The following is a 513,675-nucleotide window of genomic DNA, read 5'->3' on the forward strand; positions in this document are numbered from 1 at the left end:
ATGAAGCTGTACTATACATTTTATCTTTCTGTACCCCGCTGTGTTGTCATGTCAACCAAAAATATAGTTTAAAAGATTAAAAGTGTTCTCTGTTCAACAGTGTATGGCATGCAGTGGGAATTCTAAGAAATTTTTGCCTGAAACAACTGTCAACCGATTAATATTAAGAGTTCATTTGGGAACATGCTGATTTTAGTATGTGAGATAGACTACGAGTTTGCAGAGTCCGTCGAGCGTGAAGCAAAAAGTAGGGACTGCTCGTAGTCTAATATACTATACGTAGGAATGAAATAACTTCTACGCACTTAAACCGGCCCCAGAATTTCTCAGTTTATATTAAAAAAAAACATGACCCAGAGCCTCGAAGACGTTAGATGCTTATATCCGGTTACTGAAGCACGAAGCGACTAGGACTATTTCTAATCCCCTTCCCGGGGGTACTTCCTATAGCGGACTATACGGTGAGACTCCGCCCGAAAGGGCTACCTTTTTCAGGCTGTAGGTATATAAAAGGGTAGGAATTTCACGAGTTGAAGTGCCGTAAAATTCTGGTTATAAGCCCCCCCCTCCGCTTATAAGCCCCCCCGGTTATAGGTCCATCTACCTGGAAACAAAAAATACATCCGATTATAAGCCCTCCCGGATATAAGCCCCCCCTCTGCCAGATGACAGTACTTAACAGGGCTTTATGTTGCTTTATTATGCGTTTTTAACTTGAAAATGCATTTCGATCAACACTGTCGTGGCTCGTTTCGAAACGTTTTTTAATTCCGATTATAAGCCCCCCCCCCCCCCCCCCGGGTCTTATATATATGCTAGTCCTGCTAGCCCTGGTAGTCCGTTGCAGGGTTACGGGCCCGGGACAAGCATTTTTATATGAGCCACCCAAGCTTTACCCAAGCACTCTCCAGATCCTCTCCAGCACCCGTTCTCACGCTGACGTCACCAATGACGTAGTATTCAGACCCAGGGTCTCTTGCCAGGGCTCCCTCCTTTTCCAAGCGCGGATTTTTTGAGTCAGAAGAAAATTAATGGAGCGTTTCCAGAGCTTCTTTTATAAGAGATCTTTACGACCCTGCAGATAGCACGAGGTGGGCGATGTTCGATGGTCTGTTAATACCGCTTTTCAGTGCCTTTATATACAATAATCAAGGGTACGTACAAATGTTTTTATATCAAATGTTTTTATATGTAAATTTCAAGAGTCTGGGAAGAGTAGACCAGAAACTGCTTTACTACGGTTGTTTTCCATAAATGCATGAGTACCAAATATACCTGATAATGAAAGCGGTTAACTTAACCGCCATCATTAAGCCTTTTTTCACCAACAATTCTGGGAATTGGGCATTTAATCTTTCGGTGTTTGGGGCAACTCGGCTAGCCATCTCCAACTCAACTGGAGCTGTTTTCTTTTACTGAGCTGGAAATAAGACAGCTAGTGAGCTGCTAAATGCTTTAAATATGGGCTGGCGTGACTTGTCTGAAGCATTTTGTTTTCGAGATATGATTCAAAACCCATATGAAATGGAGCTATGAATAGGTGGTTGTATGGGTTTCTGCACTTGAATGGGTTTGTTTTACCACAAAGTTAATATTAAAGCTTATTAAAGGGCCACTGCCGTCACGGCGATTTTTCTGCATGCTTTTCAGTAAAAACATACTAAAATTGGCGAAGTACTCTCGCTCGTACATGAAATGCGCCTACTGAACTTCAAGATGAAGATATAAATTAAGTAAATTGTTGTTGAAGGAAGTGGGAAGCCGTTATTAGTTTTTAGCTGTTTTAAAATTCCAGGTTTACAAACATAACTTTCTCAAGTTGAGATCTAAAGTTCCTGATGGCATCACAATAATATCACTTGTTTAAAGCTTTAGTACACTGTTGTAGTAATTTTTAAGAAAACTGGACCACTATTTATAGGTTTCCATACGTCTTTAGGCTCTTGATTAGGGGTCATGAATCTCAAGATTGAAGCGAAGATCTGAAATTGACCAAAATTTGCGTGATCAAATTGAACACTCAGATATAAAACTGTCAAAACTCGTTAACACTACAGAAAATAAATGTTATTTCTGAATTTTGGTATTTGACCACATTTCATAAAAAAAGGAACGAAGATAAAAGGGAGATCAGCTTAAAAAATGAAGATTTGCCAAAAAATTGCAAAGAAAACAGACTATGGGTACCCATAGAGAGGATATCTGCCATAAAAATTTGAATTACTATCAAGCGCTGTTTGTTTACACAATCATGGGATTTTTGTCATGCAATTCAATGCAATTTTTGTCACGCCAAAGTTGCATCAAGTTAAGAACAGGTTCAAAACTCCTGTGATATCGTGGGGATAAAACCACGTTCAATCTGCAAATCAATCTAATGGCGATTTTATTTCCCCGATATACCAGGGGTTTTGAACTTGTTAGAAACTTGATACAACTTCAGCGCAACAAAAATTGCATTGAGTTGCATAACAAAAATCACCCGATGTAAACAGGTCTTTAGAGAGTGGTCTTAAAAAATGTTAAAAGTTGTATATCACTCTTTATACCATGCCATAGAAAATACAGCCAATCAGAATATAGGAAAGCCGTTGTATATTCGACGGTATTCAACCCAACCTTCCCATCGTGCGCTGCGATTGTATTCTCGACGAAATTTAGAAGGCGTATTTTCTATGGCATGGTATAAAATAGTTACACAACACTTTCTCGTGGTATACTATGGAATATCCCACTTGTCACTTGTATTTTCTTGGTATACACACTCGCCTAAAGGCTCGTGTGTATACCGAGAAAATACAAGTGACTCGTGGGATATTCCATAGTATACCACTCGAAAGCGTTGCATAACTAGTATTTATTTCTTTGGCATCAACTTTAAACTACAACGATTTTTCATGATTGGCTTGTGACTTTATGTCATGTGACAGAGTGCTGTGAATAATTCTGAAAATTCAAGTTGATGCTCCCCGCAGTTTTAAGCACCCCTAGCTTTATATGTTTCTCATGATCAAATGGCTTCAACTGGAGCCATCTTAGAGTTTTCAACCAGTGCTAGCAGACAGCCAATCAAAATTGTTTTCAAGTTCTGTGCTCCTCCAAATAAATAAAATTTGTTTTAGACTGGAACAGAAATTAAATTTACTGTCACAGTGGTGGATCCAGACCTTCAGATAAGTGGAGGGCCCGACCACTAAGACCCTGGAATAAAGAGGGGGGGGGGGAAGGTGCTTTCAAAAATTATTTTTCTCGGCGCTATTGGCCTCTATTTGGCCTAAAAATAAGGTGGGGGGCCTGGCCCCTTCCCTAAATCCACCACTGTGACAGTGGTGACTGTGTGATACAGAAATAATAAAGCAAAACAAGACAACATACCCGGTATGTCATTCCAGCCTTTTATTCCTACATTACTGGTCATTAATCTTAAATGCATCACAGCCGGACACGTAAACCCCCAAAACCCATCAACTGGGAAAAATGGGGACCGTGTACCCCCAACCCAAATGCTATGATGCTACCTTTGGGGTTTTAAGGTGCCTTATGAAGAGTAAACAACTTACTATGAAGCAACTAAGAGATCATATCAAAATTTTTCTCGCAATATACATTGTAGGGAAAACTAAACTTATATAATGGCAATTTTGATTGCAAGTCTGCAAGGCTCACTATAAAACTGGGGCAAGTTTCTCAATTAACCACAAAATAATACATTATTAATTGGCTTTGAACTTCTGTACTCTATAACACCCAGTTTGGTGATAAAGACTGTCATCTTTAGTACATTACAGCTATACTTTTGGAGCTGAGTGTCACATTTTAAGTTAGACTTGAATTTTATACCAACTTTAAAATCTGATTTGTGAGTAGTGTATCAGATCAATTGTAATAATACGTTGCATTTATTTTTCAAAAATCTGAACTGGAACATCTGGAATTCTCCAGCATTATCTAGTGCATTAATAATTTTTTAGTTGCTGTTTGGGTTATTTGTTAGGATAAGTGCAGCTTAAAAGCAAGTTAAGAAGAATTCAGATTGTCCCAGGTTCAGATTAATCAGTACTGATCAGATACTGATGAACAGTAGGGGGGGGGGGGGGCGGGCGCCGCGCGGGGCGCCGGAACAAAAGAATTATTTGTATGTGGAAATTCAAGTCTGGCTTAAAAAGGCTGTTCTCAGTCTTGACAGAAAATTATCTACTAGGTGAAATTCAATTTGGCTTAAAAATCGAACAAATAATAATAAAAACACAGGTTGAAACTTCATATTTGTGACCACTTCTGAACATTACACTGTAAAATACTTTATATAACTCGCTTTGAATTCACTTTCAGTGAAAATCTTCAATTGGTGAATGAAAAGGTAAATTTTTAAAAAGGTCAAAGCCTGATTGCAGTAGTTAACATACCAGCCTACATAATGATTGATAAAAGCTCTTGGCAGAAAACATTGCTCGATAATTTGCCAAATTTTTTCACAACAATTAAACAAGGAAATTGAGGGTGGCTTCATGATGGGGGGGGGGGGGGGTGGGGATAGGGGGAGTGGGGTTGGTGTACTTAAAAAAGAAACTTGCTTTCAGTTGTGTACATGAGAAGACAAAGAGATAATGCCAGTTCTTCAAAACCTGCTAACTGCATAGTACTTTGTTTATAGTAATTTGCAATCAAATTTTCTTGGCCAAATAAATAAAATCTTAAGCCAGGATTGCTTGTAATTAGTAAATTGTTTTTGCTAACAAGAACTGTACATGATCCCTTTGACTCCATAGAATCATGACCTCATGACAAAAATTTGAAACATGAACCAATCAATAATTATTTTTGTGGACTTGTGAATGAATTTGGAAATTTTGAGCAACTTTTCTATCAATAGCTTTTCATTCATTATTGAGGCTAATATAGTAACTACAGCACAGGCAAATTTGGAAATGTTCCTTGTTTTACTTCTTTTGTTCAGTAGTCATGTGATTTTTTTTTCATTGTGCTAGTCGATGTCGCATTTTGGCAAATTTAATAATCAAGAATAAAGTGGTCACCTTATGTCGTTTCATCTGTGTTGTTTGGAAATTACTAAAAGATGAATACAAGACTCCTTCCTTGCTGTACATCTGTCATAAATTATGTAGCTTAGGGGGGGGCACAGACCGAGGACACGACACAGGGGGGGGGGAGGCGTGGGGGGGAGGGGGGCCCGCAGGCGGACCGACACTCAAGGAAAACCGCCTAAAGCCTCTTAAATAAGAAAGTCGTTGAAATTAAGTTCTTTAATTCGAATCTTGACTTAGAGAAATGTTAAAAGTAAAATTATAATCAAAGAAATAATTTATTGACCAAAATGATTTCTGGCTTGGGATATTGATTTGCAGTTAAATTATTTTATTATAGATACTTGAATGTGTTTTCTTTATCTGATGACTCTTCTTCGCAGATTTGGTGACTTAATCATTACACCAAGCTAGTGATAATCAATCTTTTCAGTTTAGCACGTGAGCATCTGTGGTGGTCTGTGGCTGAAAAAACAAAATCCTGATTTTAATGATTCATGCTCATTAACATCTGTTACATGGGAAGTGCAGTGACCTTATGGTGTGTGCACCTTGTTTCTGGATCAAGAGTTTGCCCCGGAAAGGGTTTTTTTGTTGGCTTTTTTTTGGGGAATTTTTTTTTTTTTTTTTATCTCTCTCTTTCTCCGGGGGGGGAAGGGGGGGGGGTTTTTTTTTTTTTGGGGATCTTATCCCCTTCTTATTCCTCCCCCCGCCTTCTTAATTTTTGGGGGGGGGGGGTGGTTTTTTTTTTTTTTTTTTTTTTTATTTTTTTTTCTCCCCCCATAAATTTTTTTTAAATAAAATATTTTTTTTATTTTTTTTTTTTTTTTTATTTTTTTTTTTTTTTTTTGGGGCCCCCCCCCTTTTTAAACCACCCCCCCCCCCCCCCCCCCCCCCCCCCCCCCCCCCCCCCAAAAATATATATATAAAAAAAAGGGAATGAAAGAAAAATCAAGAGCTGTCAAAGCCAGAAAAGCCAGCTGGGCTTGTTGATGAGCTGGCTTAGTGTTTTCTTAGCTACATTTCTCACATTCTTCTTACCTGCTTGAAAGCTGGTGCATCAAATATTACTCAATATTTTTTTGTCTTCCTTGCAGATGCATCTGGCTGCCTTTAGTCTGTCGACTTCATTTACCCTTGGGCCTCTTGTGCAAGCGCAGTTAACTCCAGGACAGGTACCACTGGATGATGACTGAAAATACTACAAGGAAATAATTAAAGTAAATTACTGGTCAGAGAACTAAAAAGTGTGTTAACCTGTTGAGTATTATAGTTGCTGTAGCCTTCACACCCACCCTTTGCTCAAAGCAGTCTTTTCTGTGGACAAATGTATTGAACATTTTCAATAGAAAATAAAATTGTCATGCTTTAGTTTTTGAAAACACATCAATTGACTTTAAGTAAATAAAATAGTGCTGTCGTGCAATAACCTTTTTTGTTAAATAATATTTATGTTTCTCATTGAATTGGAAGAACCAATAACAATTCACTAGAGGATCCCGGAGACCCCGGACCACCGGCGGGGCCCGGGAGGAGAGGGAGGAAGGGGGGGGGGCGGGCGGGACGGAGCGAGCGGCGGGGGGGCAGGGGCGCTTTAAGAAGGTTTTGGACTAGTCTGACACTGACAGAACCTTGTTGGCTGACAACTAATGATGTTGCAGTATGGCAGAATTTTTGCAGTGAGATAATTTTTCACAATTATTGTTAACTAACTTGGTTGCCGTAAAAGTTTTAGTGTCAATTGACTGATAACTTACAGGTATTGTAGTGCTGTAGTATAATCTTCACAGGGTGTCCAGTGCTTATCTGTTTCCTTGTGACTAGCTAGGTGTGGCTGGCAATAAATAGGTTGTGCTGTGTTGGAAAATAAAGCATGAATCACAATTATAATTTAATTGTCAAACAGGTGATTTGAACTGATTCAATTTGTATACACCAAACAATTCTTCCAGACTGTTTACTATTGACTCAGCAGTGCGCCAAATTTTAGTGAACTATAGACATTCAATAAATTTTGTTGTCGACCAACTTCTGATGCTGCCATGCAGTAGAATTTCTACAGTGACCTAGAGAATGACTCCATACTGTGCACTGACTAATACACTACAGACAGTTGCTCTGTGTTGATGACAGGGTACTGTGTAAACTGTTGATTGGGTGTAGCAGAATTTTTGAGAAGACAATAATTCCTCCAAGTGTTATCTTAATTTGACTGATTACTTACACTGTAGTTTCATAGCAAGTGAATGGGCTGTTGCCTTCTTTGATGTTTTACTGGAAGCTGCTTCCTCCTCACTGGGTGTGGCTCACAACAAGGAAGTACTGTGCTGGGTGTGGTTTCCTGGAACTAAATAGTTGAACAATGTTGACTTACTTAAGCTGATTTTCTTCAGTGTGGATAATGCTGCAGTTAATTGTAAGGACCAGTTATTCCAGACTTTTGATTATTTAGACACTTTTTTACTGTAGTGAAGCAGAGTTTTTATGAGTTGACCAACTGCTGATCAGTGCTGTTCAATGCAGCAGAGTTTAATTGAGTTGAGCTTAAGGCCGATTTACACGGTACGATTTTATCGCATCATGTGCGACAAGCTTATGACACGCCTACGACAGTCGTATGCGAGTTGTAGGTTTGTTTTACACGACACATTTTTTGTCTAGGCCTGTCGTATTTATTTTTATTTTCTCTTTGACAAAATTTTATTTTAAATGGCCTTAGACAATCAAATTGCTCTCAACTGTTGACCAACAACTGATGCTGCCGAATTTTTGTGATGAACTAGACAATTGCTGTGTGCTGTTAACTGACTGTTCGTGTTCTAGTGCCACAGACTTTTTTATGTACCAGGCAATGGTCCTAACTCTTGAATGATCATTGACACAGTTTAACATTAGTGCACAGTCATGAATTTTAAGACTCCACATTGTAGAGTTCCTAATTTCCTCATTATTGACTGATTGTACTTACAGTTTAGTGTCATGGCAGCTGCTTGGGCTAGCACTGTTTCCTTCTGCCATTGGATGCAAATGTTTCCTTCTTACTTAGTGTTTGCTGACAATGGAGACAATGGCTGAAAACTAAGTTGAATACTGTTAGCAGATGAGCATAAATGGATATTATATTGTGTATATTACGAGCTTGACTAATTTTTTTTTAGACCAGACAATTGTTCCGGTGAGACTGTTATCTATTGACCGGGATCCTTCCATGCATGATATTGGCTCTGTGCCATTGACTGCAGGCTGTTATTGTTGCAGTGTGGCAAAACCTTTGTGGCTATGCAAGGCAATAATCGCTCCTAACTGTTGACTAATAATTAAAAATACTGTGCAAGTACAGCAGAATTTAAGTGAACTAGACAATTGCTTTTTACTGTTACTGATACTTACACAGTCAGTAGTGTAACTTGTTGCAGAGTCTCGTGCTCAGTGTACACTGTACCAGTCCGCTGTGCTCCCTCTCGTAATGCTGTTGGACCCTGTTTCCTTTTGACTGGCAGTAAGGTGATGTGCTGGAAACTAACACTTTGAATACTTTACAAGAGAGGGAGAAGTCCTAGTGTTAACTGCCTAAAAATAATCCTTTATTGCCACATAATTTGTGGACCTGACAAAAATAATTATTATTACTCTTGACTTTTCAATATTGGCACAGCATGAAGCAGCATTTTTATGAACTTTGACAATATTAAATTGTGGAATAGAAAAGTCCATGTTTCGAACGATATGTCACAGCTTGATAGATAATGCGTTGTTTGTGAAAGATGTGTGTGCAGTGGCAGTGTGGACGAGACGGAGGGGAGAAGAGAGTGGACCAAACAATACTTGATTATTGCTCCTACAACTGTTGACCAACTAACAATGCAGTTCAGTGAAGTGTGATAGACATGGTAGGCTGATGAGTACACGGCGCTGAAAACCAGAGCCTGTGTACTGGACTGTGAAGGTGGTGGGGGTGGACACGGGGGACGAGCATGGTGCAGAGAGCAGTGAAGGCAAGAGAGATCCGTGGAGCTGCCAGAGAGGTGCACAGTGGCGTGGACGAGGGGACAGAAAATTTGATTGCTTATAAATTAATTACTGCTGTACGTAGTGCAACAGAATTTTATTAAGTGAACTGTAGTAGACAACTCCTTGTAATGGTCAATGACTCAATGACTTATACTTACATTATAAGTGTTGTTCCATCTCTTTAATCATGTCAATGTAAGACCCCGTTTCCTTCTGATAAGGTGGTGTGCTGGTGGGAAACTAAGAACTTTTGCAGATTGAAAATAGTTAATCAACTTGCTTATCAAGTCAGCATGTCACAAATCCTATGTTGTACAATGAAAAAAACAAAAACAGACATTACTGCAGTACAATGCAGCAAAATTTTTAAGTTCCATAGACAGCAATTCCTTGTTATGTTCAATGACTGACTTATACTTACATATTATAGTGTTGTCCCATGCATGTCCTCACTCATGTCATTGCACGACCCGGCAGGTTTCCTTCTGATTAAGGTGGTGTGCTGGAAGAACTAAGAACTTTTTGCAGATTGAAATAGTTAATAAACTAGCTTATTAATCGCACATGTTGCTAATCGCTGTTCAATGAAATGTACTAGACAAAACAGACTGCAGTACAATGCAGCAGAATGTTGGTAAATACAGTACTTAGGCAATTCCTCGTAATGGTCAATGACTTATACTTACATTGTAGTGTTCTTCCATCATGACGTCCTCACTCACCGCATGTCATTTCAGGACCCTGTTTTCTTCTGATTACGGTGGTGTGCAGCTGGAAGAACTAAGAACTTTTTGCAGATTGAAATAGTTAGTCAACTCGTTTACTAATAGCCCACATTAATTTTTTCTAATCGTTGTTCAATGAAATGTACCAGACAATAAATAACTTATGCATGACTGCAGTACAAATTATGCAGCAGAATGTTAGTACATTCCTCTTAATGGTCAATGACTTATACTTACATCAATTGTAGTGTTCTTCCAATACGTCCTCACTCATGTCATTGCAGGACCCTGTTTCCTTCTGATTAAGGTGGTGTGCTGGCGGGAAACTAAGAACTTTTGCAGATTGAAAATAGTTAATCAACTAGCTTACTAAGCCCACCTGTCGCTAATCGTTGTTCAATGAAATGTACTAGACAATAAATTAGTTATGCATTCATGACTGCAGTACAATGCAGCAGAATGTTAGTACATTATAGACAGTTCCTTGTAATGGTTAATGACATATACTTACATTATAATGTATAATCTTCCATCCCCTCAATCATGTCAATGTAGGAGCCAGTGTTTCTGTCTGATTAAGGTGGTGTGCTGGCGGGAAACTAAGAACTTTTGCAGATTGAAAATAGTTAATCATTACTAGCTTACTAAACCCACATGTCACTAATCATTGTTCAATGAAATAAACTAGGCAATAAATTACTATAAATTACTTATATGACCTCGCTCACCATGAGTCCCCCATAGCTGAGTGAAGTGGTTAGAGCGTCCAACCGGTATTCTGGAATGTCATGGGTTCGACTCCCGTTGGGTTCGACTCCTTGGGGAACTCGAAAAAAACCTTTTTTCCGAGTATTCGACTTGCGACCACTTCTCCACTTATTTTCACTTTAATCCAAGTCACCACTTATCATGTATTTACTTAATATACATTACAGCTGGGACTGCAGTAATGCAGCAAATATTTTATAAGTATATGTGATGAGTAGACTATTCCTCCAATTAAGGTCAATAATGACTTATACTTACATTATAGTGTTGCTCCAATACGTCCTCACCCTGTCATTGCAAGATCCAGTGTTTCCTTCTGATTAAGGTGGTGTGCTGGCGGGAAACTAAGAACTTTTGAAATAGCCAATCAATTAGCTTACAGCCTGCATATGTTGTGTATACTGTATTTATTATGATTGCAGAATTTGTATGGACCAGACAATTGGTATTATTGCTCCTGAATTCACTACTGAAGTGACATGCATGCATGGCAATGCCAGTTAGCCACTTTTCAATGAAATAAACTAGACAATAAATTACATGTACATTACTGCAGTACAGTGCAGCAGAATTTTAGTATCGTAGACAATTCCTCATAATGGTCAATGACTTATACTTACATTATAGTGTTGTTAACCATCACCTCACTCACTCGCATGTCAGGACCCTGTTTCCTTCTGATTAAGGTGGTGTGCTGTCGGGAAACTAAAAGCCTTTAAAAATAGTTAATCAACTAATAGCCCACATGTTGTGTAGAATCATTATGACAGCAGACCAGACAATTATTACTTTATTGTATAGCTCCCTCTTGGGGGCTCTTCCGCTCTACAGAGTTGACTGACTAATTTTAGTTTGCTAGTAGTGATTTGTTCCATACTGTCAACTGACTACCAAAATGTAATGCTGCCGTTCTAACGTACAGCATATAATGTCCAAACAAGACAGTCTTTTTGCTGACTGTTGTATCAGTCCGGATAAATTTAAGTAAACAAGACAATTTGATATTGAAACTGTTTTTCCTGAAAGCTCAGTTTATGACTTACCGGTACTTACATGCATGAAGTGATCGCTATGATAATCGTGACTTTTCTTTATGATAAACTGCCTGTCCTTACCTAACCACCTACAATATCAAATAATTCTTGGAAAAGTTAGTAGCTTCATAGTTTATTCCTGTTTTACTTGGTGTCGTCCATGTCAAAAATAAGATGGCTCACTGGTAGGAGTGAAAAAATCCTGAAATGAAAAATTTGTTAGTACCAGTAATTTTAATGTTATGATGCTTAGTATTGCCTTGGCAAATACAATATGCATCAAGTTAAAGAATATGACTCTGACTGCCATGTTTTTCAAGGTTTTATTGTTTTACAATGTGTTACATCAATAGTGCCAGCAGTGCTGAATTGTACGCCCCCGAAAAATGGGCTTGCAACGATTTGAAGGTCCTGAAATGAAAAGACCATTAGTACTTTACCATTGATCAAAGCCATAAAAAATCAGACTGACTACACGATGATCTTTGACATTTATTGTTTAGAAATGAACACATTACACCATTGTATTAATATTTATCACAAGACACAGTAAGAAAATTTTCCGATTGCCCCCGAAAATGGGCTCGCTCCAGATCCTGAAATAAAAGACCTGTAGTCATTAGCAAAGAAATACTGACACTACTAGGTTTTTTTTGTTTTTATTTTATTGTTTGCAATGTGCATTACATCATTCTCATTGCTACATTAAGATACAGCAGAGGATGCATGCCCCCGAAAATGGGCTCATTTTAAATCGAAGATCCTGACAGAGAAACTAGTTAACCAGTACTTACAGTGTAATTTATGTTGTCTATAGCGTACAAATACTTTTTGTTTGGTACATGTATGTTTGATGGTGAAATTACTTACCATGCGTATTGGTCTGTCACAATCATTTTGAATGATTGAGCAGTGAATTTAACAGTGCAAGTTGCCCCCGAAAATGGGCTCAGATAAAAATCCTGAAACAATAAAGCCATTAGTACTTTTTTATCCTGTTTAGCGCTGCTTGAAAAAAGTGTTCTTAATTAATTTGTAGCTTATATTATTTCAAGAAAAACCACTGACAACCATGTTTTTAGAGTTTTATTGTTAAATATTGAAATATTACATCAGTATGATTTAAATTAATCCACAGGACCTAATTAATAAAGGGTGGGATGCGCTCCTATGCAAAATAATTTGGTGTCTGGAGAAACACCCAGGTGTTCCAGTGCCAGTAAAAGTCGGCACCCCGAATGCTAGGAACACCCAGTGTGCCACAGACAGCATTCGGTAGTCTTTGTTGGCCTGCTAACAAGAAATAATTATCGCTACCAAGCCTTCATGGTTCATTAAGAACCAAATTTTGTTTTCAAAAGTCGATTTGAAAGTTGAACCAAAAGCCGAACTGAAAACTGAACTGAATGCCGAACTGAAAGCCGAAACTTTGAACTTAAGTTAATTCCCACATACCTCGTGCCAGGTTGTAGAACTTGACCTACCTTTGGCCAGAGGGTTTGGATGTGGAAAAAAGAGACCACTGACAGTTGACCAAAATTTTAATGGACATTGTCAATTTATTGTTAACTTTAGGTGATAATGGCCGCCCAGCTCTACTGGGAGCTGTCAAAAATTCTTTTTGCACAATAACAGACAATTTCCAACAAAATTATTTTGTTAACTTTAGGTGATTTCGGCTGCCCAGGTCTACTGGGAGCTGTCAAAAATTCTTTTTGCACAATAACAGACAATTTCCAACAAAATTATTTTGTTAACTTTAGGTGATTTCGGCCGCCCAGGTCTACTGGGAGCTGTCAAAAATTCTTTTTGCACAATAACAGACAATTTCCAACAAAATTACTTTGCAGTATGCGCCCAGCCACTGGGAGCGCAACGACACCCACTTATTTGTAAACTTAGGTGATTCGGCTCCCAGGTCACTGGGAGCTGTCAAAAACGCACAAACCCACAAGAAGCCGCCGGGGCTGTCAAAATTATAACAGACAATTTCCAACAAAATTATTTTGTTAACTATAGGTGATTTCGGCCGCCCAGGTCTACTGGGAGCTGTTAAAAATTCTTTTTGCACAATAACAGACAATTTCCAACAAAATTATTTTGTTAACTTTAGGTGATTTCGGCCGCCCAGGTCTACTGGGAGCTGTCAAAAATTCTTTTTGCACAATAACAGACAATTTCCAACAAAATTATTTTGTTAAATTTAGGTGATAATGACTGCCCAGGTCTACTGGGAGCTGTCAAAAAATCTTTTTGCACAATAACAGACAATTTCCAAGAAAATTATTTTGTTAACTTTAGGTGATTTCGGCCACCCAGGTCTACTGGGAGCTGTCAAAAATTCTTTTTGCACAATAACAGACAATTTCCAACAAAATTATTTTGTTAACTTTAGGTGATTTCGGCCGCCCAGGTCTACTGGGAGCTGTCAAAAATTCTATTTGCACAATAACAGACAATTCCAACAAAATTATTTTGTTAGCTTTAGGTGATTTCGGCCGCCCAGGTCTACTGGGAGCTGTCAAAAATTCTTTTTGCACAATAACAGACAATTTCCAACAAAATTATTTTGTTAACTTTAGGTGATAATGGCTGCCCAGGTCTACTGGGAGCTGTCAAAAATTCTTTTTGCACAATAACAGACAATTTCCAACAAAATTATTTTGTTAACTTTAGGTGATTTCGGCCGCCCAGGTCTACTGGGAGCTGTCAAAAATTCTTTTTGCACAATAACAGACAATTTCCAACAAAATTATTTTGTTAACTTTAGGTGATAATGGCTGCCCAGGTCTACTGGGAGCTGTCAAAAAATACTTTTGCACAATAACAGACAATTTCTAACAAAATTATTTTGTTAGCTTTAGGTGATAATGGCCGCCCAGGTCTACTGGGAGCTGTCAAAAATTATTTTTGCACAATAACAGACAATTTCCAACAAAATTATTTTGTTAACTTTAGGTGATTATGGCTGCCCAGGTCTACTGGGAGCTGTCAAAAATTCTTTTTGCACAATAACAGACAATTTCCAACAAAATTATTTTGTTAACTTTAGGTGATTTGGGCCGCCCAGGTCTACTGGGAGCTGTCAAAAATTATTTTTGCACAATAACAGACAATTTCCAACAAAATTATTTTGTTAACTTTAGGTGATAATGGCTGCCCAGGTCTACTGGGAGCTGTCAAAAATTATTTTTGCACAATAACAGACAATTTCCAACAAAATTATTTTGTTAACTTTAGGTGATTTCGGCTGCCCAGGTCTACTGGGAGCTGTCAAAAATTATTTTTGCACAATAACAGACAATTTCCAAAATTATTTTTTAAGCAGGAGACGCCTCGTGGCCAGCTCGGAGCTTGCAACGACCCAAAAAATTATTTTGTTAACTTAAGTGATCGGCTGCCCAGGTCATGGGAGCGCTCTTCCAACCCCCACTCGCTCCCGCTCAGCTCAAATTATTTTGCACAATAACAGACAATCCAACAAAATTATTTTGTTAACTTTAGGTGATTTCGGCCGCCCAGGTCTACTGGGAGCTGTCAAAAATTATTTTTCACAAAACAGACAACCAACAAATTATTTTTTACTACGCCGAGCAGACACCAAAATTCGGTGAAGGCCCCAGCCTGGGAGCGAAATATTTTTCACAATAACAGACAATTTCCAACAAAATTATTTTGTTAACTTTAGGTGATTTCGGCCGCCCAGGTCTACTGGGAGCTGTCAAAAATTCTTTTTGCACAATAACAGACAATTTCCAACAAACTTATTTTTTACTTGGCCCAGCTCACTGGGAGGAAAAATTATTTTTGCAAAATAACAGACAATTTCCAACAAAATTATTTTGTTACTATAGGCGATAAAGGCCACCCAGGTCTACTGGGAGCTGTCAAAATTATTCTTGCACAATAACAGACAATTTCCAACAAAATTATTTTCATTTGTTAACTTTAGGTGAAAATGGCTGCCCAGGTCTACTGGGAACTGTCAAAAATTAGTTTTGCACACTACTTAGATTTAGACATTAGTGGCTGTTAAGATGTCAAAATTTTGTTTTGCAAGACAATTAGCCTATTCAAAGTAGTTGCGACTGACTGATCGGCAAGGTCAAGCAAATTGCCAACTGTTCTAACTGACAGCTGTCAAACTTTTTTGGTGAGAATATACAATTGGCTTAAAAGTGAATTGAAACTGAGAATAGTCAATGATGCATTTTTGTAACTGCCAGTGACATATTGATCCCATCCAAAGCTCTAGCAAGCCACGGTTGATCCTCCAGTCATGCTTCAGTGCAGATCCTGTTGTGCAGCTTTTTCAAAGAGCATTGACTGATTTTAAGCTTCAGTGACTAGGCGATAGACTTGCACAAGTTCTTTTGGGTACCATTAAATTTTTTTTGGAGATTTTAGATTTTTTTTACCTTGGTGCACAATTGAGTGAAATTTGCTTTCTCTTTTAAGGTCCAATTTGTGAATCATCCTGTCTTGAAGCTTAAATGCATGTTAATGATAATTGAATTAGCTGGCTGTTGTTTTATATTAATACTGTATTAATCTGTCAACTCCCCAAATTTTCACTACAGCATCAATCTTTCATACTGAGTACAGCACAATCTTCCAGTTCTGTCATTTTTTTTAAATGCTGAGTTTTGGTGAATCAAGACAATCTTGATGAACTCTTTTTTTTGCTTTCGTAAAAAATCCTAGGCCTATTGTCCAAAAATGCGTTAAGTGCATGCATTGTCCTAAGTTCCCATATAAACTGTAAGTCCTAACTGTTCTTTAATCAACAGATACAGCCACTAAACTGAGGAGGAGAGCAAAAGTGGTCTTCCTTCCTGCAGCTGAATGACCATTTACTACGTTAAAGTTTGTCTGGTTGAACCTTGTTGGCCGAAATAATTTTGCTGAAATAGTTTTACTAGATCACAGTGCTTAGCATCTGTCTTCGAGTAAAACTTTAATAGAAAAATTGGTTCAGTGATGCAACTAAGCGGGGAGGCGCGTCGAATGTGAAGTCGAATGTTGAAACGCAGCTGCTGTTGAAAAGCCGAAGTGAAGCTGAAGAAGATCCAGTGAAGAACCGAACTCCGATTAAAAAAATGCCATGACCGAATGATCCTGAAAGAAAACCCAAGTGGAAAACCTAAGGGGAGGACCACACCAACCCCAGGGCCCAACTAACTAATCTAACTACATTAGTTATGCCGAATCAGAAGTACAAGGACTTCTGGCCGAAATTTGGTTTTAAGGTTCATCCAGAGCTCTATGTATTACCCACCCTCCCAACCCACACGCAATTTCACTAACCAGTACCCATTTGAGTTGAACTGTTACTGTACTGGAGTCAGCTCTTGTCTTGTATGGGCGAAGCTGAGGGCTGGTGTGGTGTGTACTGAGCCAGACAGGGGTGGACTGTACGATGCTGAAGCAATTGAACTGAATGATATGCTCATCTGGGACCAAGAGAATCTGAAAAAAGGAAAGAGAAATAAGTTACATAAATTCTGAAAAGATAATTGGTGTAGAGTTTCAAAATGATGGTTTCAGTTAATTCGAGTAAATTTTTTTAACGACCTAATATAGCAAAAGGCCTCTGTATTTTTTGTTTTTGTTATATGCTTCCTTTGAGGGTAGCAAAGGGTTTATGCGTGACACGTGAAAAGGGCAAAAATTAGTCCGTGACACGTGAAAATAGCTGGAAAAGATGTGATTCGTGAATTCTGCTGTTTCAAGTATACATAACGCGTGAATTTGGCAAAAATTTGTGCGTGAAACGGGATGATAACACCCCCTTTGTTACCCTCTCCTTTTAGAGCAGTTAATTTTAATTTCAGATTGACTTTGTACCCAGGCCTTCTCTTTTATTGCAAGTTTGTTAGTCACAGGCTTAAGGTGGTTAGTTAGTCCTGGTATTTTTCTTGTGTGAGGTCATTGTCACATGATATCCATTCTGATCTCCAAAAAATTTATATTATTTTGCAGTTCAGTATATTTTTATCGCTAGAAAAATGCTGGTCGAGCCACCTAAAAAACTGATGACACTGATCCCCTCACCAGGGGTGTATGTTCCCTCTCTTCTGAATAAAATTCCTTGTTATCCCTAAAAGTGTTTTGTCAATTTTTGTGATCTCTGCTCCCTAAAATATGAGAAAAAAGCTTTTGTTCCTTTGACCCTCCCCCCCCCCCCCCCCCTGGAAGGGGCTCATATACCTAACCCTTTTTAGCTTCACGGAGTTGAGCCTGCCTGCCCATTGAGAACAAACCAAGTTCTCTGGTACGATATAAACGTCACATCGCTGCACTTTACCAAAAGCGCAGGGAGAAGCAAAAACAGTATTTTTGCTTGTTATCGACAGCCGTAGAGGTAATTTACCCCCAAGATATTTACGCAGAATTTCGGCGCAGATTTTTTGACCAAACGAAAATTTTTTACACAACTGAAACATGGTATGAAAGAATTGTGGCAAAAAAAAGATCAATTTGGCGCCCCGTACTTTTAACGAATTAATCTTTAACTTTTTATTGGGGAAAAAAAAGTAATAAAAAGATGGCAAGTCTTTGAAATAAGTTGTATAAAAGCTTATATAAAAAGAAAAGACTTTGTTCGCGCCATTTGTTAGATAATTAGCCCATAAATATCGAAAAAAATTTGAATGGAAACTAATTATGAAAAAACCTCAAAGAAATATTTTCTACATTTTATATAGCAACTTCAATTGTCCAACTAGGTAAAAAGAGTTGAAAAAATAGTACTGCGTTTCTCCGCGTGAAAAACATTTTTTGTAAAATTTCACGACTGACAAAGCAACGTGTTCAAGTTTGCGCGGGAAATGTTTTTCTCATTTCTTGAATTACAAATTAAAGGAAGCTCGAAAAAAATGCGTCGAACAATTATAAAAGGTATTTCCAGACTTTTTAAAACAATAGAACTATGCTTTACCTTTTGAAATTGAAGTACTGAACGCTTTGAACGCACGTTAAAGTTGTTTCTCTGTAACATGGCGAAGGAGCGTGCTTGAATCCAGCCGTAACATTTTTACGGACCACGAGCTAAATTCTTTTGTTTCCAATGAGAAAAATCTGTGAAATGTAGAGAAAAATGTCACAAGTCAGTAAAGGAACTTATGTTAACACAAAAGCTTGTACATAAAACACATTCCGGGCTGAAAATGAAATTTTCTTCAGCGAGTTAATTTAGTTTTCTTCGGCGCGTCAAGTTTTTCTTTTCCATGTTTCAAAATAACAAAAAATCACCGACCTTTTTGCTCCTCACTTTCTTCCAGCTGTTCTTAAGAGTTGCTGAAGGTTGTTAAGACTTGGATTAAGCTTAAAGGAAGAACGAAACGCGAACTTTTTAAACCGATGTTTCATGTTTGGTGTTGTTTGTCGTCTTTGGTGAAGTTGAATGAAAAAATTTTGCAAACTGCGCCTCTTTTACCATTCATCTCGCGGGAAAATACTCGTTGTTGATTGGTTGTTTCATTGCACGGGCTTTTCCGTCAATCAGCTAATGAGCTGTCATTGTTCGTAAAAAACGTGAATTAAATCGCTTTCTAATTGTAACTGTTTGTTTTGTATTTTTTTTGCGTTAAACTAAATTATTTTTAAAACGAGTGTAGTGGTAGTTAAAAACGTTTTACAGTTCTTTCCTGTTTGGCTTTCTCTGGACAAAGAAACCTTTTTGTGACATCTGTCAATTTTAAGTCACCCTTTCCCACGTGGGCCAGTTCTGATTCGCTTCAAGCCGATGGCATCTTGGAGACCCAGGGGCAGTTAGTGGGGGCGGGTTCTTCGCCGATTTTTTTTTTCGCCCGTATAGACTTTCCCCCGCCCCCATAAGGGACTGACCATTATTTTTTTGGGGGGGGGGGGGGGGAAAAATTTTATAAATTGGGGGGGGGGGGAAAAAAAAAATATTTTTTTTTAAAAAAAATATATAAAAAAAAAAAAAAAATATAAATAAAAAAAAATTTGGAGGGAAAAAAAAAAAAAAAAAATAAAAAAATTTTTCCCCCCCCCCCCCCCCCAAAACTAACTGCCCCTGGATGGACACTTCGAAAAAACTTTTGCTCGCTGGACTAGAAAAAAATAGGGACTGCTCGTAGTCTACATGTGAGAACACAAAAACACTGAAACAGCAAGACACTAAAACAAAAGATAGAAATCATGTGGTTTCGACATTTAATCGGGCAAGCTTTCAATATTTTTGAATTGCTGTGTTTGCAGAGTATAAACTATCTACACCAGTTCTGTCTGTTCTGCTTTGCAAAAGATTTAGCTAATCACAAACAAAATAAAAAAAATAAAAACTTTCTCTCGTTGAAGGAGATGTGTGTTTGTGCGGGGTGGGGGTGGGGCTGTGTGAGGGAGGGAGGGGCAGTAATAATGTCGTTAGCCTGCGAACAGGCTTTCTGGAGAGCGCTCGGCCGGCGGCTTGAATACAGTGGAACCAAAACTTGCTGAAATCGCCAGCGCCCTAAAACAGCGTAGCACACCAGGCAAACGTAGCCCATAATAATTTCTCGGTGAAATGAAACAATGTTACGGTACATTTTTAAATTACGACAAGCGACATGGCCCGCTCTCTTGCCCGCTTTTAACTCGAAAATCGTCAAGTGTTTATTTCCGCGAGAGCGTTCGCAAGAGGGCGTATGAACGTTTTGGCCAGAAAATTACAAGAGAGAGACAGTCTGCAAACATTAAACTTTGACCAGAGTCCAAACTTTATTTTATATGACATTTACAGAGTTGAGTTCAAAACGTACTGTACTGAATCGACTTCAAGTTTACAACCATTAATTGTAACAGCAGTCAAACAGTCTCAGCCGGTTACTTAACTATTCCCATTAAATACCCTTTACATTTATTTACAGTACAATGTACTCACTTTCGTGATTAATATATCTGACTCAGTTTGTTTGGTTTTTGCTCTTACTGTTCTTTTGTTCTTGTTGTTTTTCGTAAAATGTAGCAGCAATTCTTTTGTGAAAAGTAAAAGTGCTTTAATTTTTGAGTTATTTTTTCAAAAATAGCTCTTTAGTCGTCGTGTGCTTGTAATCAGTCGGTGGGTAGTGAAGTATTGTGTTTGTCACACCAATCAGATTTCAGGTACATCAGAACCAATAAAATTGCAGTTTATAAGGGGAAGCAATCTGACGTAGTCAGCAATTCGTTCTAAGTTTTGAGATTAGCGGAATGGTAGTTTATTTAACCCTGAATAAAAACGTTTTTCGTAACGCGCGCCGCTTACAACGCACACGCCGAGAGGCCCAACACTAAGTTGTTATTCGTCTTATTCGAGCGTACGTTTGGAGAGGCTAGCCCATGCACAAAAGAGAAAAAATGTGTCATACGCCGTCCGTTGTGAAGTTCGTTGGAAATTGGAAAGCTGTGAATCAAATAGGTTGCGAGTTTTGAATAAATTGTGAGCCGAACCCAATCGCTACCAATAAAAAAATTTAAAAATAAAAACTTTTGTTCCGAGCCGTAACACGCCGAAATAGTTCCGTGCGTCACACCATCCAGTTATCCGGTTACAACGAGAAGAGAGAAGAAGTGAAAATGCCCATGGAAGAAGAATACTCACGCGAGCCCAAATAGATGGTCTGACCTCAATCTTATGAACACCCCTCTTCAGACGGAAACCCGACGAATGCCCCCGACCCCCGACCTGTGCAATCCTAGCCCGAAAACCTTTGCCCACCGCACGAGGAGAGCGCAGCCCGCGCGGCAGACAGCACGACGAGACAGCCGGCCGAGCAGGAAAAGCCCGCCGAAGAAATGAAAAAAAAGCGAAAAGATCATCAGCGGCGACGCGCAACCGGCCGAGGAACAGAAGCCGACGACAAAGTGAGATAAGAGGGGGGGGGGAGCAAAGGGGTAAGGGACAAAAAGTGCAGAGGGGCCGCCCAATGGTATAAGCGCGAAGAGTAGTGAATAAGAGAGAGTAGGGAGAAGAAGGAGGGGGCGAGAAAGGGGAGGGCGTGGGGGCGGGGGCGGGAGGACGATGTAAGTAAGTAGGAAGTGGAGAGGAGAAAGAAATATGGGAAGAAGGAAAAAAGGAAGGAACGGTGTTAGAAAAATAAAAAGAAAAACGTAAAAGGAAGAGAATGGGCCGCCAACAAAATAGCTCAACCAGGCATAAACCATCCCAACAGAATAATCACCCAGTTTCACCCCAAGCCACCCCATAAGAAAAAATAACTCCTGCACGCTTAGCGTGCCTATGTTTTAAATAAGCGTTCATTTAAACGTCTTCGTGGCTGTTGTTTTTTAGTTCTAACGTTTTTTGTGTATGATAGACTTGTTTATCATGATTAAATACAATAGGCGGAAATGCTAGCCAAGCCCAAAAGATATATGTACCGATACAACCGCAAGTAGCTGGCATATCGCGATAGCTTTTGAGCGAGCAACAACAGCAAGAGCGCAGTTAGCAACTGTAATGTTTTTTTTTAGAATTCGCGCGTTGGTCATTGCAATAAAGACCCGGAAATCCCCAATGAGTTGTTGTGTATTTAAACGTTTTTTCACATTCAGAACAGATATGGAGGATTTAGCCCAGCCGTAGTTCGCATAAACGCTACGTATGAACATTTTATTGTAATAAATTTACTGTTTCCTACCAATGAAAATAAAATATTTACTAAACTATAAATATTTGTTTGTTTCCGCCTTGGGGGAAATAAAATAATAACTTTCACTTCAAAAACCGACACCGTACTCATAGCCATGCTAATCGTGCAATATCAGTTTCTCACATAAAATATTGCGTGCTTTCAACTAGTCAACCTTTCAGTATTGATGGCTGTGTTTTGTAGTTATTTTATAACAGCTAAAACCTTTTTTTGTTTAAAAAATTTGTAGCTTGTTTTACACATTCAAATGTGTCTCAACTACAACAGATTACAAGTCGCACTTTTAAGAATGGCACGAAAAATATTCGTGTTGTAGCCATCTTTGCAGGCCGGCGGCCCTTCATGCTCTTCCAGGCCTCATCTGTTTCACCATCTTTCTCATCATGTCTCTAAAAAGGACAATGAGGAGAAATGTCAAGGCACAAGAGCAAATATATCATGCACGTAAGCAACACAGCAAGCGATTAAAAAGAAACGTAACGAAGGCACGAAGGAACAACCAAACGAAGGAACGAACGAACGGACGAACGAACGAACGGACGAACGAACGAACGAACGAACGAACGAACGAGAGAACGAGAGAACTAAGCCAGCGAGCGCACGAGCACACGAACGCACGACCGAACATTAACCGAACATTACCGAACATTAACCGAACATTAACCGAACATTATTAATGTTCGATTAACCGAACATTAACCGAACATTACCTGATTGCATTAAGCTTCTCTTCCACCGACTCCCAAGGATGGCGATCTTCGCTGAATTCAAGAAGCTCTAAAAAAGAAAACAAAAAAGAGACTTCAAAGATCTCTAAAGCATCAAGCAATTGACCGTAAATTGTAAATGCTATTCGCTTATTTATCAAAAAGGGTCTTAATCTAAAAATCTCGATGATTTGGTAAGTGCAGAATGCAATATGGAACAATTGAAAGTATGTTTTTTATATATGTTCTTTTATTTGCTTTATTTTACTTTCGGAAAAACTGTTCACAGGCTACTTGTATTCTTTCCCAGGTGTTCCTTACGCTAATCTTTGCAAACGTAACACGACACTTTTGTTCGTTTGTAACAAAATACTTTTTCTTCCTTGAAAATGCGATAACATGAAACTTTTGTTTTTTGTTTGTTTTACGGCGGCATCGATGACATTTGTTTAATTTAATTAAGTTACGGTTTAGACTGCACGAAAGACGATTCTCAAAAACTAAAGAAACAAATCTAATCAAAAAACATATTTTTCGACAGGTTTTTTAAAACGCAGTACAGCTAGGATATTTGTTTCCTGGTTATCAGGTGTTCACGCCGAAAATCCCGGTGCAAGTTTTTGCATACCTAATTACGAAAGCGCCGTGAAAGTCTCAAAATCTAATTTAATTAATTTGCGGTTTTTACTTGGCGCCAAGAAGTCTGCAGGAAGCCTACCGCAAACACGCAATACAAGCGATGTTCATGATAGTTCCAGAAAACAACGTAGACTAATCTGCGCATGCGTTTGGTGTAAATTACGTTGAGTAGTACCACAAGGAGAGCAAAGGGTTTTCTGAAACAAATATATACGTTTGAGATCTTCAAATGAAAGTAACGTAGATGTGCTCCAGGTTTTACCTAGGGGTACGGTCAGGTGCTCCCCACCCCCACCCCCTCCACAAGGAATAATTTAATTGGTGATTAAAAGTTTACACCATAGTGTTTAGCGCCTGAGGGGTTTAGCAAACGACAACCCACCAAACCATCACAATAGTGCATTCTGCACTAAAAAGGACGCATCTTTTCTGAGAACGGACACACTTCTTTATCCACAGGAATTTTAACAATTCATGATCACTGGTACTCATTTATACACTAAGCCCTGGTTGTTCAAAGGGTAGATAACACTATCCACCGTATAAATCGCTATCCAGTGGATGAGTGTTGACAAAACATACTACGCTATGTCCACCGGATAGTGATTTATCTGGTGGATAGCGTTATCCAGCAGGAGGGCATTTTGCGTGCGCATGCGTCGATATGGGCTAGTGCGCACGACAAAGATGTTCTGCTATCGATTGTTTACATATTTTTCACAATTTATGGCCTAATTCTCAGCTCAAAATAAAAGGTGTTTTAAGTTTTATTTGCTGTATACGATATTAAGAGTCCTTGCTTTATCTTCTGACAACAACAAGCATACTTTGGTGTCGGCGTGCCGTTTATCTGATCGACTTTGGCTATGTGTATTAAACATTGCGCGTGGACAAAATGGCGACCGAATGTCGAGAACCTAAATACCTTGCCCATGTTTTTAATAGCTGGGAGATCTAAACGGACAAAGCGCTACGGCAACTTAGTACTAAAATATAAAACAGCAGTTTTAACTATACGATGTTATAATCAAGTATCCCGGGTTTGAGCGAGTGGTCATGATTTTGTTCAGATTTTTCATAAAACTGCAATTTCATCGTTCTCACGATGCAAAAATCTCAAAATCTAACCTTGATCTCCAGCGTCTACCGATGATATATGGAGCCTGAAGTACTTGAACTATCGTCTAATGCTGCGAAGGTAGCGTTAAGAAATGGTCTATTGTGGTAATTTTTAGCTTTCTTTAACGTCATTCTCGCTGGTTTATTCTAACAGAGAAACTATCGTTTGTGATTATTTCCTTAAACTTAAGCATTGGTCAAAATAACTTCACATTTCGATGTACCACAATTATTCCGTTGAACAAGAAAAGAATTACTGAGATCGGTCTTAATTTTAACGTGTTATGGTAATTCTTTGCTGGTAGACTATTTGTTTACATTTTACTATGTTAATTAGTACATTTTTGGCTCCTTTATCAAAATCTAGCCTTGATCAACAGTCAAAAAATAGCATGAAACGAACAAGCGATATATATATTTTTCAGAAACGTTCTAATAACTGCTGCATAAAATGTCTTAAGAAATAATTTTTAACTATAAACAATGTTATTTTCAAATTTTCATTCAACGGTTGTTTCTTTAAGATTGATGTTCATTTTGTTATAACGACTGTTCTACTTCTGTGTCGCCTAAATGTGTTTTAAAGAACTGCAGTTCTTGTTCCAGGAAACTCTGTTTGCCAGTCGAGGGCAAGTTGGCTTTGCTTTAGAGTCATCAGTGAGCTGCATTATCATGTGCAGAACACCCAAACATGTCTTTCCCCTCAGGGAAAACCCTTTTCTTTGGTGGCCGTCCCTTTAGGCAAAAATCTCCCGACAAGCTATAATATTGCTCGCACTCTGCCTGTATTACAGCAATTGATTTGATGTGAAGTTTTGATCCTAATATATCACACTCCAGCACACGCATAAATGTTTTCCTCTTTTTACGGCCTGTTTGATTTTTGTCGGTGAAGGCCTTCCTACCTGTCCCACATATTTTCCCATTATTTGCAACAACGATCTCGAAGCAGGCCAGAAAATCTGCTTTATAAGAGCCTTGCCACACACAAAACACTTTTTCTTAGCGAAATTTACGTCTATATTAAATTATGTGACGATAAACAGTACAAAAAACAAAGTTTGAATCTTCCGCGCCATTTTTATTCCCAAGATCACGCGGTCTTTGTACAGCGGTTGCACGCATGCGCTCGCAAAATGCCCTCCTGCTGCGTTATCCACCCTTCGAACAGCTGGAGCCAATATGTCAAGGGGCACTAGGAGAGTAAAATATAATTTGTCATTCCAACCTTTTGCTAGTTTCATTTCACTGATCCAGTCCCCTTCTTTGTAATACTTTACACGCAAGTTCTGCAGAGACGACAAGAATAACAACAGAAAAATTAATTAATTATAAATGAATGCATTATAAGACAATTACACAGGCAGGGGCTGTAAAATTCTGTCATGGCTTAACAATCAAATTTATTAAGTGACTTATCTGTTTATTTACTCCTCCTACCTATACTAGGATTTTTCGACAAACGTACAATCACGGCGAGCACGCACGTAGACATGCACGTGCAGACACGCGCGCCCAGACACACCCGTACGCACGCGCGTGTACGACATTCCGCACACGTAGACGCGCGCGCATGAACTTGTTCAACCATGACGTTGACATACCAGAAGGGGAAACCTCTCCATGCGAGTGAGCAGCAAAATACGATCCACATCATACTCCAGGCGTGCGACTCGCTTAGCCTGCGTGTAGGTTGTGCTCATCTGAGCTATGAGAATGTTTAGAAGAATGACGATCACGGTTCCCATGTAAGCCAGCATCAACAAAATTGACAGCCAACTGCAAAGGAGACAGTATCAACAGCAGCAATTAGGACTAAAAGGTATCTCTCTTAGTTTTTCATTAGGTAAAGTCTGCATGCGAGCCTAGCAGCCCACTAGGCCGAAACTTATGCCAGTTTTTACAGGGTTACCCCTAGCTTTAAATTCGCCGGTACGCATTAATACACCTGAGTGGACTTGCCCAAGAACACAGCACAGATGACCCTAGCCAGGGCTCGAACCCGGACCGCTCGATCCGGAGTTCAGCGCACTTACCATTAGGCCACCGCGCCTCCCATTGGGGTTTTGAGTCCCTTTAAAAAACAACCCCTTGTGAATATCACACCACTTGACGCCGACCAGTTAACTCGAGGCTATTTTTCCTTATCGTTATTTTTGTGAAAATTATTGCGTATTTTTCTAACCTTAGTTTGTTTTCATTGTAGCTTGTAATAGGTGCAATTTTCCACTTATTTTTTTTACTTGCCACGTTTACATTGCTTTCACGGTCTCCGCTTTGAATGTACTTTTCACTCGCCTTTTTCAACACTGTTTACGTTGTAGCTTAGTATTTAGCCTATGCCAGGGATTAAACTGTAACTTTTCGATCGCTGGCGGCTCCCTCCACAAACTGTTGTGTTGTTTGGGTCTTTACTTATACTAGAAATGTTTTCTATTCACTTGAGCAAGGCGAAAGAGAATAGAGCAACAGCTTCAGAAGAGAAGTTTCTGGGTGAGAAAAATGTTGCTACCGAGAGTAAACCTAACAAGCACAGGAACTTGTAACGAGTATTTTTTTTATTTTAATGCTGCTTTGTACATCGTCGCTACTTACTTGAAACTTGAGTAATCTTCAGCAATTGGTTGCTGTTCGGATAATGCACGAAACCCGCTCAGCAACACATCTTCAAAACCACTAAAAATAAAAAGAAATTACAATTTAAAATGTGTATTTCTACCTTGCAGCTACTATTTGGGGTGTATAAAAAAGAAATTACATGTACCAGTCTTGTTTTAAAAACAAACATCGAGTAATCAAATGCCTCTTAGCAAGCTTTATCCTTTCCCCGCTCACGAGATTGGACCCGAGAATTCCATACTGATGGCGTATCTCTTCAGAGATCTGTATAGTGTCTCTGATTGGTTGATACTCGGATTTGAATTTTAGCGGGCAAGTGTCAACCAATCAGAGACACTACACGTCATCAACATGGAATTTTTCGGGTCGAATTTCAGACGTCTCTTGAACCGAGGAAAACTTGAGTGCACGAAGGGAGAAGTCTTCTTACTCGCATGTACTCAGGCAACGAAATGTGAGAATAACAACAAAAGGAATCTTGGAAAAAGCCTAGATTTACTTCAACACAAAGGACATTTGACCAGGTTAACTTATAGCGGTATTTTACATGTAAGGAGGTTTTTCATTCTCGTCCCCAGAGCCGCTAAATAATAAAGATGGTAAATTTTAAGCTTGTTGATAAATAATGAAAATGAATTTTTCAACAATGACACGAGCATGGGCCCCCAGATACCGGATGGGCGCTCTAACCAACTGAGCTACGAGAGACTCGTTGTGAGCTGGGCCATTTACTAGGTTGATATGTGACACATGTCCTGCTACTGCTAGGATCAGCAATGTCGAAATCATCAACTGTGTTGTAAATAATAAAGATGGTAAATTTTTTTTTCAACAACAGTTCGTTTCAGAACTACTCTCACCCGGACGATCACACTATACGAACTAATGAGGTTTTCAAATAAAGCCACAAAAAGACGCACCTTAATGGAGGGCTTTGCTTGGAAGCACGGAGTGACAAGTATAATGAGCCACAAAAGGAAAGAAAGACCACAGCAAACACTATCATGAATCTTGTCACATCTCGTCGAATGATCTTGGCCAAGGTTTTTGTGTATAACCCTGTAGTTCTGTAAATAGAGAACAAGACAAGATTGGTTAGATCTAAGAAGAACTCCACGGTCGGTGGCCGCTTCTGTGCTACGGAAACCGGGATAAGCTGAAACAAAATATTCAGGTCGTTTTACACAATAAAGTCAGATCATTCCAGAAAGAAATATTTTGTTAGAAATAGTTAGAAAAAATGTCAAACTAGTGAGAATTCTCCACTTTGCCTCGTTATTTTCCGTGCTGGAAATTTGTGCGCACGTTTGTTTATATTTCCATATTATTTTGTCTTGTCTGTAACTGTGCTCACATTGTGGGCTCCTCCTAAAATGTTCTGCAATTGGTATAGGATTTAATGGAGCTGAAACGAATTGTGGAATTACATGCATTTTAGGCATCCTACTGATCAACGGTTACGGCAATTAGATATTTTATGGAGCGCCATTACGTACATGGTCTGTCCCCTGCCTCCTCCACAGGCTTTTCCAAGGCCAATGGAGAGGGAGGATTTTGAGCGAGCGCGTAGCGCGAGTAGGAGGATTGGGAGCGCGCGCGAAGCGCGAGTAGGAGGATCTTCCCTTCCCATGTCTCCCTTCGCCCCGCTTTCCTCAATAATTAACTAGCATTTCCCCAAACGATCGCGAGCGACTGGGGACGAGGCAGGTCTGTCCCCTTAGAATTGTGTTCGGTGAATTAAAACTGACCCATCTAGTGCATCCGCAACTGAATGCTGCTTACTTGATCGGCCAAAACAGAAAACCGATCAGACAAAAATACGTCTTTTCTTGAGTAAGGAAGCTGATCTAATAGGGGCCTAATAAAGATGAAGCCATCGAACGCGTTTGACGCATTTCAAGCTCCAGGTTTAAAGCATAATTATAAGCTTACACATACAAAAAACATAGTGCATGGAGTTTTTCATCACATTTTCATCGAGCAAAAAGATTTTCTTTACATTCTCGTCATTTCAAAAGTGAAATGATCTGACTATTCTTTGAAACATTCTGACGTGGAACGAAGTGACCGTAATTCGATAGGCCACTAGGCTCGCATGCGGACTTTACTTTACCTTGTGACACAAGAAAACTTAAATATCCTCAAGCAATTGAACAGGAAAGCTAAAGACGCCACCATCCACTGTGCTTTGCTGTCAGCATACCGCAATGGAATGATACACAGTATAAGCAACAGGCCTAACCAGTCAAACAGGTTCATCCACTCTTTGAAGTATGAGTGCCTCTCTCTGGTACAAGACAAAATGGGAGATATACTCTAATTATGAATTATGTCATGGCCAGCCAATGGGCATTTTGCCACAAAAGGTCACATGGTAGAATGTCCGAGAGAGCGAGCGTCCTCAGACCGTCTGAGAACCAGGCTTCCATACTAGATGACAAAAGAATACGACAGCCTTCCAAGCAAATCAACTTCTAAAATCGAGATTTCTTTTTTTCAGATACATGCCCAAGTGCGTAGTTTGCATCCAGGGGGATGGCCGGGGGAATCCTTTATATAAGCTACATCAGTATGGGCAGCAACAAAGGGTATGGTTTCGAGCCATTGTGATCTGACATTGGGAGGGTATGGTTTGTGTACTCTGTTCAGCAATTAGGTGTAACTCTTGGAAGAATCTGTTTTTATCATTGTTATAATTCATATAATTATTAAAGTGCGATTTCATTAACATAATAAGTAAAAGCCCTTATCAAATATTTACACAAACCATAGCCTTTCCTGGGAAGGGTTGGGTATGAAAGATTTCTACTGTTTTTCTCATAAATACATATCAATTATAAATTAAATAAAATTTAAGTGATATTATTGAAGTTTTGTTGTACCATCATTACTTACTTTCGCATTTGATTGATTTCTTCACAGATGTAAAAGACGACCATAAGAAGGGTGATAATCTCACTGAATCCACGCAGCGAGTCTGCAGCACTCTTGTAAAGGGTGGGGTCCAGTTTTGTTGAGCCGTGCATCAGTGAATAGGACAAGAGTAGCAGGAAAATCACATAAATTCCGGCTTGAAGGCTGCAAAAAAACAAGGTAGTACAGTACAGTTTTGTTTGTTAGATGACCCTACAAAAACATATCTCCACTATCCTTCATAAGTAGCATTCTACTAGCATATTACTAATGCAAATGTGACAATTTGATTGGTTAGCTACTCATATACTATCAGTCATGAGTATAAAGTTTGCACAAGCTCAGAAAGTGTGAAGATTTTAAAGTATACTTGAAGCCTCATGCGTCCTGTGGCAGTGAAAAGGACAGATGATGATGTGTGATGATGATGATGATGATGATGATGATGAAATATTTGAAAATCATTTAATTGGACATACTTTACGTACTAAAACAATTACTGGACTTTTCGCTCTATATATTTCTATGAGGGGAAAGTTGATGAAGATGCAGGCCGAATCAACTATTACCTTACAAAACTTTCAAACCCATAATCTAAATTAATTGTTCATTACATAAAAGGTTAAATCTTCTAGCCTGAAATACAGAATCAAAGTACAGAATAACAGAAAGGTTTGCTTTTTGGAGCAACAAACGATTTAAGAAATGGGTCAACTTTTAGTTGCCTTAACTTACATTTTTAATACTTTTTTTCCACGCTGGGGAATTACTCCGGGTAAGAGTTTATAGTGAGCAATAAATAACATTTTACATTTTGATGCATTTTGGAATAGTACAGTAAGTTTACCTAAGAAACCAATGTCCATAGCTTTGCCATTTTGTTTTAATCAGCATTCTAACCACAGGATGTTGCAAGGCCTCCTGAAAAACAAAATTCAAGTGCCATGGAATCTTTAGCATGGAATTTTTTTAGCTGTCATGAATGTGCAGTGTTCTATAATATTATTGGATATCAAGATATCACAAAATGGGACTAACTATTCGGTACTCAGTTAATGTAATGAGACAATAGCGAGACACCTCATGACATAATATTTATACAGCGTAGCACACAGTTCATGTAGAATATTACTGACTAAACAGCACTCCGGTTAGCCTAAATAGCACCCCAGTTAGCCTAAATAGAAATCCACTACGCCTACTTTAGCTTGGGTTGCGTGCAGTTAGCTTTTATAATAGGGTTAGGATTTCTATCTAATAAAAAAATCAGGAATCAGTGGCAGCTGGTCATCCGTGGCGTACAACAATGTAGTGGATATCTTCCCACTTTGCATGCCAGTGACCTGGGTTTGAATCCTCTTGGTCTCAACTTTTTTTAACTTAAAAAAATAAGTTTAGTGTGATTTATACCTCGTGTATGAAAATATAAGAAGTCTCTCTACATGAACTGAGTGCCAAAGAGTCACTCCCATCACAAAAATTATATAAAATGATATAATTGTAACCTCACCTTATTGTTACTTTTTGCAATAAGATGTAAACAAGACTTGTCTCGCCGGTTAAAATGTTCATTATCTGTCAGCTTGTTTCCCTCTAAGGCCATAACCTTTGGAGGCCGACCTGCCTCGTCACCTTCCAGAATGTGGTAATAAAAGTGATAGTCAAATGGGTCATCTGGAATTGTACTCCAGGCCCCTTCAATTCCCTCTTCTTCTTCTTGGTTGTCGTAGCTATCTTTTCGTTTTGGTAGGTGTGGCCAGTGTGGGTTCACCATCTGGTCTAATATGGCAACTACAGATTTCTGTTAGTATAACAAATTTGTCATCATCATCATCGTCATCAAGTCTCATCACACCAGTTGCCAAATAAGGCCGTATTACAATACAAATTCAAAAGACATTAAAATGTTCAATACTCAGCCTACTATACACTGATAATAATTTTGTTAACCCTCAATCAGGTAATCACACAATCCCTGATGACCAAGTTTGTATTTTGGAGTAATTTTAATGTGCAGTTCAAGAAAGTATCCATACCCACCCAGGGTTCATTCTCCTTTAAGGATTTCCACAACCTTTTCTGTGACTTTTCAAGTTTTCCATAACCTAAATTTGACTTGGAAATTTTCAAAAAAAAAACCCTTGGTTTCTGGTAAGTTTTTACCTTGTGTCCTTCACGAAAATCACACTGTGTATACTAATTTATTTTGTACATTCAATCAACATCTTTTCCATGACTTTCCAGGCCTGGAAAATGAAATTCTAAAATTCCATAACCTTCCAGGTTTTCCATGACCCGCACCACCTTTCCACCCCAAAATTTGAAAAGAAAAGTACCATGGATATACAAGCTTAGCTGGTATTTCTATAGGGGTAGGGGGTGTGAGGCTCAAATCAAGAAACCTTCTACAGGAGGGGTATGGGCAATTTCTGTACATGTACCAGCACAATATGACATTCTCACCTTCATTTTAGGATTCTCAATAATGGACTTGAAGCTGAAAAAAGAAGGCTGAGGACTTGTCATATCGCCTGGTCTCCATGAAAACAAACTTTGGACTCTGGTGAGAGTACATGTAAAATATGAACAAAGAGTGAAGTTAAGGGAAAAGTAAGGTCTGCATCAAGCAGAAGCAGGCTGGCTATACCGTCAGAATATCCCAATTTCTGTAGCATTAAGTACTGTTACCCCGCCCCCCGCCTCTTGGATGGGATACTTAAGTCCATCACAGGGTAACAGGTATCCCTTAGCATCAAACTCACCAATACCCATTTATACACCTGTGTGGAGAGAGGCACTGTAAAAGTAAAGCATCTTGCCCAAGAATACAATTCAGTGACCTCGGCCAGGGCTCAAACCCCCGGGGGGGGAACTCCCAATGAGAGTGATGGGGATGCTCGTCGTCTCGCTTAGGGATATAATTTCGGACTTTGGGTCTCGCTAGGGTGTTTGGGGAAAATGCAAGAAAATGACAATATTTAGCCACAGCCGCAGACACAGAAGAAATTACCAATATGTTTTTCTCAGATTTTGGTATCTTTAGGGGTCTAAAATAGCTTGAGCCACGTCCAGATTGGTCTCTTTTGGGCTTTCAATCCGCGGCATCCCCGCCCTTAAATATGGGAGTCCCCCCCGGGCTCAAACCCAGACTGCTTGATTCAAGTGGAGTCCAGCGCGCTAATCATAACACCACTGATAGCATCTCTCACAATTCATTTAAGGGATGACGTGGCAAAACTGACAGTGATCATCAGATCTCGAGTATGATGTCAGGTAGCCATGTGATTTGACAGTATCAGTATGTAACTGGGGCCATTCAGATATTAAAAACATGGCAAAAATTTATCAAACATGTTAGGAATAGAAATTTCAGAGATGGAATGGCACAACAAAAAGCCCTTTGAACATTTGGAATATTGCCTTTTTATGAAAGCACAATTAATATTAAAAGGCTTTCCCTTACACGTACATGTTAGTGTCCACTTACCTTTCATGCCACATCATTCTAATCAAATAAGCTGCCACATCATCGTTCTCTGCTATCAAGGCCAGTTCAACTGGAAGTAAGCCTCTTTTCTTCTCAGGCTTTAACTGAGCTTTTGTCTTCAGAGCCAGCAAGCCTGGACATTTTTTCGTAAGTGTTTTTGTGACATGCAGGAAGCCCAGTTCAGCTGCATAGTGTAACAATGTCTTCTTTGTTTTGTCTTCTTCATCTCTGAATGTCTCGTATCTATTGTCTGAGTTGAGATCACTCTCTAATAGAATCTCCAAAAATCTATTAATCTGCTTGACAAACACACATCAATGGGTATTACAAAATAATAAATAAAATTAACTATAACCTAGCTGACAAGACACTTTACTCTATAGATATATAGTACTTCTCTTCACCCAGGCGTATAAATGGGTACAGGCCAAGTAATGCTGGGGGTACCCTGCAATGGATTAGCATCCCATTCAAGAGGGAGTAGAAATATTCCTAGCCGCTTAATGCTACATAAATTGGGATAAGCTTAGACAGAAGCACCCCATGGCTCGAGGCTACCCTTTTTTGCTGACACATGCTGGCTTAAAAAAATCTTCTTTCTTGTTGAGGAAAACTCCAATTTTTTTCCTTTCCCTCGCTGATCTGTGTATGACCAATTTTGTACTTGCATGGGGGGGATATACTAATTAACTGAGTATATCAATCCCTAAAACAAATTGCTTTAACAGAGATTTTGGACAGAAAATGATGTACCTTTATATACACATACCTGCAGTATAAATTTTATACTACATTTTTGTACATCCCTTAAGTTTTCTCTTAAGTAACCCCATGAAATGTTTACTACATGAACCAGCTAATAAGTGTGTCTGAGATACATGTATTTGTGAAAGACCTTCGCAAATACCTATATGACAATTATCCCCTTGCTTTCCTGCAACTCATGAAAACTCAACCCTTTTATACATGTATACCTACCGCCTGAAAAAAAGTACTCTCCCCACCCCTTTGCGTGGGCCCCCTACCCACCCTTCTAAGTTACTGGCAACTATCGCTAGGAGCCCCAACCTCATTCCTAAGGTCTCTCTCTCGGGGAGAGAGAGAGACCCTGGGAATAAGGTTGTAGGAGCCCAATTAAATCCAAATTTTTTTTGCATGTTTTCAGCTTGAAACAATATAAAATAAACAAGTGAGATATACCAGCTGTTCAAGGCCCAGAAGACGATCTGGATTATCCTTGTACTGTTTTGATGCTGGCCAGTTTTTCAGCATCAGAAGAGCAGGATCCTCGCTGATGAGTTCCCCATTGTCTTTGTATTTTTCGATCAGTCTTTCCACACGCACTTGGTCCATGGCTTTGTTCCATGATAATCCTTCACTTTGCTTTTGTCGAACCTATAAGTGAACATGTTTACATGGTGGAGCTTCAGTTGTTGTTTTGATCATCACAAGAGCTATGCAGGCTGGGATCTGATCCCCCTCCCCCATTCTTCAGGATTGTCGCATGGCAACATATCATTTAGTCATGTAAAAATTATTGGTTGAAAATGGCACACAATAATTCTGTCTCTCCCTGTGGACATCAAAAGGAAACTTAAGGAAGCTATCCACATCAGATGCCAACATCCAACATTAAATAAAGATGCATGGGGGCTTTGCAATAACCACCATTTTCAACCACTTATTGTCATGTGACTACATGAGATGTAACCACATGACAACGCTGAGCTGACTTGAACAGACTGATTGGAAGAAGACTACGAGATATGGTCGAAAAGCTTCGCTTTGCTTTAAACTCCAGACCTTCTGACAAGAATTATTATTGTTTAATAATTTATATTTACGTGTGACTGCCGGTGTGAAAGTGTCTTAGGGTGAGAAATATTACTAATAAATTATTGTTACCCAATAAAAATACGTCTGTATTTAATAAAATAATTAAATTATAAATCATTTACTCAATATCAATGTAAAAGAACCTATTCTTGCTCGCTATTGAAATTCTAAAGGATAACGTTATTAAAACGGCTTTACAACATGTACCTTGATCCAGAACTCTCTATCAAATTCGTCTTCAAAACCATCTTCTTGTCGACCAACTTCAATGTTTTCTGGTTGTTCTTCGCGAGTCTCATTTCCTTCAGCCCGCTCAAGCAGTTCTTGCTCTTCTCTTTTCATTTTTTAATCGGCAGTCTCTAGCTGGAAGATAGAAAAATTAAATAAACGTTCTCGAGCGGTGAAAAGAACCTTTTAATTTGCTTTCCAGAACAGCGTGTTCAAGTCGTGTACAGCTAGCATACATAGATGCGAATCACCAAAACAAAAAAATCCTCTTTAGCATACAAGTTTCGTCTCGATTCACTCCATGGTAAAAGGGATCATAGGATAGGTGGCTCTGCATGCAATGGTTTTGTAAAACACCCAACAGAATTTCAATCGTTCGACCAACATCAGCAAAGCAAAGTGCACTCATGTGCGAAAATTGATAGGCGTTCCTTCACCGTGATGTTAAACATAGATGGAGGACTAAGACCCACAACATCAAGGGCGGGAATCGACCTCGTTCCCAGGTTGAGGCTGAATAAAAAATTTCATTTATAATTTATTCAAAATTTATTTAAAAAAGAATAATTATCCCAAGCTACCTAGTAACAAGATTTATGATTATAATATTCTGCCTTGCGCTACCGTGCTACGTGGCTATAATGGCTGAATCCCTAATCACAATGTAGTTTCAATACAGCTGAGAAAAAATATGCCGCTAAGAGCTAAGAGCACCTGCTTTTTAATTTATGCATAAGCAAAAATTGGCCTCTCCTATTGGCTATTTAAAAAATTGCTGTTGTCACCTCTTTAATTATTTTTGAAAGGAGTTGTACTTGAAATAATTAAAGTAGTGATGTCGCAAATTATTTTCGATCAGCGACTGAAACATTTGTAGAATTCGCTTCTTTTGCTAGTTACAGCGTTTGAAGTTTGAGGGCGGCTGTTGTTCCCGTATGATCAAAAGCCGTACCTTATCTTTCTTTATCGTTTATGCGGGCTTTTTTTCGATCAGTGTGAATTATTCAAGTTCAAATACGAACAGACATTGATACAACTGAAGACGCGTGTTTATTCAACTCGGTTCTACCCTCGCGCACAAAATCAAGGCGTAAAATGAAGTGTGCTCTGTTCCTTTATACTGGAAGCGACAGCACCAAAGCTGAACAACTCAAAGATTATCTACAAGGCAAGCTTCGCGCAGTAGCAGACTTGAGAAATATCACCGACATTTTAGCCGAGGATCAAGAGTTGAAGAAAGAACTTCCCCGCAGTGATTGCGTTGTGCTGATCGGGTCACGACAAGCATCGTCACTTATTCAAAACAAACGCCACGAAATCGAAGATGATTTTGTTACCTTCGACGGGAAAATTATACATCAGGAGCTAACAGAAAACAAGGAACTTCTAAACAGATTGGTTATCATTTTCCTGACGGAAAAAACGAAAAACGACTGGATCCCGACTGGTTTTGATGAAAGAAGAATATTTCATCTACAAGGCGGAAAGATACGAGCTGGAAATCCTGTCTTAGACCAAATTGAAGATTGTATAAAAGGAATATTGGTTGGAAAGACTCGCGCGTAGCTGGCTTTTAGTGAAATATATGGGACAGAAAATGAGGTTGTACAATTCATCTTTGGATCGATATTGACAGCATACGGTAAAACTGGTTTGGTTCTAGTATGTGTTTATAGCAAGGAGTTTAAACTAGACTAGGCTTATCCTACAATGCCACGAAAGGTCTGTAAACGTCACATAACTTTAAGACGATTAAAATTAATCACGCAATTTTTTGCAACTATATGTATAGTACACATATGAGATATATAGTAAACGATAAAGGAACCGTCTCTCATTTTTCCCTATGGTTTATCTTCGTGTTTGCGAGGCTAAGAGAGTCTAACGGGCACGCAGAAAAGGTTTCAGTTCTGCCAAGTAACCCTGGGGTGGGTGGGAGGGGGCGGGATGTGCCAGGTTCCCAAAGCCTGAAGAAACTCAAGGGGTAACGCGGTGCGGGGCGAAGTATAGTCTGAACTCCAATTGATAAATCAACAACAGAACTAATGGCAGGTCGAACAAACGTAGATATATATTGGGGATTTGCTCAACGTCCCTTATTTTCGGCGAGGGCCTTTATAAGAGTGGATTGGGGGAGGGGGGGGGGCGTTTTTTTTTTCAGATGATTATTTAAGTTTTTGGACGGGATGCTGTGACTGAAATTTTTTTACGGGGGCCGTGAGGGGTGGGGGCATACAAGAATACTGCATGGTAAAACTTTCTAAAATTAAGGATATGAAACGACCCAAAACTAGTCCTACGGTCGCTCTAAGAATTAAAAAAAAATAAAATCAACACAACGCAGTCACTGCGGGAAATGTCATTCTTCAACTCTTGTTCCTCCGCTAAAATGTCGGTGATATTTCTCAAGTCTGCTACTGCGCGAAGCTTGCCTTGTAAATAATCTTTCAGTTGTTCAGCTCTGATTCTGTCGCTTTCAGTATAAAGAAACAAAGCACTCTTCATTCTACGCCTTGATTTTGTGCGTGAGAGTAGAAACCGAGTTGAGTAAACACACGTCTTGAGTTGTATCGATGTCTGTTCGTATTTAAACTTGAATAATTCACACTAATCCAAGGCAGCCGTCATAAAACGTTTGTAGAATGAAGATAAGTAGCCAAAAGGAAAACACGAAGATCGTTGCTGTCTTTTGATCTTAACAGAACAATTTCAAGTTACAGCCTTTTACAAGTGGCTTTTATAATTTTTTTCACGACTTCTTGATTATGTTTAGGGCGTTGCCGAAATCAAGTTTCCGAAACGTCGAATATAGCCGTGAAAAATCAAAAGACTGCAAATTCCTAACTTAGGCTATACCTTCCCGGCTGTTAATTAAAGAACGTGTTCTACAACTTTTGTACGTTATTACGTAGTACAGGTCATAGGGCTGGCACTTTACAAACACGGACGTTTCAATTTAAGGCACAAACAAATAACTTTAATTTGAAAACTGTTCAGCCTTACAGTTTTTCAAAAACCCACATTGCAATCTGATTTAATCTTCCTCAGATAAGATTGTCAGATTTCCAGTGTTTTATGTTCCTTCACTGTTTTTCATTGTGAGTCGGGTTATTTTTATATTTCACTCAATTTGCTGACCACTTGCGTATGTCTAAATATGGCTCTAAATCCAGGGCAACTTGTGTGACTGCTTCTGAATCCCTTTTAATATTCGTGTGCTTCAAATAATTTAAATGGATCAACACTAGAACAAGTTATAATACTTTAACTCGTTTCGTTTCACCGATCAAGGGCCGAGAAAAGGTTAAGAAGGTGGCACCTAATAGCTGATTAACTGATTTTCCACTTCCCAATTTTTCTTAACAAGTCAGAAATTTAACTGATGTAAACGTTTCGCTCGTTCAGACTTCTTCAATACATACAAGGCTGCGTTCGAGCCTAGTGGCCCATCAGGCCGGAACTTATCACGGTTTCCGTAGCATGAAGCGACTAGAAGTATTTTTACTCCCTCCTGGATGGGATGCTAGTCCATCGCAGGGTTATCCCCAGCATTAAATTCGCTCTTACCCATTTATACACGAGAGAGGCACCTTGAGAGTAAAGTGTCTTTGCCCAAGAACATAACACAATCACCCCAGTCAGGGCTCTATCCCGGACTGCTCATTCTAGAGTCCAGGGCACTAACAATTAGGCAATCACGCCTCCTTTCAGTACATCAGTATAACAGAATTAAAAATGCTTGCGTATTCTTTGTAATAAAATGGGCATAAATTTTTGCAAAAGTAAGACCGGTCAGAAACAGTGTGACAGACAAGCAACCACTTTTCTTTTGTAAATTCAATTTTTAAGCTAACGTTGTACATGAGATTTCACTCAAACGGTTTGTAATTTTAAATAAAAGACGACAGGAAAAACGAACTAAGTGGGGAACGACTGACCAAGCAAGTAAGGCAATTGTTACCTAGGGAACCGACTTTAAAGTTCAGAATTTTTTTTTTAACGAGATCTTTTAAACCGCTTAGTAAAAAACAAAACTGACGTTTTAAGTAAGCACTGTATGAAAATTATTTTTAGCTGTCATTTTCAAGCATAAGTGAAATGAAAATTAGAGAAAGGAATATTATAGGACCACTTAAAGGAGACAAAAGACCTATCACACCCATTCTCCATTGAGACACAACAAGAAGAGGACAAGAAGAGAGCTTCAAACTGACCAAAGTGAACGAGAACTTGAGCTTTTCAGTGCCGTAAATAACGTTTTTAATCAGCGTCGCAAGGTTTCGTTTAACATTATTAACAGCTATAAGGTATGTAGTTGCCACCGATTTCGTGCACCATAATAACAAAGACGTGTAGATTTTTCACGAGTCGATGCCGTGATACGTAGGAGAAAGTCTACAATGATTTAACTTTCACGATCATTTGGGAACTTTCCGGGGGTATTATTAGAGTCTTTGGTCGTCCGTTTTTTCAGATGAAACACAACCTATAGTCGATGAATTTTCTGGACTGCCCTACATGGCTTGTTTGTATTGAATCCCTGGCGAGCATCCAGGCACTAAGTTTATAACAAAGGCTATAGCTAGGGGTACGTGTGTTTGACAATAATCCGAAAATAGCCGTTTGTCCTCTGAACGTGATTCGTATAAGGGAGCTAAAGCAAACTACGACGGCAACGTGAACGAGAACGTCACCAAACAAAAGGTTTAATGAGCAGAATAATAACTGCACGTGCGTTTTGTACATTTCTATCTTGGCAACATTTCTCTGCAAAACAACGACGTGAAATAAAACGATCGGGGCGATTATTTGAGAACCAGACTTAGGTTGTCTATTAGAATATGGAAATGTATCTGTTCTGTTCAAAATTTCGCTGACAACAGTTTGGTTTCTCTAGTAGGATAGTAGGGGAGGGGAAATTACCTTACATTTTGTGTATTTTGAAGAACGTGAACGACTACAACTAAATTTTCCCATTATCTTTGAGGTTTAACGCTCTCTTTACATATTCAGCTGGAGCTAGTTCCTAAACTAACAGATACACTAAACACATCTGGATAATTGCGAGATTCTCGAGTAAAATATAAACTGGTTAAGCTCCCTATAGTCTCGCAACTTGACGGCGGAATCAAACCTCACCACTATATGCCGAGATATTTCGCAAAAAAGTAAAATTCATTTATTTTTTACACAAATAAAATTCATGGCTATTTCAGACTCGGCCGCCACGTTGCATGCTTGTGAAACTCATTACCATTGCTAAGGTATTGATACAATACACCAGGTCCTTTCTCTCGCTTGGGCACAATGCTGACAGAGAGGCTTGGGGCGAGCTAGATGCGGTGGGGGTGAAAATTCATGTTTTGCTAATGTAAAACGAAAACAAATTGCTTCATTCAAGAAAACGTGCTTGGGAGGCGCAAGAGTTAAGGTTTTAAGGAGAGTGGGAAGAAGACTGATTTGTACCGTCGTGACGTTTGATATAAATTAACGTCGCTTCTTATGGTTTCTGTATTGCTTGTCGCATTTGGTAGAAGGTCTGAATGGGGGTACCTCGATAACACTAAACACTTAATTTTTTGGCTCTTTAACTTAAGGCATTTTAACACTAACAGTAAAAAAATTCACTGCAAAAGTTAATTTTATCCAGAAAAAACAAAAACGGCTCCCAAAAGGCCAATATTATTTTGTTTAGTATATCAATTCGGAAGATTTCCGAAGACTACTAAAGATTCCCGAAGACTACCGAAGATGTCTACAAACTACCGAAGATGTCCGAAGACTGCCGAAGGTGTCCAAAGACCACCGTCAGATGTTTCTTGACGGCTTCCACGCTGAATTGCTTTGAAAGGTCAAAAGTGACGCTGCTTCTATGCCATTCGAAAACAGAATCCTCCCGCTTCTATAGTTGCTCACTAGAACTTTAACAACACCGGAGGGAGATCCTCTCGATGCCATCATGACGTTTCGACTTAGCGTTCAACGCTGACCAAAGGATCGCGGGCTCAGCGGGTTTCTCCCCAGACTACAGCCCCTTTGAGCACAGGCTCAAAGTTCATGAGTGAATTAAATACCGATTTTCGAAGAGCAGATAAGAATTTACAATGCTAAAGAGTTATAGTCTATTAACAGTTTTTTCTTCGGAAACAATAAACATTAAAAAATTGGCCAATTTATATTAACAGCAAACTGACTTAAAATTATGGGCAAATTACGCTTAACACTAAACCCCATTCAGACCCTCTTGGTAATTAACGTGAAACTATTGCACATTGTAATAACATATTGTTCTTAATTGTCATAATCCAACCTTTTATTTCTAGATTTTCAACATCATGCGTGTTGCTGTGATTGTTCCTTATTTGATAATTCTGACCATTGGCTTGGCACAAGCGGAAGGTACGTGACGTCACATTAGCAAAGGCATAGTTACATGGCGTCAGAAGTGAGTGGGGCAACCTGTGCATTTGCAGAGGAGTGAAGGGGAATTATTGGGGGTTGGGCTGCCTGTGCATTTGAATTATTGGTTGAATGGTTTCGAGTACATTTGTTAGCATACATGCATACATTAACTTAATTTCGTCTCAAATTTACAGAGTACAAATAAACCATCTAAATGCAATGGTCACATGACACATTTCCACTGTCTAGGGCAGCTATTGTTAGTTAATATCTCCAAGAAAAAAATATAAACAGAAAAAGGGAAAAAAAGTTACAAAAGCGAAAATACGAAGCGGACAAATAAATAAATCAAAGGTACCTATTATAAGTTACCTAACTTTGAATAAATTATTTCGGACCTTGTGACAACGAAGATTGGCAACAAAAGGTAGAAGGCCATTTAAAGGAAAGTGTCTTTTTGCTGCGTTTGAGAACTCATCTGTGTAAGTGAAATACTTTCCATTTAAGCTAATGATACTGAAATTAGGAATGACGAAGGTCGTCAGGGACAACAAAAGCATCATTCTCAGTGATTGGTAACCCTTTCTCTTCATTAACACAACTCGCTGAAATTTGATTCAGACACTCGGCTGCTATAAAGGAATTAACCTAACATAAGAATGTGAAAAAGAATGTGACTTTTATTTTCCAATTTATAATTTATAGATCTTTTCGATTAATAATTTACACTGCAAAACAATCCGTATTTTGACGTGAGTTCGGAAAGGAGAGAGACGCTAAAATGCTTATTATCGCTTAGCGCCTATCTGAATAAATTTGTGCGTCACGCGCCAACACTGGAGAGAAAAACGAGATCAAAAGAGAAATTGTCATTTAAACATGTGCAATATTTGCAACACAAAATGGCGAGCTGAGTGGCACGCGTGTACACCTAAACGCTCGTGTGTATACCGAGAAAATACAAGTGACTCGTGGGATATTCCATAGTATACCATTCGAAAGCGTTACATAACTAGTATTTACACGCCGGGGTGACAGTTTTCATCTTAATATTTTGTTTATATTTTCATCCGTTCTTCAGATTTCATGTGTCCAAGCTGTGTTGGGGTGGCGCCCAACGCTGAGGAAAAATGTGGAAACGAATTGGAAAACACACCTTGTGGAAATGAGGATCAGCCTCAGTGCGTTGTTTACAAAAATGATGGGATTTTCATCCGCTCCTGTGTCAGTGCAAGCAGCTACGAAGAAGAGTTGCCAAAATGCGCCGCACGGCCCCAATGTCAAATGGGACGATGCTTTACATCCGGGTGCTTGGCGACTCTTGGTGAAAACTAAACACAACGGAAGGGCATTTTTAAGCTGATAACTCTGATACTCAGTTATTGTGCTGTAAAGGATAATAAAATTTAATCATACTGTCCAATTATGCGTGTGAATGATTATTGTACTGATGAAAGTTTTTGGGCTAGAAATACCACTTTTGGCTTTTCGTTTTTCATTTTTTTTCTCGCTTTTCCTTTTTCTTCTTTTTTTAAATCTTTTTGCTGAGTTGCTGTCCTTCCACTGGGTTTGCTTGCAGTTCAAAAATTTCCGAAAAAACACCATCTAAACAGGAAATATTTGCCATTGAGGAGCTAAGGGTAGTTGAGAGTGGTTATTTTTGTAGGTATTTCAAGCACAATAAACCCAATCACTCTTATCTGGGCATCGTTGGAAAACCCCTTTCCCAAGCAACCATTTTGCTTTTGTAAATTCAAGTTTTAAGCTAACGTTGTACGTGAAAATTTCACTCAAAGTTTGTAATTTTAAATAAAAGAGGAGAGAAAAAACGAAGTGGGGGACGACTGACCAAGCAAGTAAGGCAATTGTTATCTAGGGAACCGACTTTAAAGTTCAGAATTTTTTAACGAGATCTTTTAAACCACTTAGTAAAAACAAACCTGACGTTTTAAGTAAGCACTGCATGAAAATCACTTTTAAATGTCATTTTCAAGCTTAAGTGAAATGAAAATTATAGAAAGGAATATTATAAGACCACTTTAAGGAGACAAAAGACCTATCACGCTCATTCTCCAATGAGATAACAAGAAGAGAACAAGAAGAGAGCTTCAAACTGACCAAAGTGAACGAGAACTTGAGCTTTTCAGTGCCGAAAGTAACGTTATTAATCATCGTTGCAAGTTTTCGTTTTACAATATTAACAGCTAAGGTATGTAGTTGACACTGATTTCGTGCACCATAATACAGTGGAACCCATATAACGATATTCCCGACATAACGGACCGAACGTAAAATCCTCCAGATATAACGATATTATCAGTTCACAGTCACAATTTATTTGCAAAACATCGAATTAATGCAATAACATTACAGTTATTGAGTGATCTCTAACGTTTCTGTAAACAGCTTTGTACGATGATATACGAAAATGATACTGCGTTCTTACCCCTAGCCTGCGCCGCAGACGAAACAAGTAAAAAGAAGTTGTTAGGTTTACCCCGATATAACGATATTTTCGGTTATTTTACGGCCATATCGTTATATCGGGAGTTTCGATATAACGATTCTTCGATATAACGACCTAATTTTACTGCTCCCTCGGCATATCATTTTATCGGGGTTCCACTGTAACAAAGACGGGTACATTTTTCACGAGTTGATGCCCTGATACGTAGGAGAGTGTTTACAATCATCTAGCATTCACGGTCATTTGGCACGAATGATATAAGTGGCTAATTATATTCAAACTGGGCCGCCACGTTGCAGGGTTGTGGAAGTCATTACCATTGCTAAGGTTTTGATACACTTTAACAGGCCTTTTCTTTCCAGAACGTTCGCGCGGGTTAATGCTGACAGAGAGGCTTGGGGTGAGCTAGATGCAGTAGGGCGATAAACCACGTTTTGCCAATGTAAAAACAGCTCTTTCGATCTTGAACGAAAAAAATACTACATTTAAAAAAGATGTATGCTTGGGGGGGTGCGAAGGTTAAGGGTTTAAACGGAGCAGGAAGAAGACTGATATTAATTATTAAGGTCCTGAATTTTTGTTGCGTTTATAATATAAAGGATAATACATGGTTGCGCGGAGATATGAAATTTATCTTCTGGTGTTTAAATCGATATCTCACTCGTTCGCTGCACTCACTCGTGAGATATCGATTTAAACACGAGAAGACATATTTCATATCTCCGAGCAGCCATGTATTATCCTCTATATTATAAACGCAACGTCATAATAAAATTCAGGACCTTAATAATTAATATCAGTCTTCTTCCCATCGAATTGCTACCACTCGCTTTACCACTGCAGTTTATATAATAAAAATGCTTGTCGCATTCTGTAATAACCATGAAACTATCGCAAATTGTGTTAACATGTTTTCTTAATTAATTATAATTTAACCTTTTATTTGTAGATTGCAGCATCATGCGTGAATGTTCCTGTGAATGTTCCTTATTTGGTCATTCTGGCCATTGGTTTGGGCTCCTGCTTGGCACAAGCGGAAGGTATGTGACGTCACGTTAGCGAAAGCATAGTTACATTACGTCAAGAGTAAACTGGGGAACCTGTGCATTTGCAGGGGAGTGAAGGGAATTGTCGGGGGTTGGGAAACCTGTGCATTTGCAGGGAAGTGAACAGAAATTATTGGGGGTTGGGCTTCCTGTGAATTTGAATTATTGGGTCAATGGTTTTTACAACCTTTGTTAGCCATTTTGAATAAATGGGCCTTTGTATTCAACTTCATATTTTGTATATAATTTTCATATTCAGATTTCATATGTCCAACCTGTTCATTAAGTGGTCCCAACGCTGAAAAAGATTGTGAAAACTATTTGTCACAGCCAGATTTGTCACATCCAGTTTGTGAATGCAAGGATCAGCCTCAGTGCATTGTTTACAAAAACAAACATTTTGGGTTGTTCACCCGCATTTGTGCCAGTGAAAGCATCTACCAAGAAGAGTTGCAAAAATGTAACGCGGATCCCGGATGTCAAATGGGGCGATGCTTTACATCCGGGTGCTTTGCGACTCTTGGTGAAAACTAAGCTCAACCGAATAGCATTTTGAAGTTGTTAACTGTAATACTCAGTTATTGTGCTGCAAAAGCGATCATGGTGTGTTTCGTTAACTACGCACAGCCGTGCGTATATAAGATAACGTGTGCATTTGCAATTAGCTAAGTCGAGTTTTATAGCTGCAAGTTCCCGTCGTTTACTCTGAGTTGGCTAGAACCACTCGTAGCCAACAAGGGCGAATGGAATAATTGTTTTATTAACTATAAATCGACTGGACATTTCATTTTGTTGTAAACGAGGTGTAAGTGTGGGGAGGCGGGAAAATTTGTGGCACGGTGTTCACTTCTTGAATATTGAATAAAAAACTCGAGGAAAGCGAGTATGAGAGTTTTCTTCCGAATATTTTCCTCGAACAATCACCTCCAAAGTCGTCTACGCATCCTGGTAAATTGTGAAAACAATTAAAAGGAAAGACCCGAAGCAATAGTTATTGGGGAAATTATTCGCCTTGTGCAAGCCGGTGGAGCGATTTCGATTTTCGCCGATCGCCGCGACCGGCGTATAAAATCGCCGATATCTGGCATGAATGAAATCGCCTAGTGTGACGCTGGCTTAAGCTTACGTGTTTACGGCCCCAGGGCTGTCATCAAGACTACTAAGTATTTTATTCATTGCTGAAACCGAAACGAAAGTGAGCTGAGAGTCTAACAAGTTAATTGATGTATGAAAGGACAATATCAAGACTGAAAGGTAGAAACTTTACTTAAGTGTTGAGCCTACTTTTATGTTGTACAATGAATGCATCATTAATAGTGGGCCGGTTAGTTTTTCGTGTCTTCCCGGAAATATTTGCTGCTTTTCTTCTTCATTAAAACGCTCTTGTTGTACCTTTACAAGTATTTTGAAATAACAATTTCGCTTCAATCCTTTTGTTTTTAGCCTGCGAACAGGCTCCCGAGTGGGGTTTTTACGCGAGCGAAGCGAGCGGCGTACGCGAGCGAAGCGAGCGGAAGAGCGGGGCCTGAGCACTCCACCGCACTCCCCCTCAGGCCCCGCTCTTCCGCTCGCTTCGCTCGCGTAAAAACCCCACTCGGGAGCCTGTTCGCAGGCTATTTGTTTTGCGTTGTTGAGTTAACTATGGGCGGCCTTTTTGCAGTTTTGTGGTTTTAGGGAAGGCACTGTCGATTACTTGCTTTAATATCATAGTTCGACAAATTCGCTCTTTCAGTTCAGCCAACTTTGGAGTACCAATGGGAACATGAGATCCCGCTTTTTATTTGTTGTGAAGACGCAAACTAAAGCTTTGAATATGAAATCCCGCTTAACTCTTTATTTGTTGTGAAGACGCGAACTAAACCTTTGAACAAGAAATCCCGCTTTTTATTTGTTGCGAAGACGCGAACTAAAGCTTGGAATATGAATCCCGCTTAACTCTTTATTTGTTCTGAAGACGCGAACTAAAGCTTTGAACATGAAATCCCGCTTTTTATTTGTTCTGAAGACGCGAACTAAAGTTTTAAAAAAAGATGAAATTCCGCTTAACTTCTTTTGTTGTGAAGACGGGAACTAAAGCATTGAACGGGAAATCCCGCTTAACTTTGATTCATTGTGAAGACGCGAACTAAGGCATTGAACATGAAATCCCGCTTAACTTTTATTTCAGTTGTGAAGACGCGAACTAAAGCTAAATTGCACTTATCTCTTTGAGATGACAATGTTTATTCTCTAAACGCTCGAGCCTATAAACCCTATTATCAATACAATGATCATTTATACGCATAATGGAGAGTGTTAATAAATTTTATTCCCTTTTACAGCACAATAACTGAGTATCAAAGTTATCAGCTTAAAATGCTCTTCCGTTGTGTTTAGTTGTCACCAAAAGTCGCCAAGCACCCGGATGTAAAGCATCGCCCCATTTGACAGTGGGGCCGTTTGGCGCATTTTTGCAACTCTTCTTCGTAGTACTTCCCCGAAGGACACGTGCGGATGAAAAACCACTCATCTTTGTAAACAAAGCACTGAGGCTGATCCTCATTTCCACAAGGTGTGTTTTTCAATTCGTTTCCACATTTTTCTTCAGCGTTGGGCTCCCACGAAACACAGCTTGGACACATGAAATCTGAAGAACGGATGAAAATATATCCAAAATATTAAGATGAAAACTGACATCCAGGCGTGTATATACTAGTTATGAAACGCTTTCGAGTGGTATACTGGGAATTATTATTCCACTATTGCGCCATTTTACCATATAACGGCAAAAGAACGCGCAAAATATACCACGTTATTACACTATACAACAGGGCAAAACAAAGTGGAAAATTAGTGGAATAATAAATCCCTTATTCTATGGTTTAACATATAATACGAGCGCACATTTTGCTCATCGCTCGTATTTTTCCTCGCCCCTACGGAGCTCGGAAAAATGCTACGCAACTCGAAAAATATCCGCGCGTATTATATGTCAAACCATCGAATAAGGCGTATATATCCCACGAGTCACTTGTATTTGTTCACTTGATCCTTTTCCGAACTCACGTCAAAATGCGGATTTTTTTGCAGTGTAAATAAAAGTCACATTGTTTTTCACATTCTTATGTTAGGTTACTTCCACAGCAGATGTATGAATCAAATGTCAGCGAGTTGTGTTAATGAAGAAAAAGGGTACGTTACTATTACTGAGAAGGATGTTTTTCTAGTCTGATCATGACCTTCGTCATTCTTAATTTCAGTAGCATTAATTAGCTTAAATCAGAAACTCATAAGGGTTGAAACGTGTAACGCGTGTTCACAGCGTTTGAATATTCAGTTTTGCTAAGTACCATATTTGGAAACACAAGGATTTTGTATGCGAATGCTTTACACACGTAATGACACACGAAACAACATTTTCGGTTTTGCGGTGAGTTACTTGAATTCCGACCTAAACGCCGTAAATTTCTTACAAAAACTTAAGAAATTCATTAAGTGTATCCAAGTGAAGTTCTCCAGACTAATGGCCTGATTACATGGCGAATTTCAACCCGGTTTGCCGGGCTGAAATTTTGTTGCGATAACATGGCGAATTTCAGCCCGGGTTGAACACCGTTAAAACTAAAAGATAATCGGGGCAGACTTTTTCTTTCGTTGAAAACCATCACTGCGCATCCGTAAGCTCACTTTCAGCCCGGGCTGAAATTTGAACGCGATTACATGAGGTTTTTCAACCCGTTTGCCCGGGCTGAGATTTCCAGCTCGGTTTCAAAAACCGGGCTGGAAATTTCGTCCCGGGCTGAAATTTAGCCCGGGCTGAAACTCTCTCCATGTAATCGCAAACGTGTTTTTAAGAAGATTTGTTTTGGAAGCCGAGCTGAAATATTAGCCTGGTTTGCCGGGCTGAGATTTGAGCTCGGCTTCCAGAAGAAATCTTCTTGAAAAGACGTTTGCGATTACATGGAGAGAGTTACAGGGGTTTTCAACGAAAGAAAATGGCTGCCCCGATTAGTTTTCAGTTTTAACTGTGTTCAACCCGGGCTGAAATTTAACATGTAATCGCAATAAAATTATATTCCAGCCCGGCAAACGGGGCTGAAATTCACCATGTAATCAGGCCCTAATAACGACATTAAAACAGGAGAATTTAATCAAATCTAACTTCATTCAACCAAGCTTGTTCAAAAACAAGATTACGCCATCGGGCGCGAGCTAGCGCGCTGTGAATTTAAACCAAATATTGCAATTTTGATTGGTTAATTTTTCTCCTGATTTTCCAAATATGGTACTTAATGGAAACGAATTTGCAAACGCTTTGTACAATGCGAATCATAGAGAGTAACACGTTTCAACCCTTATGGGTTTCTACTTAAATGGAAAGTATTTCACTTACACAAATGAGTTCTCAAACACAGCAAAAGTACACTTTCTTTTAATTGGCCTTCTACCTTTAGTTTTCAATCTCCGTTGTCACAAGGCCCGAAATAATTTATTCAAAATGGCTAACAAAGGTTATAGAAACCATTCACCCAATAATTCCTTTTACAATCCGCCTTCAAATGCACAGGTAGCCCAACCCCAACCCCATAATTCCCCTTCACTCCCCTGCAAATACACAGGTTGCCCAACTCACTTCTGACGTCATGTAACTATGTTTTCGCTAATGTGACGTCACGTACCTTCCGCTTGTGCTAAGCCAATGGTCAGAATTGCCAAATGAAGAACAATCACAGTAAAACGCATGATGCTGAAAATCTAGAAATTTAAGGTTAAATTATAACAAATTAGAACAACATGTTATCACAATTTGCGATAGTTTACCAAGAGCGTCCGAATGGGGCTTAGTGTTTCGTGTTTTTTGTCTATAACTTTTGTGTTTGCTGTTAAATTGAATTTTTTAATGTTTATTGTTTCCGAAGAGAATACTGTTAGGTGTTTAGAGGGTTTTCTTGAAAAACCCATAGTCTTTTAGCATTGTAAATTCTTATCTGCTCTTCGAAACCCGGTAATAAAATCACTCATAAACTTTGAGCCTGCGCTCAAGCTCAAAGGAGCTATGGTCTCTTTTTTCGACCCATGCGCAACAGTATTCTGGGAAACCTGGGGAGTACCGGGGACTAATCTCGTAGCATGAGCCCGCGATCCTTTGGTCAGCGTTGAGCGCGAAGTCGAAACATCATGGCGGCATCGAGAGGATCTCCCTCCGGTGTTGTTACAGTATTAGTGATCATCTAAAGAAGCGGGGAGGATCCTGTTTTCGAAAGGCATAAAAGCAGCATAGGGAGACCACAATAGTACGAGGAATTGAAAAAATTAATAAAAGAATATTTCTCGCGTGGTTTTGTTTGATTCCTGTGTTGCTTTTCTTTATGCATAGTCGATAGACACGACAGCACTGTTGTCGTATGCTGAGCTGTCTTGTGCGCGAGCGGATTTCAGATATGCTAATTTTCTCTCTATATAATAATAATTGACAAGGGTGGCAACTCCTTCACGAAACGATTTGAACACGCTGAGCAAAATCGCTTCGAGCTCTCTCTTTTCTCACCTTTTTGCGACCAAAATCGCCACAAACGAAAGCTGGATAATTTTTGAATACGCTCACCTGTCAGTGTCCTGAAAGAAGCGATATCCAGACAGAATTTTATCCAGCTTCCGTTTGTATCGATTTTGGTCGCAAAAAGGCGAGGAAGAAGAGAGCTCGAAGCGATTTTGCTCAGCGTGTTCAAATCGTTTCGTGAAAGAGTTGCCACCCTTGTCAATTATTATTATATAGAGAGAAAATTAGCATATCTGAGTTCCGCTCGCGCACAAGACAGCTCACCATACGACAACAGTGCTGTCGTGTCTATCGACTACGCATGAAGAAAAGCAACACAGGAATCAAACGAAACCACGTGAGTAATATTCTTTTATTAATTTATTCAATTCCTCGACTATTGTGGTCTCCCTGTGGAAGCAGGGTCACTTTTGACCTTTCAAAGCAATTCAGCGTGGCAGCCGTCAAGAAACATCTGACGGTAGTCTTTGGACATCTTCGGCAGTCTTCGGACATCTTCGGTAGTTTGCGGATATCTTCGGTACTCTTTTGGAATCTTGAGTAGTCTTCGGAAATCTTCCGAATTGATCGGCAATCGTCGGAAAATGGCCGAAAACTTTTTGACATATTAAACAAAATAATATTGGCCTTTTGGGAGCCGTTTTTGTTTTTTCTGGATAAAATTTGCTGTTGCACGGAAGTGTTTAGTGTTATCGAGGTACGAGGTAGAAATCTAACCTTCAAAGGGAAACAAGCATATACTTGAAGAATTTTCTTAATAAAAAGCAACGTTTCGCATTTTTGGAACCACTTTTGAGTAACCAGTACATTTTAGTTTAAATAAAAAGCCGCAACTTTTTTTGGAATTTTGGCCGGCAACATTCGGGCAACGTTTTGAGAAATTTCGAGCAACTTGTGAACAACCCTAACCCAAGCAAACTTTCTAGAAGCGAACTTTCTAGAAAAAAAAAGCCTGGAGCAGTGTATCAACTACCTTGACAATCGCAACGGGTTCCACAAGAACGTTACACGACGGCCGAGTCTAAATATCCATGCATATTATTTGTGGAAAATAAAATAAAGTTTGCTTTTTCGGCATGTACCGTTGAGGTTTCGTTTTGCAGTCAAGTTGAGAGAATATTTATAAGCAATTCGTTCTAGGACAAACTAAAAATTTCGAATTGCTGTTGAAGACTAAGTACAGATCGACGAAAATTTTGGCGTCGATCTTGCAGGACCATAGAAGTTTAAAATTCACCATGGGGTGCTAAATATAACTTCGCTGGTTTGGTTTTCTCTAGGTCTGTTTTCGGAACAAGGGTACGGTGTTGTTGATTTTGTCTACTTTTCTTCGAATTATTAAATAACGGCCATCAGAAAATTTGAATTAATTGTCACCTTCACAGCAAACGCTTTAACTGCTTGTTTTCATAGAAAAAGCCAAATAGTTGTCCTTCAAAATTGGGCTTTCTTTTTCACGGGAAGAACAATTGAAGTAAGACTTAAATAGATCAAAACTATGAAGACTCTATGAGATCAGTTCAATATTAGATATTATGCGAAAGAACAATTGAAACGTGTTAATGTTTTCTGAAAGGGAAATTCTCGTTTGGCTGATTCGTTCACGCTATTCACAGCAACTACAATGCATAGCTGTTAATAATGTTAAACGCTTATCACAAAGATGACTTACTTGGTCAGTTTGAATTCCCTGTGCCTGCGTTGAGGTTTTTCTTTGTAAACTGTTGGATCTCGCTGGAGAATGGGTGAGATCGATACTCTTGCCACGCCAACTTAAGGCGGATCCTATTAATATTTATTACTGAATTGATCTGATGCTTGAAACTGACAGCTGAAAAGAATTATTAATTTGCAGTTTTTAACTAATGTATGCAAGCATATGCTCTTTAGCTTGTTATTTGCCTCCTTATTATTTATTATATTAACTGCAGTGTTTTACAAGCCCGTTCCAACCCTGCGAAAAACCGTAATTGAGCACACGTAAATTAAAATTATGATGATTTTACTGTGGTGTTATCGATGACTTTCATTATGCTTGATACTATGTTTGACTCTTTTACTTCAACAGTCAAAACCTCTTCGGATCTTTCTCGGAAGCCTTCGGAAAACTTCAGAAATCGTCGGTGATCTATGGAAAATGTTCGGAAACGTTTGCATGACCTATGGTATCAAACATGTCAAACATAATGAAATTCATCGATATCTCCACAGTAAAATTATTGTAATTTTGCATGTGTTCAATTAAAACATTGTAGTTACATAATATAAAATAATAAGGAGACAAACGAAACTGTAATCTGTATTGGAGCCATTACTTCTTGTTCGCAAGAGCATATGCTTGTGTACATTAGTGCAAATTATTAATTCTTTTGAGCTGTCACTTTCAAGCATCAATAAATATTAATAGGAACCGCCTTAGCGAGACAAGAGCACAGATCTCACTCGAGCTCATATCCCACCAACAATTTATCAAGAAAAACCTAAACGCAAGCACAGGGAATTCAAGCTGAGCAGGTAAGCCACGTTTATGATTAACTTTTTACATTATTAACAGCTATGCATTGTAGTTACGGTGGATAGCGTGAACAAATCAGAAAAAGAAAAGTTTCCTTTCAGAAACACGTTTCAATTGTTCTCTTGCATAATATCATAATATTCAATTGATCTCATAGTGTCTTCATATTTTTTATCTATTTAAGTCTCACTTCAATTCGTTTTTCCCGCAAATGGGGAAGCCCAATTTTGAGAAGGAGAACCTTTTGCCTTTTTCTATGAAAACAAGAAGTTAAAGCGTTTTCTGTGAAGGTGACAATTAATTCAAATTTCTTGATGGCCGTTATTTAATTATTCGAGGAAAAGCAAACAAAATCATCAACATCGTACCCAAGCTTGTGCCGAAAACAGACCTAGAGAAAACCGAACTAGCGAACGGTTATATTTTTTGCCCACCACGACGAATTTTTACTGAACTTCTTTGGCCCTGCATGGTCGACGCCAAAAGTTTCCGGTGGTCGATCTGTTAGAACTTAAACAGCAGTTCGAAGTTTTTAGTTTGTTTGTAGAACGAAATGCTTATAACATTTTTCTCAACTTGACTGCAAAATAAACCTCAACAGTATATGCCAAAAAAGCAAACTTTATCTATATTTTCCACGGAAAATATGCATGGATATTCAGACTCGACCATCGCGTTGCGTTCTTGTGGAACCCGTTGCGATTGTCAAGGAGGTGATAGATTGCTTCAGGCTCTTTCTTTCTAGAAAGTTCGCTTGGGTTAGAGCTGATCACAAGTTGCTCGAAATTTCTGAAAACGTTGCCCGAAAGTTGCCCCCAAAAATCCAAAAAAGTTGCTTTTTATTTAAAAATGTACTGGTTACTCGAAAGTTGCTCCAAAACCCCAAAACGTTCACTTGCTTTTTTAAGAAACTTTTTCAAATACATGCTAATTTTTCTTTGAAGGAAAGACTGCGGCAGAAGCATTTAAATAACATTTCAAGGCCAAAGTTTGTCTAATTCATTATAAATTAAGGATTTTCTCCACTAAGAACAAACGTGAAGATATAAACGAAGCCATGTTTGCTGACGAGTTTGGTAATGTTTTATAATTCATGCTAATTGACCCAAAAGTTGAAACATCTTCGAATCTCCTCGAGAATCTTCGGAAAAGTTCGAAAAATACTTGAAACGTTCGTAAGGCCTATGAACACAGTACCGATACAGTACTAATGTCATTATAGTACTAGTCCTGAAGAAGACTAACATTTGCTAGTTGAAATATTGGCGAATAAATTTTGCCCTACTGCCGTTGTACCAGCCTTGCAATCAATCTGGTTTTGTCATTCATAAATTGTAATAACGTATTTTATTATATAAACTGCAGTGTTTTAGCGAGTGGTAGCAAATCGAGAAAAATGGTATCACACATGTGTGGATAAAAATGATATCCACACATGTGTGATATCATTTTGACCAATCAGCTTGCAGAGTTTGCCATGTTTCAATGCTCAATGGGCCAAAGTAAATCGATCTTAAGTCGAAACATCTTCGGATCTTCCTCGGCAATCTTCGGCAATCTTCGGAAAACTGCGGAAATTTTCGGAAAATGTTCGGAATCATTCGTACAACCTTCGGACAACATTTTGAAAATTTTCGGAAATCTTCGGAAAATGGTCGGAAATCTTCGGAAAATCGTCAAAAAACATCGTAATTAGTAGGTTTATATAATAAAAAGAATAATACATGGTTGCTTGGAGATATGAAATTTATCTTCTCGTGTTCAAATCCGATATTTCACTCGTTCGCTGCGCTCACTCGTGAGCTATCGATTTGAACACTCAAAGATAAATTTCATATCTCCGCGCAACCATGTATTATCCTCTATGTCACAATCTGTAATTATCTTCCCTTTCATTTCTAGATTTGCAGCATCATGCGTTTCACTGTGATTGTTCCTTATTTGGCAATTCTGACCATGGGCTTGTCACAAGCGGAAGGTACGTGACGTCACGTTAACAAAAACATAGTTACATGACGTCAGAAGTGAGTTGGCTACCTGTGCATTTACAGGGAGAAAACAGACGTTACCGAGGGATTGGGTCACTTGTGCAGTTGAAGGCAAATCATTAACGGATATATTGGGCGACTTAATGCGGAACTAAACGTTAAGGTTATTTCTCCGTCGCTACACATGGGTTTACAGAAAATATCTCGTTTGCGTTTTGTAAATTTTTGGTGATTTTTGGGGATGTCTAGAAGGAAATAGTTTTTCTCAAAGGATTTGTTTAAATTTAGATAAATAAGAAATATCGAAGATTTGATGTAGTTTTAAAATTCACGTTAAGTCCCGCCTAAAATTATTTTGAGGCTACGTGAGGTTGAAAACAATGTTTAAGAGAAAAAATGTTTAAAGGGACTGTGTCACGGATTTTAATGACCAACAAATTCAGCGAAATATAAAAAATAACCTCTTAAAACATTGAAGTGTCATTTCAATAACACAGCAAAAACAAAAAAAGGTACGGATGGCCAAAAGTGACGAAGATTGAAATTGTTTGAATTTTGACTCACACCGGGGGTCAAATTCTGTGACGTCATTAGTGCGCTTCGCTAATTGCAACATCATTAAATGTGTTAAGTGATATTTATAAGTGTTTTTGTAGCCTGTTGTGAAATTACTTCCGGTGTAAGTAGTAAGTAAATCTTTTAAACCACTTACTAAAAAACAAAACTGACGTTTTAAGTAAGCACTGCGTGAATATTATTTTAAGCTGTCACTTTCAAGCATAATTATATAAGTGAAAATTATAGTGAGGAATATTATAGGACCACTTTAAGGAGACAAAAGATCCATCACGCTCATTCTCCACAGAGACACAACAAGAAGAGAACAAGAAGAGAGCTTCAAACTTACCAAAGTGAACGAGAACTTAAGTTTTTCAGTGTCGTAAGTAACGTTTTTAATCAGCGTGGCATTTTTTTGTGTTTTACAATATTAACAGCTAAGGTATGCAGTCGATACCGATTTCGTGCACCTTATAATAGCAACGACATGTACGTTTTTCACGAGTCGATGCCCTGATACGCGAACGAAGGCGAATGTTTACAATCATCTAACATTCACGGTCATTTGGGAACTTTTCGGGGGTATTTTTAGAGTCTTTGGTAGTCCGTTATTTCGCATCAAATCACAACTTAGCCGATGGATTTTGTGGTCTGCTCTGCATGGCGAGTTTGTATTGAATCCCTGGCGAGCATCCAGGCACTAAGTTTGTAACAAAGGCTTTAGCTAGGGGTACGTGTGTTTGACAATTACATGTATCCGAAAATAGCAGTTTTCTGAACGTGGTTCGTGAGCTAAAGCAAACAACGACGGCAACGTGAACGAGAACGTCACCAAACAAAAGGTTTAATGAGCAGAATAATAACTGCACGTGCGTTTTATACTTTTTTTTTGGCCGTTCTCTGCAAAACAACGACGTGAAATAAAACGATCGGGGCGATTATATGAGAACCAGACTTAGGTTGTCTATTAGAATCAAAATTTGGTTGACAAGAGTTTGGTTTCTCTAGTAGGATAGTAGGGGAGGGGAAATTACCTTACATTCTGTGTATTTTGAAGAACGTGAACGACTACGACTAAATTTCCCCATTATCTTTGACGTTTAACGCTCTCTTTACATATTCAGCTGGAGCTAGTTCCTAAACCAACAGATACACGGAACACATCTGGATAATTGCGAGATTCTCGAGTAAAATATAAACTGGTTAAGCTCCCTATAGTCTCGCAACTTGACGGCGGAATCAAACCTCACCACTATATGCCGAGATATTTCGCAAAAAAGTAAAATTCATTTATTTTTTACACAAATGAAATTCATGGCTATTTCAGACTCGGCCGCCACGTTGCATGCTTGTGAAACTCATTACCATTGCTAAGGTATTGATACAATACACCAGGCCCTTTCTCTCGCTTGGGCACAATGCTGACAGAGAGGCTTGGGGCGAGCTAGATGCGGTGGGGGTGAAAATTCATGTTTTGCTAATGTAAAAACAGCTTTTTCGATCTTGAACGAAAACAAATTGCTTCATTCAAGAAAAAGTGCTTGGGAGGCGCAAGAGTTAAGGTTTTAAGGAGAGTGGGAAGAAGACTGATTTGTACCGTCGTGACGTTTGATATAAATTAACGTCGCTTCTTATGGTTTCTGTATTGCTTGTCGCATTTGGTTGAAGGTCTGAATGGGGGTACCTCGATAACACTAAACACTTAATTTTTTGGCTCTTTAACTTAAGGCATTTTAACACTAACAGTAAAAAAATTCACTGCAAAAGTTAATTTTATCCAGCAAAAACAAAAACGGCTCCCAAAAGGCCAATATTATTTTGTTTAGTATATCAAGAAGTTTTCGGCCATTTTCCGACGATTCCCGATCAATTCGGAAGATTTCCGAAGACTACTAAAGATTCCCGAAGACTACCGAAGCTGTCTACAAACTACCGAAGATGTCCGAAGACTGCCGAAGGTGTCCAAAGACCACCGTCAGATGTTTCTTGACGGCTTCCACGCTGAATTGCTTTGAAAGGTCAAAAGTGACGCTGCTTCTATGCCATTCGAAAACAGAATCCTCCCGCTTCTATAGTTGCTCACTAGAACTTTAACAACACCGGAGGGGGATCCTCTCGATGCCATCATGACGTTTCGACTTCGCGTTCAACGCTGAGCAAAGGATCGCGGGCCCAGCGGGTTTCTCCCCAGACTACAGCCCCTTTGAGCACAGGCTCAAAGTTCATGAGTGAATTAAATACCGATTTTCGAAGAGCAGATAAGAATTTACAATGCTAAAGAGTTATAGTCTATTAACAGTTTTTTCTTCGGAAACAATAAACATTAAAAAATTGGCCAATTTATATTAACAGCAAACTGACTTAAAATTATGGGCAAATTACGCTTAACACTAAACCCCATTCAGACCCTCTTGGTAATTAACGTGAAACTATTGCACATTGTAATAACATGTTGTTCTTATTTGTTATAATCCAACCTTTTATTTGTAGATTTTCAGCATCATGCGTTTTACTGTGATTGTTCTTCATTTGGCAGTTCTGACTATTGGCTTGGCACAAGCGGAAGGTACGTGACGTCACATTAGCGAAAGCATAGCTACATGACGTCAGAAGTGAGTTGGGCAACCTGTGCATTTGCAGAGGAGTGAAGGGGAATTATTGGGGGTTGGGCTGCCTGTGCATTTGAATTATTGGTTGAATGGTTTCGAGTACATTTGTTAGCATACATGCATACATTAACTTAATTTCGTCTCAAATTTACAGAGTACAAATAAACCATCTAAATGCAATGGTCACATGACACATCTCCACTGTCTAGGGCAGCTATTGTTAGTTAATATCTCCAAGAAAAAAATATAAACAGAAAAATTGAAAAAAAATTTACAAAAGCGAAAATACGAAGCGGATAAATAAATAAATCAAAGCTACCTGTTATAAGTTACCTAACTTTGAATAAATTATTTCGGACCTTGCGACAACGAAGATTGGCAACAAAAGGTAGAAGGCCATTTAAAGGAAAGTGTCTTTTTGCTGCGTTTGAGAACTCATCTGTGTAAGTGAAATACTTTCCATTAAAAGCTGATTTCCAGTCCGTACTGCGCAGACTCGGGGTTTGTTTAAGTTTTTGTTTTGAATTCGTTGAAACGTTACACTTCGGTGACAGCATACATGAAGTTTTTTAGTCCGCCATTACAGTTCGCTTCGTTCAAGAACTTCCGATGAACTGAAAAGTCGGTTTGAAATAGCGTCAAGGTTCTTCTACTTGTTATTATTTGTTCTGCAAGGATATCTGGCGTTAATAATGAAGAAACAGGTAAGTTTGTCACGTAATTTTTAGTTTTGCTTTGTTTGTGAGGCTCACATAAACATTGCAGCCGAGATTGCGCAGTACGGACTGTAATTCATCTTTAAGCTAATGCTACTGAAATTAGGAATGACGAAGGTCGTCAGGGACAACAAAAGCATCATTCTCAGTGATTGGTAACCCTTTCTCTTCATTAACACAACTCGCTGAAATTTGATTCAGACACTCGGCTGCTATAAAGGAATTAACCTAACATAAGAATGTGAAAAAGAATGTGACTTTTATTTTCCAATTTATTTTATAGATATTTTCGATTAATAATTTACACTGCAAAAAAATCCGTATTTTGACGTGAGTTCGGAAAGGAGAGAGACGCTAAAATGCTTATTATCGCTTAGCGCCTATTAATTTGTGCGTCACGCGCCAACATTTGGAGAGAAAAACGAGAGCAAAAGAGAAATTGACATTTAAATATGTGCAATATTGTGCAGCAGAAGAATTGCGAGTGAAGTGGCACGCATGTACGCCAAAAGGCTCGTGTGTATAACGAGAAAATACAAGTGACTCGTGGGATATTCCATAGTATACCATTCGAAAGCGTTACATAACTAGTATTTACACGCCGGGGTGACAGTTTTCATCTTAATATTTTGTTTATATTTTCATCCGTTCTTCAGATTTCATGTGTCCAAGCTGTGTTGGGGTGGCGCCCAACGCTGAGGAAAAATGTGGAAACGAATTGAAAAACACACCTTGTGGAAATGAGGATCAGCCTCAGTGCGTTGTTTACAAAAATGATGGGATTTTCATCCGCTCCTGTGTCAGTGCAAGCAGCTACGAAGAAGAGTTGCCAAAATGCGCCGCACGGCCCCAGTGTCAAATGGGACGATGCTTTACATCCGGGTGCTTGGCGACTCTTGGTGAAAACTAAACACAACGGAAGGGCATTTTTAAGCTGATAACTCTGATACTCAGTTATTGTGCTGTAAAGGAGAATAAAATTTATTCATACTGTCCAATTATTCGTGTGAATGATCATTGTACTGATGAAAGTTTTTGGGCTAGAAATACCACTTTTGGCTTTTCGTTTTTCATTTTTTTTCTCGCTTTTCCTTTTTCTTCTTTTTTTTTAATCTTTTTGCTGAGTTGCTGTCCTTCCACTGGGTTTGCTTGCAGTTCAAAAACTCCGATAAAGCGCCATCAATTTTAACAGGAAATATTTGCCACTGGGGAGCTAAGGGTGGTTGAGGGTGGTTATTTTTGTTGGTATTTCAAGCACAATAAACCCAATCACTCTTATCTGGGCATCGTTAAAACCTTTTCCCAAGCAACCATTTTTCTTTTACAAATTCAAGTTTTAAACTAAAGTTGTACATGGAAATTTCACTCAACGTTTGTAATTTTAAATAAAAGACTACAGGAAAAACTAAGTGAGGAACGACTAACCACGTTAGCAATTGTTATCTAGGGAACCGAGTTTAAAGTTCAGAATTTAAAAAACAAAACTGACGTTTAAAGTAAACACTGGGTGAAAATTATTTTAAGCTGTCATTTTCAAGCATAAGTGAAACGAAAATTAAAGTAAGGGATATTATAGGACCACTTAAAGGAGACAAAAGATCTATCACGCTCATTCTCCACTGAGACACAACAAGAAGAGAACAAGAAGAGAGCTTCAAACTGACCAAAGTGAACGAGAACTTGAGCTTTTCAGTGCAGCCGTAAGTAACGTTTTTAATCAGCGTCGCAAGTTTTCGTTTTACAATATTAACAGCTAAGTGTGATGTAATGAGTTGACACTGATTTCGTGCACCATAACAACAAAGACGTGTACATTTTTCACGACTCGATGCCCCGATACGTAGGAATAAGTCTACATGATTTAACTTTCACGATCATTTGGGAACTTTCCGGGTATTTTTACAGTCTTTGGTCGTCCGTTTTTTCAGATGAATAAACAACCTAAAGTTGATGGATTTTTTGGTCCGCCTTGCATGGCGAGTTTTTATCGAATGTCTGGTGAGCATCCAGGCACTAAGTTTGTAAAATTAAGAGGCTAAAGATAGGGGTACGGGTGTTTTGAACGTGATTCGAATAATTAGTTTGCAAAAGCAACTTGACGGTGGAATCAAACCTCAACACGAAAAAGCGAAAAAATCAAATGCATTCATTTTTTTCCACGAATAATATACGTGGGTAATTATATTCCAACTGGGCCGCCACGTTGCATGCTTGTGGACGTCATTACTATTGCTAAGGTTTTGATAAACTACAGCAGGCCTTTTCTTTCCAGAACGTTCGCTCGGGTTAATGCTGACAGAGAGGCTTGGGGCGAGCTAGAAGCGGTAGGGTGAAAATCAATGTTTGGCCAATGTGAAAACGGTACATTCGATCTTGAACGAAAAACAAAATACTACATTTAAGAACAAAATACTCGGGAGGTGCGAGTTGTTCTAATTTAAATTTTGTAACCGTTTGTTTCCATACTCACTTAGCATTGTATGCCCTTGATAAAGGTTGAATTTGTTCGATCGAAATATTGGGCAAAAATAAATTTATAACATCAGTCCCCAGCTGTTTGATCAGCCCTGCATTTAAAGTTTGTTCTAATTTGTTCTAATTTACTCTTTTATTTGTAGATTTTCAGCATCATGCGTTTTCCTGTGATTGTTCCTTATTTGGAAATTCTGGACATTGGCTTGGCACAAGCGGAAGGTACGTGACGTCACATTAGCGAAAGCATAGTTACATGACGTCAGAAGTGAGTTGGGTAACCTGTGCATTTGCAGAGGAGTGAAGGGAATTAACGGGGGTTGGGCAATCTGTGCATTTGCAGGAAAGTGAAAAGAAATTATTGGGGATTGGGCTACCTGTGTATTTGAATTATTGGGTCAATGGTTTCTATAACCTTTGTAAGCCATTTTGAAGAAATGGGCCTTTGTATTCAACTTCTATTTATTTTTCATCTTTAGATTTCATATGTCCAACCTGTACATTAAGTGGTCCCAACGCTGAAAAAGATTGTGAAAACTATTTGTCACATCCAGTTTGTAAATAAAAGGATCAGCCACAGTGCATTGTTTACAAGAATATTAATTTTGGGTTGTTCACCCGCATCTGTGCCAGTGAAAGCATCTACCAAGAAGAGTTGAAAAAATGTAACGCAGATCCCGGATGTCAGATGGGGCGATGCTTTAAATCCGGGTGCAAGGCGACTCTTGGTGAAAACTAAGCACAACCTAAGAGCATTTTAAGCTGATAACTCTGATACTCAGTTATTGTGCTGTAAAAGGAGAATAAAATTTATTCACACTGTTCAATTATGCGTATGAATGATCATTGTACTGATGAAACTTTTTTGGCTAGAACGTTCTCGCTTTTTCTTCTTTTCTTATCTTTTTGCTGAGTTGTTGGAATTCCACTGGGTTTGCTTGTAGTTCAAGCATTTCCGAGAAAGCGCCATCTAAACAGGAAATATTTGCCATTGAGGAGCTAAGGGTGGTTGAGGGTGGTCACTTTTGTAGGTATTTCAAGCGCAATTGATCCAATCACTCTTATCTGGGCATCATTGGAAAGCCCTTTTCCTCCCGCAAAGTTTGAGTATAAATCATGCCTTTTTGATCAAAGATGATGACGTCACAAGTGGAAGAAAGAGCAACATTCGTCACGGCCGATTTAGGCCGGCACGGGAGCCAATAGTACTATATTATTTCTGCTGTCATTGTTATATGGCTAAGATATGGAGAGCGACACTCCGGTGAAGCCATAAGCGACACAGAGTGTCACCGGCGGGGCAGGGGATTTTTTTCTTCGGGCGTCCTGGAATACAAAGCGGTCAACAGCAAACGCGGAAGAAACAAAAACAAGGTACATACGCCCGAAGACAAAATATACGCTCCGCTGGAAGTTGATGCACCGAACACAAATCGCTAAGGGAGGGAGGGCGGGGCGCGACATTTGAACTGTAGTCGTGGTGTTTTACCGTCGAAAGACCTAGAACTGAGGTGCACGCTGAAGGGAACGGTTAATATTGCACCGCTACACCAATGGGAGAGAGCCATGGGGATAATTAGCCATTTCCACGGGACTTATGACCTGCATGCATAATAAAGTACTATGCAAATGACTTTGAATAGGTTAAGCTTTCCCTTTCATACGTGTATTTTTACTGAAGAAGCAAAACATTTGCTTTAATTCAATTTCTGAATTTCCCTCTTGTTTTATGTTTTAACTTCTGCGTTTCATTTTTAGTTCCCTCATGTTTTAACTTTGCGTTTTATTTTAAGTTCCCTCAGCCTTTAAATCGTGTGTTACATTTTGAGTTCCCTCCGAGCTATTAACTTGAGTGTTTAATTTTGAGTTCCCTCTTGTTTTACCTTTTGCGTTCATTTTAATTTGAGTTCCCTCGTGTGTTTTAGTTTGAATTCCCGCTCGTTTCAGGAGGGGTCATGAATGGTCCCTCAAAATGTCGCAGTGCTCGCAATGCTCGCAAAATTTAATGGGTGCTCGTTTGCTCGTACTCGCACAATTTTACAAGTGCTCGCATGCTCGGTTTTTAGTGAAGGTAGGTTTTTGAAAAGTGCTCATTGCTCGCAAGGCTAATTTTTGTCAATGCTCGTGCTCGCAAAGAAAAACGCTGTGCTCGCATGCTCGCAAATGCTCGCAAAGACCATTTGATACCCCTTTCAGGGGCACCCAACGGGATATTTCGTTAAAATATCTGTTCGGAAGACGATTTGAGATCTAGAATTTTCGAAACATTCATTGTAAATTTTTTTGCTTGCCTGCCTTTCCTAGGATTTTCGAATATCTAAAAAATGGTATAATTGTTCATTTTTAACGGATTTTTTACTCTAAAAAGGTCACCTAGAATTTTCGGGAGCCTTTCTCTGGCTGGAATTTTCGAAAAGGTAAGTTTTGATCCCTATAACTTTCGGATCACTAGACTTTCAGCTAGGAAATCCGAACAGATAAAAAAAATTTAGGGGATAAAAATATGCCTATATCTACCGTTTAAATACTAAAATACGTTCAACGGTGCTATCTTTAAGTGGTTTTGAACTATATTCTCGCTGGTGCCCCTGTCGTTTGAACTTGTGTGCTTTCATTTTGAGTTCCCTCAGCTTTTAACTTGTGTTTCATTTTGAGTTCCCTCATGTTTTAACTTGTGCGTTTCATTTTGAGTTCCCTAATGTTATAACTTCTGCGTTCGATTTTAAGTTCCCTCTTGTGTTAACTTTCGCGTTTCATTTTGAGTTCCTTCTTGTTTAAACTTTCGCGTTTCATTTTGAGTTCCCTCTTGTTTAAACTTTCGCGTTTCATTTTGAGTTCCCTCATATTTCAACTTTTGCGTTTCATTTTGAGTTCCCTCATGTTTCAACTTTTGCGTTTCATTTTGAGTTCCCTCACGTTATAATGTCTGCGTTTTATTTTGAGTTCCCTCAGCTTTTAAATCGTGTGTTTCATTTTGAGTTCACTCAGCTTTTAACTTGTGCGTTTCATTTTGAGTCCCGTCATGTTATAACTTCTGCGTTTTATTTTAAGTTTCCTCAGCTTTTAAATCGTGTGTTTCATTTTGAGTTCCTTCGTGTTTTTTAACTTGTGTGTTGCATTTGGAGTTCCTTCTTGTTTTAAAGACTTCTGTGATTCATTTTGAGTTCCCTTGTGTTTAAAAGGCTTCTGTAATTCATTTTGAGTTCACTCTTGTTTTAACTTCTGTGTTGCATTTTGAGTTCCCGCTTTTTTTCTTGTGCGTTTGATTTTGAGTTCCCTTATTTTTAATCGTGATTGCATAATGAACGAGAATAGTGGGGAAGTTGAGCCATCCGTCCTTCCATCGTTGTTAACATTATGCAAATTAGGTATGCTCACGGGCGCTTTCTAAATTTCGTTTCCCTCGGCTGTGAATAAAAATACAGCTTTACAAAGGTATCATTTCAACGAAATAAGTGTAGAAAATACTTAACCCCTGTAAATGAGAATCAATCGTTTCCCAAACGATTAAATATTGCCTTTTCTTATATAATAATCGCGAACATTCGGAAACGATGACCAGTGACTTTATGTATGTGTTATTAAAAGACTGGGAAGGTTAGAGCACGGCACGATTTATTAAAGGATAATCAGTAAAAGAGTAACGAAACTTTATACAAGACAGATATGTATATAATATCCGTGGAAAAAAATAAGAACAAAAAATGAATTGTGGCCACAGGGTATGAGAGTCGACCCGGGTCACAGGCTTTAGAACGCAGAGCAGTACCACTGAGACAACGGATGCTAAGCAATAAAAGTGATAAAAAAGTAATTCTTATACCTAAGCGTCATGTTATATGTTTACCCTCTTTAAATAAAGTTGATTATTATTATTAATCCCTATAATGAATATTTTCCATCGATACTATACTGTTCAAAGGAACGATTCAAATATATCTAACGCATTCACGAGTAGGTCATAGACCTCTTTGATTTAACTTGTGCGTTTCATTTTGAGTTCCCTCATTTTTTAACTTGTGCGTGTTTTAGTTTAAGTTCCCTCTTGTTTTAACTTGACACTGCCTAAGCCCAGAAAACATGCTTTAAAAACCCAATGAAATTTGGTAGTTAGTTAAAGGGTAAAGGTTTGTATGAAGCACCTGATAGGATAAAATGGGAACTGGGATTTGGGTAAATTTCTCTGTGAAAATGAAATATGGGTCACTGGGAATGGGAGTCAGAAAAAAAAAAACAATAGAGCTGGGAAATGGGATTAAGGCAAAATTTGGGATGATTAATGGGGTTTATAATTCCCCTTCAGGACCCTCTTGTTTGAATGCTACCAAATCAAAACTGTTAGTTTTTTCTCTTTATTATATTCCTGTGTTTCAAATAAATTTATATGGACCAACAATGCTGAAAGTTATCATGCTCTTACTCGTGTTCCGAAAGCAGGCGTTTTGGGCTTTAGACACGTTTACATTGCAACTCTCCGATCAATGGCCGGAAAGTGATAAAAAAGTGGCGTCCAATAACCGCTTAACCCCGCTTCCCGATTGTTATTCATATGTCAAAAATTTAACTGATGCAAACGTTTTACTCATTCGGGCTTTTTCAGTTCATACAAGTCTGCGTTCAAGCCTAGTGTCCCAACGATATCAGGCCGGAGATTATCTTGGTTTCTGTAGCATGAAGCGACTAGGAGTATTTCTTCTCCCCTGGATGGGATGCTAGTCCATCGTAGGGTTACCCCCGGCATTAATCTCGCCAGTACCCATTTATGCACCTGGGTGGAGAGAGGCACTGTAAGAGTATAGTATCTTGCCCAAGAACACAGCGCAATGACCCAGCCAGGGCTCGAACCCGGACCACTCAATCGGGAGTCCAGCGCGCTAACAATTAGGCCACTGCGCCTTCTTTCAGTACATCAGTATAACAGAATTAAAAATACTTGCGTATTCTTTGGGTTACAACGAGCATGTTTGAAAAGGAAACTTAAAATTTGTTAATATAAATTTCCTTAATTAATGAGAATGTTTATTCTCTAAAAGTTTGAGACTGTAAACCCTTCCATTAGTACAATGATCATTCATACGCAAAATGGACATTATTAATGAATTTTATTCCCTTTTACAGCACAATAACTGAGTATCAGAGTTAACAACTTCAAAATGCTCTTCGGTTGTGCTTAGTTTTCACCAAGAGTCGCCGAGCACCCGGAAGTAAAGCATCGCCCCATTTGACATCCGGGTTTGGCGTTGCATTGTCGCAACTCTTCTGGGTAGTCTTTTCCACTGAGACAGAGGCGGTGGAACATCACCCCGACATCTTTGTGAACAACGCACTGAGGCTGGTCCTTTTTACAAGGCGTATTTTCCAGTTTGTTTCTGCAGTCTTGTTCAGCTAATTCTTGGGTGTCCCCCCACCCAAGACAGTCTGGGCATATGAAATCTGAAGAACGGATGAAAATATATACAAAATAATAAGAAAAATTAATTTGTATTCTACATTTCATTACCTTTCCAGAGATACCGTAAAATTCCGGTTATAAGCCCCCCCCCGCCCTTATAAGCCCCCCTCCTCCGGTTATAGGCCCATCTATCTGGAAACAAAAAAACTACATCCGATTATAAGCCCCCCTCTGCCAGATGACAGTACTGAACAGGACTAAATGTTGCTTTATTATGCGTTTTTAACTTCAAAACCTATTTCGATCAGCACTCCCGTGGCTCATTTAGAAATGTTTTTTTTATTCCGCTTATAAGCCCTCCGGATATAAGCCCCTCCGTTTATAAGCCCACCCAAAACCCCTTACGACACCCCTTACCCCTTCTGACACCATGTTTCTATGTTTTCGCTAATGTGACGTCACGTACCTTCCGCTTGTGACAAGCCCATGGCCAGAATTGCCAAATGAAGAACAATCACAGTAAAACGCATGATGCTGAAAATCTACAAATAAAAGGTTGGATTATTTACATATTGTCACAACATGTTATCACAATTTGCTACAGTTCCAAGGTTTTTACCAAATGCGCCATGCATTATACACCAAATTGAAGAAACTTTGATGATAAAAATTCGAAACCCTGCGCAGCGTAGGTGCTCAATGTATAAATGACAAAAAAATGTAAATACTACGCTGTAGTCAAAAAAATATTCCCGACGTTTCGGCAATGCTGCCTTCTTCAGGGGGACAAAACTATTTCGCCGTTAAAAAGTTCGTTGTATAACTCGCGTATTTAAATAAATGCTCGAACATTTAACTTGCGCAAGCATTTATTTAAATACGCGAGTTATACAACGAACTTTTTAACGGCGAAATAGTTTTGTCCCCCTGAAGAAGGCAGCATTAACATTTTTTGTCATTTATTATGAAGAAAATTTGACCCTAGCTATAAAAAGCATAAGCCATGAAGCATATAAAGCACTGGTAAGCTTAGTAATATTCCCAGTGGTGGTACTCGAAGTATACATGATGGGAGCAAGGTCCGACGGAGCTTCATCTTGCAAACCCCCAAAAATACACAAGCCTAAAATTTTAGACCCAAAAAATACCTGGTATCAAAATTTTCCAACCCAAAAAATACAAGACTAAATACATTGTATTGCCTTCTTAATATTAACAGTCTTTCCGGAACACACGTCGCTGAAAAAAAGTTCGAATGAATATTTTTCTGATCCACTGATCGCAACGAAAACCCGAAACGAAAAGATCGCTCTGAGATAACACCCAAAAAAATACGCGTATTTTTTAAGACCTAAAAAAATACGTGACAGATCACTTGACCCAAAAAAAAACCGAGCGTGTAAATTTTTTGGGTCGCATCGTTTATGGTTTATGCTTTTCAAGAGTCAACGTTTCTTTAATCGGGTGTATATAGGAATTATAAAACGCGACGTTGTATAACAAAATTCGCGACAGTACATATCAGTCTTATTCCCCCTGCCCCCTAATGAAAAAAAATTCAGCCTTCGCACCTTCCAAGCATTTTTTTCTCTCAACGTAGTATGACTTTTTTCATTCAAAATAAAACGAGCTAGCTATTGTTACATTGTGAAAACGTGGATTTGCACTCCACCGCATCTAGCTCGCTCCAAGCCTCTCTGTCAGCATTGTGCCCAAGCGAACTTTCTAGAAAGAAAGGGCCTGGTGTAGTGTATCAAACCCTAAGCAATGGTAATGAGTTCCACAAGCATGCAATGACGTGGCAGCCGATCGAATTTGAAATACCCATGTATATTATTCGTGGAAAAAAATGAATGAATTTGACTTTTTCGCAAGATATCTCGCCGTATATTGTTGAGGTTTTATTCCGCCGTCAATTTGCGAGACTGTACGAACCACGTTCAGAGGACAAACGGCTATTTTCGGTTATTGTCAAACACACGTACCCCTAGCTATAGCCTTTGTTACAAACTTAGTGCCTGGATGCTCGCCAGGGATTCAATACAAACTCGCCATACAGGGCAGACCACAAAATTCATCGGTTAGGTTGTGATTTGATGCGAAATAACGGACGACCAAAGACTCTAAAAATACCCCTGGAAAGTTCCCAAATGATCGTGAAAGTTAAATCATTGTAGACTTTCTCCTACGTATCAGGGCATCGACTCGTGAAAAATGTACACGTCTTTGTTATTATGGTGCACAAAATCTGTGGCAACTACATCACTTAGCTGTTAATATTGTAAAAAGAAAACCTGCAAACGCTGATTAAAAACACTACTTACGGCTGCACTGAAAAGCTCAAGTTCTCGTTCACTTTGGTCAGTTTGAAGCTCTCTTCTTGTTCTCTTCTTGTTGTGTCTCTGTGTAGAATGGGTGTGATGGGTCTTTTGTCTCCTTTAAGTGGTCCTATAATATTCCTTACTTTAATTTTCATTTCACTTATGCTTGAAACTGACAGCTGATAATTGTTTTTATGCCGTGTTTACTTGAAACGTCAGTTTTCTTTTTCACTAAGTGGCTTAAAAGATCTCCCCCACTTCGTTTTTTCTGTCGTCTTTTATTTAAAATTGCAAACTTTAATTTGGGCAAAATTTTTTGTGCAACATTACGTATCAAGAAATGGTTTATTGTTCCGGCTCAACTTCTCACATTAAGCATTAAACAATAGTCCTTTTGTTCTTGGTGTTAGGAGAGGAAAAATGATTATTTGGTTTAGTTTTATTTATCCGCTTCGCTGGTAAAAACATAGAAAATTCCAACATAGAAGTTATTGTTTAGTTTTGAAGTAGCAGGTTAATGTTCCAGTTCATTAACCGTAGCAGACACCTGTTGTTTTGTCCTGGATCATAACTCTAGTTAGCGTTGAAGTGTAACGGAACCCGCACTAGCCATTTGTTTAACTGTTATCTACCTGCGCTGCTTTGTAAGTGATAAATTTTGTAGAAGTGAAATTCCGTAATAGCCAACAGGCCTTCGTAAAATGTATTGGATAATTCCTAAGTTAGATTATTTTATGACATTACCTAATGCGTTAGCATTGCAGCTTCCGCATAAGTAAAACTGCACTGAAAAGTATTCTTGGGTTACACCCCTGATTGTGAGACGCCGGTTAGACAAACATCCCGTTAATTACTGTGGGTTATGTTATTGGAATAAACGCCACTGTTGGAGCAAGTAACTGCGTATTCTCTGCCGTTCCGAAGGACTGTTGTTGCTGTGTTAGATCCCGAACTTCTCGTAGCTGCAAGCGTGGTTCCCCGTTTGTAATTGTACACGGACGAACGGCCGAAAACAGCGCGAAAACCTTTTCGTTTCATTGGTAGCATTGAGGGACTTTGGCCGAAGCTAGGCGGAAAAGCTCGTGACTAATCGGAAAATTTTCGGTATGACAATTTTGCTTCATTGGGGTAGTGGGTAGCGTAAGTTTGCACTACTCAGGTCCATTTTCACAGGTGTACCCTAGGGAAAATTTGACCGTCGGTGTGCCCGTCGGACTGATTAAGAAGACGAGAGCCAAAAAAAATTATCCCTATGTGTCTCATTCAGACCACCTAAGTCTGAATAAAAAACGCCTGGTATTACTCGAAGTACGAAAACAACCACGCTAAAATCTTCATTCATACTTGTGACGGCGAGAAACAACGCTTTAAATATGAAACCACGCTTAACTTTTTATTGATTCTTGTGAGGACCCGAACCCACGCTTTGAACACGAAACTTAGATCTACTGTTTATTGATACTTGCATTTGTGAAGACCCAAACCAACGCCTTGAACGCCAAATTTTAACTTTTTATTGATACTTGTAAAGACGCGAACCAACGCTTTGAACATGAAACCTTAACGGAAGATGCGAACCAAGTTGAACGCTTTAAACAAAAAACCTTGCTTAACTTTTTATTGATACTTGTGAAGACGCGAACCAACGCCTTCAACACTAAACTATGGCTTTGGTTAACTTTTTATTGACACTTGTGAAGACCATAACCAACGCTTTGAACACGAAACCTTGCTTAACTTTTTATTGATACTTGCGAAGACCCAAACCAACGCTTTGAACACCAAAGTTTAACTTTCTACTGATACTTGTAAAGACGCGAACCAACGCTTTGAACATGAAACCTTGCTTAACGTTTTATTAATACTTTATGAAGACGCGAACCAACGCTTTGAACACGAAACCTTGCTTAACGTTTTATTGATACTTTATGAAGACGCGAATCATCGCTTTGAACATGAAACCTTGCTTAACATTTTATTGATACTAATGAAGACGCGAACCAACGCTTTGAACACGAGACCTTGCTTACCTTTTTTACTAAAAGAACTAATTAATCCGAGTGACGGCGTAAAGGCACAGTGCGCTAAAACGGTGCATAAAATTTCGCATCCTTGACTTAATATTTACAAGAAAATATCCGCAGCCATTCAAATAAACACAACAATATAAAAATATCACATATGAATTTTACTTTTTTAAAGGATTTCTTCGAATATTTTTTTAACAATTAAAGCTTAAAAGGGCTAAAAACGATAAAATTAAAAATGGTAACTGGTCGTCGATCTTCTCAGGATCGGTCAGGACATATCTTGCCTAATAAATCATTAGGCTAAAAACATCCATAGGTTTCCTCACTAATAGAATCCAAGAAAAAGAAATTCTAGCATGAACAGTTTTCTTTGACTTTGTAGATGTACGATTTTGCTATGATTTTTGAGTCTAATGCTTGCGTGCGCTTTGCGCATGCGCATTAGACTCTTTGTTATATGAAAAAAGCTGTTAGCAATCCCAAGGGAATGGTTCGGGATCGATAATCGTTCGCTGTAATGTAGAAAACAATGATCAGCTGCAAGAACGGACTCCGTACGGACACGCACGATTAGTTTCAATTAAAAACAGCCAATCAGCGACACGTGTTCCCACGCATAATTAAAAGTTCTTTCTCAAGTCACGATTATTCAACACTTGAACAGGACGTAATAATTTTCCAGTTAAGACATTTGTAAGCTTTTTGTGAAAATAAATCTTCGTTTTCAGTTCAGTTAAGCACTTGTGTTTTCGTCTTGCTTAAAAAGCAAGACGTCTTTGAGAAAAAATATTTCGACGGCGACTCGCGTTTATTTACACAATGCGACCAAATATTTATTTTGTTTTAAAAAATAGAAAACTTTACCTCGTATTTTGTATTTAAGTCATTCGAATTTTGACCAATTTTTTCTTTACAGTGCAAACAAAAACCTTCAAAAATAAAAGATGTACATGGATAAATGTAAATCAAGTTACGCGACTAAATCAAAATGCGTTTGTTTGGCCGCTTTGCAGTATTACACTGTCCCGGCCTTTGCCATACACTGAAATCGAATTTCATGCTTTTACGACTCTCAGAGATCTTAAGTTCTTCTTACAGCTAGAAAAATCATAAAATGGTTACATTGATATGGAAGTGATGATTCGCGAAATTTGTACATCATGATAAACAGTCTTCGCTCCTGTGTATGGTAGCTCGATAATAATTGCCTAGTTTCCAGCGTTCAAAAGGTCATCATTATATTGACGTGAGCATTTACACCCGTTTTTAGGAAAATCTGTCACTAAGTGCTTACAGTACAATGGAGTAACAGTCACTATTTCAAGTGCTTTTATTGCAAAATCTGTTTCAAGAGTCATCATCAAAATGGTGAAAAATCTGAAAGAAAACGATGTGAAGTTCTTCAACTCTTGTTGTAATGAACATGCTTTTTGTAAATCGTCACGCAATCTTGTCCAAATGTTTAATCGTTTCTGCTTTTACGGACAATACGGAAGAAGTAACATCAACTCCTGTTCATACTTTAAATTTTGTGAAGCATATAACATTTATGACTGTTTCGTTTTCATCCATAATCATCCACGATGCCCCTAGCTTGCTATAAGCATTTTAAATTAAACTCCCGAACACAAACCTCTAACCAATTTTAACCGGCTTACGAAAACCGCGCAATCTGTATCACTATGCCATACGGCATTAGACTCATGTCACCCTTGGTGACCTATTTTTTTTATTTGCGGTCGGCTTTGCAAGAGTAAAATATATTTTGGAGCCTTGTAATTTGCAAAATGAACAGGGACGGTTTGGAGTGAGAACTATCCTCTTGAACTCGTTTGGCTTTAGAGCACAAAAACGCGAGCAACCATATTAACTAGCTCAGTGTTAATATTGCAAAACTTGCCACAAACATGACTCACCACAGTGGGATTTTCTCGTTCAGGTGTTTTCTTCTTCTGTAATAAGCCTTCGTTACTGGTTAGCTCTCTGTGAAGAACTGAATGCAATTGGTGGCTTTCTGTGCCTTACGTGGCCCTCGATAGTATCGATCAAATATGAAATTGGCATCTGTCAAGAACGAAAATTGTGTTTAATTGCTGGTTTCAGCTATCTAGACTTACTGGCGCCAGTTGGGCCTGCAAACAGCGCATGCTTAGTTGCATCCACCTTCCCATAAATATAGAATTTTCACCGAGTTCAAAAAACTGCAAATTCTCACTTATCACATAATCTTTAACAAAAGTATAAGCTGCCATAGAGAGTGTGAATACTATCAGTTATTTTTGTATTTTGAAACTCAAATTTAAGGCTAAAACACGGCGAAAATAACGCTCAAAAAATTTCATTTTTTTAAAATAAATTAAAAACACTACGAAGTAATGATGACGAAGCAGGGGTGCCAGTTGTTACCTACGAATATCATTAGTTAAGTTCAGAAGGCATTTGTTGACATCTTAAATTCAAGGATACATAACGTGACTGTTTAAAAGCACATAGTAAATGAAAAGGACAGTTAATGTCAACTAAACTGACTTTAAGGAAAATACTTTCTCCTAAGCAGACGAAACGTTTATCTATTTTGTCTCACATGACATGGCGCTAATTGTTCACCATTACAGATCACGAAATGAAAGGCGATCAATGTTGTTTTTCTAACGAAACTGAGTTTAGCGAGTAATAAATTATTTGAAATGAAACCTACTATTTGGAAACTGGGAAACTGTTTCACGATTGCAAATCACAATTTTTGGAGGGTGGCTATATTGGTTTTGAGTCGATGCAGTATTTTGGTAAATTTCTGATAAGCTGATTTTTTCCCATAGCAACATATTCCCATTTTACAAAATTTAAAAGGTCTGTTAATGATCCAGTGCTTTGTTTGCTTTTGGGTTCCAAGTAGGGATGACGAAGGAGGTTTGTTAATGGTTACATTTAAAGATAATTGGTTAAGTTCAGGGAAAGCTTTTGTTGATATTTGAGTTTCAAGGAAACATAACGTGACTGTTTAAAAGCACTTAGTAAATGAGAAGGACAGCTAATGACAACTAAAGTGACTTTTCAAGAAAATACTTTCTCGCAAACAGACGAAACATTTATCTTAATGGTCTCCGCACATGACATGGCGCTAATTGTTTACCATTACAGATCACGAAACGAAAGGCGATTAATACTTCCTCTCAAACAGGTGACACATTTTTTTCGGAATTGCCCTCATATGGCGCCAATTGTTTACCTATTACAAGACACAAAATTTAAGGCGATCATGCAATGTTGTTTTTCTAACGAAACCGGGTTAAACGAGCAAAAAATTGTTTGTTTGAAATGAAACCTACTATTTGGAATCTGGGAAACTGTTTCACGATTGCAAATCACAAGTTTTTTAAGGTTGACGATATTGGTTTTAAGTCGAATGAATAATCATTCTGGTAAATTTCTGAAAGGTGATTTATATCGCATAGAAACATATTACCTGCCAAGGAATTGTAATGTTTCCATTAAGAAGAGTAAAAAGGCTCCTAGTGATCAAGTGCTTTGTTTACTTTTGAGCTCTTTTGGTTTCCAAGTAGAGATGACTGAAGCAGGTATGTTCATGGTTACTTTTAAAGATAATTTATTAAGTTCAGAAAGCTTTTGTTGACATTTGAATTTCAATGATACATAACATGGCTGCACTTAGTAAATACGACAAACGGTTAATATTGCAAACCGAGTCCTAACTAACAATGAGTTTGTTATAAATGTGACCCTCCACGGGAAAACAGTGACAAATGTGAAAGCACGCTTACAACACGCTTCCACTTTAAAACAAAACATTTCGATTTTAGCACGCTTTAAGCGTGTTCAAAAACTTGCCTCATTACTGAATTTTTTGTTTCACAGGACACACTAACACAATAAAGCGTGCGCAGCAGAACAAAGAAACGTGCAAAGCTAAAAAACAAAAGCTGCGTGCGAAATAACACAACACGCTAAGTACGCGAAAAAGCACACAAAGCATGACCAAGGCAAAAATAATTAAAATAATTCTCAACCCATTTTGTCAACTCTACATTGGACTCGTGAAATAAAGAAACAGAGTGATGTAAATGTCTGTTGTGAAATGGTTTATTGAGCCGATAATGTTTTTGTGTTTGCTAAATTTTCGGTGGTTTCGGATATTGTTCCTAGGTTGGCTCAACAGAATCCCGTCTTTGCAAACGCTTCAAACAAATCCTTTTCTAGCAGCAGAAACAGGGTTGGCAAATAAACGTGGCCAAGAGGACTTTATGCCGCTCACTTTCGTCCGAATTTCTCACCAGCAAAAGGACGTTGGCCAGAAGCTATCCTGGGAAAAAAAAGTTTTCATGCACGGAAAGTGAAACATCAGTGCGCGATGGAATGTTTTATAACATAGCGCGTGCAAGCCCTATCTAATTCCTATTGAGCGATCATGGTGTGTTTCGTTATGTACGCACGGCCGTGCGTATATACGATGACGTGTGCATTTGCAGCTAGCTAAGTCGAGTTTTATAGCTGCAAGTTCCCGTCGTTTACTCCAAGTTGGCTATAACTACTCGTAGCCAACAATGGCGAATGGAATAATTGTTTTATTATCTATAAATCGACTGGACATTTCATTTTGATGTAAACGAGGTGTTAGTGTGAGGAGGCGGGAAAATTTGTGGCACAGTGCATGACAGTGTTCACTTATTGAATTGAATGAAAGACGTGAGGAAAGCGAGTGTGAGAGTTTTCTTCCGAAGATTTTCCTCGAACAATCACCTCCAAAGTCGTCTTCGCATCCTGGAAAATTGTGAAAACAATTAAGGTTTAAGGAGAGACCCGAAGCAATAGTTATTGGGGAAATTATTCGCCATGTGCAAGCCGGACGAAGCAATGATTTTCAGAATTTTGTTAAGCCGGCGACACACTTGGCGATTTTATTCGCCAAATGTGCCCGCCCGGTGGAGCGATTTCGATTTTCGCCGATCGCCGCGACCGGCGTATAAAATCGCCGATATCTGGCATGAATGAAATCGCCTAGTGTGACGCTGGCTTAAGCTTACATGTTTACGGCCCCAGGGCTGTCATCAAGACTACTAAGTATTTTATTCATTGCTGAAACCGAAACGAAAGTGAGCTGAGAGTCTAACAAGTTAATTGATGTATGAAAGGACAATATCAAGACTGAAAGGTACAAACTTTTCTTAAGTGTTGAGCCTACTTTTATGTTGTACAATGAATGCATTAATAGTGGGCCGGTTAGTTTCCGTGTCTTCCCGGAAATATTTGCTGCTTTTCTTCTTCATTAAACCCCTCTTGTTGTACCTTTACAAGTATTTTGAAATAACAATTTCGCATCAATCCTTTTGTTTTGCGTTGTTGAGTTAACTATGGGCGGCCTTTTTGCAGTTTTGTGGTTTTAGGGAAGGCACTGTCGATTACTTGCTTTAATATCATAGTTCGACAAATTCGCTCTTTCAGTTCAGCCAACTTTGGAGTACCAATGGGAACATGAGATCCCGCTTTTTATTTGTTGTGAAGACGCAAACTAAAGCTTTGAATATGAAATCCCGCTTAACTCTTTATTTGTTGTGAAGACGCGAACTAAAGCTTTGAACAAGAAATCCCGCTTTTTATTTGTTGCGAAGACGCGAACTAAAGCTTGGAATATGAATCCCGCTTAACTCTTAATTTGTTCTGAAGACGCGAACTAAAGTTTTAAAAAAAGATGAAATTCCGCTTAACTTCTTTTTTGTTGTGAAGACGGGAACTAAAGCATTGAACGGGAAATCCCGCTTAACTTTGATTCATTGTGAAGACGCGAACTAAGGCATTGAACATGAAATCCCGCTTAACTTTTATTTCAGTTGTGAAGACGCGAACTAAAGCTAAATCGCACTTAACTCTTTGAGATGAGAATGTTTATTCTCTAAACGCTCGAGCCTATAAACCCTATTATCAATACAATGATCATTTATACGCATAATGGAGAGTGTTAATAAATTTTATTCCCTTTTACAGCACAATAACTGAGTATCAGAGTTATCAGCTTAAAATGCTCTTCGGTTGTGTTTAGTTGTCACCAAAAGTCGCCAAGCACCCGGATGTAAAGCATCGCCCCATTTGACAGTGGGGCCGTTTGGCGCATTTTTGCAACTCTTCTTCGTAGTTCTTCCCCAAGGGACACGTGCGGATGAAAACCCTCTCATCTTTGTAAACAAAGCACTGAGGCTGATCCTCATTTCCACAAGGTGTGTTTTTCAATTCGTTTCCACATTTTTCTTCAGCGTTGGGCTCCCACGAAACACAGCTTGGACACATGAAATCTGAAGAACGGATGAAAATATATCCAAAATATTAAGATGAAAACTGACATCCAGGCGTGTATATTCTAGTTATGAAACGCTTTCGAGTGGTATACTAGGGATTATTATTCCACTATTGCGCCATTTTACCATATAAGGGCAAAAGAACGCGCAAAATATACCACGTTATTACACTATACAACAGGGCAAAACAAAGTGGAAAATTAGTGGAATAATAAATCCCTTATTCTATGGTTTAACATATAATACGAGCGCACATGTTGCTCATTGCTCGTATTTTTCCTCGCCCCTACGGAGCTCGGAAAAATGCTACGCAACTCGAAAAATATCCGCGCGTATTATATGTCAAACCATCGAATAAGGCGTATATATCCCACGAGTCACTTGTATTTGTTCACTTGATCCTTTTCCGAACTCACGTCAAAATGCGGATTTTTTTGCAGTGTAAATAAAAGTCACATTGTTTTTCACATTCTTATGTTAGGTTACTTCCACAGCAGATGTATGAATCAAATGTCAGCGAGTTGTGTTAATGAAGAAAAAGGGTACGTTACTATCACTGAGAAGGATGTTTTTCTAGTCTGATCATGACCTTCGTCATTCTTAATTTCAGTAGCATTAATTAGCTTAAATCAGAAACTCATAAGGGTTGAAACGTGTAACGCGTGTTCACAGCGTTTGAATATTCAGTTTTGCTAAGTACCATATTTGGAAACACAAGGATTTTGTATGCGAATGCTTTACACACGTAATGACACACGAAACAACATTTTCGTCTTTGCGGTGAGTTACTTGAATTCCGACCTAAACGCCGTAAATTCCTTACAAAATCTCAAGAAATTCATTAAGTGTTTAAAAGTGAAGTTCTCCAGAATAATGGCCTGGTTACATGGCGAGTTTCAGCCCGGTTTGCCGGGCTGGAATTTTGTTGCGATAACATGGCAAATTTCAGCCCGGGTTGAACACCGTTAAAACTAAAAGATAATCGGGGCAGACTTTTTCTTTCGTTGAAAACCATCACTGCGCACCCGTAAGCTCACTTTCAGCCCGGGCTGAAATTTGAACGCGATTACATGAGGTTTTTCAGCCCGTTTGCTCGGGCTGAGATTTCCAGCTCGGTTTCAAAAACCGGGCTGGAAATTTCGTCCCGGGCTGAAATTTAGCCCAGGATGAAACTCTCTCCATGTACCGTAATTATTCGATTTAGCGCCCTCCTTCCAATAAGCGCGCCCTTACGAATAAGCGCCCCCCTTCCAATGTGTTTTTGTAAATAAGCGCCCCTATTCAAATAAGCGCCCCCATTGTAATATGCACCCCCATTCTTATAAGTGCCCCTATTCTAATAAGCGCCCCCTATTGTGGATAGCTAAATCGAATCATTACGGTTATCGCAAACGTGTTTTTTAAGAAGATTTGTTTTGGAAGTCGAGCTGAAATCTCAGCCTGGTTTGCCGGGCTGAGATTTCAGCTCGGCTTCTTGAAAAGACGTTTGCGATTACATGGAGAGAGTTACAGAGGTTCTCAACGAAAGAAAATGGCTGCCCCGATTAGTTTTCAGTTTTAACGGTGTTCAACCCGGGCTGAAATTCTCCATGTAATCGCAACAAAATTATATTCCAGCCAGGCAAACGGGGCTGAAATTCGCCATGTAATTAGGCCCTAATAACGACATTAAGGTAATTCCCCAGAAATAGAACTGCTAATAGATTTTCAACCAAACTTTGCCAGTTGAATTGGTTGTTTGCCTTAAAGGAAGTAAATTTTGAAATAAAACAGGGGGGTCACCGTATTCGTTTAGGAGCAGGAAGACGTTGTATTTACCATATAATTCCTTATATTTCCTTTGCGAGTACTGGCAAAGTACACGTTTTCGGTGATAATGTATTATTCTGCCATAGAAATTGACCTGTATCCATTTTATAGAAAGAATTTGATCGCTACTTTCGAACTAAGAGAAAAAAAAAATGATAGGTAACCGAACTCGTTTTACGAGAAAACGATGATTTCTCTCTCTCTCTCGCGAGCCAAGCCGCATAGTAAAAAGCCGCCATTTTGTTTATATGCGCGCGCTAATTACGCGTAAAATTATGTGCAGTAAGGATGCACAATGCAATACTAGGGAATCCCCTTAAAACAGGAGAATTTAATCAAATCTAACTTCATTCAATCAAGCTTGTTCAAAAACAAGATTACGCCATCGAGCGCGAGCTAGCGCGCTGTGAATTTAAACCAAATATTGCAATTTTGATTGGTTAATTTTTTGTCCTGATTTTCCAAATATGGTACTTAATGGCAACGACTTTGCAAACGCTTTGTACAATGCAAATCATAGAGTAACACGTTTCAACCCTTATGGGTTTCTACTTAAATGGAAAGTATTTCACTTACACAAATGAGTTCCCAAACACAGCAAAAAATGCACTATCTTTGAATTGGCCTTCTACCTTTAGTTTTCAATCTTCACAAGGTCCGAAATAATTTATTCAAAATGGCTAACAAAGGTTATAGAAACCAGTACTCAATAGTTCCTTTTACAATCCGCCTTCAAATGCACAGGTAGCCCAACCCCCAAAAATTTCTGTTCACTTCCCTGCAAATGCACAGGTATCCCAACCCTCGATAATTCCCTTCACTCCCCTGCAAATGCACAGGTTACCCAACTCACTTCTGACGTCATGTAACTATGCTTTCGCTAATGTGACGACACGTACCTTCCGCTTGTGCCAAGCCAATGGCCATAATTGCCAAATGAAGAACAATCACAGTAAAACGCATGATGCTGAAAATCTAGAAATTTAAGGTTAAATTATAACAAATTAGTACAACATGTTATTACAATGTGCGATGGTTTCACGTAACAAATAGTCTTTAGTCTTCGAAAATCGGTAATAAAATCATTCATGAGCTTTGAGCCTGTGCTCAAGCTCAAAGGGGCTGTGGTCTCTTTTTTCGACCCATGCGCAACAGTATTCTGGGAAACCTGGGGAGTACTGGGGACCAATCTCGTAGCATGAGCCCGCGATCCTTTGGTCAGCGTTGAGCGCGAAGTCGAAACATCATGGCGGCATCGAGAGGATCTCCCTCCGGTGTTGTTAAAGTATTAGTGATCATCTAAAGAAGCGGGGAGGATTCTGTTTTCGAAAGGCATAAAAGCAGCATAGGGAGACCACAATAGTACGAGGAATTGAATAAATTAATAAAAGAATATTTCTCGCGTGGTTTCGTTTGATTCCTGTGTTGCTTTTCTTTATGCATAGTCGATAGACACGACAGCACTGTTGTCGTATGCTGAGCTGTCTTGTGCGCGAGCGGAACTCAGATATGCTAATTTTCTCTCTTTATAATAATAATTGACAAGGGTGGCAACTCTTTCACGAAATGATTTGAACACGCTGAGCAAAATCGCTTCGAACTCTCTCTTTCCTCACCTTTTTGCGACCAAAATCGACACAAACGAAAGCTGGATAATTTTTAAATACGCTTACCTGTCAGTGTCCTGAAAGAAGCGATATCCAGACAGAATTTTATCCATGCAGCTTCCGTTTGTGTCGATTTTGGTCGCAAAAAGGCGAGGAAGAAGAGAGCTCGAAGCGTTTTTGCTCAGCGTGTTCAAATCGTTTCGTGAAAGAGTTGCCACCCTTATCAATTATTATTATAAAGAGAGAAAATTAGCATATCTGAGTTCCGCTCGCGCACAAGACAGCTCAGCATACGACAACAGTGCTGTCGTGTCTATCGACTACGCATGAAGAAAAGCAACACAGGAATAAAACGAAACCACGTGAGTAATATTCTTTTATTAATTTATTCAATTCCTCGACTATTGTGGTCTCCATGTGGAAGCAGGGTCACTTTTGACCTTTCAAAGCAATTCAGCGTAGCAGCCGTCAAGAAACATCTGACAGTAGTCTTTGGACATCTTCGGCAGTCTTCGGACATCTTCGGTAGTTTGCGGATATCTTCGGTACTCTTTTGGAATCTTTAGTAGTCTTCGGAAATCTTCCGAATTGATTGGGAATCGTCGAAAATGGCCGAAAACTTTTTGACATATTAAACAAAATAATATTGGCCTTTTGGGAGCCGTTTTTTGTTTTTTCTGGATAAAATTTGCTGTTGCACGGAAGTGTTTAGTGTTATCGAGGTACGAGGTAGAAATCTAACCTTCAAAGGGAAACAAGCATATACTTGAAGAATTTTCTTAATAAAAAGCAACGTTTCGCATTTTTGGAACCACTTTTGAGTAACCAGTACATTTCAGTTTAAATGAAAAGCCGCAACTTTTTTTGGAATTTTGGCCGGCAACATTCGGGCAACTTTTTGAGAAATTTCGAGCAACTTGTGAACAACCCTAACCCAAGCAAACTTTCTAGAAGCGAACTTTCTAGAAAAAAAAGCCTGGAGCAGTGTATCAACTACCTTGACAATCGCAACGGGTTCCACAAGAACGTTACACGACGGCCGAGTCTAAATATCCATGCATATTATTTGTGGAAAATAAAATAAAGTTTGCTTTTTCGGCATGTACCGTTGAGGTTTCGTTTTGCAGTCAAGTTGAGAGAATATTTATAAGCAATTCGTTCTAGGACAAACTAAAAACTTCGAATTGCTGTTGAAGACTAAGTACAGATCGACGGAAATTTTGGCGTCGATCTTGCAGGACCATAGAAGTTTAAAATTCACCATGGGGTGCAAAATATAACTTCGCTGGTTTGGTTTTCTCTAGGTCTGTTTTCGGAACAAGGGTACGATGTCGTTGATTGTGTCTACTTGTCTTCGAATTATTAAATAACGGCCATCAGAAAATTTGAATTAATTGTCACCTTCACAGCAAACGCTTTAACTGCTTGTTTTCATAGAAAAAGCCAAATAGTTGTCCTTCAAAATTGGGCTTTCTTTTTCACGGGAAGAACAATTGAAGTAAGACTTAAATAGATCAAAACTATAAGACTCTATGAGATCAGTTCAATATTAAATATTATGCGAAAGAACAATTGAAACGCGTTAATTTTTTCGGAAAGGAAATTCTCGTTTGGCTGATTCGTTCACTTTATCGACAGCAACTACAATGCATAGCTGTTAATAATGTAAAAAGTTAATCACAAACATGGCTTACTTGGTCAGTTTGAATTCCCTGTGCCTGCGTTGAGGTTTTTCTTTGTAAGCTGTTGGGTATCGCTCAAGAATGGGTGAGATCGATACTCTTGTCTCGCCAAGGCGGTTCCTATTAATATTTATTCAGTAATAATTGATCTGATGCTTGAAACTGACAGTTGAAAAGAATGATTAATTTGCACTTTTTAACTAATGTATGCAAGCATATGCTCTTTAGCTTGTTATTTGCCTCCTTATTATTTATTATATTAACTGCAGTGTTTTACAAGCCCGTTCCAACCCTGCGAAAAACCGTAATTGAGCACACGTAAATTAAAATTATGATGATTTTACTGTGGTGTTATCGATGACTTTCATTATGCTTGATACTATGTTTGACTCTTTTACTTCAACAGTCAAAACCTCTTCGGATCTTTCTCGGAAGCCTTCGGAAAACTTCAGAAATCGTCGGTGATCTATGGAAAATGTTCGGAAACGTTTGCATGACCTATGGTATCAAACATGTCAAACATAATGAAATTCATCGATATCTCCACAGTAAAATTATTGTAATTTTGCATGTGTTCAATTAAAACATTGTAGTTACATAATATAAAATAATAAGGAGACAAACGAAACTGTAATCTGTATTGGAGCCATTACTTCTTGTTCGCAAGAGCATATGCTTGTGTACATTAGTGCAAATTATTAATTCTTTTGAGCTGTCACTTTCAAGCATCAATAAATATTAATAGGAACCGCCTTAGCGAGACAAGAGCACAGATCTCACTCGAGCTCATATCCCACCAACAATTTATCAAGAAAAACCTAAACGCAAGCACAGGGAATTCAAGCTGAGCAGGTAAGCCACGTTTGTGATTAACTTTTTACATTATTAACAGCTATACATTGTAGTTACGTTCGATAGCGTGAACGAATCAGAAAAAGAAACGTTTCCTTTCAGAAACACGTTTCAATTGTTCTCTTGCATAATATCATAATATTAAATTGATCTCATAGTGTCTTCATATTTTTTATCTATTTAAGTCTCACTTCAATTCGTTTTTCCAGCAAATGGGGAAGCCCAATTTTGAAGGAGAACCTTTTGGCTTTTTCTATGAAAGCAAGAAGTTAAAGCGTTTTCTGTGAAGGTGACAATAATTCAAATTTCTTGATGGCCGTTATTTAATTATTCGAGGAAAAGCAAACAAAATCATCAACATCGTACCCAAGCTTGTGCCGAAAACAGACCTAAAGAAAACCGCTGAACAAGCGAAGTTATATATTTTGCCCAGTATGGTGAATTTTAAACTCAATTCTATGGCCCTGCATGGTCGACGGCAAAATGTTCCGGTGGTCGATCTGTTAGAACTTAAACAGCAGTTCGAAGTTTTTAGTTTGTTTGTAGAACGAAATGCTTATAACATTTCTCTCAACTTGACTGCAAAATAAACCTCAACAGTATATGCCAAAAAAGCAAACTTTATCTATTTTCCACGGAAAATATGCATGGATATTCAGACTCGACCGTCGCGTTGCGTTCTTGTGGAACCCGTTGCGATTGTCAAGGAGGTGATAGATTGCTTCAGGCTCTTTCTTTCTAGAAAGTTCGCTTGGGTTAGAGCTGATCACAAGTTGCTCGAAATTTCTGAAAACGTTGCCCGAAAGTTACCCCCCAAAATCCAAAAAAGTTGCCTTTTATTTAAAAATGTACTGGTTACTCGAAAGTTGCTCCAAAAATCCAAAACGTTCACTTGCTTTTTTAAGAAACTTTTTCAAATACATGCTATTTTTTCTTTGAAGGAAAGACTGCGGCAGAAGCATTTAAATAACATTTCAAGGCCAAAGTTTGTCTAATTCATTATAAGGATTTTCTCCACTAAGAACAAACGTGAAGATATAAACGAAGCCATGTTTGCTGACGAGTTTGGTAATTATTGAATTAATGCTGATTGACCCAAAAGTTGAAAAATCTTCGGATCTCCTCGGAAAACTTCGTTAATCTTCGGAAAAGTTCGAAAAATGCGTTAAAACGTTCGTAAAGCCTATAAACACAGTACTGATACAGTTTTGATGTCATTATAGTACTGCTCCTGAAGAAGACTAACATTTGCTAGTTGAAATATTGGCGAATAAATTTTGCCCTTCTGCCGTTGTACCTGCCTTGCAATCAATCTGGTTTTGTCATTCATAAATTGTAGTAACGTATTGTCACAATCTGTAATTATCTTCCCTTTAATTTCTAGATTTGCAGCATCATGCGTTTCACTGTGATTGTTCCTTATTTGGCAATTCTGACCATTGGTTTGGCGCAAGCGGAAGGTACGTGACGTCACGGTAGCGAAAACATAGTTACATGACGTCAGAAGTGAGTTGGGCGACCTGTGCATTTACAGGGAAACAGACGTTACCGAGGGATTGGGTCACCTGTGCAGTTGAAGGCAAATCATAAAGGGATATATTGGGCAACTTAATGCAAAACTAAACGTAAAGGCTATTACTATTACTCAGTCGCTTCACATGGGTTTACAGAAAATATCTCGTTCGCGTTTTGTAAATTTTTGGGTGATTTTTGGGAATGTCTAGAAGGAAATAGTTTTTCTCAAAGGATTTGTTTAAATTTAGATAAATAAGAAATATCGAAGATTTGATGTAGTTTTAAAATTCACGTTAAGTCCCGCCTAAAATTATTTTGAGGCTACGTGAGGTTGAAAACAATGGTTAAGAGAAAAAATGTTTAAAGGGACTGTGTCACGGATTTTAATGACCAACAAATTCAGTGAAATATAAAAAATAACCTCTTAAAACAGTGAATGGACATTTCAATAACACAGCAAAAACAAAAGAAGGTACGGATGGCAAAAAATGACGAAATATGAAACGGACTGCGATATGGGTTTTTGAAATCTTGTTGGGCTGAACAGTTGTCAAAGTTAGTCTCGTTTGCTTGTAACTTTAAATTATAACGCCCAGGAGACACATTTGGTTGCAATAAAGCTATGGTTTTGTAATTTAGATCCATATAAGTAATTTCTTTGCAAACATTAATTTTCATAGCGAGTATTTGGCAAAACTTAATAAAATAATCTTAACTCAGCCGTGACACAGTCCCTTTTAGAGCCCATCGTTGAGAGCTGTAGTGTATTCATCGTTATATTTTGTATGATTTCATTTTCTTTCTTTTCCACAGATTTCATTTGTGCAACTTGTGCCTCGATGGGACCGAACGCTCAAGAAGATTGTGAAAACAATTTCTCATATCCAGTTTGTGAATACAAGGATCAGCCTCAATGCGTCATTTACAAGAATTCTGTCTATAACTTTTTCACTCGTATCTGTGCCAGTGAAAGCATCTACCAACAACAGTTAGAAAGATGTAAAGCAGAACCTGGATGTCAAATGGGGAGATGCTTTACTTCCGGGTGCTTGGCAACTCTCGATGATGAATAAGCAACAAGAGCGAGGCTCTCCCAGGGATTTCAGGGAAGAAGGGAACATGGGTGCAAAAAGAAAATAAAACACGGGAACAAAAGCCTTTTTTTTGGAACAGGGAACACCAAAATCGAAGAAATAATTTTAGGGGAATTTTTGCATTGTTAATTCTTATACTCAGTTATGGTGCTGTTTAATGGGAATAAAATTGAAAACACTGTTCATCTGTACATCTTCATCATCATTTTCCTGATGAATGAATTCACGGTTCAAACACCAGAGGGAAAAGTTTCAGGTTCAAAATATACGCACAAAAAAATGTCAGCGGTGTCTTGCTGCATCGACAGGTTCCCTTGTGTCAGGATCATGTAGTGTCCCTGCAACATGTCTCCGCTGACATATTCTTGTGTGTGTACATCCAATGTTTTTGTCCCTGAAACATGTCCCTGAGACAAACCCGTTTGTGTGTCAGCCCCTTCAGAGAGTTCACTTTACCAGTCCCGCACAGTTATCAGATTTGATAACCTCGTGACGTCACAACATGGCGCCATTTCGCAACTCGGTGAGATTTCGGAGGATATCTTGTTTGTTCGTCTATTTTTCGGTTGTGTTCGTGTGTTCTACCCATAATTCTACGCGATGACCTTGAGAGAAAGATGAACTTCAAAAGTGCATAAAATGGCGAGCGTCGGTGGTGAGTTGTGCGGGTATTTGTTTAACGATTTGAAGAGATCGCTCGAGGATGACAGTTCATTTCAGGTATGTTTATATTCTTTGCCGTCAATTTTAAGTCAGTTGCGCATTTTTGTGGAACACGTAGAAAATATGCTGTGTTCTTCAGTTATTTTTCTTTCGATTTATCGCTTGCTCATCCAAGGGCACAAAGAATTGTACGAGGGCACTATGGTTTTGTGATTTGCTCTCTGATTCCTCTACTGACCGCCATGTTTAATTGTTTGTGTTTCTAGTGTACGTTCTATAAAATGAGTAGACTTAAATGGCTAAATAATGGATTTTCACATACAGAAAATCGTTCGTTTGTTTCTTTACTGCTTATGTTTGGAGGGCTTAGTGCTACCGTCCGTAGTCCTTTTGTGGTTGACAGTGAAATCAGCGAAGTATGAGCAACACTATCGCGGCACGCAGTCTTTGAATTTATGAGTGTTTAGAGTATGGCCGCTGTATGCGCAATGGAATTTGAGCGGGCTTTATTTTGTTTGTTAAACACGCTTTCAGTTTGCCCTATCCTTCGCGCAACCCGCTTAAAGAACGAGTAATACACATTTATCTGTTTATTCGACTTAACCATCGCGCAACACGCTTTCAGAACGAGTACTACACATCTACTTTCCAATCTTGGACATATCCTTCGAACAATTGTTATGTAATATCATGAACTGCGTTACTGCGGTAGACGGTATATTTATCTCTTTCATTTTGCATACAGATCTAGAAAATCGTTCGGTTGTTTCTTTACTGCTTATGTTTAGAGGGCGAAGTGGTACCGTCTACAGTCGTTTAGTGGTAGACAGTGAAATTAGCGAAGTATTATGAGCAATTGTTATCGCGGCACGCAGTCACAAAGTCTTTGAATTTGTAATGAGCGGGCTTTATTTTGTTTGCGATACATGCTTTCACAACGAGTAACACACATCTGTTCAACATATATCCTTCGTGCAATCCTCTTACAGAACGAGTAACAGATCTATTCAACTTATTCTTCGCGCAACACGCTTTCAGAGCGAGTAAAACACATCTACTTTTCAATCTTCAACATATCGGCTCCGAACAATTATGTAAATTCGAAGCGCGTGACTGCGGTAGACGGTATATTTTTCTCTTTCATCTTGTCACGCTTATTAACCCAAATATTTCTTTATTCAACAGATCATCGAAGCAACTGACCGCCGAAGGCACTGAAACGAAGAAGTTCTGAGTATGAACTCAATAAACAACGCATCTTTTATTTCTCTACCTTTGTATCGGTTTCGTTCTTGTCTTAGTTAATAAATATTAGCAGCGTTGGTGATGAAATTGCTTCAAATAAAGGCATTCACGGTTTTGTTGGTGTACCAGTACACTTGGACAAATTCAAAAGTCTCAACAAATTTGGAGAAATACTAGTACTATTTTACAAGCAAGGGGAATACAATAAAATCTAATAAACTCCGGAAGACCTAAGATCTAAGACCGCGCGCGTTCGACCTAATGACCAAATCTAAATATGCTTCGTCTGTTATTTTAGACAAGAATTTAAACGTAAATGCATGCGGCCAAGAGGAAATTCAAATCTAGACTTTTTTATCTTTAATTTAGTGTACAATTTGAATCGCATTTAACTGAGAGCCGTATAAACAAGCTTTCTTGAAATGGCCGCCATATTAAAATGAGAACTGTTGCCATGATAACATGTCACATGAGCTCAAACTTGGGGGTTGATTGGCTAATGGTTTGTTTTGGCCGTGGTTATCAAATCTGATAACTGTGCCGGGCTGTTTACTTTTTTATTTTTCCCTTTTATATGTACCCGTATTAGACAGACAATTGGGGGAGTTAAAAAAAAAACACATAAAACACATAAAACGTAAAAAGTTTTCGTAGTAAAACTTAAGAATGATTTGCTCAGTCAAAACGAATAAGAAAGGTATCCTTTTAACAGCGAAGAAAAATATGCTTCGTAGCAAAATATAACAATGATTTGCTCAGTTGGTAGAGCGCCGGACTACCGTGCGGGAGGTCTCGGGTTCGATTCCGAGACCGGACCAACACTCAGGGTCTTAAAATAATTGAGGAGAAAATGCTGTCTTTGCATTGACATCTGCAAATGGTAAGATATTCTAGTCTTCTCGGATAAGGACGATAAACCGAGGCCAGTCTCCAGCATCTTCAGTGTTATGGTCAGCAGGGGATGTAAAAGAACCCACGTACTTATCGTAAAGAGTAGTGCATGGAGTTCCTGGTGTTGTGGTCTGGTCTTTGCGCATTATGCAGTATACTGTGAAATGTTTGGTTTCATTAGCATTACTTGCTAGAGGCCCAACACGCTTCATAATACCAGGGTAAAGAAAGTTTCAGTTCAGTTCAGTCATAAAGAACAACTGGAAAGATATGCTTTTAACATCGAAGAAAAATATGCTTTGTAGCAAAACAAAAGAATTATTTGCTCAGTCATAGAGAATAAGAAAGTTATATGCTTTTGGCAGCGAGGAAAAATATGTTTCGTAGCAAAACAAAGGAATTTTTTGCTCAGTCATAGCGAAAAAGTAAGAAATGCTTTTAGCAGCGAAGAAAGATATGCTTCCTAATAAAACATAGGAATGATTTTCTCAGTCACAGGGAATCAGAAAGATAGGCTTTTCGAAAGAAAGATTAGCTTCCTTACAACACATAAGCCGAGAATGATTTGCTCAGTCATAAAGAATGAAGATTTTAGAATTGGTTCGTGCTTGGCGTGCGTAAATCCAGTTATGGATGCACGCGGGAAAGTTGAAGAGGACGAAAGATGCGTAAGAGTTGCTCCAGGCATAGCCGAGAGCAACTCAAGCTTGTTGTGTAACAGCGAGCAGTGAGGAAAGATTTGCTTCCAAGCAACACATAACAGTGATTTGCTCAGTCATAAGGAATAAGAAAGGTATGCTTTCCAATTATAATGTTGATTAAAAAGAGTGCTTTCAAGAGCACCGATTCATATCATTCTGACCAGTAGCGTATGACAGAAAGAGGACAAGTCCCTGCATAGTCTCGCAGCAGAGGAAGAATCAACTGTGAAGGGTATGTTTTTACATGTATAACTGATACACTGAATAGATAACACAGGGCAAAAGAAAGCGGAGTTTAAAAAACAATTTATAAAATACCGCAGTGGTATCGGCATAGATGTAGAGAACTTCCTTTACACCAGGTGTAAGTCAAGCCATGCTGGAGAGCACAGCATAAAGCATGGTTGATACTACCTTAATACGGCTGTGAAAAAAGGTTTAAGTCTACCTCTACACCGTTGAATTTACCATAACTTTGGTTCGGCAGCGCTTAGGTCTGCCAAAACGTGATTTTGATTAGTGCTTAATTTGCCTGTTTGAGTAATAAGTTAAGCAAAGTTTCATGTTCAAAGCGTTGTTTGCGTCTTCAAAGCGTGGTTTCGGGTCTTAACAAGAATCAATAATAAGTAAAGCAAGATTTCATGTTCAAAGCGTTGGTTCGCGTCTTCAGAAGTATCATGCAATAACAAGTTTAGCAAGGTGTCATGCATATGTTCAAAGCGTTGAATTGCGTCTTCTCTTGTATGAATAATAAGTTAAGCAAGGTTTCATGTTCAAAGCGTAAAAGCGTTCCCCTCTTAAACTTTGCAAGTGTTAATAAAAAGTTTCGTGTTTTAAGCGTCGGTTAGGGGCCTCACAAGAATTAATAAAAAGGTTTAGCGAGATAGAGGTTTTATTCCACAACGCGATATCAGGCCGGGGGACTTCACTCAGTAGAATTTTTTATTCTTTGTGGATATTAGCGGAGAAACATATGCTTCCTAACAAGACATAGGAATGATTTGCTCAGTCATAGCGAAAAAGTAAGATATGCTTTTAGCAGCGAAGAAAGATATGCCAACAAATATTAATGATTTGCTCAGTCATAAATAATACTGAAGAAACATATGCTTTAAGCAGCGAAGAAAGATATGCTTCGTAATAAAACATAGGAATGATTTGATCAGTCACAGGGAATCAGAAAGATAGGCTTTCGCAGCAAAGAAAGGTTAGCTTCCTTACAACAAATAAGCCGAGAATGATTTGCTCAGTCATAAAGAATAAAGATTTAAGAATTGTTTCGTGCTTGGCGTGCGTATATCCAGTTATGGATGCAAGCGGGAAAGTTGAAGAAGACGAAAGATGCGTAAGAGTTGCTCCAGGCATAGCCGAGAGCAACTCAAGCTTGTTGTGTAGCAGCGAGCAGTGAGGAAAGATTTGCTTCCAAGCAACACATAACAGTGATTTGCTCAGTCATAACAAATAAGAAAGGTATGCTTTCCAATTATAATGTTGAAAAAAGAGTGCTTTCAGGAGCACCGATTCATATCATTCTGACCAGTAGCGTATGACAGAAAGAGGACAAGTCCCGGCATAGTCTCGCAGCAGAGGAAGAATCAACCGTGAAGGGTATGTTTTTACATGTATAACTGATACACTGAATAGATAAGTAAACACAGGGCAAAGGAAAGCGGAGTTTTTAAAAAACAATTTATAAAATACCGTAGTGGTATCGGCATAGATGTAGAGAATGCTGGAGAGCACAGCATAAAGCATGGTTGATACTACCTTAATACGGCTGTGAAAAAAGGTTTAAGTCTACCTCTACACCGTTGAATTTACCATAACTTTGGTTCGGCAGCGCTTAGGTCTGCCAAAACGTGATTTTGATTAGTGCTTAATTTGCCTGTTTGAGTAATAAGTTATTATTTAAGCAAAGTTTCATGTTCAAAGCGTTGTTTGCGTCTTCAAAGCGTGGGTTCGGGTCTTAACAAGAATCAATAATAAGTAAAGCAAGATTTCATGTTCAAAGCGTTGGTTCGCGTCTTCAGAAGTATTATGCAATAAAAAGTTTAGCAAGGTGTCATGCATATGTTCAAAGCGTTGAATTGCGTCTTCTCTTGTATGAATAATAAGTTAAGCAGGTTTCATGTTCAAAGCGTAAAAGCGTTTGCAAGTATCAATACCAAGTTTCGTGTGTAAAGCGTCTGTTCAGGGCCTCACAAGAATTAATAAAAAGGTTTAGCGAGATAGTGGTTTTATTCCACAACGCGATATCAGGGGGACTTCACTCACTAGAATTTTTATTCTTTGTGGATATTAGCGAAGAAACATATGCTTCCTAACAAAAAATAAGAATGATTTGCTCAGTCATAGCGAAAAAGTAAGATATGTTTTTAGTAGTGAAGAAAGATATGCTTCCTAATAAAACACAGGAATGATTTGCTCAGTCATAACGAAAAAGTAAGACATGCTTTTAGCAGTGAAGAAAGATATGCTCTTTAGCAACAAATATTAATGATTTGCTCAGTCATAAATAATAAGAAACATATGCTTTAAGCAGCGAAGAAAGATATGCTTTCTAATAAAACACAGGAATGACTTGCTCAGTCATATAAGATAGAAAGATAGGCTTTTCGCAGCAAAGAAAGATTAGCTTCCTTACAACACATAAGCCGAGAATGATTTGCTCAGTCATAAAGAATAAAGATTTTAGAATTGTTTCGTGCTTGGCGTGCGTATATCCAGTTATGGATGCAAGCGGGAAAGTCGAAGAGGACGAAAGATGCGTAAGAGTTGCTCCAGGCATAGCCGAGAGCAACTCAAGCTTGTTGTGTAGCAGTTAAGTAAAGTTTCGTGTTCAAAGCGTGGGTCCGGTTTTCACAAGAATCAATTAAAAGTTTAGAGAGGTTTAATGTACAAAGCGTTGGTTCGCGTCTTTAGAAGTATTAATAAAAAGTTGAGCAATTTTTCGTGTTCAAAGCGTGGGTTCGGGTCTTAACAAGAATCAATAATAAGTTAAGCAAGATTTCATGTTCAATGCATTGGTTCGCATCTTCACAAGTATGAATAATAAGTTAAGCAAGGTTTCATGTTCAAAGCGTTGGTTCGCGTCTTCAGAAGTATCATGCAATAAAAAGTTTAGCAAGGTGTCATGCATATGTTCAAAGCGTTGAATTGCGTCTTTTCTTGTATGAATAATAAGTAAAGCAAGGTTTCATGTTCAAAGCGTTGGTTCGCGTCTTCAGAAGTATCATGCAATAAAAAGTTTAGCAAGGTGTCATGCATATGTTCAAAGCGTTGAATTGCGTCTTCTCTTGTATGAATAATAAGTAAAGCAAGGTTTCATGTTCAAAGCTTTAAAGTGTTCCCCTCTTTAAGCTTTGCAAGTGTCAATAAGCGTCGGCTCGGGGCCTCACAAGAATTAATAAAAAAGTTTAGCGAGATAGAGGTTTTATTCCACAACGCGATATCAGGGGGATTTCACTCACTAGAATTTATTATTCTGTGTGGATATCTTTATTAATTTTTTTTGGGAAGAAAATTGCGCTGCAATTACAGCTGTGAAGATAGTAGTAGACCATGTAGCGATTCTGAAACAAATAAATACCTTTGTGATCTTCATATTATAAAAGTAACTGTGAGGCTATTTTTTGGAATAAGAATACAGTTTCCTGTTTTGTAATCATAAATGAGCAGTAACCATTTCATGATTCAATTACCTATCTCGGCAAGTGAAAATATACAAATCAAGGAATCGATACGTGGAAAATGCAAAATGGAGCGAATAATTACGAATCGGTCTCAACAAAATGATAGATGTATTTTTTAGTCATAAATCCAAAATCAAAACTGGCCATTCCAATATAATTCCAATACACTCGACAGTCGATCATTCGATCAATCAATCAATCAATCAATCAATCAATCAGTCAGTCAGTCAGTCAATCAGTCAGTCAGTCAGTCAGTCAGTTCAGTCAGTCAGTCAGTCAATCAATCAGTCAGTCAGTCAGTCAGTCAGTCATGAAATCAAGCAGTTTATGTTGCTCGTTTATCTGCGTACAAACACACCAGAAACGAGACGCAATAGACGAATAAGATGAATATTTCGTTTCTGTTTGGACTTAAAAAAGCTATTTCGAGAAACGTTGTCGGAAAAAGCACAAAAGTGCACGCGACAAGACCGAAAGGAAGTATGGGTAGAAGTAGAGAGCTAAACACTAATGATACAACGACATAACAAACGCTAATTTGCGCGTTTTCTTTCTCTTCGGACATGTGGAAACAAGTTAAGTTACGCTGATTTTTAAAAGAATTTTCAAAACTCAAAGACAGGAGACAGTAAAAGCAAAGCTACAGAAGAAAGCCTCCTGAGAGAAAGAACAAGTTATTCACGTGCAAAACCACAAACTTATACATTTTCTCTAGGCCAACATATAAAATTCCAGTGAATATCCAGACCACATTTCGGTCTTTTGTGCTTATTTCCAACAATCTTTCTCTAAACTGCTGTATAATCAATGTATGTTGCCAAATAAAGGCACGCGTCTTTGTTTTTCTTCTCATAAAATACTTAACTATTACATTATTATTATTATTATTATTATTAGTATTATTATTATTATTATTATTATTATTATTGTTTTTATTACTATTGCTTTTCATGTACAAGACAAATGTTAAAGGCGTTGAAATGACGTTTTTTGCTCCACAGAAATGGCTACTCATCTGAAGATTGTTGTGTTGACTTGTCTGTTGTTACTTGTGGTTCTAATGAACGAGGTCAAACCCGCCATGGCTAAGAGAAGACAACGTCTAAGACAACGGGTAACAATATTGGAGGAAAGCATGAGACAACTGGAAGAAAGATTGAAAGCACTGGAAGAAACTAAAGGTAAATACACACACCATCGGTCTTAAGTCTTTACCATGAAACTAAACTTTTGGCGCTACGATCCTACATTTCCCTAAAATTTGCTAGAAAGGCACTTTTTCACAATGCAGCAAGATTTATTTTGATGAAAATTCCATGTAAAAATGTACAATATTCTTCTTTGGTGCATGCGCATAAGCCAAAATTTGGCCTTTTTTTCGAAACCGTTTCCATTTTTTCTTGCTCCTTTTCCTTCCGTTTTTCTCGGCTTTCTTATTCCCACTCCTTTCTACTCTTCACTTCCGCCCTTTTGCCCAAAAAGTTTTGTTGAAATCATTGGTAAACCCTGCAAAGAGGACCTCAGACAATTACAAGTGTTTTGGCTTGTATAAGCACCGATTTTGCACCAAAAACTAATTGTGTTTTTCCCGATTAGCTCTTTCATGATGCAACCAATACGCAATAAGAATGTTTTAGGTCAAACCTAGCTTTATCAGTTGCTTATCACCAAAATCTGCTGACGTGCAAAGTGATAACGTCACAAGTGGTTCATTGACTGCTTCAAATGTCCACAAAAGTTGACTTTGGCTCTGAAAGGGTTGAGATGATCTTATACACAGAATTATTAAAAATTAGCAATGGTATATTGCAATTCCTGCGTTTTGATTGGTTGACAGTCAATGGTATATGAGCTCATATACCATTGACCACAATTATGGTAGCCAATACGCGTCAACGAAAACAGCTGGGGAGCTCAAATATTGCATATCTCTGGGCGTTTTTAATAAAACAATTATTCCACTCGCGCTTCTTGGATATGAGATCGTTATAGCCAACGAGGCGCGCAGCGCCGAGTTGGCTATCTACCATCTCATATCCAACGCGCGCTCGTTGAATAATTGTAAAATATCAAATTTTTAATGTAGAGACCATTTTATGAAACGGCCGTTTGCAAATCGAATTTGCAATAATTTTGTTTTGATAGGTATATTTTAACAAAGCAACGTCATAGCAACGGTTATTTACAATCATAAAGGTGCTTGCAAAGTAAACACTTTCAAAGGTCGTCAACAAAAAGGCGACATTTTCGTGTTCCTCCTAAGCTTCGGAGGAACTTTAGAAATTTGGTTGGGAAATTCAGTTCAAAAAAGTCTAAAACGGGGAAATTCACCGTTTTAGACTTTTTAGCAAATTTAAAAAAGTCACATTTACTGAATGAATTAATGAGCGCGTACGTACACAACAAAAAGTTTCAAATCACAATTCATTCCGCGCGCGCGATTTCGCTGAAGCGTGAAGTTTATTGCCAGTTCATATGTACAAAACGAATTAGTAGAAACTCAGCTGTGTTCTATTGGAAATCCGCGAATCTGATTGGTTCTCCCACTGATTTCTATTCGCCGATAGAAAACAGTCGCGCGCGCGAGTAGCTCTTTAAGCGGTAAATTTTATTGATTTTTGTCTTCAAAGTGCACAATATTGTACGTTTTGCACTGCAATCCTTTAGAGTTTCTACTAAAACAATTAGACTACTCGCCCTCGTTTTCTATGAGCGATAGTCAACTCGGCTGCGCCTCGTTGACTATTTGCTCATAGAAAACTCGGGCGCGTAGTCTAATTGTTAATTAGAAATCATTATTTGAAGGCAAATGAGTTAGAATTCTACTAAAACAATTACATTATTCGTTCTCAATTTGTATGATGTGATAGTTGATGAGGCTTTCGGCTTCATCGACTATCACACGATAGAAATCTCAGCTCATAAACTAATTGTTAATTGTCTCCTTCTTTTATAATGTAAACTTTTTACCTTTTGAACTACAGTAAAAACCCGCGTATAAGAACCTAACATTTAATAACCTGTTAGGCTAAAATTTCATTTTTAAGCACCCTTCACATAAGAACCATTTTAGGCTAAAATTCTAAAACAGGTTCTAATTTTCAAAAAAGAAAAAAATAATCTTAGATCAAAAATATAGAATTAAAAAATCTTCTCAAAAATATATTTATAACACAGTCTGTACACATTATAGTTGCCTACCGAAGCCTCCAAGAATACTGTTATTGGACATTAAAGACCAGATCATTTAAAAATTCTACTTTATTTCTTCAACAAAAGTTAAGAACCTAATTAAGAACCTAGTTAGCCTAATTTTTCACTAAATACCATTTATATAAGAACCTGTTTAGGCTAACTTGAAAAAACCTAGGTTCTTATACGCGGGTTTTTACTGTATTCGACAGTATTAACCCTCGGACGTACATGCAAACACAAACTACCTCCGTAATACAAGAGACTTACCAGGAGGGTGGATGGGACCCCCTTTGGTTTTCGTTCTACATTTTTATGCGCAGTGGAATTATTTTGCACTGAGTGGAAAGCCCTTAGCTTACTCTACAAGATGAAATAATTTTTGCTGGCTGTGACGTCATTTGACGTGATATGACGTCATAAGAGCGGTCATCTTATATCCGCCATCTTGGATTTCACTATTTCCTAGAAAGTTAGAAAATTGCGGACATTGATACAAACTGAAGCCAGAATGCTAATGGGATGTAAAATTAAACACTGAAAAAACTGAAGAAATAAAAAATTACTAAAATGATACTTTTTTGCTACACCTGCTTGTAATTATGACGTTGCTTTAGTCATGGACCATATCAAAATTTCTGCAAGGGATGAACGAACAGCTACTGAAAGTTTCAGAATCATAGAATTAATCCCTAAAATTTCGAGAAAACCTCAAAGGGCATGGCATACATCCCCACCCCCCTCTTGTACGTCCGGAAGGTTTTCTAAGTTAAAGAAAAACAAGTTTTAGGTGACACTTATAACCTCAATTGATATTTTTAGATATCGACGAGTGCGCTTCTAACTCCGACAGCTGTGACGTCAATGCTATCTGTAACAATACACACGGATCGTATACTTGCACATGTAAAGCTGGATTTTCTGGAGATGGAAAAAGTTGCGTTGGTGAGTATTTTAAAAAGTGTTTAACTTGGAGTAGACAGTTATGCAGTGGAGTAAACATAATTTAAATTGTACAACACGCTTGGCCGACCATGGCCTCGATCTCATACAAAACAAAAGTGCGACATCATGCAATTGCAAGCTATCGCAAAAACGTTTTGTGCTTGAATATGGCTGAAGCGTGTGTCCGAAGTTAAAATGATGCCGAAATTCGTAAGGCGATAGCTCGCGACAGTTTCATTCAAATCCAAGGCTGCAAAAAGCTGTTGTCATTTTCCGTTGTATCAGTTGAATGAGAAAAATCGTCAAAACGGTAATTTCACTTGAATGCATTTAACAAGAAGAGAAGGGGCGAGAGAAAAAAGCAAAAAACGAGTGCGCTAAGCGCTTCTTGATATGGGTTTTATGCTCTTCCTTATTCTCTAGCCGAACACAAGACAAATCACGTTACTACCGACGCATATTTCCTACTGATAAACAGTTGATATTTCTCGCTTTTTTTCAATGCCTGCAGATATTGATGAGTGTGCGAGCGGTACACACGACTGCGGCAGTTTGGCTTCATGTACAAACACTGTAGGATCCTACAATTGTTCCTCTGCAGGTAATAAAATAATAAAAATAATCAAGTCCCCTTTCTATATAGTCTATAAAGGTAAAATGGTCCAAAGAAATGTTAGTAAGTAAAAATTATAATGCTGACATTCACACAATTTTGTTGGTTAACCCACGGACGTACAAACAAATTCATACCCCCACCGTGGTGCAGGGGGGGGGGGTGTGAATGGAACCCCTCCCCCGGATTTTTGTTCTATTAAGGCGCAGCGAAAGTATTTTGCACTGAGTAGAAAGCCCTTAGCTTATTCTACAAGATGACATAGATTTTGTTGGCCGTGACATCATATGACGTCATTAGAGCCAGCCTTGGATCCGCCATCTTGGATTTTATTAGAAAGTAGGAAAATAACGGAAAATAATGCAACATCAAGCCAGAATGAATGCTTATGAAATGTAAAATTAAACAGATAAGTAAAATTTAATTTTAAAAAACTGGAAAAATAAAGAAAAACGTTAAAAATGACGATACTTGGCCAGACTTGTTTGTCATTGTGACGTTGCCATAAAACGTCAAATAACATGGACACCTCGTTGACATATCTAAATTTCCGCAGGGTATGAATGAACAGCCACTGAAAGTTTCAGCATTACAGAGTAAATAGTCTTTTCAAAATTTCAAAACAAAAATCTCAAGGGAGGTGGGTGGCATCCAACCAACTACCCCTTATACATTAATATTAATATGGATTAATATTGTTCCAAGTGACCAGGTACCAGTGGCTGATTTGTAAGTAATTGTGTGTAATAGAGCAATTTTAAGACCTTGTCCTCGGAAATTCCTGGGTTCGACGTTAGCACGTGAAATTATACTATATAGAGAGATGGCGTCATTCATTTCCTCACTGTATCCGGGCCTGCTCTCCTGCAATCCCTTGCTCCGAGTTCAGTGGCATAGTTAATAACTGCTAACTTTGTTAGAGGTAGTCCGAGTAGAGTTGCCCATGGGCCTAAAAAGCACAATATTTTAAATGTAGTGTATTCGCCTTTATATTTTGTATGACTTCATTTTCTATCTTTTCCACAGATTTCATTTGTGCAACTTGTGCTTCAAGTGGACCGAACGCTCAAGAAGATTGTGAAAACAACTTCTCATATCCAGTTTGTGAATACGAGGATCAGCCTCAATGCGTCATTTACAAGAAAACTAACGGGTATCCAGCCTATGACTTTTTCACTCGTGTCTGTGCCAGTGAAAGCATCTACCAACGAGAGTTAGAAAGATGTAGAGCAGAACCTGGATGTCAAATGGGGAGATGCTTTACTTCCGGGTGCTTGGCAACTTTCGATGATGAATAAGCAACAAGGGATTTTAGGGAACAAGGGAACATGGGTACAAAAGGAAAATAAAACACGGGAACAATAGCATATTTTAAGGAACAGGGAACACCAATATTGAAGAAATACTTTTTAGGGAACAGGGAAACATAAGGGAAATGTTGTTGTGAACAAGGAAACATGGACCCCCTCACCCCTTGAGGGGGCCTTAAGAGCACTGTTTGCATTGTTAATTCAAATATTCAGTTATCGTGCTGTTTAACGGGAATAAAATTTATCAAAACTGTCCTCTGTACATCTTTGTGATCATTTTCGTCATGAATGGGTTCACGTCTAACACACAAGGGAGAAAGCTTCAGGTTCAAAATTAACGTGAAATGAAGGCACACAAAAAAATGACGGCGTGGAAATGCGTGTTGCAGCAACAGGTCTCTTTGTGCTTGGTCACGTGGCGTCTTGTATGTGTACATGCTGTGACGTTTTCCCTGCTGCATGTCCTTGTAACCTTGAAGCCTTATGCGTTCAATAGGCATTATCACGGTTTTCGACGCCATCTTGACGAGTACGCAAAAGGGGTAGAAATTACAGTGTTTGTATGGGAATCCGACGGCAAATATCTTTTACAAAAATTGAATTCTGGACAACTTATGAATTGTTAAGTTAAGATACAACGCAAAAGTTTTTATTCGCCGAGTTTACGTCTTCAATTTCCCATACATTATCTTTAATTTTTCCGCGAACCGCGTCAATTTGCAGAAAAACAATATAGACAAATGTATGGAAAATTAAAAACGTAACTAAACGCTTTTTGCAAGTTCGTAGCCACACCACTATGTTTGTCACTGATTGGTTGTTCTCATCTGACGTCATAAAACCCATAAATCCAAACTGCTGATCCGACAAAGCTATACTTTTCACATAATCTTGACTTAAAGGAGACAGTGACACTATGATTAAGTGCTACTTGAGAATCAATCCAATCAAAATGTTGGTATTGATGTAAATATGTAAATACAATTTGTAAAAAAAAAAATGTAAATACAATTTTTAAAGTCCATACGCGGGACGAGGTTATCCTCAATGTCCGAGCCAGAGGCTCATGTATAAGACGTAGGACTGATACAGATCGAATTGGAATTTAGTAGTGTTGATTTTTGCGGAGGGAGGAAAACCGGAGAACCCGGAGAAAAACCCTCGGAGCGAGGACGAGAACCAACAACAAACTCAATCCACATATGACGCCGGGACGGGAATCGAACCCGGGCCACATTGGTGGGAGGCGAGTGCTCTCACCACTGCGCCATCCCCGCTCCCAATTGATTGGAAATCCGCTATTTGTAGGCTGGCTTTTCTGCTGTTGCTGTACTAGTCATGAAAATTGTTAAAAAGTGGTGTGGCCACAGACGGATAGGCCCGGGGGGAGGAACTCCTTTATGAAACGGACGGGGTAGTCCTCTACCTGAACTCTCTCTTCCGCGCGCGCCCGGTTCAGAACTTTGCGTGTCGCATCATTAGCGGAGCCAGAAAATTCGATCATATTACACCGATACTGAAGCGTTTACAATGGCTTCCAGTCAGAGACCAACTTTACTATCGTCAAGCAATCATGTGCTTTAAGTGCATGACAGGGAGTGCCCCAGGCTACTTGACTGAGCAGTTCATTAAACGCTCCGACGTGTCAAAGCGCTCTACTAGAAACGCACAAGCTCTTGATATCCCACTATTCAGATCTGCTAGTGGACAGAAAACCTTTTACTATCAGGTTGTTAGTCTTTGGAACTCTCTGACACCCGAACTTAAACTTTGCCAATCCCAGAGAGAATTTAAACAATTCTTAAAGCGTCTACTTTTAACGGAATTCTTAGGTTAATTAATTTTTATTTTTATTATATTCATAGTTTATTTACAATATGTATTTATAGGTTTAAGCAGAAGCATATAACCCCGAAGCGTATAGCTCGCGGCCACAGCTGGGGATTTTTAAATCGCGCGGGGAGCCAATCAGATTTTACTTCCTAATATGGATCAATTCATCGCACGCGCGACCATCGCGCGAGTATCAGGGAAAACCTCAAAATGTCCGCCATTCGCTGTCATGGAATAAACAAACCTGTAATGTAAGAGAAAACTCTACTTTTGTGAGGTAAATTTGACCACAACAGTTATACATATTAAGAAAGATGCCTAGGCTAACTTCGCAAAGAAAAAATCCGGTTGAATTAACAGGAACTAAGAGTGAAAGATCCACTCGGCAGCATTCCTGTTCAAAAATATCGATGTATTGCTCCTCGACCACAGACAACGAAATCACCCAGGCTAATAGCAACGAACTCTGTAAATAAAGAAAAAGAATCCGAAAGTCCAGGAACACCAAGAAGTACGATGCTTCAAACATGCCTAACGGACAAGAACGTTGAGCTGTGACGAGTTTTATTTATAGTTTCGATCGAAAGCCCTTCGACATCTTCATCCAAATTCATGGATCGGAGTTCAGCGATAAACACTGCCCTATATCCCTGCACGATTTTATCCTGCAAGGATCCAGACAAAGTTCTTAAATCAGCGATGCATTTGGACAAATGCTACCTCTCTTTAAAGATGAATTCCAGTCCGTACTGCGCAATCTCGGCTGCAATGTTTATCGGAGCCCAACACGAAGGAATGTTTACAAGCAAAACTAAAAATTCCGCGACAAACTTACCTTTTTCTTCATTATTAACGCCAGATATCCTTGCAGAACAAATAATAACGAGTAGAGGAACCTTGACGCTATTTCAAACCGACGTTTCAGCTCATCGGAAATTCAAGAAGTAAACGAACTGTAATGGCGGACTAAAAAACTTCATATATGCTGTCACCGAAGTGTAACGTTTCAACGAATTCAAAACAAAAACGAAAACAAACCCCGAGTCTGCGCAGTACGGACTGGAAATCAGCTTTAATAGCTAGGTTTCAGTTCTCACTCATTTTCCAGGCCTAGAAGCTCCAGCGATCAAGTCAGCATTGAAGAGAACGTGGGGTTTTCCGTTTAGAAAAACTTACAGCCGAAGCACTGCCTTTTAATTTTAAGTTGATTGCAATATTACAAATATGATAGCGGCGGTGGAGGTCTTGTGCTAACTTAAGAGCCTTTTAAAGCCTGAACTGGACCAGCATGAACTGGTAGCAATATAAATATTGGCATAATTTGCATTATAAGCAAAAAGGCCCTTATAATAGCCTTACATGTACATGCATGTGTCTCTTAAATCATAATTGCTTTTTTTTTTAAAAAAAACTATATGAGAGAAGGATTAAATTAAATTTCTAATCATCATGCATGCCAATGTTTTTTCTCATTCTTGCAGACATGAATCAGATTTACTTTATAATATTTATTATTTATTTGCCAAATGCTTCCTTGGTAAGTTTCCAAGCTTATTCCTGGTCTCTTTGCTCAAATGGCAGTGCTTTCATGACAAGTTTTAACCTGCAGCTAAATGTGGCCATGAACAATGATTAGTATCAAGTAAACTATACCCTGGCCAGCTTCACCAAAGGCAAAAATTAAGGTGAATTCATGGATGGAGGAGGGACAACTTCCTAAAAATAAATAAAAGTAATTTATTTACAATTTAGGCTTTCTTTGAATTGGCAATGCTACATGTATAGACAACAATATTTTATGTCATCTGTATAAGTTGTTTTTTTTTTCTGGTCACAGACTGTTTCATGTATTTTGAATGCTCATGCATTTAGTGAAAGTTTTACTGTAATACAGAAGTATCACAGATTGTTTTTCAAATATATATTATCATATTTTCTAGTGACTAATAATGTTGTCAGGTAAGATGGGAACAAAAACATGATAAAGTGCAATTTCGTTCCATACCTCTGATACATTAATTTGTTTAATATATTTATACATTAATTAAGACTGACATGTAAAAGGGAAAAAGCAAATCTACCAATAGTGCTGCTGGTACAATCCAGGATTAAAAAAAAAAACATTTCAAATGTTTTCCTCAGGACTTTTTAGTACCAGCTTTTATTAAATATTGGGGAGATTTGGTTACAAATGATGGTTACCGGTAATTATTTTCTCAAATCTCATAAATGTAATAATATACAATGCATGTGCTTTGGCTGCAAGAGAGCCCAAAAGTGTGACCACTTAATTGATATTCTTTTGTGCTAAGTCAACTGGAGTAATTACTTAACAAAGAATGTGGATAAAACGTAACTGCATTTTTAATTTGTGCTTGCATTATGTTATAAACAATTAGTTGAAGGTTTCATTCACCTGTGATCTCCCCTTACTAGATAAACACTTCTTGTCTCCTGTGAACAAAGCATTGGCTAGCTTTTTATTGGGATTAATAAACCACACATAATAAGCAGTATTAACACTGAAGTACTGTTTAATACTTTTCCAGTCAACATGCAGACTTACAAGTAAATACAGACATAATCCTGGAGTGTACTGAGTCTATTTAGCATTGTCTTAACATGATTTTAAACCTTAACTTAAGCTTACCTCAACACTCACAGTCTGTCATACAAGACATGTTTTTAACACAGCATTAAAATGCTGTGAAAAATGTGTATGTTCAGCGAACAGGGTTTGTACACTTTTCACAAAGAATAATTTTCCAGGACTTTTCAAGAACTCAAATAGAGTTTTCCAGGACTCAAAAGTTCACATTAACTCCTTCACTTCCAAGATCTTAATATTATTTATCCTTATACTGTCTGTCATGCATTTCTTTTACTGTTAGTTCTGTGAATTCAGTTGTTACTTGTGTTAAACAGATTTCCAGATCTTCCCAGGAATGGTAGTTTTTTATCAGGAGTTCCCAGTACTGGAAAGTGCACAAATAAAATTTTAGGATTTCCCAGGACCTGTACAAACCCTTCACTTGCAAAAGAAGTATGGTTTGTTGGAAAAGAGAGCTTCTTGATGCTAGTATAATAACTGATCACATGATGTTCCACAACCTGTATATCTAGCTCTATTTGTCAAATTATGAACAGCTGTTATGGTCTACTTGTACATGTAGCTGTTATCAAACTGTAAAAGCTCTACAAATCCCCCCCCTTTTAGTTTGACATCCCCAGTTTACAATTAAAACCACCCCTGTTTCCAAGATTAAACATTATTAGCATTAAAACAAGAAACCAGTTTTTGCATTTTGAATTTATTGTTATTTATCCACCATGTCTCATATTATTTATTCTGTAAAAATGTGTGGTAATATTATCAGCAGCTACATTATTTAAAACACTAGATAGTCTGCTTAATCACTTGTGTATTAGAATACCAAACACTTTTTGGCTCGAAATTGCACAATATTGTCAGATGCAGGGCTGAGGTGGCATAACAGAGTTACATTCATGTCTGAAATTACATTTTTGGGAAATTTTGAATGATTATCGTTAAAACTGAGCTACTGGCATTTATATTTCGCTACAAAGAGATAATAATTAATGCCAGTCAGGAGCTTGAAGAAATTATTTTCACACTATAAACTACAGGTATTTTCAATTTCAGTCCTTATGTTTATTTAAAAAAAATGGAGACGCTTTCTACAGATTTAAATGCTTTGAACTTCATGCAAGCATGAATTGCTAAAAATTGCTATTTGTGCACTAAACCTCTAGCCTATCGATCTGTGCACAGGATCGATTCTTCTGAAACTTTGCTTCGCCTTCGAAAGCGATTGCACATTTGGTATCTATAGCCTCATTTATTTTAATACGAATGACGACAAAAACCTCGTGACGTAGTCTAAGAAGAGAAGCATCGTCCTCTTCAACGTACATGTTGATGTACATGAACTAACACTGAACAAACTCTTCATACAGGCAACAAATTAAACATGGACGACTTCGAACGGTTTAGCAAGAAGTGACCTACATCTGACACTACTGCACAGACTCACAATACCTTACCTGCAACCTTGAAAACCTGACTGAGTTTAATTCCCTTCACTTTCTCGAAAAAAAATTGTTGTACGCTTCAAATCTTCAATGAATGAATTAACGGAAACTATGCATGGCCATGCATGTGGTTACCGCGACTCGAGTTGACAAATTTCCAATTCGCAGTTAATGCTCTAAATTCAACCTCAAACGCATCCCTGACCTCCCTGAGGACCATTTCAAACACATTTCCTTCTGTCTTAGACTTTCCTGTCGGCTTAACCACCAGAGTCACCTAAATCGTTGCTTTTGAGACCATCTTCTTTGACTTCTTTGTGGGTTTCCCCGTAGCGGCCGCCATTTTTTTGGAGCTGCACACGATTCCATATAAGGGCAAAAAAAATCCGCGTTCCTGATTGGTCAGCTGGGAGCTCTAATAATCCCCCGCTTTGTCCCAAGGTCATAAAGGGAAGTTAGACGCTTCGGGGTTATATGCTTCTGGTTTAAGTATATGTATTTATTTAACTCTGAAAAGCCTCTTCAGGGATGGGTTAATAAAATTTGTATGTATGTATGTATGTATGTTGAACCCAGGCACGCAAAGAGAGAGTCCAGGATAACTTGCATGCGCATGCGCAAGTTTTTTCCCCAAAATTGGGGGAAAAACCATATTTGGCAGCACTTTTGAAAACGCGCGCGCACAGATGACGAGTTCAACTACGTGACCGTGTACTAAAGCAGGGTCACCGGAATAACCTTTAAAAACCATGCTTTCCAGTCTTAACTTATGGCCAAAGCCGTAAGTGGCCATAGGGCCGGCGCTTTCCAGTCAATGTCTACAAAAACCTATCGCCCAAAACACAATTCGCTATCCGTTTACTATTCCCAGGATTTTGTTGCTGTTTATTGAAACGGTTTTGGATGCAATCTAACAAAGAATTTATTCTTGAATTTATTCGCGCGCTTGGTGGCGTAGTGGAATTCGTCATTTGTGCGAACATTTTTAACGTAGCGCGCGCGTCCTAAGCAAGTGACGCCACACTCCTTGCTTCTGATTGGTTCGTTCTGCGCATGCGCATGCAAGTTATCCTGGACTCTCTCTTCGCGAGCCTGGTTTCAACCCCTATAAAGGGCGCGCGGAAGAGAGAGTTCAGGAACTGGACTACGGACGGGGATGTTCGATTGAACACAAACTATGTAGAAGGAACATTTAAGCAAAGCGCATCTAAAGCTTTTAATGGTCTCCCGAGAACAATACGAGAATCCAGTGATCTGCACGAGTGCAACCGCCTCTTAAAAGCTCACTACAAGAAAATAGCCGCAGACAATTTATTATAATTTCTTTTTATCCTAAAATTTTTTATATTATCTTAACACATTGTATTTTTTTACTATAGCTTAACTTTAAGATTTAACATTTTTAGCAAATTATTGTACATTATATCATAACTTTTTATCACATTTTATTATATATCTTAGTCTTATATCTTAGTTTTTATATTAATTTGCATAGAAGAGCCAATTTTGTTATTTGGAATGCAAATAAACCATTATTATTATTATTATTATTATTATTATTATTATTATTATTATTATTATTATTATTATTATTATTATTATTATTATTATTATTGATTAACGATGTTTAATAAGTTACGGCGTGACGTCATTCACGAATGACTTGGTACATTAGCCGGAAAGTCCGAGTCACCTATTCATTTCTGGTGATACAGTCTGATTCAGCTGTGTGAAGTTATATTGGTAAACAATTTTCCCGCAACTTTGTTCCTTGAATTGGTTTAGCGACATCATAAATTTGCTGGTTTTTAAACTTTTTCTTATTAGTGTTTGGATGCCAAATGGGGCGATGTCTTACATCTGGTTGCTTGGCGACCCCTGGTGAAACTTAAGCAACATGCACCGAAGAGCAGTTTTTGCATGGTTGATTCTGATACTCTGCAATTGTGCTCTCTTAAACAGGAATAAAAATTTATCAAAAATTCATCTTCGTGATCATTGTCCTGATGGACAAGTTCCCGGACCAAACACACAGAGGAAAAATTTCAAGTTCAAAATCAACGTGAGCATGTACACGCATTAGAAAATTTCAGCGGGTACACGACTTACAGAGACTGACTCCATTGTGTGAAGTCATGTGATGTCCCTGCAGCATTTGTGTGTGTTAATGCCGTGATTTTGTCCCTGCTACGTGATCCTTTTACATGTCCCTGGTGGCACATTTTGAGGTTTTGTGAAAGCCATTCCTTTTGCCAGTTTTTTTTTTGGAGTTCGCGTATCCCCAGGCTAAACATTTATACAATATCCGTACAATACCGACTAAGTGTAATAAAGACTTTAAGGTCATTGCCCTGTATTGCATTGCGCATCCTTTCTGCGCAGAATTTTACGCGTAATTAGCGCGCGCACATAAGCAAAATGTGTACTTTGCCAGTACTCGCAAGGGAATTATTAAGGAATTTTGTGGTATATACAAAGTCCTTGTGCTCCGTAACGAATATAGGGAACCCCACTATTTTATTTTAAGATGAGGTAATCAACAAGTAGGCAACGTTTGGTTTAAAATCTATCTTCAGTTCTATTTCGGGGCAATGACCTTAACCAACTAACTAATGTATTTGTAGTCAACTTCGTTTAACTGGGGTAGCCAAATCCCGCATAAGCTTTCTAGTTTTTTTTTTTTTGGTCTCCCCGGCCCGCCACTTTTACTCGCAAATTATTTTCTTTTCCCGTAGAGTCATGCCTGTTTGTTCATAAACAGTTAAGAAAATTATAGCCTGCGAATACAGTCGCCTCTCATTCGCTCCCGCAACGAAGAGTGAAACGTTTCGCTCTTCGTTGCGGGAGCGAATGAGAGGCGGCTGTATTCGCAGGCTAAGAAACTTAAACCAACATAGGTTTTCATTTTTTTTTTCACCATTGCTTTGGCAAACAGAAACATTTTTTAATATAAACTATTTATATGAACAGTTTGAAGAGTGCCCTACACTTGCCTACTTGATAATATGCTCTCAAACCGACATGAACTGAGAAATTGACAAACACAGTTCAGTCAATGTTTTTCAATATATTATATCTCTATATTTATTATTCCACAAATTGTCACAATGCCCATATATGGTCAGCAAGCCCTTGTTGTCTTTCATCCGTACATCACATTTTTTTTCTGCGATGTACGTAGTCCGACTCCTTTTTTTCTTTTTTTCTTTTTAAATAACCAGTTTATCTTGCTGAAAACATGTCAAATTGGACGACCATAAGTATATTTCTATTGCTATTACGCGTAAATATTTTTATATAGCGTCATTCCTACGCTCACGACACTTTACAAATAAATATAAAAATTAATACAGTCAGTAACAAAATCTACATACGAAGAGAACGAAGTTTAAAAACTATAAATAGTTAAAAATATTCACTTGTAACAAAAATGGACATATTGGTTATCAAAATTGACACGGAAGCGCATGTTTTTGGCTAGATAAACTGTAGTTATGAAGCGCTTTCTTAGAAGTCGGACAATTCTTTGCAAACTGTTTATACCGCAGGAGGTATGTTTGTTTGGATGACAGATAACAAAGGCTTCCTGACTATATATGGGCATTGTGACAGTTTAACAATTTTACAATTTGAATTATTGGGAAATTAATCGTGCGCGCTTTTGGCAGGAACGACGTGAACGAGCTGTTGAAATCGTTTAAGTCAAGTACTAATTAATAAAGTAATTTCAAAGTTCTTTCTGAATCATCGTGCTTTTATTCCAGTGTAGTTTACGCTTAATTTAACTTTTATTTAAATTGTAAATAGTTTCCTTGTGCTTCTCGTATGTAGATTTTTTTTATTGACCGTATTGATTTTCATATTTATTTGTCAAGTCAAGTCCATGACCGTAGGAATGGCGCTAAACAAATAAAAGTTCAGTTACGCACGATGAGTCAGAAAGAAGTTTTGGTACTTCCATTTTTAAGCCAGTTTTTTTTTGCGTTATATTTGACAGAAAATACAGCTTTAACTTATGGAAGGTGTTTTGTATTAATTTAAAATAATAAGATACAAAATGAAACAAATTCTGAAGAAACCCTACATTTGCTAGGTAACGGCAGACAAACTAAAGTTTGTCGGGCTCTTTTCGTCTTTTGTTCAAATTGTGAATTTTGAGCGTAATATAAACCTTTAAATTGCGTTTATTAGAGATTCATATGAAAAGTTTGTCGATTTTTGGTCCATTTCTGGTTGCTTTTAGATTACCAGAATTCATACAAATCAATAATTTAATAGCTTTTAACTCGACGAAAATGTCCGTTAAGTAATTGTTGAATAGAAAACGTAAAACCTTGAGTTCACTAGAAAGTTGCAACAAGGCTCCTATGTATAACTTACAGCATACACAATAAATATTCTTTTCAACTGTCAGTTTTGAGCATAAGATTCCAATCAGGTCGATAAACATTTATAGGAACCCTTAAAGGAGATGAAATGACACATCACACCCATTATTCACAGTAACTTAGCAAGTAACGGAGAGTTAGTTCGACGCAAGAAGAAAAGCTTTAACGATAGAAGAGAACAAGAAATTCAGGGTGCAGGAAGTCATCTTAGTTTGTAATTAAACTACGATTTCAACAAGAAGCTCACGTGGTTCCCGCCAATAGCGCACAAGATTCATTTCTCAATAATTCAAATTGTAAGTTAAGCGTAGACTACATTGGATTAAAAGAATAAGTTTCCTTTTCCTTTCCTTCGAGCATAAGTTTTCTTTCAGATTGATTAATATTTATAGGACACGTCACCTTAAGAAGACAAAATAACACATAGTGACTCAGAAAATTACAGAAAGTTTGCTCAACGCAAGAAGAAAAGTTTTAAGGATCGAAGTGAACAAGAAATTCCCAGTGCATGAAGTTATCCTAGTTTGTACTTAACTTAAACGATTTCAACAGGTAGGTCACGTGGTTCCCGTCAATAGCGCGCACGATTAATTTCCCAATAATTCAAATTGTCAAAATTGTTTAACTGTCACAATGCCCATATATAGTCAGGAAGCCTTTGTTATCTGTCATCCAAACAAACATACCTCCTGCGGTATAAACAGTTTGCAAAGAAATTGTCCGACTTCTAAGAAAGCGCTACATAACTACAGTTTATCTAGCTAAAAACATGCGCTTCCATGTCAATTTTGATGACCAATATGTCCATTTCTGTTACACGTGAATTTTTTTTAACTATACATAGTTTTTAAACCTCGTTCTTTTCGTATGTAGATTCTGTAACTGACTATATTAATTTCAAATTTATTTGTAAAGTGTCGTGATCGTAGGAATGGAGTTATATAAATAAAAGCTAAGTTAAGCGTTAACTATACTGGACTAAAAGAACGATGATTCAGAAAGAACTTTGAAATTTTTTAGTCCATTTCTTTACTTGAATTTGCCAGAAAATACAGCTTCTACTTAGAAGGGTTTTAAAATAATTAGATACAGATACAACAAATTCTGAAGAAACTCTACATTTGCTTGGTAACAGCAGACAAACTAACGTTTGTCGGTCTCTTTTCGTCTTTTGTTCAAATTGTGAATTTTTAGCGTAATATAAACCTTTAAATTGCGTTTATTAGAGATTCATATGGAAAGGTTGTCGATTTTTGGTCCTTTTACTGTTTGCTTTTAGATTAACAGAATTCATACAAATCAAGCATTTAATGGCTTTTTACCTCGACGAAAATGTCCGTTAAGTAAATATTGAATAGTAAACTTGAAATCTTCTATAAAAAATTGCAACTGGGGTCCTATGTTTTAGTTACAGCACGTACATTAAATATTCTTTTCAACTGTCAGTTTTGATCATAAGTTCCCAATCAGGTCGTGGGTTAATATTTATAGGACACGTTAAAGGAGACAAAATGACACATCACACCCATCATTCACAGTAACTTATCAAGTAACGGAGAGTAAGCTCAACGCAAGAAGAAGAGCTTTAATGATGGAAAAGAACAAGAAATTCCCAGTGCATGAAGTCATCCTAGTTTGTACTTACCTTAAACGATTTCAACAGGTAGGTCACGTGGTTCCCGTCAATAGCGCGCACGATTAATTTCCCAATAATTCAAATTGTCAAAATTGTTAAACTGTCACAATGTCCATATATAGTCAGGAAGCCTTTGTTATCTGTCATCCAAACAAACATACCTCCTGCGGTATAAACAGTTTGCAAAGAATTGACCGACTTCTAAGAAAGCGCTACATAACTACAGTTTATCTAGCTAAAAATATGCGCTCCCATGTCAATTTTGATGACCAATATGACCATTTCTGTTGCACTTTAATATTTTTTCACTATACATAGTTTTTAAACCTCGTTCTCTTCGTATGTAGATTTTGTTACTGACTATATTAATTTTCACATTTATTTGTAAAGTGTCGTGAGCGTAGGAATGGCGCTATATAAATAAAAGCTAAGTTAAGCATACACTACACTGGACTAAAAGAACGATGATTCAGAAAGAACTTTGAAATCTTTTAGTCCATTTCTTTACTTGAATTTGCCATAAAATACAGGTTTTACTTATTTAAAATAATTAGATACAGAAACAACAAATTCTGAAGAAACTCTACATTTGCTAGGTAACGGCAGACAAACTGACGTTTGTAGGGCTCTTTTCGTCTTTTGTTCAAATTGTGAATTTTGAGCGTCATATAAACCTTTAAATTGCGTTTATTAGAGATTCATATGGAAAGGTTGTCGATTTTTGGTCCTTTTACTGTTTGCTTTTAGATTAACAGAATTCATACAAATCAAGCATTTAATGGCTTTTTACCTCGACGAAAATGTCCGTTAAGTAAATATTGAATAGTAAACTTGAAATCTTCTATAAAAAATTGCAACTGGGGTCCTATGTTTTAGTTACAGCACGTACATTAAATATTCTTTTCAACTGTCAGTTTTGATCATAAGTTCCCAATCAGGTCGTTTAATATTTATAGGACACGTTAAAGGAGACAAAATGACACATCACACCCATCATTCACAGTAACTTATCAAGTAACGGAGAGTAAGCTCAACGCAAGAAGAAGAGCTTTAATGATGGAAGAGAACAAGAAATTCCCAGTGCATGAAGTCATCCTAGTTTGTAATTACCTTTTACGATTTCAACAGGTCGTTCACGTGGTTCCCGCCAATAGCGCGCACGAATAATTTCCAATAATTCAAATTGTCAAAATTGTTAAACTGTCACAATGCCCATATATAGTCAGATAGCCTTTGTTATCTGTCATCCAAACAAACATACTTCTTGTGGTATAAACAGTTTGCAAAGAATTGACCGACTTTTAAGAAAGCGCTACATAACTACAGTTTATCTAGCTAAAAACATGCGCTCCCATGTCAATTTTGTGACCAATATGTCCATTTCTGTTACACGTAAATTTTAACTAAACATAGTTTTTAAACCTCGTTCTCTTCGTATGTAGATTTTATTACTGACTATAATAATTTTCATATTTATTTGTTAAGTGCCCTAAGCGTAGGAATGGCGCTGTATAAATAGAAGTTAAGTTAAGCATACACTACACTGGACTAAAAGAACGATGATTCAGAAAGAACTTTAAAATTTTTTAGTCCATTTCTTTACTTGAATTTGCCAGAAAATACAGGTTTTACTTATGAGGCGTGGTTAAAATAAGTAGATACAGATACAACAATTTCTGAAGAAACTCTGCATTTGCTTGGTAACGGGAGACAAACTAAAGTTTGTCGGGCTCTTTTTGTCTTTTGTTCAAATTGTGAATTTTTAGCGTAATATAAACATTTAAATTGCGTTTATTAGAGATTCATATGGAAAGGTTGACGATTTTTGGTCCTTTTCTGGTTGCTTTTAGATTATTCATAGAAATCATACAAACCAAGAATTTCGATTGGCTTTTTACCTCGACAAAAATGTCCGTTAAGAAAATATGAAATAGAAAACTTAAAATCGTTACTAGAAAAATTGAATTGGGCTGCTATGTTTTAGTTACAGCATGCACATTAAATATTCTTTTCAACTGTCAGTTTTGAGCATAAGTTCCCAATCAGGTCGATTAATATTTATAGGAACCCTTAAAGTAGACGATATGACTCATCACACCCATTATTCACAGAGACTCAGCAAGTACCGGAGAGTTTGCTCATCGCAAGAAGAAAAGCTTTGAGGATCGAAGTGAATTGGAAATTACCGAAGCAGTAAGTCATCTTTGTAATTTAACTTTTACAATATGAACAGCTAGACGATGTGGGTCCCGTCAAAATCGTGCGTGATTGCCAATTTTGTTGTTCCTTAATTCTGAAACGGGCTACATTTTGTTCATACGCCTACACGGGCGAAATTCAGAAATTTACCCATCGCAAATACGCTCGTTTGACCAAATTTCATGAAAGATTATAAAAAGGATTAGATTCTTGCGAGTATATTTTTCACACGAAGGTTTAATACCTTTACAAAATGTCAGGGGCATCTCACACTTAAATTTATTGTTCCATTTAAACCACCGTTTCTTAGGCTTAGACGAGAAACCAACAAACTATTAATTGAACTGTTCATTTAGAGTCCTCGCAAACTTGGTGTTTTTTATTCGTGAAAGAAAGCAGTTAGGCTTTTGAGAACGCGAGAATTTGTTTTCCTTTTCATATGGATTTATTTAATTACTATAAGCAAATTTAACAGAATTAACAACAATTGTTCTTTAACAGCTCTGGTGAAGTTTCTTACCCTCCGCTAAAAAAATCATTATCATTTTTATTCTCTCTCACGGTGGCGCTTGCTGGCCGCGGAAAAAAATTAGTGTCGTTAGTTTGCATTTGAGAAGGTGAAAATTACACGTTTTGCCAAGACGGCTATAGAGGGTTGAGGTATTCAACAACAATAGCTAAAGTAAGCCGTTTTTCCTAGAACGTGTTACGTATTATTAGACTCGCAACTTGACTGCAGAAACAGGATTTCACACGATATGCAAAGATGTCTTGTGAAAAAGTAAAATTCATTGATTTTTTTCCCAAAAATATTCTGGGTTTCTAGACCCCGGCCCCACGTTGGCAACCTCGTTCTCAGGGTTTCTATTCTTCCCGTCCAGACCCTGGGAACGAGGTTGCCACGTTGCATGCTTGCGAAAGTCGTTATCATTGGCACGTTATTTATACACTTCTCCAGGCTCTTTCTCTCTAGAATGTTCGCTTAAGAGAAAACCATGTTTTGTCAATTTATGAATCGCTCGTCTAATCTGAGGTGACAAAAAAGGTTTGCATTCAAAGAAACAAAACCTGAACTTAGAAAGTGACGAAGATTTGGAAATGAAGCACCAATTGGCTCATTCCCTGCAAATCTCATGCAGTGATGTAAAAAAAGAAACGAAAAATTGTTGTCGACCTTCAGTTAAATGTTCTAGATATGTTTGCTCACGATACAAGTCATATAAGTTCAAACAAAAGTTAGACCCGCTAGAAAGGGTGTCACGACCAACACCATTTTTGCATCCGTAAATTCAAGTTTTAAGCTTAAATTACGCTCAGAGTTTAAAAATTTTAAAAAAAGAACACCAAAAAATAGTATGTCAGTTGTTATCAGGGAAACCAACTTTAAAGTTCAGAATTTTTGTTTCATAAAACGTGATCGTTTAAACCACTTAGTAAAATTAAAAGAAAACAGTTTATGTCAAATTAAACTGACGTTTCGAGAAAACAGTGCTTTAGCTTTTAACATTGTATTAGTTACAAACTCCACATTTAAGTAATTCTTTCAAACCGTCATTTAAAGCATCGGTTACCAATAAATATTAACAGGCCAAGCAGACAAAATGACATGTCACACCCATTTTCCACAGAGACAGTACTGAAGTAAGTTAAGGAAGAAGAGGTGCTGGCGAATTGAACTAGAAATTTCATGTGCTGTAAGCTAAGTCACCTTTGAAATAAGCTTTTACAATATTAGCATGCAGCTAAGTAGTATGGACCTCGTTAACAGTGTGCGCCAATGCAAATTTTCCACAAGAACCCGAGAGTGTTTTAATTCAATAAGGTCGATTTAAATAATAAAATATGCCAACAGTTCACAGCCAAACACGAGATGAGTTAATATTTTTTAAACAAAAACTTATAAGAATCAACAATCAGGAACAAGAATATGTTCTTGAGAAAACTGATAACCAAAATGGACAAAAACTTCATTGCGACCATGGCAGCTTTTGAGTTTTTTTTTTTTTTTTTTTTTTTTTTTTTGTGAAAGCCACCCCTTTTGCTAGGGAGTAAAATAGTTAGGATTTCGTGTATCCTTAAGCTAAAACATTACTACAATATACGTACAAAAGCAAAGACCGTCATTCTTGGTTAATTTTTTGAACTTTCAAATCTTTGCAAACTTAACATGTTGTTATGAACTTTGAATTCTTAGAAGTATCAGTTGTTCAAACAAGAAACATGCTTTATTTTCAATGGAAAACGCTTAATATTTTTTAAATGCGTAGTTGATGTTGCACTGAAGTGCGTGCTTTTGGAAAAAAATAGTAATTTCACGCAAGTGTCGCCTTGTAGTTCATATAATTGTAAAAGCTGCTCTTTGAAGCTTGAGAGTTTTTAGAGTCTGCAAACAGTTCACAGCCTCATATAAATTTCCGTACGCCAGTTGTAAAAGGCTAGACAAGTAAGAACTGTATAAACAATATTTTTTTGTCGAGCATGTTGAACGAAAAAACGTTTAAACGCACACTTCTAGCCAAAGCATAAACAAATTAAAAGGAAAAAAAAGAAGAGAAGGTACTGATAGAACTTGCAAATTTTGGGTTGCGTGCATGCTTTTGTAAAAAAGAAAAACACAATTTTTGATGCCCATCAGTATTTTTCCACCAAGCATAAAGCTAAATAGCTTTCGCTAATGGAAAGAAGTGCCAAAAAAGAAACAATTAGACAGAATGAAAAACGCTCGTCCACAAGCAACTGAGATGCTTTGTTTTGGGGGAAACGGGAGAAGCATGAAATAGCTGGAACCACACAGGCAAAATTTAAAATTATAATTTATTAGACCCGACACGGTCAAAAGAATATAACTGACACCTTGTCAATTATATTTAAACAAGAACATCAATGGCAGAAATTTCATTTGACATTTGAAGTTTTAATAGCGTTTTCTAGTTTCGTTGCTAATCATAAATTGTAATTTTCTTAAAACAATTTTCAGGGTATAATATTGTCCAAAGAATGAATAAATAATATCTTTGTGAGCAAAAAAAAGACCGGAAAAAAACCCTGAAGCTTTCAACTTGTTCCATGATGTCCATATTTCCTGTACTTAAGCGTGCCTTCAATGATGTTAAAGATTATAAATATTATGGGCGTTTGCAACTTTTTGGCAACATTTTATATTCGAGCAACGTTTTTACCTTCGGGCAACGTTTTCCTTTCGAACAACTTTTTGCATTCTGAGCAAATATTTACAGAGTGAAGATTTCAGAAGGTTTTTCGAGTGTTGTTCGAAGGCCACACGAACGTTTCCGAAAATTCTTCGAACTTTTCTGAAGATTAACGATGTTTGCCGAAGATTTCCGAGGAAGAACCAAAGCTGTTTCAATTTTCAGTAAGACACTACCTCTCTGGAACCTCTATTTTCATTCGCCCGCTGTAAACACTACCTCTATTGTTATTCAGGGCTAGGGGCATTGTTGTCACCTGTTATCTATTGTTTTAAGAACCAATGAATTAACTCCTTCCGAAAGGTAGTGGGCGACCCTATATTTCGAGCAACGTTTTTTCCTTCGGGCAACGTTTTCCTTTGGAACAACTTTTTGCATTCTGAGCAATTATATACAGAGTGAAGATTTCAGAAGGTTTTTCGAGTGTTGTTCGAAGGCCATACGAACGTTTCCGAAAATTCTTCCAACTTTTCCGAAGATTTACGAGATTTGCGAAGATTTCCGAGAAAGACCCAAAGCTGTTTCAACTTTGCGAACATAACAAAATAGCCAGCAAACATGACGTAATCGATTTTTTCACGATCGTTCTCAGTGAAAGACAAATTTTAGCCTTAAATGTTACTAAACACAACTTTGACGTTCATTTGTAGGTACCTGAAATATGAGGGCTATTGCGAGCTTGTTGCTTTTCATGGTGGTTCATCAACTTGCGGTCAGTTATGCCATTTTTTTTTTTACAAATGTAATTCGTACCTCAGTTGCGACAGCGCTGGATTATAATTATGATGAAACATACACGACGGTGAGGGGGGGGGGGGGGGGGGCTCAATTCAAAGGTTTAAGTTATATTAGGATACAGTCTTTGTACTATAGGTATGTGCTTGGTTACTTATCTATCAAATATGGAATATGAATGAATAACGTTTTGGACCTGGGGCGGAGCCTCCTTGTATTAATCCTAGATGATTGTAAAGGCCCGGCCAAACGCACGCAACATTTCAACGCAACATATCGCAACATTGTTGTGCACAACATGTTGCACTCGTTTGGCCATATGTCGCGGTATGTTAGATCGCGCAAATCGAACTAGTGCGCATGCTCCAGCGCAACAATGTTGCACAAACATGGCCAAACGAGTACAACATCATGCAACATCCAAAATTGTTGCGAGATGTTGGGTGAAAAATTTGACCATTTTCAAACTTAGCCCAACATCATCCAACACTTGCAACATGTTGCAACAGGATAGTGGCGCAAATAATCGCAACATCTGAACGCAACAATGTTGCGATTTTATGTTGCGTTGAAATGTTGCGATCGTTTGGCCGGGCCTTAATGCCATTGTTTTTAAAGTGAAGCTCGTGACAGGGTCCCTTTAACTGGTTTTCAGATTTCAACTTGACTTTTTAAAGATGAAACTTTAAAGAGGAAAAAGACGCAAAAGCTGTAGGGCTGGTTAATCAAGTCTAATACAGTCGAAGCTCTCTTAACGGACACCTCGTAAGCGGACAGCTCTACTTACGGCCGCCTTATTTGAAATCCCGTTTTTACTCCCATACAAACTCTGTATTTTTACATTCTCGTAAGCGGACATCCCGAAGCGGCTGCGGACACCACAGATCTGACTTTTCTTTGTTTTTACGTTCCCATAAGCGGACACCCCAAAGAAAATCTATAAAAATCTTCTGTATCGTGTTTTTATCAATCAACTTCACATGCCGTTCGTAACAATGATTTTACAGTAATAACAGTACCAATAGTGTTGTTGGCGTCATCCACGTCCGCCCGGGTCCGCCCGGTTATTGAGCGGGCGCCCCGAAGCGGCCACTATCCCCACACCTCTAGTGGCCGCACGAGAACCATCTCGAGAGGCCAGCTCCAGTCGGACCTTCACGTCCGAGGGGTCCGCTACGAGAGCTTCGACTGTATATTATTTTGGAGGTATAATTTTTTGCCGTTTTAAGACAGAACTGTCTACAGCCATTTTGCTGTCCAAATGTCATACAATTTGACCAAATATTTGGAGTGAGGGAGTTAAGTATCAAAACTAAAGAAAAAAATTGAATTGCCATTAATTTAAATTCTTATTTCTGGCTATCTGGTTGTTATTTTAGCTGTGCGATGAACTTCACCCGATCAGAGCTTTTGGGCACATTGCCCGAAACCGGCTGGATTGGTTCTCAGATGACTCGGACTACATTGAACCTCTAGACGAAGACCTGCTGTTTGATGAAGAGTATGTATTAAGTTTAATGCAAGGTTAAGCTTGAACGAGGGCCAGCAATAAGCTGCAAAACCTAAAAGCCTCGACACTTGAATTAAGTTGTTTATTTGTTATCGAATTAGTTACATTATCATAAATCACTAAAGATTTACGAAGTTCATGTGTTTTGATGGGTCAACGAAAGAACAAAAAAGGTTCGAAATTTTTAGGTGGCTCTGAAACCGCCCCAGAGAATCGAAATTTATTTAACTTTGCAAAAGTTGTCTTAACATGCCGATCATTATTCAATAATAAAAAATGGGGGTCACCGGACTCGTTTTTTAGTTATAAGCACTTAAAACTTAAATGAAGTGTGTTTACAACTGGGTATACCGTTGCTATGGTCACAAGTGACGTCAAGAAAATCATCACAATTTGTTTGCCAATGACTAGGTATTTGTTTGATACCATTTTTGTAGCACTAAATGATAAATGTTTGTAGCACTAACCCATCAAGGTATACAAGAGCTGGAAAGTACTGAAAACTGTTTTGAGCCAGATATCTCTTGCCCAATTAACATTATAACGAACATTATCTTGCCGGAATAAGCCCTATTCGAAAAATAACTTTTCTCTTTTCTTTAAAGATTTCTAGCGAAACGGAGTGACCCCAAAAACCAAGAAGACCTCGTTTGGATAAAAACCAACATCGTCGATCGATCGCTATAAGTTCGAAAAAGATCCCACGAGAGATATTTGGACCAAGCTTCCAAATTTCAAAGAAGATCTGGGGACCCCTGAGTTTACCAGCGCTGCAGAACGAGTAAAGAAGTTCTTTGACCGAAACAACGATTGGGAAACATCAAAACAGAGCCCAGAATTCCGCACCAAGGATAGCTGTACTAACCTTCTCTATGCCACAGCTGCTAGATACCTACTAGTGACCCACGTCCTCTACGTAGAAAGCGATAAAAAGTTGATTCCTTGTGTGAGAGAAGGCGACCAAATTGTGATCCCTGAAACTGGAGTTTGTTTTCCTGAGCCTTATGGCAGCGCCTCTTGTACCTCGGACTACGACGTCGGGCTCGTTGGAAAGGATTCGGGGTATCTTACAGAGAAGTTTAACAGCTACTTTCAAGAAGCATTTGGAAGACCCTCAGCCCTTGTTTTTGACACCAATATCTATGCTTTAACTCTGGAATACTCCATGCCACCTCTGTTTGCCAAACTTCCAGCTACCTTTGCCCAAGGTGTTGAAGAACTGGAACACACAGTGTCCTATACAATGCAGGAATTGGCCAGTGCTTACTTCAAGGTTTTTAAGTACAACGAAGTTTTCTTTCATGAGATGGTCGATGGAGCCAAATCAGCACTGACAAAAAAGGCCAAGCGTAAACTGAGTACTTGGCTGAAGACCTTCAGTAGATTGAATTCTAAATATCCAATGAGACCTGGAGGCCAGCTGAGCTCTGAAGACGCCTTTAGAACAGAACATAATGCTGTGTACGAAAAGTACGTGGAAAAGATCTCCGCTGGGGGTGGATACAATCCAAAGTTCCTAGGTAAATACATTTTATATCACGTTTATATTTACAATTTTTATGGCTTTGTGTTACGAATAGAAGTGAAAAGTGCTGTAGTCTAATGGTTACACTTCCGACTTGTATTAAACGCAGGTACTCTTCAAAAAGCACTTTATATATGACTTCGTCATTGGGTATTTTCGTATTACTTTGACAAAATTAAGTGTGTTTTGGTGAACATTCATTAGTGACGACACTTTGTGATACCTGTCATAAAGTTCGTGCATCTCATCTCAATTTTTGTCACATCTGAATAGTTACTGCGCTTGATTCCGGGGTGAGAGGTCTGGGTTCTAGCCCTGGTTGGGATCATTGTGTTGTGTTTTTGGGCAAGACACTTTCCACCTCCCTCCACCCAGAAGTATAAATGGGTACCTGTCAATTGTTAGGGCAAGCTAGCAGAATGCTGGGGAACAACCTTTGATGGACTAGCATCCCATCATGGGAAAGGAAGCGATTCTCCAAGCCCCATCATGCTACAGAAGTTCTGCATGTAGGACTGAAAGTTGTTAAGAACTAATAGACGTCCCTAGACTAAAAAAGCTGAAAGTAACAGTTTAAAGCTTGCGGCCCTCGACGGCATTTGTGAATCTGGCTCTCTTTGATAGCAACAAATGGCTAACTAAACATATTTACTTTGTCTTTTGAAGGTCTTCTCGCCAAAGCCCTCATCTATGCAGCACAAGCTTATCACACCAGAGGTGCCATAAGGCATGTAGTGGGAGGCATGCAAATGGACACAGCCGGATCACTCTCCACTACCGACCTATGGGTGTCCATGATTGAAAACTGGGGCGAGGCAAACAAGGAATACAACCACTACCAGCACGGCCCACTGGAGAAGTGCTTCTTGAAGATGAGCAAGTACATGTGGAGGACCTTCAGCGCGATGCGACAGATCCGTGGACGTCTTCCAGTCGATGCCACAGAAGGCTTGGTGCATTTTGAAGGTGACGGATTCGCCAATCCTGAATACGCGTTTAAGATATGGCAAGGCTACAGAAAGCAAGGGAAGTGTGAGATTCCCAAAGACCGGAAGAGGGAGGCCAATGTGGAGCAGTTTTTGCAGCAATTCAACTGCGCCGAGCCTGTTTTTGGTGAGCCATTCCCGCCGACTTGCATGGCCAAGATGAATGACAAAGTCAACGCTTATAATAAGGTGCTGGCTGCTCAAGTAACCGACAAATAAGCAGAGCCTGATGGGGATCCTAGTTCATTTAATGCCGTTAGAAAGGAAATAGGAAAATAGAGAAACTGCCAAACTACTGAAATGAAAAATAAGGGAATAGGTCACATAGGTCATTGACGCTTTGTCATTGAGAATTACATTGACTGTAGAAAGGGACAAAAATAACTAAATAGCTAAATTTACTATACGAATATGAACTGAAAGAAGGAGCAAAGAGTATTTTGTCATCTATACTTAAATACAAACAGTTTGTATTTATATTATGTAAACAGGGATGTAATAATTCACGATTAAAAATAGGGGATGCTATGCGTGTTGTTTGTATTGTTATTTAATTATATTTTCACATTGCCTAACAAAACCACTTCTGCGCAATCTCTCCATCACCGCAAAAAGATGTCTCTTCACAGAAATAATTGTTTTGAGAGAAGAAAGCGTCACAGGGGGAACTTCACGTCGTGCAGAAGGGGAGAGGGGGGAGGAGGAGGGGGAGGGGTAGTCACTTCTTTAGCCCCGTATCTTCTTTTGGCCATCCAAAAAATAAAAGCCGAAAGCCTGACACGGTCCACGGTTGCTGTGTAGAAGGGAAGGCGTGAGAACGAGTCGACGAGTGGGTCGGGTGGCGTGGCAGCTCCCGCAAGGTTTTTGAGGAATGACTCGCTACCCTTCGAGCGAACGATAAAACAAACAACAGGTACAATCAGGCCCCTAGTCCCCAAAACAATAGAAACTGCTAAACTAGAGGACCAGTAGAATTACAAGCAAGCAAAGGGCTGCTAGGCTACGTACTGCGACGCGTGAAGAAAACCCGCGATGCCACGACCATCTTTTTTGAAAATGAGTGTTGGCTTGCAAGTTCCGCTAAAACACCCGGCGTTATATTTTTAAAAGTTACAAGCCAGCGAGATTAACTTCTAAAACTGCTCAACCTAACAGTTTTTCAAAAACCCATATCGCGATCATTTTTAATCTTCTTCAATATCTGTTCACCTGTACGTTCTTTTGTAGTTTGCTGTGTAATCGAATTTGGCTCAAATCCGTGACACACTTTTTTAAAATTTAAAAAACACTTGGATGATCATAGCCCATAGCAATTTCATTATATCCCACAGAGAAAAACAAAACTTCTTAATGCGATGTTATTGACGGTGAAGGCTATTCGTAACTTTTATTCAAACTTTTATTTCTTAGGCCAATGCAATTTTTATTTCTTCATACACTTCTTGTTCATGACATGCAGCCAACATGCAATAATCAACAGTTTATATTTATACAACTGAGTTTAGATATTTACTCGATTTCAAAATTACGAATCAAAATATATTTTATTTTTAATTAGTTTAGAAATTAAGCACTTTTATCCTCTTACAATGAACATAATTTAGTTTAAATTTATTAAGAATTTAATTCGTTTTAATTTTGTTGCTTATCGATGCTTATATACACCTGATTGAAGAAACGTTGACCCGTACAAAGCATAAACCATGAACGGTGCGACTTAAATGTTTACTGAGAAATCGGAAAAAAGTAATCCCTGTCTCTGACAGATTAAACATTATAATACGACAGTTTGCGTAAACCACGCTCTTAAATTTAAAGGGACTTTGTCGCGGATTTTACCAGATTTTTGAACAGCCCAAATTTATATTTGTGTCGTAGGAAACCTAAAAATAATGGTCCATTTTTATTAAAAATTGCTATATTAGAGCACTGAAACTGTTAACAAGCGTCTTTGGCTGCGAATGAAAATGGACTGCAATTTGAAAAATTAAGGCTTAACTTTTCAAGTTGTTTTCGCATGTCTTCAAAACAATCGATATTTGTAGTCGTAGCTTGATTTCTATCCGCAAATTAAGGTCACATTTGCCTTTAGATGTTCAAAGATAATGTTTTTCATGGGCTATGTTGCTTACCACTAATTTTAGAACAGTTTAGACCAAACATCTGCGAAATCCCCGTGACGTAGTCCCTGTAAAGCCCCAAAGTAAGAAAATATCGTGATTATAAATACATGGAATGTTACTCAGCTTACCAATGCTGTCTACCCAAAACGCCATACGGTCTTATCCTTTATGGTTTATGCTTATCACAGGATCAACATTTCTTCAATTAGGTTAAATCAATCCACTAGGCTGGCCGAGTGAGCTTGACTTCTTTACTGAATCCTTTTGACAGCTCTTTAAACCTGATAACACGTCCCGTTGTAACTGTGCGGTTTCCCTCTTTGGGTCTGACCTCCACATGGCTAGCTTTTACCATTTCTTGAACAACTTCTCCGTTTACTCTCACGTCTCCCGTAGCCACATGGACGTCGTTTCGGAGAGTGACCTGAGAACGTTCCAAAACATTAAAATGGGGGCATACCGCGGATGACCTATTGAGCGCCGCAGAACTTTTTTTAATTTTTCCTGTTAAAGGTGCGGCACTTAATCAAAACGGCCCTTATCCGAGAGCCGCGCCTATTTCAACTACCGGTTAAACACTGAGAGGAATATAGAGAGAAATAAGTGAGGCGTGTGTTAGGATGCCCAATTTAATAAAAAATTATTTCGAATGAAATACGAGAGGTATCATGAACACTGTTTCTCAGTCTTATTGTGAAAGTATTGCTGTTCAAATACAAGAAATAACATGAACATAGTTCCACAGTCTCTTCGTAAATACCCATACTAGCGCCGCGGCGCTTGTTCGTAAACGGCGCTTATTGAGTTATTTTCGGAAAAGGTGAGAAGCTTAATCGAGAGCGGCGCTTATTGAGTTATTTTTGGAAAAGGTGCGGCGCTTATTGGAGAGTGGCGCTATTTCGAGTAGCGGCACTTAATCGATAATTTATGGTAAGTTGCATCTAGCTTCAAAATTATTACATAAATATTATTACAAAGACAAGACTTTCACCTGCGTCAAAGTTAAGAAATAAAATCGAAGTGTCTTTCGGCCTTTCTCGCGTTATTGTCATAATATAATAGTTGTTTTTTTATTTATTGTTAACTAGTTTTCTGCGAAATGAAATGAAGTTTAACTGTTTATCTCTGTCGAAAAACGCGTCACTTTTTCACGCGATTTGTCAGGGTTCTATCTAGGATTTTTCGTTTGAGGGAGAGGTTGCGAGTGGCCGAAGGCTACGAGCTTCTAGGGGGGTCCAGGGGCATGCCCCTCCGGAAAAGTTTTTAAATGTATATGTGCTGAGATGCAATCTGGTGTATTTTGAGACATGTACACTGACCTGAATGATATATTGATTTATCTGTGTACTGTATAAATTATCACAATTTTTTTTTTTTTGGGGGGGGGGGGTTTGGGGGGGGGGGAAAGCTTCTACCCCTGAACACCTCTGTTTGTGTTTATAGAATGTTACAACTGCAATTTAAAAATGTTTATTTTTGTTCAAATGGTCATTGTCTGACTGAGTAAATAACAAAGCGCTGTGCCTGATCTGTTTAGTTGTTAAAATTTGTCCCTTTTGTTTTTAGAAGTACTGTGCATTAGCCCTTTATTGTTATCTATGTTTATTAAGTTTTGTAATCTACAATGCGATGCCTTCTTTAATATAAATTTACTTCCTTTAAGCTTAAATACGGCGTGAAAATTCCCAACCTCCAAGCCCTTTCTTCCCCTAAGCCTTTCACCGCACCATAAATACCATACAGTGCAACCTTAACTTTAAAGTAAAACCTTAACTTTAAAGTAGATTTTTGGGCGGTTCAAAAATCTGGTAAATGTACTGCGTAAATTAGCTCCCCTTCAAAATATCGTGTGTAACCACGACTACGCCATGTTGCACTCATGGTCAAAGACAGCCGTAATGTTGATGCCTAGCATCTATTATTTTGTTTCTAAGTTATTGTGTGTTTTTTTCACGTGGAAAATTAGCTGTCACGTCGAACGTTAGAACTGCAAAAAGTTCAGAATGCCGTTTAAATAAAGTGTATAAATATAGAACAAATAAAGAATGAAGCCAATATCCCGCTATCTCTGATCTTTTATACGGCATAAAGAACATCATTGTTCTTGCGGGACACAGAAAAAATCCCGCGCGGGATAGAAAGCCCCATCTTACTCGTTCGTGGCTAGCCAGTCACATCGCAAACCTGGGTTCCTCTTTCCCGCTTGCTAGCCATATTATAAATTGAGTAAAAAAAGCTGTAAATGTAACCTGTTACAAATAGGTTGAGATGTTCACAGTACCTGTACTTCCACTGGCATGCTGACAGAAAAGAACCTTTCTTGGCCGTTAACCTGACTGCCCCATTCAAGATCCCTGGTGATGTTAAAATTCAGATTTGGAGAAGAAACCGCGATGAAAAAGTTCGTGTTATCCAACTCTTCCACCATCACAATGCAGGGTGCCTGTGAAATAAACCAATAACAACATGCTACACTCATTTCCATTTCCATTGTAGGCGTGGTGGCGTAATGGTTAGAGTGCTGGACTCCGGATCGAGGAGTCCGGGTTCGAGACCTGGACGGGGCACTGCATTCTTGGGCAAGACACTTTACTCTCACAGTGCCTCTATCCACCCAGGTGTATAAATGGGTACCGTTGAAATAATGCTGGGGTAACACTGCGATGGACTAGCATCCCATCCACGTGGGAGTAAAAATACTTCTGGCGGCTTCATGTTACTGAAACGGGTATAAGCTCTGGCCTGATGGGTCACTAGGCTCGAACGCAGACATTAACTTGCACTCATCGTTGACTATGGCAAATCTGCGAATCTTATTGGTTGTTTTAGGGCCTATGGGCTAATGGCTGACCTCGGAAATTTTATGTCCCAAAAAATATAAGCCCGAATACGAAGCTCGAGGATTTGCATGTTAGTTTTTCAGAAAACAAAATGGGAATACAAAGGGTATATATATGTGCTTTTCATCCAGCAAAGTTTTCCAATCAAATCTTGCCATTTTTTTTAAACAAATAAAATGACTTTCAGACGTCAGTGGTGTCACAATTAATAATCTTGCTAGTTTCGTCGCTTCCTTTCTATTTCTGGTATCCATTGCGTTTCATAGTAATTGACAAGGCTACGTCACAAGGTTATGCAAAGGGTCATGTAATAATAATAATAATAATAATAATTCTTTTTTTCAAACACACAAATGGTATCACACAAGTGGTATCTGAAAAGGCGGACCATGAGGTCATCCCTATATAGGTCCCCTAAAAACTATTAACCAACTATTACATAAATAATTAACAATCTAAAAGTTAAAATCTAAAATATCTATAATATCTGGTACTGTGGCATATAATTAAAGAATGTTCATCCACTTTTTAAGGTTTGATTTAAAAATATTTACATTAATGTCGTGTCCGAACAAATAGTTTGGCAAATTGTTCCATTCCTTAATAATTCTAACAAAGAAGGAATACTTGAAAGCGTTAATTCTTGCTGATTTCGTTTGGATCTTAAACGGATGGTTAGCTTTAGTGCTTTTACTTCTACAACACTCGAAATAATCGTTAAAGTCAAGACCATTTAATCCGAACACTGTTTTACTACTAAGGACAGGTACTCTCGTCGATGCTGAAGTGAGTTCCAGTTTAGTAGTTTGCGTCGTTCTTCGTATGGCATCTCGCGGGGGTTTTGCCCAAGAGCAATTCTTGATGCTCTTTAGTAGCTCTCGCAAGATCTCACATGAATGGCGCGCTACCCCTCGAGAGAACAATAGAACAAATAACAGTAACAATGCCCCTAGCCCCAAAAACAATAGCAACTGCTACACCAGGTAAGGTTAAGTCTGTATACGAGCCAAGTGACTTATCAGGCCAGAGCTTATCCCAGTTTCAGAAGCATTAAGCGACTGAGAGTATTTCTACTTCCCCCTGGATGGGATGCTAGTCCATCGCAGGGATTACCCTCCAGCAGTAAATTCGCCGGTACCCATTTATACACCTGGGTGGAGAGAGGCACGATGAGAGTAAAGTGTCTTGCCCAAGAACACAACACAATTACCCCGGTCAGTGCTGGAACCCGGGCTGCTCGATTCGGAGTCCAGCCACCGCGCCTCCTACACTGCTACACTAGAGGACCAGAGACGTAGAAGCTTACGACAGCTGATACACTACCAATGCTTACCTTGTTGACGCGCTTAACGGGACCAGACGTTCGAGCATTTTTGTCAAAGAACACATATCCATACTGTGTTTGACCTGGCCTGGGACTGTCATTGATCTTTACCACGTGCGCCATCTTGTCTTTCTGGAGTATCTCGTAAGCTTTGTTGTCGCTCGCTTGTCTCTCTGCCAAATGCTATTGTATGAAGAAAAATGCATACCCATTGCATCAACAGAAACAACAACAACGGATATTAATCGATATTATTATTAACTGAGTAGTTAATTTGCATGGTATTTTTAAAAAGCCTAGTAGCAAGACTTGATCTCCCACGTCAGCTCACAGTTCGAGGCAAGTCCTAAATTGCATAAATTGAGCCGAAAAAAAAACCATGTCCTCCACACAAGATCAAGCTTTGGTTTCCTGATTTGAGTCGTTTGTCAATTTTGATTTACTACCGCAAATTGATTTTTGAGAACGTACTTTTTTGTTGTTTTTCATGACCGTTTTCAGCCGGAAACACGAATCACGGTCCTTAAAATAAGCAGATCACGCGTCACACTGGACTGCCAATTCACAGCCAGATTTGAGTTGTTTTTACGTGTCACACGCTATTTTTTTCTCAAATCACGCATCACGTAGAACCAATTTACCACCCTTATATACGTGAGGACGGCGAAGAGTGATTTGACATATTTGTTTAGCGTCAAACGTGAAAACACTGGGTTACACAGAAACGATAAATAAAAGAAACACATGGCAGTACATTACCTGAATGTAAGTTAGAGGTTTGTCCACCATTATGGCGTATTCATAGCCCTTGTCTGTCGGGTTGACACCGTGGTTCAGCCATGCTGTGGCATATCGTGCCGATGTTTTCTTTGATCTTTCTCTATGATGCCTGGACGTTTGGCGACTGATCTTTGTATTCAGTCCCTGGCTGTAAGCTCGCGGGATGTAGTAACCGTTGCCTTTTATTGTGGAAAACAAAAGAAGAGACGAGTATTAAGAGGGAATTTGTCATGGATTTTAACAGATTTTTGAACCAGTGCCAAAATTTACATATGCGCCGCAGGAAACGTAAAAAGAATGAACCATTTTTATTAAAAATTGTCATTTAAAAGGGGCTAGGTCACGGTATTTTATGAAATTCTATTTATTTTCACTAATTAAGAGCTGTAAACTTCAAATTGGCAGAGCAAAAGTCTTTTATTGGCAAAAGCACGGCCACATGACAAACAAGATGATTTTCGAGCATTGTAAATGACACTTTCATACAAGCCGAAATAAACTTGAAAAAAGTCGGGCCAACGTTTTTCGAGTATACCAGAACGCAATCCGTTTTAATCTTCTCGAAGTTTGCCTAGCCATGCCCCTTTTTGGCCTTTCTGTATTTCTTTTGAGTTCTTCTACAGTTTTAGGCCGTTATTGTGATATTTCAGTTAATTCTATGACCAGTTGGTCAGTGCCGAAATTGACTAAAATTGCGTGAAATAGCCCCTTTAATTTAAAGAACTGAGCTCGGAATATAACAATCCAAGTATTACAATTTTTAAATGAAAGCGCAAACGCTTTCTACTATACGAATCATTGGGAGTTACACGTTTCAACCCTTATGGGTTTCTGGTACACGTTAGTTAGTAGATAAACCCCTTCAGGCGGCTGGTATATTGGAGGATAATGCCCGAGGCTGAAAGATTGTCCGAAAAATGAACAGTTGGGCGAGAAGCGAAGCTTCGAGGGCAACTGTGAAATTTTATTTATTTTATAACCCTCCGATTAATTTCTACAACGCGCTTTATCGCCGGTAAATGGGGACTAAAACCTACAGTGATAATCACAGTGTAATTGCGGTTGAAATAAATGTAGTTGATAAGTTTTCGTGATTTTTTAACACTGTGATTTGACTGAAATGTTAGACCTGAAAAAATGATTTTGTTCGTTTGTTGTACTTGTTTAAAAAAATCGGGCGACGGAAATCAAATCGGACGGGGGTGTATTGCCTGATACCCGCCGTCCGATTTTGTGCCACGTGATGCGTTTTGTCCAATGAGCGCGCGCGAAAAATAATCGGTGGGATATAATTACCGTTAACATCCATCAGCGAAACCGCAAAGTCTTGAGTCCCAAAATCAGAAGGCTGTTTAGTTAAGTCAGTGTTGAGCGAGTGACTTGTTTCGTTAATGAGAATTGATGACGGATTACTAGCATCTAGTAGCTTGTTCTGAAACAATGTAGTCTGGAAAAAAAAAAAAGACAATTATCATTTGGTGGTCTGTTAGATAGGTAAGGTAATTTATTTAATGTCAAGTCCAGTCTCCCATTTATTTAATGTCTGCCCAGTTTCCCGAGCCAGAGGCTCATGATAAAAGTGATGGACAATATTAAAAATATAAAAATAGATGAATTCATGTTAAAAAAAGATTTTAAAAAAACTTTATATTAAAAAATACAATATTATTATATTATTAAAAATCTTAAAAAATTACGCGTTAAAAAAATATAAAAAAAAAACGATAAAAATACTAAATGTCTGTAAAAGAATCATTGAAAGCAGGAACTACATTGGCAGCCACCAAAGTTTGTTGCATTTAGACCCGACTTTTTGGACAAAATCGCTAAATAGTTTTGCTAAATTTCTGGAATCAGCTTATATTCACCTAATACACACCATAGCCTTGCATGTGCCGTGCTGTGAGCTGGAGAATTCTTCTTGAGATTGTAAGCTACTCTGCGACTGATAGTAGGCGTGCAGTTTGTTTATATAATTACGAATACGAAATGAGCATGTGCGTAATTTATTCCAAGTATTCGCACCTTTATAAGGGGGCATCAGCAAAATATATCAGCAAAAATTTTTACTGGACGCGATTTTGTCCAAAAAGTGGGGTCCAGTTAAACGCCAGTAACATTAAAAATATTTTTCACCAGTGAAATAAATTAAATCATATCATTACTGAATGATAGGCGAACGTTTTCCCACAGTTTCATAGCCATCGCGTCAAAGCCAAAAAAGTTATGACGCAAAGTTTGACATCGACGAGTGCGCCTGGAATAACTACGGAGCCACCTTAAACCAATCAACATGCAGATTTTGATCATGATGTTCAGAGGTTTAGAAAATCAGAAGCATAGGAAATATAATGCAATCAGATTCTCAGATTCACGATGAACGAAAACCTTTCTTTCTGCTAATTTGATAAAAGCACGCAGCAAGTCCATATCGATCTCGAGAGCACTCGCCTGATTCGCCTGCTATTTGTTACCAATGTCCTTACTCGATAAGTTACTGATTTTGTAGAGATGCTCGGTTTGGGCGCGAAAACAATAGATTTTCTATAACACTCGCAAGTAGCGGCAACACTTTGCCACAGAAATAATTATTTAAAAAGAGAAGGTAAAGTCATGTTGCTGTTGTAACGACAGAAACTTGAGAACACCAGAGAAATGTAGAAAACTTCAGGATGGCAAAATTATAGATGTTATTTACAACCCTTTTCTTGTTGACTAAATCGATTATCCATCTTGTATCAAAACTGAGTTAATTAAGTAAGCGTTACAATTTGAAGAAACATGTAGGCAAGCAAAGGAAGGAAGGAACGAAGGAACGAACAAAGTAAATAATAATAATAATAATAATAATAATAATAATAATAATAATAATAATAATCGAATGTTTATCCAGGATAGCCCTTCAGTACATGCGTACTGTTATCAACGGGGTCCTGCTGATTAAAAATTAAAAATTACTAAAATTACTAATTATATAATATACAATGAAAATTGTGTAAAAAGCGGATCATGCACTAAGTTAAAAACCTTAAAAAAAACTACAATAAAATATAACAAGTAAAAATCGTCCAACGCTTTCCTAAATAAAAGTCTAGAACGAAGGAACGAACCTACGGACGGACGCGCGGACGAACAGACGAACGGACAAACGAACGAACGAACGAACGAACTAACGAATGAACGCACGAACGAACGAACGAACGAACGAACGAACGAACGAACGAACGAACGAACGAACAAACAAACGAACGAACGAACGAACGAATGAATAAATGTACCTGAGTGATATAAGGCGAGCTCCCGGACGAGGTGATACCCGAGCCTAAGCATATGATGACGTAATCGGCAAAAAACACGCTCTTTTTGAAGGCAAAGTCAATGTCCAATTGAAAGGAACCGTCTGGAAAGCGATAAGGGGGCTGAGTAAACTCCATTCCGAAGACCCCTGTTGGGTAGTCCCCGCCACCTACCAATGTTACTCCACCAGCCAATTTCATAGGTTGATAATATCTGAGGAGATATTCAAAATATTATCTGGTCGATTGCATTACAAATACAGAAGCCAGGTGACGGGGGAGGGGGTACTAGAACAATGCCTTGACCTAATGAGAACTTAAACTTCAAACTAAAACTCTAAGGAACAAATATTGTTTCTAGCTGCTTCTTGTATGAGCTTTCTCAATGTTTCAGCACGTTTTCCTTTGTTCCTGAATTTTCTTATATATCTCGTAAAATTGTTTCTTGAGTGACTATATGAAACATTAAGCCCGAGCCAAACGGTAATACAAGTGGACGCAAGTTGAACTTCCGTACAGACTTGCGTTGGGTGGCCAAATGGACACACAAGTTTAGTCGCAAGTGCACGCAAGTTTGCTAAAAGCCATTTAAAATGCTACGAGGTGCAATTCAGTATTTGAAGTAAACTGCAAAAAATGCGTTGACTTACGTTGGGTGGCCAAACGGTGAAAAACTTGCGTTAACTTAAGTGCAAATTTGATCTCGACTAAAGTGAACGCAAGTCAACGCAAGCGTACGCAAGTCAACGCAAGTGCACGCAAGTCCTGGCCAAACGGAGACGCAAGTTGAAAACTTGCGTCTACTTGAGTTGCCGTTTGGCAGGGCTTTGCAGAGTGTCGTAAAATCAAAACCGAAGTAAATTATCTTGCCAATTACAGAGGACACAGACAATCTAGCGAACCGATCAAAACTCGAAGCAAATACAGGTAGCCGGCACGAAGCGCGGGAAAACGTGTGCGAGCGATTCGCGACTGGTTTTCGCTTTACTTCTGATTGGTTGAGAAAGTGGCGCGAGTTTTTTCAACCAATCACTAAGCGTAGTACAACCAAAGCAAACTCGAACTACTTTCTATACACACTTCATACGTTTTTACGTTTTCATACCTATGATTGTTGCTGATTAGCTGATCTAAATCCATTCTGATAGTGGTAGTACCCGGATGTCGTGTCCAGTCCCAGCCGTTGTCAATATCGTGCGTTTTAAGAGCCTGCTCGCTGTTGGCGACAAGAAGGGCGCCATGACTCTGATAAAGCCCAAACAAATTCTGATTGTCTGAAGCTTCAAAGTCCCAAACGAAATTGTTAAATCCTTTGACACTGACTGCCCAGTCGTCTCTTCTGTGCACGATGAATGCTGCATAATTTTTCGCCCAGCAACCTTTGGGAGAGTTCTCAGCTGCAATACTCATCGCGGCGGCTTTAGCGCTAATTTCCTCGAGGATATTAATCGAGCCAATAGAATTCAGATAATATATACTGGGAAAAAATTTTCCGTCTTCTAAGTAGTCGCTAACCTCATTATTTGTTGTATCGTACAATCGCAAAAACATCTTTATGCTTGCAGTGTTGAGAGTAGAAATTTCTCCAAGGGAACCATCATCGTTTAAAGATGGCGCTGTTGCGCCGAGGTAGGCATAAGCAGGGAAGTTTTTTGCCAGAGCGCCGGCACGAGTAAAGCCTGGAAATCGACCAGAAACGCTGTTTGGAGATGAGTATTTCACACAGACAATTCTCATTACCTCGAGTCCTTTCTTTAAATGTTCCATGGTTTCAGTACCTTTAAGAAGAAAAGATATCTTAGTTTAACCAACATAAATTGCAAAAAACAGATGTACAATCAAATCTCGCTAAGATGGACGCCGCACTCAGGTTTGGCAAAATAGTACGTCAGTTACCTTCGGAGTGGAAAAAGCTGCAGAACGAGAACAAAAGATGGTATTGTGAAGGGGTGAATAGTTTCACGTATCGACAGATTTTTCCTTAAAAAGCGCATGGATTGTGGATATTTGCGATATATTGAGCGGATTCGTGGATTTCAAAAATACAGCGGATCGTGGATTAGCTGAGACATTTTAACCTGGGTCCCGTACACTTCAAGTCACGAAGTTCCGATCGTAGGTACTTAACGAAGTTCGTTTCAGCTTGGACAGTCTTCGTCGGTATGTTGGTGGAATCGTCGCAAAAACAAGCAATGAAACGAAACTTCTTAAAAAAACGGCATGCAGTGCATGCAGAGGCGATGACGTTTTCCAAGGGGGTCTTTGCTATTTTTCAGGAAAATTAACGTATACTAAATAAAAGTAGCTGACAATTTCTGTGTTGAATGATTGTTCAACAAAAAGTTGCGTTATTTTGTAGTGTGACATTTGATATACGATATTCAATACTTCTCGCGAGCGACACACAAGGTCAAGCGTTTCCATTGTATTAGGAAATGTAGAGATGTGATCATGTCTGTTCACTGAATTCAATAAACCTCGCAAATACATAATTTGTCTCTTTGTATCAGTCCAGGAGTATTTTGCTTCGTGTTTTTTGCAGCGATTCCTTGTTAACTCATTCGGTTCTATTGATCGGTCGATCGCAACAGAATCGAAACAGAAAGTGGTACAAATTCCGCCCAATGCCTCTGGCACAAGGCTTGACTGACGTCATCGCCTAAAAAACAGCCATCAAAACAACATCTACTGTCCGTTGCAGTGAAACTATAGCACACAAATGCAAAACTTTCCAGGAATGCGAATTCAGATTTGAACAATATTAGTGGCGGATTTGACGGCTTTGCCTAAAAAATAGCACAAATGTTCACTATTCACCCCTCCCCCCCCCCCCCCGTCTATGGTATTCATTTAAAATGAAGTTAAACGATATACAAGTTTTTCTTTCGTGGGTCGTAAATTTCGCGCTATTTGCAACGGCGAAAATTACTTCCCGCGAAAAGCCGTAACAATAATTAAGGTATTTGAGTAAGTAATACTTTAACGATTCTTACTGAAAGCAAATGATGTTCCACTGAGCAAATACTGAATAAGTGCAGCCTTGTGAAGAGCATGTGGGGTGTATGAAGAAGCGTAGTAGCCGTTGTGATGGAAACCAACATAGTCAGGCTTCAGAGTTCCTGCGAGTCCTTCATTTGGTGAGATGGCATTTGCGTACCATCGACCAAGTGCCTCCATGTCACGAATTTTCTGCTGTTTTTCTTCTGTTGTGGTGGTAGGCATCAAAAGGACGGTAAACAGCCTACGAAGAAGAAGTATACATTGATAATGGTCGGCGCAAAAATTAACCTCGAAAGCGTGCGATGATTTTAATTTGTTCACGTCGCATTTATTTTTAAAAATTGTTAAAGAAACGCGGATTGGCATGAATCAGTTGGTCCTGCAGTGTAAACGGACGTTCAATTTAGCATTGTTAAAAGTACAAAGTATAACCAAAACGTCAGAAAACCGCCCAAAATTACTGCAAAGTACTCATAATCAATGAAACTACCGTAAAACCGTAAAATACTTGCATTTAAGTTATTTTTCATTAATACAAACACGAAAATTACAATTTGGGAAAACATTCTGTCAAAATGCCGTTGCCATGGTGACGTCAAGTTCCTGACAAAACAACCTATCCTACCAAATTATTCCCAGATAAATTTTAGATAAACTCGCAAAGTTTGACAGGGTTTGGTTGAATCTTAAAAAAGTTATAAGCGTTCAAAGTCAGCGCGGGCACTTTCCGCCCCCCCCCCCCCTCTCCCCGGTCTTGATAGGTTCAAGTACAATAACTATTACATATCACACCTCCATAATGAACTGGTTCTCAAACGATCAGCAGTCGTGCCAGTGTACTCAAATGGATTTTGGTAAATCTCGCCGAAGTCGTTGTACCATTTCATGGTAGCAACATAGTCAGACAGTTTTCCCTTGGCTTGCAATTCTCTCTTCAGAAGAAATACTGCATTCATAAATCCTGCACCGGCGATGTTCATCTCATGATGAAGTGTACCGAGGCCGCTACCTTCACTGAAACCTGACATATAGAATGTTCGGTTTGTTGACAATACAGATGACACAAATACTAATAATAACTAAGTATAAACCATCAGTAACAATTTGATCACATTTTTTCATGGTCTACACTCTTTTACTAAAAAGTAGTCATGGTATATTGTAGTTCCTGTTGTTTTGATTGGTTAAAAGGCCATGGTATATTTAACAACTATTCACCGAAGTGGAACGCGTGGCTAGTGGTGGATTTGCGGCTCGGTAAATATCCACCACTAGCCACCGACACTGAGGTGAATAGTTGTTTCAGTATATACTAAATCAGTGAGATAATATAGCCCGGAAGAATTATTTTTGACTAATATTCCCCTCCAAAGATTACAATTTTCTCGCGCGCGTTGCTCGGAGGTGAATAGCAAAGGATATTCCGAGTTTGAGTAGCCAATCAGCGCGCGCCAAAAGCACTATCCACTGTGTTAGTATATACAAAAAGCTTAGGGATGAACGTTTATTCGTTTGTCTCACGATAGAATCGCTTTGAGATGTTGATCGCGACGTTTGAAGACTAGCAGTATTGCAGTCGAAACGTCGCGATCAACATCTCAAAACGATTCTATCGTGAGACAAACGAATAAACGTTCATCCCTATCTTACACCACGATGAACAATATTCACATCTTTAATGACATACTAAAAGCTTTTATTACAAACTAGCAATGGTATGTTGTAATTCCTGAGTTTTGATTGGTTAGCAGGCATTGGTATATGAGTTCATATACCATTGATAACAGATTTGGTAGCCGATACGCGTCAACGAAAACAGCTGGGGAGCTCAAATATGCCATACTTTGGGCGTTTTTAATAAAACAATTATTTCACTCGCGCTTGTTGGATATGAAATAGTTATAGCCTGCTTGGCGCGTTTTACCATCTCATACCCAACGCGTGCTCGTGGAATAATTGTTAATAATAATAATAATAATAATAATAATAATAATAATAATAATAATACTTTATTTATATAGCGCTATTTCTATTTCTAACCAATAGCGCTTTACAAGTTATTTACAATTAAAAATTACATATCTATATTAAAAAAAGTTACAATTTGTATATAATAAAAAGAATAAAATATCAATAAAAGAATTAAAACGAATAAATACACTAACTAATTCACCTAAGTTAATTGTAAAAATACACTAAATTATAAAAATATCTAACTAAAAGCTTTCCTAAAAAGATGTGTCTTTAGTTTGCGCTTAAACTCTGAAATGCCATTGCACGATCGAATTTCTAAAGGTAAGGCATTCCAGAGTTGTGGCGAGGCTACAGAAAAAGCTCGAAATCCGTAGCTGCGCAAATTATAGGCGACGTCATCCAAGCGATGGCCATTCATGGAACGTAGATTACGTCTCGGAACATATCTCTTGATCATATCAGACAGATAAGTTGGGGCTAAGCCCATCAAACACTTGAATGTTATAAGAAGCAGCTTAAATATTATGCGCTCTTCTATAGGTAGCCAGTGAAGGTTATAAAGTACCGGTGTAATATGTTCACATTTTCGCGTAAGTGTCACAATCCGGGCTGCTACATTCTGAACATGCTGTAACTTCTTTAAAGTTTGTTTAGGCAGTCCAAACAAAAGTGAATTGCAGAAATCTAATCTGGAGGATACAAATGCATGTACCAGCATTTCAGCAGTATGAAAACTTAAATATTTCCTAATGCGACTGATATTCCGAAGATGATAGAAAGCTGACTTGCAAATAGCAGTAATGTGGTTTTCCATGGACATAGATGTGTCGAAAATTACACCAATGTTTCTGGCTTTAGATGATAGGTCAATATCCTCATCACAGACTGAAATAGACGTCAGTGGGGGGAGTGGACGATGACGAGCCTTCAAGACAAGTAACTCGGTCTTGTCCCTGTTCATCTTTAACATGTTTGCCGTCATCCAAGTATCAATGTCACGCACACAAGCCTCCATCGCCGTTTTAGCCATCTCAGGGGACGATTTAAAGGTGAGATACAGCTGCGTATCATCAGCGTAAAGGTGGAACTTGACCTGATGGTACCTCATGATATCGCCTAATGGGGACGTGTAGAGCAGGAATAGAATGGGTCCGAGGACACTACCCTGAGGTACACCACAGCGGAGCTTACGACGAGAAGACTGACTTCCATTTACTTTCACGACTTGATGCCGGTCAGACAGATATGATCGGAACCACTCCAAAGCGTTGTCTACGATACCAAACCGTTGTGACAGACGATCTAATAGGATACGATGATCAACAGTATCAAATGCTGCTGAAAGGTCAAGTAGCAGCAGAATTACACAACAGTTGTTATCAATTGCCCGAAGAATATCATCTTGAACTTTGATCATCGCCGTTTCAGTGCTGTGGTACTGTTTATATGCTGACTGATAAAGTTCGTTTAAGTTGTTATCCTCAATTGTTAAATATACCATGGATCGCAAATATGGTAGGTGTACGCGTCAGCGAAAACAGCCGAGGAGCTCAAACATTGCAATTCTTTGGGTGTTTTTAATAAAAGAGTTATTCCACTCGCGCTTGTTGGATATGAAATAGTAATAAAGCCCTCGTTGACTATCTACAAATTAATATCCAACGCGCGCTCATGGGGAAAATGTTAAATAGACCGTAGAAATGGCGTCAAATGGCGTCTGTGGTCTAAGAGTCTAAATAATGGGAAAATGTAGTCGATTTGTTTGTAATTGCAACAGATTCAAACTTTTTCACGAGGGCGTTGAAACCTTTTTCACGTACTTTCTTGTTAGCAAACACGTCGCACAAATTAAAAAGAAAAAAACAGAGTGAGAAAGAAAATATTTTTATATAGAAAAACTCGCCTTGATCCTCGATATATTCTAGAAGTAGAAGTAAGCGTTCCCATCTCGCTCCATTCACTGCTTTAATGGCTTCTTTGACTTCCTCTAGCGTGTATGGAGTTGATGAGCCCAACGCATTTATGAATGTGTCTTGCATGTTTTGGTCGCCACCAGCTATTTTCTGGGGGAGATATCAAGTAGATACTTTAAGTCAGTCATATTTAATCTACGTTTGGATTTTTAAAACTCTATCAACAATAATTTTTAATCAACAGTTCTGCTTTAGAGGAAAAAGTAAATAGATAACACAGCCGAAAAGAGATGGACTTTGCAGGATACGACACTTTGCCAATTTCAACTTGTTTTGATGTATACCATTGTTTACTAGAGCCAGAGTTGTTTAATAGAATGGATAACATCATCCTCGATCTATGAAAGTTACCGTGTTTATTCGATTAAGCGCCCAACCTCGAATAAGCGCCCATCCTGAAGGTAGGAAAAGTTAATAAGCGCCCAACCTCAAATAAGCGCCCACCCTGAAGATAGGAAAAGTTAATAAGCGCCCAACCTCAAATAAGCGCCCACCTCGAATAAGCGCCCACCCTGAAGGTAGGAAAAGTTAATAAGCGCCCAACCTCAAATAAGCGCCCACCCTGAAGGTAAGAAAAGTTAATAAGCACCCAACCTCAAATAAGCGCCCACCCTGAAGGTAGGAAAAGTTAATAAGCGCCCAGCCCCGAATAAGTGCCCACCCTCAACCCCACAAAAAACTGAAGTGCACAAGAGGAGTATTGATTATTGAAATTGACTTAGTACTACTAAGAAGACCTTCCCCATGACCGAGTTTTCTTAGTATTTTACAGAAACTTTTAACGAACAGTTAAAATTCTGTTTTGGTACATCTTCACGTTTTGTTATTATTTGTTGTTTTGTTACAAAAATAAGCTTACTATTTGCTGAAAATCGTGAATATTTAATAAGCGCCCAGCCTCGAATAGGCGCCCACCTCGAATAAGCGCCCACTCTCAAGGCCCAAAAATTTAATAAGATCGAATAAATACGGTAATAAGGGACCTTCAGATCGGAGTATGAGTACGACTTTTTAAACTTAGTGCTTATGCCTTCGATTATCGCATTTCACACCAATCTTGCCTTCTTTTCAACTGGTCAGCAACAGGGAGGAGTGAGGGCTCTGTGGACGTACCTGGATTAAAAAGCGAAAGTCGTACTCCGATCTAAAGGTTTGTTTTGTCAACATTTGTCCACTGAATTGTAATTGCGGATTTTGGTCTCATACTACGTCGATGGCCTCGACCGAACTTGAATGAAATCTTTAAAATTTATTTATAGATAAGAGCATTCGATAAGTATGTCGTTATAGTCATTTAGGTGTTGGCACGATTTCCAATTTAATTCCTTCTCTCCTCCTCGGGCCCTTCTCAATGTCGAGCTTCCGAACATATTGCACAGACACTCTTAAGTTTAAGCGCCAAGTATCTGCATTTTTATCTTCTTAGCGTTAGCGTTGCAACTACTTGTCTACGATTGGTCCCCCTTGGAAGTCCCCGTGGGGATCTAGATCAAATACTTCCTTTCAATATATACATCATAAACAAGCAAACAAGGGGTATCAGCTAGGCAGCATTCGCACCTCTACAGCGTAATCCTTGTCGTCCTCGTCCCCGTTTAAGTTAGACAGCTGGTCAGCGGCCAAATCGTTGATATCCACATCACGTGATCGTACGTGATAATCCAATGCCATTGGAAGCAGAACTCTTTTCATGACGCTGCCAAACCGTATGTAGTAAAATTCAGACTCTTGGGCAAAAAGAGGTTTACCTAAAGGGTTAAAAAGTAAACTCTTATGAAGGTAAACTTCCATTAATAGGGCCTATGTCACGGAGGGTTTGCGAATTTTTGGTCTAAACTGTTCTAAATTAGTTGAAGGCAACTTAACCCATGAAAAACATTGTCTTTGAACACCTTCACGTTTCCGGCGATAATTTATTTTTCAAACATAGAAATGATCTGTATTTTTTTCTTGAAGGAATTTGATCACTACACTTAAAATACGAGAAGAAACTGATAGGTCACCGTGCTCGTTTACGTGAAAACGACGATCTCTCGCAAGCCAAGCCGGATCGAAGAAAACGCCATTTTCTTTACGTACGTGCGTTAACGTAAAATTCTACGCAGCAAGGATACTAAGCAATGACCTTAATCTCCCCTTTCCCGCGTACTTCAAAGTAAAGAATTTACGGATTTTACCAGAAATGAACAGCCAAAAATTTATATTTGTGTCGCAGGAAACCTAAAAATAATAGTCAATTTAAACTGTTAACAAGCAAGGGTATCTTTGGTTGTCGATGCCTCGATAGAAACGGATTGCATCTTGAAAAAGCTAGGCTGCCGTTTTCAAGCTGCGTCCGCGCGTCATCAAAAAATCGATATTTATAGCCGTAGATTGATTTCTATCCGCAAATTAAGGCAAAATCTTCCTTTAGCTGTTCAAAGATAATGTTTTTTTTTGGGGTTTAGTTGCCTACCACTAATTTTAGAACTGTTTAGACCAAACATCTGCTAAATCCCCGAGACATAGCAGGCTTCGTAAGGTGTTCCGGGTGTTGCATTCCTACTTCATGTAACGCATAATGAATAATACCTGTGATAACACCTTCCGAGCTTTTTGCAATCGTCAGGTTTTCGAACTCTACATGCGCCCTGTCCACGTGTTCTTGTAGAGACTCCCATCTTTTCTTCGCATTCCCTGTAAACTGCACCGAACTCTGTGACTGTTTAACAAACCAATTTTCCAAACGCTTTTCGATCAGTGACAAGTCCTTCAGTTTATTTTCACTGGGAGTCCGTTCGGTGATGACTGTTGGGATGGCCTGTCGGGAAAAGAAGCAAAACAAACTTAAATTTGGAAAATGTTGCTTTTAACACCACGATCAAATAGACCGGGACCAAAGTTCTGCGTTGATAGTACTTTTTCCTCAGTCATTCATGCATTTCTCGAAATAAAGAGAAAACAAGAAGCTTCAAACAGCTTTTACTCGGGCCATCTTAAATGCAGAGAGCGAGTTGTGTGCTTTTGCAAGTTTGGCCTTTTGCAAGGCCGAAGTGGCCTCCCCTATAAGCCTGGTGGTTTCTAGGAGGTCTCCCCGCTCTACCTACCATTGTTATTGTTCTAAAATTTCATTTAAAAAGTGGGTAATAAACGATGATGATGATGATAATGGTGGTGATGATGATGATATTGATGACGATAATGATGATGATGATGATGACGACGATAGTGATAATTATTTCACCCCAGGCAACCTTTAGCTTGTTTGTTGGATGAAGTATAATTCTTGGCTTCACACTAGAAATTAAGTTAGTTTCGAGTTAGCACTTGAAAATCGCAAGTGGCACTTTTGGAAACTTGGCTTTACACTTGATGACAAAGTATATTTTTTGAGGTACAAGCTGTCAATCATCTTCAGAATGAAGTATTTCATTTCATTTCATTGTGACAACGCTGCACATAAATAGGAATTTCCAGTTCCAGATCTCAAACAGTAAGGTAACGTTGTGTTAAAAATACAATTTTAAGCCAGGCGGCAACGATTTCCCTGTGAATCAAGCTAGCCGGCCCGCCTGGCCTTAAATACCTAAGGAGCTGACTCGTCCCCAGCCGTCTTCATATTGCACGCGGCGAGGTGGGGGAGCAGGAGATGATGGGATGATCGCCCTCTCCTTACCCTCTCCCCTTGCGCTCCCTTCTCGGTACCCGTCTCACCCTCCGCTGTTCTTTTCCGCGTGCTGTATGAAGACGACTGGGGACGAGTCAGCCTAAGGAGAACACTGCCCTGGGTGTGTTATCCCAACGTACCTGACTCCAGCGATATGTCTGCTGCCAAAAATCATTCAGTGTGTAAATCCCTTCGCCAATTGTTGGTACTATTTTGTCCCGGGTCTGCTTGTGCAAGTTGTCCACCAGGCGCAAAATGTCAAGAAACAAAGGATGAGTCGGCTTTGTAGTTTCGGGAGCGGTGATTGTCAACTGATCAATTTTGTTTTGGGCAACCAACATGGACTCTTTGTAAGAAACCCAAATTCCACGCCAACCCTTAGAATATAAACAATAATGATAAAAATACAATTTATTATCAAAAAAAATAATGTCTTGTTCTTAGATCATAATAGCGACCTGCAGATTGGACTACGAGTACGAGATTGGCCGTGTTCACACTAGAAGACGGACAAGTCGTCTGACGATTTGCTCGTCTAGTGTGAATTTAAAACGGCTTTTAGACGACTTGTCCGTCTAGACGACCAAGTCGTCCTCGAAAAATCGTCATCCTAGACGGACAAATTCAGACGAGTTCAGACGTCTCATATTTAACAATTATTCGCCGTCTGAATTTGTCCGTCGATTTGGCCCTCTGGGAAGACGATTTTCAGTCGAGGACAACTTGGTCGTCTAGACAGACAAGTATTCTAAAAGCCGTCTTAAATTCACACTAGACAAACAAATCGTCAGACGATTTGTCCGTTTTCTAGTGTGAAAGCGGCCATGATGAAGCACACTCTCTCGTGTTTAATATATTACTTCATTTTTTTTTTCATTTAAATAAAAAAGTAATAATCTGTTACCTTGAAATCCAGACTGATGTTGAACTGAGATACAATTATCGGATCAGGCATGGTTTGTGTGTAAACAAAAGAGACATTTAGTTTTTCTCCAGGGCGTTTATAAGTATTGTAAAGCCACAACTTGATTCCTCCTTTTAACCGCTCCTTTCCTGTAATCCTCTGATAAATATATATCAAAGAAAAACCATTAGTTAACGGTTAAATTATCATTTGAGGTTTTCTGTTCTATAATTTATTGCTCACTTAAACACTTACTTAAAAGTCGGTCACCTCTACTCGTAGTTATCAAAATGTATCACCATGTTAAAATACAATTAACTTTTTGCAAAACTAAAAAAAAAGCTACGCAGCGATTATAGCGGTTATAAAGTTTGGAAAATTTAGGGTGGCTCTGAAAATCCTCGACCAATATAATATTTTTTAACTCTGCAAAAAGAAAAAGAAAACGGAAAACTGAAATTATCTTTATAGTATTCAGAGAACGAGTAAGCCATTGTGCAAGATATCAAAACGTTGTTCGCTAAGTTTGTCTCTGATCTGTATTTTATTTATTTATTTACGCAGAGGCGGCGGCACGTTTTTGAACGTTGGCGCGGGGAGGACGGGGGAAAAGACTGTCCCAAAAATACTCGGCAGGTTTTGATATTTAGACATTTTTTTTCGTACTAGCAACTTTTTGTCTTGGCTGAAGATCTCCGAAGATTTTTCGATTGTTGTTCGAAGGACGAACATTTCCGACCATTTTTCGAACTTTTCCGAAGAAAATCTTTAAAGGAAGACTTTCAAGGAAATTTGGGATCATGAAGATGTTTGAACTCACTTGCGAGACGGAATATCTTGACAAACCAATTATACGCTGCGCTCGCGATATTTTCGGCAACAAAACGCGTTAACGTCCCCCCCCCCCAAAAAAAAAAAAAAAAAAAAAATTCGTTTAGAGGGGCTACAGCCCCCCCTGCCCCGCCCCCTGCTCCGCCGCCTGTGTTACATATCAAAATATAACTAACGTACGTTGGAAGGGAATGAATGTGTTATTGCATCTCCACTCGCCCAAGTCCATTTTAATGAATGTGAGCCATCTTTAAAGCGAGAAGTTGAACGCTCCAGGGTTGATGACTCGGACACTTCGAAGTCAGTTAGATGACAGGCATCTTCAAAGGTATAAACTTTGATTGAAAAGAAAAAAAATTAACAAAGACAAATATTAGAAAGTGCAAGGTTGTAAGTGAAAATAATAAAGGGGAGCCATCAGGAGGAAGGACGACGGGTGGAGAGACGGGCGAGCAAGTGAGAAGGGAGCGACCGAGGGCACGAGAGGGCGAGGAGAGGAGAAAGGAAGAAGAGGGGAGGCAGGGACGAGGAAGAACCCGCGAGGAGAGCGAACAGAGAGCGCGAAGACAAACATCCCCCAAAGTCGTCAACGCCCTGGAAAATTGATGAATATAGTAAAAACACGCGAGTAAGAACCTTACTTTCCCAGGTTAACCTAAACAGGTTCTTACATAAAGGGTAGTTGACACAAATTAAGGCTACAGTGGAACCCCGATATAACGATCTTCGATATAACGATATTCCCGATATAACGATCTTCGATATAACGATATTCCCGATATAACGATATTCCCGATATAACGATGAGAATTTAGCGGACTGAACGAAAAATCTTCCCCGATATAACGATATTGTTAGTACCCAGTCACAATTTAGGCAAATATCGAATTTAATCCAAAAACATAACAGTTATCGAGTAATCTCTAACGTTCCTGACAACAGCTTTGTCCGATGATATACGAAAATGATACTGTAATCTAGGCCTCTATATCCAGTAAAAAAGTATATGTTAGCTTTACCCCGATATAACGATATTTTCGGTTATTTTTCGGCCATATCGTTATATTGGGAATTTCGATATAACGATTCCTCGATATAACGATATAATTTTACTGCGTCCTTGGCATATCGTTATATCAGGGTTCCACTATATTTAGGTTCTTATTTTTTAAAAAAAATTACACTGTTGCTAATAAAACTTTTATTAGTATTTGGCCTTTTTCTTGTATAAAATTTACATACCACATAAGTGTTTATGTTAAAGTGAAGCACTATTCAATCAGAATATAACATTATATACATGTACAGTAATGCCTTGCCCATTTTTTCCCTATAGTAAATATTTGTAATTAATGTTAGAAAAAATGAACCCTTTATCCAAATTTTAGGCATAATAATTTATTTACAAAGGAGGTCGAATTTACAAATTTTAGCCTAACAGGTTCTTAAAAGTAAGGTTAATTCTGTCGACTCGCGGGTTTTTACTGTATTAAACATCAATCGAGCCTCTATACTTACGGACATGTGCACCTCTGTAATACGAACACCATCCAGTGACGGACAGAAAGGAAGCGATAGGTAAAGGATAGCTTGATAGGTACAAAGGATAGCTTGATCCAAATGATAACTTGAACAACGAGAAAAATAAGGACCACACGACGCTTAAAGCGCACCATTAATCTGAAAATCAAATGCATGATAAAGTCTTTAAAAGCAAATCGTAAAGCCATGTGTAATGTAGAACAGCAGAGTTTTCTTGTCGAATTCTTCGCAAAGCCTTTTTCTGCTAAGTTGAATAGCTGTGACACGCTTAATAGATGCTGCATTTTCCTATTTTTGTTGAGCTCATACTTAATAACGCTGTTTAATCGAAGCGGGGGACAGGGTTGCCAAAACTAGAGAACACAGCACAATGAATGTTGTCTTATAATCTATCCACTGATAGGTAAAACTTTGGTTTGTTTACGTTTTCTGACCGTCGTTGTAACACTGAAATATATTTTTTAGTCCAGCTGTGTTACCAAGTAATTTCTTTATTTAGTCTATTGCGAGTTTTTTGTCTAATTCTTCAGTCAATCTTTGCTCATTTTGATGACCTCTTCAAATCAGAAAATAAACTATCAAGTGTTGTTGTCCAGAAAGACACTAGAGATTCGGGGAACTAAATTTCGAAGAGATATTTCCATTTAAACACTGAAATATCGTGTACCGGTTGAATCTGCTTCCACAGAGGTCCTCACAATAGAGAAGATATCCCAAAGAGACTGCTTACGCAAATCATACTTTTTTTTACAGTTTGATCCAATTATTATCGCAAACTTCAAAATACTTTCATTTCTATTATATCGCAAAGAGAAACACAGGGAAAACGTGATACGTACCTTTATATTGTTGTTTTCGGCGTTTTGGCCAGTGAACCTCCAACTAGCAAACGCATCGAGGTACACGTCCTTTGTTATTTTTCAAATACAGTTTCAAGAACCCCGCATTATTTCAAACCGTCAGGGGAAACAAAAAATTGTTCGAAATAGCGAGAGTTGAAAAAGCCGGTAGTAAATGACTAAAGGGCAAATCCAAGAAAAATGGGTTTTAGTTCGAAATAACGGGGAATTCGAAATAACCGAGTTCGTATCAGCGGGGTTTAAATGTATATCGAGTTTAAGAATAAAAATGAGCGACAGAAGTTTTACACAACATTTCGATGTCGTCATGACATCATTTTCAAGTGACAATAAAATAAGGTCAAATAACGGTTCAACAGTGTTATATATGCGGTGAGAGGTGTAATTATTTTCCTATTTCAGTATTATTTATTTTTATTTTGTATTTATTGTGATTATTTATTCGATTAAGCGCCCAACCTCGGTAGGAAAAGTAAATTAGCACCCAGCCTCGAATAATCGCTCACCCCACCTCCCTCATAAAAACCCTGAGGTGCAAAATAAGTGTATTGATTATTATTGAAATTGCATTTGTAATTGACTTAGTACTACTAAGAGGCTTCAGCGAAGACCACAGTTTTCTCAGTATGTTACAAAACCTTTTAATAAAAAGTTAAACTTATGCTTTGGTACATCTTCACGTTTTACTATTTAGGTACGGGTACAATGTTTAAATGCCTCCATTTTTTTTGTTATTAACTTAATTTGACCTAAGGATCTAGCTCAATTTAAGTGGGGAGTAATGTAAACAATAAAAAATGCAAGCAAGAGAAATCCCCTTTTGATATTTATCCGTGTTTTACAATTTGGTAAGAAGTAGCTTTAATGTTAGAAATTAGATGTTGGGTCGTTCAAAATATAATATTGAATAAAATTGAATATCTTAGGTTCTTGGAACACAAAGCGGTTGCGTTTCCTAGTAATCAATTCTTTGATGGAGTGTGTGTGAATTAATTGTAATTCTATATTGCATAGAAAAATTGTGCTTTGTTGCTAGTGCTGTTGCTAGGCCCTTTTGCGTTTAAGACAGTTTAAATTAACTATTCTGTTTGTCCGTCTTGATATAGCCTGCGAATACAAATACCAAGGTCAAATACCCAAAGAAAACTCTTGTATCCCTGACCTGCCATTTTTACCCCCACTTGCCTTGGATATGTCACCAACAGTCTTGTGTTTTTTCTGCCATCATATAGAGTCCTTCCTTTTTTCTGCTATATTGTTTTGTGCTTATTATTTTTTATTTCTATTAAAGCAGTGTAGAGCTTTGTAAAGCATTGTTTCTTTTCATTTCATTTATTTATTTATCCTTGTACACTTTTCTTGATCTTTGTTTATATTGTATTGTTAAAAAATAAATAAATAATAAATAAATAAATAATAAATAAATAAATAAATAAATAATATCTCTCTTTCCACATATACCTGTGGTATTACTTAAGATTTTAGCTTATGCTACATTTTGTTTTATTTTGTGGATAAGGAGTATTAGAGTGCTGTATTTAGAGCTGTGCTTGACGCAAAAAAGAAAATGTTTTTAGCTAAGTCACAGGTTGGGTCTGTTCTTAGCATGTTCTGGAAAATTTTCGTCAATCCCAAGGTTCTTTATAATTTACTTATTAGAAAAAGAGCGATTACACCAATGCAAGTACGTGATGTTCAAGTAACTAAGTTGTTTCCTCTGTTTGAGGAATAACACGGTTTTGTTGACAATCGAAATACGAGGAGCAAACAAATAAGCGTGCTTTCGAAGTTCGACCATTTGGGTAAACTTGACAGCACCCATCTTCTGCTCAAGACGTGGGATTGTGCGTCCGCATTATCAACCAGCGGTTACATAAAAAACGGTAGCGCCCTCCTTTTTGTTTTTTTTTTGTCTCCCTCCCCTCCCCCTTTCTGGTATGTTGTTTTGTTGGTTGGGGGGGGGGGGGTTTTTTTTCCAAGGGACACTGTCACGGGGATTTTAATGCTTTTCGGTAAAAAGATTTTTTTTTTTTTCTTTTTTACTATAATTGGCGAAAAGGTCTTTTCGCACATAAAATGCACCTAGTTCATCAAGATGGAGATATAAAGTAAGTTGTTGTTAAAGGAAGAAGGGAGCCATAATAATTTATAGGTGTTTTCCCAGTCCACAAGGACAAAAAATTACAAATTAAAATATATTTTATTTTTAATTAATTTAGAATTTAAGCACTTTTATCCTCTTACAATGAATATAATTTAGTTTAAATTTATTTTGATTTAATTCGTTTTAATTTTGTCGCTTATCGATGCTTATATACACCTAATTGAAGAAACATTGACCCGTACAAAGCATAAACCATGAACGATGCGATCAAATGTTTACTGGGAAATCGGAAAAAAGTAATCCCAGCTGTCTATGACAGATTAAACGTTATAATACGACAGGTTGCATAAACCACGCTCTTAAAGCTCCAAAGTAAGAAAACATCGTGATTATTAATACATGGAATATTACTCAGCTTGCCAATGCTGTCTACCGAGAATGCCATAAGGTCTTATCGTTTATGGTTTATACTTTTTACAGGATCAACATTTCTACAATAATGTTTAGTCAATTCATTAGACTGGCCGGGTGAGCTTGACTTCTTTACTGAATCCTTTTGACAGCTCTTTAAACCTGATAACACGTCCCGTTGTAGCTGTGCGGTTTCCCTCTTTAGGTCTGACCTCTACATGGCTTGTTTTTACCATTTCTTGAACAACTTCTCCGTTCACTCTCACGTCTTCTGTAGCCACATGGACGTCGTTTCGGAGAGTGACCTGAGAACGTTCCAAAATATTTTATGGGGCATAAGCTTCATTTAGCTTCAACATAATTATATAAATACTATTACAAAGACAAGACCGCACAAAGTCTAGAAATTTAAATCAAAGTGAATTTAGCTTGTTTAAGATAATAATAATACAACTAATTTAAGTAATTCTGAACTTATTTTTTAACTAATTAGACCTAATTAATTGTTAACTACCAATCTTTATATCTATTTTTTTAATATTAGTTTATATTTTATATTTGTATTTATGTTAGTGTTCCCAATTAGCTATCCTTAGCTTAATACTTAAATAAAGTCTATGTTGTGTTGTGTTGTGTTGTGTTGTGTTGTGTTATGTTGTGTTGTGTTATGTTGTGTTATGTTATGTTGTGTTGTGTTGTGTTGTGTTGTGTTATGTTATGTTATGTTATGTTATGTTATGTTATGTTATGTTATGTTATGTTATGTTGTGTTATGTTATGTTGTGTTATGTTGTGTTGTGTTATGTTATGTTATGTTATGTTATGTTTCGGCCTTTCTTGCATGCGTTATGGTCATAGTTTGATTCGTTGTCGGTTAGTTTATTGTTGACTACTTTTTTGCGAAATGAAGTAAAGTTTTAATGTTTTCTCGGTCAAAACACCTGACATTTGTCAAGCTATTTGTGTTACAAGTGCAATTTAAAATATGTATATTTGTTTCAAATTGGTTATTGTCTGATAGAGTAAATAAACAAGCGCTTTATTTGATCTGTTATAGTCATCCATGTATAGTCATCATGTAATCTACAATGCGATGCCTTCTTTAATTTGATTTTATGTCCTCCAAGCCTAAATACGGCGTCAAAATCGCCAACCTCCAAACCCTTTCTTCCCCTAAGCCTTTCACCGCACCACAAATACCATACATGACAACCCTAACTTTAAAGTAGCTAACAAATATAAATGTTGTGAGTGAATTAACTTCCCCTCACAATATCGTGTGTAATCATGACAACGCCATGTTGCACTCATTGTCAAAGACAGCCATGACGTTGATGCCTAGCATCTATTATCTTGTTTCTAAGGTTGTTGTTTATTTTACGCGGAAAATTAGCTGTCTCGTCGAACGCTAGAACTGCAAAAAGTTCAGAATGCCGTTTTCAAATAAAGTGTATAAATATAGAACAAATAAAGAACGAAGCCAATATCCCGCTATCTTTGATCTATTATTATACGGCATAAAGAACGCCATTATTCTTGCGGGACACAGAATTAATCACGCGCGGGACTGGGATGGATAACCCCATCTTACCCGCTCGGCTAGCCAATTGCATCGCAAACCTTGGTTCCTCTTACCCGCTTGCTAGCCATATTATAAATAGAGTAAATAGCTCTAAAATGTAACCTGCTACAAATAGGTTGAGATGTTCACAGTACCTGTACTTCCACTGGCATACTGACAGAGTAGAACCTTTCTTGGCCGTTAACCTGACTGCCCCATTCAAGATCCCTGGTGATGTTAAAATTCAGATTTGGAGAAGAAACCGCGATGAACAAGTTAATGCTGTCCACCTCTTCCACCATTATAATACAAGGAACCTGCAAAATAAACCAATAACAACGTGCTACAGTTATTTTTCATGGGAGGCGCGGTGGCCTAATGCTAAGTGTGCTGGACTGCGGATCGAACGGTCCGGATTCGAGCCCTAATGGGAGCACTGCGTGTATTCTTAGGAAAAACACTTTGCTCTCATAATGCCTCTCTCCATCTCAGGTGTATAAATGGGTACCCGTGAATTTACTGCTGGGGGTAACCCTGCGACGGACTGGCATCCCATCCAGGGGAAGTGGAAATAGTCCTAGCCGCTTAATGCACTGAAACTGGGATAAGCTCCGGCCTGATGGGCCACTGGCTCGAACGCAGACTTTTACTTGCACTCACCGTTGACCATGGCATATCCGGGAATTAAATTGGTTGTTTTATCCTTAATTATTATAAAAACAGTGTTTCTAGAGGGCCTATGGGCTGACAGCTGACCCCGGAAATTTTATGTCCCAAAAAAAATTAGCCCGAAATCCGAATTTCGAGGACTTGATTGCTAGTTTGTCAAAAAATAAATTTCTTTTAATCCAGCAACGTTTTCCTTGCAAATCTTGTCAATTTTTCAAACAAATAAAAAAACTTTTAGACGTCAGTGGTGTCACAATTAATAGTCTTGCTAGTTTCGTCGCTCCCTTTCTATTTCTGGTATCCATTGCGTTTCAAAGTGATTGACAAAGTCATGTCACAAGGTTATGCAAAGGGGTCATGTAGCAGCTCCCGGGGGGGGGGGGTACTCCCATGGCCAACGGGGAGGCACGCCCGAAAGGGGACCTTTCAGGCTCCAGGTAATAAAAGGGTAGGGATTTCACACATTAGGAATGAAAGGGAGGGAAATCTGCAAATGAAAAAGACCACAATAAATATTTCGAGCAGACGCAACTTTGGCTGTATCGTCTTTATTAAGCGCACTAAAAATGACAATAAAACTTCCCGTTTAGGTAAATGTAATGTCGAGGAATGAAAGGGGTGCCGCAAAAAAGGAACAAAAGGGACGAACAAAATGGAATAAAAGGGAAGGGGGGACGGGCGGAGCCCCCCGATAAAACTTTTCGAGTACCCCCCCCCCCCCGGGAGCAGCTCTCGCAAGGTCTGGTATGAATGGCGCGAGAACAATAAAACAAACAGGAACAAAACAATAGCAACCAGTAGAATTAAAGCTTACGAGAGCTGCTCCACTACTGATGTAAAGGATTTATTGCAGGGTTTGATTCCCGTTCTGACTACTGCTTGATGCTGTTTCACTGTAGACTCGAGTTTAACTCCTCGTCCACGCTTGTAAGATCCAATTGGTTCGCCTCCTGCCAGTTAGGATTTTTAACCTTGTTATGTTTAATTTGTAACATTCGTTTCTAATGCCTTGGCCCCATTTCCACTTGTGCTAAATAAGTTATCAAGGATAAACAAAAGTCTTTTTAGCCAGCCGTTATAGATCACCATCGAATTTTTCTTTGTCGTTATTGGCCAAAACGTATCACGTGGCACAGCTTTGGACAGGCATTAAAGGGGCTATGTTTATAATTATAAGAAGCTTACCTTGTTGACGCGCTTAACAGGACCAGAAGTGCGAGCATTTTTGTCAAAGAACACATATCCATACTGTGTCTGACCTGACCTGGGACAGTCATTGATCTTCACTGCGTGCGCCATCTTGTCTTTCTGGAGTATTTCGTAAGCTTTGTTGTCGCTTGCTTGTCTCTTTGCTAAATGCTATTGTACGAAGAAAAATGCATAATCATTGCAACAACAGAAACAACAACGACAGCAAAAGTGAAACGGATATTTTAAAATATATATTATTCAGCAAATTGTCACGATGCCCAAATATGGTCAAGACGTCCTTGTTTTCCGTCATCCGTACATATTGATAACAGATATCCTGCGATATAAGTAGGTTGCCACAATTCGTCTGTTGTATAACGCAAAGCGCTGCATAACCACATTATTTTGTAAAATATGTAAAATATTTTCGTTGAATAATAAAACGATTATCCTGCTCAATCTTGCGGAATATCGTCTGATTTTAGCCTACTCGGCTTACGGCCTCGTCGGCTAAGTTCCGGCGATATTCCGCGCGAATATGCAAAATAATTGTTAAATACTAATTTGGGGGGGGGGGGGGGTGGTGCAAGTTGCAACGGTGTAATATACGTGAGTGGAGGACAGGGGTGCGGGAGCCCTAGGAGAAAAGGGGCGGGAAGCGGGATTCCTAAGGTGGTGGGAACCGGGAGAAAATGAGTCAAATTTCGCAACATTTCGTTATATTTCTCCATAGGTATGGGACAAATTTAAGAGGAGAGAACGGCTACGATAAGGGGCAGGAGACGGGAGTAAAAAATACGAGAAGCGAGAGTAAAAGGCACGGGAGAAGGGAGGCTCGTCCCTCCTGTCCCCTTCCACACGCGAGTACTGCAAAGAGTGGTTCCATGAGCTGTGACTTGACATAGTTGTTTAGCGTCAAACGTGAATTTACTGGGTTTCACAGAAACGATAAATAAAAGAAAAACATGGCAGTACATTACCTGAATGTAATTTAGAGGTTTGTCCACCATTATGGCGTATTCATAGCCCTTGTCTGTCGGATTGTCACCGTGGTTCAGCCATGCTGTGGCATATCGTGCTGATGTTTTCTTTGATCTTTCTCTCTGATCCCTGGACGTTTGTAGACTGATCTTTGTATTCAGTCCCTGACTGTTAGCTCGCGGGATGTAGTAACCGTTGCCTTTTATTGTGAAAAACAAAAGAAGAGATGAGTATTTATTATATAAACATCAGTGAAATACCAGGAAATCTTTCGCACGAAAAAATCATATCTTCACACGTGAAAATAACATGTTATTTTCACATGTGAAGATATCGATTTCGAAACATTTTCTGACAAGTTTGCCCTGTTTCAATACTGAATGAGCCAAAGTAAATCAATATTAAGTCGAAACATCTTCGGATCTTCCTCGGCAATCTTCGGCAATCTTCGGATATCTTCGGAAATCTTCGGAAAATCGTCAAAAACATCGTAATTAGTAGGTTTATATAATAAACAGAATATTACATGGTTGCTTGGAGATATGAAATTTATCTTCGAGTGTTCAAATCGATATCCCACTCGTTCGCTGCGCTCACTCGTGAGATATCGATTTGAACACTCGAAGATAAATTTCATATCTCCGCGCAACCATGTAATATCCTCTATTTATAATGGTATTAGGACTGAGTGGAGTCCAATTCGGTCTGTAATCATACGAGTGATTAACAAAATCGGACGATTGCGTAGCGGGAGTCCGATTTGTTTAATCACGAGTGTGATTACAGACAGAATTGGAGGAAAAAACTATAACAAAATTTTCGAACGTGATTTGTTATCAGCAGCCCGATTTGAGCACTAATTGGACAGTGTAGGCGTCATGCTTGTAATTGGACAGTGTAATAGGTCAGTTTACACGTCATGTCTGTGTAATTGGACAATACGCGTCATTTTGCGCGCGCTGTTGTTGTGCATTTGTTGACTAGACTGTTATGTTTTTCTGTATCCATAAAGACGTTAGACCATTTAACCGAAGATTAGTTTCTTTCTCAAATTTTGACATAGTTTTGATTAAAAGGGACTTTGTCTTGGATTTTAACAGATTTTTGAACTGCCAAAATTTACATATGCGTCGCAGGAAATTTAAAAAGAATGAACCATTTTTATTAAAAATTGCCATTTTAAAGGGGCTAGGTCACGGTATTTTAGGTAATTCTATTTATTTTCACTAATTAAGAGCTGTAAACTTCAAATTGGCAGAGCAAAAGTCTTTTATTGGCAAAATCACCGCCACATTTCAAACAAGGATGATTTTCAAGCATTGTAAATGACACTTTTAAACAAGCTGAGATAAACTTGAAAAAAGTCGAGTCAACGTTTTTCGAGTATAGCAGAATGCAATCCGTTTTTAATCTTCTCGAATCTTGCCCATCCATGGCCCTTTTTGGCCTTTCTGTGTTTCTTTTGAGTTCTTCTACATTTTTAAGCTGTTATTGTGATATTTCAGTTAATTTATGACCAGTTGGTCAGTGCCGAAATTGCCTAAAATTGCGCGTAAAATTGCGCTCGGAATATAACAATCCAAATATTGCAATTTTCAAATGAATGCGCGAACGCTTTCTACAATACGAATCATAGTGAGTTACACGTTTCAACCCTTATGGGTTTCTGGTACACGTTAGTTACCGTTAACATCCATCAGAGTAGCCGCAAAGTCTTCTGTCCCAAAATCAGAAGGCTGTTTAGTTAAGTCAGTGTTGAGCGAGTGGCTTATTTCGTTTATGAAGATTGATGACGGATTACTAGCATCTAGTAGCTTGTTCTGAAACAGTGTAGTCTGGAATAAAAATAAAAGACAAATATCACTTTGTAGTCCGTTAAATGTGAACAACAACTTAACCAAACAACGTACATTTTTTGATCACAAGATGTTCGAGATTTTTAGAGATTTTAAAACAAACAAAATTGCGAGTAAAAGAAGTCTTTCTCAGGAAATCAGAAGCGTAGGAAATATAATGCAATCAGATTCTCAGATTCACGACCAAAACTCTTTTCTGCAAGTCCATATCGCGAGCGCACTCGCCTCCTATTTGATACCAGCGTCCTGACTCGATTAGTTAGATTAGATGGTAAAAGTATAGATGTTAGTTACAACCCTTTTTTTGTTTACTGAAACGATTATCCATCATGTATCAAAACTGAGTTAAGTAGGCGTTACAATTTGAAGAATCAAGCAGGCAAAGAAAGGAAGGAAGGAAGGAACAAACGAACGAACGAACGAACGAACGAACGAACGAATGTAAGAACGAACAATCGAACGAATGAATAAATGTACCTGAGTGATATAAGGCGAGCTCCCGGACGAGGTGATACCCGAGCCTAAGCATATGATGACGTAATCGGAAAAAAACACGCTCTTTTTGAAGGCAAAGTCAATGTCCAATTGAAAGGAACCGTCTGGAAAGCGATAAGGGGGCCGAGAAAACTCCATTCCGAAGACCCCTGTTGGGTAATCTCCGCCACCTACCAATGTTACTCCACCAGCCAATTTCATAGGTTGGTAATATCTGAGGAGATATTCAAAATATTATCTGGTTGATTGTATTACAAATACAGAAGCCAGGGGACGGGGGAGGGGGTATTAGTACAATGCCTTGGCCTAATGCATGGGAACTTAAACTTTAAACAAAATTTCTAAGGAACAAATATGGTTTCTAGTTGCTTCTTGTATGAGCCTATCTCAGCGTTTCGGCACGTTTTTCTTTGTTCCTGAATTTTCTTATATCTTGTAGAATTGTTTCCTGAGTGAATATATGAAACATTACAGAGCGACTTTCGATTGAGTGTCGTAAAACCAAAACCAAAATAATTTTTTTGCCAATCACAGAAGACACTCGAAGCAATTACATGTAGCCTGCACGAAGCGCGGGAAAACGTGTGCGAGCGATTCGCGACTGGTTTGGGCTTTACTTCTGATTGGTTGAGAAAGTGGCGTGAGTTTTTTCAACCAATCACGAAGCGTAGTACAACCAAAGCAAACTCGAACTACTTTCTATACACACTTCATACGTTTTTACGTTTTCATACCTATAATTGTTGCTGATTAGCTGATCTAAATCCATTCTGATAGTGGTAGTACCCGGATGTCGTGTCCAGTCCCAGCCGTTGTCAATATCGTGCGTTTTAAGAGCCTCCTCGCTGTTGGCGACAAGAAGGGCGCCATGACTCTGATAAAGCCCAAACAAATTCTCATTGCCTGAAGCTTCAAAGTCCCAAACATAATTGTTAAATCCTTTAACACTGACCGTCCAATCGCCTCTTCTGTGCACGATAAATGCTGCATAGTTTTTCGTCCAGCAACCCTTAGGAGAGCTCTCTGCTGCTATACTCATCGCAGCGGCCTTAGCGCTAATTTCCTCGAGGATATTGATCGAGCCAATAGAATTCAGATAATAAATGGGGAAAATTTTTCCGTCTTCCAAGCAGTCGCTAACCTCACTATTTGCTTCATCGTACAGTCGCAAAAACATCTTTATGCTTGCACTGTTGAGAGTAGAAATTTCTCCTAGGGAACCATCATCGTTTAAAGATGGCGCCGTGGCGCCGATGTAGGCATACGCGGGGAAGTTCTTCGCCAGAGCGGCACGACTAAAGCCTGGAAATCGACCAGAAACGCTGTTTGGAGAAGAGTATTTCACACAGACAATTCTCATTACCTCGAGTCCTTTCTTTAAATGTTCCATGGTTTCAGTACCTTTTAGAAGAAAAGACGGAATTAGTTTAAACAGCATTTTAAATTTGTAAGAACAGATTGACGGTCAAATGTCACCAAGACGAACGCGGCACTCAGGTTTGACAAAAAAGCACGTCAGTTAACCTCAGGGGAAAAAGAGCGACAAAAGATATATTCTATTCATTTAAACTGACGTTAAACTAAATAAACGATACATACGTCTTTTTACAATAACTGAGTGAATTATCGAGCGCTGATTGGCTAATTTTTATCATCAATAAGAGTAAAGACCAAAATTTTAATTTATGCTAGTCATTAGCGTGATTAGCGCGTATTGTCATATTTTCAATTTTTTAGCCAATGAAATTCTATTGAGTGTTGTCAGGAGCCAATAAGAGTTATTGACAATAGTTGCGCCCTAATTGCGTCAGTTTAAATAAAATTCAGAAGTTTTACTAGTTTACTTGTGTTTCTCTTTATTTAACCGTGCATTTGACATTTCTTGTCTTTTGTTATTGTAAAAAAGAAATTGACGTCCGTTTTTTTTCCAAAGTTTGTTGTGGATCCAACACAATTACATCATACATCACTTTTGTTCACCCTCGGATTTGCAGAGTAGCTTATACAGCTAATATCTCCAAGCATTCCACAGTACACAGCACAATGGGCAAAGACCAGACCACAACACCGGGAACTCCATGCCCTTCTCTTTACGATAAGTGTGTGGGTCTTTTACGTCCCCTGCTGAAGATGCAGGAGACGGGGCCTACGGTTTATCGTCCTTATCCAAGAAGCCTAAAATGTCTAACCATTTGTAGATGTCATTACAGGCAGCATATTCTACTCAGTTATTTAAAGACCCTGAGTTTTGCTCCGGTCTGGGACTCGAACCCGAGACCACCCGCATGGTAGTCCGGCGCTCTACCAACTGAGCTAACCGGTCGGCGGCTGATGTTATGACGCAATTTACCACCAATAAGAGGACAGACCCATAAAAAACTGTCGTCAATTTATTAATTTTCCTGGGTCTTAAATTTCTCGAACTTTTTGCAATCCCGAAAATTGCGTCTTGTGGAAAGCCGTAACAATAAGGTTTATGTGTAAGTAATACATAAATGACTCTTACTGAAAGCAAATGATGTTCCACTGAGCAGATACTGAATAAGTGCAGCCTTGTGAAGAGCATGTGGGGTGTATGTAGAAGCGTAGTAGCCGTTGTGATGGAAACCAACATAGTCAGGCTTCAGAGTTCCTGCGAGTCCTTCATTTGGTGAGATGGCATTTGCGTACCATCGACCAAGTGCCTCCATGTCACGAATTTTCTGCTGTTTTTGTTCTGCTGTGTTGGTAGGCATCAAAAGGACGGCAAACAACCTACGAACAGTTATGACAGGGGAAGTGTTAGGGTTAACTTTTTTTAATGTTACAGCGAAGTTTCATTGTAAGCTGATACCTAAAATTGTATTGCTTGCTGTTTTACACCCACCCGCTCCTATGTATTGTAGGCCCTAAGCTATTGAAGGCGAAACTTGGACTTAAAATTCAGTAGCTTTGCATACACAATGGTTACCCTCGCTCATTAGTTTATTTTGTCAACTTTTGTTCAGTTACAAGGAAGTTTTGACACTGAAACGGTCTATTCTTTGTGATACGTACATGTTTGCTGTATGCAACAAGTGTAACAAAAATATAAAGAACTGTACAATAAGCCATTGTTTAACGATTAGGGTCTTGTAAACCATTGTTTCTTTTAAGTGCTACTAACGATTAGGGTCTTGTAAACTATTGTTTCTTTTAAGTGCTACTAACGATTAGGGTCTTGTAAACCATTGTTTCTTTTAAGTGCTACTAACGATTAGGGTCTTGTAAACTATTGTTTCTTTTAAGTCGCTACTATGATCAAATTTTCACCCCTTGCAATTTCAGGCGTTTCATAGATAGTTTCCGGATATATTCAAGCTTAAAAAAATCGTAAAATGTGCAAATTAGGGGACTGATGACGTCATCTACCCAACCCAATTTTATGTGAAGTACAAAAATTGAGTTATCTCGGTCATTTTTCTGCAGAAACCAATGAAACTTGGCAGACTAATAGTTCTAAAGGTGACACTCTTAAAGCTTATAATAAAATTATGTTACCATGGCAACCCAATCTTCCATAAAAAGGAGCTATAGGACCCTATAGGTTTTGTATTATTCAGTGTTGGTGTGATTATGAAATACACTAATCAGAACAACTAAACCGATGAATTCTATAGCACTCGGTTCAATTTCAATTACGTTTCACACAATTAAAGACACAAATACAGTAATTTATTTACCTCCATAACGAAATGGTTCTCAAACGATCGGCAGTCGTGCCAGCGTACTCAAATGGACTTTGGTAAATCTCGCCGAAGTCGTTGTACCATTTCATGGTAGCAACATAGTCAGACAGTTTTCCCTCGGCTTGCAATTCATTTTTCAGAAGAAATACTGCATTCATAAACCCTGCACCGGCGAAGTTCATCTCATGATGAAGTGTACCGAGGCCGCTACCTGCTGTAAAACCTGAGATATAGAATATTCGGCTCGTTCACTATTCAGATGACACAAAAACTAATAATAACTAAGTATAAACTATTTAACAATTCGATCACATTTTTCCATGGTCTACACTCTTTTACTGAAAACTAGCCATGGTATATTGCAGTTCCTGAGTTTTGATTGGTTTTCCGGCCATGGTAGATAAGCTCATATACTACGGACCATGTACGTGTCAGCGAAAACAGCCTTGGAACTCAAGCATTGCAATTCTTTGCCTGTTTTAAATAAAACAATTATTCCACTCACGCTTGTTGGATAGTTAAAGCCAACTCGGCGCTTCTCGTTGACTATTTACCATCTTATATCCAACGCGCGTTCATGGAATAATTATTAAATAGACCATAGAAATAACGTCATATTGTATAGCATCAGTCTGTAATCACAGCTCTAGTCTGTTAAAATATAAGTTTCGTAAATTTTGTAAGCATTGTTAATGTTTGTACCGCGTCTAAAGTTTTAGCAATATCTTATATATACGTAAGTATTAAAAAAATAAGTATTACATTTTATGAGTATAAACATTATAACGCTAGTAACATAGATACCGTATTGTAAGTATTTTGTTTTAAATAGTTTAGGTGTCGTGTTGTAAGTGGCATAAGTATTGAATTGTACTGTAAGCAGACTAAGCTTTGTATAGCAAGTAATAATTAGCGAACGACTGGCTCTGTTAGAACAGTTTTGTGTATGTGTTGCAATAAAAAAAAATAAAAAAATAACGTCATAAAATGTTCCTCAAGTGGAACCACGAGCCGTTAGGCGAGTGGTTTCACTGCAAAGTTTTGGACATTTTATGGCGTCATTTCTGTGGTCTTAGAGTCTAGATAATGGGAAAATATAGTCGATTTGTTTGATACAATAAAATTAAAATTTAGCGGGCGAATTAGATTGAAACTCTAAGAGTAATTGTAGCAGATTTAAACTTTTTCCTAAGTGCTTTGAAACCTTTTTCATATCCTTTCTTGTTAGCAAACACGTCGCGCAAATTAAAAAGATAAAAAAAAAAAAACAGGGAGAGAGAGAGGAAATATGTATACACAAAAACTCACCTTGATCCTCGATATATTCTAGAAGTAGAGTTAAGCGTTCCCATCTCCTCTCATTTACTGCTTTAATGGCTTCTTTGACTTTCTCTAGTGTGTATGGAGTTGTTGTGCCCAACGCGTTTATGAACGTCTCTTGCATGTTTTGATCGCCACCTGCTATTTTCTGGGGGAGATATGAAGTAAAACTCTTAAGTCGGTGATTTTCATTCTAGATTTTACCTTTAAAGTTTTATCTGTGTCAACCATTAATTTTAAACAGAAAGATTTTACCTACCTTTAATTAATACTAGTTTTTAAAATTCATTTAGATAGCTTAATAATTGTAAATATTTTTAATTTAATTGTTAAGAGGTTATAATTGTAAATAGTTTTAACTTTTATGTACTTTTAATTTACACGACCCCACAAGCTTGTAAGCTTTAAACTTTATCGTGTTTAAATAAAGGCAACTCCTTTAGAGGAAAAATTACACAGATAATACAGCGGAAAAGAGATGGACTTTGCAGGATACGACACTTTGCCAATTTCAACATGTTTTTGATGTATATTGATTGTTCACCAGAGCCAGGGTTGTTTACCTCGACCTAGGTGAGTCACTATCCAGTGAATAGCGTAGTTTGTTTTGTCGACGTTTTTCTACTGGATAGTGATTTGCCAGCATTATCTTCTTTTTGAAAAACCAGTCCAGGAGTTTATGTAGAGAGTAAACCTATGATCAGACAAAAGTATGCGAGGAAAAGGTCTACATAGGCCCGGTGAGGGGGTACGCCCATGTGAAAGGGATAGGGGTGCTCTTGGCGGACTTTGGTCTCACACTGTGTTAATGGTTCAGAGCAATTGATGGCAATGTTTTTATTGTCAGTGTGACCGTTTTAAAATGGTATCCTTATAAGGGGTGAAATAAAGCTTGAACCACATTTAGATTGGTCTGTTTTAGGGTTTTAATTTAAAGTTTCCGAATAGCATCCTCGCCCATTTAAGGCGGGCATACATCTGAATCTGAATGAAATTTTAAGAGGTTTAAAGAAAACTATTTTTGGGATACCAACATACAGTTGACCCCACGCAAGCGCACTGCAGGTTGTCATGGGACTGTTCTAGTGTCCATCTACTACTATTTTCTTATTTTAAAACTACCTTAAATCTTCAATATTTCTTATTTCCCTCAATTTTACTAGTCTTTTGAGAAAAACCATTTCCTCCCAGACCAAATTACCAAAAAATTCACAAAACTTAGAATCATGCGATGAGTGAAGGGGAGGGTTTTTGGATTCCTTGAGATGCGAACGAGATATTTCCGTTAGACCCATGTTAAGCGGCGGGAAAAAAGGCCTTCAGCTGAAACCCCGCCTTAACTCTTTCAGTGCTAAAGTCGACTTTTGTCGACATTTGGAGGAGCAGTCAATGAACCACTTGTGACGTCATCAATTTAAAAGTCAGCAGATTTTGGTGATAAGCATCTGATAGAGCTAGCTTTGACCTTTTCAAAGAACTATTCATTTTGCGTATCGGTCGCATCCTAACAGAGTTAATCGAGAAAAAGTCAATCACTTTTTAGTGCAAAATCGGTGCTTAAAAAGGCCAAAACACCTGTAAAAGATCGAGGTCCTCTTGACAGGGTTTACCAATATTTTAATCAAAACTTTTTTGGTCTAAAGGAAGGATGGATACAGTAGAAAGAAGTGGAAATAACAAAGCCAAGAGAAACGAAAGGAAAAGGAAGAAAAAAAAACGATTTCGCAAAAAAAAAAAAAAAAAAAGTCCAAATTTTGGCTTATGCGCATGCACCAAAGTTCATTTTTGTACATTTTTTAATGGAATCTTCATCAAAATCTTGCTGCATTGTGGAAAAGTGCATTTTAAGCAAAGTTAAGGGAAATTCAGGATCGTAGCATAAAAATTTCAGTTTAACGGTAGAAAAAAACCCTGTTTTTGGAGAAATTTAGCACTGAAAGGGTTAACGTGGGAGTCCACCGTGGAGATCTAGATCGCTTAATTACTTTCAATATAAACATCTCAAACAAAACAAACAAGGGATATCATAGATAGTCAGGCAGCATTCAAACCTCTATAGCGTCATTCTTGTCGTCCTCATCCCTGTTCAAGTTAGACAGCTGGTCAGCGGCTAAATCGTTGATATCCACATCACGTGATCGTACGTGATAATCCAATGCCATTGGAAGCAGGACTCTTTTCATGACGCTGCCAAGCCACTCGTCGTTAAATTCAGACTCTTGGGCAAAAAGAGGTTTACCTAAAGGGTTAAAAAGTAAACTCTTATGAAGATAAACTTCCATTTATAGGGGCTATGTCACGAAGGGTTTGCGAATTTTTGGTCTAAACTGATCTAAATTAGTAGTAGGCAGCTTAACCCATGGAAAACATTATCTTTGAACACCTAAAGGAATATTTAATTATAATTTTCGGCGAGAAATCAAACCACGGCTATAAATATCTACTTTTAAAGACACCCGGAAACGGAAGTTGCAATCCATTCCCATCTTAGCCATCCGCAGCCAAAGACACTTGTTAACAGTTTCAGTGCTCTAATATAGCAATATTTAATTAAAATGGACTATTATTTTTAGGTTTTCTGCGACACAAATAAAAACTGTAATCGGTTTCCATCCTAGCCATCTGCAGCCAAAAAAGGTTGTTAACAGTTTCAGTACTCTAGTATACCGTAAAATTCCGGTTATAAGCCCCCCCGCTTATAAGCCCTCCCGGTTATAGGCCCATCATCCTAGAAACAAAAAAATACATCCGGTTATAAGCCCCCCCCCCCAGATATAAGCCCCCCTCTACCGGATGACAGTACTGAACAGGGCTAAATGTTGCTTTTTTGTACGTTTTTAACTTAAAAACGTATTTCGATCAACACTCCCGAGACTCGTTTCGAAACGTTTTTTTCCTTCCGCTTATAAGCCCTCCCGAATATAAGCCCCTCCGCTTATAAGCCCACCCAAAAACACTTACGAAGTTGTATAAGCCCAGGGCTTATAACCGGAATTCTACGGTAAAGCACAAATACATGTTTGACTGTTCGGAAATCTGTTAAAATCTGTGACAAAGCTCATTTTGGGATCCAGCATCTGACAATGATGTTAGATGGCAATTTCGTGATCTAAGTAATGGCATTGACGCTATCCTGCACCCAGTTCTCGCCAGCAAAAAAATGAAATGACACAAGACCTTCACCCTACAGTATTCATGCTTCTTAGAGCGGTTTTCACTTGAGTGTCGAAAGTAATTTGCGTTTGCTTTGGTTTTGCGTTCACTACGCTTAGTGATTGATTCGCGCCACATTCTCGGCCAATCAGGAGTAAAACCAAAACCAATCGTGACTCGCTCGCGCACGTTTTCCCGCGCTTCGTGCCAACTACATGTATTTGCTTCGAGTTTTGATTGGTTCACTGGATTGTCTGTTTCCTTTGTGATTGGCCAGAGTAATTACTTTGGTTTTGGTTTTACGACACTCAATTGAAAACTGCTCTATGAACATGTAACAAAACGGTTAGTTCCAATTTCTTGAGAATAACCAAAAAGCACTGCAGTCACTAACACAAAGTGGCGGATCCAGACCTTCAGATAAGCGGCGGGGGGGGGGGGGGGGGGATCATCCAGACCCCGGAATAAGGGGCGCCGGCTTACGAAGATAATTTTCCTCGTGCCTACGGGCCTTTATCTGGCTTAAAAATAAGGTGAGGGCCCGGGCCCCTTCCCTAGATCCGCCACTGAGTCACCTACTACGTACGGCACCAGACTCGTACCCAGTCGCTTCTCTTGCTTTTTGAGCGGTGCGCAAGGCATCAAGGGAAGGACGAACTTATTTTTTTTCTACGTCCTTCCCATCATCCTCTTCGAACGCAGCCAAAAACGAAAAAACGAGTAACGACTGGGTACGAGTCTGGTACGGCACAGCAAAATGGCCTGAAGGCACAAGAAACCGTCCCTGAGGAAAACCCACAGGCAATACTGTTCATTTGCGAGGCAAGTTTCTCTTATAGCTGGAGAGTTGATATTTCATATTCAGGTGCATTTTGTCTATAAGATGCTTTACGTTGTGTGCCTCATCTTTATTTATTTCAATATCGATCAGTCAGATCGATACGAACAGACCAGAGATTTCAGTATCGTATTGTTTTTGGTCCTTATTTGAGGTCATTCCCCCGTAATAGAACTGAATAAAGATTCTCAGCCAAACTTTTCCTACCGGCTTATTCTTTGAAGGTAACTTAAAATTTGAAATAAAAAAGGAGGCTTACCATATTCGTTTAGGGACAGGAAGACCTTACATATACTGCATATTTCCTTAAAAATTTCTTTGCGAATACTTCAGAAGTACACGTTTCCGGTGGTAATTTATTTTCAAACATAGAAATGATCTGTATTTATTTTCTTGAAAGAATTTGATCACTACACTCAAATTACGAGAAGAAACTGATAGGTCACCGTGCTCGTTTACGTGAAAACGACGATTTATCTCTCGCAAGCCAAGCCGGATAGAATAAAACGCCATTTTCTTTACGTGCGTGCGTTAACGTAAAATTCTACGCAGCAAGGATGTTCAATACTAAACAATGACCTTAATCTCACTTTTCCCGCGTACTTCAAAGTATAGAATTTACAGATTTTACCAGAAATTAACAGCCAAAAATTTATATTTGTGTCTCAGGAAACCTAAAAATAATAGTCAATATTTATTGTAAATTGCTATATCAGAGCACAGAAACTGTTAACAAGCTTTGGCTGCCGATGGCTCGGATAGAAACGGATTGCAACTCGAAAAAGTTAGGCTAACGTTTTCAAGTTGTGTCCGTGCGTCATCAAAAAACCGTAGATTGATTTCTATCCGCAAATTAAGGTACTATCTTCCTTTAGCTGTTCAAAGATACTGTTTTTATGGTTTTAGTTGCCTACCGCTAATTTCAGAACAGTTTAGACCAAAAATCTGCGAAATCCCCGAGACATAAGGTGTTCCGGGTGTTCGCATTCCTACTTCATGTAACGCATAATGAATAATACCTGTGATAACACCTTCTGGGCTTTTTACAATCGTCAGGTTTTCGAACTCTTCATGCGCCCTGTCCACGTGTTCTTGTAGCGACTCCCACCTTTTCTTCGCATTCCCTGTAAACTGCACCGAACTCTGTGACTGTTTAACAAACCAATTTTCCAAACGCTTTTCGATCAGTGACAAATCCTTCAATTTATCTTCACTAGGCGTCGGTTCGGTGATGGCTGTTGGGGTAGCCTGTCGGGAAAAGAAGCAAAACAAACTTCAGTTTAGAAAATACTGCTTCCATCACCACCAAATCGACTGCATAGGAGGCGCAGCAGGGCGGTTGTGAGTTCAAGCATCTGTGAAACTTCCTTGGAAGTCTTCGGGAACCTTCGCTTATCTTTGGAACAATTTGTTTAATGTTCGGAAACGTTCGTATGGCCTTCAAACAATAATCGGAAAATCTTCGGAAATCTTCGGTCTAAAAACTACTCAGAATACAAAAAGTTGCTCCAAATATGAAAACCTGCCAAGTATTTTTGGGACAGTCTTAGCCCTCCCCCAACGTTCCAACGCTCCGCCGGCTCTGGACTGAAACCAGAGTTCTGCTTTGATAGCAGTTTTTTGCTTCATTTACAGTCAACTCTCTCTAAGACGGACACTTTCGGGACTGGCCTTAACTGTCCGTCTTAGAGAGGTGTCCGCCTTATAGCGAGTCAAGGTAACATGACACCAGTTATTCTGAGATAATAAAGCCTACCCTATGCACAATGCAACAAACCTTTGCAAACTGCAACAAGACTAAAATAATAAAAGGAAAAGTTGAGAGCTTTTACAAACTGTAATACTGTAAGTAGAAAACGATCTGTTTAGTGCCCATAGACGTAAGCAGAGAAGGAATCCGTTAAAGCGTCATTGTTTTTAGTTAGTAAGCTTGGTATACAGTATCCTTAGAGCGCTGAATAACTTTGCTTTAGGTCGATACGAAGTTCGGAAGTATTTTCACTAATAAAACATGATAACAAACACTTCTCAAGTGTCCGTTAATGATTTTAATGTGTCCGTTGTCCGTCTTAGAGAAGTGTCCCTCTTATAGGGAGTTTGGTTACAGTAAAATGACTGAAAAACGGCAGGGACCATAACCAGGTGTCCGATTTTTGGAGGTGTCCGTCTTATAGAGGCGTCCGTTAAGAGAGAGTTGACTGTATACATTTTTTGAAATTTGTGTGCTTTTGCAAGTTTAGTGACGATGATTTCACCCCAGGCGACAATCAGCTTGTTTCAAGTTGGAATGTCACCGGACGATCTGTAAACTCAGAATCTTACATTACTGCACTGGACCGGGTCACGTACGATATCGAATAATTGGAATCGAGTCTATCCTTGACATCCTCGTCAGAACAATCGCGACACGAAAACTAAAGAATTCGACCGAATTCTTGACTTAGCCTGCGAGCAGGCTCACCTTGGGGCACGCGCGAATATACCTTGGGGCACGCGCGCGATCGCCCCTAAGAACGTGGGAGGCTGAGCAGGCTCTCCTTGGGGCACGCGCCGCTCCCGTGTAGCTCTCGTGCGTGCCCCAAGGTGAGCCTGCTCGCAGGCTATTCTTGACTCGGGGCTTATACCCCAGTAAACTATTTTTGGACCTTGAAAAGACTCTGAGAGAATGTGTTCCTAACCTGGAGAATTATATTAATTCATGACAGCGATGCTTGTTTTGTATTTTTCATGGAGTTTGCTGACAACCCAGCTTCGTTAGTAAGGGAGCGTTTGCTTCGCAGGCTATATATGAAAGGGTGAAGATTTGGACCATGGCCTCCCCCTCTGGATGTTATCCCAACGTACCTGACTCCAGCGATATGTCTGCTGCCAAAAATCATTCAGTGTGTAAATCCCTTCGCCAATTGTTGGTACTATTTTGTCCCGAGTCTGCTTGTTCAAGTTGTCCACCAGGCGCAAAATGTCAATAAACAAAGGATGAGTCGGCTCGGTAGTTTCGGGTGCGGTGATTATCAACTGATCAATTTTGTTTTCGGCAACCAACATGGACTCTTTGTAAGAGACCCAAATTCCACGCCAACCCTTAGAATATAAACAATAATGATAAAAATACAATTCATTATCACAAAAAAATAAATGGCACGCAATGCATGCAGAAGCGATAATGTTTCACGAGGGGTCTTACATAATTTTGAGGAAATTTTTCATTAACGTCAATAAAAGTAGCTGACACCTTGTGTTATCCAACTGCAGCTTACATTTTTTAAACATAAGAAGCAATGTTAGTGATTGTATAAATAGCAAAGTTAGAATCTGATCATTAGTCACTTTCTTCGTAGATTCGCTCAATTGAATAGCAGTAATATTTTAGTTAACATTTTTTTTTTTAATTTCCCTATGCTGTCTCAACAAAGAATGCCTTATACTGTGGTGCGACATCTGATAAACGACATACGATACGCGCGAGCCCTTATTATTATAAGAATTAGAAATTTCTGTCTACTAAATCTAATAGATCCCATCATATATAATTAGTCTCTTTCGTTTATACATTGTAGTCTTCCATTTTAACTGCACGGGAGTATTTTGCTTTTGTGTTCTACGCGGCGATTTCTTGTTAAGTTAAACTTGATTTCTGTTCGATTGCCCTAACAGAATAAAAGAGCCCGTCGTGCGATGGCAATAAGCGATTTCTGACGTCATCGCTTAATTATATGCTTTGTTCTTAGATCATAATAGCGACCTTTAGATTGGACTACGAGTACGAGATTGGCCGTTTTCACACTAGAAGACGGACAAATCGTCTAGACGGACAATTCTTCTGACGATTTGCTCGTCTAGTGTGAATTTAAGACGGCTTTTAGACGACTTGTCCGTCTAGACTACCAAGTCGTGCGCGAAAAATCGGCATCCCAGACGGCCAAATCGACGGACAAATTCAGACGACTTGTACGTCCAAAATCGTGTCCGTCCCGTTTTCACACTAGGCGACTTGTCCGTCTCAGACGATTTGTTCGCCCCTAATGTGAAAGCGGCCATTGAGTACGAGCACGAGCTTGCACACCAAATTCGTGTGTCTCATATAATCACTTAGCACACCAATCTTATCCCTAACCTAAAATTTATTTGTTAGTCAGAAACAGTTATGCTAGTTGTTTGGGGATAAAATTGTGTCGAAATTCCAAAGTCGTACTCATACTCGATCTCGTACTTCTAAGTTTTAGTTAAGATTGGCCGTTTTCTCACTAGAGACGGACAAATCGTCTAGACGGACAAATATTCTAAAAGCCGTCTTAAATTCACACTAGACAAACAAATCGTCAGACGACTTGTCCGTCTAGACGATTTTTGTCCGTCTTCTAGTGTGAAAACGGCCAATGAGAAGATATACCAGTCACTAGAGATTGTTTCGTCGCAATTCCAAACACCACGAGCTAGTCAAAAATACTCCACTCCGTGTCGTATTTATTTTTCAACTCCCTCCTCGGCGTTTGGTGATGAAGCACACTCTTTCGTGTTTAATATATAACTTCATATTTTTTTTCATTAAAATAAAAAAGTAATAATCTGTTACCTTGAAATCCAGACTGATGTTGAACTGAGATACAATTATCGGATTAGGCATGGTTTGTGTATCAACAAAAGAGACGTTTAGTTTTTCTCCAGGGCGTTTATAAGTATTGTAAAGCCACAACTTGATTCCTCCTTTTAACCGCTCTTTTCCTGTAATCCTCTGATAAATATAAATCAAAGAAAAACCATTAGTTAACGGTTAAATTATCATTTGAGGTTTTCTGTTCTAAAATTAATTGCTCACTTAAACAACTACTTAAAAGTCGGTCATCTCTACTCGTAATTATCAAAATGTATCACCATGTTAAAATACAATTAACTTTTTTAAAATTAAAAAAAAGCTACGTAGCGGTTATAGCGGCCAATATAATATTTTTTAACTCCGCAAAAAGTAAAACTGAAAACGTGAAAACTGAAATCATCTATATAGTATTCAGAGAACGAGTAAGCCATTGTGCAAGATAACAAAACGTTGCTCGCTAAGTTTGTCTCTAATCTGTATGTTATTTATCTTATTTACGCAGAGGCGGCGGCGCGTTTTTGAACGTTGGGGGCGGGGGGGGGGGGTTGCTAAGTTTTCCCAAAAATACTCGGCAGGTTTTCATATGTAGACAACTTGTTTCCGTACTAGCAACTTTTTGTCTTGGCTGAAGATCTCCGAAGATTTTTCGATTGTTGTTCGAAGGCCATACGAACGTTTCCGACCATTTTTCGAACCTTTCCGAAGAAAAACTGTCAAGGAAGACTTTCGAGGAAATTTGAGATGAAGATGATTGAACTCACTCGCGAGACGGAATATCTTGACAAACCAATTATACTCTGCGCTCGCGATATTTTCGGCAACAAAACGCGTTAACGTCTCCCCCACAAATTTTCGTTTAGAGGGGCTACAGCCCCCTTGCCCCCCCCCCCCTGCTCCGCCGCTTGTGTTACATATCAAAATATAACTAACGTACGTTGGAAGGGAATGAATGTGTTATTGCATCTCCACTCGCCCAAGTCCATTTTAATGAATGTGATCCGTCTTTAAAGCGAGAAGTTGTAAGCTCTAGGGTTGATGACTCGGACACTTCGAAGTCAGTTAGATGACAGGCATCCTCGAAGTTATAAACTTCGATTGAAAAGAAAAAAATTAACAAAGACAAATATTAGAAAGAGCAAGGTTGTAAATAAGTGAAAATAAATTGATGAATACAGTAAAAACACGCGAGTAGGAACCCTATATTTCCAGGTTAGCCTAAATAGGTTCTTACATAAAGGGTAGTTGACACAAATTTAGGCGACTGTTGCTAATACAACTTTTATTAGTATTTGGCCTTTCTCTTGTATAAAATTTAAATACAACAAAAGTGTTTATGTTAAAGTGAAGCACTATTCAATCAGAATATAACATTATATACATGTACAGTAATGCCTTGCCCATTTTTTCCCTATAGTAAATATTTGTAATTAATGTTAGAAAATAAGAACCCTTTTTCCGAATTTTAGGCATAATAGTTTTTTTACAAAGGAGGTCGAATTTGCAAATTTTGGTTCTTAAAAGTTAGGCTAATTCTGACTCGCGGGTTTTTACTGTATTAAACATCAATCGAGCCTCTATACTTACGGATATGGACACCTCTGTAATACGAACACCATCCAGTGACGGACAGAAAGGATAGCTTGATAGGTTCAAAGGATAGCTTGATAGGTACAAAGGATAGCTTGAACCAAATGATAACTTGAACAACGAGAAAAATAAGGACCACACGACGCTTAAAGCGCACCATTAATCTGAAAATCAAATGCATGATAAAGTCTTTAAAAGCAAATCGTAAAGCCATGTGTAATATAAAACAGCAGAGTTTTCTTGTAGAATTCTTCGCAAAGCCCTTTCCTGCTCAGTTGAATAGCTGTGACACGTTTCCCCGAAACCCTTTACCAATTTTTAATAGATGCTGCATTTTCATAATTTTTGTTGAGCTCATACTTAACAACGCTGTTTAATCGAAGCGTGGGACAGGGTTGCCAAAACTAGAGAACACAGCACTAAACCCCTTCCAAGCCAAACCATTATTTTGAACGATGTCTTAGTATCTATCCACTGAAATTCTAGGTAAAACTTTGGTTCGTTTACATTTTCTGGCCGTTACATTTTCTGACCCATTTTCCGTCGTTGAAACACGCACTGACATATTTTTAAGTCCAGCTGTGTTACCTAGTAATTTCTTTATTTACGGGTGTCGATGAAAATATTGTGCTTTTGAGTTTTGCTAGTTTAATGCGAGTTTTTTGTCTAATTTTTCAGTCAAACTTTGCTCATTTTGATGACCTCTTCAAATCAGACAATAAACTATCAAGTGTTGTTGTTCAGAAAGACACTATAGATTCGGGGAACTAAATTTCGAAGAGATATTTTCATTTGGATCACTGAAATATCGTGTACCGGTTGACTCTGCTTCCACAGAGGTCCTCACAATAGAGAAGATATCCCAAAGAGACTGCTTATGCAAATCATTCTTTTTTATACAGTTTGATCCAATTATTATCGAAAACTTCAAATTACTTTTATTTCTATTATATCGCAAACAGAAACACAGGGAATACGTGATACGTACCTTTATATTGTAGTTTTCGGCGTTTCGGCCATTGAACCTCCAACTAACGCATCGAGGCACACGTTCTTTGTTATTTTTCAAACGCAGTTGAACCCCATTATTTCGAACCGTCAGGGGAAACAAAAAATAGTTCGAAATATGTAGCGGGAGTTCGAAAAAGCCGACAGTAAATGTCTGAAGGGCAAATCCAAGGGGATTGGGTTTTAGTTGGGAAAATGGGAAATTCAAAATAACCGAGTTTGAATTAGCAAAGTTCAAATGTATATCGAGTTTAAGAATAAAAATAGCGGCAGAAGTTTTACACAACATTTCGATGTCGTCATGACATCGTTTTCAAGTGACAAAAAAATAACGGTTCAACAGTGTTATATATGCGGTGAGAGGTGTAATTATTTTCCTATTTATTTTTTATTTTTTGATTATTTATTCGAATAAGCGCCCAACCTCGGTCGGAAAAGTTAATAAGAGGGTCTCAATGGGGTTAACCGTTAGCGGTAAAAAGGCCGAAAATTTAGGCGTTAGGCGTAAAAATTGGAAAATTTTAACCTTTAGCCGTAAATTATGTTAACCGTAAAAAAATCGGCCAGTAATAACAAATAAAAGAGACTAGATCACGTCATCGTCCCAGAATGGTCCTTAGACCTAAAATATGTTTTTCAATAATGGGAATTAATTTTTAACTTTAAAAACAATGGAAATTAATTTTAAAATTCTGTTAACCGTAATGGAAATAAATTAACCGTTAGCCGAAAAAAAGCCAATATTTTAACCGTTAACCGTTAAAGCCACCACCCCATTGAGACCCTCAATTAAGCGCCCAGCCTCGAATAAGCGCCCATCCCCCCCCCCCCCCCCCATCCACTTCTCTCATAAAAAAAAAAAACTTTGAGGTGCAAAAGAAGTGTATTGATTATTATTGAAATGGCATTTGTAATTGACTTAGTACCACTAAGAGACTTCTGCGAGGACCAGAGAAATAAAAAGTGAAACTTTTGCTTTGGTACATCGTCACGTTTTATTATCATTCATTAGTTTGTTGCAAATAAACTAACTACTTGCTAAAAATGGTGAATTTTTTTAAAAAGTATACAGTTAACTCTCTCTAAGACGGACACCTTCGGGACCGGCCGCAGCTGTCCGTCTTAGAGAGGTGTCCGCTCTGTAGAGAGTCGAGGTAACATGACACCAGTTATTTTGAGATAATAAAGCTAAACCTTTGCACAATGCAACAAACCTTTGCTAACTGCAACAAGACTAAAATAATAAAAGGACCGTATTTGCTTGTTAACGCAAAAATTGAGTGCTTCTACAAACTGTAATTCTGTAAGTAGAGAACGACCTCTTTAGTGTCCATATACGTAAGCAAAGAAGTTATCCGTTAAAGCGTCATTGTTTGTGGTTAGTAAGCTTGGTATACACGTATCCTTAGGGAGCTGACTATTTTTGCGAGGTTTAGGAGTATTTTCACTAATAAAACATGATAAAAAAAAACACTTCTCAAGTGTCCGTTAATGATTTCAAAGTGTCCGTTGTCCGTCTTAGAGAGGTGTCCGTCTTATAGCGCGGAGTTTGGTTACAGTAAAATGACTGAAAAACGGCAGGGACTATCACTAGGTGTCCGTCTTATGGAGGTGTCCGTTTTATAGAGGTGTCCGTTAAGAGAGAGTTGACTGTAGCCCACTCTCTAGGTCAAAAGTTTAATAAGCGCCAAGGGCACTAAATCGAAAAAACACGGTAGTAAAAACACATTAAACCAAAAAAATATATAAATATATATTCGGTGTGAGGTACGGGTACAATGTTTATATGTCTACATTTTCCTTTGTTAAGGTATTATCGTGTAATCTTGGTTACATCTTATGAACTCAATGTGAGCTAGAGGACTACTTCAATCTAAGGGCGGAGTGATGCAAAACAAAAAAAATTTCAAGCAAGATAGAAATTCCCTTTTGATATTTATCCATATGTAACAATTGGGTAAAAAGTAGCTTTAATGTTAGAAATTAGGTGTTGGCTCGTTCAAAATATAATATTGAATATTTTAGTTGTTTGGAACACAAAGCGGTTGCGTTTCCTAGTAATAAATTCTCTGATGAAGTATGTGTGAATTACTTGTAATTCTATTGCATAGAAAAATTGTGCTTTGTATTGTGCTAGTGCTGTTGCTAGGCCCTTTTGCGTTTAAGATAGTTTAAATTGAATACTCTGTTTGTCAGTCTTGATATAGCCTGCGAATACAGCCGCCTCTCTTCGCTCAGGGCCGGACTCGCAGGATAGTCTTGAAATAAAAAAAAAGGTTTTTTAATTAAAGGGACTGTGCCACGGCTGTGTTAGGTTCATTTTATTAAGTTTTGCCAAATACTCGCTATGAAACGTTTGTAAAGAAATTACTTCTATGGATCTAAATGACAATACCATAGCTCCATTTCAACCAAATGTGTCTCCCGGGCGTTATAATTTAAAGTTACAAGCAAACGAGATGTCGTATTGAAATGTTCCTTCACTGTTTTAACCCTATTCAGACCGGGGGGGGGGGGCTTTTGAGGCCCGCGCTGACTTTGAACTTTTATAACTTTTTTAAGATTTAACCAAACGCTGTCAAACTTTCTGAGTTTTCCTAAAATGTATCTGGCAACAATTTCGTACGATTGGATGATGTGTCAGGAACTTGACATCACCATGGCAACGGTATTTTGACAGGCATGTTTTCCCAAATTTGTAATTTTGCGTGTTTCTGTTAATAAAAATCAACTTAAATGGAATTATTTTTACATTTTTACGGGTTTAAAGCACATTTTTATTCATTTTGAGTACTTTGCAGTGATTTTGGGTGGTTTTCTGGCATTTTGGAAAAATTTTGAAATCCAAGATGGCGGATCCAAGATGGCGGCTGTTTTGACATCATGATGTAATTGTCACGTGATGTGACGTCACCATCCCACGTGACGTATACCAAAAGAAAGAGTTTCGGACGTACAATATATCCTATAAGTTTCATGGTGATTGCTTAAATATTCTGGAAGTTACATAGGGGGGGCTTCCGAAGCCCCCCCCCCCCGGTCTGAGAAGGTCCAAAAAAGCCCGGTCTGAATAGGGTTAAGAGGTTATTTTTAAAACCAAATTGATTGCAAGGCTGGTACAACGGCAGGAGGGCAAGATTCATTGGCCAATATTTCAACTAGCAGAGCTAGTCTTCTTCAGGGCCAGTACTAATTTTTTCTTCGTTGCGTGGTCCCCTGCATCCAAACTTTTTTTATTTTTATATATTTGATGGCCTAAATTCGGCTAAAATCCATGTTGCAGTTCCTTTAAGTCATAGCTTGTGTCTGTTCTTAGCACGTTCTGAAAAATGTTCGTCAAACTCGGATCAGTCTCAATGGCCTTATATAAAGAAGGTTTTTTATAATGTTACCTGTTACCTATCTTCTTCGTGTCACTTTATAATGTATCAATTTAAAAAAGAGCGCTTACACCAATGCAAGTGCGTGATGATCAAGTAATTAAGTTGTTTCCTCTGTTTGAGAAATTACAAGGTTTTGTTGACAATCGAAATACGGTAACAAACAAATTATAAAAGTGCTATTCGAAGTTCGACAACTTGGGTAAACTTGACAGCACCCAAGACGTGGGATTGCGCGCCCGCGTTATCAACCAGCGGTTACAATAAGAAAACGGTTAGCGCTAGAGTTAAAGGGGCACTGTCACCAGTTTAACTTCAAATAATTCAAGAGTCTAAAAACATATGGAAACTACCAATAGTGGTCCAATTTTGTTAAAAATCACCATGTAAGTGTACTGAAGCGATAAGCAAGTGATATCATTGTGATGCAATCAAGAACTTTAGATCTCAACTTGAAAAAGTCAGGCCGATTTTTTTCAAGTTTTGTCCTTGTGGACTGCAACAATAATTTACTTTATTTCTCCATCATGATGTACTATAACTTTACAAGTATTTTCATACATCGCAATCCTTCAAAAGAACCAGTCAATCGAGAAAGACGAATCGCCCGAGGAGTTCTTCAGTCCAGTGATCAATTCAATAGTAACCTGAGATCATCATCTTTGCAAGGGAAAAAACGCCTGATCGCAGGTTACTTCAATAGTAGCCCGGGCTTTCGAGAAAAATTTCGGTTTTAATCCCTCTTTTGCAGAGGGGGGAGGGGGGGGGGGAGGGGGAATCCTACTCTCGAGGGATCGCTAATCTCGTCACTTTCCCCGGTCACCTTCATTCGGTATTTAATAGATTCCGGGCCCGGGATTCCGGTGTAGATTGAAACAGAAAAGGGTTTGAGTTAACAAGCTTATTATAGATGGCTTGTAATCTTTCAAAGGTATTCTTTATAAATTTAGCGTTACCAGAGCGTTACTTGATGCACGCACAGAAATTGAAAAAAAAAATATTGAACAGGTTAAGTAACGTACTTGACCCGCAAAACAGAACGTGAGGTCTTGTTTCACATTCTTCGACTGCCGATTACCCAACTTGTCACAGTGAAGCGGATTACAGATTTACAAGCGGTGAATACTCGTGTGTAAATCTTCCATCAGCGAACTCACTGAAACAATCACTAAAACAACGCGTATAGCAGCGCGAAACAAGGTATTGAGGTAGGTAAGCAATTTTATTACAATTCAAAGCGTATTGGTTTTGCAGAGTATTTGACAGAAATCACGCTGTTTTATAAATACAGGACTTATGGCTGGCGTTTAAATCGTTTTATCGCCATTTAAACATCCTGTTCAGAGAGACTATAACAGACCCGAACGAAAAACCAATTTAAATCAATCAAATCACGAGTGTAGCGAGAATTAGAAAGCCATGTAAAATTATAAACGTAAATCTAATATCGTGTGCTAAAACGAGCACAATGCCATGCAACAAAGTAGGATTTTCATTCTGTTTCTTTTACAATCACTAGTAAAATATTATTTATTGATTGAGATAGATACGTGCTATGACCTAGTGGATATTTTCTCTTTTATGAGTGTTTTTCTAGTTTAAATCTCGTCGACGGATACTTGTTACAAACAGAAAGCAATCGCTATAAATCGACTTAAATTTTGTTCACCGTATCAATATCAGACGTTTTCCACCAAACCGCGGGTCGCCAAAGGTTAAATAGCTGTCATTAAGAGTTAAGCGAAATATCACAGGACTCGATATATTCGCGCGCGCGCGTGCTGCAAGACCTTATTGTTACTTATTTTCGCGGGACTTAATTTTCGCGATGAAAATCGCGAAATTAAAGACCAGCGAAAATTGATTTTAAACGATTTCTATTGTATTTTTATGTTAATTACGTATTTTTGGCCAAAACGCGAAAATTAAGTCTCGCGAAATATTCCCGTTCCATTTTCGCGAAATTAAGTTCCCGCGAAAATAAGTAACAATAAGGTACTTAGTAAATAAGACTAAATGCAACTTCGCAATTATGAGAACTTTAGTCCCGGGGCTTGTGAACGCCGCGCTGACACAGGCGAAAATCAAGGGGGGAGGACCCTTACGTAAACTATGATTTAAGGGTATATTTTGATCTCAAATACGGTAACGGTTTTAAGAATTAGCGTCCCGCACAACCCCACCAAAATTTTCGGACAGTCCACCCACCCAAATCAGTATTACCTTATTCTTACTTATTTTCGCGCGTACTTAATTTCGCGAAAACTTGGGAGCCGAATTTCGCGATTATAAATTTTCGCATTTGCAAGAAAAATATGAGCGTGAGCAAAAGTGTATTAAATTTCGCAATTTTGTCAGTGTTTTATGGATCAGTGGTCAATGACTAAGGAACTACTGGAAATATACAAAGCCTGCAAACGGAAACTTTGGTGTCTGTACTAAAGAGGTCTTGGCCGATTTGTAAGCTGAATGAAACGTACGGTAATCAGAGGAAGGGTGCTGATCGAAAAGAAAACGGAAAGATATTTTCCCTTTTCGCGCGTATTAGATTTTGCGATTATTTTGAAATCGCGAAAATTAGTAAGAATAAGGTACTCACTTCTATTTCGTTTCTATTTTTGCTTTTTTTTTCTCTTTCAAGATCTACAATCATGTCCAAAGTGCTATTCCTTTACTCGCAAGCTGATCAAGGTCGTAGTGAGGAACTAAAAGACTACTTCCAGCTTAAACTGGGCTCCTTAGCCAACATCATCACTGCAGGAGGCGCCTTGGCGGACGACTCCACCCTCGAAGACGAGCTCTTCCTAAGCCGATGTGTAATCCTGGTTTACACTCAAGATAGCGAAAAGTTTATACAAGAGGGAACATTCGATTTCGACGAAAAATTCGTCGTCTTCGATGGCAGTATTATAAAAGCCTTTCTGGAGCAAGATGAGGTCGTTAACCGGGTCGTTGTTATCCATTACGGCTGGAGACCTGATCAATGGCTTTACGACAGGATACCTAAAAGAATCTTTCATGTGAGCGAGACGCTGGAGTTCAAAGCCAACCCAAAAGTGGATCAAATTGTTGACACAATCAAGGGGATTGTCAAAAAACGTTGATTTCACCGAACGATATTTTACTTTATCGAGACTAACATCGACTCTACGTTTAAGACAGCTTTGCTCATGTTTTAGTCTCTTTCACATCCTTTGAGTTGTCAGGTAACGGTTTTCTCGCCAGTCACGCAACGACATACCTTGCGTGACGATTCAAATGACGACTGCAAATGACACGATCGTTGATTTTTCAGGTTCCCTGCTAACATTTTACAGGAAAAGAAAGACAGGGGATTGAGCTCTAATTATTTTAGTGAGACGTTGTTGAATAAAGATCAGAATATCAGTATTAAACCTAATGATGTACATGTTTTGATAGTATAGCTTAATTAAAAAAATTGGATAATAAAGCAACTTATCAGCAATACCTCTGTTTTTCTTTATTTGAGTTATTTTTTCAAGATTGCGTTCTGACTGTCAAACATGGCGTTCGCATCCAAGACAGCGCGAATCAAATTTTTTGATTGGCTGTTTGAAACAAAGAAAGATTGAACGGAAGTAAAAAAAAGCCATGCAAGGTCTTGTTTAAAATTATAATTCTCATCATTATCATCATCGTCATCATCATCATTATTTTAAGCAATTTCTACCCAAAATCAACGTGTTGAAGGCTTTGAATAATTGCCATCTTAAGCTTCTTGAGCATTGTGGCAAATTATGATCTTTATACTCCAGTAAACTAGTCATCAAAGATAAGAGGAGTGCGTTTGACGTACGATGGATACCAACAGAAAAAAGAACGCTATACAATGTTAAAAAGACTAAGATTTTCAGCGATTTTGCCTTACTCACTTGGAACATAGTTAGTAACTATGCTTAAATGTTTCCAAACTGGGCTTTATTTTGACAGTCTGGGGAAATTCAATTTTCTGACATGTATGGTGATCCGTGATATTTGCAGAAAGTTACTCTTAAGTTAAAGACGCTATTTCCACTACACATGTCTTCTACCGTGACAAAACTAATACTTATTTTAGAACTTACGGATGAATTTTAAAGAAAGCTCTTGCCTTGAACAAAATCATCCTGTACGGTCGAGCAATGGCACGATGCACCTTCTTGATGGATTTTCGTAAATTTAAAAATATATACATGTTTCAGAAACAACAAGAACAAAATGTCTGCTATACAATTAGCAGCTGGTACTAACAGGTGAGACAGGTATATATCGAGTTTTTGTTTAAGGAAGCTTAAGAGTCTCTATTGTGTTTTTTAGCTTCGTTAAATGTTCTGCAACTATATATAAGGGAGGACAGCACGTTGAAGGCGAAGATTTGTCGCATCTGTGCTCGTTATAGTCTTTGTTTAATTCTGTTAAACAGTCTGAAACCGACCGATGTCTACCATACATAGGAGAAAGATTTTTATTGCTTTTTTCTGCTGCATGCCGATAGAGAGCAAGGCTTAAATCGCGTACCTTTTCTAGACTACTGGCTTTTACTTTCTCGCACTGTTCCTTTACTTTCTCCCACTGTTCCTTGACTTGTCCAATCATTGCTTCAGCGATTTCCATAAAGGTGTCTCGGTCGATATCTTCACGCTTGGGATGGCGCTTTAATTCTTCCAAACTCAAATGGCGAGCTTCATACATACATGTCTCTATTAGTTTTTTTAGCTGGTAGTTTTGCCCAACGATCAGTAAAGCTAACACATCACCCTTCCGTGTTTGCACCATGGAAATCAAATACTCTTCGCACTTCTGCGTAAATTTATCCATCTGGTACTCACGAGCAAGTTCCAACAGGAAATAGCAGTTATCTTTGGTCAATGCTTTTTCCTTCAAAGAAGGATACATCAGTAGAAGCATCTCTTTTATTTCGCTTGCTTTCTTTCCTGGAAGTTGAATTTCGTCACTGTTCTTCTCTTTAAAGTTAGACGTAAACATTTTCTCAAACACAGGCGACCAAAATGCAAGGGTGCTTCGATGACAATGAAATCTCTGTTCTTCAACTTTAAGAACAACATCACTGAAATTCCACGGCTCTGAGAAATCGAGTGAACCAGTAGTCGTGGCAGCGGCATCAGTAGAAGTAGTGGCCATAATGCACCGCAATTATTAAAACAGGGCGAATCCGGTAAAACTGAATTTCTTGTGGCACTTGCTCGGCAGAAAATGGCGGCTTCCTGAGGTGCAGTGAGGCAAATCATTGTTTTGAATAAATTAAAAATAGCTGTTAAGTATTTATGAAAAGTGTCTACACTAGGGGTAGACACATTACGCCAGCATAATTTTAGGAGGCCTGGTTACATCATAAAGCCAGGTCCCGGCAGCTCAACCTGGAAAGGGTCGATAACGCTATCCACCGGACAAATCACTATCCAGTGGATAAGTGTTGACAAAGCATACTGCGCTATTCACTGGATAGTAATTTATACGGTGAATAGCGTTAACTATCTTTCGAACAACTGGGGTTACCCTGGGCGACTATACCGGGGTTAAGTTCGTCTACAACGCAGGCTAGGCTTTAGAGACGTTTAAAACTTATTGTTGTTGCTTATATTGTACTTAATCATTAAAACGTCGATAGTTTCGGCAGGGGCAGGAAAGGGCTTACATTACTCCAGCATCAATTGAGCATAATGCTCCGACAAGAGCTACATTTTCGGCATAATGCTATGATCTTTGGTTGACGCTCAGAAGCATAATGCTCAAATTTTTGAGCATAAAGAATAAAGCATGAACAGTTTGTCAAAGAGAACCAATTAAAACCAGTAACCTATACCAAGCGCGGGAAAACATGTAATCTGTGCCAAGCGCGGGAAAACATGTAATCTGTGCCAAGCGCGGGAAAACATGTAAACTGTGCCAAGCGCGGGAAAACATGTAATCTGTGCCAAGCGCGTGAAAACATGTAAACTGTGCCAAGCGCGGAAAAACATGTACCAAGCGCGGGAAAACATGTAAACTGTGCCAAACGCGGGAAACCTATGAGCTGTGCAAAGCTCACGGGAAAACACGAAACTTTTGTCGTGGACATCATAACATTCATGGCCTGTCCCCTTAGAACGTACGGGAAAATTGTAAGTTGTGCTCACCGCGACGGACGGGGAACACGTACACCTGTCTGAAGCGTGGGAAAACACGTAAACGAGAACAAGGCGAAAAACGTTCCTCACTTTAAAGGATATAACTTTTTCTTGAAGTTTGTACATTAAAATTGCTATTATTTTCTTCTGTTACAGAGTTGGAATACTATACCTGCCAACTTTTTCTGGGTCAAAGGCGTGAGATTTTAATCCTGAGAGTGCCAGGATTTCCGAAGACGATACGACAATGTCCGAAGTTTTCCGAAGATGTCCGAAGTATTCCGAAGACGTTCCGAACATCTCCCAATCCCAGTACGTGGACGTGTTTTGCTAAAAACGACCTCGTTCCCAATGCTTTTTTTCGTCAAAACTCTGTCGTTTTGGGGAAGGTATCGCCATTTACTCATTTTACATGGTGTTTTATTTTCTCACACTGGTTTGAGATTACATTTTTTGGAAAATGTGTCCTTTTTGGTTGTAATAACTCACATTTTTCGACTAGGCGTGAGAAATCAGTTCGTAAGCGTGAGTTGGCGTGAGATCGAAGTTTTCAACTCGTAGGCGTGAGACTCACGCCCAAGGCGTGAGAGTTGGCAGGTATAGAATACTAACGTTAAATAGTAATAATAATAATATAGGATTTATATTTCATCAAACACTATCATCGTTACAAACATTACTGCGACCATTATGACTCTTAGTAACTTATAATTATGCCGAAGTGACAGTTATCCTGTCTGTTTATATAACGACAGTTATTAGTTTTTGCTCTTGTTTAGGTCGTCTATAGTTAATGCCTGATATTAATCAGGCTAAATTGAATTCTATTTGAACCAATTCAATCAATATTTCATTACCTTGCCTATTAAAAATTTAGTGTTGTCTCAACCATGTGTATAGAGTTATATGGTTGATCAACATGGGCATAAATGATACAACATACAGTTCATAACCTCGAATGAGAAACCGGACCGGAAAATACTCCAAAGTGTGGGACCAAAGATGGAAACCACTTGAATTATCTAACCTTTGATCTTACATGACGCTCACTCGGTGAAACTTTGGTAAAATATCTCTAAAGGTGTCAGTGCTATTCCGTCGTTCTTTTAGAAGTTTTTGACCTTTGACTCGTTAATAAATACTATTGCGTAGAGTGAGCATTTACTTGTGTCGCTATTTACAAAGGGCACCAAGTTTCCATTTCCATTGGCTTTAAGTTCCTTTTCATTAAGCATTTGCTTGTTTATTATTTTTCTTTATCTTCATCAAGCAGTGGAATTCTTTTAATGATCTTCCGCATAATATTCCTATCAAAAGAAAATAAAAAAGCGAAATAATTTATAAGAAAGAAGTCACCCACCTCCGGTAATGGGTTACCATAGCAACAAAATATCCGGCTTCAAACCTGATTTCATCCAGTTTCTCTTCAACTGTCTCCCAAGGTGACCTGTCCTCGCTATACTCTAAAAGATCTACAAAAAAATGCAAAAAGAACCTCGAACTGTCATTTTCATCAAAACAGCACTTGTTCCTAGATGGGCTTGTTAACCTTTTAACCGCTGAATTTACTCAAAAAACCGTTGGTTATGGTCTTAATCAATGGTAAATCCTGGAAAGGAGACCTCCGCAGCTCTGTTAGTTCCCGCAGAATGCAGTCGATATTCAAAATGGAGAGTCGTGTAGAAAGATCTATCCAATCTGATTAGCTGCAAATTGATGACGTCACATGTGGTTGAATGACTGCTCCTCCACCCAAAAAAAGTCGGGATTAGTACCACAAGGGTTAAAAGACCTAGCGTGCGTGCTTGGGGTCATTATCAAGTGATGTCACAAGAGAATCGGCAGGCTCAGGCTACACAAGTGTAAATGGTCCACCAGGCTTGTATAACTGCCAACGTTACATGTTTAACCCTGTTTAACTCAGAAGTTCGTTATTCGGAATCTGTGTTAACTTAACCTTGACCAATCTTAACCATTCTTCTTCTTTTTTGGTTTATATTATCTGTGAAGTTTTTCTACCTTAAGAAACTACCTTTAGAAGAATTTGGCAGGTACACGGCAAAAATAAACCCTTCCCCGTGTAAACCTTGATGTAAACTCTGCTAGTTTCTCATTGCTACTATTTCATGTACCTTTTGCTAAGGTCAGCTCATCTATGATGTCCTCTTCTTGGTAGTAATTCAGACGTAGATTCTGAAAAAAAAAAAACCGGGGAGATTATACACTTATTTAAAAAGTCAAAGAAACTATGTATGGTTAAATTAGCAATAACTTTGATCGGCTGGCAGAAATGGCTAGAAAAATGACTGGATTTTGAAGCGTAACAGGTGTAGACATGCCCAATAAAATATGAAAGCGGTTCAAAAGGCGGGAAAACATGTTGCATTTCTAACCAGTGCTATATATAGGTAACCGGTTTCAAGCGCGGAAAACATGTAAACAGTTTCAAGAGCGGGAAAACACACGAGGTCAAAAACTTAACCGTTCAAGCGCGGAAAAACTGCAACCAGTGCTAAGGCAGCCAACCGCGGGAAAACATGTGACCGGTTTTCAGCGCGGAAAATTCTTGAGCCAATCAGACAATTGGCAAACTAAAACCTAAACAACCACAGTTCCTAAAAGAAATTCAAAAGCAAATCATCTGTTATGAGTTTTAATTGAAGTTCTACAGTAAATAAACTTACAAATTTATGGAACCTGCTGTGTTCTAGTCGCGTTATAATAAGCATTCTATCCACATCATATTGCAGTCTGGCTGTCTTCTTGGCTTCTGAGTAGGTACTACTCATCTGAGCGATAAGAATATTCAGAAGTATCACCACTACTGCCGCCATGTATAACAGAATCACCAATACAGGAAGCCATCTTGAAACGCGAAGAAAATAACATTAATGTTAGAGTTACAAAAAGAAACTACCAGAGGTGAACCTGAAAGTAAAGGTGCTACGTTACGGACAACACATCTTGAAAAAACTGGCAATTTGTTTCAAGTTTGTCGATCAAAATCCATCTTAATCTTCGTCAGTCAAAACAATCCTTGTTCGTTTTTGCGTTTTTATTACTTCTTTATTGTTTTCATAAGTTAGAAAACTATTATTTTGAGGTTTCATACAATTTTGAAACTATTCAAAAGTGTCTTAAAATATCGTGACATTGCTCCTTTAAGTGAGGTGATTATAGCTTGTAAGTCTGCGGATAAAGCCCACGTGTGTGACCATTCAAATGAAAGCTAATGAGCAGTGCTTTCATGTGGTACCGTTTATTATGCTGTACAACGTGGTTCTAACTTTTTTATCTTTTACGTCTGTGGATGAAACCCTAGTGTGTGTAATCATTCAAATGAAAGCTATTGAGCAGTACGTTCATGTGGTACTGTTTATTATGCTATACAAGGTATTTCGTACTTTCAAGTTTGTGAAAGAAATCCTGGTGAGTGCAAGATCATCATACTTCAAACTTACTTATACTTTGTGTAATCCTCAGCAGCTGGCTGTTGTTCCACAAGTGCTCTGACACCACTTAACATCACTTTATTAAACCCACTGAGGTAAAGAGAAGAAAGTAAAAACTCAGTTAGCTTCAGTGAATCAACTTACTACCCAGCCCCAGCGCCAAGAGAAAAGAAAAAACAAACCTTCCTCCCTCGTTATAACACGAGACCTGACCCACCCCATTCAGGCGAACGAGTTCTGTTTTCGATTGGAATAAAGTCGGAGTCCGCAAGAGTTGGCGAGGCCCACGGTTTCTCTGATATCATAGAGATTGCCACACAACATGACGTAACTACAGGACGTCAAGCCCGACTTTATCGTTTGGGCGTGCATGCAGATGCACGTGCAATTATGCGATTGGTTAATTGGAAAAAGAAAGCCCTTTGAGTGCTTTTACGAGCACTTGTCCTCCCCCCATTTACCCACGACTTCTACAAACATAAAAAGATGGGTAAATTTATAGCGATATGGGTTTTTAAAATATTGTTGGGCTGAAAATATTCTTCAAGGGCTGAACTCTCGTTTGCTTGTAACTTTAATTCAAAACGCCCGGGAGATACATTTGTTTGCAATTAAGCAATGGTTTTGCCATTTAGCGGGTCCATAGAAGTTATAGCGGGTCGTTGGCAAAACGTAACAAAAAAAAAACTAGCTTAAAGCTACTGTACCCAAACACTTGCACGGCACTGGTTGCTCGTAGCGACAGGAAGAAAGCTCCACAAAACGCCAGAAAAACTACCAGAAATACGCAGCTGAAGCGAGTTATGTCCCGGTACACAATCCTGGCTAATGTCTTTGTGTAAAGTCCTGTTGCCCTGAAAAAAAAAAAAATTATGTTAATAAAGACAACACATTTAAGTCGCTATTGGCAATTGCAAACCTGAAACAATTGCAATGAACGAATCGAAGTGAATCAAGAAGTTCTTTTATAGCGAAAACAGTGAAGCTTAAATTAAGGAAGTGAATATCCTTCTATAGCTTCTCGCCATAGAGGCCCGAATTATGGCCTCGTGTTTCTACAATACATAATAAAATCTAACGTAACGCATGTGTGTATTAACTTGAAAGCGGGAAAACCGCTTAAAATAATACAACAAAAATTGTAAAGATTTAACACCAACAGAAACATCTAACATCTTGTTTCTGCATAAATGCTTTTTCGGTATATCTAAATGGCTCATCCGTAGACCTTCTCCCTTGAAAACGTAGCCAAACTTTCTACAAATAGATTCAAGGAAGTTTTTAAGCTTCCTCCACAGTTGCTGTCGTAGATGTTGTTATGGACAACGCTCTCAGTTCTGTTAAGCGTGTTATCGTTTTCAGAACTAGTAACCTCAAGCTGTACATGTAAGGATAACTATGCAGAATTTCGACATTTTACGTTTTTAAAGAACGGGCTAAGACATGTACCCAAATTTATAACGCACCTACAGATATTGTACTGCTCATTAAAACTTAAATTTGGGGATTTTCTTGTGTCGTCGTTGGGGTGGTTTCTGACCAATCAATCGGCAAACACTTTCATCTAACATCGCGTCGGACGTGGTGAGCCGCCCCTATTCCGACGGCAGCGCCAACGAAAACATCGCCATTGGCCGTTTTTATCCTAGAGACGTTAAAGCTGTCTTAGACGTTAAAGCTGTCTCGAGACGACATTAACGTCTAGTATAAAAACGGTAAATAAGACAGACGCCTTTAACGTCTGATGGCTTTAACGTCTTTTCGTAAGAGCGTCTAAACGACGCTCTTATCGGACAGCTTTAACGTCTCAGACGTTAAAGCCGTCTAGTATAAAAACGGGACGTCGTTAACTAGTATAAAAACAGTAAATAAGACAGACGCCTTTAACGTCTGATGGCTTTACGTCTTCGTGTCCAGTGTCCTCCGAGTGTCGAACCCAGTCTTTTTTTTTATTTTTTTCTGAAAAGCTGTCTACTAAACGCGTCCCGTTTTTATACCAGACGCCTTTAGCGTCTTAGACGTTAAAGTCGTCTGACGACATTATCGTCTCTAGCATAAAACAGCCATTGACAAAACGTTTAATGAGCTGAACAAAAGTTTCGCAGGTGTGTTATAAATCTTGTTACATTTCTTATCTATCCTCTGCAATACAACAACGTGAAATGACCAAATTCCGCGTATTTTGAACTACAGTAAATGTGAACCAAGACGGCTAATTCGTCGTATTTCTAGTTGGAGTTGAACGCTCTACTTACACATGATATTCAGCAGGAGCTAGTTCTTAAACCGATAGTTTTACATCTAGATAATTGCGAGATCCTTGTAAAATGTAGATTCATTCACTAGGTGCTGTCCTTGGCTTGGCCGTCACTGCATAAGCTTAATATTTGCTACATCTACGAAAAAAACAGCGACTATAATTACTGCAAATTACCGAGTGACACAGGAATACTTGAACAGTCGAAGGACGTTGAAGAAAAATCCAAGAGAAGCAACAACCCACTGTGCATCATGTCGAGTAAAACGAAGAGGAATCACAATCAGAATTAGAATTAATCCAAGCCAGTCAAACAGATTGAAGTAAACCTGAGGTCCTTTGAAGTAACTCAAACGTTCCCTATACAGCAAAGAAGAAAAAAATAAATTATCTTTATTAGCCTGAAACACAGAGGATCACAGGGGTTTCTCTTCGCGCGCTCAATTTTTCCCGCGTACAAAAGATGTCGAAGATTCAACCCCGAAAAATTCCAAACTGATGACGTAGCTCTACAGAGATCCGTGCAGTGCCTCTGATTGGTTGTTGGTCAGTTTTAAATTTTCGCGTGCAAATAACAACCAATCAGGGACACGGCACGGATCTTTGTAGAGTTTGTCCCGACAAAGTTCACGGCCTTCAAAACGTTAACAGAACTACGTATTGTAAGAATTTTGAATAGAAAAAAAAGAATGGGCGAGCGGTAAAACTTAATAACTTGAACTGCAAAACATTGCTTTTGGTGAAAAGGAATTTCCAAGGCTGTTTCAGGGTTGCATTGTAGTGCTTTAGTTATACGGCATTCTTCGAACAAGCGCCGCATCGGGACTGCGGCGTTTATTCGGGGGCGGCGCTTATTAACTTTTTTGTCCCAGATGCGGCGCTTATTCGGGGGCGGCGCTTATTTCAGTAAATACGGTAATCAGTTAATTACAGTTACTTACTTTTCTATCTCGTTGATCTCATCAGCAATATAAGCCACAATACAAAGCACAACGAAAACCTCGCAGACCATCCGCAATCCATCTGCGTTACCCTTATACTGGGTAGGGTCTTCTTTAGTTGCGCCGTACAGTAAGGCGAAAGATAACAACAAGAGAAACGTCAGATACAGGCCTGTCAGAACACTACAACAGTGAGAAACAAAAAAAGAGAGAGAACAGTATTAGATGACATAAAATGTCTCTAAATTTGTCAGATGTATGATAATATGATAATATGGGGTTTGGGAGGTGTGGTGGCCCAATGGTTAGTGTGTAAGACCCAGGATTGGTTAGAGCAATGGGAGATAACCTTGTGATGGACTAGCCTTCCATCCAGGGGCTAGAAAGTACTTCTAGCAAGGCTTGAAAAAAGCTTGTATTAGTTAACTATTATTTTTTCATGATTTAGTTAGCAGCCCTTACCTAAAAAGAAAATTAAGTTGTACCAGACAACCAGAAGGGCCTGCCACTATATAAATCAGAGATAAACAATATGGCCTGATGGACCAATAGGCTTTATAGTCTAAAAGTCTGTGTCCGAGCCAAGTGGCCCATACAGCCGGAGCTTATCCCGGTTTCCGTAGCATTAAGCGACTAGGAGTATTGCTACTCCCACCTGGATGAGATGCGAGTCCATCGCAGGGTTACCCCCCAGCAGTAAATTTGCTGGTACCCATTTATACACCTGGGTGGAGACAGGCACTGTGAGAGTAAAGTGTCTTGCCCAAGAACACAACGCAGCACTGGGGCCAGGCCTCAAACCTGGGTCGTTCGACCCGGAGTCGAGCGCGGTAACCATTAGGCCACTGCGCCTCCTAGGCTTTACAGTACCTTTACCATAATAGTAGGTTAATGTAGAAGTTTACTAAATAAAAATCATTACGATCTTGAATTCATGTTATATCACCTGAACCAGAAATGGCCATATTTTATCCACTTCCTTTTCACAAGCTGTCTAATGACTGGATGTTGGATAGCTTCCTGTATTTATTGAAAGAAGAAAAGGGATTTTAGTAACAAAACTCAAAAAGTTATAACTACATTTAAGTGGGGTGGTGGGAGGCAGGCGTAAGGGTGGCAAGGCGGCAGGGCGGCAGGGGGGGGACAGGGGGAAGGAACCTGGGAGTAAAGGGGGCAAGAACTATATAGAAGGCCGGAGAAGGGAAGGTGGGAAGTGGAATTCCTTAGATGGTGGGAACTGGGGGAAATTGGAAAATACATTTTGCAACATTGCATAATACTTTGCAACCGAAATAGCACTAAGAGACTGGAACTACTTAAAAAAAGAAGCAGGAATTCAAAGTTAAAGTTTTGGGGAGTGGGAAGCACTGATCCCTTGTCCCCTCCCACCTTCCTGTACCCAAGTCAGTATTGTTAACTCACCTTATTTCCACTGTTAGCAATCAAGAAGAGGCATGACTTTGCCGTCCAGTTGAATTCAACATGTGCAGGGTCTCTTCCACACTCATCACCATCCACAATTTTATAGTAAAACTTATAGCTTATGGGATCACTTGGTTCTGAGTTCCATGCTAGTTCAATATCCTTTTTCATTTGAGAGGAATAATCGTCTCTGAATTTGGGTAAGTGTCGCCAGTCAGGGCTGACCATACAATTGAGGACAGCAACAACAGTTTTCTGCAGAAAAGGATTATTTTACGATCAGTATTAAAATTGATGCAACAATCCCAGCAAGCAAGAGTTGGGTCATTAAAAAAGTAAAAGTGTGACTGTTCAGGCCTAGTGGCCCATCAGGCCTAGGCTGTAGCAAGTAAAATGGTTTCCATATCATGAAGGGACTAGAAGTATTTCTACTCCTGCTTGTATAGGAAGCTAGTCCATTGCATGGTTACCTCCCCCTCTCCCCTCCCCCAGCATTAAATTCACTGTTATCCACTGTTATACACACCAGGGTGAAGAGAGGCACTATGAGACCAAAACAAAAACAAACCAAAACGCCACTGACTGCACCTTTTTCAAGTGATTAAGCAACAACATCTATACAGACGACGCTTTTCTTTATTGACAAAAGTTGTATTATTATTCAATATTTTAATTTTGAAAGTTGTTTTGTTTAAACAATTCTGCTGCATCGCTTGACTAACTTCATCTGAAGGCATGCCACACTTTAAACATAGGGCTATATAAAGTTGTAAAACATTGTAAATTTACTCAATCCATTCAAATAACAAAATTTCTAGATGGTTACCTTCATGTTAGGGTGTTCCACCAGTTCTTGAAAACTAACAGGATTGTCTTGAAAATTACATGAAAATAGCCTCAGGACTCTATGAGATAAATAGATAATTATGTTAAAAAAATCAGCTGTTTTTAAAAAAAATATTTTGGGTGTTAAGAGGTGAATGTGACACCCTCAAACTTAAAGTTGTTGCCATAATCGTCGTCATCATCATCATCATCATTATCATTTTGATAGATTCAGGAGAGAGTGTTACCACGTGTGGTAATCGTATTTTCATTTCACCAATTTTGACTTGCAGTTTGTACAATGCATGTAATTAGACTCTGGAGTTATGTAAGTGCAAAATAAATAGAGAAAAGGTCACATTTTGGCCACCAGTAGCCAGCAATAAGATAGTGATTTTTGATGAGCTCTGAAAATCCTGAAACAACCATAAAAATGACCACTCAACTGCCAATGCATCTGGCTCTGCAGGCCATACCATCTGCACGCATTGCATGCCTATAAGGTAACAGTAAAATTCTACAGACTGTACCTTTCAGGTTTCATGTGCTCTATCAACAGAGCAGACACTTCATCGTTGTGCCTCATGAGTGCCAACTCAAGAGGAATGCATCTGCGATTCTCATTTCCCGCATGTGGATTGGTTGTGATATATAACTGTCCGGGGTAGTGACGTAAAATAGTCTAAGCAACAGTTGCGAAGTTTAACTCTGCAACCAAGTGAAGTGGAGTCTTCCAAGACAGCTCTTCTTTGTCCTTGAAATACTTATATTTCTTGGCGTCGTCGTTATTGAGGATTATTGTGACAATGCGATTTACCTGGAAAGAAATTAATATACACTGACAGTCAATGACAAAGTATCTAGGTAGTTTAATTAAATAAGTCAATATATTAACAATATTTGCCCTAATAATGCCTTGAGAATTATCAACACTTGGAGGGGTGGAGTGAGGAAGTAGGTACTAAGGGTAAAGGGGCAGTTGGGTGTGAAGGAATTAAGTTAAATTTATTGACCCCCCAAGAACCCCCCCCCCCCCCACTCTCACACTATTTACCAGTATTATGGGTAATGAAAAAATATTTTTATGTATGATTCTTCTACCCCTTATCCACACTGCTTCCCCACCCCCTCCCCCTTCCCAGAAAAATATCTTGGGCGCTAAAATATATTAAAAATAATAAAATACCGGTAAATAGGAATTTGCAGGGGGCATATCCACAGAGTGGCTCTTTGTCCATTGTTTTCAGATCAAATTGGAATTTAGAAGTGTTGCTATATGGAGAAAGGAAAACTAGGAACCTACACAAAAACACTTGCAGCAAGAATATAAGAACCAACAATAAACTCAACCAGATCCAAGATTAAAAACAACAACAACAACAAAAAACATACATACTTGAGCCTCAATTAATCTTGGATTTTCACAGAACTTCTCACTCGCTGGCCATTTCTTGAGTAGCATAAGAAGAGGATCATCACAGAGTTTTCTGCCTCCTTCTTCATATCTTGCCGTCAACAGTTCAACTTTAACTTCATCAGCTGCGCTGCTCCAGGAAATATTTTCTGCTAAACAATACTTGTCTCGAACCTGCATTAAGTGAAATAGGGAGAATTATTTACCGAGTTTTAAACACAGGTTGCAAAGGTTACGGTCAAACCCTTGTCTTGCGACAACTTAAGATCTGATGGCGAACTTTTGCCCCAGCAACCAATGATTAAGACCTCAGTGACTCTGGGGGACCATGCATTCACACTGGCAGCACCCCCAGGGGAGGGGGTACTCAGGATTTCAAGTGATGGGGATGATCGAATGGGGCAAAAATCCCTAGCACTTCCAACAAAACCCAAAAAAATCTCTGGACCATACATTAATCCCCCAAAGAATCCCATTCCCAATTTCTGACACTTAAAATTCCAGAAAAGGGGAAATATGATATAACACAAAGAAAAACATATAAGAAACACATTTGTTTTGTACTTTATTCGCACAAGTATGCAGACAATTCAAGACACTACCACAAATCTTTAGATTGTTTTTAATGCCCAAAAAATCCCTACTTAAGTCAAACCAAACAAAAAAATACTTACCAAATTTTCCTATCCAAAAAAAAATCCCAGAATTAAAAATTTCAAACCCCCAAAAATCCTTCGATCATCCCGATCACTTGAAATTCCGAGTACCTGCCTGGGCAGGTACTGGCAGCACCCAAGTTATGAAACGAGCTTCCCGCGGAGATAGGCCATGCCAACTCAAAACAATGACTTTAAACCAAGACTCCTTGATCTGGAGTCCAGTACACTAACAACTTGGTCACCGTGCCTCTCTTAAAATGATCAGCACAGTGAATGTTGAGCCTGGATGTTGTTTAAAGGAGAACTGAAGGTCTTATAGTTTATACCACGTATATTGATGTTTTAAACTTCTATGACGTCAGTCTATGACATATGATATGGGGAAGGCATGCGAGCTTCTTCTACACATAAGTTGTGTTTTGACTGATTTTGACCTTGTAGTGTAGTGAGATAGTCAAGAGTTTCGACATTTAGGCATAAAAATGATTTTGCATCATTCACACAAATCAAGGTTCTACATGAGCAACACATGTACAGCCCCCCTGCTATTAAGGCCTCCCACCCACACCCAAATATGCAAGCTGTTCAGCTGTTTATGAGAAATCTGCATGTTTTATACAGGCCGGCTGCATGTCTGCATATCTCACGACAGCGAACATAATATATCTTGTGGTTCCCAGCCCTTCCAGTTTTTGGACTAGGCAAAATGGATCTTCATTTGCTAGCATGTAGGAGTTTATAAATATTAAGTTTTTTAGAGTAAACTTTAAGATTCCCCTGACCTTTCGTCTGAACACTTCATTAAATTCATCCAAATAATCCTCCATTACAGTTTGAGTTTCTTCCGTATGAGCTTTCTCACTTTTCTCGTCTTCTTCTTCGTCGTCTTTTTCGCTGTCTTTAGAATCTTTCATATCCTCCATCGACAAAGAAACATAAGAGCCTTTTCCCGCCGATTTCGCCTCCGCCATCATGGCCGACCACAACAACAAATGCTCAACTTAAAATTGTCTGCTGGTCTTTTACCTCCGTCAAAAATATAAATCTCTTCGTTCTTTTCAAAATGGACACAAAGAAGTTCTAGCATCGTTCACAGATCCTCGGGTAAAGGAACATTAGCCAGGATATCGATAACATAAACAGGCAGATTAGAAGTCTTTCTTATCAGCGTGCGCTCTGCTTGTCAGCAAAGCTTACACCCGGTGACAAAAAAACTTGTTTCCGGTCGCGCTCCGAGAACATTTTACTTCCGGTGTTGCTCTAACTTGCGCGGGTTCGCGCGTGGGTACTCGCAGGGACGGACGTTTTCAGGCTACGTTTTTGTTATAGAATTTAAATTTTTTGATCAGTTATTTATCCCTGGGGCTCCTGTCCCTGGTTAATAAAAGGTGCAATGGATTAAATGGCAAGAAACTCCTAAATTTTCCCCCAACAATGGGGGGGGGGGGGCTACCATATGAAAAGGGCAGGGATCCTCGTCAGAATTTTGCGAAGAACCCCTAAAAGAGACCAGTCTGAGCTTGGCTCAAGCTTTTTAGACCCCTAAAAGATACAAAATGTTGTTCTTTCCTTATGTCGTTATGCTTATGTCATTATGTTCCAACTATGTCGTTATGTTATGTTGTTCACACTGCAGGTGACATAAAACATCAATGCGAGGTGTTTTTTGAATATACGTGACCTTGCTGTTATGTCGTTATGTCGCTAGTGTGAACCAGGCCTTACACCCCTAGGCGAGATGACGAACATACCCACCTCTTCTTTCTATATGGGATTCCCCATCCCTGGGCCTAGTTTGGGGGAATATAAAACAACTATAGTACATTATGTCCTTTGGATGGGGAACTCTGATTTATTAGATGGTTACATCTGATAAAACAGGTTAGGGATCAAACTCACTTTTCATCTCAAGATCTCATTGCCTGACACAATTTGACCCAGCTTTCTCTTCACAGTAAACCAACACTGAAAGTAGCTATTCCTGCTACCAGCAAAGGCTAACTTCATCTGCTCAAAGAGAGCTTTTCACAAAAAGACAAATACATGGGGAGATTTTGAAGCTGCACAGACCAGACAGGCTAGATTTTTTTCCTTAGCTACATTCCCGAGCCACAATCTCTTGTGGTTTCTAAGGCTAGGAGAACATTTTTTGAGATCTGTTGTCCCTCCCTATATCACACAGTAGCATGCCTTAATATTTGGGGGAGTGGGTGCCCTAAAGTCATCTGCAAACATCTGAGATATCACTAGCCTCCTTCAAAGCCATTACTTTGGTTTATATGCAGCATTTAGGGAGGAGATCAAGAGTAATGTCTCATTCCAAATATTGGCTAAAAAAGAGACTAATTTTTGTTTGTATGATCAATGATCATTGCACTTTTTCATGCTTACATTAAAAAAAACGAATGTCTGTTCAAGAAAAGGCTAAAGAGCCTAGTAACATAAAACCACTTTACTGCAAAAATTGCAAATCATTTAAACAATGTATAGGTGTTTGGTAGAAATGATCACGTTTATTCATTTAAATTATATTATGTACATGTATAAAGAATAAAACTCCAACACCAGCATTAAATTTAGTTCACAACAAGTATCACCGAAAGTATTGAAACACAAATATTTGTCATATATGATCTGAATGAAGTAAGTCTCGATCACCCCAATAAAATTTGATTTTTAATACACTTTTTAAGTTGTTTCCAAAAGGAAATATCTCCAGATAAGACTAATACTATCACAGACAAAGTTTTCAACAAAATCCACAATGATCTGACATTGCCCATCATAAAAAATATTGGGCTCCCTGCTTTGTATTCACCACAGTCAGTTCAAGGAAATATTTTAAGATCTTCAAATAAAATAATGTTTAAACTAATTCATTCCTCCACCAAGAGGACTCCTTTGTTGAGGCTCAGTCTTCATCTGGATCAAACACTTTTCCTGGAGTTTTTGCAGTTAACGATTTCACTTCCTCTTCCCTAAAGAAAGCAAAGAAGAAAAACTGTTTTAAGAAGACCAGATAGATGAGTGCTTTCATCCCTTCAAGTTTATTTTTTTTCTTAGTGGCATTTGACCACTGACTTCTCAGGTTTGGTTGCCAGTGGAAAATTTTAGTCGCTAAATTAAGCTCACGCTTTCAATTCTTCTTCTCAATTTTAGTCGCCAGGCTGGCGACTTTGATTCCAATTTAGTCACCAGCTCCAAAATTTTGGTATGGCGACTAAAATGGTCTTAACTTGGAGGGTTGGCTTTATGGAAAGATACGCCAAGGATTTTAAGTCTACACCAAGGTCCTTTGTATTCTTACCTAAACTAAGTCATCTGAATGCCAGTTTAAAAACGCCAACTATGATTGTACAAAAGTATGGCGTGCACTTTTAAAATCCATGCCAAAGACCTTTGGCGTAAAAAGTTAAGGGTAAAGCCTGCAGTCGAGCCAAGTGACTCATCAGGCCAGAGCTTATCCCGGTTTCTGTGGCATTAAGTGGCTAGGAGTATTTCTACTCCCCTTGGATCAGATGTCCATTGCAGGGTTACCCCCAAGCAGTAAATTTGCCGGTACCCATTTATACACCTGGGTGGAGAGAGGTGGTATGAGAGTAAAGCGTCTTGCCTAAGGACACAATGCAGTGCCCTGGCCAGGCTTGAACCTGGACTGCTCGAGGTCACCGCACCTCCCATAAAGATCTTTGGCGTAACCTACATAAAATGCAGCCTGGATTACAAGACAGTCACTTACCCTGACAACATCTTCTGCTGGCCATACAATATAACAGGTGGCATTGAAGCTCGTCTCACATCTCGATCACAGTAATAGTTATTACCTAGTTTGTGAGCTGGGCCATCAGGAAGGTTAGGATACGGCTGGGTTCTAATAAAACATTACAAAACCTTATTGCCATGATTAATAAAGAAAATTAATGCAAACCATTTAGATCTAACAATTCTTGGTTTGCAACCACGTGACAAGGCGGCCATGTTGGATGACAAAACAATAAAACATGTTTTTGCGGAATTTGCATAATAAAAAAGTTTAGTTCCCAACGGAGGAGATCGCTTTGTTCCTGTCATCCAACATGGCTGCTGTGACGTCAGCTGCAAACCAGCAATATTGTTTATGTAATAAAATTATAGAATGCGTGAATTAATGTAGGTTACAAATACAATTTTTATGAGAAAGACCTTATTTAAGAGATGATTTTTAAGTTCTGTAGATGTGGTAATTTATTATTTTAGGTTTTCCTGAACAGAAATTAATTAACTTAAGTTTACAAGATCTGTGCATGAATAATTTCAACTACGTCTGAAATCTATGAGTTACCTTGGAGCTTGATCATAGGGATACCGCGACGAAATTTTGAGTGTTTTCTGTGTTGAGAAACAAGGTACATCATTAGTAAATCCATTGTTCACAATTCATAGCTATCAGCAGCCGTTTATACTTACTCCAATAAGAAAATTCCGAATCGCCTGAGTTACTCTTGTTGCCGACGCCATTTTGGAGGCAAATCAAAGTTTGCGTTGGATCTTGGGATCGTCAGACGTCAGACCTAGTCTTCCTCGGCCAAAAGGAGAAATTTAAAATTGAATGGACCGAAGATAAATAAAATCAGACTCCTAAATCTGCAAATTACTTTTAAAGCAATAAGTATAAAAGTTAAATATTCCATAAAACGCTTTTAATCGTGTTTTCAACTCTTTTTTTGTTTATTTTCTCGCTTTCTTGTAAATGTAATCTCGTTTCCAGTGCCCACGATTGCTTCACTCCCAGCATTCCGCGCGCGCATGAAAGCCGCTTTGACCACGTGGTTCGTTCTCTTTCATCCGCCATATTTGCACGATGGACAAGCCTGTAAAATTAGCCAAGGTAATTTGGATATTTCTTGGTCTACCAAAAGTAAATTTTACCTTTTTCCTGTGTAGAAACCTTCACTTGACTTGCTGTTAGGTTTTTAAATCATTATTTTTATACAATTAGTGGTTTTTTACGAGATATGTCCAAGAATGTTTTTGGTTTTACGAACCTCAATTTAAAGGTTTCCTGTACATGTGAAGATTCTTAGTTTTTATCAAGGTTACTGGCTCTCTACGAAACGATTTTCACGAAAAATAAAAGTCCGTTTGCATCTTTTAGTATCTATTTATGACATAAAGTGCATTGTGAAACTTTTAGAGTTAATTTTGCTAACTGTCCTCTCTCTTTCTTTTAAAGGTAACCAAATGTTTGGGACGAACTGGCTCCCAGGGCCAATGTACTCAGGTAATTAAGTCCAAGATTTATTTTCTCCTAACGAATCAATCTATAGCCAGCTCACAGTTGACAATAACATGGAAATTGAGTATAGATTATCTTCCATTAGTACTCTTAGAACAAGCATCTGACAATCAAAAAGAGTATTGATAATTTGATTTTTAAAATGAAAAGATGCATCAAGACAGAAAGATTTCTGTATAGGGTCTTACATAATTTTACATATAATTTCTTTCATAACATTCTTATCAAAACAGCAGTCATAACGAGAATGGGACTGTTTCCATCAAGATGTTGTGATCTCGGTGAACTCATTGATCATAAGGAGTGACTTCAGTAATGACCTTGTAAACTATGTAGATGCACATAGAGGGTTTTCACTTAAGTGTCGAAAGCTAATTGTGTTTGCTTTGGTTTTGCATTGCTACGCTTAGTGATTGGCTCAAAAATCTTGCGCCACTTTCTCAGCCAATCAGAACAAAAACCAAAACCAATCATGACTCGCTGGCGAACGTTTTCCCGCGCTTCGTGCCGGTTACATGTATTTGCTTCGAGTTTTGATTGGTTCACTGGATTGTCTGTGTTCTTTGTGATTGGCCAGAGTAATTAGTTTGGTTTTGGTTTTACGACACTCAATTGAAAACTGCTCTATCAGAAGAAAGAGTACGTTTCTGTCCTTGTACACCAGAAAACAAGAACTAAAACAAAGAAACAATGCCACAGGGATACAGTAATTACTGTTCCTTTGTTGATGGTGCTCTTTTCACTTGATCATTAATGCAAATGCTCAAAAAGCCCACGATGTTCTGGACTATTTCTGTGGTTTTGCAAACAACACAATATAATCCACCGTACCAAAAAAGATAGCGACTGGTATATTCACCTATAATTCCTTGTGCGCGAAAATGTCAAACATAAAAACGCACAGGGAAGCTCTAAAAACTTAAACCTTGCATGAACAATATAGTTAGTAATGTGGTGTGGTGGTAGAAATGTGGTGGTCTTAGTGCTCTATTGTCTGAGTTTGGTTTGCAAGGTATTGTGGTAAAATGTACAGCCACCATCTCTTTTCCATACGGTGGATTAAACAGCTGGCCCAGTGCAGCCTTTTGAAAGGGCTTAAATTTACATCATATGGCAGTATTCTAAACATGTTCTAAGTGAATTGTTTGGGCCATTTCTAGGTACGAGTAGAGTTTTTGGATGACACAAACCGATCCATCATTCGTAATGTTAAAGGACCAGTCCGTGACGGAGACATCTTGACCTTACTGGAATCGGAACGAGAAGCTAGAAGATTAAGATAGGTGAGAGCTTATTTCTAAGGTAAAGTAGGTATTTAAAGTTATTTAGTAATTTGTAATGCATAATATTGATTGAAGAAATACTTTCTTTTGCAGAAGGCAGGCAAGAAAAGAAGCTTACCCAGACGTAACAACTTCTGTGAAAAAGCTGATTTTGAATTGTAATAAAAACCTTAACTGTCATACTCACAAGCTGGTGTTCTTGTTTTTATATTTTTATTATTTTTTGTCATTATTATTTCAAGAGAGGGATGCATTTTCTTGAAAATATTTCAGTCTGATAGATAACGCAACGGTAGTTGAGAAAACAATGTATTGTTTTTGGCAATTCTTCATTGGGGTATACAAAAAGTGTCTGATTTTTATTAACCAAGGGAAATGAAGGACAAGTACTTGATCAAGAGTAACCAAAAGTTACCATGCCATCATGGTGCAGTCTTCAACTTAACAACAAAAACAGCTGTAAGTCAGGTCTTGGAGACCTGTCTGCTACTAAGTTGTTCCCTTCCAATATAAGGGGTTCTGAAAGTTGGTGGTGCAGCAAGGGGAGGAGCAAAAATGTAAGGCCATAAGGGCTAGACATTTCTTCCTTAAGGCCTGGCTAAACCACGCGGGAAACATATGTTGCGGAAACAAACTTTGCTTCACGGAAACAAAAAATGTTTTTGCCTCAAGTCAAAAACATTTTTGCTTGCTGGACACAAATTTTGCTTCCGAAACATATGTTGTCCAGTTTAGCCGCCACAGAAACAATGTTGACTAGTTTATGGGCATGCGTGACACTTTGTTCCCGGAACATTGTTTCCTAGTTTAGCCACTCAGGCAGCAAAACATTTTCATTGCTTCCCGCTAATTTAGCCACCTAGAAAACATGACAAGAAACAATGGTTCCGCAACAATGTTTCCTAGTTTAGCCAGGCCTTTACTCAAGCAAAAAAAGTGCCATTTCCCCTGGTAACCCCGGTTTAGAGCACCACATGGCCAATTTCACACTGCCCGTCCCCATGTGGAGGGCTTTTGAATCCACCAGAACACTAGAAGTAGACTGGTAAAGTTGTTGACTAGGTCAGTGTGGTTTCAGGGGTGGGGGTGACGAACATACTTTCCGAGGACTACAGTAAAAACCCGCGTTTTAGAACAAGTGGATTAAGAACACCCAGGCCTGAATTTAAGAAATAAAGTACCATTTATATAAGAACACATTCAGCCTGAAAAATGAAAGTTGTTCTTATTTGGAAAAATATCAAAGATCAACACTACTTTTCATTGCACACATAATAGTTCCACCCCAATTACAGTACAGTATTGCCTTGATTTATCAATTTTATTAAAATTAAAATACAATTGTGTGCATATATATTGATTTCATCTATTGGTAGCCTAGTATGTTCCTTATTTTAAGAAACTTTTTAAGAACACTTACAGGCTGATTTTGCAGATTATAACCCTTCATATAAGAACCAAATCAGCCTGAACTGCCAAAATAGGTGTTCTTATACGCGGGTTTTTACTGTACTAATTTGGCTCCCTAACATAACATAACATAACATAACATGAACTTTATTAAAACTCGAATTGTAGACTAGCCTGAAAAAGGCTAATATCTTCGAGAAACAAAAATTGTAAAAATCCCTTCCCTGTGAAGGGATTCCTACAAGTTGTGGAAAATTAACACACTTGAAGGAAAACAAAAGGTTGAACCAAATGTTATTATCAATATCATATTTTTTAATATTATCTTAAAAAAAATTAATGCCAGCATTTTAGTCAGAAAACTGAGAGCTGTCAGTGACTCAGTATATGTAATGCGGCTAGCGTGTATATTACTCTTGGCAATTAATAATTTGCTTTACAAGGACCCTTGTAAACCCAGGGTCTGCAAGAAAACTGTCATGAAATTTAATTCTCATAATTAAAAATAAGTAGGTTGGTCGACCGTCCTGGATCATTCAAACCGCTCAGTGCTGCACATTTTATAAGTTCACGGTGTCTCCTGAGATACTTGTTATGTAGGTACCATGGCGGTTTCCAAGCACAGGCTATAGTCCTGAGGCAAAATTCTTGGGTCCAACCAGATATGTTTTAAGTGAGTCCACTTGCAATAAGCCACTGTTACATTGAGTAAGCTGGGGAGATATTGAGGCCCACAACTGGTCCCACTGTGCTAAGCCATGTGACAAGATAGTTAGCAGACCTGAGAATAAAAAGAAAATGTTTGAGTTCAAATTTATGATATATACTGTATATAGGATAAGTGGGATGTTGCAGGGTTAGCCTGATGAAGGGTAGTGCTTTTGTGGGATTAACATAGCCAGCGACAAGCTATTGGATTGTATCATAATTTCCTCATAAAATATACACAGGTTGTTCCCTGGAATCTAATAATATTGTTTTGTTCCAGAAAATATTCAAACTTTCCTTTACTCCCACCCACTCAATCCTAAATTACTGTGCACTTGGGCACATAAGGCCATGACCAGAGATTGCCACTGCTGCCTGTCCTAAACACCTTCCTCCCCAGCTGGCTCCGCTCACCCACCTCTTTTTCCACTGTCTGTCACCAGGGTTACCTACCCCATGGATTTTTTTTGGTTTGCCCCCCCCCCCCCCAACTCCTGCCCCTCTGAAAATGCAAGTTTAGCTTTATACTTTAGTTGTAAAACTATCACGTGTATCCCTCTATAAATAAAGTTTGATTGATTGGTTGATTGATACTTATCTTTTAAAATTGGCTTTTGATACCCCCACCCCCTCACACTTTCCAATTACCTTATGTGGGGGTGGGTATTGATATTTTCTGGAACAACACATTATTTTTACCTGTCAGTTTCAAGTTCTTCTGTAACACTTGACACTCTTTTCATCATGTCTGCAGTGTGACAGGGATGAAGCTGGTAAAATGGAACTCCAAGATAAGGGTGTTCCTGGAAAACAATAATAAATTATTAAAAACGACACAAAAACAAAAGGACAACATTATTAGAAACAAGCAGTGCAATTAGTCAAAATAATATTAGACAGTGACCTTTTATCATGGCAAATTACATTATTAAAAGCACCAGAAAAACTAGAGTTGGAGGGGTGGTGAGTGTTCCTTCTAAAAGCGAATACCGTAAAATTCCGCTTATAAGCCCCCCCGGTTATAGGCCCATCTACCTAGAAACAAAATAATACATCCGATTATAAGCCCTCCCGGATACAAGCCCCCCTCTGCTGGATGACAGTACTGAATAGGGCTAAATGTTGCTTTATTATGCGTTTTTAACTTAAAAACGTATTTCGATTAACACTTCTGTGGCTCGTTTCGAAACATTTTTTTTATTCCGGTTATAAGCCCTCCCAGATATAAGCCCCTCCGCTTATAAGCCCACCTAAAACCCCAGCTTACGAAGTTGTATAAGCCCAGGGCTTATAACCAGAATTTTACGGTATCTCACAGAATATGAGTCAAATTTTACAGGTCTCACCAATTCAATATATTTTTTGTGACACGTCAGAGTCTGAGACTTTTTTGTCTAATTATACTCTTGCAAAAAAAAATCCAGGTTCACAAAAAAGATAGAAGCACTGCTGACTTGCAAATTATGTCTTCCAGTTGTCGTTTTCCACCCCCATAATAGGGGCAGAGAGGTCACATGATATCAAATCCAGCATGAAGGGAGTCAACTTTGTCCAAATAACAGCTGTGATCTTTATCAGGGTATAAAAACATAGAAACTAAATAAGGTTTTTATATACCGTATTTATTCGATTAAGCGCCCTGGGCGCTTATTAAATTTTTCGACCTTGAGAGTGGGCGCTTATTCGAGGTGGGCGCTTAATCGAGGCTGAGCGCTTATTAAATGTTCGCGATTTTCAGCAAATAGTAAGCTTATTTTCGTAACAAAACAATAAAAAATAGCAAAATGTGAAGACCTACCAAAGCAGAAACTTAACTGTTTATTGAAAGTTTCTGTAAAATACTAAGAAAACTCGGTCATGGGGGGAGTCTTTTTAGTAGTACTTAGTCAATTTCAATAATCAATACTCCTCTTGTGCACTTCAGTTTTTTTTGTGGTGTGGGGGTGGGTGCTTATTCGAGGCTGGGCGCTTATTAGCTTTTCCTACCTTCAGGATGGGCGCTTATTCGAGGCGGGCGCTTATTCGAGGCGGGCGCTTAATTGAATAAATACGGTACATTACGCCAATAAAATTTTAAAAAATAAAACTTAAGGTAAAAGCTGTTAAAATTGATGCTTAACGTTTTCGATCGAAAATATAAGCATCAATTTTAACAGCTTTAATACCTTAAGTTTTATTTTGTAACTAAGGTTTTATATATATATTAGGTAATAGTACCGGTACCTGTTGTGTTAGAAATGTCCATTTTTCATATTCAAGCCTTTCACGGTAAACATCAGGAACATTTTCCCATACTTCTTCCAAGCTGACTAGTTTCCCATCTAAAAACCAATCATTTAATATATACTTAGCAGAGACAAGTTTCTTCTCATGGTGCCTCTCTCCACCCATTATACATGTAAATTGGAACCAGAGAATTTAATGCTTGGAGGGTAACCCTGTGATGGACTAGCATCCCATCCAGAAGGGAGCAAAAATATTTCTAATTGCTTAATGCTATGGAAACTGGAAAAAGCCCCAGCCTGATGGGCCACTAGACTCAAATGCAGACTTTATAATGGTATTATATGAGACTAACTGGTGAAAAATCATCCCTCAAGAAAATAAAGGGGTAAGGGTAGGTCTTGCATTTTCATAGGTAGGAGCAGTTTTAGATCAACAAGTAGAAATCCCAGTACAAATTACCTTGTTGGCTTGCAGTGAAATATAATACAGGAACATTATAGCTGATGCTGTAAACAACATGATACTCATACTTTAGAAACTCCTTTTTCACACTTGACTCCAGATCGCCTGGCATTGCACAATCCTGAAAAATTCCACAAAAAAAAGCAACATAAAAAATAGGGTACCCAACAACTTATGATTTATAAGAATTGAAAAGTATCATATTTTCCAATAATCAATGAGAGATATGGTGGCCATAATGACTAGTGTGCTGCTCTATGGTTAAGTGGTCCAGGTACCCCACCCTTGGTGAGGTCATTGTGCTGTGTTCTTGAGCAAGGCAGCTTGCTCAGTGTCTCTCCCCAATTAGAATACAAGTGGGTACAGCCCGGGGGGTGCCCTCGGACTATAGTTGGGTGGGGGTGTGCTGCTGGGACTGTGAAATCCTTACCATGTACCAGACCATGTTCAGCTGATTTTGCAACCCTATATTAGACTAGACACCGAAAATCCCTACCCTATCCCAGACTTTCTTTTTTTAGAACTGTATCTCTATCAGTGTTTTAATGGAAAACCACCTGTCAACGATGTTGCAATGATTTTATTCATGTTTAGGAAAGCCCTTTCTCTTCTGAGAACTTTTCTATTCCTATTCTGGACTTTAATTGTCATACCATCGAACAGTTTTCCAGCAAATGATACCCTTTCTAGACCAAAACTCTCTGCTTTCTATACTCTATCCCAAACTAAACTGCTTGAAAACAATACCCTTCACAGCGGTACATACCTACATAGCTCAAATATGGGAGGCCCCCCTCACCCACACTCCCCTGTACCCACCGTACCCACAAATCCACAAATTGCTTAGGCAACTTGACAGAATGCTGGAGAGTACCCTGAAAAGGACTAGAGTCTCACAAAAGCTATAATTGAAAAATTATTATTGTTAACTGATAGGTTCACCTGCTGTAGATACAGTAAATAATCCGATAAAAAATCTCTTACATCATCTTCCTCCACCACACCCCAGTTTTTATCCTCTGTAGAAGTAGCATCTGTTGTTTCTTCACTTGCTTTATGATCACCCAGCTGAACTTGGGATTTAGTTGCGTACTTCACTTTTCTTTTTCCCTTTTTCAATATGAAATAAAGAGTAATTAAATTCAACAATAATCACCATTAGCATAGCTTTTGGGTGCATTCTCTGTACACCAAGTTGCATTTTTTACACTAAGATCTTCAACATGGATTATTATTCTTTTTTGCATATTGTGGCATCCAATTGAAGTCTTTAGAATGAACTGGTGTGTCTTAGGTAGGCCAGGTTCTGATGGATATTTTGCCTTGACATATGGCATAGAATTTGATACGCGGATGTATTTTTGGCGTATGGTGTATGTACAGAATGTACCAAGGTGTATGGTATATGTTGTGGTTTAAATTTATCTTTGGCTTAAAATTTTTCAAACCAGTTGGATTTTTATTTTCCTTTGTCTCAAACTATGATAATAAATATGAGACAAAATGAAAAAAAAAATCAAACAAGTTTGAATACTTTTAACCCAAAGATAAATTTAAACCAAATAAATTTAAATGACTCTGCCAAGGTCCTTTAAATCAAATTTTCCGATGAGAATCCCATCTTTTCATAGGAGAGTTCCCCCCTTCCACATATTATTACAGCGTAGCTATATAGTGCTGGGGATGGTTGGTTTGACAGGAGGGGGGAGGGTTGAGAGGAGCCAGGGGCAATGTGCTAACGATTAGTGTGAACTGTACAAATTTTTAGCACATCGATGAGCCAACAAAATCTAAATTCTAGACATCATACAGTTTCGAGATTGTGGGTGAATATAATTGATTGCAAGAATCAAACTTGTCCTTATTTTCAAAATATAATTTTTGATTATGGAAAGATCTATTTTAAAAACTGTTTGATGCTGAATGCAGAAGTCAGGTAAGTCAAAATTTTCACCGATGTAAAATGGGAACTTTTATTTTGAAATTTAAGGTGTTAACTTTCTAGCCAGGAAAAATAGGAAAGAGAAAACTGAACTAGCTAAGCCCCGGAAGCAGGCGGAAGTCACCAGTAAATGCCACTCCTGCTACAAAATCTTACCTTTGAAAACTCTAAATTCCAAGGTTCTCCAACTTTTCTGGCTCTTTCAAGGAAGTCAAGCAGGTCATTTTCGAATTCTTCGTATGACAAAGTACCCGTTTTCCACATTCACAAAATACCTTCGTCTCCAAAATCCAAATGTGATAGACGAAGCTCAAGTACGAAATGTGACAGGCGTCTCCGTGAAGAACTGGTGACGACTATAGTTTTCTCCCGTGTCGGGTAGGGAGGGTGATCCTGATATCACTAGACGGTGAAATATAATATATTTTGATATGTAGATCCATCTAGTTACCAAACTTCTCAGTAGGGAATTCAAGGGTATAAGTAGGAGGTTGCGAAGGATTTTCCAAGTGTATTTGGCTGTTGAGGGCGAGAGGCAGCGGGGGGAGGGGAGGCTGGTGGAGATCGTGTTTATATATTTTCTGCGGTATTTTTGAGTAGTAAACACGAGTCGTGTTAAAAGAGATATTAATGCGGGTTTAATTTTGAGGTTAACATATATTTCGTGACGTTTTAATTCATATAAGGTAGTTTTCATAGGGGGGCGGGGGGAAGAAAGCGGTTCTTTGGGTGGGGTAGGAGAGAGAGAGACCAGTTACGTAGCCCCACTGGCCCGAGCAAAACTGTGTCGCATCAACTTCCTAGCCCACTCCCTCTCACTTTCAATCCCCTACTTCCATTTCTTGCGGTATAATTGCTGTTTTTCGCCCGTGAGTGGAACAAATCTTGTTTTCTCTTGCGCGCGTACGTTTAGAATCGTTGCCCCTTTACAGAATGTGCCTCTTTGGGGGCCGCTGCTTCGATTTCAAAGTAATTCGAATTTTGGAGACGATTTTCCAATAAAAAAAAAATCAAGTTTTCGACTGCTATTTAGAAAGAAAATGCTTCTGAAAATATTTCGTGTTCAGAAAACTGCCGACTTTTTCATGGGTCAAGGCGAAAACCCATTCAAATGCATCATCCTCATGCACCTGCCTGTCAAGCAAGGTGTTCTACAAGGTGCTAAAAATAGCACAGATTTTTCGCGTTTGTTCCAGTTGATCCAGAGACAATATTTTTAACAGAAATCTGTTCCTTTACATTTTAGCTTCTGTTGTTGTTGTTGTTCTTTTCCTGAGAGTGCTTCCGCGGAATACTGGTGATCTTTTTGTCTAGCTGAGATCTGCAAGTACCGCTTTGGAAAAAGGGTACAATAATTATTGTCGGCTCGCGATCTCAAAAATAAAACAATATGATCAAGCAACTGATTTTTACAAAGAAATAGAATGGACGGCTATGGGTCGGCTATTTTGAGGGAATTTTCGGACTCTTTTTATATCTGATCTTGGCGGATTTTCTAAACCCCCTGACCTTTCCAAGGACGATGGGAAGTGACGTCACGAAGAGGGCGGCGCTTTTATTGTTAAAAGCGGGTTCTAACTGACAAGTCTTTTGTCATTGTCGTTATTGAGCAACCATCTGCCGTGGAAACAATGACAAAGTTTCTACGCCGATATGGAAAACAGCTCTACCACACATGAAATTTTAATTTTTGTCTCGACATCGACATACATTTAAGAAGAGTACGGCGTATTTTTTTTTCGTGTTGTTTTGAAACTTCTTTTGTGTACGCCGTCAAACCGAAAACACGTGAGGCGATCGCGGAACTGTAAATATACGCCAAGTACGGTTAAACAAAACAACGGTGGTGTGCAGAATGCGTGAGGTCTTCTCGCTTTAAGCGATAAAATCTGAGAAAGAACAAACTCGTTGACGGGTTGAAGACGATCGCAGCTGCTATCAATCGTGTTCGAGAGCGCGTTTCACCGAAAGCGGAAAAGCCCGCATTATGTAATATTCTTTGAAATTCCGAATTAAAGAATTTTAAACTTGTATATTCCGTTGCGCTTCAGTGATCCTGCCGATTATGTGAAATTCGGTATTTTGGAATCGTTCCAGTTAATCCCGTAGTCACTTTGAATAAATCGAATTTTATTTTGCACCCATGGGAATAGACGTGAACCTACTCACGCGCTGCGCTGAGCTCAAAAGCCTTTCTCCGGCTCGAAATTTTCTCTCACTTTCTCAAAAACTTGTTAGGCTGTTATTTTTTTAAAAATATGACTCTTCAAAGGAGTTAAGCTGTTCGTAATACACAAAAACCCGACGAAACGTAAACTTCAGTTTTTCGTGGCCTTGTGTGATCTTTGGAAATGCAGAAACGGTAATGGACTCCAACTACTGGAAGGTGGAACAGCGGAGACTTAACAACATCATGATGTTAAAAAACGCTAGAAAATTCCCTAGTAGATTCTCCGTGATGTAGCGTCAAGTGAGCGGTATTTTCTGAACAACGGTTCCTCTCCTTCTAAAGACATGTAAAAACATTCAGTAAGTTATCATTTTAGTTTATACCCTTTGATGTTCACTCTTAGTTTAGATAGATCTCCCTCGCTTAAGATTTTTTTCATATACTGTTTACAAGAGGGGACATGTAGCAGGAACATTTTGCATTGACACTTCCTGACGTGCACTGATACTTTTTGGCTCGTGCAACCCAAGTTGTCGCCATAACATGTCTCTGCTACACGTCCTTTTGTGTGAATATTCATGATTGAAGTTGTCTCTGCTTCTTTCCTTCCCCCAGTCGGGGTTGCTTAAAAATATTTTTACACCGAGAGGATTCGCCCCAAGTTCCAAGCCCTTATCCTATAACCATTACCATTTTGATAGAAAAGGTTACCCTTTAGTAGAGAAAAATTTACCCCTGTAACATACCTACTAGATGCTACAACTATTCTAGAAACTTTTCATCACTTGAATAACCTCTTTAAATCATGTCCCCTTAATAACTAAGTTGAATCGACCTTTTGGTGGGACTGTTCGAAAAATCTGAAAGGTTCTTTTAAATACAAGAGATTGAACGTGACAATGTGAGCGCGTTGCCCTTTAAAACTAAACTGTTTTTAGGCTGCCCTATCATTTAGAAGGCAGCTAAAGCAAAGGAGCCTTGCAAACCCCTGGCTGTAATCCACCTTGCCAATCACAGATAGAAAAAGAAAGAGCGTGATAAAAAAAAAATGCCAATTTTGCATCCAGCACTCCTTTTCCAACGTTGTCCCAGCTTTGTTGGACACGATATAACGAAAAAAAATAATGCATGTTTTATTGGAGAAGTTCAGAGCTACCAAGAATCAGTATTTGCGTCGCGCGCTTACGTTTATGGTCAACAAGTTAGCCAGCCACTGCGCGATTTTTTTTGCGCAAGAAAATGAAAAGGAAGACTGAAATAGAAGAAAGAAACACTGGCTTTTCAACGGATATAAAATTGCCTCTTTATTTTGTGTGTGTGTGTTTTTTACACCAAATCGGACGTCTAGTGACTTATCAATCTCCTTAGCAGATTCTCGCCGCGATCTTACACATGCACTGTATTTTTAACCTCCCATTCAGAGGATATTTTTTACGTGTGGTTTGGCAGCAGTGGAGGACGCTAACAGAAGCGCCTTTGTGCCCACATTGCGGACCTTTTGGATTCTGTGATAAGCAGGATTTTTTCCCTAAGTGGACTAAATATTTTGTTTCCAGGGGGCGACCACTTGTGCAAAGATATTGCACTCTCAGCGTCCTTTACAACTTGACCTAGTTATTTATTATAGTCGGATCGAGCGCTCCAGGTTCGAGCCTTGGCCGGATTCTTTGGCAAGGATTTTTACTCTCATGGTGCCTCTCTCCAAACACTTGACCTTGACGGGTACTAAACACAGGGATAACCCTGCGATGGACTAGCATCCCATCAAGGAGGGAGTAGAAATCGCCTCCTAGTCGCTTCATGCCACGGAAACCGAAACATCATGGGTGACGGTCTGGTGGGCCGGACTACAGTCGTAAGCAGACATTACTTTCATAAGGATATCCCTCAACTCTGATGGCCTCTCAGTGGCCTGTTTATTTATTCAGGGGAACACCAAACTGCGACTATAACAAGGCAAGTAGAAGTTTACAAGAATCTTAAAGAGTTCTTATTACGATCGACTCTACCCGGAAAAGCTACAAGATCTGCCGTTTGAAAAAAAAGTACAAACACAATGTGATCGTACATTTGATTCTAGGTCAGGATTCTAGGTCTGGGATTGGGTTCACAGCGGACCGACGCACTGATCGTGCGCAGTTCGAATTCCGACAAAACTATGCCTCTTGTTTATCGAAGTTTCAAATTTCTGCAATCAACCACTTTCAAGCCAAAGGTTAAGGCAGTTACTGAAAATGTAAGTTTCGTACCACATGCATCCACAGAGAATTTAAATTATCTACTTAGTCCATCGGCACGTAATTTAGTATGTGACTGCTTTTTTCATAATGTTTTCTTACTTAAGTCTTGCACATTTTCGGTTCAAGCTCTTCATGATGATGATGATGATGATGATGATGATGGGCTTATATAGCGCATTTACAAAGCTCGTGATCAGTGCGCTTCACAATTCGAATCTATGAGATGAGACCAGACATCAGCATATAAGGCGCCTATGGCAGCCGCTATCCGTCCATGTGTATGATCTCACCCCACCACCCAACCCATGGAATAGAACAGACCACAACACCGGGAACTTCATGCCCTACTCTTTGCGATGAGTGTGTGGATTCTTTAACGTCCCCTGCTGATTATAACACTGAAGATGCAAGAGACGGGGCCTACGGTTTATCGTCCTTATCCGAGAAGACTAGAATGTCTAACCATTTGCAGATGTAATAACAAACAAAGGCAGCACATTCTCCTCAGTTATTTTAAGACCCTGAGTGTTGGTCCGGTCTGGGCGTCAAACCTGAGACCTCCCGCACGGCAGTTCGGCGCTCTACCACTGAGCTAACCGGTCGGCGGTTAGCAGGGTTTGAGGCGGCCAAAACCGAAAGTCGTCTAAGTTTCAATCCGAAAAATTCCATACTGATGCCGTAGCCCCGATTGTAACAACGACTTTCTGTTTCCTGCGCGCGAAAAATTAAGAACCGAGCAACATTGAACCAATCATAGACACTATGCGGATCTCAATAGAGCTACGTCATGTGGGGAAAGAATTAAGTGCGCAAAAAGAAAAGATGAGACTTTTAACTTTCATCTGAAAATAACCTAGAATCGTTCAGACGCAAAACTACTTTTAAAAATTACCGGCCAGTGTGTTGAAACACAACTGGTAAAAGAGCTGTTATAGAAGTTGCCTCTGCCCATCCGAAACTAGTCATTCGGACAAAAATTAGGAATTTTATGTAATCGGGTATATATTTTTACAACCTTCCCAAAAATCTTTTGCCTGTGGTTGTAGGTCAAAAAGAAAAAGAAAAAACAATTTACAGTTAACTTTCTCTTAACGGACACCTCTATAAGACGAACACCTGGTGTTGGTCCCCTTTCCTTTCTTTTTTCAGTCTTTTTACTGTGACTCCCTATAAGACGGACACCTCCCATGCTATTGCTGGATTTCCACTGACGCGTAATTTATTACGTGCGTGAAAAACTTTAGAGACAATCATGATGTATTAACGACTTGGATAAACGTGTACGCAAATCGTTCACACGTTATCTCCAAATTTTTTTCGTGCACGTCAACGAACGTAAAAAAAATACGCGTCAGTGGAAATCCACCCTAAGACGGAAAGTTGGAGCCGGTCCTTACGGTGTCCGCCTAAGAAAGAGTTGACTGTATAAACCAAAATTGAATATGAAGGAAATATCTGTGTGGAAATAAATAATTTACATGCGAGTTTCAATCCACTTCTTTTGAAACTGTGATCAGGTGAATTTTTTTGGCCTGTTGTATTTTCTGTACGCGCGAAAAATAACGTAACGATAACGAGAAAAGACGAACGCACAAAAGTACGCCTAATCGCATGTTATTATTTTGCAAAAACGTTCATGAGCTGAGACGAATTTGTATTGAAAATAACGACTACCATGACTTCAAATGGCGCAGATCACGCAAACACAGTTCGGGAGTCCAATCCAGGGTTAATTATTCCAGCTAACCCAGAGGTCCCGTCCGTCGACCAATCAGTGCCAATCCACTAATGGTTTCTATAGTAACGGGCGCTAGGCCCCGGTCTGTGACGCGGACCCCACAAGGCATGACGAACTCAAGTGACACATCTTTGACAGGGCCAGCGCAGCATGTACTCCAAAGGCAAGGCGAATACAGTGCCCTCCGATGCACAGGCACGGGAAAAGTAAGCTTCACTTGATTTTTCCTGCAAAATGGACGCCAGAAATGGATTCAGCGAGTCCGAAAACGGGGGATGGTATATAAAATTTAGGGCCATTGCGGGCGAATTTCGGAAGTTTCATCGCCGGGTCTGAGCGCGGCTTTGTGTTTTAGGAAACTGTGTCTGTATACTGATGAAGCGTAACTGGTTTATCGAACATTCTCGTTCTTCTGTAGGCTGGCCTTGTATGTGTACGAATACCTTCTACACGTGGGAGCGCAAAAGAGCGCACAGACTTTTCTTAACGAGGTAAACTTGATCACAACTTGGTTCGTTTTCACGGAGTGTGCAAGTTGGTTTTTGCGAGACGCGGTTACAAACGCAGAGCGTCGCCTGAATGTTATACGCTTTACAAGTATTGAGGAGTGCTTTCGTTCTCTTCTAGATAAGATGGGAGAAGAATATAACGCTGGGAGAACCGCCTGGTTTTCTTCATTCATGGTGGTGGTGAGTTTCGCCAATGACTGAAGTAATTAGTGAGTTGTTGATTCGAATTTTAAACTAGGTTCTCATTACTTTTACAGCGAAATAAATGAGAGCTGCGTTTTTAATGGTCGTTTATACGTAACACGACCGGGTTTTATTTTCCAGCCTTCTAAACTGTGATCCTGGGTGCTTCATTAACCTTTCTTTATGATTAAATCCAGGTTGTTTTTTTAATTTCCCGCCCAAATTATGTCTGTTCGTTCGAGTGATGCTCGTGTGCTTTTCCCTTTCTTCGTTGCAGTGTGTTTTGGGACTTATATTGTGCCGCACCGGAGAGACGAGACAGTTGTGACCATTCCAGCGAGGCCAAAGCTTTTCACGACTATGTAAGAACAAATTACAATTTACAATGTAAGCTCTCAATGTAATTTCCTGCGAGATCCTTGCGAGCGAAGCGATTATTCGTTCGGTCGGAGCGCACCATTTTGTCACGCTAGATCAGTGTATTGTTACATTTACACGCGCGGAAATCTGTCTAGATCACCGATTTGAAACATACTTCTCGCAGTTCGTATTGTTGCGGGTGCAAACCTGGAAAATACGAGAGTCTAATTTCCATTTGGGTTAGCGCTTGTGGTGGTAAATTGAAGAAGCACGCGCATATGAAATGATATGTTTTTCGTACACTACATCTTAGAATTTCCTGTGTGTGTTGACCGCTGTCATTTCCTTTCAACGAAAATGCAAAATCATTTCGTGATAATTTTAACTACGCTCTTCATAAAACGTAACCGATATGCTACGTATCCTTCCAAGTTGATGCGTGTTTAGCGTAACATTTGGGCATTGTTGAGAAATTTTTATTCGACCGAATAGATCGGAGACTTGACGCTTTAACACGGGCAATATTGAAATTCCTAGCAAAGGCGCGTTAGTTAATTTTTCATCGAAGACGAAAAGATATTGTTTTGTGGAAGGGATAGGGGAAAACTTTGATTTATTATACAGCAAACTTTTGCAAAACATCGATTCTTTTCCGGACATATTATGCTTTTCTTAGATCTCTTAGAGTTCTGCTTTTGAATGCTAGACTTGAACAAAGGTCTTTGTGATGCCACCAGTTGCATTCGATTCAACACGCAAATTCGCGAGTTTTGCCTTCTTAAAGTTTTCTTTGCGTCGAGATTATACATCCCTCCACTTGAATATGTTGTCTTTTTTTCCGGTTAATTGAATGTTCTTATTCTCAATATTTTTAAATCCCTCCTAACCGGTTAAATAGATGTCGGTGAATGCTCATGAGTAGAAAACTAAAGGTTTTTGAATAAATTAACCGAGGTTATAGTTACGACAGGTTTAGATCCATCAGGTGTAGGCGTTCAAAATGGATTTTTATTGAATTCAATGATTTTTCTGTGTAGCGCGTTAGTTTACGTCTACGATTAATAACCCGCTTATACCCTGCTAAGTCCCGAGCAACAGAGATCAAGTGAGCGAGTGATCGGTGCTTCGAAACCACGAGACGCGCCGAGGACGAATATTTTGTGTTGATAAACTATGGGGGAGACGCGTATTGAGGTTTCCCAAAATTTGCATAATTTCAGGAAGGAATGGCATTTTTTTTTCGTCACATGACGAGTTTTTGACTCAAGGCTTAGCGCTTTTTATGAGAGACGGGCAGCAAAACGCTTTTTCACGAACCCATTCAAAGTTGCGATCATTCGTTCGATTTCTCGTTGCACGCGCGATAAACTCTGCTCGCTGGCGTGTGATAATGTGAAATTTACATTGCCATAAATAGCGCAGATTTTTATTTTCTCGTCACTGACGGGTCTGAGCACACGTCATGGGTGGTCGAGCTTATTTGAAAACTCTGCTTTCCTGTCATCTTAGCATAAAGTTTGACTCAAGCTCGTCTGAGAGAGGTTCGGATGTGTTGTGATTGTGTTCTATGACCGGCAGGTGTTGAGTTTCCAACACGCAGCATTTTGGGAAAACTTCTGGCAGAAATCGCCTCCTTAATCGCTATTGTTTTATAGCCTATGAGCTTGCTGATGTTGTGATAAACTGTTGTTAAATTTAGCACTTGTACATTTTTTTCGAAGCAACAATACAACCCAAACAAGTTTTATGTCTTGATGTGATTTCTTGATTTTTTCTCCACTGCCACTTAAGCTCGTGTTTGAAATAGTTTAGGATAGGAAGGGCATGCTTTCAAAACTTTGTTGTTTATACAAGGATTGTGAAAATAAGAATGCTTTTATTTCAGTTGACAAGGCAGTTGACAGCATTGTGTTGTAAATATATTTTCAGAGAATTGGATTTTCAAGATAAAATCACAATAGTTAGTTACAAACCTTGAAGTGGCTGGTTTTATATCACCTCTTTACTGAAAGAAATATAGAGAAAATACTTGTTTCTTCAATGGAATTGTAAAAATACAGTCTTGAAAAAAATCATGTTTATATCTTGGACAATTTGTGTAGATTTGCAGCTGCAGAATTTTTTTTTAAAAAAAATCACACCAGCATAAATTTGCCCTTGAGGTCCTGTTGAATAAAGCTAGAGTTAGAATTGTTGCCAAAGAAAATACAAGGGATCCGATGAGCAGTTATATAAACATTCAAAAACTCCTCACAAATCTCTCTACATTTCTTATAGTCTAGTGGGAAGAAATTGTATGTAGTTTGAGGGCTTTGTAGTTATGTGTATGATAACAAAGATTCAGGCATCTTATTTCTTTTGATCAATACATGTATATGTACACAAAATCAATTTTTGAAGTCGGTTTTATTTTTGCCTTGAGGTGGGGCTTTTAAAAACAAAAAAAAATGGTCAGAAGGCAACCTTTTGATCGTTGTAATACTACACCCATTCAGTGACATTGACTGTAATTTTAGTTTTCACTTGTTTTCAAGCAACAGATTTTGATGTAGTATGATCATAATATCCATGTATTTTAAAAATGTCTAAAATGTCTCTCAAAGTCTAGTTGGAAATTTTATCTATTTTCTTATACAAATTCAAAGTGGTGTGTTATGATTACCTGTAAGTGAAGTTCGACAAAAAAAACTGCCAAAAATGATTTGATACTAAGTGAAATTGTGCCTTTTCTCACATGATGCAAAGTGATTTTTCACATTTCCCACAATTTACTGCAGTCAATTTATCTTAGAACAAATGAAACCATATCTGGTTTCTTTCTGTTACAACATCTTTGATAGTGGGAATTATTTCGTAAAATAGATAGAGCTAGTTAATTGGCTATAACTTGGAGATATACTTTATAACAACTGTACACCAAGATATCTTAAGTTGCTATTGAAAAATACACTTTGTATTTAACAGCGTATTTGCAGAATGCTCTAACAGCTTTCTTTGAGCTGTTAGCTTTTACATTGATGATTGCATATACAGTCAACTCTCTCTAAGACGGACACCTTTGGACCGGCCGCAGCTGTCCGTCTTAGAGAGGTGTCCATCTTGTAGAGAGTCGAGGAAACATGACACCAGTAATTTTGAGATAATAAAGCTAAACCTATGCACAATAAATACTCGTCTGTTTTGAGTGTGTTGAAAGTCGCTTTCTTTAACAAAACCTACAAACAGGGACAACAATAATTTCAGAAAATTGTATCGTTTGTTCATTACAATCGATAATTCACTGCTTCACGTAAGCAGAGAAGCTTCATTGTTTTGGTTAGTAAGTTTGGTATGCGCGTATCCTTAGGGCGCTGGCAAACTTTGCTTTATCGATATGAAGATTGGAAGTAATTTCACGAATAAAACATGATAAAAAACACTTCTTAAATGTCCGTTGATGATTTCAAAGTGTCCATTGTCCGTCTTAGAGAGGTGTCCGTCTTATAGAGAGTTTAGTTACAGTAAAATGACTGAAAAATGGCAGGGACCATCCCCAGGTGTCCGTTTTATGGAGGTGTCCGTCTTATAGAGGTGTCCGTTAAGAGAGAGTTGACTGTACTCCATATTCTAATCATATATCAAAGTTATTCCCAGTAATAACTTAAATTTTAGTTTCCAATTTTAACAGAGGTCTTAGAAGGTATCAAGGGGGGTGATCCAATTTAGCGAGAAAATTTTAATAAAATTCATGTGTCATGTATACTTTACACAAGCGATTTTATCAAATTCATGAATCACATTTCTCTTCTCGCTCTATATTTTTAAACATCAGTCTAGGTTTTGCCCTTATCACATGCTAGGCATAAATCCTTTGCTACCCTCGTATTATTACCCTGATATTTGATATTAACTTGACTAATGAACCCATCATCAGGTTATTCCCAATCTTCAGCAAGGGGCTGTACCATCCCCAGGATTCCCTCAGATGGGAACTGATGGTCCCCCAGGAGGTTCAAGTATGCCTGGAGGAATGCCCCCCTATTTTACGGTAAGTCACCATTTATATTTGTTGTGACATCTTTTTGTTGCTGACAGTATCTAGACGCGTGGTTGCCGCATTCATTGTAATGATTGATTGATTACACTGCAAAGCAAAAATTGCAATATTACTTAGTGACAATGACAATGTACTGTGCAGAAAAGGTACATTGTCACCCAGCTATCAGGCAAATCCACATATTGACCAGGAATTTTTTTGGGGGTCATCTTCAATGACCTAATTCATGATTGTATGGTCTTAGATCAGAAGATAAAAGTTTCCTGGAAGATAAAAGTGACCACTCTTGCTTATCACCCACATTTTCGTATGTCACAGTGAATCTTTTCTCAGACAGAATGTTGTCTTGACTTGTAATAATGTCTAGCATTTTGCCTCCTTATTATAAACCAGGTCATTGTTATACATTTAAGAAACATTAGATTCGTCATCTCTTTCTTTGCTGTTGTATTTTCAACACATTAGTCTTGTCATGCATTGTAATTTTGTTTCCAATATGGCTGCTAAACAGGTTTAACGCCTCTGCAAATCTCTGAAGGGTGGTATTCTTGAAGGTGCCCAGGGCTCAAAACTAACAGTAGCCAACTAGCCACAGGCTAGTAAAAATGCAGTTTTGTCTTGTGCATGTAGGTTCTGGGCTTTCACTCGCCAAAATGGCTAGTTAAAATTTCAGGAATTTGATTAGAAGAAAACCAAACATCAAAATCGACTACAAGAGAACAGAACTCACAAGTACACTGTCATCACATATAAAATTACTAAAGACTGTGGACAAGCTGAAATTACCAAAAAGTAACCTAAAATTGACCCCAAAGTAATGATAACAGAGCCAGTGACGACAGTAAAGTGCCTCTGCACAAACCTAAGTTAGCTTGAGAATTCTGGCTAGTGCAGAAAATTGGGTTTGGCTAGTGAAATCAAAGTTGTAAAGTTGCAAAAAAAGTCAGTCTCGAGCCCCAGTGCCTTTCTTCTACTGCAGTCACCCGTACACTGTATGCCGTATTGTACTTACGTATTTGTCGCTATCTCTTCTATGTAGTCATCACAACCACAAGCCTCGCCTCATCAACCGCCATCACATCAAACACCGCCTGGCTACATGCCCAATCAGGTAATTGAAGTTTGTATGGCCTATAACAACATTTGGAATTTCAGTTTGAAAGAACTGTTCTGTACAACAGAGTAAGCAGTAGCACTTGAAAGTGGAGCTCAATAGGTTTCATTTGAATGGTCACACACTAGGGTTTCATCCACAGACTTTAAAGTTATAACCATCTTGTACAGCATAATAAACAGTACCAAATGAAAGTACTGCTCAGTAGCTTCCATTTGAATGGTCACACTCTAGTTATAGAGTTTCATCCACAGGCTTTAAATTTAGAGCCATCTTGTCATTCATAATAAACAGTACTGCATAAAAGTACTGCAATTTTAATTTGAATGGTTACATACTAGGGCTTTATCCACAGACTTCATTCAGCATAATAACAATACCAGCCAAAACACTGCAGTTTTCAATAGCTTTCATTTGTGAACGGTCACACACTTAATCTCCAGTTAGAGCCACTTTAATTAACCAGAGATGTTTGAGTGGTGAATTCAAACTCTCGAACAAACTCCGCACTCTCTCTCGAAAAGAGTAGGGCACGGAGTTCCCGGTGTTGTGGTCTATCTTTGCGCATTGTGTTGTATACTGTGAAATGCTTGGTTTAATTAGCATATACTTGCTAGAGCCCTAACACGGCTCATAATACTGAGGGTAAATAAAGTTTCAGTTTCAGTTCTCTTTGACTTTAGCTTGGTTTAATACAGAATTCCAATTTTTCTCCAACTTCATCACCTTATAGTAATGTACTGTACATTTTTATAGAACATTAAATAAATGTAATTTATATTAAATTTTCCTTCAGCCACCGCAAGGTTATATGACTAATCAGGTATGTTATTCCCTATTGTTTTTCCTTTGCCTCACCAGTTCCCAATTATTATTTAATCTCAATTTATCCCTTAGGTATTTGAGGCAGCCAATGTCCCATCATGTGTAGTTTGTGTATGTCATAAAAACAGTATTCTATCTTACAGTTTAATTTCTTTTCTCCTTGCCTTATGCTCTCTTTCCCTTAACCGATGTCACAGCATGAGCCATGGCTCAATATTGGTGCAAAATAATTAGATTTTGTGGGTGTCTAATTGTGTTATCTATCCTCTGCAGACACCATACGGCATGTCTAGATATAACCCAGCGGCAAACAGGCCACCCAATGTAAGGATACCAGGCCAGGTAATACAAGAAAGCATTGTCTGCGAACTTCTCCAACTCATTAATAACTCATTGAGTTAAAACAAAGAAAATCATTACCATGAAGGAGATTTGGATACCCGGTCTTGATTAGCATAGATTTTTATGATTTTTTTTTTCGGTTTACTCTGTAGTTTTTGTTTTGATTGAGAAGATATATCAAATACTCAAGACAGTGTTTCATTGGCTATCCAAACACCTCGAGTTTCATCCAAAATACCCTGCTGCATGTCATATTTTCAAATCTCTCTTTGGTGTTTGGATATCCGATGAAACACTGTCGCTCGTGTTTGATATATTACACCAAATACACACTGTTGTGCATTCTGTAGGGTAATTCTTACATTCAAATTATTTTTAACTGACTGTATTTTTTTCCTGGAATCTTTTTAGCCCCCTGGAGGCGTGGCAGGTGTACCGGGCGCACAGCCCTTGTTGCCGAGCACTATGGACCCAACAAGGCAGCCAGGGGGATATCAAGGTAAGCCCTCCCACATTTTAAATAATGACACCCGGGCATGGCGGAGTGATCAAACACCACTTATATAATCTTGAGGTCCCAGGTTCAAAGCTGTTGTCCTGATACTAGGAGAATGAGCCCGGCGGTCCCAAGTGTATCCCACAGGGTTTATGATTTATGATTGAATTGTGTTACATGTACTTCAACTAAATCAAAATATTTGTTTTGTTGAACAGGCCAACCCATGCAGATGAGTAGAATGAACCATCCAAGAGTTCCTGTTCCACCAGTAAGAAAAAAAAAGAATTTTTGCATAAGTTGTCTTAGTTTGTGTGTAGAAATAGAAACTATACATGTGCTCTTGTTTAGTCAGAGACAAATGAAGAAAGAGTTCTCCTGAAGTGTATTTAGGTTTATTACCTTTGCCAAATTGCTTTCATTCACTTAGAAGCATTAATCAGTCATTACCGTTTTATAATGACTGCAGAGGCTTCATTAACGACCAGGCACTGGGCAAATGGTCCAGCCGTGAACATACTTTGTCAGGCTGCTTTCAACATCTGAACAGACTTTAGTTTACCAAAGAGGGTAGTACCTTGCAGATACTTTGCCCGGGTGCAATAAAACCCTGATGCCCACCTGCTCCAAACCTTAATGAATTCCCTGCGACTGAACTCCAGTTTGGACTAAAGGATGCTTTTGCTTGATAGCGAGAATCCAATATAGAAATAAATAAATTACAGAAGGCTTTCGACACACGTCTCTGAAATGAAAGAAAAATTACGTGCCCCGAGTAGGATTTGAACCCACGTCTCCCTGTTACTAGTCAGGCGTGATATCCACTACACCATCGGGTCACCATGCTGGATACGTGGCAACTTATAGGTGTGTATTAGATCGGACAAGGTCAATCCACAGGGCATTTTTCTTTCGAGACATTTGTGTGTATAATGGCTAGACCCCCCAACTTAATTGGGTTTGGGCTACAGACAGAAATATTTATGAAATCATGAAAGCCTTTCATGGTTTCATAAATATTTCTGAGAATCCAATAACCGAGTTTCATTACACTCATGGTTAAGTGTGATTGACATTGTTACAAATGACTGGTTCAACAGTACAGGGACTTAGTTTATTCATCTTATCAGTGGGTTGTACTGTATAATATTCAGGGTCGGCCGGGGAAGTAATTGGTATACCAGTACACCTGAAAAGTATGTACCCAGTATAACCATTTTATATTTACCAAAATGTCCCCTCAAAATCATACAAAATACCAGAATTTGGAATAACACAGTATAGTAAATAATAAAGATGGTATACTTTATACCCAAAAATGACCCGATTTTAGGTAAAAATACAGTATATATACAGGGTGTTCATTAGGCATCGGAGATCGGAGAATTCTCCTTCTACTACGTAGAATTCTCCGGCTAAATTTCAAAGGCCTGTAACTTTTTTTTTATAAAGATGCGGAACCTTTAAAAATCATTCTCCGGTTACTTTACACTATTCTCCTGCTATTACAATTCTTAATGAAAACCCTGTATATACCAGTTTAAAATGCCACTGTATACCATATACTTAAAAACCCTGACCGACCCTGAATATTAACGGATTTCTAACATAATTTGAATGTAAATTTTGACATTATTTTGTTACCTTTAGAATTATGGTGGTATGCGGCCTCCTCCAAACAGCTCAGTAGCACCAGGTGTTAACATGCCAATGTAAGTGACTTCAGTTATCTGGGAAATAAGCATTTAATGTTTTATATTCATCATTAAAAAGTGTCAGAGCACTCAGAGGAGTTGTGCACGTTAGAATTGGTCAGTTGGAGTTCATTATAGCTCCATAAAGCACCTGGCTAATGTCCTATGCATGCTTTTTGAGTTATAATGCATGAGGCTTATGTATGAGGCTTATGCATAATACCGTTTTTGTTAAAAAATGTTTGTTGTTTTGTTAACAGGCCTGGCAGTCGACCCTGGAATCCCACAACATCGGTAAGATGCTTAGCCATTATTTTATATATTTTTTTCAGTGGGCTTAGTTTTCGATTGGTATTCCACAGAACTTTGTGATGATTATTTTTATGAAGACCAGGTTAACGAAATCTGGACTGTGGAGGGGGTTGTCAATAAATCACATTCACACAACAGATTTAAGGGACTTCCATCATGGCTTTTGCGATGGCTTGATGGTTAGGGCACTGGATTCTGGATCGAGTGATCAACATTTAGCCCTCAGGCCGGGTCATATTCCCGTATCATCCCACCCAGGGAGAAGTATAACTTCTCCTTAAGTCACTTTATGCTAATAGAAACTGGGACACGCTCCAGATGGTTTAATGGGCCACAGCCCAAACACAGATTTTTTCACGCTATAACAGTCCCAGAACATTCACATGTACTGAAGGCAGGGCTCTGGGACAAAAAGTTTAATTTAAAAGTGGAAGCTTATTCCCATACTTATCCTTAAATTATTTTGATCTGAAAGCCCCATAGAATTGAATAGCTTGATGCATAACTATGCTAAGTGACTTTTAAGATAAAAAATCGTTTTTTCCTTCAAACGCGCCCGAATTTTTGCTCAAACGTGCCAGAATTTTTGCGTGTGGTCTTCGATTAAATAGAAAATCGTTGTCCTTTTGTTTTTTTTTTTGGGGGGGGGGGAATTTTAATATTCGCTCGCTCAAAAACGGGATCTGGAAATGAATTCCTTAAACTACTTTGTGACGTAAGCTTACGTTTGAATTATTTTGGCGCGCGAAGCCGAGGCAACGAGACTTTCAATCAGACCAGTTGAAAACTCACCTTACGCATTAGAAGTCCGCTTATTTTCGCTCATTTGACACATATTTGCGCCCATCTGGTGGTGAAAGGACATCATTAAGTCTGGAAACCCGTAAGCCACTAGCATATCTCGAAGAAGCGAGATGTGTTGCTGCCTGAAGATTGCTAAGCCCTGCCAAGACTGGCGGTAAACTTGGCTTTCGAAGGCGCATTGAGCCAGGCGAGGTCTAGAAGCAACTTCTGTTCCAAAAAACGTTATTTTCTCGAAGTTTTGGCTCATTTGCCTCGTGTTGCCGCGTTGAACGTTTGGAAATAAGGAGGTGCTTTTAGACTTATAAAAATTCTCTTAGATTTGGCGATAGGACTTCCCGTATTTCAGCTACTCAGGGATATCCCATAATAATCTTTAATGGATACGTCATTCGATACGCATTGTCACAATAAACAAAGTTCGTTCGGCACGGCAAAGACGGAAAACGCTCACTCAATTAACAGAACACAACAGAATCGACAGAAAAGGATAATTTTTACCAAGAAAAGCAACAAATTGCTTCATTTCGACAAAAAATAGCCCTAAGCTGCGATCCTTTCCAGGAATAAAAGGCCTGAATGTTTAAAAGAACGATCGTTGCTTGTGAGTCAAGATCAAATTGCGTTACGCGTGACTACGGAGAGAAACTGGGGAAAAGCGAAAACATATTATGGATTAACCTTTAGCAGCCTAAATTTGCTGACTGAAAACGAAACATTGAACATTTGGCGAGTGCATTTGTGGTTAGAAGCTGGCGAGAGGAAAGGGCAACGGCGTAAGTCGTTTTTGTTTAAGTATTTCTCGTTCATTTTGCTATATATTTTTCACTTCTTTTCACTGTTCAGTCGCTCAAGTTTGTCGATCGGTCAAGTTCAATGTTTATATAACATTCGTGACACTTAACCCTAACCTTAACACTAGCTGACCCTAACTTTACTTTACTGTAACTGCTAAGTTTAATCCTCTTTCTCTCTTTGCCGCGTGTTATTGTTTTAAAGTGACCATAGTTCTAGTTTTTCTCGAAGACAAGGTGCAAACCAGAAATTTTAATTCGAGGACAATGTTTTTCCATTAAATTGAAGACCACATGCAAAAATTCGGGCACGTTTGAAGGAAAAAACGATTTTTCATCTTAAAAGTCACTTAGCATAGTTATGCATCAAGCTATTCAATTAATCTGATACAACAGCAACAGATGTTGATTATTGGTCATGAGTTTTGCTTTAGTCAGCCTTCATGCCACAACATTTTAAACTTTTTTGTATTAATCAAAATAAATCCGCATCTTTTAGGTGTCAGGACCACCTGGAACACCGATCATGCCCAGTCCTCAAGGTAAATTTGAAATGTGTGTTATAAAAAATCCTCTGATTAAATTATTTATGACAAATTTAGTCTCTTTAAAAAAATACGTCAATCATTGTGTTCCTTTTGTGATAAGTGCTTACCTTTTTTCCAGACCCGTCAAATGCTGCAGGTGATTCCATGTATGCGATGATGAAATCTGTCCCTGGAGGAAACATGTCTGCAGTAAGTGACTTGAACCCTGTGATCAAAATGATGAATTCTCGTTAGAAAGTGCCCTGTATTCTCTTATGGTACATCAACTTAGAAAAGGATAAATACCAGTAATCAGTGTCCTGTTATCAGAAGATGGGAGGTGCAGTGGCCAGAAAGTGGGATAAGCTCCGGCCTGATGGTCCTTTAGGCCTGAATGCAGACTTCAACAGACCTTTTTACCTACCATACTGTATATATGACACCTTAAGTTATTCAAGGAATTCTGTTTAACTAAAAACAGCCCTACATTTTTAGCAATAGACCATTTTACAGTTGTCTGCTTAGTGACATGGTCTTTGAATGGAAGTGAGGCTGGAGGTGACCTTGTTTTGATACAGACCTCACTGCTTTTGTTTTGTAAATCATGTTGTTTTGATGCTAATTATTTTGCATTTACATGATAAAGCAGGGAGGTTTGTATCAATGCAAGGTCACCCTCAGCCTCACTACCATTCAAAGGCCAGGTCACTTGGCAGGTAACTGTAAAATGGACTATTCTAAAACAAACTTGGACATTTCTTTTTCATTAAAAGCGATGTTTTGCAGTTCAAAGTGACTGTTTTACTGCTCGCCCATAAGTTTTTCTATCCAACATTCTTACAATATGTTGTTCTGTAAATGTTGTGAAGGCCACAAACTTTGCCAGGACAGCTAGCGCTACTTCTTTCTTCAGTAAGAGACGAATACTGACAATCAAAAGACACTATTTTCAATTACTGTAAAAGATTAGATTCTTTGTGGTGTTCAAATTTAAAATAAGCGCCGCCCTCAAATAAACGCCGCCCTTGAATAAGCGCCACACCTTAGGCGTCAAAAATTTAATAAGCGCCGCGGCGCTTATTCGAGTAAATACAGTATTTGCTGTGCTAACCATGTATCTCCTGTGTTGGTGTCCCAGTTAATTTTGTAACATGATAACATGGTTTTGGAGTTTTGTTGCGGTCATGTAGAACCAGTGTAATGTACTTATGATATGGGTGATTCTTTTTCTCTTCAGTACATGGGTGGAGGTCCTGAGCCAACACTACCCCTAGGGGCCCAGGAGGCCCCACTTGTTATGAACGGTGAGGTTTAATGATAATTATTATCCTGAGCAAACAGACTGACACTTTACAGGCTCCGTTCTTCGTGCACACAAGATTCAAAAAGTCATACTAGTTACATACATTTTTTCGCTCTACAGAGCCCTGGGTAGTTTTTCCAATTATTGGTTGTTTCTTGCACATAGCATAGTGTTACCTGACAGATATAGGACCAGAACAGGACTACATAATTTTGAGCATGTATAGTCGAGTTTTGATTGGCAGTTTTGAAAACTGTGAAGACATTAAAACCCATCCTGATTCTGTTGTGTTTTCCATCTATCAACCTGTTTGACTGGTTTAGCTGATGTTACTAAGTTTTTCCCATGCAGATTTCAATTTGTGTATACATATTTAATTTAAGGGATGCCTAAAACCATGAAAGCTGAAGGCATATTTTTAAAATGCTTGTAGTAGTGCCATTCAAATATTTAATTTTGTGTTAATTTTTACAATAGATTCAAACCCTGATATGGACGGTCTGCCCAAGGTAAAAACTATTTAACAATGTTTTTTGCTATTTAAAAACGAAATACTTTTGCTGCAAACTGGGTAAACTTTTAACACCAAAATCTGCCTGCATCATAATTAACGGGTCAGGTAGCAGCTTTCACAAGGTCTTGCGTGAATGGCTTGCTATCCTAAATGAGTGAACAATAGGACAGACAACTGGAACAATGCCCCTAGCCCCCAAAACAGTAGAAACTGTTACACCAGAGGACCAGTAGAAGCTTTCGAGAGCTGCTACACTACTGTCATTGCAGAGTGATGAATTAATAACTCTTATGTAACTATGTAATTTTTAAATTTTTCGATTTTATACAAATGTAACATTTAGCTTATATCTTAGTATCTCTTATATATTTTAATCTTTTTAACTTCCATTTTAGGTACACTGTAAGACTTTTAGCGACTTTTTAATTTTTACTTTTTACTAGGGCCTCTAAGGATAACAGTTTTTATTGTAAAGCTGATGGAGTAACCCTATTTAAATAAAGGCTTATTCTATTCTTCTATTCTAATGGTAAAAATAAGGACTGTTTGGGCCAAATGTGGGTGGTCGTAAATGTAATCACAAGAGTCATTGAGGGGTGCTCTACTGTATGCATTGTTCACAGGTTGTGAGCCGTCTGATTATGTTTTCCACACCCACCCACCCCTCCCATTCAAAAAACATGTACACACCCCCCTCTACCCCTTAGTTTCATTTTTCACTACTTAACATATTACTGTGGTGTTTTCAGGATAATCAGAATGATCATAATCCTGGTACCCCCGGAGAAGGAGACAGCCAGTTTAGCAATTTACTGCCTTTTTCACAAGATAATGTAAGTGAAAACTGTTTGTCTGAGTTTTGTGCACTGTAGTTAAAAATCTGTTTGGAGAGTAGGATATTTTGTAGGATGTCTTGTGTAAAAAATGTTGTAGACAAACAAGTTCATTTTGCTTTGTAAATCCATCACACTTGACTCTTGAATGTGAGATGTCAATTGGTGTAAAAAACTAAACTCACCTGCTTTTAAGTCGGCTGAAAAAAAGTTGTTGCCCTGTTCTGAGTGATAACATTTAGGGGGAAAAAGAAAAACGTAAAAATATGGTCAAGTACTTGTCTTCAGAGCTGAAAATTAGGAACAAAACAGCATTTTGGATTTTGCAGCGAAATTAAATAAATAAGTTTACAAATAGACCTGAAACTACAGTAGCAAGTTAATTTGAAGGTTATAAAGCTATATTTTACTTAAGCTAGCGTAAGTAAGGCTTAAGTTTTAAGCAGACTTGAGCTTATTGAACAAGCTTAAACAAATAAACAGCTCTTTGCAGTAAGCGCTAAATCATTGTTTTGTTTTAAAATAACTAAACTTTGCAAGCTGTTTACGAACCAGCTTAAATTTAACAAGAGCGTTTTAGTCTTAAAAACCTGTTACAAACGTAAGCTTATTAAATGTGAATAGGGTATTAAAAATATAAGCTTATAAAAACTACTATACAGTCTTGTAGACCTTTTGACGGAAAGCTAACATTGCTCACGTTGTTGTCGTGAAGGCACTCAAATCTTTGAATCTGTTAAGCTGATACCCTACAAATTAAACGTATTGAATTTAAACGGTACTATTTAACAGCCAATTTTAAATTAAACGGAACAAATGCGAGCTAAACAAGATCATTTCGCACCTACCTGTTCGTACGCAAATCTTTATCCAACTTCTGCCATTCCCCCTCGTGTTAGACCGAGTTTCTATTGGAGCCTGGAAATGAAACGTGAGATTAACGCGCGTGCTCAGCATGAAATGTGAAATGAATTGAAATGCAACTGGGCAAATGATTTAATTAAAAAAACGAACCTCGACCTAAAATTAATTTATCTTGTGTAAGCTAGCATAAAAACGACTGTTTTGTAATTATATTGTTGTGCACTTTGTCATACTCAACTTTCTGTTTATCACTTTTTTGCGTTTTTTTATATTTCATTTTTTTCTTGAACCTGCATAGTTTGAAAAGTCGTTTTATACTTTACAACAACCATAGGTCATGTGATGCCATAACCACTTGTAAAACGTAGTTATTCATACGTTCATACCATTCTTGCATTGATCGTTGATCATAAATCGCTCGGTTAAACGACCCGCCAAGTACTCAGTTTTATAAGGAGGATTTCCTCCGAATCCTTGCTCCTTTTGGTCAGCGGTAGCGATGCCGCTGACCAGACGGAGCGTAGGCTCTGGTGCACCGATTTTCTCTTTTCATGCGGTCGTTTGTAATATTTGATAATTCTTGTTTTGCAGACATTTCCAAGTTAAAGTGAACATTAACCGGCTTTTGAAGTGAGTTGAATATTTTTAGACAAGTTAATGATGCGTAAACAGAGCATGATTTTCTTAAACTTTGCATGCCAACTGTGGTTAGAGGTAGCAAATGACTTATGGTTGACATTTGAAAACCATCGATTATTTAAGACGTGTATTATTAAACAGACCTTACTGTAACAACCCCTATTCCAAAGGCGTTTTTTTAGTTTGGCAAACAAGAACCTTTTTTGGCAACAGTTTTCGATTCTTTTATCCAATCAAAACGTAGCGCGAACATTCTAGGTGTGACGCTAGTATGACGCAATGCAGTTACTTACTCTTGTTGCTTAGCAACTTTGGCGCGAGGAACATCGCGGGCTCAGTCATAGCCGCAAGGTCGTAGGCGTATATCAAATGTAGCTTTCTCGTTATTTTCGCGACCATTGATGGCAAACGAGGCTGCGTAATCGTTTACTACAAACTTGGCCAGTGCAACTAAACAGCAATCTCGACTATTCTCTAATTTAGCTACAGGTTAGAAAAACGACTGCCGACTTTCTTGAATGAGCTTTAAGCTGGGGCCACTCATTAGTCAAAGCAGTTTATAAGCTATAGTTGCACTTTTCTGCATCATTGACGTGTTACGATAATGTTCACCCTTTAGGGACTTCATTGCGCCTATGAGTTGTCGCAAGCGAGATTGTTACGTATTGCCACGGCAACTATCCGACGGAATTCTTTTCGGAAAGTTTGTGCTACTTTTTATTGGTCCGTAAGAATCGAAAACTGTTCTGGTTCATCGTCGTTAGTTTGCCAGAAGAGGGCGCTTATTTTCTTGACAAAATGTTATCGTTAGTAGTGCTCTTGCATGTGTGCGTGATGAAATATTGGTCCCAGTTTAGTGTAATTAAATATTTTCTTTTTTTGTAGGATCACTGCGATTCAGTTGCGATCTTAAAGATCAAAGAAACCATGCAAGAGGAAGCTAGAAGATTTGAAAATACCGACGAAACGACAACAAACGGAGACTTCTTCATGCAATAGCAGCTAGAGAACTTATCTCTTTGTATATTCTTCATCCGCCATTACCTTAGGATTTGTAGTAAACGGCAGTGCTGTGAGGTTTGGACGCCACTCGTTAGGAACAAATCTAATAGCTGCTCAAACCTCGTCAGTACTAAAGGCCCTCTTGTCATTTGCGCTGCAATTTAGCGTTTTTAAATTTCGCGAGGTTGACTCCGTTTGTTTAACTGCAGAGCTTAAGATAAGAGAGCTTGAACAAGCCTGAGCGAAAAGGAAATTTGTCTTCACGCGCTTAATTCTTTCACCGTTCGATAGTCGACGAAGATTGGACCCGAAAAATTCCATACTGATGACGTCGGTCTACAGAGATGCGTGTTGTGTTCTGATTGGTTGTTGCTCAGTTTTTGAATTTTCGCGTGCAAGTATCAACCAATCAGAGACGCTACACGGATCTCTGTAGGTTACGTCATCAGTATGGAATTTTTCGGGTCAAAAGAGCGGCAAAAGAATTGAACGCGCGCAGATAAGGACTGTTTTCTCGGGCAAAGCCTAGAATAGAATGTCTTTAAAATAAGGTTATATTATATAGAAAGGGAAAATATGTTTGTATAGTTCATTTACTTACGTCGTGTGTAAGATATGTCGACAGTTGTTGGGTTCACTTGGTATTATAATTGGCGAGTTCTGATCGGTAGCAAAGCTTTCACGCCCAGCTTTCCGCATCTTCGATTAGAGCAGACTTTCAACAAATCTAAAGGGGCTTTTTTAAAATACATGCTGTGATGGGTCAAATCTGATAGAAAACTTCTAGGGGCTTCTGTGAAACATGATGGCATTGATTCGTAGACTAAAAAACGAACATGCAACTCGAAGTAACAGAGTTTCCGAGTGCTTCCGAATGGTTCGCGGAGTTCTTTGTCCGTATACGACTCTTGCCACAGGGTTTTAAAGTACGCCTCTTCTGTGTTGAAGAGGCATAGAAGAGGCTTTTTTCTTTAAGTGTCCTGTGACTCGCAACAAATCATGCACCACAGTACTACCATCTGGAACAAAAATCCACAAAGATGCGAAAGCTCGTTTCCTCGAGATTAAGCCGCTTAGAGGCACTATAATGCTATCATAAAAGTTTTGCTTTTTTACGCCTAAAGCTTGCCGTTCAAGCTTAAAGCTTAACTTGTGTACATGCGCCTTTGTAGCCTTGTATAAAAATAGAATAGTGAACATTGGGCAGTGCTGTTTATAAAGGAAGATCTGATTGCTTTTCGGTCCACTTCCTGGCGACAGAGAACATGAACTGTTTAGAACGTGCATGGCCGTCCATATTTAAGCGAAGTAGAAATTTATTAGTCTTGTGTAACAAACTTAGTGAAGCTTGTGAATTAAGCGCTTAGGTTTTTAAACGTGTTAAGGTATATTTAAACTTTTAAGAGAGCCCACTCTACATACAGAAACTGAACGAAATGCGGTATATAATGCAGCGACTTTGGCAAATTTGCACAATATTCAAGTAGGCTTATAGTTTATGTCCGCCGTTTAGTTCATCACGCAACTCCAAAAGCGTTGCGTGACTTTTGAAGAGCTTTGCATGATGACGAGCGAATATGCCTCGGGATTGCTAAAACTCTAGCGCTGAGGTGTACTTAAAACCGAGCACTTCTTGTTGATAAGGGAATTGATTGCTTGCTAGTCGACCTTCATTTCGCCGCCCAACAAAACCTTTGTTTATCCGCAGTAGAACCGAAGTAGTAAATTAAGAAAAAATGTTTTCTCTGGGAAGAAAAACAGGGGGGTTTCCACATAACGCTGAAGAATGACTATGATTAATATGAATGAAAAAAGTATGATTGATGCCAGATAATTTGAAAGGAACCAATTTGAAAAACCCAAAAATTAAACTTCTGCAGTAGTAGTATACATATGATATATATTCCGAAGCCGTTGTAGGCTTACAGACTACTAAATGGCATGATTAATCTGTATAAAGATCAACTCCGATATGTAATTGTTTCTCTCTAAATACGCTTATACAGTTTGTGATCCTGTTGATATTAAAGAAATTGCTGTATAATTTTAGAAAACTTTTAGAAATAGCAAAGTGTTCCCGGTGCGCCGGTTGTCTTGGCGCGTCACGCAACATATTAGAGACGAGTTGCGTGACAGCCGAAGCTGGGGTCATTACAAAACTATTCCGCACAAATGGTTATCCTTTTGTCTCTTGATGCTCCTGTTCTTAATACTAAAGGAAAGGCACAAGGGACTTAGAAATTAATAAATTACGTTCTTCACCATTGTACACTTTTTTAGTCGGTTTTGAATCAAGGAAAAGACCGATAAACCTCTGGCAAGATCACGTTTGGGGTTTCCTGGACTCGAAACGTTTTTGCGGCCTTATCTTTCGCGTGGAAGGCCAACGTGGTCCTTTTCGCAATCTAGGAATGCTTTCCATTTGTGTGGAAAACCGTTTAGAATTTTCTGGCAAATGGAACAGTACAATTTTTCAACAAACACAATGGTACGGGACGGCCGTGTACCATTTGAAAATTTTCCAGTGGAAAGGACTGGGTGTCACTTTATTTCTCACCGAAGCAGCCCTGTATTTTTATCGAGTACCATGGTAATAGTGCGAAAAAGCAAAATGGCACAGTGATATTTCGAGCATTCACCGTAATAACTGAGAAAAGTCCCTAGGAATACCCCTCTTGGGGAGGAGGTATTTCATATTTTGCCGCTCTTGGTGTCATTCGGACGTCACGAAATTTCGCGTCAAAGGTTGGAATAGCTGCACTGGCCTCAGTCTTTGCGCTTCTCGATGCGATGGTGTGATGACGAAACAAGGTAACGCTTAGTGACCAGGCAGCGCTAATGCCAGGCCACTGAGCTATTACGCAGAACGCCTTGCATCCATGTTCTTCCAGCTGGGTTTTACCCCGGGGAGGACTCCTATAGCCAAGGGTGCGCGAGGGTATGGTTTGAGTCGTCCTAAATAGGGATGTGCTCGGAGAAAATGTGTTCCGGTGATCAGATAGGGACCTAAGTCAAGCTAAAAAACGACAGCAACGAAAAGGACACTGACTGGAGAGCGAAAAGATTGTGTGCCGCGGAGCCGTATTTGGGTGGCCGGACGCCCCCGAAGGTGGGGGCCAAAAGGGAGCGCTATCCAAGGGGGGAAGAAGGCGGCACACCCTATCGAATTGGGAGACCCCCGGGGGTTTTACACATCAACGAAGAGCACGCAAAGAATGATGCTTGATCTGATTTCTTTATTAAAATGCTACTGATCGTTTATTGTTATACATTGTTAAAACAAACAAAAAGTCTACCAGACGTGATACATCAAAAAATAATCCACCAACAACACAATTCTTATTGAAAATCTACAACTTCAAATATGAAACTCCACGTAACGACTAGGTGCCAGATGGTGTAGCTCTGCGATAACATACTATTTTACTAAAAATACATTGAACTTTTAAACTGCCCAATAAAAAGTTGACCCACTAAAATAAGAACAAAAAAAAGGCAAAACAAGACATTGTAATGTTCCCTTTAAATGTTTTAAAATACGTAACTATATAGTGTAATTTCGATGGGATCCTAGTAATCATTATCTTATATCAACGTGTGATAAAAACGATATCAGTTCCATATAACGGTCCGTGTCGAAAATCAACTTCTTATTTAGGAAGTTTACTGGCCACAAACACTGCAGTCGCATTCAACGTCTTCGCTGAGATTCTGCGTGAAGTGGACTTCACTTCCGGTTAGGTCCAAAGTGCGCTTTTCCATATCCTTGAAAATCTTCGTCGATTCTTTACTTCCGGTCTTCACGCAAGTCATCGGGAAATGAGTCGTCTTGGTCTTGGTAGCCTGGCACTCATCAAGGCAGCGGAGGACTGGGGTGGTTGGGTAGCAGTCATAGCTCTCAGCATTGATGGTTTTGCGAATCTCAACGTACTGTTTCTTGAAATGACAGCCGGCTGAAAAATAAGTGTGTTGGTTAGCATAGAGTGACAACGAAGAGGCAACTGCTGTCATAGCTTTATGTGAGACTGGATAGCTTAGGTCAATAATCAAGACTGCAAAATAGTTTTTTTTTTCAAAATACTCTAGCAGGCATTCACACACTTAAAGGGCACGTCCGAGCTCACCCCATAAAGGGAATGTTTCGCTGTCTTTCGATAATTAAACTCAATTTTTGGTTGGTCAAACCCTCATTCTGTGACACTGGAAGGCCTGAAATGTGCACAATTCTGACTACACACCAGACATTCAAGTGAAGATTTAGGGCGCAGCAGTCACGATGAAAGACATTTCTCGAGATCAAAAATTTCTTACGAGTACAAATCAGAGGACATAAAAAGTCACTTAACACGCTTACACCATGACAGAAGTTGAGCTTTCAGAGATTTTGACAAAATGCTGGGGGAGGTACCCTAAAGTGATAGATTAGCATCCCATCCAAGGGAAGAGTAGAAACACTCTAAGTCGCTTCATGCAACGTAAGCATAACATCTAAAAGGGTATTATCATAAGGCCCGCATTGATTTTTACAATTTCTGGGAACATTTTGTTATGGTACAGGCTATCGACATTGCAGTATGCAGGACGGTCATAATGTTAGCCCTAGTAAAGGCCCAGCTAAAAATCCCTCGTAACTCAGTGATTAGAGCGCCCAACCGGAATCTGGGAGGGCTCTTTTCGTTTTTTGTGTCACCCTCGTGGATGATAAACAAAAAGTCTATAGAAATTCTAATCTTGACGCACTCAGACAAACAAACCGGGATTGCATACGCTTTTCCCAATACACTTTCTAAAACGCCGGTGTTCATTTTTTTTTTTTTAAAACGAAATTTCCCCTTTTCCCTCTTTTTCTCTCATCGCTATTTTTGGCCCGGGGGGGGGGGGGGGGGGTTTTTTTTTTCCTTTGCAGTACATACCTTTGTTGCATGTTTCTTCAGGCACCATCCACATGTGTCCAAATTTGATCCTGTCCTCGCTGGTGTAAACCTTGCCCATTGGTGTCTTAAGGTCGCGATACTGTTCAGCATTGCAGTCGCCACACATACCGCATGTACGGTTGAAAAAGTATGGCGAGACATGTACATCAATCTGTTAAAAAAATAAATTCGGTAAGAAAGCGATCCTGCACTAAAAATAACTCATGAGCGTTAATAGAACGAAAAATGCTTAGTTTTCACCTAGTCACCTCGTACAAGAGGCGTCTAAAAATTGGCCTTCCATGTTGATTATACGAATTCGTGTAGTGAGCATTGACTGAAATTGTAAATATCTCAGTTTGAATTTATGAATTTGTTTTAATTTTTTTTAGTGGGGAAATGGTTTTTATAAAGGGATAACCCGACGATTTCCCTTTTCAGGAGGTAATTTTCGGTTTTTATTTCCTGAATAAAGTATTATGTTAAGCTGCGTTACTTTACGTTATGTTATGTAATGTTGTATTAAGCCCGGGCCAAACGAGGATGAGAGTTGATGAGAGCTCAAACTCTCGCTCTCGTTTGGCATGGAACTCTCATGCACTCTCATCGACTCTCATGCGCTCTCGTCGACTTTGAACGTGCTCAAATGTTTCATAAGAGTGGATAAGAGCTTGACGGACTCTCGTTCTCGTTTGGCCCGAGTTGATGATAGTTGACGAAACTCTCATGAGAGTCAACTCTCATCCTCGTTTGGCCCGCGCTTTAGTGTTTTTGGTTGTTTCTCAGTTTTGAATTTTCGCGCGCAAATAACAACCAATCAGAGACACTTTATGGATCTCTGTAGTGCTACGTCATCGGTACGTCATCACTATTTTTTTTTAATTTCTTTATTTCAATAGAAAAAAAAAGAGAAAAAATACACACAAAAATCGTATAAATATACAAATACAATTATTGGAAAAAAAGAATACAGATGGTACAATGTAGTACAATGGAAAATAAAACGAACAACGGAAAAATCGATAACAAAGATAATATGGTCATTAGCACACTAAATCAAAAATTACAATACATCTTAAAAACAATAATTTTCCTAACGCTATGACTCATCTTTCAATACACTCATCACTATGGAATTTAGAATTCTCTTTTAAGACGAAGGAATTGAACTTGCAAAGAAAAACTCACCCCCTCCCCCTTCAGAACAACCTTTATTAACCTACCTTAGTTCCTCGGACGATCTCTAAGTCCAGGCCAACATCACACCACACATGTAGTTCTTCCTTTTCTGGTTCTTCGACGATTGTAGCGATGTTCTTTAAGCGGAATGACTTCTTAGGCATGTCAATAATCTCTCCGTTCACCTGCAAGACATAAAAACACAAAATGTTATAAAATCCCCATATTGAAATTTAAATTCAATTTGCGCGTTCTTAAGTACTTGTAGCCTTTATCTTTTTAACACAAGAAATAGTTAACGCGAGAGAAACGCTCCCCACCCCTGTTAATCATCTCCCCTCTCCACCACTCTCTGTGCACTTCCGGTTTCGCGCTCGTGTCCAGTTTTCTCTGAAGCGATTTTGGTTTTTTTTTGGGTGTTTGTTTCCGCCTCTCGCATCAGCAAAAGATAAATTATAATTTAAAAAAAAAAAAAACCCCAAAAAAAAAAGATCGCGCGTTCAACAGTCGAAGAAAAATACGGGAAAATATAGGGCTGTGAGCAGTCTATGCTGATTATGTTGGCGCGTAGGTTTTGAAGTTTGTGAGTTGCGAGGAATTTGAAAGAAACACCTACCTGAATTTGATATCGGCCATCTTCCAAATGCTCGATACGTATCTTTTCCTTCTCGACAAATATTTCAATGATCTTCTTTTCAGGCTGCTCAGTTTCTTTGGATATCAGTACCGTGAATGTATTATTCTTTGTACAGTCTTTCGTCAGAACATGTACGCAGCGGTCTGGTAACGAGTACTGCAGCTCGACGTCATCAAATGTCTTGAACGTGTCATGGTCCACGGTGCAGACCGCTGAAAATAAAAGAAGAGAACAGCGGTCAAACGCACGGAGCATGTGCAGTTCCAGCGGCTCTAGGGATGAAAATGTAATTATCGCTACCAAATTCGAATGTTCCTCTATATCTGTGAAATCTTCTACTTTTACATTTACTGAAAACGTAAGCCTTTTCGCGACGAATGTGTATAGAACGAAATTGAAACGTTTGATCCAACTCTGTCAGAAGTTACGTGAAACGAAGCCAAAGATTTGATTTTAAGATTTGAAGTTCGGGATAGCGGTAGTTTTAAGAATACGTCAAAGGAACTGTGGAAATACTTTAGTTTGTCATTTTATTGTAACTTAGCAAAAATTGAAATGAACGTTTTACGGTCTCGCGATGCATGATGGACCTGTAGATATATCACGTGCACACAACATGTAGTGTTCACGTGCATCTGCTTCTACTCACGTGCAGCAACAGACATCATATGCATTAAGGTGTTGTAGTGAGTTGAACCACGTGGTATAAAGCCGTCGGTTTTAAATCTGACGTCATCCATTTTCAGCATTTTGGAAGGTGTAGTAAGTTTAAGGTCCACAAGCTGTTCAGTCTTGAACTTCACCACAAACTCAACTTTGTTTCGCTGATTTCTTCCCCATTGGTAGTCGCTTAGCCTATGGAGTACACATTACACGTAAATTAGGCTACTTAGTACAGACGCTTATTTCTTCGTCTTTACATAGTTAGTAGAGGGCTCTATGGTCCGATAATGCCGTAAAAGAGCTATTCTTGTTTTTGTTGATGTTTTCTCCTCCTTCTTATAAAGCTATCTAAGGTCGAATTCAAATTATAGCTAGCTAAAATATATTTTTTGTATACTCAAACAGTGGATAGCGTTTGTAGCGAGCGCTGATTGGCTACTCAAACTCCGAATATCCATTGCTATTCAAAGTCATCGTCCAACCCGCTGACCTTGTTTCAAGTATTAAATTGCAATGTGCGACAAATACAGACTGCAGACCTACGGACTGGCACTCCGGATAGTTCGAATAGCGCTTACTTCGGTTAGACTGTTTACGGTTAGCTCTCGATAATGGTAATTGTAACAGATCGTAACACGATATATACTTAAAAGGTCTGCTAGTCTGCATTCTCCACACCGATTTTAAATTGTGCTACAGAATTAAAATTTCAGCTAAGAAAGTTTTTTCGCATTTTTAGACCAGTTCCAGGCTTCGAGCCACATTCAATGAGTAGCTACTCAACTAGGTTTTAGGTCCCCGATATGCCCAACGGCCAACAGGTTTTTCCATGTTCATGTCATAACCCACAATGATAGAACATTATTCCAGATATCAGCCTAGCCTTGATTTTTTCTTGCATAGAACGTAACTTTACCTGTCATTGTATCGTCGAGTAAACGTCTTCAGAAGCTCGTAACACATCATAAGCAAAGGATCCGGGAGCTTGTTGTATGACGTCACAATGTTCAGTTCTCTGCGGCTGGGTTCTTTGATGGTGATACGGGACTGGGGACGAATTAATAATAAAACGGTTGGGTAGAACATCGTACAGAAAAGTACATTCATTTATTATGATGTTACTTATATTTAAAAAAAAAAGAATATTTCACATGCTTACCTGAATCCTGTAGTCTCGGTCACAGTTTTCGCCAAAATCTAAATAAAACCTCACGTCTTCATCACTGATCACGTGATTTTTAATGCAGACCTTCCTAAGCCATGGATACATGTTGTAAATATCAAAGGTGACGTCAGAGCGCTTGTTGTCGACGTCATATGTGATGTCAGTCTCGATCTTCTTTTCTGGGTTTGTGCCGACGAGTTTCATTTCCGCTTTCCATGTTTTGTAGTTCTCATCGTAGCGGTCTCCCTTGCCAAACTAGAATATGGAAAATCAAAAGGAAATTTTATATCAATGTGCTATTTTACCACTATAGATAAAATGCAACTCGTAGTCAAAAAGTGTCATTTTGGTAACCCCGCCGTGAGCACTCGGGGACTTACAAAAGCCAGCGAGGGAGTTAAAAAAACAAAGCAGTCGAACCCTACGGTTGTGACGTCAGCAAGACGTAATGTGCACGCTGCATGTTGCTTAGTGACTCTGGTCACGAAAACTACTGGCTCATTTCGATCGGTGATCTAGGATTCCTGCAGAGTAAGGTATCTATTCTGACTGATTAATAGTGTTATTAACGTGAATCTGTACTTTGCTGGAACCAAGAAAAGATTGCCACGACTTGAAATAATTTTTTTACAAGAAACTCGAATAAAATACAGTAAAAACTAACAACCTCTGCGTCAATGTCGCTATTCTGTTTATGTGCATTCACCATCCAACCTCCCATATCTCACTTAGACCTTCCAAAAAGGGATTTTATCTACCCCTCCCCTAACCTTTTCTAATTCTACGTGGTTATCTCTTCACGACTTATCCGCTTAAGGGGACTGAACCTTATGATAGTCTTATATGACGTAGTGACCTCTGTGCTCTAGTTTTATTAACGAACGAATGTTACTTTACCGTAAATTGAATCTTCTTGGTTGGATTTTCGCCTGGTTTGATGGACACGTTGAACTTTGTTGGACCACAGAATGGGAAAACTGGCGCATAAGGCTTTGATGGTTTAATGTACTGACCGCTCATGCACACATCAAGACCAAGGATTTCCTCGCCATAACACAGCTCCTAGAGAAACAAACAAAAAAACAATCAATAAAATCTATTTACCCCCAGAGCTGACAGGGGCTGAAAAGGCCCTTAGCAAAACATATGCCGAGAATAATATAAATATCAAGCAAATTCACGTTTATCATCGTTTGTTTGCTTTCGACATGTTTCTTTGTGCTTTTTCGTACATGTTTTGCAATGTCGTGTTACTAGCAAGAGACCCAGATGTTTAATTGAGTGCTTTGGACACTGAATCACCGAGAAGGTCTGGGTTCAAGCCATGGCCCGGGTCTTTCTTTTGCCGTCTTGAACAAGACAGTTTACTCTCACAGTGCCTCTCTCTAGCCCGGAGTCTAACCAGCGAGAGATCCAGATGTCTAATTTGGTGCTTTGAACACCAAATCGAGGAGAATCGGAAGGTCTGGACTCGAGCCCCCGGCAGGGATCTTCATATTGCGGTCTTGAACAAGATAGCTCTAAACTTTCACAGTGCATCTCTCCAGCCAGGAGTCCAAATGAGTACAGGCTAAATGTTCGGGAAATTTAGCAAAAATCCTGCAGTGCACTACCATCCAAAGGGGAGTAGCATAGCAATACTCCTGGCCGCCTTATGCTACGGGGAGCGCGCTTAAACACTAGCTACATAGTACCATAGTTAATAGAGGGAAATGGTTAGGAAGCCCTGCAAACATCAAAGGAGCAAACAAAGAGGCCAAGACTTAGGTTGGAAGGTCCACGACCCTGCACATCTTTTGTTTTGCGCTCATACGCTATGCATGAATTACGTAATCGCAATGTTTTTATTGGTTAGTTGCATGAACACACGTAACCACCTATTGTATTTTGTCAGGTTTTGTGCAGGGTCAACCCCCAAAATAGCGAACAAAAACATACAACAAAGAACTTTGTCAGGCTTCCTAACCACTTCCCTCTATTAACTATGATAGTACATAAGCCCCCTTACTACTTAAAAACTTACACTTGTGTTTCTGTAGTGTCGTTTCACAATGAACACAGATTCATCACTCCTGTTAGGCCTCAAGCATACTTTGTCGTCGACGGGTGTAATAAACACGATCTTCATGTGTCGAGGATGGAACCTGTCCTCTGGTGTAATATCGTCCAATGGCTAGTCACTCACATAGCGCCATTTTTCTTCATATCCCACTTCCGGTTTGATTTCTTCAATCATGTGCTTGAATAGCAGAACTTGGTCGGTGTTCATGGGTGGGGTCGTTTTTGTCCATTCTACAAGATTCTTGGATTTGTCAGGATGAATAAACACCACTGTGGCTAGACGAATATGCCTGCGGCCCTTTGCATAAGTGATCTTGAAAAGTTTGGGATAACGCTCGTCTTCTACAGTTTCTAGGCAACCCTTGGAGTTTGGCTTGACCTGAAACAAATAGCGAGGACAGTTTTAATCAATAGGCCATTTTGTAAGCGTTTCGTTTTTCAAGAAAAGTCTACGTATAACCATTATACGCAAACGATTTAGCCCGACAGGTGATTTTCATAAGACGAAAATCAACTACACTTATTGGGAGGGTTTGGGAGGTACAGGAATAGGGAGGAGGGAGAAATGGACAAAAAAATTAGGAAGGAGGGAGAAATTTTCAGGCTAAAAAAATAGGGAGGAGAAAAGAAAATTTAGCTGAAAAAGTAGGGAGGTTTAAAGGCGAAATTGGCGCAAAAAGTAGGGAGGAGGTAGATTTAACCTCCTGTCCCTCCCCCTTTTTTGGCTGAAGCAAGATAAAAAATCAAGCATTTGTATACCCTGCTGGGTAACGTAACATTACGCAACGCAACTCCACGAAACATAACGTAAGGTAACGTAACGAAAAGTAACAGAATCGACTTCACGGTTTGTCTGAGGTTTAGTAATTTGACAAAGTGGCAGTTTTATTTTCGTCAAATATAAGACTTAACGAACTGACTTAATTTTTTCTTAGCTACATTTCTTTTGTAGACTTTTGTGCGTGTAAGAAAAAGGTTTTCGGTAAAGATCAAAATCTACTTTCATTTTTCTTGAGTTCACTTACTTGCGTATCGCAAATAAATTTTTTGTTCCAGATGAAAGTAGGACTTAAAAGAATTACCTTAACGAATCCCTTTCCAGTAACGTAAAGTTTGACAAACTGACGGTTCATTCCGATGAAGAACACTTTGAAGACAGTGGGATCCTCGCTCAAGATGAGTTCGTTTTGCTCATTTACTGATAAGTACTTTCCACACCCAGCCTTCAGAGTCCAGTTGGCATAACGGTGATGATGATGCCTTCCAATCTGTTGGATCAGAGTAAAAAAAAGAAGTTCTAATAACTACACGTTAACTAAACAAATAAAACATAAATAAATAGGACTTTGCAGTGGCATCCCCACAGGCGTGACTCTTCATCCAAATAATCGACGCACTGGAATTTTAGAAATGTTGGTTTTTGTGGTGGGAGGAAAACATGGAGAACCCGGAGAAAAACCCTCGGAGCAGGGACGAGAACGAACAATAAGTCAACCCACATATGACGCCGGGTCTGGGAATCAAACCCGGACAACATTGACGTGGGAGGCGAGCGTTTCTCAAAACTGCGCAATCTACTCCCACTGAACTATTTAGTATTGTAGTTCTAAATATATTAGTTCCCCTTAGTAATATTTAGCTCTAAGTTAAATAGCAATTATTATGGTCCAATCTCTCCCACGAATGAGCCGTGAAAGTCACAAAAAGCCAAATTCTTCTAATTTGTGACAGAAACAAATATATTAAAGGGCGTCGGAAAGAAGAGTCTGTATTTAAAACAGAACGAATTACCCCGGCCGACATACCTCAGTAACCTCGCCGATTTCAAACCCGTCCAGTTTTGTGCTCCTGTACAGAGATTTCCAGTCCGTCATATCTTTGACTGGCTTGGTGTACATCAGGAATGTGTAGCCTTGTTTTCTGTCGCATAAAAGGAACACAGAAAATACAGTTGAGAATGTGTAAGACAAATTGAACAACAAATTTTAACAGATGACTACGTAGGGGAAAGCCAAAGGAAGTTTGATAATTGAAGGAAAGTAAGGGGGGTATAGTTTTAAGAAAAAAAAAATGGTGGCGGGGGGGGGGAAAACGCAAGGAAAAGAGCCTATTATTAGTAAGAGCGGTTTCTCAAAAACAAACAAACAAAAAACAAAATAAAACAAATAAGACAGGGAACCAATGAGAAATTGAAGCAAATACACGTGACCAGTGTAGGGGGAAGCACGGACGGTCGCGGCTGGGTTTGGCTTTGCGTGTGATTGGTTGATCAAGAGCAGGTGGCGCAAGTTTTTTAAACCAATCACAGAACGGAAAAAGGAAAACAATCACGTGGGACACTCGATTGAAAATCCCTCAACCTTTAGCAATGAAAATGGTTGTGCTCTTAAGACACTATCCAACAGAATACACAGCATTACAAGGCAGTCATGTCTGTAAAAAGGCCTTGTTTTCTCACTCTGTTGAAAAAATCTCCTGTTTCTCTTGCGGCACATTAAGTTCTGTTGTGTAACGCATGTTTGTAAAAAAAAAAGGCCTTAAACGTTTACTCACTCTGTTGAGAGAATCTCCTGTTTCTCTTGTGGTACGTCAATTTCTGTCGTGTAACTCTGATCTTTCAGTTTACATTGGAGTTTGCCGCCCAGACTGGTCGTCATATTAATATTCATCTTTATCTTGCAGCCGGTTTCAAGCTGAGGCAGACATACTTTCATCTTTCCCCAAGTGGAGTGGTGGATACTAAATGGAAAAAAATACAAAGCGAGGTGTTGGGGTCGACGATTATGACCAATTTACTACTACCTGACTACGCGAAATCAGTGTATCTTGAAAATCGAACCTACAATTTGTTTTCTTTTGTTGTGTTAGACGCGAGAAATATTTTGCATGATAGGGGCGGATCCGGGATTTTTCTTAGGAGGGGGTGCACCACTAAGGAATGGCGTTACTGACTTTTTTTATTTTGCAGAATACTATATTCTTTTCAATAACGAAAGTTGTAGGCCATTTTTGCATGATAGGGGCGGATCCAGGATTTTTCTTAGGAAGGGGGGCACCACTAAGGGGGGAAGGGGTGCGCACCCCCTGCACCCTCCCCCTAGACTAGTCCCTACATGACGCGAACATTAACATAAGCTACAAAAGTCGTATAGTACTTGTTCCGTCTATGAAGGGTAAACAATTAAAGGAGGTCCTCCCAAATCAGCCTGGAGGAGAACTGAAAAGGCAGAACTTCAGGCTTCAAACCTGAACTGGGGGCAAGCAATGGACCGATAGCAATGGAGAAATTAAAGCTTGTTGATGCCCATACGCCGCTTGGCTTCAAAAGGAATGATGATGATGATGATGATGATGATGATGTTGATGATGATGATGATGATGATGATGAAGAAGAAGATGAAGAATAAGAATAAGAATAACATTTTATGATGATGATGACGAGGACCTTGAAGGGTCCAAGATGTACTCGTTTAAACGTGTACAAAGAAAAATTTAAGCTTGAAGTCATGCCAAACCATACCTGATATTCATTTTGCCACTGACAGTCACTTGATCGGGGAGAGGAATAAAGAACTTCGGTTGAACTTCAGCCTTGATGGTAGTGTTAACACGCAGGTGTAAAACACTTTCCAGAGCGAATTTCAGAGGAAGGCCGACGCACGAGGGCTGATAAAACTTTAACTCAACAGGGATGAATACTTTGGTCATGTTCCAGTTTTTACCTAAAGGACATTCAACGAAAAAAGCCCTCACTATTAAAGCAAAAACAAACATAAAACAATAATCTGAGAAAAAAGCGCATTTAAGATTAAATTTCTCATTTTTACGTGCTTGTGGCAAGGGCAAAAATTCAAACTTCCGCCGTCTGCCGTTTGGCGTCTCTAGAGTACGCGCGAAATTAGTGGTTTTCGCGCTTGCGTGTTGTTGCCCATGAATGTGGAATTTTTTCCCTTTTATGAGGGATTAGTTTTAGAATTCGATACATAAAAGGTAGCCTAAAATGAAAGGCAAGCTCGTTTGCCTTAACCCTTTTTTTTTTCGTTTGCCGTTTGCCGTAAATAACGTAAAACAATTATTCCGCTTAATCTCTCGGAATATTGTCTGATTTTAGACAAGGAGGTCGTATCAGGCGTTAAAACCCACCGATTAATTTTCGCGCACTGATTGGACAAAACGCAACACGTGGTACAAAATCGGACGTCCGTCAGACAATATACCTCGTCCAATTTAATATCCGTCGCCCGATTTTATAATGAAGCACAAAACAAACGAAAAATTCACTTTTTCAGATCCAACTTTCCATTAAACCAAATTACAGTGTTAAAAAAATTACGTAAACCAACCAACTTGCATTTATATCAACCCCAGTTACGCCCGTGATTATCACTGTAAGTTTTATCCTATTTACCGACGATAAAGCGCGTTGTAGAAATTAATTGGAGGGTTATAATATAAATAAACCCCTTTCTGGCTTGCTGGTATATTGGAGGATGATGCCCTTGGCTGAAAGATTGTCCTCAAAATTTCACAGTTCCCCTCGAAGCTTCGCTTCTTGGACAACGTTCACTTTTGGACAATCTTTCGGCGTCGGGCATTTTCTTCCAATATACCAGCCGCCTAAAGAGGTTTATTTACTAAGTATTCCGCGCGATTTCGCAGGATAATTGTTGAAAAGCCTATTTAAATAAGATGGAAACAACTGTCTTTTTGAGAGCTATCAGCAATGTTCTTCATACCTTTCTTTAGCATGTCTTTGAGATCGTTGTTAACCCTGATGACTCCATCTTCGATCAACTCTCTGACGTCATCATATGTGAAATAGTTATAAACCAATTCTTTACCAAGAACTTTGAAGTAAAATGAGCCTTTGGCCTTCTCCTCTTCGAATTCGGTGGTGGGAAGCTGTTTTTAAAATAAAAAAACGTGTTTTGTTAGGATATAAAGCTTCATGTTAACATTTGCAGTTTTCTGTGGCAAACGCTTTAAAGTCGTCGCTTTTATAAACAAGATGGTTAATAAGCCAAAGGATAGCTCTGCACGTGGGTTTTAAATTTATATACCGTTTTTGTTCCGGCCTGGCGAAGAGCGGTGACTGGAGTGTAGCCCAGAGTGAAATATGACAGCAAATAGACATTAAAGCAGAAACTAAATTGTAGGGGAAAACAGCGGAGATCCGGCGTTTACGGGGCGCGGCGTTTAATCGAGATAATACGGTAGTACATTTCTTAGCCGTCTTTTGCGAAAAAACGACTTGAAATTACCAACGACGACGATGAATTTGTCGTCAAGTCTTTGTGTCTTTTAGGAACTAAAAAAAATCAAATAGTTCTGACTTCTATAGATAAACGATGACGCAAGATATTTATAGCTAAATATTATGAATTCATTTTCTAATCTACATCGTCCTTGTAGGGTATACATTCCTCATCAAAACCCATTGAAAACATGCGTTTTTCGTACTAAAGCTATTTGTATTTTGTTTTTAATAATTAGGCTGAACCTACCAGTTTCTGAATCTCCCTGAATTCCTTCTCGTATAAGATGTTATCCACATTTCTCCTCGGCCTAAGCAAACCAAAGAGAGATTTTTCTTTCGTGTAATGTCCTCGTGGTCCTACAACACGCTTGAGAAGTTCTTGTATTCCTTCACCTCGGACACCAGTCTAACAGAGCAAGAAAATGTCAATAGGAACATTCTGATTCTTGCCCTTTCTCTGTCAGCAACTCAACAAGAGCGTAGCGTTGTGTGCCAGAAGGAAGGGCCATGTTTGGACCACAGTTGCCTTTAAAATACAGGCCCATATGTAGCGTGCGCGGTGGAGAAGAAAGTAAGTATTTCAAATCGAAAAGAAGATAAATTGTATTTGCCAATACTACTTGGCGACGCTTTGTCTCTTTCCTTTACATTTTAAAAAGAAATTCCTTGTTAGGTATAGGAGTATCGAGCATTTGCTAGCCTGTGAACAGGCTCGCAGGCTAAGCATTTGCGAGCATGCGAGAACAGCTTTTTTCTTTGCGAGCACGAGCATTAACAAAAGTTGGCCTTGCGAGCAACGAGCACTTTTCAAAAAGCTACCTCCACTAAAAACCGAGCATGCGAGCACTTTTAAAAATAGTGAGCACAAGAAAACGAGCACCCACTAAAATTTTGCGAGCATTTGGAGCAGAAGCCCAATTTTGCGAGTACTGCGAAATTTTGAGGGACCATTCATGACCCCTTTAGGTACTTTGAGAAATTTAGTCTAAATTGTTCGCGTTTCGTCATTTATAATCGGTCAGGTCTCGCTTTCCCCCAATGTTTACCATACTTGCACCTGATGGTAGTACCTCTACCAGTATTACCGGGTTGGAAAATTTCTATTTAGAAAATTGTTATTTTAAATGTGACTTGATAGATACTTTGCCTTGATAGATACTAGCAACTTGAAGATATTTTGCACATATCGATAGCACATGTAATCAAAAGACCCTTAGGGCTGCTTCGTGCCACATTATAAAAAGACTGATTCCCCTGCAGTTTTTGCTCACCTCAAACAAATTCAGAGATTTTCCAAGGACATGCATTTTGACTTTAGAGTTAAGAGCTCTGGGAACAAAACTTGATGGCGTAGAAATCATTTGGAAATCTACTGTTCCACCCATCTGAAGAAGATCTGAAACAGCAAAAAAATCACGTTAGTCGAGATAAAGAGTGGGTTGTTTGGTTTTAAACTTCACTAAGGCGAATAAGAAGCTAAAAATTCTTGCTGCAGTAAATTGTTGAATCTCTTTCAGTTTGAAACGGAACATAACTTGGTTTTCCTTTTGAAACTATTATTTTTTTTTTTTTTTTTTTTTTTTTTTTTTTTCTTTTTCCTTTGCCTTTTTCCCTTTCCCCCCCCGTCATATATAGCTCACTTTCAAATGTTTTTGAAAACGGGACCGGAAAAGATTTTGTTACAAGAAGTCCTAGCTAACCGCTGGCCACGAAACATTAACCGCCCGGTTTAATGCTTCTGCAAGCTTCTTGTTGGCTTTTTCACTCACCCGAATATTCGCCAAAGTGAAGCCATTTGGAGCTCATGAAATTCATCTTGTACTTTCTAACCATTCGAAGAGCAGTTCTTGCCATTTGAGCCCTAAAGAAATAATAAACAAATAAAACAGTTGTAGTTTTCCACTGATGATGAGGCGACCAAATTTACTTGCGGATTGAGATTGAGAAAAGGGGCTGGGAGAGGTGGGCAAGGGGGCATCTTTGGAGACAACGCTAATCGTAACGTAAATGTATGTGGCCCACTATGGGCCTTGCAATTGTTTCTTTAACTTTAAGGGAGACAGGGTTTTTTCTTGTCAAGAATCCGCCATAAATCAGAGAAGTGAACAATTAATGAAAGTCACTTTTGACAGTTTATTTATTTTTGTTTTTTTTTTGGGGGGGGGGGGGGTGGAAATTTTAAAGAGACGGAGGTTTCGGTGGACCTACACCAGCCCGATCTAAAAAAAAAAAAACTTTTTCTGTAGTCTGTAAACTTAGTAGCTAGGTTACTTTCATTTTAAGAGATTAAAAAGAAATTAGCTAAGTGAGGAACTCGACTAGAACTTCTCTATTCTTCTCTCGCCCCATTTCAGTACTGCTACGTTTAAAAATTACCATGGCAACAACAATTTTTTTATTAAACTTACATCTTCTCGTCACAAGGATAGTTAGAGAACGCCATCCCCTTGATGTAAGACACCACGAATGATCGCACTTGATTGGTTCTTTCGTAATAGAGCTGCTTGACAATCCTGTTGAAAACCGCTGGACATGGTTTGCAGTCGCAGATGACAACGAAACAAGCCATGCGCAGCTCATCATCGTTGGTAGGTTGACGGAAGATCTGTAACAGCACGGGTAGTACCTGGGGAGGGGTGGGTAGGGCAGTAAGTAATTATTCCAGTAATTGACATTTTAGGCTACCTAGTGATGTCGTAAAAGGAAGCCAGTTTAGTCATATGACGCAATATAGAGTGGTTTTCACTTGAGTGTCGAAAAAAAAAAATCGATTTTGCTTTGGTTTTGCAGTACTAGGCTTAGTAACTGGCTAGAAGTTCGCGCCACTTACCGGGCCAATATGATGTATTTGCAATATGCTGTTACGTTTGCTGGCAGTTTTAGCCGCGAAAAGTGCAATCTTCTTCGCAACCGTTTTTGGGACGTCACGCAATGCTGCCCAAAACGGCTGCGCGCAAAGAAGGCTATGAATAGTGCAACTGGAAAAATTAAGCCTATTTTTTTACGCTCGTTTTTTTTCCCTAGAATCCGTTCCAGCCTTAAATAATAATCCAAGTTTCTTTGTGCTACCTTAGCAATCTACTATAACCATGTTTCTTTCTGTTGAAAGTATTTTTTTACTTAAAATAACGTGTATAAAATTCGAGAAATGCTGCACGGGGAATAACCTTCTACGCAGACGTTCTGTGGAATTGTCACGACCAATGATTGCGTGACAAGCACGTGGGGAAATAAGCCAAGAATGGCCTGACTAGGCGCACATTATATAAACAAGTAGATTTTCATTATTTTAGCGCGACTTAGTAAAGTGAATTACCTTTTGTGGGATTTTAGGAGCAATTCGTCTCAAAGCATACACAGCTGTTACGCGCAACTCCAGAGTGTTCTGTGTGTCCCGGATGATGTCCAAGATAGGTCTGTAAAGTGTTTTGTGGCCAAAGTTTCCAATGGACTTCAAAATGAAAATCTTTTCTCTGTACTTGGCGTTCAGCAAACGATTCTTGAGCTCCTGTAAATGTACAACGTAGTTCACACTCCTCATCCTCATCGAGCCCATGAGGACTCTTGAGGCCGGGTACAACGTAGTTAGCAATATAAAAATGGTTTTGACACTGTTTTACAAAATAAATGGTAATACAATCTTTAATGTACTTTCTCTTGCCTGACAAAGAAATATTCAATCAAAAGTAATTATTATAAGAATACTGGCTGCCTGGATTAACCATAGAGGCTAGTGGAGCCAGGCAGCCAGTTGACATCAGCATTAAATGAAAATAAATTACAGGTCGGCAAGAGGAACAAATTCACACATAAAAAAAGAAAGAGAGAAAGGAAAAGAACTCAGATAGAGACACACTATTATCGAAGTATATGGCTCCGTTAGCCGTAATGAAACAGAAATATCTATTTTTGGCGCGATTAATTCTCTTTTCCCCTCCCTCCCCTCCCCCCGTTTGAGAGACGTCTGAGATTCGACCCGAAAAATTCCATACTGATGACGTAGCTCTACAGAGATCCGTGCAGTGCCTCTGATTGGTTGTTGCTCGGTTTTGAATTTTCGCGCGCAAATAACAACCAATCAAAAAACACAACACGGCCCTGAGAGTAAACTTACAGTTGCTTTGTCAGTGAGGCAGGTATGGTCTTTGTTCTTGCAGTATTCGTACATCAAAGCTCCCTCGGTAAGGTAGCAGGTCTTCTTCAGAGTTTCGTCTTCTTGCACCGCAGCACGAGAACACAGATCCTGAGAAAAAAGTGGGGTTAAGTGCAAAAAAAGTGAACCTTTGTTTATTCCACTTGAAATATATAAGCCAAAACGATTTTTTTGAAAAGTTTATTAAGGAACAAACAGGATTAAAAGAACTGCTTACCGAAATGTCCCTACACATTTTTTCTGTTGTGTTGGTGGTTAAGGCCAGGCCGCGGAGAACTGGGACTGCCAGCTTCGGTTCCAGATCTCTTGTGTAGATTTTCTCCGCAATGAGTTCAAAGACCTCCTCCTTGTAGACATAAGGTAGAGCCTCTAGGAGCCATTGCCTATAAAATTAAGGAGAGAAATAATTTAGCGATCTTCTTAGGAAGTTGCTTTCTTCGGTAAAGAAGTCGATCAAGGCCGAGTTTAGTGATTAGTTGTGAGGGGCGCAGTGGCTTAGTGATTAACGTGGTGGAATCTGTTTTGAGAGATCTGGGTTTTAAACCCTGGCCGGGACAACGGTTTTGTTTTGTGCTCTTGGACTAAACGCTATAATCTCACAGTGCCTTTTAAATAATGTCAAATCTTATAACGTTGCACTATTATTATCTTGGTCATCTATCTTGAATATCCAGTAACAGTCTCAAAAATAATTTTAAAATAGCTCTTTGATCAAAGGCAAAGGCTCTAAAGGTTGGAAAAGTCTGCAGCACGAGCCTTTTAGTGGCCCATCAGTCCGGAGTTATCCCGGTTTCCATAGCATGAAGCAACTAGAATTATTTCTACTCCCACTCGGATGGGATCCTAGTCCATCGCAGGGTTACCCCCAGCATTGAATTCGCCGGTACCCAATTATACACCTGGGTTGAGAGAGGCACTATGAGAGTAAAGTTTCCTGCCCAAGAACACAATGCAGTGACCCCGGCCAGGGCTCGAGCCCGGACCTCTCGATCCGGAGTCCAGCGTGCTAACCAGTTGGTCAGCGCCTCTCAAATGAAATTAAGTCTACAATTAAATTCCGTGAAAATCATAGCGGCATCTTAAGCACTCACCTATGTTGTTCGTCATTGTAGCAGTGATTCCAGATCTTGATAAGTGTTTGTTTGTCGACCTTTCGTAAAGTTTCTACCAAAGCAGTGAATTTCCATGCCACCCAGTCCTTCTGCTCAACGCTCTTGATCAGAAAATCGATCATCTTCATTGTCTAGATTCAGGAGTAAAATATAACAAAAGTACCTCAGACTGTTTATCATCTCGCGGCCTTACATGACGTAAAAAATTTAAGGGTGGGGTGGAGGGACAGGGAAGAAACCAGGGAGGGGAGGGGAGGGAGAAAGGAGGAGAGAGGAAGGGGGAAGGGGAAAGGAGGGGTGGGAATGGTACGGAAAACTTTAAAAATCTCTTATTCGAGGAACGAGCCGCTTGTATACCCATACATTGCCCCGGGGGGGGGGGAAAAAGAGCAGACATCGAAAAAAGATTTTTTAGTAGACGTGTCGCCCCCGCCTGACGCTAGCGTTCGTCAGTAAAAAAAGGCTAATTGAAACAAAATGAAAATTTGCCTGAAAATATATATTCTCTTTGCTTTTTCCGCGCAACCAAGTATACACAGCAAGGAACCGACGAGAACGCCAGTCCCGAGTCACCGATGTGTAGAAAGCATTCGCTCATACGCAGGCAGAGACTTCGATACATAGTATAAAGTGAGATGATAATATCCGACATCCAAGTTTACGAATCATTCGTCGCGTGAATTGCAGTTAAATAATCCCGAGAACAAGAATAAGAATGAACTTAATATCGCGCAATCTTTAAAGGCGGCCAGACTAGCCAGTTACCAAATTGTTTTGACACGTATGACGGCAGGTTATGGAAATTTCTTTGTTATCTATTAATGAGATTTGGCATTCAACGTTCCAAAGCGCGTTTGAATCACGCGATTCAATGGGACTCTCCGAAACCGCACATTTACGTAATTGATAGCTTGTAGCTGTGATCAATTCATTTGAAATTGCAAACGAACCTTCACTGTGGTAGTACATCTTTCTGTCGGCCTGTTTCTTTGTTTTGTTTGATAGGGTTTAGACAGTAATTTTGAATCACTTATTTTTGATTTGAATAAGAATAGTAACTGCTCAAGAACACTTGACCCAGTGTCTGAGTTTTGTATCTGCCCTAAAAATAAAGGAAAGCATTTGGCACGAAATCTTTCACAAACAAATTTTATTCCACCAAGAAAGGTTCTCTGCAAGCTTGGCCCCTTCGTTTAAACCATGTCATACACGCCCGTGGAGGTATTTTTAGGCCCTCTGCCAGAATTTCACGGGGAACAGAAGGAGTATGATATAACCGGAGGCCCAGTCGGAGCTAAAGAAGCTCTCGTGTATGCATTTGTCACTATCAAAGGAGGAGAAGGTCCTTTTCAGCGAGGCTACTACGAGTTTTCCACGACTGAAGGAGCCAACGAGTACAAGCAGTACATGAATGTCGCCACCGGGAAGGACATTGTGGTTCTAAACTCCGCAAACCTGTGGCTTCCGATAGGACCAGACAAGAAGTTGAAAATTAATCTGGTTTGCGCTGGATGTGAGAAGGAAAAGAAGAGCATCAAAGATGCCAAGGCCGTGGACGGAGAATGGAGCAATGCGTTCATTATCGGTTACAGAACCTAATCGGCGAGAAGTTGTAGTGTGAAGCAAAGAGAGAAACACTTTTAGCTCTAGATTAACGAACCAGTTGATGGACTTTTAGTGGCAATTAAAATTGTGACGTAAGTTAGTGTATTTAATTTGTCTCCAAACTGTTAATCAAACCCCGTTAAGAACTTGTTGTAGCCATTACGAATCGAAGCAAGAAGAGAAACACTTTTAGCTCTACGTTAACGAACCCTAGATGGAATTTGTGTGACAATTATAATTGAAACGCAAGTTAGTGTATTTGTTCCTTAATTGTTGATCAGTTCACAAAAGTTTATTAAACTGCGTCTTTTCGAATTTGAAAAGTTCCTTTGGTTAGTTTATGCCATGATTTGCATGCAACAGGGAGATTTTTAAATATGCGGAAAGGTTGTGTGTTGGAATCGAAAACATCTTGTCGACAACCAACTTGAAAAATTTGGTGGAACGTTTAAAGTTCCAGCTGTTTCTCGATTCTAAGACTGAAATTCGCAAAAACTATCACGGTGTTTTTATTTGCCTGATCAAATGCTTAAATGTTTCATATTGCGAGGACGAGGCACCTTCCAAGCAGGGGTGGGGCGGGGCGAAAGGAAACTAGAAAATTGTGGTTCTCCAAAACTTTTGATGTGAATGTGATATGGAAATCTAGGAACCTTTACGAAGAACGACGAAATTTCGTTTTGTGCGTTTGTTTTTCGTCTCGGATCAATCATTTAATTTGCGGCAAGGTCTTGGAGTCTCAGATTAATTTATTTTTTCAGCAAAGTCTCGCTTCAAATAAAACAAGAAAAAAAGTTTAGTAAATGCATTGAACATAGCCAAGATGATACCCTTCCCACTAAAGGCGGTAGGTGAATCAATTAAAGTTATCCCAGCCCTTTGGTCCTAACTGAGCCACCAAGATGACAAGTATTAAAATATAGATACATTTTTATTTATGAATAAATATCACGATTCAGAATGTCAAAGCGTCGCGAGTCTGGACCACGCGATTTAACTGCAAGCATTTGAAAGTTTATAAATGCTCAGTAAATTGAAATTTTAAAACTTGAAGCGAACTCCATCATCCCATTTGCGCGTTTTCAGAACAGAGCACTGCTTTAAAAATATTGTCATACATCGCAATCGTACAAAGGAATCAGTCGAACGACAAAGACGAATCGCTTGAGGTGTTGTTCAATTCAGTGATTGGACCAATAGGAAGCTAAACTTGGTGCTTAAGTTTGATGTTATCTCTAACGTCTTGTCAAAGAAATTTAAATTGCTAAATATTTTCAAGTGTTTTCGCACAGTATGAAAGGTTGTTTTGTCTATGAAAGAAAACAGTGTATATTTTGCACTTGATTAATTTTCAAAAATCATATTTCAATTTACAGGCTTTTTTTAATTTTTCAGAAATTCGCAAAAATTTGAAAATGCGGTCACAGTGCGGCTTGTTGCCTGATAATACGGTTTGCAGAAAATATTCAAAAGCTAAGTGCGAGGATGAGGTATCCTCCAAGTAGTCAAGAATAGCAGAAAATCACGCGATATTTGCAATAGAAAAAGGGACAAGAGGTGCAACCTGTTCCCAGGGTCCCCCCCCCCCCAAGAGAGAAGAGAGCCTAGGAACGAGGTTGCAAGAGGCGGGAGTTTCTTAGGAACAGGAATATAAGAAGGGACGAGAGGGTGAGTGTTTACCTGTCCTCACCTACAGTCCCACTGTAGTGTGATGATCAACTTTTTACTCCCATAGTTCTACTCGGACAGTCTTTAGCTACTGGAGTTTTTCTATTTCACGAAAGGAGTTACTAATATTGGCTTTTTTGGTTCTATGATTAACAAACGAAATAACAAATACGTCGTGCCTAAATTTATACCCCCCACCCCCTCCAACTAACCTCCGTCATGATCTCAGTCCTTTGCTTCTCGGTCAGCGGTTTGTCCTTCTCGTCATAATTCGTCATTTCAAGTGTCCTTGCAATGATACCATGAACAGTATCTGAAACAATGATATATTGTTATCCAATTTTACCTTATTATACGTAAAACGTCTTAGATTCTTCTTTGTGTGTGCAATGGACTAATAATACAAAAGATTGAGTACCGTACCAGTCAGCTAAGAGAACAATAAATAGAAAACTAATACTCAATCACAAAGGACACAGACAATCCAGTAAACCAATCAAAACTCGAAACAAATGCGTGTATCCGGCGCGAAGCGCGGGAAAACGTGCGTGAGCGAGTCACGATTTGTATTGTTTTTATTTCTTATTAGTCTAAAAAAATGGCGCAGTTTTTTAATTTCTAACCAATCACAAATCGTGGTAATGCAAAACCAAGTAAATGCAAATACTTTCGACACTAAAGTGAAAACTACTCTAAAATACATTCTTAGTAATTGCAGTTTGTACAAAATGAAATACTTACAGCTCTTTGATTCAGCTTTTACTTCCTTGAACTTCAGATATTGTCTGGAAAAAAACGTAAGGTCAATCTTCAACGCGGTCTTCCTTTGCTTGTATAGTTTATCAGTTTCCGCTTTATATGGCACAGTTCACAAACTAATTGTTTTTTGGCATCACAGATAGCCAGAAGGCACTGTATATATCACGTGATCAAAATGGACCAATAAGAGGGCTGCATTTTTTTACATAATAAGCAAACACCATTTTGGATATCGAGTGGCAGTTTGGGATGGATTTTTTTTATAAGGGCGACCCAAAACGGCGAGAGAACGGAATGAAAACAGCCAGCCCACGTGACTAAAATCCTGTTATCTGATTAGTTAAACCCTATATTGACCCCATATACCACTTATAAGGATGCTGGTTTCGTTCTTGAGATATTATTAAGATAACTTCTCGTTTTAGTTATACATACTTGGTAATGGTCATTCCACTCCCCTTCATCTGTGTTGGCGTAAACATGTACTTTCCCTTTGTTTTACATTTCTTCACCACGAATTTGTCCTCCGTTCCCAAAAGATCGCATGAAGTTGACACGAAGATCTTCAGAGGCTGCGAACAACAAAGATGATAATCAAACGGTCAGATAATGTTGCACCGGGAAAATTTTACTTTCTTTTATGGTGCACAGGTTATCTTTTGGGTTTTTTTTGCGGTGCCATGCAAAGCTTCTACATCACCTTGGGGGATTAAAATTGCGTGATGCGTTTAATTATTGCTGCGAGAAAAATATGAAGAACGGCTGCGAAGCGCGAGCTTCATAAACCAGTAAAAGAGCTATACTGTTCCATATCAGAAATTCGTAATATCAGGTCAAAAAACAAACTTTTAATTTCAAAACATTCTTGGTTTTAATTTCTTCATCACTGACTCACTTTCCTGAGAAAACGCCTAAATGCTATCTTTTAATAGGGAATCTTCTTCATAAGACGTTGTTAAAAACTCTTCTTGCAAATGTTGCTTCTTAAATTTTCCTTATTTCTGATATTTAGAGGGTCTAAAGCGCACAAGTAACGGAGAAGAGAGTAAAGGATTGGATGAGGATTGTACAAATCAATTTTTCCATGCTCTAGCTACTCCCCATCCCTCTAAAAGTAAAACAAGCAAGGAAACAAACAAACAAATTTCTTCTCCCGAAAATCTTCGTCGGTAGTACGTATCTTTCGTTGGACCTACCTCATCAATGGTTGTGCAATTCTTGTTGACACAGCGGACCCCAGGAACATTAGTAAACAGACGTCGTGGTTTTGTAGTGCAGTTGTTCAGGTTCAAGGTCTTGGACACTTTCATCTCTTTGATTCTACTGGTCTGATCCGGGACAGTGTATCGCACATCATACATGTTTTCACACATTCCATGTGAGCTTAGCTGTAGAACAAAAACGAATATATTTTCATCGCCTTTTAGTGTCTGACGGGTGCAATTGGCAGTCTTTGTACTAGTTTCAGTCCTGCGTGACACAAAATTCAGTCTGCAAAATTTAGCAGATGTTCGGTGAAGTTTGCTTGCTGACTTCAGTCAATACCGGAACATTGTCAGAAAACATGAAATTACCACGAATCTCTTTTTAAATTTGCACGATTAAATCAATGATGATAAAGGACCTAACCTATGTCACGGTACAGTATTAGTATCTTTTTTCCGATTAAGACAAAATTAGTACAAAATACCTTTCAATTTTAAGGAACCTTAAAATGATACTTTTTAATGATTTAACTTCTAAGGTAAAAAATTCAAAGCACCAATGATTGACTGAACACTGTAAAAAGATTTAGATGCATTTCGAACGACAAACTTGAGAAAATATTGCCCGTGACGTGGCTCCTTTTTTTAACATCACAGTCCATTTACACCAATACTGGCTGACTAAATTGATAAATAATGAATTAAATTAAATACTTACAACAACCTACGTTAATTACGGGACTAATTTAATTTGACGCAAGACTTACCAGGATAAAAAAAATTACAGGGTTGGATTTTCAAGACTGCTATAAAGAGTCGCAAAAACGTGCGCACAGCACGACTCCTTTTTAGTTAAATATACATATATTGTTTATCTAAAATAGAATAGGCCAAGATCTCACTGGAAAAAGCTATAGCGTTACATCAAGTTTTTAAGGTGCTTGCTTTCTTTTTGCATATTATCCAGTTCGAGGTGTGCTTTTAACAGAAATACTCGTTCATTACATAATATAAACTTAAAATAAAGTGCTTGCAAACTCACAGAGCTAAATTCAGTAGATACAACACTTACGATAGGAGATCATTTAAATAAAAAGCATATTACCTCCCAGTTCTTGTACATTCTTGGTTCTTCATTATCATCAATGGAAGGCTCCGGCTTCGTAAAATTATGATGAAGGATGGAAAGAATTCCTCTTTTGATGTTCAAAATATACTCTGGCTCATCATCGTCGCAGTAGATCTTTCCAACCTTGCCTTCTTTGTATTCAAACTCGATTACTCGTTCAAGCAGTGGAGTGAGCTCGTCGGAGACTGGGGAGATCTTTAGCGAGTCTGAACCACAATACTGAGATGTCCCATTCACTTCGTACAAAGTGGGGTTTCTGATCTGAAAAAGAAAAGAAAATGTATTAGTTCATGGTCTTATTAAATCCCCTTAAGTTACTGGTCTCCAAACATTTTGTATAGTTTAGTACCTGTTAATATTTTTAATATAACCAAAATAGTACCAAAAAAATCAAAATTGAAAAAATTAGTTTTATATTGCAAAATCAGTCGACAAACAAACAGCGCCATATTAATGGCTCGATGGCTTAAGTGTGAATGGTTACACAACATGCAAGTTAGAACCACCTTGTGAATAGACAGTATAAAAACAGTACCACATATAAGAGCTGTTCGTAGCTTTCATTTAGAATGGTCACACACTAGGGTTTCATCCACAGACTTTAAAACTTTGAACCACTTTTGTAGAGCATAATAAACAGTACCACATGAAAGTACTGCTCAATAATAGCTTTCATTTGATTGGCCACAAACTGGGGTTTCATTTACAGACTCAAAAATTAGAACCTCCTTGTACAGCATAATAAACAGTACCAGAATACAGTACTGCTCAATAGCTTTCATTTAAATGGTCAAAAACTAGGGTTTCATCAACAGACTTAAAAGTAAGAACCACCTTCTACAGCATAATAAACAGTACCACATGAAAGTACTGCTCAATAGCTCTCATTTGATTGGTCACACACTAGGGTTTTTATTACTCTCAAGTTAGTTTTGCCGTAAAGCATACGTAATCATCTGAGCGTTTTGTTAGGCAAAAATGGTAGAAAGCATTTCCACTGGCTAAAGGTTTGTCGTTTAGTCCAATAGATAGGAAAGCTTGTCAGCAAGCTAATAATAAGCTGAATAAAGCATCTTTTGTGTAATATTGACCTTGAGATAAGCTCGCGTGTCTGACTCGATGTGGAAATCCACGTCACACGTGATTTTGAGGCCTGCAAACCGTTGTTCTGTTTCTGGGAAACCGCTGGTCACACATGCCTCGTATTCGTAAGTGTACGTGTTCAGTGGTTTGTAACCTAAAATAAACAAGCAGTCAGATAAGCAAACAAATAAGAAAACAAACAAACAAAAAAAGAACACACCAGTCAACCAACTAAACAAACTAAAGAATTTATAAACAAACAAAATAAAACATATAAATTATAGGAAAACAAAAATTAGAAAACAAACAAAGACGACCACTCAACTAACAAATAAACACTCCGCAAGCAAATAAGAGCAAACACAAATTTGACAAAGAAACAAGGTAACATGACAGTTTCTCGAAGTCTTATGCTGATCAAAACATTAATTGTTTCAACTACCTTATTATAGGAAATTAACGCTTGTGTTAATTAAGGTATTTGAAATTAACGCGACTTAAATTAACGCGAATTGAAGAAAAAATTACTTCCCAATAAAGGAATTACGGAAAGAGGGGGTAACATTTCAAAATAAAGGAAATTAACGCGATGTACACAAGTGACAACAGGAACAAGTTTATTTCAACACTTGTAGGCATATAATCTTAAACGAAAACAATGTTCGTGGTACTTTTCCCACTTTGAGCGTTCTTCGCAGTATCAATGATAGTGGCAAGATAAAATTATGCTTTTTCCTTGGAGTCAAGAACATCTGGACAGTAACGAAAAATTGGGGCCAAAATGATGGAAATTAACGTCATGGAAATTAACGCTCCACTTAATTAACGGCGCGGAAATTAACGTTAATTTCATGACGCGTTAATTTCCTATAATAAGGTAATTACAATACATTCCTTCCAATATTAGGTTCTGAGAATTTAGTGGAGTCATAAAATTATATTTTCTAGCCCTGACTGATGATTTTCTTTATTCTGATTACCTTTCCGCTTGACAATGCCTTGATAATTTGATGAGAAATTTGAGGCACATCAGTTAACAAGATTTTTAGACCTTTGAAAAACGATGTTAATTAAGGTGACAGTAAAAACCCGCATACAAAAACCTAGTGATTGAACCTACAGGCTGAAAGTTGGCATTTAAATACCCGGAAAACTATAAGAACCTGTTCAGTATGGCAAAGAAAAATATGTAATTTTTATGCGAAAAGATCACTCCAATTTTGATGGGCAAAATTCTGGATTTTAATTGTGTGAGAAACCGTCTGACACAAAGATATTGTGTGTGTACCGATTGGAGCCCCCCGCCCCCCCGAAACAACCGGGCCCCCCCCCCCCCCGGAGCCACAGATGAAGACGAACAGGGCAGCCCCCGGCGCGACGCCCCGCCCGGAGCCCCCCCAGCCCCACCGGGGGCGGTCGGTATCTGTTTATCTTTGATTTTACAGTTATTTAGTTTTCACTATAAATATGTTTCCCATAAAGCTACAGTGCGTACGACAACCTCTGAAAAATAAGAACCTATTAACAACCTTGTCAGAACCTGAATTGTGATAGCCTTTTTATAAGAACATGTTTAGCCTGACCTCGAAATTTGGTCTTATATGCAGGGTTTTGCTGTACCTTGTCAGATTAAACAGTTTTACATGGAAATTCGCTTGTCTCTGATAAGTACTATTATTCTTAGATAATCTATAAAGCCTTTTATCAAAAACAACATTAACTTAACAAAGAATCCTTTTGAAGTGTCCGAACGCTTAATGTTACTTTTGCATGCTTGGGCCAGTTATCGATAGGAAGTTAAATAATCGTGAATATCTAGCGAAGATCACGACAAGGAATCATGTAATCCTTCTGCGTCCAGACAAATGGTCAAAAGGTTAACACATTTCTAGTGTCTACTTTCTAGTTTCATTATTTAGCAAGCAAAAGTCAGTAAAACGTCCAAGCTGATTTCATAATGGTTTTCTAGGAAAAGTTTAACTTTCCAATAATTCCTAGAAGTGTAGCTATCCGGATTAAGTTCTTTAAAAACTCGCAACAGATCAAAGTTTACGTTTGATTTAAAAATAATATTGTGAGATTCTCAATAAAAAAGGGTTTCAAGAAGAAAACGTCTTATGCGTACGTAGTATTGAGAAATAATTTCGAAACAGACAGACAAGCAAAACGTTATCCCAATTATCCTTGATTCGATAACCGAAGGTTATTTCTTGGAGGGTCACGTTCCAGGAGTTTTATTTTCGTTTCCTCGTTTTCCCGTATTTCTTTTATTTTTTAATTGAAAATTTGATTTATTGTTGAAAAAGTCTCTGCTTTCGATTTTCAAGGTAGGCTTTTTTTATTGGTTAGTAAAGGATATTGGACTATGGAACGAAAAGACGCGAATGACGTCATCGACACCGAATCAGGTGATGTCGATGGGGTGATCAGTTCCCTGTGTGATAATGTGTTCTCAGTCTTTTAGCAATTTTGACGCTTGATAATTTTTTGAGAAGACAATGAAATTGATAAAGGGGAATTCCTTTTCTTCAAAGGAAAACGACATACGTTTAATTTAACAAATCAAATTATTTTAAGCTGGAATTAGTGCCTGCTTTGTACGTTTTTTTTTTCTACATCAACAAGGCTAGTTGGAAACAGGCCTAGCGAAACCTAGCTGTTATGTAATCATTGGCTGAGTTATCCAAAGCCTTAGCTTGTAGCTGTTTAAGTTATTAAATGTATATGAAGGAATTTCAGGCCATTTTCTCATAGCCACTACAGTTTCTTTGTTCCTATTTATGTAACATCGATAAACGTTTGTGGGTTTCATTTCCTTCTCATCACATCAATGACACACAAGTCAACCAAATGCAGTCCGAATGACGTCATTTGAAGTTTCGCCAAATAACAAGATTTCCTTTACGCAGAGAACTTTAATTTGTCAGCCAAAGCCCCGAGAATGGGGTAAAGGATGCGTATGCGAAACGATATGAAGAGAAAGTCGCGGTTATGCATAAAGAATAAATTCTTACCTTTGAAGAGGGGGTCCTTTAGATCAAGCTTTGGAATGTCACGATGACCTACAATTTGCATGAAAGTAACTATTAGTAAATTAAATTTGTGGGAAATATTTAAGATTCACTTCTTCCTTGTGAAACAAAGAAATTTAAACCAAATTTACAGTACAATTGAGAAATTAAACTCTCCGTCCTAAATTAAAAGTAAACTGATAAAAATCGATGGAAAAATGATTTTTAAATCCTTTCTTCCGTCAAATGAATTTAAGTTCGTTTGACGTTTCTTACAAAATGCACTGTTTAAGATAAAGCCTGCGTCCAGCCTAGTGGCCCATACAGGCCAGCTTATCCCGGTTTATGCACTGTTTGGCTGACCAATAATTGAGAATATCTGACTTTGGTGAAAAGACTGTACCGCTAGAGCAACGAAAGGGATTAATTTAACAGAGACCAAAACCTCATATAGAGAACTTTCCAATGAGACTTAAATTGTGAACTTAAGAGAACCATTGAATTCAGTGACGAACATTTTAGGTAGTTAGGTTAAGATGTTATATATATTTTTACCTGGTTGCCCTGTAACAGAAACTCCAGCTAACAACAGAAGAACGAAAACCTTCATCTTGTTAAGTACTGGCTATTCTGCGAACAAGCAACGTATGGCTACAATGTCCCAGTATTTATAGACGAGCAAACCTCCAACTCGAATGTAATTTCATCTGGCCCCAAATAAGCCTGGCATAAGTAAAAGACAATAGGCCAAGTTCATCTGCCCGGGAACAATTGGGGCTTCACTCCAAAAATTTATATCTGCAGTTAATGATATTATAAGCTTGGGTTTAAGGTTTTAAATCTGTTTTTGTTATTCATGTTATTTTCTGACAAGATGCATAGTTAGGAACCACTGAGTTTACAAACATCCCAACTGTAGCTGCAATTGTTACAGAATGTTTTGTAAATACAACGAAAAGTTATTGCCAGTATTAAAAACTTACATTGTAATTATGATGTTGCAAGAGTTCGGGGGGCAATACGTGGCCTTTAACGGAAGTTCGTCCAAAAAAAAAAACAATCGAAAACAAAGTGGTTATTATCAAACAGACGACCCCTAACACACCAAAAAGATAAACAAGAACAATCTTGCTTGAAAATAATGCATTTTATTCAAAGAAGAACGAGAAAAAACGATTAAACTACTTAAAATCATGTAACATTTCCTCAAATCGTTACGTCAGTAGCAGAATTTTCATTGTTCCATCTTCTACGTGACCGAGTTTTAAAGTGTGACGTCATACCAGAACACACTGGCTCGATTAGAGGCTGTACGCGGTCAATCTACGCGGTCAAAGTCTAGCTGGCAGGTTTATAGGTTCAATACAATGACTCGTAAAATACAAAACCTTAGTGAACTTTACAGCGATTTTTGTATGCCCTAGTTCTCTACAGCACTTAAAAAGAATTTCTTCTAACTTTGTTTTGAGATGTCATCATGTTTTTAATCTGATTTATCTCGACTTTGGACTCTGGACGGTGTTAAATTCTAGGAGAGAGTTTTATTTTTAAAATCAAATATGATGCTTTACAAGATAACCTCTGCCTCTTCGATAAACTGATAATCCGTTGTAACAACAAAAATGATTATTTGTTCTTCATTCAACACCGAAACACGTACATGTACACGAGTAAAAAAAGGTTTGACATTTTTCGTGAAAACAAACAATTCTATTCTAAGTGTTTTCTTTTGTTTAGAACTGAACTGGGACCACAGGGGCAGTAGAAGTATCGTGCAAATAAGAGGCTTGTAACAATCTCAAAATAGATTTTCTCCTAACTGATTCCATTAGTTCCCTTTAAAGTTAGTTCGGAGAATTTGGAGTTAAATCTATAAAATATCACCTTGTTGATGATTTTCTATTTTCTCATTACCTATCTGCTCTTAACAATGTATTGGCAGTGAGGGAGAAAATGGACCTCGATCACACTTTGGGAATTAGTTGCTTGACAAGGAACGAAGTTCAAATGGGAGTTGGAATTTCAACCAAGTTTCAGCGGTTTCATTAAAACTCTAATAAAATATCAAGATAGAGACTTTTCCTTTATTTAGGAGCGATTGTTTTACTTTTCCAAAAAATTACAGAAATAAGGTATCTTAGTCGTTCCGGAAAGCTTAAACTTTGCACGATGAGGTCAATCAATTTCGTCATTGAGTTACCAGCTCCATCTACGAAAATTACAAAGAATTAAAAACTTACATTGTAATTATGATATTGCAAGTGTTTGGGGGCAATACGTGGCCCCTAACGGAAATTCTTCGAAAAAAACAAAACAATTGAAAACAAAGCGAAAACAAGAGATTATAATCAAGCAGTCGACCCCTTACACACCAAAAGATAAACAAGAACAATCTAGATTTGAAAATAATGCATTTTATTCAACGATGAACGATGGAAAACGATTAAACTACTGTCAAATTTTTGCAAATTGTTACACAGCAGAAGTTTCATTGTTCCATCTTCTACGTGACCGAGATAGGTGTGACGTCATGCCAAAACGCACTGGCTAGCTTACAGGCCGTACTCGGCCAAAGTCTGGCAGGTTTTAAAAGTTATCATTGTCAGCGCATAAAAGTACAATAAAAACTCGTAAAATGAAAAACTTTCCAGTGAATTTTGTATGCCTTAGTTCTCTACAGCACTTAAAAAGAATTTCTTCTAACTTTGTTTTGCGATGTCATCATGTTTTTAATCTGATCTATCTCGACTTTGGACTCCGGACGGTGTTAAATTCTAGGAGAGAGTTTTATTTTTAAAATCAAATATGATACTTTACAAGATAACCTCTGCTTCTTCGATAAGTAGATAATCCGTTGTAACAACACAAAAGATTATTTGTTCTTTGTTCAACACGGACACACGTACATGTACACGAGTAAAATGATTTGACGTTTTACGCGAAAACAAACGATTCTATTCTTAGTGTTTTCTTTTGTTTACAGCTGAGCTGAGACCACAGGAGCAGTAGAAGTATCGTGCAAATAAGAGGCTTGTAACAATCTCAAAATAGATTTTCTCCTAACTGATTCCATTAGTTCCCTTTAAAGTTAGTTCGGAGAATTTAGAGTTAAATCTATAAAATATCACCTTGTTGATAATTTTCTATTTTCTCATTACCTATCTGCTCTTAACAGTGTATTGTTAGTGAGGGAGAAAATGAAACTCGATCACACTTTTGGGAATTTAAGTGCTTGACAAGGAACGAAGTTCAAATAGAAGTTGGAAGTCAACCAAGTTTCAAGATCGAGACCTTTCCTTTAGTTAGGAGCGATTGTTTTGCTTCTCAACAAATTACAGAAATAAAGTATCTAAGTCGTTCCGGAAAGCTTAAACTTTGCACGACGAGGTCAAACAATTACGTCATTGAGTTACCAGCTCCATCTACTAAAATTACAAAGAAGCTCATTTTATCACGCACACAAAACTGAAGAAATTATGACATCTTTTTTTTTATTATTTCTGTCTGATTAGAAGATTACGGGAAAGCAACATTGTATCAGCTCATGATACCAAATGATTTACTTCAGTCTGCGCGCGTTAGTCTAAAGGTGATAATAAGCTGTTAATTGTTCGCGGCCTTTGATGAAGTGCCTTGTTTTTCTTCTGTCTGTCAAATTTATCCAGCTAAAGATAATAAGTACAGTAGAACCCCGGTAACACGTACTCTGAAACAGTTCGAGTTAGCGGGGTTTTAAGTTTATTGGGGTCGATTGAATATATTATTTGCCAAGTAAATAATAATAGTTTACTGATTTTTCAGCACTTCAGTTACAGTGCACTGCAAATCTCGTCAGAAACTCTAACACGATCATAAATTCTTATGATTAGAGTGGGATAATGGCTGTCAAATACGTGATCTGTTCGTTTCTCTAATCAATGGGCATCCGTGGCGAGTTGCAAGAAACGGAATTCGAGTTATCCCCAGTTATCGGGGAAATTTTGACCCAAATTTTGACTAAGAGAACTGAAATTTAGTTCGGGTTAGCGGGGTTTTCGAGTTATCCGAGTTCGAGTTAACCGACGGTAAAAATGACTGAAAAGTAGGAAATGGAAGTAAGTTCGAGTTAGCGGGGAGTTTCAGTTATCCAAGTTCGAGTAACCGGGGTTCTACTGTTATACTAAAGGCGTTCACAATAGGTACACTTAGTTTTTTTGGTTCAAACTGCCTGCACTGAATTAGAATACGATAGCTTTGATGTAAGGAACGCTTTTTTCAGAGCTCGATAATTTGAACCAAACGAGACGTGGATACTTTTGCATGTTCCTGCTTTTTCCTCTTGAGGAATAAGGGAAAAGACCTTGCCAATGCCTGAATTCCTTAACTCATTCCCCTATTTATTTCCTGGGCAGCGAGAAACATAATTTTGAATTTGACTATTCTACTGAAGACCGTCCAAAAATATTGCGGCATTCCTAATCAACCCCAATTAAGAACGGTTTTAATAAGCGCAAATTCAACATTTAAGTCCAAAACTGTAACCACAGCGCGTTTTGTAGTCTGCATGTGGTTTGTACGAAATCAGGTAAAATGTTTTTAAAGTGATTGTGTGTAGAAGCGGTTTTGTGGATAATATAAATGATTTTCATTGACCAAGATAAACTACACACTGTTCTTTCCCCCTCCCCTGAGAAAAGGGTCGCTCCCTTCAGGGTAGGGAAAGGGAAATTTCGCACAGCCTCCAATAGGCATATTGACGTTTTCACAGCGCTACGATCCTCTTTCAAATTTGGTGATTGTGTCCTTTATCCACGGAGTAAGTGCAGTCAAGTTTGCGTAAACGCCATATTTGTTCGGTAAAGCGCATTGATCACCCCACGAAACCAGCCCTGCCGCGTAATAGCGCCCGCATCTCGTACAGACCAGCGGACCACCACTGTCGTATTCGCATGCGTCGATTTTGCCCTCGGGATATCCCGCACAAAAAGCAGTGTCGTGTATGGTCCCGTTGTAGGCCTTTTCCATGTTGCACACCTCACGAGAAACGATTCTCACCATGGCTTCGCGTAGAATATCTGGTTGTTGAGCGCCATTCCATTGGGTGTGACCCCACCCCGCCACGTAACACTCCTCATTTGGGGCAAAGACTTGATCTGGACGCGGTAAGCAGAGCGGCTGAACGTAGTTATTAAATGTAAGTGGGCTGTCGAGCTTCATAATTGCTGAAATACAAAAAAAAAACAAGATGTTTTAGACTTCCTCCTATGATTATCTTTGATTCACTTTAAAAGTTAAATGACTGCCAGGGGTCATGAATGGTCCCTGAAATTGTCGCAGTGCTCGCAAATGCTCGTAAAATTTTAGAGGGTGCTCGTTTGCTCGTGCTCGCACAATTTTACAAGTGTTCACATGCTCGGTTTTTAGTGAAGGTAGGTTTTTGAAAAGTGCTCGTTGCTCGCAAGGCTAATTTTTGTCAATGCTCGTGCTCGCAAGGCTAATTTTTGTCAATGCTCGTGCTCGCAAAGAAAAACGCTGTGCTCGCATGCTCGCAAATGCTCGCAAAGACCATTTGATACCCCTTCTGCCCTTAACAGCCCTTTTGTGTTGTGCAACACGTATAGTTTCAAGTAATCGTTAAAAAGCACGTCAAATGTATACGCATCATTTGGCAGATGTTACATAAAGTTAAAGGTACAGCGTGTAAACAAAGCGCCAGTGCAGCGATGAGATCAGTTCTCTTTTTTCCAGATGAAAACAGATAATCTAGATGGTCCCGTGTTTTCTTCTCTTACTGTCAAGACTAAAGGTAGACTAACGGATCCCGGGGTCCGGGCCGAGCTTGACCAGGGTTGCTTCGTAGGTAGGCGTTTATTTCTGGCGGTGCAGTTTTGAATACTTTTTTTACGCTTAGATTTGTAAAGTAGCTTTAATCAGCTAATGTCTCCGAGCATTCCCACCCCAAACTTGACAGTACTTCAGGCAAAGGCCTGCATGACCACGTCAACGTTACTGAAAAAATAATATTTGCGATCCTAGGGCGGAGTTCTCTTGGACAAGACACATTTCTCTCACGGTGCCTTTTTCCACCGATGATTGTTATAAATGAATATTGGTAAATTGTTAAGGCAGCTTTATAAAATGCTAGAATATGGGGGCCAGGTATAACCTGCGATGATTTAAAAATCATCCCATCCTGCGGGAGCAATAATACTTCTTGTCTAGATCTCTTCATGCCACAGAAATAGAGATTACTTTGTGGTTAGTGAGCGCGTACGATTTTTATTCACGCATTGTGAAGAATAACAGAACGAGTGAGCTCTTTATTCTTCTTATTCGTTATTCTTAATATTGGCGGGAAAATCCGATACGCCTTTTTTCACTAGTGACAAAAACCGTATGACCAATAGGATTGCTTCTCATCAAGGAGAGACGATTTTCATTCGAGGCTTTTGTAATGTAGTAGTTATATAGTAAAAAGAGTTACGTGCGCGGACAGTAATCACTTATGATACTTGCGAAAAGACTTGTGTTTTTGGTACCTACTTATATCGTTTAAGGGAGGCGTGTCATATATTCCTTCAAAATACATGGACATGTACTCTTCATGTAATGTGATGTTAACAACTTTACGTCGCTGTTCAAATTTGTCGTTTTTCTCTTTGAGGTGATAATCTCCAAGAACTACAGTCCAGTCAGCAGGGATATCTGATGTAAGGGGATCTAAATAGAATTGAATAAACAAAAGATTAACATTCATTTTGTATAATAAGACAATTTCGTCGAAGGAATCCGTGCACACTCCAGATCTCCTGGGCCAAAATTATCTTAATTTCAGTTCTCACCAAAGACATATAAATAGCAACTTTGTAAGAGTTAGGAATAATTAGGTTAAATCTATGAAGAGAAGATAAAGAAAATATTTGTAAAATCTTCCTAAACTAAACGACTTTCTCTGTATAAAACTATAGATTCCTTGAGCTAAATTAAACGTTCTTGCATTGGAGCGATTTTCATTTACTTTGGTTTTGCGCTTAGTGATTGGATGGCGCCAATTTCTCAAAGTGCCAATCAGAAGTACCGTAATGATTCGATTTAGCGCCCGGGGCGCTTATTTACTTTTGGCACCTCAAGGGAGGGCGTTTATTCGAAACAGGGCGCTTATTCGGGTCAGGGCGTTTATTTAATTTTTTGAGAAACAACCAAATGTATCTAACAATAGCAGGAACTATAACAGTTAGAAATTGTTAAAAGTTCAGCTTCTTTTAAAATAATTGTTCATTTAAACAGTAAATATATACATGAACTGTACGGTGAACAGTCAGGAGTTTATCTAGTTGACATCAGTGACTTCAGTAGGGGCAGTTATCCACAAAAGGGGCATTTATTAAAATAGGGGTGCTTATAAGAATGGGGGCGCTAATAAGAATGGGGGCGCTTATTAGAATAGGGGCGCTTATTTACAAAAACACATTCGATGGGGGGCGCTTATTCGGATGGGGGCGCTTATTGGAAGGAGGGCGCTAAATCGAATCATTACGGTAAAGCCAAAACCAATCGTGACTCGCTTGCACACGTTTTTCCATCCTTCACGCCGGCTATATGAATTTGCTTCGAGATTTGCTTGGTTAACTGATAAACTCGTTTTTTTTTTGCCGTATTGATAGAGTTATTTTAACAGATCGCTTACAAAAATGTAATTTAAAAATTGCGCGTTGAAAACCGCGCGGAATTGTTTTCCGTGCTTGTTAGCGCGCGAAGCGCACTCAATCCACGCGTATTGCTCAGAACGATCAGCTTCTGCTTGGATTTTTAAGCTCGCAGGCGCCCTCCGTATTTAGGGGTCTTCTGCAAATTAAATGAGCGAACAGTGGAGGAGTTCTAGTGTCCTTTGTGAGAGGACTCTATAATTACTTGGTTTTGCTTTTACAACACTCAATCAAAAATTACTCTATTAATTAACACTCACTAAAACAATGAGCCGTTGTCATGATCCAGGTATTGGAGATGATTGCGCCGCCGCAGTAGTGAAGTCCCTTGTAGAATAACGCCGCTTGCCAAGGCCACTTCCCCTGGGAACTCTGGGAACCACCCACAATCCTTTTCACGCGTCGACCTGTAGTGTTTCGTATTTTTCGGAGACCACATTCCTGGGGAAAGACTGAAGAAAATATAACTTATCGGTTTAGTTTAATAAAGCAATAATAATCCTTTTTCCAAATATGAAAATCTGTATAATAGCTGTAAGATTGGAGCGGTTTTCACTTAAGCGTTGAAAGTAATTCGCGTATGCATTACTTTTGAATTTACTAAGCTCAGTGATTGGTTTAAAGCTCTCGCGCCACTTACTCAGCCAATCAGAAGTAAATCCAAAACCAATCGTTTCTCGCTTGCGCACGTTTTCCGGCGCTTCGTGCCGGCTGCATGTATTTGTTTTGGGTTTTGATTGGTTCGCTGGATTGTCTGTGTTCTTTGTGATTGGCCAAAGTTGTTTTTGGTTTTACGAAACTCAATTAAAAACTGCTCTATCTACTAAATCTATTCTGTTGAATTAAAAAGTTGTTTGAAAATTCATATACTGAGTTATTAAAATCTATCGATTTTCCTTGTTTCTCGAAGTTAAAAAGAAGAAGTGTATTCTTTTTTTCCTACATATCTATTCATGTACGTTCTGAAGACATGATAAATCTTCCTCTACAAAATGAAAATAGACAACGTCGTTCTTTTCAAATAACGTGAAAATAAAACTTACTGTTATCTACGGAGGATGATGTCGACGATTTGCCCGCTAAAAATAAAAATAACGCCTGGCTATTTAACATCGACTGTTATTAGAATTGAAGTATTGGTAATATATTTCCAGAGTTTTGAAAAACTTTGATTGGCTGATCGATATCGGATAACCTTGCCTTTTCTTAAGTAAACGAGCTGTGTGCACTACATAAAAAAGACTTTTCTTAACCGACTTCTATACTGCAGTGAAATAAGTAACAAAAAAGACAAAGAGACAGAAATATTAAGGCGACGTGAATTCTGTTAACAGCTAAGTATACAACAGACGGCATTTATGGTCGCAAAGAGGAGATCGGCGGAAGCCCTAGAGTCCTTAGCTTTTCGCCATGGGGCCCTTATATTACGTTCCTTGCAGGGCGTAGGCCCCTGAAAACGTTCGCCACAGAGCCCGGATCCTGAAGCCCTAAACCCCTTTGGGACCCTCGGGGAGCATTAGCATGCCATGTCTCTAAGCACATAAAAAAATCTCGATTAAGAAAAGGAAATACCGTAATGCGGAATTGCATGCTGTTATGCTATTAGGCCAACAACAGCTTTTTTAATCGTTTGTTTTGATTTCCTATAGTTCAATTAATAAACCGCTTCCCGTACAATCTATTGACATCGATATCTTAAAGCCTGAGAAAAATTCTCAGACAGTGTCCCATCGGCAGTGAAGACAGCACCAACAAGGCACAGCTAAAAAAAAATAAAAACTACCGCAGCGGAAAATAACTTTTTTAACACCTTTGCAGTTCGGTCGTCACTTCAAGTTAAGCTCTTTTCCGTTGATAGAAATAAACGTTTACCGACCTTAAGGCAGGGGTAAACACGAATTTGAACAAAATTTTGAGAGGTTTAAAGTAGGGGCTTGTAATAAGAACGAGATATTGCCAGTAAATCCAAGTGAAGCGGTGCAGAAATGTCATTCATGTTAATAGCGTCTATGGGGACTTACAAGAGAGAAAATAACTGATGCATTATTTGACTGAGAAATAACTGGACGCAACCATTACCCGCTGTCCTCGTAAGTATAGGTTACAGGGTTTTATACCATGCCATAGAAAATACAGCCAATCAGAATACAGGAAAGCCGTTGTATATTCGACGGTATTCAACCCAACCTTCCCATCGTGCGCTGCGATCTTATTCTCGATGAAATTTAGTGAGCGTATTTTCTATGGCATGGTATAAAATAGTTACACAACACTTTCTCGTGGTATACTATGGAATATCCCACTTGTCACTTGTATTTTCTTCGTATACACACTCGCCTAAAGGCTCGTGTGTATACCGAGAAAATACAAGTGACTCGTGGGATATTCCATAGTATACCACTCGAAAGCGTTGCATAACTAGTATATATTTTAATTCAGTGTGGGAGGTGGAGAAGGTATAGTACTGGTATGCAACACTTTCGTTTTATGATGGGTGGGGTGGGGTGAAGCAGTGATATCGATCCGCCATATAAACTAAAGCATGAGAAAGACCTGGCTGAATATAAGGGGTAGTCATTGGTGGTGTGGGAACGGAGAAAATATAAATGAAGGCAAAATTCTTGAATTCCTGAATACCTGACAAAGGTGACGCGTCCAAGGGTGCAGAGTCTGTAGAAAAAAATTAACGTTTTTTAACGAAAACAGCCTATTCACAAACAGTTACGTATACATTGGAGATCCAAACTGATACAGGCAAAATGTTCTTTCTGCCTAAAAAAACTAAAACAAACAAACAAACAACAGGTAAACATAACTTATTCATTATAGAGCGGTTTTCACTTGAGTGTCGAAAGTTAATTGCGTTTGCTTTGGTTTTGCATTGCTACGCTTAGTGATTGGCTTAAAAATCTCGCGCCACTTTCTTAGCCAATCAGAACTAAAACCAAAACCAATCGTGACTCGCTCGCGCACGTTTTCCCGCGCTTCGAGCCAGCTACATGTATTTGCTTCGAGTTTTGATTGGTTCACTGGTTTGTCTGTGTCCTTTGTGATTGGCCGGAGTAATTACTTTGGTTTTGGTTTTACGACACTCAATTGAAAACTGCTCTAAGTTCGGTTTTCCTCTTACTATTCAAGACTGTGAGAATTACCTGAAAACCGAACAGAAGGAATTACGAAGGCTAATTAAACACAGAACGTCGACTTACCAAACAGCGGAGTTATACTAAGGCAGATAAAACACACTTCCAGAAACATCTTAATGTATTAACCTAGAGAGAGAATTAGTGAAATGTAAAGATAATATCCTCCAGCTGAGTTTGAAGATTTCTTGACAGTGTAAGAATTTCTGTAAAGTTATTGGAAAAAAAACAATTTACTTATCCTGAAATTGGCGCTCTTAGCGGGAGGCGCGGGGACCTAATGCAGAATAGTTTGTTGGACTACAGATCTAGCGGTCCGGGTTCCAGTCCTGGCCATTGTCACTGCAGGGTCATCTCTCTTCGCCCAGGTGCTGGGGTAATCCTTCGATGGACTAGCATCCCATCCACTGGGGGAGGGGGGAAGTGGGGGGGGGGGGGAGTATAAATCATGCTACGTAGAAACTGGGATAAGCTCTGGTCTGATGGACAAAGGCTCGAACGTAGACTTTGTTAGGTAATTGGCATATTGTTATTCTTGAGCAAATGTTAAGAAAGATTGAGCTGGACTAAATGGTAGTGGACTGGACTGGTTTGGACTCATGGTACAAAACGGACTGGTAAAACTGGTAAAACTAACTTTCTAATCCTATAGATCAGTTTCTATTGTTTCTTGTAGAGAAGATACCGAGGTACGTCACATCCTTTAAGGATGTCTCTAAATTCACGCCCGTAGTCCCAAGTACAAGGAACAAACTGTTTATTTGCTCTCAAGAGGAAAGGAAACACCTTTTCCGCTGGTTTGAGGATTCAAACCCACATAGAATCTTTTACTCTGCAGATCGGCGCGAATCCAACTCCGTGTTATCACATAAAACATCATGACCTCACATTCGGTCTTCGCAGCGCAGTGTTACGCAATATGTTTGTAGACCACTTGACGCTTATAAACCGTTTGACGTGTATTAACTCGGCTAATTAAAATGTAGTCTTTCCTTTGTTTACCTAGGTAATTGATACGAAATGCATTTACGACTGGTCCTCCGTTCGAATATCCAGTTACTGTAGAAATTACGCGATTGCTTTTGACGACTTTTACATCTGCTGTTGAAAGATCTGCGATGTTCTAGTTGGTTCAGAAAAGACAGAAACTTTACGACTGCGCGACATAAAATACTCGTGCGCGGAAAAGCAAGCTGATCTTATCTGACTGAAAAATGCACCTTTGCGCGTAATAGTTAAATCGCAGATCTGTCTTCGCAAAACAGTTTTAACCGGCTAAAATTGTCGAAATCAAAATAAACCAAAGAAGTGCTCTTTAATAACAAATACATCTTGGGTGACCCAACAGACGAGGCTGTCATCGATTACATGGCCCTAGGCATTTCTCCTTTGTCGGGTCTCCAGTGAAAATCTCCATTGTTTTTGTTTTAGCTCGTATCTAGTCTGAATTCCTAAAGCTAAAAATATTTACATTGGCAATCTTAACATTTATATCGATAAAGTAATCTGGCATAAAGATAGAACTTAGGGAAGGAATCCTTGAAACTCAAAATGTCGCATGCATTGCATAGCGTACTATATTGTGCTAAAATGTGAGACTAGCTAAAATTTTCCAGATCTATACTTTGAACACGAATCCGGAAAATTGCGGATAAAAATACTGATTTTATCCTTTCGATGCTATTTTTAAATTTTCAAGACTCCAAAACGTGGGTCATTTTTTTGGCATATAATTTACGACTAATATTTTTTACTCTTTATAAATATAACTAGCAAAAATAGCTGTGTCACCTCTTACCTGTGTACAGTAAAGGCAAAAGTCTGTCCTTAGTAAAAGTGTTTTCCGATAGTAAGACTCTACCCAGCCAATAAGATAGGAATGCACCTTTCTGCGTTCGCTGTTAGTGCACCCGTATGACCGAATCCTGAAACGTAGTGAAGAAGTTCTTCTGAGCAGAACTAAGTGAGGATTTGAAAATCGTCTAAACTAGATCTCGCTTGTCACTAATCTGTCAGGAAGTGGGATTAGCAATTAGTTGAGTAACACAAACCAGGTTTCCGTAGCTTATTGTCTGCGCCCCGCTCTGCGCGCGCGCGCGTCAAAACGTTGGTAAAGTTTCTGTCAGCCACTCCAACTTGAATACTCAGAGATCTTTGATGGAGAAAAGCAAGCAAGGTGTCTAAGAGTATTATAGCACTTCAATCGATCCAGCTGTCATTTCTAAACGTTCAGTCTAGATCTCTCTGGCCCCGTTTAATTTTTTCTTCAGAGGGGTCTAAGGTGAACTCTAAAACAGCCCCCAGGGCAAATCACTTGCACCCCCTGACTAAGCACCATTCTTTTAAGCACCTGGTTAGGTTATTTATATTTCATTTGACGCACTTCCGCAGATGAAGGGTCGCGTGCCGTCGGGCTTGAAGAAGCTTCAAGAATATCAAAGGAAACGGAGCTTGTCTACCTCCGTGAAATCCAAGATGGCGTCTACTGGCGCAGGCAACAATGGTTATCAACCTGTCCAACCATGACGCTGAAAATCATCACTTTGCTTTTCTTATTACTCCGAGCAAAATGTAAGATTTGCGCACAGTTCGTTCTGCTTAGGGGTTCTCTTTTCTCTTTCTGGGTCCGAGCAGGCGATCCGAAGAGCTGCCAGTAAAATAAACAGTGTTGAATGTAAGGGATGGTTCTCGCTGGGCAATGAGCGCGAAGGCCTCTTATTTCATTTTCTACCTCCGAAATTTCTAGAGAGCCCGGACGGTGTACTGTACCTATATATCTAGAGAGCCCGGACGGTGTACTGTACCTATATATCTAGAGAGCCCGGACGGTGTACTGTACCTATATATGTCGAAGATATCCTACGGGCAGTTGAGGGGTTTCTCGGTCCAAACATAAGCTTTTAGACTGTGAGTGCATTTCGTTAGCAGAGAGATGCACAATTCATGATAATCATGTACACGCTGAATACAAGTCATGACCTCGGTACAAAATAGCTTTTTAATGCCAAAACTAAATCGGTTGTCAGCATAAGTACTAGAAACGTTGGCAAAAAAAAAAAAAACACGAAATAGAACCAGAAAGAAAGTGCTTCTACTGACTCGAAAAGGAAAAAAAATGTGAATGACGCAAAACCGCAACGCAACATTAAGATTTTTCAGGTTACTGTTCTTAGCTAACATGTTTACAACCCCAAGTGCAACCCTTTTCTTGGCCAATAACCAAATCAACATAACATTATCTTTAAAACACTTAACTCGACTTTAACCTTTTATTTGCGTCAGTGTAAAAATTTGATATTTTGCGGTCGATAAATTGACCAAACAAGTTACCCGCGATAAACTGCGTATCCGGTGTAAAAAGAGAGACAATTGTGTTAGTATTCGATATTCACACAAACAAGATATTATCTATTATTTGCACAAACAAACAACATATTGTTTATAATTTACCTATATGGGAGAACAATATTTAAATCACCGCCGGTTCGGGCATTAGATAAGCGATATACGCAATTCCGTTTGACCTTGCATGTGTTCTCTTTCTGATCGTTGCATTGCCACACACGAAGAACTGTAAAGTTTTCCCTTAAATTTTACTTTGAAAAAAAAAGTGGACAAAGCTTAAAGGATTGGGTACATCGGCCGAAGCCGAAAACTTGGAAAACTCCATAACTAAGAAAGAATGCGAGTGTTCTCTCTTTTGCTGTAAAATCCTGCAACGCGTACATGTGTCTAGTACTGGGTAATAGGCTCTTGATCTTATCACGGTTTTCGACGCCATCTTGACGGGTAGGTTAACGCGGTTAGAAATTACAATGTTTGTATGGGACTCCAACGGCAAATATATTTTACGAAACTTGAATTCTGGACAACTTATGAATTGTAAAGTTAAGATACAAGGGAAAAGTTTTTATTCGCCGAGTTTCAAGGATGTAATTGGGCTAGAAAGCGTTCAGCTACGTTTTTAATTTCCCATACATTTGTCTATATTTTTGTGAGTCCGGTGAACCCCATTTGTAGCATTGAATAATGATCAGCATGTTAAGGTGGATTTCCACTGACGCGTAATTTTTTACGTGCGTTTACGTGCGTGAAAAAATTTAGAGACAGTCATGCTTACCCATTTACGCAAGTCGTTCATACATTGTCTCTTAATTTTTTCACGCACGTAAAAAATTACGCGTCAGTGGAAATCCACCTTTAGGGTACACCTTTTTGCAAAATTAAAAAAATTCTCCGAAGCTGTTTCAGAGCCACCTAAATATTTCAAAATTTAAGTTGAAAACAAAACAAAACAAAATCTAGCTTTTTTCTCACCCACCAAAATCTCTTTATTCGTTTTCATTACTTGCTTATCCGAATTGACCACGGGCAGTGTCTCTTCTCTCTTAGTAGAGTGATATAAACACAATACTTTTCTATTCTTAGATCTGGGATATGTCAGATAAGGGCAGATCCGTAGCGTTTCTTCACCAAAGAGTTGCCTAACGACCCAAATATTGGCTAAAAGACGTCAAAAACAACAGCTTGCGTTTAAGAACGGTCACTTTATTTTACATCCTACAAATTTAAAATGACAGTGCAACAACGCAAACCTTTAAGTAAACTGCGCCTCACAATGTACACATAAATAAGGCGAGAGTCCTGGGACGCGAGTATGCAGTCGTTATATACATGTTATCGTCTTGAGCGTTAAAAGTTTCGCTTAGCAGGGACACCTGAAGACGCGTTCATAAAGTGCATATTTACAGTGGCACGTAGATCAGGGACTGGCCAGATGTCGTTTTTTCTCGAAAGCGCAACAGCTCTTTGCAGTTGTCGTCGTTATTTGTTTTCTTGCGCCAGTTGGCATTTTCACTGGCTCCCTTCTCCTCTGTCCTTCTGTTCAATGCAAGTTTTCAACCTCGAACACAACTTTGTCTTCTCAGATGTATACTCTTTACACCTCTACATAAGCGTCTTCCTTATCCACGTCATGTTCGCCATCATAAAACTCTCCCTCAAATCTGCGTTAAAAGAAAGTGCTGTGATTAGCAATACAGTCAACTCTTTCTAAAACGGACACATTCGAGACCGGCTCCAACTGTCCGTCTTAAAGAGGTGTCCGTTAGTTACAGTAAAATGACTGAAAAACGGCAGGAACGGGACCAACATCAGGTGTCCGTCTTATGAAGGTTTCCGTTAAGAGAGAGTTGACTGTATACTTTTCATCACAGGATCTCTCTAATACTTGTATAGCCACTACAGTAAGTTACAGCAAAAAAGCATCCTGGTTGGAAATCGAGCAGACTTTTCCCTCTCCTTCCTCTCTCCTTCCCTCTGCTACTGCCTCCCTCCCTTCCTCTCCCCTTCCTCCCTTCTTCTTCATCCCTACCTCCCTCCCTCTTTTGACTCCCCCCTCTTCACCTCGAATCCTCATCCTGCCTGGCATCAGGGTCTTCTTGATCTTCCATGGCCTCCAAGCACATAAAATCCGGGGGCACCTGTTGCATTTGTACACTGGGTGCCCCTGTCAGGCATTTGATGTTTTCTATAACAGTGTGCTTTATATGGTCCAGATACTGGAGGTGGAAAAAAGAAACAAAAATTGTGAGTTTAGGTAGTTTATGGGCTCATTAGCGCTTTTGCCTCCAGAAATTTTGCAGTTTTTGAAAGCTAATATTTCCTTCAATATTACACGTAAAGAGCTGAAAATTTCGCCAATTACTAAGCTTTAAAAGTTCTTTAAACTTCTGGAGTTCCTTTTGGATATAGCAGGATGCCTTCTCTACACAAAGACGTATGCTAATGGGCAAAATGTAAAATACGACGTCAGCAAAGATTGCTCCATACTGTACTCTTATTGACCATAGCTCTAGACAATGAGCTCAGCGCGCGAGAACACACTCTCTCAGTTATTGTATAAATACACGTACCTGTTTTGTGTTTTGGTTTTCTATTCTGGCCGCGATGTCTGGGTACAGTGAGAAGTCTGGGGCGAAATACTCCAAGTAATCTGTGTGGAAAATTCAATGTATGGTAAGTTTCTCAGCTCCAAGGCAAGTTCAAATGTTCAAATACAGAAGGAGCTTCGTAATCCGTCTTAATCTTCGCTAATCTAAACCATCCTTGTTCCTTTTTGTCTTATTATTATACCGTTGGTGTTTTTCTACCTTAGTAAAGTATTATTTTGAAGTTTGCTTTGATTTAAAGGTAGTTTTGTGCAACACAAAAAAGAGAGTTAACATATCGCGATCTAGCTCCCTGAGTCAAATCGCATAAATCGTGAACGGGGTTCCTATAGTTTCCCGCGCTTCACACCGCCGGGTTGCAAGTTTCCCGCGCTTGGCCGCGGTTGCAAAGATTTATTGCGAGCTCTGATTGGTTCATTGTGGTATTGGGCACGTTGTGATTGTCGGTTGTGAAAACTTTGGTATATTGTTTTTTTGTTTCTTTTTTTAAAACCACTTTTATGCTAAAGCGTAGTAGATCATAAACTGACAAATCGCAGCTATAGGTACCATTATATGGAATTTCGCTTGAGATATCCTGATCCACTAGCAGCGATGTCTCGTATGCCCTAAAAAATAATACAGAACAACAGTCAATCAAAAATAAATCCATAAAAAAAGTTACACGTTTTCAGGAAACACGAAAAAGTCCCTTTCATGAACAAATAGCAAACGGTAAACGGCAGACGGCAAAAGTTGGATTTTGGCCAATCACGAAAAAACAACAACAACAAAACACTGAAACAAACAAACGTGGTACCAAACCTCTCTAGTATCCCATAAACTGAAGTATACTGAAAAAAAATATTTGTTCAACTGAGTAACTTACCAGCACCGCGCAACATTTTTAATGGTGTAACCTCCTCCACCAAGGACTAGCATAGGAAGATTAAAAGTCTTCGCATATTGCACACACTCGCTGCAAAAGGTAAAACCACACATTTTTATCTGGTTTAAAACTTACAGTCCAAAGAATACAATGCGTCTGCTAACAAGTACACAATGTATCTGAAGGTTAAGAAAGAAGTGGGGGTTATAGAGATAGAGTTTTGAAGAGAAGAAATGATAATAGACCATTTTTCAGTTGTCTGCTTAGTGACCTGGCCTTTGAATGGAAGTGAGGCTGGAGGTGACCTTGTTTTGATACAGACCTCACTGCTTTTGTTTTGTAAATCATGTTGTTTTGATGTTAATTAGTTTGCATTTACATGATAAAGCAGAAAGGTTTGTATCAATGCAAGGTCACTCTCAGCCTCACTACCATTCAAAGGCCAGGTCACTTGGCAGGCAACTGTAAAATGGACTATTGGTCAGGAGAGACTCACCCATGCCCTTTAATGCTGAGGTTAAAACACCCGAGCCTGTCACAGCCAAGCGAGTCAGCTCCACACTGCAATACAAATGGCGAGAGAAATTAACCAGCAACCAAACAAAGAAGAGAAGTACGGTAAGACGAAGTCCTGCTCCAAATAGCAACAGAAATACCAAGTACTTAAAATATGTACTTACTTGTAAAACAATACAGCTGGGTTGGTAGTGAGTCACTACAGTTTGCATTATGGGCTTGAAAAGATTGGCATACCCTAGCAAAAACAGTTAATAATATTAACAATGTACTGTACACTTAAACCTGCAAAATCAACTGCTTCTCAATACATATATTAAACGTCCCCAATGATCCACAGTTGTTTTAAGGAGCAGGGATGGTGCAGTGGTGAAAGTGCTTGCCTCCCATCAATGTGACCCAGGTTTGAATGCTGGACCCGGCATCATAATTATAGAATGTGGGTTAAATTCGTTGTTGATTCTCATTTTTGCTCTAAGGGCTCTGGACAAAACTTCTAAATTCTAATTTGATCTAGAAACAGTGGAAGAAGAGCCTCGCTGTGGATATGCCACAACAAATTCCTAGCCATTTATTATTAATTGTTTTTTTTTATTATTTTATTGTGCCTATCCTAGTATGGTCAACAATCATACAAACAAATACATGCAGACTGAGGGACTACTGTATTTGGTGAAGCTTTATATTTTTTTTTATTTTTACTGGAGAAAGATTTTTTAAATGCCATTAGCTTCGCAAAATTATGTCATACCTTGGTCATCTATTCCATCCTTCAAGGGAACATTAAGTGAATAGTATCTTCCATTTTCAACTCCTAATTCAAACATATCTCCTGCAATAAAAGACAATGGTCAGATTATTTAGAATACTAAGTACTATACTATGCCATACTTACAAAGGATTTTACTGTCAGTAGACAATAAAGCATTTTAATTGACAAGAGTCGCCCTAGAGGCCCATCAGACCAGATGTCATCCTGGTTTCTTACCAATGTAGCTTAAAGCTAAGCTTTGCCCACAAAATGAGATTAAAAGTAGAGTACTGATTAAGGGTTCCTTTCAAACTTTCTGACAATCATTTCTCCATTACCCCTCCCTTAAACTCACCAGTCCCTGGAAAGAATTGATTTCCAAACTTGTGAAAGGACAGGGTCATGACACGATCAGTCAAATAAAATGCTTCCTGCAAACAAAACGTAATTTATTTTAATATGGAATTAAGTCATTGTCCTCCACTCTACAGTTTATAAACTATCATTGAAATACAAAGTGAGTGTATTGTAAACAGAGAAAGAATAGAAGCAAGCAATCCACAATTTGTAGAAATATCTTTGGACAGGTTACCTGTACTCCATCGCCATGGTGAATGTCAATGTCAATGTATAACACACGGGAATGATATCTGAAATAAAAACAAACAAACAAATTTATAAACAAACAGATACTAACAGTTAAAATGACCATGAACTAAATTGCGATTGATACACCTATAGTCAAATCATTCACTTCCTTCAGATGATATCAAATGAAACAAATACATTTCCGGTCTTGCCCGCGCGCACAACCAGAAATGAGAGGGACCTAAGGAACTCACTCATGATGGCCCGAGACCGTTTGTAACAGAGGCAATGGAACCGGAAATGGCCTATTGCATTATTTTATTAAACTATAAAATGACATGGAGGCCAATAAAAACTATTGAAATCCAATGTTTTAACTCACTTTAGAAGTTCCAGTATTGCAACAACAATGTCATTCACATAGCAGAACCCTGATGCCTGGTGAGAGATAAACAGTTTTTATGTGCATCAGTTAAAAAACAAAGCAAACAAACAAACATACAAACAAAAAACACTAACCCCTTGCTTATACAGAAAGAGTGCATGTACACATGTCACACTCTTTTTCCTGGTACTAGGAGCTTGACACGTTTAGACAAACTTTCGAGTACATTCAAACTTACTTCAAGCACATTGACATTCACATAATTGAAGTTACAAGTTAGTGTACAATGTACTTTGTTGGTTAGGAAGAGAATTTTATAACAGTTACATGTACAGTGAAACCTCATTTAATGAAGTGCCAAGGGACTGGGAAAATTTGTACATGTATGTGACTGTCAATAACTTACTTCACATTTCTTTGCATGGTGCAGGCCTCCTGCCCAGTTGACGGCAATGTCACACACCTTCAAAACAAAATTAATAAAAAAAAGGAAATTTACGTACTTCCTCATTCACAGAACCTTCAAAACGCAATACAAATTAACAACAAACATAACTACAGCTGTAGCTAGTAAACTGACTAGCTAATCAACCGCAATTAATTACAATTCTTATCTGGTATTTTCATTGTTACATATAATTGGACAAACAATGATGTACACAGGGTATAGAGCTCTGTACACATACCCCTTGATTTAGTCTTACAGCACCCTCCAGCGACGCACCAGTGTAAATTGAACAGAAGTCAAACAGGCCAGAAAACACTGGGCTACAGAGAGAAAAGTGCAGGACAGGTTAATATACAGTATTACAAAGAGCTGCTTGGCTCCTAATGACTATCAAAGGACTATTTTGAATCTTAGAGACTTTGTGGTTGCAAAAAAAAATACACAGAGTTACACAGGATTTTCCTGTGGCCAGTTGGGTAAACAAAATATCACATGATATGAGAGCTAATGGCCCAGAATCGTAAGCCTGAATTTAAGTATTTTTTCTCAAGCCCTGACATACTGCATGTACATTAACTTAGGCAAAAATAATTTCAAACCTTGAATACAATATTATAGTACAAACTTTGTAAATGACATTCATATGAAGGGAAAAAAGACTTACCAGTCTTCTCCAACATTAAAATTATTCACCACTTTGTTCTGTCCTGCTGTGTTTTGCGGTGTTACCCTAGAGAGTCAAAAAAGCATGTGTCAGTGCATAGGGAACACCGGAAGCCTCGAGCCAAGTGGCGCATACTGCCAGAGCTTTTCCCGGTTTCGATAGCATTAAGCAGCTAGGAATATTTCTACTACCCCTAGATGGGATACTAGTCCATTGTGGGGTACCCCCCAGTAATATTTAGTCAGTGCCGGATTTACATGTATACACCAGGGTTGAGAAAGGCACTATGAGTCAAAGTAAAGTGTCTTGCCCAAGAACACAACACAGTGACCCCGGCCAGGGCTCGAACCTACAATGCGGGACATTAATGTTGGGACACTTAGCACATTTCTGTGCCAAATGACTGCTAACCCCCCTTCCCCCCAAGCAATGTTGAGAATTGACCATCTCACACACCAAGATCAGGGTATATATGTCTGTCAACATTGCTGGGGGGAAGGGGGAGTTAAGAAATGAACAAGAACAGTGCCAAACCCATTTTTGGACTACAAAAAGGTTATTTGGCATGATTAAGAGATTGCCTTCATAAGTGTCCCAAGTCTTTTTGACCTCCATTGTCTGAAATTGACTTTCACAAACAAAATGAAAATTTCCCTATATTTAACAGCAAAATATTTATAGATTCTCTACAGTGAAACGAAAAACGTTGTATAATAGTGAAATCGGCTGTTTTTTTGCATTAAAATCAACTTTTTACCGAACAACAGGGAACAAAGCCATAACGTTATATCTCGGTCGTATTGTTTCTTTCTCGTAACCGCGCAAACTTTTCAGTTAGAGTTCTGTACAGCGCATATCGTCAAAAGTTTCGGGTAAATTTATTACCGTTCTGATTTCCTCTGACTGAAATGCCTAATTTAACATTAAAATAATATATGTCTGTGCTTGACAAGCCATTGGAAAACTTTCTTTTTTCAGCCGATCTCGTACCAGGGCCCGCTACAGCGCGTTACGCTACGTGACCAAGCAGGATACATAGCTTTGCATCCCACAGGCCATTCAGGTCGTACCGATGGCATTCCGGAAACAGAATAGGCATTTTTTCGTATTTTACGCATAACGATTCATTTGCTAAATTTCTTTTGGATATTGTCGATAAAGATCAGAGCAATTGACGTGGCACTGCAAGCTGCCATGGTGCGTGACCTGAAACACTGTGTACAACACAACAGTTCTCAGCCACAGTTCTCACCAATGAAAAGTCATTTTTGGACTGTTTGTTTGAAGCAACTAATCAAAATAACGCTTTTGACTATTTTTTAACATTTCTTCTTGTTAAGGAGATGCTTTTTCTTTCAAGGTTTGTACAGAAAATGATTTCTCCAACAGTTCTCGGCTTTTAGAAAATAATTAGCTAACATTCCATTATTGCTTTAACTCTGTTTAGGGCGAGAACTGTTGAAAATCACCCAGCAAGTGTGTTTTATTATATACATAGCACTTCGATAGACTTCGAAGGAATATTTATTACAGTTTTAATACACCGTAACTATAGAACATGTTTCAGTGCATGTTAAGATATAATCACTTAAATAGCCGAGAACTGTACGCGAGAAGTGTTCACATGCACGTGCGCAGCAACTCTGTGTAACGCAATACGGCATTCTCTTTGCTTTTCTTCTGTAAGGAAATTTGCTGTATCCGTTTAAATACCACGCTAAAGCTCCCATTCTTGCCACTTTTTGAAGAGCTTGGTGGAAAAAGGGCGGCAATGACTTTAGTTAAAAATGAACATTGCGAAAACTTCGCCAAATATTGCGTGCAGGTTTGTTTACATTTGTTTACTAGTTACTCACATCAAGTAATACAGTCCTATCAAACGCGCGCGTGGCCGTAAAGGCTGTCAACTGGTGAAAACACTTTCCTGTACTCCAAAAATGGTTTATACGATGTTGGAAACATTCATGGTGAAGCAACGACAAGAATTTATTTACTTTTACAACTCTAGGAGCCTTTTTCTGAAAGTGGTGGATTTCAGACAATGCGGGACATTAATGTTGGGACACTTAGCACATTTCTGTGCCAAATGACTGCTAACCCCCCTTCCCCCCAAGCAATGTTGAGAATTGACCATCTCACACACCAAGATCAGGGTATATATGTCTGTCAACATTGCTGGGGGGAAGGGGGAGTTAAGAAATGAACAAGAACAGTGCCAAACCAATTTTTGGACTACAAAAAGGTTATTTGGCATGATTAAGAGATCGCCTTCATAAGTGTCCCAAGTCTTTTTTACCTCCATTGTAGACTGTTCAATCCAGAGTCCGGCATGCTAACCATTAGGCCACCATGCCTCTCACGTTTTAGTACATAAATATACCACTTAATTTACAAGTCACAGTTTTTTTAATATAACTCTTATTATTATGTTTACTTAGTAATAACCTAGAGCAGTTTTTTTGTGTATCAAAAAACCAGAACCAAAGTAATCACTGCTTATTTTAACTCAAACAGAGTGCTACCAGCCAGCAGGAAAACAACACAAACAGATGAATGGTTTCCAGTTCTGATTGGGTGGCTGCATATTTTCTCGTTTCTGATTGGTCCACAACCGTGGGCTAAAAAACATTTTACACTGCTGAATTCTCCATTTTCACCCACAAAATACACCACAATGCCCAATGAAATAAAAATTATTTTTAATGACAACTTTTTTATCAACCAATACAAATACAACAGGCTTTCTTTACATGTACCTTGTGTTATAACTGCAGTAATTACAAGTAAATCACACAGCCATGACATTTATTAGTGTCAACCCCCTCATGAGTGTTACACTGACTAGGAGAGTACTCACTACCATGGTTGTTAATGCTGGAAAATTAAATCTAGCAAACTTTTGTTGATCCTACCTCCTTAGAAACTCTATGTAATCACTAGAATGAAATCTGCACATGTCGTGATATGTCGCCCTATAAGGCTTATACACCTGTATAAGAAAAAGATAAATCCACATTGAAGGACACAATTTTTTTATTTATTCTGGATGATTCAAAATACAAAGTAGCATTAGTTCTGAAAATTAACACAACAAAAGTTTCACAAATCCCCTGTACAAATCTTAAACTAAGTAAAGTAAAGTCTGTCTCCGAGCCATGAGGCCCATACAGCCGGAACTTATCCCGGTTTCCGTGGCATTAAGCAACTAGGAGTATTGCTACTCCCCCCTGGATGGGATGCTAGTCCATCGCAGGGTTACCCCCCAGCAGTAAATTCGCCGGTACCCATTTATACACCTGGGTGGTGAGAGGCACTGTGAGAGTAAAGTGTCTTGCCCAAGAACACAACGCAGCGTCCCGGCCAGGCCTCGAACCCGGGCCGTTCGACTCGGAGTGGAGCGCGCTAACCATTAGGCCACCGCGCCTCCCACTCTTAAACTAGAACTGTTAAAATAATACCTGCTTGTAAAGTTAAAGTTTGCTCTGGCTATAAAGACAATAAAAACTTGCACAAAAGTCAGCAAACTCTAGATAGGCTGCTGGGAAAGCTTTATAGATGTAATTTAAAAACAAAGCACTTGACAGTCATTTATGTTTTAGCTCTATGAAAAGCAATAAAAGTGGCTTACCTCCATTTTCTTATGAAGATCATAGTTAAATACCAGGTTATGTGTTAATGTGAGTCTGTGGGGTTTCATGGGATGATTTGGGCCTGAACAAAATAAAAATATCACATTAGGCCAGATTATACCTCGGTTTCCATAGTATGAAGTGACTAGGGGCATTTCCACAGTTACGGATGTTACATTCAGAGTCATTTTTGAAACTTTAATCTAGCACAGGCAAAGAATAGGAAGAAGTTGTCCAATGTTACATTGATTATCATGTTTGTGCCTACTGATGCATTAATTGAGTTATAAAAGTTTTCCACCTGACTGGCCTATATATGTTAAAATAGAGCAAAAAACACACCGTTACGGACGTTACATAAAAAACAACCACATGAGCAAGAGCACTGGTATTAATGGAGAATTCCTGTGAAGTGTCAGGGCTTATTGCATGAACTGCTCCAAATATTTGAAGTAGAGAAGTTGTGTGAACCAAAAAGCTTCATTTCATTTAAACTCACTTTCGCAATTATACAATGCTATGTGAACTTTAACGTTGCGGACGTTACAGCCAATGTTACGGACGGTACACTGTGTGAATTATTATATTATTTTGTATTGTAGGCCACATTTTTTTGGACATAAAAGTTCAAAATGGCTTGTATTTAAAGTGCTACTATGATCAAATTTTCGATTTCCATATTGTTACATTTTCGTGTACAATAAGACTTTCTTACTCACCTTGCAAATTTTCAATCCATTACGAACATCAGAAGTCGTTTTGTTTTAACGTTTATTTCCAATATTTTATGGCCGCCATTAAACAACCTTGTTCCAAGGCTTGGTTGCGAATAGGGAGAAAATGACGTCAAAGGCTAAAATACCTCACGGGTTGAAATTATAATAACAATATGTATTGAAAATCACGCGAAAAGCAACAAAAACTTTGGGCTTGTTTTTCGTGCAATTTTCTATGCTGATTGTTATTCTAATTTCAACCCGTGAGGTATTTTAGCCCTTGATGTCATTTTCTCCCTATTCGCAACCAAGCCTTGGAACAAGGTTGTTTAATGGCGGCCATAAAATATCGGAAATAAACGTTAAAACAAAAGGACTTCTGATGTTCGTAATGGATTGAAAATTTGCAAGGTGAGTAAGAAAGTCTAATTCTTCACGACAATGTAAAAATATGAAGATCAAAAATTTGATCATAGTAGCACTTTAACATTTTATAAATCAAACTGGTTGTTACTTTATGTTAAAGCTGTGAAATGTCCCAACACAGTGTGAAGGACACCACATGCATTTTACATAAAGTACTCAGCCTTGAGCATGAGCATGCTCAAACTATCTAAACCCACAGACATATACTGGACTCCAGTGGGTATAATCCATTCCTTCTTTAAAACACTGCTTTCTTTGAGAATTCACATATCCAAAATTGCCTTTAACTGTGGCAGAAACAGTCCAAACTCACAAGCTTCAAGAATTGTAACGTCCATAACGTAACGTCCGTAACAAAGTTTTGTTACCATTTTTTGGAAAATGTTGCAGTTTTTCAGGGACTGCTTTTTACCAAAGTGTTTTTAAAGAATATTTAGCTTTGTGGCAGAAATATCTTTGAAATCTTTTAAATGGTTGTTTTAAGAATGGAAAAAGATTGTGCAAACGTTACAGACGTTACGTAACGTTAATAACTATTTTTTTTAAAAAGTTCAGGGTGAAATTTATATTTTTTATGTATTAACTCCTTTGAGGTATTTCTTCTGATATAACTGTTTGTAGACACAAATCATTTCCAAATTTTATAAAGCAAGTTAAAAAATTTGTCTCTCACCTATTGTTTATTATTAAAAAAATAAACACTTACTTTGGAGACCCCCCCTGAATGCATTGCTATCACAAGCGAACTGAAACTTATTTTTCTGTGTACTATAACTTGTCAACAATATAGTACAGGGTATGATTTTATGTCCAATTACTTTTTAAAAATCTGGATTTTTCACATTCTCACATGGAATTGCCCCTAGGAGTATTTCTACGGGTTGTCCTAAAACCCGGAATGCCGGAAACCCGGAAAACCGGAATGCCGGAAATCCGGATAAGAAAGCCCAGAATCCTAAAACCTGGAATGACCTTTTTTGTGTACGCCTTTTTCAAGATAAATACGTGGAAATATGTTACATTTTTGGGAAATTGGAAGTTTGTTATGAGTTGCCAATTACGTTGCGAGTCAGCGAATCAAATTGTCAATTTCGATACAAAGTTCCCAACTTTGGCCTTACTGAACTTCGCAATTTAGCTAGTTGAAGAGAAACAAAACATGTTGTTTCAAAGTCATGGCGATATCTGAACTCGATAATTTTAAAGGAAACAAGTTGCGGCGGGAATATTCCAGCAATTCTTGCGGCTCAAGTTGCACAAATATTTGTTTGACGAAAACGCACAATTATCAATGTTCTGACTGATAGTGAGTAGAAGCATTACATTCATATACCGTCTATTGCATCTAAGCATAAACACGTCCTTTCGAAAATAGGTATCAAACGCTGTCGATATTCGTTGCTTGATGATGGAAGCAATAAGATTGGGCCGAGTGATGGCGGAGTAGGAGCGCGCTAAAAGCCGTCCGCCTTCCAAAAGCTTTTCATGGCCGAAAAATTGTCAAATCTTATCAGAAAACGCAGAAACAGATCGTCTACAAGTTCTGGAGACGAGACGTCGCCTCTGCATGAAGCGAAAAAACCCAGAGATCTTGCAGAAGCAATAGACGAAAGCACAAGCAGCGAACACGAGGCAAACGACGAAATCATGGATGCTCTCAACAAAATTGAACTCATTGGAGAACAACTGAACTCCATAATCGCGAGACTGAGCAAACTTGATTCAATTGAAAGTTCCGTCAGAAATATAGAGACCAATTTGGCAAATCTCAAGGCAAGAACAGCCAAGCTCGAAGAATTTGAAGCAACGACCAAGAGTGATATAGCAGAATTAAAGAAGTCCTGTACTTTCAACGGCGATAAGTGCAAGGAACGTCAAGACGAGCTTAAGAAGAAGATAGAGGAGCAGAATGAAAAAATAGCCTCTCTGATTGAGAGCGAAAGGAAGGTCACTGCCAAAATGAACGACATCGTCTCCAAGAACCTCTACCTTGAAGCCTATTCCAGGAGAGAAAACATCAAATATTTCAATATCCCAGAAGCACGTGAAGAAGACACCGAAGAAGTGCTCAGAAATTTTTTGGAACAAGATCTCGGCTACCGCAACGCCCGCAACGTTGAAATTCAACGTGTACACCGCCTCACAACCCGTCGGAATAGCGACACAGCTTCACGTCCAATCATTGCCAGATTTCTTCGATATAAAGATGTCGAGGAAATTTTTTCTTTAGGGCGACGACTAGAAGATACTGATTTCCAAATGTTCCGTGATCTTCCACTGGAAATCATTAAGCGACGGAAAGATCAAATGGCAGTTTTCAAAGAAGCACGACGACAGGGCATGAGAGCATCTTTCAGCAAGAGCCAGCCCGACAAACTGTTTGTAAACGGCAAATTCTGGCCTCCCGGCAAACGTCTAGATGCAGCTGACGAAGCAGATGAGTAACTGTGTTTAATAATTATACCTCGTACCTTACTTTCTTTATATATAAATCTCTATGCTACAGGTGGCGGGCGGCTTAGCTGTCCGACAATACTTACTCGATCCGATTTTCACCATTCGGACCCGCTAGTCGCTTAACCCAAACTGATTAGGATTTTTTATAGTTTTGTTTATGCTTTATTTGTTGATTATTTGCCTAACCTCACGCGCTTTAGTATGTTTATGTGTAATTTTTTGTGTTTTTTCGTGCCACCAACGTGCTTTTCGTATTATTACAACACTTTTTTGTCGACTTCAGTATGCACAGATATACAAAGTACTTCGCCAAAATATTTCTAGATATTTAGTATACAATTTCTACTTTCAAAGCTTAAAAATACGATTTCTGAGCAGTATGCAAAACAATGTCGTATGTGTTCTGTTCATAACGCTTTTATTGTCAAATAATCAAATAGTGCAGATATCGATTATATCACCTTTTATTTCAACACAATATAGATAACAATACAATCACGGTAGCTTCTCTCAATGTACGGGGCCTTGGGAATAACGCTAAAAGAAGAGAAACTTTTAATTGGCTCAGATCTAAAAAATATTCGATCTACATGCTGCAAGAAGTACATTGTTCGCAAGAAAATTCACACCTATGGGCTACTGAATGGGGATACAAAAGCCTTTTCAGCTCCTTCTCCAGCAAAAAAGCTGGTGTAAGCATTCTTTTTAATAACAACTTCGATCTTCAAATCAAAAAAACCTATACCGATGATTCAGGACGCCTTATCTTGTGTGACTTAAAAACAAATGGAAAAAGCATAACCCTAGCAAACATTTACGCCCCAAACGATGATGATCCTGCTTTCTTTAAAAATCTCTTTGATCACCTTCAAGATTTCGAAGGAGAAGAAATAATCATTGGAGGCGATTTCAATCTCGTTCTTGATGTAGAGAAAGATAAAAAAGGGGGCCTGCCCAAAACACATCACAACGCGCAAAAAACCATTCATGAGATATGCGATAACTTCGATCTTGTTGATGCCTGGAGAATATTGAACCCCCGAAGAAAGAAGGTATACTTGGCGACAAACACAGCCTTCTGTTCACTGTAGATTAGACTTCTTCTTAACAAGTCAAAGTTTTCTGTGCAGCATTATCTCTGCAAACATTCTACCGGGCTTTAAGACAGACCACTCAATGATCACATTAAATATATCTCTTCACTCAAATCCAAGAGGGCCTGGTTTTTGGAAACTCAACACATCACTTCTGGCCGATAAGGACTACATTGATTTGATAAGGTTAACTATCCGTGAAACACAGAATGAATACGAAAACGATGAGTCCATAAACCCTGCGCTTCTTTGGGATATGATTAAACTTAAAACTCGGGAAAAATCCCTTAGCTTCGCTGCCGCCAAAAAGCGCAAAACTTTGAATAAACAGCATGAGCTAGAAGAAAAAATTGCCTTACTAGAGAAAGAACTGGAACAGCCGGCTGCCGTCAGCGAAACGCAAAAAACAAATAAAACACAACAACTTGAGTTATTCAAAAGCGAACTAGAAGAGATAATCAAAGTGCGTACCCAAGGGGCAATCTTGAGATGTAAAATTAAATGGTACAATGAAGGTGAAAAAAACACTAAATATTTTCTCAACCTTGAGAAAAGACACTTCAAACTGAGTACAATAAGCCAGCTTAAAATCACTGATCAAGAATTTGTCACATCCGACAGAGAAATCCTTGCTGAATGTGAAACCTTTTATAAAGAGCTCTACACATCCCAGAAAAATGTGATACCACGCGAAAGCGCTTTTTTCCAATCTGAAAATGACACGGTTCTGGACCACAATGAGGCAATGAGCTGCGAAGGTCATTTAACAGAACAAGAGTGTCTAAAAGCGCTAAAAAGCATGGATCGGGACAAAAGCCCTGGAACTGACGGACTCCCAGCTGAGTTTTACAAAACTTTTTGGAAAGACGTGTCTCCCCTTCTGATAAGTGCTCTCAACTATTCATATGATGAAGGAAGTCTTTCGATCACACAAAGACGCGGAATCATTAAACTCATACCAAAAAAAGACGCAGAACCACATTTAATTAAGAATTGGCGACCACTGTCTCTCCTTAACTGCGACTACAAAATAGCCGCAAAAGCTATCGCAAATCGAATAAAATCGGTTATCCAAAAACTTATAAACAACGACCAGACGGGTTTCCTAAAGGGTCGATTTATTGGAGAAAACATAAGATTGATAGATAACATCATTAACCATGCTTCCCAAAAAAATATCCCAGGGCTATTGCTTTTTATAGATTTTGAAAAGGCCTTCGACTCGCTTGAATGGTCTTTTATTGAGCGCACGCTCCAGTATTTTGGGTTTGGCCCTTCTCTGATAAGCTGGTTTCAAACATTTTACAATAACATCGAAAGCTGTGTCTTAAACAATGGCTGGGGGAGCTGTTTTTTCCGAATACAAAGGGGCGTTAGGCAAGGTTGCCCTCTTTCGCCTTATCTATTTATATTATCTGCTGAAATCTTAGCTAAAGCAATCAGATCGAACAAGAGCATAAAAGGAATACATGTAAATAACTCAGAAATCAAAATAAGCCAGTACGCAGACGACACAACCTTCATTCTGAACGGCACTAGGGAGTCATTATCCGCCACACTTAGGACGATCGAAACTTTTGGAAGTATGTCTGGTCTCAGACTTAACAGCAAAAAGACCGAAGCTCTATGGATTGGATCAATGGTGGGAAATAAGGAAAAACTTTTTCCTGAGAAGAACTTTAAATGGCCAGAAAAGAAAGTTAAGGCCCTCGGCGTCTGGCTTTCTACTGATCCTAGCATCACATTAAACATAAATTATAGGGAAAAAACGGACAAAATTAGAAACATTTTAAGCAATTGGAAATATCGCCGGCTAACGTTACTCGGCAAAATCCAAGTAATCAAAAGTCTAGCAGCATCTCAACTTACGTACATTCTAGCCCCTTTGGCGACAAATCATAAAATCATCAAAGAAGTAAACGATCTCTTCTACAGCTTCCTTTGGGACAATAAGGGTGATAAGATTAAGCGAAGTGTCATGATAAACGACTATAAAAACGGAGGTTTAAAAATGGTTGACATTGTTTCTTTTACCAAATCGCTCAAGACTGTTTGGATTAAAAAATATCTTGACGACTCTAACCGCGGAAAATGGAAAGAATTTTTTGAACTTGAACTTGGGAAGTATGGCGGCAAACTAATCTTCAGATGCAACTTACATAAACGTGACATTTCAAAGTCGATATCGGTCCAAGACCCTTTTCTACAAGAAATTTTAGAAATATGGTCAGAGGCTAACTTTGATGACAAAATCAAAACCGAGCAGCAATTTCTGGAACAACACATATGGCATAATTCACTAATTAGAATCGAAAACAGACCGGTTTTCTACAAACATCTTTTCCTACATGGAATTACTAAGGTAGGCCAGTTAATGACGGACTCGCGCAGTTTTCTCCCTCTTGCAGATCTTATCAGCACTTACAATATACGAATACAACCTATAAACATAAGTATCTAGGCCTTATTTCTGCCCTTCGGCACCATTTCAACTCTAACTGTCTTGGCAAAGAACCTTGTAGCATAGAAAATCCCGATACCTTTTCCGAGACTTTTATTAAGAACGATAAAGCGAACAGAGTTGTATACCAGAAGCTCCTCTCTTCCAAAAGAACCGCACCTTTAAGATGCCAAGAGAAATGGAACGACAGTATTAAATCTGATGAAAGATGTTCTGCTGACTGGACTAGTGCCTATTGTCTGGCAGCTAGTTGCACAAAAAGCACAAAACTCGTAAACTTCCAATTCAGATTTCTTCATCGTATTCTACCAACGAACCTTTTCCTAACAAAAATTGATATAAAGCAGGACCCAAACTGCTCTTTTTGTACCAACCATCCCGAAAACCTGATCCACCTGTTCTGGAACTGTACAATAGTAGCAACCTTTTGGGAAACTTTGACTGAAAAACTTAAACAGGTCAACCTAATAACGATAGACTATCCAAAACACGCCGCCATATATCTGGGTCTGAGACCAGACACCACCAAGTTTTCACTTCAATTAAATTTCTGCTTTCTTCTGGCAAGACATTATATATGGAGCTGCAGAGTCAACAAGAAGATCCCGGTTTTAACAACTTTTCTTGTGTCCCTTAAATCGCAGTTTCATATAGAGTCCAACAACCTAGATACTACCTCTAAGAAATGGAATCTTTTACTTCCACTTCTCGACATTACGTAGTCTTTTTTGCCAAAAAAAAAAAAAAAAAAAAAAAAAACTCCCTCGTATATTAACCTTCTTTAAGCGAACCAAGGCCAAAGTGCATTTGAGAGATAAATATACTTTTTTTGTTTTATATTACTTATCTAGGATATCTTTCTGCACCAATTATCATCAATTATTATCAAGTATTAACTATAAATAACATTTAGGATTAAATATTAATTATTAGTAACTGCTGTTAATCAAACTGAACTATATGAAGTAGCTATCGCGTATAATATTTGTTAAAAAATAATAATAATGAACTGATGTAATAATAGGCAAAAGGAAACCTTTTTAGGCAGAGGAGTCGCCCTTTTATTTATTTATTTAATTTTTCTTTTTTTGTATGTTGTTAATGTAAGTAATTTTTTACGTAGTTTCTTTTCGTGTAATAAGTGTTATTGTTTTTGTGAATGAATTAAAAAAAAAAAAAAAAAAAAAAAAAAAAAAAATAATTAAGTTGAAGTGTCAGACAACGTTTCGCACCAGCACGCAATAATTTGCCGATAAATAAATTTTGTGCAGGCATAAATTTGGTCAAATTTTCCTTTTTTGTACAAAAATATATTTTTTACGCATTGTGCGAGGTATAATCATAATTTTCAAGTCTTTTGCGTTTGTAAGCCGGATGAAACTGGATGCATGGTTTACCCATCTTTACCTAAAGGCTGGTTCTCATATGATCGCCCCGATCGTCTCTGTCGCTTCTGTCGTTTGCAAAGTCTGAGGTGATTGGAGCAAGCAAACTTTTTGAAGCGACAGAAGCGACAGAGACGATCGGGACGATCATATGAGAACTAGGCTTAAAGTTGATTTTAATCGAAGCCGAAGCGAGGCGATAGGGAAGACTAATTTGTTACGCCAACATGTTTACGGCTCGCTGAACAAAGCTGAACATTAATTTAAATTTTTTGATTCTTTTATATTTTTATTTTTATGGCTTTTTCCCAACGGTTAAGCGTAGCAAAGCCCTTTTTGATATAACATAACTACAGAAGGTTTTAATCTGTACAATTTAAAAACAATGTAAGGTTTTATTGAAGTCGACTATTTGTTCAAATAAGTATTTTGCAACTTGAGCCGCAAGAATCGCTGGAATATTCCCGCCGCATCTTGTTTCCTTTAAAATCATTGAGTTCAGATATCGCCATGACTTTGAAACAACATTTTTTGTTTCTCTTCAACTAGCTAAATTGCGAAGTTCAGTAAGGCCAAAGTTGGGAACTTTGTATCGAAATTGACAATTTGATTCGCTGACTCGCAACGTAATTGGCGACTCATAACAAACTTCCAATTTCCCAAAAATATAACAGATTTCCACGTATTTATCTTGAAAAAGGCGTACACAAAAAAGGTCATTCCGGGTTTTAGGATTCTGGGCTTTCTTATCCGGATTTCCGGCATTCCGGGTTTTAGGACAACCCTATTTCTACTCCCCATCTACTAGTCCATCGCAAAGGTTACTCCTAACAGTAAATTCACCGGTATCCATTTATACCCCTGGACCAAGTTATTCAAAGGGGGTATAATGCTATCCACTGGATAAATCACTATCCACTGGATACATAAAAATTGACAAAACAAGCTACGGTATCCACTGGATAACGATTTATCTGGTGGATAACGTTATCCAACAATTGAAAAACTAGAGTAAAGCATCTTGCCCAAAAACAGAACACAGTACCCTGGCAAAGGATCGAACCCAGCCTGCTTGATCTGGAGTCTACCCGGCGTATGCAATCGAACATTCAGTAATCGAACCCATTCAAACACCAATCGTTCGATTGGGTTCGGTAATCGAACATAATCGAACTCACAATAAAATTTGGTCAATCGAACAAAATCGAACGTTCGATTACCGAACAGGCGACAATTGAACAAAATCGAACGGTCGATTACCCGACAGTCGACAATTGTAGTCAGTCGAACGTTCGATTACTGAACTCCAGTTTTTTTATATTGCGGACATTTTGTACGGTGCACTGTCCCTCTGATTAGTCCTGCGTGTTTTACTTATAAAGAGACGGATTCCGAACAAAATCGAATCGGATTGAGTTCGATTGTCTTCGATTGATTCGAAAATTGAACTCACAGCAAAATAGATGTTCGATTTTGTTTGATTACCAAACCCAATCGAACAATTGGTGTTCGATTGGGTTTAATTGATTTTTGGTTTGATTTTGTTCGATTGGATACGCCGGGAGTCTAGCGCACTAACCATTAAGGCCACCGCATCTCCCACTTATATAAAGTATGATCTAATAATTTATAATTGTTAACAAATGGTCATGATAATAATTTACAGCAAGTTATACATCACCATCTGACAAAAGCTTATAATATGTTGGGATTAAACTTTATCATGTATATTGTAAAAAATGTCAGTTATCTAGATATAAATTCCCACGGTTTAACTACAAGATACCCCGCCAAAAGAAATAGATGCATTTCTAAAAACGTCCAGTGTCGTGTTAGGAAGATAGATCGTGTTAATTTTTATTGATTTTAATGAGCTTTTTATCCCAAATTTGACTTGATTTTATTTGTCAAAATACTCACCATAATGGAAATTTCCAACGTCCTCATCGTAAAAATAAGCCACGCGTTTCTTCGACATTGTAGCTCGTTCGTTGATCTTAAGATCAAGCTAATCATAGTTCTTGAATAAAACGAAATAAAGTCTCCATAAGTCTTATTCTGAACACATTTTCATTGTATGTGTGGTCCGCCATATTGAATGACGTCACTAATAAAATAGCACCCAGGCTCACAGCGGCCAAACAACAACAGTTCAAGATGGCGGGAAGATCGATTCTGATAAACTGTTTCTTGATGGATGCAATGAAAGCTTTCTAGGTAAGGTTACGTCTATTAGTTGCTGTGATTTTAAGGGATTTAGTTACATAGGAACTTTATAATAAGATAAAGGAGTATTTATAAAATATTGTTAAAAATAAACAGCGCTATATGAAGTTCAGGGCTAGTTTGCGTAGTTTCGCCAGCGGCGCAGGCTAAAGCTAGTGGATCCTAGTGAAATGGAGTGTAGTATGGCAAGCGTTCTTCTTTATTTTAAAATCCCTTGAAGCCCAGTCAATTCCTTAGGAGTTCTTTCTTGAGTCGAGAACGCCACGGGAAAGCAGGGAATGACGTGGGGGGGAGAGGGGGGGAGGAGGGGGGAGAGAAAGTTGAGAGAGGGAGGGAATCGTAATGAATGAACAGCTACTGTATTATAACACTATAATAATTGAAAATCCAGTCTAGCTTAATCAAAACTTGGGCGAGTGAAAACTGATCTGGGCAAATGCAAGTTGAATGCCACTCGTCCAGATGGCGAGTGCTCCAAAAATTTAGTTTCCAACCCTGTACTGGTACTTCAATTTAATCTTTTTGTTGTTTATCATCTTACAGTGCTCATGTCACAAAAACAGCCATTCAGTCTTGACGCACCAGCAAGGAAGTTCTTTGCCTGTCAGTTACCGCACTGTACATCAAGTGACGCAGACCAGTGGCTGTACCATAATGACAGGGTCAAAATACATTTCAGTCAAGTCTGGGTGCAAGGCATCGTGGTGTTGGTCTCGGCAGATGGGAATGGCCTGTTTCTGGATGATGGTACAGGAATAATTGAGGCAAATGGAGTAACCAAAGTTGTGAAAGATCTGTTCATTCAAAAAGGTAAAAAAAAAAAACTGCATTAAGCTAAGTGGCCCATATCACAGGTTTCTGTAGCATTTAGCGACTAGGAGTATTTCTATTCCCCCCTGAGTGGGATGCTAGTCCATTGCAGGGTTACCCCTGGCCCCTGGCATTAGTTTGCCAGCACCCATTTATACATCTGCGTGGAGAGAGACACTATGAGAGTAAAATGTCTTGCCCTGCCCTTATACACAGCACAATGATCCCGGCCAGGGCTCGAACCCGGACCACTTGATCCAGAGTTCAGCAAAGAAACCAGTAGGCCACCGCACTTCTGCAACCCTCCAAGTTAAGACCATTTTAGTCGCCATGGCGACTAAAATTTTGGAGCTGGCGACTAAATTTGAACCAAGGTCGCCAGCCTGGCGACTAAAATTGAGAGGAATGATTGAAAGCATCAGCTTAATTTGGTGACTAAAATTTTTCACTGGCGACCAAAACTTGAGTAGACTGAGCCACTTAGGAAAAAAGTAAACTTGGAGGGTTGTTCTGGTGCTGTTTTAAGGGTAAAAGGTAAAGTTTGTGGCCGAGCCAAGTGGCCCATACAGCGGGGTTATCCTCCAGCAGTAAATTCGCCTACAGGTACTCATTTATACACCTAGCGGTGGAGAGAGGCACTGTGAGAGTAAAGTGTCTTGCCCAAGAACACAACATAGTGCTCTGGCCAGGCCTCGAACCAAGGCCATTCCCTGTATTAAGGAAGTAGACTTTAATTCTGTTTGTTTGTACAAATGTGGATACTGAAAGATCTTCTCCAGTATTACAAGTATATCATCTTTTGTTGGTTTTCAGTTTACCTACATTTGATGGTAATTTAAATCTCTTTGTCATTCTAGGAATGTATGTGATGGTTGCTGGACAACTGAGGTCAACTGGTTCTCCAGATCAAACACAGTGTCCTAGCATTAAAGTGCTCAAGATTGCTGACCTCAGCAATTATCCTCATAGTGAAGCAATGTGGATGATGGAAGTTATTGACATTCAATCACAGACTTGACTGTGCACGAAAATAATATTTTGATCAATTTTATTTGGTTAAGGGGCAACCCACAGAAGCAGTTTTCAAGAAAGACATTGCCTCGCCGTTAACATACCTGTAATTCATTGAGGAATTCTCCCCTGGGGGGACTCCCATTTAAAGGGGCCGGGATATTTGTTGTGTCAGTCTCGATCTTTGTTAGGGTGCGCAGGACAGACTGCTAATATTTTTGCCCTTGAGGTCACACTGTCCTACTGTGTTAGCGGTCTAGACCAATCAGACTTGGTGGTATGATTTATCTTTTGGGGTTCTAAATAGCTTAAGCCACATGCAGATTGGTCTTCTTAGGGGCTAAATAAGCATCCTTGTCCTCTTCATGTGGGAGCCCCCCTCCCTTGCCCCTGTTCGAAGGGGTCCCATTACGAAATGTAAGGCTAAGGGGCTTTGTCATGGATTTTAACAGATTTTTGAACAGCCAAAATACGCATAAATTTGTGCCGTAGGAAACCTAAAAATAATGTCCATTTATATTAACATTTGCTATATTAGAGCACTGACACTGTTAACAGGCGTCTTTGGCTGCATATGTCTAGGATGAAAATGGATTACAACTTGAAAAATTGAGGCTAAACTTTTCAAGTTGTTTCCGCGCGTCTTGAAGAAATCGATATTTTATAGCTGTGGTTTATTTTCTCTCTGCAAATTATATATTCCTTTCGATGTTCAGAGATAATGTTTTTCATGGGTTAAGTTGCCTACCACTAATTTCAGAATGGTTAAGACCAAAAATCTGCAAAATATCCTTTGATTAGCTCCTCAGTTTAACGTGGTAACCTATGCATACCACAGTGTAGAAACTTGTCCATCTTTTACACTGCAAAGTTCTTTTGGAACCATTTGGAAAAAATGGCGTGCACGTGCAAGTTGGCAACGCCTATCATTCATCATTCTGAGGCGCCAGTGACCGGCGCAGCCAGCATTGCTGAAACTCTTACAAAAATATGGCATTGGAAATGTCCAAATATTGTAGCTTAAAACAAAATATAGGAAATGTATTGACGGCTTGTGCCTGCGCTGAAGTTGAGATGTTTTTTAACATTTTTGTTTTGCTTAAGGCGGGCGCACACCTGAAGGCCGTTTACCCACCGCTTAATTTGGATTTTATGCGAATATCTCGTTCGCGTTTTAAGCAATCCAAAAACTCTATGCTCAAAACACGAGCCTATGTTTTGCGGTGTTTTGTACATTTTTGGGTGAGTTTTGGGAATGTTTGGAAGGATGAGTAAAATCTAGACAACGAGGAAAAATTGGAGATTTATTGTGATTTTAAAAATAGAATAGGAATTTGAAGTTAAAAATTGGTAGACGGACACCAGTTAGTCCCCTGACAACCTGGAGTGCTCTTGCGTGGGGGTCAACTGTCTGGTGGTGTTTCAAAAAAAAAACTCTTTCTTCAACCCCTTCTCTAAACCTTCTAAAACTCCATTTAAATTCGGGTATACCCCCGCCTTAAAATAAAATAGAAGAAAGGTATCGACGTTCAAATGTGGTATAATATCTTTGGCAGATGATTTTTTCTATTTAAGATTTTTTATATTTTATTATACACACGTAAAGCTAGCCAAATTCACGTCCGCTAAAGGCCAAGTAAAAAAAATGTTTCTCGCGTCCCCGCCCGCTTCATTTTTTGGGGGCCGCTTAACTTTTTTTTAATATTTGTTATTGGGAAAGTTGGAACGAGCTAAAACCAACAGGCGTTACTCCGCAATTAAGTACAAAGAAAATTTTGTAAGAAATGGCTTTTGTCTGCGTTTTAATACGAAATCAGGCCAAAATTTTAAAGCCTCGGCACGCTAAGTCTGTACTAGATAGGTCAATTACCTTGCAGGATTTATTCTGCAATGTTCGCTTCTGGAGAATTTGACGATGGGGGAAAAACATCGATATTCGAACAATACAGCCTGAAAGAAATGCAAAAAAAATAATGAATAAATAAAAAAACAAGGGCCCGCCCGCTCCCAAGGGGGGGGGAACTCCGGCTTGTAAATGATGGGGATGATCGAAGGATTTTTTGGGGTTTGAAATTTTCGATTCCGGGATTTTTTTGGGTTGGAAAATTTGGCAAGTATTTTTTGGGTGACTTGATTTAAATAGGGGATTTTTTTGGGTATTAAAAAAGAACTAAAGTGCCTTAGCGCGGCCTTGGCGTATTTATGGTATGATGAGTAAAAAAACACGAGCGTTCAATTTTTTATGATTTTCTTGTGTTCTTTGTGTTATATTATTGCCCCTCCTGGCAGTTTAGGGGTAATTTGACAAGGGATTTTTTGAGGGGGTATTTTTGGTCCAGGGATTTTTTTGGGTAATGTCAGAAGACTTAGGAATTTTTTTGGGTCCTGAGTTTTGCCTCCATTCGATCACCCCCGTCATTTAGAAGCCGGAGTACCCCCCTGGGCGCCCGCTCTCTTTTTTTTTTTTATAGAAATCCGGACGATAAACCTTTTTTTTTAACTTGGCCTTATTCATGCCATTTGGAAAGCAAGACAGTACACTTGTTCGCCATCGGATATGCTGCGGATATCTATGCTTGCAATATCAAATTTCGAGCCGTTTGTGGTCGTCGCTAAGGGTCACTAAGGGTGTTATATATCAATCTGAACGAGAATTATTTAGAATATCTGTTGTAGCAACAACTCACTGCTGAAATATTCCCGCGCGGAGTAGTTGTAAGAGTTGTAACATTATGGAAGAACGCCGCACCCGAAGAAGCAGTTCTAGTGCCTCAAGTTTGTTTATCCCAGCTCCGAAAATCCCGCCATATAGAGGAAATTTTGTCATGACTTACTTCTCCTGCCCGATTGGAAATCTTGAACAAGCGTCTTCATCGGCGCATTCCTCGCGTCCCAGAGAAACTACAGTCACTGAAAATACGTACAAGATGGCGCCAGACAGAAGATTTAGCGTGGCAGAGGTGAGAAGCATCATCCAACAACATCTACAGTCGCTAGAATCGCAAAAATACGACGCGAAATTGTGTAGGGAACTGGACAAGGGAATGTCTAACTCGATTATGAGCGACTTGAAGATGCTGGGATATTCGCGATTCAAGTTCGTTTGTTCTGTGACGATTGGACAGCTCAAGGGACAAGATGTAAGAATAGCAAGCCGCTCGATCTGGGACACTGAACGAGATACATTTGTATCGGAAAGTTTCAAGAACGAGACTTTGTTTGCAGTAGGTGTTGTGTTTGGAGTCTATCAAGAATAGATAGACAACCCTATGAAATTTGCGCTCTGAAATTTCAGGAATTGTTGACGAGAACGTTTAATTTCGATTGACTTATTCCAATAAGGAGAACTTAACAAAGAATTACCTGATTTATATTTATTGCTTATTTGTGCACAAAGTGTTTAATTATATTGCGTGCACGTCTTCGACAATGTTTCAATTGCTGGTCAAATATATTAAATTTATTGCGTTACGCTTTTGAATTCTTTCATTTCCGGTTTAAGGGGTGGACCATTAGATTTTTGATGGGGGGGTTGTGCAAATCCCAAAAAAAATATCGAGCATGTGCTTCTGGTTTAAAAAAAAATATCATGCAGAATTGTTAAAGAGGAAAAAAATATCGAGCAGCCGTAATCAGGGCGTGGCAAAGGATTTTTGCGTGACGCATGACGGCCCCTGAAGAAGCTGTGAGTCACACTGGGCATCGCATATTTTAATGCGTGATTTGGTATTTTGCAAGCGCGTGACGCGTGATTTACCAATTAGATTTCCTATTAAAGTGAACCCTCTGATCCAGAAGTACATTATGATTCAAAAATATTCATGCATTCAGATTCAAAACATCTTTCCGAACATCCACCTGTTGTTGCGAATTGCATGTACAATTCCAGTGACATCAGCAGACAACGAGTGCTCAAACAGCTTCAATTGACTTTATTGACTTTATCTTCAACTTGAAGATTTCAGTTCCACAGGACTACAACAGAATACACTTAATAACTAAACATTAACATTAACAAGCTAACAACTAACTCTTGGTCGTGAGGGAAAAATTCTCCTCAAGTTCTTTTAGTGATTCATTATAACAGTTTAAAATATCACAGATAAAGTGGGCGCTTAGATTCAAGATATTTTCATCGCACATAGCTAAAATATATATAAAAAGTGCCTTATAATTCAAAGATTTAAAACTGTTATTTATTGAAAAGAGGCGATCTAAGAAGACACCTCTAAGATGAGAAAATGATGAGTGGGTGCATTTCATCAAAAAATGGAACTCGTCACCAATAGATGACTTACAGAATGGGCAAAGTCTCTCATCTCGAGGTATCTTCTTGTATCGACCTGATTCAATAGGCAGTTGATGACTAGAGATCCGCATTTTGGTTATCGCCACTCTTTGATTGACATTTTTTATTATCCTTAGATAAGGTTCAAACCTAACTTCGTTTTTTATTTCGCCGTAAAGACTTAATTTGTTTCCAATTGAAGGATCTAATTTATCCTTATTTATATTTTTCAACCAATGAACCTGAAATTGTTTTGAAAGACTATTTTTAAACAACCTTAACAGGTTGGGTATTTTACTTCTTTCAAAAGTTGAAAAATCTATTGTCATCACATCTAATTTAGTAAAACGCAAAAGGTGTTTAATAGTGGTAAACCAAGAGTGCTTACCAGTGTTATCCAATTGAATGTTTGTCTCAAGAGCACTACTTAACATTTTGTTTTCTGAGAATGTAAGAAGTCTCAAAAAGTATTTAAAAATTGTACTATAAATAAGGAGGTGAAGGGGAAAGCGTCCAAGCTCTCCTTTTACTGCGAGGTTACTTGCTTTGGAGTGAACCCCTAGAGCCATTTTGCATACTTTATTATGCATAGTTTCGGGGATTATTCGTTCATCAAAAACTTTGGAAACAAATTTATCGTAATTACCCCCAAACAATTTTAAAAAACAACCCCAAATTTCACAGTTGTACAAAAGGATTGGCTGTATAAGAGAATCGAAAAGCTTAAGAATTGTTGTGACAGAGGCACCATTGTAAATGTTAATCTCTGATAGTAAACTATATAAAGACCTTGTAGCTTTATTATACAGCTTCTTCTGTGCCAGTGAGAAAGAGCCAGAGATTGTGAAAACAATCCCTAGATAGACGTAGCTATCAGTTATTTGTAATGGTTGTTTACCAAGCTTGAATTCACCTCTGAGTACTTTGCCACTTTTGTTAAAAATAATGACCTTAGTCTTCTTGATATTGATTTTCATTTGCCATTTCTTAACGTAACTATTTAATCTATCAAGGCACTTCTGTAAACCGCTTTCCGATTGAGAAAGAAGAACTAGATCATCTGCGTACAGTAAGCAACTAATTTGGCAATCTATCATATGCAGAGGTTCACAACTAGAATCAAACAGATCAACAATGTCGTTTATAAACAAGTTAAACAATGTTGGGCTCAGGTTGCAACCCTGCTTAACTCCTATAAGAGGTTGAAAAAAGGAACTAAGTCCATGCTTAACTTTGACCGCAGAAACAACTCTATCGTACATGTTTTTTAGTAAAAAAATTATTTTTTGAGAAATTCCATATTTCATCAGTTTATAGAACAGCCCATTTCTCCATATTGTGTCATACGCCTTTTGAAAGTCGATAAAGCAAGCGTATACTTTTTTACCGTTTTTTGTATATAGGTCAATGAGAGTCTTTAAAACAAAAATGTGATCTGACGTCCTATAGTTTCTTCGAAAACCGATTTGATTGAAATATATCATATTATTCTCATCTAGATATTTTGTAAGACGTTCATTAATAATTAATGTGAAAAATTTTCCCAGACAACTGCACACGGTGATGCCGCGGTAATTATTAGGGTCTCCTGTATCACCTGCTTTAAATACGGGTGAGATATATCCTACTGACCACAACTGAGGAAAAATGCCTGAGTTTAAAACTTTGTTGAAAAGAATTTTTAAGGCGGGCCCGAGAATGAAAATGCTAGACTTGATCATCTCATTTGAAATACTATCGTTTCCAGCGGCTTTGCCTGTTTTCAATTTGACAGACGCTTTGTGAATCTCCTCAAGAGAGATTTCGTCATCGAGAATTGGGTCATGTACCTTCCCGAAATCAGCAATCCTGGATACGTTAAAGTCAACCAACTTCTCAAACTCACTTTTCGAAGTAATAGTTGGCGAAGATAGTTTTTTAAAATAATCTAACCATTCATCTGCGTTCACCGCGTCTGTTGTTTGTTGGGCTGATTGTTGCCGCAAATCATTTACCATTTCCCAATACTCCTTGGGGTTATTTGATTCAAAGTTGGCAATTTTCTGAAGTAAGGCTTCCTTAAACAATCTCTTCTTCGATTTTACCATCTTTTTGAACGTTTTCTTTACAACGAAAAACCTTCCACGTAAGAAAGGGTCAGAAGGAAATTTAGACGTCAAATTTCCAAGGCGCAGCACCTCCTTTTTTAACTCAAAACAAGACTTATCAAACCATTTTCTTTTCTTCCTCTTTGGAAGCTTCGAGTTTTTTCGCCCAACACGACCCAGTTTAGCCGTTAATGTAGAATGAGCTACAGTAAAAATAACATCTGAAAAGTCTTTAACTGCGGAATCGACGTCACAGGCGTCATCCTTCAGCCATGTAGTTGATAATTTTTCAATACGGTCACTAACCTTCTGTGATAACATTTCACCCAGAAATTTAGTTTTGGCTATTTCATTCCATTTAAAAGACATTGGTAATGGATTTAACGGAGAAATGCTGGTCTTTTCCGGTTTCATATGCACTCCCGACTTTAGTACAAAAGATATAAGACAATGGCATGACCAGTCCGTTAAAGGGGAGACAACAAAACCTATTATTTCAGTGAGTAATTCCTCACTAACTATAGCATAGTCAATTGAACTTACTCCATTTGGAGTAAAACATGTAAAATCACCGAGCCTATCACCTTTAGCTCTACCGTTAAGAATTCGTAGTTTGAAACCATGGCAAAGTTCTATTAGATGTGAGCCGAATTTATTGACCTTATGATCCTTATTGCTTCTGTGCTTAATATGGTCGTTTACAGATACCCCCAAATTACAACCTGAGTCCCATGAAAAATCTTCTGCAAAATCATCCAAATGACCAGTACGGGCATTGAAATCGCCACAAAGTATGATTTTACCTTTCTTACTGAAATCTAAAAGCTGATTCTGGAGTGTTGTAAAACAATCAAGGCGGTCATTGTTTTTACCTAATAACTGAGTGGAAGACGTGTACGGAGGAAGATACACAGAACAGACAAAGATATCGTCGGAGAGCCCAAAGAAACTCCGATCTAACTTCCACCATAAAAATTTGTCATCTTCGCATTTGTAAATCTTAACACCTTGATATAGGTGCTCTTTTATCAGAAGAGTTATCCCACCAGAGGCACGTTTAGCTCTTGGGTTCTTCTTTCGATATAATGAGAAGCTAATATATCCATCGAAATTGACTTGCTCATCGGTTGGTAACCAAGTTTCAACAAGCGTAACAAAATCATATTTTGATATTTCACTAGTAAAACTGGGGTCTTCCATCTTGTTGCGCAAGCCCTCGACATTAAACGAGGCAAATTTTAAACACCTCTGAGTAAACATTTCGAAAGCAGCTGAGAATTGAATCTCAACAAAACAAAATGATTGGTACTAACGGACAGAACGTTCGTATCTCAAGTAAAAAGTACTAATAATAAAACTGAAGGGGAAAACCCACCCTACAGGCTACAAGTAACTCCGCAGAATGAGGCTCACACAAGGGGAGGGTAGGTAAGTAGTAGTAATATTACGTATTCATGATAATAAAGAAGGAGAGAGAGGAAAAATCAATATACTGCCTGCACTGACTGCCTGAAAGGATATATCGTCTGAGGGAAAGCGCCAGGAGTTCCCGGGCCTTGGAACAGCTGGCGGGAAGAGGCCAAGCCGCTCAGAAGTGACGCATTAACTTGCAGCTGTTGCAACACTTCCCAGCACTCTAAAACTAGTCAAGGGCCACATTCGAACGACGATGACAACCGAGACTCTCGAGCCTGGCTTTAATAAGTATCCATTACGAAAAGCCTGTCGATTACGATGCTATAGTTCAGAAATTTGCCGAACAACAACCTCATAGAATGTTACTCGTTGATCCAATTTTTGAGGAATGTTAACACATTTTGCACATTATAGAAATGGCGAAGACAAATATATTACAGTGATTTCAGTTTCATTTTCTAAGAGTCAGTTGATCTTGTACTGTAAAGTCTTAAACGTAGTCCTTGTTTAATAAAATTTGTTAAGGTAATAAACCGTCCACATTCATCCCTCAAAAAGCTGGAAACCGCATTTCCGAGGACTTCAATTGCAAAATTTCCCGGGGGAGCATGCCCCCGTACCCCCCTAGAAGGGTCCGCCTTCGGTGGCCCATTTTTTGAACCCCCTTGTTAGAATCCTGGATGCCCAAGAAGTTGGAACCAATACATGCAAGTCTGGAGGCTTTTCTGAGTAGCGTTACGTAATTAGCAGGAAAAAACGTTCGCTTGCCCAGTGGGTAAGTGATGCATAACATCCACTAGCCTGACAGTAAAATCCACTAGCCCCAGGCTAGTGGAGATGCATTTCTTTGTACATTGAATAAAGATGAAACTTTTTACTGCTTTGAAAAAAGATGTAAACTTTAAAAGGCATTGCGTGTTAAGTGGTTTTTAATAGGGTGAATTATGTCAATTATGAGTGGCTGGTGACGGTCAAGTTAACTTCAAAATTTGTGTTCCAAATTTCCATTAAAAAAAATATCGTGCAAGAACCTGAAGATTAAAAAAAAAGTCCTACAGGGCTGGAAGAATAAAAAAAAATATCTAGCAGCCTAAAAATCCTGCAACCCCCCCATCAAAAATCAAATGGTCCACCCCTAATACGTTCAGGCTCGAACGGTTTTCCGATCCGCGCGCCAAAGTTTGTTAAATTATATTACATTTTATGCATTGCTGGATAAAATTGATTGAAGAAAATTGTATTACGTGTATTCCTTTTCGATGGAATAAATCTGTTAATGATTTGATTAACACCTTGAATGAATGTGTGTTCTGCAACACCTCTTTAAACTCTCATTTAATTTGTCACTACAGTTAACTCTCTCTTTAAATATAAGACGGACACCTGGTGACGGTCCCTGCCGTTTTTCAGTCATTTTACTGTAACCAAACTCCCTATAAGACGGACACCTCTCTAAGACGGACAACGGACACTTGAGAAGCGTTGTTTTATCATGTTTTATTAGTGAAAATACTTCCACACTTCGTATCGACCTAAAGCAAAGTTAGTCAGCGCCCTAAGGATACGTGTATATGACGCTTTAACGGGTTACTTCTCTGCTTACGTGTATGGAGGTCTATGGACACTACAGAGGTCGTTTTATACTTACAGTATTACAGTTTGTAGAAGCTCTCAATTTTTGCTTTAACAAGCAAATACGGTCCTTTTATTATTTTTGTCTTGTTGCAGTTAGCAAAGGTTTGTTGCATTATGCAAAGGTCTAGCTCTATTATCTCAGAATTACTGGTGTTATGTTACCTCGACTCTAGAGCGGACACTAAGCTATAAGACGGACAGCTGCGACCGGTCCCAAAGGTGTCCGTCTTAGATAGAGAGAGTTGACTGTATTATTTGTTTTGCGGTTAGAAACAGACCATTAGAAGTAACCAAGCGGGGTGACATCCACCCAAAAAATTCTAAAAAAAAATTCTGCAAGCGGTTGTGCCTACTGAATAAAGATATGCAACGGAGAAACAATCCTACAGACCAGTAGGACCTAATAAAAATACTCTGCACCGAACTGAAATTTTTACCTCTCTCCCCCGCGGGCTATTTCTAATGGTCCGTCCCTTATGTATTTTAATGTTAGAGTCACCAACAAGTGCTCGCCGATAGTCTAGTCCGACACTCAATTTTTTCCGCTTTTGTCACAATCTTTTCTTGAAAAAAAAAAAGGGGGAAAGGGGGCTTGGATTTGCCCCAATAAATAAACCTATAACGTTTGTATGTGCTTTCTCAAAGGGTACGTTCCAAATCTATATGTGAAAATGGGTCCGATTTTGCCAACCTCGTTCCCATGGTCTCTCTCTCCCCGCCCCCAAGAGCTCTTGGGGGCGGGGAGAGAGAGACCCTGGGAACGCGGTTGGGATTTTGCCTTTTTATTTTGGTCTAAAATTGAGTAGGTTTTGCCTCAAGAGCGGGTGGTAAAGAAAGTGGGACTATATCACGTTTCATGAAAAATAAATGACCATTATACGTTTAATATAGTGGAAAGAGCGTGACGAGCCGCCATTTTGAAAACTCGTCGCCGAAAAGGCCCTGGGACAAGGTTGTGGAAAGAGCGAAATAAATTTGTATAAGCTTTTAATATTCATGAACTTTATTTGGCAAATTATAATACAACATGATCCGTGAAAGCTGAGGAAGCGTTTGTTAAAAGGAAAAAAATTAACTATTGGAACAGACGTCAGAAAACAAGATGATTACTCTCATGAGTCTAAATATAAATTTTACTTTTTTGTCTTGTCCATGAAATAGGTTTGTGCTACAAGAGAAAAACAGTCAATTATTCGGTTTATTTATCCCAGGTCAATATCAACTCTCAACAAATTTTTTAGCTAAAAGTTTTTTTAACTAAAAGTCTTCATCAAGAAATGAATTTCTTCTGAAATACTTGAAGTTATCCATTTTTTTGATCAATTTAAAAGAGCATCTACTCATTCCACGGAATAAACTGTTATACTTTACTTTCATTTATGGTTGCTCGCTAAGCCGAGAAACGATAAACGACTGTCGACGTAGTATTATTGTTCTTCGCTTCGCTTGGCTGACAACGCAACTCTTTCAGCAACCTCGTTCACAGAAATAATGTATTTTCTTTCGTTTTAAGGTAGAACGGAATAGCGCAAAACAGTGTGGGGAGGTGGCGAATGTGCAGTATTTGCACAAAAAGACGCCATGCTTTAAATGCTTCTTTAAGGAATCGCGGTGTGGAAGGCGCGGTGGCCTAATGGTTAGCGCGCTTAACTCCTAATAGAGCGGTCTGGGTTCGAGCCCTGGCCAGGGTCACTGTTTTGTGTTCTTGGGCAGGAAACTTTTTTCTCATAGTGCCTCTCTTCACCGCGGTGTATAAATGGGTATCGGCGAACTAATAATGGGGGAAACCCTACGATGGACTAGCATCCCATCCAGGGGGGAGTAGAAATACTTCAAGTCGCTTAACTACAGAAACCGGATATCAAGCTCTGGCGGTATGGGCCACTTGGTACGACGCAGTCTTTACCTATACCTATCTACCTTTGGAATTCGAGGTACCGGTGCTTTAACTATCCCCCGGTGCTACATCAAAAAAATGCCTTGTGTTTGATTGCTTCTTTTCTTTATTATCTTCAACTTACAGAAATTATTTTGTGTTTTATTTTACGTCCATATTTCTAGTATCTTGTGTCCTAGCTTGTTTCCACCTTAACTGTTATCAAGTTTCTTGAATTGATCCAAACCGATGAGTCCTTCATTGCCTGATTGCTACTTGGAATCTGGGGAGGAAATAAAAAAAAGAACTGAAGGCTGTTGCCGATAAGGTGGAGAGTTGTGCGAGGAAAGGCTCGTGTAAAAAATGAGAAGGGTCGTTTATTTATAGTTTTCTTATTTATAGTTTTGGTTTGTGATTTTGCGCGCTCCCAAGGCAGAGGGTCTGAATGGGGGTACCTAGGCTTTTATAGATTGTGCTAGCATAATTTTTGGCATAATTGGAGCTAAAAAGCATAATTTGTGAAACGAGCACTGCCACGGCATAATTAGCAATTTTTAGCACTTTTTGGAGCATAAATTCATAAAATGTAGTAAATATGGTGTACTTTCTACAGAAATAAATGAAATTTAGGTAGTTTGTTCTTGCAATGCGTGTTTTAGCTATACAATTGTGATTGTTAAGTCGTTGGAGGCATTTTACAAACGGTTTAGAGATGCGAGCAGCTAATTTGGACAGCTGACGGCCGTGATAAACTGCCATAAACACAAATAAATTTACAACAACAGTTTATTTAAAAAACATCATAATTTGGTGTCGTTATTGCGCACCTCTATGTATAGAATCTACGTCATTTTGTGAGCATAATTTCGGAAATCAGAAGCATAATTTGGGAATTCTGGCATAATTTTTGCATAATTTGGCAAAATTTTGAGCACTGCTAGTAGCATAATATGCCACTTTTAGGAGCACAATCTATAAAAGCCTAGGGGTACCTCGATAATACTAAACACTAATTTTTTGGCTCCGTAAAATGAAACAGTTAATTTTTAGGCATTTAACACTAACAGTAATATTATTTTGTTTAGTACATCAAGAAGATTTCGGCCATTTTCCGATCATTTTGGAAGATTTTCGAAGACTACCGAAGATTTCCTAAGTCTGCCGAAGATATCCAACGACTACCGAAGATATCCGAAGACTACAAGAGATTTCCGAGGAGTAATCTGAAAATTTTCTCTTAGTTCATGAGTGATTTTATTACCGCTTTTCGAAGAGCAGAGAAGAATTTACAATGCTAAAAGACTATGGGTTTTTTACGAAAAACCCTCCAAACACTTAACAGTATTTTCTCCGGAAACAGTAAACATAAAAAAAATTGGCCAATGTTACATCAAACACTAAAAATTATGGGCAAATAACACTAAACACTAAACTCCATTTAGACCCTCAAGGCAATCTATCGAAAATTACGCGCTTGCGTAGCCAATCATATTACGAGTTTGCCTAACAGTCAGTCACTGCGTTATGCTACTAAAGAAAGTTAGAAGTTTTTCTCTTACTTGGCAATCCAGGCGAGCCCGCGTTACACTCGTCAGTATCACAGCAGTTGACAGCACATTGTACATCTGTCATGTCATCACAGGTCTTTTTGACAACATCACACTGTGATTTCGTGGAACACGCCTTCACCACTGATGTTTTGTCATCTTGTTTAGCCCAGACCGTAATGCAGCGATCCATTGATAACAAGGGACATGCCACCAAGTATTTAGCTTTGTCTGCTACCAGTTTATCTTTTGCACATTCATCGCCAGTACCAATACAAGAATAACACTTGATGCTGTCAGCTAAAATAAAAGGAAAAAAATAGCTTAAGGCGCATGTCTTGTTGACAAGTACAGTGGAACCTCGATTTCACGAAGTGCCAAGGGACTGGGGAAATTGAGATTGCATTGAGATTTCCTTCACTCGTCGTTTAGTTATTCACTAAAGGGCGCGTAGGGTGTGGAGTTTCCAGTGTTGTGGTCTGGTCTTTGTCCATTGGGCTGTGTACTGTGAAATGCTCGGAGATACTAGCTGTATAAGCTACTCTGCAAATCCGCGCGGGGGTAAAAAGCAAAGTAATGATGATTCACTGATCACAGATTACGGTCGTCTTCAAGTTTTTATTTAAATGAGGTACGTTCATGCTTTGGAAAAATTTATGCTTTTTCTCCGAAGTTAAAAAAAAGACACACAAAATGGCAGAATTGACTAACTACGACCTTACCAGAGACAAAGGTCCAGCCGAAGAAAACGGCACAAAGGACAAGAAAGTACTTCATTTTTCGTCGAAGTTGTTCGGTGATGAGTGTGTTCCGTCTGAGGTACTGAATGGATATCTCGCAGGACTGTGGGATAATTAGCATGTTATTAATATTATTAATATTTATTATTACATTATTACGTCATTTGACCATATAAGGTCAGTGACAAAATATAACACGTCATTACACTGTACTATTTCGTTTTACACTGTAGGGCCCCATTTTGTAACAAGATTATAGGCAGGAAAAATTATTGTAGTGGTATAAAAATTCCCCTATTCCATGGTTTTAAGATAAATATCCTCACAAAAGTATCTGTAGAACCATGGAATGAGTGTATGTATTAATATTGACTGTAACGAAATTATAAAAACAAAAACAAACAAATACCAACAGCGAAGCATTTAAAGTTGCAAAAGATAGGTGTGACTCTACCTCAAATTTTCAAACACGATCGACGATCATGCCTTAAAATCGTAAAATTTATTTAAAACCTAGAAATTCGGCCAGAATACGCATGTTTTCCGGTCCAATTATACACGTTGCTTTGTCGTCATTTTATTCGCATTAGATCATATATGCATGGATTTTTGCGCTATAGAAATAATAAAGTTATGTTAAGTTAAAGTTATTTTATTCGCTACGTGCTCTTTTTTCGCCCATCTGCTATCTGTTTGATGAGCGGGGATGAAAAGGCTCGCGGATCCACGTATTGGGCCTAAAAACGCGCCCGGATTGCGGATTTTTGCGATACATTGAACGAATTCTCGGACTTCAAAAATACAGCGGATTGTGGATTAGCTGAGAATTTAAGAGGGCGAATTCCGAACTCTTCATGTCAGGAAGTTCTAATTACGTGGATACTAAAACGAAGCTCAGATCGCTTTGGTCGGTCTAGCTTCGTCGGTATGCTGACAAAATTGTTGCAAAAACAAGCAATAAAACGAATCTTCTTAAAAGAGTGGAACTACATAAAGGTTTTAAGTTTTGCGAATTCGGATTTGAACGAAAATAGTGGCGGATATACGGATTTGGCCAAAAGAACCGGATCGGCGTATTTTTGCATCTCTATTCACCGTCTCCGTTAATATTGTAGTCTAGTTACAACTATAACTTACTACAATGGCGTCTCTTCTGTAAGTTTTTCTCTTTGAAGTCCGATCACTCTCCTGTGACAACCTCTTGGTTTGGTCTCTTTGAAGAACTGAATGCGTTCCGTGCTTCTCGTCCTTTCAAATGTCCTAATTATGTAAAATATAGAACATGAAATCCATAACTTGAAATTAGGAAAAGTATTGTTGACTCACACGCTATAACAGCTCAGACTTTCTGGCGCTAGCAGATCTCAAACACAGCGCATGCTCAATTGCATTTAACTAGGGTGGCCTTCTTAATATTTACTTAGTGAACAAATTTCGTTGACCAAAAAAATAGAAAATTTTACTCGTCATAAAAATTTCAAGCAACCTACGACTAGCCATAGAGAGCGTGAAAATCAACAGCCATTCTTTTATACATGTTTTATTCAATTGTTGAACAAAAAACTGCCCTCAAAGCTTGCAAATATAAACAAAAGACGACACAGTCTACCAAAGGGGGAAGCCCAAGAAAGTTTTCAGTTGTTGCCTAGATAATAAACTGCAACTAAAAACATTTTGGACGACACTTGAATTTCTAAAACATACAACGTAACCATTAAAAAATACTTAGTAAAGAAGGAAAGTACACACTGTTAAAATAGAGTTACTTTTTAAGTAAACGTTTTACTTAAAACACGCAAATGTTTTAAGAAAATGTTGCTCATATGGCGCCAATAGTTAACCCAATACTTGTTAGGCAACGAAAATGACTACCTATATGAATAACTACTTTTCAGAACACGAAGGAAAATTGGTTATATTTTCTACTCTGATATATTGTAAAAAAAACTGCAAATGTTACTATAAGTCAGTCGGAGTAAGAGACGTGATCTGGTTTGTTTGCTTGTAACTCCGTAACACTTTAGCTTTCTTGGAATCTGCACGCAATACTGATAAGAGTTCCTGCCGTATTGTTGAGTCACACGCTATAACAGCTCAGACCATTTGGCGCCAGGAGATCTCAAACACAGCGCATGCTCAATTGTATTTAACTAGGGTGGCCTTCTCAATATTTACTTAGTGAACAAATTTCGTTGAGCAAAAAAATAGAAAATTTTACTCGTCATAAAAATTTCAAGCAACCTACGACTAGCCCTATATAGCGTGAAAATCAACAGCCATTCTTTTATACATGTTTAATTCAATTGTTGAACAAAAAACTACGCTCAAAGCTTGCAAATATAAACAAAAGACGACACAGTCTGCCAAGGGGGAAGCCCAAGAAAGTTTTCAGTTGTTGCCTAGATAATAAACTGCAACTAAAAACATTTTGGACGACACTTGAATTTCTAAAACATACAACGTAACCATTAAAATATACAAAGTAAAGAAGGAAAGTACACACTGTTTAAATAGAGTTACTTTTTAAGTAAACGTTTTACTTAAAACACGCAAATGTTTTAAGAAAATGTTGCTCATATGGCGCCAATAGTTTACCCAATACTTGTTAGGCAACGAAAATGGTCGACTGTTAAATATCTGAAATGATCACTTTCCATGTATAAAGAAAAATTGTTGTTAAGAATAACTACTTTTCAGCACACAAAGGAAAATTGGTTATATTTTCTACTCTGATATATTTTAAAAAACTGCAAATGTTACTATAAGTCAGTCGGAGTAAGAGACGTGATCTGGTTTGTTTGCTTGTAACTCCGTAACACTTCAGCTTTCTTGGAATCTGCACGCAATACTGATAAGAGTTCCTGGCGTCACTAAAATGAAGCTGTTTTACGGGAAGATGGGATTTTGGTCAACAAACCGCTGTTCTCAAGACATGTGAAATCATTTGCGTCGCAGATGTATAATTTGATTCTACAGATATGAATAATATTGGAGTTTTCTTAACATTTCTTAACATAAACGCCTATCAACGTCATATTATTGTTTTTCGCTTCGCTCAACCGACAACAAAACACTTTCAACAACCTCGTTCTCAGAAATGATGTATTTTCTTTCGTTTTAAGGTAGAACGCGATAGCGCAAAAACAGTGTGGGGTGGTGGCGAATGTGCAGTATTTGCACAAAAACACGCCATGTTTTAAATGCCTTAAGGAATCGCGGTGCGGAAAACGTGGTTGCCTAATGGTTCGTGCGTAAATTCCTGATAGAGTGGTCTGGGTTCGAGCCCTGGCCAGGGTCACTGTGTTGTGTTCTTGGGCAGGAAACTTTACTCTCATAGTGCCGCTCTCCACCCAGGTGTATAAATGGGTACCGGCGAACTAACAATGGGGGTAACCCTACAACGGACAAGCAGGAATACTTATAGAATAGAATACAAGTAGAAATACTTCAAGTCGCTTAATGCTACAGAAACCGGATATTAAGCTCTGGCGGTATGGGCCACTTGGTACGACGCAGTCTTTACCTATCTATCTACCTTTGGAATTCGAGGTACCGGTGCTTTAACTATCCCCCGGTGCTACATCAAACAAATGCCTTGTGTTCATTGCTTCTTTTCTTTATTATCTTCAACTTACAGAAATTATTTTGTGTTTTATTTTACGTCCATATTTCTAGTATCTTGTGTCCTAGCTTGATTCTACCTTAACTGTTATCAAGTTTCTTGAATTGATCCAAACCGATGAGTCCTTCATTGCCTGATTGCTACTTGGAATCTGTGGAGGAAATAAAAAAAAGAACTGAAGGCTGTTGGCGATAAGGTGGAGAGTTGTGCGAGGAAAGGCTAATGTAAAAAATGAGAAGGGTCGTTTATTTATAGTTTTATTATTTATAGTTTTGGTTTGTGATTTTGCGCGCTCCCAAGGCAGAGGGTCTGAATGGGGGTACCTCGATAACACTAAACACTTAATTTTTTGGCTCCGTAAAATGAAACAGTTAATTTTTAGGCATTTAACACTAACAGTAATATTATTTTGTTTAGTACATCAAGAAGATTTCGGCCATTTTCCGATCATTTTGGAAGATTTTCGAAGACTACCGAAGATATCCAATGACTACCGAAGATATCCGAAGACTACCAGAGATTTCCGAGGAGAAATCTGAAAATTTTCTCTTAGTTCATGAGTGATTTTATTACCGCTTTTCGAAGAGCAGAGAAGAATTTACAATGCTAAAAGACTATGGGTTTTTCACGAAAAACCCTCCAAACACTTAACAGTATTTTCTCCGGAAACAGTAAACATAAAAAAAATTGGCCAATGTTACATCAAACACTAAAAATTATGGGCAAATAACACTAAACACTAAACCCCATTTAGACCCTCAAGGTAATCTATCGAAAATTACGCGCTTGCGTAGCCAATCATATTACGAGTTTGCCTAACAGTCAGTCACTGCGTTATGCTACTAAAGAAAGTTAAAAGTTTTTCTCTCACTTGGCAATCCAGGCGAGCCCGCGTTACACTCGTCAGTATCACAGCAGTTGACAACACATTGTTCATCTGTGTTGTCAAAAAAGCGGCAAACCTTTTTGGCTTTATCACACAGTGCTTTCCCGTAGCACGACTTCGTCACCTCAGTTTTGTCATATTTTTTAAACCAGACCGTCACACAGCGATCCATTGATAAGGGACATGTCATCAAGTATTTAGCTTTGTCTGCTACCAGTTTATCCTTTGCACATTTACCGACAGTACCGTCACAAGTATAACACTTGATGCTGCCAGCTAAAATAAAAGGAGAAAAAAACTTAAGGCGCATGTCTTGTTGACAAGTACAGTGGAACCTCGATTTCACGAATAGCCAAGGGACTGGGGAAATTGAGATTGCATTGAGATTTCCTTCACTCGTCGTTTAGTTATTCACTAAAGGGCGCGTAGGGTGTGGAGTTCCCTGTGTTGTGGTCTTGTCTTTGTCCAGATTTTCGAAGACTACCGAAGATTTCCGAAGTCTGCTGAAGATATCCAAAGACTACCGAAGATATCCGAACACTACCAGAGATTTCCGAGGAGAGAAATCTGAAAATTTTCTCTTAGTTAATGAGTGATTTTATTACCGCTTTTCGAAGAGCAGAGAAGTATTTATAATGCTAAAAGACTATAGGTTTTTTCACGAAAAACCCTCCAAACACTTAACAGTATTTTCTCCGGAAACAGTAAACATAAAGAAATTGGCCAATGTTACATCAAACACTAAAAATTATGGGCAAATAGACCCTCAAGGCAATCTATCGAAAATTACGCGCTTGCGTAGCCAATCATATAACGAGTTTGCCTAACAGTCGGTCACTGCGTTATGCTACTAAAGAAAGTTAGAAGTTTTTCTCTCACTTGGCAATCCAGGCGAGCCCGCGTTACACTCGTCAGTATAACAGCAGTTGACAGCACATGGTGCATCTGTCATGTCACAGGCCTTTTTGTAAACATCACACCCCCATTTCGTGGAGCACGTCTTCATCACTGATGTTTTTTCATCTTTTTTAGTCCAGACCGTAATGCAGCGATCCAATGATAATGGACATGTCACCAAGTATTTATCTTTGTCTGCTACCAGTTTATCCTTTGCGCATTCATAGTCAGTACCGAAACAAGCATAACACTCGATGCCACCAACTTAAACAAAAGAAAAAAAGTAGCGTTGTTGACAAGTACATGTATTAGAAACGATCATGTTTTAAAATACATCTGTTGGAAGGCACTCTCTCTAAGAACGGGAGGAAATTATAAAAACAATTATCAGTAAATATTAAGCTCCTTAACACATCCATGGACCATTCCACGTGTTACGTAGTTCAACATACCTCACTTGGGGTAGCATGCACGTGATAAAACTAGTGATCGCGTGTATGTAAATTTACTGCATTCGCAAACACAGCCGGGAGCTGAGTTTGCCCGCAGTTTACCAGCGCACGTGGTTCTTGCTCTACGCGCTGCGCGGTTCGTGCTCTACGCGGACGTTTTTTAATCGCGCGGCGCGGTACTTGCTCTTCTCTTGCGTTTTTTTGAACCACGCAGTGCGGTTCGTGCTCTGCGCGGACGTTTTTCTAACCGCGCGGCGCGGTTCTTGCTCTTCCTTTACTTTCTTTTATTTTAACCTCGCGGCGCGGCTCGTGCTCTACCCTTCCTTTTTTCTGGTCGGTGACCAGATTGATGCCCCCGCTCGGCCAGACCTCGAGTCACGCAGTATTTGAAAACTATAAATCATCTACATAAGAAAACTGTGCGAATACTCTGGTATTATATGTACTTAGCTACTGATATTATATATACTTAGCTTGTTTAGTGTGAAATGTTCAGTTTTTAAGCCTAAACTGTGCTCTTGTTCCCGTGTTTCCAGTTTAAGTTTGCTTTTTTCCCATGTTCCCGTTAATGGCTATGTTCCCTTGTCCCCTGAACCCTAGGACATGTGTGAGAGCATTAGCAATTACTTCACTCTTCGTTTAGTTATTCATTAACGGGCAAAAGCGGGTAGGGCGTAGAGTTGTCGGTCTTTGTCCATTGGGCTGTGTATTGTGAAATGCTCGGAGATACTAGCTGTATAAGCTACTCTGCAAAATTCGAGGGTAAACAAAGTGATGATGATGATGATGATGATGATTCACTGATCACAGATTACGGTCTTCTTCAAGTTTTTATTTAAATGAGGTTCGTTCATGCTTTGGAAAAAATTATTCCTTTTCTCCAAAGTTAAAAAAATACACACAAAATGGCAGAATTGACTAACTACGACCTTACCATTGCCAGAGACAAAGGTCCAGCAGAAGAAAACGGCACAAAGGACAAGAAAGTACTTCATTTTTAGTCGAAGTTGCTCGGTGATCAATGTGTTCAGTGAGGTACTGAATGGATATCTCGCAGGACTGTGGGATAATTAGCATGTTATTAATATTATTAATACTTATTATTACACTATTACGTCATTTGACCATATAAGGTCAGTGACAAAATATAACACGTCATTACACTGTACTATTTCGTTTTACACTGTAGGGCCCCATTTTGTAACAAGATTATAGGCGGGAAAAATTATTGTAGTGGTATAAAAATGCACCTATTCCATGGTTTTAAAGAAAAGTTTCTGTAAAAACATGGAATGAGTGTATGCATTAATTTCGACTGTGAAGAAATTATAAAAACAAAAACATACAAATATCAACAGCGAAGCGTTTAAAGTTGCAAACGATAGGTGCGAATCCACCTCAAATTTTTAAACACGATCGACGCAAAACTTAAACGATCATGCCTTAAAATCGTAAAATTATATAAAACCTAGAAATTCGGCCCGAATACGCATGTTTTCAAGTGCAATTATACACGTTGCTTTGTCGTCATTCTATTTGCTACTTGCTCTTTTTCGCCTATCCGCTATCTGTTTGATGAGGGCGATGAAAACGTTCGTTCGTTTTTGCGATACATCGCATATCGAGCAAATTCCTGGACCTCAAAAATACGGGATCGCGGATTAGCTGAGAATTTTAGGGCGGATTCCGGACTCTTCATGTCAGGAAGCTCTAATTACGTGGATACTAAAACGAAGTTCAAATCACTTTGGTCGGTCTAGCTTCGATCAAGAGAGGATCATGAGTAGAACTACTCAAAGGTTTCAAGATATGCGAATTCGGATTTGATCGAAAATAGCGGCGGATATACGGATTTGGCCAAAAAAACCGGATCGGTGGATTTGTGTACATCTATTCACCGTCTCCGTTAATATTGTAGTCTATTTACAACTATAACTTACTACAATGGGGTCTCTGTAAGTTTTTCTCTTTGAAGTCCGATCACTCTCTTGTGATCTCCTCTTGGTTTGATCTCTTTGAAGAACTAAATGCGTTCCGTGCTTCTCGTCCTTTCAAATGTCCTAATTATGTAAAATATAGAACATAAAATCCATAGCTTCAAATTCGAAAAAGTATTGTTGACACTCACGCTATAACAGCTCAGACCATTTGGCGCCAGGAGATCTCAAACACAGCGCATGCTCAATTGCATTTAACTAGGGTGGCCTTCTCAATATTCACTTAGTGAACGAATTTCGTTGAGCAAAAAAGTAGAAAATTTTACTCGTCATAAAAATTTCAAGCAACCTACGGCTAGCCATAGAGAGTGTGAAAATCAACAGCCATTCTTTTATACATGTTTTATTCAATTGTTGAACAAAAAACTACGCTCAAAGCTTGCAAATATAAACAAAAGACGACACAGTCTACCAAAGGGGGGAAGCCCAAGAAAGTTTTCAGTTGTTGCCTAGATAATAAACTGCAACCAAAAACATTTTGGACGACACTTGAATTTCTAAAACATACAACGTAACCATTAAAAAATACAAAGTAAAGAAGGAAAGTACACACTGTCAAAATAGAGTTACTTTTTAAGTAAACGTTTTCTCTTATACACGCAATGTTTTGCGATGCACAAAATGTGTCCATTGTTTACTCAATACTGGTTAGGCAACGAAAATGGTTGACTGTTAAATATCTGAAATGATCACTTTCCATGTATAAAAAAAATTGTTGTTTAGAATAACTACTTTCCAGAACACGAAGGAAAATTGGTTGTATTTTCTACTCTGATATATTTTAAAAAACTGCAAATGTTACTAAGTCAGTCGGAGTAAGAGACGTGATCTGGTTTGTTTGCTTGTAACTCCGTAACACTTCAGCTTTCTTGGAATCTGCACGCAATACTGATAATAATAATAATAATAATAATAATAATAATAATAATAATAATAATAATAATAATAATCGATATTTTAACAGGGTGACCCCTTCAGTCGCAGGACTGGTATCAACGGGGGCCCTGTGTAAAATAAAACAAAATTAAAGTAAAAGAGAGTATGTATAAAATATCTATCTATCTATAAAAACTACTTTAAAAAGATACCGCTAAAATGCTAAAAAAAAGTTTATAAGTTTAAAAGAAGTACTAGTGTTCTCATAAAAATAAATAAATTACGAATTAAAAATGTTCTAAAAATAACCTAAGAATAAAAAGCAGAGATAGCTTGGAAACGTTCCTTTGGCTGCATAGTCTTAATGTTCGTCGGAAGACAATTAAAAATGGATGCACCATGATAATAGAAAGACTTTTTAGCGACATCTAAATGAATGTTTGGAAGTATAATGTCAGTAAAAGACGATCTAGTGCATCTCTGATTAAAAACATGTTGCTTGTCGCCCTGGCTACGTAACAGGAAATAGTCTTTAAAATATGAGGGAACGTCTCCGACCAAGCACTTAAGAGTTCCTGCCGTCACTAAAATGAAGCTGTTTTACGGAAAGATGGGATTTTGGTCAACAAACCGCTGTTCTCAAAACGTGAAATCATTTGCGTCGCAGGTGTATAATTTGATTCTACCATTCATATATGAGTTATATTGGAGTTTTCTTAACATTTCACTGTTATTTCAAGCTTTTGTGAAAATGCATAGAAAAACAACTGCTTGGAAAAACTAAGAACAAGACTTCAATTTTTCGTAACTGTCGAAAATTTTACTCAAGAATCTCAAACTGAAAAAAATGCGAAGATGTGTTTGTGTGTTGTAAGCGGTCTCGGTGAGGAAAATGGTAATTTATTATTCAAATAAAATGGATCACTTTTAATTAGTATTTTAGGCTTTCAGACAAACTTTATAGTTGCAAGAGTGGGAAGAGTTAAATTTCATTTTCAATTCACATATATTGTAAATATTTAAGTTATAAAAATCTTCAAGATATTTAAGTGAGCGTCCGTGTAAGAACCGACCACTCGATTTTCGGCCCAGAACAGAATTCCTTCAAATTTTCTGTGCAAGACAATTGATCCATATGATAAACAAAAATAGCAATATTTTGGCTTGTAGTGTTATTTGTCAATATTTTTGGCGATGATTGCTGAGAACGGTCAAAAACCGAAAAAATCATCCTGTTTCGAGTCAAATTTAGGCGTCGCGCTCAACGCGCTGAAAAATTACTCTTTAACTCAAATAAAATGAAACTTGTTTATCATTTTATTTTATGTCTTGTCTATTAGTTCATGTTAAAATATTTGAAATCGGACTTAACAAAAATTAATTATGATTTTTTTTAAACACCCCATAAAGAGCCATCGCAAAAATCACGCAAACATACTGTTGGTTAGAGAGGTTTTTCTCAAAAGTTTAACGCGATCTAGAGCCCTAGACACTATCCACGATTAGTACTAGGGTTGGTGTATTAGAAACAAGAAAAAAAGTTTTGGGCACTAAGCTTTTTGAATTTTAGGAGTTTTATCAACAAAGCCTATTTTTAACGGTCGTAACGCGCGTCACGCAATTTCTTACTATTGTGTTTCCTATCTTTCCCACATAAAACAGTTGTCCGAGGGAGCAAATATTTTTGAAACTAGCTTTCTACTCGGAAAAAGGCATGGACAATCCTAAATTTATCAAATATTGCCCCAAAAATAAGAATTAAGAAGGTTAAATCATGAGCGGCTCCGGTATGAGTTGTCTTCAGTTCCGTCTTTAACTGTGCAAAAAGCTTCGAAAAGCGGTTTCTGTGATTCGGTAATCATAAATAGGGAAAGAACTACGAAAGAAACCCTTAATAGTTTAACATATTAAACACATTTAACAGCTAGAAATTATTATCATTGTATTATTAAAGTGTACGCCCAGAGAAAATGCAACACAAATGAAAATAGGCCAAAGCGAATTTCTCAGAAAATGTCTGTTTCAGTCGGCTTTGATGCACGCGGGAATGTCAATGAAAGTTATTTTTAGTAGGTTAATTTCAACCCGTGTGACAAATGCTTGCTGCTTAAACTATTTCTTGTTTTACTTTATATCATTTGTTTTTCAATTTTGTGAATAGGCTACAAACTTTGCCTTTAATATTTATTTTCTTCACTTTTTTTTTTGCACTGCCCTTTTGCTAAATTTAACTTATGCAAATTTGTGACAATTGATGTCGTGCGTGCTTACATTACGGCAGGAATAGTTTTGCTCTTTGCGTTTCGTGTTGTTTCGTTCTGTGAAATGGCAGGATTTTGTTCCTTCTCGGCAATTTTAGGTGGTAAGTGCGAAAGTAGTCGTGGACATACAGATTGTATAGCCCTTAATGATTGTGACGGCGATATCAGTTTGCATCTAGCAAATCACCACCTGTCAAGAGAAAATTCATGTGAAAGGGATCTAATACTGGCAAGAGCAGGTCTTTTAGAACTCACTGAAGAACAGATTTTAAAAGAATATGATGGTTTTTCCAGCCCATCGTTTTACCTTAGGAAAGTACTGGCAAGCTCCGAAGACCTGCCAGTATCCAAGACATCATGGAAAGAAATCGGCGGTAACAGGGACTCATGTTATAAATTTCAAGCTGGCCAGGGAAATTAAAAACCTCTTTGGAGAAGCTGCACCCGTTGGTTCCCGTAAGTTTTATCGTTAAAGATTGTTCTTAATCGCTAAAAATTGTTTACATTGTTAAGCCCTAGGCTGAAATAGATTTCACTTTCGTAAATATGAAATGCTAGGTCATTACTATTGTTGCATGGTGACAACTGTTCTCTGGACGCGTTCTGTTAGCTTACCTGAGACCGGCTCAAACACAGGATAAAATGTTATTATAAAGTAATTTGAATGCGACTTAAATAATTTATTCTTAGTGACATAGCTTGCAACACCTGATGTTTTTAACCGTGACTAAATAAATTACTCTTTCAAGTTTGCTGCGAACACAGGGGTCAGGGTTGGTTGAAGGCGATTGTGGGGGAGGGGGGGATTACTATACGTGGAGGTTCTGCCCATTTGTATGGTTTAGGTATATTAATGGGCAGAATTTTGCAAGTTTAAGTATATAAAAATGTAAAGCATGTATACGAGCCTAGGGGCCCATCACGTTTCCGTAGCATAAAGCGACTAGGAGTATTCCCATCGCAGGGTTACCCCCAGTCTTGCCCAAAGAACACGACATATTGAACCCGGCCAGGACTCGAACCCGACCACTGCAGGAATTTTGCACTTAGTGATCCGGTAGAACCCGAATTTCAAAAGTCCTGTTCACATCAGCACTTATCCACTTGCGATGACTGCCAAGGGCTAAAGAAAGTACTTCAGGAACTACGACTTGAGATCGAAGGTCCATCCTGGACGCCAGTTAATTCAGAACAACGAGAAGATTTACTGTACGACTTTGACCGCGCAAAGTCAGATATCTTTCTATGGAAAGCGCACATTGTCCGCTCAATAAACCAGGAAGAGGCGAAGCAAGATTTACTGAAAACAGCCGACGCGACGTCCGCCATTGTTATAATGGACTGGGCCATGAAATTTCTTCAACTGAAATATCTTGAGAAGCAGTCCGAATGGTTCGGAAAAAGAGGGCTCAGCAGGCATATATCCACCGTCATAACCAAGAATGTCAGCACTGGTAATCATATGCTCACATCCTTGATTCCTGCCAGCAGAATTGGTATGCAGTCTGTTCGATCATCGAGAACACACTGGAGGCCTTAAAGAAGGAACATCCTCACATAACTCAGGTGAACTTTAGAAGTGACGAAGCAGGCTGTTACTACAACAACTTTCTCGTGGCGGCCGTAAGAGATGCTGGGAACCGAGTTGGTATCACCGTCACACGGTACGACTTTTCCGAGCCACAATACGGGAAAGATGTCTGTGATAGGATCCTTTGCCCAATGAAGTCAGCTATCCGACGCTATTGCAACGGGGGACACGATGTTCTTTCTGCAAAGGACATGCGTACAGCGCTTTCCGAACGTCCTGTCCGAGGCACAACTGCCAGTGTTTGCTCTGTGAATGAGTCTCAAAAGACACTTGAAGTAAAAATGACAGATCATTTCAGCAGGTATCATAACTTTCAATTTGAATCAAATGGCATTAGGATCTGGAGAGCTTATAATGATGGGCAAGGGAGGCTCATTCCCTACCAAGACGTCATCTTCAAGCCTCAGGGTCCTACAGATCTTGTTATAGATGTCGACTTTTTTCCAGTCAAGGAAGCACGAATCCATAACGCCACATCAACTGATGGTGAGGAAACCAGCGGTCTTTTCTCTTGCCCTGAGCCTGGGTGTCAAATGGTCTTCAAAAAAGTTAGTGAGCTTGAGAATCATCTTGATGTTGGCGAGCACCGCCAAATGCGCGGAGGGTCCGAAACGGTGTATGACAAACTCAGAAGAGACTGGGCCGAGAAATTCCTTAATGTTGACAACAACGAGGGAAGTAGCAGTGCACCGGTAGCACATTGCGATGAGCGAGGAGACGAATTTGAATATCAAGCTCCTAGTTTTTGCAGTGACTTACAGCTTGGCTGGGCTCTACACAAGGCGCGAAATCAAGGTGTGCGATTTCCTGATGATGTTAAACAATACCTAACGAGGAAATTCGACCTTGGAGAGAGAACCGGCAACAAGGCAGATCCCGGAAAAGTGGCTGCAGACATGAGAACAGCAAGAAGACCAGATGGTTTGCAGATATTTGACAGGTAAGACTGGCTCACGAAAAGTCAAGTACAGGGTGTTTTTTCGAGACTAGCGGCCACACGAAGAAAGCAGGGGAACCAAGAGTTACCGGATGGAGGATGTGTACGCAGAGGAGGAAGAGGAAGAAAGGCGTGAAGTGCTAGAGAGCGTCGCCGCTGAACTCAGTCCCAGGCATCCAATCTGCTATGATTCTTACTGCCTGTGTGACCTGGCACGAGACGAGAGTCTTGACAGTTTCAGTGTAGTTATGCTTAAGGAGATATTAAGATATTTTGAGATTCCCTTTGGTTCACGAGATCGGAAAAAAATCTAGTAGTGAACTTGTTCTCATTCTTGGAAGAATGTGACTGTCGCCAATACGAAAAAACGTTCAACTGCTATCTATTTAATTCGCGGATGCGTTTGGCTGTTGTTCAAACGTTTAATAATAGTTTTCTGTGAACCGAGAAAATAAAAATAGTTTAAAGCCCTGTATTACTGTTAATGTAGGAAAGGATTAAAGTCGTTCTTTTTTGTTGCTGAGTTAAATTAGTTATACTATCCACTTTAGAGACCGGTCATTATTTATCAGGGGTGGAGGGCCCACGAAATTGTGGAAAAAGTGGGCTAACAAATTATGACCCTCCCCCACACTGGAACTAAAAATTGTGACCCTCCCCAAATTGGAGTCTATTAAGGGTGCCCGCGGGTATTTCCAGGAGCGGAGGTGCTATTTTAAAAATCGAATTTTGGGCATGGAAAGTTAAACCGATTTTTCTTATTTTTCGGTAGTGGTAATGACAAACTATAACTATAAAATAAACGAAATAAATGAACAGGAAATATCAGCATATTTAAATTACTCTATTTTTATTATTACGGCCACCTTGTTAGAAACCCCGTTTTTACTCCCATACAAACATAGGCGTACGGGCCGGGGGGGGCTGGGGGGGTGGGGGCTGCAGCCCCCCCAGAGTTTGGGCAGCTCAGAATTTTTGGGCAGCAAGAGAAAATTGGGCCAGGCGAGTTTTTAAGAAGTTTCCATGTTTTTTTTCTCGAAGAGATAGATATTTTCTATTTTAACCTGAAGTCGGCGTGGTAAAACCAGCTTTGTTTACAAGAGTCAGTGGTTGCCTAGAACCAGTGAATGAAGAAGTTGATGAATGCACCAAAGAAGTGTTGCTTGTATGTGGAAGCCAGCAGTGATTATGAACTTCCTTTTATTAACGTTTTATAACAAATAAATTCATCCTTCCTTAATAATGACGGTCACTCAATTTTCGCGTCATCCTATGTTCACGACACTTTAATTTTTTGCGACATTTTATTTTAAAATCGCGCAAATCGCGAAATTGAAGTGTCGCGAGAAGGGGATCATATGTTGATATACATATTTTAGTGGAAATGACCAGGAAATACTCTTTGCTTTGGGAAATATCTGTCACATTGAATATAAAGAAAGCTTCTCCTGCGTTGCTAAATTTTACAAAATCAACGGCGAGATTTTGAAAGCCGGGTAGAAAATATACGTATGTTTTCGTCTTGTGCGCCGATTAGGCTACCTGACTGTTTCAGAAATGCTGGAGACAATGATCGAGAATGATCTATTTGATGTTTCCAAAGTTTCCTAATGTGGTACATATCCTTACATTAATACATGCTACAACTTGTTCTGCAGAACAATCATCAGTGCTTTGCGCAAATTGAAATCTTACCTCCGCAGCACCATGGGGCAACAACGTGTAGTCAACAATGACATGGATCGTACTGGCATTGATCAGTATCTTCGGCCGTCGAAATGGCAGACAGCTATTTCTTTTAACGTGTTTTATGAGCTCATATGATAGATATAGAATATTTTTCTCTTCATATGTAGGCCTATGTAAGTGCATCGTATGACCCTCGTTTCAGTCTCGACTGTTTCGCAAAAATTTGGGCAACTTGCGAGAATTTTTTGGGCAAATGGCTCACCGCCCCCCCCTGGCAAAAAATTGCCCGTACGCCTATGCATACAAACTCTGTATTTTTACATTCTCGTAAGCGGACATTCCTGTAAGCGGCCGCGGACACTTTCCGAGATTACGACTTAGACTTTTTCTTTGTTTTTAACCTCCCGTAAGCGGACACCGCAAAGAGAATCATATAAAAAAACCTCTGTATCTTGTATTAATCAATCAACTTCACATCGCCGTTCGTCACAATGATTTTACTGTAATTACAGAACCATATTTCAGTGTTTGTTTTGTCGTCATTCACGTCCGGTTACATTTTGAAACACAAGCTCCCGTAAGCAACCATCTATCCCCTTACACCTCTAGTGGCCGCTTACAAGAACCCTACTCGTAAGCGGCCAGCACCAGTTGCAGACACTTTTTTCGCGTCCCGAGGGTGTCCGCTTATGAGAGCTTCGACTGTAATACTATTTTTCTAAACGCAAAGATAGCTTTTTTATTACTGTCAATAAGTTAAAATTATCCAAAAATTCATTTGAGCAAGTTTCAACGAAATCGGCTGGGTAGAAATCGCTGCACAGTTGACTGTTATAGATTTCAGCTTCGCCAGTTGTTACAACAACGCTTGAGTAATGTTTCGATTGCATTGACAGGTCCCTTACTTCTCTTCTTTTTCGATTCGCCATTGATGTAAGCCTTACAGTATCTTTTAATAAAAGTGGAAGCAGGGACCAATTCTTTTTTTCTTTTTTGGGGGGTCAATTTTACCAGAATTGAAATCAACTTTGTTTTGATACGCCGCGACGTGTAAACCTTCTACAAATTTGCATAAATTGAATTCAGCGAAGACTGAGAATTATTTGATGACGGCATATGGGCTATTTTCAAAAGTCGAAACCAATTATAGAAGTCGTTTTGCTTTGCCAACGTAACAATTTAAGAAATGAAGTATGAAGGGAGGGCAAAATATTAATGTACGTGACATCCTAAAAATAACATTTACATTCCAGCGTGTTAGCCGATTGAAATCTACATTCCCTGCAAAGATTTTCGCCGTAGTATAAGTCGATGTAAATTCGCCGTACATAATTTTTAAAGGCACTTTCTACTATGAATAAAACTTCTTGTTGTTAAAAATCTCGTTGTCAAAATGCGCAAAGGGTTTTTTCATTGTTCATTCCTTATGATATCCAAATCACGGAAACGTCTTTTTCGAAGCTTTCCGGTGAAACTAAAGACTCACACCGGAGCCGCTATGATTTTTAAAACCTTCTTAATTCTTATTTTTGGGGCGATATTTGATAAATTTAGGATTGTCCATGCCTTATTCCGAGCAGAAAGCTAGTTTCGAAAATATTTGCTCCCTCGGACAACTGTTTTATGTGGGAAAGATAGGAAACACAATAGTAAGAAATTGCGTGACGCGCGTTACGGCCGTTAAAAATAGGCTTTGTTGATAGAACTCCTAAAATTCGAAAAGCTTAGTGCCCAAAATTTTTTTTCTTGTTTCTAGTACACCAACCCTAGTACTAATCGTGGATAGTGTCCAGGGCTCTAGATCGCGTTAAACTTTTGAGAAAAACCTCTCTAACCAACAGTATGTTTGCGTGATTTTTGCGATGGCTCTTAATGGGGTGTTTAAAAAAAATCATAATTAATTTTTGTTAAGTCCGATCTCAAATATTTTAACATGAACTAATAGACAAGACATAAAATAAAATGATAAACAAGTTTCATTTTATTTGAGTTAAAGAGTAATTTTTCAGCGCGTTGAGCGCGACGCCTAAATTTGACTCGAAACAGGATGATTTTTTCGGTTTTTGACCGTTCTCAGCAATCATCGCCAAAAATATTGACAAATAACACTACAAGCCAAAATATTACTATTTTTGTTTATCATATGGATCAATTGTCTTGCACAGAAAATTTGAAGGAATTCTGTTCTGGGCCGAAAATCGAGTGGTCGGTTCTTACACGGACGCCCACTTAAGTTTCTGCAAACTGTTTTGAACTGCTGATCCTTAATACCTTATTGTTACTTATTTTCGCGGGCACTTAATTTCACGAAAATGGAACAGGAATATTTCGCGAGTCTTAATTTTCGCGATTTGGCCAAAAATACGCAATTAGCATAAAAAATACAACAGAAATCGGTTGGAATTAATTTTCGCGGGTCTTTAATTTCGCGATTTTTTGAAAATCGCGAAAATCGCGAAAATTAAGTCCCGCGAAAATAAGTAACAATAAGGTATATATTTTTATTTAGACTGAATTTTTGGCGATGCAATCAATGATTCATCTCCGTGTACGCGAAAAAAAAAGTTTAAAAACAACTCGTGGAGAATCAGCTTTATTTTAAGCGAAGATGTATTATATAGTGCCCCAACTTTTCTTTGTTGTCAGATAGATTACGGTAGTTGGCGTGACGCGCCGCCATTTTGAAAACTCGTCGCCGAGAAGGCCCTGAGGACGAGGTTGTGGAAAGAGCGAAATAAATTTGTATAAGCTTTTTATATATTATATTGTATGAGCTTTTTAGATAGCGCAAAAATAGTGTGGGCTGGTGGCGACTGTAGTATTTAGCATAAAAGGAAGCAATGTTTTAAATGCTTCTTTAGGAATCGTGGTGAAACGTGGTTTTCTAATTGTTAGCAAGCTAAACTCCTGATAGAGCGGTCTGGGTTCTAGCCAAGTTCTACGCAAGTCGTTCATATATTGTCTCTTAATTTTTTCACGCACGTGAACGCACGTAAAACAATACGCGTCAGTGGAAATTAATCTACCTTAATAGAGCGGTCTGGGCTCGAGCCCTGGCCAAGATTATTGTGTAGTGTTTTTGGGCAAGACACTTTACTCTCACATTGCCTCTCTCCACCCAGGTGTATAAATAGGTACCGGCCAACTAATGCTGGGGGTTGGTGGGGGGTGGTAACCCTGCGATGACTTAGCATCCCATCCAGGGGGGAGGGGAATAGAAATACTCCTTGTCGCTTAATGCTACAAAAACCGGATAAGCTCCGGCGGTATGGGCCACTAAGCATGAGGCAGACTTTGGAATTCGAGGAACCGGTGTTTTTAACTATCCCCGCTACATCAAACAAATGCCTTGTGTTCATTGCTTCTTTTCTTTATTATTTTTAACTTACAGAATGTATTTTGTGTTTTATTTTACGTCCATATTTCTTGTGTCTTGTGCGCTGGCATACTTCTACTTTAACTAAACTGCATGATAAGTCCTTCATTGCCTGATTGCTACTTGGAATCTGTGGAGGAAAAAATAAGGAACTGAAGCTAGATAAGGTGGGGAGTTGTGCGAGAGCCTAATGCAAAAAGAAAGGGTAAATAGTTGTTCCTTATGATGTCCCTGGTTCACATTAACTTACCTGTACTTCTTACTTAATTGTATTGAGGAAAATGTTTCTATACAGACCCTTGTTTCCCTATAACAGAAATTGCGGTCCGATAAATATTTATTTCTTAGTGGTCTAGTCAACAACGAGACGGCAAGCTCGTGGTCACTACTGAGTCAACTATCAAAAGCCGATAGAACCGTATGCGATTTGTCTAATTGTTTTAGCATAACCCTGCAAAAAGTTGAGTGAAGGTGGGTGAAGGTGGTTTATTTATAGTTTTGGTTTGTGATTTCGACGATTTTACCCGGGGGGGGGGGGGGGGGGTTACTCCCATATGTGGCCTATATAGGTATGTGCCGCCCGATAGCGTATGGTTTTCGAAGTTCTCGGTCCTTAAATAGGGTATCATTTTTGCTCCTTTTGGCAATGTGTTTCTGGTGTGACCCTTAGATAGGGTACCTAAATTCTATTAGCTAAAATAAACGCCCAGCTAAACGAAAAAAAGATATCTTAAAACTGAATTTTCTGTTCAGGTATTAGAAAAGCTATTTTATAAAGATTTGTGTCTTGCCGTGCGCGGTTAGCCGTTATTTGGGTTGTCACGGAACACTTCTCCTCCCCTTGAATAGGGTGTCATTTTTCGGTTTTGGGCCTTAAAAAGGCTATCAATTTTCGCTTTCTTTATCCTTAAATAGGGTCAGGGTTTAAGAACCTTTTCGGCACACCCCTATCCGAAATTTATGGGAGTACCCCCCCCCCCCGGGGGCAATTTTACTTGAGCGCGCTCCCAGGGCGGTCTATCAGTAACAATTAGACGCCAAGCTCGAGGTTTCTATCAAAAGCCGGTAGAAACCGATAGCTAGCCGTCTAAGGTTTTAGCATAACCCAACTGCAAATCTATTAAACACAAAATATAGCTAGAGTTGATTATTTGAATGTTTTGTTGATGAAATTCCGCAAAAAACTGAGCGCGCGCACCAAGAGCCGTCTAACGATCGGTAGAAGGCACATGTGTAGCCAATCAGATCGCGCGTTTTGCCAACAGACGGCAGCTGTGTTATGCTAACGAAAATTAGACAGCGCTTGCGTAGCCAATCATATTACGAGTTTGCCTAACAGTCAGTCACTGCGTTATGCTACTAAAGAAAGTTAGAAGTTTTTCTCTCACTTGGCAATCCAGGCAAGCCCGCGTTACACTCGTCAGTATAACAGCAGTTGACAGCACATTGTCCATCTGTCATGTCATCACAGGCCTTTTTGACAGCATCGCACAGTGGTTTCGTGGAGCACGCCTTCGCCACTGATGTTTTGTCATCTTTTTTAGCCCAGACTGTAATGCAGCGATCCACTGTAAAGAGTGTGGGTGATAAGGGACATGTCATCAAGTATTTAGCTTTGTCTGCTACCAGTTTATCCTTTGCACATTCATCGTCAGTACCGGCACAAACGTAACACTTTATGGCACCAGCTAAAAAAAAAAAAAAAAAAAAAAATTAGCTAAAAGCGCATGTGTTGTTGACAAGTACAGTGGAACCTCGATTTCACGAAGTGCCAAGGGACTGGGGAAATTGAGATTGCATTGAGATTTCCTTCACTCGTCGTTTAGTTATTCACTAAAGGGCGCTTAGGGTGTGGAGTTCCCTGTGTTGTGGTCTTGTCTTTGTCCATTGGGCTGTGTACTGTGAAATGCTCGGAGATACTAGTATAAGCTACTCTGCAAATCCGCGCGGGGGTAAAAAGCAAAGTAACAATGATTCACTGATCACAGATTACGGTCGTCTTTAAGTTTTTATTTAAATGAGGTACGTTTATGCTTTGAAAAAATTTACGCTTTTTCTCCGAAGTTAAAAAAAAAGACACACAAAGTGGCAGAATTGACTAACTACGACCTTACCAGAGACAAAGGTCCAGCAGAAGAAAACGGCACAAAGGACAAGAAAGTACTTCATTGTTACGTTGTTCGGTGATGAGTGTGTTCCGTCTGAGGTACTGAATGGATATCTCGCAGGACTGTGGGATAATTAGCATGTTATTAATATTATTAATATTTATTGCGTTCGACGAAGGAAAGTGCAAGCCTAATTTTGTTTTGGCGTCCTGTGTCTTTTTAGTTGGTATGCCTGTGTACTGTTATGCGGGATGAATCGAGCCGTAATGCGCGCGCAGATGTATGGACTCCAGATTGGCCGCCCCAATTGATTTTTGAAATTCGGCCCAAATACGCATGTTTCAAGTGCAATTTAACACGTTGCTTTGTCGTTATTCTTTTCGCTTCTTGCTCTTTTTTCGCTTATCTGCTATATGTTTGATGAGGGAGATGAAAAGGCTTGCGGATCGACGTATTGGGCCTACAAACGCGCCCGGATTGCGGATTTTTTGCGATACATCGCATATCGAGCAAATTCCTGGACCTCAAAAACACGGGAACGCGGATTAGCTGAGAATTTTAGGGCGGATTCCAGACTCTTCATGTCAGGAAGCTCTAATAACGTGGATACTAAAAAGAAGTTCAAATCAGGCTTCCATGGTCTGTTGACAAAATTGTTGCAAAAACAAGCAATAAAACGAATCTTCTTAAAAGAGTAGAACTACTCAAAGGTTTCAAGATATGCGAATTCGGATTTGAACGAAAATAGCGGCGGATATACGGATTTGGCCAAAAAAAACGGATCGGCGGATCTGTGTACATCTATTCACCCTTTCCCTTAATATTGTAGTCTATTTACAACTATAACTTACTACAATGGGGTCTCTGTAAGTTTTTCTCTTTGAAGTCCGATCACTCTCTTGTGATCTCCTCTTGGTTTGATCTCTTTGAAGAACTAAATGCGTTGCGTGCTTCTCGTCCTTTCAAATGTCCTAATTATGTAAAATATAGAGCATAAAATCCATAGCTTCAAATTCGAAAAAGTATTGTTGACACTCACGCTATAACAGCTCAGACCATTTGGCGCCAGAAGATCTCAAACACAGCGCATGCTCAATTGTATTTAACTAGGGTGGCCTTCTCAATATTTACTTAGTGAACATATTTCGTTGAGCAAAACTATAGAAAATTTTACTCGTCATAAAAATTTCAAGCAACCTACGGCTAGCCATAGAGAGCGTGAAAATAAACAGCCATTCTTTTATACATGTTTAATTCAATTGTTGAACAAAAAACGACGCTCAAAGCTTGCAAACATAAACAAAAGACGACACAGTCTACCAAAGGGGGGAAGCCCAAGAAAATTTTCTCTTGTTGCCTAGATAATAAACTGCAACTAAAAACATTTCGGACGACACTTGAATTTCTAAAACATACAACGTAACCATTAAAAAATACAAAGTAAAGAAGGAAAGTACACACTGTTAAAATAGAGTTACTTTTTAAGCAAACGTTTTCTCTGATACACGCAATGTTTTGTGATGCGCAAAATGTGTCCATTGTTTACTCAATACTGGTTAGGCAACGAAAATGGTTGACTGTTAAATATCTAAAATGATCACTTTCCATGTATAAAAAAAATTGTTGTTTAGAATAACTACTTTTCAGAACACGAAGGAAAATTGGTTGTATTTTCTACTCTGATATATTGTAAAAAAAAACTGCAAATGTTACTAAGTCAGTCGGAGTAAGAGACGTGATCTGGTTTGTTTGCTTGTAACTCCGTAACACTTCAGCTTTCTTGGAATCTGCACGCTATACTGATAAGAGTTCCTGGCGTCACTAAAATGAAGCTGTTTTACGGAAAGACTGGATTTTGGTCAACAAACCGCTGTTCTCAAGACATGTGAAATCATTTGCGTCGCAGGTGTATCAGGCATTTGATTCTACAGATTTGAATTATATTGGAGTTTTGTTAACATTTTACTGTTATTGCAAGCTTTTGTGAAAATGCATAGAAAAACAGCTGCTTGGAAAAACTAAGAACAAGACTATAATTTTTCGTAACTGTCGAAAATTTTACTCAAGAATCTCAAACTGAAAAATGCGAAGATGTGTTTGTGTGTTGTAAGCGGTCTCGGTGAGGAAAATGGTAATTTAGTATTCAAAAAATGGATTACTTTTAATTAGTATTTTAGGCTTTCAGACATACTTTATAGTTGCAAGAGTGGGAAGAGTTAAATTCCATTTTCAATCCACAAATATTGTAAATATTTAAGTTATAAAAATCTTCAAGATATTTTAGTTTCTGCAAAATGTTTTGAACTGCTCATCCTTTATATATATTTCATTTTTATAGACTGAACTTTTAACGATACAAACAACGATTCATCTCCGTATTCGCGAAAAAAAACGTTTGAAAACAACTCGTGGAGAATTTTATTTTCAGGAGTAAATAGTGCCCCAACTTTTCTCTGTTATCAGATAGATTACGGTAGTTGAGTGTGTTTTGGGTTTCCAACCCAAACCGCGCACCATCAATCCCATAACGCAAAGAGCATCGACCAAGGAGGACGACGCCTGGGAACACAAGGCATGCCGGGCCAGGCGCACGTGCGTTTGTCAAACTTTCCGAGGCCATGTCGGATACGGACAACTATATTGTCTGCAGAATATGCTTACCAAAAAAGGTTCAGTTTTTGTCGATTTACAAAGTAGGTAATGAAACCTTACATTTAGGAAATGTAAAGAGTTTTCTGCCTGGTCTACAACGCCATATAAGAAATTGAAATTAAAAAAAGCCCAAATTGGCTTTGTGCGGTTTGAGAAATAAAAGCCAGGTTCGAAGAAGTTTATGGACCGTAGACACTTATTCTTAGGACTGTTTTTTTTTTAATTTCTCCATAAAATGTATCCATAAAAATTGTTGGCGGTCGAAGTCGAAGACCCTTTACTAACTTTCGACTTTAAATTTGCTCAATTTGATATTTGATTCCCTTCTCCCCACCCCACCATCCCCCAATCCTCCCACTCGCGCTATGCGCTCGCTTCCAATCCCCCCACTCGCGATTCTCTATCAGAATCCGCGCTCAATTGGCCTTGAAAAAGTCTGTAGAGGAGGTAGGGGAGATAGGCCATTTCCGAGTTACCCCTGCCTCTGTTTCAAAACGAGTCTACGCGCGAAACCATTCATATGAAAATCGTTTGCTCATGTAAATCAACTCATTTTCATTTGAATGGTTTCGCACGTAGACTCGGTTCGAAACAGAGGCAAAGGGTAACTCGGAAATGGCCTATTGGGTTTGTTTAAAATTGGCTATTATTTTAAAACTAAAACAGTCCTTGGGTCTTTCTTTACGCAGTGAACAATTAGTCGCTGTATAAATTAACTTAAGTCTTGAGGACTTGAGCGGATGAATTACACTCTTTTTTTTTATAAGAATACAGTTTTTCCGACCCAAGCTGAATATTCTTATTTTTTTGCCGATTTTAGGCTGAAAATATTCTTATGAACATTCTTAGAAAATGCCGTTTGACATTTCCGTTTTAGCTAGTATTGGGTAATCAATTACAAGTGTTTGGTGTCCAGATCTGTATCGTGTTACATTGTGCACATGTACCATTGCTTTTCGTTGCAGCCTGGCCGTTTTGGCTTTAAACAAAGCATTCCTCACAGAGATAAAGTAACGGAAATGAAAATACTTGATTTTGTTTCAACTAAAAACTATATTATTTTCAAAATCTCAGCCTCGAATTTAGTCTTAAAATATTCTTAAAAATTTCAGCCTCGATATTCTTATAAACTAGATTCTTATAAAATGAAAAGAGTGTACTATACAACTTTTTCTTTAACACTTGCTTTATTAAGATGGTTTAATTTCCGCACAATTTTCGAGCAATACAGGCAAAAATAAAGTTACCAAAAAGACCTCTTATCATGGCAACAGTTTTAGTACAGCTAACAAAAACCTGCCAAAAATTTAGCACTCAAGCTGACCCCGCGAGAGAAAAATGGATTTGAAGTTGTCTTTATTTCAGTTAAAACGGACGTTTCGCGCCAGTTCAAAACAAAATGGCGCGTGTTTTATACAATTTTTCGAGGTTTGACTTTAATTTTCTCGAGAATGCTTTAGAATATAATTGCGGGGTCACTAAGACAAATGAATGAGATCTTTTAAATAGTATACAAAATGTTGCCTTACTATGAGTAGATTTTTGGTACTTAATTTTCGCACTCATTGCTCGAACTTTCAGCGGAATCCGTCTAAAATATAACAGATTAATTCTACCTTAATTTACAGTTGGCGAAACCAGTTAACAGGAAACAATAAATCATCATAGAATCAGATTTACTTTAATTTACAACTGAAACGAAATATTTGATCCTGATTTGTTATCAATCATCTCTGATTTTAAAAACCGTAAACAAAAAGAAGTAAAATATCTTTTACATAGCCGACTTATCCTACATAACACTGGAACAGGCCTTCGTGACATGAAGTTGGTGCCTGCTCAGCGCAGTTAATGTTCATTACCAAATTTATATCAACACACAGTGGTAGACGGCTTAGCGAATTGACTAGAGTAAATGTCTCGAAATGTAAAAAAACAGGACGTGGTTTACGTTCATTTGCTCGTAACTCCGTAACACTTCAGTTTCCCAAGAGTGTGATAGCCATATTCAGAACTGTGGCCAGTATCTCCAAATCTCAGCTGTTTTACGGGAAGATGGGACTTGTTGGTCAACAAACCGCTGTCCTCGCGCCACGTGCCATCATCTTTATCGCAGTTGCATCCATCCCCGGCGTCAGCGCAGGTGCCAGTTACCCCGCATGCGCACTTGTAAGGAAAGCTGGAGTTACTTCCTCCCCAATACGTCATCTTGTCTCCATCACGTGACACCCACCAGCCATACATGTTACCGTTGTTTAGGAGACTTGAGTCATAACACTTGTACTTGATAAACTGCTCACAGCGTGCGGATATGGCCGTTAGGCTTGCCAGCTTGAGAAGATCTGCCCCAGTGTAGTGGATGTCACGTTGGTAACAGCCTTTCGGTTCACAATCTGACACTTGCGTTTTGTCTTCACTGTCGTGACTGATGACTGTCACGCCAACGTTGTTCTTGTCAGTCATATCACAGTCAACAGTGAAAGGTGTCACGCCTCCTTCTCCATCAGGGTCGATGACGTAGGAACCACTTGGAGCTTTGGGATTGCTTAGCTTTATCAGACCACAGCTTGCTGCAAAAAAATGTTGAAATATAATAATAATACTAGTTGTACCTATCGGTAAGTGCCAACGAGCGAAATACTCATGTTTGTTCATAAGAACAGATATTGAATATTTCTCTGGTGTTCATAAATGACACTGGCTTGATAGCCTGCGTAGCAGGCGCCGTAGTTTCCAGCGCGCGTATTCTCGCGATCGTGCACTCTTTTAAACACACTAAAAAACGTACACAGATGTCTGCTACGCTCACTTGAACGTTCAAGGATTATTTGGAGACAAAATTTTTATTCAAGTTAACATTACATTTGCCGTTAGAAGCAAACAATTTTGACTTTCTTGTGTGTATGACATGCAGTAATTTTAGTGAGCGTCGCTTTGAATTGATGTTATTCCTACGCAGAGCGAAAATGCGTGCCAAATAAAATATAAACGGTATTTGATTTGGAATAAATCATCGGTCAAAAATTACTATTAACACAATCAACACTAAAAGGAAGCATTTACCCGACTTCAGCATTCTCATAAGTCAAGAAAACTCTATTTGAAGGCAACAGTCCGCTTTTGATTTTCATGTCTCTCTTCGATCGTAAATCAAAGGACTCCAAAGTCGGAAGATTATTTCATCGCTTTGAAGACCTTGATGTTCATTTTTTCGGCGGTCGAAAATTCTGTAGGGTATTCTCTTTCGATTTATAGTTCCCTAAAGGTGTATTTATCGGTAAAGGGATGAATGACCACATTGAAAATTTTAACAGCGAGCCGCGTGGACGCCATTTTGGTCATTTGCTCTCTAGCAAGGAGTGAGAGACTGGGAACCAGTTGGGAAGAACAATACAACCCAAATATGGGGTTTACTTACACCCAAATATGGTAAAAAAAAAGTCCCTTACGCAGAACGTAAGATTTTCTCTGCCTATACACTCATACGCACACGGCTCTATGATTCTGCCGCCTCGACAGCCTCACCTCTTGGCTCGGCTGTCTCGTTGGCAATTAAAAAGTTTTGGGTTTAATATTTACAAATTGTCGGAGCGCAGGAAGGGGATGTAATGATAGCAAAACGGTACTTAGAAATGCACATGCAGAACAAAATGACGAGCATCTCAACTGAAACACAGTTATAAAAAGAGTTAGTAGTTTTTCAATCTAACGAGCTTTGCAGTTAAATACATCAACATGTGAACTGTTGAATTTGTACCTGCTGCCAATTCGCAGTAAGTTCCAGAGAATCCCAGCTTGCAGCGACATCGATAGGAGTTCAGTTCATATTCAGGAACACATTCGGCACCGTTTTTGCAAGGCTCGCTTTCACATGGAGACTGAAAATAAAGTCAAAATCGGTTATAATATTCAACCTGCTGAGTATTAATAAGTCAGCAGAGAACTTGTGTATGATCTGATAACTCTTACCGGTGGACTGTAATGATGGAATGTATCATTGGCGTGAAACTTTTTAGTTGCTCTGTACTTGTCAGTGGCCAACAACTCACACAGATAAAGACCTTTTGAGTCAGGATACGCCGCAACGTTAAGCGAGAAGCACTTTGGTTCACCAACACAAAGGAAAGCGCAGTCTAACTGGTCTGCCACCTCGGACGATGTTATTTTCAGCACCCATAAGTAGTGGAGGGAATTTCGCTTAAAGTTACCAAAAGAAATGTTGCCTGTTGGATTTCGATAAAGCGCGCTGTTTTCCATAGCGCGCATCGTTTGGGAGATAACAAACAACAGGAGTGGTAGCAGCAGCATGGCGCGGGGCTGCCAACAACAAAATGTGTTGTTTGAGGATGCAGGAACACCTTAAATTTTCAAGCCATGTCTGAATATGTTAGTTACGTTGATTGACATGTTTTTCACATCTCGTTGAATGCTTTACGTTATTAATTTCTCCTAGTTATGTCAATAATGGAAATCTTCTGTCTAATTATAAAAATTAACTTGAAATTTGAGTGTGGAATTTTCGAAAATTTTCGAATTTTCGAAGTTGAGCGAGTATCAACAACGTGTTTTTGCTAACAAGTAAATGTTGGGAAATAACGTAAAAATTTCTATTATATTATATATTATATTTCTGTTTCATGATCCGACAATATATGAGTATAACGTTTATTTGGCGAAATGTGATATAACTTGCATCACCTTCTTTGGTAAAAAAAGCCATAAACCGTCACTAGGTAAAAACGGAAACCAAAACCATTATTATTATCTTTTTTCTTTATTATCGAGAATTGTTTTTACCATTGAACGATTTCTTTTTATATTTTAAAAGTTCTAAAACAATTTCGTACGGTGTTTAACTAATGCTGTTCTCACAATAAGGAAAATAGTGTTTAATTTCATGTCTGAATGACTTAATTATTACCCTCAGCACATTAAACGACTAAGAGGACATCATTTTCGGTTTAAATCCCCATATAAACGCTATCCACTTGATTGGTTCCATATATTATTAGGGTTCTCTTAACATTTTTTGTATGGACTGTTAGACAGAATAAGATATGCTTATGTTTAACACTTTCCGAAGCGTGCGTTAAAGAGAAGAGGAGAACCTCTGCTTGGAACAAACTGAATTCAGGACTACCATTTTTTTTTTCTATTTGTGTAGAATTTAATAATGTGGTCCGCGGAATATGGACGTAGTTTTAATTTTGAATTTGTCCTGCATTTATTCTCAAGTTAATTGTATTTTGAATTTTGAATTTGTCCTGCATTTATTCTCAAGTTAATTGTATTTTTAATTTTGAACTTGTCCTGAATTTATTCTCAAGTTAATTGTTACATGTACCTAAGTTTGAAATGTTAAGAGGAAGAAAACGAAATAAGATACGACTTGTAGCACCTGGTTAATAAAGGGAAGACAAAACTGTTGCTGGGTCAAAACAGAAATCAATGTTAATATAATTATTCTTAATTGTCGAGAATTTTTCTTTCTTATGCCGTTCGTGTAAAGGACGATTTCCTTTTATAATTTTTAAAAGAAGTACAAAAAAATGTTTGTCCGGTGTTAAAGAAAAATAGTTTTAATTTTCTGTGCAGAAAGACCTTAAATTTCAATTACGTCTTTTTAGGCGTGGGTGAAAACAAGTCAATATCATTGATTGAAGGATTTATGAATGCTATATTTACATGACGCAAAATGCTAGCTCAACACTACCTAAAACTGCAAAGTTGGTTTTGTAATTATATAAAAGTTAAGTTCAATTTCTATAAGATATCATTTCATAACACTGATAGTTCGTCGGTGTTAAGTTATGAAGGTCTTATAACAAGGGAAATGCAGTAGTTTTAATTTTCGGTGCAGGAAGACGTTGAATTTTGACTAACGTCTGAACAAGTTAGCTGTATTGTCAACATTGACTAAAAGCCGGTGGAACAGTAAATATGAAGTCATTTTCATGCATAATTTTATATTTCCTTTAGACTGTTGACAAAATAAGATATGACTTGCTTTCATCACCAGACGAAGCATTCAATAACATGAAGGGAAAAACTAATGCTTTAAAAACACACAAAACAAAACTACAATTCTTCTTACATTTAGTTTTCAAGAATATTACCCCTTCATATTGGAAAGAAACAAAACATGCAGAAAATTTATGCGAGTTCTAATTTTAATTACTCAATTTAAATTATTTGGTTTAGTTATGACAGGTGTATAAAAACATGACAATATTTCGTAATTAAGAGGCTACGAAGAAGTCAATTTCGACTTGAAATTAGTCCCCATATAAATGTCATCGAGTTATAAATATATAGGACGTTCATATTATATTAATTTTTTTCGCAGAAAGTTGTTTCTCTCGACTTATAATTAAAGTTTTCTTTACGTTTGGAGAAAGTTTTTTCTTCACCTTAAAGCGATATAATAAAGTTAATTATTTTAGTTTCATTTTTTGATCACCTTTAATCCGATACATGGGCGGGGGGAGTTGCGTTTTATTTTTCAATAAATTATTCAATGCCAATGGCTTGGCTAAATCGGTATTCTGGTGTATGAACCCGTCAAAACATACATGTTTTAATTTAAAGATAATTATTATAATTTAAGTCTTCAGATATAAGTTAGTTTAGTAGTTTTCTTTTCACATTGTTTTCGTGCGTTATATACCTTTTATCTTTGCTGGTTTTCAAATTCGTCGATACGAAACTTTACACTTTGCAAGGTGATCCTCGTGACAAGTCTGACGTTAATACGAAACCACGTCCAATTATCCCAAAATGGGACACTGCAACATGTCCCTGATACAGTTGAACCTCGTTATTAATTCGAACTGTCAGAGGAAACAAAAAAAATACAGTTGAACCCCGCTATTTCGAAACCGTCAGGAGAAACAAAAAAATAGTTCGAAATAGGTGATAGTAAATGACTGAAGGGAAAATCCAAGGGAAGCGGGTTCTTGTTCAAAATAACGCGGAATTCGAAATAACCGAGTTCGAATTAGCGGGGTTCGACTGTAGTACGAAATAGCAGGAGTTCGAAATAGCCGATGGTAAATGACTGAAGGGAAATTAAAATCCAAGGGAAACGCGTTATTGCCGAAATAACGGGGAAGTCGAAAAAACCGAGATCGAATTGGTGGAGTTCAACCGTACATTTGCTTGGTGTGTGTACACGTTATGACCTTGTCGCTGCAACATTTTCTTTCGTATATCAGCACTATTTTGACTATTCCATGAACGTTTTTCTTTTCTTATCAAATACTTTTAGTAATAACGAGAAGACAGAGAAGAGAATACATGAAGGCAAAATTAGAGCTACAACAAATGGTGGAGGACTTTTATCAACGATTTACGTTAACTTATCAGTCAACAAATGCGGCTAAAACATCGCAAACAACTTGAACGTTTTAAAATGACTAAAGCGAGTTCGAGAAATGGAAAAATTCCTCTCAATCATCCGAATGGAACCTGGGTCTAGTTACTCTTTTGCGCATGCTCATTTGAAAGTGAGGCTACAGTGTCATGTGCGATATGATGTGCAGTGTATTGCAAGCACAGAGGTGGACGATCTTAGCAAGAGCAGCATGCTCCAAGCAGCCCGCAACTTATATCACCGTTTAGAAGCTTGTATATGGTCGCTTGGAGTTACTTTCAAGAATAGAATCGATAGCTTTCACAGGCAGTGGACACGTGTAAAACAGTACCTTTAGACGAAATTAATTTTCCCGCCTTTTGACTGGGAATTCAGTTACAGAAGAGGGGCCTGAACCCCACCTTCATCGGTGACGTCGCCGAGTCGCTCTCATGAGTCCTCGCCTCAGGCTACGCGCATCTCAATATTCTAGATCTATCAAAGAAGTGAAACAAGAGATAATATAACCAGCGAAGAACGCTTGTTCTATAATAAACCTAAAGTCCTGAGCGGATGAATAACCATACACTTTTTTATTTAACTCTTGCTTTATTAACTTTACCTTAATTTACGTGGCACAATTGACTTAACAGGAAGCAATAAATCATACAGTCAAAATTTCTTTAATTTACAACTTAAACGAAATATTTGACGCTAAATTGTTATCATGTTTTTTAAAATCATTTCTGACTTCAAGCATCAGTAACGAAAAGGAGTACATTTTAACCTGTCATATTCAACATAGCAATTATTCATTTTCAGTGTAAAGTGCTTGACCATACATTGGCAGACTACTTAGTGAGTTGACTAAAACTGATGTATCTAAATGCAATGTTAGGTTAGTAAGTCAGTCATTTGTTTGTAACTCCGTAACACTTCAATTTTCCCAGGGTGTGATAACCATCCTCAGGAGAATCGCCAGTATCTCCAAATCTCAGCTGTTTTACGGGAAGATGGGACTTGTTGGTCAACAAACCGCTGTCCTCGCGCCTCTTGCCATCATTTGCATCGCAGTTGCATCCATATCTGGTGTTTGCGCAGGTGCCAGTTACTCCGCATGCGCACTTGTAAGGAAAGCTGGAGTTACTCCCTCCCCAATACGTCATCTTGTCTCCATCACGTGACACCCACCAGCCATACATGTTACCGTTGTATAAGAGCACTGAGTCATAACACTCGTACTTGATAAACTGCTCACAGTGGGCAGATATGGCTGTTAGGCTTCCCAGCTGGAGAAGATCTGCCCCAGTGTAGAGGATGTCACGTGCGTAACAGCCTGGAGAGTTACATCCTGTCACGAGTGTTCTGTCTTCAATGTCATGACTGATGACTGTCACGCCAACTTTGTTCTTGTCAGTCATATCACAGTAAACAGTGAAAGGTGTCACGCCTCCTTCTCCATCAGGGTCGATGACGTAGGAACCAGTTGGAGCTTTGGGGTTGCACAGCTTAATCGTACTGCAGCTTATAATTTCTACAAGAAAAATGTCAGTTTGGTTTGATATTTACAATTCGATGAGTTGCGAGGAATGGTGAAAATGATATTAAAATCGTACTTTAATAGAAATACACGTTAGGACAAAACAACGAGAATCTCTGCTTTAACACAGTTGTAACAAAGTTTAAGGTCATTACCCTGAAATAGAACTGAACATAGATTTCTAACCAAACTTCGCCTACTGGTTTATTACTTTAGGGAAACTTAAATTTTGAAATAAAAAAAGGGGGGTCACCAGATTTGTTTAGGAGCGGGAAGACCTTGTACATTCCATATAATTCCTTTAAAATTCCTCTGCGAGTTCTAGCAAAGAACACGTTTTTAGCGATAATTTATTTTTCAAACACAAGAATTGATCTGCTTTCATTTCACAGAAAGAATTTGATCGCTACACCCAAAATATGAGAAAAAATTGATAGGTCACCAGACTCGTTTACGAGAAAGCGACAATTTACTTTTCTCGCGGACTAAGCCGCATAGAAAAAAAGCCGCCATTTTGTTTATGTGCGCGCGCTAATTACGCGTAAAATTCTGCGCAGTAAGGATGCGCAATGCAATACAGGGCAATGACCTTAATAACTTTGGAATCTAACTAGCTTCACGGTTAAACTAGATTTAAATCAACATGTGAACTTCTGTATTTGTACCTGCTGCTTTTGGCCATTCGCAGTAAGTTCCACAGAATCCAGGTTTGCAGCGACATCGATAGGAGTTCAGTTCATATTCAGGAACACATTCGGCACCGTTCTTGCAAGGTTCGCTTTCACATGGAGACTGAAAATAAAGACAAAAACGGTTATAATATTCAACCTGCAAGTATTAATAAGTATTAATAAGCAGAGAACATGTGTATGAGCTGATAACTAGTACTCTTACCGGTGGACTGTAATGATGGAATGTAGCATTGGCGTGAAACTTTCTAGTTGCTCTGTACTTGTCAGTGGCCAACAACTCACACAGATAAAGGCCTTTTGAGTCAGGATACGCTGCAACGTTAAACGAGAAACACTTTAGTTCGCCAACACAAAGGAAAGTGCAGTCTAACTGGTCTGCCACCTTGGACGTTATTATTTTTTGCACCCATAGGTAATGGAAGGAATTTAAGGCACATTCCCCAACAGAAAAGTCGCCTGTTGGATTTCGATAAAGCGCGCTGTTTTCCATAGCGCGCATCGTTTGGGAGATAACAAACAACAGGAGTGGTAGCAGCAACATGGCGCGGGGCTGCCAACAGCGAAATGTGTTGTTTGAGGATGCAGGAACACCTTAACTTTCAACCGATATTATAACATGTCAGTGGTAGTGATTAATAGGTTTTATAAAAGGTTTTACTAAAAGCAAAACCATTATCAATAATTAGTTATTGCCGCGGGGCTGCAAACAACATATTAAAACTTAATTCTGGGTAATTCTAAAAGTTAACTTGAGTTTTTGCTTCATTAGAGTGTATAAACGAAGTGTTACTTGTTGGTAAACATCTTTGCTGTTTGTTTTCTCTTCCATAATAAAACACGATAATTAAGGATTTTATTTCATGAAATACGTTAAGTTAAATAAAAGTGAAAAATATTTACTAATTTATTAAAAACAGAACGGCAAAACCATCAAGTTATTAATTGTTAATTAAGGTGGGGTGCCAAAAACTTAATGTGTTGTTTGGGCAGCAGGCCAAGATCTTAAAGGGAACCTCCACTCTTACGACAAGTTGACCTTGGGGTGTTTGCAATCCTACCTATACCGTTAACCCTCGGACGTACAAGCAAATTCATACTCCCACTATCGTACAAGGGGGGGAGGGGGGTGGATGGAACCCCTCCCCGCAGTTTTCGTTATATTAAGGCGTAGCTAAAATATTTTACACTGAGAAGAAAGCCCTTAGCTTACTCTACAAGATGACATAATTTTAATTGGCTGTGACGTCATAAGAGCCGCCATCTTGGATCCGCCATCTTGGATTTCAACATTTTCTTAGAAGGTCACAAAATAACGGAAATTGATGCAAAATCAAGCCAGAATGCTTATGGAATGTAAAAATTAACAAATTTTGCACTTCTCTTTAAAAAACCGGAAAAAAATCAAGAAAAAAGTTAAAAATGACGATTTTTGTCAAGACCTGCCTGTATTTATGACGTTGCCATGGCAACGTCAAATACCATGGAGACATGGTTGACATATTAAAATTTCCGCAAAGGATGAATGAACAGCTACTGAAAGTTTCAGCATTGTAAAGTAAATCGTTTTTCCAAAATTTGGGAAAAACCTTATGGGGGGTGGCTTCCACCCCACTTCCCCCCCCCCCCCCCCTTGTACGTCCGAGGGTTAAAACCTGCGAGTAAGAAACTATTGTTTTTCAGGTTAGCCTAAACAAGCTCTTAGATGAAGGGTTATTAACTCAAATTTAGGCTAATTAGGTTCTTAATAGGTTTTCAATTTCTAAAGAAAAAATTTCAATGTTGTAGATTTTAGTGGTATTCGGACACTGGAAATGGCCTGTTTTCCAGAGTGTTTACCTTCGATGCCCATCTTTTATATTATAAAATGTTAACACCCCCTGTAAAGTTCAGCCCTTAGTATAGTTTTATCGAGAAGTAAATACCCAAGGTTGAGGCCTATATAGAACTAACCAAAGTTATACCCAATCAGGGTGCATGGGTTTAGGCCTTTCTCGATTATGCTAGTAAAACTGGCATTTAATGCTACTAGAAATTCTCGCATAAAGCCCAAAAATGCTAAAATAATAAACAACTGCAAGCAAGGCTGATCATACTACGTGAAAAATAGGCTTTGCGAGACAACACCACGACTGGAACCGATACAGCAGGATTGCAACCGCGGACAGCTGTTTCGTTCTTATTGGAACTCATCAGCGCGGTGTAGCGAATCTAAATGACGCCAGCCCAAAAGCCAACGCAAATAAATTGCCCAATAACCCGTACACTGTATCAAGTTCCGTACTTTGAACTTACTTGTCCCCCGAATCACGCGCTGCCACATCACGTGTTTCGGGGGACAAGAAATTCAAAGTGTCACGATGGAGTCTCGCAAAGCAAAATAACTTAAATGTGGTAGGCACAGCCATTCCGAACATTTAAGCGCATGGACAAAACCATGCTAAATAAAAGCACAGCATATCGGATCTGAAAAGATCTACGATCTTATTTAGCATGGTTTTGTCCATGCGCTTAAATGTTCGCGAGACTCCATCGTGACACTTTGAATTTCTTGTCCCCCGAAACACGTGATGTGGCAGCGCGTGATTCGGGGGACAAGTAAGTTCAAAGTACGGAACTTGATACAGTGTACGGGTTATTGGGCAATTTATTTGCGTTGGCTTTTGGGCTGGCGTCATTTAGATTCGCTACACCGCGCTGATGAGTTCCAATAAGAACGAAACAGCTGTCCGCGGTTGCAATCCTGCTGTATCGGTTCCAGTCGTGGTGTTGTCTCGCAAAGCCTATTTTTCACGTAGTATGATCAGCCTTGCTTGCAGTTGTTTGTTATTTCATTTTATTGCTGATCAGATCTCTCAGTAGATCCTACGAATAGCAGCATTATCGTTTGCGGTCCCTTGCAGTTTTAGTCTTGCTAAAATAATGCCTGATTTCTTTAAAAAATGCCACTTGAATTCCAAAGAATGCTTTGTTTTATTTCAAACAAAACGTACGAACTCTTACATTATATGCTCATATCAACAACAGGTGATACTTAATAATTGTTTGTTTATAAAAATAAGAAATAAAAAAATATTTTAAAATTTGAAAAATAAAATAAAATAAAAAACACACACGTAAGTAACACAACACAAGTACACAAGTAACACAACGCACAAACAGTCGAAACAGACAGAAAACAATCAAATTAAGTAATCAAAACTGTGAAACTTTAGGATTATTTATCCTTCTGAGTTCTGAGTGCTGAAATCTGGATCACCTTCATGAAAAATGACAGAAAATGCTCGTTTTCCCAAAAAATGCCGAAAAAAAAGCTAGCATAATCGAGAAAGGCCTACATGGGTTAGAGTTAAAGGGACTATGTCACGGATTTTCACAGATTTTTGAAGAGCCAAAATTTATATTTGTGTCATAGGAAACTTAAAAATAATGGCCCATTTTTATTAACAACGTTTTCCAATTGCAATCCATTTCCATCCGAACCATCTGCAGCCAAACGCACTCTTAAACAGGTTTAGTGCTCTAAAATAGCAATTGTCTAATGTTTTCAAGTTGTTTCTGTGCCCGGTTTCCGCTTTCAAAATATCGATATTTATAGCCGAAGTTTGATTTCTATCCCAAATAAAGGTTAAATCTTCAGTTAAATGTTCAAAGGTAATGTTTTCATGGGTAAAGTTGCCTACCACTTATTTCAGAACAGTTTAGACCAAATATCTGCGAAATCCCTCGTGACAAAAGAGAAACCAATCACAATGCGGTCGAGGCTGTCATTTCTCTGGGAAACATCACGTGTAGCTGAGCAAGTGAAACAGTACTTTGATAGAAAGTTATGCTCACACCGACACATTCGACTGGTCTGTAGATTAATCGAAACCTACACTCAACGTAGGGGCACCCAACGGAATATTTCGTTAAAATATCTGTTCGGAAGACGATTTGAGATCTAGAATTTTCGGAACATTCATTGTAATTTTTTTTGCTTGCCTGCCTTTCCTAGGATTTTCGAATATCTAAAAAATGGTACAATTGTTCATTTTTAACGGATTTTTACTCTAAAAAGGTCACCTTGAATTTTTGGGAGCCCTTCTCTGGCTGGAATGTTTTCGAAAAGGTAAGTTTTGATCCCTATAACTTTCGGATCACTAGACTTTCAGCTAGGAAATCCGAACAGATAAAAATTTTTTACAGTTTTAGGGGATAAAAATATGCCTATATCTACCGTTTAAATACTAAAATACGTTCAACGGTGCTATGTTTAAGTGGTTTTGAACTATATTCTCGATGGGTGCCCCTGATAGCTAAACGACAACGGTTGAACAAAGAATTTAAAAAAATCAAACAGTACGGCTCTCGGCCACACGTCAGCTAGTGAACGTTTGCTGACCATCAGAATTGATCGAGGGTTTCAGAAAACAAGACTTTTCCCTGAATGTCTTTGGAGTGTAAAGTCTATAGTTTAAAATGTAAAATTTTCTCTTCAACAGCTGTTTTGCTTTCAACAAGCAGAGAAGATCCCGTGCCCGGGACGAGGTTGCCGGGCCGGCAGGGCCTCCTCGCTCGCGACGTCGCGCGTGACACTCGCGTGTGAAACTTCCCAGAGTTCTTTGCAAGGACAGTTCGGCCATGTTGAAACGCTGCCTTCTAAATCTTAGCTAAGGTTGGTAATTTCGCGTTAGTTCTGTTGTAATCCTTTAATCTTTAAAGTGATATACTATTTATCACTGTGTATCATTTTTTTATATTCGCTGTTTTTTTTTCACAAACAGCTAGAAAGCTAGAGCTGTGTTGCAGTGTCCATGTGCAAAATGTGTTGACGCGCGAATATTGCTTCTCGGGGTTCAGGTAAGCTTTTATTAGAAAAGTTTGTTTTAAATTTGATTTATTTAGGTAGTTAACTCTTACTAGTAATAAGGTTCTCTGTCCTTAGATGAATGTTTTCCAGTGTAACTAAGCATTTTCTGTCCTGTTTGAGAAGTGTTCACGTATTCCTGTCAACGCCGCCATATTTTTGTCGCCAGTTAAGGGGGGGGGGAGGGGGAGTGGGGTTGGGGGTAGGGCTGGGGAAGGGTTCTTTTGTTTGTTTTTGATGGGTTTGCTGAAATTTAAGTTTTCAGTTAATTTGTTTGGCGTTTTATCAGCTTTCAGTTAAAATTTCAGGCCATTTTCCAGCCATGAGTAAATCTGATAGCCTGCAATGCAGCCAGATATGTTGCCAAATCCTAGATATACATGTATTGACCATCTGCACAATGGCTTCAAAAGCTTTGGTATTTTCCAAATTCTGTTAATGATAATGAATAATAAGAAAATACCTGCCTGGGTAGCTAGTGGTTTTATTGAGGTTAACGTCCACAGGAGCAAACACATCCTTGTGCAACAAAATGACCAGTGTGCAGGCTAAAAAATCCCGGGGGGGGGGGGGCACTCCCTATAATGGCCTATACGGGGAGGCTCCGCCCGAATGAGGTACCTTTTTCATGCTTCAGGTATATAAAAGGGTAGGGATTTCACAAGTGTAGGTATATGAAAGGGTAGGGATATCGGTCATTTAGGTTTTTAAAGGGCCTTCAATTAAATTATTTCGAACAGACGCACCTTAAGGCTGTACATTTAAATTTATGAAACGCTGCATAAAAATGACATCCAGACTTCCTGTTTCAGGCCTATGCCAAGTCTTTTAGGTATATTAAAAGGGTACCTTTTTTCAGTAAAAGGTATACAAAAGGGGTGTCTTTTCTGTCAAAATGGTATATAAAAGGGTAAGGGGTTGGACCTCGGGGCGGAGCCTCCCCGTACAAAACGTTTTTGAGTAGCCCCCCCGGGTAAAAAATACCAGATTGTACCAAGGGTAAAAACTGAACGACAATAGTGATTACTGATATACCAGGTAACCCTCTAAAGAAATTAAATAAAATCCTTATCCTTTTAAAAATATTATTATCATTTTCATTTCAGATTCCATTGTTGGAAATGTACTTGCTGCTAGACAACAAAGAAGTCAGTGATATCAGTTTCTCAGGTATGGAAATCTTCTATGATTATTTTTATTTGTATGTACTGCATGCATTTTTGACCATATACAGTGGAACCCCGATATAACGATATGCCAAGGGGGCAGTAAAATTATATTGAGGAATCGTTATATCGGGGTTCCATCCCATACATTTTACTATTGCCGGGACATAACATATTCATCGTTATATCGAAAATATCGTTATATCAAAAATCGTTATATCGGGGTTCCACTGTACAGTTCTTGGTTTTCATGCTGTACGTCATAAAATTCTGAAATCAAAATTCACTAGGCCTACTAAAGCTTCGTTGTCAGACGTAAGATAAACTAAAAATATATCTTTTTGCAAATTTCCAGATAGATAGTGTCATTCGCTTTTTAAACAGAGCATTTTGAATATTTGAGTTCACCGTCGTATGTGAAATCAAGCTGAGTGGGGTGACAAAGCTGATTTGTTTGAAAAAGGCCTTTCCTTTCCATTTTCAGCATAATTTTATTGAACATTTCAGATATAATAAGTGGTGTTTATGTGAAACTGTACTAGCTCATGAGTCAAAGATTGCAGCTGTTGTAAACAGAATTAAGTTCCAGATGGTTTCTCTGACATCATGGCGGCCATATTATAAAATCATGTCTTCGTTTTATACCTCAATAATTATTGATAGGTTTTTGGGTCTATAGTAAATGCTAGTATTGAACTCTAGACCTGTAGTATACCGTAGAATTCCGGTTATAAGCCCCCCCCCCCCCCCCCCCCCCGGTTATAGGCCCATCATCCTGGAAACAAAAAATACATCTGGTTATAAGCCCCCCGGATATAAGCCCCCCTCTACCAGATGACAGTACTGAATAGGGCTAAATGTTTTATTATGTGTTTTTAACTTAAAAACGTATTTCCATCAACACTCCCGTGGGTCGTTTTGAAACGTTTTTTTCATTCCGCTTATAAGCCCTCCCGGATATAAGCCCCTCCGCTTATAAGCTCGCCCAAAACCCCTTACAAAGTTGTACATGTATAAGCCCAGGGCTTATAACCAGAATTCTACGGTACCTATTTCTTTTTGCTAGAATCCTGTTCTATCCAATTATTAAGTTACCGGCCGTACAGTTATACACACTAGGCACAAAATAATCATTTTTGTCTAATTTTTTTTATTTCTTCTTTACAAACAGGCAGCAACAAACTACTTCAGAAGAAGGAGACAGAGATGATTATCATCCATTAGCATAATTATTCTAGTTGATGATTGATTGCAATCCACTGGAGCCAGGTAAACACTTGTGTTCGTATGCATTGATCAAATCCAAACTTAACCTGGCTCATTCAAGGGCATCCCTGCAGGGCACCTTACCCTCAGGAAACAATCAGGGTTTCTTCTCTTACTATTGAAGATTGGGGAAAATTCAGGGATATAATTGATCTGAAAAATTAGGAAAATGACTGGAAAGGTAAATTTTCTTTTCTTTTTCTTCACAAAATAACTAACTTACTATATTCTGAACTACAGTTGCTGTAACATCACTGACTGACAAATGACTACACATTCAACAGCTAGCAGACTCTAGATGAACTGCAACCCTATAACATGCCCACAACAACTGCCATTGATTTGTTGCTTTTTTCAAACAATTTCCTCATGTCCTCAACAAAACTAAATTTACTTCAAACAGCTATTACTGACTGGACACAAATTTGGCTAAACCTTCTGGACTGAAACTCTCAGTCACTTTACACAACTCTTAAAAATCCATTCTGAAGGTGACTTTTACTTACTTCAATTGCCAAGAACAATTTTTCTCCAGGCTACCGTCACCAAGACAATCACACTGATTAAACTACTGATACTCCTGGGTTCAACCCCCCACCCCCACCCCCACCCTGCACCCCACTTTTTAATACATTTTCCAGTTTTGCCGAGGTTAAGAAAGTTTGGATTTGATCATTGCACTGCATGACGTAAACCAAGTTCTGCTTTTGATCATGCAAGACCATAGACATGCCAACTAATGTAAATAGTTTTTCTTTGAAATATAATTGTCAGCTTGCAATCAAATTTTTCAAACATTTTGAAAGTGGATACAATGTTCATGTTTGTAAATGTATTTTGTTTTTATCACTGTATTTCCTCAGTTAACCTTTGTATGGGGCCTTACTGTATTATACAATTTTTGTCAGACTGATACCAAGGAGAAACATTTTAGAAGGAGGTTTTACTGACATGACTGTATTAGGGGGAGGAGGTTCTCAATGCTAAAGGGCGGCCGGGTTCAGAGGTTTGTGTTCATCTGAGTACTACATGGCCAAAAAAAAGAAAAAAATTAGCCAAGGGGTGCTAAATGTAGTTTGCAGATGGACTTGAATGATTATGAATCCAATTAGTTCCATGTGTGTGAAATGAACGTACCACTGATTGTCATTTACCATCAACAAAATTACACATTCTGATCAAAAGCAGGGAATTTCTAAAATGAAGAAATAGATTTTGGTATGCCAGTGGGAGGGTTATTCACACACAGATTAAAAATGTAGGTTTGTTAGAAAGGGTTCTGTGTTTAAATTTCAATACAAATGGGGGTATTTGCTGTCAATCCAATCACCGGCTATTCAGATGTATCAAAATGATGTGTTTTTGTTGATTAAAACAATTCTATCCCACACTCCACCGAAGTCATTCTGCAACTTTCCCCAAAAATTAGGAAACTGGCTAATAGATTGGGGGAGGGGGAAGGGTCACATTTTACTGTACTTGCTTAGACCTGAAAATAGAGGGATTGGGAGCTTAGGACCTAGAATTTTATGTAGTGGGTCATGTTTATGGGGGAGATGGAAAAGTCAAAAAAATTGAAAAAATTCTCATGCGGCAACACTGCATACAAAAATGCAAAAAGAAGCAGGAGCTATAAAGGAAGGGGAAGGAAGTAAGGAAATGGAGAGTTCAGACCCCCAGCACCCCCCCCCCCCCCACCCCATGAAAGGAATCTCTCTGTGACTTTATTCACGATCAACAGAATTATTTCCATTCAAATTGAAATTTAGATGGGGTTGGGGATACCTTAGTAGATTGCAAGTTTACTGTCAATATAATCCATCCCCCAGCCTCCACCCCTGGACTAACACTGCAAGTTATACAAACAATTTAAATTTGCTGGATACATTGTATTTACATGTATTCATTCCTGAGTCGCTGTTTCTTAAATCTCCTGCCATTCAGACTGAAAGTCCTAATTAAAAGGAGTTTTTGCGATTTTGGATAAATTATTCATGTGAGGTAAAAACATATGGGCTGGGTGTTGTTGGGGCAAAGTGGGGGGTTTGACTGAGGAAATACAGTGAACTGGTTTAGAACAGTACATTTAAATGTTTTAAAGCCGATAGACAACAACAGACTCGGCTTTGTGTTCTTTTGAATTAAAATGGAGACTATACAGTTCAGCTCAGATTACAAAAACTATATATAATTAAACTGAATGTTTGAAAAAGTCAAGAATATAACTTGGCAAATTTATAATTGAGCAAACTGCTGTAAATTTGAGCCTCTGGCTATTTTGGCTATTTTGACTATTTTGACTGCTTATCAAAGTATTTTTTTTTTTGATTGTTTGGTTCACTAGTCTCAATAACCAAAATAAAATTGATGGTTTTATCTTTACTCACTAAATATTACAGTTTTACCAATTCTGTGGTTTGCTTTGTTCAACAGTTCTAATTTTTTCTTTTTGTTTCCAAAATTTACGTTTCCTTTTTGTTTCCAAAATTTGCGTTACTCAAAGGTCCTATCCACTTTCAAAATTGATTTTTTTTTTCATTTCTTTTCAATAGAGTTTTAACGTGACATCTGCTTGGCTTTGCATGTCTGTGGCTCTTGTAGTTATTATACAGTGGCCCATGTGTACAAATATCACTTCTAAATTCCTTAACACTTATGCCTTCAGCTTGAGTTGCAAAAAAGATTAGTTTTGAAATTTTGCCAAAAATTGCAAATTTGGGAAATAATTATTTTTAAGCAATCTAGTGCTGGGGAAGTTTGTTAAAAAAGCCATTAAATTTTTCATTCTTTGTATTGAGTTTCCACTTGTCAGTACTGTGCACAATGTGCCGGAAAATGTTACAGTCAATTGCATTATTGATGAATGATGGCAATTACCAGTGATTCACATTTGCTATTAAAAAATGGATTATTTTTTATTTCAACTAAATTCTCATAATTTGCCTTGAAGCATGGACTTATTAAAAAGGATTATTGATGAATTCATGCAGGAATTAGTATTGGTTATTTCTCTGCTACAAGTATTCAGTAGTTCAATAGCAAGAGGTTCGTTTTTCAAGTTGCAAAATGTCAAATCACCAATTATATTTCAAATTCTCATTACTTTGACAGGCCATTTTACAGTTGTCTGCTCAGTGACCTGGCCTTTGAATGGAAGTGAGGCTGAAGTTGACCTTGTTTTGATACAGACCTCACTGCTTTTATTGTGTAAATCATGATGTTCTGATGCTAACTAGTTTGCATTAACATGATAAAGCAGAAAGGTTTGTATCAATGCAAGGTCACCTCCAGCCTCACTTCCATTCAAAGGCCAGGTCACTTGGCAGGTAACTGTAAAATGGACTATTTGAATTTTAAAAACGGAAAAATACAGGAAAAAATATTCCAATATGCTATTCATCAAGGAAATTTAAAGCTACAAAAATATCAAATATCTAAAAGCTGCATCAAAGAGTCAGTCTTGAATTATGAAAATGAACTAATGATAAATGCCGAAATTCCACTGTGCTATTCGGTATATCTGTGGGGGGTGGGGGCGGGGGTTAGGCAGGAGCTTTTGAGCTCCCAAAGGTATCAAAAATGTCCAAAAATGGGATCAGAGGTTTTGTTAAAATAATTTACCAAAAAGCATTTACTGTTTTTTTGTAACTTTTGCTGAAGGGCTAAGTTTATAATGTGATTAAAATAACTAACATTTGTTGCCTCGATTTAATTTGGCTAACTTTTATGATTCATGAATTGTCAAGAACTTACAAAAAACTTAACTGTATACTCCATTATTTTTATGAACATGGGCCACTGTAAATTAAGTAACCCAGTAACAATTATGACCGCTAAAAAGCAATGTCTGTTATCTCTCAAACGCAAACACAAAGACGTATTTAACGGTTTTGCGCTCTCTAGTCTTGTATACAATTAAGTCTCTCAATTTATATTGGCAGATCTGTTCAATTTTAAGTCCGTAAAATAATTGGAAAATTTCCTTGCAAGCTTAAAATAATATGTTATAACAAAATGCAAATTTTGTTTTTTAATGTCGTGTGACGGTCTTTTTGTAATCCCATGTGAAATGCGTCTTTGTGTTTAATATCCGGCTCATTTGATTTTTGTATTAGAAAGGTAGAAAATCTGCTAAGTTGCTCAGCTTGGAAAGTCGAATACTAAATTGCTTTATTTTTTTCTTTTTCTGAGGCGAGCGTTTAAACATCAAGCAAAATTGCAATTTTCAGATAGGATGCCTATGCGAAATTTTAATATTTACTTGCACGCGTTTTTTTAATAAAAATTAGCATTTCTTCGCACGCTTATTTTTTTTGACAAGAAAAAACAGTGAATTACAAAGCGCAATTTTAGCAATTTTCAGGCATGCAGTGTAAGGCTATTTCAAATCGCCGACAAGGCTGTTTATATTTTCGTATTTTTAATTCGGTGTTGCTAATTTTGTTGTTTGATTTCATGCTTTCTTACGCCTGTTTGCTCGTTCTACCAAAATTTAGCGTGACCGTGACGCGGCGTTGTGTGACAATTGAAAATTTGAATACGGGAGGGCATTTCAATTAAAACTCGACTTCCATTTTGAGCAACTTTGTACATTTTGTGACTTGTTAATACAACAGCGAAACAAGGTAGAGGTTAAGTGAGAGTTTTAGAACGGACATTGCTTATTTTAGTGGTGGTTTTCTTTAAAGCAGGACTTGGTTTGTAGTCCTGTTATATGGTGTAATCTTTCATGCAACTAGTCTCGCAATATTCTCGAAGGCGGCGTGACAAGTGTGATCCGTGAAACATTGCGCTGTGTAACATGCCGCGCAGAAGACAAAATTCTTACGAGACAGTTCGCTTCAACGGTTGAAGAAAGTTGAACTAAGTTCTTCTTTCTGCCGCCGTTGAAGCGTCTTGTTTTGTAAGGGTTTTAACTTTTGCGCGGTGTGTTACACGGCTCAATGTTTTATTTTAACTTGTCACGCCGTTTTCGAGAAGATTGCGGGACAAGTTGCGTGACAGATTACACTGTATAGCTGGACTTAGTCATGAACACAAGTGTTTACCTGGTTTGTAAGGATGGATTGCTGGTAAAAACGACAACACAAAAACTGTCTCTTTGTCTCTTTATTTGTCTTTCATTTGTGTTTAAAAAAAATAAAAATCTAGCCGATCTTGTCCCTGCTTGTCGGGTTGTTTTCACTGTGCTCCAAGCTAAAGTGTTTCTTGTGTTCCTCATTAATATTCCAACTTTAAAATCCTGGTCTGTTTATCTGATCCGCCATCTTTGATGTCGACACTTGACGCACTTTAATGATATGGCCGTTTGCTCCCAAGTGGAGATGGCGTAATGAGGGGAGGTGAGAGTTTGCTCCCCATGCCTCTTCGGTTTCACTCATCTACGTCATAATACCACACTCATTTGAATTTGGAATATTCATTAGTTTTGAAGGCCGTAATTTAAATGCAAATAAAATTAAATTAAAGCCAAAATTATAAATTTTAAGATGTGCGTTTTCAACAAATATATCTCGAAATTTCCGTTGGAAGACTGGAAAAACCGAAGCGCTAAAATACAAACCATGTTCAGCACATTTCCATGGACGCCAAGAAAGAATCGAACGCAGAAAACCACTAATCTGACTCCCCGACCAAACCTCCTGCCGACTGTCATCCCACAAACTTCACCAAAAGAACACAAGTCATTTGAAACTCTCCCTTCAAAGCTGATACAAGTTTAGGAGTTTTCTAAATTTTGCGAATCGAAGAATTTCTCAAGATAAATCGCAGTTAAAAGTTTTAAACGCAGATTTCAAGTAGAAAAGTTAAAGAGTAAATCGTGATTAAATATTCAAGATTCAAATGGAATTAAAATGCAACCACGATGGAATTTTGTTATTGTCGTATGTAAATTTGGTTTTAATAGCATCGAACGACGAAGCATACTCGAGAACCGAGGGCAGTTAGTCGGGCAAGACGAAGTTAACCGAGCGAGAAAAACGGCGCGAAGACCATTTCGTGCCAATCTTGCCGCTCGGTTTACATCGTGTCGCTCCGATTAAATGCCGCTTGGTTCCCGAGGATGACGAGTATTCTAATTTTGCGTCTTTTAAAGCGAATCGAAGAATTTGTCGAAATAAATCGAAGGTAAATGTTTTATGCGCAAATTTCAAGTACAAAATTTTGAGAGTAATTCTTAATTAAATATTCAAGATTCAAATGGAATTAAAATGCAACCACGATAGAATTTTGCAAGTAAGTTGTTTTTGTCATATGTAAATTTGGTTTTGAATAGCATCGAACGCCGAAGCATACTCGGGAACCGAGAGCAGTTAGTCGGGCAAGACGAAACTAACCGAGAGGAAAATCGGTGCGAAGAACATTTCGTGCCAATCTTGCCGCTCGGTTTACATCGTGTCGCTCCGATTTAATGCCGCTTGGTTCCCGAGGATGACGAGTATTCTAATTTTGCGTCTTTTAAAGCGAATCGAATAATTTGTCGAAATAAATCGAAGGTAAATGTTTTGTGCGCAAATTTTAAGTACAAAATTTTGAGAGTAATTCTTAATTAAATATTGAAGATTCAAATGGAAATAAAATGCAACCACGATAGAATTTTGCATGTAAGTTGTTATTGTCATATGTTAATTTGGTTTTGAAAAACATCGAACGACGAAGCATACTCGGGAACCGAGGGCATTTAGCCGGGCAAGACGGTTAACCGAGCGGGAAAATCGGCGCGAAGAACATTTCGTGCCGATTTTGCCGCTCGGTTTTACATCGTGTCGCTCCGATTAAATGCCGCTTGGTTCCCGAGGATGACGAATAAAATAAGCAAAAAAGGTTCGGTTCGTTCGATCTTGTTTTGGATGTTAAGATAAAGAATTCGCCTATGAGATTAAAAAATCGATTATCTCTTTATGAAACTGAGCTTTAGAAATATAGTTTCAAGCGAATAAAAGATATGCTGTTAGTTTTAAGATTGAAATTTGAGCTTCATTGCTAAGGAAACAACAACGCAAAGGCAGACGGGCGATTTTTGTCCGTCTGAACGACCTAGAATCGCGTTAATTTCGTTTTGAAATCAGTTATTTTTAATCGATAATAATAGTGTATAAAAGTATTTTTTTACGAATTTGTCGTTAAAATGTTTTGCGCGCAAACTTCGAATAGAGAGAATTTGAAAATCTGAATTAAATATCGATTCCGAATGACCTTTGAATTCAAACACGAATGAATTTTTAAGAAAAAACTTGTAAATTTGGTTTTGAATAGCATCGAGCTACGAAGCATACTCGGGAACCGAGGGCAGTTAATCGGGGCGCGAAGTAAACCGAGCGGCAAACTCGGCGCGAAGAATATTTCGTGCCGATTTTGACGCTCGGTTGACATCGTCTCGCCCCGATTCAATACCTTTTGGTTCCCGAGGATGACAACGAAATGAAACTAATGTTTTGACTGAAAACATCAATAATAAAAAAGAGAAATTTTTAAATTTTATTTTGGAATACATAACGGAAAATTAGCCTGTGAATTTAAAATTGAAATAATTGCTAATACATTTTCGAGACTTGTTTTGGTAATTAAGATGCGCAATTGGCCAAAAGAATAAAACGAAAAAAATATTTCGACTTTTAATTTAAAGATTTGGAAGACAAGATAAACAATTGGCCTAGAAAATAAATATAATTTGGATTTGGTCACAAAATAACGTTTTCGAGGTGAAGTTTGAAAGTCCGGATGAACAACTGACCTACGCTTCCAAATTTAAAAAATAAAAATTGAAATCTATAAAAGGGCAGAAATTTCTATTTTTTTTTTTACTTAAGATGCCTCCTTCGCAGCTGTCACGGTGAATCGTCACGCAACACTCGGGAAAAAGTGTTGCGTGACGATTCACATAACAGATGCGTCGGAGACTTCAGATTAACCAATTTTTATGTTAATCTGAGAGGAATATAAGATTGTAATTTCATAAAAAAATTATTTTTATTTTGAGCTCGGAAAAAAATGTGAATCGATTTATGTCGATAATTTTGGTCGATAATTTCTTATTTTTGCGCCTTTCTTAAGAAAGAAAATCCCTTAACAGGTATCAGCTTGTTCAGGAGAGTCCCAGATGACTATTAGCTCAATCTAGTGTCGCTTGTGAAATTCCAGTCAAGCCAGATTAGCGACATTCCTTGTTCCAGACTAACTCCAAAATCCAGGAAATGCACCGCCCCTGACCTGCACCAAAGCACTACTGTTTTACGTCCTCAACAACAGAAGATTTCGAGATACATTGATTGGAAACAAACATCTTTGAAAGCCAATTAAAATAAAGGTGTGGTATTCTGACGTAGTTAAGTAAAGCCGAAAAGACATGAAAAGCAAACTCTCACCTCCCCTCATAATGCCTCCTCCACTTGAGAGCAAACGACCAAATCATCAAAGTGCCCAAGTGCCTCCATCAAAAATGAACGGATCAGATAAACTCACCAGGATTTCTCAGTTGGAATATTGCAGAGGAACATCAGAAACACCCAGCTCAGAGCAAGAGTTTCCACAACCCTGCAGGGACGTTGATCGGCTAGATGAAAATCTGACCAATTGTAATGTGTGCGGGTGTGTGGGCCATCTCAGTTCCTGAAAATAATCTAAAATATACTAAGTTGAGTGGAGAATGTAAAATCCACAAAAAGGAAAATAAACAAGCTCATTAGCACAGTAAGAACGGAAAATGAAAAAGCCTACCCCACTTATGCCCCTTAACTAACTTATTTAAGAAGCTCTGTTATTGTAATATAATGATACAATAATAGTACTTAGACCTATGCCATAAGAGACTTTTGGCGGGAAACGTACGATTGCAAAACAATACTTTCTCTGTAAAAAAAATGTCCTTTGACGTGTACTTAATAAGGCAATACGTAAGATTACCTAAGTTGTAATGACCCTTGCTTAAAACACTACATAAAGATCCGAACAAAAAAAGAAAATATATAACTATTAGGTTTCTTATAATCTTAGGTAAGATGATTTTGGCAAAGCCCACTTAGATTCAAAGACTATTCTATACCCCCAGATTGCTGTCTATACCAGATCAACTGTTAAGTCCTTTTCATGTGAAAATACTGAATAAATTAGAAAATGTTTCCTTCTGTGCTAATGAGCTTGTTGTGACACCTTTAAACAAAGGAGGCGAAAAAAATGTAGCTAAGAATTTGTCTTTGCTAATTGATTGTGTAAGAAATGCTAAGTTTGCATGAGACTGTAATTAATTTGAATTTGCGAAATCCTGGAGATTGGTATTGAATTAATAGTTTGTTTAACAGACACTGAATTGAATTTAATTTGACTCATTTAATAGCCAAAAAAAAAACGATTTTAGAAAGCCTCCTTTGTTAAAGGTGAAAAGAAATAATATTGTAGTCTCAAGTACCATCATACTGTTGATGTAATACAAAAAAAATATTCCTTGAAATTTTTTTAGTGTAAAAATAACAATAAAAATTGTGCTGCAACCCAAAAAAGTTGTAATCAGTAAGGATGAAGTAGCCGACAAAATGAATTTTAAGTATGAAAAGATCAAATAAAGGCCTAGAGCATGATGGACAGTGAAACTACAATGTATCTTACCGTGTAAAATAAAGAAAATATTTTCTTACCTACAAAATTCCTATTGAGGAGCTACTCAAATTTGGATGATAGCAATGAATTTTTTTTTTATGAAAGCATGAAACGTTTTGCCAAGCAAGCCAAGTTGAACTGAGTTTACATAAACAAATAAGTGGCTTCAGGAAGATTAAATTTAAGTTTTGGATTTGAAAAAAAGCGAATGGTCTTCGATAAAAAACAAAAGTAATAAAATTTGAGTGCTTATCGCGTATTCGCGATAATTTTTGGACACAAAACAAATGTGAAATATGTGAATAAACTAAGCAGATTTTACCTAAAGCACTGCACCAATTAATAATTTGTTTTAGTTTCTGGTTAAAGAAAATTTGATGGTTTTAGAACAATGTAACAGCAAATTAAACTTTGAGCCCTACATTTTTGTATTGTTTATGTTGAGAAAAATTTAAGAATGGTCTCAATTAATTTTAATTTGGCGATGAGTTATGGATAATTGGGCTAATGTTATGAATCAAAGAAATAGTTTTGGTTTCAAAACAAGACAATTTGAGAAAAATATGTGATAAAGCTACTGATCAGAAGGAATTTGTAAGCAAGCCACTTATTTTCAAATGAATGGCCCCCACACCACACACACTGGTCAGTGTATTACTCTGTTTATATAACTAGCCACATGTGCATCAAAGTAATATAATTCAAATCATGTGTTTTTAATGTTTTTTAGCCCCCTTTTTGGTTAGTTGTTTGGTTGGCAATTTAGTTTGGTTGCTTGGTTGGCTGGCTAGCTGTCTAGCTGGCTGGCTGATCGGCTGGCTGATCGGCTGGCTGGTTGGTCCGTGGGCTGGTTGGCTCGTGGCTTGTTGGCTGGCTGATTGGTTTGCTGGCCTGCTGGCTGGCTGGTTGGATGGCTGTCTGTCTTTTTGCTTAGTTGGCTGTCTGTCTGTCTGCCTGTTTGGCTGGCCGGCTGGCCGGCTGGCTGGTTGGTTGTCTGGTTGCTGCTTGACTGTCTGGTTGCTTGGTTGTCTGGCCGGTCAGCTGGTCGGTTGGTTGGCTGGTTGGCGGGCTAGTTAGTTAGCTGGCTGGCTGGTTAGTTGTTTGGTCAATTGGTTGGTTAGGTTGATTGGTCGGTCCGCTAAGTGGTTGGTTGGTTGGTGGGTCTGTCATTTAGTTTTTCGTTTAATTGTGTTAGTTGTGTCGGTTGGTTGGCTGGTAGGAAAGTGGGTGGGTGGGAAGTGGGGGGGGTTATTACCCAAAATAATAACAACTGTTATGAAGACCAGAGAATCTTTTTCACTTTGTGCACAAGTAGCTAGTAAATAAACAGTCAGTATTAGTGTTACATTGTAAAACAAATGTTTACCATGAGTAATCAAAGAATTTTTGGTCCAATTTGGTACAAAGGAGCATCACTAAGCTGTTAATTTGTTGAACGTCTGTAAAGAGGAAATGCTGAATAGTTATTCTAATGGTTCAATTCATGGTAAACACTTGTCAGTGAACAGTCTTTTGGTATAATATTACCTTAACATATACATTACACAAACGGTATTTACAGTTCAGCAAAAGTTCTTGATCATTCAAGGCTTGCTGTGTCCTCTGTCCTCTGTCCTTAGTCCTCTGTGCTAGGTCCTCTGTGCTGGGTCCTCTGTCCTGGGTCCTCTGTCCTTGGTCCTCTGTCCTGTGTCCTCTGTGCTGGGTCCTCTGTCCTGGGTCCTCTGTGCTGGTTCCTCAGTGCTGGGTCCTCTGTGCTGGGTCCACTGTCCTGGGTTCTCTGTACTGGGTCCTCTGTCCTGGGTCCTCTGTGCTGGGTCCACTGTCCTGGGCTCTCTGTACTGGGTCCACTGTCCTGGGCTCTCTGTACTGGGTCCTCTGTCCTGGGCTTTCTGAGCTGGGTACTCTGTGCTGGGTCCTAATAAATAAATAAAAAAATAAAAACAATCTTTAAAGAGGAAGCGCCTGTCACATAAATGCGTGGTTTACAGGGAGGTCCTCCATAGAAATAAAAAAAGTATTAAAATCTAAATATAGGAAGTACAAATGTCACAGATCTAAAATAATTATAAAATATACAATTTAATTGAAACTACTAAAACTACCTACCGCTGGGTCCTCTGTCCTGGGTTTCTATCCTGGGTCTCTACATTGGGTCCTCAGTGGGCCTGGGTCCTCTGTCCAGGTTCCTCTGTGCTAGGTCCCCTGTGCTGGGTCTTCTGTGCTGGGTTCCCTGTGCTGGGTCCTCTGTCCTGGGTCCCCTGTACTGGGACCTCTGTGCTGGGCTCTCTGAGCTGGGTCCTTTGTGCTGGGCTCTCTGAGCTGGGTCCTTTGTGCTGCGTCTCTGTGCTTGGTCCTCTATGCTGGGTCCAGTGTCCTGGAATCTCTGTGCTGGGTCCACTGTCCTGGGACCTCTATGCTGGGTCCACTGTCCTGGAACCTCTGTGCTGGGTCCACTGTCCTGGGACCTCTATGCTGGGTCCAGTGTCCTGGGATCTCTGTGCTGGGTTCCCCGTGCTGGGTCCTCTATGCTTGGGACCTCTGTGCTGGGTCCACTGACCTGGGATCTCTGTGCTGGGTCCACTGTCCTGGGACCTCTGTGCTGGGTCCCCTGTGCTGGGTCCTCTATGCTGGGTCCAGTGTCCTGGGACCTCTGTGCTGGGTCCACTGTCCTGGGACCTCTGTGCTGGGTCCCCTGTGCTGGGTCCTCTATGCTGGGTCCAGTGTCCTGGGACCTCTGTGCTGGGTCCACTGTCCTGGGACCTCTGTGCTGGGTCCCCTGTGCTGGGACCTCTATGCTGGGTCCAGTGTCCTGGGACCTTTGTGCTGGGTCCACAGTCTTCTGTGCTAACTTCCAGTCTCTGCCAACAAGTCTGCGAAACCAATAATTAACAAGTGTGGTAAGTATTTTTACCTAGGTCCAAACCTTGAAATGCTTTGCTGACAGGGTTTGTGGTAAGCATTTGATTCCAGGTAGCTATTGAATGTACGTAGACTTGTTTATTTACACAAAATCATGCTTTGTGTCGACATAACCAACATTTCCTCAGGCAGTATGGTAGATGTAATCATGCGTCCTATAAAATGTTATTTTGCCAGGAGGGATAACCAATAATCAAACTGTAATTTGCCAAATAATTTTTCATTTTTCAATGCGAAATGAATTTCCTTGCTGTGTCACTGAAGCAATTTCATAGATCTGGAGGAAAATTAAATATTTGCAAGGCAAGCAAGAATGCGCCAAAACCTGTAAGGATTACGTCAGTGGTAGGGAACTTACCACTGTGCTTAAGATAGCTGTTAGTAGTGGATGCTGTAAGTCTTGGATGATGTGACTCAAGTGACTACTTTCCTAGTCCTTCAATTGTGGTGCAAAACGAAAAACAAAACAGCCATTCATGCTCGCACATGTCCATGTCAGGCTTTTAGCCAGGATTTAAAAAATTGGAATCCAAAATTTTTATCAGGCCTGACTGAGGAGCATGCAAGGTGTTTTTCTGCAGTTCTGAGTGCATAGGAATCTAAAAATTTCCAAATTTGCTAAAAAAAATTATGTATACAGTTATTCATATTAATTTTGTCCATAGGACTCCTGGACTCCCACCTGGCTAAAAGCCTGGTCCATGTCGAGAGTTAAACCTTAACAGTGCAGTTTTATGTTTTGTTACACATCTTGTTAATATTTTTCATTCTCTTTCATAGTCTTCATGTAACTAACAAAAGCAATTACATAAAAGATTAAAAACTCACCACATCATTAAATGCATGGTGTTAATCTTCCATCTGGTTTGGTGTGTGTTGGTCTGTTGTCTTCAGGTGAATATTAATGGACTCTTCTTCTTGACGTCAGTAATGCAGGTCCTTGAAGATAAAATGCATAGTCTTTAGTTAGTATGTTCTATTGTTTAACCATGTTTATTACATGTAAGTTGTATAGGCTTTAGCTACTTTTAGTGGTGCCGCGCTCTATAGGGAAAACAACTGTCTAAATGTACGCCCAAAATGGCGTAAACAAAAGTAGTACTACGCGAGTGATACAGTTATTAATTTTAATGCTGCCCTTACTAACAAATAAAAGGTAACCGCAAGCAAACCGGAGTGGAACTAACCGCAAGCAAACCGGAGTGGAACTAACCGCAAGCAAACTGGAGTGGAACTAACTGCAAGCACACAAAATTGAAACATTTTTATCGTTTTTAGACAGATTTTGGACCCGCAATAAAATTTATCATTTAGCGCGTGCATTTAGGCAGTTGTTCCCTATACAGTACAGCACCACTAAAAGTAACTAAAGCCAGTTGTATATGGATCAGAGCAGTAGTGTATCAGCTCTCCTAAGCTTGTAATTCTTAAGGTCTTTAGTGTAACAGTTGTTATTTTTGGGGGGCTATGAGCAGGGACATTTTTTCCTGTTTTTTGTTCTGTTGCTCTCTTGATGTGTAGCCAGTTATTCATGTGAGACTTTATGAGAGCTGCTACCAGAAACCCATAGGAGTTGAAAAGTGTTACGCGCGCACACAGCATTTGAATATTCATTTTGCTAAGTACCATTTTGGAAAAAAAAAGAATTTGTACGAGAATGGTTTATACATGTTTACAATGACATATGCAACATAATTTTTGGTTTTGCAGTAAGTTGCTTGAATTTCGAGCTAAAATGCCATAAATTTCTTACAGAAACTGAAGAAAATCATTAAGTGTAAAACAGCGAAGTTCTCCAGACTACCTATGTTTTATGCCACGATTTCCTGTTGACTTACACATGTAGTGCCTTGGGACTATAACTATTACTGTACACCTACATGTACATGTATGGAAGGTAAAGTGTCCAGTCCATTAATTAGCAGAGGTTGAACTTTACTGTCTATGATCTACCTATATTTTGTACAGTTAACTACCACCTTGCGGGTCATCTGATCGTGTGCAAAATTATGTCATAATCATGTGTAAAATTATGTACAGCATGGGATGCGCAATGTTATACTGAGGAATGACCTTAAATACATGTACTTTAGTTAATTTCTTATCACATGTAATGTCACACTAAATGGGGCCATCAAAAAATATACATATCAAACTCACCATGTCCATGTGAAGTCTGGTTATAATCCTCCATGTGGTTTGGTCTGTTTTGGTGTGTTCTTCTGATGCCCTCCTCTGGTAAGGAATATAGGATTCCTAAAGATAAAAGATGTAGTACAAGTGTAAGGTCTACATTCAACCGATTGGCTTTAATTATACATGTGTTTTAGTACAGTTCATTTTTAGCAAAGCTATTTTTATTTGGATTATTATTATTATTATTATTATTATTATTATTATTATTATTATTATTATTATTATTATTATTATTATTATTATTATAAGGCAAACAGCGTTGCCTTCACTCTTGCTTACCGACTTAACATTGTTCAAAATTGAATTGGGGCATATACAAAAAAATTTGGTGACACATTCAATTTTTCTATATTGGTTTTTTTACCAAACAAACCATAGTGGGAAAAATTATAGTACCGGTATGTCAGTCCGTAAACAGAAAAACTGTACCATTGGTCTTGAGCACAGCCCTTGGGATATGACTTTAAGTTATACTCAAAACCTCAGGCACAGTTTTTCCCAGTACGGACCTCCTAGCCAGCAAATAACATAGTTGACTCCGGTGTTTCGTTTTTCGCCAACTGTCAGTTAATAGAAACCCTTGGTCTTGGCATGCACTTTAAAGTATTTTTGCGCTGAAAATGTGACAAATTTGTTCCAAATGTCACAGAGGGAAAAAACCATTTCATTTCTTTTGTTCTCATTGTACGTAATACCATAAAATCCCAGTTATAAGCCCCCACCCTTATAAGCCGCCCTTGGCAATAGGCCCATGTACCAGGAAACAAATACATTGATCAGGTTATACCTTCGCCCCCCCCCCCTATGTTATACCTTCGCACCTCCCCCCCCCTATGCTTTATTATATGACTGGTTGACTTAAAAATGTCTTTTGATCAACACAACATAATTTTATACAGAACTTTATACGTATATGCTACGAAGCTGTATAAGCCCAGGGCTTATAACCAGGATTTATGGCATACCTTATTGTTACTAATTTTTGCAGAAACTTAATTTCGCGAAAATGGAACAGGTATATTTCGCAGAACTGTGATCTGGCCAAAAATACGTAATAAATTAACATAAAATATACAATAGAAAACATTTAAAATAACTTTTTGCGGGTCTACAATTTCATGATTTAAAAAAAAATGGCTAAAATTGCAAAAATTAAGTCCCGCCAAAATAAGTAACAATAAGGTAGCGGGAAAAAAGTACATGGGGGGGGAGGGGGGAGAGGGGGGTTAAGTTGCTAATGATGGAGAACTGGGAAGGGAGAGTAGGGGTAGAAAATGTAATTTAAGACAATGCTAAATTCCAAAAGTACATTCGTTTAACTTTGGACGGTAGTTCATTGAAATGTATTTTTAGAGGTTTTCTACAGAGTTTCGCCAAAGTTTGTCAGTGTTGTTGCCTTTTTATACAAGCACGTGTTTAATAATTAAAAACAGAAGCTTACAGACATTCAGTGTTATATTTAAGCTTTCATTTAGTTCATTTTTCGTACATAAGCACAAAATTAAGTTCCCAAGAATCATTTTTCTAGTGCATTTAAACTCTGTGAGGTATATAAACGCTGTTATTACTCACCACCAAAACCTTGAAGGTTGGCGCAGTGAGCTTCAAACATCATGCTGTTAAAACCAAGTTGAGCTGCACAAAACAGAACACCTGGCTTGCCATTCTGTCCGAACTTAACATAACAGACGTTATAATCTCACCAAAGGGCTTTATAAGACATCAAAACTGTACTCCACAGTCGATAAATCGCTGTAAATGGTTGGAAAATTTCAAAATGTCCGCCATCTTTGTTTTCTGCTTTCATCGGCACCAGGCTTTCACGCGGTCATAACTTGGTATGGGGGTTGCGGGGGGGGGGGGGTATAGGGGCGCGAAGTCATTCCGGTGGGGTGAGTAAAGAAGAAACAGAAGGTTAAAAATCCTTTAGCAAATTAATCGTTGATCAAACCTTTTAAAAACTGATCCTCGTTGTTTTGATCTGATGTGCATTTCCAAGTACGATTTATAGTAAACCTAGCTTGGTACTTTTATTTTTATATTTGGTATTTTGTTTCTTTTTGGCCGCTTTAGCCGCCAGGATCAGTTTGCCGTCTATTTTTTTACGTTTTATTTTTTTTTACTTTGAATAGCTTGTAGAAACGACCCTGATGGGGTAGGAGGCGTGACACCTTTCACCATTAACTGTGACACAGCGACTGACAAGAACAATGTTGGCGTGACAGTAATCAGTCACGACAGTAAAAACATTTCGCACTTGACAGGATGTTGCAAGGGAGGCTTTTATAAACGTGACAATCTTCATTTCTGGGAAACCTAACGGCACAGGAACGGCCAAATCTTCCCAGTCGGGAACAGATTATCAAGTACGAATGTTAGTTATCACTCAATGCTATTACTCAACGGTGTGATGTATGGCTGGTGGGTGTCACGTGATGGGTACATGATGACGTATTGAAGAGGAAGTAAATCCAACTTTCCTTACTAGTACGCATGTGGGGTTTTCCACAAGTTGCTCGGCAACTTTTTGGCAACTTTTCAAGATTCGAGCAACTTTTTCTCCTTCAAGCAACTTTTTTCCTCTCGAGCAACTTGTTGCATTTTGGGCAATTTCCAGATCGAAGATCTCCGAAGGTTATCCGAGTGTTGTTTATAGGCAATACAAACGTTTCCGAAGATTTACGAAGTTCGACGAAGAATTCCGAGGAACATCTGAATACGTTTCAACTTCCTGCTCTTTCTGAATTTAAACATTACAAAACTCGTCAGCAAACACGACGTCATCGATATCTTCACGATTTTTCTCAGTTAAAGAAATACTTGTTATTTAACAAATTTTCCCCTTAATACTTTATTAAGATACTTCTTTTGCCGTGTAATTGCATAAAACTGCTAAGAAATCTTACCCTCAAAGGAAAATTAGCATATATTTAGAGAAATTCTCCTGACTCAGAAGCAGCGTTTTTTTTGGAGCAACTTTCGAGCAACTTTTGTTATCAGAAGCAACTTTTTTGGATTTTTGGAGCAACTTTTGAGCAACGTTTTGAGAAATTACGGGCAACTTTTTGGGAAATCTTCAGCAACTTGTGGAAAGCCCTAAGCGCATGCGGGGAAACTGGCACTGTCCTAATTACATTTTCGTCCACAAAGGCCACGGTCCTTCTGGTCAGCACCAGGGTCCCTGGTGCTGACCAGAAAAATCGCGGCCTCTGGGGACGAGAATGTGCTGATATCATACGTCTTGTATAGATGCAACTGCTTTACTCGCGCCACGTAAGATACCAACAAATTTCATTTTCGCTAAAACAGCTGCATTTGGAGAATCCAAGAACATCAACATGGCGTGCACATTCCAAAAAAGCTGAAGTGTTACGGAGTTACAAGCAAACAAACCAGATCACGTCTCTTACTCCGACTGACTTAGTAACATTTGCAGTTTTTTTACAATATATCAGAGTAGAAAATATAACCAATTTTCCTTCGTGTTCTGAAAAGTAGTTATTCTAAACAACAATTTTTCTTTATACATGGAGAGTGATCATTTCAGATATTTAACAGTCAACCATTTTCGTTGCCTAACCAGTATTGGGTAAACAAAGGACGCCATATGAGCACCATTTCATTAAAACATTGCCTGTTTTAAGGAAAACGTTTACGTCACTCTTATTTGACATTGAGTACTTTCCTTCTTTACTAAGTATTTCTTAATGGTTACGTTGTATGTTTTAGAAATTCAAGTGTAGTCCAAAATGTTTTTAGTTGCAGTTTATTATCTAGGCAACAGCAGAAAATTTATTGGGCTTCCCCCCTTTGGTAGACTGTGTCGTCCTTTGTTTATATTTGCAAGCTTTGAGCGTAGTTTTTTGTTCAACAATTGAATAAACATGTATAAAAGAATGGCTGTTGATTTTCACGCTCTCTATGGCTAGTCGTAGGTTGCTTGAAACTTTTATGACGAGTAAAATTTTCTATTTTTTTGTTCAACGAAATTTGTTCACTAATTAAATATTGAGAAGGCCACCCTAGTTAAATGCAATTGAGCATGCGATGTGTTTGAGATCTCCTGGCGCCAAATGGTCTGAGCTGTTATAGCGTGAGCGTCAACAATACTTTTCCTAATTTCAAGCTATGGATTTCATGTTCTATATTTTACATAATTAGGACATTTGAAAGGACGAGAAGCACGGAACGCATTGAGTTCTTCAAAAAGACCAAACCAAGAGGAGATCACGGAAGAGTGAACGGACTTCAAAGAGAAAAACTTACAGAAGAGACGCCATTGTAGTAAGTTAAAGTTGTAACTAGATTACAATATTAGGGAAAGGGTGAATAGATGTACACAAATCCGCCGATCCGGATTTTTTTGGCCAAATCCGTAAATCCGCCACTGTTTTCGTTCAAATCCGAATCCGCAAAACTTGAAAACTTTGTGTGGTGTAGTTCCACTCTTTTAAGACGATTTGTTTTATTGCTCGTTTTTGTAACAATTTCGTCAACATACCGACAAAGCTAGACCGACCAATGCGAACTGAGCTTCGTTTTAGTATCCACGTAATTAGAGCTTCCTGACATGAAGAGTCCGGAATCCGCCTTAAAATTTCTCAGTTAATCCGCGATCCCGTATTTTTTAGGTACAGGAATTTGCTCGATATGCGATGTATCGCAAAAATCCGTAATCCGGGCGCGTTTTTAGGCCCAATACGTCGATCCGCGAGCCCTTTCATCGCCTTCATCAAACAGATAGCGGATAGGCGAAAAAGAGCAAGTAGCGAATAGAATGACGACAAAGCAACGTGTATAATTGCACATCCGTATAAAAACCGAATTTCTAAGTGTTATATAATTTTATGATTTTCAGGCGTTATCGTTTAAATTTAGCTGCGATCGTGTTTGAGGTAGAACCGCACCTATCTTTTGTTGGTATTTGCTTGTTTTTGTTTCTATAATTTCGTTACTCATTCCGTGGTTTTACGGATACTTTTGTAGGGATATTTATCTTTAAATAAAACCATGGAATAGGGGAATCTTTATACCACTACAATCTATAATCAGATATATAATCTAGTTGCAAAATGGGGCCCTACAGTGTTATACCATCCTAGTAATACGAAATAGTACAGTGTAATGACGTGCTATATTTTGTTTGTCACTGACCTTATATGGTCAAATGACGTAATAGTGTAATAATAAATATAATTAATATTAATAACATGCTTATTATTCCACAGTCCTGCGAGATATCCATTCAGTACCTCAGACGGAACACACTCATCACCGAACAACTTCGACTAAAAATGAAGTACTTTCTTGTCCTTTGTGCCGTTTTCTTCTGCTGGACCTTTGTCTCTGGTAAGGTCGTAGTTAGTCAATTCTGCCACTTTGTGTGTGTTTTTTTAACTTCGGAGAAAAAGCATAAATTTTTCCAAAGCATGAACGTACCGCATTTAAATAAAAACTTGAAGACGACCGTAATCTGTGATCAGTGAATCATCATTACTTTGCTTTTTATCCCCGCGCGGATTTGCAGAGTAGCTTATACAGCTAGTATCTCCGAGCATTTCACAGTACACAGCCCAATGACAAAGACCAGACCACAACACAGGGAACTCCACACCCTACGCGCCCTTTAGTGAATAACTAAACGACGAGTGAAGGAAATCTCAATGCAATCTCAATTTCCCCAGTCCCTTGGCACTTCGTGAAATCGAGGTTCCACTGTACTTGTAAACAACACATGCGCCTTAACTGAGCTATTTTTTTCCTTTTATTTTAGCTGGCAGCATCAAGTGTTATGTTTGTATTGGTACTGACGATGAATGTGCAAAGGATAAACTGGTAGCAGACAAAGCTAAATACTTGGTGACATGTCCCTTCTTATCAATGGATCGCTGCATTACGGCCTGGGCTAAAAAAGATGACATAACATCACTGGTGAAGTTGTGCTCCACGAAATCACAGTGTGATGTTGTCAAAAAGAGCTGTGATGAAATGACAGATGGACAATGTGCTGTCAACTGCTGTGATACTGACGAGTGTAACGCGGGCTCGATTGGATTGCCAGTGAGAAAAAAACTTTTATTTTTCTTCAGTAGAATAACGCAGTGACCGACTGTTAGGCAAACTCGCAATGTGATTGGCTACGCATGCGCGTAATTTTCGATAGATTGCCTTTGGAGCGCGCAAAATCACAAACCAAAACTATAAATAATAAAACTATAAATAAAATAAATGAACCCTCTCTTTTTTACATGAGCCTTTCCTCGCACACAACTCCCCACTTAATCTGCAACAGCGTTTAGTTCTTTTTTTTTTCCTTCACAGATTCCAAGTAGCAATCCAGCAATGAAGGACTCATCGGTTTGAATCAATTCAAGAAACTTGATAGCAGTTAAGGTGGAAACAAGCTAGGACACAAGATACTAGAAATATGGACGTAAAATAAAACACAAAATACATTCTGTAAGTTAAAAATAATAAAGAAAAGAAGCAATGAACACAAGCCGTTTGTTTGATGTAACGGGGATAGTTAAAACACCGCTAACCTAATTTTTCAAGGTTGGCTCTTACATAAACAAAAATTTAGGCTATTTAGGTTCTTATTTTCTGATCATGAAGAAAAATTTACATTGTTGCTAATAGAATTCATAGCTTTACTCTTTCTATGTTTATTTATGTGAATGCTCAAAAATAATATTTTATGATTTTCAGCAATGGCAGTTCAGTTGCAACTGGAGTGATAAGGCTTCTAGGTTAGGTACTTCCGATGAGGATCCAGAATGTTGATTTATCTTAGTTTCCCAAAACTAAACATTTTGAATCAGTTTTCGAAAATAAGAACCTGTTACCAAATTTTAGGCTGAATAGGTACTTATAAAAAGGGGTCTAATTGGCAAATCTTAAATGGTAGGTTCTTCCTCGCGGGTTTTAACTGTATTTCCACTCCCCCCTGGATGGGATGCCAGTCCATCGCAGGGCCGAGTACCCCAGTATTAGTTCGCCTGTACCCATTTATAAACCGGGGCGAAGAGAGGCACTATGAGAGAAAAGTTTCCTGCCCAAAGATAGAAAACAGTGACCCTGGCCAGGGGAACGAAGACCGCTCTATTAGGAGTTAAGCGCGCTAACCAAATTAGGCCACCGCGCCTTCCTCATCGCGATTCCTTAAAGAAGCATTTAAAACATGGCGTCTTTTTGTGCTAAATACTGCACATTCGCCACCAACCCACACTGTTTTTGCGCTATTCCGTTCTCCCTTAAAACGAAAGAAAATACATCATTTCTGAGAACGAGGTTGCTGAAAGTGTTTTGTTGTCGGTTGAGCGAAGCGAAAAACAATAATATGACGTTGATAGGCGTTTATGTTAAGAAATGTTAACAAAACTCCAATATAATTCATATCTGTAAAATTTAAATTATACGCCTGCGACGCAAATGATTTCACATGTCTTGAGAACAGCGGTTTGTTGACCAAAATCCCATCTTTCCGTAAAACAGCTTCATTTTAGTGACGCCAGGAACTCTTATCAGTATTGCGTGCAGATTCTAAGAAAGCTGAAGTGTTACGGAGTTACAAGCAAACAAACCAGATCACGTCTCTTACTCCGATTGACTTAGTAACATTTGCAGTTTTTTTTACAATATATCAGAGTAGAAAATATAACCAATTTTCCTTCGGTTTCTAAAAAGTAGTTATTCTAAACAACAATTTTTTTTATACATGGAGGGTGATAATTTCAGATATCTAATTGTCAATCATTTTCGTTACCTAACCAGTATTGGGTAAACTTTTGGCGCCATATATACGAGCACCATTTTCTTAAAACATTGCGTGTTTTAAGTAAAACGTTTACTTAAAACGTCACTCTTATTTGACATTGAGTACTTTCCTTCTTTACTAAGTATTTTTTAATGGTTACGTTGTATGTCTTAGAAATTCAAGTGTCGTCCAAAATGTTTTTAGTTGCAGTTTATTATCCAGGCAACAACTGAAAATTTTCTTGGGCTTCCCCCCTTTGGTAGACTGTGTCGTCTTTTGTTTATATTTGCAAGCTTTGAGCGTAGTTTTTTGTTCAACAATTGAATTAAACATGTATAAAAGAATGGCTGTTGATTTTCACGCTCTCTATGGCTAGTCGTAGGTTGCTTGAAATTTTTATGACGAGTAAAATTTTATATTTTTTTGCTCAACGAAATTTGTTCACTAAGTAAATATTGAGAAGGCCACCCTAGTTAAATACAAGTGAGCATGCGCTGTGTTTGAGATCTCCTGGCGCCAGAAAGTCTGCGCTGTTATAGCGTGAGCGTGAACAACACTTTTCCTAATTTGAAGCTATGGATTTCATGTTCTATATTTTACATAATTAGGACATTTGAAAGGACGAGAAGCAGGGAACGCATTGAGTTCTTCAAAGAGACCAAACCAAGAGGAGATCACGGGAGAGTGATCGGACTTCAAAGAGAAAACCTTACAGAAGAGAAGCCATTTTAGTAAGCTATAGTTGTAACTAGACTACAATATTAACGGAGACGGTGAATAGATGTACACAAATCCGCCGATCCGGATTTTTTTTGGTCAAATCCGTAAATCCGCCACTATTTTCGTTCAAATCCGAATCCGCAAAACTTGAAAACTTTGTGTGGTGTAGTTCCACTCTTTTAAGAAGATTCGTTTTATTGCTCGTTTTTGTAACAATTTCGTCAACATACCGACAAAGCTAGACCGACCAAAGCGATCTGAGCTTCGTTTTAGTATCCACGTAATTAGAGCTTCCTGACACGAAGAGTCCGGAATCCGGAATCCGGAATCCGCGATCCAATATTTTTGAGGTCCGGGGATTTGCTCGATATGAGATATCGATGTATCGCAAACTGAAATCCGCAATCCGGGCGCGTTTTTAGGCCCAATACGTCGATCTGCGAGCCTTTTCATCCCCCTCATTAAACAGATAGCAGATATGTGAAAAAGAGCAAGTAGCGAATAGAATGACGACAAAGCAACGTGTATAATTGGACCCGAAAACATGCGTATTCGGGCCGAATTTCTAAATTTTATATAATTTTACGATTTTAAGGCATGATCGTTTAAATTTTGCGGCGATCGTGTTTAAAAATTTGAGGTAGATTCACATCTATCTTTTGCAACGTTAAATGCTTCGCGGTTGATATTTGTATGTTTTTGTTTTTATAATTTCTTTACAGTCAAAATTAATACATACACTCATTCCATGTTTTTACAGAAACTTTTCTTTAAAACCATGGAATAGGTGCATTTTTTTACCACTACAATAATTTTTCCCGTCTATAATCTTGTTGCAAAATGGGGCCCTACAGTGTAAAACGAAATAGTACAGTGTAATGACGTGTTATATTTTGTCACTGACCTTATATGGTCAAATGACGTAATAGTGTTTTAATAAATATTAATAATATTAATAACATGCTAATTATCCCACAGTCCTGCGAGATATCCATTCAGTACCTCAGACGGAACACACTCATCACCGAACAACTTCGACTAAAAAATAAATGAAGTACTTTCTTGTCCTTTTTGCCGTTTTCTTCTGCTGGACCTTTGTCTCTGGTAAGGTCGTAGTTAGTCAATTCTGCCATTTTGTGTGTCTTTTTTTAACTTCGGAGGTAAAAGCATAAATTTTTCCAAAGCATGAACGTACCGCATTTAAATAAAAACTTGAAGACGACCGTAATCTGTGATCAGTGAATCATCATTACTTTGCTTTTTACCCCCGCGCGGAATTGCAGAGTAGCTAATACAGCTAGTATCTCCGAGCATTTCACAGTACACAGCCCAATGGACAAAAACAAGACCACAACACAGGGAACTCCACACCCTAAGCGCCCTTTAGTGAATAACTAAACGACGAGTGAAGGAAATCTCAATGCAATCTCAATTTCCCCAGTCCCTTGGCACTTCGTGAAATCGAGGTTCCACTGTACTTGTCAACAACACATGCGCCTTAAGCTATTTTTCCCTTTTATTTCAGCTGGCAGCACCAAGTGTTATGCTTGTACCGGTACTCTCGCTGAATGCGCAAAGGATAAACTGGTAGCAGACAAAGCTAAATACTTGGTGACATGTCCATTATCAAAGGATCGCTGCATTACGGTCTCATGGGTTACACATTTTGGCAAAATTTCAGAGTGGAAGTCCTGCCTCACGAAATCAGAGTGTGCTGCTTACAAAAGGGCCTGTGAACACATACCAGATGTACCATGTGCTGTCAACTGCTGTGTTACTGACGAGTGTAACGCGGGCTCACCTGGATTGAGTGAGAAAAATTTCTAACTTTCTTTAGTAGCATAACGCAGTGACTGACTGTTAGGTAAACTCGCAATGTGATTGGCTACGCATGCGCGTAATTTTCGATAGATTGCCTTTGGAGCGCGCAAAATCACAAACCAAAACTATAAATAATAAAACTATAAATAAAATAAATGAACCCTCTCTTTTTTACATGAGCCTTTCTTCGCACACAACTCCCCACTCAATCTGCAACAGCGTTCAGTTCTTTTTTTATTTCCTCCACAGATTCCAAGTAGCAATCAGGCAATGAAGGACTCATCGGTTTGAATTAATTCAAGAAACTTGATAACAGTTAACAGGTTAACTGGTTAAGGTAGAATCAAGCTAGGACACAAGATACAAGAAATATGGACGTAAATTAAAACACAAAATACATTCTGTAAGTTAAAAATAATAAAGAAAAGAAGCAATGAACACAAGGCATTTGCTTGAAGTAGCGGGGATAGTTAAATCACCGGTACCTCGAATTCCAAAGGTAGATAGGAAGGTTAAGTCTGAGGTGCCAAGTGGCCCATACCGCCAGAGCTTTATATCCGGTTTCTGTAGCATTAAGCGACTAGGAGTAGTTCTACTTCCCCCTGGATTGAATGCTAGTCCATCGCAGGGCCGATTACCCCAGTATTATGTCGCCGATACCCATTTATACACCGGGGAGGAGAGAGGCACTAGCGCACTATGAGAGGAAAGTGTCCTGCCCAAGAACACAACACAGTGACCCTGGCCAGGGCTCGAATCCCTGTTTTAGGCCACCGCGCCTTCCACGCGTTTCCTGAAAGAAGCATTTAAAACATCTCGTCTTTTTGTGCTAAATACTGCACATTCGCCACCAGCCTACACTGCTTTTGCGCTATCGTGTTCTGCCTTAAAACGCACAAAAACTATCAGCTCTGACAAGGAGCTCGAGGTTGCTGAAAGCTTGTTGTCAGCCAAGCGAAGAACAATAATGCTACGTCGACAGTCGTTTATTATCCTCGGCTTAGCGAGCAACCATAAATGAACGTAAAGTAAAAGAGTTCATTTCTTGATATGAACTTTTAGTTCCTTTTTAAAATTGAGAATATATTGTTTATATCGTAAAATTCTCTAGAGGCAAGGAGAATATTCATCTTGTTTTCTGACGCCTGCTTCAATAATTTTCTTTATTCCTTTTAACGAACGCTTTCAGCAGCTATTACGAGTCGTATTGTATTTTAATTTGAAAAATAAAATTCATAAAGATGAAAAACTTGTACAAATTTATTTCGCTCTTTCCACTGATTAAACATCAATTAGTGGGATGCAAACCATCTACCGTAATCTATCTGGCAACAAAGAAAAGTTTGGACACTTGATGCTAGATCTACACTGAAAATGAAATTCTCCACGAGTTGTTTTTAAACGTTTTTTTTTTTTCAGTCGGTATATACGAAGATGTATCATTGATTGTATAGCCAAAAATTCAGTCTTTATGAAAATAAATATAAAGGATGAGCATTTCAAAGCACTTTGCAGATACTTTAATATCTTAAAGATTTTTAGAACTTAAAATTTACATATGGGGATTGAAATTGGAATTAAAGTCTTCGCGCTCTTGTAATTATAAAGTGTGTCTGAAAGCCTAAAATACTAAGAGTGCTCCATTCGTATTGAATATTAATTTAAGAATAATGTTCCTGGATTCGAGAGCGCTAATAACACACAAACATCTTTGCATTTTTTTTTCGTTTTTAGATTCTTAATTCCGCGAACAAGTTAAAAGAGTAAAATTGTAGACAGTAAAAATTGTAGTCTTATTTAAAGTTTTCCAACAATTGTTTTTCTTTGCTTTTTTTACAAACGCTGCAGCTGCAAGCTAAATTAAGCCACATTTTTTTTTGTCATCATTCCAAATAACAGTAAAATGTTAAGTAAACTCAAATATACCGGTAACGTATATCTTAAGACCTCTTTATAGTCTTTCAATTAAAAAATGTTTTGACGGGTTCATACACAAGAATAATAATTTAGCTTTCAGCCATGCGTATTGAATATTTGAAACTAAAACACAGCCTTCCACCCAACCTAAGGTGTTCAAAAAGTGTGGATGGAACTGTTTCCAAATGTAACGAAAACTCTAATAATAAGTCCTAGAGAGACAGATTCTGCGAAGAAATAAGTATTAAGTTATATACATTCAACTAACTCGATGAATTTATACGGGAACTTTAGTCGAAACTGACTTCTTAATGCCTTTTAATTACAAAATGACTTGAGGCTTTTATGCATCCGTTATAATTAAGCCAAGCCATTCGAATTAAATAATTAAAAGTAGAAGACGTCAATTTTCCCGCATGTTTTGTTTGCATCCTTTGAGAGTAACATTCTTGGAAATTCCGTGTAAAAAGAATTGTAGTCTTGTTGTTAGAAGTTTTTTCTTTCGTTTCATCAAATGCTTCGGCATGTGATGCAAGCAAAATCATACTTATTTTGTTAACACTCTAAAGGAATATTAAAATATTAAGGTTGTTTTTTTTACCGTCCCAGGCGTAATTAAGACATTAAACGTGAACATTGAAACTGTTTTCCTTGTTGTGAGCGCTGTATATTTTTTTGATCCGTTCTTAGAAAAAAATCTACTTTCACTGACAAGAAAAAGAGAAAAATAATTTTACAATTTAAAAGAATAATTACAACGGTTTATCTTTCTGTTTTTCCAAGAAACTGTCCACTCATTTTAACTTAAGGTCGTATTTCGTCAAACTCAACTCATGAATGTTTAACATTAACCGTAAAAGATAAATAAACATTACTAACAGATCCAAGTTAAATACCAACGACAAACGTATTAACAAAAACATGTCATTTAATAGACTCAACTGCAATGCAATAGTTTCTTGCGAAAATTGAAGTTAACTTTTATAATTACGCAAAACACTTTGCAGTATAAGCTAGTGTTGACATAGCTTGTTGAATTTAATAGTACTTGTAGAGTTTAATAACTTGTAGTTTAAATAGCATTCATAAAACCTGTCAATCGAAATTGACAATATAGCTGACTTATTCAGACGTTTTTCATTGTTAAAAGACCAGACGAACAATTATTTGCAACTCTTTTCAAATCCTTCATTACATGAACAAGATAAGACTGAAAATTTCTCGACAGTAAAGAATAATTGTAAATTATTACAGTATTGTTTTCTGTTAGTGACCAAGCAACAGTTTTCTCTTCCGTTTATTAACCAGGTGTTGCAAGTCATTATCGTATTTTGTCGTCTTCCTCCTAGCATTTCAAACTAATGTAACAACAATTAACAAAAACGCCTCGCTTATACACAGAAAAGAGATTAAACAGAGATTCGAGTTTTTGCAAGGGTGAGAAAAAAAAGTAAAATTCTACACAATTAAAAAGAATGGTAGTCTTGTTTTAAGTTTGTCCCAAGCAGAAATTTTCCTCTTCTTTTAAACGAATGCTTTAGCAGGTGTTACAACGGTAGGCATATACGATCTTGTCAACAGTCCAAATAAAAATATTAAGAGAACCCAAATATAGAAAACGTTTATACGAGAATAAAAACCGTAATTGACGTCCTGTTCGTCATATAATGTGATGAAGGTTTTACGTTTCGCCCCCAAAGTAAATAATTCACTTTAGACATGAGAATTAAAACTGTTTTTCTTGTTATGAAGTTTGCATTATTTTTGCACCTCACGAGCACGTTTTAGTTTTTAACTCTTATAAACTACAAAGGAATCGTCTATTCCACGGACAAGAAAAAAATTCTCGAAAATTAATAACAATAATTAATGTTCGCTTTCTGTTTTTACCTAGTAACCGTTTTTGGCTTTTTTAACGAAAGTAGGTGATGTGAGTCATATTGTATTTCGTCAGAAAAGGCAAATTATGAATATAATGTTTGATTATGAAACAGAAATACCCATATCATCTTTTTATCAAAAAAATCAGTTATTTCCCAAGATTTAACTTGCTAACAAATACACGTCGTCGCTCTTTAAAATTCGAATTTCGAAATTTCGAAAATTTGTAAAAGCTCCGAAAATTCCAAACTCAAATTTCAAGTTAATTTTTAAAATTACACAAACCATTTTGCAATTTTTACATAAACAGCTAGGAAAAATTAATAACGTAAGGCACTGTACGTAACGTAAAAATCTGTCAATTAACATAACTGACATATTCAAACATGGTTTGAAACTTAAGGTGTTCCTGCATCCTCAAATAACACATTTTGTTGTTGGCAGCCCCGCGCCATGGTGCTGCTACCACTCCTGTTGTTTGTTATCTCCCAAACGATGCGCGCTATGGAAAATAGCGCGCTTTATCGAAATCCAACAGGCGGCTTTTCTGTTGGGGAATTTACCCAAAATTCCTTCCATTATCTATGGGTGCAGAAAATAACATCGTCCAAGGTGGCAGACCAGTTTGATTGCACTTTCCTTTGTGTTGCTGAACCAAAGTGTTTATCGTTCAACGTTGCAGCGCATCCTGACTCGAAAGGTCTCTATCTGTGTGAGTTGTTGGCCACTGACAAGTACAGAGCAACTAAAAAGTTTCACGCCAATGCTACATTCCATCATTACAGTCCACCGGTAAGAGTTATCAGATCATACACAATTTTTCTGCTGACTTATTAATACTTGCAGGTTGGATAATATAACCGATTTTGACTTTATTTTCAGTCTCTATGTGAAAGCGAGCCTTGCAAGAACGGTGCCGAATGTGTTCCTGAATATGAACTGAACTCCTATCGATGTCGCTGCAAGCCGGGATTCACTGGAACTTACTGCGAATTGGCAGCAGGTACAAATTTCAAAAGTTCACATGTTGATATATACAATTGCAAAGCTAGTTAGATTGAAAAGTTACGAACACTTTTTACAACTGTGTTTTTTAGTGGAGTTTCCCGTCATTTAGTTCTGATGTGCATTTCTAGTACGTTTTAGTATCATTACATCCCCTCCCTGGCAGTCCCTGCGCCTCGTCAATTTTTAAATAATAAAACCAACTTGGTAATTTGTAATTTATTTTGACATTTCAACATTTTCTCTTGCAGAAAGCTGTAGTGTGATTAAGTTAAGCAATCCTAAAGCTCCAAGTGGCTCTTACGTCATCGACCCTGATGGAGAAGGAGGCGTGACACCTTTCACTGTTGACTGTGATATGACTGACAAGAACAACGTTGGCGTGACAGTCATCAGTCACGACAGTGAAGACAGAACACACGTGACAGGATGTTCCCCACGAGGCTGTTATATACGTGACATCCACTACACTGGGGCAGATCTTCTCCAGCTGGGAAGCCTAACGGCCATATCTGCACACTGTGAGCAATTTATTAAGTACGAGTGTCGTGGCTCAGTGCTCTTATACAACGGTATCATGTATGGCTGGTGGGTGTCACGTGATGGAGACACGATGACGTATTGGGGAGGAAGTAACTCCAGCTTTCCTTACAAGTGCGCATGCGGAGTAACTGGCGCCTGTGTAAACACCGGATATGGATGCAACTGTGACGTAGACGACGGCGTGTGGCGCGAGGACAGCGGTTTGTTGACTAGCAAATCCCATCTTCCCGTGAAACAGCTGAGATTGGGAGACGCTACTAGTGGTGCCTTTCACACTCTGGGGAAACTGAAGTGTTACGGAGTTACAAGCAAATAAACCATGCAAATCGTGTTTCTTCCTCCGGCTGACTTAGTAACTTAACACTGCATTCTTGGATGCATCAGTTCTATAAGTAACCTGCCATGATCATGCACTTAATTAATCCTGGTAATGAATAATTACCATATTGAATTAGGGAAGTGGACTAAATAACAGCGTTAAAATTGTACTTCTTTTTGCAACCGATGCTTGAAGTCAGAAATAATTTTAAAAACATGATAACAATTTAGGGTCAAATATTTCGTTTCAGTTGTAAATTAAAGTAATTCTGATTGTATGATTTATTGTTTGCTGTTAAGCTAATTGTGCCACCTGTAAATTAAGGTAAAGTTAATAAAGCATGAGTTAAATAAAAAAGTGTATGGTTATTCATCCGCTCAGGACTGAAGTTAATATATACACCGAAATTGTTCACTGTGAAAAGAGAAAAATTGAATGAAAAATTTCATAGCTGTTTAAGTTTCGAAATAGCCGGCTTTAAAAAATCATCAATCGCAACCTCATATATCTACCTGACACGGATTTTTTTTATTAAGGAACACCAGCTTGGAAAAGCAGTGGGTGGGTGGGTGAGGGCGGGTCGAAAGGAAATCACACGCCAGCTTGAGCGAATTTATAGTTGAAAGCGAATGAAGGCTTCTTCAACTAACAAACATTTTTATGAAAACACTGAGACGGAGGAAGAGAAAGGGCCCTAGAAAACAATGTGAGAATAGCGAGCTTCAAAAGAGATAGCTTTGGCGAGAGAACGTGCGCGAGCATCTTTAGAATCCTCAGGGTACTCGCGAGCATATAAACGCGCGAGGACAGACCACGAACACAATTGTTCTTCCTGTAAATATCTAATTGCCATAACCGCTCTTCAGTAGCTCAAAGAAAGCGATACAATTTTTGCCTTGTGCGGATCATCCCTGTAGCTGCCAAACAATGCCAAATCCAGACTTAGCGATGTCTTTGCCTTTCGCCAAATTTGATAATGGTGTACTTCCAAAGATCTTAAGGTCGATCACGTGACTACTCGCATCCCAGGCCACCACGCAATTCCGCAACATGTACTGGGAGACCTGTGGCCTTTAAATATTGTACAGTCGAATCCCGATAACTCGAACCTTCAAGGGAAATCGAAAAAGGTTCGAGATATCGGGAGTTCGTGTTATCGAGGGTAAAATTAGTAAGAAAATGACCCGGGAATTGAGAAAGGTTCGAGTTAGCGGGAGTTCGAGTTATCGGGATTCAACTGTAGTCCAGGTTTTCAGGATCTGCTGATCAGGCCCCCTCTTTTAGCAAAACAATTTATTCACACCACGAATTTGTAAACTGTGGCTCCATTTTCGGCTTTAGAATTCAATGTTAATGGGAAATAAAGTGGACCCTCCCGCAAGCGGACACGCGTTGGGCCTGAAAAAATTTCGACCCCTTAAGAGAGATTTCCCTTCTGGGAGCATAAAAATATAGTTTCTGTAGGTGGATGGACCTTGATAATTGTCCGCTTATGAGAGGTGTCCGTTAGTAAAGGTTCAACTGTACTCAAACATAGCTTAACATAATAACAGCGTGAAATATTCAGCGCAGGTCATTTTATTAATTTCCATTCGTTTGCAGCTGAAACGAGAACAGCCATCGTTGCTAATTTATGTTTAGAAAAATTCTTCATAGGTTTATTGGAGAATAAAGTGTAGTTCACTTGTAATATTTTCTCTTGTTTAACTGCTTTGACAAAATATTGAGATGCGCGTAGCCTGAGGCGAGGACTCTTGAGAGCTATTCGGCGACGTCACCGATGAAAGAAGGTGGTGTTCAGCCCCTCTTCTGTAACTGAATTCACAGTCAAAAAGGCGGGAAAATAAATTTCGTCTAGAGGTACTGTTTTACTCCTGTCCACTGTCTGTGAAGACTATCGAATCCATTCTTGAAAGTAATTCACGGCGACTATATACAAGTGTAAGCTGCTTGGATTTTTACGAGGCTTTACGCTAAAATCGACCACCTCTGATCTTGTAAGTCACTGGACATCATATCGCACATGAACACATTTGATGTTTACTCTTAGAATTCCAACGAAGGCACTGTAGCCTCACTTTAAAGTGAGCATGCGCAAAAGAGTAAGGTAAGGTAAAGTCTTTATTTAACGAGGGTAGCACTAAAATAGCATAAAAACACTAACAAACCAGTGGCCCTCAATTATTAGAGTAACTAGACCCAGGTTCCATTCGGATGATTTAGAGAAATTTTCCCATTTTTCCAGCTCAATTCAGCCATTTTGAACCCTTTAAGTTGTTTGCTATATTTTAGCCGCATTTTTTGATAAGTTGACCTAAATCGTTGATAAAAGTTCTCCACCATTTGTTGCAGCTCTAATTTTGCCTTTAGGTTTTCTGTTCTCTGTCTTCTCGTTATTACTAAAAGAAACCATTATGACAAGATCATAATGGGATTTTATGACAAGGCATCCTTGAAGGCAGTCGCCCCCAGGCTAAGGCGTTTGACGTAAAATGACTATTGAGTTTCCAACCAATCACGATCAACCGACCTCGGGATGTCACAGTTCTTAAGTGTGCTCTACATTGCACTCGCCCCTTTTAGATGCGCACCATCTCACTGGTCACATCGCTTCGCTGTCAGTGAATTTTTAATTTTTCAGTGAATTCTTTAAGGCAAGTACACTTTTCACTTTAATTTTCTAGTTAATAATGGCCGTGCCACGTGTTTTAGTTCTTGGGGACTCTTTTATTCGCCGTTTGAGCCATTTTCTATCGGGCCATTCCCGAAAATATAGCGCTGACTTTCAGCTTTCTCGACGTGCTACGATTAAATGGCACGGGATTGGTGGCCGTACGGTTGCCAAAACTATCCAACACGATTTAAATGTCGTTAAGTCTTTCTGCCCAGATATCGTAATTCTGCAGTTAGGCTCAAACGATTTAACGGCATCTGACCCCGCACACGTTGGCTCTAACATTGATGATTTTGTAAGACTATTGCATGATGTGTACAATGTTAACCTCATTTTCGTGTGCCAGACTATTATGCGTCAGGGCGCGGCAACGTTCAACCGTAAAGCCAAGCTTCTGACTAAGTATCTCAGAGTAGTCTTGGAGGACATACCGTACGCTTTTTTCTGGGGCCATAGGGGTTTTTGGCGCCCAACTCAGAACGTTTACGCGCGAGATGGTGTGCATCTAAATCCGTTGGGCCAGAAAAAATATTACCGTAGTCTTAGAGGAGCATTCTTGGAGTCATTGAGCCTGTTCCCTATCATTCCTGTTTGATGAATTTTAACGAATTTTAACATCGAGCCCTCATTTTAGTACGTGCCTCGCCATGCCTTTGATATTTTACTGTGACAGCCTTTCAGTTTAATGTTTCGCTGCCCCTTATCTGTGGGCAAGCGTTTTTATTATGGCTGCACCCTTTCAGTTGTATAACTGATATCTGTTTTATGCAGAATTGTTTGAATGCTGGCGTTGACCTTATGTTCCTTTAGTGTTCTGGTGAATATTATGAGTGTGCAATCATACTCGGCCGCCCGATTTGGGTGTGTCCTCAATGCACTTTAGTATTCTGCAACCAGACACTGAGGTCCTATTCAATATATATGTGGCTCGAAATTTCTTTTCATGCGGGGAGCTCGCCTCTCTGCCATCGAACACATTTTTATCATTTATCTGAAGGCTCAACTTTCAATCTGCTCCTCTATGACACATTTTTTCCTTAATCTACAACCACAATCTCAGTTTCCTGTCAGGTACCTTTTTACTATCTTATCTTAACGGAAACCTGTGGCAATCAGCCTTCGGCTTTTCCTTTAATCTACATAATTTTCATTTTTTAAGTCATGCCGCCTAAGAAGCGACCCTACCCAACACGAAGTAATGCAAAACGGGCACGTCCACGTTTGTCGGAGATGGCAGAAACCCGCCCGGACAAAAGCAAGAGGCACGAAGTTGGGCAGGAAGAACAGCAAGAACAGCCCCACATGGCAGTAAATTTAACAGCCCTTTCGGCTTCCATTTCCGTGGCGGTGAAGCAAGCCGTGGTTGAGGCCCTTGGGGAAAAGACACAAACCGTACAAAGTACCACACCCGCTTCTGCAACTGAGCAGTCCGTGGTGGACGAAGTCGTAAACGTCTCTTTGGCAGGGATAACCCAAGGTACGCAACCAAGTACGACAAATGGCTTAACGTTAGCTGAGCCGGGGCTAGCCTCGCGGGCACCCAAGCAAATTTTTTCTAGTGTAGCCGTCCCTTTAAGCAGTCGAGTGAGCTCCAAAATCAAAGCCAAAATCTAGTCCCATGAGTATATTGATTTCGGGGCTTTACTCTCCTTTTCACCAAATAATCAAAAATTTTCTTTTACCCTCGCCTCTTCGGATGGTGAGTCAACCCGCCCTCAATTGACCCTCGAACCGAGTCAATCAGTTAAAAAAGTTCACACTATACAGCAGTGGCTTTCCGCTTTTAACATATTTGTGGCTATTTACTCAGAGAAAAAGGCCAATGACACGCCCCAGCTCATGAAGTACTGCGAAATTGTTCGTGATATCGCCGCCAAACCAGGCGATTGGCTGTATTATGACGAACAATTTCGTTTCATCAGGCAATCAGCCCCGGAACAGTATCCTTGGGATGCCATCCACTGGGAACTGTGGCTCAAGGCTGTAACGAATTTTCGTCCAAAAACCCAATTTCCCTCTGACAAAGGACCAATGCGCTTCCGCTCTCAGTCATTTCCCAAGGGCACTTGTTGGCGTTTCCACGCGGGAAAGGTGTGCAACGGATGTCGGTTTGAGCATGTTTGTTTCAAATGTGGCTCAAAACACCCTGCCACACAGTGTGCACTCAGTCAACAAAAAGGAAGCCCCGTTAAAGCCAACATTTCTAATATCGCGCCACAAGCCAGTAACACCCGTAAAGGTGGATCGGCTTAATTTTCTTCTCAGCGGCTATGACGCTTCACTTCTCCTTTATTTGGTTAAAGGTTTTACTTTTGGTTTTCAAGTCGGTTTTGTCGGGGAAAGGCACGCTTTGCAATCACCTAATCTTAAAAGCGCTTTAGAACAGCCTCAAATAGTGCTCAACAAATTGACTAAAGAATGCGAGGCCGGGAGAATCATTGGTCCTTTTTCTTGCCCTCCATTTCAAAATCTGGTCTGTTCCCCTTTAGGCATTGTCCCCAAAAAAGCCCCTTCGGAATTTCGTATGATTCAACATTTATCTTACCCGCCTGGTACATCAGTAAACGATCACATTCCCGACGCGAATTCTTCGGTTCGCTATGCGTCAATTTCTGATGCAATTACAGCTATAAAGAGGTTAGGGGCTGGTTGCTTCATGGCCAAAACAGATATAAAATCTGCTTTTAGGATCATTCCAATTCACCCGTCCGATTTCCCTTTACTTGGCATGAAATGGGATAATCAATTTTATTTTGACGTTTGTCTTCCTATGGGACTGTCTTCCTCGTGTGCAATTTTTGAAGCTTTCAGTTCTTGCTTGGAATGGATTTCGGTCTACCGATTTGGCGCTTCGAGTGTGTTACACATACTTGACGATTTTCTATTTATCGCAAGTACCAAAGATAAATGTCAAAATGATTTATGCAATTTTCTTCGCATGTGTGATTACATTGGCGTGCCGATTGCTCACGAAAAGACTTTTGGCCCATCTCAAGTCATCCAGTTTGCGGGAATAACACTCGATTCAATAAAAGAAGAAGCTCGTTTGCCGGAAGATAAGCTTCAAAAATGCCGCTTACTGCTTGAAAGCTTCAGAAAACGTCGTAAAGTCACTCTGCGAGAATTACAGTCCCTAATAGGCCTATTAAATTTTACATGTTCCGTCATAGTCCCGGGACGTGCTTTTCTTCGCCGCTTGATTGATCTCACTGTTGGGGTGCGTCGCCCACATCATCGCATTAGGCTTGGTAAAGAAACCAAACACGATATGGAGGTCTGGCTAAAATTCCTAACCGACTTTAATGGCCGGTCGTTTTTCTTGTCCGATATTTGGAACACCTCTCCTTCCCTTGAGTTGTTTACAGATGCGGCCGGATCCAAGGGCTATGGCGCTATTTTAAACCATAAATGGTTCTATGGCCATTTTCCTGATACGTGGCGATCTTTGAATATCACCTTTCTCGAACTATTTCCGATTACCGTCGCAGTGCGTATTTGGGGTCGCCACATGGCCAACCACTGTATCGTGTTTGTTACTGATAACGCAGCGCTGGTTAGTATCATCAATCAACAAACATCCAAACACAAATTAGTGATGATATTGATTCGCGACTTAGTTTTGACTTGTCTTAGTTATAACATTTTATTTCGTGCGCGTCACATACCCGGTCTTAACAACACTCGGGCCGATTGTCTTTCCCGATTTCAGATAGCACGCTTCAAGAAACTTTCACCCCAGGCGGACAAATTGCCGACCATTGTGCCCGAGAACCTTTTGCCGACGAGTTGGTTGCCAACTTAGAGAGTCTATTGAGCTCTGTATTATCATCTGGTTCGTGTCAATCTTATCGTAGAGCGTGGACACTATTTCGAGAATTTCACGCAACATTTTATAAGACAGACGCAGTACATTTGCCGTTGTCCACCGCCTCTTTGGCGCTTTTCATTTCCTTTCTCGACGGTAAAAAATTGTCGCCTGCGACCATTCTTTCTTATCTATCGGCCATCGGCTATGTCCATAAGATGAAAGGTTTGCGTGATCCCACAAAGGCATTTCTAATCCAAAAACTATTAACCTCGCTAAGTCGTCGGAAATCTAGTGATGTTAGGTTACCGATATCAAAACCCATACTACATGACCTCGTAAACTCTCTTCAACGCACCAACTCATCGGCAGCCCAGCGTGTTCTTTTTTCTGCTATGTTTCTGACAGCCTTCTACGGTTTCTTTCGCATCAGTGAACTAGCGGCCAAGAGCGCGCGTTCCAATGCGGTCATCCAATACGATAACCTGCGGCTCCTAAAATCCGCCGGAAAGATCCACTCGATTAAGATAACCATTACTCACTTTAAACACAATATAAACAACCGCCCTGTTGATATCATTATCACGGGCGACAACACTTTACAATTCTGTCCGGTAAAGTCATTGCTACAGTACTGTGAAATGCGAGGTGATAAGCCCGGTCCTCTTTTTTGTCATCTCGACAATAGTCCCATTCTGGTTACCCAATTCAATACAGAACTTAGGCGCTGTTTAAACTTCTGCGGTTTGGACCCACAACGCTATAAAAGTCACAGCTTTCGCATAGGAGCGGCCTGCCTCGCGGCAGACAAAGGTTTCTCCGACGCACAGATCCGAGCTCTTGGTCGATGGAAATCTGATGCCTTTAAACTTTATATAAGAAATTCTACTTTACAAGCTATCTAAATTTAGCAGGGGTCAGTCACGGCTGCCCTGCATAGCGTTTCAACTGCCTATTTTAGTCTCTGTTTTGTATGGGTCAGCAACGGTCTGCCATACATTTCCGAGTTTACATTAGAAACCCTATATTTTAAGGTATCTCATTTTGAACATGGGTCAGTCACGGGCTGCCATGCTTCTTTTTTAGGTATATTATAATGTAGAACGTTTCAATCAGTTCTTGTTTCTTATTATGGTGTCGTTTACACTTGTTTGTGTATATCAAAGCCTGTAAGTCGTGATAAGGGTCGGCAGGGGCCGCACCGTACCATTGGGTTTCAGTATTACCGTATCACATAATATTTCACGCCATTTAAATACCGTTCGTGTATGCGACGATGGTCAGACAGGGGCTGCATCGCCGCATGCATGATCACGGCAATTTATTACAGTTACATTTCTTTGCTAGATTTGAAGGTACGACAGTCAATGTGCTTTCACATATAATTACCATTCAGCATTTGCAATTACCTTTTATATAATATATATTTTCCATTTGGTCTGTTAAGTTGGTCACGCAAGGGCTGCAACTTTCCGATCAAATTTCGGTCGAGCTCTGCGCTGTCTTGGTGGGGGTGCCACATTTCTGTGGCTCTATGGCGGTTTTCCCCCCACCTTTGCTGAGTAGATATTTGTTAAGTGTATATCGGCAGATCTTGAAAATAAACTTCGTCACCTTGGGTGGCCAAATTTACTCCAACCAAAGACTCTGTGTTTCATTAAGTAGCCCTCAGCAAACGAGTGCGACGCCATGCAGAGCTCTTGATCGCGCATAGCTTATCCTTTTTCCTATATTGTTATAAAATGTCTTGTTATAAAAAGAAACCATTATGACAAGATCATAATGGGATTTTATGACAAGGCATCCTTGAAGGCAGTCGCCCCCAGGCTAAGGCGTTTGACGTAAAATGACTATTGAGTTTCCAACCAATCACGATCAACCGACCTCGGGATGTCACAGTTCTTAAGTGTGCTCTACATTGCACTCGCCCCTTTTAGATGCGCACCATCTCACTGGTCACATCGCTTCGCTGTCAGTGAATTTTTAATTTTCCACCTCCTCCCCTTCCGCCTGCCTGTGGATTACTGCCGTAGTTTACCTATATATTTTGTGCTTTAGTGTTTTATTTACAATTTTAGTAGGTGGCGGTTTTCCCCCCACCTTTGCTGAGTAGATATTTGTTAAGTGTATATCGGCAGATCTTGAAAATAAACTTCGTCACCTTGGGTGGCCAAATTTACTCCAACCAAAGACTCTGTGTTTCATTAAGTAGCCCTCAGCAAACGAGTGCGACGCCATGCAGAGCTCTTGATCGCGCATAGCTTATCCTTTTTCCTATATTGTTATAAAATGTCTTGTTATAAAAAGTATTTGATAAGAAAAGAAAAAAAACATTTAAAAGAATAGTAAAAAAGTGCGACAGTGAAAACAGAACGCACGTGACAGGATATTACCCTCGAGTCTGTTACACACGTGACATCCACTACACTGGGCAGATCTTCTCCAGCTGGAAAAATTAACAGCCATATCTGCCCACTGTTAGCAGTTTATCAAGTACGAGTGTCAAAGTATGGCTGGTGGGTGTCACGTGATGGAGACAAGATGACGTATTGGGGAGGAAGTAACTCCAGCTTTCCTAAAAAGTGCGCATGCGGGTTAACTGGCACCTGTGCTGACCCCGGATATTTACAAGCAAATGACTGACTTACTAACGTAACATTGCATTTAGATACATCAGTTTCAGACAACTCACTAGTAGTCTGCCATTGTTTGGTCAGGCACTTTACACTGAAAATGAATAGATACTATGTTGAATATGACAGGTTTAAAATGTACTCCTTTTCAGTCGTAACCAATGCTTGAAGTCAGAAAAAGTTTTAGAAACATGATAACAATTTCGAGTAAGATATTTCGTTTCAGTTGTAAATTAAAGTAATTCTGATTGTATGATTTATTGTTTCCTGTTAAGCGGGTTGCGCTTCCTGTCAATCAAGGTTTAAGTTAATAAAGTAAGTGTTAAATAAAGGGGGAAAATCACATATCATATTGAGCAAATTTATAGTCGAGAGCTACTGAAGGCTCCTTTAATTGTTCCTACTCAAAGGGGACGAAGCGTTTTGGAACGTGGGGGGTTAACACTGTCTCAAAAATACTCGGCAGTTTTTTTTATATTTGGAGCATCTTTTTTTTCCGTTATAGCAACCTTTTGTTTTCTGAGCATTTTCTAGACCATAAAGATTTCTGAGGATTCTCCGATTGTTGTTCAATGGCCATATGAACGTTTACGATCATTTTGCGAACTTTTCCGAATAAAAACGAAGTTTCCCGAAAACTTCCAAGAAATTTTCAAAGATTTTTGCACTCTCTCTCACGAGACGGAAAAGGAGTTGAAAAGCGGCCTTTTCACACTACAAGCTAATGGCCAACTCGTGTTGGCAAACTCAAGTTGGTGTGTGTGAACGATGCAACGACGGCAAACAAGTTGGCAAACTGTTGGCGACAAATTGTAGTTTTCTCTATTCTCGCCAACAGTTTGCTAACTGTTGTTGTGTTGTTCACACACACGCTAACTTGGGTTTGCCAAAATGCGTTTGCCAACTTTGGTAAGTAAATCGATATTAAGTCGAAACATCTTCGGATCTTCCTCGGCAGTCTTCGGTAATCTTCGGAAAACTTCGTAATTTTCGGGAAATGTTTGGAATCATTCGTACAACCTTTGGACAACATTTTGAAAATTTTCGGAAATCTTCGGAAAATCGTTAAAAACATCGTATTTAGTAGGTTTATATAATAAACAGAATAATACATGGTTGCTTGGAGATATGAACTTTATCTTCTCGAGTTTAAATCCAATATCTCACTCATTCGCTGCGCTCACTCGTGAACTATCGATTTAAACACTCGAAGATAAATTTCATATCTCCGCGCAACCATGTATTATCCTCTATATATCATCTTTTTCTTAACGGATCAAAGTTATGTACAAACAACTAACTTATAGTGACAAAAACACATCGTTTTATCCCCCCATAGCGATGCAATAATAACCTGCGAAAATTGAAGTTGAGTTTTTAATTACGCAAAACACTGTGCAGTATTAGCTAGTGTTGACATAACTTTTAGAGTCTCGTCCATTGCACGAACAAGCAAAAAAAGAAAAAAAATTTGAGAAATAAGAATACAGCAAAACCCCGCGTATATAAGAACCTGGATTTTTTAATTTAGCCTAAACAGGTTCTTATATAAATGGTACTTCAAGCAAATTTAGACTACCAAGGTTCTTTTAATAGGTTCTTATATTTTCATATGAATTTCATTTTAAATTATTTTAATTATCATCTCTTATTATATGGCTACAATAGTACGCGCGCTCTGATTGGCTGCTGAGCGGGCATTATTTTCTTGTAATGACCGGGCATTATGAAAATTTTCCTCGGCTCGGTGGTTTTTATATGTTTTTTTGAGTTGTGAGTAAAAGCTACTAGCGCAATTGCGAGAACGACAATAAATACCGACAAAATGTAACTATCTTTTCAATAACTGAAAGAAAAATATTAGCATACCGATACTTTTTTAGTATGAGCGACGAAGAGAGCCACAGAGAGCGAGAGCGAGTTGCACCTCGGGGTTTTTAGTTATTTCAGTTTAGAATAGCGCTAAAAGGCCATATAATAAATAACTTATTAACCGAGAGTGAGGTCATTACAGGGCAATCTCAGACCTCGGCCTTGATGTATTGACCTCGCTATCGCTCGGTCAATACATCAAGGCCTCAGTCTGAGATTCCCCTGTAATGACCTCACTCTCGGTTAATAAGTAGTATGTAATACAATATAAATCATTTATACCATAATGCCTAAAGGCAGTACAATGCAAATATGTCTTAACGAACATAACAAACAAACTCATAGTCAGTTCTCTGAAATTCCATTTCAAAGTTGATACCAAGAAAATCATGGGACAAATACAATACATTCATAATCAGTTCCAAGAAATCAGCCTTCAGTTCTGTATTGCCTTTTCTGGAGTTCTAATCCTAATTCAGCAGTTTCTACTTAAAATTTTAGCCTTAATAGTTTCCGTATGTGGAGGGGGCTTAAAATGAAAGCTTTAACCTAATAGGTTTTTAAAACCCAGGTTGTTATACGCGGGGTTTTACCGTAATTATAATAGTATTGATTTCTGCTTTTACATACCGAGCAACAGTTTTCTCTTTCGTATATTAAGCAGGTGCTACATGTGATGACCATTAATTAACTTGTTAATAAAAACACGTCGTTTATATACAGGGCAATTCAAATTGAAAATGGATTCTTTATTAAAAGGACCAGAAGACTGAATAACATTTTACACAATTACAAAGAATGGTAGTCTTGTTTTGAGTTTGTGCCAAGCAGGGGTTTTCCTTTTCTTTTAACGAATGTTTCGGCAAGTGTTGCAAGCATAAGCATATCTCATTCCCTCAACAGTCCATAAAAAAATTATAAGAGAACCAATAATATAAAAGGCCAATCAAGAGGATAGCATTCAATTATTTGAGTTCTCTTATAATTTTTTAATGTGGACTGTTGACGGAATAAGATATGCTTATGCTTGCAACACTTGCCAGAACATTCGTTAAAAGAAAAGGAAATCTTCTGCAGCTGTAATTACCTCCTAGTCATATAATAATAATAATAATAATAATAATAATAATAATAATAATAATAATAATAATAATAATAATAACAACTTTATTTAATGAGGGTTACACATTACAGTTAAAAACTGAAAAACCTGTGGCCCTCCCCTAGAATAAAAGTTAATACTACTACAAATATATTATCAATAAAAAAATGAAAACAGATAAAATAGATAAAAACTAGATAAAAATACAAACAGTAATTTGGGTGTGAGTATAAAAATTTAAAAATTATGACATGGGAAAGCTATCTAAGTCGGCATAACCTTCCTTAATAAAATTACTATAATTATGTTTAAAGGCCTTAATGCTAGTGCTAGTTCTAATATATATAGGCAAAGAGTTCCAACATTTAGTGGCTGAAACAAGAAAAGTTCTTCCACCTTCCGTTTCACGGTTATACCGAGGACAGCGTAAAGTAATATCACCATAGCGCGAGGTTCTGGTGGACATGTCATTGACACTTACAAGTCTGTTCCTTAAATACTCTGGGCATTGTCCATTTAGGCATTTGTAAATTAAGCATAGCTTATTAACAGTGATTTCATCATAAAAGGGCAACCAGTCTAGTCTCTTAAATAAACTTACAGTACGTTCATCTCTTGTTTTAACGCCTAGGATAACACGGGCAGCCCTTTTCTGGAGACGAAAAATTCTTCTTATGTTACTTTTAGATGTTCAACTCCAGACTGCTCCGCCGTACAGAAATATAGGCTTAATAGTTGCATTGTAGAAGAGTATGCGCTCGTTTAGAGGAAGATAATGTCTGATTGACCTAAGAACACCTAAACGCTTTGCTAGTTTCTTACATAAGTGTTCGACATGTTCATTGAAACTTAGGTCTTGATCAACATGGACTCCAAGAAGCTTGTGGCTTGTGGTATTGTCTAAGGCTTCCCCGCTGCTAGTACAGACTTTCATCTCGTCGACACCGGTACTACCGATCTTAGTGCGTAGCCTACTCCCAGTTACAAACATAGACTTCGTCTTCTCGATATTTAGTTTGAAACGGTTATTTCTAGTCCAGTCCTCAAGCTCACGGGTGCTCTCACAGAGCCTGGAGCATAGACCAGAAGTATCAGTGTATGGCGAGGATGAGCTCATAGTTGTATCATCCGCAAAGATGTCGACTGTGGTTGGTTGTGACACTCCCTCGGAAAGATCGTTTATGAATACCAGGAAGAGTAGTGGAGAGAGTACGGATCCCTGTGGTACACCATGTGTGAGAGCCTGGGACGAAGACTGTGCACTACCGCGGATGACCGTGCGCTGCCTGCGGTTTTGAAGGAACGAGCGCATAAGGGCCAGGCTGCATTCATCCAGACCATAGATACGCAGCTTTTCAAACAGGATGTCGTGGTTAACAAGATCGAAAGCCTTTTGAAAGTCAGCCAGAACCAAGCCGTTAATGCGGTTGTCATCGAGATTGAACAGCATACGGTCGATGATGTTGATTAGAGCTGTCTCCGTTGAGTGGTGTTTCCTGAAGGCGGATTGCAGTTGATATAAAAGGTTATTTTCCCTGAGAAAGGCATACAGAGAGTTGTGCAAGTGCCTTTCAAAGATTTTTGAGAGGACGGGAAGAACCGAAATCGGTCTGTAGTTATTCTTGTCAGTCTTACTATTTCCTTTATGTAAGGGTATCACCTTGGCCTCTTTCCAAGCAGTTGGGAATGTTCCACTAGCAATGCTAATGATGTGCTAATAATGTGCTGAGGGTTTTACGTACCGCCCCCAAAATATATAAGTCATTAGACATGAAAATAAAAACTGTGTTTAAAAGCTGCATATTATGTTTTAAACTCTTAGAAACAAGGGTAAAAAGTTAACGTCTAATCTAAGGTCAAGGAAAAACGCAAAATCTCGAGAACTAAGAATAAAACGATAGTTGTGCTTTATGTATCCTGTTCCTCTTAGATTAGATGCCATGCATATAAACAAGTATGTATGTGTTGCTTTGGCAAAGCTCTGTTTGCTGGGATAATAAAAGACAAGACTACCATTTGGCAGATTTTGGCCACGGGTGTGGCCGTTTATTTTTTATATCAAGGATAGAAAGCTTAAAATATGGAAACCTTAAAGTATTATCCCAGCAAAGGTGAGGGAGAACCCGCCAACCCAAACCAACAACAACAGAACGCAGGGAGCGGAGGGAGGGGAAACTTTTCTTCACTCGTTGACGCCATAAGCGTAAAGGCGATGTAACCGCGCCTTCATAACCTAAAAGCCCGCGAAAATGTAACCGGAAGTGATAGTTGGAGGGAATTTCACCGGAAGCTGGTAAATACTTACGAAACAAGCTACATAAAACCATTCAAACTAATGTAACAACAATTAACAAAAACGCCTCGCTTATACACGGAAAAGAGGTTAAACAGAGATTTTAGTTTTTGCAAGAGTGAGAAAAAGGTAAAATTCTACATAATTAAAACATAGGCACGCTAAGCGTGCAGGAGTTATTTTTTCAATTTATGGAGTGGCTTAGGGTGAGACTGGGTGATTGTCCTGTTGGGATGGTTTATGTCATGGCTTGAGCTTTTTGTGTATGGCGGCCCACGGAGTCACTTTTTTGCACAAAATTTGCTTGCAAACAAAATATTTTTTACGTGCACTTTGACACATCAGAACTAATTTATTCAATACGTAAATTTTCATCATTTAATTGAAAAACAAGTTAGAACTAATTTTATTATCAAAATGTCACGAAATGGCACGTTCTTATTCTGCTTAAAGCGGTTATTTTGTTGCTAGCTTTTTAGCAACGGTAACGTGATACTTTGTTTGATACAGTATACTTTTGGCTTTTTGCCAAACACTGTAACATGATACTATTGTTTTTCTCACTTTTGTAACATGATGCCTTTGTTTTTCTCGAAAAAGCCATGTCTCCATTTAACACGCTCAATAGTCATTGAACGAAAAGTAATAACGAATCAAATCAAAAACCACTCTTTTCGGGAAAATTCTTTAAAGCGCAGTACTCCTGCAGTATTTGTTTCTTGTCAGAACTGTTCAACAAAGATTTTGGTTCATTCACAACGTAAATTTTATTCAACAAACAAGGACTAATTGAGTTGTACACTTGTCACGGAATGGCACGCTCTTATTCTGTTTTTGCTATCGATCGTAGTTGCTTTTTACATACCTGAGCAAAGTTAATACCTGTACCGATTCATTTAATGTTTGAACGAGATGTTTTAAAGGTATAAACACAAACGCCACTTCTGAACTGGTGAATTGAGCAAGAAGCTCAAATAACCGAGTTGGAATTAGCCCGGTCCCGCCGAAAAAAAATGGACAAACATAATTTGCAATCAGGCGTTCTTAGGACAAACATGAAGCACCTGTGAAGTGTCACGCAAAACGATCGTTTGTGCCATGATTTAAAATGCAAGTGTTAAATCTTAAAGTTTACTCTGTCCTTTAGTTTTCTTTTGAAAAACGCAGTTACATGTGTATGAAAGAATCTCAATCGGATAACTTGTGCGAAAGGTTTCACATTACTTTTGACATATGCAAATTTTCACCAGTTTTATAAACGGCGCCGGTTTTAACAAGAACTAATTGAGTTATCTAATTGTCACGGAATGGCACGCTCTTATTCTGTTTTTGCTATCGATCGTAGTTGCTTTTAACATTTATGCCAAATAGAACGAGAGATTTCATTATTTTAGCTCCTTGCCGTGATGCTACGTAGACAATCAATTAGCAAACAAGTCTGGCCCGCGCGTGCCGAAAGATCTCGAAAAAAAAATTAATATTAAAATGTTCACGGCACATCATATAAACTTTCATAACACATCATTTCTAGGTATAACGAAGATTTGAACTCAGAGACTCAAAGGGTAGTGCAGAATGCAATATGGCCAATCAATTGACATTGTTATAATAACTTTGATTGAGAATACATACAGTGAGTTCACTTTTTCAGTTTAAAGCGCTGTTTCATGTTCACTTGTAAGATGTTGAACGACCGATCGTGATACATTTCGATTTTGACATGAAGCAAATCACAAAATCATTTGAAAGCCCATATACAGAATAAGGATTTCCTTGAAGCAAATCACAAAATCATGTGACAGCCCATATACCGGAGAAGGATTTCCTTTAGTAAAAGGTCACACACACGGCCGATCAATCGACGTTAAAATGCAGGTGTTTAGTCAAGGAAGCCGGCTTTTTCCAGGTCATGCTCCCGCCACAGTCTGGTGAACACGTCACACGCTCACTCAAGCATGAAGCCGAGAAGCACGTAGTGTGAAGATTTCTTTCACGAAAGCATGTTCAAACGCTAACGAGTTTTTCGCTTTCACACGAAGCCCCTCTCAGGCAGAGGTTTTACAAAATGATACGGAAGTTAGTCAACTGATGAAGAACAAATCAAAGGAAAGGAAGTGTCGGATGTAACATGATACCTCTGTTTTTCTCTTAGACTGCTGTGATGCCTTAAAGTCTAATTAAATTAACGCCACGGATTCTACAAGAATTCTACCGCATTGAAAAGCATACCACGTTAGGCTTTGATACAAAATTTCTAAACACGTCACTCTCTGTTATTTTAATTTTCGTTAGTTTGAATTCAGTTTGACATTGAAACAGCAAGCGTGATATTTGTGTTTCCCGTGCAAAGGTTTGTAACATGATACCTTTGTTTTTCTCTTAGACGGCTGTGATGCCTTTAAGTCTAATTAAATTAACGTCACGGATTCTTCAAGAATTCTACCTCATTGAAAAACACATCACGTTAGGCTTTGATACAAAATTTCTAAACAAGTCCTGCTACTTTAATTTTCGTTAGTTTGAATTTCCGTTTGATATTGAAACATCAAACGAGATACTTTTCCTTTTCCTTGAAAACGAATGTAACATGATACCGTTGTTTTTGTCGAAAACGGATGTAACGTGATGATATGGTAACGTGATTTATTTTTTGCAAACAGGGCGACATCGATTATAACACAGACATTATCGATTAATTAAAGAATTCGGTTTTTCTGAATGATGAGATGTTACAACAGATCATCTTTTCTAAGAAAACAGCGTTGCCATAATAATTATTTCACATGAACTGCTGTGACGCCTTAGTGTCTAATTCAATTAATTTGCGGTTTTAACTTAGCGCCACGGAGTCTACAGGAATCCTTTCGCAGGAAGAATTACGTGATGTTCATGACGTCTATTAATCTGCGCATGCGTTTAGCACAAAGAATTTTCTTCCAGAAAGAATAGAACCACAAGGAGAGCATAGTGCTTTTTGAAACAAATATATACCTTTGAGCTCTTTAATTGTGCCGTAAATAGACTTCCCATTCTACCAAGGGCACACGGTCTGTTGCTCCCTACCCCCTACCCCCTTACAGAAATAATTAATTAATTGATATTAATTAATTAATTGGTGATTAAAAGTTTACACCATAGTGCTTTAGCGCCTGAGGGGTTTAGCAAACGACAACCCACCAAACCATCACAATAGTGCATTCTGCACTAAAAAGAGATATCATTATTTTAGCTACTTGCTGTTGTGTTACCTGTCACGGTGATTTGTCAATCGTATGCAAATTTCGTCAGGAACTCACAAGGTCATGCTTCACTGAGCAGAAGGGAGTCCGCTTGCAGATCAGCTGTTTTGTTTTTCGCTGCAAGTCCGTGATCTGTTTTCAGGTCTAAATTATAATTGAATATCAGTATAGAATATCCAAAATAAGGGATTGTCCGGAGAAAGAAACTCGCACGTACAATTGAAAGAAAGCGACAAAATGTCGCATGTATTCTGATGTAATTAAAATTTGAACTTTTGCGTCTCGATGTTTACGTTTATATTGTTGCTTGTTCGCTTGATCAATTAAATTTTATTATACTTTTTGGCCACTCTGGGTTCTAGCCGAAGAGATTTAAATTATTAGTGGATTTTCGAAACATTTGGTTGTCAGTTCAAAGTTATTCTTGTTGTTTTGAGCTTGAAATTTACCGCCGCTAGTGTTATTTCCGTCTGCATAACGTCATGAATTAATTATTCTGTCTTTCCGCGTTCGGGCATTTACAGCTATCCGTTTAACACTTGAGGTTTACCGGTCGGCCGTTCACAGCTGTCGGTTCAAAATCTTCATTAGCCGTTCAGCCTGTAATTTTTACCACGGTCAGGAAAGCTAGCCTCTTCAAAACGAACGCTCGAATAAGACAAATAACAATTTGGTGTTGGGCCTTTTGCTGACGGCGTGTGCGTTGTAAGCAGGCGAGCGTTACGAAAAACACGTTTTTTAATCCAGGGTTAATTCACAACTCACAAATACGAAATCGCCCACTACAACTGTGTCAGATTGCTTCGCCTTTATAAACTACAATTTGATTGGTTCTGATAGTACCTGAAATCTGATTGGTGTGACAAACAAACATACTTCGCTGACTGAGCGACCCACCATCCACTGACTACACGGAACATCATGCCGACTAAGAGGTTATTTTTGAAAAAATAACTCAATAAATGGTAGTCTTGTTTTAAATTTGTCCCAAGCAGAAATTTTCCTCTTCTTTTAAACGAATGCTTTAGAAGGTGTTGCAACGGTAGCAATATATGATCTTGTCAACAGTCCAAATAAAAATATTAAGAGAACCCAAATATGGATATATAACGTTTATACGAGGATAAAACCATAATTGACGTCCTCTTAGTCATATAATGTGATGAAGGTTTTACGTACCGCCCCCAAAATAAATAATTCACTTTAGACGTGAGACTTAAAATTGTTTTTCTTGTTATGAAGTTTGCATTATTTTTGCACCTGACGAGCACGTTTTTCGGTTTTAGATTCTTAATTCCGGGAACAAGACAAAATAGTAAAATTCTAGACAGTAACGAAAAATTGTAGTCTTGTTTTAAGTTTTTCCAACAATTGTTTTTCTTTGCATTTTCACAAAAGCTATGGTAGCTGATGTAAGCTAAATTAAACCACATTTTTTTTGTCAACATTCCAAATAACAGTAAAATGTTAAGTAAACTCTAATGTACCGGTAACGTATATCTTAAGACTGAAATTATAATAATGACCTCTTTATGGTCCTTCAATTAAAAAATGTTTTGACGGGTTCATACACAAGAATAATAATTAAGTTTGTAGCCATTCGCATTGAATATTTGAAACTAAAACACAACCTCCCACCCACCCTAAGGTGACTGTTCAAAAAGAGCAGATGAAACTGTTTCCAAATGTAAAGAAAACTTTAATAATGAGTCCTGGAGAGACAGATTCTGCGAAGAAATAAGTATTAAGTTATATACTATCAACTAACTCGATGAATTTATACGGGGACTTTAGTCGAAACTGACTTCTTAATGCCTTTTAATTACAAAATGACTTGAGGCTTTTATGCATCCGTTATAATTAAGTCAAGCCATTCGAATTGAATAATTAAAAGTAGAACACGTATAATTTTTCCGTATGTTTTGTTTCTTTTCAAAATTGAGAGTAAAATTCTTGACAATTACTTGTGGAAAGAATTGTAGTCTTGTTGTTAGTTTCTTAAGCAGTAGCTTTTTGTTTTTCGTTTTATCAAATGCTTCGGTAGGTGACGCAAGCAAAGTGATATCTTGTATTGTCAACAGTCTAAAGGAAAATTGAAATTAAAAGACCGTTCCATGCAGATATAGCTCAGACAAAATAGGGTGTGAAAATTAAATATTTTTCCTTTTGTGAGAGCTGCATATTATATTTAAAACTCACGGAATTTGTTTGTATCCCGTTCTTGAAAAAACTATACTTTCACAGTCAAGAAAAAGAGTAAAAAACTTGACAAGGTCGTGGTAGTCTTGTTTTAAGTTTGTCCCAAGCAGAAATTTTCCTCTTCTTTTAAACGAATGCTTTAGCAACGGTAGCAATATACGATCTTGTCAACAGTCCAAATAAAAATATAATGAGAACCCAAATATGGATAACGTTTATACGAGGATAAAAACCATAATTAATGTCCTCTTAGTCATATAATGTGATGAGGTTAAACAGAGATTCGAGTTTTTGCAAGAGTGAGAAAAAAGTAAAATTCTACACAATTAAAAAGAATGGTAGTCTTGTTTTAAGTTTGTCCCAAACAGAAATTTTACTCTTCTTTTAAACAAACGCTTTAGCAGGTCACGGTTACAACGGTAGCCATATACGATCTTGTCAACGGGCCAATTAAAAATATTAAGTGAACCCAAATATGGATAACGTTTATACGAGGATAAAAACCATAATTAATGTCCTCTTAGTCATATAATGTGATGAGGATTTTACGTACCGCCCCCAAAATATATAAGTAAATTTATACATGGAAATTAAAACTGTTTTCTTTGTTATGAAGTCTGCATTATTTTGCACCTCACGAAATTTTTTTGTAACTCTTATAAACTGCAAAGGAATCGTTTTTTCCACGGTCAAGTCAAAAATTAATAACAATCATTAATGTTCGCTTTCTGTTTTTACCTAGTATCCGTTTTTGGCTATTTTTAACAAAAGCAGGTGATATGAGTCATATTGTATTTCGTCAAAACAAGCAAATTATGAATATAATGTTTGATTATGAAACAGAAATACCCATATCATCTTTCTATCAAAAAACTCAGTTATTTCCCAAGATTTAACTTGCTAACAAAAACACGTCTTCACTCTCCAAAATTCGAATTTCGAAATTTCGGAAATTTGAAAAGTTCCGAAAATTCCGAACTCAAAATTTCAAGTTAACTTTGATAATTAGACAAAACATTTTGCAATATTGATATTAACGGCTAGGAGAAATTAATAACGTAAAACATTGCACGTAACGTAAAAGGTCTGTCAATCAACATAACTGGCACATTCAGCCCTGGCTTGAAATTTAAGGTGTTCCTGCATCCTCAAACAACACATTTCACTGTTGGCAGCCCCGCGCCATGGTGCTGCTACCACTCCTGTTGTTTGTTATCTCCCAAACGATGCGCGCTATGGAAAACAGCGCGCTTTATCGAAATCCAACAGGCGATTTTTCTGTTGGCGAATTTACCCAAAATTCCTTCCGTTATCTATGGGTAAAGAAAATAACATCGTCCAAGGTGGCAGACCAGTTTGATTGCACTTTCCTCTGTGTTGCCGAACCAAAGTGTTTCTCGTTCAACGTTGCAGCGTATCCTGACTCGAAAGGTCTTTATCTGTGTGAGTTGTTGGTCACTGACAAGTACAGAGCAACTAAAAAGTTTCACGCCAATGCTACATTCCATCATTACAGTCCACAGGTAAGAGTTATCAGGTCATACACAAGTTCTCTGCTGAGTTATTAATACTTGCAGGTTGGATAATATAACCGATTTTGACATTATTTTCAGTCTCCATGTGAAAGCGAGCCTTGCAAGAACGGTGCCGAATGTGTTCCTGAATATGAACTGAACTCCTATCGATGTCGCTGCAAGCCTGGATTCTGTGGAACTTACTGCGAATTGGCAGGTAAAAATCCAAAATTTCACATGTTGATATAAGTCTAGTTTATCCGCGAAGCTAGTTAGATTCCAAAGTTATTAAACGTTTGTTACAACTGTGTTAAAGCAGAGATTATTGTTGTTTTGTGCTGATGTGCATTTCGAAGTACGATTTTAGCATTATTGAACCCCACTCTCCGCGACTTACAATTTGAAAATATTAAACCTTACTTGCATTTTTCTCGTAGCAAATAAAAGCTGCAGTATGATTAAGCTGTGCAACCCCAAAGCTCCAAGTGGTTCTTACGTCATCGACCCTGATGGAGAAGGAGGCGTGACACCTTTCACTGTTGACTGTGACATGACTGACAAGAACAACGTTGGCGTGACAGTCATCAGTCAAGACAGTGAAGACAGGACGCGCGTGGGAAGATGTTGGCCACGAGGCTGTTACAAACGTGACATCCACTACACTGGGGCAGATCTTCTCCAGCTGGGAAGCCTAACGGCCATATCTGCACACTGTGAGCAGTTTATCAAGTACGAGTGTTATGGCTCAAGGCTTTTACTGAACGGTGACATGTATGGCTGGTGGGTGTCACGTGATGGAGACAAGATGACGTATTGGGGAGGAAGTAACTCCAGCTTTCCTTACAAGTGCGCATGCGGGGTATCTGGCACCTGCGCTAACCCCGGATATGGATGCAACTGCGATAAAAATGATGGCACGTGGCGCAAGGACAGCGGTTTGTTGACCAACAAGTCCCATCTTCCAGTAAAACAGCTGAGATTTGGAGACGCCGGGAACTCTAATCAGTTTGGCTATCACACCCTGGGGAAACTGAAGTGTTACGGAGTTACAAGCAAATGACTGACTTACTAACTTAACATGGCATTTAGATACATCGGTTTTAGTCAATTCACTAAGTAGTCTGCCAATGTATGGTCAAGCACTTTACACTGAAAATGAATAATTGCTATGTTGAATATGACAGGTTAAAAATGTACTCCTTTTCGTTACCGATGGTTGAAGTCAGAAATAATTTTAAAACATGATAACAATTTAGGGTCAAATATTTCGCTTTAGTTGTAAATTAAAGTAATTCTGACTGTATGATTTATTGCTTCCTGTTAAGCCAATTGTGCCACGTAAATTAAGGTAAAGTTAATAAAGCAAGAGTTAAATAAAAAAGTGTATGGTTATTCATCCGCTCAGGACTGAAGTTAATATATACACCGAAATTGTTCACTGTGAGAAGAGAAAAATTGAATGAAAAATTTGATAGCTGTTTAAGTTTCGAAATAGCCGGCTTTAAAAAATCATCAATCCCAACCTCATATATCTACCTGACACGGATTTTTTTATAAAGGAACACCAGCTTGGAAAAGCAGGGGGTGGGTGGGTGGGTGAGAAGGAGGGGGGGGGGGGGTTGTAAAAGGAAATCACACGCCAGCTTGAGCGAATTTATAATCGAAAGCGAATGAAGACTTTTTCAATCAACAAACAATTTTTATGGATTCAATGAGACGGAGTAAGAGAAAGGGCCCTGTTAAAGAATGTGAGAATAGCGAGCTTTACAAGAGAGAGTGCGTGCGTGAGCATCTTTAGAATCCTCTGGGTACTCGCGAGCGTATAAACACGCGAGGAGGTAACGTCACTAAATGCAGTTTTAAGGGGACGGACCACGAAGACAATTGTCCTTCCTGTAAATATCTAATTGCCATAACCGCTCTTCAGTAGCTCGAGGAAAGCGATACAATTTTTGCCTTGTGCGTATCATCCCTGTAGCTGCCAAACAATGCAAAATCCTGACTTAGCGATGTCTTGGCCTTTCGCCAAATTTGATAATGGTGTACTTCCAAAGATCATAAGGTCGATAACGTGTCCACTCGCATCCCAGGCCACCACACAATTCCGCAACATGCACTGGGAGACCTGTGGTCTTCAAATATTGTAGTCCAGGTTTTTAGGATCTGCTGATCAGGTCCCCCCTTTTAGATAAACTATTTATTCACAGCATGAATTTGTAAACTGTGGCTCCATTCCCTTTTTCAGCTTCAGAATTCAATTTAAATATGAAATTAAGTGGACCTTCCCGAAAGCGGACACGCGTTGGACCTGAAAAAATGTCGACCCCTTAGGAGAGATTTCCGCCTCTGGGTGCATAAAAATATAGTTTCTGTAGGTGGATGGACCTTGATAAGTGTCCGCTTATGAGAGGTGTCCGTTAGTAAAGGTTCAACTGTACTCATACAGAGCTTAACATAATAACAGCGTGAAATATTCAGCGCAGGTCATTTTATAATTGTTCCTGTTATTAATTTCCATTCGTTTGCAGCTGAAACGATAACAGCCATCGTTGCTAATTTATGTTTAGAAAAATTCTTCATAGGTTTATTGGAGAATAAAGTGTAGTTCACTTGTAATATTTTCTCTTGTTTAACTGCTTTGACAAAATATTGAGATGCGCGTAGCCTGAGGCGAGGACTCGTGAGAGCTATTCGGCGACGTCACCGATGAAAGAAGGTGGTGTTCAGGCCCTCTTCTGTAACTGAATTCACAGTCAAAAAGGCGGGAAAATAAATTTCGTCTAGAGGTACTGTTTTACTCCTGTCCACTGTCTGTGAAGACTATCGAATCCATTCTTGAAAGTAATTCACGGCGACCATATACAAGTGTAAGCTGCTTGGATTTTTACGAGGCTTTACGCTAAAATCGACCACCTCTGATCTTGTAAGTCACTGGACATCATATCGCACATGAACACATTCGATGTTTACTCTTAGAATTCCAACGAAGGCACTGTAGCCTCACTTTGATGCGAGCATGCGCAAAAGAGTAACTAGACCCAGGTTCCATTCGGATGATTGAGAGGAATTTTTCCATTTGTCGAGCTCGTTTCAGCCATTTTGAATCGTTCAAGTTGTTTGCGATGTTTAAGTCTCATTTGTCGATAAGTTGACCTAAATCTTTGATAAAAGTCCTCCACCATTTGTTGAAGCTCTAATTTTGCCTTCATGTATTCTCTTCTCTGTCTTCTCGTTATTACTAAAAGTATTTGATAAGAAAAGAAAAAAACATTTAATAGAATAGTCAAAAGTGCTGACACTCGAAGAGATATGTTACAGGGACACATTGATGCAGCAGAGACAAAATCACTCCGTGTACAGACACCAAGAAAATGTAGCAGGGGCATACTGCAGTAAAACATCCCATTTTGGGACAGTTGAAGGTAGGAAGGCAAGTCACAAGCTTCACCTTGCAAAGTGTAAAGTTTCATATCAGCGAATTTGAAAAGCATCAAAGACAAAAGGTATATACAACGAAAACAATGTGAAAGTGTAGTATTAAAGCTCACCAAACCACGTCGACTGAAAGACGATATTTAGTAACTAAATTACTAACATATTTCTAACCGAGATGGCGTCCTCTTTAAGCCTGGTTTCTTAGAGGTCTCCTCGCCCTTCCTTACTGTTAAATTTGTATTAATATTAATTTTGTGGCTAATACTAATAAAAAGTGGCTAATAAATGATGATGATGATGATGATGATGATTATGACGATGATGGTGGTGATGATGATGATGATGATGATGATGATGATGATGGTGATGATGATGATGATGATGATGATGATGATTATAGCTACATCTAAATATCAGTCCTGGGATTTGTTTTCTGCACTGGTCTTGAGTCTTACATTCCAGGGGCCTTTTTTTGGAGTGCACCTTATTATAAGAATTTTAAGGTCTGGTAATACCTTGTATCTCGTATCTTCGTTTTTGCATCCCTTTATACCATGAATGGTACACCATACCCATAAAGACAGCTAGACAGAGAAGAGCCAGCAAAACAAAGATAGCCACTCGATAGATATGCGTACTTGGGTCCAGGAGAGGTATTTTGTTTGATTGTGTGTTTCGGTCTGTAATCTCCTGATGGTGAAAAATTAAAACTTTATGTTAGTCGAAGGGGAAGAAGGATAATAATAATAATAATAATAATAATAATAATAATAATAATAATAAGAAGAAGAAGAAGAAGAAGAAGAAGAAGAAGAAGAAGAAGAAGAAGGATGAGAGGGAAGGAGGAGGAAGGGGACAAGAAGGAGGAGGGAGGGGGAGGGAGAGGAGAAGTGGAAAGACAAGGAGGAGAGGGTGAAGTGGTGGAAGCAGGGTGGAAGGACAAGAAAGTGAAGTGTTGCAGGAGGTGGAAGGCTTAGAGATTAAGGAGGAACAGGTCGAAAAGGAGGAGAAAGATAAGCAGTAGCAACAGAAGAAGGAAGAGGAAGATGAGGAAGATGAGGAACAGGAAGAGTAGGAGGAAGGACGAGGAGTGGAAGGAAAAGGAGGAGAAGGAAGAGGACAAGGAGGTGAAGTGTTGAAGGAGAAGAAGAAAGATCAGAGGTTAGAAGGGGAGGAAGGGGTGGAAGAGGAATGAGGAGGACGAGGAGGAGGAAGACAAGAGGCAGGTAGAGTACAAGGAGGTTGAAGAGAAGGCGAAAGAGATGGCGCAGGAGGAGTAGAAGGAGGAGAAGCAGGTGGAAGAGGACACGAAAGTGAAGTGGTGACGGAGGTGGAAGACAAAATTTTGAAACGAATTTTGAAGAATCAAGAATCCTTTGCCGTCGACGGCTCCTGAGAAAATTTGCTTAAGAGACATTGATAGGTACCCCGACGATTTTACTTTTTGTAAAAACAAAATTAACGTAGACATAAATGGCAGAGCTTCTCGTACCTTGTTGCTGCCTTCATTTGTTTTCTGTAGTATTTCTGTAACCACAGTGCTCCTGTTCCCGACATAATCCCGAAAATGCTGTTCAAGCTTGGCCGCATTTCCACTGATCACCACTCCAGAAGTAAAATCAAAAGAGATTATTTGACTGACCACTATCCAGGTTGCATTAAACAAGTCACTCCTGTAATTTGCTGTGTATAGGTCCACTAATATTCCGTCAACATCGCCATACTTTAGGGCATTTACAAGCCTCTCTAGGGTAGGGAACGTGCTGCCTTTACAAGAAAATACAAGAAAGTTCTGTTATAGGCTTCAAGAGTGATCGTTGGTAAAGGACTTATACTTTTTCTTTACTTTTTTACTGCTAGTTAAAAGTATGTTAAAGGTTAAGTCTGTGTTCGAGCCTAAAGGCCTACCAGGCCGGAGCTTATCCCGGTTTCCGTAGCATAAAGTGACTAGGATGATTCTAACCCAAGTGTCTTGCCCAAGAACACAAAGCAGTGTCCCGCCCGGCCAGGGATCGAAACCAGTATTCTGACCAGTAATGTTGCAGTTCTCGTAAGCTTGTAATTTTATTGGTCCGCGAGTCAGTCGGTCATCTGATGCAGAATTTATCCTAATAACATGTTCTGTATCCTTACATATTACAACTGTTACGGTTCTAAGGCTTTGAACCTGTAACACACGCCAGATACAAAAAAACACTAATAATCACCCTTTGGATGTGGCCAAAAAAAGTGGAAAGGCCAAGGAAAGGGTACAATATTGGTTAATTATTAGACAAATCTATCGAAATAAAAAAAACTTAAGCGAAATAGGTTGGCTAACACGAAGACTCTCTGAACGAGAATGACAAAACTCTTATTGAATACAGTTGAAACCCACTTATTTGAACTCGGATATTTCGAATTCACCCTTATTTCGAACTAAAATTACAACCCATTTCTCTTGGATTTGCCTTGCAGTCATTTACTATCGGCTATTTCGAACTCTCGCTATTTCGAACTATTTTTTGTTTCCCCTGACGGGTCGAAATAACGGGGTTCAACTGTATGTAGTCCCTTGAACATGATTACACGCGGGCCTCTACATCGTTCCGTCTAAATATTAATTCTGACTAATCCATCCCCATGTCTCGCAACTATCAGAATTACATTTTATGATTTTGCTACGGCAGTTTATTTATCTGACAACTTTAAGTTGATAAAAAGCTGAGTGTTTCATTTGCCTGCCGACAAAGTTAAACAGTTACTTTAGAATTCGAGTCAAGGGTCCTTATTTCGCCTGGTCTGCTCAAGCGGAATTTATTTGCATTCTTAAGTCAATAAGCGAAGGTAGGTATGTGATTAACTTACTTTCGCCTGCCTTTGATATGAATCTGATGAGAAGGTCGTACTCTGGAAACTGAGCCAGCGAGCCTACCTGTGAGAAGAACAGCAGTGTTATATGCCACAAACAAGCAATAGATCTTTACAGCCAGCTTAGAAAAGAATATTTCAGTATTTTATCTAAAAGGGCGATTATCAAACGGAGTCCATGACAAGCAGGAAGCCTGAAACCTTCCTTTATAATTATAAACAAGGCATTCCAATGAATCCCCAAACCCAGTCCTTCGTTTCCTTGACAAATTGAAAAGATTTCAGAGCCTTTCATCCGGACTGCTGGTCAAGGTGAATGAAGGCTCTGGGTAAGATGTTCAGAAGAACTCACAAGTTTTGTGTCTGAATTCAAACCGCGTGGGGAGTTTTTAATAAAACTGCTCACCTTTTTACCTCGAGCAACGTTCAGATGTCTATCGAGAATCCGTACAGACATAGAGGAAGTGATGGAACTCACGAGAAGAGAAGATAAAACGATTCCAGTCAAAAACCACAAGATGGCGATTGAACGTCCGAGAATTGTCTTGGGATATCTGTCACCATACCTAGCATAATGAAACGAGCGATTACTAAAAGACTTCTAAATCAAAGTTAACTAAACTCCATTCACGCTAGCAAAGTTACAAAGTTACTTGAATCAGGTTTAACAAAATGAAAATCGGCAACAGAAAACGTAAAGTGAAAGATTGAATGTTACATAGGGTTCAAGTTAGCTCTAACTAGTGTTTTCCGCGGCATTCTGCTAAATGTGAAGTCGACAAATATCATCAAGCAACAACAACAACTTTTATTTACTCACGGTGACTTAAACAACTTATGGAGCCGTGTTTCGCTCTATAGCTAACAATATCTAAGACTAGTAAAACCTATAAATACAGTCAACTCTCTCTAAAACTGACACAGTCGGGACCGGCTCCAACTGTCCGTTTTAGAGAGGCGTCCGTCTTATAGGGAGTTGAGTTATTGATAAGTTATTGAGTAAAATGGCTGAAACACGGCAGGGACGGGAGACCAACACCAGGTGTCCGTCTTAAAGAGGTGTCCGTCTTATAGAGGTGTCCGTTAAGAGAGAGCTGACTATATGGAGAATAATACATAAAATCTATATAAATGGAAAAATATACAGCCATTTTACCATAAACAAACTTCGGTTAATTATTTATATTAATGAAAAACGAAGTCGCTATCGTTTTTCGCACTTATTTGGGGTGACTCAATAGTGAAGTTGAGCAACTTCAACGAAGAAAACAATTTTAAACCGTGTTTCACTAAACAGATTTTAAACGTGTTTTAGTTTTGGTGTGAATGGGGTATAAGCAAAGAATTGATTGTGCCACTGAAATGACCAAAAGGAACCTGAAATCTAGAGAGCGCATATTGGACTTTGGTCACGTGTCTTCTTACCCCACTGTTGTCATGGTAACAAAAGACCACCAAATTCCTTCCACGACTCCCTTATGGAATTGATAAGTGAAGAACTGCTCACCATTAGACTCTGATTCCTAAAAAGTGATAACATTTGATCAAGAAAACAAACATAAACACAAATGCAGCTTTCGCATACAATTGCAATACCTTTTAAAGGAGCTACGTACGTCACGGATAACCCATTTTGAAAAACATTGGCAAAGTTTTTCAAATTAGTCGTTCGAAATTAGTCTTAATCTTTATCAGGGGAAACCCATCTTGGTTATTTTCAATATACCGTGACATTGCTCCTTTCAAAATACGTTTATATCGCTTATTCAAGGCACTGTGTGCTTGAAGTAACCTTTGAGGCCGTTTAAGTAAGAGCCAGGCATGATTCAAAAATTCCGCTGAAAGAAATTTGGCGGAAATCGGCAGAGCACGCAAGTGCGCATGGACGCACATGCACGGAATCTTTCGCGCACAGATAAACGCATACTTATTTTCGAAAAGTACACGTGACAGTTCTCTTTTACATCGGCAGCTTCTTGATGTTGTGGACGGTGCGCTCATCAGATGACGTAAAGCAAAGGATTCACAGCACAATAAACGAAACCCCAATCAAAGCACAATAGCTATCAACCAACAATAGTCTCCGTAACATCATAAAGATATACCCTTTTTATCACTTACCGCAAACCAAATGATAACTCCAGTTAACACCGCCAGTACTATACTAACAGCAAATATAGGCCAGCACGCCAGCACAGAATGCCCCACATCCCGGGCATATGCAGCAGGCGTGCTCTTCCTCGTCATCAAAGCCACGCCAGGTACCGTGATGAGCGGAACATATGAGTGAAATCCCCTGTAGGTTGTTTTTCCTACTGCTGCCCTAACTGGGAAGCGGAAGTCGACTTTTACCCGGGTATCCGGGTCTGTGATGCTTTCTGTTGTGTTGACAGTGTAACTTATGTTCCATGTTTTGTAGTTGAAGCACGTGCCACAAGATTCTTGAAGCATGTGCGCAAGGAGTTCTGGGATAAGACCACGTGGTTCACTGCCCGAGCGCCTTTGGATGACGTCTGGGGGGCTTGGAATCCAGTTAGCAAGCATAAGGTGTGGACAGCGACAAGTTTCTAGAAAACAAAAAAGGAAAAATTGAACCAAATGAAAATAATTTTACATATTTAAAGTAAACCTGCTTAAAATGGTCGATTCTTCCGATTTTGTTTCCAGTATAAAATTACATGACGAGACGTGTGACTTCGCACACTAAGTCCTCATAGTCACGGGGATTTTGCCAAGTTTTGGTCAAATCTGTTCTGAAATTAGTGGCAGGCAACTTAACCCATAAAAACGTTATCTTCGAACATTGAACTGAAGATATAACCTTCACTTGGAAATAGAAATCAAGCTACGCCGGACTAAAAATTTCGATTTTTTGAAAACGTGCGGAAACAACTTGAAAAAGTAAGCCTTACTTTTTTAGGATGCAATACGTTTCCATCCGAGTCATCCGCAGCCAAAGATGTTTGTTAACAGTTTCAGTGCTCTAATATAGCAATTTTTAATAAATATGGACTATTATTTTTACGTTTCCTGCGACACAAATATAAATTTTGGCTTTCAAAAATCTGGTAAAATCCGTGACATAGACCCTTTAAACATATCAAGCCGTAAAAAGAATAACAAGGCAAAGGTAAATCACAATATATACTTGCAAAAATGACTTTCTTGTTTTCCACCTTGTCGTCTTTCATGACAGGTTTCACGGTTATCTTGTAAGTGGTGTAGGTCGCTAGATCCTTTAATGATACTTTCTGTGAGTCAGCGCTCACGTTGAGGGAGGCCTGGGTCGAGTTGACGACAGGCCGGCCACCCATGCTTATTGTTTCATAAGCCACGTGATAATGCGTTAATTGATTTAAGACTTCGTCACGTGGTTTGTCCCACGTGATTGTGATGTCTGTCGGGCTACCATGATTGACGGCTTTCATTTTAGGAAACAAAGTTTCTGCAGAAGAATAGTGAAACTGCTAAATTAAGCCACATTATTATCATAAATTAAGTTTTATAATTATCATAAAGGAGCGGCTTTTACAGAACAATTCCACATTGGTACAACACTACACGTTATATAATAATGAATGTGATTTAGACGTGACACAAGAATAGCAGATAGCAGCTTCCAGATTTTTTTTCGAAGCAAGACATTATATTTGTGGGCCGAATTCCTGTAAAGAACATATACTGTAACATTTTAAGCCACTTATAAGACACTAGCTAGTCCAGAGTAAAGTTTCCTTGCAAGTTAATTGTTTAAATGCATCGGGGCGCCATTTAATTGATTGATTAATTGTCTGATTGATTCTTTGATTGATTGATTGATTGATTGATTGATTGATTGATTGACACTACTGCCAAAACAGCGCTACTGTTTTTAGCCGAATAGCACATTTGTATTTGTTAAGCCCGAGCCAAACGAGGATAAGAGTTGACTCTCATGCGAGTTTTCTTCAACTCTCATCGACTATCATCAACTCGAGCCAAACAAGGGGAAACTAATCGACCCTCATGAATAATTTGAGCAAGTCCAACGTCGATGAGAGTGCATGGGAGTTGTCAATCAATCATTCAAAACCTTTATTTAGACACGATGGGGTTAAAAAAGCTACATAGCCTGTGGGGTTGTCGGCCGGCTAAACGAGTTAGATTTTGAACTCTTATTCTCGTTTGATCCGTACTTAAAATTAAGTCAGTGACAAATACTTATTCTTATCATCATGCATTAACACACTTGTGTTATTTAAAAGCTCTGAATTAAGACCTAACATTGATTCTAGCAGAATCTCACCTTTGGACCAAGTCCAGGCATCAATGCAGTCACTCTTTTTCCCATCTCCCTTCCTTGTGAACGCCAGAACTCTTACACAGAATCGTGACGTGTCCGATGGACCTCTCAATACAATCTGAGTCTGATTGACATTCACAGTCTCAGTTGACACATGTATCACGTCATCCATGTTTTCAAGTAATATCTTATATCCGAGGACTATTCCATTCACGTGATCTGGAGGTACTGGTTGCCACGTAACGGAGAATGACGTGGCATTCAACGCTGTCGTTGTTACATTAATCGGCGCATGACTGGGGACTATAAAAACGATTAAGTCATGTTAATAAATATATGAAGAGTTAGATAACAAGGGAAATTGCTTATGTTAATTTCTTACATAATTCCAATCCTGTTATTATGGTTGGGTTAATTGATTTGCGTGTTTGTCGGTAGACATAGCAGCGCATGATTTTAATTCATGGTTTCCCCTCTAAGCCCTCGTCTTAAGTTAAGGTGGCTGGTATCGGTTTTAGCCTTTCTACTTTGACGGAACAGTACTAAAAATCTTGATCAGTAAATGCTACAACACTGGTATCAAATAAATGCCCAATGATTGGTGAATACGTTTTGGTAATTTTATTGATCTCATCGGTTACCATAGCAACATTATAACCTGTTAAAAACATCCTTTATTTTGGCTTTAAGTCCTTTTTACTCAAAAACGAGCTCGGTGACACCATTTTTTACTATTGAAAATTAATCACCATGTGTGTAACAGACAGAAATTACGAAGCGGTTTCAGAGCCCCCTTAAATTTTTGAAAATTTGTTTAAGATCTGGGAAGTGCTGAAAACCGATACGAGCCACCTTAAGCTCGTAATTTTTTCCAAAGGTGCGTTACGGTGTTAATGAGTAATGAAGTCATGGCGCTGGTTGTATATGCAGCTAATTATATAAGTGCATGACCACGTTATGTGTTATGTATAAACTTTTCAAAAAACGTGTTTCCAGTAATTGCACTATTGAGCGAGGTTTTATCTTACCGCCTTCTTGTGTCCTTATGAAAACACACGAGCTTTCTACTCCGTCCCCCTTTCTTGTAAATGCCAACATCTTGATGCAAAACCACGTAAACGGCTTAACGTCACGTAAAACCACAAAATACACATTCCCATCTACTATGGTCTCGAAGCGAGGCCATTGGTCAGTTTCTTGTTCAACTGGCTTTCTTAATTGGCCAATTGCACTCATAGTCTGGAATGTGATCTTGTATCCGAGGATAATACCGTTTTGTTCTCGTTCAGGAATTGGTTTCCATCTCACGGAGATTGAAGATTGTTGTGTATTTTCTGTTGCAGTGATATTCTGGGGTGGAAGGTCTGGAGCTGAAAATAATTCAAAGGAACTTTTTGTTGTTGAATTCCATGGATGGTGAACCACTTTATTGGAGATTTTTATCAAAGTTACTGTTTAGTTGTTTAAATAGCATCAGAACAGACATAAAGAAATACTATACGGTTTAATTTTGTGCCGCGTTATTTCGAAAAAGATTTTGGGAAAAATAAGGTAATTAAGGTTGGTTCTCATATGATCTCCCCGATCGCAGCGATCGTTTCTGTCGCATCGATCGTTTGCAAATACTGAGACGATCGAAGCGATTGGAAGCGATCGGGGGTTCTCATATGATCGTCCCGATCGCATGGTATGAGCGAAGACCAACGAAAAACAATCATTTTAGCCCGAGCTCCAACACAATGGCAGCCTTCAATGAAAGAGCAAAACTCGTGGCCTCCTTTTATTCTCAGTTATTACAGTTTTACAGCGAAGAAGGGAAAGGGAAGCTAAAAGGATAGAACACGGGCGATCCAAGCGATCGCGATCGCCCCAATCGCCGCAGACATTAGCGATCGCCTGTGTAACGTTCTCATATAATCGCCCCAATCGCAAGAAAACCTTTTGATGTGACAGAGGCGATAGAAACGATCGGGCGATTATGTGAGTTAATCTATCACTTCTAAACCTTTATCACGTTTGAAAATTAAAAGTAAAATAAAAATATCTGTTTTTGTTATAATTTGGAAATACCTTCATCCGGGGCATCAACTTTGTATAAGAAATACATACTTGTAACAGAACGTTAAAAATAGTGACGAACTTGTGGCCCCATAATAAGCAAAAATACAAATTCGTGTCAAATTTGTGTTGGTGGTCAGATATTTGACATATCGGTCAACATGTTGGCTGCCACCAAAAAACTTGGCAGAACGCATATTGGTGATTCCCTTGGCGCAATCAAAAAATTGCCCGTTTCCAAAAAATATTATTTCGCATCTTGTAAATCACATTCATCACTAAGACTGACTTCTACTGCATGTTCTTATTGCATTGCACACCAGCATACATTTTCTTATAAAAAAATGCATTTTTGAAATAGACCGTTTGAACAGTTAAGCGGCCTTCACACGACAAACTAAAGTTGGCAAACTCAAGTTGGTGTGTGTGAACGACACAACAACAGTTGGCAAACAAGTTGGCAAACTATTGGTGGGAATAGAGACAAGTTCTATTTTGTCGCCAACAGTTGGCCAACTTGTTTGCCGTTGTTGCGTCGTTCACACACACCAACTCGAGTTTGCCAACACGAGTTGGCCAATAGTTTGTCGTGTGAAGGCCGCTTTAAGTTACTTAATAAGCCGTGAATTATGTTTACTTGAGTGCGCAAGATAGAAAACGGCCGCAGAGAATGCAGGATAAAGTAGACCTTTAATGGGATTAATTTATCAGTTAAAACAAAACATCTTACTGTCATCCTCTGTAATAAAGTAATAGCAGTCTTCTTTCCGGGTGCTACCCAAAGCGGTCAACGGTTCCACTGTAGCACAGTACTTAGTGAAAGTGTTAAGACCTTCATAAAACAATGAGTTGATGCTTGTGTTCACCAGTCTTACTCGGCTGGCGCCTCTCTCGGACTGGATGCTGACTCTGTACCCAGTGAAATCAACCACTTCGGATTCAGTTCTATTGAGCGATTTCCATCCTATAATCGCTGTTGACGTTGTTACATTGTAGGCTTCCACGTGTAAGGACGGAGCTTCCTCTAAGATCAAGAAAATTTTTTAGCTATTTATCCCAGGGGCGGATCCAGGACTTTTCTTAGAAGGGGGTGCACCGCTAAGGAATGACGTAACTGACTTTTTTGCAGAATACTATTTGTATTAGAAAACCGCAGGTCATCTCAGGGGGGAGGCGAACCCCTTATACCCCCTCCAGATCCACCCTTTAATAACGGAGAGATTGAATGTCCGACTGACGGACTGGCTGATTGATTGATTTGATTGATCGGTCGGTTGGTTGGTTGGTTGATTGATTGATTGATTGATTGATAGATTTATTGATTGATTGATTGATTGATTGGTTTATTGACTGATTGATTGATTGATCGATCCATCCATCCATTCATCCATCCATCCATCCATTGGTTGATTGGTTGGATGGATGGTTGCTAGACTGACTGATTGATTGATTGATTGATTGATTGATTGATTGATTGATTGATTGATTCGTTCCTTCGTTCAAACATTCATTCATTCGTTGATATATTTATTAACTGATTGAATTGACTACTCACTGTAGCTGCCTTTATGCTTAACACATGAGCCAGACATATATTCCTCTCTTGTAGTGATACGTGTTTCCAGTCCCCCGCCACAAGTTACGCCACAACGTCTCAATAGAACACAGGTAGTCTGGACCGAGGAGCCTGGTAAAATTGAATGATTCGTAGCGAGTCAGGAATTAAATACTTAACGAAAATATTGGTTTCATACAAGACCCTATTTTTTGTGATGAGCTTTGGCTAATAACACGCTGAGGAAACGCAACCACAAATTCAATCCAACATAATTAATGAAGATTGAACTCGGTAACAACAAATTACAAATACAAGAACATAAAATAGCTTACAGTAACCGACATGAAAAATACAGGAAATGGCAAAGCATAATTATCGAGAGAACTTACAAAACAAATTTGACGAGCCAAAACCCCAATAGACGAACTTGTTTACCTGAAGCAACTAGTCACGGCTTATAAACAGAAACTGAAAACCAACTCACGGGATAAATTACAAGCGAACCGAATACATACAATATGCAAATAAATATAACATATACAAATTAAAGGCTACTAAACAAAGAAACCTAATTACACGAAAACTTCACACTTAACACGAAACTATTTCCCATTTATTTGTGAATGTATTATCGCATTTTAACAATTATTCAACGCTACTAAGGGCCGAATCGCACTAGCGGACAAATTTTGTAACAAATGGTAGATTTCATCATTAATGAGTCACTTGTTGCAGAACACAAGTGCGATTACGTTTTTCGAGACCTACAACTTGTCCAACATTTTAGGAAAACAAAGAAGCAGCTGTCTTATGATTGATCCGCGTTGCACGCGCGATACATTTTGTAAAACAATTGCAAAAACAAGTGCGTACGACTTGTTGGACAAGGGCAAATTTTGTCAAAACGGACAAATCATCAAAGGGGCCGAAGTCCTGCCTCGAGGCAGGACATTTCATGACAAGTCGCATTCCCATGCCCTCGTAATGCCAGATAACAATACGTTGTTGATTGGCTATTGTGTTTGGCCCAAACTGGACCTAATAACAACACGCACACCAAAATTTTTGCGATAGTATGCACCGTGATGTGGCTCTCACTATCATAATTCAGCCGCAAAATCTTTCCGCGATAGGAAAGGCATGTTTATAAGCGAAGTATTTGCCCAATGTAAGAATGAGAAAAGAAAAAGTTATCTTGAGACGACTCATTATTCCACTGCATGAGAACACGCGTGCTCTAAATGCAAATTTTTTTAGAATTTTTTTACCGCGTGGTACTGCATATTAAATGTTTGCCCAAGACGGCCGTGCTGAGAAATGTACAGGGATGCCAGAAGCACGTGCAAAGCTATTGTACTAATAATTTCACCTTTTGTTCTCTTCAAGATGTCTCTGACTTGTCGCGACAATTTTGTTTTTGTCAAAAATGTCATGACATTTAAAACTTGTCCGCTAGTGCGATTCGGCCCTAAGCCACAGCGTGAAAAAAGACCATTAAAAATGTCATCGATGAAAAGTTTAGTAAGTGCTAAAAATCCTTAGATAAAACATTAAAAACTTTATTTATTATATAAACTAGAGTAAATAACCAGGATTTCTCGCTGAAAAACATATCTCTACACTGTAAAAGATATGATATCTTTTATATGTGAAGCTTACATATATGTGAAGCTTTACGGCAACAAAACGTTGTTTACAATTGTACTGTAACTGTAACAAATGCAAACTGTGAACGCTCTGACTGAAATAAATAGATTTTACGCAGCCCAAGCTAACGATAAGAGCCACAGTAATCTAAGACTCAATTTATAAGGATTTGTATGGGAATGAAACAATTTTCTTTTACGATATAGAAGTTCGAACGTTTTATGAATAAAATTGACTTACACTGTTGCTGTGTCGTGTTCTTCCTTGTTTGCCATTTGGATGAGTTATTGCTTTGTTATTAAATATTCCCAAGGCTGGAAACTATTTTCGACAGCATGTCACTCGAAGCGAAATATCTTCCGTGAAATTGGTCAAATCGCTACAGAATTTCCAGCACCATAATCTCCGGTAATTTCTCTTTCCTATCGTTGTCCATTTGGTTCCGAGTGCTCTAGTGAAGCGTAGAAAATTCTCCCAAAGTCCGATTTTTGCTTTTCTTGTTATGCGCGGCCCATCAAACCACACACAAAATGGCGTCAGAGCGACAAAATCGACCTCAGTGGTGGAGGACATGGCAATATTGTCACTAACTCTTAAATACACTGTGGGACCCGGAGAGGTTGATTTTCTACAGGAAATAGAAAATCACCGGCACGTGATTTCTTAAACGCCGGTTTTTATTTCCGGTAGAAAATCGACCTCTCCGACCTGACGCCATTTTGTGTGTGGTTTGATGGGCCGCGCGCGCATAACAAGAAAATAAAAAATCGAACTTTGGAGAAATTTTCTACGCTTCACTAGATCACTCGGAACCAAATGGACAACGATAGGAAAGAGAAATTACCGGAGATTATGGTGCTGGAAATTCTGTAGCGATTTGACCAATTTCACGGAAGATATTTCGCTTCGAGTGACATAGCATGCTGTCGAAAATAGTTTCCAGCCTTGGGAATATTTAATAAAGTACACGTGTTCAAAATTTCGCAAAGCAATAACTCGTCCAAATCGCTTCAAATTGGCTCGAGGAGCTGGCAAACAAGGAAGAACACGACACAGCAACAGTGTAAGTCAATTTTATTCATAAAACGTCAGTCGAACTTCTATATCGTAAAAGATAAATTGTTTTATTCCCATACAAATCCTTATAAATTGAGTCTTAGATTACTATGGCTCTTATCGTTAGCTTGGGCTGCCTGTGATTTCAACAGCAACAGAACGTTTTCTTTAAAGTTTCCTTTGTAACTGAAACTCTGACCGTAACGTTTCTTAAACTCTACAACTGAACTCATTTGAAAAAGTCGATAACTTTACTTTGCACGGAAGCTTTTAGGTTGCGACACAAGCAGGCAGACTGAAGATTCGACCTTTGCAAGTCACTGACGCTATTAAGCTACTCTTTGTAATAAATTAAAATCGTTTTAACGAATTCTTTCATTATTTTACCAGGGTGAAGATAGTAAATGATTGTGACAATGAACATTGACAGTGCACAGATAAACAGTGTCCGTAAAGCGGGGTTGACAATGTATAAGAGTTTGTCACTCGGGACACGGAAAAGTGTCCGTTGTCCGTATTAACGGGTGTCCGTATTAAACGGGTTGATTTTTCAGAAAATGTACGAGGTTTTCGTCGGGACCGACGAAACTGTCCGTAATACCGGGGTGTCCGTATTAAGCGGGTGTCCGTAAAGCGGAATTCCACTGTATTATAACCATCTATGGGGCTGACATCGAAATAAAATACTCACAGGTGATTCAGAGCTCTTTAACACAGTGTTGTCATGTTAATAAGGAGTTTCTTGTGGAATGTATTTTAAAAGAAAATGCAAGAAGTTGTGTTTCACCAACTGGATACTTATCTTGTTGTAATGATGTCTACATAAGCTGTATAGTTCAACATAGCACTTCAGACACTTGTCACTTTGTGTTGTTTTTTCTCTAAAGAATATTTGCGATAAAATAGATTTTCATGTCGCGCGACAAACCTATTGATGTAAACGACCCTTCTACATGCTAGTGTAAACGTGGGTTGCCAAGGCAAATGTGGCCCCGGTAAAATTCACGAAGTGATTCTCGTTAAACAGAAAACATTAAAATATTGCTTTGCAATTCTAGCGCCATTCGTTGTTAAATTAAATTTTCGCGTGTATAAATGACATGTTTTGTCAACAACTTGTTGGTAACTAATTTTTTGGTTGTTTGTCTTTCACGATCAAACAAATTCATAAATTTATTTCACGAGCTACATTAATAGAAGAAAAAACAGTTTACTAAGTAAAACCAGAACTGCAAAACCATCAAAAATAGTTTGATAAATAGGTTTTAAAATTATCAATGTCATTCTTCAAAGCCGCCCTGCATTTGAAATAGCACAAGTCTACATTTAATATTGTCTTTTTTGTATTTTCCTTGTTTAATCACAGGCATCCCAAACTCACGACTCGAGAAATCGATCGCTCACATAAATCATTTATTCGATCGATTTCTCGAATCGTGATTTTGGGACGCCTGTGCTCTCGGTGAAAGTTATATTTATTATACAAATAATTAAGGTTTTACTTTGTATATTATAGGTAAAAAATGTATGAAAGGAGATTAACCTTAGAATGGGAATCGAAAATTAAGTTACCCCTGTTACCTTTTCGCCATTCGTTAGCCATTTAATTTTGTTAGTTAACAGACTTATTGTACTCCATATATGTGGTAAAGAATAAGATTTACACATTGCGTTAAACGAAGAGCTAAAAATTTAAAACCAGTAAGCTTTCGGCCACACATGCACCTTTGCAAATATCTTCGTAATTTCCCATACTTCGACTTGTTGTGGACTTGCTGACCACCAGAAATGATCGAGGGTTGTAGGAAACGAGATTCCCTTGTAACGTGGTATTTGGGGTGCATAGTCTATACATTACTTGCAAAATATTTCAGACGATTTTCATTTCGGACAAAAGAGTATCCAGAAATAAAACCGTCCGAAATTTTTTAAGCGACCGAATTTTTAAGCGTCCAATTTTTTGCAGTACATTTTAACGGTTTTAGGTACACAGCCGGTGGGTAAACAAACCCGATGATCAACAATGGGTTTTTGAGATCGCAGAAAAAGTGGGCACTTCGAGTGAGGGCTTTCCACAAGTTGGTCGAAATTATTCAAAAAGTTGCTCGACATTTCTGAAAAAGGTGCTCGAAAGTTGCTCCAAAAAGTCCAAAAAGTTGCTTTTGATTAAAAAAGTTGCTCGAATGTTGCCCCAAAAATTCAAAACGCTGCCGTTTGTTATCAAGACAACTTCTCCAAATATATGCTAAGTTGTCTTTGAAGGTAAGATTTCTAAGTATTTTTATGTAATTTCACTGCAATTGAGGCTAAATAACATTTTTAGGCAAAACTGTTTTGAATCACAAGGATTTCTTTCACTGAGAAAAATCGCGAAGATATCGATAACTTCATGTTTGCTGACTAATTTTGTAATGTTTTAATGAGGAATAAGTTAAAGGTCGAAACGTCTTCGGAGGTTCCACGAAAATCTTCGGCAAACTTCCTTAACTGATCTTCGGAAACGTTGGTGTGGCCTTCGGACAACACTCGGACAATCTTCGGAGATCTTCGGTCTAGAAATTGCTCAAAACGCAGCAAGTTGCTCGAAAGGAAAAAGAGGTCGAAAAGTTGCCAAAAGATACTTGATAGTATTTGTAAAATCTTGAGGATGCAGTATGTTCACAGATGTTGTTGCAGTCAGTAATTCAGTGCCGGCATAAACTACGTTTCAGCAAAGAGTCTGAAATGTTTAGGGGTATCGGATGGACTTTGCGAGCATTTATGAGCATGCGAAAACATGCAGGCGAATACCCGTCTGTTTAAAGTCGCTTACTTAGCTACACCAGTATAAACTGGAACAAAAATAATATTTGAAAATTTACTTGTTTGTTCGTTACAATTCCTAGTTTATACTTTGAAAAGCGAGCGGTAGAACATACACGGGAAACTCAACAGGTATATATGTATTCTATACCTGCCAACTTTTTCTGGGTCAAAGGCGTGAGATTTTTATCCTGAGAGTGCCAGGATTTCCGAAGACGATACGACAATGTTCGAAGTTTTCCGAAGACGTCCGAAGTATTCCGAAGACGTTCCGAACATATCCCGATCCCAGTGCGTGGACGTGTTTTGCTAAACACGACCTCGTTTCCAATGCTTTTTTTTTGTCAAAACTCTGAGATTTCGGGGAAAATATCGCCATTGACTCATTTTACATGGAGTTTTCGTTTCTCACATTGGTTTGAGTTTACATTTTTTGGGAAGTGTGTCGTTTGTGGTTGTAATAACTCACATTTTTCGGCCAGGCGTGAGGAATTGATTCGTAAGCGTGAGTTGGCGTGAGATCGAAGTTTTCAACTCGCAGGCGTGAGAGTTGGCAGGTATAGTATTCGCTTGTTCAAGCATTGGGAGATCAAGCAGACGTTCAAGGGTTCTCAAGACCTGACTTTAACTTTCCAAACTGGAACAAGACTGTTGAAAATAATAAAAAATACCGTATTCCCGTGTTGAAGCAAAAGTTGAGAGCTTCTACAAACTGTAATACTATAAGTAGAAAAGTATCTCTTTGGTGCCCATACACTTAAGCAGTACGGATTGTGTTTAACAAGTTTCTTATCCTTTGGGCGCTGACTAACTTTGTTTTATGACGATACGAAGTTTTGAAGTATTATTCACTAAGAAAAATCACTTCTTCTGCGTGTCCGTTGGCGGTTTCAAAGTGTCCGTTGTCCGTCTTAGAGAGGTGTCCGTCTTACAGAGAGATCTGTTACAGAAGAATGACTGAAAAACGGCAGGGACCATCACCAGGTGTCCGTCTTATGGAGGTGTACGTCCCCGGGGGGTACTCCCATAAATTTCAGATAGGGGTGTGCCGCGAAGGTTCTTAAACCCTGACCCTATTTAAGGATAAAGAAAGCGAAAATTGATACCCTTTTTAAGGCCCAAAACCGAAAAATGACCCTATTCAAGGGGAGGAGAAGCGTTCCGTGACGACCCAAATAACGGCTAACCGCGCACGGCAAGACACAAATCTTTATAAAATCGCCAAAAATGTCCAAAACTTTTTGCAAGTAGTGTATTTTAAAATCTATTTTTCTTTTTTTCTCAACAGCAATTCGCTTTAAACAAGCGGAGAAGACACCGCCCCGGAGACGATGGACTCTGGGAACGAGATTATCTGGGTCGCGAAGTCGCGTGTGTGACACGCGTGTGAAACTTCCCAGCATTCTTTGCAGACAGTTCGGCCATGTTGGAGAGCTGCTGCATGAATCGCTATAAAATCTAAGGTTTGTAATTTCGCATGGTTCCTTGTCGTGTTAAATTCCTTTAATCGTTAAAGTGATATACTATTACTCACTTTGTATTTTTTAATATTCCCTGATATTTTTACAAACAGGTGGCGTGCCAGAGCTGTGTTGCAGTGTCCATGTGCTAGAACAGAGTGTTGACGGAGTGCAGGTAAGCTTTAATTAGGAAAATCAGTTGTAAATTTGATTTATTTAGGTAGTTGTGTGTGTTAATAAGGGTCTCTGCCCCTAGTTGATTGTTTTTCAGTGTAACTAAGAATTTTTCTCCTGTTTGAGAAGTGTTCACGCCAACGCCGCCAAATTTTTGTTGGGGGGGGGGGGGGGTGGGGGTGGTGAGAGTAGTGGGGTAGGGTGGGGGAAGGATTTCCCTGTTAGGTTTTGTATAGGCAGGTTTGCTGAAATTTAAGTTATCAGTTAATGTTTTGGCGGTTTATTAGCTGTCAGTTAAAATTTCAGGCCATTTATTCAGCAATGAGTAAATTTGGTAGCTTGCGAAGCCCCCAGATGTGTTGCTAAATCCTTGATATATGGACCGTCTTCATGATGGTTTGAAAACGCTTTGGTATTTTCCAAATTTTGGAATAATAAAAAAAAATACTAGCTGCACAGCCGGCGGTTTTGTTGAGGTTAATGTGCACATAAGCAAACAGAGCTTTCATGCAAAACCACCAGCTATGCCTGCTAAGAAAATACCAGGGTAAAACTGAACCACAATAAACCTCTAAGGTGAGTGTAGAACAACTTAAATATGTATATAGAAAATTAAATAAATTAAATTAAATCCTTTAAAAATTGCGTTTTTTAAATTTCAGATTCCATTGTTGGAAATATATTTGCCCCTACGCAACCAGGAATTCAGTGAGATCAGATTCTCAGGTATGGAAATCTTTTACCATTATTTATTTTTATACTGCATGCATGTTTTCCCATATGAATCAATGTGTGGTTCCAGAAAATATCCATACCCCCCACGGAAGGGATTTGCCCTATGACCCCTCCCACCCCTCTGGAAATTCCAATTTAGCTTCATACATTGCTTTAAAGTTTTGGGTCTTTGTGACCCCCCCTCCTCCTGGGAATTTCTAATCCCTTCTGTGGGGGGAGTATGGATATTTTTTGGAACCACACAATATACCGGTACCTTGAAGGCAAAAAAGTGGTTTAACAGTAACTGCCAGCCTCAGTTTTTCATTTGTAAATCTTGGTTAGTTAACATTACCATCACTATTTTCTTGACACCAAATTTTAAGGGGCTTTGTCACAGGGTTTATCAGAATTTTGAAAGGCTAAAAATTATATTTGTGTCCTAAGTAGGAAACCTAAAAATAATTGTCCATTTTTATTTTACCCTTAATATGCTGAAATTACTCCCAAAAAAACACATTTTTTAACTGTTAAATTGATTTTTTGGCGCTACGGTTCTAAATTTCTCTAAACTTTGCTAGAAATGTGCTTTCTGACACTGAACTTAAGTTTTTGATGAAATAACATTTTACTTTGGCGCATATGCATAAGACAAAATTTGGACTTCCTGGGGTTTTTTTTTGCTGAACCATTCTGAATTTTTTTCCTTGCTCCATTCCTTTCGTTTTTCTCTGCTTTCTAATTCTCTCTATCTTCTACTCTGTGCATCCCTTCTACTGGCCTGAAAAGTTTTGGTCTTAATCAATGGAAAAGCCTGGAAAGGAGACCATATCGATCAAGTGCGGGTATATTGGCCTGTTTTAGCACCATATTACACCAAAAACTGATCACGTTTTTTTTTCGATTAGCTCTGTCGGAGTGTAGTCAATATTCAAGATGGACAGTCCTGTGGAAAGATCTGTCCAACCTCTATAAGTCGCACATCACAAAAATCTGCTAATTTGTTAATTGGTGACGTCACAAAAGGTTGAATGGCCATCTTACAAATCCCAGAATAATCCGGGCTTAGCACAGTAAGGGTTAATAAAATTGCTTTATTAGAAAACTGAAACTGTCAATAAGCATCTTTGGCTGTGGATGGCTGAGGATGGAAATGGATTGCAATTTGAAAAGTTCTGGCTTTAGTTTTCAAGTTGTTGACGCATGTCTTAAAAATTTCAATATTTATAGTCGTAGGATGAATTCTATCCACAAATTAAGGTGATATCTTCCTTTAGATGTTCAACTATAAATGTTTTTTATGAGTTTATTTGCCTACCACTAATTTCAGAACAGTTTAGGCCAAAACTCTGTAAAATCCCCGTGACAAAGCCCCCTTAACTTACTCTCATGAAAACTGTTGTAAGCTACATATGTAGCTTAAAATCATGTCTTCACTTTATACTTCAAAATTGATAGGTTTTTGGGTCTATAGTAAATGCTAGTATTGAACTCTATCTAGAACTGTAGTATACCTATTTCTCTTTGCTAGAATCCTGTTCTATCCAATTATTAAGTTACCAGCCGTACAGTTATACACACTAGGCACAAATAATCATTTTTGTCTAAATTTTTTATTTCTTCTTTACAAACAGGCAGCCGCAACAAACTACTTCAGAAGAAGGAGACAGAGATGATTATCATCCATTAGCATTATTATTCTAGTTGATGATTGATTGCAATCCAGGAGCCAGGTAAACACTTGTGTTCTTATGCATTGATCAAATCCAAACTTAACCTGGTTCCTTCAAGGGCATCCCTGCAGGGCACCTTACCCTCAGGAAACAATCAGGGTTTTTTTCTCTTACTATTGAAGATTGGGGAAAATTCAGGGATATAATTGATCTGAAAAATTAGGAAAGCGAATTTTCTTTTCTTTTTCTTTACAAAATAACTAACTTACTATATTCTGAACTACAGTTGCTGTAACATCACTGACTGACAAATGACTACACATTCAACAGCTAGCAGACTCTAGATGAACTGGAACCCTATAACACGCCCACAACAACTGCCATTGATTTGTTGCATTTTTCAAACAATTTCTTCATGTCCTCAACAAAACTAAATTTACTTCAAACAGCTATTACTGACTGGACACAAATTTGACTAAATAAAACCTTCTGGACTGAAACTCTCAGTCACTTTACACAACTCTTAAAAATCCATTCTGAAGGTGACTTTTACTTACTTCAATTGCCAAGAACAATTTTTCTCCAGGCTACCGTCACCAAGACAATCACACTGATTAAACTACTGATACTCCTGGGTTCAACCCCCCACCCCCACCCCCACCCTGCACCCCACTTTTTTAATACATTTCCCAGTTTTGCCGAGGTTAAGAAAGTTTGGATTTGATCATTGCACTGCATGACCTAAACCAAGTTCTGCTTTTGATCATGCAAGACCACAGACATGCCAACTAATGTAAATAGTTTTTCTTTGAAATACAATTGCCAGCTTGCAATCAAATTTTTCAAACATCTTGAAAGTGGATACAACGTTCATGTTTGTTTGTATTTTGTTTTTATTACTGTATTTCCTCAGTTACCTTCGTATGGGGCCTTACTGTATTATAAAATTTTTTGTCAAACTGATACCAAGGGGAAACATTTTAGAAGAAGGTTTTACTGACATGACTGTATTAGGGGGAGGAGGTTCTCAATGCTAAAGGGCGGCCGGGTTCAGAGGTTTGTGTTCATCTGAGTACTACATGGTCAAGAAAAGAAAAAAAAATAGCCAAGGGGTGCTAAATGTAGTTTGCAGATGGACTTGTAAATGATTATGAATCCAAGCCAAAGCTATGTAATTACATGTGTGTGAATTGAACGTACCACTGATTGTCATTTACCATCAACAAAATTACACATCATTCTGATCAAAAGCAGGGAATTTCTAAAATGAAGAAATAGATTTTGGTATGCCAGTGGGAGGCTTATTCACACACAGATTAAAAATGTAGGTTTGTTAGAAAGGGTTCTGTGTTTAAATTTCAATACAAATGGGGGTATTTGCTGTCAATCCAATCACCCACTATTCAGATGAATCAAAGTTATGTGTTTATGTTGATTAAAACAATTCTATCCCACACTCCACCCAAGTCATTCTGCAACTTTCCCAAAAAATTAGGAAACTGGCTAATAGATAATTTGGGGGAGGGGGAAGGGTCACATTTTACTGTACATGCTTACAGTATACCTGAAAATAGAGGGATTGGGAGCTTAGGACCTAGAATTTTATGTAGTGGGTCATGTTTATAGGGGAGATGGAAAAGTCAAAGAAATTGAAAAAATTCCCATGCAACACTGCATTCAAAAATGCACAAAGAAGCGGGAGCCATAAAGGAAGGGGAAGGAAGTAAGGAGATGGAGAGTTCAGACCCCCAGCACCCCCCCCCCCCCCACCCCATGAAAGGAATCTCTCTGTGACTTTATTCACCATCAACAGAATTATTTCCATTCAAATCGAAATTTAGATGGGGTTAGGGATTAGGGATACCTTAGTAGATTGCAAGTTTACTGTCAATATAATCCATCCCCGGCCTCCACCCCCTGGACTAACACTGCAATTTATACAAACAATTTAAATTTGCCGGATACATTGTATTTATTCATTCCTGAGTCCCTGTTTCTTGAATCTCCTGCCATTCAGACTGAAAGTCCTAATTAAAAGGAGTTTTTGCGATCTTGGATAAATTATTCATGTCAGGTACAAACATATGGGCTGGGTGTTGTTGGGGCAAAGTGGGGGGGCTTGACTGAGAAAATACAGTGAACTGGTTTAGAACAGTACATTTAAATGTTTTAAAACCGATAGACAACAACAACAATACACTTTGCTTTGTGTTCTTTTGAATTAAAATGGAGACTATACAGTTCAGCTCAGATTACAAAAAACTATATATATAAACTGAATGTTTGAAAAAGTCAAGAATATAACGTGGCAAATTTATAATTGAGCAAACTGCTGTAAATTTACTAGGTCTCTGGCTATTTTGGCTATTTTGACTGCTTATCAAAGTATTTTTTTAGATTAATCAGATTTTTGATTGTTTGGTTCACTAGTCTCAACAACCAAAATACAATTGATGGTTTTATCTTTACTCACTAAATATTACAGTTTTAACAATTCTGTGGTTTGCTGAAAAAAAATTAATCCTGAATGTTTTTTTTTTTTTTGCTTCGTTTAACAGAATTTTTCCTTTTCGTTTCGAAAATTTACGTTACTCAAAGGTCCTATCCACTTTCAAAATTGATTTTTTTTTTCATTTCTTTTCAATAGAGTTTTAACTTGACATCTGCTTGGCTATGCATGTCTGTGGCTCTTGTAGTTATTATACAGTGGCCCATGTGTACAAATATCACTTCTAAATTCCTTAACACTTATACCTTCAGCTTGAGTTGCAAAAAAGATTAGTTTTGAAATTTTGCCAAAAATTGCAAATTTGGGAAATAATTATTTTTAAGCAAACTAGTACTGCTTGGGAAGTTTGTTAAAAAAGACATTAAATTTTTCATTCTTTGTATTGAGTTTCCACTTGTCAGTACTGTGCACAATGTGCCGGAAAATGTTACAGTCAATTGAATTATTGATGAATGAAGGCAATTACCAGTGATTCACATTTTGCTATTGAAAAAGGGATTATTATTTTTTTTATTTTAACTAAATTCTCATTGCCTTGAAACATGGAGTTATTAAAAAGAATAATAGATGAATTTATGCAGGAATTAGAATTGGTTATTTCTCTGTGCTACAAGTATTCAGTAGTTCAATAGCGGGAGGTTCGTTTTTCTAGTTGCAAAATGTCAAATCACCAATTATATTTCAAATTCTCATTACTTTGACAGTAAGCCATTTTACAGTTGTCTGCTCAGTGACCTGGCCTTTGAATGGAAGTGAGGCTGAAGTTGACCTTGTTTTGATACAGACCGTCCTCACTGCTTTTGTTGTTTAAATCATGATGTTCTGATGCTAACTAGTTTGCATTTACATGATAAAGCAGATAGATTTGTATCAATGCAAGGTCACCTCCAGCCTCACTTCTATTCAAAGGCCAGGTCACTTGGCAGGTAACTGTAAAATGGACGTACGTTTTTTTTTTTTCCCAGGTTTTTTATTTGAATTTTAAAAACGGAAGATAAAATACAGGAAAAAATATTCCAATATGCTATTCATCAAGGAAATTCGAAGCTACAAAAATATCAAATATCTAAAAGCTGCATCAAAGAGTCAGTCTTGAATTATGAAAATGAACTAATGATAAATGCCGAAATAAAATTAATTCCACTGTGCTATTCGGTGTATCTGTGGGGGGTGGGGGTGGGGGTTAGGCAGGAGCTTTTGAGCTCCCAAAGGTATCAAAAATGTCCAAAAATGGGATCAGAGGTTTTGTTAAAATAATTTACCAAAAAGCATTTACTGTTTTTTTGTAACTTTTGCTGAAGGGCTAAGTTTATAATGTGATTAAAATAACTAACATTTGTTGCCTCGATTTAATTTGGCTAACTTTTATGATTCATGAATTGTCAAGAACTTACAAAAAACTTAACTGTATACTCCATTATTTGATTATGAACATGGGCCACTGTAAATTAAGTAACCCAGTAACAATTATGACCGCTAAAAAGCAATGTCTGTTATCTCTCAAACACAAAGACGCATTTAACGGTTTTGCGCTCTCTAGTCTTGTATACAATTAAGTCTCTCAATTCATATTGGCAGATCTGTCCAATTTTAAGTCCGTAAAATAATTGGAAAATTTCTTTGCAAGCTTAAAATAATATGTTATAACAAAATGCAAATTTTGTTATTTAATGTCTGTGACAGTCTTTTTGTAATCCCATGTGAAATGCGTCTTTGTGTTAAATATCTCATTTGATTTTTGTATTAAAAAGGTAGAAAATGTGCTAAGTTGCTCAGCTTGGAAAGTCGAATACTAAATTGCTTTATTTTTTTCTTTTTCTGAGGCGAACGTTTAAACATCAAACAAAATTGCAATTTTCAGATAGGATGCCTTAGCGAAATTTTAGTATTTACTTGCGCACGAATCTTTATAAAAAATATCATTTCTTCGCATGCCGATTTTTTTTCTCAAGAAAAAACAGTGAATTACAAAGCGCAATTTTAGCAATTTTAGACAGTGTAAGGCTATATTAAATCGCTGACAAGCCTGCTAATGTTTTCATATTTTTGATTCGGCGCTGCTTATTTTGTTGTTTTGATTCCATGCTTTCTTACGCCTGTTTGCTCGTTCTACCAAAATTTATCGTGACCGTGACGCGGCGTTGTGTGACAGTTGAAAATTTGAATACGGGGAGGGCATTTCAATTAAAACTCGACTTCCATTTTGAGCAACTTTGTACATTTTGTGACTTGTAAATACAACAGCGAAACAAGGTAGAGGTTACGTGAGAGTTTTAGAACAGACATTGCTTATTTTAGTGGTGGTTTTCTTTAAAGCAGAACTTGGTTTGTAGTCCTGTTATATGGTGTAATCTTTCATGCAACTAGTCTCGCAATATTCTCGAAGGCGGCGTGAAAAGTGTGTTACGTGAAACATTGCGCTGTGTAACATGCCGAGCAGAAGACAAAATTTTTACGAGACAGTTCGCTTCAGCGGTTGAAGAAAGTTGAACTAAGTTCTTCTTTCTGCAGCCGTTGAAGCGTCTTGTTTTGTAAGGGTTTTAACTTTCGCGCGGTGTGTTACACGGTTCAATGTTTTATTTAACTTGTCACGCCGTTTTCGAGAAGATTGCGGGACAAGTTGCGTGACAGATAACACTGTATGCAGGACTTAGTCATGAACACAAGTGTTTACCTGGTTTGTTAGGGTGGATTGCTGGTAAAGACGACAACACAAAAATTGCCTCTTTGTCTCTTTATTTGTGTTTTATTGTGTTACAAAAATAAAAATCTAGCCGATCTTGTCCCTGCTTGTCGGGTTGTTTTCACTCTGCTCTGAGCTGAAGTGTTTCTTCTGTTCCTCATTAATATTCCAACTTTGAAATCCTGGTTTGTTCATCTGATCCGCCATCTTTGATGTCGGCACTTGACGCACTTTAATGATATGGCCGTTTGCTCTCAAGTGGAGATGGCATAATGAGGGGAGGTGAGAGTTTGCTCCCCATGCCCTCTCGGTTTCACTCAACTACGTCATAATACCACGCTCATTTGAATTTGGAATATTTATAAGTTTTGAGTTTGTAAATAGATATGCGAAAAAAATAAAGCCGAAAATATTAAATTTAAGATGCGTGTTTTCAACAAATGTATCTCGAAATTTCCGTTGGAAGACTGGAAAAACCGAAGCGCTAAAATACAAACCATGTTCAGCACATTTTCATGGACGCCAAGAAAGAATCGAACGAAGAAAACCACTAATCTGACTCCCCGACCAAACCTCCTGCCGACTGTCATCCCACAAACTTCACCAAAAGAACACAAGTCATTTGAAACTCTCCCTTCAAAGCTGATACAAGTCTAGGACTTTTCTAATTTTGCGGTATTTAAAGCGAATCGAATAATTTTGTCGAAATAAGTCGAAGGTTAATGTTTTGCGCGCAAATTTCAAGCAGAAAATTTTTTTTTAGAGTAAGTCTTAATTTAATATTCAAGATTCAAATGGAATTAAAATGCAACCACGATGGAATTTTGCAAGTTGTTTTTGCCATATGTAAATTTGGTTTTGAATAGCATCGAACGCCGAAGCATACTCGGGAACCGAGGGCAGTTAGTCGGGCAAGACGAAGTTAACCGAGCGGGGAAATCGGCGAGAAGAACATTTCGTGCCAATCTTGCCGCTCGGTTTACATCGTGTCGCTCCGATTAAATGCCGCTTGGCTCCCGAGGATGACGAGTATTCTAATTTTGCGTCTCTGAAAGCGAATCGAAGAATTTGTCGAAATAAATCGAAGGTAAATGTTTTGTGCGCAAATTTCAAGTACAAAATTTTGAGAGTAATTCTTAATTAAATATTCAAGATTCAAATGGAATTAAAATGCAACCACGATAGAATTTTGCAAGTAAGTTGTTATTGTCATATGTTAATTTGGTTTTGAAAAACATCGAACGACGAAGCATACTCAGGAACCGAGGGCAGTTAGTCGGGCAAGACGAAGTTAACCGAGCGGGAAAATCGGCGCGAAGAACATTTCGTGCCGATTTTGCCGCTCGGTTTTACATCGTGTCGCTCCGATTAAATGCCGCTTGGTTCCCGAGGATGACGAATAAAATAAGCAAAAAAGGTTCGGTTCGTTCGATCTTGTTTTGGATGTTAAGATAAAGAATTCGCCTATGAGATTAAAAAATCGATTATCTCTTTATGAAACTGAGCTTTAGAAATATAGTTTCAAGCGAATAAAAGATATGCTGTTAGTTTTAAGATTGAAATTTGAGCTTCATTGCTAAGGAAACAACAACGCAAAGGCAGACGGGCGATTTTTGTCCGTCTGAACGACCTAGAATCGCGTTAATTTCGTTTTGAAATCAGTTATTTTTAATCGATAATAATCGTGTATAAAAATAGAAGTATTTTTTTACGAATTTGTCGTTAAAATGTTTTGCGCGCAAACTTCGAATAGAGAGAATTTGAAAATCTGAATTAAATATCGAGATCCGAATGACCTTTGAATTCAAACACGAATGAATTTTTAAGAAAACTTGGTAACTTGTAAATTTGGTTTTGAATAGCATCGAGCTACGAAGCATACTCGGGAACCGAGGGCAGTTAATCGGGGCGCGAAGTAAACCGAGCGGCAAACTCGGCGCGAAGAATATTTCGTGCCGATTTTGACGCTCGGTTGACATCGTCTCGCCCCGATTAAATACCTTTTGGTTCCCGAGGATGACAACGAAATGAAACATAAATGAAGAATTCGTTTTGACTGAAAACATCAATAATAAAAAAGAGAAATTTTTAAATTTTATTTTGGAATACATAACGGAAAATTAGCCTGTGAATTTAAAATTGAAATAATTGCTAATACATTTTCGAGACTTGTTTTGGTAATTAAGATGCGCAATTGGCCAAAAGAATAAAACGACAAAAAAAAAATATTTCGACTTTTAATTTAAAGATTTGGAAGACAAGATAAACAATTGGCCTAGAAAAAAAATAAATATAATTTGGATTTGGTCACAAAATAACGTTTTCGAGGTGAAGTTTGAAAGTCCGGATGATCAACTGACCTACGCTTCCAAATTTAAAAAATAAAAATTGAAATCTATAAAAGGGCAGAAATTTCTATTTTTTTTTTACTTAAGATGCCTCCTTCGCAGCTGTCACGGTGAATCGTCACGCAACACTCGGGAAAAAGTGTTGCGTGACGATTCACATAACAGATGCGTCGGAGACTTCAGATTAACCAATTTTTATGTTAATCTGAGAGGAATATAAGATTGTAATTTCATAAAAAAATTATTTTTATTTTCAGCTCGGAAAAAAATATGAATCGATTTATGTCGATAATTTTGGTCGATAATTTCTTAATTTTGCGCCTTTCTTAAGAAAGAAAATCCCTTAACAGGTATCAGCTTGTTCAGGAGAGTCCCAGATGACTATCAGCTCAATCTAGTGTCGCTTGTGAAATTCCAGTCAAGCCAGATTAGCGACATTCCTTGTTCAAGACTAACTCCAAAATCCAGGAAATGCACCGCCCCTGACCTGCACCAAAGCACTACTGTTTTACGTCCTCAACAACAGAAGATTTCGAGATACATTGATTGGAAACAAACATCTTTGAAAGCCAATTAAAATAAAGGTGTGGTATTCTGACGTAGTTAAGTAAAGCCGAAAAGACATGAAAAGCAAACTCTCACCTCCCTTCATAATGCCTCCTCCACTTGAGAGCAAACGACCAAATCATCAAAGTGCCCAAGTGCCTCCATCAAAAATGAACGGATCAGATAAACTCACCAGGATTTCTCAGTTGGAATATTGCAGAGGAACATCAGAAACACCCAGCTCAGAGCAAGAGTTTCCACAACCCTGCAGGGACGTTGATCGGCTAGATGAAAATCTGACCATTTGTTATGTGTGCGGGTGTGTGGGCCATCTCAGTTCCTGAAAATAATCTAAAATATACTAAGTTGAGTGGAGAATATAAAATCCACAAAAAGGAAAATAAACAAGCTCATTAGCACAGTAAGAACGGAAAATGAAAATGCCTACCCCACTTATGCCCCTTAACTAACTTATTTAAGAAGCTCTGTTATTGTAATATAATGATACAATAATAGTACTTAGACCTATGCTATAAGAGACTTTTGGCGGGAAACGTACGATTGCAAAACAATACTTTCTCTGTAAAAAAATGTCCTTTGACGTGTACTTAATAAGGCAATACGTAAGATTACCTAAGTTGTAATGACCCTTGCTTAAAATACTACATAAAGATCCGAACAAAAAAAGAAAATATATAACTATTAGGTTTCTTATAAAGCTACTGCGAGAATCTTATGTGAGATGATTTTGACAAAGCCCACTTAGATTCAAAGACTATTCTATACCCCCCAGATTGCTCTGTCTATACCTGATCAACTGTTAAGTCCTTTTCATGTGAAAATACTGAATAAATTAGGAAATGTTTTCTTCTGTGCTAATGAGCTTGTTGTGACACCTTTAAACAAAGGAGGCGAAAAAAAAAATGTAGTAAAAAACTAAGAGAATTTGTCTTTGCTAATTGATTGTGTAAGAAATGCTAAGTTTGCAGGACTGTAATTAATTTGAATTTGCGAAATCCTGGAGATTGGTATTGAATTAATAGTTTGTTTAACAGACACTGAATTGAATTTAATTTGACTCATTTAATAGCCAAAAAAAAAACGATTTTAGAAAGCCTCCTTTGTTAAAGGTGAAAAGAAATAATATTGTAGTCTAAAGTACCATCATACTGTTGATGTAATACAAAAAAAATATTCCTTGAAATTTTTTTAGTGTAAAAATAACAGTAAAAATTGTGCTGCAACCCAAAAAAGTTGTAATCAGTGAGGATGAAGTAGCCGACAAAATGAATTTTAAGTATGAAAAGATCAAATAAAGGCCTAGAGTATGATGGACATTAAAACTACAATGTATCTTACCTTGTAAAATAAAGAAAATATTTTCTTACCTACAAAATTCCTATCGAGGAGCTAATCAAATTTGGATTACAGCAATGACTTTTTGCTTTGAAAGAATGAAACGTCTTGCTAAGTAGGCAAAGTTGATCTGAGTTTTCATAAACAAATAAGTGGCTTCAGGAAGATGAAATTTAAGTTTTGGATTTGAAAAAAAGCGAATGGTCTTCGATAAAAAACAAAAGTAATAAAATTTGAGTGCTTATCGCGTATTCGCGATAATTCTTGGACACAAAACAAATGTGAAATATGTAAATAAACTAAGCAGATTTTACCTAAAGCACTGCACCAATTAATTTGGTTTAGTTTCTGGTTAAAGAAAATTTGATGGTTTTAGAACAATGTAACAGCAAATTAAAATTTGAGCCCTACATTTTTGTACTGTTTATGTTCAGAAAGATTTAAGAATGGTCTCAATTAGTTTTAATTTGGTGATGATGTTATTGGCAAAAATAAATTACCTAGGCAAGTGACTGGGATCTGTAAATTTTACTAAGAAACTGAAGCCTAATGTTATGAATCAAAGAACTAATTTTGGTTTCAAAAAAAGACAATTTGAGAAAAAAATGTGATAAAGCTACTGATCAGAAGGAATTTGTAAGCAAGCCACTTATTTTGCAAATGAATGGCCCCCACACCACACACACTGGTCAGTGTATTAATCTGTTTATATAACTAGCCACATGTGCATCAAAGTAATATAATTCAAATAATGTGTTTTTAATGTTTTTTAGCCCCCTTTTGGTTAGTAACTGTTGTTTGGTTGCGGCAATTTAGTTTGGTTGCTTGGTTGGCTTGCTAGCTGACTAGCTGGCTGGCTGATTTGCTGGCTGGTTGGTCCATGGGCTGGTTGGCTCGTGGCTCGTTGGCTGGCTGATTGGTTTGCTGGCCTGCTGGCTGGCTGGCTGGCTGGCTGGTTGGATGGCTGTCTGTCTGTCTGCCTGTTTGGTTGGCTGGTTGGCCGGCTGGCTGGTTGGTTGGTTGGCTGTCTGGTTGCTTGGTTGTCTGGCTGGTCAGCTGGTCGTTTGGTTGGGGGGGCTGGCTGCCTGGCTGGTTAGTTGTTTGGTCAGTTGGTTGGTTAGCTGGTTGGTAGGTTGATTGTTCGGTCCGCTAAGTGATTGGTTGGTTGGTGGGTCTGTCATTTAGTTTTTTGTTTAATTGTGTTACAGTAGTTGTGTCGGTTGGTTGGCTGGCAGGAAAGTGGGTGGGTGGGAAGTGGTTGGTTGGTTGTTGGCTTATTACCCCAAAAAATAACAACTGTAAAGAAGACCAGAGAATCTTTTTCACTTTGTGCACAAGTAGCTAGGTAAATAAACAGTCAGTATTAGTGTTCCATTGTAAAACAAATGTTTACCATGAGTAATCAAAGAAATTTTGGTCCAATTTGGTACAAAGGAGCATCACTGAGTTGTTAATTTGTTGAACGTCTGTAAAGAGGAAATGTTGAATAGTTATTCTATGATTCATGGTAAACACTTGTCAGTGAACAGTCTTTTGGTATAATATTACCTTAACATATACATTACACAAACAGTATTTACAGTTCAGCAAAAGTTCTTGATCATCCAAGGCTTGCTGTGTCCTCTGTCCTCTGTGCTAGGTCCTCTGTGCTAGGTCCTCTGTCCTTGGTCCTCTGTCCTTGGTCCTCTGTCCTTGGTCCTCTGTGCTAGGTCCACTGTCCTGGGTCCTCTGTGCTAGGTCCTCTGTGCTAGGTCCTCTGTGCTAGGTCCACTGTGCTGGTTCCTCAGTGCTGGGTCCTCTGTGCTGGGTTATCTGTACTGGGCTCTCTGAGCTGGGTCCTCTGTGCTGGGTTCTCTGTGCTGGGTCCTAATAAATAAATAAAAAAAATAAAAACAATCTTTAAAGAGGAAGTGCCCGTCACATAAATGCGTGGTTTTCAGGGAGGTCCTCCCTAGAAATTAAAAAGTATTTAAATCTAAACATAGGAAGTAGAAATGTCACAGTTCGAAAATATAAAATATACAATAATTGAAACTAATAAAACTACCTACTGCTGGGTCCTCTGTCCTGGGTTTCTATCCTGGGTCTCTGTGTTGGGTCCTCAGTGCTGGGTCCTCTTTGCTGGGTCCTCTGTGCTGGGTCCTCTGTGCTGGGTCCTCTAAGCTGGGTGCTCTGTGCTGGGTCCTCTGTGCTGGGTCCTCTGTTCTGGGTCCTCTGTGCTGGGTCTCTGTTCTGGGTCCTCTGTGCTGGGTCCTCTGTGGGGGGTCCTCTGTGCTACTCTGGGCAGGGTCCTCTGTATTGGGTCCTCTGTGCTGGGTCCTCTGTGCTGGGTCCACAGTCTTCTGTGCTAACTTCCAGTCTCTGCCAACAAGTCTGTGAAACCAATCATTATTAAGTGTGGTAAGTATTTTTATCTAGGTCCAAACTTTGAAATGCTTTAATTCCTGACAGGGTTTGTGGTAAGCATTTGATTCGAGGTGGGTATTGAATGTACATAAAGTTGTTTATTTACACGAAATCATGCATTGTGTCGACATTGCCAACATTCTCTCAGGCAGTATGGTAGATGTAATCATGTTTCCTATGAAATATTATTTTGCCAGGAGGGATAGTCAATGATCAAACTGTAATTTGCCTATATATATAGTTTTCAATTTTCAATGCGAAATGGATTTCTCTTACTGTGTCACTGAAGCAATTTCACAGATCTGGAGAAAACTTAAATATTTGCAAGGCAAGCAAGAATGCGCCAAAACCTGTAAGGATTACGTCAGTGGTAAGGAAATAACCACTGGGCTAAAGATAGCTGTAGTGGATGCTGTAAGCCTCAGATGATGTGACTCAAGCAACTACTTTCCTAGTCCTTCACTTGTGGTGCAAAACAAGAAAACAGCCATTCATGCCCACTCATGTCCATGTCGAAAGAGCAGTTCAAGATAAACCTCAACAGTGCAGTTTTAAGTTTTGTTACACTTCTTGTTAATATTTTTCATTTTCTATCATAGTCTACATGTAACTAATAAAAGTGACATAAAAAATTAAAAACTCACCACATCAATCAAATGCATGGTCTTAATCCTCCATTTGGTTCAGTGCATGTTGGTCTGTTATCTTCAGGTGAATATTAATTTTAAGGTCTTCTTCTTGACGCCAGTAATGCAAGTCCTTGAAGATAAAATGCATAGTCTTTAGTTAGTATGTTCTATTGTTTAACCATGTTTATTACATGTAAGTTGTATAGGCTTTAGTTACTTTTAGTGGTGCCGTGCTCTATAGGGAAAACAACTGTCTAAATGCATGCGCAAAATGGCGTAAACAAAAGTAGTACTACGCGAGTGATACAGTTATTAATTTTAAAAAATGCTGCCCTTACTAACAAATAAAAGCTAACCGCAAGCAAACCGGAGTGGAACTAACCGCAAGCAAACCGGAGTGGAACTAACCGCAAGCAATCTGGAGTGGAACTAACTGCAAGCACACAAAATTGAAACATTTTTATCGTTTTTAGACAGTTTTTGGTCCCGCAATAAAATTCATCATTTAGCGCATGCATTTAGACAGTTGTTCCCTATACAGCGCGGCACCACTAAAAGTAACTAAAGCCAGTTGTATATGGATCAGAGCAGTAGTGTATCAGCTCTCCTAAGCTTGTAATTCTAAAGGTCTTTAGTATAACAGTTGTTATTTTTGGGGGGGCTATGAGCAGCAACATTTTTTCCTGTTGTTTGTTCTGTTGTTCTCTTGATGTGTAGCCAGTTATTCACCTGAAACTTTGTGAGAGCTGCTACCAGAAACCCATAAGGGTTGAAACGTGTAACACGCGCGCACAGCGTTTGAATATTCATTTTGCGAAGTACCGTTTTGGAAACACGAAGAATTTGTACGCAAATGCTTTATACAGGTAATGACACACGCAACATGATTTTTGGTTTTGCGGTACGTCGCTTGAATCTTGACCCAAGTGTATCGATGCGAAGTTCTCCAGACTACTTCATGAAGATGAAACAGGAAACTTTAACCAAATTTAGCTTTATTCAACCAAGCTTGTTCAAAAACAAGATTACGCGATCGAGCGTGAGCTAGCGCACGCTGTGAATTTAATCCAAATATAGTAATTTTTATTGGTTTCAATTGAAGACCGGCCGGAAAGAACGGCCACAGAACTTTCTGGCTAAATCAAACATTATCAAAACAGCTCCAAATTGCGCATGCAGGTTTGTTTACGTGTGCTTAACACTGCCCTTTGTTTCATCTGGCTGGTCTTTCGCTCGTTTCTGAAAAATTACACATGCAAAAAGACAAGGTTTTTGCCGGCGTGGCTTCTTTTTGACTTTTCTTTTACAAACGATAAACAAAGGAAACCTATTGTTCCGCAAAACAATGAAAACAGCTAAAGTTTTGGGATTACAGGCCTAGCCCTAACCCCTAAGCTTAACCCTAGCGAAAAAAGCTTAACCCTAAACCCCAAGGGTTAGGGTTAGGGTCTGACGCTAGGGTTTCATTTCAAATTTAGGGTTAAAAAGCTAAACCCAAGTTTAAGGGTTAGGGTTAGCGTAAGCGTTTCAAGCGGCTAGCTTTCACTGCAGTCTGCTTGCGGTTAGCTGCTTTTTGTGTTTCGGGCAAGACTATTGTAATCTGTTACCGTTAGCTGTAATTTGACTGGTGAAAGTGAAATAAAGACTGATTGTTGATTGAATACGTTTGCTCGTGTTGTCACATTATACTAGTTTTGCTTTCAGTTAAGTGCCGCCGGCTTGCTCTCACTTCTATCTCCACTCCTTACATCATCACACATCTACAAAATCCCGCGAAAACAAGATAAACTAAGGCACGAATCGATTGATTGATTTATTGATTGATGAATATTTAATGAGGCACAGAAATAATTTTTGTGAGGGAAGGTCCCCTGCCAAACCTACTGTATAAAGAATTTTTTATAGTCTAAAGCCAGGTCACTTCTCGGCAACTTTGTCGCGGCAGCACCCAAGCGGACCCTGCAAAACTCGCGTTGACGAAGTTCCCGGCAAGAAACCTCTTGTTTTAGGCTTTCTATGCGGCCAGACTCAAAACTACCTTGGTTTGTGCAACGTTTTTTCCGAAGCGCTAAACAGCGCTGTTGTACAAAACAAAGGCAGAAACATCGCTCAGTTCTTCGAGCGATGCTGTAAACTTACGGGTATTCAGACTTAATGATGTCCTTCAACCACATGGCAGCCGCACTTGAGCGAAAACTATAAACTTCTACGTTTTACTTTCAATAGGCGCCATTTCGCTCAATTCAAACTCTTCCGCCTCTATCATGTGACCTTACGTCACAATGCAGTATCCAGTCCTACTCTACTCAAATCAACAAGAAACGTGGCAGGAGCGATTCGAGGACATGCTTGTAAAAATTAATGGTTTCTCGCCTTCCGTAGACGCTTAGAAAACCCTGCAGGGAAAGATGTACACGTGATACGTTGGAAAACTCAGACTGCTAGCTGACTGGGAGAACGTAAGCTTGCAAAATGCCTTTTTTTTGCATGTGTAATTTTTCAAAAACGAACGAACGGCCAGTGAAATGAAACAAAGGACAGTGTTTAGCACAAGTAAACAAACCTGCATGCGCAATTTGGAGCTGTTTTGATAATGTTTGATTTAGCCAGAAAGTCCTGTGGCCGTTCTTTCCGGCCGGTCTTCAATTAATGTATCTCGTGATTTTCCAAATATGGAACTTAGTGTAAACGAATGTTCAAACACTTTGTACAATGCGAATCATAGGGACTTGCACGTTTCAACCCTTATGGGTTTCTGCTGCTACCTTAGCCTCCCTCCACCTAGCTGTAAAGATCAAGACCGGTTTGACAGACCTCAAATAATAATCTTTGAATTTGATACATTACATTTATTGTAAATTATTAATGTTTCGCTTTCTCCCTATTTTTCTGCTCGCACAAAATGTGAAGGGATTTTTGAAGGTTGATGTAGTCAGGAATTATTGGGTATCTCCAATGTCCTTGTGCTCCTAAGTAACTGTAATTTAGTTATGAAAATGGTGACCCCTCTTCTTAATTTCATAATTTAGGAGGGGGATGAATAGAAAAACGGATCGAAGAATTTTGACAATATTTTTGCCCGGATTTCAGATTCAGAGCAATTTTTTAACGGATTTGAGGATCCTTCAATTGAAGCAGATCGCGGTTTAATCGAATTTTGGGCCCGTATTTTGGATTTTGCTTCCAATAAAGTTCGATCTTCAAGAGGGAGATTCAAGCGTAATTCTCCTTTCTAGTAGGACCCATAAATCGTTTTGGATGACAAGTCAGGATCAACAACAGATTTCTAATGTAGAGGTATACGTAGTTCTTTTAGTCCATCGTTAATATGGCAAAATGCTGATTGTTCCTTAGCTATCATAAAACAACTCCAGGGGGGTGATTCCACCTTGCGGACATTACATTTAGAGACAAAAATTTGAATTTGAAGCTTCTGCCAAACATTTACACAGCTAACTGGGGTGCTCTAACTTATGTGTTATTAAATATAACTGAAGTGACTCCTAATATTTTCCCAAAAAGAAAAATTACTTTGCTCACAATGCCTTTGAACAGCAAATTTTAGAAGGTGTGTTGCGGACATTACACCAAAAAACAACCAAAGGATTAATTGATTTCCCTAAAATTAATTTTTCTGTGAATTAAAAAATCTTGACAAAAAAATATTATACAAGTAAACATAGGAATTATTTAACTTTCCAACTGCCTTGAAAAAACTCTTAGCAATTTCCTCTATTCAGTTATATAAACAAAAATTTGTGAACAAAAACATTGCAGACATTACAAAGAATCTGTTGCGGACATTACATTTTTGGGAACATGTTTCAAATCATATTTGTTTTAACCTGTTGATGATACTGGGTACTTGCATGTGTTTTAGAGGATGTTCTTATGAAAGTAAAAGCTCTAAATATTTTTTTTTCAATTGAAATCCAGGTCAAGACTTCCAAGTTTTTGCATACTAGAGTACATTATGGCCAATATGTTTGGCCAGGAAGGGATGACATTGATTGTCCATACATTTGTCTTTTGTTTTTTTTGGTCCATTATTACACTTAAAAATACTGGCCCATTTGTTGTTCCTTGATGCAAACAGAGTGATATTGACAAAGTATTGAGCTAGCACTGATTTGATCTGAAATATTGAAAACTCAACCTGTGGGGTGCACCTGACTGCGAGCAGGACTATATGTTTGCATTTTAGAAGTGGCCAGACAAATGCGAATTTTGTCAGAGTTGTATTACATTTGCATAAACACTTTAAATATGCAGTTGTTTGTAATGCATATGTTTGATGGTTGAAAAACGTTCAATTGATGTAATGCCATTTAGCTTGATTGAATTGTTCTGTTAGGTTGAAAGTTAGAAAATTTACACTAGCTGAAAGGTTATAATTGACACAAAATGATATTCCTCAGATTGTCACTTTTCTAACATGTAAGTCTTCAGTGTGTCATTCATTCTTGAATTTAGCTTTGTTTTTATTGCTTACTGGAGATAGCACCTGCCAGTAAAAATAAGTTATATTCTGTTCAGAACTTTGTCATTTGTCATAAAAGTAAGATACAGAGCATGTACTGTAATGTCCGCAACATAATGTCTGCAACACGATAGCCCACATAATTTCTGGACACAGAATACCTGTCTGGCCAACTTTCTTGACTAAAACAATGCTTGTATCAAACAAAAAGAGCATCATAAAAATATCTTGAAAATGGTGTATAACTATATTTCCTGTGAATTATAAGAGAATGCCTCAACGTTGTGGACATTATGTAATGTCCGCAACATAAATTCAAATAAGCTTCCTTGATTCTTGAATTAAGCTTTTTTCACTTACTAAAGAAAGCACTGTCAAAAACAGATATATTTTGTTCAGAGCTTTGTCATTTGTCATAAAACTGCCACAATAAAGTAAGATATAGAGCATATAATGTCCGCAACGTAAAGTCCGCAACACAATAACCCACTTAATTTCTGGACACAGAAAACCTGCCTGGCCAACTTTCTTTGACTAAAACAATGTTTGTATCAAACTAAAAGAGCAGCATAAATATATCTTGAAAATGGTGTTACTCTTGAATGTGAATTAAAAGACAATGCCTTAACGTTGCGGACATTACGTAATGTCCACAACACAAATTCAAATAGCTTTTTCCTGCAAAGAAGCAACTGGTTGGTAATTTTTTTATAGCCTCATGCTTGTTTATGGTAAAGGGTTTAGAATCATGCTCAAATGGTCATATAAATCATTTTAGTGTGTTTGATAAAGTGTCTTAAAGTTTCCATCCAAACATTTCGAAACCAGAGGATTAAAATAGCCCCAAATTTCGTAGCCTTCTACTGAGTGAGTACGGTCAAGATAAACAAAAGCTTGGAAATTTCAAACAGCACATTGTATTAGCTTTCTGCTAGCACAAGTTTCAATCAGAAAAATTAGATTTGATTTTTTTCACTTTTGCAAGGTCTCATACATGTGGAATCACCCAGGGGCGTTTTTCCACAAATCTTAGCAACAAATAAAATTTGGATTCGAAATGTTACACCTTTTTTAACGGATTGAAGGATTTGGCCATTAACCGGTAAGTCAGTCTGTACCCTCAGAAAAACTGTAACCTTGGTCTTGAGCACAGCCCTTGGGATATGACTTTAAGTTATACTCAAAACCTCAGGCACAGTTTTTCCCAGTACGGACCTCCTAGCCAGCAAATGACATAGTTGACTCAGGTGTTGCGCTTATCGCCAACTGTCAGTTAATAGAAACCCTTTGTCTTGGCATGCACTCTAAAGTATTTTTATGCTGAAAATGTGACAAATTTGTTCCAAATGTCACTGAAGGAAAAAAACATTTCATTTCTTTTGTTCTCATTGTTCGTATACCATAAAATCCCAGTTATAAGCCCCCACCCTTATAAGCCCCCCAGGTAATACCTTATTGTTACTTATTTTTGCGGGAACTTAATTTTGCGAAAATGGAACGGGCATATTTCGCGGGACTTAATTTTTGCGATTTGGCCAAAAATACGTAATTAACATAAAAAATACAATAGAAAACGTTTGAAATATATTTTCGTGGGTCTTTAATTTCGCGATTTTTTGAAAATCACGAAAATTAAGTCCAGCGAAAATAAGTAACAATAAGGTAGTCCCATGTACCAGGAAACAAATACATTGATCAGGTTATACCTCCCTCCCCCCCCTCCCCCCCCCCTATGCTGGATGACAGAACTGAACAGGGTTAATTGCTTTATTATATGACCCATTAACTTAAAAATGTCTTTTCATCAACACTGCGGTGGCTTTTTTCAATTTCTTTTTATATTCCACTTATAAGCCCCCTGGATATAAGCCCCTCCATTTATATGCCTACCTAAAAAACCCTTTTACTTGTATATGTTGTGGTTTAATTTTACATTTGGTTAAATTTTTTAAACCAGTTTGATTTTTATTTTTCATTGTCTCATTATCTTTATCATAATCTGAAACAAAGAGAAATAAAAATCAAACTGGTTTGAACAATTTTATACCAAAGATAAAATTACATGTAAACCACAACATATACATGAACGCTACGAAGCTGTATAAGCCCATTGCTTATAACCAGGATTAATGGCATACCTTATAGTTACTAATTTTTGCGGAAACTTAATTTCGTGAAAATGGAACAGGCATATTTCGCGGAACTGTGATTTGGCTAGCCTGCGTAGCTGGCGGTATTGTTGGGTTTTTAAGTGCCCAACAGCAAGCGGCGAAGCCGCGACAACGAGCGGCGCAGCCGCGAGTGGCTTGGGGAGGAGAAGCTGAAATACCGCCTGCCCGGATGGGCTGCCTTTTTGGCTTACGCCCCCTTATTTGCATTTTGACAAACTGTTGACAGGTTCTGCGGCTTAGAATAATCCAGACAATCTATTTTGACAGTCACGTCAACGATAAACTCCGTTTCATAACGGCAGTTGACGAAACACTACAAATCGGACTCTTCATTCGGCAAAAATCTAGCGAGGAAAAAAGTTCATCTTTCGAAACTAACCAGGCTTCGACAGGAGCGCTCAATATATCGGTGAGAAAAAAGCTTTAACACAAAGAAATAATGTCACCTGGCAATGTCACGCAACAAGTCCGACAGAAATGAACCGCTTCCAACTGGTCACATTAACGAAAAAATAAACAGTTTATCTTGTTGAATACTGCTTTCTAAATATCTAACCGAGCAAAGGTGTGTCACAGATTTTCTTAACAATACAATACAACCAAAGCGTTATGTCGTTATGTTTTTAAGTTTAGTCTGAGTCGCACCAGGAGTCGCACCAAATTAAATAAACTGCAATGCTGTAATTAGTAAAATGGCCATCGCATCTTTTTCACGAAACAAATTGTGACAAACGTTTGCAGCCGCTTCATGCTCTTGCTTCAAACAATTTCTCCATCTTCGCGTAAAATATTCAAACTCGATAAGGCCAACTGATTCGCTTGATTTGCTTTAATTGTACGCGGTAAAGATCTTCCGGCCTTTGGAGCGCTCCCTTGGGAGATTACCGAGACATTTGATTGACGTGCTTAGCATTCCCATCCAATCAGGATGCTCCGTACGCCAGTGTACGGGCTTCTCAGAAAAGCAGCCCATCCGGGCAGGCGGTATTTCAGCTTCTCCTCCCCAAGCCACTCGCGGCGCAGCGCCGCTCGTTGTCACGGCTTCGCCGCTTGCTGTTGCGTACTTAAAAACCCAACAATACCGCCAGCTACGCAGGCTATGATTTGGCCAAAAATTATAATAAATTAACATAAAATATACAATAGAAAACATTTAAAATAAATTTTTGCGGGTCTATAATTTCGTGATTTTCAAAAAATGGCGAAAATAAGTAACAATAAGGTAGCTGAGCTTGTAAGGGGAAAAAAGTACATGGGGGGGGGGGGGGTTTAAGTTGCTAAGGATGGAGAACTGGGAGGGGAGAGTAGAAGTGGTAGAAAATGTAAAAGGCAATGCTAAATTCCAAAAGTACATTCGTTTGAATTTGGACCGTAGTTCATTGAAATGTATTTTTAGAGGTTTTCTACAGAGTTTCGCCAAAGTTTGTCAGTGTTGTTGCCTTTGTATATAAGCACGTGTTTAATAAAACAGAAGCCTACAGACATTCAGTGTTATATTCAAGCTTTCATTTAGTTCATTTTTCGTACATAAGCACAAATTAAGTTCCCAAGAATCATTTTTCTAGTGCATTTACACTCTGTGAGGTATATAAACGCTGTAATTACTCACCAACAAAACCTTGAAGGTTGGCGCAGTGTCAGAGCTTCAAACATCATGCTGTTAAAACCAAGTTGAGCTGCACAAAACAGAACACCTGGCTTGCCATTCTGTCTGAAGTTAACGTTACAGACGTTATAATCTCACCAAAGGGCTTTGTAAGACATCAAAACTGCACTCCACAGTCGATAAATCACTGATAAATGGTTGGAAAATTTCAAAATGTCCGCCATCTTTGTTTTCTGCTTTCATCGGCACCAGGCTTTCACGCGGTCATAACTTGGTGTGGGGGTTGCGGGTTGGGGGGGGGGGGAATACGCGAAATCATCCGGGTGGGGGTGAGTAGAGTTAAGAACAGACGGTTAAAAAAGATTTAGTATACTGTATACTAAAAAATTTATCGTTCATCAAACCTTTTAAAAACTGATCCTCGTTGATTTTATCTGATGTGCATTTCCAAGTTAGCACGATTTAGTAAACCTACGTGTAAAAATAAAAAACACACTGCGGTGACAAACATGACAAGACAACGCATGTCGGAAAAACTTTGATTTAAGAACTTAACGCTTCGTATGTTACAACATACATCTTCAGAAGTGACCTACGGTGTATTTTTTTTTACTTTGAATAGCTTCCAGGTTGTAGAAAAGGGATTCTTACGTCAACGACCCTGATGGGGTAGGAGCCGCGTGACACCTTACACCATTGACTGTGACATGACTGACAAGAAAAATGTTGGCGTGACAGTAACCAGTCTACGCGCTTGACAGGATGTCACCAGAGAAGCTTTTATAAACGTATCAATCTTCTTTCCTGAAAAACCTAACGGCCCAGGAACGGCCAAATCTGCCCAGTGGGGACAGGTTATCAAGTACGAATGTTAGTTATCACTCAATGCTATTACTCAACGGTGTGATGTATGGCTGGTGGGTGTCACGTGATGGAGACAAGATGACGTATTGGGGAGGAAGAAAATTCAACTTTCCTTACAAGTGCGCATGCGCGGAAACTGGCACTGTGCTAATTGATGCTAATTCCCATTCTCGTCTCCAGAGGCCGCGATCTTTCTGGTCAGCGCCAGGGATCGATCCCATCCCTGTTGCTGACCAGAAGGATCGCGGCCTCTGGGGACGAGAATGTGCAAATACCGGCTACTACTTGTATAGATGCAAGTGCAATGCAAATGATCTCACGTGGCGCGAGTACAACATTTTGCTGACCAACAAATTTTATTTCTTCCTAAAACAGCTGCATTTGGAGAATCCGAGAACATTTATCAGTATTGCGTGCACATTCCAAAAGAGCTGAAGTGTTACGGAGTTACAAGCAAATAAACCAGATCGTGTTTCTTACTTCGACTGACTTAGTAACTTAACGCTGCATTTGCGGGTTTTTTTGCAAAGTAATATCAGAGTAGAAAATAACCAATATTCCTTCGGTTTCGGAAAAGTAGTTATTCTAAACAACAATATTTTTTATACATGGAAAGTGATCATTTCAGATATCTAATTGTCAATCATTTTCGTTGCCTAACCAGTATTGGGTAAACTATTGGCGCCATATCAACACAATTTTCTTAAAACATTGCGTGTTTTAAGGAAAACGTTTACTTAAAACGTCACTCTAATTTGACACTGAGTACTTTCCTTCTTTACTTTGTATTTTTTAATGGTTACGTTGTATGTTTTTGAATTCAAGTGTCGTCCAAAATGTTTTTAAGTTGCAGTTTATTTCCTAGGAAACAACTGAAAAATTCCTTGGGCTTCCCCCCTTTGGTAGACTTTGTCGTCTTTTGTTTATATTTGCGAGCTTTGAACGTAGTTTTCATGCTCAAGATTTGAATTAAACTTATGTTTAGACATAAAAGAATGGCAGTTGATTTTCACACTCTCTATGGCTAGTCTTAGGTTGCTTGAAATTTTTCTGACGAGTAAAATTTTCTAATATTTTTTGCTCAACGAAATTTGTTCACTAAGTAAATATTAAGAAGGCTACCCTAGTTAAATACGACTGAGCATGCGCTGTTTTTGAGATCTCCTGGCGCCAAAAACTCTGCGCTGTTGTAGCGTGAGCGTCAACAGTACTTTTCCTAATTTGATGCTATGGATTTCATGTTCTATATTGTTAGCGTGTCTTTAGGGGGAAAAGCTCGGCGAGAGGTAACCAAGACTCTAAGCAGATCTTCTGAGTTTCTTCTTTATTTCTTCGGCTGCATCTGGCTCTTCACAGCTACAATTCTACTACTCTCTTACTACAGCTGAATTAAACCTCGAAGGTTTCTCGACTATATAGTAAAATTGTAGACATGTTTGGGTTCGAATCTCTATGACCTTGGAAAACTTGAGACATTCCCATGACCTACTTAGGAAAGCAAATACAAACAGACCTACATGAAAAACCAAAATAAAGAGTAAACGACCAATGACAAATTCGGAAGAATTGACAAGAAACTATAACAGGAACCTTTATGGAGGTCCAAACCAAGTTCAGCTAACATTTCCAAGTTCATTTACGGTGGGAACGTAAACGTCTAATACAAACACATGACTTAATAACCAACACAACCTAAACTTAGAAACTTCTTGTGGGAGATAAACCTTCGAACACTCGATCACTAACCCAAACATATCCACTGAAGAAGACAATCGATCTAAGCTGAAAACTCTTAAAAGATAAACAACTATAGATTTCTGTGCGGGCTGTCGGGCCCTTAAATCACAAGATTCTCATGTTTTACTAAGTTATAAACAATTAATCATGAACTAAAATTACGGAGCACTAAAAGTAATATTTCACTTCATAACAATATTTTACATAATTAGGACATTTGAAAGGACGAGAAGCACGGAACGCATTCAGTTCTTCAAAGTGGCCAAACGTATAACCAAGGTTTAGGTTATCACAGGAGAGTGCTCAGACTTTAAAGGGAAAAAATTACCGAGGAGACGCCAGTGTAGTAAGTTTAAGTTGTAACTAGACTACAATATTAACAGAGAGGGTGAATAGAGGTACGCAAATCTGCCGATCCGTTTTATTTTTGGCCAAATCCGTAAATCCGCCACTATTTTCGCTCAAATCCGAATCCGCATAACTTGAAAACTTTGTCTGGTGTAGTTCCACTCTTTTAAGAAGATTCGTTTTATTGCATGTTTTTGCAACAATTTCGTCAACATCAGCTAATCCGCGATCCACAGTATTTTTGAAGTCCGGGAATTCGCTTGATGTATCGCAAAAATCCGCAATCCGGGTGCATTTTAGGCCAAATACATCGATCCGCGTACCTTTTCATACCAGATAGGTGAAAAAGAGCAAGTAGCGAATAGAATGACGACAAAGCAACGTGTATAATTGCACTCGCATTGAAAACATGCGTATTCGGGACGAATTTCTAAGTTTCATATAATTTTAGCAACTTTAAATGCTTCGCTGTTGGTATTTGTTTGTTTTTGTTTTTATAATTTCGTTACAGTCAAAAACAATACATACACTCATTCGATGGTTTCACAGATATACTTCTGTGAGGATATTTATCTTAAAACCATGGCATAGGGGAATTTTTATACCACTACAATAATTTTTCCCGCCTATTATCTAGTTACAAAATGGGGCTGTAGAGTGTATGTACCAGGAGTGTAATACGAAATACTGCAGTAACATAACATAACATGAACTTTATTTCAACTCGAATTGTAGAGTAGCCTAAAAAAGGCTAATATCTTCGAGAAACAAAAATTGTAAAAATGAAAATTTACATTTAAAATCTATTTACATCTATTTACATGAGAAAAAAAAAATGTTAAGATATACCATTATGCCTGAAAGGAGATTCCTTTTAGCAGTCTTTTAAAACCAGTTAAAGTAGGTTCAGATCTTACATTATTAGGTAAGGAGTTCCAGGCCTTAGATAGCAGTGTAATAACGTGTCATATTTCGTCAATTCTTCTGATCTTATGTGGTCAAATGACGTGTAATAATAAATTTTAATAACATAAATATCATACCATTTAACCCACAGTCCTGCAAGATATTCATTCAATACCTCAGACGGAACACACTGATCACCGAGTAACTTCGACTGAAAATGAAGCAAATTCTTGTTTACTGTGCTGTATTCCTCTGCTCGACCTTCATCGCTGGTAAGGTCGTAGTTAGTTAGAACTCAATACAATACAATACATACTAGTTATGCAACGTTTTCGAGTGGTATACTATGGAATATCCCACGAGTCACTTGTATTTTCTCGGTATACACACGAGCCTTTAGGCGAGTGTGTATACCAAGAAAATACAAGTGACAAGTGGGATATTCCATAATATACCACGAGAAAGTGTTGTGTAACTATTTTATACCATGCCATAGAAAAAACGCTCACTAAATTTCGTCGAGAATACAATCGCAGCGCACGATGGGAAGGTTGGGTTGAATACCGTCGAATATACAACGGCTTTCCTGTATTCTGATTGGCTGTATTTTCTTTGGCATGGTATAAAATACATTAGTATAAATCTACTAGCGTTCTATCACGAATGCTGTTCTCTGATTGGCTACGCTACTCACCTTCTATTCTGTTGTAGAAGGTGAGTAGCGAAACAGCGTGCGGTTGTCAACAGAATGGTCGCCGCTTTTTCGCTTTTAAATTGACCGTAAAGAAGGACTTGGATTATTTACTATTCCGGGCGATGTTGGAGAAGATAAAGACTGTACCGAAATATGTAAGGAAGATTTTACACGGTAAGAAAAGCAATTAATATTCATTTACGCTCTTAAAAGCGGGCGAATCTATAATTTTATAACATTCAGAGATGCGTTTCACCGAGACATTTTGTGGAAATAAAGTTTAAAATGTCTTTGCGAACTAACACAGTTTCATCGTCCCATCAAGGAGCCGTAAAAGAAAGGCTAAACAGATTCGACCTCCAAGTTTTTTTATGCATCAATAAGACTTAAATAAAACAACAAAATTGAAAGCGAATTCAAGGCTGCGGGCGACTCGTTCAACTTTCATAAATTTCTTATCGTTCACGTTTCCTACATTTAAAACAACTTGACTTCCAAAGGGCTTTTGTAAGTCAGTCTATCTTTAAATTGTCATTTTACAGTGAAAATCCGGCTTTTAGTTCAATTTCGAGCAAACGACGGTTTAAATAAATCGTGAATGAAATGCAAAGGCGCACGCAGAAGCTAAACAGTGCAATGTGGTTTCTTCCTTGCGAACAACTCGCTTAACTTTTTTTAATCTTTTACGTTTTCGAATTTAAAAAAACTTGACTTCCAAAGGCCCTTGTGCGTCAGTACATCTTTCAATCGTCATTTTACAATAAAAAACTTGGCTTTTCCTTCAGTTTCGGGCATATAACGGTTTCAATAAATCGTGAATGAAATGCAAACGCGCACACAGAAGCCAATGCAATGTGGTGCAGTTGTCAATTATCCGCGTGATGTGTGACTTATTTATATCATTATTCAATAAAATCGAGAGCCTGTCTTGTTGTTAAGTTTTGAACGTCTAGTAGATTTATACTAAAACAATTAGATTATTCGCTCTCGATTTCTATGTGTGATAGTTGATGAGGGCTTCGCCCTCATCAACTATCACACGATAGAAATCTCGAGCTCATAATCTAATTGTTAAATAGTCGTTTAATGTGTCTTATTATATGGCTACAATAGTACGCGCGCTCTGATTGGCTGCTGAGCGGGCATTATTTTCTTGTAATGACCGGGCATTATGAAACATTTTCTCGGCTCGACAGTTTTTTGAGTTGTGAGTAAAAGCTACTAGCGCAATTGCGAAAACGACAATAAATACCGACAAAATGTAACTATCTCTTCAATAACTGAAAGAAAAATATTAGCTTACCGATACTTCTTCAGTATGAGCGACGAAGAGAGCCACAGAGAGCGAGAGCGAGTTTCACCTCGGTGTTTTTTTTTTTAGATATTTTTAGAATAGCGCTAAAAGGCCATATAATAAATAACTTATTAACCTTGTCTGTTCGGTCATTACAGGGGAATCTCAGACCTCGGCCTTGATGTATTGACCTCGCTATCGCTCGGTCAATACATCAAGGCCTCGGTCTGAGATTTCCCTGTAATGACCTCACTCTCGGTTAATAAGTAGTATATACACTTAGCAATAAGGTGTGACATTGCAGAAATGTCACACCAGCTAGTTTACAGGTATTCCACCTAAATTAGTTAAGAAAAAAATAAAAAATAATGATAGTAAGTGAATAAATACTCAAACACTAACCTTCAAATGTACATGCACACCTTTATCACATGGTTCTAATTCTAGCTAAGTACGCAGGTAGGGCTGTCCACAAGTTGCTCGAAATTTAAAAAATAAGTTAACGAAATTTCACAAATCGTTGCTCAAAAGTTGATCAAAAAAATCCAAAAAGCGGGGGCATCAATCTGGTCACCGACAAAAAAAGTAAGGGTATAGAGCACGAACCGCGCTGCGAAGTTCAAAAAAACGTCCGCACAGGGCACGAACCGCGCCGCGCGGTTAAAAAAAGAAAGTAAGGGAAGAGCAAGAACAGCGCCGCACGGTTAAAAAAAAGTCCGCACAGAGCACGTACCGCGCCGCGCGGTTCAAAAAAACGTCCGCGCAGAACACGAACCACGCGGCGCGGTTAAAAAACTAAACCGCTTGCAGAGCAAGAACCACGCGCCAGGTTGAACATTGGTCAAACTCAGCTCCGAGCTGTGTTTCGGATGCAGTAAATTTACGCGCACGCGAACACTAGTTTTATCACATGTATACTACCCCCAGTGAGGAAGGTTTAACTATGTAACACGTGGAATGGTCCATGGATGTGTTAAGGAGCTAAATATTTACCGATAATTTTTTTGATAATTTCCTCCCGTTCCCGTTATTAAACATGATGATTGCTAATGCTTGTCAACAAGACATGCGCTATAAGCTATTTTTTTCCCTTTTATTTTAGCAGGTGGCATCAAGTGTTACAACTGTATGTATTCCGATGAATGCACAAAGGATAAACTGGTAGCAGACAAAGCTAACTACTTGGTGACATGTCCCTTATCACAGGATCGCTGCATGACGTTGTGGAGAAAAGAATATGACTTAGTGGTGAAAATGTGCTCCACGAAATCGCTGTGTGATTATGACAAAAAGACCTGTGATGACATGAAAGATGGAGAATGTGCTTTCAACTGCTGTGATACTGACGAGTGTAACGCGGGCTCGCCTGAATTGCCAAGTGAGAGAAAAACTTCTAACTTTCCTTAGTAGCATAGAGCGGTTTTCACTTGAGTGTCGAAAGTAAATTGCGTTTGCTTTGGTTTTTCAATACTACGCTTTGTGATTGGCTTAAAAATCTCGCGCCACTTTCTCAGCCAATCATGAGTAAAACCAAAACTAATCGCCACTCGCTCGCGCCTGTTTTCCCGCGCTTCGTACCGGCTACATGTATTTGCTTCGACTTCTAATTGGTTTACTGGATTTTTTTTTCTTTTGTGATTGGCCAGAGTAATTACTTTGGTTTTGGTTTTACGGCACTCAATTGAAAACTGCTCTAACGCAGTGACCGACTGTTAGGCAAACTCGTATTATGATTGGCTACGTACGCAAGCGCGTAATTTTCGATAGATTGCTTTGAGGGTCTAAATGGGGTTTAGTGTTTAGTATTATTTGCCCATAATTTTTAGTGTTTGATGTAACATGACGAACTTAGGCCTCAAAAAAAATTTATGCAAATTAGGCTAAGGGTTGACTGAATCTACCCATGGCTTATTATTAACCGTAACTGAAGATCTTAGTTCGCGCCTTAGCATGACCGAGGTGTTTCTTTGGAATTTTCGGTAATTACTTTTTCGCACTACCTGGCGCTAAAAATACACGCGGAGAGAAACTCGAAACTTTAAAACTCGGCATTTTTGACACGCTAAAAATGTTTTCCAGACAAGAACACGCGTAGATTTCGCTTCGGCGTCACTCGCGTGGGACATTTAGTCAAATTTACGTGGCGTTCGCGCGAAACATTTCGCAACGTGTAACTCTTATCATGTCTTATTATCGATACTCATAACCGACCTAACTCAACCTCACTGAGATCCCACAACATCCCTTTTAACAATGACTCAGTTATTTAAATATTAAACTCAAGATCTTCGTATATTGGGGACCGAAAACAATGAAACTGCGGGAATTAAAATGAAATATTTAACAAGAAACTTTCATGAATTCGATAACGCGAACGTTCTAAACCATTCTAAAACAAATGGTTTTAAAAGTCACTCTTAACTACAAACTAATCGCAATTACAGTTTCCAGGACAAAATTATAATCATCTACATGATAGTCAGAAGACATTTTATCTTTTAATGTCTTTTAGTGAAATAAAACAAGGCAAAAGTTCCTTTAGCGTGGGGCGTTTCGCAGTGTCAATCCCACGAAGAATGTCGAAACAATTAACGAGAACGCAAGAAAATGCGGGAATAAAAATTGAATTATTTACATAAAGCTAACATGTTTTAAAATCCACTCTCATTTTAAACTACATACAAGCGGGAAGAGAGCACGAAGCGCAATAATAAACTTCCGGAACAATGTTTGTCTACATGACAGTCAAACTGACAGTTTAAAGAGCAACAGAGAGTTCCTTGAGCGTGGGGCGTTTCGTAGGCTCTTCGCAAATCGCGGATTTTGCGACTTTTATTGACTTTGCAGTCGCTGTTGGTAGCAAATCTAATACGGCCAAAACGATTTTGCCCATAGAGTAAATATCAGAATAAATACTTTGTCTATCGCTGCCGTTGACAATTTCCGGGGCAATGTGCGGGAACTTCTGGCGGTAGCCTTCTTGCTTTTCCGCTTTCATTAATAAAACGGGCTTCGGATCTGAGATAAATCGGGCCTTCCCGAAATCTATAATGACGGGATTCCACTGCTGGTCCCGGTACTCCAACACAACGTTGTTGCATTTTAAGTCATTATGCAGGATGCCGCATGAGTGGATGTGGTCCAAAGCGTCAACCAAATTCTTTAGAATAAATAACCAAGTAGGCTTGTCCAGTTTCTTCTTCTTTATTAACGATTGTAGGGTAAAGCTCTTCTGTTTTATTCCGTGAAACTTTGTGATCAGCCGGAACGGCTCGCTCTTTGTCACGATTCCAAACAATAGAGGGACGCCACGGTGATCTTCAAGATGGTTGATCATCTTGGCCTCGTGGCGCACTTCTCTTTTAAGGTAGTCGAGGCTACACTTCCCTTTCTTGTATTCTTTAACTGTCACAACCACATCTCTGTAATATGCCAGGTAGCAGTTTCCAAATGTGCCAGAGCCCAAGAACTTTTCCGATTTTACCAATAACGAGGGATCGATTTCCTTGACATGCCGCTGAAGCACAACTCGCGGTTTGGGTGGCTCTTGGTTTGTTAGGGCTGTTTTACCCGATGACTCGGCGGCCTGATTACTTTCTTTAGCGCAATGCAGTCCCGCGATGGCTTCTTTCTTTACGTTTTTCATTGCTTTCTCATTCGCTTTCTTGTTCCTCCACCTCTTTCGGGTCTCCTTTCGTATCTGCTTTATCCGGTCCTTATCTTTTACGTTCTTACGTTTGTTTCTAGCCATCCAAAGGAATGACAATTTAGAAAAGTAAAAAAGTAGCTAAAATTAAGTATTTTAAATTCGGTGCTTGTAAAAAGCGCAGTCTCTCAGGAATGTGAAGAAAAAGTATGAGCGAAAAGCCAGTCGATCGCGTAGCATGGATGCAAAATTTACCGGAAGATCTTCCCATTATTCACACATTTTTTAGTTTACTGATTGGTCGCTCAATAAAAAAGGGCTTATTGTTCCATAGCAATAGTGGTTTGTACAAAAGGCAGTTCAAGTGCGTCTTTCATTCATGCAACTTTCATGGCGGTATTCAAAACACACTGCGATTTATGTCCGTGCATGTTTAACACAACAACTGCACTTCTGAGGCACAGAGAGTCCAAACATCACATTATTACAGAGTCTGCGACTTCCTTCCCGTTCTACAATGGACAAGAGCTCGTACAGATTCCCAAACAAAGAGGACGAAGGTCTTCAAGTTACAAACAATGGTTAAGTGGCATCGTGGATAGCATTAATTCCTGTCTCCATCCAAAAGCCGCAGGTAAGTAATTTACGTAATTTTTCACGTTCGAACAGCTGTAAAGTACCGAATGTGCACATGTATGTGCAATCAAAGTGCGTATTTGTTTTGTGGTCTATTGTTTACTGGAAATGATTCCCGGTAATAGGATAACAACATGCCTGAAAGTAGATCGATCAAACAATTTTAATTTCTTGTAAAATAACGAGGACTATACTGTTTGGTTTGTTTTCAGGGAAATGGTGTCGTGTTGAAAGACACTACGTACCCGAAGACTATGTCCAAGTTTTGCTGGCGGACATGCCGAATGCTTTCATTAACAGAGCAAGGGAAAAGAGGCACTTACGCCCACCCCCCCCCCCCCCCACCCCCTGTATAGAGAGAAAAGTCCAACGTTTTTCACTACAGAGACCATTACCTGAACGACGTTATTTCTGCCCTAGGCAAACAAAGTACCGTACCGTTAACGATAAAGAAAAGTTATCTTGGAGACGAAGAGATAGCTCCGCGAAATGAACCGCAAAATGCTCGTCAAGCTTTAGAGCTAGCCAAAGAGAAAGCACGAAACAGGACAGAAACTGCAACAATGCAAATCGAAATGGTTGTTGGGCTTGGCAAAGGAAGGGCAAGCAGAGAGTTCGAAGTTATCTGGTGGCCTGATCTTTTCTCGAGTGCTAGCCACGGAAAGCTCACTCTGACATTTTATGTTTCTAAAGTGTTGCTTTAATTAATCTACGACAGAACACTTATATACAGTTTTATCGAATAAACATTGTATCTGTGTTATCTTCCAGGCTCACTGTCCAAGCAATTTAAATGCCACCAAGAGGAAACTTAAAATTATTGACAATTGTTAATTGGCTTGCCTTTAGGTATCAAAAGTGTGAATGCACTAGCAACCATAAAAATACCAGAACTAATATCTGATGATTTTTTTTTTAAAAAAGTTAAGTTTAAAAACAGTCCATGATACCAAAGAGAGACCAGCTTATAAGTACAGAAAATGTTATTTTTTTTTTACAATATTACCTATTAGAGAGACAGGTCTAATTAGTATACTGAAAAAATGATTTGTTGTAAATTATGCCCTGCCTTCAGATAACAACAGCCTACAACAGACTGACTACCCAAGAGAGACAGGACTAATTAGTACACTGAAAAAATGATTTGTTATAAATTATGCCCTGCCTTCAGATAACAACAGCCTACAACAGACTGACTACCCAAGAGAGACAGGACTAATTAGTACACTGAAAAAATGATTTGTTATAAATTATGCCCTGCCTTCAGATAACAACAGCCTACAACAGACTGACTACCCAAGAGAGACAGGACTAATTAGTAGACTGAAAAAAAAAATGATTTGTTGTAAATTATGCCTTGCCTTCAGATAACAACAGCCTACAACAGACTGACTAGCCAAGAGAGACAGGACTAATTAGTACACTAAAAAAATGATTTGTTATAAATTATGCCCTGCCTTCAGATAACAACAGCCTACAACAGACTGACTACCCAAGAGAGACAGGACTAATTAGTAGAATGAAAAAATGATTTGTTATAAATTATGCCCTGCCTTCAGATAACAACAGCCTACAACAGACTGACTACCCAAGAGAGACAGGACTAATTAGTAGAATGAAAAAATGATTTGTTATAAATTATGCCCTGCCTTCAGATAACAACAGCCTACAACAGACTGACTACCCAAGAGAGACAGGACTAATTAGTAGAATGAAAAAATGATTTGTTATAAATTATGCCCTGCCTTCAGATAACAACAGCCTACAACAGACTGACTACCCAAGAGAGACAGGACTAATTAGTAGAATGAAAAAAAAAATGATTTGTTATAAATTATTAAGCTGCTACTTGGGATAACAAGAAGGACAGAAAAGCTTTGAAATAATGTAATAATACAAGAAATGTTATTGTCTTGAATAGCAACAATGAAAATGAGAGGAAATCTTTTTTTTGCTGTTGGTGGTGATGTCTTTCTAATACTTACTTCAGGACTGTATGCCATGAAGTTAAAGTAGCTGCATAAAATTCATGATGCAAATGTGTTAAAAAGGAAACAAAATACTTGTTTTGTGCTTGTGTATATGTATATTCTAGCGATGCTTACTTGCTACTGAGCTCTTGACTAACAAGCCAAATGTGCTTGTAATGGTTGCATCTCTTAGGCTACTCTTCGTGTAGTGAAAAAGTTACTCCACCCGCACAGCCCAGCTTCTCCTGTAGATTTTAATTTGCTCTTAGTAGTGAGCATTGTTATTATAAAGGCAGGGTTCAAAATAACAGCGTACGGTCAAAACACCAATTTGTCCGGACAAAGTTTCCATTTGTCAGTCATTTTAAACGGCAAACATGTGAAGAAATATTATTTTTTTTGCTTTCTGTAAAACATTAATAACGATGTCTTTCTCGCTAAGTTTTGAGTATCATGTGGAATTTTTAAATGAAAAATAGTGAGCCTTCTTACATCACACAAACAAAGAGTATCAATCAAAGACAAATTCAATTGAACAGCAACAAACAGTTTAAATAAATTCCTATTTTCAATATTAATTTTGACCGGACGGGAACAATGCGTGATCGAGTTTAAATCTGTTTGGCTTGTCAACATAAGGCGCAAATTTACGGAAAATTATTTCAACCCAGAAAGGCAATCTCATAAGTCCTGTTTGCGTGAACCACGGAGTGTGCATGACATGAATTCCTTTACCACATCATCTCCGGCTTGCTTTTTATTCTTTAACTTCTAAAGGGTTCCCACACGATATGCGAACAAACCCAGAGAACCCAAGAGTTGTTTGCAGTTTCGCATTTCACAATGCAAAGAGCAAAGATTTATGCTGCTCATCTCTTCTTCCAACAGAAAGTTCACATCTACATAAAGAAAATAAATTAATAAAGAATTACTAAAAGGGAGCTACAGTTCTGTAGTGTGAAAGCAATATATTGGTTGACAAATTGATCATGCAAGTCATTCTGATTAACCAAATAATCAGATTAACCTAAGTACAACATTGTTAGCTCCACATGAACTTCCTTGTAACAGCTGTACCTATAGCTAGTCAGTTGTAACATATATACATGTGTATTCCAGTGATGTACTGAATCAGTTTTTTTTAGAACATTTAATGTGTAGCAATGCTTTAAAATGTATTAGCATGCTTAAGCACCCTCAAAAGATCCTTACCTTCCAATGTTTAAGCTTTGGATCTTAAGCCGTCTAAGCAGGTTTCATCTGGACCAGCACCATGGGTTGTGCAAGCCTAAAAATAAATTGAATGTTAACTTTTGCATTAATATAACATTGTTACAGTCCTCTTTTAACCACTATCAATAATCCCAGACACATGCATGATTACTATGACATTAGAAGCCCTGATGTGCAAATAATAAGTACCTGGTTTTACAACAGTTATTAGTTGGGTATTTTCTGTTTGCTAATACCAATTTTAACCCACAACAAAAGTAAGCAAAAATGATTTACCCTTATAGCATCACAAAATGCACAGAATTCCAAGTCATAACCTTTCCCACCAAGATGGAAATCTTCATTACCACCCTTATTAAGCAGAAGACACAGAGCTTTGTAGTCTACAGTACCTAGAAAATCAAGAAAAAAATAAAAGATCAATTTTTATCAATATTTCAATAAATAATTACTGATTTCCTATTAACCAATGTTTTAATAAGAAGTATCATAGGCCAAACGGTTAATTTAAATGAATTTAAATTGTGGTGGCCTAATGGTTAGAGCGCCGGACTCCGGATCGAGCGGTCCGAGTTCGAGCCCCAGCCGGGGTCACTTGTGTTGTGTTCTTGGGCAAGACACTTTACTCTCATATTGCCTCTCTCCACCCAGGTGTATAAATGGGTACCGGCGACATAATGCTGTGGGGGAACCCTGCAATGGACTAGCATTCCATTCAGGGGGAGTAGAAATATTCCTAGCCGCTTAATGCTACGGAAACCGGGATAAGCTCCGGCAGTATGGGCCGCTTGGCTCGAGGCTTCTCCTTTTTTTTTTTAAGTTTGATTTAATCAAATTAAATTTTCTGAAAAGTTTCACATTTATAATAAAAATTGAAAAAGCAAATGTACAGCTGGATGTCATAATCATTCTTTACACTAAGGTTAAGACAGTGTCGTAAGTGTTGCTGGCAGTCAAAAAAATGTACATTATGAATAGGACTGCAGTATCTTATCACCGAATAAGCGCCACATTTAAGATGAAAAAATTAATATTTGCCACCCCGAATAAGCAAGACACTTTACTCTCACAGTGCCTCTCTTCACCCAGGTGTATAAATGGGTACCGGCAAATTTACTGGGGGTAACTGAATCCCTGCGATGGACTGGCATCCCATCCAGGGGGGAGTAGCAATACTCTCAGTCGCTTAATGCTACGGAAACCGGGATAAGCTCCGGCTGTATGGGCCACTTGGCTCGGACACAGACTTTACCTACCCCGAATAAGCACCTGAGGGTCCAGATGCGGCGCTTGTTTAAGGAATTCTGTATAACAAAAAAAACCTCTACAATTATTATAAATCAATTGCAAAATAATTTAAGCTCTCCAGCCATCTTCCCTCAAGTTGTGCATATACATATCTTATTATCCACACGCATTGGTCGTAATGTGCGAATATTGGCCCGAGGTCTTGAAAGTACGGATCAAGCGAAGCGAGGTCCGTACAAAAAAGACGAAGGGCCAATAATTATTCGCACAGTACGGTCTTGAGCAATCTTGGCTAATAAGAGATTTATTACATGACTGGAAACTTTGTGTAGTGTTAATTGCTGCCCAGTAGATGTGGTGGAAAACAATGTGTGCCAAAACTTTTATGCGCGCTAAAGGAGTTATAATATTATTTCTGTGTTTAGTCATTTCATTTTCAAAGCAATTAAAACTCCGAAAAAATCTTGCAAAAATCTTGCGCTAAATCGCCCGGGGATTAGTGCGGGATCATCTGGGACAAAACCCGGTCTGATGCTCGGAAAATATCGGCCCTCGCTGAGGACCGGAAATAATGTAATCTGATTGGCTGATTAAGTTATTGGCCCTTGGGCTGCCTTAGTCGTGTAATAAATACACATTATTTTTGTACTTTAGTCCTTGGTATAGATATGACCTTGTACACTGTAGACCTCATAATTATAACCATGCATGGTCTGTCAATCGCTTGTCTTTAATAAATATGAATACACATGCATATTAATGTATGCAAGACCTCTTCCAGTCTAGAATTAAGACATAGCATGCAAATCATGTTGATGGTGACACTGACAATTTTGCACACCAATATTTATAACCAAGTAAAATAAATAGGTAAATAAATTACTCCAGGTTTCATTTGGTATCATGATTACCACAACCACTGATTTCTGTACAACAACAGAACTCGAATAAAATTAGAGATTGAAATAGTTAAAAATTACAATTACAAAAAGAGCTTGCTTGAAACTACTTACGTTACTCTTTCCAAGTCGAGATAAATTCAACAGTGTCTGCCATGTCTGGTCTGGAAGCTTTGCATGCAGCTTTAAGTAGAGAAGTACCCAGTCGGGAACTCTCATACTTTAAAAGATCCTGGCGTTGGTTGGTGACGAAAAAAGCTCCGAAAAGCCTTTCTTCCCCTTTGATTCCACGATGTCAACAATTTCAGCGTAAAGAGCTGAAAATTGGCCTGGGTAGAAATTCCCGCCAGAACCATGATCGAGCATGCATTTGTCTTCATCCTCGACATCTTAAGCGACTGAGTTTATCATGTTCGCCACTGACTCGAATAATGACGAACAAATCGGACCATCTTGACCAGCACATAATCCAAAAGAAGAAACCACGCACAGGGTACTTGGCATTCTCTCGAACTTCGCCGCGTACGACGATTTGGCGGGCAAAAGTTCCCGCGCAGAAACACTTCGGATTTCGTCCTGAAATCTTTAAAATATGTCGCTTTTTGCGAAATCCGTCGGCCGCGTTCCACAATTTTCTTTTGTTAGAATATACCAATTCTTTAGCGGGTCAAGGGATGGACTCGTGACCCTCCAAAGACTGGAGCCTTGAAAAGGCAAGGCTGCCATCTTGGCCCTTCTTTCTTGATCTCCTCGAGAACGGCGCTTCGAATGGCTTACGTATCAAATGCATCATGATTTAACATTGTGAAAATCCCACCTCAGTAGAATATTACCTTGTTCGTAAAATTTTAACCTTAAAAACAGCCCAAGTACGTCCGCCATCGTGCTGTGTACGTTCAACGTACACGAAATGTACACTGACGTGACAGATAACAAAATACTGTAAACAATGGCTCCGAGGAAAGCCTCGCGCTTTAGAAGATCCTGGGAACGAGCTATTTGGCAGCGTTGCGTGACGACAGTGAAAACGGCTGCGAAGCAGATTTTAGCCTGCGTTGCAGGCGTAAAAAGGGGAAGGGGTACGCAGAGTCGACTGAGAAAGCTTATCGCGCTTTATTTCTAAAGTTTCAAACCAGAACGGGTTTTATAACCTGTAGAATCTCCCGTTTAATTCTTTTAAATGTTGGGATATAAAAAGTTCAAGTAGGCATTTCGAAATAGAAACGGCAAGAAGCCCAAGAACATCGCGTCAAGATTCTTTTAAATGTTGGGATATAAAAAGTTCAAGTAGGCATTTCGAAGTCGAAACGGCAAGAACATCACTTCAAGAATTTTGAACAGCCTCGCGTTTGAGAGGAAGTCCGCGCGTGTGATCTGGTTTTCTGCTTTATTTGATTTTTGACAAGCAGAATTTAGGCCAAAAGCCGCGCTAATTAAGTTTCTCGCCTTTATTAGACACACCCCTTCATCATCTTACGGCTCCTGTGGAGAATTTTTTTCGAGGCCAAAGTTTGTCATGTTGGCCAATTTTTTAATGTTTACTGTTTCTGGAGAAAATACTGTTAAGTGTTTGGAGGGCTTTTCGTAAAAAACCCATAGTCATTTAGCATTGTAAATTCTTCTCTGCTCTTCGAAAAGCAGTAATGAAATCACTCATGAACTAAGACAAAATTTTCAGATTTCTCCTCGGATATCTCAGTCTGGTAGTCTTCAGATATCTTCGGTAGTCTTTGGATATCTTCGGCAGCCTTCGGAAATCTTCCAAAATGATCGGAAAATGGCCAAAATCTTCTTGATATACTAAACAAAATAATATAGGCCGTTTGAAGGCGTTGCGAGATATCCATTCAGTACCTCAGACGGAACACACTCATCACCGAACAACTTCGACTAAAAATGAAGTACTTTCTTGTCTTTTATGCCGTTTTCTTCTGCTGGACCTATGTCTCTGGTAAGGTCGTAGTTAGTCAATTCTGCCATTTTGTGTGTCTTTTTTTAACTTCGGAGGTAAAAGCATAAATTTTTCCAAAGCATGAACGTACCGCATTTAAATAAAAACTTGAAGACGACCGTAATCTGTGATCAGTAAATCATCATTACTTTGCTTTTTACCCCCGCGCGGATTTGCAGAGTAGCTCATGCAGCTAGTATCTCCGAGCATTTCACAGTACACAGCCCAATGGACAAAGACCAGACCACAACACAGGGAACTCCACACCCTAAGCGCCCTTTATTTGATAACTAAACGACGAGCGAAGGAAATCTCAATGCAATCTCAATTTCCCCAGTCCCTTGGCAGTTCGTGAAATCGACGTTCCACTGTACTTGTCAATTTTTCCCTTTTATTTCAGCTGGCAGCACCAAGTGTTATGCTTGTACCGGTACGGACGATGAATGTGCAAAGGATAAACTGGTAGCAGACAAAGCTAAATACTTGGTGACATGTCCATTATCAAAGGATCGCTGCATTACGGTCTCATGGGTTAAAAATGATGACAAAATTTCAGTGTGGAAGTCGTGCCTCACGAAATCAGAGTGTGATACTTACAAAAAGAACTGTGACATGGCAGGTGTACCATGTGCTGTCAACTGCTGTGATACTGATGAGTGTAACGCGGTCACGCCTGGATTGCCAAGTAAGAGAAAAACTTCTAACTTTCTTTAGTAGCATAACGCAGTGACTGACTGTTAGGCAAACTCGCAATGTGATTGGCTACGCATGCGCGTAATTTTTCGATAGATTGCCTGGGAGCGCGCAAAATCACAAACCAAAACTATAAATAATAAAACTATAAATAAACGAACCTTCTCTTTTTTGACATTAGCTTTCCTCGCACAACTCTCCACCTTATCGGCAACAGCCTTCAGTTCTTTTTTTTATTTCCTCCACAGATTCCAAGTAGCAATCAAGCAATGAAGGACTCATCGGTTTGAATCAATTCAAGAAACTTGATAACAGTTAAGGTGGAAACAAGCTAGGACACAAGATTCTAGAAATATGGACGTAAAATAAAACACAAAATAAATTCTGTAAGTTGAAGATAATAAAGAAAAGAAGCAATGAACACAAGCCGTTTGTTTGATGTAACGGGGATAGTTAAAACACCGCTAACCTAATTTTTCAAGGTTGTCCTAAACAGTTTCTTACATAAACAAAAATTTAGGCTATTTAGGTTCTTATTTTCTGAAGAAAAATTTACGTTGTTGCTAATAGAATTTATAGCTTTACTCTTTCTATGTTTATTTATGTGAATGCTCAAAAATAATATTTTATGATTTTCAGCAATGGCATTTCAGTTGCAACTGGATAAGGCTCCTAGGTTAGGTACTTCCAATGAGGATCCAGAATGTTGATTTATCTTAGTTTCCCAAAACTAAACATTTTTAATCAGTTTTTGAAAATAAGAACCTGTTTCCAAATTTTAGGCTGAATAGGTACTTTTAAAAAGGGGGTCTAATTGGCAAATCATAAATGTTAGGTTCTTACTCGCGGGTTTTAACTGTATTTCCACTCCCCCTTGGATGGGATGCTAGTCCAACGCAGGGTAGAGTTTCCCCCATTTTTAGTTCGCCGATACCCATTTATACACCTGGGTGGAGAGAGGCACTATGAGAGTAAAGTGTCCTGCCCAAGAACACAAAACAGTGACCCTGGTCAGGGCTAGAACGAAGGCCGCTCTTTTAGGAGTTAAGCGCGCTAACCATTAGGCCACCGCGCCTTCCGCACCGCGATTCCTTAAAGAAGCATTTAAAACATGGCGTCTTTTTGTGCTAAATACTGCACATTCGCCATCACCCCACACTGTCGAGAGAGGCACTTTGAAAGTAGTTTCCTGCCTAAGAACACAAAACAGTGACCCTGGCCATGGCTCGAACCCAGACCACTCTATCAGGAGTTTACGCACGAGCCATTAGGCAACCACGTTTCGCGCACCGCGATTCCTTAAAGAAGCATTTTAAACATGGCGTCTTTTTGTGCTAATACTGCACATTCGCCATCACCCCACACTGTTTTTGGGCTTTTCCGTTCTACCTTAAAACGAAAGAAAATACATCATTTCTGAGAACGAGGTTGCTGAAAGTATTTCAGTTTTCGGTTGAGCGAAGCGAAAAACATTAATATGACGTTGATAGGCGTTTATGTTAAGAAATGCTAAGAAAACTCCAATATAATTCAAATCTGTAAAATCAAATTATACACCTGCGACGCAAATGATTTCACATGTCTTGAGAACAACGGTTTGTTGACCAAAATCCCATCTTTCCGTAAAACAGCTTCATTTTAGTGACGCCAGGAACTCTTATCAGTATTGCGTGCAGATTCCAAGAAAGCTGAAGTAATACGGAGTTACAAGCAAACAAACCAGATCACGTCTCTTACTCCGACTGACTTAGTAACATTTGCAGTTTCTTTTACAATATATCAGAGTAGAAAATATAACCAATTTTCCTTCGTGTTCTGAAAAGTAGTTATTCTACACAACATTTTTTACTACATAGAAAGTGATCATTTCAGATATTTAACAGTCAACCATTTTCGTTGCCTAACCAGTATTGGGTAAACAAAGGACGCCATATGAGCATCGTTTCATTAAAACATTGCGTGTTTTATGGAAAACGTTTACTTAAAACGTCACTCGTATTTGACATTGAGTACTTTCCTTCTTTACTGTGTATTTTTTAATGGTGACGTTGTATGTTTTAGAAATTCAGGTGTCGTCCAAAATGTTTTTAGTTGCAGTTTATTATCTAGGCAACAACTGAAAATTTTCTTGGGCTTCCCCCTTTGGTAGACTGTGTCGTCTTTTGTTTATATTTGCAAGCTTTGAGCGTAGTTTTTTGTTCAACAATTGAATTAAACATGTATAAAAGAATGGCTGTTGATTTTCACGCTCTCTATGGCTAGTCGTAGGTTGCTTGAAATTTTTATGCGAGTAAAATTTTCTATTTTTTTTTCTCAACGAAATTTGTTCACTAATTAAATATTAAGGACGCCACCCTAGTTAAATGCAACTGAGCATGCGCTGTTTTTGAGATCTTCTGGCGCCAAATGGTCTGCGCTGTTATAGCGTGAGCGTCAACAATACTTTTCCTAATTTCAAGTTATGGATTTCGTGTGATATATTTTACATAATTAGGACATTTGAAAGGACGAGAAGCACGGAACGCATTCAGTTCTTCAAAGAGACCAAACCAAGCGGAGATCACGGGAGAGTGATCGGACTTCAAAGAGAAAAACTTACAGAAGAGACGCCATTGTAGTAAGTTATAGTTGTAACTAGATTACAATATTAAGGGAAAGGGTGAATAGATGTACACAAATCCGCCGATCTGGATTTTTTTGGCCAAATCCGTAAATCCGCCACTATTTACGTTCAAATCCCAATCCGCAAAACTTGAAAACTTTGTGTGGTGTAGTTCCACTCTTTTAAGAAGATTCGATTTAATGCTTGTTTTGCGACAATTTCGTCAACATACGGACGAAGCTAGACCGACCGAAGCGATCTGAGCTTCGTTTTAGTATCCACGTAATTAGATCTTCCTGACATGAAGAGTCTGGAATCCTCCCTAAAATTCTCAACTAATCCGCGATCCCGTATTTTTGAGGTCCAGGAATTTGCTCGATATGCGATGTATCGCAAAAATCCGCAATCCGGGCGCGTTTATCCGCGAGCCCTTTTATCGCCCTCATCAAACAGATAGCGGATAGGCGAAAAAGAGCAAGTAGCGAATAGAATGACGACAAAGCAACGTGTATAATTGCACTTGAAAACATCCGTATAAAAACCGAATTTCTAAGTGTTATATAATTTTATGATTTTCAGGCGTTATCGTTTAAATTTTGCTGCGATCGTGTTTGAGGTAGAACCGCACCTATCTTTTGTTGGTATTTGCTTGTTTTTGTTTTTATAATTTCGTTACTCATTCCATGGTTTTACAGATACTTTTGTAAGGATACAGTCGAAGCTCTCGTAAGCGGACAACCTCGGGACGCGAAAAAAGTGTCCGTAACTGGAGCTGGCCGCTTACGAGAATGGTTCTCGTAAGCGGCCACTAGAGGTGTAGGGGAAAGATGGCCGCTTACGGGAGCTTGCCCAGCTAACAATAACCGGACGAACGTGGATGACGACAAAACAAGCACTAAAATGTGGTCCTGTAATTACTGTAAAATCATTGTCACAAACGGCGACGTGAATTTGATTGATAATAACAGGATACAGAGGTTGTAAGTAGGATTTTCTTTGGGGTGTCCGCTTACGGGAGCTTAAAAACAAAGAAAAAGTCTAAGTCGTAATCTCTGAAAATGTCCGCGGCCGGTTACGGGAATGTCCGCTTACGAGAATGTAAAAATACAGAGTTTGTATGGGAGTTAAAACGGGGTTTCAAACAAGGTGGCCGTCGGTAGAGCTGTCCGCTTACGAGAGTGTCCGTTAAGAGAGCTTCGACTGTATTTATCTTTAAATAAAACCATGGAATAGGGGAATCTTTATACCACTACAATCTATAATCAGATATAATCTTGTTGCAAAATAGGGCCCTACTAGTCTGGGAGCAAGTGTAATCCCGTGGGAATTTTTTGATGAAAGCAAACCAATAGTCTAGAAATGTTATTTGGGACCTAGTAGACATGAAAAGTTTTGGTGGCAACTTTGCAACTTGCTCAGACGGGAATTATGGGGGTTCGAAATTCTGACACCTGAAGACCAGCATGGAAACGAGGCTGGAATATTGAATCCTTTATAACTCGCATGAAACTAGACCGTTACTCACCAAACTTGCCTACAATATGTCATTCTCTGCTCTCAATCGGTTTTTGCTGGATTTTTATTTAATTAGTGGTCACGTGACCTTGTAGCATGGAAACGAGGCTGAAATAGAAAATTCCTTATAACTCACGTGAATGTACACCGTTACTCACCAAACTTGCCTACAATATGTTATTCTCTGCTCTCAATCGGTTTTTGCTGGATTTTTATTTAATTAGTGGTCACGTGACCTTGTAGCATGGAAACGAGGCTGAAATAGAAAATTCCTTATAACTCACGTGAATGTACACCGTTACTCACCAAACTTGCCTACAATATGTTATTCTCTGCTCTCAATCGGTTTTTACTGGTTTTTTGTTTAATTAGTGGTCACGTGACCTTGTAGCATGGACACGAGGCTTGAATAGAAAATTCCTTATAACTCGCGTGATCACAGACCGTTACTTACGAAACTTGGCTACAATATGTTATATTCTGCTCTCAATTGATTTTTGCTGGATTTTTATTTTTATTTAGTGGTCACGTGACCTTGTAGCATGGAAACGAGGCCGAGATACAACAGTCCTTATGATTTTCATATTTACCGACCGTTTATTACCAAACCTGGCTGCATTATCGGTTTTGGCATTTTTATTTGGAACGTTGCTCACGTGTTATTGAAAGTATGGAAGTGGTGCTGTAAAAAGAATTTCTCTAAGGCAAGTGAATTTAGCAAATAAGCCAGTGACAAGCAGTCATAATAGACACGCCACATTTATTTCACTAGTGATAATGTCTACACGTTGAGAAAGGCTTCCTTCTGACAACTAAACCCTATTGAAAATCCATGATCTCTGTTGAAATGCTTGAGAAAGAAACATCAACGTTTGGACAGACCCCAAACAAAAAGAGTTCTTTCACACATGCTCCTAGCAGACGGCTAGTATTAGGGACTGGTCAATAAGTACAGGGGGGGTGGGCCGGAGCAGAAAGGGGGTGGGTCATCAGTTTTTGAGCCCTCGAAAAGGGGTGGGTTACGTAATTTTAAACTACACGTAGGGGGTGGGTCATCTTATTTATTCACTAACTTTAAACTGTTATACTTCCAAGAAAAGTTGTATTCATCAGTATATAAAATTGATAAATTTCTCCATGTGAGCAGTTTTAAATGAATTTCTAGCGATTTCAAAAGGCCCAAATATAAAAATTTCCCAGGGGGAGCATGCCCCCTGACCCCCCTAGATGGCTTGTGATCATAACATCGGTTTTGCCTTCTCTCTTCAACCTGCATAGATTCATGCTGGGCTTTAGGTCTTTTAATACCAGTAAACTCTTTACTGAAACACTTTGCAAATATGAATGATGGACAGACACAGTGGTTGTAGTTTCTGTTCTTAATTTCTGTATAAAAATATGAACTCTTCAAAAATTGATTATGAATTAATATTACATACTGATTCAGTTTGTGCATATGTTTGTGTCTAAATTTCCCTATGGATTTTTCACACAAATATGTGGAAAACTTAAAAAAGACTATTAAAAGAAGTGATAAATTCGTCCTTCTTTGGTGTATTAAGAAATGGAAAAAGACGTACATGGAACAGCAGTGTCAATCAGGAAAAATGTCTATGTACTAGGGAATTTCACTTTCAAAGCTGAAGTCAAATCAAAAACATTCAACCCCTAACAGATGATAAAGAAATGATTGGTCCCTTGATTTTTTTAGCAAAGGGGGTGGGTCATGTAATTTTCAACCCCCTATCAGGGGTGGGTCAGTCAGTTTTGAGTCAGAAGGACGGGGTGGGTCACTAATTTTCGAGCCATCACTTTTCCAATTGCTCCGGCCCACCCCCCTGGTACTTATTGACCAGTCCCTTAAAGCTGTTTAAAGTATTCAGCAATAAATACATTGTGCTAGGTGAATCGTTCAAAATGAAATAACTTAAGATATCTCCTCAGCACTATTTGCTGCTCTTTGCATCTTTACTCAGACTCTTACTCATCGCTGCTTTCGTCATCATCACGTCGCCATTTTGCTGGTTCTCACATTCACTATCATCAGAACAGCTACACAGGTCTGCACAGCGAAGCCCAGCTCTGCGGCACTGGCATCGATTGGACGAGCATCGCTCCTTTGAGCACCTGCACTTGACAAGTTGTATGATGTGCCAGAGTTGTCATAACAGGAACCCACTCTCTATTCTCCATTGCCCATCCATAATCACTCGGTGAGGGCAGCACAGGGTTTGGAACAGCATCCTTGTTCCAAACCATCAACTGAAAATGAGCACGCAGTATGGCTTGGTGCAGTGCAGCTTGTGTTGGTGGCAACCTGTCAGACTCTGCTTGCTTCTTTTTAAACAGAGACCACCTCAGCTCTTTGACAGTAGTTAAATCTGTCTTTGGTACGTAGATTTGACACACAAACTTTTCAATTCCACTCTTGATTTCGACGTCTGGCTGTTCCTCTCGACCAAGATTACCAAGGGAGCTCAGAATAGAATCATCCGCTTCCAGAAACTCCTTCCAACAGGACATCTTCCCTTTTCCCGAAAAGCTACCAGTATTATCAGCTTCTGTGATGGCATGAAATGCGGGCAGTGCAGCTGTCTTGGCAGGTCCAAGGGCTTCCACAATTGGCTGCAACTTAATAGATCGATGATTTGCACCTCTTCCAGTGACAAATGAAGTGTTGGGGCATAATTCTGAGTACCGTCGGATTGCTATTACAAGCACATCTGTGTCTGGCGAATGAATGGACAAGTGCGTTGCACCGTCATCAGTGGCATCCAGAGCATGCAGTATCATCTTGGTGTCAGCCTCTTCATGGTCACTTTGAAGATGCGCCATGTCTTTGTGCGTCGCTTCACATTCTGTTCCCCATGCCACAACAATCTGCCTTCCAACAGCCTCGCCACGTTCCTTCACCTTCTTTGCCAGAAATGCGGTCAGCTCTGCCTTCGTCTTTGTATGCGAGGGCAGTTTCTTCAACAGTACTTTGCCAATATGTGTGGAATCAGTTATTCGATAATAAACGGGGTCTTTGGATCCTTGTCGTCTGGTCCTTGTAGCACATTTCAGTGACGATGGGACATCATATCTGTCAAAGATTACGCGAATTTCCTGAGTGTCATCATACTTGCTGAAGAGACGATTGTTAAAGTGTTCTGCCAGGTGTTTGCAGGTATTGATCCAGTCCGGCTTGCCTAATGACTGGACTTCAGCCATTGCATCAACTATGGCGACCTTGACTCGCACGTCGGCATTCTCGGTACTGGTTTCAGACGTTACACCAATACTTGACTCCCCCTTGAACTTCTCCAAAATGTTCATAAGGGTACTCTTGCTTGAGCAGTGCAGCATGCTACCGTCGGGAGCAAAGAAAGACCTTGGGACTACCGAGAAGTCATAAAGGCCAACTGCCTCCTTGATGTCTACTTGATTGGTGACACTTGAAACCCAGGCTCTGCTCTGGCGTAAATTGGATTTTATCAGTATCAAGTAAAATCGTAATAAAAACACCATCAAACTAGCATGTTAAGTTTCTTTGTGGAAGAAAATCCAGAATTTGGTATAATCTTTTTAATATTAATAATAACAATTATTGACATTGATCTCTGAGATAACGTTGAAAGCTATTCTATTCAGCTGTAATATGATAATAGAGTCCAGTTCAAAAGTTGTGTTAAATATAGCCAAATTAGACGAGGCGTTCTTGTCTGTGGCCTTTCAAATTACGCATCTTAAGTAGATTTGCTGGATTTTGAAAGCCTCGTTTCCATGTCAATTTGGTCATGTGACTATTTCTTTTAACTTTTAAACCATTTTTAGCAACCAGGTGCATTGATTGTCATAATGCAGCCATGTTTGGTAATAAACGGTCGGTAAATATGAAAATCATAAGGACTGTTGTATCTCGGCCTCGTTTCCATGCTACAAGGTCACGTGACCACTAAATAAAAATAAAAATCCAGCAAAAATCAATTGAGAGCAGAATATAACATATTGTAGCCAAGTTTCGTAAGTAACGGTCTGTGATCACGCGAGTTATAAGGGATTCTCTATTCAAGCCTCGTTTCCATGCTACAAGGTCACGTGACCACTAATTAAACAAAAGTCCAGTAAAAACCGATTGAGAGCAGAGAATAACATATTGTAGGCAAGTTTGGTGAGTAACGGTGTACATTCACGTGAGTTATAAGGAATTTTCTATTTCAGCCTCGTTTCCATGCTACAAGGTCACGTGACCACTAATTAAATAAAAATCCAGCAAAAACCGATTGAGAGCAGAGAATGACATATTGTAGGCAAGTTTGGTGAGTAACGGTCTAGTTTCATGCGAGTTATAAAGGATTTAATATTCCAGCCTCGTTTCCATGCTGGTCTTCAGGTGTCAGAATTTCGAACCCCCATAATTCCCGTCTGAGCAAGTTGCAAAGTTGCCACCAAAACTTTTCATGTCTACTAGGTCCCAAATAACATTTCTAGACTATTGGTTTGCTTTCATCAAAAAATTCCCACGGGACCTTTTATTATGACATTTGCTCCCAGACTATACAGTGTAATACGAAATAGTACAGTGTAATGACATGACGAGCTTCTTGCGACTTTGAAATTCGCAGCAGGGTATGAGTTTAATTTCCGGTCAGTGGTGTTAGGTGGTAAGCGATCTGTCGTGACCGTGTACTTTGCGGTAATTGTGGTGTTGCAAATGTCACGGCGTGAGTAAATGAAGAAGACCAGATAATCTGGACATTTATGGAAGATGATCATGCGGTGCGAATATCTAATACGTAACTAATAATAGGGAAAACAAGGGTGAGAAAGAATGGCGGCATGTGCGTGAGTCATCTCGTTACAAATTGTTTGAATCTTCGCTTTCTAAGACTACAAATCGGTGTGGTGTTTCGAATAAGTTGTCTTGCAGACTAATTTAAATATCGTAGCCAGCACAGAGCCCGGTATTAGGTGTAATCGTGGAGCTCGAGGTAGCAATCTACGATCTAGCCGATTGTAAATATGGCGCGAAAGTCGATCGGCGAGAGACATCGTTTTCGCTCTTTTTGTATTCTGACCAAAGCTCCGGCGAGAGAAAATACGAAAGGCGATAAATTAATCGGTTTAGTGGAGTTCCATGCGGTCCGAGACTTACAAATTCACATCCTTCGATGAAATGGTGGGAAGAAGTGAGTTTCCCGCCATCTTGTTCGAAACGCCGCTGCACTTTCTAAGTCGCGCTGCAAATCAAAAAGTTCACACGACTGCATGAGGATATCGACTGTGTGGTAACCGGCGACATAGGAAATGTAAGTCCTCGTGATTGCTTTTAAATGCTTCAGTTCTTAACATTTATTAGTACATTGTGCATGTATCAACTTGCGAAACTGTCTATTCCAAGGTTTCGCATTTATTGATATATTTTTTGTCCATTTAATACACTGCAAAATTTAAAACTTTATAAACAGAAGCTAAATTAAAAAAATTAAATCTTAGAGACCAAATATCGTTTGCTCAGCTTAGCCTCCTCAGGCTGTGGCTCTGTGAGAATTCTTTCTCCAGGTGTTTCATTGAACATTTGTTTCATTGGGAACTTAAATTCAGGCTTAAAACATTAAAATAATAATTTAAATATTTTGAACCAAGTATCGTTTGGCTTTATCCCTGAACATTAATTTTAATCTTGGACAGCATTTATTGTTTGGCTTTATCCGTGAAGCAGCAGAGCAGCTTAGTCTTTTTAGGCTGTTTCTCTGTGAGAATTCTTCCTCCAGGTGTTTCATTGGGAACTAAAATTAAAAATTTAGGCTTAAATGCATTGAACATTAATTTTAATCTTTGACAGCAGATATTGCTTGGCTTTATCCCTGAAGCAGCAGAGCAGCTTAGCCTTTTTAGGCTGTTTCTCTGTGAGAATTCTTCCTCCGGGTGTTTCATTGGGAACTAAAATTAAAAATTTAGGCTTAAACACATTGAACATTAATTTAAATCTTTGACAGCAAATATTGTTTGGCTTTTAATATCCCTGAAGCAGCAGAGCAGCTTAGCCTTTTTAGGCTGTGACTCTGTGAGAATTCTTTTTTCAGGTGTTTCATTGGGAACTTCAATTGACAGGCTTAAAAAAAATTAAAAACATTTATTTAAATATTTAAGAGCGAATTTTTTTGTAGACCGCGTGAAAACAAAAATATGCGGTACAAACTTCCAAAGTCATCTACCTTCATTTTTGGCTCAGAGATACCTTATGGTAAGTCGATAAACGTGGTGTATTTTTTTCGTTTAAATCTATTTTAATTTTCGAGAAAATATTCAGACACTGTAACGAGTGCCCGGCGACATAAAATGGCCGAAACAAGAGCGACGAACATGGTCACAAGAACTTAGCTCATCAAAAGCGTAAATTGAAGATGACCTTTCTCAAGTTTGTATATTTGTACAGGAGGCATTGACGAATGTTATGAGTCTAAAATAAGGATAATCAACTGAACTATGAAATCCAGGCAGGCGTTTAAAAATCGCCATTTTCTCATTGTTTACAGATTTCATTTTGGAGACGTTTTTCACGAAGTACTTTTGCTATGCGGTATAACTCGGATTCGCCTGAAACTTTGGCTTAGATAAGTAGAAATGATGTACTTTTTAATTATATAAAAATTTGCTCTGGGCTTTTGATTTTATCCAAGAAATAGACCGTCCTACTTCGAAGAAATCGCTCGACAGTGACTTATGTAAACAAAGCAAATAATCGAATTACGCAGTACACTTTCTCTTAATATAGCCAAAATTCGAACACAATCTTATCATTTAGCTACACACGAGTTTATTTATTAATATTTTACTCTTACCTTGCAAAAGCAGTGGTAAAACATTGTTTTTCCCCATTCCTGACATTCTTTTGTCGGCAAATTGCACGGGCAAGCGGCTATGTTGCTTATGATACAATCAGTCGATATTAGCAAAGGCCCTCGTAAACATGGTATTTCTTGACAATTTTAACCACATTTCAGGTTCCATACAGCCATTCGTGCAAGGGATTTGATAACACGATGAACAGATTCACTTAACGACGTTTTAAGCCTCAAATGAGATGTTGTGAAATTCAAAGAACGGTTACATGTCATTGCTCGTGAACCCTCGTATTTGTCACGCAATGAGTCACGAACTCCCGGGGGGTGGGTGGGTACTTTACAGGGGGATCCCTTCAAAGTCTGCATTTTTCAACTGCCATTTAGATACAGTCGACTCCCGATAACTCGAATTCACGTTTTAAAAGTTTTCTCATGCTCTCTTGTTCGTCCACATGTGCAACCTCTCACTCGGTCATAAAAAAGCCGCTTTTTGAACTCCATTTTCCCTTTTATTTATTCAATACAAAATAATCAAGATGTACAGACTTGAAAAAGCACTGCATCTAGCACCAACGGTACGGTAATTTCTACAGGCTTTTTATTCCTGTTAAAATTATAATACTATTATACGGAACCCCATCTGGGCGTGGTAAAAGATTTTTAATTTGACCCCGGAGCCGGATACCATTTCTATGTCTTATCAATGATCTGAAGACTGCCAACAAATCACGAGAGTATGTTTTACTTTGAGTGCAGCTCAAAACGGAACCTTTTTGGTTAAACTGACAGGCAGCCTGCCATGTCCTGAACACCCTATATGTGTGACCAAAATCCGTAACTTACCCATAATATGGGAGTTCACCCTTCCCGCTTCCAATACACAGAGGAGTCTGTCATAAACGTTTTTACTTTTATTCATTTTACTTTGGGGGGGGGGGGTGATCAACTTATCAGTACGAGATAACTAGGAAGGTCCCGCACACTTTTAACGGGATCGCGATAATGTTCGACTGCATTCACATAGGCCTGCATAGCAGGCGTCGGAAAGGGGGGTGGGGGGGAGGGGGGAGCTGGGAAGAGGGGAGAGAAAGAGGGAAAAAAACGTAGGGGGTTCTTAAGGCAGGCGTTCCCTCTTCCCCGTCTTTTTCCCTCCCCTTTTTACGCCTGCCGCGCAGGCTAGCATTCACTCGAATGCGGTGCTGTTTCAGCATATTATTACGTCAGGAAAACGTTACATAATCGACATTTGTTATCAGACGGCGCTAAGCTCGATTTTATATATATCCGTCACCACCGTTGCCAGAATTTATCAGACTAAAACAGAGAAAAAGAACAAATCACACTGTGTTAGGTTTCTCCTTTTTAAACTTAATAATATCGCATTTTATATAGCCACAATATTAAACGGACTGAGAACTGACTTACAATAAACCCCTTCTAGCTCGAATTCGATGACGATAACGCTCATTCATGAACATAGCGCACTCGAGGCGTCACAGTTTCTATCCTTCGAAGCTTCACTTATTGGGTAATTTACGATTCCGATTATAATTACATAGTTTCTGGAGGAAGAAAGTGGCATTTAAATTTTGAAAGAGTTTGGTCTTAAATATAATATTCATGAAAAATTGGAATTCCGGACAATCGGAAATCTGGATAATCGAGGTTCGACTGTACTTTCTATAGAAAATTAACAAAAATCGCAGACTTACCAGACCCAGCAGGGACAAATATGCCCGTACGTCGAAAGATCGTTCTCAAAAGCGCTTTGTTGATTTCCGGGGGGGACTCGCCTATGAAAGTGACGGGGGTATAAATTTTTGATATTTGGTCTCACTTAGGGTCTTCCGCGAAAAAATAGCAATATTTTCAGCCAAAATGGTCTCGTTCAGGGTTATACACGCAGAAATATACAAATAGCAATTCTATTTTTAGTTTTTTGGAGGCGTCTAGGGGTCAAGAAAAGCTAGAGCCACACCCAGATTGTTCTCTTTTAGGGGTTCTTTTCAAAATTTCTGACGAGCATCCCCGTCCGTTTCATACAGTCCCCCCGGGTGTTGATTCCGCGGTCAGACTTGCGTGATTTCCCTTTTTTGGCATGCCTCAATAATTCTGCGGGAACGCGGCACCGTTGCGAACCTCTTCTCCATCCATTGCCCAGAGAAAACCGATGAGCTGGGCAGATAGTAATGTCCGAAATATTCAAAGGTACATTGAAGATTGATGCCGCGCTAAAATGATATGAACGCAGAGGGAGTATAACAGAATTTCTTTCCGCAGCTCGACTTCGCATATCTTGGAGGCAGTATCCCCCAACTAATCTTTGAAAAGAGTAATTGATTTCCATTCTATACTCTGTAAAATTCTCTACTTATTAAAAGCACGAATCAACAAAATTAATTATCAGTTCTTGTTTGCTTTGGAAACTATGGCGCGACGCTCATTATATTGTTAGAGCTGCACCTAATCTAGTTTATTTTTCCTTTCTGATTTTTAAATAGAATCTCTGATATTTAAAAATGCTATTTCCACTTTGTTAAAACAAAAAATATGTGACCCCTTTCTTTAATCCGTGCCAGACCTTGACGTTAAAACCCCTCCCCAAAATAAAACCAAAAAATAAAAAAATAAAAGCTACTTCGAAAAAACAAAACAACCAAAAATACAGCTGCAGTACTCCGTTAAAAATGCAACAACAACGGCAACAGTTACTCAGTGACCTTCCCCGTTTCAGGTTTAATAATTTTTTTTCTATAGTATCTTTATGTGTGTTTTTTTTTAACGTGAAAACGTACTTTCATCTACATATGCCGTGACTTTTTTGAAAGGGTTTTTAGACTTTTTATTACCCCGTTTATGTGCCATTACGTTTATATTAAGCCCCACCAAAACCACGTACGAAGTTGTATAAATCCAAGGATTATAACCGAAAGTTTACGGTATTTCTCAAAGTACATAGCCCACCAAATTTAATTCAATGGGTAACCTCCCCTCAAGTGACATATCATTGCGTGACAGATGTCAAGCCGCCATTTTCGCTCTAGTTGATCTTCTGCAAAAACAACGGCCAAAACGCGGTTTTTAATCTGTGAAGCAAGTTTCTTCTATGAATTGGCCGTTTTCACTAAATGTGGTTGGAACTGTGAAGACCGGAATGCGGTGGCAAAGTTCTGGCAAAGTTATTGCTGATTTGAAATTCTCGGGAATTCTGAATACTGTGATTTGGTAAACACCGTTCGAGTGCTGGTAACGTATTTGAAACAAAAGTAGGATACAAAGCAATCTTCAACGAATTGTTACGCCAGGTAAGCTAAATATTGAGTTTTGGATCAAATAGGGTGTTTACTAATAAGATTTTGTCGGAATTTTGGCTTTGAGAAGGGAAAGCGTAATTCGAGCCTTATTCGATTATTTGCGGTTGTTGACAAGTCGGTGTTGTGATTTCGTCCAAATTAAAAGGGGAAGTTCTTCGTAGCAATTAAAAGCCCAAGGCTGATTTTTATACCATTAAAAAGAACATCATTTCCGCTTATTAAAACCCAAGTCTTAAGTGATTCTGAGTTATACCGCATAGGAAAAGAGTTCTTTGAAAAAATGCTCCAAAATGAGATTTTTAAGCAATCAAATTTTTGTAATTTTTAAACAGGCTCTAAATATTCAAATCGATCTTTGCAATACTGTTCTTAGACTCAAATCATTTGTAAATGCCTCCTTAACAAATACACAAAATCGAGAGAAGTCTGCTTTATTTTGCGCTTGTGAGCAGCATCATTCTTATGCTCTTAATCGTGGTATGAAATTCGACCATTTCATGGCAGTCGGCAGGCGTGACAGTTTTTATTTTTTTTCTGCCAAACAAAGATAGCTCTTAAAGAAAAAATCATAGCACGTTGATCGACTCACCATAAGGTATCTCTGAAAAAAAATTGAGGGTAGGCTTGTTTAAAATTTTGTACCACCTCTCACTCGGTCACGGGAAAAATTCGCTCTTAAATATTTAAATCTTTTAAACCAAATATTGTTTGGCTTTATCCGTGAAGCAGCAGAGCAGCTTAGCCTTTTAGGCTGTGGCTCTGTGGGAATTCTTTCTCCGGGTGTTTCATTGGGAACTTAGGCTTAAAAAATAGACATTTAGAATTAAAATCTTTCATCTATCTCAAGTTGATTATCTCAATCATCAAGTTGAGTATTTAAACATGTTACATTTCAGTGTTTTGTTCCGGTTCTCTCGAGCTTCATCGTGTTTAGCCAAAAAGAAACGTTTTGCGAGTGAAAAGCCGTCATGCCTCCGGTATCTACAGTGGTATACTAGTGTGTTGTTTTGAGTCTTTTGTTTACATGGGTAATTTCGTATCAAGAAATGGGTCGAAAATTCGAAAACAATAGGTATTGTTAAGGTGTTTTGAGATGGCCATATTAGGTAGTCCCATGGTCGGCGTAAACAACAACCTGCTAATGCACGAGGGAGATTCAAAATTCCCGATTACTACACTCGCGGCAAATTCAAATCTTCGGCGAAAGCCGAGTTATGACTAATTTTCCCGGCGGAGAGGGCAAGAGTTAAATTTGACATGACGCAAACAGTGCCGCTGGGCTAGGCGGTCTGGGCCTTGACTCGGATGACGCAGCGAACGTACCTGTGGTCGAGAAAGCAGCTTTTTTCGCCCGAAAACACGGGTAAACGCATAACAAATAAAATAATAATAATAAAATAAATAAATGGGAATTTACAGTGGGATCTTCCACAAGGTGGCTCTTCTTGATCCCACTAATTCCAGATCGAATTGGAATTTGGAAATGTTGGTTTTTGTGGAGGGAGGAAAACCGGAGAACCTGGAGAAAAACCCTCGGAGCAAGGACGAGAACCAACAACAAACTCAACCCACATATGGCGCCGGGCCGGAATCGAACCCGAGCCACATTGGTGGGAGGTGAGCGCTTTTACCACTGCGCCATCCCTGCTCCCCATGCATTTAAATCTCGCGCTGCATAAATAGCTTTCTAAAAAGATACTGCGTGCTTGCAAGTGCTTTTTGCAAGCCCGACTGTAAGTCTAAAGCCGCCAAATCACGCACCGCATATATTCGATTCCTTAATTACATAAAAACCATTCAAGTTGCACAATTAGAATATAATCAAGATTATACTGTTTTTGAAGTAACGTAAATTTTAAACGAGTGTTTTGACGACAATAGAGCTTCATGCATAATAATAATAATAATAATATCAAAGTTTGCAAACCGCTGTAATTTGAATCCTTTGGTCCATGAGCTCCTTTGGACAACAAAATCGCCAGAGTCCACTGCTTGATGCACAGATGGGTGGTTCTGCTCGAGGGCTAACATGTCGCACAAACACACAGGAAGGTACCGTGCGTAATTAGTACGATCATAAGCAAACATCCACGGTAACATCTCTTTGACACACACAAGGTGTAAGCGCCAAATTCCTTCTCTCGTTGCCCGTATGAAGCGCAGTAGCAGGGTGACCATTTCAATGTAAGACTGCCAGAACTTTCCCATCTTGCCACTTGATGACCTGTTGAAATCTTCAAAGCTTTGTAGGAGATCTTTAAGCTCTGGATTACCAGTAAGTGCTTGAATGTTGACAGATGTTGGGCCCTCTCTTACATTCTGTCGTGCTGCCTCTACAGCCTCTAGCTGGCGGGTAATGCTGCTGCGTTGAGATTCTCTGTTACACTGCATGAAGGCTTGCCAGTTGAGACGCATCAAGGCCTCGAGGACAACCTTGTGTATGCGAAGTGCACGGTTGTAGTGTTTCCCTTCTAACACGCCATTCAGTGACCCACTTCCAATTATTCTGGACTCTGTCAGAAGATCACGCAGCCCAGCGTCCCCGAAACGTTTTCCTATGACCGCAAGAAACACACAGGCAACATGGAAGTCTCCCATCATAAGCACTACGCTTTTGAACTCTTGTTGTTGCTTCCATACGACTTCTAAAGCTTTTGCGTAGATTGCTTGATCTAACACAATTACTGTATCATCAAGGCCAAGACGGTTTGCCATAGTAACAGACTTTTTGAGCAAAGTGTAGACTGTGGAAAGCTCGGTTGGCGACGCATCTATTAGCTGACAATAACCAACAACACTTTTACAGGGGACATCATTTCTGTTGACCACCATGTTGAACCCACTCCATCCCGGGACAGACTGCTGACTCTCTACTGTTGCGTCAGTAGTATCACCATCTTCATTCAAAGGAAGCCTTGAAAGAAACCATGCAAAATCTTTCACCTTTGCAGAACAGTGAGCATCTGCATTTTCTTTTACGAAATCAACAACTTGTTCTTCGTATGTTCCTGGACCACATCGTCTTCCTGCATTGTACTGATGAACCTAAACTAAAGTAAGAGCATATTATATTTGCTATCTAGCCAACCAATACTTGTACTTCACCAATGCTGTTTTTTACAAACTACAAACTCTCTTTTCATAATAGTCAATCAAACAAAAAAATGAAACGAAAAATTACAATGTAATGTATTGTATCTTAAATGAAATAATTATAGTTTACTATGCGGAAAATTACCTGGCTTGGCACACTTTGTAGTGTGCGCCTTCCTCTCCGTCTGTCCTGTCTTTCTAGTGAAGGTGGTGGTTCACACCAGGCGACTTGTCGCTGAACTATTATTCCATTTGTGCAATGGGTTGTTCCTTTGCCAGACAGAGTCTCCTCAAGGAGATCAATATTGTCCCAGCAGAACATGCTGAACAAATTTGGCCGAACACTGCTTGGTAGTACCACCCCTTGGACCTCAGCCTCCATCTGCTTCTCTGCCAGTCCCGTCTCGATGGAAAGTACCTGCTCATATGAAATGCCATGTCCAAAACGATTGAGCAAAGTTATTACCTCTTTACATCCGGTGAGATTCTTAACAGTTATTGGCAATGCTACATGTTTGGGTGTTTTTTGTCTCCCTTTGGAAACGTTGTAGATTAGGTCTTGGCCTAATGAGAGGATCAGACGATGAACAGCGGGATCATTTATGGTCACTTTCTCATTGTTCTCTATTGGCTGAGTATCTTTGTCTTCAGTTAAAATCCAAGCAAGGAGATTGTAGAGGACATGTGGGAGAACTACACTATCTTGCGTGAGGTCAAGGTCAGTTGCACAGGGAGGCCACGGCATTTTGATATCATGATTGATAAGGGCAGTACGGATGGTCTTTGCGCAGTGATAAACGTGGTGAACAGCTTCCTCATCTTCTTTGTCTCGACATATCTCTTCTTCAAAGCTTCGCTGGTATCCACACTCAACTACCTGCCCTTTGGGTACTTCGTCATAATACAACAACTCCGTCTCAGAACGATGTCTTGGATGCCAAAAGCCCACCTTCTCACCAAACGATTTTATTAAACGACCTTTCAACTTTTCAGTGCGGTATTCTGGTCTAAATATGCCTCTACATGAGAGCAGTTCTACATATCTATCTCTGAGCGAAGACATCTTAACCACTTCGAATTCTTTAAACAGTTTATTTTCCAACTCATTCTTGAGTTCTTGAAATGCTTCCTCAAATATCTCATTTTCAATCTCATCACTTTCCTCCTTGCTCGCTTCTGAAATCTTCACGTTTGTATATTTTCGATAGCATGACCTGTGATAGCAAACTTCTATCGCAATCAAATCTCGATCATGTAATTCCAGCACAATTCTCTGATCGCCCCTAATTTTTGCCGCGTTTAAAAGAGATTCTCCAGCAGTTCGTGTCTGGCACATTGTCAGGCTCTCCTTCCTTCTCCTATTTTTTGAGTCTACCTTTTCATCCTGACAGATTATACATCTTTTAATGTCCGTTAATTGAAGGGCAGAACGTGTCAGAGGAGTTTCTTTTTGCACCTCCGAAATGTCTTCTTCTTCGGATACCTCCTCTAATTTTCGCTTTTTAACAACTCGCTGGAGGTGAGATTTTGCCGTATACATTTGATAACACACACGATGATACCCACCAAAAGGACCAACATCCCACTTTTCTTGCATACTTTCATAGATTGAATCTTTTCGCAGAAAGGCTGACTCTTTGAACGTCTGCCAACTTATTTCAGTAAAAGATGTGATTGTGCCTTTGATGCCTTCTGTGTGACACAAGCATGATTTGCATGTACTGTTGGGCTGTGGTCTAGGATTCAAGCTGAATGCCATTGTTATTCTATGTTGAAAATACAAAGCGACTACAGCTTTTTTTTCGAGGTTCGGAAAGGTAAACAGAATTCCATTGATCGCTACCTTTAAATTAGGGAAAGAAAAAAGAAAAATCCTAATAATTAGGTAAAATCATTTGAAAATGATGTATCACTAACCTAATTTTTCATCGATAGCAAGTTGGTACCTTTGGTACCTTTGGACCGACTTTGCCAGATCAGGTTGCCTTATAGCGTCTTCAACCAACACGAGGAACTCACTTTGTGCATATATTACTTTCATCCTCTGGATTGGCTCTATCAACCATTCGAGGTAGTGAAATAAAATGCGGCCATTTTCTTTTATCAGATTATAAAGACACATAAATTAAAAGAAGATTTCATTCATTTTATGAAATTACTACACTCGATGCACCGCATTTTATTTCACTACCTCGAATGGTTGATAGAGCCCTCGTCTGAGGCTTGGGTTCTAACTACGCCCTACTGGATGTGGGGACTTGGCTATTATCTTTACTAGAGTATTAAGACATAGAAACAGAGTATAATCAGTCTATAAAAATGAATGACCAGCGTGATATACGTTGACTAAAACTTCTGGTCTTTCCTAGAATCCATGGATGAAATCATCTACACAATAGTCTGTTCGTCGTTACGCTCAATTGCTAAGTGTGTTATGACTTTTAACTTGGCCTTGCCAAAACAGTGATAATTAACCAGGCTATTTATTGACTGTTTCCTCCTTATCTTTTGTCTAGAGGCGACACAAAGACAGCTAAGCGACAAAACGCTTTTAATCTTAAGTTTACGACCAAACTCTGAGAAAGGTATGTGTTTGACGACAATAGAGCTTCATGCATAATAATAATAATATCAAAGTTTGCAAACCGCTGTAATTTGCATTCCTTTGGTTTTTCTTTTTTCGAATTATATCAAATTTGAGGGTGCTTTACGATTGTAAGCAAGAATGTTTTACAAAATGATAAAAAGCTAACGATGTAATCAATGTTATTTCTCTGGCAGTGCCTTTTCGATGGCAGATTTTAGTACCAAAACTATACAGTGTGCCTCGGGCAAATTACACCAAAATAGTGACCAACTAATTACAGCCGGTTCAGTTGTTGTTCAGGCAGAGTTTAGTCTTCTAAGGATAGAAGATATTTGAATCTAGAAAGAGCTATGAATATAGAAATTGGACTTGATGGATGTGCTTAAAGCTGAGTCTGAGTTTGATTGCATTCGCGAGGTTTAAATCGTTATAGAATATTCTCGTGGATAGCTTTTTCATACAAAGAGCTATTCTTCATCGGAGTACAAAGAATATATATGACGACGGTACGTCTGAATTAACCTCGCTGCTTTGCATCGAGTGTAGTAATTTCATAAAATGAATGAAATCTTCTTTTAATTTATGTGTCTTTATAAACTGATAAAAGAAAATGGCCGCATTTTATTTCACTACCTCGAATGGTTGATAGAGCCCTCGCCTGAGGCTTGGGTTCTAACTACGCCCTACTGGATGTGGGGACTTGGCTATTATCTTTACTAGATGATTAAGACATAGAAACAGAGTATAATCAGTCTATAAAAATGAATGACCAGCGTGATATACGTTGACTAAAACTTCTGGTCTTTCCTAGAATCCATGGATGAAATCATCTACACAATAGTCTGTTCGTCGTTACGCTCAATTGCTAAGTGTGTTATGACTTTTAACTTGGCCTTGCCAAAACAGTGATAATTAACCAGGCTATTTATTGACTGTTTCCTCCTTATCTTTTGTCTAGAGGCGACACAAAGACAGCTAAGCGACAAAACGCTTTTAATCTTAAGTTCACGACCAAAACTCTGAGAAAGGTATGTAGACTTTTGGAAGCGGATGATTAAGTAATCATTTTTGAATTGTGATTTTTTTTAACAAACGCCTATCTTAATTTCTCATACGCGGTGCGTGGATTCGAACTTTGATAAGTTTTTAATTTTTTCAGTTGTTGGTTCGTTTTCTATAGAGATCTATAGATAGTGCAAACGTAAATCTTTTGGCTGAAACGTTAAGCTGTTTAAGTATTAAAACTACAGATTGCACACCGCAAGACAGTTTGGAACGTCAACAAGAAACTGATGAGTGAATTCGAAAGAATGTCGCGAGTGAACGCATTTTTAAATTTTTAACGTGACGCTCAGTTTGGAACTGAAATGACGACGAACGACAAGAAAGCCGCCGTGAAATTACGACAGCGACAAAGATAATTTAAGCAAAGTAAACAGCGACATTGGCATTTTTTAAACTAGACATAAGTGATTGGTATTGTTATGCTCTAGAAAAAGCTAAATATTTTCAAGTGTTTTCACACAGTATGACAGGTTTGTTTGCCTTTCAAAAGGCAATAATGTACGTTGCGAACTGGCTGCAACTGAGACACCATTATAGACATAGGCGTACGGGCACCTTCGGACCTGGGGGGGGGCGGAGACCTTGTTGCCCGAAAAAAAAAATGGCATGGGTTGAAAGCCGAATAAACAGGCATACGAAATGGACAACAGAACGTGCGTTAAATTAATCTCGTGACGTTGCCCAAAGATGTCAATGCACTGAATCCTTTTTCTTCGGAAATTTTTTTTATTCACGTAAGTTCAGCAAAAATGAAAGTATTTTTAGGAGGCAATTTACATTGTTTTCCCCCACTTGAAAGTTATTTAAAATGCGTGAAACATTTAGAAGATGAACGGGTTGAAACATATTGTTGAAAGTTTTGAGCTCACTTGAGTCAAAAGCATTAGCTTCCTTACATTTGTAACCGTATCGCAGCTTTGTTTTTGGGTCCACCGCTCGCAAACGTTCAAACTATGGAAAAGCTGATTGCAGCTGAATCGTGCAGAATTTGCGAGAAAATCGAATATGATTATAGCAATTTGCAAGATGAAACGAAAGCAGATTAATGAGAAATTTGGACTTTTGAACTACAAAGTTCGGTATATTTCCAATATTTTTTTCTGTTGATATAATTCGTTTTGATTGTAATTTTGAGGTTTGTCTGCTTATTTTTTTTTCTCTGGCTTGTTGCCCGAATTCTTAGCGTTTTGCCCGAAAAATTTTGGCACTGGGGGGGCTGCAGCCCCCCTCGCCCCCCCCCCCCCCCCCGCCTCGTACGCCTATGATTATAGATGTTTATCTTCTTTTAAAAAAAAAAAACTGAACAATACATAGACCTCAAAGATTTATTATATTATGTCCGCTGAGCTAATGCAAAAGAAACACTCGGCGTCAAAACTACTTCCAGGTAGCAACCTCTTCAACTTCAATTGTATTTTTGCAGCAACTGTTTTAACTGTGCCTGGAGCAAGTTAAACAGCTCTTATGCGTAATTCAGAATGCTGCACAAATTGATTGTTTGGTTGTTTTAAGACGAAAAACGTTTAATTAAATAAGAATAATTTCATCAAAAAATGCATAAAATGGAACAAATTTTATCGAAAGGAACCCCTAACTATAAACATGTCTACTGCCAGTTTCTAGAATCAACGGATGAAATCCCATACACAATGACATTATTTACTACCACGTTAGTAAGTATGTAATGGCGTTCTATTTTGGAATTGTCTTGAATGATAAATTATTAATTTTATTATTTCTTTGTTTTCTTTCAATTATGCCGCGTCCCCTACTTAAGAAGCTGGCTCAAAGAACTTGCTTCATTTCGCACTAAATCTCGGAGAGGTAAGTACATTTTTTGACGCGCCCTACCGTAAGTTTTCGTACATGATTTGAAATTTTTTCTTTTCAGTAGCCAGTTGACTGTGCTGCGTTTCTAGAGCAGAATCTTAAGCGAAGTACTTTCAAACTTTGGTGAGTTGTACAGTTAAGTTAGCAGTTAAGTTAGTCTTGAATTCTTTCGCAGCCGAAAGTGCAACCGCAAATCTGTTTCTTAAAAGTTAGGATTTTAATACAGAAAAACATTATTTTGCACATCGCCAATGCCTTTTTGGAGCGTCAACAAGAAAAGAAAATTTCTCAAGGTCAGTACAGTATAAACTAATCTTGTCCAGTGCCTACGATATTAGCGAGCAAAAACCTAGCTAGGCGACTGGATAATCGTGGTTAAACAGGAGTGCTTTGTTCAATTCGTGATTGATCAGGACGCCCAGCCATGATTGTTAACGTCGATAAATGAAAATAGTTTTTCAGCGTTGTTCTTTCCAATTCATTGTTTTTAAGTCCAGTCCGGTTTATAACGGTTTAGGCAAGGACTGAAAGTTTGTTGTCGAGAATTGGGAGTCTTGACTCTCATGTTACCTGCGAAATAAGCTGTGCATATACGAGTCATTTTAAGGTCGAAAGTAAAACAAACACATTATTTTATTTACATATGTACTGTACTACTTTTTTACAAAGTGCTATCTTGAAATTTTGACTCTATTTTCCACTGCTTTCCCCTCGTCTTTCTATGCACAGGCCGGATTGAGCTTCGACTCATTGACCTGTTTTAAAAAGCTAAATGTGGTTCAAGTAATTTGCATGTGTTATTGATCCGACCCTGACAATAATTGGCGCAAAAAGCACGCAACTTGTTAACTGTGAAAATTGAACAATTTTAAACAATATTGAACTGGAAGGCAGATTGCAGAATTTAAGTTTCATCGTCAATTCGAGCTTCTACAAAATCCCGAGATACGGCTTTTAGAAAAAAAATATATTTGAAGATACTTTACATTACCCCTTCAAGTTAGTTAAGCTTGGTATTTACGGGGCGTCCTTCTATGCCTTGGAAAATTATTAGACGTGAACTAATCCTGTGGGTGATATGATAATTTTCTTGATATTATTTACAATTACACGTCGGATAAGCAAAGCTTGTGGATATTTTTTGAATATAAAGATCAGCGATAATAAAATACAACGTTTCGACATCTTCGTGATGTCATTGTCAAGTGAAAGATTAGATTAGTTCCTGCTTTGTAAATAGATCTACGATTATGTACAAAAGACGACAAATGAAAATAAACAAGAAAACGTGACTTTTGGAAACAATGCCAATAAACAAACAATTTTGCTCGGATTGAGTCTCACTGGAAGTTAAGACTTGGTTGAATATCTCTAAGTTTGAGTGTGTTACGTAACTATTTTGTTCCCGCGTTTTGCGATGAAAGTCATTTTTAGCGTCTGAAACTTTATCGCAAATTAAGATGCCGTTGCGCTCTTTGAAACCCGTTTCTTTGAGGATAAGAGTAAAATTCTATCTGAATGAGAATTTTGTTCTTACAAGGACACAATTTAGCGCCGGAAGATGTTTTGTTTCGTAACTGAATAAGCCGTCGTGCTTCCTAAACTCATCCCATGGCCAAATGGTCGGTTTTGCAAATAATTTTTGGTTATTGTCGTCTTAGTTAATCCGCTGGTTTCCTCAGTGAATGTTGTCCGTTTGCATCCTTGTTTTCCGGCATTTTCGACTGTATACGTACTGTGGTATATTTAGTTAAAAAAATTCCTGTATTCTGTCGATCAACCTGGTGGACGTGAACATTTGCTGACAGATCGATATTCGAGTAAATTGATTCCTTAACACATCTCTGGCGAAGAGGCGTCAAGGAATTTCATTCATACGTGTCGAAAAATCTAGACCCCCTGCTAATGTTCTGCAGTAAAAAACTGCAGAACATCGGCAGGGGTCCACGATTTCAAATTCGCAAGAAGCTCGTCATGTGTTATATTTTGTCACTGACCTCATATGGTCAAATGACGTAATAGTGTAATAATAAATATAATTAATATTAATAACATGCTTATTATCCCACAGTCCTGCGAGATATCCATTCAGTACCTCAGACTCTCATCACCGAACAACTTCGACTAAAAATGAAGTACTTTCTTGTCCTTTGTGCCGTTTTCTTCTGCTGGAACTTTGTCTCTGGTAAGGTCGTAGTTAGTCAATTCTGCCATTTTGTGTGTCTTTTTTTAACTTCGGAGAAAAAGCATAAATTTTTCCAAAGCATGAACGTACCTCATTTAAATAAAAACTTAAAGACGACCGTAATCTGTGATCAGTGAATCATCACTACTTTGCTTTTTACCCCCGCGCGGATTTGCAGAGTAGCTTATACTAGTATCTCCGAGCATTTCACAGTACACAGCCCAATGGACAAAAACAAGACCACAACACTGGAAACTCCACACCCTACGCGCCCTTTAGTGAATAACTAAACGACGAGTGAAGAAAATCTCAATGCAATCTCAATTTCCCCAGTCCTTTGGCACTTCGTGAAATCGAGGTTCCACTGTACTTGTCAACAACACATGCGCCTTAACTGAGCTATTTTTTTTCTTTTATTTAAGCTGGCAGCATCGATTGTTACTATTGTACCGGTACGGACGATGAATGCGCAAAGGATAAACTGGTAGCAGACAAAGCTAAATACTTGGTGACATGTTCATTATCAACGGATTGCTGCATTTCGGTCTCATCGGTTCAAAAGTTTGGCAAAATTTCAGTGTGGAAGTCGTGCGTCACGAAATCAAAGTGTGATGCTTACAAAAGGGCCTGTGAACTCATACCAGGACTATGTGCTGTCAACTGCTGTGATACTGACGAATGTAACGCGGGCTCACCTGGATTGTCAAGTGAGAAAAAAATTTCTAACTTTCTTTAGTAGCATAACGCAGTGACTGACTGTTAGGCAAACTCGCAATGTGATTGGCTACGCATGCGCGTAATTTTCGATAGATTGCCTTGGGAGCGCGCAAAACCACAAACCAAAACTATAAATAATAAAACTATAAATAAAATAAATGAACCCTCTCTTTTTTTACATGAGCCTTTCTTCGCACACAACTCCCCACTCAATCTGCAACAGCGTTCAGTTCTTTTTTTATTTCCTCCACAGATTCCAAGTAGCAATCAGGCAATGAAGGACTCATCGGTTTGAATTAATTCAAGAAACTTGATAACAGTTAACAGGTTAACTGGTTAAGGAAAAAACAAGCTAGGACACAAGATACTAGAAACGTGGAAGTAAAATAAAACAAAAAATAAATTCTGTAAGTTAAAGATAATAAAGAAAAGAAGCAATGAACACAAGCCGTTTGTTTGATGTAGTGGGGATAGTTAATACACCGGTACCTCGAATTCCAAAGGAAGATAGGTAGGTAAAGTCTTCGTCGAGTGACCCATACCGTCGGAGCTTATCCGGTTTCTGTAGCATTAAGCGACTAGGAGTAGTTCTACTTCCCCCTGGATTGAATGCTTGTCCATCGCAGGGCCGATTACCCCAGTATTATGTCGCCGATACCCATTTATACACCGGGGAGGAGAGAGGCACTAGCGCACTATGAGAGTAAAGTGTCCTGCCCAAGAACACAAAACAGTGACCCTGGCCAGGGCTCGAACCCAGACCGCTGTATTAGCGGTTTAGCGCGCGAACCATTAGGCCACCGCGTCTTCCACGCGTTTCCTGAAAGAAGCATTAAAAACATCTCGTCTTTTTGTGCTAAATACTGCACATTCGCCACCAGCCTACACTGCTTTTGCGCTATCTTGTTCTGCCTTAAAACGCACAAAAACTATCAGCTCTGACAAGGAGCTCGAGGTTGCTGAAAGAGTTTTGTTGTCAGCCAAGCGAAGAACAATAATGCTACGTCGACAGTCGTTTATTTTTTTCGGCTTAGCGAGCAACCATAAATGAACGTAAAGTAAAAGAGTTCATTTCTTGATATGAACTTTTAGTTCCTTTTTAAAATTGAAAATATATTGTTTATATCGTAAAATTCTCTAGAGACAAGGAGAATATTCATCTTGTTTTCTGACGCCTGCTTCAATAATTTTCTTTATTCCTTTTAACAATCGCTTTCCGCAGCTATTGCGAGTCGTATTGTGTTTTAATTTGAAAAATAAAATTCATAAATATGAAAAACTTGTATAAATTTATTTCGCTCTTTCCACTGATTAAACATCAATTAGTGGGATGCAAACAATCTACCGTAATCTATCTATCAACAAAGAAAAGTTTGGACACTTTATGCTAGATCTACACTGAAAATGAAATTCTCCACGAGTTGTTTTTAAAGGTTTTTTTTTTCGTATATACGGACATGTATCATTGATTGTATCGCCAAAAAATTCAGTCTTTATTAAAATATATATAAAGGATGAGCAGTTCAAAGCACTTTGCAGATACTTTAATATCTTGAAGATTTTTAGAACTTAAAATTTACATATGGGGATTGAAAATGGAATTAAAGTCTTCGCGCTCTTGTAATTATAAAGTGTGCCTGAAAGCCCAAAATACTAAGAGTGCTCCATTCGTATTGAATATTAATTTAAGAATAATTTTCCTGGATTCGAGAGCGCTAATAACACACAAACATCCTTGCATTTTTTTTCGTTTTTAGATTCTTAATTCCGCGAACAAGTTAAAAGAGTAAAATTGTAGACAGTAAAAATTGTAGTCTTGTTTTAAGTTTTTCCAACAATTGTTTTTCTTCGCATTTTCACAAAAGCTATGGCAGCTGATGTAAGCTAAATTAAGCCACGTTTGTTTTTGTCAACATTCCAAAAACAGTAAAATGTTAAGTAAACTCTAATATACCGGTAACGTATATCTTAAAACTCAAATTATAATAATGACCTCTTTATAGTCTTTCAATTAAAAAATGTTTTGACGGGTTCATACACAAGAATAATAATTTAGCTTTTAGCCATTCGCATTGAATATTTGAAACTAAAATACAACCTCCCACAGACCCTAAAGTGTTCAAAACGTGTAGATGAAACTGTTCCCAAATGTAAAGTGAGTGTAGAGAAATAGTTTCTGCGAAAAAATATAATTCGACAGTCCTATTTATAACGATGAATTTATACGGGGGCTTATGTCGAAACTGGCTTCTTGAAAGCCTTTTAATAAAAAACGTCTTGAGGTTTTTATGCATCGGTTATAATTAAGCCAAACCATTCGAATTGAATAATTAAAAGTAGAACACGTATAATTTTCCCGCATGTTTTGTTTGCATGTTTTGAGAGTAGCATTCTTGGCAATTACGGGTAAAAAGAATTGTAGTCTTGTTGTTAGAAGTTTTTTCTTTCGTTTTATCAAATGCTTCCGCAGGTGATGCGAGCAAAGTCATCTTTTTTTTTTTTTAATTTAAGTTTTGATGCGAGCAAAGTCACACTTATTTTGTCAACACTCTAAAGGAATATTAAAATATTAAGGTTGTTTTTTTTTTTTACCGTCCCAGGCATAATTAAGACATTAAACGTGAAAATTGAAACTGTTTTCCTTGTTGTGAGAGCTGTATATTTTTTTTTGATCCGTTCTTAGAAAAAAATCTACTTTCTCTGACAAGAAAAAGGGAAAAATAATTTAACAATTTAAAAGAATAATTACAACGGTTTATCTTTCTGTTTTTCCAAGAAACTGTCCACTCAGTATAACTTAAGGTCGTATTTCGTCAAACTCAACTTATGAATTTTTAACCATAACAGATAAGTAAACATATCAACTTTTTACTAACAGATCCAAGTTATATACCAACGACAAACGTATTAACAAAAACATGTCATTTAATAGACTCAATAGTTTCTTGCGAAAATCGAAGTTAACTTTTATAATTACGCAAAACACTTTGCAATATTAGCTAGTGTTGACATAGCTTGTTGAATTTAATAGCACTTGTAGAGTTTAAGTGCTACCGACTGTAATTTTCGAGAAAAAAATTTCAAAACTGCAAATTCGCATTTCTTCATATTCAGTCAAAAGAAACCCTTTGGTGAACTATTTACGAAAATGACATTTAAAATTTTCAAAGCGTTTTTATATTTGAGAAAATCGGCAAAAGGTGAAATGCCGTTTTCGCGTCCCCGCCGCCATAAAATTTTGTCGAATTTTTGTAGGTATTCAAAACACTCATACGGAAAGAAGGTTGAACGTATGAAATTTATCTTTGGTAGGTATGCAGGGCATCCAATATACTACACAGAAACTTAAAAATATTGCAAAACGATGCAGTTAAACAGATCTTTTTGAAAGCCCGAAAATTGGTATTTTGAGCACTTTGGCAAACACTTGAAACAAGGGTAACTTTGGTGGCAAAAATCGTGTCCTGGTACATCGAAATTTGGAATAAAAAATAGATCGGCGTCAAGTACTATTATGGTACTGTAACATATAAAAAATCCAGCCCGGGCAATTGAAAAACCATCCGTTGAGAGAAGTAAACGCATAGTAAATATTTCATGTATTGACTACAAAAATTGTCACGGTCACGCAACACTAGTAAACACATTTCGATTGGATTTATTCAATGTGTTTTAATTTTGCTCACTTTGGCTACAGTTTATGCTCGAATATAAAATCTATCTATGTTATGTATTATTTACTGTTTTGTATTCATATCAAAATTAATTTTAGAGGAGGGGATAATTGATCTGACCACAAAAATACAAAGGTCAAGTTTCGTGTCATATTTACCGACTTTGCCGCTCACACTGTGTAACTCGCACTGTGAAAGAAATAAAACAATTTAAAGCGAAATGTCTTCACAAAGTAGTCTCGAAGCGTGTCATATTTTATCCTGGTGGTTCTGTTTCATTAAATTACTAACTATTTAACACTGGTAAAAGTTACTTTTAGTTCCGGCTGTATCGATTCTGTAAAGTTTTTCGAATACCTCAGTCTGTGTGTCAACAACATGAATTTTGCAAATACAGTATGTGTTCATAAACAAGATGATCTTATCGACAAGCGTATCCATAGGAGAACATCGAAAAATGAAGTAACTGTGTTCAACTGTTTGTATTTCCTTTTTAAGAGTGCGGGTCCTCGACTTGATATTATACGCCAGAACTGAACTGTCCAGAACTGATACATGTACATGTTTACCAAGAACTGCAAGAACTGGAATTAGATGTCTGTCTGAATGTCTGTTGATTTCCTGTTTAACAATAACAATAAAAAAACACTCTTGGCTATAAAGCAAAAGATACTATACCACCAGCTTACCATACATGTCCAAACACAACAAGTAGCGATTCTCGGCTGGTTGAGCAACTGGAGCAAATACCAAACACATTCGAAAAGGCGATCTCCGCAGCCGTTGTCAGCCGTCGTCACGCTCTCCACTGTTGCAAGGCTGCCTGCCTTTCTCCCGTTTGCAATTTTAACACAAGTTCTCTGCCTTTTTACCGCATTCACAACCAATCTCGACTCACTCTTTTTACCTCCAGACTCTTAAAATCAAATTCGATCCTTTGGAGAGCGGGGAAAGGGGGGGGGGGGGGGCGGAGGGGGTCAAGGTTTATTTTGTCATTGATCTTATTGTCCTACGAAGTGACTGACCAGATTACCTGGAGTAATCTTTACCTTAAGGTTTAAGATGGTACTAATTTTAGCGATTTTTCTGAGCAAGATTTAGCGACAATGTAATTTAGCTATTTTCAGATTTTTTTTAAAAAAAAAAAAAAACAGCAGGCCCTAGAAAAAAAATACCCAGTGTAAACCAGTATTTCATAAAGTAATAGCTTAGATGGAAATAAATGTTCAGTAAAAGAACAGAATCACTAGACGGCATTGTCAGAAAGAACAAAGTTACGATATCCATTTCTTAAAAGAATTTTTGATGTCGACTATGATTAATTTATTTTCCTTTGGGGAGGGGGGAGGGGGGTACCAAAATTTAACGAGTATTAAATTTGACCAAGACTAATTTTAGCGACTACTTAATTTAGCGATTTTCTGTACTCGCTAAAATCACTAAAATTAGAAGCCGTTAAAAATTGCCACCTTGAAGTATGTTGTACTTACAGCAGCCTGGGAACTAGATAAGGGTTGACCCTCAGATACTGAGGTGGACAGGAATTCAGGAAGAGAGGTTTAACTTAAAAAACAACAGCGAAAAAAAACCTTGTAGTAGAGAGAAGAAAAGGACCAACCTTGCAGAAAAAAATTGGTCGGAAATCATTTCCTGTCTCCACTTCTCAGTATTTAAAGGTTTGCCCCTTGCCTTATTTTAGTATATGTGGGACGATTAAATGCAGAGGGCCACACAACGTTAGGAAGACTTTGGCACAATTCTTTGTCAGATCTCACGTAGCTTGGAGATGTGTGTACTAGAACTCACTCGAGGTGTATAAAACAGTAATTTTAAATGCACGGCTAGTACGACGACACTTTGTATTGGACAATTTATTAGCAGTTAGCTTATGTGTACTAAACAGTGGCCGATCCAGACCTTTAGGTAGGTGGGGCCCCCAATCATCCTGACCTGAAATTAGCTCTTGAAGATGATTTTTCTTGGTCCCGTGGGCCTCGGTTTAGCCTAAAAATAATGTGGAGTCCAGGGCCCAATGGCTCCTCCCCTTGATCCGCCACTGCTTTTAATAGTTGCAGACGCAATAGAACACAGAGCATTTTAACTTGGTCCCGCATTCATGCAACTACATTCCTGGACAAGTTCTTGCAACAGGACCACATAAAGAGCCCTTTTCCTCACTTGTGGAACAGAAACAGCTAGTCCAAGTTCATTGCAAAAGAATTGTAGCTGCCACAGTTTTTTTTCTTCGAAAGAGAGTTTGCCTAGACCATTTCCCACACAAGGGCCTGGTTAAAAAAAAAAAAAAAATTATGAAATCGCTAAATTAAATAGTCGCTAAATCTTGCTCAGAAAAATCGCTAAAATTAGTAGCCGCTAAAAATAGCAACCTTAAGGTAACGATTACTTCTGCAATTCTGGTAATCTGGTCAGTCAATTCGTGGGACAATAAGATCAATGACAAAATAAACCTTGACCCCCTACCCCCCCCCCCCCCCGAACACCCGTATATAACATTCCCTAGCCTCCCACGCAGTCGTTCTTAGGGGCGATCGTGTTTCACTCGATCGCCCCTAAGAACAACTGCGTGGGAGGCTATCCCTTTCCCCGCTCTCCAAAGGATCGAAATTGTTTTTAAGAGTCTGGAGGTAAAAAGAGTGAGTCGAGATTGGTTGTGAATGCGGTAAAATGGCAGAGAACTTGTGTTAAAATTGCAAACGGGAGAAAGGCAGGCAGCCTTGCAACAGTGGAGAGCGTGACGACGGCTGACAACGGCTGCGGAGATCGCCTTTTCGAATGTGTTTGGTATTTGCTCCAGTTGCTCAACCAGCCGAGAATCGCTACTTGTTATGTTTGGACATGTATGGTAAGCTGGTGGTATAGTATCTTTTGCTTTATAGCCAAGAGTGTTTTTTTATTGTTATTGTTAAACAGGAAATCAACAGACATTCAGACAGACATCTAATTCCAGTTCTTGCAGTTCTTGGTAAACATGTACATGTATCAGTTCTGGCGTATAATATCAAGTCGAGGACCCGCACTCTTAAAAGGAAATACAAACAGTTGAACACAGTTACTTCATTTTTCGATGTTCTCCTATAGATACGCTTGTCGATGAGATCATCTTGTTTATGAACACATACTGTATTTGCAAAATTCATGTTGTTGACACACAGACTGAGGTATTCGAAAAACTTTACAGAATCGATACAGCCGGAACTAAAAGTAACTTTTACCAGTGTTAAATAGTTAGTAATTTAATGAAACAGAACCACCAGGATAAAATATGACACGCTTCGAGACTACTTTGTGAAGACATTTCGCTTTGAATTGTTTTATTTCTTTCACAGTGCGAGTTACACAGTGCGAGCGGCAAAGTCAGTATTAAAATATGACACGAAACTTGACCTTTGTATTTTTGTGGTCAGATCAATTATCCCCTCCTCTAAAATTAATTTTGATATGAATACAAAACAGTAAATAATACATAACATAGATAGATTTTATATTCGAGCATAAACTGTAGCCAAAGTGAGCAAAATTAAAACACATTGAATAAATCCAATCGAAATGTGTTTACTAGTGTTGCGTGACCGTGACAATTTTTGTAGTCAATACATGAAATATTCACTATGCGTTTACTTCTCTCAACGGGTGGTTTTTCAATTGCCCGGGCTGAATTTTTTATATGTTATAGTACCATAATAGTACTTGACGTCGATCTATTTTTTATTCCAAATTTCGATGTACCAGGACACGATTTTTGCCACCAAAGTTACCCTTGTTTCAAGTGTTTGCCAAAGTGCTCAAAATACCAATTTTCGGGCTTTCAAAAAGATCTGTTTAACTGCATCGTTTTGCAATATTTTTAGGTTTCTGTTGTATAATCAAACCACACGCACAACTTCAAGATACGCACTTTAACCAGCGATTTGCTGAAATAACAAACAACACAGACAAACTAAACTTACAGCGAAAGAAACAAACGGAAAACTAAAACAGAAAGTGAAAAAACAATGGAAAAAATACGAAACTTACAAGATTTGTGCGAACACTTCGGCGACTTTAACATACTGACAACGAAAACTTAAAAAACACCGCAGAAAACGCTAAACAAAACAATAGAAATGGTAGATATAAAAAATGCACACGAAAATATAACACGTAACGTAACCTAAAAATAACTAACAAAGCTAATTACAAGAAAAATATGCGCAACAAAAAACGGAAACAAAGGACTCGACAAATAAAAACGAATAATAAGGGCTCCGTGGCTACATCTGTGTAGTATATTGGATGCCCTGCATACCTGCCAAAGATAAATTTCATACGTTCAACCTTCTTTCCGTACGAGTGTTTTGAATACCTACAAAAATTCGACAAAATTTTATGGCGGCGGGGACGCGAAAACGGCATTTCACCTTTTGCCGATTTTCTCAAATATAAAAACCCTTTGAAAATTTTAAATGTCATTTTCGTAAATAGTTCACCAAAGAGTTTCTTTTGACTGAATATGAAGAAATGCGAATTTGCAGTTTTGAAATTTTTTTCTCGAAAATTACAGTCGGTAGCACTTAATAACTTGTAGTATAAATAGCATTCATAAAACCTGTCAATCGAAATTGACAATATAGCTGACTTGTTCAGACGTGAGTTGAATTTAAGGTCTTCCTGCACGGAAAATGAAAACTTTTTCCTTGTTAAAAGACCAGACGAACAATTTTTTGCAACTCTTTTGAAATCCTTCATTACATGAACAAGATAAGAATGAAAATTTCTCGACAATAAAGAATAATTGTAAATTATTACAGTATTGTTTTCTGTTAGTGACCAAGCAACAGTTTTTTCTTCCGTTTATTAACCAGGTGTTGCAGGTCATTATCGTATTTTGCCGTCTTCCTCCTAGCATTTCAAACTAATGTAACAACGATTAACAAAAACGCCTCGCTTATACACAGAAAAGAGAGTAAACAGAGATTCGAGTTATTGCAAGTGTGAGAAAAAAAAAAGTAAAATTCTTCTCAATTAAAAAGAATGGTAGTCTTGTTTTAATTTTGTCCCAGGCAGAAATTTTCCTTTCCTTTTAAACGAATGCTTTAACAGGTGTTACAACGGTAGGCATATACGATCTTGTCAACAGTCCAAATAAAAATATTAAGAGAACCCAAATATAGAAAACGTTTATACGATAATAAAAACTGTAATTGACGTCCTCTTAGTCATATAATGTGATGAGGGTTTTACGTTTCGCCCCCAAAACAAATAAGTCACTTTAGACATGAGAATTAAAACTGTTTTTCTTGTTATGAAGTTTGCATTATTTTTGCACCTCACGAGCACCTTTTAGTTTTTAAATCTTATAAAACTACAAAGGAATCGTCTTTTCCGCGGTCAAGAAAAAAATTCTCGAAAACTAATAAAAATCATTAATGTTCGCTTTCTGTTTTTACCTAGTAACTGTTTTTGGCTTTTTTTAACAAAAGCAGGTGATGTGAGTCATATTGCATTTCGTCAAAAAAAAGAAGCAAATTATGATTATAATGTTTGATTATGAAACAGAAATACCCATATCATCTTTCTATCTAAAAACTCAGTTATTTCCCAAGATTTAACTTGCTAACAAAACGCGTCGTCCCTCTTTAAAATTCGAATTTCGAAAATTCGAAAATTTGTAAAAGCTCTGAAAATTCCAAACTCAAATTTTAACTTAATTTTTAAAATTACACAAACCATTTTGCAATATTGACATAAACAGCTAGGAAAAATTAATAACGTAAAGCACTGTACGTAACGTAAAAATCTGTCAATTAACATAACTGACATATTCAGACATGGCTTGAAACTTAAGGTGCTCCTGCATCCTCAAATAACACATTTTGTTGTTGGCAGCCCCGCGTCATGCTGCTGCTACCACTCCTGCTGTTTGTTATCTCCCAAACGATGCGCGCTATGGAAAACAGCGCGCTTTATCGAAATCCAACAGGCGACTTTTCTGTTGGGGAATTTAACCAAAATTCCTTCTATTATCTATGGGTGCAGAAAATAACATCGTCCAAGGTGGCAGACCAGTTTGATTGCACTTTCCTTTGTGTTGGCGAACCAAAGTGTTTCTCGTTTAACGTTGCCGCGTATCCTGACTCGAAAGGTCTCTATCTGTGTGAGTTGTTGGCCACTGACAAGTACAGAGCAACTAAAAAGTTTCACGCCAATGCTACATTCCATCATTACAGTCCACAGGTAAGAGTTATCAGATCATACACAAGTTCTCTGCTGACTTATTAATACTTGCAGGTTGGATATCATAACCGATATTGACTTTATTTTCAGTCTCCATGTGAAAGCGAGCCTTGCAAGAACGGTGCCGAATGTGTTCCTGAATATGAACTGAACTCCTATCGATGTCGCTGCAAGTCGGGATTCTCTGGAACTTACTGCGAATTGGCAGCAGGTACAAATTACAAAAGTTCACACGTTAATATATACAACTGCAAAGCTCGTTAGATTGAAAAGTTACGAAGACTTTTTACGACTGTGTTTTTTAGTCGAGATTCCCGTCATTTTGTTCTGATGCGCATTTCTAGTACGTTTTAGTATCATTACATCCGCTCCCTAGCAGTCCCTGCGCCTCGTCAATTTTTAAATAATAAAACCAACTTGGTAATTTGTAATTTATTTTGACATTTCAACATTTTCTCTTGCAGAAAGCTGTGGTGTGATTAAGTTAAGCAATCCTAAAGCTCCAAGTGGCTCTTACGTCATCGACCCTGATGGAGAAGGAGGCGTGACAACGTTGGCGTGACAGTCATCAGTCACGACAGTGAAGACAGAACACACGTGACAGGATGTTCCCCACAAGGCTGTTACAAACGTGACATCCACTACACTGGGGCAGATCTTCTCCAGCTGGGAAGCCTAGCGGCCATATCTGCACACTGTGAGCAGTTTATCAAGTATGAGTGTCATGGATCAAGGCTCTTCAGAAACATGTATGGCTGGTGGGTGTCACGTGATGGAGACAAGATGACGTATTGGGGAGGAAGTAACTTCAGCTTTCCTTACAAGTGCGCATGCGGAGTAACTGGCACCTGCGCAAACACCGCATATGGATGCAACTGCGATGCAAATGATGGCACGTGGCGCGAGGACAGCGGTTTGTTGACTGACAAATCCCATCTTCCCGTAAAACAGCTGAGATTTGGAGACGCCTGGAACTCTGTTCAGCATGGCTATCACACTCTGGGGAAACTGAAGTGTTACGGAGTTACAAGCAAATGACTGACTTACTAATTTAACATTGCATTTAGATAAATCAGTTTCAGTAGTAATCTGCCATTGTAGGTCATGGACTTAATTATTACTACTACTATTTTGAATTAGGCACCGACCTTATGCCACCTCAGCCTGTTTGTTATAAAGAGAAATTGGACTAAATAGCAGAGTTAAAATTGTACTCCTTTTTTCAGCCGATACTTGAAATCAAAGATAAGTTTCGAATAATTTTAAAAAAATAACAACAAATCAGAGTAAAATAATTCTTTTCAGTTGTAAATTAAAGTACTTCCGATTGTATGATTTATGGTTTTCTGTCAAGCCGGTTGCACCACTTGTAATAAGAGTAAAGTTAACAAAGCAAGAGTAAAATAAAAAAAAAGTGTATGGTTATTCATCCGCTGAAGACTAAAGTTAATATATATAGCAAGATTGTCACTGTGAAAAGAACAAAAATAAATGAAAGACCCGAGAGCTGTTTTAGTTTCGATTGGCAGGCTTTTAAAAAACATCTATCCCCATCTTGTCTATCCACCTGACACGAGTTTCTGATTTAGGAAGGAAATCACACGCCAGCTTGAGCGAATTTATAGTTGAAAGCGAATGAAGGCTTCTTCAACTAACAAACATTTTTATGAAAACACTGAGACGGAGGAAGAGAAAGGACCCTGACAAACAATGTGAGAATAGCGAGCTTCAAAAGAGATAGCTTGGGCGAGAGAACGTGCGCGAGCATCTTTAGAATGATCTGTGTACACGCGAGCGTATAAACGCGCGAGGAGGTAACGTCACTAAATGCAGTTCTAAGGGGACGGACCACGAACACAATTGTTTTTCCTGTAAATATCTAATTGCCGTAACTGCTCTTCAGAAGTTCAAGGAAAGCGATACAATTTTTGCCTGGTGCGGATCATCCCTGTAGCTGCCAAACAATGCACAATCCCGACTTAGCGATGTCATGGGCTTTCGCCAAATTTGATAATGGTGTACTTCCAAAGATCTTAAGGTCGATCACGTGTCTACTCGCATCCCAGGCCACCACGCAATTCCGCAACATGTACTGGGAGACCTGTGGCTTTCAAATACTGCAGGTCAGGCTTTCAGGGTCTGCTGATCAGGCCCAAACTTTGAGATGAAACGACATATTCACAGTATGAATTTGTAAACTGTGGCTCCAGTCAACTCTTTGGCTTCAGAATAATTCAAGGTTAATTGGAAAATTGGTGGACCGAAAGGGGACACCCCTAGGACCTATTGCAAATATGTCCGCTTATGGGAGTTTAAAAATGTAGTTTTTTGTATGTGGATGGACCTTAATATGAGTCCGTGGATGGACCTTAATATGAGTCCGCTTATGGGATGTGCCTTTTAACAAAAATTACAATTGCACTCATAAAGAGCTCAACATAATACCAGGGTGAAAATACTCAACGCGTGTCATTTCATAATTTCAGTTGTTCCTATCCTTAATTTCCATTCGTTTGTAGCTGAAAACAATAACAGCTATCGTTGCTAGCTTATTTTTATAAAAATTCTTCATAGATTTATCGCAGACCAAGCGTTCTTTACATTATATCTTGTATGACTGCTTTGATAGAATATTGAGATGCGCGTAGCCTGAAGCGAGGACTCGTGAGAGCGACTCGGTGACGTCACCGATGAAGGTGGGGTTCAGGCCCTCTTCTGTAACTGACTTCCCAGTGAAAAAGGCAGGAAAATAAATTTCGTCTAGAGGTACTGTTTAACACCTGTCCACTGCCTGTGAAAACTATTGATTCCATTCTTGAAAGAAATTCAAGAATAAAACGCAATTCTCCCCACCCCCCACTACCTTCCACTTACCTAACCTACTTCACCATTCCTGTATCGGATTAAAGGTGATCAAAAAATGAAACTAAGATAATTAACTTTATTCTATCGCATTAAGGTGTAGATAAAACTTTCTCCAAATATAAAGAAAACTTTAATAATAAGTCGAGAGAAACAATTTTCTGCGATGAAATATAGTATGAAGGTCCTATTTAAAACTCGATGACTTTTATATGGAGACTACTTTCACTGAGTCGAAATTGACTTCTTCGTAGCCTCTTAATTACGAAATATTTTCATGTTTTTATGCACCTGTCATAACTAAGCCAGATCATTCAATTTGAATAATTAAAATTAGGACTCGCATAATTTTTCTGCATGTTATGTATTTTTCCAAAACAGCCAAAATGAAGGGTAAAATTCTTGAAAATTAAATGTAAGAAGAATTGTTGTTTTGTTTTGTGTGTTTTCAAGTTTTTCTCTTCATTTTATTAAATGCTTCGTCGGGTGATGCAAGCAAGTAATATCTTATTTTGTCAACATTCTAAAGGAAAATATAAATATTGGCCATGATAATGAATTTTTATTTACTGTTCCACCGGCTATTAGTCAATATAGACAATACAGCTAACTTGTTCAGACGTAAATTGATTTTTAACGTCTTCCTGCACAGAAAATTAAAACTACTGTATTTTTCTTGTTATGAGACCTACATGACTTAATAACGGACGAACTATCAGTGTTATGCAATGATATCTTGCAAAAATTGAACTTAACTTTTATATACAATTACAAAAACCACTTTGCAGTTTTAGGTAGTGTTGAGCTAGCACTTTGCGTTATGTAAATATAGCATTGAATTTCATAAATCCTTCAATCAATGATACTGACTTGTTTTTACCCACGCCTTAAAAGACGTAATTGAAATTTAAGGTCTTCCTGCACGGAAAATTAAAACTACTTTTCTTTAACACCGGACGAAAATTTTCTTGTACTTCTTTTAAAAATTAAAAAAGGAAATCGTCCTTTACACGAACGACATAAGAAAGAAAAATTCTCGACAATTAATTAAGAATAATTATAATAATATTGATTTCTGTTTTGACTCAGCAACAATTTCCTTTTCCGTTTATTAACCAGGTGCTACAAGTCGTATTTATTTCGTTTTCTTCCTCCTAACATTTCACACTGAGGCACTTACCAACAATTAACTTAAGAATAAAAACAGGGCAAATTAAAAATTAAAAATACGTCCTTATTTCTCGGACCACAACATTTAATTCTTCACAAATAGTAAAAAAATTGTAGTCTTGTTTTAAGTTTGTTTCAAACAGAAGTGTTCCTCTTCTCTTTAACGCACGCTTCGGAAAGTGTTGCAAACATGGGCATATATTATTCTGTCTAACAGTCCATACAAAAAATGTTAAAAGAACCGGCCTAATAATAAACGAGACCAATCAAGTGGATAGCGTTTATATGGGGATTTAAACCGAAAATGATGTCCTCTTAGTCGTTTAATTTTCCGAGGGTAATAATTAAGTCATTCAGACATGAAATTTAACACTGTTTTCCTTGTTGCGAGAACTACATTAGCACGAAATTGTTTTGGAACTTTTAAAATATGAAAAGAAATCGTTCAATAGTAAAAAAAATTCTCGATAATAAAGAAAAAGTTATTAATAATGGTTTTGGTTTCTGTTTTTACCTAGTGACGGTTTATGGCTTTTTTACTAAAGAAGGTGATGCAAGTTATATCACATTTCGCCAAATAAAATTTATACTCATACAATGTCGGATTATGAAACAGAAATATAATATATAACATATAAAAAATCTTAACGTTATTTCCCAACATTTATTTGCTAGCAAAAACATGTTGTTAATACTCGCTAAACTTCGAAAATTCGAAAATTTTCGAAAACTCCACACTCAAATTTCAAGTTAATTTTTATAATTAGACAAAAGATTTCCATTATTGCCATAACTAGGAGAAATTAATAACGTAAAGCATTGCACGCGATGTGAAAAACATGTCAATCAACATAACTGACATATTCAGACATGGCTTGAAAATTTCAGGTGTTTCAGCATCCTCAAACAACACATTTCGCTGTTGGCAGCCCCGCGCCATGCTGTTGCTACCACTCCTGTTGTTTGTTATCTCCCAAACGATGCGCGCTATGGAAAACAGTGCGCTTTATCGAAATCCAACAGGCGATTTTTCTGTTGGCGAATTTACCCAAAATCCCTTTTATTATCTATGGGTAAAGAAAATAACATCGTCCAAGGTGGCAGACCAGTTTGATTGCACTTTCCTTTGTGTTGGCGAACCAAAGTGTTTCTCGTTTAACGTTGCAGCGTATCCTGACTCGAAAGGTCTTTATCTGTGTGAGTTGTTGGCCACTGACAAGTACAGAGCAACTAAAAAGTTTCACGCCAATGCTACATTCCATCATTACAGTCCACCGGTAAGAGTTATCAGATCATACACAAGTTCTCTGCTGACTTATTAATACTTGCAGGTTGAATATTATAACCGATTTTGTCTTTATTTTCAGTCTCCATGTGAAAGCGAGCCTTGCAAGAACGGTGCCGAATGTGTTCCTGAATATGAACTGAACTCCTATCGATGTCGCTGCAAGCCTGGATTCTGTGGAACTTACTGCGAATTGGCAGGTAAAAATCCAAAATTTCACATGTTGACATAAGTCTAGTTTATCCGCGAAGCTAGTTAGATTCCAAAGTTATTAAACGTTTGTTACAACTGTGTTAAAGCAGAGATTATTGTTGTTTTGTGCTGATGTGCATTTCGAAGTACGATTTTAGCATTATTGAACCCCACTCTCCGCGACTTACAATTTGAAAATATTAAACCTTACTTGCATTTTTCTCGTAGCAAATAAAAGCTGCAGTATGATTAAGCTGTGTAACCCCAAAGCTCCAAGTGGTTCTTACGTCATCGACCCTGATGGAGAAGGAGGCGTGACACCTTTCACTGTTGACTGTGACATGACTGACAAGAACAACGTTGGCGTGACAGTCATCAGTCAAGACAGTGAAGACAGGACGCGCGTGGGACGATGTTGGCCACGAGGCTGTTACAAACGTGACATCCACTACACTGGGGCAGATCTTCTCCAGCTGGGAAACCTAACAGCCATATCTGCACACTGTGAGCAGTTTATCAAGTACGAGTGTCGTGGCTCAAGGCTTTTACTGAACGGTGACATGTATGGCTGGTGGGTGTCACGTGATGGAGACAAGATGACGTATTGGGGAGGAAGTAACTCCAGCTTTTATTACAAGTGCGCATGCGGGGTATCTGGCACCTGCGCTAACCCCGGATATGGATGCAACTGCGATAAAAATGATGGCACGTGGCGCAAGGACAGCGGTTTGTTGACCAACAAGTCCCATCTTCCAGTAAAACAGCTGAGATTTGGAGACGCCGGGAACTCTAATCAGTTTGGCTATCACACCCTGGGGAAACTGAAGTGTTACGGAGTTACAAGCAAATGACTGACTTACTAACTTAACATGGCATTTAGATACATCGGTTTTAGTCAATTGAAAAAGTAGTCTGCCAATGTATGGTCAAGCACTTTACACTGAAAATGAATAATTGCTATGTTGAATATGTCAGGTTAAAAATGTACTCCTTTTCGTTACCGATGGTTGAAGTCAGAAATAATTTTAAAACATGATAACAATTTAGGGTCAAATATTTCGCTTTAGTTGTAAATTAAAGTAATTCTGACTGTATGATTTATTGCTTCCTGTTAAGCCAATTGTGCCACGTAAATTAAGGTAAAGTTAATAAAGCAAGAGTTAAATAAAAAAGTGTATGGTTATTCATCCGCTCAGGACTGAAGTTAATATATACACCGAAATTGTTCACTGTGAGAAGAGAAAAATTGAATGAAAAATTTGATAGCTGTTTAAGTTTCGAAATAGCCGGCTTTAAAAAATCATCAATCCCAACCTCATATATCTACCTGACACGGATTTTTTTATAAAGGAACACCAGCTTGGAAAAGCAGGGGGTGGGTGGGTGGGTGAGAAGGAGGGGGGGGGGGGGGTTGTAAAAGGAAATCACACGCCAGCTTGAGCGAATTTATAATCGAAAGCGAATGAAGACTTTTTCAATCAACAAACAATTTTTATGGATTCAATGAGACGGAGTAAGAGAAAGGGCCCTGTTAAAGAATGTGAGAATAGCGAGCTTTACAAGAGAGAGTGCGTGCGTGAGCATCTTTAGAATCCTCTGGGTACTCGCGAGCGTATAAACACGCGAGGAGGTAACGTCACTAAATGCAGTTTTAAGGGGACGGACCACGAAGACAATTGTCCTTCCTGTAAATATGTAATTGCCATAACCGCTCTTCAGTAGGTCGAGGAAAGCGATACAATTTTTGCCTTGTGCGTATCATCCCTGTAGCTGCCAAACAATGCAAAATCCTGACTTAGCGATGTCTTGGCCTTTCGCCAAATTTGATAATGGTGTACTTCCAAAGATCATAAGGTCGATCACGTGTCCACTCGCATCCCAGGCCACCACACAATTCCGCAACATGCACTGGGAGACCTGTGGCCTTCAAATATTGTAGTCCAGGTTTTTAGGATCTGCTGATCAGGTCCCCCCTTTTAGATAAACTATTTATTCACAGCATGAATTTGTAAACTTTGGCTCCATTCCCTTTTTCAGCTTCAGAATTCAATTTAAATATGAAATTAAGTGGACCTTCCCGAAAGCGGACACGCGTTGGACCTGAAAAAATGTCGACCCCTTAGGAGAGATTTCCGCCTCTGGGTGCATAAAAATATAGTTTCTGTAGGTGGATGGACCTTGATAAGTGTCCGCTTATGAGAGGTGTCCGTTAGTAAAGGTTCAACTGTACTCATACAGAGCTTAACATAATAACAGCGTGAAATATTCAGCGCAGGTCATTTTATAATTGTTTCTGTTATTAATTTCCATTCGTTTGCAGCTGAAACGATAACAGCCATCGTTGCTAATTTATGTTTAGAAAAATTCTTCATAGGTTTATTGGAGAATAAAGTGTAGTTCACTTGTAATATTTTCTCTTGTTTAACTGCTTTGACAAAATATTGAGATGCGCGTAGCCTGAGGCGAGGACTCGTGAGAGCTATTCGGCGACGTCACCGATGAAAGAAGGTGGTGTTCAGGCCCTCTTCTGTAACTGAATTCACAGTCAAAAAGGCGGGAAAATAAATTTCGTCTAGAGGTACTGTTTTACTCCTGTCCACTGTCTGTGAAGACTATCGAATCCATTCTTGAAAGTAATTCACGGCGACCATATACAAGTGTAAGCTGCTTGGATTTTTACGAGGCTTTACGCTAAAATCGACCACCTCTGATCTTGTAAGTCACTGGACATCATATCGCACATGAACACATTCGATGTTTACTCTTAGAATTCCAACGAAGGCACTGTAGCCTCACTTTGATGCGAGCATGCGCAAAAGAGTAACTAGACCCAGGTTCCATTCGGATGATTGAGAGGAATTTTTCCATTTGTCGAGCTCGTTTCAGCCATTTTGAATCGTTCAAGTTGTTTGCGATGTTTAAGTCTCATTTGTCGATAAGTTGACCTAAATCTTTGATAAAAGTCCTCCACCATTTGTTGAAGCTCTAATTTTGCCTTCATGTATTCTCTTCTCTGTCTTCTCGTTATTACTAAAAGTATTTGATAAGAAAAGAAAAAAACATTTAATAGAATAGTCAAAAGTGCTGACACTCGAAGAGATATGTTACAGGGACACATTGATGCAGCAGAGACAAAATCACTCCGTGTACAGACACCAAGAAAATGTAGCAGGGGCATACTGCAGTAAAACATCCCATTTTGGGACAGTTGAAGGTAGGAAGGCAAGTCACAAGCTTCACCTTGCAAAGTGTAAAGTTTCATATCAGCGAATTTGAAAAGCATCAAAGACAAAAGGTATATACAACGAAAACAATGTGAAAGTGTAGTATTAAAGCTCACCAAACCACGTCGACTGAAAGACGATATTTAGTAACTAAATTACTAACATATTTCTAACCGAGATGGCGTCCTCTTTAAGCCTGGTTTCTTAGAGGTCTCCTCGCCCTTCCTTACTGTTAAATTTGTATTAATATTAATTTTGTGGCTAATACTAATAACAAGTGGCTAATAAATGATGATGATGATGATGATGATGATTATGACGATGATGATGATGGTGATGATGATGATGATGATGATGATTATAGCTACATCTAAATATCAGTCCTGGGATTTGTTTTCTGCACTGGTCTTGAGTCTAACATTCCAGGGGCCTTTTTTTGGAGTGCACCTTATTATAAGAATTTTAAGGTCTGGTAATACCTTGTATCTCGTATCTTCTTTTTTGCATCCCTTTATACCACGAGTGGTACACCATACCCATAAAGACAGCTAGACAGAGCATAGCCAGCAAAACAAAGATAGTCACTCGATAGATATGCGTACTTGGGTCCAGGAGAGGTATTTTGTTTGATTGGGTGTTTCGGTCTGTTATCTCCTGATAGTAAAAAAGGAAATTTTAACGTTAGCCAAGTTTAAATGAGAACGAAAAGGAAGTACAGTAGAAAGAGGAGGAAGAGGAGAAGGAGGAGGAGGAGGCAAAATGAATGTAGTGGTGGAGAAGGATAAGGACAAGAAAGTGACGTGATGAAGGAGGTGTAGAAGAAGCAAGGGAAATAGGAAGGTTGGAAGAGAGGAGAGGTAGGCAAAGTGGACGAGGGGGAGGTGAAGGGTTGAAAAGGAGCAGGAGTAGCAGGAGAAAGGGGAGGAGGGGAGGTGGGGAGGAGGACAAGGAGAAGGAAGTGGAGAACGACGATAAGGAGGATGAAGAAGGGTAAGGGAGGAGAAAGAGAAGGAGCAGATATAGAAGAAGGAGGGCGAGAAGGTGAAGTAAAAAGGAAGTGAAGTACTAACTTGTGACTAGAAATTTTAAAGAAGGGAGAGACTTTCGCTATCAGCAGCTCCTAAGAGAATTCTACTTAAAGTGACATTGATAGATACCCCGCCCTTTTTCCTTCTTGTAAAAAGAAAACAAAGACAAAAAGCACACGAGCTTCTCGTACCTTGTTGCTGCCTTCATTTGTTTTCTGTAGTATCTCTGTAACCACAGTGCTCCTGTTCCCAACATAATCCCGAAAATGCTGTTCAAGCTTTGCCGCATTTTCACTGATCACCACTCCAGAAGTAAAATCAAAAGAGATTATTTGACTGACCACTATCCAGGTTGCATTAAACAAGTCACCTCTGTAATTTGCTGTGTATAGGTCCACTAAGATTCCATCAACATCGCCATACTTAAGGGCATTTACAAGCCTCTCTAGGGTAGGGAACGTGCTGCCTTTGCAAGAAAATATAAATAATTCTGTCAGTCTATCAATGCTCGTCAGGGGACTCAACGTGCGCAAAACATATTAACCAACTACCTTCTTAAAAGTCTAGCAAGTTTCTTTCTGCCTAATAAGCGTGACCTGTATGTTCTGAAAAGCGAATTGCTATGATTTTGGCTATCATTTGTAGTGCAGTAGTGGTTCTGCCAAGATCGGGACGAAACACTAACCCTTGATATATTAGCTTTCCGAGTTTGCTATGGCGGTTTATTCACCTAGCAACTTCAAGTTTACAATAAGTAAGTGTCCCCCTTAAACGCCAATGAACTGAGCATAACAGTTGCTGCACAAATCTATCGCCCTATTGTGTTTTGCTGTCAAAATCCCTTGCTAAATTCAAGTCATAGTTGTTTGTTCAGCCTGGCCCGCTGTGAGTGGAATCTCAGTTAGCAGAAACTAAAGTGGACTCAGGTTTGCGCACCTGAGTGGTCTTGAGTTCATTCACCAACTAGAGAATAACGGAAACATTGACATTAACTTACTTTCGCCTGCTTTGGATATGAATCTGATGAGAAGGTCATACTCTGGAAACTGAGCCAGCGAGCCTACCTGTGTGAAGAACAGTAAAATTACATCCCACCTTCAAAGTCATGCGCAACTGTACAAAGCCAATACTTTTTTGCTGATATGGCTTATTGGGAAAACCAATCTTATAGCTGACTGGTTTTATATTTTTTTTAGATGTACAGCTAAGAAAGGTAAAACATTTTATTGACTAACAGTCGCCTATCTGTATCAAAATATTAGATAAGTAAATAGCGAGAAGAAAATTTCATCATTTTACCATAAAGGGTAACCGTCATATGACGGATTCAATCGATGGAGTATCACAAATGAAGCATTTCAACGAAACCTCGAACCCGGTCTTTCGGGCTAGAGGAATCGAGGATGCAGTGGAAAAGAATGCAGAACCTCTC

General features: G+C 38.6%; 38 protein-coding genes, 5 long non-coding RNA genes, 1 other non-coding gene and 4 pseudogenes across 63 annotated transcripts in view; 25 read left to right on the forward strand and 23 right to left on the reverse strand.

Annotated features, from left to right (window-relative positions):
- The first annotated feature begins 998 nt into the window (after nt 1-998).
- On the forward strand, nt 999-16,883 carry LOC144639283 (uncharacterized). Its single transcript, XR_013568104.1, has 3 exons — nt 999-1,154; nt 6,143-6,276; nt 16,374-16,883. It is a non-coding gene; the product is annotated as an uncharacterized LOC144639283 (long non-coding RNA).
- On the reverse strand, nt 5,367-8,575 carry LOC144639278 (uncharacterized). 5 transcript variants are annotated; one of them, XR_013568100.1, is made up of 5 exons: nt 8,436-8,575; nt 8,014-8,097; nt 7,270-7,386; nt 6,087-6,246; nt 5,367-5,510 (listed from the first exon to the last, which is right to left on the reverse strand). It is a non-coding gene; the product is annotated as an uncharacterized LOC144639278 (long non-coding RNA). The 5 variants fall into 5 exon arrangements; XR_013568099.1 differs by having other exon boundaries at nt 7,270-7,392; XR_013568098.1 differs by lacking the exon at nt 5,367-5,510 and adding an exon at nt 6,803-6,899 and having other exon boundaries at nt 6,156-6,246.
- Nucleotides 16,884-22,087: 5,204 nt separating the features above from the next.
- LOC144639232 (uncharacterized) lies at nt 22,088-36,193 on the reverse strand. Its single transcript, XM_078498519.1, has 14 exons — nt 35,748-36,193; nt 34,905-35,099; nt 33,705-34,000; nt 32,681-32,777; nt 31,728-32,018; nt 31,065-31,138; nt 30,200-30,382; nt 29,418-29,591; nt 28,225-28,371; nt 27,281-27,361; nt 26,290-26,464; nt 25,914-25,974; nt 22,931-22,997; nt 22,088-22,609 (listed from the first exon to the last, which is right to left on the reverse strand). The coding sequence occupies exons 1-14, from the start codon at nt 35,880-35,882 to the stop codon at nt 22,561-22,563; spliced, it is 2,025 nt and encodes a 674-aa protein (XP_078354645.1). The 5' UTR covers nt 35,883-36,193; the 3' UTR covers nt 22,088-22,560.
- A 413-nt stretch (nt 36,194-36,606) lies between these two features.
- Nucleotides 36,607-37,538, forward strand: LOC144637850 (uncharacterized). The gene has a single exon (XM_078496939.1). The coding sequence runs from the start codon at nt 36,864-36,866 to the stop codon at nt 37,332-37,334; it is 471 nt and encodes a 156-aa protein (XP_078353065.1). The 5' UTR covers nt 36,607-36,863; the 3' UTR covers nt 37,335-37,538.
- Nucleotides 37,539-42,095: 4,557 nt separating this feature from the next.
- On the forward strand, nt 42,096-43,585 carry LOC144637440 (uncharacterized). The gene is made up of 2 exons (XM_078496501.1): nt 42,096-42,167; nt 43,252-43,585. Exons 1-2 carry the CDS (start codon nt 42,104-42,106, stop codon nt 43,503-43,505), a joined length of 318 nt encoding a protein of 105 aa, XP_078352627.1. The 5' UTR covers nt 42,096-42,103; the 3' UTR covers nt 43,506-43,585.
- A 4,384-nt stretch (nt 43,586-47,969) lies between these two features.
- Nucleotides 47,970-83,355, reverse strand: LOC144639272 (uncharacterized). Of its 5 annotated transcripts, XM_078498576.1 has the most exons (4): nt 83,242-83,341; nt 52,895-53,007; nt 50,342-50,417; nt 47,970-48,309 (listed from the first exon to the last, which is right to left on the reverse strand). In XM_078498576.1, the coding sequence occupies exons 3-4, from the start codon at nt 50,403-50,405 to the stop codon at nt 48,056-48,058; spliced, it is 318 nt and encodes a 105-aa protein (XP_078354702.1). In that variant the 5' UTR covers nt 50,406-50,417; nt 52,895-53,007; nt 83,242-83,341; the 3' UTR covers nt 47,970-48,055. The 5 variants fall into 5 exon arrangements, with proteins under 5 accessions (XP_078354702.1, XP_078354700.1, XP_078354699.1 ...); XM_078498574.1 differs by lacking the exons at nt 47,970-48,309; nt 50,342-50,417; nt 52,895-53,007 and adding exons at nt 67,170-67,513; nt 67,939-68,014 and having other exon boundaries at nt 83,242-83,333; XM_078498573.1 differs by lacking the exons at nt 47,970-48,309; nt 50,342-50,417; nt 52,895-53,007; nt 83,242-83,341 and adding exons at nt 67,170-67,513; nt 67,939-68,014; nt 73,740-74,032.
- LOC144639273 (uncharacterized) lies at nt 53,562-60,600 on the forward strand. Of its 3 annotated transcripts, XM_078498577.1 has the most exons (4): nt 53,562-53,736; nt 55,640-55,715; nt 58,820-58,849; nt 60,265-60,600. In XM_078498577.1, exons 2-4 carry the CDS (start codon nt 55,652-55,654, stop codon nt 60,516-60,518), a joined length of 348 nt encoding a protein of 115 aa, XP_078354703.1. In that variant the 5' UTR covers nt 53,562-53,736; nt 55,640-55,651; the 3' UTR covers nt 60,519-60,600. The 3 variants fall into 3 exon arrangements, with proteins under 3 accessions (XP_078354703.1, XP_078354704.1, XP_078354705.1); XM_078498578.1 differs by lacking the exon at nt 55,640-55,715 and having other exon boundaries at nt 53,564-53,736; nt 58,774-58,849; XM_078498579.1 differs by lacking the exons at nt 53,562-53,736; nt 55,640-55,715 and adding an exon at nt 56,503-56,665 and having other exon boundaries at nt 58,782-58,849.
- Nucleotides 83,356-83,946: 591 nt separating the features above from the next.
- Nucleotides 83,947-86,881, forward strand: LOC144639274 (uncharacterized). The gene is made up of 3 exons (XM_078498580.1): nt 83,947-84,081; nt 85,466-85,541; nt 86,410-86,881. The coding sequence occupies exons 2-3, from the start codon at nt 85,478-85,480 to the stop codon at nt 86,667-86,669; spliced, it is 324 nt and encodes a 107-aa protein (XP_078354706.1). The 5' UTR covers nt 83,947-84,081; nt 85,466-85,477; the 3' UTR covers nt 86,670-86,881.
- A 4,803-nt stretch (nt 86,882-91,684) lies between these two features.
- Nucleotides 91,685-100,197, forward strand: LOC144639259 (uncharacterized). The gene is made up of 5 exons (XM_078498558.1): nt 91,685-91,798; nt 94,884-95,063; nt 97,897-98,019; nt 98,531-98,620; nt 99,659-100,197. The coding sequence occupies exons 2-5, from the start codon at nt 94,886-94,888 to the stop codon at nt 99,928-99,930; spliced, it is 663 nt and encodes a 220-aa protein (XP_078354684.1). The 5' UTR covers nt 91,685-91,798; nt 94,884-94,885; the 3' UTR covers nt 99,931-100,197.
- Nucleotides 100,198-113,916: 13,719 nt separating this feature from the next.
- LOC144639281 (uncharacterized) lies at nt 113,917-122,542 on the forward strand (annotated as a pseudogene). The gene is made up of 5 exons (XR_013568103.1): nt 113,917-114,045; nt 117,911-117,972; nt 119,375-119,496; nt 120,111-121,025; nt 121,697-122,542. The product of XR_013568103.1 is annotated as an uncharacterized LOC144639281 (transcript).
- Nucleotides 122,543-123,402: 860 nt separating this feature from the next.
- On the reverse strand, nt 123,403-148,278 carry LOC144639034 (chondroitin sulfate ABC exolyase-like). Its single transcript, XM_078498298.1, has 16 exons — nt 148,272-148,278; nt 144,888-145,042; nt 143,877-144,035; nt 143,113-143,349; nt 141,898-142,126; nt 140,887-141,074; nt 139,257-139,416; nt 136,172-136,400; nt 135,373-135,620; nt 133,485-134,157; nt 132,362-132,593; nt 130,380-130,530; nt 129,063-129,262; nt 128,313-128,486; nt 126,421-126,582; nt 123,403-124,563 (listed from the first exon to the last, which is right to left on the reverse strand). The coding sequence occupies exons 1-16, from the start codon at nt 148,276-148,278 to the stop codon at nt 124,363-124,365; spliced, it is 3,405 nt and encodes a 1,134-aa protein (XP_078354424.1). The 3' UTR covers nt 123,403-124,362.
- Nucleotides 148,279-149,525: 1,247 nt separating this feature from the next.
- On the reverse strand, nt 149,526-173,226 carry LOC144639219 (chondroitin sulfate ABC exolyase-like). The gene is made up of 16 exons (XM_078498500.1): nt 171,574-173,226; nt 170,924-171,078; nt 169,969-170,127; nt 168,240-168,476; nt 166,415-166,643; nt 163,456-163,643; nt 161,393-161,552; nt 160,079-160,307; nt 158,884-159,131; nt 157,112-157,778; nt 156,360-156,591; nt 155,711-155,861; nt 154,026-154,225; nt 153,040-153,213; nt 151,341-151,502; nt 149,526-149,929 (listed from the first exon to the last, which is right to left on the reverse strand). Exons 1-16 carry the CDS (start codon nt 171,788-171,790, stop codon nt 149,729-149,731), a joined length of 3,609 nt encoding a protein of 1,202 aa, XP_078354626.1. The 5' UTR covers nt 171,791-173,226; the 3' UTR covers nt 149,526-149,728.
- On the reverse strand, nt 158,627-158,700 carry Trnag-acc (transfer RNA glycine (anticodon ACC)). The gene has a single exon. It is a non-coding gene; the product is annotated as a tRNA-Gly (tRNA).
- A 3,808-nt stretch (nt 173,227-177,034) lies between the features above and the next one.
- On the forward strand, nt 177,035-179,401 carry LOC144639265 (uncharacterized). Its single transcript, XM_078498563.1, has 2 exons — nt 177,035-177,172; nt 178,606-179,401. The coding sequence occupies exon 2, from the start codon at nt 178,616-178,618 to the stop codon at nt 179,066-179,068; it is 453 nt and encodes a 150-aa protein (XP_078354689.1). The 5' UTR covers nt 177,035-177,172; nt 178,606-178,615; the 3' UTR covers nt 179,069-179,401.
- Nucleotides 179,402-179,457: 56 nt separating this feature from the next.
- Nucleotides 179,458-181,106, reverse strand: LOC144639254 (BTB and MATH domain-containing protein 36-like). The gene has a single exon (XM_078498551.1). It carries the CDS (start codon nt 181,104-181,106, stop codon nt 180,246-180,248), a length of 861 nt encoding a protein of 286 aa, XP_078354677.1. The 3' UTR covers nt 179,458-180,245.
- Nucleotides 181,107-181,185: 79 nt separating this feature from the next.
- Nucleotides 181,186-194,269, reverse strand: LOC144639231 (transient receptor potential cation channel subfamily V member 5-like; annotated as a pseudogene). The gene is made up of 14 exons (XR_013568093.1): nt 193,845-194,269; nt 192,386-192,577; nt 191,520-191,806; nt 190,991-191,069; nt 190,165-190,419; nt 189,689-189,762; nt 188,743-188,925; nt 187,979-188,161; nt 186,252-186,398; nt 185,554-185,634; nt 184,777-184,957; nt 184,225-184,285; nt 183,498-183,564; nt 181,186-183,399 (listed from the first exon to the last, which is right to left on the reverse strand). The product of XR_013568093.1 is annotated as a transient receptor potential cation channel subfamily V member 5-like (transcript).
- A 1,280-nt stretch (nt 194,270-195,549) lies between these two features.
- LOC144637845 (NADH dehydrogenase [ubiquinone] 1 alpha subcomplex subunit 7-like) lies at nt 195,550-197,632 on the reverse strand. The gene is made up of 4 exons (XM_078496932.1): nt 197,509-197,632; nt 197,384-197,430; nt 196,802-196,933; nt 195,550-196,040 (listed from the first exon to the last, which is right to left on the reverse strand). Exons 1-4 carry the CDS (start codon nt 197,557-197,559, stop codon nt 195,974-195,976), a joined length of 297 nt encoding a protein of 98 aa, XP_078353058.1. The 5' UTR covers nt 197,560-197,632; the 3' UTR covers nt 195,550-195,973.
- Nucleotides 197,633-197,840: 208 nt separating this feature from the next.
- Nucleotides 197,841-199,809, forward strand: LOC144639276 (small ribosomal subunit protein eS28). 2 transcript variants are annotated; one of them, XM_078498583.1, is made up of 4 exons: nt 197,841-197,929; nt 198,275-198,322; nt 199,498-199,639; nt 199,714-199,809. In XM_078498583.1, the coding sequence occupies exons 1-3, from the start codon at nt 197,903-197,905 to the stop codon at nt 199,618-199,620; spliced, it is 198 nt and encodes a 65-aa protein (XP_078354709.1). In that variant the 5' UTR covers nt 197,841-197,902; the 3' UTR covers nt 199,621-199,639; nt 199,714-199,809. The 2 variants fall into 2 exon arrangements, with proteins under 2 accessions (XP_078354709.1, XP_078354708.1); XM_078498582.1 differs by having other exon boundaries at nt 199,498-199,620.
- A 1,565-nt stretch (nt 199,810-201,374) lies between these two features.
- LOC144639260 (ubiquitin-like-conjugating enzyme ATG10) lies at nt 201,375-206,770 on the reverse strand. Its single transcript, XM_078498559.1, has 6 exons — nt 206,525-206,770; nt 205,411-205,536; nt 204,424-204,547; nt 203,962-204,059; nt 202,438-202,541; nt 201,375-201,811 (listed from the first exon to the last, which is right to left on the reverse strand). Exons 1-6 carry the CDS (start codon nt 206,630-206,632, stop codon nt 201,730-201,732), a joined length of 642 nt encoding a protein of 213 aa, XP_078354685.1. The 5' UTR covers nt 206,633-206,770; the 3' UTR covers nt 201,375-201,729.
- A 5,700-nt stretch (nt 206,771-212,470) lies between these two features.
- LOC144639246 (single-stranded DNA-binding protein 3-like) lies at nt 212,471-231,933 on the forward strand. Of its 3 annotated transcripts, XM_078498541.1 has the most exons (19): nt 212,475-212,722; nt 212,935-213,007; nt 213,144-213,205; nt 213,486-213,570; nt 217,482-217,595; nt 218,644-218,715; nt 219,515-219,541; nt 219,817-219,885; nt 220,297-220,384; nt 220,600-220,652; nt 222,032-222,093; nt 222,336-222,369; nt 224,482-224,524; nt 224,649-224,719; nt 225,747-225,813; nt 226,290-226,321; nt 227,076-227,159; nt 228,615-228,653; nt 229,548-231,933. In XM_078498541.1, exons 1-18 carry the CDS (start codon nt 212,667-212,669, stop codon nt 228,627-228,629), a joined length of 1,107 nt encoding a protein of 368 aa, XP_078354667.1. In that variant the 5' UTR covers nt 212,475-212,666; the 3' UTR covers nt 228,630-228,653; nt 229,548-231,933. The 3 variants fall into 3 exon arrangements, with proteins under 3 accessions (XP_078354665.1, XP_078354667.1, XP_078354666.1); XM_078498539.1 differs by lacking the exon at nt 228,615-228,653 and having other exon boundaries at nt 212,471-212,722; XM_078498540.1 differs by lacking the exon at nt 228,615-228,653 and having other exon boundaries at nt 212,666-212,794.
- A 947-nt stretch (nt 231,934-232,880) lies between these two features.
- LOC144639217 (vitellogenin-like) lies at nt 232,881-261,973 on the reverse strand. The gene is given in 30 exon segments (XM_078498494.1): nt 232,881-233,617; nt 234,578-234,749; nt 235,801-235,941; nt 236,373-236,605; nt 237,043-237,248; nt 237,973-238,103; nt 238,216-238,476; nt 239,119-239,283; nt 240,245-240,661; nt 241,365-241,550; nt 242,088-242,202; nt 242,836-243,021; nt 243,803-244,004; nt 245,019-245,184; nt 245,787-245,945; nt 246,811-246,935; nt 247,309-247,400; nt 247,948-248,165; nt 248,856-249,047; nt 249,654-249,782; nt 249,910-250,075; nt 250,784-250,935; nt 254,290-254,390; nt 254,819-254,862; nt 255,272-255,408; nt 256,033-256,224; nt 257,147-257,431; nt 258,262-258,407; nt 261,268-261,315; nt 261,820-261,973. Coding segments are annotated over 30 exon segments (5,112 nt in total). The 5' UTR covers nt 261,875-261,973; the 3' UTR covers nt 232,881-233,327.
- A 1,629-nt stretch (nt 261,974-263,602) lies between these two features.
- LOC144639253 (serine protease hepsin-like) lies at nt 263,603-274,306 on the reverse strand. 3 transcript variants are annotated; one of them, XM_078498549.1, is made up of 8 exons: nt 274,144-274,306; nt 273,891-274,017; nt 272,159-272,221; nt 271,587-271,619; nt 269,993-270,028; nt 269,210-269,401; nt 267,787-267,963; nt 263,603-266,465 (listed from the first exon to the last, which is right to left on the reverse strand). In XM_078498549.1, the coding sequence occupies exons 3-8, from the start codon at nt 272,205-272,207 to the stop codon at nt 266,014-266,016; spliced, it is 939 nt and encodes a 312-aa protein (XP_078354675.1). In that variant the 5' UTR covers nt 272,208-272,221; nt 273,891-274,017; nt 274,144-274,306; the 3' UTR covers nt 263,603-266,013. The 3 variants fall into 3 exon arrangements, with proteins under 3 accessions (XP_078354675.1, XP_078354674.1, XP_078354676.1); XM_078498548.1 differs by having other exon boundaries at nt 274,138-274,306; XM_078498550.1 differs by lacking the exons at nt 269,993-270,028; nt 274,144-274,306 and having other exon boundaries at nt 263,604-266,465; nt 273,891-274,113.
- Nucleotides 274,307-276,624: 2,318 nt separating this feature from the next.
- On the reverse strand, nt 276,625-296,520 carry LOC144639244 (histone deacetylase 3-like). Its single transcript, XM_078498537.1, has 17 exons — nt 296,352-296,520; nt 285,892-285,974; nt 285,176-285,252; nt 282,264-282,329; nt 281,838-281,919; nt 281,558-281,614; nt 281,149-281,204; nt 280,771-280,828; nt 280,534-280,609; nt 280,179-280,259; nt 279,592-279,665; nt 279,408-279,472; nt 278,912-279,001; nt 278,593-278,651; nt 278,008-278,087; nt 277,499-277,653; nt 276,625-277,098 (listed from the first exon to the last, which is right to left on the reverse strand). The coding sequence occupies exons 1-17, from the start codon at nt 296,407-296,409 to the stop codon at nt 277,032-277,034; spliced, it is 1,284 nt and encodes a 427-aa protein (XP_078354663.1). The 5' UTR covers nt 296,410-296,520; the 3' UTR covers nt 276,625-277,031.
- LOC144637643 (uncharacterized) lies at nt 288,467-289,761 on the forward strand. Its single transcript, XM_078496701.1, has one exon. The coding sequence runs from the start codon at nt 288,520-288,522 to the stop codon at nt 289,477-289,479; it is 960 nt and encodes a 319-aa protein (XP_078352827.1). The 5' UTR covers nt 288,467-288,519; the 3' UTR covers nt 289,480-289,761.
- A 64-nt stretch (nt 296,521-296,584) lies between the features above and the next one.
- Nucleotides 296,585-299,133, forward strand: LOC144639268 (recQ-mediated genome instability protein 2-like). Its single transcript, XM_078498567.1, has 3 exons — nt 296,585-296,648; nt 297,201-297,467; nt 298,325-299,133. Exons 2-3 carry the CDS (start codon nt 297,206-297,208, stop codon nt 298,483-298,485), a joined length of 423 nt encoding a protein of 140 aa, XP_078354693.1. The 5' UTR covers nt 296,585-296,648; nt 297,201-297,205; the 3' UTR covers nt 298,486-299,133.
- Nucleotides 299,134-301,003: 1,870 nt separating this feature from the next.
- Nucleotides 301,004-301,973, forward strand: LOC144637852 (dynein light chain Tctex-type 5-B pseudogene; annotated as a pseudogene).
- Nucleotides 301,974-309,884: 7,911 nt separating this feature from the next.
- Nucleotides 309,885-313,300, reverse strand: LOC144638785 (uncharacterized). Its single transcript, XM_078498039.1, has 4 exons — nt 313,205-313,300; nt 312,050-312,170; nt 311,340-311,627; nt 309,885-310,063 (listed from the first exon to the last, which is right to left on the reverse strand). The coding sequence occupies exons 2-4, from the start codon at nt 312,102-312,104 to the stop codon at nt 310,053-310,055; spliced, it is 354 nt and encodes a 117-aa protein (XP_078354165.1). The 5' UTR covers nt 312,105-312,170; nt 313,205-313,300; the 3' UTR covers nt 309,885-310,052.
- Nucleotides 313,301-315,518: 2,218 nt separating this feature from the next.
- On the reverse strand, nt 315,519-333,719 carry LOC144637944 (uncharacterized). 2 transcript variants are annotated; one of them, XM_078497029.1, is made up of 5 exons: nt 319,865-319,964; nt 318,859-318,983; nt 317,455-317,736; nt 316,561-316,851; nt 315,519-315,840 (listed from the first exon to the last, which is right to left on the reverse strand). In XM_078497029.1, the coding sequence occupies exons 2-5, from the start codon at nt 318,917-318,919 to the stop codon at nt 315,830-315,832; spliced, it is 645 nt and encodes a 214-aa protein (XP_078353155.1). In that variant the 5' UTR covers nt 318,920-318,983; nt 319,865-319,964; the 3' UTR covers nt 315,519-315,829. The 2 variants fall into 2 exon arrangements, with proteins under 2 accessions (XP_078353155.1, XP_078353154.1); XM_078497028.1 differs by lacking the exons at nt 317,455-317,736; nt 318,859-318,983; nt 319,865-319,964 and adding exons at nt 332,040-332,339; nt 332,766-332,881; nt 333,611-333,719 and having other exon boundaries at nt 315,524-315,840.
- A 3,293-nt stretch (nt 333,720-337,012) lies between these two features.
- Nucleotides 337,013-339,725, reverse strand: LOC144637794 (contactin-associated protein 1-like). Its single transcript, XM_078496875.1, has 3 exons — nt 339,381-339,725; nt 339,169-339,289; nt 337,013-337,981 (listed from the first exon to the last, which is right to left on the reverse strand). The coding sequence occupies exons 1-3, from the start codon at nt 339,717-339,719 to the stop codon at nt 337,365-337,367; spliced, it is 1,077 nt and encodes a 358-aa protein (XP_078353001.1). The 5' UTR covers nt 339,720-339,725; the 3' UTR covers nt 337,013-337,364.
- A 3,646-nt stretch (nt 339,726-343,371) lies between these two features.
- LOC144639247 (contactin-associated protein-like 2) lies at nt 343,372-345,574 on the reverse strand. Its single transcript, XM_078498542.1, has 3 exons — nt 345,197-345,574; nt 344,968-345,094; nt 343,372-344,296 (listed from the first exon to the last, which is right to left on the reverse strand). Exons 1-3 carry the CDS (start codon nt 345,533-345,535, stop codon nt 343,674-343,676), a joined length of 1,089 nt encoding a protein of 362 aa, XP_078354668.1. The 5' UTR covers nt 345,536-345,574; the 3' UTR covers nt 343,372-343,673.
- Nucleotides 345,575-349,606: 4,032 nt separating this feature from the next.
- Nucleotides 349,607-352,970, forward strand: LOC144639294 (uncharacterized). Its single transcript, XR_013568114.1, has 4 exons — nt 349,607-349,648; nt 349,758-349,833; nt 350,947-351,010; nt 352,178-352,970. It is a non-coding gene; the product is annotated as an uncharacterized LOC144639294 (long non-coding RNA).
- Nucleotides 352,971-362,871: 9,901 nt separating this feature from the next.
- On the reverse strand, nt 362,872-365,488 carry LOC144637618 (uncharacterized). The gene is made up of 4 exons (XM_078496677.1): nt 365,468-365,488; nt 364,459-364,736; nt 363,973-364,007; nt 362,872-363,781 (listed from the first exon to the last, which is right to left on the reverse strand). The coding sequence occupies exons 1-4, from the start codon at nt 365,486-365,488 to the stop codon at nt 363,495-363,497; spliced, it is 621 nt and encodes a 206-aa protein (XP_078352803.1). The 3' UTR covers nt 362,872-363,494.
- On the reverse strand, nt 364,587-368,799 carry LOC144639279 (uncharacterized). Its single transcript, XR_013568102.1, has 4 exons — nt 368,554-368,799; nt 366,946-367,041; nt 365,614-365,724; nt 364,587-364,736 (listed from the first exon to the last, which is right to left on the reverse strand). It is a non-coding gene; the product is annotated as an uncharacterized LOC144639279 (long non-coding RNA).
- Nucleotides 368,800-369,077: 278 nt separating this feature from the next.
- On the forward strand, nt 369,078-373,463 carry LOC144639270 (uncharacterized). Its single transcript, XM_078498569.1, has 5 exons — nt 369,078-369,347; nt 371,143-371,265; nt 372,210-372,330; nt 372,755-373,041; nt 373,303-373,463. The coding sequence occupies exons 3-5, from the start codon at nt 372,276-372,278 to the stop codon at nt 373,342-373,344; spliced, it is 384 nt and encodes a 127-aa protein (XP_078354695.1). The 5' UTR covers nt 369,078-369,347; nt 371,143-371,265; nt 372,210-372,275; the 3' UTR covers nt 373,345-373,463.
- Nucleotides 373,464-375,273: 1,810 nt separating this feature from the next.
- On the forward strand, nt 375,274-377,715 carry LOC144639271 (uncharacterized). The gene is made up of 4 exons (XM_078498570.1): nt 375,274-375,468; nt 376,436-376,561; nt 376,983-377,267; nt 377,528-377,715. The coding sequence occupies exons 2-4, from the start codon at nt 376,507-376,509 to the stop codon at nt 377,536-377,538; spliced, it is 351 nt and encodes a 116-aa protein (XP_078354696.1). The 5' UTR covers nt 375,274-375,468; nt 376,436-376,506; the 3' UTR covers nt 377,539-377,715.
- A 3,814-nt stretch (nt 377,716-381,529) lies between these two features.
- Nucleotides 381,530-383,331, forward strand: LOC144639251 (contactin-associated protein 1-like). Its single transcript, XM_078498547.1, has 3 exons — nt 381,530-381,868; nt 381,959-382,079; nt 382,333-383,331. The coding sequence occupies exons 1-3, from the start codon at nt 381,530-381,532 to the stop codon at nt 382,938-382,940; spliced, it is 1,068 nt and encodes a 355-aa protein (XP_078354673.1). The 3' UTR covers nt 382,941-383,331.
- Nucleotides 383,332-385,350: 2,019 nt separating this feature from the next.
- On the forward strand, nt 385,351-391,612 carry LOC144639243 (uncharacterized). The gene is made up of 3 exons (XM_078498535.1): nt 385,351-385,597; nt 386,777-387,094; nt 389,327-391,612. The coding sequence occupies exons 2-3, from the start codon at nt 386,779-386,781 to the stop codon at nt 390,325-390,327; spliced, it is 1,317 nt and encodes a 438-aa protein (XP_078354661.1). The 5' UTR covers nt 385,351-385,597; nt 386,777-386,778; the 3' UTR covers nt 390,328-391,612.
- A 12,326-nt stretch (nt 391,613-403,938) lies between these two features.
- On the forward strand, nt 403,939-405,817 carry LOC144639249 (contactin-associated protein 1-like). Its single transcript, XM_078498544.1, has 3 exons — nt 403,939-404,283; nt 404,374-404,491; nt 404,712-405,817. Exons 1-3 carry the CDS (start codon nt 403,945-403,947, stop codon nt 405,332-405,334), a joined length of 1,080 nt encoding a protein of 359 aa, XP_078354670.1. The 5' UTR covers nt 403,939-403,944; the 3' UTR covers nt 405,335-405,817.
- Nucleotides 405,818-406,897: 1,080 nt separating this feature from the next.
- LOC144637619 (uncharacterized) overlaps nt 406,898-513,675 on the reverse strand; it is a 114,311-nt gene continuing 7,533 nt past the window's right edge. The window contains exons 10-15 of the mRNA XM_078496678.1: nt 513,241-513,307; nt 512,435-512,709; nt 511,695-511,869; nt 409,202-409,476; nt 408,225-408,399; nt 406,898-407,512 (exon numbers count right to left, since the gene is read on the reverse strand). Coding sequence (XP_078352804.1) covers nt 407,307-407,512; nt 408,225-408,399; nt 409,202-409,476; nt 511,695-511,869; nt 512,435-512,709; nt 513,241-513,307 — 1,173 coding nt within the window. The 3' untranslated portion in view covers nt 406,898-407,306. The remainder of the gene's footprint in view (nt 407,513-408,224; nt 408,400-409,201; nt 409,477-511,694; nt 511,870-512,434; nt 512,710-513,240; nt 513,308-513,675) is intronic.
- On the reverse strand, nt 409,863-420,822 carry LOC144639035 (receptor-type tyrosine-protein phosphatase F-like). Its single transcript, XM_078498299.1, has 11 exons — nt 420,813-420,822; nt 418,455-418,586; nt 417,630-417,923; nt 415,870-416,211; nt 414,845-415,144; nt 413,708-414,004; nt 412,681-413,126; nt 411,985-412,082; nt 410,966-411,125; nt 410,557-410,623; nt 409,863-409,876 (listed from the first exon to the last, which is right to left on the reverse strand). The coding sequence occupies exons 1-11, from the start codon at nt 420,820-420,822 to the stop codon at nt 409,863-409,865; spliced, it is 2,160 nt and encodes a 719-aa protein (XP_078354425.1).
- On the forward strand, nt 424,096-430,094 carry LOC144639285 (uncharacterized). Its single transcript, XR_013568106.1, has 5 exons — nt 424,096-424,519; nt 425,251-425,425; nt 425,536-425,597; nt 426,259-426,322; nt 427,945-430,094. It is a non-coding gene; the product is annotated as an uncharacterized LOC144639285 (long non-coding RNA).
- LOC144639264 (uncharacterized) lies at nt 455,765-467,262 on the forward strand. Its single transcript, XM_078498562.1, has 3 exons — nt 455,765-455,938; nt 466,544-466,828; nt 467,085-467,262. The coding sequence occupies exons 1-3, from the start codon at nt 455,776-455,778 to the stop codon at nt 467,093-467,095; spliced, it is 459 nt and encodes a 152-aa protein (XP_078354688.1). The 5' UTR covers nt 455,765-455,775; the 3' UTR covers nt 467,096-467,262.
- Nucleotides 456,404-458,660, reverse strand: LOC144639451 (uncharacterized). The gene has a single exon (XM_078498781.1). The coding sequence runs from the start codon at nt 458,309-458,311 to the stop codon at nt 457,319-457,321; it is 993 nt and encodes a 330-aa protein (XP_078354907.1). The 5' UTR covers nt 458,312-458,660; the 3' UTR covers nt 456,404-457,318.
- LOC144639452 (uncharacterized) lies at nt 458,568-459,546 on the forward strand. The gene is given in 3 exon segments (XM_078498782.1): nt 458,568-458,840; nt 459,055-459,167; nt 459,169-459,546. Coding segments are annotated over 3 exon segments (735 nt in total). The 5' UTR covers nt 458,568-458,596.
- On the forward strand, nt 482,196-493,021 carry LOC144639269 (uncharacterized). Its single transcript, XM_078498568.1, has 7 exons — nt 482,196-482,460; nt 486,707-486,775; nt 489,620-489,666; nt 489,737-489,795; nt 491,744-491,857; nt 492,280-492,564; nt 492,828-493,021. The coding sequence occupies exons 1-6, from the start codon at nt 482,403-482,405 to the stop codon at nt 492,320-492,322; spliced, it is 390 nt and encodes a 129-aa protein (XP_078354694.1). The 5' UTR covers nt 482,196-482,402; the 3' UTR covers nt 492,323-492,564; nt 492,828-493,021.
- Nucleotides 482,925-486,027, reverse strand: LOC144639036 (uncharacterized). Its single transcript, XM_078498300.1, has 2 exons — nt 484,336-486,027; nt 482,925-484,142 (listed from the first exon to the last, which is right to left on the reverse strand). Exons 1-2 carry the CDS (start codon nt 485,947-485,949, stop codon nt 482,925-482,927), a joined length of 2,832 nt encoding a protein of 943 aa, XP_078354426.1. The 5' UTR covers nt 485,950-486,027.
- On the forward strand, nt 502,028-503,535 carry LOC144639252 (contactin-associated protein 1-like; annotated as a pseudogene). The gene is made up of 3 exons (XR_013568094.1): nt 502,028-502,482; nt 502,573-502,693; nt 502,947-503,535. The product of XR_013568094.1 is annotated as a contactin-associated protein 1-like (transcript).
- LOC144639282 (contactin-associated protein-like 2) lies at nt 507,453-509,325 on the forward strand. Its single transcript, XM_078498586.1, has 3 exons — nt 507,453-507,791; nt 507,882-507,999; nt 508,220-509,325. The coding sequence occupies exons 1-3, from the start codon at nt 507,453-507,455 to the stop codon at nt 508,840-508,842; spliced, it is 1,080 nt and encodes a 359-aa protein (XP_078354712.1). The 3' UTR covers nt 508,843-509,325.

The sequence above is a fragment of the Oculina patagonica genome, chromosome 14 (genome assembly GCF_052425735.1).
Source record: "Oculina patagonica isolate OP01 chromosome 14, crgOcupat, whole genome shotgun sequence".
In the NCBI taxonomy this organism is placed as follows: domain Eukaryota; kingdom Metazoa; phylum Cnidaria; class Anthozoa; order Scleractinia; family Oculinidae; genus Oculina; species Oculina patagonica.

Coding starts and splice junctions, on each gene's coding strand:
- LOC144639232 (XM_078498519.1), bottom strand. CDS start 35,882: ATGAAAAGAGAAGAGCAAGAACTGCTTGAGCGGGCTGAAGGAAATGAG. Junction 34,001..34,904: donor TTCTGGGCCTTGAACAGCTG/GTATATCTCACT, acceptor TTTGTCAAGCAG/ATTAATAGATTTTTGGAGAT. Junction 31,139..31,727: donor TTGCAAAAAGTAACAATAAG/GTGAGGTTACAA, acceptor TTTGTTTTTCAG/GAGGCCTTGCAACATCCTGT.
- LOC144637850 (XM_078496939.1), top strand. CDS start 36,864: ATGAAGTGTGCTCTGTTCCTTTATACTGGAAGCGACAGCACCAAAGCT.
- LOC144637440 (XM_078496501.1), top strand. CDS start 42,104: ATGCGTGTTGCTGTGATTGTTCCTTATTTGATAATTCTGACCATTGGC. Junction 42,168..43,251: donor TGGCTTGGCACAAGCGGAAG/GTACGTGACGTC, acceptor TCCGTTCTTCAG/ATTTCATGTGTCCAAGCTGT.
- LOC144639273 (XM_078498577.1), top strand. CDS start 55,652: ATGCGTTTCACTGTGATTGTTCCTTATTTGGCAATTCTGACCATGGGC. Junction 55,716..58,819: donor GGGCTTGTCACAAGCGGAAG/GTACGTGACGTC, acceptor TTCATTTGGCAG/TTCTGACTATTGGCTTGGCA. Junction 58,850..60,264: donor TGGCTTGGCACAAGCGGAAG/GTACGTGACGTC, acceptor TCCGTTCTTCAG/ATTTCATGTGTCCAAGCTGT.
- LOC144639272 (XM_078498572.1), bottom strand. Junction 67,514..67,938: donor GGGCTTGTCACAAGCGGAAG/GTACGTGACGTC, acceptor TCCGTTCTTCAG/ATTTCATATGCCCAGACTGT.
- LOC144639274 (XM_078498580.1), top strand. CDS start 85,478: ATGCGTTTCACTGTGATTGTTCCTTATTTGGCAATTCTGACCATTGGT. Junction 85,542..86,409: donor TGGTTTGGCGCAAGCGGAAG/GTACGTGACGTC, acceptor TCTTTTCCACAG/ATTTCATTTGTGCAACTTGT.
- LOC144639259 (XM_078498558.1), top strand. CDS start 94,886: ATGGCTACTCATCTGAAGATTGTTGTGTTGACTTGTCTGTTGTTACTT. Junction 98,020..98,530: donor AGATGGAAAAAGTTGCGTTG/GTGAGTATTTTA, acceptor CAATGCCTGCAG/ATATTGATGAGTGTGCGAGC. Junction 98,621..99,658: donor CTACAATTGTTCCTCTGCAG/GTAATAAAATAA, acceptor TCTTTTCCACAG/ATTTCATTTGTGCAACTTGT.
- LOC144639034 (XM_078498298.1), bottom strand. Junction 142,127..143,112: donor AGACATATCGCTGGAGTCAG/GTACGTTGGGAT, acceptor TTTTCCCGACAG/GCCATCCCAACAGTCATCAC. Junction 124,564..126,420: donor GCATGCCAGTGGAAGTACAG/GTACTGTGAACA, acceptor GAACGTTCTCAG/GTCACTCTCCGAAACGACGT.
- LOC144639219 (XM_078498500.1), bottom strand. CDS start 171,790: ATGGCTTTACGATTTGCTTTTAAAGACTTTATCATGCATTTGATTTTC. Junction 166,644..168,239: donor AGACATATCGCTGGAGTCAG/GTACGTTGGGAT, acceptor TTTTCCCGACAG/GCTACCCCAACAGCCATCAC. Junction 149,930..151,340: donor GTATGCCAGTGGAAGTACAG/GTACTGTGAACA, acceptor GAACGTTCTCAG/GTCACTCTCCGAAACGACGT.
- LOC144639265 (XM_078498563.1), top strand. CDS start 178,616: ATGTCCAAAGTGCTATTCCTTTACTCGCAAGCTGATCAAGGTCGTAGT.
- LOC144639254 (XM_078498551.1), bottom strand. CDS start 181,106: ATGGCCACTACTTCTACTGATGCCGCTGCCACGACTACTGGTTCACTC.
- LOC144637845 (XM_078496932.1), bottom strand. CDS start 197,559: ATGGCGTCGGCAACAAGAGTAACTCAGGCGATTCGGAATTTTCTTATT. Junction 197,431..197,508: donor TTCGGAATTTTCTTATTGGA/GTAAGTATAAAC, acceptor TTCTCAACACAG/AAAACACTCAAAATTTCGTC. Junction 196,934..197,383: donor CCCTATGATCAAGCTCCAAG/GTAACTCATAGA, acceptor ATGTTTTATTAG/AACCCAGCCGTATCCTAACC.
- LOC144639276 (XM_078498583.1), top strand. CDS start 197,903: ATGGACAAGCCTGTAAAATTAGCCAAG. Junction 197,930..198,274: donor AGCCTGTAAAATTAGCCAAG/GTAATTTGGATA, acceptor TTTCTTTTAAAG/GTAACCAAATGTTTGGGACG. Junction 198,323..199,497: donor CCCAGGGCCAATGTACTCAG/GTAATTAAGTCC, acceptor GGCCATTTCTAG/GTACGAGTAGAGTTTTTGGA.
- LOC144639260 (XM_078498559.1), bottom strand. CDS start 206,632: ATGTGGAAAACGGGTACTTTGTCATACGAAGAATTCGAAAATGACCTG. Junction 204,548..205,410: donor GTGTGGTGGAGGAAGATGAT/GTAAGAGATTTT, acceptor GGAATTTTTCAG/GATTGTGCAATGCCAGGCGA. Junction 201,812..202,437: donor GAAGAACTTGAAACTGACAG/GTAAAAATAATG, acceptor TTTTATTCTCAG/GTCTGCTAACTATCTTGTCA.
- LOC144639246 (XM_078498539.1), top strand. CDS start 212,667: ATGTACTCCAAAGGCAAGGCGAATACAGTGCCCTCCGATGCACAGGCA. Junction 212,723..212,934: donor GATGCACAGGCACGGGAAAA/GTAAGCTTCACT, acceptor GTTCTTCTGTAG/GCTGGCCTTGTATGTGTACG. Junction 213,206..213,485: donor TTTCTTCATTCATGGTGGTG/GTGAGTTTCGCC, acceptor TCTTCGTTGCAG/TGTGTTTTGGGACTTATATT.
- LOC144639253 (XM_078498549.1), bottom strand. CDS start 272,207: ATGTTTCTGGAAGTGTGTTTTATCTGCCTTAGTATAACTCCGCTGTTT. Junction 271,620..272,158: donor TAGTATAACTCCGCTGTTTG/GTAAGTCGACGT, acceptor TTTTTTCTACAG/ACTCTGCACCCTTGGACGCG. Junction 266,466..267,786: donor GCCTCCCTTAAACGATATAA/GTAGGTACCAAA, acceptor TTTGTATTTCAG/CAATTATGAAGCTCGACAGC.
- LOC144637643 (XM_078496701.1), top strand. CDS start 288,520: ATGGCCGAAAAATTGTCAAATCTTATCAGAAAACGCAGAAACAGATCG.
- LOC144639244 (XM_078498537.1), bottom strand. CDS start 296,409: ATGTCGAAGAAACGCGTGGCTTATTTTTACGATGAGGACGTTGGAAAT. Junction 280,260..280,533: donor TCAATTCTTTCCAGGGACTG/GTGAGTTTAAGG, acceptor CTTTTATTGCAG/GAGATATGTTTGAATTAGGA. Junction 279,666..280,178: donor GGATGGAATAGATGACCAAG/GTATGACATAAT, acceptor TGTTTTTGCTAG/GGTATGCCAATCTTTTCAAG.
- LOC144639268 (XM_078498567.1), top strand. CDS start 297,206: ATGTCACAAAAACAGCCATTCAGTCTTGACGCACCAGCAAGGAAGTTC. Junction 297,468..298,324: donor AGATCTGTTCATTCAAAAAG/GTAAAAAAAAAA, acceptor TTGTCATTCTAG/GAATGTATGTGATGGTTGCT.
- LOC144638785 (XM_078498039.1), bottom strand. CDS start 312,104: ATGAAGTACTTTCTTGTCCTTTGTGCCGTTTTCTTCGGCTGGACCTTT. Junction 311,628..312,049: donor CGGCTGGACCTTTGTCTCTG/GTAAGGTCGTAG, acceptor CTTTTATTTTAG/CTGACAGCATCAAGTGTTAT.
- LOC144637944 (XM_078497028.1), bottom strand. CDS start 332,820: ATGAAGTACTTTCTTGTCCTTTGTGCCGTTTTCTTCTGCTGGACCTTT. Junction 332,340..332,765: donor CTGCTGGACCTTTGTCTCTG/GTAAGGTCGTAG, acceptor TTTTTTTTTTAG/CTGGTGCCATAAAGTGTTAC. Junction 316,852..332,039: donor GGGCTTGCCTGGATTGCCAA/GTGAGAGAAAAA, acceptor CTTTTATTTTAG/CTGGCAGCATCAAGTGTTAT.
- LOC144637794 (XM_078496875.1), bottom strand. CDS start 339,719: ATGCTGCTGCTACCACTCCTGTTGTTTGTTATCTCCCAAACGATGCGC. Junction 339,290..339,380: donor TCCATCATTACAGTCCACCG/GTAAGAGTTATC, acceptor CTTTATTTTCAG/TCTCCATGTGAAAGCGAGCC. Junction 337,982..339,168: donor TTACTGCGAATTGGCAGCAG/GTACAAATTCAA, acceptor ATTTTTTTGCAG/CAAGCTGTGGTCTGATAAAG.
- LOC144639247 (XM_078498542.1), bottom strand. CDS start 345,535: ATGTTGCTGCTACCACTCCTGTTGTTTGTTATCTCCCAAACGATGCGC. Junction 345,095..345,196: donor TCCATCATTACAGTCCACCG/GTAAGAGTACTA, acceptor CTTTATTTTCAG/TCTCCATGTGAAAGCGAACC. Junction 344,297..344,967: donor CGAATGGCCAAAAGCAGCAG/GTACAAATACAG, acceptor TTTTTCTTGTAG/AAATTATAAGCTGCAGTACG.
- LOC144637618 (XM_078496677.1), bottom strand. CDS start 365,488: ATGGACCAGGCTTTTAGCCAG. Junction 364,008..364,458: donor ACAGGGGACCCAGCACAGAG/GTCCCAGGACAG, acceptor CCCAATGTAGAG/ACCCAGGATAGAAACCCAGG. Junction 363,782..363,972: donor CCAGGACAGAGGACCCAGCG/GTAGGTAGTTTT, acceptor TTTATTTATTAG/GACCCAGCACAGAGTACCCA.
- LOC144639270 (XM_078498569.1), top strand. CDS start 372,276: ATGAAGTACTTTCTTGTCCTTTGTGCCGTTTTCTTCTGCTGGACCTTT. Junction 372,331..372,754: donor CTGCTGGACCTTTGTCTCTG/GTAAGGTCGTAG, acceptor CTTTTATTTTAG/CTGGCAGCATCAAGTGTTAT. Junction 373,042..373,302: donor CGGGCTCGATTGGATTGCCA/GTGAGAAAAAAA, acceptor TTTCCTTCACAG/ATTCCAAGTAGCAATCCAGC.
- LOC144639271 (XM_078498570.1), top strand. CDS start 376,507: ATGAAGTACTTTCTTGTCCTTTTTGCCGTTTTCTTCTGCTGGACCTTT. Junction 376,562..376,982: donor CTGCTGGACCTTTGTCTCTG/GTAAGGTCGTAG, acceptor CTTTTATTTCAG/CTGGCAGCACCAAGTGTTAT.
- LOC144639251 (XM_078498547.1), top strand. CDS start 381,530: ATGGTGCTGCTACCACTCCTGTTGTTTGTTATCTCCCAAACGATGCGC. Junction 381,869..381,958: donor TCCATCATTACAGTCCACCG/GTAAGAGTTATC, acceptor CTTTATTTTCAG/TCTCTATGTGAAAGCGAGCC. Junction 382,080..382,332: donor TTACTGCGAATTGGCAGCAG/GTACAAATTTCA, acceptor TTTCTCTTGCAG/AAAGCTGTAGTGTGATTAAG.
- LOC144639243 (XM_078498535.1), top strand. CDS start 386,779: ATGCCGCCTAAGAAGCGACCCTACCCAACACGAAGTAATGCAAAACGG. Junction 387,095..389,326: donor TTTGGCAGGGATAACCCAAG/GTACGCAACCAA, acceptor TCCCGATTTCAG/ATAGCACGCTTCAAGAAACT.
- LOC144639249 (XM_078498544.1), top strand. CDS start 403,945: ATGGTGCTGCTACCACTCCTGTTGTTTGTTATCTCCCAAACGATGCGC. Junction 404,284..404,373: donor TCCATCATTACAGTCCACAG/GTAAGAGTTATC, acceptor CATTATTTTCAG/TCTCCATGTGAAAGCGAGCC. Junction 404,492..404,711: donor AACTTACTGCGAATTGGCAG/GTAAAAATCCAA, acceptor TTTTTCTCGTAG/CAAATAAAAGCTGCAGTATG.
- LOC144639035 (XM_078498299.1), bottom strand. Junction 417,924..418,454: donor TAAGCATAAAGGCAGCTACA/GTGAGTAGTCAA, acceptor TCTTGATCTTAG/AGGAAGCTCCGTCCTTACAC. Junction 412,083..412,680: donor GAGTTATCATTTGGTTTGCG/GTAAGTGATAAA, acceptor ATCACTTTTTAG/GAATCAGAGTCTAATGGTGA.
- LOC144639264 (XM_078498562.1), top strand. CDS start 455,776: ATGACGTTGTGGAGAAAAGAATATGACTTAGTGGTGAAAATGTGCTCC. Junction 455,939..466,543: donor GGGCTCGCCTGAATTGCCAA/GTGAGAGAAAAA, acceptor CTTTTATTTCAG/CTGGCAGCACCAAGTGTTAT.
- LOC144639451 (XM_078498781.1), bottom strand. CDS start 458,311: ATGGCTAGAAACAAACGTAAGAACGTAAAAGATAAGGACCGGATAAAG.
- LOC144639269 (XM_078498568.1), top strand. CDS start 482,403: ATGACGCAGCGAACGTACCTGTGGTCGAGAAAGCAGCTTTTTTCGCCC. Junction 482,461..486,706: donor TTTTTCGCCCGAAAACACGG/GTAAACGCATAA, acceptor TCTTTTGTCTAG/AGGCGACACAAAGACAGCTA. Junction 491,858..492,279: donor CTGCTGGAACTTTGTCTCTG/GTAAGGTCGTAG, acceptor CTTTTATTTAAG/CTGGCAGCATCGATTGTTAC.
- LOC144639036 (XM_078498300.1), bottom strand. CDS start 485,949: ATGGCATTCAGCTTGAATCCTAGACCACAGCCCAACAGTACATGCAAA. Junction 484,143..484,335: donor TACAAAGTGTGCCAAGCCAG/GTAATTTTCCGC, acceptor ACTTTAGTTTAG/GTTCATCAGTACAATGCAGG.
- LOC144639282 (XM_078498586.1), top strand. CDS start 507,453: ATGCTGTTGCTACCACTCCTGTTGTTTGTTATCTCCCAAACGATGCGC. Junction 507,792..507,881: donor TCCATCATTACAGTCCACCG/GTAAGAGTTATC, acceptor CTTTATTTTCAG/TCTCCATGTGAAAGCGAGCC. Junction 508,000..508,219: donor AACTTACTGCGAATTGGCAG/GTAAAAATCCAA, acceptor TTTTTCTCGTAG/CAAATAAAAGCTGCAGTATG.